We start from the raw sequence: 571082 nt of genomic DNA, 5'->3' as shown, positions 1-571082 counted from the left end.
TAGCAGACAAAGCTATTGCCACAAAGACTTGAGCTTTTGGGCCAAGGCTTTCTGCAGCACTGGATGAAATAAATTTGATGGAGCACAAGTTAACCATGGCTGGATAGCAAGTTAACTGTGGTACAGCAATGTGCCCTTGTGGCCAAGAATGGGATCCTGGGGTGTATTAGGAAGAGTGTGTCCAGCAGATGAAGGGAGGTTCTCCTCCCCCTCTACTATGTCCTGGTGAGACCTCATCTTGAATACTGAGTTCAGTTTTGGGCTCCCCAGTTGAAGAGGGACAGGGATCTGCTGGAGAGGGTCCAGCAAAGAGCTACGAGGATGATTAGGGGACTGGAGGGCATGGCTGATGAGGAGAGGCTGAGGGACCTGGGGCTGCTTAGTCTGGAGAAGAGAAGACTTAGAGAGGATTTGATATATGTTTATAAGTATCTGAAGGCTGCTAGGATCAGGGGACAGGCTCTGCTCACTGCTCCCTGGAATAGGACAAGGAGCAATGGGTGTAAGTTGCAGCACAGGAGGTTCCAGCTCAACACAAGGGGGAACTTTACTATAAGGGTCCCAGAGCACTGGCACAGGCTCCCCAGAGAGGTTGTGGAGTCTCCTTCCCTGGAGCCTTTCCAGGCCTGTCTGGATGTGTTCCTCTGTGATCTGTGTTAGATTGTGTGGTCCTGCTGTGGCAGGGGGGTTGGACTCGATGAGCTCTCCTTGGGTCCCTTCCAACCCCTAGCACCCTGTGAGCCTGTGAGCACCAATTCTTGTGATTGTTTGCAATGGGAGTATTTGCTACTGCTCAGTTTTTATTTATAGGTTTATGGTACTTAATGGACACAGGGGGAATTCTGGAAGGAGGGACAGGGAATACCTACATAAATTGTGTGAATAAAATGACTTTATGGATGGCTAAACTAGAGGTAGTAGGCAACTAATCATATCTGTTAAACAACCATTAAGAACTGGAAATGCTTTCAGTTATAGATTAGGTAGAACTGTCCCCAGTGTTGACACTGAGTGAGTCTCATCACTCACTGGGCTTGGGGACAGGACACAGAGACTGAGGGATGCAAAGCAGCCTGCTCCATCAGTTGCTTTGCTGTGTCTGCTTGAGGCTGTGCAGGAGCATTCCTCCCAGGAACTGCCATGACAGCACTCAGTCAGCTCATCACTCACATGGAAATGTGTAAGGAAGGCATCACTAATTAAAAGTCAGCAAACAGCAGCCTGAAACATGCCTTCTTTCCTTTAAAACTCCCATTCTCACAAGGATCTTCATCTGAGCTAAATGCCACTGGTTTTAAATTTTACTGGAGTCTGAATCCTTTGCCTCGCTGCCTTGTTGCTGGGAAGATGTTTTCCTTCCCTGGAGGGGCTTGGTCTCCACTGTGTAATGCCAGGGTAGACCCCTCCTGGCATTCCCCCCCCCCAGTCCCTGCCCCAGGCAGCCAGCAACCTGAAGGGAGGCTGCAGCCAGGTGGGGTTGGGCTCTTCTGCCAGACAACCAGCACCAGAACGAGGGGACACAGTCTCAAGTTGTGCCAGGGGAGGTCTAGGCTGGCTGTTAGGAGGAAATTGTTGTCAGAGAGAGTGATTGGCATTGGAATGGGCTGCCCAGGGAGGTGGTGGAGTCTCTGTGCCTGGAGGTGTTGGAGAAAAGCTTGGTTGAGGCACTTAGTGCCATGGTCTGGTTGTCCAGGACTGGGTGCTAGGTTGGACTGGCTGATCTTGGAGGTCTCTTCCAACCTGGTTGATGCTATGATTCTGTGATTCTTTTAAAACTGTCCATTCAGTACCTGGAAAGGTTTATCTAAATACTTCATGCTGCAAACTTCTAGAAGTATTAATTTCACATTTGTGAGTGGCTGTTAAAGTCTGTGGATGTGAGATCACAACCTAAATTCTGCAAAGTTACTTCTTGTTTAGATAGCAGTTCTGGGGTCGCTGCTGAGACAATTTACCTAGGGAAGATTCTAAGCCTGTCAATCAAAGCACTTGCCCAAAAGCTTCAAATAAAGCTGCTTTCAAATCTGGGGGTGGCAGCTTGCCTGGATTTGCTGAAAAGAAGTTGTCATAGTTAAATAGGTGTGACACTGCATGGTTTAAAGTCACTCCTCCAGATATAAACATGGCAGTCCAAATAATTTCTCTGCTATACATAGCTTTCCTGCAAGGGCAACAGGAACATTGCTCCTGCTTTTTTAGAGGTGTGGCCATGGTCACTGGCAACCCAGAAGGCTACACTTGTCTTGGACTGCATGGAAAGTGTGAGCAGTAGGACAAGGGAGGTGATTCTGCCCCTGTGCTCTTGTGAGGCCTCACCTGGAGTACTGCATCCAATTCTGGTGCCCCCAGCACAAGAAGGATATTGACCCGCTGGAGCAGATCCAGAGGAGGCTATTAAGATGATCAAAGGGCTGGAGGACCTCTCCTGTGGGGACAGGCTGAGAGTTTGGGCTACTCCAGTCATGGAGAAGAGAAAGCTCTGGAGAAACTTTAGAGTGGTCTTGCAGTACCTAAAGGGGACTGCAAGAAACCTGGGCAGGGACTTTTTGCAAGAGCTTGTAGTGATAGAACAAGAGGGAATGGATTGAAGCTGGAAGATGGAATATTTAGGCTGGAGATTAGAAAGAGTTACTTCTAGTGAAGATGGTAAAACACTGGAACAGGTAGCCCAGGGGGATTGTGCATGCTCCTTCCTGGAGGTGTTCAAGGCCAGGTCTTGAATGACCTGGTCTGATGGAAGATGTCTCTGCCCATGTTAGGGACATCTGAACTTTATGCTCTCTTTCAATCCAAACCATCCTGTGGTTCCCAGATTGCTGTGTGTAACAAAACCACTGGATGAGGCACTTAGTGCCATGGTCTAGTTGATTGGATAGGGCTGGGTGCTAGGTTGGACTGGATGATCTTGGAGGTCTCTTCCAACCTGGCTGATTCTATTCTATTCTATTCTATTCTATTCTATTCTATTCTATTCTATTCTATTCTATTCTATTCTATTCTATTCTATTCTGTTCTGTTCTGTTCTGTTCTGTTCTGTTCTGTTCTATTCACTATGCTCTGCAGAAGGAGATAAAACATTTTGTGGAGGCAAGGTTTACCAAAGAGAGGCTCTGCCAGTAGCACAGAGGCTTCTTTTAGTCTAATTACTTCCCCCCCCCAATTATAAGCTTCTCTTGATAAACAAATGACAAATGTTACTATCTCTTACAGACTGTTCAACACCCACCAGATGATACCTGTAATTACTGGAAGCACCCAGTAACCCTGTCTTCCCTTTTAGGGGGCAGAGAAAAGGAGGAGCCTGTCAGCTGTTCAGTTGGATTCCAAGTCCCATGATGAAAAGGTCAGTGTAAATTGGGCATGGGCTTTATAATTAGTTACCAGAGATTAGTGATATGCTAATGGCACAGATTCCAAGGGTCATTCTTAATGCAGACAGAGGGCATATGGGTACACTGGGTTCATAATCTCAGCAGCACTATAGGAAATATGGAGTCTAGAAGGAGTGAAAACAGTGATTCTAGTTTTGGAAGTTGAAGAGAGTGGAATATATCAAATGGAATATATCAAATGGAACATATCAAATGAGGGAAATCTAAACATTTGCCCTGAGGAAAGTAGAAAATGACAATCCAAAGTTTCAACATGTATTGGTTTCTGCTTCACATGACATCACTTCAATTATTGAGTCTTCCCATGGTGAGAAGAGCTCTCTCCCAGTCATTGTATCTACCCTATGAGTGTACCTGGATAGATCATCCAGGTGGTGCCTGGTGAGTACCCATAGCCTCCTTGCTGAAATGGAGCACAGTGATGTGTTGTTCTCTGTGCCACCAGTGTCATGCTTCCTCCCTTTCCAAAAGGCACAGTGGGGACAGAGAGAAGTTCCAAAGGCCCAGATCAGTGTCAGAGTATTAACACTTAGTTGATGACAACTGCAAGGATTAATTCAAGCTGATTAAATCCTTCTTAGCTAGAATAGGCACCAGCAAACCATCTGGTGGAAAGAGCAGTATGACAGGGCTAAAAGGAAACACTGTCTGAGTAGTCAGAGGAAAACCAACCCTTTCCACAGATCTCTGGGAACTACTATGTTTCTCATGTGTCTGGCCATAGCAAATGACAGTGTTGATGACAGCAGCTGAAAGAAAGAGTTTGGCAAAATGCTGTGCTTGCACCTCAGAAAAAAACCAATCCTATTTCAAGCTTTTCAAGCTGCTCTAATGATGCACACCACTTACAGAAGAAAAAGACCAGGTGAAAATTCATGCATGCTATGAAAAATGTTTCATGGCACATGATCCATCTTCCTGCTAATGCCTATTCTGTTGCCCTACTACATGCTTTTGTCACTTAAATTCTGAATGGTGTCCTCCCCTAATTTTCAGCAGCCTTTCCTTGCCTTCCTCCTTTCAAATTGGTGCTGTTGGTCTCTGTGCACAATTTGCTTTTCCTTTCTGTATGTGTCATCACAGAGACAAAATGCCAGTGACCTACATTAACAGAGGAGGTTAGTGTCACAGCTCCTGGGGCTAGTAAAGATAGGCTGGCCTACAAAGACAAGATGATCAGCCTCCTAAACTCCTCTGAGGTTACCTCTGCTGGGATTAAGAGTCTTTGTCTCTGGAGGAGATCAGACAATGTAAATTGGATTTGTGGTGAAGTGTCTCCTCTGTGGTGTCACTCTCTGATGTTTATACTAGAGATGAGGTCTTTGCATCTGATGGGTTTAAGTTTGGTTCGTTTAGTCTCCTGATAAACAAAGGAATCTGATAAAACCTTGCAAGGATTTACTTCACAGCCTGTCTTTTAAGAGATACATGCTGCTACCATTGACTTGAGTAGAATGGCAGTTGGCTCACAGTGATGCTTGCTTGATTGTTTGATTGATTGATGGGTGTTGACTTCGTGTGCAGCCTCACAGAGGGGAAGTTTCCAAAGGGCATTCCATAAATACCTTTTCTGTTTGCTTGAATCTGCTGATTGATCCCTTGACTGTTTATCACAGTGTAAAAGTGTTTATGCAGCTTCTGTTGCTCTTCCCTGGCAAGGTTTTGCTCACTCTCTGATTGCAGAGGGCTTGTTTGTCTAGGGGAAGCTTTCATCCTGCTGTTCCCCAAACATTGCCATGCAAAGGAATCTATCAGTGGTGCCAATTGGCTTGCCATCTAATGCAGCAAAATGAGAGAGTGGTTGGCCATTGGAATGGGCTGCCCAGAGAGGTGGTGGAGTCTCTGTCCCTGGAGGTGTTGAAGCAAAGCCTGGCTGAGGCACTTAGTGCCATGGTCTGGGTGATTGGCCAGGGCTGGGTGCTAGGTTGGACTGGCTGATCTTGGAGGTCTCTTCCAACCTGGTTGATTCTATGATTCTGTGAAATGGCTGTGCAGGTACAAGAACTAAGCAAAAAGCATTGGGCTTCCTGATAGAAAAACACTGAAGCAGCAGGTCACACTCCTCTTTCAAATATGGAAGCCCTTGGTGTGAAAATGACAGAGTAAATCTGAATGCCAGAGTCCTAAGATCTATAAGGCTTCTTTGGTACTTGAAATGAGCATCTTGTGTACAGGGCTAGAAGCAAAAAAGGTCACCATGCTCCAATGCTCAAAATGCTGGCCCAGACACTAGTCCTGTTCTTGACCCCAACCTTGTCCTCAGAATGCTACTAGGTTTGAGTTTGTTTTCAGAATGTGATGTTTTATCACTGCTCAGAAGTTTCATGGATTTTTAAAGAGTGTTTTTTTCTCAGTGGAGCCTAAAATAAAGATAAATTGGGAATTGTTGGATCCAGATTTGAAATAAGTGGATCAAAGCAATCAAAATATCAGCAAAGATAAAAGAGATTGCTTGCCAGCATCAGGTTTTACTGCTGATGCTGGGGGCTCTTTCGAACCCTGGCAGTATCAAGCAGGAAGCATCTGTGTGTGCTTATCAGGTTTTTTACAACACAAGAATCACATATTTCTGTCCTTTGCCTTATCAAAGGCAGGGAGTAGGAGGTCTCCTAGCAACATCTGTCAGTCAGAATGTTGGACATACCCCAAAATCTGGAGTGACTTGGTTTATGTCTTTGGAATCAATTGTGGTCAGTTTGTTTAATAACATTAAAACTGTGTGAAAGTTTGTGCTCAGCACTGCTCAGGCCACACCTTGAGTACTGTATCCAGTTCTGGGCCCCTCAATTCAAAAGAGGTGTTGAGGTGCTGGAAGGTGTCTAGAGAAGGGCAACAAGGCTGGTGAAGGTCCTGGAACACAAACCCTATGAGGAGAGGCTGAGGAAGCTGGGGGTGTGCAGTCTGCAGAAGAGGAGGCTCAGGGCTGACCTCATTGCTGTCTACAACTACCTGCAGGGAGGCTGTAACCAGGTGGGGTTGGTCTCTTCTGCCAGGCAAGCAGCAGCAGAAGAAGGGGACACAGTCTCAAGCTGTGCCAGGGGAGGTCTAGGCTGGATGTTAGGAGGAAGTTGTTGTCAGAGAGAGTGATTGGCATTGGAATGGGCTGCCCAGGGAGGTGGTGGAGTCACTGTCCTTGGAGGTGTTGAAGCAAAGCCTGGCTGGGGCACTTAGTGCCATGGTCTGGTTGATTGGCCAGGGCTGGGTGCTAGGTTGGACTGGATGATCTTGGAGGTCTTTTCCAACCTGGTTGATGCTATGATTCTATGATTCATTCATCTCCTTTAGGTTTGATTTTGATGATAATCCATTATTCTGGTCAGCTGTTCTTACTAAGTAGCTGTGTCCTCAGCATGGAGATATTCATGGCAAGCTTAGAATCATAGAATCATAGAATATCAGGGGCTGGAAGGGACCTTGAAAGATCACCTAGTCCAGCCCTGTTACCCAGAGCAGGATCACATAGAGCGGATCACACTGGAACACATCTAGATGGTTTCTGAATATCTCCAGAGAGGGAGACTCCACAACCTCCCTGGGCAGCCTGTTCCAGTGCTCTGGCACTCTCACAGGGAAAAAATTCCTTCTCAGGGTCACATCGAATCTCCTATGCCTCAACTTCCACCCTTTGCCATGGTCTAGGTGACTGACTAGGGCTGGGTGCTTGGTGGACTGGATGATCTTGGAGGTCTCTTCCAACTTGGTTGATTCTGTGATTGAGGCCTGGGTATTGCTTGTCCCACCAGCTCCAATACTGGCCAAAAGTGGATGAATATGGAAGTAGTTTCATACATTTAATTATCCTCACTGGTCTCCTATGAATCTTTTCTGTCTTTAATGTTTCATGTTTGACCAAAGCCTCTCAGAACACTTAGTGTGAAAGAACCCTGGATGTATGTCATGGCACCATATGATTTTCTCTTTCATGCTGTACTGCTTTCATAATAACTCCTGAGGCTTGGTTATCCTTTTTGACAGCTGCCAACCACTCAGTTTTATGAAAGCCTTCATCTAAACCCAAGTTCTTGCTGTGTTTGTTTCCCTGTATCTGTTAAAAATGATGATTCAATCATTCCCAAACTAATGAAGAGTGGGTTTCATTACAGCTATTTACAAGGTCATGCTTATACGTGCAAGCTGAATTTAATTAGCTTTAATAATTGAACTGATTTCCATCTGCATCTTTAGGGCTCTCCATATCATTTGTTTTCCACATTGGAAAGGAAAGTAAAATATCTTACTGTGGCAGTTTAGGGTCACCACAATCATCATTGTGTAACACAGAATATGGGAAGCAGAGCTGTGGCAGCTGCAATTACATATGCTTTGTAATAGATAATTAATGACATACCTTCAAGTTATTGAAAGTACATCCATGTGCTTATGGTTAATCATAGAAACCTGACATTTAAAAGCAACATGAATGTTTCTTCTTTGGTCATTCTGTCACTAGAGGACTGATCTTACTTCTTTCTCCTTCAGTCTAACTCCCAAGCTCTGTGTCACTTTTTCCATAGCAAAAACTTGCTTGGTGGTCTCAGGGAAGAAGCTTTTGCTTTTGGCAAGGCCCCAGGTCAAAAGAGATGTTCATTTTTTCAGTGTGTGAAGTCTGCACTTCAAGGAGGAGGTGGACAAATGTAAGCAGTCTGGAGGAAAGTGCTGAGAGTTATTCAGGACTGGGAAAACAAAGGATGTGAGGCAGTCTGGAAGCATGAGGATTGTGGTGCTTTAGGAAAAGGAGACTGAAGAAGTGCTAAGCTTTCAAGGACTAAAGAGCTGTTGTCAAGGCAAAGAGACCTCTGCTTTTCAAGTCCATGAAATCTATTGTACTTAATACCAAGAAAAAAAAGGGTTTGCAGCTGATTTTCTGGGAAATTGCCATTTCTTCCCCACAGAGGCTTTGATACAAAGCTCTGTTCTTCCTGTTAGGAGGCCATTCAGCAGCTGAAGAGTGATGAATGTACTTACAGACTCAGCAGCACCTGGGAGGATACCTCCCTCTCCCAGAAATAAGACCAAGTAAGCCCCAAGTTGATCTTCTCCCTCAGCAGAAAGAGGTGCAGTCCCTCAGTCCTTATTACTATTGATCATGTCATGATTATGTGAAAGGCAAGGGATGAGGTGATGGTGAGGAGCTTTTGCAGCTTGAAAACCTGGTTGCTTACTCATGATGTCTGAAGGGACTCAGTGGAAACGATGGCTCCAGGACTGCTGCTGCAGGTGAAGCTTTCACTGTGTAAGAGCTCTGGTGTGTTTCCCTGAGTGCAAGAGGGACCTTTTTAGAATACACATGACACTATGGCATGCTTCTGCAGACGTTCAACATCAAATGCTAGGTGAAGTTGATCCAATCCTGAGTTTAACAGTCTACATTCTCATAGTTTTTCAAGCCCTACCTGGTCCTGGCCCAAGTAGTCAAAGAATAGTTTATGAAGACATTTTGGAGGCAATGCCAAGCACAAATCCAGGCTGGGCAGTGAGTGGCTGGAGAGCAGCCCTGGGGAGAGGGATGTGGGGATGCTGGTGGGTGAGAAGTTCAACAGGAGCCAGCAGTGTGCACCTGCAGCCCAGAAAGCCAAGCAGACCCTGGGCTGCATCAGGAGGAGTGTGGCCAGCAGGGACAGGGAGGTGATTCTCCCCCTCTGCTGTGCTCTGCTGAGACCTCACCTGGAGTACTGCATCCAGTTCTGGAGTCCCTGTTCCAAGAGAGATGTGGAGATGCTGGAGTGCGCCCAGAGCAGGGCCACGAGGATGCTCAGAGGCTGCAGCAGCTCTGCTGTGAGCACAGACTGAAAGAGTTGGGACTGGGTCTGGAGAAGAGGAGACTGTGAGGTGACCTTCTTGTGGCCTTCCAGGATCTGAAGTGGGCTACAAAAAGGCTGGGCAGGGACTTTCTAGGCTACCAGGGAGTGACAGGACTGGGGAGAATGGAGCAAAGCTGGAGGTGGGGAGATTCAGACTGGACATGAGGGGGAAGTTGTTGAGCATGAGAGTGGTGAGAGGCTGGAATGGGTTGCCCAGGGAGGTGGTTGAGGCCTCATGGCTGGAGGTGTTTAAGGCCAGGCTGGGTGAGTCTGTGGGCAGCCTGATCTAGGGTAGGGTGTCCCTGCCCATGTCCGGGGGGGTTGGAACTGGCTGATCCTTGTGGTCCCTTCCAACCCTGACTGATTCTGTGATTAAACAAATATCATATCTGCACTTACTGCCTATTAAGAACATCAGTCTTTATGACAGGATTTTTGTTTTTTTTTTTTCCCCATTTTATTCTTTTCATTATAAATCATTTATTGCAGAAGGATCTAAACCCCTGACATGTTATTCCAGATTTATAGATGGTTCTACAACTCCTGTGGTGCTTTGTTCTTTACCAGCCTGATACTGTTAAATTCAGTGGCAAAGTCTCCTTGAGAAGCTGGAAAGAGAATTGAGGGCAAGCCAGCTCAAATTAATTTCACTGTCTGGAGCACAGTGTTCTTAAGGATGTAAATAATCTAGTACTTAGGGTATTTGTGAAATCTTCACAGTTTGTCAGCCTCTGTTAAAATATTCTTATGAACAAGCTCACAAGAATTTAATAAGGATGAAACAATTTTCATTTCAGTGATAATTTTGTGGCTGAGAAGCTGGATATGAGCTGGCACTGTGGGCTGACAGCAGCCCAGAGCCAGCCGTGTCAGGAAATCATAGAATGGTTTAGGTTGGAAGGGACCTCAAAGATCAGCCAGTTCCAAACCCCTGCCATAGGCAGGGACACCTCCCACTAGAATAGGTCACTCAAGACCTCATCCAACCTGGCCTTGAACACCTCCAGGGAGGGAGCAGCCACAACCTCTCTGGGCAACCTGTGCCAGTGTCCTGGGCTGATCCCCAGCAGTGTGGAAGGAGGAGATTCTGACCCTCTGCTCCATTCTGCTGAGACCACACCTGCAGTGCTGGGTCTAGTATTGGAGTCCTTAGCACAACACAGACCTGTTGAAATAGGGCCAGAGGAGGCCACAGCAGTGCTGGGAGGACTGGAAGCCCTCTGCTGTGAGGCCAGGCTGAGAGAGTTGGAGTTGTTTTACCCAGAGAAGTGACGGCTTTAGGGTGACCTTCTTGTGGCCTTTCTGTACCTAAAGGCAGTAGTAAGAACTTAAGATTTCCCAGGTGCACAGACAAGCCACAGTTCAGTGGCATCCTCTGCACAACATTTTAACTCTGTCCTCACCAGACAATTTCATGCAAGCTTAGGCCAGCAGTAGGATGAAAACTGACCAAACTTCTACGTCTTGGTCCCATTCTCAAGTCACCAAACTCTATAAATTACTGCTGTGATGCCAGGCTGAGAGAGTTGGTGTTGTTTAGCCCAGAGAAGAGAAGGCTTTAGGATGACCTTCTAGTGGCCTTTTAGTACCTAAAGGGGGCCTAAGAAAGCTGAAGATAGATGTTTTAGCAGGGCCTGTTGTGACAGGATAAGGGGTGATGGATTAAACCAAAAGAGGGAGATGAGACTAGAGAGACTGGAGACGTTTTTGACAGTGAGGGTAGTGAGAGCCTGGCCCAGGTTGCCCAGAGAGGTGGCAGGTGCCCCATCCATGGAACCATTATGAGTCATCTTGTCTGGGGCTGTGAGCAACGTGCTCTAACTGCAGATGTCCCAGCTGACTGCAGGGGGTTGGACTAAATGAGCTTTCAAGGTCCCTTCCAACCCAACCCAATCTGTGGTACTACGATTCTGTGACAATCAAAGCAATGAAAGAGTTTAATGCACTAAAGCTGTGCTTTTAAAAGCACATCACAGTTCAAGATGTGCTTTAATGAATCTGTTTAATTTTATAGCAGATGCACACACCAGTTAAGCAGCACTTCCTCTGGGGCTGTAATGGTACAGAGACTTCTACACACCTTAACTTCTGTTTCTGCAATTGCCCTTGTTTGGAAGGGCTGTGTTATTCAAGGTTAAATGATCACAAATATCAAACACTGGATTCCCTTCTTTCCCACTTTTGCTAGAGCTGTGTTATCCAAGGTTAAATGATCACAAATATCAAACACTGGATTGCCTTCTCCTTTCCCACTTTTGCTAGAGCTGTGTTATCCAAGGTTAAATGATCACAAATATCAAACACTGGATTCCCTTCTTTCCCACTTTTGCTAGAGCTGTGTTATCCAAGGTTAAATGATCACAAATATCAAACACTGGATTCCCTTCTTTCCCACTTTTGCTAGAGCTGTGTTATCCAAGGTTAAATGATCACAAATATCAAACACTGGAATGCCTTCTTTCCCACTTTTGCTAGAGCTGTGTTATCCAAGGTTAAATGATCACAAATATCAAACACTGGATTCCCTTCTTTCCCACTTTTGCTAGAGCTGTGTTATCCAAGGTTAAATGATCACAAATATCAAACACTGGATTGCCTTCTCCTTTCCCACTTTTGCTAGAGCTGTGTTATCCAAGGTTAAATGATCACAAATATCAAACACTGGATTCCCTTCTTTCCCACTTTTGCTAGAGCTGTGTTATCCAAGGTTAAATGATCACAAATATCAAACACTGGATTCCCTTCTTTCCCACTTTTGCTAGAGCTGTGTTATCCAAGGTTAAATGATCACAAATATCAAACACTGGATTGCCTTCTTTCCCACTTTTGCTAGAGCTGTGTTATCCAAGGTTAAATGATCACAAATATCAAACACTGGATTCCCTTCTTTCCCACTTTTGCTAGAGCTGTGTTATCCAAGGTTAAATGATCACAAATATCAAACACTGGATTGCCTTCTCCTTTCCCACTTTTGCTAGAGCTGTGTTATCCAAGGTTAAATGATCACAAATATCAAACACTGGATTCCCTTCTTTCCCACTTTTGCTAGAGCTGTGTTATCCAAGGTTAAATGATCACAAATATCAAACACTGGATTCCCTTCTTTCCCACTTTTGCTAGAGCTGTGTTATCCAAGGTTAAATGATCACAAATATCAAACACTAGATTGCCTTCTCCTTTCCCACTTTTGCTAGAGCTGTGTTATCCAAGGTTAAATGATCACAAATATCAAACACTGGATTCCCTTCTTTCCCACTTTTGCTAGAGCTGTGTTATCCAAGGTTAAATGATCACAAATATCAAACACTGGATTGCCTTCTTTCCCACTTTTGCTAGAGCTGTGTTATCCAAGGTTAAATGATCACAAATATCAAACACTGGATTGCCTTCTCCTTTCCCACTTTTGCTAGAGCTGTGTTATCCAAGGTTAAATGATCACAAATATCAAACACTGGATTCCCTTCTTTCCCACTTTTGCTAGAGCTGTGTTATCCAAGGTTAAATGATCACAAATATCAAACACTGGATTGCCTTCTTTCCCACTTTTGCTAGAGCTGTGTTATCCAAGGTTAAATGATCACAAATATCAAACACTGGATTGCCTTCTTTCCCACTTTTGCTAGAGCTGTGTTATCCAAGGTTAAATGATCACAAATATCAAACACTGGATTCCCTTCTTTCCCACTTTTGCTAGAGCTGTGTTATCCAAGGTTAAATGATCACAAATATCAAACACTGGATTGCCTTCTCCTTTCCCACTTTTGCTAGAGCTGTGTTATCCAAGGTTAAATGATCATAAATATCAAACACTGGATTGCCTTCTTTCCCACTTTTGCTAGAGCTGTGTTATCCAAGGTTAAATGATCACAAATATCAAACACTGGATTCCCTTCTTTCCCACTTTTGCTAGAGCTGTGTTATCCAAGGTTAAATGATCACAAATATCAAACACTGGACTCCCTTCTTTCCCACTTTTGCTAGAGCTGTGTTATCCAAGGTTAAATGATCACAAATATCAAACACTGGATTGCCTTCTTTCCCACTTTTGCTAGAGTTGTGTTATCCAAGGTTAAATGATCACAAATATCAAACACTGGATTGCCTTCTTTCCCACTTTTGCTAGAGCTGTGTTATCCAAGGTTAAATGATCACAAATATCAAACACTGGATTGCCTTCTTTCCCACTTTTGCTAGAGCTGTGTTATCCAAGGTTAAATGATCACAAATATCAAACACTGGATTCCCTTCTTTCCCACTTTTGCTAGAGCTGTGTTATCCAAGGTTAAATGATCACAAATATCAAACACTGGATTGCCTTCTCCTTTCCCACTTTTGCTAGAGCTGTGTTATCCAAGGTTAAATGATCATAAATATCAAACACTGGATTGCCTTCTTTCCCACTTTTGCTAGAGCTGTGTTATCCAAGGTTAAATGATCACAAATATCAAACACTGGATTCCCTTCTTTCCCACTTTTGCTAGAGCTGTGTTATCCAAGTTTAAATGATCACAAATATCAAACACTGGACTCCCTTCTTTCCCACTTTTGCTAGAGCTGTGTTATCCAAGGTTAAATGATCACAAATATCAAACACTGGATTGCCTTCTTTCCCACTTTTGCTAGAGTTGTGTTATCCAAGGTTAAATGATCACAAATATCAAACACTGGATTCCCTTCTTTCCCACTTTTGCTAGAGCTGTGTTATCCAAGGTTAAATGATCACAAATATCAAACACTGGATTCCCTTCTTTCCCACTTTTGCTAGAGCTGTGTTATCCAAGGTTAAATGATCATAAATATCAAACACTGGATTGCCTTCTCCTTTCCCACTTTTGCTAGAGCTGTGTTATCCAAGGTTAAATGATCATAAATATCAAACACTGGATTGCCTTCTCCTTTCCCACTTTTGCTAGAGCTGTGTTATCCAAGGTTAAATGATCACAAATATCAAACACTGGATTCCCTTCTTTCCCACTTTTGCTAGAGCTGTGTTATCCAAGGTTAAATGATCACAAATATCAAACACTGGATTGCCTTCTTTCCCACTTTTGCTAGAGCTGTGTTATCCAAGGTTAAATGATCACAAATATTAAACACTGGATTGCCTTCTTTCCCACTTTTGCTAGAGCTGTGTTATCCAAGGTTAAATGATCACAAATATCAAACACTGGATTGCCTTCTCCTTTCCCACTTTTGCTAGAGCTGTGTTATCCAAGGTTAAATGATCACAAATATCAAACACTGGATTGCCTTCTCCTTTCCCACTTTTCGTTTTTGAGGTCTCACCTTTCTCTGCATACAGAAATCAGCAGGAGAGATTCAGTGGCAGTAATTATATAGTTTAGTGACTTGAAAGTGGGACCAAAACCTAGAAGTTTGGTGAGTTTTCATCCTACTGTTGGCCTAAGCTTGCATAAAATTGTCAGGTGAGGGCAGAGTTAAAATGTTGTGCAGAGGATGCAATTGAACTGTGGCTTATAGGCTGGATGTTAGGAGGAAGTTCTTCCCAGAGAGACTGATTGGCATTGGAATGGGCTGCCCAGGGAGGTGGTGGAGTCTCTGTCCTTGGAGGTGTTGAAGCCAAGCCTGGCTGAGGCACTTAGTGCCACGGTCTGGTTGACTGGACAGGGCTGTGTGCTAGGTTGGACTGGCTGAGCTTGGAGGTCTCTTCCAACCTGCTTGATTCTATGGTTCTATGATTATCTGTGATGTGGGAAAACTTAAGTTCTTACTACTGCCTTTGTTTTCCACATTTGGAATGTTTGATAGGTAATGCTCCTTACTCCTGGCAGAGTTATTGCCTGTGTTGTAGACTGTCACTGTACAGCACTTTGAGGAGATGAATATAGCCAAGCTGTTAGAAACAAGGGATATTCTGATAGCTGCTCATGCTGATTTAAAAGTGGAGAATCAGTCTTGTACTTTGTGTGAGTTACTTACAGTTTCCCAGCAGTTAGTGGCTTTAAGGAGCTATTACCAGGGAAATTGCTATTAATACAATATCAGAACTGAACTCCAGGATTATTTTCTAGATGCTGTGCTTCTGTCTTTGCTTCCCAAATAATCATTACTGTAATTTCTTGACAATGCAAATATTGCCAATCAATAGTGCTTTGTGCTTGAAGTATCTGAATGGAGTGATTCAGAATCATAAAATCGTAGAATCAAGCAGGTTGGGAGAGACCTCCAAGATCATCCACTCCAACCTAGCACCCAGCCCTATCCAGTCAACCAGACCATGGCACTAAGTGCCTCAGCCAGTCTTGAACACCTCCAGGGATGGTGACTCCATCACCTCCCTGGGCAGCCCATTCCAATGGCAATCACTCTCTCTGGGAAGAACTTCCTCCTAACATCCAGCCTAGACCTCTCCCAGCGCAACTTGAGACTCTGTCCCCTTGTTCTGTTGCTGCTTGCCTGGCAGAAGAGACCAACCCCACCTGGCTACAGCCTCACTTCAGGGAGTTGTAGACAGCAATGAGGTCAGCCCTGAGCCTCCTCTTCTGCAGGCTGCACACCCCAAGCCCCCTCAGTCTCTCCTCACAGGGCTGTGTTCGTTCCAGGCCCCTCACCAGCTTCCTTGCCCTTCTCTGGACACCTTCCAGTATCTCAACATCTCTCTTAAACTGAGGAGCCCAAACTGGACACAGCACTCAAGGTGTGGCCTGACCAGTGTTGGGAATGGAATTTGCCATCTCTTGTTTGAGACAAGATTCTAACAGTGACTGGAGATGCAGTTGGAATAAAGAGAGGAATGGTAGCCTGAGGACAACTTCATTCCTCAGCAATAAGACACTGTTGGCTTTTTAACCAACACTTTTTTGTTTCTTTCTTTCTAAGATGGTCAAATGTGGTTGAATATTATGGCTACTTCCCAGAAACATGTGGCTAAAATCTGTCTCTGCCTCTCTCAAAGTAGTGGTAGTAGTCTTTGGAAGATGTGCCCTGTAATGAAATACATCATCCCAGGTGGTTTCTTTGTGAGGGAAGGCTGTGGTACACTTGACATATCATATCTTAAGCTTTGTAGCTGAGATGAGACATGGCCAGCGCTGTAAGGCTCAAGGATGGGTGAATCAGGTTGAACATCAGCAGAAATAAAGCATTGGGAAGTGTGAAAGGAATTCATAAACAGAATGCATTAAAATGGGGCAATACTCAGCTTCCCCAGTGAACTGGAGAAGGTGGAAAGTGCAGCTCTCATCAGACATAGAATAGAAAATACCTTCTTGTCAGAGGCTTTTTGTGTCTCTAACAAAAGAAAACAGGCACAAACTGGTACCCAGGAGATCTCACCTGAACAGGAGGAAAATCTTTGCTGTGAGGGTGCTGGAGCCCTGGAGCAGGCTGCCCGGAGAAGTTGTGGACTCTCCTTCTCTGGAGAGATTCCAAACCCAGATGGACATTGTGATCCTGAACAAGTTACTGTGGATGACCCTGCTTTAGCAGAGCAGTTGGGCTGGATGATTTCCAAAGGTCCCTTCCAAACCCTCTGAGTCTGTGATACTAAGAAATGGAGAAAGCATATACCCAAGTCCACAGAAAACAACTTCTGTGTCAGGTTCAGCAAGTTTGTTCAGTTCAAATTTCTGCATATTCGACTCTCCAGGGAGCAAAACCCAGCCTTGGAGCTGCTCCTCCCTGCTGCAGCTTCCTGGTGAGCATCTCTCTCCCATGTTTACATTAAGTGTAAATAGTTTGCCTGCATGGCTGATCAAATAAATTGTATGGCAGCTGCTGCCTTCCTGCTAATTTCCTCACCAGCAGGGGATAATGCACAGCACTATGGAACTCCTTCAGTGCCTGTTTTCCCTGCCTTTCAGCAGCACCATGCTGGCTACAGCTACTCAGGAGTTGTCCCCCTCTAAGGTACTAGCAGTGACTCCTCCAAACTCCATTTGCTGGCCTGCACCTTTGTTTTTCACATGTCTATTACAGTTACTATTTAGAACAGTGAGCATCATCACCACTTCTGCTGTTAGCTCCTCACTAACTGCCTAGATTCATAGATTCATAGAATGGGTGAGGTTGGAAGGGACCTTAAAGATCAAAGTGCAGGGTTCTGCACTTTGGCCACAACAACCCCAAGCAGCCCTGCAGGCTGGGGACTGATTGGCTGAAAGGAGCCAGGAAGAAAGGGACCTGGGGGTGCTGGTAGACAGTAGGCTGATGAGGAGCCATCAGTGTGCCCAGATGGCCAAGAGAGTCAACGGCATCCTGGCCTGGCTCAGGAGCAGTGTGGCCAGTAGGACAAGGGAGGTTATTCTGCCCCTGTACTCAGCACTGGTCAGGCCACACCTTGAGTGCTGTGTCCAGTTCTGGGCCCCTCAATTCAAGAGAGATGTTGAGGTGCTGGAAGGTGTCCAGAGAAGGGCAACAAAGCTGGTGAGGGGCCTGGAGCACAACCCTGTGAGGAGAGGCTGAGGGAGCTGGGGGTGTGCAGCCTGCAGAAGAGGAGGCTCAGGGCAGACCTCATTGCTGTCTGCAACTGCTTGAAGGGAGGCTGTAGCCAGATGGGGTTGGTCTCTTCTGCCAGACAACCAGCAACAGAACGAGGGGACACAGTCTCAAGCTGTGCCAGGGGAGGTCTAGGCTGGATGTTAGGAGGAAGTTGTTGTCAGAGAGAATGATTGGCATTGGAATGGGCTGCCCAGGGAGGTGGTGGAGTCTCTCTCCCTGGAGGTGTTGAAGCAAAGCCTGGCTGAGGCACTTAGTGCCATGGTCTGGTTGACTGGATAGGGCTGGGTGCTAGGTTGGACTGGCTGAGCTTGGAGGTCTCTTCCAACCTGGTTGATTCTGTGATTCTATGATCTACTTCCAACCCCCCCCCCCCCCCAATATATATATGTCTTAACAGCAAATTGATATGATTTTTGACCAATGAACATTCTTTAAGTAGACAAAAGTGATAGTCTCTCTGCACTGGTCATAACTCTTGTTCTTCAGAGAATGATGCATCTTATTCTGTGTTTGAATCTCCTCTTGTCCTGTTTTCAGTCAGGAATGTGTGCCTCTTTTTATCCAAGTACCCATTTGGAAATTCAGTGCTTCTTTCAAGTTTTTTACTAGTCTCCCCTTGAAGGAAATGAGAGTGGTGAGAGCCTGGAATGTGTTTCCCAGGGAGGTGGTTGTGGCCCCGTGCCTGAAGGTGTTTAAGGCCAGGTTGGATGATTATCAGATTGGCTTTTTTGTTGCCTCACTTCTCTTACTTTTCTGATACATCCCTAGCCAGAGATAGACTATGTTTATCCTTCCAGATGTAGGTTATGTTTATCCTCAGCTGTCAGGACTGGTTCTGCACAGCTAACTGGAAATCAATACAAATGCACTGGTGTTTTTTCTGTCTCTGTTTCCTGGGGCACTGCAGGGTTTGGAGATATCAGCACGTCAGCAGCTATATTGGGGGATGGTTGAAGAGCAAGGCATGTATGCTTACGTGCTGTGTTCAGCGTGTAAACATCATCCTGTAGCAAGGTTGTGTCCCCAGGTACCCAATACATGCCTAAAGCCTTGTTTGGGTGTGATGGTTTGGGTGTTCCCAGCCCCCCCCCCCCCCAGCTTTAGAAGTCACCCAGACTAGACTCAGCCAGCTCAGGAAATATGAATGAAGCTGATATTTACAGCTTAGCACAATAGACAAGCAGAAATTTACAATATATATACAGCTAGAGACAGAAATAGACAAAGTAAAAGGTAATACAGTAACACAGCAGCCCTCCCAGAAGCCAGAGTCCCCAGGAGGGGCTCTCAACCACCCCTTCACCTTCCCCCTACCCCTCTCAACCTTACCCCAGTCCCAAGGAAGAATGGAGGTTAGGAAGCAAAGTGGATTAGTCCAAAATGGAGGGTGAGGTTAGAGAGTAAGATGCAGCTCAGCCAGCAGCCCCAGTGAGAGTGGTTATCTATGTTTTTATTTCTTGTTCCTATACATCTCAGCAAGCCTATGAGTGCAGCAGACATCACCCTTGTTTTCCTTTCACAGCCTGTGATCTGGTCCTTCTCACCAAAACTTTCTAGCTAGCTTCAAACTAGCACATTGGGTGATTAAAGTCCTATTTAAGGCCAGGCTGGATGAGGCTGTGGCCAGCCTGATCTAGGCTAGGGTGTCCCTGCCCATGGCTGGGGGATTGGAACTAGACAATCCTCGTGGTCCCTTCCAACCCTGACTGATTCTATGATTTTATTTGCCTGAAATGCAGCACTTTTGCCCTCTGTGCCATCACAGCTAACCACCAGTGAAAAGTAAGTGGCTGTCACACTAACATATATGATTGAAAACCACAGACTTGTTTGGTTCCATGTCATTTCACATTTGGTTTCAGTTCTACACATTTATTTCTAAAGCTAGGCTACAGGATTTCTTCATGACACCTTAAGTAACTCCCCAGTTGCTTTGCTTTGCTTCAAGTCTCTGCTCTTGGGATATGAGACTGAAGTGCAAAAATTGAGCACACAGGTAACTGCTTTACTGTCTGTCCCCTTGAATCAGTTGTTACATTAGAAATAGTCACTACAGATAGGCTTTTGCATGGACTACTGTCCTTTACTGGTTAATGTTGACTACAAGGAACTACAGGCCTGCCAGTCTGACCTCAGTGCCAGGGAGGCTTGTGAAGTAGGTCATCCTGAGTGCTTGTATGGTGATCAGGCCCAGTCAGCAAGGGTTTATGAAAGGCAGGTCCTGTCTGACTCATCTGATCTCCTTTTACAACAAGGTGACCCACCCAGTGCATGAGGGAAGGGCTGTGGGCATTGTCTAGCTGGACTTTGGTTAAGCCTTTGACACTGTCTCCCACTACATTCTCCTTCAGAAACTCATGGCACAAGGCTTGGATCAGTTCCCTCTGTGCTGGATTGAAAACTGGCTGCTGCCTGGGCCCAAAGAGTGGTGGTGAATGGAGTTCAATCTGGCTGTGCCCAGGCACCAGTGGTGTCCCCCAGGCTTCTGTGCTGGGGTCTCTCCTCTTCAATATCTTTATCAGTGGTGTGGATGAGGAGATTGAGTGCACCCTGAGTAAGTCTGCAGTTGCCAGCAAGCTGGGTGACTCCTTTGATCTGCTAGAGGGTAGGGAAGCTTTACAGCATGAGCTGGACAGGTGAGACCTATGGGCCAAGGCTAATTGTATGAAGTTCAACAAGGTCAAGTGCCAGGCCCTGTGCTTGGATTGTAACAACCTCATGGCAAGCTACAGACTTGGGGATGTGTGGGTGGAAAGCTGTGACTTGGAGAGGGACTGAGGGTGTTGGTTGGAGTCAGAAGTGTGCCCAGCAGGTCAGGAAAGCTAATTGTATCCTGGCTTGTATTAGAAACACAGGGGCCTGCAGGAACAAGGGAGGTCATCATTCCTTCATGTTTAGCACTGGTCAGAGCACAGCTTGAGTATTGTGTTCAGTTCTGGGCCCCTCACTATAAGAGGTTGAGGGAGATTATTCTTCCCTGTGCTCAGCACTGGTAAGGCCACACCTTGAGTGCTGTGTCCAGTTCTGGGCTCCTCAATTCAAGAGAGATGTTGAGGTGCTGGAAGGTGTCCAGAGGAGGGCAACAAAGCTGGTGAGGGGCCTGGAGCACAGCCCTGTGAGGAGAGGCTGAGGGAGCTGGGGGTGTGCAGCCTGCAGAAGAGGAGGCTCAGGGCAGACCTCATTGCTGTCTACAACTCCCTGAAGGGAGGCTGTAGCCAGGTGGGGTTGGTCTCTCCTGACAGGCACCCAGCAACAGAACAAGGGGACACAGTCTCAAGTTGTGCTGGGGGAGGTCTAGGTTGGGTGTTAGGAGGAAGTTGTTGTCAGAGAGAGTGATTGGCATTGGAATGGGCTGCCCAGGGAGGTGGTGGAGTCTCTGTCCCTGGAAATGTTCTTAAAAAGACTGGCTGAGGCACTTCAGATTGAAATGGAAATCTGAATATCTCTCAGCTGTAGCTAAAACTTCATTTGATGCAAAACTTGGTGTAGATTGAAATGCCTGGGAGCTTGCTTTTCTGATTGGGCTTTCAAGTAAAGAAGCTCTTTCTGTGTTCACATTGCATATTTCCACTCCAGGATGGCACCCAGGTAGAGCTGACATCCATGCAGATGCTTTAGCAGTGTTTTCCATCCCTTAAGTCACCAGTGACTTAGCGTGACTTAGAGATGTCAGCCCAACGAGCTCAGCAGTGGATTATGAGAGGGGTGACCTCATTCCAACTGTCCCTCACCTGCACTATTAGCACTCCTCTTACTGCTCTGGCTGACATATTATTAGTCACCTCAAGCTGACAGCAGCAGAGTTGCTCTTTCACTGAGGCTGGACCATATCAAGAGGGCAATGTGGGAAGGCTTATGTTTGTATACTTCACCCATCTGGAGAAAGGTGTGGTTGGAATCCTGTTTGTCTTTGCAATGTGTCTTTAAAGCAGGACTAATGGTAGGGACCAGTGTGACTTGGGGTAGGAGTAGGGGTGTTGGGCTATTTTGTATGCTTGTTTATTTCTAATTGAATAGAAATAACATCTGTAATGGGATTAGAGTGTTTGCCAAGAAGGCCTCTGGGCTTTGAGAGCACTGGCTTGCTAGCATCACTGAAAAAGGGAACTGGGATGTTTGCTTGCTGTGGCTCAGGGAACCTAAGTCTGAATAACTGAATCTTTAATGTTCTGGGGTTATTGTTGGGAGGCATGGGCAGGCTCTGTGCATTTAGAGGGAGAGGGAAAGAAGGCAAAGAGAGTGAAAAAGAAGGGGGAAGGGAAGCAATAGAAGTACAGGAAAGGAAGTTTACTGCATCCAGTTCTGGAGCCCCTGTTCCAAGAGGGATGTGGAGATGCTGGAGTGTGTCCAGAGAAGGGCCACGAGGATGCTCAGAGGGCTGCAGCAGCTCTGCTATGGACTGAAAGAGTTGGGGCTGTGCAGTCTGCAGAAGAGGAGGCTCCCAGGTGACCTTCTTGTGGCCTTCTAGTATCTGAAGGGAGACTACAAAAAAGCTGGGGAGGGACTTTTTAGGCTGTCAGGGAGTGACAGGACTGGGGGGAATGGAGCAAAGCTGGAGGTGGGGAGAGTCAGAGTGGACACGAGGAGGAAGTTGTTGATCATGAGAGTGGTGAGAGGCTGGAATGGGTTGCTGAGGGAGGTGGTTGAGGCCCCATGGCTGGAGGTGTTTAAGGACAGGCTGGCTGAGGCTGTGGCCAGGCTGCTCTAGGGTAGGATGTCCCTGGGCATGGCAGGAGGGTTGGAACTGGCTGCTCCTTGTGGTCCCTTCCAACCCTGGCTGATTCTATGTGCTCAAGGCCTGAGCAAAGCCAGGAGATCTTTCAGCCAGTACAACGTTAGGCCTAAGAAGGAGCCTCCCAGACAACGCTCTTTGGAACAGCAAGGTAATAGATGTAAAGATTCAGATTACCTTACCTGACCCAGGGTGATGTAGCTGCTTTGCCAAAGCTGGGAGCTTAGGGATCAAAGCAGACAGCAGCTGCACAAAGGTCTTCCTGAGAGACCGGAGGGGAGAGGTTGTTGACTGCAGTGAGCTGACCTGTGCTGATTGAATCGAGTTCCCTGATAAGCAGGGTGTCGCTTTGATCCAAAAAAGATCAAGAGCAGTCAGGTTTATGCAGGAGCCCGAAGGAAATGCCACACACAGAAGGTGCTAGGAGCGTGCATCTTGGGGCTTCTGTGCTGTCTTTATTTGGACAAATGAAGTCTGTGTCACATTGATGAATCCAGCTTTGCAGAAGAACAAGCTGCCTGCCTGCCAGTACCCAAAAAGCAACAGTATTTGCCTGGCACAGAGTCACAGGATCATGAAGGTCAGATAAGACCTTTAAGATCACTGAGTCCAACTGTAACCCAGCTACCATGACTGCTAAACCATATGCTGAAGCACCATATCTACAGGTTTCTTGAACACCTCCAAGAGTGGTGACACCACCACCTTCCTGGGCAGCCTGTTCCAATGCCAGACCACTCTTGCAGGAAAGAATTTTTTCCTAATAGCCAACCTAAATCTCCCCTGGCACAATTTCAGGCCATTTCCTCTCATCCTGTCACCTTGAATACTGTGTCCAGTTCTGGGCCCCTCAATTCAAGAGAGATGTTGAGGTGCTGGAAGGTGTCCAGAGAAGGACAACAAAGCTGGTGAGGGGCCTGGAGCACAGCCCTGTGAGGAGAGGCTGAGGGAGCTGGGGGTGTGCAGCCTGCAGAAGAGGAGGCTCAGGGCAGACCTCATTGCTGTCTACAGCTACCTGAAGGGAGGCTGTAGCCAGGTGGAGGATGGCCTCCTCTCCCAGGCAGCCAGCACCAGAACAAGGGGACACAGTCTCAAGCTGTGCCGGGGAAAGTATAGGCTGGATGTTGTTAGGAAGTTGTTGTCAGAGAGAGTGATTTGCATTGGAATGGGCTGCCCAGGGAGGTGGTGGAGTTGTTGTCCCTGGAGGTGTTGAAGCAAAGCCTGGACGAGGCACTTAGTGCCATGGTCTAGTTGACTGGCCAGGGCTGCGTGCTAGGTTGGAGTGGCTGAGCTTGGAGATCTCTTCCAACCTGGTTGATTCTATGATTCTATGATTCTGATACAATGGAGAAGAGATCAACACCAGCCTCACTCCAACCTCCTTTCAGGCAGCTGTAGAGAGCAGTAAGATCTCTCCATAACCTTCTCCCAATTCCCTCAGCTACTCCTTGTATAATGCCCTCCAAGCCCCTCACCAGTCGTGTAAAAACATCACAACTAAACTACCAGCCTGGGTCATTTGGGCTTCCCTTGGGAAAATGGATGTGTGGACATCAAACTTCAGAGCTCTCAACTTCTAGTTTGGTTACAGGAGATCATTTAGTTTAACCACACACACTGAGAAAGCTGTTCTACAGCAGAGACATTGAGGGAATCCCAAATCAAGTGATAATCAGCAATGTGTCTCCTGTGGTTGAGGAGGGTTAGCGAGGTGACCTTCTTGTGACCTTCCAGGATCTGAAGGGGGCCTACAAAAAAGCTGGGGAGGGACTTTTTAGGCTCTCAGGGAGTGACAGGACTGGGGAGAATGGAGCAAAGCTGGAGGTGGGGAGATTCAGCCTGGATGTGAGGAGGAAGTTGTTGAGCCTGAGAGTGGTGAGAGGCTGGAATGGGTTGCCCAGGGAGGTGGTTGAGGCCCCACGGCTGGAGGTGTTTCAGGCCAGGCTGGCTGAGGCTGTGGCCAGGCTGCTCTAGGGTAGGGTGTCCCTGGGCATGGCAGGGGGGTTGGAACTGGCTGCTCCTTGTGGTCCCTTCCAACCCTGACTGATTCTATGATTCTAGGGAGCATTGATAAAATGTGCAGTAATGTATCTGCCATTCTTGGAACCAGTCAGACCTGGACTGGGAAGCCTGGCCCAGCATTTGAAGCTACAGTTCAGAAGAGACATAGGTGATTGGAGAGCACAGCAAGGGAGGCAGTGAGAGGGTCCAAGGTCTAAGCAATACAGTGCTTAGGGAGAGATTGAAAATACCTTGATTCTTCCAGGTGAAAAGCAATTGAAGCAGGGTGGAATGTAAATCAGTGAGGAGAAATGAAAAGGCAGTGGACAAGACAAAAGGACTCTATTAACATTAGAGGAGATTTGGGTTATTTTTTGGCAAAGCTCTTGTAGAAATAAACAAGAGGAAGCCTTGGGGACAATGCCCCAGAAATGTGTAGGGGGCAGGTGGAACCATTTTATCACTAGGAGATTTTAGGAGCAAGTTGGACAAACAGCTGGAAGCAATTGTACTGACAGAACTGATCCTGTGGGTCAGGGGAAAGATAAGACAGCTTCTTTTGAGTCCTGATTCTTTGCATTTTGATCTACTCTCAATTTGCTACAACTACTTTCAGTTCTGATCCTACCCTTCAAAGCTCTGAGAATTGCTTTGCAGAACTTGGAAGCAAACTTTCTCCATTCTCATCCTAGTCACTGTGCTAAGACTGCTGGACTCAACTTAAACAATATGATCCCACTTGGATGGCCTTTGGGTGTGGTAATAAATCTTCCATTGGTGGTTACCTTTGGAGAGGAGTTTTTCAGTGAGTTGTGCATCCATGGTTTTGCAACAGCACTCCAGACAACACTTCTTGATGGGAGTATCCTGTGGGAATAGGCCTTAACAAGTGAGGAGAAGAAATCTCTGTGGCTTTCCCTTCTGCCACTGGACCACTTGCCCTATGCACGGAAGTCCGTGCACTGCTTGGACATAACTTGTTGCCTTTTTAAAAGCAACCTATTTTCTTGTTCCATACTTGTCTGTGCATGAGCTTCCAAGGGATTGAATGCTGGCTGGCTGATACATGACCTCAGATTTCCTTCTACCCTTTGTTTTAAAGACAACATGCTGCAGATCAAATCCTGTTTTAGTAAGCCTACGTATCTCTTGTACACATCTCTGTGAGCACAAAGAATCATAGAATCAAGCAGGTTGGAAGAGAACTCCAAGCTCATCCAGTCCAACCTAGCACCCAGCCCTGGCCAATCAACCAGACCATGGCACTAAGTGCCTCAGCCAGGCTTGGCTTCAACACCTCCAGGGACAGTGACTCCACCACCTCTCTGGGCAGCCCATTCCAATGCCAATCACTCTCTCTGACAACAACTTCCTCCTAACATCCAGCCTAGACCTCCCCTGCCACAACTTGAGGCTGTGTCCCCTTCTTCTGTTGCTGGCTGCCTGGCAGAAGAGCCCAACCCCACCTGGCTACAGCCTCCCTGCAGGTAGTTGTAGACAGCAATGAGCTCTGCCCTGAGCCTCCTCTTCTGCAGGCTGCACACCCCCAGCTCCCTCAGCCTCTCCTCACAGGGCTGTGCTCCAGGCCCCTCACCAGCTTCATTGCCCTTCTCTGGACACCTTCCAGCACCTCAACATCTCTCTTGAATTGAAGGGCCCAGAACTGGACACAGTACTCAAGGTGTGGCCTGACCAGTGTTGAGTACAGGGGCAGAAGAACCTCCCTTGTCATACTGGCCACACTGCTCCTGATTCAGGTGAGGATGCCATTGGCTCTCTTGGCCACCTGGGCACACATAACACATTGTACTTTATTGGAGAGGCCTCATCTAGTGATCTGTGTCAAAGAGGGGAATTGCTTTAGCCCAGCTCTTTGCAGAAATAGCTGCACAGAGCCATGGCTTGGATGCGAGTGAGGAGAGTTGAAGAATGCACAAATATTTTAACTGTGCAGTGGCTGTAAATGCTTTTGGGGCAAAGTGACTGAAATTGGTGCTGGTTTCTGTTCTGCTGTAAATGTTTAAAAGAAAATATGAGTGTATACAAGTTCCAAGAATCAGTCTGGCACTTTGAAAAGCACTATCTTGATTCAAACTGAAAGCAAAACATGAGGAGGAGGAGGAGGAGGGGCAGTGTCTAACTGTCCTCCTGACTGTGGGTAAAATGACCTTTCCAGAGGTCTTCACCTGCCTTGCTCCTTTCCCCAGGCAGGTAGCCTGCTTGATGATAGCAGCCTTTCAGATTGGTATGGCAGGAGGGGATTGCCTGCTCAGTTTTGAGTAAACAAGATCCAACCATTGCTCCCTGGGCCTCTGCCAGCATGGCCTTAAAGTAGGTAAAAGAAAAATTCCTTCTTAGAACCTAGAATCATAGAATCATAGAATCAACCAGTTTGGAAGAGACCTCCAAGCTCAGCCAGTCCAACCTATCCCCCAGCCCTAGCCAGTCAACCAGACCATGGCACTAAGTGCCTCATCCAGGCTTTGCTTCAACACCTCCAGGGGCAGTGACTCCAGCACCTCCCTGGGCAGCCCATTCCAATGCCAATCACTCTCTCTGCCAACGACTTCCTCCCAACATCCAACCTAGACCTCCCCTGGCACAACTTGAGACTATGTCCCCTTCTTCTGTTGCTGCTTGCCTGGCAGAAGAGACCAACCCCACCTGGCTACAGCCTCCCTTCAGGGAGTTGCAGACAGCAATGAGATCTGCCCTGAGCCTCCTCTTCTGCAGGCTGCACACCCCCAGCTCCCTCAGCCTCTCCTCACAGGCCTCCAGGCCCCTCACCAGCTTTGTTGCCCTTCTTTAGACACCTTCCAGCACCTCAACATCTCTCTTGAATTGAGGAGCCCAGAACTGGACACAGCACTCAAGGTGTACCCTGACCAGTGCTGAGTACCTCTACCTTCTATTTCCCTGTAGTTTTTATGAACCTGCTTACTTTGCAGCCATACTGACATCAGGATCTGGATCGTTAACACAAACATTTCAGGTGATTAAAAACATTACCAGGCTGTTAGCACAAGGAGTAGGTTAAGTGTGAAGCCGAGAGAACGCTCTGTGCAGCCTTGAAGGGTAACAGCAACAAACCTATTGCCATAGTAACTCCACACAACTGTTTGTACTACTTATCTACTGTAAACAAAACAAGTGGTAGTAGGTAGCACCACTCAATTAGCACTGAAGCAGATCCAATTTTGTTTGATTTTCTGGGTTTCTGCTATTCATCAGATCTTCAGGGCACTAACAGCAAGCTGCCTGAAGACACAGAATTGCAGAGTTTCCATCCATCTTCCTACCTAGCTGAGGAGAGTTGCCTTGTATAAACTCATACAAAATAAAACAAACTTGCTAGTGGTTTGGGGAAATCCCTCCAAGAAACAGAAGAAACCAAGTTTCTGCTTAGTCTGCATTCAAGACAGAAACACCACAAATGTCCAGGACCAGTTATCTGTTTGCTGCAGGAAGAGCAAGGTTCTGGTGTACTCTGAGTTGTCTGTGCCTTTGTTTGTGTAGATCTGTCTATGCCTTTGAGTAGATCTATCTATCTGTTACTCCTTTTGAGTACCACTTCTTGCTGCATGCAATGTAGGCATTGTTAAGGGTTTTGTTGCACATTTTTGGCATGCTCAGTTGCTCCTCCACTTTTTCACTCACCTAAACCAAGTAGCCATTTCCTCATGAGGTCCATCTTTGAGTAGATCTGGCTATCTGTTACTCCTTTTGAGTACCACTTCTTGCTACATGCAATGTAGGCATTGTTAAGGGGTTTGTTACACATTTTTGGCATACTCAAGTTTCTCCTCCACTTTTCCAATCACCTAAACCAAGTAGCCATTCCCTCATGAGGTCCATCTTTGAGTAGATTTATCTATCTGTTGCTCCTTTTGTATACCACTTCTTGCTACATGCAATGTAGGTATTGTTAAGGGGTTTGTTACACATTTTTTGGCATGCTCAGTTGCTCTTCCACTTTTCCTGTCACCTAAACCAAGTAGCCATTCCCTCATGAGGTCCATCTTTGTGTAGATCTATCTATCTGTTGCTCCTTTTGTATACCACTTCTTGCTACGTGCAATGTAGGTATTGTTAAGGGGTTTGTTACACATTTTTTGGCATGCTCAGTTGCTCTTCCACTTTTCCTGTCACCTAAACCAAGTAGCCATTCCCTCATGAGGTCCATCTTTGAGTAGATCTATCTATCTGTTGCTCCTTTTGAGTACCACTTCTTGCTACATGCAATGTAGGTATTGTTAAAGGTTTTGTTGCACATTTTTGGCATGCTCAGTTGCTCCTCTGCTTTTCCTATCACCTAAACCAAGTAGCCATTCCCTCATGAGGTCCAAGGGGTATCCTTTAGGGCTGCTAAGTCTTCCATGCCAAAAATAAGCAATTTCCAAATATTGTGGAAGCCTCCAGCTGTTCCTGTCCTGGAAGGTGATGCTGCGGGTCACTGCTCCCTGGCATGTTCTCTGCCTTGCTTCTCTGCCTTCAGGGCTACAGCCTAAACTGCCTTTCTGAATTTCCTACAGGATGGAAAGATGTGAGGCTGACCCTCCACCAACAGTTTTACATGTATGGCTTGTACATCAGTGTGTTGTCTACTCTGATATACACAGGAGTTTCTGCTGGGATTAAAGATACTGGGTTGGATTAGGTGACCTTCAGAGGTCCCTTCCAACCCAGGCCATTCTGTGATTCTGTGATCTGCTGCCAGATGCCTGAAATAGCATTTGTGTGTACTGCAGTTGTTTAACTCTGTGCTGTACATTTGAGTCCCTGCATTTTGAGAGCTGAAGTTGGCTTTAGATACATATGTCCATGGAAAGCTCTTGGACAAGAGGTCTGTGTTCAGACTTGCCTGGAAGACCTCTGAGCAGAAGCAGTGACTGGATTCAAGCAGAGAAAATCTTTTATATCAATACAGGCTGGGGAATGATGAAACTGAAAGCAGCCCTGCAGAAAAAGACTTGGGGGTACTGATTGGTGAGAAGCTGGACATGAGCCAACAGTGTGCACCTGCAGGCTAGAAGGCAAATGGCAGCCTGGGCTGCATCAAAAGAAGCATGGCCAGCAGGATGAAGGAGGTGATTATACTCTCCTCTGCTCTGCTGAGACCTCACCTGGAGTACTGTGTGCAGCTCTGGGGCCCCCAGCACAAGAGAGACATGGACCTCCTAGAGTGGAGCCAGAGGAGGCCTGCCAAGGTGATCAGAGGGCTGGAGCACCTCTGCTATGAAGACAGGCTGAAAGAATTAGGGCTCTTCTGTGCCTGGAGAAGAGAAGGCTCTGTGAAAGACTCCCTGGAGGTGTTCAAGAAAAGCCTGGCTGAAGCACTTAGTGCCATGGTCTAGTTGACTGGATAGGGCTGGGTGCTAGGTTGGACTGGATGACCTTGGAGTTCTCTTCCAACCTGGTCATTTCTATGATTCTGTGATTCTATGGTTCAGGATCTGAAAGGGACCTGTAGGAAGGCTGGGGAGAGACAGTTTAAAAGGGCTTGTGGTAATAGCTAGGACAAGGTACAATGGTTTGAAACTGAAACAGGGGAGATTTAGGTTGGACATCAGGAAGAAGTGTTTTACAATGACAGTGGTGACTGGATACTGGAACAGGTTGCCAAGGGATGTGTTTGAAGCCCTGTCCTTGGAGATATTCCAGATCAGACTTGATGTGGGTCTGGGCAGCCTGAACTAGTTGGAGGTGTCACTGCTGACTGCAGTGGGATTGGACAAGATGACCTTTGAGGATCCCTTCCAGGCTGATGCAATCTGTAGATCTGTGAAAATGATGTGAGGCATGGCTACATCTACCTGTAACACAGGGGGGGGGTCTGTACCAGGCTTAGCTAGAAAAGGTAGTTACCCTTCAACGTTGTCAACTCTCTGCAGCATGTGCTGTTGGTTTAGTTTAGTATGAAAACACTTCCATGGCTCACTGATCTTGTTCTGGAGTGACCTATCAATCTGTAAACCAAGCCTGGATTGTACTTTGAATGCTCCAAAGGAGGTCACTGAGACTGCAGTGGATTAAAGATTTACTCAGGTAAAAGGCATAACATGTTGTAGAGGCCACATGCACGAGTCAGATAAGGCAGCAAGGTAAAATACACAAAGCTTTCAGCCTTAGGAAATATCAATATTTGTTGTGCTAAAGAAAAAAAATACTACTTGGAAAATGTCTTTCATGAGGGGAAGTGAAGTGGTAAAAAATGTAAATGAAATTAGTAACATAAAGATATTTCTTTTTAAACCTAAAGTGAGGAGTACAGAGGAAATCCCTTCATTTGCAGGTGGAGCCTCTAACATAGAGAATGTTTTACCCCAAATGGTTGGCAAGCCCAGGAACAGGCTGCCCAGGGGTGGATTCCCCATCCCTGGAGGGACTGAAAAGCCATGTATCACACACACAGTATCACACAGTATCATCAGGGTTGGAAGAGACCTCACAGATCATCAAGTCCAACCCTTTACCACAGAGCTCAAGGCCAGACCATGGCACCAAGTGCCACGTCCAGTCCTGCCTTGAACAGCTCCAGGGACGGCGACTCCACCACCTCCCTGGGCAGCCCATTCCAGTGTCCAATGACTCTCTCAGGGAAGAACTTTCTCCTCACCTCCAGCCTAAATCTCCCCTGGTGCAGCCTGAGGCTGTGTCCTCTCGTTCTGGTGCTGGCCACCTGAGAGAAGAGAGCAACCTCCTCCTGGCCACAACCACCCTTCAGGTAGTTGCAGACAGCAATAAGGTCACCCCTGAGCCTCCTCTTCTCCAGGCTAACCAATCCCAGCTCCCTCAGCCTCTCCTCGTAGGGCTGTGCTCAAGGCCTCTCACCAGCCTCGTTGCCCTTCTCTGGACATGCTCAAGCATCTCAGTGGCCCTCCTAAACTGGGGGGCCCAGAACTGAACACAGTACTCAAGGTGTGGTCTAACCAGTGCAGAGTACAGGGGCAGAATGACCTCCCTGCTCCTGCTGGCCACACCATTCCTGATGCAGGCCAGGATGCCACTGGCTCTCTTGGCCACCTGGGCACACTGCTGGCTCATGTTCAGGCAGGTATCAATCAGCACCCCCAGATCCCTCTCTGTCTGGCTGCTCTCCAGCCACTCTGACCCCAGCCTGTATCTCTGTATGGGGTTGCTGTGGCCAAAGTGCAGCACCCTGCACTTGGAGCTATTGAACACCATCCCCTTGGACTCTGCCCATCTGTCCAGGTGGTCAAGGGGTGCTGAGGGGCATGGCTTAATGGTGACTTGGCAGTGCTGGGTTAAGGCTTCTGTTTGATGATCTTGGAGGTCTTTTCCAACCAATATGTTTCTATGATTCTACTTGCTGCATCTTTTAGCTGTTACCCAAATACAGTGGGTAGTAAATCAATGTTAAGGTCTCCTACTGAAGGGTGTTCTTCACTGCTTCCCCTTCTGAGACAACGTTGATGTAAGAGTTTGGAAATGTGGCAATGGCTACTTCCTGATAGCCAAAGGCTCTGCAAAAGAAAACCACTCATAGTGTCTGTCCTCACTGTTTGTAAGGCAGGATGTTGTGAAAGACTTCATCTCCTGTTGTCAATAGTCCTGTTTATTCTCTGTATCACTTGCTGGTTCTAAGCCTATAGAGATGCTGGTAATAAAGACTAGGCTGGTGGCTGGGGGGAAGATCAGGCTCAGGCAGCTAGGGAAGCTCTATGTGACCTTCTTGTGGCCTTCCAGGATCTGAAGGGGGCCTACAAAAAAGCTGGAGAGGGACTTTTTAGGCTGTCAGGGAGTGAGGGAGTGGCAGGACTGGGGGGAATGGAGCAAAGCTGGAGGTGGGGGGAGTCAGGCTGGCTGTGAGGAGGAAGTTGTTGAGCATGAGAGTGGTGAGAGGCTGGAATGGGTTGCCCAGGGAGGTGGTTGAGGCCTCATGGCTGGAGGTGTTTAAGGCCAGGCTAGATGCAGCTCTGGCCAGGCTGCTGTAAGGAAGGGTGTCCCTGCCCATGGCAGTGAGGTTGGGACTAGATGCTCCTTGTGGTCCCTTCCAACCCTGCCTGATTCTGTGATTCTATTTGTGTCAAGTCACTGATAATCCCCAACTGGCTTCTCTTGCAGACCGAGTCCTTGGGGTGAAAGAGGCCACACTGGAAGTGTATTTTCCACAACACCCAAGTGAAGTGCTATGGGGCCCATTCTGCCTTAAGTCAAAGCCTGGAAGTGGTGCTTCTGAAATGGTCCTGCTTTATGGCATTTGTGCATCTACTTTGAGCACAGGCAGCTGAAAATCTCACAGAATCATAGAATGGTAGGGGTTGGAGGGGAACCATCATAGAGTCCAACTGCCCTGGCCAACACAGATTCACCTAGAGAAGGTCTCATAAAAACATGTCCAGGCAAGTTTTGAGTGTGTCTAGAGATGGAGACTCCACCACCTCTCTGGGCAGCCTTCTTCAGGGCTCTGGCACTCTTAAATTAAAGAAGTTTTTCTACATGCTTAGATGGAACTTATTCCATTCAAGTTTGTGACCATTACTCCTTGTCCTGTCTCTGGGCACCACAGAAACAAGACTGGTCTCATCTTCCTGACACCCACCCTTTAGGTATTTATAAGCATTTATGGGATTTCCCCTCAGTCTCCTTTTTCCAGACTAAGAAGTCTCAGTCTTCTCAGTCTTTTCATAAGACAGATCTTCCAGTCCCCTAATCATCTTTGCAGGATGTGATGGTTTGGGTGTTACCTGCCCCCTTGCAGATGGATTAGTTACACAGACAGCAGGTTAGAGAGAGAAAGGAGGCAGCCAGAGCCAGAGAGCAACTCTGTTATCTATGTTTGTGTTCTTGTTTTTATCCATCTCAGCAAGCCCTTGAGTGAAGTAGACATCAACATTGTTGGCTCCTCAATTCAAGAGAGATGTTGAGGTGCTGGAAGGTGTCCAGAGAAGGGTGACAAAGCTGGTGAAAGGCCTGGGACACAGCCCTGTGAGGAGAGGTTGAGGAAGCTGGGGGTGTGCAGCCTGCAGAAGAGGAGGCTCAGGGCAGACCTCATTGCTACCTACAACTCCCTGAAGGGAGGCTGTAGCCAGGTGGGGTTGGTCTTTTCTGCAAGGCACCCAGCAACAGAAGAAGGGGACACAGTCTCAAGTTGTGTCAGGGGAGGTCTAGGCTGGATGTGAGGAGGAAGTTGTTGTCAGAGAGAGTGATTGGCATTGGAATGGGCTGCCCAGGGAGGTGGTGGAGTCTCTGTCCCTGGAGGTGTTGAAACCAAGCCTGGTTGGGGCACTTAGTGCCATGGTCTGGTTGTTTGGCCAGGGCTGGGTGCTAGGTTGGACTGGATGATCTTGGAGGTCTCTTCCAACCTGCTTGATTCTATGATTCTATGATTCTATGATTCCTCTCACTAAAATATTCCAGCTAGGTTTAGACTAGCACACAGACCTTCATTGTACCCTCTCCAGTGAATCTCTTTCCTCCTTGAACTGGGGAGCCCAGAACTGGACACATAATTTCAGACAAGGCCTCCCTAGGGCAGAGTAGAGGGGAGGAAGAACATCCTTTGACCTGCCGCTGGCCACAATCCTCTTGAGGCACCCCAGGATGCTCATTAAAAACCCTGTGCTTATGTTAAAAGGGAGAAAGAAACTTGAATGTAGATGTGACTGGCTGAGGCACTTAGTGCCATGATCTATTTGATTAGACAGGGCTGGGTGCTAGATTGGTCTGGCTGATCTTGGAGGTCTCTTCCAACCTGCTTGATTCTATGGTTCTATGAATTAAATATCAAAGCTGCCATTGGCTGAAATGCTGTTTGGAGCCTTATTTTAACTTTGTAGGATTTTTGTCTGTCCTTGAAGAGCTTCGTCAAGTGAGGAAGGCCAATGCTGAAAGCCCTGCACAGGGCATTTCCTAATCAGATCCTTTTCTATTTATAAAAATAATAAGGAAGGAGCAGAAGTATGTGTGGGAGTTTTATCTCTTGCTGCATTAATGCCCTCAGAGAAAGAACAAATAGTGCAGGTAAATGAAATGTTTGCAGATTTATTTTAGTGGCCTAAATGAAACTAGAATTCCAGGCAAGCAGCCCTAATTTGTTGTGTCCATAGCACAGCAAAGGCTTTTTGTGTTCTCACAGCAAATGTTTGCGTTCTGCTATTGATATAAATGGCTGTGTTGGTCCCAGAAGGAACACATTGTGGGTTGCCTGGTTCTGTTGTCATGCTGCTCTAGACCTTGAAGAAGCAGCATTCCTGGGGGGAATGGCAAGAAACAGAAATCACACAGGGTGGAAGTGCTGAATCATAGAATCGTAGAATCAGCCAGGTTGGAAGAGACCTCCAAGCTCATCCAGTCCAACCTAGCACCCAGCCCTGTCCAATCAACCAGACCATGGCACTAAGTGCTTCATCCAGTCATTTCTTGAACACCTCCAGGGACAGTGACTCCACCACCTCCCTGGGCAGCCCATTCCAATGCCAATCACTCTCTCTGTGAAGAACTTCCTCCTAACATCCAGCCTATACTTTCCCCAGCACAACTTCAGACTGCATGAGCAGCATGGTTTTGGTTCATCATGTCAAGCTCTCCATGACCCTCCTGTTTTTGGTTTCATGTGTGCTGGTTTTAAACCTTCCCCATTGTGCCAGGGGTGGTCTAGGCTGGATGTTAGGAGGAAGTTGTTGGCAGAGAGAGTGATTGGCATTGGAATGGGCTGCCCAGGGAGGTGGTGGAGTTGCTGTCCCTGGAGGTTGTTTTGTTTTGGTTGGAAAATACCTTCAAGCTTGAGTCCAACCATTATCTATCCTAGTGGTTGAGAACCCTTTCAGTGAAGAAGTTTCTTCTAATATCCAACCTAAACCTCCTCTGGTGGAACTTGAGGCCATTTCCTCCTGTCCTATCCCTTGTAACTTGGCAGAAGAGATCAACCATTGGAATGGGTTGCCCAGGGAGGTGGTGGAGTCACCATCCCTAAAAGTGGATGGGGCACTTAGTGCCATGGTCTGGTTGATTGGCCAGGGCTGGGTGCTAGGTTGGACTGGCTGAGCTTGGAGGTCTCTTCCAACCTGGTTGATTCTATGATTCTGATTCAGAGTCTGAAAAATACTGCACTGAAATCTCTCATGGGGTTACTCTGCTGATAAGCCATGCTGGCTTTGAGGAGGAATTATTAGTTCATCTGAAGCTCAAGTCCAGAAAAATAGCCCCTGAACAGTTTCTTTGAGCTGACGTTAGCTGAATTTGAACATTATTAGTGAAGGAGAAAGGAAAAGAGCATCAGGATTAGTTTTCCATCAATTACATTGAGCTGAAATGATATAGCAATCGTATTTGGGAGGTTTGTTGTCCTACTCTTCTCCCTACTTCCTGAACTTAGACTCTTTGTAGTTTCAGAGAAACAGACATTTGTAAAGAGGTGGGTTAGAGAGTGTGTGTGATGGTTTGGGTGTTACCCACACTTAAGAAATCACCCAGACTAGACTCAGCAGCTGGATATTAAAGAAAATGAAGCTATATTTACAGCTCAGCACAATACACAAGCAGATATTTACAATCTATGCAGCCATAGACAGAACTAGACAAGTAGAAAAGAAACACAGCAGCCCTCCCAGAAACCAGAGTCCCCAGGAGAGGCTCCCAACCACCCTTCCATCTCCTTCCCACCCCTCTGCCTTACCCCAGACTTTGCCTTACATTCAAGGTGAGTTTGGAGGACTGGTCAGGGGGGTTAGGAAGCAGAAGGTTTAGTCACACAGACAGCAGGTTAGGGAGAGAAGTGCAGCCCAAAGCCAGAGAGCAACTCTTTTATCTATGTTTGTGTTCTTGCTCTTATCCATTTCAGCAAGCCTCTGAGTGCAGTAGACATCACCATTTTTTCCTCTTCACAGCCTATAGTCTAATCCTTCTCACCAAAATATCCCAGTGTGCTGGTTTGAGCCTAGCTAGAATGTTTTGGTGAGCAGAACTAGATTACAGGCTGTGGAAAGAAAACAAGGCTGATGTCTACCTCACTCATTGGCTTGCTGAGATGTATAAGAATAAGAATCAAAACATAGATAAGGCACAACTTCTGCTGGGGAACTGGCTGAGCTGCAGCTCTAACCTCACTGCTCTCTGCCATTTCTTTGACTAATCCACTTTGCTTTCTAACCCCCTGGCCCAACCTCCATTCTTCCTTGGGACTGGGGTAAGGGTGAGAGGGGTAGGGGGAAGGTGAAGGGGTGGTTGGGAGCCCCTCCTGGGGACTCAGGTTTTTGGGAGGGCTGCTGTGTTTCTCTATTAACTTTTACCTTGTCTATTTCTGTCTATAACTGTATATACTGTAAATATCTGCTTGTCTATTGTGCTTAAGCTGTAAATATAAGCTTCATTCAATTTCCAGAGCTGGCTGAGTCTAGTCTGGGTGATTTTCAAAGCGTGGGGGGTTGGGGAACAGCCAAACCATCACACCCAGCTAGGCTCAAACTAGCAGAGTGGCCTACTGATGCTCTTTTCTGGGAAAGCTTTTCATTTGAAATCACCTTTTCCTACCTGGAAATACAAGCAGCTCAAATTAGGAAGAAATAATTTAGTGTTTAATGATTATTTTTTTTTTTAATGAAATGATTGCTTTTGCCCTGGTGAGACCTTTCTGTTTGGCTGTTGATGATTTATTCTGTTATGGATTGCAGTGTTAATAATTTGCAAGGTTACCTGGCCAATGGCATAGATGTTTCAATTTAATATTTGAGAAAGAAAACAAAACAAATCAGCCTTGGAGATTTTGATACACGAGGTCATTGATTCGTCTGCTGGAGCTGGCAATAAACAAATGACTCATGCAGAAATGCAGAAGCTCACTTCAAACATTTGGCCAACTGCTCAAGCAGCACTGCTCTATGTATGGGAGCATCCCATAGCCTATAGTCAGCTTGCTGCACTGCCTCCTGAGTCCCAAAGACTCAGAACTCAGTGTGGCTCTTGCTGAGCTGGCCAAGAAGGCCAGCAGCATCCTGTCCTGAATCAGACATAGCATGGCCAGCAGGACCAGGGTGGTGATTGTCCCTCTGTACCCAGCACTGGTGAGGCCACACCTCAAATACTGAGTTCTGTTTTGGGGCTTTCACTCCAAGAAGGACATTGAGGTGCTGGAGCAGGTCCAGAGAAGGGCACCAAAGCTGAAGAGGTCTAGAGCACAAGTATTCTGAGGAGCAGCTGAGGAAAGTGGAGATGTTCAGCCTAGATAAAAAGAGGCTGAGGGGAGACTTTTTCGCTCTACAACTCCCTGAAAGTAGGCTGGAGTCAGGTGGAAGTGATCTTTGTGCCAGAGTAACAAGTTATAGGATGAGAGAAAACGGCCTCAGGTTGCATCAGGAGAGGTATAGGATGGACATTAGGAACAATTTCTTCACTGGAAGTGGTTAAACCCTGTAATAGGCTGCCCTGGGCAGTAAGTGGGGTCCTCATCCCTGGAAGGACTGGAAAAAATATGGAGAAGTGGTACTGAGAGACATGGTTTAGTGGTGAGCTGACAGTGCCTGGCCTTGGTGATCTTGGAGGTCTGTTCCAACTTTAATGTTTCTATGAGCACCCTGCACTTTGGTGTGAAAGAAGGCATTTGACCACTTATGCTATGGAATATTTTTCCACATTGAACTTTTCTATTCTTTTGGTTTCCCCTCTCATTTCCATGTAAAATATTTGGGGAAAGAATTACAGCCTTTAACACTTCAAGGAAAAGAAACCTCCCAACATAATGAATGAAGTCAAAAGCCATGCAGATTGGAAGCAGAACTCCTGAATACTACATCTTGACTCTTATAGAATCACAGAATCAGTCAGGATTGGAAGGGACCACAAGGAGCAGCCAATTCCAACCTCCCTGCCATGGGCAGGGACACCCTACCCTAGATCTCAGCCTGGCCACAGCCCCATCCAGCCTGGCCTTAAACACCTCCAGCCATGGGGCCTCAAGTACCTCTCTGGGCAACTCATTCCAGGCTCTCACCACTCTCATGCTCAATAACTTCCTCCTCACAGCCAGCCTGAATCTCCCCACCTTCAGCTTTGCTCCATTCCCCCCAGTCCTTTCACTCTCTGGTAGCCTAAGAAGTCCCTGCCCAGCTTTTTTGCAGGCCTCTTTAGATCCTGGAAGGCCACAAGAAGGTCACCTGGGAGCTTCCTCTTCTCTGGACTGAACAGCCTCAACTCTTTCAGTCTGTGCTCACAGCAGAGCTGCTGCAGCCCTCTGAGCATCCTCCTGGCCCTGCTCTGGACACACTCCAGCATCTCCACATCCCTGTTGTAATGGGGGCTCCAGAGCTGGATGCAGTACTCCAGGTGGGGTCTCAGCAGAGCAGAGTAGAGGGTGAGAATCACCTCCCTGTCCCTGCTGGCCACACTTCTGCTGCTGCAGCCCAGGCTCTGCTTGGCTTTCTGGGCTGCAAGTGCACACTGCTGGCTCCTGTTGAGCTTCTCATTCAGCAGCACCCTCAAATCCCTCTCCTCAGGGCTGCTCTCCAGCCACTCCCTGCCCAGCCTGGATTTGTGCTTGGCATTGCCTCGACCCAGCTGCAGGACCTTGCATTTAGTCTTGTTGAACCTCCTGAGTTTGGCTTGTGCCCACCTCTCCAGCCTGTCAAGGTCTCTCTGGATGGATCCCTTCCCTCCAGCCTGTCCGCTGCACTACACAGCTTGGTGTCATCAGCAAGCTTGCTGAGAGTGCACTCAGTGCCACTGTCCATGGCACCCACAAAGATGTTGAACAGGCTTCTGCAGGCTTACACTGTTACACTGATCAAATTGCCTAAAAGACTGTGCCCACTTTAGGACTCACAGTGCTTAGTGTTCATATAAGCTGTGACTTATGAACTCGTCACTAAAATCTACCTTTGGAGAAGATGGGAGGAAGAAAAATGCAAGAGAAAATGCCATTTCCTGACAAGTAGGCACCTCTGGGTTGCTTTACTAGAAGAGCTTTGACTTTCAACTGGTTTCTGTAATGAAAGGCATGAGGGAAGACAGCAGTGCTTGTGCTTTACTGGTCTCTGGAGAAGTAGGTTGTAAAGTGACTCCAAGCCACAGCAGAGGTGCTTGTTTTGCAGGAGTTCTTCATTGGTCATTGCCCTTTGCCTGTCTGTGAGGTGATTTATTATCCTTGGTGATGCATTCTGTGCCAGGTGGAATTTCTTGTTTCCCTCTAAACCCTTTCAAAATCCTTGCAATTTGCAGGTACATCTTCCTCACCCTGATACTTACAAGCCTACATCTTATCTTTACTATGAAGTAAAACCAGGTTTTACTGTTTCAGTACAGAACCAGTCTCAAGTGGGTAGTAAACATTTACATTGTTTAATCCTACATACCAATGGCATCCCAGAAGTCACACTTGCAGGTCAGACAAGTTGCCCTTTATGCATCTGGTTTAAGGACAACAAGTACAAAACTGCCAAGGCAATCCAGGTTGAGACTGGTTTTCCTCCTGCTTCTGCTGAGGCTAGAATCCAGCATACAAGGTGGCTCATACAAGTTGGTGATCAGGCCCAGTCAGCAAGGGTTTATGAAAGGCAGGTCCTGTCTGACTCATCTGATCTCCTTTTACAACAAGGTGACCCACCCAGTGCATGAGGGAAGGGCTGTGGGCATTGTCTAGCTGGACTTTGGTAAAGCCTTTGACACTGTCTCCCACCACATTCTCCTTCAGAAACTCATGGCACAAGGCTTGGATCAGTTCCCTCTGTGCTGGATTAAAAACTGGCTGCTGCCTGGGTCCAAAGAGTGGTGGTGAATGGAGTTCAATCTGGCTGTGCCCAGGCACCAGTGGTGTCCCCCAGGCTTCTGTGCTGGGGTCTCTCCTCTTCAATATCTTTATCAGTGGTGTGGATGAGGAGATTGAGTGCACCCTGAGTAAGTCTGCAGTTGCCAGCAAGCTGGGTGGCTCCTTTGATCTGCTAGAGGGTAGGGAAGCTTTACAGCATGAGCTGGACAGGTGAGACCTATGGGCCAAGGCTAATTGTATGAAGTTCAACAAGGTCAAGTGCCAGGCCCTGTGCTGGATTGTAACAACCTCATGGCAAGCTACAGACTTGGGGATGTGTGGGTGGAAAGCTGTGTCAGAGAGAGTGATTGGCATTGGAAAGGGCTGCCCAGGGAGGTGGTGGAGTCACTGTCCCTGGAGGTGTTCAAGAGAAGCCTGGCTGAGGCACTTAGTGCCATGGTCTGGTTGATTGGCCAGAGCTGGGTGCTAGGCTGGACTGGCTGAGCTTGGAGGTCTCTTCCAACCTGGTTGATTCTATGATTCTCTGACTCTATGATTAGTGTTGCCACATTCAGGATGTTGAGAGCACCTGGGTCCCTGTGACTGCATGTAAATGTTTTTGATAGCTGTTCTAATGACCCAGGATTGAAAAGCACCACACATCTGCGTGAGAATTTACGTGTCTCATCTGCTATTTTGTACAAAATGAGTGTGGAAAGAAAAAAAAAGCTAAGGAATTAACTCCTGAAATCTAACCAGAAGAAAAAGAGAGACTAAAGTAAACACACAAAGCCTTAGTCATGTCATGTGAGTAATCCTTTCCCCTGCAAATCATTTCACTGACGTCAGGTGACGCTCCTTGTGTGAGGCAGGACTATTTGTGTGGCCAAAGGCTGGCAGGTCAACACAGTATCCCAGAAAGAGTCTTAACATGTGTCTTCAAGAACATCTTCATTGTTTTACCTTTTTAACAGTAGTCATCCAACTGAGATTCCATTGGATAAATTCTTCTTTAGGCTTTCCTTGGCCTTTCTATAGGGTTCTAGTTGTTCTCTTGCAGCCAGCAATTGGAGCAGTGAGCTGAGGGTTCATTCAGCAGCACAAGGGAATGCTGGTGTATGAATAGTCAACACTGAACTCCTGATGTGTCTGGGTTTAGTTCATAATTGGATCAGAGTTTACAGGTCACCTCTTGCTGGATTCAAGGAAGTTGGTGAGAGGCCTGGAGCACAGCCCTGTGAGGAGAGGCTGAGGGAGCTGGGGGTGTGCAGCCTGCAGAAGAGGAGGCTCAGGGCAGAGCTCATTGCTGTCTGCAACTCCCTGAAGGGAGGCTGTAGCCAGGTGGGGTTGGGCTCTTCTGCCAGGCAAGCAGCAACAGAACAAGGGGACACAGTCTCAAGTTGTGCCAGGGGAGGTCTAGGCTGGATGTTAGGAGGAAGTTGTTGTCAGAGAGAGTGATTGGCATTGGAATGGGCTGCCCAGGGAGGTGGTGGAGTCACTGCCCCTGGAGGTGTTGAAGCAAAGCCTGGCTGAGGCACTTAGTGCCATGGTCTAGATGACTGGATAGGGCTGATTGGACTGGATGATCTTGGAGGTCTCTTCCAACCTGGTTGACTCTATGATTCTATGGCTGGAACCACTCTTATCACAGCTGCTGTCCCTCTCTGCCTGGATGCTCTCAGCCACTCAGTCCCCAGCCTGTAGTGCTGCTTGGGGTTGTTGTGGCCAAAGTTTAGGACCCTGCACTTGGCCTTGTTAAATCTCATCCCATTGGCCTCTGCCCACCCATGCAGCCTGGCAAGGTCCCTCTGCAGGGCTTTCCTACCCTCCATCAGCTCCACACCTGCTCCTAGCTTGCTGACATCTGCAAACTTACTGATGCTGGACTATGTTTTGCTGAACATTTTTTTCCCCTTTCATAACTAATTGTAGCTCCTCCATATAAAATAATAGAATCACAAACTGGTTTGGGTTGGAAGGAACCTCCAAGGGTCATCTAGTCTAACCCTTTTGCAGTCAGCAGGGACACCTGCAGGTTTCTGAGAGCCTCCCAAGTAACTGACTTGGAATGGTTCCAGGGATGGGGCATCTACCATCTCACTGGGCAACCTGGGCCAGTGTCTCACCACCCTCAGTGTGAAGAGTGTCTTCCTTCTCTCAAGTCTAAATCTCCTTCTGTGAGTTTCAAACCATCACTCCTTGTCTCTTCACAACAGACCCTGCTAAAAAAATCTGTCCCCATTTTTTTCACCAGCCCCTCTGGCTTCTGAAAGGCTGCAATAAGGTCTCCCAAAATCGAGATAATTCAAATGTAGCCAGACAGAATAAGTGAAGCTGATCTCTTTATTTCAGAGACCACTAAACTAGTCCTAGTAATTTATGCCTTTGTCACTTCCAGACTGTAGTACTGCAGAGCTGCTGCAGGTGGGGTTTAGCTTTGGGACATACTCAACATCCACCTGCTCCAGTCCACAACCATCCACATTTGAGAAGCACATGAGTAATGTGACCACAGGAACCTTGTGCCACTGAGTTTTACCAGACTTCAGACCCTCTAGAACATCTCAGTCTTAAAAATCAAAGGCTTTTGACATTAATTTCCTTCATTCAGATGTCAGATGCTTTACTCTGTAACTTCTGTACCTCTGTGTTAAAAGCTGGGGTGTTCCTTGCCACTTCCCAAGGTTCCATTTTCCAGAGAGATGCTCTGTGCTCGAGTTCCATCTCTCACATCACCTACACCCTCCAGAATTTCTCAGCAGTCTGTTGGATGAACACAGTCTGATCCTGATGTTAGGTCTTTGTTCAATGACCTCCTCTTTGCCTGTGACAAATTGCTCCTCAGATTTTTCAGCTTGCCTCACTGGTTTTGTGTGTTCTGTTTAACCTGCCACAGTTTACAGTGCTTGCTTCTGTGTCCATTTGTACCTGGCTTCAGCTTTTGGAAGGATGCCTGTTTAATAACCTCCCTCATTCTGTCTGGCCATGCCTTTTGCTCTCAGCTCTTTTCCAGCAATTTTTGATCAGGATTTCTTTGTGCTTCCAGTACAGTGCCCTTATATTGTCACAAAACCTTTCAGCTGCCCTTTCTCTCTGGTTTTTAACAAGATTACCTACTTATGTAATTTCCTCCCTTAAAGCTGTAGTGGTTACCTTGGCTTTGGAAAGATGCTGACTCTGTGTAGGCTACTGCCATTGCAGCAGAGCATCTCTTGACTGACATACACTGAAAGAAGCTTTATATATTGATAGGGGGAAGAAAAACCCTTGTATGTCCTTCTTGTGGGCTCTCTATGCTGCTGTCCCACAGATGTTAGTGGTGCTGATCTGGCAATTCGATTTCCAGTGAGAGCAGGATTCCTGCCAAGTCAGAGATCTGCTGCAGAGCTGGAATAACAAATCTCCTTGGAGGATTCAAATGCTAGTTGTTACATTTTATTGCTCTAGTGCCTCAGCTTTGCAGATAAGGATAAGGAATTGGCTGGATGGTGGCAGGCAGAGAGTGGTGATCAAGGGCATAATGTCCACCTGGAGACCGGTGCCAAGTGGCATCTCTCAGGGGTCAGTGCTGGCACCAGTGCTGTGTAACATCTTTGTCAGTGATATGGACAGAGGAATCAGTGCACCCTCAGCAAGTCTGCAGATGACACCAAGCTGTGTGGCACAGTCGACTTGCTAGAGGGCAGGGATCCATCCAGAGGAACCTGGACAGGCTGGAGAGCTGGGCTCAGGCCAATCTCATGAAATTCAGCAAGGCCAAGTGTAAGGTCCTGCATCTAGGTTGGCACAATCCCAAGCACAAATCCAGGCTGGATAGCAAATGGCTGAGAGCAGCCCTGAGGAAAATAACCTGGGGGTCTTGGTTGATGAAAGCTCAACATGAGCCTGCAGTGTGAGTGCAGCCCAGACAGCAACTGTGTGCTGGGCTGCAGCAAGAGCAGTGTGGGCAGCAGGGCAAGGCAGGGGATTCTGCCCCTTTGCTCTGCTCTCCTCAGACCCCACCTGGAGTACTGTGTGCAGTTCTGGAGCCCCCAGCACAAGCAGGACATGAAACTGTTGGAGCGAATCCAGAGGAGGGTCACAAAGCTGCTCAGAGGGCTGCAGCAGCTCTGCTATGAGGGCAGGCTGTGAGAGTTGAGGCTCTGCAGCCTGGAGAAGAGAAGGCTTCAAGGAGACCTTATAGTGGCCTTCCAATATGTGAAGGGGACCTACAGGAAGGCTGGGGAGGGACTATTGACAAGGTCTTGTAATGACAGGACAAGGGGGAATGGGTTTAAACTGGCAGAGGGGAGATTTAAGCTGCATGTTAAGAAGAAGTTCTTTGCAGTGAGGGTGGTGAGACACTGGCACAGGTTGCCCAGAGAGGTTGTGAATGCTCCCTCCCTGGAGGTGTTCAGAGCCAGGTTGGATGAGGCCTTGAGCAACTTGTTCTAGTGTGAGGTGTCCCTGCCTATGGCAGGGGTTTGGAACTGGATGATCCTTGAGGTTCATAGGATCATAGAATCGACCAGATTGGAAGATACCTCCAAGTTCATCCAGTCCAATCTATCACCCAACCCAGTCCAATCAACTAGACCATGGCACTAAGTGCCTCCTCCAGTTCCTTCCAAGCTAAACCATTCTATGATTCTCTAAGGCACAGATCTCCCTCACTGTGTCACTCTGGTAAATTAGCAAATGACCTATTTAAAGTAAAAAAATAAAGGCTGCCCACAGAAATCTAAAGAGCAGGGGTGTGGGGGAGGTTCCCTCTGAGCAGGAGGGCAAACTTCTTTGGTGTGAGGGTGCTGGAGCCCTAGAACTGACTGCCCAGAGAGGTTGTGGAGTCTCCTTCTCTGGAGAGATTCTGAACTGTGCCTGGACATTATGATCCTGGACAACTTCCTGTGCGAGACCCTGCTTTAGCAGGATGTTTGGACCAGATGATCCCCAGAGGTCCCTTCCAACCCCACCATGCTGGGATACTGTGAAATGCAGGCCCACTTAAGTGCAGAGCTGGCAGACTGCCCAGTGTAGGTGAAAGGAGAATCTGCTGTGGCCTCTTCTCTGTCTCCTAAAGAAATATATATCTCCTGCAATGACAACCCTGCTAAGAGATGCCTCTACTTGCTGCTGCCCAGCACATCAGTCCATGCCTTCCTCAGGTTCCTTCTACTCCTTGCATAATCAGAGATGATCCAGCCTGAACTTGAGCTTTGCACTACTCAGGGCTTGATAAAAGAGCTGAAACAATGTTAATAAAAGGCAAGTTAATACTGATTACTTCCTCACTTAATTACCTTGCTGGAGATAAACAGAAGCTGTTACCTGGACTTGCTGTTTTGGTTCCTCAGTATAAAGAGGGTGCAAGTTGAGCAAGAGAAAGCAGTGTATTGGACTGATAATCTAAATTACAGTGGTGACATTCCTTTTAACCCCCTTATATAGAATCCAGCACAGGCAGGAAGTCTCTCTCTCATTTTTCTCTCTCTCATTTTTCTCTCTCTCTTTTTTCTCTCTCTTTTTTCTCTCTCTCTCTTCCCCCCCCCCCCTTTTCTTTCCAAAACCTTACTGCATCACAATAGAAGTTAGTGATTTTCTAAACCATAATAACAACATGTATTTATCAGTTGTAGCTGCAGTGACCTTGAGCTTTGTTTTTAATGACTAACAAAAGTCAGCAGAACACTGGCTCTTGATAAGCTGTGAATGACATAAGGACAGAAGGGTTAGGTAAGAAAGCACATAAAGCCAGGTAATAATCACTGAAAGAATCCTGTTCTTACTGCTTATGCTGTTGCAGGGAGCTAAGCAAAGTTAATGTAGTCCTTCAGCCCTTTCAAAATCCACTCTTCCAAGTTTTTTTTTTCCTTAACTTGGAAGGACAAAGAAAGGCAAAATGGAAAGAAAAGCCAAACCAAGGACAGAGATGTACTCCAGAATAAAAAGAACTGGATAAAAAGTTAACCATGGCACAGCAATGTGCCCTTGTGGCCAAAAAGGCCAATGGGATCCTGGGGTGTATTAGGAGGAGTGTGTCCAGCAGATCAAGGGAGGTTCTCCTCCCCCTCTACTCTGCCCTGGGGAGACCTCATCTTGAATACTGTGTTCAGTTTTGGGCTCCCCAGTTGAAGAGGGACAGGGATCTGCTGGAGAGAGTCCAGCACAGGGCTGTGAGGATGATGAGGGGAGTGGAGGACATGGCTGATGAGGAGAGGCTGAGGGACCTGGGGCTGCTTAGTTTGGAGAAGAGAAGACTTAGAGGGGATTTGATAAATGCTTATAAATATCTGAGGTCTGCTCAGGATGGGGGGACAGGCTCTGCTCATTGCTCCCTGGGATAGGACAAGGAGCAATGGGTGTAAGTTGCAGCACAGGAGGTTCCAGCTCAACACAAGGGGGAACTTCTTTCCTGTAAGGGTCATGGAGCACTGGCACAGGCTGCCCAGAGAGGTTGTGGAGTCTCCTTCTCTGGAGCCTTTCAAGGCCTGTCTGGATGTGTTCCTCTGTGATCTGTGCCAGATTGTGTGGTCCTGCTCTGTCAGGGGGGCTGGACTCAATGACCTCCTTGGTTCCCTTCCAATGCCTAACATCCTGTGATCCTGTGAGCTGAACTCAGTAGGATATTGAACAGCAAGTGCTGAGGAGGAGGGAGAGGGCATGAGTCAGAGTGAAAATTAAGCAAGCCATGTAAACATGATCAAAGAGTCACTGTAATGTGCCTGCCCATTTCTTGCTTCTTTTTCATCGGCTAGATCTAGCTGGTTAACTGAATGTGCTGGTTGCCTGTGGCTTTGTTCTTGTGGTTGACTGCATTTTGACTTCTCAAGGACAGCTACAACACTCTCTAGGTACCAGCTTGGTCTGTACCTACAAAACCAGGTAAAGATCAGTAAAGATTTGCTTGGAAATATTCTGCTCTTCACACAAAATGAAATTACATATAAACCTCACTCTTGAATTAGTCTGAGCAATTGGCTCTGAATTTACATTTTGCAACATTCCTTACCAGTTACTTAGCAAATCAGGGAGCAAAAAGAAACAGAAGGGAGTTAACCCCAGGTTATAGCCTGAGAAATTACACAAAAAAGCTGAGGAGGGACTTTTTAGGCTATCAGGGAGCGACAGGACTAGGGGGAATGGAGCAAAGATAGGTAATGTTAGGAGGAAGTTTTTCCTAGAGAGAATGATTTGCTATTGGAATGGGAATGCCCAGGGAGGTGGTGGAGTCACTGTCCCTGGAGGTGTTGAAGAAAATAGTAAATGAGGCACATAGTGCCATGGCCTGGTTGATTGGCCAGGGCTGGGTGCTAGGTTGGACTGGATGATCTTGGAGGTCTCTTCCAACCTGGTTGCTTCTATGATTCAGCCTGTCTGTGAGGAGGAAGTTGTTGAGCATGAGAGTGGTGAGAGGCTGGAATGGGTTGCCCAGGGAGGTGGTTGAGGCCCCATGGCTGGAGGTGTTTAAGGCCAGGCTGGATGAGGCTGTGGCCAGGCTGATGTAGGGTAGGGTGTCCCTTCCCATGTCAGTGGGGTTGGAACTGGCTGCTCCTTGTGGCCCCTTCCAACCCTGCCTGATTCTGTGATTCCATGAAACTGATTTTGGCTAGCAAGCCAAGATTCAAACCAAGCTATATCAAAAAGCAAACATAAGTGCCTGGGGTTTTTTTTCCTTTTTAATTTAAAGAATCCAAGACAATGTCAAACAGCCACCTAGTAAAGAGCAGTGATGTACTGCTGGCTGAGCTGTGCAGTAGAGTGCTCCACAGAGCTGTGTGCAGCACTGAACATGCGGCAGTGTAAAACTGGGCTGGGTGTTTGCAGGGCTCTATAATGAGCGCACTGCTGGGATGTGTGTGCATGCTGTGCACTCCCTCTTCTGGATAAGCTGGTAGTGGCTGTGCTGGGGGAATTTCCCTCCTACTCTCCTGATGAGTCTGAAAACTTCGTCAGGACTGAAATGACATCTGCTCAGAGTAGGAGCAAGCACGGCAAGAGCAAGTCCAGCAAGCAATAAAAGGTCATAGAATCAAAGAATCAGTCAGAGTTGGAAGGGACCACAAGGATCAGCCAGTTCCAACTCCCCTGCCATGCCCAGGGACACCCTACCCTAGAGCAGCCTGCACACAGCCTCATCCAGCCTGGCCTTAAGCACCTCCAGCCATGGGGCTTCAACCACCTCCTTGGGCAACCCATTCCAGCCTCTCACCACTCTCATGCTCAACAACTTCCTCCTCACAGCCAGCCTGAATCTCCCCACCTCCAGCTTTGCTTCCTTCCCCCCAGTTCTTCCACTCCCTGAGAGCCTAAAAAGTCCCTGCCCAGCTTTTTTGTAGTCCCCTTCAGATCCTGGAAGGCCACAAGAAGGTCACCTGGGAGCCTCCTCTTCTGCAGCCTGCACACCCCCAACTCTTTCAGTCTGTGCTCACAGCAGAGCTGCTGCAGCCCTCTGAGCATCCTCCTGGCCCTGCTCTGGACACGCTCCAACATCTCCACATCCCTGTTGTAATGGGGGCTCCAGAACTGGATGCAGTACTCCAGGTGGGGTCTCAGCAAAGTGCAGTAGAGGGGGAGAATCACCTCCCTGTCCCTGCTGGCCACACTTCTGCTGCTGCAGCCCAGGCTCTGCTTGGCTTTCTGGGCTGCAAGTGCACACTGCTGGCTCCTGTTGAGCTTCTTGTCCGCCAGTGCCTCCAAGTCCCTCTCCTCAGGACACTGCTCATAGACATCTGGAGGATCTTATGACCAGGTCACAAGCATGTGGGTTGTTATCATTCATTTGAAGGGCTTGTGTCTCTAGAAAATAATAGTGGCACAAAAGGGACCTGCCCGATTTTGGACAGGTGCTATCAGAACCAGGGTTTTAGTACTGATCACTTCAAACACTGACAATGTAGACCTGAATATTGTGGCTGTCCTTTTCCTTTGCAGCAAATCCTAGTGAAATCATGTTTTAAATGCCCTGGATGCCAGGCACCTAAAGCTTTGATCACACTTTGGGCAGTGCAGCTCAGACTGATCACTATGAAAATATGATTTTCAGTTAGGAAAACAGCTGTGGTCATGCAGTTTTGTCATCTACAGTGGCAGGACTCTGATCTTTTCCCACCTCAGCCACAGACTTCATGGCTGGCACTGGGTGTGGAGTCTGGTCTCTTTGCCCTAATCCTCTCTCTGTAAAATAAGGCTGACAACATTTCTGGTTATCTTGTGGTGAAAATGAAGCCAGGTACAGGAGGTAATTTGATATATGGTGTTATAAGCCATAAACAGCCTTGTCAGGTAGTGAAACAAATGCTTACATGAACTGTTTTTATCTATTAATTTCTCTTGAGCCTTACTGTTCACTTTGGCCAGGAGCAGACTTTACAGTATCTCTTCTAGTAAGCTGTGTTGCCCTATCCATCTCCCTCCAAGCTCTACAACTAAGCAAAAAGCCCAAACTTTCCATCACTTTCACCACTTCACAGTCACAGAATTGCAGAATGGTGGGGTCAGGAAGTGAGCTCTGGAGATCACTGCTTCTGCTAAGCCAGGTTCACCTAGAGAAGGTCGCACAGGAACATGTCCAGGTGAGTTTTGAAAGCCTCCAGAGATGGAGGCTCCACCACCTCTCTGGGCAGCCTGCTCCAGGGCTCTGTCACCCTTAAGGTAAAGAAGTTCCTCCTCACGTTTACATGGAACTTATGTTCAAGCTTGTGCCAGTTACCCCTTGTTCTGTCACTAGACACTGCTGCAAACAGCCTAGTCCCAGCCTCCTGCCACTCACTCTGTAAGTATTGATAAGCATTTCTGAGATTCCACCCTTAGTCTTCTTTGTTTCCAGACTAAAAGGACCCAATTCTCCAGGCCCCTAATCATTCTTCCCACCAGAAGCACACTGATGAGTATAACTTCATTTCTTACAAGTGGAGAATACACCAATTAATTTCTCCTGCATCAAGATGTTTTGTACCTTTACGTCTCCCCCCAGCACCTTTAGCTTCCTTTACTCAGGCATCCAGAGATGTTTAGTCTTAGAAACATCTGAAGACAACAGAATTTGGTTGCAGCCAGTGACAGTTTGGTCCTTCCTTCCGATGTCCCTTGTGAAGTTACAGAAGTATTGAAGGTTTTATATGTCATAGAGATCACAGAATCACAGAATCAACCAGGTTGGAAGAGACCTCCAAGCTCAGCCAGGCCAACCTAGCACCCAGCCCTGGCCAGTCAACCAGCCCATGGCACTAAGTGTCTCAGCCAGGCTTTTCTTGAACGCCTCCAGGGATGGTGACTCCACCACCTCCCTGGGCAGCCCATTCCAATGCCAATCACTCTCTCTGACAACAGCTTCCTCCTAACATCCACCCTAGACCTCCCCCAGCACAATTTGAGACTGTCTCCCCTTGTTCTATTGATGGTTGCCTGGCAGGAGAGACCAACCTCACCTGGCTACAGCCTCCCTTCAGGTAGTTGTAGACAGCAATGAGGTCTGCCCTGAGCCTCCTCTTCTGCAGGCTGCACACCCCCAGCTCCCTCAGCCTCTCCTCATAGGGTTTGTGCTCCAGGCCCCTCACCAGCCCTCCAAATAACAAAACCATTTATGACAATCTGTTTTTAAAGTATAATTAAGACCTCAAAATCCTATTTGGGCCATGGAATTTCATTGCTAAGCATTGTACTGCTGACAAAAAGGAAGGCTTCCATTTGAAGCCCGTGAGATTTACAGGAATAAAGTGAAGCTTTGCTTTAGGTTTTCAAAAGCCTAAACTATGCCTGTGCATCTATTATACATGACAGAATGATTATACCACAGGGGGAAAAAAATCATATATCCAATCTTTTGTAGTTTGGCTGCAGGCAGTTCAGCTCTGTCTGGTTGAGTGCACATTGCGTGTTCTTCCTTTCAGTGCACAAACAACTCTAGGTTAGTGATGAAAGGGGCAGGGGTCTGAATCACATTAGACTGTTTTCTCACTCTGTTTGGACAATGCAAGAATGTGCTCTGCACAAAGAGGAATCTCTGTGGATCACCAGGGGCTTGAGGCAAGCTCAGTCTCCCATTGTTCTGATGCAAAATTAGAAATGTCGGTTCAGAATCACAGAATCAACCAGGTTGGAAGAGACCTCCAAGCTCAGCCAGCCCAACCTAGCACCCAGCCCTGGCCAATCAACCAGACCATGGCACTAAGTGCCTCAGCCAGGCTTGGCTTCAACACCTCCAGGGACGGTGACTCCACCATCTCCCTGGCAGCCCATTCCAATGTCAATCACTCTCTGCCAACAACTTCCTCCTAACATCCAGCCTAGACCTCCCCTGGCACAGCTTGAGACTGTGTCCCCTTATTCTATTGGTGGTTGCCTGGCAGAAGAGACCAACCCCACCTGGCTACAGTCTCCCTTCATGTAGTTGTAGGCAGCAATGAGGTCTGCCCTGAGCCTCCTCTTCTGCAGGCTGCACACCCCCAGCTCCCTCAGCCTCTCCTCACAGGGCTCTGCTCCAGGCCCCTCACCAGCTTCATTGCCCTTCTTTGGAATGTATAAACATTATCCAGGTAAACAAATGCAGCAAGCAGGTAAGTAACAGTTTGATTTCATCCACATAGCCCTCACCAAGTTACTCAGAATTTTCCTTCAGAGATTGTACAGGTTTAACTAGGCCTGAAAGCCAACTGCAGAGGATGGATACATAGAATCATAGAACCAAAAAGTGGTTCAGGTTGGAAAGGACCTCTAGAGATCATCTGCTCCAATCTCCCTGCCATAGGCAGGGACACCTCTGAACTAGACTCGGATGCTCAAGGCCTCATTAAAAAGCAAATCCATGTGGTAGGTGACTTGGGCATTTTTTTCAGTGTGCATAGAAACCTTTCCACAGTAGAACAAGGGGACACAGTCTATAACCAACTGAAGAGAGGCTGTAGCTAGGTGGGGTTGGTCTCTTCTGCCAGGCAACCACCAATAGAACAAGGGGACACAGTCTCAAGTTGTGGCAGGGGAGGTCTAGGCTGGATGTTAGGAGGAAGTTGTTGGCAGAGAGTGATTGGCATTGGAATGGGCTGCCCAGGGAGGTGCTGGAGTCACTGTCCCTGGAGGTGTTGAAGCCAAGCCTGGCTGAGGCACTTAGTGCCATGGTCTGGTTGACTGGCCAGGGCTGGGTGCTAGTTTGGCCTGGCTGAGCTTGGAGGTCTCTTCCAGCCTGATTGATTCTGTGATTCTGTGATTTCCATTTTCTTTGCTCTGTTCCACCCGTGGGACCTGCCTGACTTTCAGCTACGAAACAGATTGTTTTGCCTGAGCTGAACCTTTCCTCCTGCAAGGAAAAGCTGAGGCACATATAAAACTCTTGGACAGAGTCTTTCTCTGGACCAATGAATTGGAGGGTAGCTATTGACAGCAGTAAGACCATATCACAGTATCACAGTATCATCAGGGTTGGAAGAGACCTCACAGATCATCAAGTCCAACCCTTTACCACAGAGCTCAAGGCTAGACCATGGCACCAAGTGCCACATCCAACCTTGCCTTGAACTGCCCCAGAATCAACCAGGTTGGAAGAGACCTCCAAGATCATCCAGTCCAACCTATCCCCCAGCCCTAGCCCTATCTCAAGCTCTTTGCCCATTCAGCATCTGACTTCTCACGGTTTGTGAAACTCAGCTTGAAAAAAATAAGTGTTTACTCCTTCCTAATGCAGAGATGAGCAGTGAGTTACTTCACCTTCAGCTGCCTGAGAACCCAAGTGGTTAAGAGCTGACCTTCTGACTTTTCATAACATCTAAACAGTTGTGAGGGGAAAAACAAAGCCCTGTGCTAAGGAAGGAGGAGGAAGCTCCGAATATTTATGCGCGGTTATGGTTTCCTTTGTTTCTTCCTCTTTTGTGCTATGCTTGATTTTAGTTGTTGTTTTTTAAGTGTATTGAAGTTGCAGAACAGACTTAATAGTGCTGGCAAAAAATACTGACTGAAGAGGCTAGAAAGGATTGGTAATGTCTTTTGCAGGGATACAGGGTTGTGTTCTCACTTGTCTGAGTGATTAGCTGCTAGAAGAGGTCCTGAGACCTATTACAGGGATAGAATTGTATGAAATAGAACATGTTTTGGTTGCTTGAGTGGATGATTTCAGTCTGTGACAGATAAAGGCCAGTTTCAAATGGAGCTAACTGCTCTCCAGCAGTGAGTAAATCAGTATAGGCTGTGTAGGAGGGGTGGGTACACTCTTAAACAGGCAGAGCTTTTTCCATCCAGTATGCTCTATCTTTGGGCCCAGTTTCAGATATTTTCCTCTCCTGACATACTCTGTTTATAGCTCTTTCAAAGACCTCTCCTCCCACTTCCCTATCTAGTTTATGTCACATTTAGTTTCTCATTTTCCAGATCCTTCCTGGCTCTGTGTCTCCAAATGAAATGTAGACTGTCTCAAACATTACTGTTGCTCTCCAGTAATCTATATCCTTTTTTTCCTGGGTTACTTGTCACAGAATCACAGTTAATCTGAGGGATGGAATTGACCTCTGGAACTCATCCAGTCTAACCCTGCTGCCAAAGCAGGGTCACCCACAGCAGGTTGCCCAGGATCACAATATTCATGTGAGTTTGGAATCTCTCCAGAGGAGGAGACTCCACAACCAATCTGGGCAGCCTGCTGCAGGGCTCCAGCACCCTTACAGTAAAGGGTTTCCTTCTGTTCAGATGGAACCTCCTGGGTTCCAGTTTGTGCTCGTTGCTCCTTGTCATAGAATTATAGAATCAGAGAATCAAGCAGGTTGGAAGAGACCTCCAAGATCATCCAGTCCAACCTAGCACCCAGCCCTATTCAGTCAACTAGACCATGGCACTGAGTGCCTCACAATGGCACCACTGAAGAGTGCCTGGCCTCGTTTTCTTGCCCCCTGTTCTTTACATGTTGATAAGCATTGCTAAGTAACCTCTTAAAGGATATTTTAAGCATTGGTAGGCACCACCTTCAAAGGGAGGATACCAAAAGTTTCATTCTAGACTCAAGCATAATAAGCAAATCTCAAGCACCGTAAGTTGCTTACTTTTGGAGATGCCTGTATCAGGAGCAGTGTGGCCAGTAGGACAAGGGAAGTTATTTTTCACCTGTACTCAGCACTGCTCAGGCCACATCTTAAGTACTGTGTCCAGTTCTGGGCCCCTCAATTCAAGAGAGATGTTGAGATACTGGAAGGTGTCCAGAGAAGGGCAAGGAAGCTGGTGAGGGACCTGGAGCACAGCCCTGTGAGGAGAGGCTGAGGGAGCTGGGGGTGTGCAGCCTGCAGCAGAGGAGGCTCAGGGCAGACCTCATTGCTCTCTACAACTACCTGAAGGGAGGCTGTAGCCAGGTGGAGTTGGTCTCTTCTGCCAGGCACCCAGCAACAGAACAAGGGGACACAGTCTCAAGCTGTGCCAGGGGAGGTCTAGGCTGGATGTTAGGAGGAAATTGTTGTCAGAGAGAGTGATTGGCATTGGAATGGGCTGCCCAGGGAGGTGGTGGAGTTGTTGTCCCTGGAGGTGTTGAAGCCAAGCCTGGCTGAGGCACTTAGTGCCATGGTCTGGTTGATTGGGTGGGGCTGGGTGCTAGGTTGGCCTGGATGAGCTTGGAGCTCTCTTCCAACCTGGTTGATTCTATGATTCTATAATTCTGATTCAGAGTCTGATGCTTTCTTCTGAAAAGTACTGCATTGAATTCTATGATTCTATGCACTGTTATGATTGTCTTAAAAGATATGAAGTTTGCTCTCTAAAGTTGCTAGCCATGCCTCAGTTTGAGTCAGAGATGCTAACAATTATGTGACTGCATTGTGTGATGGCCCTACTGACTTGGACCAGCTCTGTGGGCAGGAGTGGGAGTAAGTGGGTACAGGTGTTCTGTGCAGCACAGAATTTAGATTGGTATAAATCAGTTATAAATGACACACTTATTCTCAATCTGCCTTTCCTGGTTTAAAAGAAAGTAGTGATAACAGGAAAAAAGCCTTCTTGCGGATGCAAAACCTTGGTTGGAAATCACAGATTCACAGATCACACTCAGTTGGAATGGACCTTCAAAAGTCATCTTGTCCAACCCCACTGCGGTCAGCAGGGACACCTCCAACTACAGCAGGGTGACATCAAGTCTGATTTTTAATGTCTCCAGGGACAAGACTTCCACCACATCCCTGGGCAGCCTGTTCCAGTATTTCACCACTGTCATTGTAAAGAACTTCCTCCTGATGTGCAGCCTAAATCTCCCCTGCTCCAATTTCAAACCATTGCCAAATCAATTTCTGGGTTTTCCCTGCCTGCTAGAGAACATTTTTTGCTGCCCATTGCTGATGGTAAACAAGTTATGACCACAAGCCAAGAATGATCCTGTATCTTTCTTTGCCATGATTTTCAAGCTCTTGTATCCAACAAGGGTATAATGATTTAATTTTCCATGCAAATTGAGGTTGGGAGCAAGTGAAAAGAAAGACTTGAAATAGCTAGAAGGTGTTGTACAACACTAGGGTGTTGTAATGCTGTTTGTTGCACTTGAGGGGGAGGGTGCTGATATGCAAGAGGAAGAAATGGGTCTGATGTTGCTGAAAGCAAGGCAGGCAGGCCTGCTGTACTGTAAAACCAACACTTCAGAGGAACCTTGACAGGTTGGCACCTCTCACTGTGAGTTACACATGGTTTGTGTTCAGCTACAGCCTGGATGGAGAAAGGAGTTTGATGAAGAACTTAGCACTTAGGTGACCAGCCTGATTGCTTTCACAAAGCAACTGCACTGCAAAATTGCTGCATGTGTGAGATACATAAAAACCACAGGAGATGTGCTTTATTCCTTCTGCCTTCCCCAGTACTTCTGTTGAGAAATTACAGGCTCACAGGCTCATAGGATGTTAGGACTTGGAAGGGACCCAAGGAGAGCATCAAGTCTAACCCACCTGCCAGAGCAGGACCACACAATCTAGCACAGATCACACAGGAACACAGCCAGACAGGCCTTGAAAGTCTCCAGAGGAGACTCCACAACCTCTCTGGGCAGCCTGTTCCAGTGCTCTGGGACCCTTACAATAAAGAATCATAGAATCATAGAATCAGCCAGGTTGGAAGAGACCTTCAAGATCATCCAGTCCAACCTAGCACCCAGCCCTGGCCAGTCAACCAGACCATGGCACCAAGTGCCTCATCCCATCTTTTCCTGAACTCCTCCAGGAATGGTGACTCCACCACCTCCCTGGGCAGCCCATTCCAATGCCAATCACTCTCTCTGCCAACAACTTCCTCCTAACATCGAGCTTATACTTCCCCTGGCACAACTTGAGACTGTGTCCCCTTGTGTTGAGGCAGAACCTCCTTTGCTGCATCTTACACCCATTGCTCCTTGTCCTGCCCCAGGGAGCAAATCCCCCCTGTTCTGCCATTTCTCTGAGCATTTGGGAGACAAGGAGTGAGTAACCATGGCTTAAGGCATGGCTTTGAGCCCTTACATGTTGGTGGCATGATGTCAGTGAGGAGTGCAGGATGTTGGCTTGCAAAGGTCTCGAAGAACCTATTGCTCCTTGTGGTGTATTTGGCTTTCTGATGACCTAAAGCCTTTCTCTACCCATCTATGAGGTAATCTGTTTCAGAGTTATTTGCTTGAGTGTGAGTTAAAGTAAGGAATACCCAGGTGGTATGATAATCTCCTTTTAGTGACTTGGTAACAGATCAGGAGACTTGTTCAGATAACTCCAGGTTGTCTGGGGTTCTGACCAACCTGAGCTAGTTAAATATGTCTCTGCTCACTGCAGGAATGTTGGACTAGATGACCTTTACAAGTGCCTTTCAGCCTAAAACAGGCTATGATTCTATGAACCCCAAAGGATTTCATTAGCATAATGCTTATAATAAAGCATTTTAACAGGCATGGAAGGAGGCAGCTTAAGTCAGAGCTGGACTTTGGTCACCTGGCTCACTTTCTCTTGAGGTTACTATGTACAGTGTTAATGGCTGTCTGTCACTCAGAATACTGTGTCCAGTTCTGGGTTTCCCAGTTCAAGTAGGACAAGGAACTGCTGGAGAGAATCCAGTAAAGAACCACCAAGATGCTGGGGGCCTGGAATGTCTACACTGAGAGGAAGGACTGAGAGAACTGAGTCTGTTTAGGCTGGAGAAGAGACCCCTGAGAGAGGATTTGATCAATGCACAGCAAGAGCTAAAGGGTGGGGAGCAAGAGGATGGGGCCAGACTCTTTTCAGTAGTGTCCAGTGACAGGACAAGGGGCAGTGGGCACAGATTGGAACCCAGAAGGTTCCATCTGAACAGGAGGAAAACCTGTGAGGGTGCTGGAGCCCTAGGGCAGGCTGCCCAGAGAAGTTGTGAAGTTTTCTTCTCTGAAGAGATTCCAAATCCACTTGGACATTGTGATCCTGGGCAGGCTGCTCTGGGTGATGCTTTAGCAGTGGGGTTAGACTGGATGGTCTCCAGAGGTGCCGTTCAAACCCTACAATTCTATGACTCTCCATGCTTTCTGCTGAGGGGAAATCAGTGCCATGGGTGGGTAAGCCAGGATCTGCTTCCACTTTCACATCTATTCCTGGCAGCAGGATCAGCAGCCCAATCCCAAGTCTTTCCTTTTGGCTTTCCATATCACTTTCCTCTCCCCATCTTATGGTGGAAATATCCATTCTTCAGCCTCTGCATACCAAAATCCAACTCTTACTATGATTATGGGGTGGAAAGGAGGCTTCCAGCAAAGAGCCTGAAGCACAAAAGACCCCCAGTAGGAACCAAGACAAACCTGGCAATTTGGCTCCAAGCCCTGGAGCTGTGTGGCTGTGTGCATTGCGCCAGGGCTCTGCTCCAAGAGAACAAGTTCAGCTCTTCAGCTGAGCTGCCTTTGCATCTGCAAAATGTTCACCAGCAGCTGTTTTGGCTTAGCCTCAAATGATACTTCTAAGAAAACACAGAGAAGCTCATTTGGGGTGTGGGAGTTTTGTTGAAGTCTCTCTGATGCCTTTTTACCTGTGTCTCAAGCTTTAGTCCCAGACTTTGTTTGCTTAGCTGCTCACAGAACAGTTTCCTACACTCAGCATTTAACATACCTTCAGAGTGATCCAGCAATAGGCAAATATTTTGCCTTAATCCATTAAACTACTAATTTCAAAGCAGAAAAACACAGGGTTCTGGGGTTTAGTCACTGCCTTTTTCCATCTGTTGTCAACTGTAATTGCAGGGCACAGAAGGCTTGATTGACAAAGGCAAAACAGTTGCTCAGTCAATTTCTTCTGCACCAGAAATTAGAAGCTAACTTGCATTTGTGTTAAGATACTCCAGGAGATTTATCTGCTTCCTCTGCTAGTGACAGTGTATTTGTAGCTGCTCCTATCAGTAATTTATGGGTTTTGGGAAAGGCTAGGGGAGCTTCTGCTGACTCAAATGGTCCTACCTCAGTTCAGAACAGTGGACCTCAATGCCAAGGATATTTATCTTGTGCATCAGCAGAGTTTTGTTCACTGGAAGCAGCATGCACACCTGGAAGATGGTATTTCCAACTCTGTGCTGCACTACAAATGCCTATCACAGTATCACACAGTATCATCAGGGTTGGAAGAGACCTCACAGATCATCAAGTCCAACCCTTTACCACAGAGCTCAAGGCTAGACCATGGCACCAAGTGCCACGTCCAGTCCTGCCTTGAACAGCCCCAGGGACGGCGACTCCACCACCTCCCCGGGCAGCCCATTCCAGTGTCCAATGACTCTCTCAGTGAAGAACTTTCTCCTCACCTCCAGCCTAAATTTCCCCTGGCACAGCCTGAGGCTGTGTCCTCTCGTTCTGGTGCTGGCCACCTGAGAGAAGAGAGCAACCTCCTCCTGGCCACAACCTCCCCTCAGGTAGTTGTAGACAGCAATAAGGTCACCCCTGAGCCTCCTCTATCGTGCAGCTGATGTAGTTTAACAAATCACTATGTGCAATCAGGGGGGAAATGGGTTGGTGGCAATGCAGTAATTGAGGATCATTTCCATAATCTTCATTAATCCTTTCTTTTGAAGTCAAAATGCTCCAAGTGGCAGTAAATAGCCTCATAGCATCGTGGCACTAGCAGCCAGCCTGCAGTGTCCTGAAATTCATTGCTCCACGTGAATAGATGTGAGTGGATAATTCAGAGCAGGGGGGTTGTAATTCCATAGGGACAACTAGTAGGAAAGCCAAACAAAGGCTCTGTGTGGGAGCTTGTTAAAGCCCTCTAGAGGCTTCTCTGGAAACAGTCTGCATCTCTTGACTGTCGATGGGAAAATCTTACATCCAGTAGGGCTGGCATAGAACCATAGAATCATAGAATCAGCCAGGTTGGAAGAGACCTCCAAGCTCAGCCAGTCCAACCTAGCACCCAGCCCTGGCCAATCAACCAGACCATGGCACTAAGTGCCTCAGCCAGGCTTTGCTTCAACACCTCCAGGGACAGCAACTCCACCACCTCCATGGGCAGCCCATTCTTTTGGGCAGTTAATATTGGTGAGATTGAGGAGACACTGCCTTGGTGGGGACACTCAAGCAATAATCTAAATTAACTGAAAACATGATTTTTAACATGGATTAGTGAAAGTGCTTTAAGCCTCAGGAGGGTGAATCACAGGCAGAAGTAAACTGGCCTTAATTTGATATAGCTGGCTTCATTTCCAATATCATATTAAAGTTACTTGACTTCTGAATAAAGATTTTATTAATATGCTTTAAGAGTTAGTTTCTTAAGTGTCATTGCTTATACAAGCTCATGATAAACCCAGCAGCTTTCATAGAATCATAGAACAGTTTAGGCTGGAAAGGACCTTAAAGATCATCTGTTTCCAAAGCCAGCAGTGTGTACTTGCAGCCCAGAGGGCCAGCCAGAGCCCGGGCTGCATCAGGAGAAGTGTGGCCAGCAGGTCGAGGGAGGTGATTCTCCTCCTCTACTCCACTCTGGTGAGACCCCACCTGGAGTACTGCATCCAGTACAGCAGCTCATACAGGAGCTCCCATTACAAGAAGGATGTGGAGATGCTGGAGAGTGTCCAGAGAAGGGCCAAGAGGATGCTCAGAGGGCTACAGCAGCTCTGCTATGAGCACAGACTGAAAGAGTTGGGGCTGTGCAGTCTGGAGAAGAGTAGGCTCCCAGGTGACCTTCTTGTGGCCTTCCAGGATCTGAAGGGGGCTACAAAAAAGCTGGGGAGGGACTTTTTAGGCCATTAGGGAGGGACAGGACTGGGGGGAATGGAGCAAAGCTGAAGGTGGGGAGATTCAGGCTGGCTGTGAGGAGGAAGTTGTTGAGCATGAGAGTGGTGAGAGGCTGGAATGGGTTGCCCAGGGAGGTGGTTGAAGCCCCATGGCTGGAGGTGTTTAAGGCCAGGCTGGATGGGGCTTTGGGCAGCCTGCTCTAGGGTAGGGTGTCCCTGGCCATAGCAGGGAGGTTGGAACTGACTGATCCTTGTGGTCCCTTCCAACCCTGACTGATTCTATGATTCTGTAAAACACAACCCTAGAACCACAGATTGGTGGGGGTGGGCAGGGACCTGCAGAGACTATTGAGTCCAACCTCCCTTCCAAAGCAGGATCACCTAGGCCAGGCCACACAGGAATTCTATGATTCTGTGATTCAAACCGCCCTGCCATGGGCAGGGACACCTTCCACTAAACCAGGTTGCTCAAGGCCTCAAACAGTTAGAGGGAGGAGGCATCCACAACTTCCCTGGTCAGCCTATGCCATAGAATCACAGCTTTGAAGAGTTAGTCCTGTCCTAACTGTGTTCCATGGCCAGCCCTGGCTGCTCCCACAGAGGGGGGTGGTGTTCTGTGGCTGTAAGTCATTGCCCATCCCTTTCTGAGTTAAGGAGGGAAATTTCTACACAAAATTACCCCTTCTGAAATTAAGTTTTCACAGTCATGTGCTCAAAGTATTTTCTTTCTTGTCTTACAGTTCATGCACTTGTCCTTAATTGCAATCTTCTTACTCTGAAGATCTTTATAACCTCTGATCATAGATCATAGAATCAACCAGGTTGGAAGAGACCTCCAAGATCATCCAGTCCAACCTAGCACCCAGCCCTAGCCAGTCAACCAGACCATGGCACTAAGTGCCTCAGCCAGGCTTTTCTTGAAGACCCCCAGGGACGGTGCCTCCACCACCTCCCTGGGCAGCCCATTCCAATGGGAAATCACTCTCTCTGTGAAGAACTTCTTCCTAACATCCAGCCTAGACCTCCCCCAGCACAACTTGAGACTCTGTCCCCTTGTTCTATTGCTGGTTACCTGGCAGAAGAGGCCACCCCCCACCTGGCTACAATGCCCCTTCAGGTAGTTGTAGACAGTAATAAGATCTCCCCTGAGCCTCCTCTTCTCCAGGCTAAACAGGCCCAGCTCCCTCAACCTCTCCTCATAGGATTTGTGCTCCAGGCCCCTCACCAGCTTTGTTGCCCTTCTCTGGACATGTTCCAGCACCTCAACATCTCTCTTGAATTGAGGGGCCCAGAACTGGACACAGTGTTTCTCCTGAGCCATTTAGCAATCACTCCAGCGTCACTTGTCTCATATAACTTCCTACCCACCTGACCTGATTCATGCTTTTGCCTTTTGGCTTCTGGAAAGTTTTGCCTTATCACTGCCATCTTCAAGGTGCAGCCTGCTTGCAGGATGTACTCAAGGTAGTACTGATGAGTGAACCTCAAAACTTCCAGATTCCCAAAGAGTTTGGATAACCATCAAAAAGTCTGGATGTTTATCTGAACTGTATTTAAACCACTCCAGCCCCTTGGGTCTCCACATTTAGGTTAGAAATCTTAGGTAAGACTCCTGGTATTTCCTGTTGCTGACAAGGCCAGATATCCTCAAGTGGCTCTTTGAGGTGATATTTGTCTCCTGTTTTTACTACCACTACAGGGTTATCAGGTCACCAGTTCTTGGATTCGAGTCCAGGAAAAGCCTAAACGTGTTCTTGGTCCTAAGTTTAAAAAAAAAAGCCAAACAACAAAGCCTAGAAAATGTGCTTTAAAGGGATGGGAGAGACAATAGGGAAATCTATCAGGAGAGAGAAAGAAGTTGTGCCAGCTGGGGTGCACATGACTGCTTTGAGACAGCAGGCATCTGGAGATCGTAAGCTTCTGATTAGGTTTGTGGGAGAAGATGAAAGTTGCTTGTAAAAAGGCAGCTCAGTTAAATGAGAAGCTGAATTAACCATGTAAATCCACCTTGAGTTTTGAACTTATGGTTTGCATTAAGCTTTGGCAAGGAAGAATGCATACAGATGCTGTAGAGAAAGGATGGGAATGGATTTAAAATGCAGTTACCTTCAAATGGAAAAAAAAGTGACACATCAAAAAATAGGATCATAGAATGGTTTAGGTTGGAAAAGACCTCAAGGATCATCCAGCTCCAACCCCCTGCCATAGGCAGGGACACTTCCCACTAGAGCAGGTTGCTCAGGGCCTCATCCAATCTGGCCTTGAACACCTCCAGGGAGGGAGCAGCCACAACCTCCCTGGGCAGCCTGTGCCAGTGTCTCACCACCCTCACTGCAAAGAACTTCTTCTTAACATGCAGCTTAAATCTCCCCTCTGCCAGTTTAAACCCATTCCCCCTTGTCCTGTCATCACAAGACCTTGTCAATAGTCCCTCCCCAGCCTTCCTGTAGGTCCCCTTCACATATTGGAAGGCTACTATAAGGTCTCCTTGAAGCCTTCTCTTCTCCAGGCTGCAGAGCCTCAACTCTCACAGCCTGCCCTCATAGCAGAGCTGCTGCAGCCCTCTGAGCAGCTTTGTGGCCTCCTCTGGACTGGCTCCAACAGTTCCATGTCAACCTCTCACCTGTACTGGGGCAGGGGGGTTATTCCTTCTCATAATATGTAGGAGCTACACTTGCCCTGGTTGAACTTCAGGAGGTTCCTCTTTGCCCAACTCTCCAGTCCAATTTTAAAACCCACCTATTTCCAGTCCCCAGAAGCCTGAATTCTGATTTAAGAAGCTAAGTTCACTCAAGAGGAAGACAAAGGCAGTAAATGGCCCTTAGAGCTCAGGTAGTTTTGTCTCTCAAGGTTTGATTTGTATCGGCACAATCCCGGGCACAGCTCCAGGCTGGGTGGGGAATGGCTGAGAGCAGCCCTGAGGAAAAGAACCTGGGGGTCTGGGTTGAAAGCTCAACATGAGCTGGCAGCAACCCTGTGCTGGGCTGCAGCAAGAGCAGTGTGGCCAACAGGGCACCTCCAGGAACGGAGACTCCATCACCTCCCTGGGCAGCCCATTCCAATGCCAATCACTCTCTCTGCCAACAACTTCCTCCTAACATCCAGCCTAGACCTCCCCTGACACAACTTGAGACTCTGTCCCCTTCTTCTGGTGCTGCTTGCCTGGGAGAAGAGACCAACCCCACCTGGCTACAGCCTCCCTTCAGGTAGTCATAGACAGCAATGAGATTGCTCCTGACCCTAATCTCTATTGTGCTGGGATTCTGTGATTGAGATCTACAGTTTAGGACGTAATTTATGTGGGACTCACCTTAGGACTGAGCTGTTGAAGAGCAAACATGTCTAATTAACCCCTAAGACCCTCAGATTTTAGGAAGTACCTTGATCAGGGAGCCTTCATTCTGAATTCCTAATGCAACCCTCCTGGCTGAGGCTTTGTGGAAGGAAAAAAAAAAAAAGAGCAGCAGCTGTAGAGCAAAATATTAATCATCTGAGCAGAAAAGGATTCCTTTGTGAAGCTCATCAAATTCTCAAAGCAGGCTGACTACTGAAGAAGTATCTGAAATTTGCCTTTGTACAAGAGGAGCTTTCATGTAAACTCAGCTGAAGTCTTCTCTGAGATAAAAGAAATCATTTTTCTTTTACCAAATAGATATTATTTTAATCTTAGTCCTTGAAGTTAACAAATTCACTTTCTCTGTGATTTCCCCATGTGTGACAGCCTCTGGCTGTGGTTTTAGTGCTGTAGCAGCTTCTGGCAGACTGGGTGTCTCTCACATTCACTACAAAGTAAACAGGGTTGGGTTTTTTTTTTTCCCAAGGATAACTGGCTTGAATCCACTGGAAGAATGCAAGTTATTCCTAAGTTCTGCTAGACTCATTTCTGCTTCAGATGGTCTGGTTTTATTGTCTGTTTTGTGAAGGGGGAGGGGAAAAATAAATAAAGTTGTGAATTTTTTTCAGTCCCCAGGGATTATTTGCTTCAGATGTGTGGGAAATGGCCTCTCCCTCTCACACTCCAGCCCTTAGTTGAATTGCTGTTTGTCCTGACAATGGCCAGCTTTTTTTCAGCCTTCAGCCATGAGAAGCTGCCAGAATGTTACCAAGGTGTAATTGCAGACAGGCACAGCAGTCCATCACAGCTCTGGTAGAGAGGAGCTGAAGATGAGGCAGCAGTGTGCCCAGGTGGGCAGCAGAGTCAGTGGCATCCTGGCCTGGCTCAGGAGCAGTGTGGGCAGCAGGACAAGGGAGGTTCTTCTGCCCCTGTACCCAACACTGCTCAGGCCACACCTTGAGTGCTGTGTCCAGTTCTGGACCCCTCAGTTCAAGAGAGATGTTGAGATACTGGAAGGTGTCCAGAGAAGGGCAAGGAAGCTGGTGTGAGGGGCCTGGAGCACAGCCCTGTGAGGAGAGGCTGAGGGAGCTGGGGGTGTGCAGCCTGCAGAAGAGGAGGCTCAGGGCAGACCTCATTGCTCTCTACAACTCCCTGAAGGGAGGCTGTAGCCAGGTGGGGTTGGTCTCTTCTGCCAGGCAACCAGCAAGAGAACAAGGGGACACAGGCTCAAGTTGTGCTGGGGGAGGTCTAGGCTGGATGTTAGGAGGAAGTTGTTGGCAGAGAGAGTGATTGGCATTGGAATGGGCTGCCCAGGGAGGTGGTGGAGTCTCTGTGCCTGGAGGTGTTGAAGCCAAGCCTGGCTGAGGCACTTAGTGCCATGGTCTGGTTGATTGGCCAGGGCTGGGTGCTAGGTTGGCCTGGCTGAGCTTGGAGGTCTCTTCCAACCTGGTTGATTCTGTGATTCTGTGATGTTATGGTGGAGGTCCATCTGGTGAAGGTTCCATCACAGTCCTTGCGAAGGTCTTATGGGATGCCAACAGTGCTGTCTCCCCTGCAGATTCCTCATCCCAAGCACAGGCTGCAGGAGAAAAGGGAGAAAAGTACTTCAAAGGTTTGAGCAGATTCAGTGTTAATGAGACAGACAAGGGTCAGCTGAATCGTGTTCAAGGCTGGCATCTTTTACAGCCTGTGTGTGCTAGTTTGAGCCTAGCTGGGATATTTTGGTGAGAAGAATGAGATGCTAGGCTGTGAAAAGGAAACTGTGGTGATGTCTGCTGCACTGAGGCTTGCTGAGTTGTATAAAAACAAGAACACAGACACAGATAACAGAGTTGCTCTCTGGCTCTGGCTGCCTCCCTTCTCTGTCTAACCTGCTGTCTGTGCAACTAATCCTTCTGCTTCCTAACCCTCCTGGCCAATTCTCCAAACTCACCTTGAACGTAAGACAAAGTCTGGGATAAGGTAGAGGGGTGGAAAGGAGGTGGAAGGGAGGTGGAAGGGTGGTTGGGAGCCCATCCTGGGGACTCAGGTTTCTGGGAGGGCTGCTGTGTTTCTGTATTACTTTTTGACTTGTCTATTTCTGTCTCTAGCTGTAGGTAGTGTTAATATCTGCTTGTATCTTGTGCTAAGCTGTAAATAGAAAGCTTCATTCTAATTTCTAGCTTGGCTGAGTCTACTCTGGGTGATTTTCACAGGAGTAGGGGTGTGGGTAACACTCAAATCACCACACTGTGGCCCCACAGGCCCCAGGTGCTCACAAAGCAGAACTCCATTACTGGGGTTTTCTGGCTTTGGTCTCTTTTGGTCTGTATTGCTGCTGGGTTTACTCGGTGGTTCTTGCTGTCTGCATGAGCTGAGAAGCCCTGTGGTGTTTCCCAGGGACTTAACATAGAATCATTTAGTTGGAAGAGACCTTTAAGATCATCCAGTCCAAGTGTTAACCCAGCACTGCCAGGTCACCACTAAACTCTGCCCCTCAACATAGAATCATAGAATCAAGCAGGTTGGAAGAGACCTCCAAGCTCAGCCAGTCCAACCTAGCACCCAGCCCTGTCCAGTCAACCAGACCATGGCACTAAGTGCCCCATCCAGGCTTTGTTTGAACACCTCCAGGGATGGCAACTCCACCACCTCCCTGGGCAGCCCATTCCAATGCCAATCACTCTCTCTGCCAACAACTTCCTCCTAACATCCAGCCTGGACCTCCCCTGACACAACTTGAGACTGTGTCCATCACATTTTTTAAGTCCCTCCAGGGATGGGGCCTCCACCACTGCCCTGGGCAGCCTGGGCCAGGCACTGAAAACCCTTATGGCTAAGAAATCTAAACCTATATCTTCCCTGGTACAACTTGAGGCCATTTCCTCTCGTCCTATCACTTGTTACTAGAGAGAAGATATCAACTCCTACCTTCCTCCAAGCCTTCTCTCAGGGAGTTATAGAGAGCCAGGTCTCCCCTCAGCCTCCTTTTCTCCAGGCTGAACAAACCCACTTCCCTCAGCTGCTCCTCACCAGACTTGACATCTCACCAGATTTATTGCCCTTCTCTGGACACACTCCAGCACCTCAATGTCCTTCTTATAGTGAGGGACCCAAAACTGAGCACAGCCTCACCAGTGCTGAGCATAGGGGAAAAATCCCTGCCCTGGTCCTGCTGTCCACACTATTGCTGATCCAGGCCAGGATGCTGTTTGCCTTCTTGGCCACCTGGCTACACACTGGCTTTATCTTCAGCCCACTGTTGACCAACCCCCAGGTGCTTCTCTGCCAGGCAGCTTTCTAGCCACTCTTCTCCAAACCTGTGGCATTGAAGGGGGTTGTTGTGACCCAAGTGTGAGAGGATGTGGAATCATTCTTGTCTACAGATGGATTTGGGAGGAAGAGGGGGTTGTGCCAGTAAAGGAAAAGCCATAAAAGCTGAAGAGAGGTGTTGACATGAGCACAAAAGGATATGATTGCCAGAAATTTGATGTCCACATTGGTAGTGGTTCTGTAATACCTTTGAGTTTGATATCTTAAGCTGTTTTACCATCAACCTGACTTTCAGTTTTGCACAACTAAGTATCTGAGTTGCATTTTATCTGGGTTTGTGTATGGAGAATGCAGGGGGAAAAAAGGTGGTTTCTCCTAGGTCATTCCAGGAGAGCCACAAGTTCTTCACAGAGAGAGTGATTGGCCACTGGAATGGGCTGCCCAGGGAGGTGGTGGAGTCACTGTCCCTGGAGGTGTTCAGAAATAGCCTGGATGAGGCACTTGGTGCCATGGTCTGACTGGATAGGGCTGGGTGCTAGGTTGGACTGGCTGAGCTTGGAAGTCTCTTCCAACCTGGTTGATCCCGTGATGATTCTATGATGATGATTCTAACACTGGCCTTCCATAGATTCACAGATTGCATTGGATTGGAAGGGATCATCAAAGGTCATCTTTTCCAACTGCCCCTGCAGTCAGCAGGGACAGCTCCAGCTAGATCAAGCTGCCCAAGCCCACATCAAGTCTGATCTTGAGTGTTTCTAGGGATGTGGCCCTGTATTTCACCATCCTCATCGTAAAGAACTTCCTCCTGATGTCCAGCTTATATCCACCCTGCTCCACCTTCAGACCATTGCCCCTTGTCCTATTGCTACAAGCCTTTTATGAACAGCCCTTCCCCAGCTATAGGAACTGAGCAATGAATGGTGGCATCAGACTTTGCATGCAGTTGGCCAGGTGCTGCTGGTAAGCCTCACAGGATGTGTTGTGGCTAAGACAGCAGCTGAGCAGAACGTTTTTCTTCATCTGCCCTGCAGTTGGAGTTGAGCAGACAGGTTAACTCGGTCCAATTTGTCCCAGCCACCTCTTTTCTCACTTTGTGTTTGCCCTTGGGCTCCTTGAGTGCCTGTCTTTTGTTGCCACTAATGCCCAAAGAGGAGGTTTTCATTCCACATGAGGGAGCAGATTGATGTGTGATGCCGGGGATTTACACCCGCATTGCTGGCATACCCAGTACTCTGTTTTGGCTGCCTGCATCTCTTTGGACATTAGGGTATGAAAAAGAAAGGGGAGACTGTTCATCAGAGTGCTCAGCATCATGTGGCTCTTACAAATACTCAAAGCACTGTCCAGATAGCCTCTAAATAATCTCATGATTGTTCCGGGCAGTTGGAATGTAAACAGAGTTTATCTCCTCCTCTGACACTGAAGGAAACTGCTGGAGGCCAGAAGTGGGAGAGACTCTCTCCTCTTATCTCTGCCGTGCTTCAAAACTCTTTGGTACAAATCCAGCTCTTCAGGTTTGCTGTGGAAGGGAGGATGAGTGGGGATGTGATGCTGAAGGAGAAGGCAAGGTGCAAAGGGAACCGAAGAGTTCCTTGTGGATGCCTGTGCCATAGATTAACCATTTTACTACACGGGCACCACTGCTAATTCAGACTGTGCAAGCCTTCCAACCAGGCTGGAAGAGACATCAAAGCTCATCCAGCCCAACCTAGCACCCAGCCCTGGCCAATCAACCAGACCATGGCACTAAGTGCCTCAGCCAAGCTTTGCTTCAACACCTCCAGGGATGGTGACTCCACCACCTCCCTGGGCAGCCCATTCCAATGCCAATCACTCTCTCTGCCAACAACTTCCTCCTAACATCTAGCCTAGACTTCCCCCAGCACAACTTGAGACTCTGTCCCCTTGTTCTGTTGCTGCTTGCCTGGCAGAAGAGCCCAACCCCACCTGGCTACAGCCTCCCTTCAGGTAGTTGTAGACAGCAATGAGGTCTGCCCTGAGCCTCCTCTTCTGCAGGCTGCACACCCCCAGCTCCCTCAGCCTCTCCTCACAGGGCTCTGCTCCAGGCCCCTCACCAGCTTCATTGCCCTTCTCTGGACATGTTCAAGATCTCAACATCTCTCTTGAATTGAAGAGCCCAGAACTGGACACAGCACTCAAGGCACACCAGTGTTGAGATAGAATCAACCTGCTCAGTTCTGAAGCTTGAATATTCAGATGAATTTGGTTTGAAGATCTTGAAGCAGCTGGCTGGGAAACTTGTCAAAGCTTTCAGATCAACTCTGCTTTGTCATCAGGTTGCTTTTGACCTCACTTCTTCATGCCCCCAAGTAGTTCTGTTTGCTGACCCTGGTATGTGCATGAGGTTCAGGAGATGTTGGTGTTGGTTCAGTGCTGTGTCTGATTTGTGATGTTCTTAGAATGGTTCATGTGGGGCTTTTTTTTCATTTTCCCTCATTTTATTTATCTTTTCCTCTCTTTTTTTGCCCACTAGAGGTGAACTAACAACCAAACATGGGGCAGATTTAAGCCTCCCTGCAGCTTGGATAGAGCCCATCTCCTTTCTGTTTGAGAAACATTAACAATCAATTCAAATTTCATAGAAGGAATGCAAAAAAGGTTACTGGATTGACTGTCTTAAAACTGTCTCACTCTCCCTCTCTCTCTTTCTCTTCCTCCCCCTCTGATTTTCTTTTCAAGCACAATAAATTCCTTTCCTTGTTCTGGGTGTTTCCCAGCTGTAAAATTCACTAATGAATCCTTTGTACAAACATTACCCTGGAGTTTGAAGCAAGAAATGGAAACAGTAAAAATAAAACCAGAGAGGAGATTCCAGCTTTCTGTGTTTCATATAAACCAGCTAATAACATAGCATTTAAATCTCAGCCTTTCCCTGGGCCTGCTTTGTTGTCACTGAAGCTGTTGCCTATCAGCTCTTTGAAACCACAGCTTTATGTTTAGCTGTTGACAGCCCTGGGTCTCTCCGACGGGAGGTTCAGACGGTAGGGAGGTGTAATGTAACAAAAGATGAAGTCATGGCTTGGTTTTAACCATTTAACTGTTTCACAACCTTAGTGTGTGTTGATGGTCTGTCTTTAGTGTATGTTGATGGTCCTGTTCAATGTCTTTATTGATGATCTGGACCAGGGGGTTGAGTCCAGCATCACTAAGTTTGCAGATGACACCAAGCTAGGAGCAGGTGTGGAGCTGATGGAGTGAAACAGCCCTGCAGAGGGACCTTGCCAGGCTGGATGGGTGGGCAGAGGCCAATGGGATGAGATTGAACAAGGCCAAGTGCAGGGTTCTACACTTTGGCCACAACAACCCCAAGCAGCACTACAGGCTGGGGACAGAGTGGCTGAGAGCAGCCAGACAGAGAGGGAGCTGGGGGTGCTGGGAGAGAGGAGCTGAAGGTGAGGCAGCAGTGCCCAGGTGGGCAGGAGAGACAATGGCATCCTGGGCTGGCTCAGGAACAGTGTGGCCAGCAGGAAAAGGGAGGTTATTCTGCCTCTGTATCAGCACTGGTCTCTCCTGGAGTAAGAGAAACTTCAGCATGAATAGTACCTAAAACTGATGCCTGTGAAAATTTAGAAGTGCAGTGGAGATTGTTTTTTGAAGGAGTCTGTTGTGGGAGGTGTAGCCAGTAGAAGAAGGGAGGTTCTTCTGCCCCTGTACTCAGCACTGGTCAGACCACACCTTGAGTGCTGTGTCCAGTTCTGGGCTCCTCAATTCAAGAGAGATGTTGAGATACTGGAAGATGTCCAGAGAAGGGCAACAAAGCTGTTGAGGGGCCTGGAACAGAGCCCTGTGAGGAGAGGCTGAGGGAGCTGGGGGTGTGCAGCCTGCAAAAGAGGAGGCTCAGGGCAGAGCTCATTGCTGTCTACAACTCCCTGAAGGGAGGCTGTAGCCAGGTGGGGTTGGGCTCTTCTGCCAGGCAACCACCAACAGAACAAGGGGAGACAGTCTTAAGCTGTGCTTGGGGAGGTCTAGGCTGGCTGTTAGGAGGAAGTTGTTGTCAGAGAGAGTGATTGGCATTGGAATGGGCTGCCCAGGGAGGTGGTGGAGTCTCTGTGGCTGGAGGTGTTGAAGCCAAGCCTGGCTGAGGCACTTAGTGCCATGGTCTGGTTGATTGGCCAGGGCTGGGTGTTAGGTTGGACTGGAGGATCTTGGAGATCTCTTCCAACCTGGCTGATTCTGTGATTCTATGCTGGGCTCTCTCAAGTAGTTCTCTGTCTCTCTTGTACTAGGGAGCCCAGAACTGGACCCAGTGCTCCTTATGTGCCTCACTAGGGCAGAGTAGAGGGGAAGAAGAACCTCCCTTGACCTGCTGGCCGCACTCTTCTTCATGCACCCAAACACAGAGTTGCTTCTTCTGATTATCAGGAGAAGTTTAGGTTCTTTCTGCAATACAAAAGGCTGAGAGTTACTTTTAAAGATCTTTTCTGAATGTTTGCTGAAAGAGGCTGAACTGTAGCAGTGAATTTCCTGGGCACTGAAAGGCAAATTTCCTTGACAAGGATAGTAACTTTTTAGATTGTTCTTACTTAAATCAAGTGAGGATTTCAAACGAAACAAAACCAGCAACCTGAAACCCCAATTGTTCAGTTTCTCTGAGCTCCTTTTAGACAGACACAACAGCAGAGAGTGGTGCTTGGTTTTCAGCAGGTTTTGCACAGTTGCTGACAGTTTCATTCCCTACTTCCTTGGGTATGCCATGAAGGAGCAGTTCCCAGAGAGAGTTCAGTTCCTGTTTGGCCTCTGTTTCATTAATATTTATGCAGACAAACACAGTGACAGGCAAAACAATAGCTCCTGGTGCAGTGCACTGCCACACGTGGGCATAGGTGCTGCCAGCCTATTGTTTTCTCCGTAGCAGGAAACCATTGCTAGCCTTGCCTTGCAGTTAGCTGGGCAGCAATGAAGAGTCAGATATCCTTCTGCTTCCAACCTCATCCCAGCTGGAGTCAGGGAGCTGTTGCTGCACTCTTTAATTGGATTGCTTCCTAAAACTCCCTGAAGGGAGGTTGGAGTGAGGTGGAGGGTTGGCCTTTACTCTCAGGTGATAGGATGAGAGAAAATGGCCTGAAATTGTGTCTGGGTTCAACTCAGTGCTGATGTTGCCTTCCAAATAGAGGGAGAAAGGCTTTGGCTTTCTGTCTATCAGAACAGAGTTTAGTCCTCAGTTAGGTCTGTCTCTGTTAAATTATTGTGTGAGAAGATGGGGGAAAAAAATCACAGAGCTTTTCTGGATAGGGAAAGGAAGAGAGGAAAGTGTTGAACCTTGGTGCCTCTGCTAACAAGACAGTGGCCAGGTTTGTGTGCAAGGTGGTGCTTGGTGTAGAAGTGCAGTTCTGCTGCCTGCTGCATGTAGCTACTGCGCTGTTGGAAATCACATTTGGGTAAAAGCAACAGAAAGAGATTTTGAGGGCTTTGAAAGAAGGCATAGTCAGTTAAATCTGTGAAGGTAGTGGCAAGGGGACCTTCCTGACAGGTAGGTAGGATGGTATTAGAAAGAGGGTTGCCATCATTTGATAAGGCTTATACACAGTCTCAACTTGTGCCAGGGGAGGTCTAGGCTGGATGTTAGGAGGAAGTTGTTGGCAGAGAGAGTGATTGGGATTGGAATGGGCTGCCCAGGGAGGTGGTGGAGTCACTGTCCCTGGAGGTGTTGAAGCCAAGCCTGGCTGAGGCACTTAGTGCCATGGTCTAGTTGATTGGCCAGGGCTGGGTGCTAGGTTGGACTGGATGATGTTGGAGGTCTCTTCCAACCTGGCTGATTCTATGATTCTATGAAAAAGGTGGATAGGTGGATTGGTAAGATTAATTGTACATCACACAGCAATGCTTTCCAAAGAAAATAATCTTCCTTTAGCAATCAGAGCTGCTAAAGTAGGTGATACAGAAAGGCTGACTGTAGCAAAATACCTGGGTACCAGCTGGTACCTGGTGGCCTTCAATATATCCTTTGGCCCAAGCAGCTCCATGCTCCTGCTTTGACAAGGCAGCCATGTATCCATTCTTGATCAGTGTGCACCATGAAAAAAAGAACTGCTATGTTGTGTAATAAGCTTTTGTAACAAGATGAGCCAGGCAAAAATCAGAAGCTTTATAGATTTAGCAGCCTCTCTGGGTATTAAAGTGGGCTGAGACTGACAAAGCAGAGGAACAAAAGCTAGCTCCGAGTGGCATGATGAAGGTTTGAATAATGGGGTTGCATACCATTGGCTTTAGAGGGCAGGGGATGGGGATGAGTCACTGTTTGCAGATTTATTTAGATTTGTGTTTCATAAGGGAGCTATCTGGGTAATAAAGAGGAAAGTTGCATGGTTGTCATTGCTCATATTTAATATCTAACCCCAGCTGTGCTTCAGTCATATGGCAGGGCACTGCTCTTGCCAAGTGTTTAACTCTGGCAGTGGAAACCTTTAAGGTAGTCCCTGGAACAAAACACCCCTATGTTCTCCTAAAATGCATCTGAGAATAAAACAGAACCTCTCTGAAAAGGGAATGCTGCTTTGTTCTCTGTCTCTGGTTGCTCTCAGTCTTCTCTTTGGCCTGGACAAGAGCAGACTGAGAGGGGCTCTGATCATAGAATCAAAGAATCAATCAGGTTGGAAGAGACCTCCAAGATCATCCACTCCAACCTAGCACCCAGCCCTGGCCAATCAACCAGACCATGGCACTAAGTGCCTCATCCAATGCCAATCACTCTCTCTGCTAACAACTTCCTCCTAACATCCAGCCTAGGCCTTCCAGGCACAACTTGACGCTGTGTCCCCTTGCTAGGCATAAACCTTCTTTACCCTAAAGAAGGTTTTCTTTCCTTCAATCCAATAGGCCTGCAGCTGCCAACACAGAGCATTCTGTGCAAATTTTCCTGTTCACATTCAACTGTTTCCTGCAATTTTGGGTGTAAAGTCTAATGCAGTTATTCCTGAAATGACCTGCTGAGCTACAATGTTCATCTGTCTGCTAAATGACCAGCTTGGAGTTGAGTTTAGTACCTGCTCGAGCTTAACTGGGACCAGCTTCTTGGCTTCAGTACCTGAAATCCCAAACCTGCTTGGTCACTTTGCTCTTCCTCCAAATCAAATCAGTCATTGCTGACCTGAACTGCTGGTACCTGTTCAGACCTAAAGGGTCTCTGCTAATGGCTGCTGTAGGATGAACACCAGTCTGGTATCTTCCATAGCTGTTGCATTTCTCATTTCCCCTATAACATTGCTAATACTCTTGTCACATATGGTCATGTTTGTGCTCCTTTTTGGTTTCTCTATACAAGAGCATTAAGAAATTGACTAGCTTTTGTTGATGTAATGGGTATTTTTGCCAGTCTTGGCTTAGGAACAGTAACAAACTCCTGCTTTCCACAAATCTTCTTCTGCCTGTAGTCAGGCATTCTTTGCTTTATTATCATCTGTCTGTCTTAGAGAGCTCGAGGGGAGCAGAAGAAAGAAATATGGACAGAGATGTTGAGGTGCTGGAAGGTGTCCAGAGAAGGGCAACGAAGCTGGTGAGGGGCCTGGAACGAACACAGCCCTGTGAGGAGAGACTGAGGGGGCTTGGGGTGTGCAGCCTGCAGAAGAGGAGGCTCAGGGGGGACCTCATTGACCCTTCAGGACCTACAATTCCCTGAAGGGAGGCTGGAGCCAGGTGGGGTTGGTCTCTTCTGCCAGGCAAGCAGGAACAGAACAAGGGGACACAGTCTCAAGTTGTGCCAGGGGAGGTCTAGGCTGGATGTTAGGAGGAAGTTGTTGGCAGAGAGAGTGATTGGCATTGGAATGGGCTGCCCAGGGAGGTGGTGGAGTTGCTATCCCTGGAGGTGTTGAAGCAAAGCCTGGATGAGGCACTTAGTGCCATGGTCTGGTTGATTGGCCAGGGCTGGGTGCTAGGTTGGACTGGCTGATCTTGGAGCTCTCTTCCAACCTGCTTGATTCTATAATTCTATGATTATTCCTATTTAAGAGTAGGTAAAGGAAATAGCAATGTTAGTCATTGTAGTTTCTAAACCTTGAGGAAAAAAGTTAAACTCCTTCAAAATAGCTTGTAAGTAGGAAAGTATAGTACCATGTCTGCTTTACTGGTAGAGAAACACAGCTTAAAGTACTTCTTTCAAAGCCAAAAAAAAAAGGAATCTATTTTGGTTGCAGAAGTTTCTAGCTAATGACTGTTTTATATTCATTTGTTCCCTCTCCCAGCCCTTTTTATTAATTAAAGGAAATAGGAACCTATGAAATCGTCTAAATGGATGGCTTAAAAAACAAATCCTTCAGCCCCAGGGCACCAACCTCTGACTTAAAACCTCTGTCAACAAATATAAAGGGACTCCAGGAACTTAGATGTGTTTCTGAAGGCAAATGAAGTGACTCTCATCTTGTCTTCGCGGCATGGAATGTCCCTTTCAGGCTGGCAATTACTTGGCAGCAGAGGATGCTTCGTGTACGTTGTGTGGCTGTTAAGCGGAGAGAGCATCGCCTGGCACTGCCGCCTGCTAACCTCACCAGCACTACAGCACAAACAGCTCGTAGGTAGAGGTACTGGCAACTCTGAGCAGCTGTTCACAGCAGCCAGGTCTTTTGGACTAATCCGTTGTAAAGGTCTCCACCTCGTGGTAGCTCCTGTAGCATGTGCAGCCGTTCGAGTTGGTGGCCTCGTTACAGTTCTTTCATCCAAGCTGAGCTGTACGCTTTGCAATCATCTTCTTGCTTTGCTGAACGACCTGTTGTGAACCCTTCAAAACATTCAGTGATGGGAAAGATGGCTTTAACGTAGTGAATCACAGAATCACAGAATCAAGCAGGTTGGAAGACACCTCCAAGATCATTCAGTCCAACCTAGCACCCAGCCCTGGCCAATCAACCAGACCATGGCACTAAGTGCCTCAGCCAGGCTTTGCTTCAACACCTCCAGGGATGGTGACTCCACCACCTCCCTGAGCAGCCCATTCCAATGCCAATCACTCTCTCTGCCAACAACTTCCTCCTAACATCCAGCCTAGACTTCCCTGCCACAACTTGAGACTGTGTCCCCTTGTTCTGTTGCTGCTTGCCTGGCAGAAGAGCCCAACCCCACCTGGCTACAGCCTCCCTTCAGGTAGTTGTAGACAGCAATGATCTCCTGGGCTCTTTTGTGACTTGTTCCTAATATTCAGCTGAGTGACAAAATAGTGGTGCCCAGCAAGAGGGAGATGAAATGTGACAAAGATTTACACCAAGCTGTGCATCAAACCCAAATTTTCACTGTGCTCCATTTGCAGGTCAAATCAGAGTCAAATGGTGCTTTAGATTGGAAGCAGGGATCTTTAGCAGTCATCTAGTCCAGTTCCTGTGCAATGAGCAGGGACATCTGCAATAGAGCAGGTTGCTCAGAGCCCCAAAAAACCTGTCACATCTGGTGATTATCCTAAATCAGTAAAGAGTAGAATCACAGCTTCATAGAATGTTAGGGTTTGGAAGGGATGCCCAGGGATCATCCAGTCCAATCCCCCTGCCAAAGCACAGGGCAGGTCACACAGGAACACATCCAGTTGCTATTTGAATATCTCTAGAGGAGATTCCACAACCTCTCTGGACAACTCACACCAAAGAAGTTTCTTCTCAGGTTGGGGTGGAACTTCCTGTGTTCCAGCTTGTACCCTTTGTTCCTTGTCCTGTCACTGAGCACTGGTAGGGTGGCACCTTCATAGAATCAGAGAATCTGGTTGGAAGAGACCGCCAAGCTCATCCAGTCCAACCTAGCACCCAGTCCTATCCAGTCATCTAGACCATGGCACCAAGTGCCTCATCCGTCTTCCTAAGATCCAGTCCAAACCTACTCTCCCTCAGCTTTAAACCATTCCCCCCCTTCATCTTGACAGGCAATGACCAAAGCATCACTTGGTGCTCTACTGAGTTAGAGTAGAATGAACTTACTTGTCTTACATGCCACTGTGGTTTGGCTTCAAATCAAGATTCCCTCACTCAAGTCAGACTCTATAAGACAAGCTCAGCCCATGACATGGCACTGGCAAATCCCATTTTAGACTGAGGTCTTAAACTAATGACAGCAATCACCACTGCACTCTGACAGCATCCAAGGGATTCAGTGACCATAGGAAAATTGACCATAAGTGGCTTTGACACTGTGGGGTTTGCCATAGAATCGTAGAATCAACCAGGTTGGAAGAGACCTCCAAGATCATCCAGTCCAACCTAGCACCCAGCCCTGGCCAATCAACTAGACCATGGCACTAAGTCTTTTCTTGAGTACCTCCAGGGACAGTGCCTCCACCACCTCCCTGGGCAGCCCATTCCAATGCCAATCACTCTCTCTGTGAAGAACTTCCTCCTAACATCCAGTCTATACTTTCTCCAGCACAGCTTGAGACTGTGTCCCCTTCTTCTGTTGCTGGTTGCCTGGGAGAAGAGGCCACCCCCCACCTGGCTACAGCCTCCCTTCAGGTAGTTGTAGACAACAATGAGGTCATCCCTGAACCTCCTCTTCTGCAGGCTAAACAACCCCAGCTCCCTCACCCTCTCCTCATAGGGTTTGTGTTCCAGGCCCCTCACCAGCTTTGTTGCCCTTCTCTGGACACCTTCCAGCACCCCAGCATCTCTCTGGAACTGAGGGGCCCAGAACTGGACACAGTTCATGCTGCATCAACCCCCATTTGACACCCACTAGAGCTGCAGACAAGCTCATTGGCCTCAGTGTGTAGTTTGCAAGGTACAGCTGCAAAGCCTGCTGGAGCCCAGCTGCAGCTGTAGGTATTTATGCAAACAGTTAGATTTTTCTCCAGTCTCATAAGAGTTTAAAATCTTGCCAATATAAATGGACCTAGAACTTTTCAGATAGCTCCTGCTTCTAGTTAGTCTGGAAGCATTATATGAACATCTTCATAGATGATCTGGATGAGGGCATGGAGTCAGTCATCAGCAAGTTTGCAGATGACACCAAGCTGGGGGCAGATGTGGCTGGGTTGGAGGGCAGAAGGGCTCTGCAGCAGGACCTTGACCACCTGGACAGATGGGCAGAGTCCAAGGGGATGGGGTTCAATAGCTCCAAGTGCAGGGTGCTGCACTTTGGCCACAACAACCCCATGGAGAGATACAGGCTGGGGTCGGAGTGGCTGGAGAGCAGCCAAGCAGAGAGGGACCTGGGGGTGCTGATTGATACCCGCCTGAACATGAGCCAGCAGTGTGCCAAGGTGGCCAAGAGAGCCAATGGCATCCTGGCCTGCATCAGGAATGGTGTGGCCAGCAGGAGCAGGGAGGTCATTCTGCCCCTGTACTCTGCACTGGTTAGACCACACCTTGAGTGCTGTGTTCAGTTCTGGGCCCCCCAGTTTAGGAGGGACATTGAGATGCTTGAGCGTGTCCAGAGAAGGGCAACGAGGCTGGGGAGAGGCCTTGAGCACAGCCCTACGAGGAGAGGCTGAGGGAGCTGGGATTGGTTAGCCTGGAGAAGAGGAGGCTCAGGGGTGACCTTATTGCTGTCTACAGCTACCTGAGGGGTGGTTGTGGCCAGGAGGAGGTTGCTCTCTTCTCTCAGGTGGCCAGCACCAGAACAAGAGGACACAGCCTCAGGCTGTGCCAGGGGAGATTTAGGCTGGAGGTGAGGAGAAAGTTCTTCACTGAGAGAGTCATTGGACACTGGAATGGGCTGCCCGGGGAGGTGGTGGAGTCGCCGTCCCTGGAGCTGTTCAAGGCAGGATTGGACGTGGCACTTGGTGCCATGGTCTGGCCTTGAGCTCTGTGGTAAAGGGTTGGACTTGATGATCTGTGAGGTCTCTTCCAACCTTGGTGATACTGTGACACTGTGATACTGTGTGTGATACTGTGATATGAACAGAGCTTTGTAAGGGCATCAGGGTCAGAGGTCAACTGTGATCAAATGCAGGAGCTGCCAAAGTGTACAGACAGCAGAAGTGGAGGGAAGAGCTGCCTAACAGCTTGGATCTGCTCAGGGCAGTCTGTTTTCTGCATATCACAGTCTCTCACTGAGGAGTGTGGGTATAAGCCAACTGCAGAGTTTGACAGCTAATTAATTTCCATTTATCCAGAACCTTATGTGGCAAAGCAAACCCATTGTTTTAGTTTTCACTTAGGAAATATCACATCCTTCTTCCTGGAGCCCTTTCTGTAGTCTGTCTGAGGGACTAACAGGCTCACAACCTGAGCATCCTTTTCTCTGGAGCACTAACAAGAGAACACACAACAACAAAAGCCCTTTCTTATGTTGAGTGTTTACAGTTACTTACTAAACATTGTACACTGTATTGTTCTTTCTTTCCTGCCCTTGTTTGAACACCTCTGCTATGAGCACAGGCTGAGGCAACTGAGGTTGTTCAGTCTGGAGAAGAGAAGACTCTGGGGGGACCCTAGAAGTGCCTTCTAATGCCAAAGGGGTTCCACAGGAAGGCTGGAGAGGGACTTTACTAAGTGTGTCTAGAGGCTGGACAAGGGGGAATGGTTTAAAGCTGAGGGAGAGTAGGTTTGGACTGGATCTTAGGAAGATGTTCTTCAGCACCAGGGCGGTGAGACTCTGAAACAGGTTGCCCAGGGAGGTTGTGGATGCCTCATCTATGGGTGTGTTCATGGCCAGGTTGGATGAGGCCTTGAGCAGCCAAGTCTAGTTGCATCATAGAATCATAGAATCAACCAGGCTGGAAGAGACCTCCAAGCTCATCCAGTCCAACCTAGCACCCAGTGCTGGCCAGTCAACCAGACCATGGCACCAAGTGTCTCAGCCAGGCTTGGCTTCAACACCTCCAGGGACAGTGACTCCACCACCTCCCTGGGCAGCCCATTCCAATGCCAATCACTTTCTCTGACAACAACTTCCTCCTAACATCCAGCCTAGACCTCCCCCTGCACAACTTGAGACTGTGTCCCTTTGTTCTATTGCTGCTTGTCTGGGAGAAGAGAGGTGTTCCTGCCCATGGTGGAGGTTGGAGTAGATGATCTCTAGGGTCCCTTCCAACATAAGCCTTTCTATGCTCTGATGATCATGAAAAGGATGGTGGATTCTTCTACAGTTGTGCATGGGGGAAGAGTTTCTCTATGGAGCAGGAGACTAGTAGATGACTACTAATTAACAGAATCTGATCCTTAATGCATCATCAGAGCATGTGTTTTAAAGGACACTTCCATGCAGAAATACCATGGATCTTCTTCTCCCAGATAACCAGAAACAGACCAAGTGGAAACAGTCTCAAGTTGTGCCGGGGGAAGTATAGGCTGGAGGTTAGGAGGAAGTTGTTGGCAGAGAGAGTGATTGGCATTGGAATGGGCTGCCCAGGGAGGTGGTGGAGTCCCCATCCCTGGAGGTGTTGAAGCAAAGCCTGGATGAAGCACTTAGTTGACTGAATGCTAGGGTGCTAGGTTGCACTAGATGATTTTGGAGGTCTCTTCCAACCTGGTTGATTCTATGATTCTATCTGTTAAAAGGATAACTCAGCATACAGAATCACAGGGTTATTTAAGGTGGGAGAGTTCTTTAAGATCAACCCAGCACTACCAAATCACTAAAACATGTCCCTCAGCACCACATCTACACCTCTTTTAAAATGGGATGGGGAGTCCACCACTGCCCTTGGCAGTCTGTTTCAAGCCTCTTTTGGGAAAGAAATTGTTCTTAATGTCCAACCTAAACCTAAGAAGAATCTTAGATTAGCCATTAATGCAGTTCTAACAGAATTAGTGTAGCAATGTAGCTCTCTCTGCAAGCTCTTATCTTGCAGGCAGGCAGCACTATTTCCTGTCTGACAACCAGAATAAGCTCCCAAAAGAAGAGGAAATTACTTCAAGTCTCATAATCCTCTGTTACAAAGGGCAGCTGCATTGCCACTCTGGTCGACAGGCTTCAGCTTGTTTTGGAGTCAGTGATGGATACTCAAGTAATAGATAACATCATCCCATTCTGCTCATACCAGCAGTGATCCTTTGGAATGCAGCTGGCAGATTAAAGCTAAATTGCTGCACCTCATGACTTGGAATAAACTTCTCTATTTTCTGTTTCTCAGGAGGAGCTCATTAGGGTACAGCATCCTATTAACACTTCATGACAGAAAGGCCTTCCAGTCACTGGTGCTGTCCTATTGGTATATTCAAACTAAACCATATGGAGCAAAGCTGGAGGTGGATAGGTTCAGAGTGGTCATAAGGAGGAAGTTCTTCCTCATGGAAGTGGTGAGAGGCTGGAATGGGTTGCCCATGGCTGGAGATGTTTAAGGCCAGGCTGGGTGAGGCTGTGGCCAACCTGCTCTAGGGTAGGGTGTCCCTGCCCATTGCATGGGGGGTTGGAACTAGATGATTTTTGTGGTCCCTTCCAACCCTGACTGATTCTATGATTCTAAAAGATATTTAGGCAGGCTTCCTCAACCATAAACCATGGACTAAAACTCCTCTGTGAAACAACCAATGAGTCCCAGTCTTTCTGCCACTCACAAAACAAAGATGACAATAAGAAACCAAGTGTTTAGCTCTCCAGTGTTGCATGGTTTGCTCTTTTCAGCCTGTCAGACATTTATTTTGTTTAAGTCCAGATTCCAGGCATCTGTATATACAGGCTAAGCCTATGCTGAAAACTACATGGCAATTTTCCCACTGCCTCTCCCCATCCCCAAGACAGTGTTACAAGAACTAGATCACAGTTCTCATCTCACTATGTTAAAGTTTTTATCATACAATCATAGAAACAGCCAGGTTGGAAGAGACCTCCAAGCTCAGCCAGGCCAACCTAGCACCCAGCCCTATCCAGTCAACCAGACCATGGCACTAAGTGCCTCAGCCAGGCTTTGCTTCAACACCTCCGGGCACAGCCACTCCACCACCTCCTTGGGCAGCCCATTCCAATGCCAATCACTCTCTCTGACAACAACTTCCTCCTAACATCCAGCCTAGACCTCCCCTGCCACAACTTGAGACTGTCCCCCCTTGTTCTGTTGCTGCTTGCCTGGCAGAAGAGACCAACCCCACCTGGCTACAGCCTCCCTTCAGGTAGCTGCAGACAGCAACATGTACAGACTTGGCTGATTAAAATATTTCTCCTGTTATTAAATATCCTGCTTTAAATTTATTCAGCAGCAGAGCACTAAATATCTTCAGGCACATGAAGTGTGTTTTCCCAGCAGCTGAAGAAACCTAATTTGTAAGTTCAGCACTTCTGAGTGAGTTTTTATTTTTCAGCCTGCAGTTTCAGTTTTTATGTTTAAGCCCATAAAGACCAAAGTGTCCTTTAAAAGCCTGCCAGATTCTAAGTTAGCACCTCACCAGTAGTTACCAAGTATAACTTTCCAAGACCTCTAAGCTAGTTTTACTACCAAAATGGACTATATATTCTCTGCAGTCACACTCTTCTTGGCATAATGGAGATGCTCTTAAAACTTGGAATGTTTTCCACACCACTTTTTTTTTCATCATAGTCTGATGCTTCTTCTTCTGGGAGAGATTTTTGTCATAGAATCAGTCAGGGTTGGAAGGGACCACAAGGATCAGCCAGTTCCAACCCCCCTGACATGGGCAAGGACACTCTACCCTAGATCAGGCTGGCCAGAGCCTCATCCAGCCTGGCCTTAAACACTGCCAGCCATGGGGCCTCAACCACCTCCCTGGGCAATCCATTCCAGGCTCTCACCACCCTCATGCTCAACAACTTCCTCCTCACATCCAGCCTGAACCTACCTGTCGGAGAACACGTTTGGTGGAGCGCTATGGGAAGATGACTCTTTGTTCACCAATATGGTTAGATGGTCAAATCCACTTTATTTCCATGATACAGTGACTTAAATGCATTCTAGCAAGAGGCGTGCTCCACCAAGATTGGTTACAGTCAGAGGGTCCAGAGTTACTTGTAAGGCATCAATAGGTCAGCATACCATAACAATCTGAGGGTCAGCCTCTGGGGATGGCTAAACTCTGCCCACCTGCAGCTGCACTCCACCCCCTGCAGCTGCATGTGCGGGGAAGCTACCCTGTGCCTGCTATCTAAACTCCCAAGATGGATTCAAGGACATTCCCAGCATGGGTTGCTCATTGTTTATCAATTCTTGTGTGCTCTGCTAACAAGAATTTCTCCAACACCTACCCATCTCCAGCTTTGCTCCATTCCCCCAGTCCTGTCCCTCCCTGACAGCATAAAAAGTCCCTCCCCAGCTTTTTTGTAGGCCCCCCTCAGATCCTGGAAGGCCACAAGAAGGTCACCTGGGAGCCTCCTCTTCTGCAGACTGCACAGCCCCAACTCTTTCAGTCTGTGCTCATAGGAATATAGTCCAGGAATATAATTTTCTAGAGTTAAAGGGAGGAGTTACAGAATAATGGACTTGAGCTTTGATTCATAATAAGAAACAGGGAAAACTGATTGAAAAAAGCATCCCCTTAAAAATAGTTGTTACATGCATGCACAGACAAATGGCTAATGCATCATTTGTCATCAGGTTACCTGGCAGTCTCCAGCACACCCCCAGTTTCAGGCCTCCCTATCTTTGTTAGGCTCATTGTCTGGTCTGAAATTTGCCAGATGAAATGTGTCCTTTGAGCTAATTTTGTTGTTGCTCAACCAAAAGCACCCGTGTGTTTCCAAGAGCACTCAGTGCCCCCAGGTAAGACCTGTATCCTTCCCTGAATGGATTTGAAATGCAGACCTGTGCAGAGCACAGCACAGGGTGCCAAATGGTGACCAGAGTATGCTCCTGGTACCAAGCTCTGCACTTGGTGCCAGGAGCTCTGCATCCAAGATGGAAAGAATACAGCCCTCTGAGTCAGTGCAAGGGGGTTGTTCTCTTCTCCCAGGCAACCAGCAACAGAAGGGGACACAGTCTCAAGTTGTGCCAGGAGAGGTCTAGGCTGGATGTTAGGAGGAAGTTGTTGTCAGAGAGAGTGATTGGCATTGGAATGGGCTGCCCAGGGAGGTGGTGGAGTCACCGTCCCTGGAGGTGTTGAAGCAAAGCCTGGCTGAGGCACTTAGTGCCATGGTCTAGATGACTGGCTAGGGCTGATTGGACTGGATGAGCTTGGAGGTCTCTTCCAACCTGGTTGACTCTATGATTCTATGGCTGGAACCACTCTTATCACAGCTGCTGTTTGGTCACAGGGCAGACCCTGTCACTCTTCAAAGAGTGGGACTCTGAGACCAGCACTGGATAAGGTGCTCAGCCTGGTGCTGACAGCATCCTCCAGACTGCAGTGGTACCTCCCAGTGCACAGCCCTTGATCCTGAGCTTCTTGAACCAGCTGAGCAGCCTTGGCAATTGGGTCCCTGCTATGCAGAGCTGTTTGCTTTCACTTTGGTGAAAAACAAATCACTGTAGTCAGACAAAAATCTTTACATTTACTATGTCCTGTAAGGCTCTATGTTTGCCATCAATCAGACACTCCAGTCCCTCCCACTAGGAACACATCCTGCCACTTAGAATTGTGGCTCAGATATTCTCTTATGAGAAGCAGAGAATTATCTGTTGAGATGAAAAAGGGCCAGTGACACACAGCCCTCCAGCTCTAAAAGCTGAAGTTCACAAGCCACAGGTCTCCCTGTGTACCATGCAGTTTCTGCCATGCATCTTTTGATACTCTGATTCCTCATGTGTGACAGATGCCACTCAGCATCTTCACTGGGGTGCTATGATGAATATCATAGGTCAAGTGTCAGGTCAGGCACTTAGGTCACACTTGCATCAGGGCAGGTTTAGGTTGGATGTTGGGAGGAAGTTCTTTCCTGAGCAGGTGGTCAGGCACTGGAACAGGCTGCCCAGGGAGGTGGTGGAGTCACCATCCCTGGAGGTGTTTAAGAGGAGAGTGGATGTGGTGCTTGAGGCTATGGTCTGGTGATGAAGGACGCTGGGGTCAGGGTTGGGCTGGCTGCTCCTGGTGGTCCTTTCCAACCATAGCGATTGATAGTGATGAGATGTTGTGCTGAGGGATTTGAGTTAGTCAAAGACTTGCCAGTGTGAAACTAACGATTGAACTCGATGAACTTGAAGGGCTCTGCCAATCTAAGCCATTCTGTGATTCCGTGAGCCTGTGATTTTCACCCCATTTCATTCTGTTACACCAGTAGAGGGAGACAGTGTTCTTGCAGCTCTACCTGAACTTGCTTTCCTTAACACAGCGATCCTTACTGAAACGAAAACCCTGCCCAGCAGCTCTTGAGAATATAGTCGTTGTCAGCACCGAAATTGTAACAACACCTTCAAGGCAGTTGCTGCAGGAGTTTGGTAAACGTCCCTGTATCTGACAGGCAGTTCCTCAGGCCATGAGAGCAGCAGCTGTGCTGTCACATGAGCTTCTCTCTTCCATCTAGTTATCTATAACCATAATTTGATGACAAGCTCTGAGAGCAACATAAGGCACAGACGTGGACATTTCTTGCAGGTAGCAACTGGTGATTGTCCTCTTTGCTACAGATCTCCACTGTGTTGTGCCATACCTCTGTTGTGGCATACTCTCTGGCCCCTCAATTCAAGAAAGATGTTGAGGTGCTGGAGCATGTCCAGAGAAGGGCAACAAGGCTGGTGAGGGGCCTGGAACACAAACCCTATGAGGAGAGGCTGAGTGAGCTGGGGTTGTTTAGCTTGGAGAAGAGGAGGTTCAGGGGTGACCTTTTTGCTGTCTACAACTACCTGAAGGGACACTGTAGCCAGGTGGGGTTGGTCTCTTCTGCCAGGCAACCAGCAATAGAACAAGGGGACACAGTCTCAAGTTGTGCCAGGGAAAGTCTAGGCTGGATGTTAGGAGGAAGTTGTTGTCAGAGAGAGTGATTGGCATTGGAATGGGCTGCCCAGGGAGGTGGTGGAGTCACTGTCCCTGGAGGTGTTCAAGCAAGGACTGGATGAAGCACTTGGTGCTGTGGTCTGGTTGACTGGCTAGGGCTGGGTGCTAGTTGGACTGGATGATCTTGGAGGTCTCTTCCAACCTGGTTGATTCTATGATTCTGTGATTCTCTGCTTTCTCTTACAGCTGCAGTGAAATGGTCTGGCCAGTGCTAGATGAAAACATAGCTTGGAGAAGTCATAGATGTACAGATTCATAAAGTAGTTTGGGTTGGAAGAGACCTTAAAGATCACCCAGTTGCAAATCCCCCACCACAGAGAGGGACACCTTCCACTAGAGCAGCTTTCTCAAGGCCTCATCCAACCTGGCCTTCAACACCTCCAGGAAGGGAGCATCCACAACATTCCTTGGTAACCTGTGCCAGTGTCTCACCACCTTCACTTACAAAGTCTTGGAATGGTTGTTTCAGAAAAAAAAAAGAAACTTTGGGCAACAATATCAAAACCCTTGATAAAATCCTACCTCAAATGTTTGCATCTAAGCTCAGCAGTGATCTCTGAGTAAAGAAATAGGGACACACAGTTGCATAGACCTGGTACTGTATAGGTGACATTCATCCTTTGTAGGCCAGGTGTAGGTATCTGCTGCAGAGGGCTGTGTATGAACTGGTCACCTGCTCATGAGCAATAAATTAAGGCCCAGCTGCCATTTACTGGATTGATCTGGCCTCCATGGACTGGAAAATGAGCTACAGGTGCTCAGGCTGCATGTGGGGTCAGTGCAGACCCTAACATTTTGGGTGTGTTGGAGCCCATCCTGCCTCAGGAAGCTGAGGAGTTAAGGTGCTCAGGCTGCATGTGGAGTCAGTGCAGATGCTAACATTTTGGGTGTGTTGAAGCCCATCCTGCCTCAGGAAGCTGTGGAGCTACAGGTGCTCAGGCTGCATGTGGGGTCAGTGCAGATGCTAACATTTTGGGTGTGTTGGAGCCCATCCTGCCTCAGGAAGCTGAGGAGCTTAAGATGCTCAGGCTGCATGTGAGGTCAGTGCAGATACTAACATTTTGGGTGTGTTGGAGCCCATCCTGCCTCAGGAAGCTGTGGAGCTACAGGTGCTCAGGCTGCATGTGGGGTCAGTGCAGATACTAACATTTTGGGTGTGTTGGAGCCCACACTGCCTCAGGAACCATACCAAATATACAACCACAATTAAGGTTTGCATAATAATATTAATGTGACTAAAAATTAGTTTGGAATCGTGGATAATTAGTATGGATTTCTCAAGTGCAGAAATTTTAATATTCAAGAGTTTATTGATCTTCGTGGGGGTGATCTGTGAAAATGACCTTTATAATGTGGTTTTTCCATTGATTTCAGTCTGTGATCTCACAGCCACTGTTTCCAGAAGGAAATTCTGGAGTTCTGGAGCCCCTATTCCAAGAGGGATGTGGAGATGCTGGAGTGTGTCCAGAGAAGGGCCACGAGGATGCTCAGATGGCTGCAGCAGCTCTGCTGTGAGCACAGACTGAAAGAGTTGGGACTGTGCAGTCTGCAGAAGAGGAGGCTCCCAGGTGACCTTCTTGTGGCCTTCCAGGATCTGAAGGGGGCTACAAAAAAGCTGGGGAGGGACCTTTTAGGCTGTCAGGGAGGGACAGGACTGGGGGGACTGGAGCAAAGCTGGAGGTGGGGAGAGTCAGACTGGACATGAGGAGGAAGTTGTTGAGCCTGAGAGTGGTGAGAGGCTGGAATGGGTTTCCCAGGGAGGTGGTTGAGGCCCCATGGCTGGAGGTGTTTAAGGCCAGGCTGGATGAGGCTGTGGCCAGGCTGCTCTAGGGTAGGGTGTTCCTGGGCATGGCAGGTGGATTGGAACTAGATGATCCCTTCCAACCCTGACTACTACTATGATACTATTATCATACCAGGAAATACAGTACCATTTCGTTAGATACTTAGTATCTTGCCACAGCACCCCGACACAGACTAAAAAGTATCAGATTGCTTAGTGGCTGTTCAGATGTGGTGTAGGTGTTTCTAAACCTGGCAGCTTTTGAACTGCAATTAAAAGCCAGATGTGGCTGTGAGTGTGGATTCTCTTTAGTCAAGAGAATGCCAACAAGACAGCTTGCAAATAATAAGGAAAAATGTAGTAGGTGATAGAAAGTAAGCTGTAAAAGCTTTTGGAAGAGGCTGACAGAAGAGATGAAACTCTGCCTTGGGAAAAAAATCAGGGAAATACAGAATGTTTTCACTAGCAAGGGTATCTCTGCCCTTGGGGGACATAGAGGCTGGATGTTAGGAGGAAGTTGTTGGCAGAGAGAATGATTGGCATTGGAATGGGCTGCCCAGGGAGGTAGCGGAGTTGCCATCCCTGGAGGTGTTGAAGCAAAGCCTGGCTGAGGCACTTAGTGCCATGGTCTGGTTGACTGGACAGGGCTGGGTGCTAGGATGGACTGGATGGTCTTGAAGGTCTCTTCTAACCTGGTTGATTCTAGGATTCTCTACACCAATTCATAGATGGTTTGTATTTTGCTGGGGCTGTTCAGCCTCTAGAAGAGCAGCCGGAGTGGGGCTCATCAACACTCAGCAAGAGCTATAGGGCAGGGGGCAGGAGGATGAGGGTATTCTTTTCAGTGGTGCCCAGTGACAGGACAAGGGACAATGGGCACAAACTGCAACCCAGGAGGTTCCACTGAAACAAGGAAAAAAATGTTGCTGTGAGAGGTGCTGGAGTTGTGGCACAGGCTGCCCAGAGAATCTGTGGAGTCTCCTTCTCTGGAGAGATTCCAATCCCACGTAGACAATCTGATACTGGGCAAGCTGCTGTGGGTGTCCCTGCTTTAACAGAGGTGTTTGACTAAGTGATCTCCAGAGGTCTCTTCCAATCCCCACCATGCTGGGATTCTGTGATTCCCTCTCTACAGAGCAAGAGATGCATAACTGCATTTTTGTGACAAAGAATCTTGTGGTATAGAGAAAGGAGAATCAATGCTCCTAAGTGAGGTGGAATTAAGGTCTATGTTCCTCACTGCTCCTGTAGTCTGCACTGGTTAGACCACACCTTGAGTACTGTGTCCAGTTCTGGGCCCCCCAGTTTAGGAGGGACATTGAGATGCTTGAGCGTGTCCAGAGAAGGGCAACGAGGCTGGGGAGAGGCCTTGAGCACAGCCCTACGAGGAGAGGCTGAGGGAGCTGGGATTGGTTAGCCTGGAGAAGAGGAGGCTCAGGGGTGACCTTATTGCTGTCTACAACTACCTGAGGGGTGGTTGTGGCCAGGAGGAGGTTGCTCTCTTCTCTCAGGTGGCCAGCACCAGAACAAGAGGACACAGCCTCAGGCTGTGCCAGGGGAGATTTAGGCTGGAGGTGAGGAGAAAGTTCTTCACTGAGAGAGTCATTGGACACTGGAATGGGCTGCCCGGGGAGGTGGTGGAGTCACCGTCCCTGGAGCTGTTCAAGGCAGGACTGGACGTGGCACTTGGTGCCATGGTCTGGCCTTGAGCTCTGTGGTAAAGGGTTGGACTTGATGATCTGTGAGGTCTCTTCCAACCTTGGTGATACTGTGATACTATTTCTGCTACAGATTTCCTGCCTGAGTTTGAGCAAGTCACTATGTCCTTCCCTGCTTTCAGCCCTCATTTTTGTGATGGGAACTGCAGAGTTCAAGGTTATGGAACCTACAGATGATGATCAAAGGTTTGTTTGTGCTAAGAAGTGCTTAGGCTATAACAAAGATGGATTAAGAGATCATGACTGCTCTATGCAATAGGTACAGGCTCCATACTTTAGATTTTTTTTCATTGCTCCATCCATCATTTTACCTATTTTTTCCCCTGTCCCCCTCTCCCCCCTCAGGAAACAGCAGAGCAGGTCCTGGCCTTGGTATACAGTTGTATTCACAAGGGCAGGCAGTCTGCTTCTAAGCCAGAAACAGAACTTTTGGCATCTGACTTCAACTTCTGTGTCATGATCACAGGATGAGCTGCTTTATAAAGCAAATGTTTGATACCCAAAAGCAAAGTGACTTCATTTTGCAGATGAGAGATGATTCAGTGCTGCAATGGGGTGAAATGGTCTCTTGGCTCAGACACATGGTTTATTAAACAAACTCCTCCAGTTGCTACAGCTACTTACTGCTTGTGTCTAGCTCCTTTGCACTATTGTGTGATACTCTGAAATGTGCTGAGCTGTGAATTGAAATGACATTTATGAACTTCTTTCTTGTAAGGGTCCCAGAGCACTAGCACAGGCTCCCCAGAGAGATTGTGGAGTCTCCTTCCCTGAAGTCTTTCAAGGCTTGTGTCTGGTTGTGTTCCTGTGTGATCTGTGCTAGATTGTGTGGTCCTGCTCTGGCAGGGGAGTTGGACTTGATGATCTCCTTGGGTCCCTTCCAACCCCTAACATCCTGTGATCCTCTGATCTGATCCTATATTGAGCTAAACTTCACTGGGGCAGAGAGGGAAGATTGGAAATGGGAACAGATATCATTGTGGGACTCATGTTCATGTTACAAGTTGTCTGTCATCTGAAAACGTTGGTGGAATTGCCAACATTCACTTGTCTGCACTGACTTTGCAGTAGAATATTAACCATCAAAGGCATGAAAAAGTCCAGCTCTTGGTGCACACTGAGTTCTGGACAATAGGAAAAATCTTCTCACAGAAATAGTGATCCATTGGAATGGGCTGCCCAGGGAGGTGCTGGAGTCACCAACCCTGGATGCATTTAAAAGTCATTTGATTGTGGTGCTTAGGGATATGGTGAACCTTTTTGAGTAGGGATGTTGGTTGGACTTGGTGATCCTGAAGGTCTTTTCCAACCTGAATGTTTCTGTGATTCTGTGAGTTTAAAAAGGAAGAAGTAACCATAAAATACAGGATGGTCAAAATTTGGCCATACATTGAGTGCAGCCTCAGCAAGTTTGATGATGACACCAAGCTGTGTGGTGCAGCAGACATGCTGGAAGGAAGGGATGATCCAGAGGGACCTGGACAGACTGCAGAGGTGGGCACAAGCCAACCTCGTGCAGTTCAACAAGACTAAGTGCAGTGTCCTGCATCTGGGTTGGGGCAATCCCAAGCACAAATCCAGGCTGGGCAGTGAGTGGCTGGAGAGCAGCCCTGAGGAGAGGGACTTGGGGATGCTGGTGGATGAGAAGCTCAACAGGAGCCAGCAGTGTGCACTTGCAACCCAGAAAGCCAAGCAGAGCCTGGGTTGCAGCAGCAGAAGTGTGGCCAGCAGGGCCAGGGAGGTGATTCTCCCCCTCTACTGTGCTCTGGTGAGACCCCACCTGCAGTACTGCATCCAGTTCTGGAGCCCCTGTTCCAAGAGGGATGTGGAGAGTCTGGAGTGTGTCCAGAGCAGGGCCATGAGGATGCTCAGAGGGCTGCAGCAGCTCTGCTGTGAGCACAGACTGAGAGAGTTGGGGCTGTGCAGTCTGGAGAAGAGGAGGCTCCCAGGTGACCTTCTTGTGGCCTTCCAGGATCTGAAGGGGGCCTCCAAAAAAGCTGGGGAGGGACTTTTCAGGATATCAGAGAGTGCCAGGACTAGGGGCAATGGAGCAAAGCTGGAGATGGGTAGGTTCGGGCTGGAGGTGAGGAGGAAGTTGTTGATCATGAGAGTGGTGAGAGGCTGGAATGGGTTGCCCAGGGAGGTGGTTGAGGCCCCATGGCTGGAGGTGTTTAAGGCCAGGCTGGATGAGGCTGTGGCCAGCCTGATGTAGGGTGGGATGTCCCTGGGCATGGCAGGGGGGTTGGAACTCAATGATCCTTGTGGTCCCTTCCAACCCTGCCTGATTCTATGATTCTATTCTATGTGTGAACAGTTCAAAATGCAGTTCCGTTTCCAGCTTAGCTATTTATGCTGATAGCTGATGGGTAGGAGTAGACGAAACAGAGCCCATAGCTTGATTTCAAACTCAGACACACCTTTTGGAAAAAACAGAGCTCAGAAATTTGCAGTCCTTCATGATCTGGATTATCTAATAAAAGCCTCAGTTCCTCCAGAGATGTGATGCTAGAGTTGCAGATTTGTTTTCTTAACAGAGACAGGTGGTTTCTGGTTGTGTGGATGTTGGACATCGTTGGGTTGTACCAAATATCTTGGATATTCTGGATAATTTGGGGCTATACCAAATAATCTTGCCCTGCCTGCAGAAGAGTTTTTCACTCTATCAAGCAAAACACCTTGGTCACAGAGAGGAAAGACAAGGTGAGTGCTCAAAACACACTGTCAAGTGGTGGGAGCAGCTGCACAGTTGAAAACAGTTTGTGGGCTAGAGAAAGGTCAGTGTTTCTTTGCTCACTTTGGAGTTTGAACTCCCATCATACAATGGCATTCATTGACAACACCTGCCCCCAAAAGCAGTGCTGATCTTTTCATGGTCTCTGTGCATGAATGTCAAGTTTTTGCCTGTTACCAAAGATTAGTCTGTCAGCCACAGATTCACAGATTGCACTGGGTTTAGAAGAGACCCTCAGAGCTCATTTTGTCCATCCCTCCTGCAGTCAGCAGGGACACCTCCAACAACATCAGGCTGCCCAGGGCCACATCAAGTCTGATCTTGAGTGCCTCCAGGCACAGGGCCTCAACTACATCTCTGGGCAACCTGTTCCAGTATTTCACCACTCATTGTGGAGAACTTCCTCTTAGTGTCCTACTTAAATCTCCCCTGCTCCAGTTTCAGATCATTGCCCCTCATCCTACCCCTACAAGCCCGTCTGAACAGACCCTCCCCAGCCTTCCTGTAGGGCCACTCCAGATACTCAAAGTTAGCTATAATTTCCCCCTGGTGTCTTCTCTTTTCCTGTCTGAGCAGCCTCACTTCTTTCAGCCTATCTTCATAGCAGAGGTGCTCCTGATCTTTGTGGCCTTCATCTGGACCCACTCCAGCAGGTACTCTCTCTTTTCTGCCCCTTGTTTACTTTTCCTTGCCAATCTATTATCAGCCACTCTCCTGAATTGCCTTACCTGGTTTCAGGCTCCCCAGCATACCTGCTAATTCCTGTGGGAGCATTCCTCTCTGAGGATGCCATTTTAACCCTGCTCTTCCCAAAAGCATCAGAGGTTCTCTTGGCACTGTACTTCAAGGCACAGCATTTGAGTGCCAAAATGTTGTATTCAGGTTTAGAGCAGTGAATGGCTTTGATAAACACCAAATTGCACCTCTCCTGTGCAGGACTGGAGTGTCTGTGTACATAAAATACAAAGCCAGGACTAAGGTCTGGCTGAGAAAACACTCTGCCTGTGAACTGGAGAGGTCTTACTGTACACAGTGCATGTACTTCTCACAGATAGAGCCAAAGCCAGATACCAAAAGCAAACAGCAATGAGTCTCTCTCCACAATGATTAATCAACTCCAAACAGAGGGGGGAGTGGGGGTGGGGTGTGTGAGGGAGGGAAGAAAGAAAAAAGAAGAGGGATGGGACATTGAGAAGGAATGGGAACAAAAGCTTTATATGGAGTTCCAGAGGTGGGGAGGGGAATTGTCAGCTGTGTGTGACAAAGCAGAGTCTCTGGGATACGTGCAGAACTGGCTGACCAGAAAGGAGGTGTCGTGAGAAAGACCTCTGGCAGATGCAGCCTGCTGAGAGTGGTCCATGGGATCGCAGGAGGAGAATCTGTTTTGGTACCAGCAGTTTGCTCTGTAATTAGAGAGCAGCATCAGCTTTAAAAACAACCATTTTGATATTCTCCTTCAAGCAGAAACTGTAGTTTTTGAAGTGGAGGCCTTTTTACTATGAAGGAGAATAAAACCAGTGGCTCTTGCTTCATTAGCAGCCACTGGTTAGTGATAATTTTTAGCTGCAGATTATAAAATGGAGTAGATTTGGACTGAAGCCCAAAGGTTGGAAAGTACTTTGCTTCCTTCCCAGTTGTCTAACTGGATACATTTCCCTCCACAATGCAAATGTTATGCTTTTTGTGTTTAAGACTAGTTAGTAAGAGAGAAGGAGTTGAAGGGCTTAACTCTTGACTCCAACTCATCTAATAATTTATAAATCTCCAGGATAAATATAGAATTGTATCATAAAATATAGTAGTAAATAATCCTAAAATAGAGATAAAATCATTGAATGGTTTGGAAGGGACCTTTAAAGGTCCTCTAGTCCAGACTTGTATCACTTTTCTCACACTCAAAGCAGTAGTGTATGAGAGTGTTGGGAAGAAATTAGACAATCAAGACTCCATCCCTTGAATTCACAGAATCATAGAATCATAGAATCAAGCAGGTTGGAAGAGACCTCCAACATCATCCAGTCCAACCTAACACCCAGCCCTAGCCAATCAACCAGACCATGGCACCAAGTGCCTCAGCCAGGCTTGGCTTCAACACCTCCAGGGACAGAGACTCCACCACCTCCTTGGGCAGCCCATTCCAATGCCAATCACTCTCTCTGCCAACAGCTTCCTCCTAACATCCAGCCTAGACCTCCCCCAGCACAACTTGAGACTGTGTCCCCTTGTTCTGTTTCTGCTTGCCTGGCAGAAGAGGCCAACCCCACCTGGCTACAGCCTCCCTTCAGGGAGTTGTAGACAGTAATTAAGTCACCCCTGAGCCTCCTCTTCTGCAGGCTGCACACCCCCAGCTCCCTCAGCCTCTCCTCATAGGGTTTATGTTCCAGGCCCTTCATCAGCCTTGTTGCCCTTCTCTGCACACCTTCCAGCACCTCAACAGAGAGACCATGGCTGAGACACTGCTGGGAGCTGTGAAGGTGGCAGCCCACTGTGACACAGCTGTGTCTGCAGGGAGATGGAGGACCTGTTTCCTCCAGGTGTACCTCAATCCAGCTCCCCTCCCTCCCCCCTGCCAAGGCCCCTCCCTGGCCCAATAATCTCCAGGTGTTTCTCCTACAGAGTGCTTAGAGAGTGGCATGGGCCTGACCTCGCTGTGTTTGTGCTCAGTTATTAGCCTGGCATGCCATCAGAACCCCACTGCAGAGCATGTCAGAAGGAACATGATGATTCTATTTTTTTCCAATAGATGATTCTTTGGCAAAGTATGAAAATAATTTCAGTGGAGAGGGGAAAAAAAGCCCTCTTGCTACAGGGCTTTCTTCCTGTGAATTTCAAAGGCCTGCTGTGAATAATAGCGTTCAAGCTTCCAAGCTTCAAGGATATTTTATAGTGGAAAGTGTTAGGCAACCAAAACAAATCCCAGTTTCCACTGTTACAAAGCAAAGGTTGTTCTCAGTGTTGTACCTCAAAGCCTATGTTAAATGATGCATGCTTTAGAGATGTGGCAGGATGTGTCCAAGAGGGTGGTTTTGTCACTAGGTTTGTTCTAGCTTGTGTATAACTAAATACAAGACAGAAAGAAAGTGATGACTTTGTGAGGAAAACTGTCACAGGAATTCACCTTCATAAAGGATAGAAGGAAATCCCCAAATCCAAGTGCTGCCAGTCTCCAGGGTGTCCAGAATACATATTCCTGTTTTATGAGTTGAACCTATTTTATGACATCTCTCCTTAAAAAGACTTTTTGATGAACCTGGTGTGAGTTTGCTGCTAGCAGAGTTACAGATGAGGCGAGTTTTCCATGGTTTGGGGTTTTATTGCAAATGCTTCACACAGCTCTGGTTATGTGCTTCCTTCTCATGACATCAGTGCTGAAGGGAAGAAAGAATGTAAACATCTGTTTTTTATAATTCAGTTCCAGGCTTATAACTTGATTAGGCTAAGCAATGTTTCTACGCAATTAATGTTCCGCTCACAATACGATGGCACTGAACATGAGCCAGCAGTGTGCCCAGGTGGGCAAGAGAGCCAGTGGCATTCTGGCCTGCATCAGGAATGGTGTGGTCAGCAGGAGCAGGGAGGTCATTCTGCCCCTGTACTCTGCACTGGTTAGACCACACCTTGAGTACTGTGTCCAGTTCTGGGCCCCCCAGTTTAGGAGGGACATTGAGATGCTTGAGCATGTCCAGAGAAGGGCAACGAGGCTGGGGAGAGGCCTTGAGCACAGCCCTACGAGGAGAGGCTGAGGGAGCTGGGATTGGTTAGCCTGGAGAAGAGGAGGCTCAGGGGTGACCTTATTGCTGTCTGCAACTACCTGAGGGGTGGTTGTGGCCAGGGGGAGGTTGCTCTCTTCTCTCAGGTGGCCAGCACCAGAACGAGAGGACACAGCCTCAGGCTATGCCAGGGGAGATTTAGGCTGGAGGTGAGGAGAAAGTTCTTCACTGAGAGAGTCATTGGGCACTGGAATGGGCTGCCCGGGGAGGTGGTGGAGTCGCCGTCCCTGGAGCCGTTCAAGGCACTTGGTGCCATGGTCTGGCCTTGAGCTCTGTGGTAACAGGTTGGACTTGATCTATGAGGTCTCTTCCAACCTTGGTGATACTGTGATACTGAGATACTGTGAGTATGCAGGTTTAGGATCAGTTTTAAGATTCGTAAAATAAGGAGGGGAACTAATCAGGTAAATTTTGCTTCATGGTCTTCCTGTCCAAGCTGTGAACTTCACAGAATTACAGAATGGTTTGAGTTGGAAGGGATGTCAAAGATCATCAAGCTCCAATACCTCCTACGAGATCAGGTTGTTCAAGGCTTGGGACACTTCTAGAGGGGAGGCATCCACAGCTTCCCTGGGCAACCTGTTCCAGTGTCTCACCATCTTCATGGGAAGAATTTACTCCTAGTATCTAATCTAAACTGAGCTTCTTAGGTATAAGTTCTTCACAGAGAGAGTGATTGGCACTGGAATGGGCTTCCCAGGGAGGTGGTGGAGTCACCGTGCCTGGAGGTGTTGAATCAAAGCCTGGATGAGGCACTTAGTGCCATGGTCTGGTTGACTGGGCAGGGCCGGGTGCTAGGTTGGACTGGCTGAGCTTGGAGGTCTCTTCCAACCTGGCTGATTCTATGATTCTTTGATGGTGGAGCATATACTGTGCTGAGTGGGTGCTTTGGTTAACTTTACTGCTCTGATTCTAGTACTAGTGCTGAGATGTTCTGAAGCAGTGAGGATTCAGCTCCTGGTTCTCTCCTGAGTCCTTTCATTACAGCACAGTAGGGGTTGGAAGTGACCTCTGGAGGTCACCTAATCCAACGCCCCTACTAAAGCAGGGTCACCCACAGCAGGGTGCCCAGCATCACAGTGTGCAGGTGGGTTTGGAGTCTCTCCAGAGAAGGCAACTCCAGAACCTCTCTGGGCAGCCTGTTCCACCCTCACACCAAAGAAGTTTTTCCTCCTGTTCAGGTGAAACTTTTTGGGTTCCGTTTTGTGCTTGTTGCCTCTTGACCTGTCAACTCATCCCTGCTGTTGGGTCAGCCATCTAGGGCTGGATTTTCAGAAGGTCTCTGTTTGTAGGGAGCTGTATCCGGGCTCTGAAATGTATGTGGCCTTTAATCTTTTCTACCTCCTGAGCAGGGTGAAAACGAAAACACCACTCTGGTGACTTTGTTGTCCAGGTTAGTGCTTGCACTGCAGCCTGCCAGTGCCTGAAGCCTATGGTCCTGACCGCATTCTGGGGTCTTTCACCCCTGCTCGAATGGTCACTGTAAGAATACAACCACAAGAGCTGGCAAAACCAGGCTGGAAATGGGATCCGGGCGTCAGGTAGCGGTTGTGGAAGCCCAGAGGAAGCGAGAGCAGCGCTTTCAGTGCACAACGGGTGAACAATACACACACCCATGCATCCCGATGGAGATGAGCTGGAGGCAGCGCCGCCTTCCTCATCTCCGGCAGGTGAGGGCACGCAGCCCGCTCCGCTGAGGAGCGGCCGGTCCCTCACCCGCCCGTGTGCCGCTGCCGCAGCGCGGCTGGGGGCCAGGCGGGAGGGCTCGGGAGGAGCGCGGAGGCTCGGCCCGGCGGCCGCGGCTAGGTGCGAGGGGGCCCTGAGGCGGGGGCAGGGGCCGGGGCCAGGTGCGCCCCGCGCGGTGGGGCCGCGGCTCAAGGGGGGGCCCTGAGGCGGGGGCAGGGGCAGGGGCCGGGGCCAGGTGCGCCCCGCGCGGAGGGGCCGCGGCTCAAGGGGGGGCCCTGAGGCGGGGGCAGGGGCCGGGGCCAGGTGCGCCCCGCGCGGTGGGGCCGCGCGCAGGGCTCCTGAGGGGGCAGCAGTCCCAGCCGCGCCGGCGGCAGCTCGGCACCCGGCGGCAGCTCGGCACCCCGCGGCACGGCCGGGACTCGGCCCTCTCTCTCTGGGCGGTGCTGCCCCAGCCCTACCCGGTGAGAAAGGCGGAGCGGGGCCGCGGCAGCGCGCAGACAAAAGCTGCAGCGCTTCCTGCCCTCCGCGCTGAGCGGAGCGAGCGGTGGGCGGCCGGCCGGGCGCCGCGGTGTGCTCTCCGCGGGGTCGGGCGCTGCAAGCGTCGCTCTCGGGAGGTGAGGATGGCCCTCGGCGGGGACAGCGGAGCGTGGGCAGTGGGGCTGAGCGCGGTGCTGCTGCTCGCCCTGTGTCCCCGCGTTGCACCCGAGCTCGGCGGCGAGACGGTGCCGGAGGGAGCCTCCACCCTGGCCTTCGTCTTTGATGTGACCGGCTCCATGTACGACGACCTGGTGCAAGTTATCGAGGGGGCATCCAAGATCCTGGAAACGTCGCTAAAAAGACCAAAGAGACCTCTGTATAACTTCGCGTTGGTGCCTTTCCACGACCCAGGTAGGAGCTTGTCCCAGGGGGTGCGGGCACGGGTCCCGCCGCCATCCCCCAGGCGCGGCACACGGCGAGGGGGGCGAGAGGTGGGAGGGAAAGGAAAGGAATGCCGGGGAGCCCCGGAAGGACCACCGAGGAGCTCTGCTCAGGGCTGAGTCTTGTCGGAGGTTTGGTTTGCAGCGCTTCCAGGGGACTGGAGCGGGCAAACCTCCGTCACACCTTGGCCGTGCTCGCCGCACGGTTCTCTGTTGCCGCGGCGTGTAAGGCTTCCTGAAGCTTCTCCGCGCAAATACCAGCGGAGCCTTCAGCAGCAACAGAAAAGGTCTCGAAGTGCACCGTATGCACCGAAGAGTAGTCTCTGACCTCCTCTCCTGGTAGAGAACACGATATATACTTGTAATAGAGCTACTGTTTTCAGTGTCTTTCTGTGGGAACGCACATCTGAACATACATACTACTGTTGCACCTTTCCTCCAGTCTCGTTCCATGTTTGAATTCAGAACGCTGCAACGAAATGATCCAAAAGCTTTACATGGTGTGGGTTTTTGGTTTGGGTTCTTATTTTCCCCCTCATTTTACCTTTCCCCCCCCTCTTTTTCTGCTGTGCATTGTGCATTCCTCTCAGCATCTGTTTTATATTCCCTTCCTATCCCTTTTCTCTGGCTTTCTTCCTTTTTCCTTGTCAAATATCTTCTGGTGACTTGAGGAGGAAATAGAAACAGGATGCCCCAAGCTGGTGGCATGTGCTGCACTGTGCAGTAAAAACTCCCATTTGAAAATAAGGCGGGGGGGAGGGAAGAGTGGGGGAAAAAAGCTTTGAAAATTACCTTTTTAGTTCCAGTTTCCATAGAGAGTCTCAGCATGTGATATTCCAGAATATGATAGTCTTCAGCGTTCAATTTTCACAGGGATGCCATCAAGTGAAAACAGGACACATGGAATAACAGGCACAAGCTTGAACATAAGTAGTGCCAACTAAGCATGAGGAGGAACTTCTTTAATTTAAGGGTGCTGGAGGAGGCTGCCCAGAGAGGTGGTGGAGTCTCCATCTCTGGAAACATTCAAAACCCAACTGGACATGTTCCTGTGTGACCTTCCTTAGATGAACCTGCATTGGCTGGAGCATTGGGCTCCATGCTCATCAGAGAGCCCTTCCAACTCCTACCATTCCGTGTCTCTCATGTTGACTTGCAGCCAGAGGTACTTATGCTTACAAGCCATGTGTTTGATGTTGTTATCAATACCTGAAACTAAGTGCTTGGAGAGTTAGAGAACTTGTCTTTGCAAATTTTGCTGGTTTCTTGTCTCTAAGCTCATATAAGTCATCTATTTTTGTTTTTCTAACAAAGACTCCATCACTGGTGATGAAGCTGGTGAAAGGCCTGGAGCACAGCCGTATGAGGAGAGACTGAGGGAGTTGGGGTTGTTTAGCCTGGAGAAGAGGAGGCTCAGGGCTGACTTAACTGCTGTCTGCAGCTACCTGAAGGGAGGCTGTAGCCAGGTGGGGTTGGTCTCTTCTGCCAGGCAACCAGCAACAGAACAAGAGGACACAGTCTCAAGTTGTGCCAGGGGAGGTCTAGGCTGGATGTTAGGAGGAAGTTCTTGTCAGAGAGAGTGATTGGCATTGGAATGGGCTGCCCAGGGAGGTGGTGGAGTCACCATCCCTGGAGGTGTTTAACCAAAGCCTGGCTGAGGCACTTAGTGCTATGGTCTGGTTGATTGGCCAGGGCTGGGTGCTAGGTTGGACTGGATGATGTTGGAGGTCTCTTCCAACCTGGTTGATTCTATGATTGTAATACCAGAGTGTCTTATCCCCAGAGGGTCTGCTTATGTACCTTACTGTTTGCACCTTTGGTGTCACTTCCTTTTCCCCCTTCTTAAACTTTCTGTTATTTTATGGAAAAGACATTTGAGACTTAAAAATTGTGTGCCACTGAAGTAAGCAAGAAGGGCAAGATGTTGATGAAGTGTAGAATCCTGGACTCTAATGGAAAATCAAGCTGACAGATCTTCTTGGTGCTCTTTTGCCCTTGGATGTGGCAGAAAATAAGCATGGTGCATTGGGAGTGTTTTGGGTTTATTTTCCCTCTGCACAGTCTCACTTTATCCATCTTCCCTTTCTGTTCACCAGAATAATTCACTGTAAGAGTTGATCGCTCTCATCTTCTGAGGGCTTGCCTATCTATGCCAGCCACGAAAACAAGTTTGCAGGTTTGTGTGGATGGGCCCTTGGTTCTTGTACATTCTTGGTGGGAAGAAGTTCCAACTTTTACATCCTGAGTAGTTCCCAATACTCAGATTTTGTCACAGGCTACTTTCAAACCCGTTGTTTTGACAGATAGTTTTTTCTTCTTCATCCCTTGCTTCCTATTCCATGTTCAGTTTTCATTCTGCACATTTTCTGCTTTTCATTCCTGTTCTCCTATCTACCTGACTCTCGTACTTCCATTGGCTCTCCAGGACCTTTGCTTCTGTTACAGACTGGTATTTTTTTCCCTCATACTTTGCTGTACCAGCACCTTCTTGCTCAGTACATATCTTACTAACAACAAATCCACTGCCACCTTCCTCTGCTTGAATCACACTTTTCCCCTTTGCAGACTTCTTGCCTCCTCTTCCCCTTTGCCTCTGTTTCCACAGGAGACTCCTTTTCTTGGCAAATGTTTGATTTCATTCAGTGGAGAAACTTAAACCTGCAGAGAGCTGCCCTGCACAACAAAGAGCTGCTGGCAAATGCATGTTGGTGTATTCCATTACAAGTCTCTCTCTGGAAGTCCAACTTGCCTGCACAGCCAGAGGGAGCTTTACTTCTGAGCGTGATGAATAACTTGTGAGGTCGTAAAGCTGTTTGAAAGTGGAGAATGTGTAATGTTAGACTGCATTTTGTCTTAGTGTCTGAAAACTGTTTCTCTGTGTCTTTGAGTTAGGAGGACACACCACAGTCCAGTAATCTGGTACCGTATATCTCCCAGGCAATCAGCAGCAGAACAAGGGGACACAGTCTCAAGTTGTGCTGGGGAAGGTCTAGGCTGGATGTTAGGAGGAAGCTGTTGTCAGAGAGAGTGATTGGCATTGGAATGGGCTGCCCAGGGAGGTGGTGGAGTCATTGTCCCTGGAGGTGTTGAAGCAAAGCCTGGCTGAGGCACTTAGTGCCACAGTCTAGTTGCTTGGCCAGGGCTGGGTGCTAGTTGGCCTGGCTGATCTTGGAGGTCTCTTCCAGCTTGTTTGATTCTATGATTCATAATGACCAAGCTTAGATGCTTGAAAAGAAAATGCAAGAAATGATATAGTGACTAGTTCTTCAGCATCATTTTTGCATCTGCAGGGAAATAACTTAAAACTATAATAGAAGTTATTACTTGGCTTGCATTTCATGGTATACAGTTAATTTACCTAGTGATGTTCTTCCTTAACTAAGTTGATGAACATGAGATTGTTTAGTTGTCTTTTCCCCCTCCAAGTTGTCTGGTAATTTTTCTTCCAGAAAGAGCTTTTTATGTAGTTGCCTACAGAATTTTTTTTGCTGTTTGTGAGTTACTGTGATCCATCAAGTAAATGGGACTCTTCAAGGAGTGTAATAGTTAACCTCAGATCCAAAGAAGCTTCTGTTCATATAAAGCCGTTTGACCCAGATATGCTCTTTATTGGTGGATAGTTACAGTTTCAAGTTGGTGTGCATTTGGGTTTTAACTCCATTGTTTTCCAAAGGGCACCTGTATTCCAGCCTGTATCTGGAACAGTGTGATCAGCAGGAGTAGAGAAGGGGTCATGCCTCTGTGCTGGGCACTGACAAGGCCACACTTTGAATACCAGGTTTGGTTTTGGAGTCCTCACTCCAAGAAATACATTGAGATGCTGAGGGGCATCCAGGGAAGGACAATGAAGCTGGTGAAGAGTCTGGAGAACAGGTCTGGCAAGGAGTGGCTGAGGGAAATGGGATTGTGTTAGTTTGATGGTTGGACTTGGTGATTTTAGAACTCTTTTCCAATGAAAGCAGTTCTCTGATTTGTTGCAAAGTATACAAGTCACTCTGTGGCTTTGCTTGCTTCATACTGGTTAGTGACAGAGCACAGGTGCTTTCTAAACACCATAACAAGCTGTTGGCACAGAGAGTTTGTTCAAGAAAACCATATAAGAATCTCTCTTGGAAGGACACTTGAAATCACACAGAGTGATTTGCCATTGGAATGGGCTGCCCAGGGAGATGGTGGAGTCACCATCTCTGGAGGTGTTGAAGAAAAGCCTGGATGAGGCACTTGGTGCCATGGTCTGGTTGACTGGCTAGGGCTGGGTGCTAGGTTGGGCTGGATGATCTTGGAGGTCTCTTCCAACCTGGTTGATTCTATGATTTAGCAATAATTGGAGTTATTTAGAAGGCCTCCTATATTGTTGCTGAGCATTAATGCTGCAGTGTGGTGTGCCAACACAGTGTGGTCCTTGATTGAAGTGTGGGCTTATGACAACTGAAATGGTATTCCCCTCAGAACAGGGTATGTTACAGACTCACAGATTGCTTTGGGTTGGAAAGGACCCTCAAAGGTCATCTTGTCCATCCCTCCTGCAGTCAGCAGAGACACCTCCAAGTACATCAGGCTGTCCAGGGACATATGAAGTCCAATCTTACTTATCTTTAGGGATGGGGCTTCAACCACATCTCTGGGCAACTTGTTCAAGTATCTCACCACTCCCACTGTGAAGAACTTCCTCCTTAGTCCAACCTCAATGTACCTTGATCCAGTTTCAAACCATTGCCCCTTGTCCTATCATTTCAGTCCCTCCTCAGCCTTCCCATAGGTGCCCTTCAGACATTGAAATGGGACTATAAGATCTCCCTGAAGCCTTCTCTTCTCCAGACTGAAAAGCCCCAATTCTTTCAGCCTATCCTCTTAACAGAGGTGCTCCAGAAGCACTTCCTTCTGAGTCCATCCTCAATCTACCTTGCTTCAATTTCTAACCATTGCCCCTTGTCCTATCATTACAGTCCCCCCTCAGCCTTCCCATAGGTGCTCTTCAGGTACTGAAATGTAACTATAAGATCTCCCTGAAGCCTTCTCTTCTCCAGACTGAACAGCCCCAGTTCTCTCAGCCTATCCTCTTAGCAGATGTGCTCCAGCCTTCTCATCATCTTGACTGTAGAAGAGTAATAATTGACAAGTAAACTTCGCAGCATCAAGTCTGATCCTTTGGGCATAGAGTTATGGCCTACAAAAACAAATACAAAATCATGATGGGCTTCATGTTCTGATCCTTCTGTCCCATCTGGTGGGATGCTGAGGTCTCCATTTTGGAAAAGCCTTTTTGTTTTGGCCTGTGCTTCATGTGTAAGCATGTGCAGTGCTTTAACAGATGACAGGAATTATTCTGTTGTGGTTTTTCAGTGCCTACACACAAGAGCAGAAGTTTTGTAGACAGTGAAAAGGGCTGTTGACAAAGAAGTCTCTTGGCAGGCTTGTGTTCAATGGAAAAAACTGTGGGGGGGAAAATTCCCAAATTCAGAAGAGTTGGCAAAGGAAAACTTTGAATTGAAGCTAAAGCTTAAGCTCAGCAAATGCTTTTGCAGTTGCGTGTTGTGGGTCCTGATCTACTCACTCCCATTGTATGCTGTGGAAATGGGATTGGGCTCAGAATGTCTCTATTTGACATCTGTGGCCTGCTTTTCTATTTTTTCTTTGTGCCATTAAGGAATTTTGGAATGGAAAATAAGCCTAAGAGGACAAATTTATCCTATTTATCTGTAAAGCTAATGGAGTTACAGCAGCAGTAACTGACTCCTTGTAGTTGAATCAAGCATTCTTTTGGTGTGAATGACTGGTGGGCAGACCAAAGGCCACTAGTGAATTTTAATTACAAGGGAAATGAACAGAATATATATATCCTTTGGACTTCCCTAGTGCACAGGATGATGTCTTCCTCTCAATAGATATCATAGAATCAACCAGGTTGGAAGAGACCTCCAAGATCATCCAGTCCAACCTAGCACCCAGCCCTAGCCAGTCAACCAGACCATGGCACTAAGTGTCTCATCCAATCTTTTATTGAACACCTCTAGGGATGGCGACTCCACCACCTCCCTGGGCAGCCCATTCCAATGCCAATCACTCTCTCTGCCAACAGCTTCCTCCTAACATCCAGCCTAGACCTCCCCCGGCACAACTTGAGACTGTGTCCCCTTGTTCTGTTCCTGCTTGCTTGGCAGAAGAGACCAACCCCACCTGGCTATAGCCTCCCTTCAGGGAGTTGTAGACAGCAATGAGGTCTGCCCTGAGCCTCCTCTTCTGCAGGCTGCACACCCCCAGCTCCCTCAGCCTCTCCTCATAGGGTTTGTGCTCCAGGCCCCTCACCAGCCTTGTTGCCCTTCTCTGGACACGTGCAACAATGGCCTTTTCTGTGGGAAAAGGGGGGAACATTACTACTGCTCTGCTGAAATGGGAAAATTATCACTGGACTTCAGTCAGTCACCTAGAGTTACAGCCTAGATGTGTAGGAGAGCTAGAAATATCTTGGCTTTTTTTCCCCCTGAAAGGAAGTTTTAGTGAGGTGGGGGTTTGTCTCATCTCCCTCGTATCAGATGGCAGAGTGAGAGGAAATGGCCTGAAATTGTGCTAGGAGAGGTTTAAGTTGGAGATTAGGGAAAAATTCTTTACTGCAAGAGTGGTCAGACATTAGAACAGGCTGCCTAGGGAGGTGGTGGAGTCACTGTCCCTGGGAGTGTTCAAGAAATGTGTGGGCATGGCATGTCAGGACATGGTATGGTGGTGTTAGGTTGATGGTTGGACTTGATATCTTTGAGGTCTTTTCCAACTCGGACAATTCTGTGATCCAACTCCTCTGTTTTTGAGACTAAAGTTCTGTTTATATCATGGAGTAAAGACATAGAATTAAGTTTAGCTTTACCCTGCCTTACAAAGGCCACATCTGGAATACTGAGTCCAGGCTGAGAGGCCTGGGGCTGTTTAGCCTGGAGAACAGCAGCCTGAGAGAGGAGCTTATCTCAGTATGAGATAAAAGGTGGAGGTCGAGAGGATAGGACCAGGCTCCTCTCAGTGGTGCTCGGTGACAGGACAAGGGGCAATGGGCACAAACTGGAATCCAGGAGGTTCCTTCCATCTAAAGAAGAGCAATGTCTTTTCTGGGTGGATCAGGCTGCCCAGAGAGTTTGTAGTCTCCTTCCCTGGAGGGATCCCAAACCCACCTTCACATTGTGATCCTGGGCAACCTGGTGTGGGTGGCCCTGCTTTAGCAAGGGAGTTGGACTGGATGATCTCCAGAGGTCCCTTCCATCCCTCACTGTGCTGGGATTCTGTGATAACCTGGGATCTCCTTTATTGCAGTGCTACATCTATAACAGTAGTTAGGCTGTGAGCCACTTACTGGCTTGGAATAAGTTCAGAAGATCACATGAAGAGTCAGAGAACTTTGAATTTTGCAGATTTAGTAGTAATTTTTTGTTTGTATTTGGGTTGTGTATTTTTTTAGGAGTTAGAAGGATGAAGAAATGTTTCTTATCTAAAGGGGGAACACAAGAAATTAAAATTAGGCTATGAATGGAATGAAAATATTTCATACATCTTGTTAGAAAAGTGCCCTGGTTCTACAAGTGGATAACAAAGGGAGATGGAAATCTGTGTGCAGCAGTGAAGTGTAAGCTTTCCTTTTTCATGTGAATTTCTGCCTTGAAAAAGACACTTGAGAGTGATGAAGAATAAATTGTCCTGTGACTGTAGCAATAAGATTCCACTCCTGCTCAGATGAAATTCCTCCTGTTTAAATTCAGCTCCCAATGTGAACTGTCAGTTTGTCAATGCTGTATCTACATTGCCCCTTCTTCACCCCCCATATGTTTCTTATTTTGGACTCTTGATGTTGTTATCTGAGAGAGTGATTGGCATTGGAATGGGCTGCCCAGGGAGGTGGTGGAGTCACTGTCCCTGGAGGTGTTGAAGAGAAGCCTGGATGAGGCACTTAGTGCCATGGTCTAGTTGATTGGTTAGGGCTGGGTGCTAGTTTGCACTGGATGATCTTGGAGGTCTCTTCCAACCTGGCTGATTCTATGATTCTGTGTTCCCCTGCACTTAGGCTTTTGCATTATGCTGTCACTTAAGGTCTCTGGCCTCAGGCTTTACTCTCAGCTATATAGGTGTCTATTACACTTTTCAGGCAAAAGGTGAATGCATATAAATTGGTTGTCCCATTTGGAAGAGGTTAGATGGTTCCAAGAAGATTCTACCTGTCTTTGGGCAATAGGTCTTCATACCTTACTCACTAGGTACAACTGTTTGAAAGCTGTCTAATATTTGAACTAATTCACAAGGGGACCTTCCTGTGGCCTTTCAGTGCTTAAAGGGGCTGATCAGAAAGCTGGAGACAGACTTTTTAGCAGGGCCTGTTGTGGCAGAACAAGGGGTAATGGTTTGAACTAAAAGAAGGAGATTTAGACTGGAGGGAAGGGAGAAATGTTCTGCACTGAGCATGGTGAGACACTGGCCCAGGTTGCCCTATGAGGAGAGGCTGAGGGAGCTGGGATTGGTTAGCCTGGAGAAGAGGAGGCTCAGGGGAGACCTTATTGCTGTCTACAACTACCTGAGGGGTGGTTGTGGCCTGGAGGAGGTTACTCTCTTCTCTCAGGTGGCCAGCACCAGAACAAGAGGACACAGCCTCAAGCTATGCCAGGGGAAATTTAGGCTGGAGGTGAGGAGAAAGTTCTTCACTGAGAGAGTCATTGGACACTGGAATGGGCTGCCCGGGGAGGTGATGGAGTCGCCGTCCCTGGGGCTGTTCAAGGCAGGATTGGACGTGGCACTTGGTGCCATGGTCTGGCCTTGAGCTCTGTGGTAAAGGGTTGGACTTGATGATCTGTGAGCTCTCTTCCAATCCTAATAATACTGTGATACTGTGAGAGGTTATAGATGCCTCATCCCTGGAACCATTCCAGGTCAGGTATTCTGGGGCTCTGAGCAACCTCCTCTCATTGCAGATGTCCCTGCTGACTGCAAGGCCTTTAATGGTCCCTTCCAACCTAAGGCAATTTATGGTTCTAGTTATCAGATTGGCAAGGAGCAAGAAACTGCTTGCCAGCAAAGTTCTGGTAGGCAAATGTTCTGCAAGCACTGACTGCTTATCAAAATCCCACAGATTTTCTAGGACAGAGAGAGAAGAGTTGCCCCAACTGTCAAGAATAAGGTCAGAGGAAAAGTAAATAAATTATTCTCTCCATGTAATTTGAACAGTTGTCTTATTTTGATACTTAGATGGGTTCCCAAAACCCTAAGTGGGGGAGGAAAAAACTCCTTGATTTGACAAGTCCAATCTCTGCTGCGATGCAGTCGCTCTACTGATACACCACAAGGTGAAGCTGTCATGGCTGATGTCTCAAGGTAGTGTTCTTTGGGGGCTTCAGAAATTTCTGAACACCCAGTCTGAAAATCTCAAGGTTGTGTATTCTTTTTGGGGGGTTAGTTTATCTTGGACTCCCTTAGATAGACAGTGACAGCAATAACGAGCGCACATCCAAGTTTAGAGTTTTCTTTTGCGTTTCAGGAGACGTAATGTAAATTTACAGCTGCTGAGTGCTGTCTTGGTATGTCTGAAGACAAATGATAACCAGAACTTGGCACAATAACTGTGAAATCTGCCCTTTTGTGCTGTGAATGTTAAAGTGTTACTGATTATTTTGCCATTCAATACTTCAGCAGGAAATAGTCTGTTTCCCTACAGCTGGAATGCTGCTTTGGAATTGTTATTGCTGCTTAGTTTTATTGTTATTGCCATTAGTTGAGTGACAGTCACCAATACTATGTAATCATGAACAACTTTGAGGTGATAAGAATCATAGAATCAGTCAGGGTTGGAGGGGACCACAAGGATTATCTAGTTTCAACTCCCCTGCCATGGCCAGGGACATTCTACCCTGCCACAGCCTCACTCAACCTGGCCTCAAACACCTCCAGCTATGGGGCCTCAAACATCTTCCTGGGCAACCCATTCCAGCCTCTCACCACACTCATGCTCAACAACTTCCTCCTCACAGCCAGTCTGAATCTTCCCACCTCCAGCTTTGATCCATTCCCCCCAGTGCTGGCACTCCCTGACAGCCTAAAAAGTCCCTCTCCAGCTTTTTTGTAGCCCCCTTCAGATCCTGGAAGGCCACAAGAAGGTCACCTGGGAGCCTCCTCTTCTGCAGACTGCACAGCCCCAACCCTTTCAGTCTGTGCTCACAGCAGAGCTGCTGCAGCCCTCTGAGCATCCTTGTGGCCCTTCTCTGGACACACTCCAGCATCTCTATAAGGATAAAATCATCTAAATTACCTGCAAGTATTTTCTATCTCCAAGACTTCTGGGACAACTCTACTTTGAAACCTGATTAATGGAGACATTGTGGTATCTCTAAGGCCAGTTATATGTCGTTACATGGCTCTTGTTCCTCTGCAAGTGTTTATCTGGGGTCCCTCTAAAAGTAGCTATTTATGTAGATTACAGACAACAGCATTGCTAGTGCCAGAAGCTCCAAAATCTGAAACAGCCAAAATGTTGTTGTCACATCATTCAAAAGCCTACTACAGCGCCATGTGCAACTTTTTTTTCTACTGCCTTAACTCTGCATATGGAGCCCTGAAAAGGAGCACAAAAATAATTTCCCCTTGCTTCTTGAATCTTTTTTCCAGGTGCAGAATCCTGCACTTGAGAAGGAACAGTTAACTGCACCGTTGCAGGTTGGGATGGGCTGCCCACAGAGTTGGTGGAGTCACCATCCCTGGAGGTGTTCAAGAAAAGAGTGCATGAGGCACTTGGTGCCATGGTCTAGATGACTGGATAGGACTGGATGCTAGGTTGGAGTGGTTGATCTTGGAGGTCTCTTCCAACCTGGTTGATCCTATGATTCTGTGATCTCTGCAGGGCTGCTTTCCAGCAGAAGGACCTGGGAGTCCTGGTAGACAACAGGCTATCCATGAAACAGCAATGTGCCTTTGTGGTCAAGAAGGCCAATGGGGTCATGGGGTGCATTAAGAGGATTGTGGCCAGCAGATCAAGGGAGATTCTTCTCTCTCTAATCTGTCCTAGTGAGATTTCACTTGGAATTTGGCATTCAGTTTTGGGCTCCTCAGTTCAGGAGAGACAGAGATCTACTTGAGAGAATCATAGAATTAACCAGGTTGGAAGAGACCTCCAAAATCATCCAGTCCAACCTAGCACCCAGCCCTAGCCAGTCACCTAGACCATGGCACTAAGTGCCTCATCCAGGCTTTTCTTGAATACCTCCATTGGATGGTGACTCCACCACCTCCCTGGGCAGCCCATTCCAATGCCAATCACTCTCTCTGTGAAGAACTTCCTCCTAACATCCAGCCTATACTTTCCCTGGCACAACTTGAGACTGTGCCCTCAACACAAGGGGGAACTTCTTTACGGTAAGGGTTATGGAACACTGGAACAGGCTCCCCAGAGAGCTTGTGGAGTCTCCTTCTCTGGAGACTTTCCCGACCCACTTGGATGCGTCCTGTACGACCTGAGCTAAATTCTATGGCCCTGCTCTGGCAGGGGGATTGAACTTGATGAAGTCCCTTCCAACCCCTAACATCCTGTAATCCTGTGATTTTTATCTTTGTGTGTACTTGAAGGTACAGTGGTGTTTGTCTTTCCCTTAGGGAAAAAGAAGTGATAATGTCTCAAATGTGTCATTTCCTTCTGCTTTGCATTATGAATTATTCATTGTGTTACATTTGAAACTATCGCCTACTGAAATACTTGTTCTATTTTGCTTTGCTGTCCTCAGCTCAAAGTGGTGACAACTACACAAAAAGCTCTGTAGCTCATTAGTAGTGCATCCCAGTGTTACTCTGTCCCAATAATTATTGCTGATGTCATTTAGCTACTGAAGCTTGGTGCCTAGCAGTGTGTGCCCATTCTCCACAGCTGCTGGAGTTCCAATGGAGGATGCTTCCTCCAGACCAAATCACATGCTGCTGTTTCTCAAGCACCACTCGCTGTTGCAGTGCCCTTGCAAACTCAGCCACCAGCAACAATACAGCAAATCATGGTACAAAGGTTTAACTTCGGTCCCCAGTACAGTGGATTTTGATGTGAGAGCTCTCTGTTGGTTTAGAATCTTTACATTACTGTTATTCCTCTGTCACTTCCCTGGACAGTATCACTTACTCTACTGTTGTATTTTCTCAACATCAGTCCAGTTCTGGGCCCCTCAATTCAAGAGAGATGTTGAGGTGCTGGAACGTGTCCAGAGAAGGGCAACAAGGCTGGTGAAAGGCCTGGAACACAAACCCTATGAGGAGAGACTGAGGGAGCTGGGGGTGTGCAGCCTGCAGAAGAGGAGACTCAGAGGTGACCTCATTGCTGTCTACAATTACCTGAAGGGAGGCTGTAGCCAGGTGGGGCTTGGCCTCTTCTCCCAGGCAACCAGCAACAGAACAAGGTGACACAGTCTCAAGTTGTGCCGGGGAAGGTATAGGCTGGGTGTTAGGAGGAAGTTGTTATCAGAGAGAATGATTGGCATTGGAATGGGCTGCCCAGGGAGGTGGTGGAGGCACCGTCCCTGGAGGTGTTCAAGAAAAGACTGGCTGAGGCACTTAGTGCCATGGTCTGGTTGACTGGCTAGGGCTGGGTGCTAGGTTGGACTGGATGATCTTGGAGGTCTCTTCCAACCTGGTTGATTCTATGATCAGTAGATAGCAAAATGTAGATGTTGCTGCAGGAGAAGGGAAGGGTGGTGTGTGAATGCTGTGGCTTTCATTCCAGGTATGGACTGTGCCTGTTGAGGAGCCACTTGTCACTGTTCTCAGGGGCGTCGTTGTAGGCATACATCACAAAGTAAAGAGCGACACAAATCCATGCAGTGACAGCGTGAAGCTCTGGTTGGCCTTTGAGCTGCTGCTGTTCTGCACAAAAGAGTTTGTCCTTGACTTCCCATTAGAGCTTACTGCCCTGTTATTTCTGAGGCTTTAGCTCTTTGCTCATGGTCTGGCACTTACATCAAGGTGGATGCTGAGCCAGATCAGAAAGTGATGTGCTGGTGGCAGTTACTCAGAAAAGACAAGGAACCCGAGATCTAAAGCACTTGTAGGCTGTATTTCGTCTTTACCCATGCAATGAATGTGGTTGAATCTCTCTAACTGTGGTTTAATCTATCTGAAATGTGCTGTGGAAGAAGGGTAGTTGAAGTTCTGCCTGCCCAGGCAGCTTAGGACTGCACTTTCTCCTCTCTGTGAAGCAGGGAATGATCCCATCTCGGGAAGCAATGTCTGATAACTGGAAGTATTGGGGGGATGTTGGATACCAACAGTGTAAGAGCTGAAATCATAGTCTTTTGCCTTCCCCCATTCACCTTCCTGAACATGAGCCAGCAGTGTGCTCAGATGGGCAAAAGTGGCACCAGCAGCATGGCCCGGATCAGCAATAGAGTGGCCAGCAGGACTAGGGCACTGGTAAGGCCACAACTGGAATACTGGGTTTGGGGGTCTCGCTTCAAAAAGGATATTGTGGTGCTGGTGTGTATCCAGAGAAGGGCAACAAAGGTAGTGAAGAGCCTGGAGAACATCTGAGGAGCAGCTGAGGGAACTGTGGTTGCTTAGTCTGGAGAAAAGGAGGCTGAGGGGAGATCTGGCTCTCTACAGCTCTCTGAATGGAGGTTGCAGTGAGATAGGAGTAGGCCTCTTCTCCCTAATATCAGGTGATAGAATGAGAGATGTCCCAAAATTGTACCAGGAGAGGTTTAGGTTGGAGATTAGGAAAAAAATTCTTCACAGAAAGAGTGGTCAGGCATTGGAACAGGCTTCTGAGGGAGATGGTGGAGTCACTGTCTGAGGAGGTGATCAAGGAATGTGTAGACATGACACTTTGGGACATGGTTTAATGGGGTGGTGTTAGGTTGATGGTTGGACTCGATGATCCTAGAGATCATTTCCAACAAAACCAATTCTGTGATTCCTTTCTCCTTTCCCCCACTTCAAGTTTACTTCACAAAGGTTGCAGTAGCTTGTTTCCACATGGTCATGTATAGAAGCCAAGGTAATCCTGTTCATGGCAGAATGACTCTTGGTGGGAGCTGTATGGTATGGAAAGGAAAGAAATCTTTCTGGTCTCATAGGCATTTACTGAATTGGTTTCAATGCCCACGTATCAAAATTCTCTCTCAGCTCTCCCCAGAGCCTTCTCTTTCCCAGGCTGAATAGCCCCAACTCTCTCAGCTGCTCCCCTCCTCATAGGCGAGGTGCTCCAGCCCTCTGATCATCTTTGTGGCCTCCTCTGGACCTGCTCCAACAGTTTGTTGTTGGGGCACATGTCAGAGGACAGTGAAGGAGAAAGCCTGCAGGAGCTGAAGACCACTGAAACTGGCTCTGTGATCCCTAGCCCTTGCTTTATGTACTGCACTCCCATCCAGCAGTGATTTGGATCACACAGGAGGACGTGTCCACGTGCCTTGTGAAGGGTCTCTATGGCACGATACAGAGCTGGGCCACAGGCTTGCTGCAGGGGGTTAAACAATACATGTCCTGTCTAGGGAAGCAAGGAGTGATGTGGCTCCATTTGCTGGTGCAAACTGTGCTTGAACTTTTCTTAACCAGCAGTGAGCAAAGTGAGTTTATATTGGGTCGGTGCTTTGTTACGTGTCTGTGACATTCTTCATCCTGCTGTACCAGCTGGTGAGGAGCCCCAGAGCTGTTACACTGCATGGATTTGATGGATGTGTCTCTGTAGGCTTTTCCTAACTTGCTCTTTATGCTTTGTGTGTATGTGTGTGCGTTGGAGGCTGCTTGAAATTTGTGCTAGAGTGAATTCAGTTCAGTCAGCTGAGGATCAGAATAAGCTGGATTAAGAAGTCTGGAAAAGCAGCAGATATTTCATTTAGTTAATGCATTTTGAATGTGACCTCAAGAGTGACAAGGGGAACCTTTTAGACAGAGAAAGCCCTCAGATGCCAGTTGGTATATATTTTCCAATTAATGGGTTGATTTTTTGGCATATGCTGTGGGCTTTGAAGGAGAGGCATACATAAGTGAAAATATTGAGAACACATGTTTTCCAGTTTGCAAATGGCAAAACAATTTCTCTCTTGAAAGAGACTGATGGTGTTACTTGACTGGCTCACCATGCATCAGCTTCGTTACAAGAAATAGGATGGATTTAATGCAATGTGCTCTGGGCTGGCAGCTTCACAGGTTTTCTTTACTCCTGCCAGGGAGAGGGTGTTTGCATTTCTTATAACTATGGCCATTGTTTAGGATTTCCTGACTTAGGTGTGTTGCTCTCAAACCTGGTGTATGAGAGCCTACAGCTTGCCTGTTGTGGGGTCATGCATTGTAGTTGTTGCTGGGTGAAGCCTGGCTCCAAGATTTGCATTTTATGTAGGGATGGTTTGCAGTGTTGTATTTTCAAGTGGGATCAGAGTGATTTAGGTCATGTATATCCCCATGTGGCCTAAACTTCTCTTGTTGCCTTTTGAGAACATGTGCAACCTATTCTGTGGTAACTGTAGATGTGAGCTGAGCTTCTCCCTGCTTTTGCCATGCACAGTGACTTCATGTTCCTGAAGCACTCAAGTGGGATCGTGTTATGTCAGGATATGTGAAACCATGACATGGAGCACAGGATTAATCCCATTTCACTTTGGGCACTTGATTGAAGAGCCTCAGCTAAGAGGCTTACTGCCCAAAGGCTCTTTCTGTAATTCACAAAAAGACACTGGCACCTTTCTGGAGCAATTCATCACTTGTGAATTTTTAACTTCTCTTTGGAGGTCTCATTTGCTTTCATTGGCTGCACAGAGAGCAAAGGTTAGTTCTGCCAAAGCCCTGAATTTAGGAGGTATGAAGTGAAGTGAGAGGCTTTCTGCTTTCTAACTTCTACCTGCTGTGAGTCTGACTATCCAAATAATAGTCCCTGAGGTTTGTTTCATACTGCTTTTCATCCTGTCATATGGATCAGAGAGGCTGTGGAGTCTCCTTCTCTGGAGACATGGACATTGTGATCCTGGGCCACTGCTGTGTGTGACCCTGCTTTAGCAGGATGAGTAGAATCATAGAATCAACCAGGTTGGAAGAGACCTCCAAGATCATCCAGTCCAACCTATCCCTCAGCCCTATCCAGTCAACTAGACCATGGCACCAAGTGCCTCATCCAGTCTCTCCTTGAAGACCTCCAGGGTCCCCAGAGGTCCCTTCCAACCCCCACCAGTCTGGGATTTTGCAGTACTGGGTGCTTAGTATGCCCCTTGCTCACACAGGGTGTGCCTGTGCTGTGGTGTCTCTGATCTGAACCTAGGCCTTCAGCCCTGCTGAAGAACTTCCCCTGGGTAGGACATTTGGGGCTGAAATCAGGTAGTGCTGAGGCAGCCTGTGCAGGTAGCTCCGGTGTAAACTGAGTGACTTCTGCAAGTCCACACTTGTGGCAACTATTTGTGGGTGCCTAATAATGTGTCTTATCAGAACCCCTTGTACTTCATTTGCCTTTTCTGCAGGTTGCCAACAGGGCTTGGCCCTTGGGTGCTCAGCAAAGCCTGACCTATGTAAGCTGAAGGAGTCGTAGTGGCAGCTTCAAGGCTGAGCATGCACGGGACTAAGGCAGAAGTGGGGGCTGTGATGCACGTTGTTGGTGTGTAATGCAAATGTAGCAGGCTGTGTGTGCTTATGAAGACATGGGGGCTTACTGTCTTCTACCCCATGTACTTTTCCATCTTCATTTTCTTTGCCATGCTTGGTGCCCCTTGTCACAGGGACTCTGTTTTCCAGCTCTGCTCTGGTTGTAGCCCTATTCCTAAAACACACCGAGCCACAGATTTCAGCCTGCAGAACATTACTGCTGAAATATATGCACATTTAATATGACAGTTCCCAGACACCATGCCAAGGGACTGAACACATCTTGTGCACCAAATGATAACTTGGAATTTCTTGTCAGTAACATGCTGTTGTTAGCGGTGCTCTGCAACTTCATTACTGCATGCTCTTGGTGATACAGCATTTAGTGATATTAGGCACACTGGTGCTCAGAGCCTGAGTACAACATAGTGAGACTCCCAAGATAAACATGGATGTATGAGCGTTGTGCAGAGAGGATTTTAATTCACTCTTTCCAGGTGCCTGCCTGAGCCAACTTTTACAGATGACAGCTGGTCCTCAGAGCTGCAGTTGAGAGGGAGTGAGCTTCATTCCTCTATCTCAGTGCTTCAGTGTTCACAGGAGCTGCATTGCTTCCCCTGTGCTGCTTTGTCCTTATAAAAATCTGAAGACAGCTTTAAAAGAGCACTTTGTGCAGCCTGTGTCATAGTTAGAGCCAAATTCCCACTATCACCTTCACAACAATAGGCTAAATGACAAACCAGTAGAGCTTGCTTTGTAATGAGGTGTAACCAAAAGCAAGAGACCCCAAGTTTTCAGCCTGGAAAAACCCTGCTGGAGGGGACTGAGTGGGGGTGGGCTTGCAAAATTAAATGAGAAGGAATGTCTTGTGTTGCTGTAGTCCTAGCTAAATGTCTGCTGTGGCTGCACGGGATAGCAGCTCTAATCTGTGACTGTAGGTTACTGCTGGACTCCTGCCGTCTTGTTTAAATTAGGTCCATAGCCTGGGGGGGGTGGGGAGTGTAAGCAGGAAGCCATTGCAATTTTCATGCCTTGGACACCAGTGTATTTTCATGAGCTGAAGTGAAGGGTCTCTGGAGACGCTGAATATCACTGAAACATTTCCTGAGTTCTCTTAAGCTGTACAATGGTATGTCCGAGGCTGTTTTTCCAAAGGACAGGGCTTTTTGTTTAGTTAGTGGGGTCTTGGTTAGTTCACTGAACTAGTATGTTTGCACTTAAGAGTTTATGGAGCAACAGAAGAGGAGGAAAGCTGTGCAGATGAAAAAAAGGCAAGTTCTCTGCCTTCTAACAGCCAGGAATACTGTGGTGTATTTCATGTCCCTATTTAATGAGGTTCTCAAGAAATTGTGACTTCACAGTTGCTGTCTGCAAGCAGTTTTTAGGCTGTAAGTAGGTGAATCAGGTAAGCATGTACCTTTAGGTGAGGAAGCAATAGCTGCAGCACCCAGGTAGAGAGACTGATTGCTGCCACCCTTTAGGTAAATCACTCTGCCATGGCACTTCTCAGTTTTACGTGATTTAGCTTGCACAATACCAACACAATAGTGGTGTGGTTTTAATTAGAGCTCTTTAGCATCACTATGCACACACTAACTACTGTCTGTTACCAGAGTTTGAGTTCCAGAAGTAATGCTAGCCCCCAGCAAGTGGCACAGCCCCAACTTTGGGGCCCCTGCTAGAATGCTGAAGCAGAACATGGTGTGCACTGGGTGGGATAACACTCTGACTGCTTTCCTGAAGCATTTGGAGAGCTTAACGTGGTGCTTAGGCAGTGGTCCATGCCCGGGAGTGTTGCCTCCTCATTTGACAACACATTACTTCAACCCTTGTATCTTGGGGTATTTAAGATGAGTAGGTTTATGGTGTTTGGGTTTGGGGATTGATTGGTTTGTTTGTTTTGATCTGTTTATGTCATCTCTTTCTAAACTGTACGTAAACTGAACCTAAGAGCAAGAAATTCATGTGACTTACTCCTGACTCAGTCCTCTGTGTTAACCACAAACCCACAAATCACTGCATTGTCCCTGAAATATTTACTTCTTGCTTTCTTTTCATAATCTGTTGGACTCCCACATCTTTTTATCTTCTTTGTGTCTGCCTTCAGCCCTTCCCTTCCTCAAAATTTCCATTGACCCTTTTCCCTCAGAGGTTCAGTGTCCCTTCTCAGCACTCCCCTCCTTTATCTCAACATTTCTTGGCAGTCTATTTCTTTTTCATATACAGACTGGATCCTGGTGATGAAATGTGTTGCTGCTAAAGACAACATATTCTTGCTCTGAAAGATGTGTTGTGTTAACCACAGATAGCTTTGTGCTGGAGATCATAGAATGGCTTAGGTTGGAAGGGAACTTGGAGATCATCTACTTGTCCCACTGCCATGGGCAGGGATGTCTCTCAACTAGACTTGGTTGCCCAAGGCCTCATCTAATCTGGCCACAATCTCCATGAACAACCTATTCCAAAGTCTCACCATCCTTGTACTGAAGAACTTCTTCTTAAGATCCAGTCTAAACCTACTCTTCCTCAGCTTCAAACCATTCCTCCTTGTCCTGTCTCTAGGCATAGTCATGGGAAGTCCCTCTCCAGCCTTCCTGTAGGATCCTATCAGGTATTGGAAGACAGCTTTATGATACCCCCCAGAGTCTTTTCCTCTCCAGACTGAACCACCAGCTCCATCAGTCTATCCTCACAGCAGTGGTGCTTCAGCCCTTGGATCATCTTTATGGCCCTCCTCTGGACTCACTCCAACAGTTCTATGCCCTTCTAATGATGGAGACACCAAAACTGGATGAGTTGTGTGAGATGGATAACAGAGATGACGGAGAAGTCATTCCTTAGCTGCTTTCAGTGTGCTTGATGGCTGATGTTGGCTTTGGAGTGGATGAGGGTGGTAGCAATAGCATGGTCACATGTCATTGTGACTCCACATGCTGGTTATAGCAGCAAGTCTGCTTCTAGAGTTTGTTCTGGATCTGAACCAGGCCAACAGATCCTGGTTTTGGGTGGTTCTAGAGGGCAGGGCTAGCAGTTTGTTCAGGCAGCAGAGCTGCAGTCAGAAGGGAGCGAGTGTCCCTATCACTAATGAGCTGAACTGAGCTGGAAAGATTGAGCTACCCAGGATTGGTGTGTGCTGATCCAGACAGTCTGAATGCTGACAGTGGGAGAAAAAACTGTGGCTGCTTTGTGTGTCAGGCTTTGTTCTAAATATTACTGTTGTTGCTCATGCTCAGGGTGTGAAAAGTAGAGATCATGTCAATAGTGCAAAAGCTCAGCCCTTTTCCCACCCATGAAAGCATCATCAAATACCATTCTGTTACCTGAATGAGCCAAGGTACAGTCAGATGAAAATGAAGGGTAGTGGCTAAACTGCATTTCAGACTATTTAGCAATTTACTACTTCAAGGCAGACTTTTAAGGTCTTAGTGGTTTGGTGTAGCCACTTGGACTAATCCATACCCAGGGTTTTTTTTTTCTGTAAGAGGGAAGGTGCAGAAATCCCAGACTGGTGTGGGTTGGAAGAGACCTCTTGGGACCATCCAGTCAACCCTTCTGCTAGAGCAGAGTCATCCACAGCAGCTTACCCAGGATCACAATGTGCAGGGGGGTTTGAAATCTCTCCAGAGAAGGAGACTCCACAGTCTCTCTGGGCAGCTGCTTCAGAGCTCCAGCACCCTCACACCAAAGAAATTTCTCCTCGTGTTCAGATGGAATCTTGTGCCAGCTGCCTGTGGTCCTGACACTGGGCACCACTGGAAATAGTCCATCCCCATCCTATTGCCCCCCACTCCTCTTTAGGTCTTGTTGAGCATTGATCAGATGCCCTCTGCCTACTCTTCTCCAACTTCCACAGTGCAGGGATGTGGCAGCTTATGGAGATGGAGCTCTGGTTTAGCAAGGGCAAAGAGCTGATGAATCTGTTTGGGTTAAGGCCTTGAGGGAGGCAACTGAAGAGCTGATGTTGCATGCCTACTCCATGGGGATTATGGGTATGGTTTGAGATTAACATGCAGAGAAGAAAAGCTCTAAATAAATGAAGCGTGTTTGGAATGAACCTTTTTAATTTGCATAAGCTTGTTTATAGTGAGATTTGGAGTGCATAAAACCTTTCAAGCTTTAGAAGTGGTGGCTGTTGGTGTTTATGTGTTGGCTGAAGCCCATCTCACCTTTTGCATTGCAGCTCCACAGCACTAAACAGTTTCTTGCAACCAAACACCCCACTGTGTGGGTAAAAAAACCTGTGTTTTCCACTTTGCTGTTCTGTCTCATCGAGCAGGTTTTGACCTCACTTAGCATGGAATAAATCCTGAGCAATTCCATTGTAGGCAGTGATGTTGCTTTGTATTTACAGCAGTATGATTGAGGTCAGAGCCTGGATTTGGTCATCTGCTTTCTTGATTTCCAAAATAGTGCAGATTTCCTAAGTATCATTTCACATCTCCTCTTTAGACCTTGCTGGCTACTCCTACTTTCCCAAATTCCAAGAGTAACAATGTAGGTGATTTTTTTTTTTTCTTGCTGAAAGCTTATTGAAGCAGGGTCTGGTTTTTATTAGGTCAGCTGTTTTTCAGGCTTGTTTGAAGTTCCATTGTACTCGAGACAGGATCTGAACTCATCCTGCTTTTTTTGACTCATTTTTGTCAATTAGAAGTGCAGTGTTTTAAATTATAGGGTGTTCTTTGACCTCATCATTAAATAAGAATTCTATTGCCTTGGTGACATTTCAAAGCAGTTAGAAAGTGAAGATCAGAAGAAGAGGGAGGAGAAAAAGATCCTGTTGTGCCTTAAGGCATTGTTGTAATCGCCATCATAATGTGCTTGAAAGAGCTGAGTAAATGTGAGATGAGATGGGGCTGGAGAATGAGGTGAATTCAATTCTTCCTCTTTTTGTTTGTGTTTCCTGGCATGGCACAGGCTTTGTAGATGTGGGCTCTGAACTTCACTACAGAGCATTTTAATTTAGCATTTGTGAAAGAGAGAGATGGAATTTCATTTAGTTATTCTCTTGTGTTAAATTTGGCTTCTTGAGGTTTGACGTGTGGACAGTTTTATCTCTGTTTATATAGTTTAGCTGGAACACTGGGGTCTTGGACCACATAATGAGGAGAAACCTCATTGCTCTCTAAAACTCCCTGAAAGGAGGTTGTAGTGAGGTGGGAGTAGGTCTCTTCTCCCTAGTATCAGGTGATAGAATGAGAGGAAATGGCCTGAAATTGAGCCAGAAGAGATTTAGGTTGGCTATTAGGAAAAGTTTCTTCTCAGAAAGAGTGGTTAGGCATTGGAACAGGCTTCTCAGGGAGGTGGTGGAGCCACCATCTCTGGAGATGTTCAAGAGATGTGTGGACATGACACTTTGGGATGTGGTTTAATGGCTATGGTGGTGTTAGGTCGATGGTTGGACTCAATGACCTTAGAAGTCTTTTCCAACCAAAACAGTTCTGTGATAAGCACACCAGAAATGAATCCGTAATGCTTTTATTAACATCTCTGCTGTCACAGTACCTCTGCCTTCATATGATGAGAAATATTCCTGCCCTCTTAGTCTAGGGTGAAAGAAAGGATGTGAGATGGGGAACACCGCCTTCTTCACAGCTTGGAAACCTTGGGCACAAACAACTCTCTGTGTTTGGGCAAAACATAAATGGTTTTCTGTATATTGTGTTGATTTTGGTATGATTTTCTCTTTTGCTTAAGTGGTTTTTCTGAGTGAGGCTCTAAACATTTGCCATGGGCAATGAGGAGAATCTTTAACAGAGCCAGAGATTGAAACCCATGTGATACAACTTCAGGCATTTGGATGTCATTTTGTTCTCCAGAAGCCTGAACCAGAGCTTCACACAAAGGGCCCAAGTCACTATTTGTGTCTGCACCTAACTCTCTCCTAAATTCCTTGCAGTGACAGTCCTCACCATGACTGTACCAGTGGGCAGCTCAGTGAAAAGCTCCTCCATCCTGCACAACTGACTGTTGCTCAAAGAGGCTTATGGTCTTTGTTCCTTGATGTTGGTGTCTAAGAAGGGCAACCTGACTATTAACATATGTAGGAGTTACATTTGGGTTTCTGAATGCTATTAAGAATATCCAAAAGAAGACTCAAAAGCACAAGAAGAAATAAGGCATGAGGAAGAATTTCTGAAGGGCTGTAGCACAGCCATCAGGGTGCATACCTGTGCATTCATCTTGGAGAAGACATCTCTGGAGATATTCAAGACCTGCTTGGATGCATTCCTGTTTGATCTGGTATGAGTGATCCTGTTCTGGCACAGGGCTTGGACTAGATAGTCTTTTGAGGTCCCTTCCCTGTGAAGGACATCAGGTATGAGCTTGGCACTTGGGGGTGTGCCAGAGAGACCTCGCAGCAGGAGCACTAAGTAACCCACACCAGAATGAAGAATCCAGTCTATAGGGCAAGATCAATCTATCTTAAGACTAGCTTCAGCTAGAAGAACATATTGCCTGAGATGTGTAACTGATGATCTTGTCCTTCAGTTTAAAGATGAGTGACATCCTTGTGTGGCAGTTAGGGCCAGCTGAGGTATTAGTTCATGCTGTCTACTGAAAGTTATGTTTTTCCTTTCTATTTTTAATGGTGTAGAGTTTTTGGATGAGTTTTATTGGTTTTGGCACTACTGGAATCTCATCAAGCTCTCATAACTTTGTAAGTGGTTCCATATCCTATGCTAAGCCACTTGGCTTTGCTCTGAAGAGGCTGAGGAGTGCTCACTTGCCAACTCTGATATGACAGCAGTGGTTAACTACTTGAGGCTGATAAAGTCTTAATGTTAATAGAAGACTAAATGTGTAGTGTCAGTCTGACAGAAGAATATGAGAGCAAAAAGCCATGGAAAATAAACACTGAAACCATGCCCAATGGTGTGAAGTAGTAAGGCAAAGAGCAACAGGTACACGCTTGAACATAGAAGGTTTCACCTCAGCATGAGGAGAAACTTCTTTCCTTTGAGGGTAACAGAGCATTGGAACAGGCTGCCCAGAGAGGTTGTGGAGTCTTCTCTGGAGACATGCCAAACCTGCCTGCATGCATTCCTGTGCAGACTACTCTAGGTGATCCTGCTTTGGCAGGAGGTTGGTCTCAGTCATCTCTGGAGGTCCCTTCCAATTGCTTATGTTCTGTGATTCTGCGATTCCTAGCACAGGTAGGGTGAGAAACTGGTAGCAGGACAGCTAAAAACACTGAGAGCAAACTTCAGCTGATAAGATCAGCCTGTGAACACCTTTATTTCTCCTCAGTAGCAATGGTGTGGGACAAAACTCTTAATGTTCACTGGTGGCTTCCTTAGTTAGTGGACTTGGCTGCCAGCAGCAGCAGCTAGAGAATTAGCATCCACCTTCCACTTGCCATGCCTTGCATGCCTACCACTTCAATATCCTAGCATGGGTTGTTAGCACCTGCATATTCAGAGTGTTTTCCAGGTTTTGCATTGTGTCTGGAAGAAAAGATACTTTGAATTGATCTGCATAAGCAAGTCAGGTTGTAGCACTGATTTTTTTTCAACTGCTGGTTGAAAAGGCTGAACAATTTGGTGAAAACAATAATCATGGCAAATGCTTCCTTTTAAAAAAAACTTAATGCTTTAGGAGTAACTTTGCTAATTAATTAGTGATTTATTATTTTATTTCCATGGGAGAGCCTCATGTTTTTCCAGCAATCAGCTGAGTACATCCCAATCTTGTTGGACTAAACCAGACAGAAGATGAAATTAAGAAATACAGATATTAAGGCAAATTAGAATCATAGAACTCTTGAAGTTGGATGAGATCATCACACCCAGCTACTTGCTTAAAGCTCACAATCCCACTGCTACTGCTAAGCTGCTACCACTTGTCCATGCCCCTCAGCACCACATCCATGTGTCTTTTAAATCCCTCCAGGGATGGGGGCTCCACCACTTCCCTGGGCAGCCTGTGCCAAAGCTTGACCACTCTTTCTGTGAAGAAAGTTTTCCTAATCTCCAACCTAAACCTCCCCTGGTGCAACTTGAGGCTATTTCCTCTTATCCTCTTGCTTGTTGCATGTGAGAAGAGATCAACCTCCACCTTGCTCCAACCTCCTTTCAGGGAGTTGTAGAGGACAATGAGGTCTACCCTCAGCCTTCTATTCTCTGAACAAAATGACTTTAGTTCCCTCAGCTGGTCCTCACTAGACCTGCTCTCCAGACTCTTCACCAGCTTTGCTGTCCTTCTCTGGACCTCCTCCAACACCTCAACGTCCTTCTTGGAGTGAGGGCCCCAAACCTGAACCTAGTATTCGAGGTGTGGCTTCACCAGTGCTGAGTAGAAGAGAGTCACATTCCTCAACCTGCTGGTCACACTATTCCTGATGTAAGCCAGGATGCCATTGGAGTCATGGAATCACAGTTGCATTGGATTGGAAGAGACCATTCAAAGTCATCTAGTGCAAGCTCCCCTGTAGTCAGCAAGTACATCTGCAAGGTCAGAGCTCTCACCTTGAATGTCTCCAGGGATGGAGCCTCCACCACCTCCCTGGGGAGCCTGTTCCACCACCTTCATAGTAAAGCACTTAAATTAACCTAGGCTAGGCTGATTTCTGTTTGAACATAGCTTGTGGCATTGTTTTGAGGAGCTTTTGAAAGGTGAGCAAACAAAGCAAGGTGTCAGTACAGTGTCTTCCTGTTTAGCAGATTGAAGCTATCCTCATGCAGAAGGAAAAAGACTGTTTTGTTTAGGGTAAAAAAAGTTAATGTTCTCATTTTTTTTTTTTTTCCCTTCTCCTTCCCTCCTCACATCTGCTTTATGAATCACTTTGGAGCATGCTTGCATTTTTGCACTAGTAAAACTCAGTGGAATTTTCTAATCCACAGATAATATTTAATGCTTCCCTCCCTTTCACGGCTTCCTAAACCAGACTGAACACTCAAACCTGCAGCAAGAGCAGAAATACTGTCATGATTTTCCCTTTTCTCCTTCCAAAACCGTGGAGCAGCTTTCCTGTGGCCATTAACCTCTCCTCCTGCCACTGCTGGTTTGGTTGTGACACAGCACGTTTTCCCTGTGGTCTGTGTCAGGGTTGTGAGCCTTGCAGAGGACTGACAGCAATCTGCACAGGCTGGACTTTTGCTGCTGCCAGTGTGCTGACTGCAGCCCCCCACACCTAGCTGTGACCTGTAGGTAAAGCATTGCTGCAACTACCTGAAGGGAGGCTGTAGCCAGGTGGGGTTGGTCACTTCTCCCAGGCAACCACCAATAGAACAAGGGGACACAGTCTCAAGTTGTGGCAGGGGAGGTCTAGGCTGGATGTTAGGAGGAAGTTGTTGTCAGAGAGAGTGATTGGCATTGGAATGGGCTGCCCAGGGAGGTGGTGGAGTCCCCATCCCTGGAGGTGTTGAAGCAAAGCCTGGCTGAGGCACTTAGTGCCATGGTCTAGTTGACTGGCTAGGGCTGGGTGCTAGGTTGGACTGGATGATGTTGGAGGTCTCTTCCAACTTGGTTGATTCTAATTCTAATCTGCATGGATTAGTAGATGCCCAGCTAAGCTCTCCTGAATCTTCCTGCAGTGAGCAGCCTGGAGTCATTGCTTGTGTAAAAGAGCTGGCAAAAAGTGTGTTTGTAAGTGAGATGTCAGACAAAAGAAGAATAATGCCACTTCTGGGACTTGTAGATGGCATCTCAGTACTGTTGCAAGCCAAGTGGCAGGGCCAGACACTGCACCCTTGGTATGTCTCTGTTATTTTTGTGCTTTGTGGCATTAGAGTTAGCTTCTTGTAAGAGACTTCTGGTGCTTAATTCTGAATTTGTTTTGAGCCAAGTTTGCTGATAATCTGCAGATGATATTAGCAGAAAATTGTAGAATTGTTACAGCTGCAAGAGGCCTCCAGGATCACTGAGTCCAGCCATTGTCCCTACACCACCATGGCCATTAAACCACATCCCATGGTCCCATATCCATGCATTTCTTGAACACCTCCAGGGATGTTGACTCCACCACCTCCCTGGGCAGCTTGTTCCAATGCCTGAGCACTCCGAAAGGATACAATTTTTCCTAACATCCAACCTAAATTTCCCCTGGCACAATTTCAGGCCATTTCCTTTCATCCTATCACCCAATGCTAGAGATAAATGAATGTTTCTGCAGTTTCCTGAAAACTGCTGATCTCTCAAACCTGTATCAGTAGCAGGTAAGCTGCTGGTTTGGCTGCCTCCTTCGCTTGGTAGCTGCTTAAACAGGGAGTGAAGTCATTGCACCATTGCACGGCTTGTAGCCAGCTAAGTCTCTTGCTCTGCCTGCTCACAGGGTGGAAAGGACCAGCAGCTGGAGAAACCTTCTTGCTCTTTGCAACTACCTGAAAGGAAGCTGGAGTAAGGTGAGGGGGTGTCAGTCTTTTCTCCCCAGGAACAAAGGACAAGACCAGAAGAAATGGCCTCAGGTTTCACCAGGGAAGGTTTAGATTGGACATTAGGAAAACTTTCTTTCCCAAAAGGGTTGTTGAGACCCAAAACAGGCTGCCCAGTGCAGTGGTGAAGTACTCATTCCTGAAGGTATTTAAAAGCTGTGTAGATGTGATGCTGAGTGACATGGTTTAGTGGTGACTTGGCAGTGCTGGATTAATGGTTGGATTTGATGATCTTAAAGGTCTCTTCCAACCAAAATGAATCTATGATTTTGAAGCTGAAAGTCTTTATTTTCATGCCATGGAGTCCAAAATATTGGTAGTCTATGCAGCTTTAATCAATACAGTTTATGAAATCTTAGTATTTAGATCTGTTCTGTGGAGACACCAGCAATGCCCTTCAGCTTAGTAGGGCAGCAGCGAAGAAGAACATTTTCTTACTTCCTATGTAGTTGTTAAGTGACTCCCAGCAGCTAAATTTTAGGTGACTGTGGTGTGCCAGTCAGGAGAGTTGACTGATGCAAACCACTGCCATGAGGCCTTTGCTTGCTGCTGCTCTGGAGTGAGAGCTGGGAAGAACCAGAAGCCACACTGCAAGGCTCTTTCAGTGGTTTGGACCACAGAAAGGCCATTGTCAGCCATCTAGTTATTTTAGCAGCTGTGGACAATCCCCTCAGCCTGGTGATATGACTCCTTTATTAGAATCATAGAATCAACCAGGTTGGAAGACACCTCCAAGCTCAGCCAGTCCAACCTAGCACCCAGCCCTGGCCAATCAACCAGACCATGGCACTAAGTGCCTCAGCCAGGCTTTGCTTCAACACCTCCAGGGATGGTGACTCCACCACCTCCCTGGGCAGCCCATTCCAATGCCAGTCACTCTCTCTGCCAGCAACTGCCTCCTAACATCCAACCTAGACCTCTCCCAGTACAACTTGAGACTGTGTCCCCTTGTTCTCTTGCTGGTTGCCTGGAGAAGAGACCAACGTCACCTGGATACAATCTCCCTTCAGGTAGTTGTAGACAGCAATGAGGTCAGCCCTGAGCCTCCTCTTCTGCAGGCTGCACCCCCCCAGCTCCCTCAGCCTCTCCTCACAGGGTTGTGCTCCAGGCCCCTCACCAGCTTCATTGCCCTTCTCTGCACATATTCCAATCTCTTAACATCTGTCTTGAATTGAGGAGCCCAGAACTGGACACAGCACTCAAGGTGTGGCCTGACCAGCGTTGACTGCACTGCTTCTTTCTCCTAGTAATTGTCTTCAGATGACTTTATTTCTGTTGTGCTTGGAAATGTCCATTCTCCAAGGATGGCAACTGGACACATCACATAATATTTTATAGTATTGAGAAGGTGGTGTTCACAGATGGGTATGGTTAGAGATGCACACACAAGATGTCATCTCCTGGAAACTTGGTTTTGTTCTCCTCAAAGTTTCTAAAAGCAACTCCTTTCTTTCATAGAATGGTTTAGGTTGGAAGTGACCTCAAAGACCCCCACCATGGTCAGGGACACCTTCTACTAGACCAGGCTGCTCAATGCCTCATCCACCCTGGCCTTGAACACCTCCAGGAAGAGGTCATCCAGAACCTCCCTGGGCAACCTGTTCCAGTGTCTCACTATCCTCACTGTAAAGAATTTCTTCCCAATCTCCAGTCCAAATCTGCCCTCCTCAAACTTCAATCCATTGCCCCTTGTCCTATCACTGCCCTTATAAGAAAAATCCCTTCCCAGCTGTCTTGTAGACCCCTTTCAGGTACTGAATGTCTGCAGGTGCCTTGGTATGAAAACTGAGAACAACTTACTGAATTGTGTTGTAATTCTGCAGGTGTAGTTCTGTGGTCAGAGTGGCACTGCCTTTTTCTTTAGGGCTAATTGACTAACTATCAGATTTGTTGATAGTTTGCAAAGCAGCATTTATTTAAGTAGCTTTTCAATGATTGTGTCTGGTATCTGAAGGAACTCTTGGGCATTCTTTTCTGTGTTTGCCATGTCCTTTATGGAGGGAAATAACTCTACAGTTTGCTGTGCTGTGCATGAGGTTTGTAGCTAGCAGTTGTTGTTTGTCCCAGGTCAGAATCATAGAATTGTTAAGGTTGCAAAAGACTAAGATCAAGTCCAACCACCTCTAGGTCATCACTAAACCAGGCCCTTTGCCACCACATCTATGTGGCTTTTGAATATCTGTAAGGATGGGGACTCCCACTGCTCTGGGCAGTGTGTTCCAGGTCTTAGCCCTTTTGAGGGAGAAAGTCTTCCTACTGTCCAACCTAAACCTCCCCTGGTGCAAATTGAAGCCATTTTCTCTTGTCCTGTTGCTTGTTGCATGTGAGAAGAGGCTGACCCCCACATTGCTCCAACCTCCTTTCAGGGAGTTGTAGAGAACCAGAAGGCCTCCCTCCAATGAGCCTCCTCTTCTCCAGACTGAACAACTTCAGTTCTTTCAGATGCTCCTCACCAGGCCTGATCTCTAGACCCCTCACCAGATTCTTTGTCCTTCTTTGGACATGCTGCAGCCCTTCAATGTCCTTCTTGGAGTGACAGGCCCAAAACTGAACTCACTGAGGTGTGGCCTCACCAGTGCTGAGTACAGGGGAACAATCACTTCTCCAGTCCTGCTGGCCACGCTATTGCTAATCCAGGCCAGGATGCTGTTGGCCTTCTTGGTCACCTAGGCACACGCTGTCTTCAGCCTATTGTCAACCAGCACCCCTGGGTCCTTTTCCTCCAGACAGCTTTGCAACCACTCTACCCCAGGCCTAGAGCATTGCAGGGAACTGTTGTGTCCCAAGTGCAGGACCTGGCACTTGGCCTTGTTGAACCTCATATAACTCCCCTTTGTCACACAGACCCCAGCAGGACCATTTAAATATAATACACCATATTCCACTTAAAATTCTTTTAAAACATGGGTTTTTTTGGTCATGTGAAGGCATGACCAGAACATAAAGCCTTTTAAAGAACAGCATACCATTAATCTACAAACTCCTTGCTTCCATGGTCTCTTGGCAGCTTCAAAAGCACCAACTGCTTAGTGCTGTGGTCTCCACAAAGCTTGTTTGGAGAATGACTGCTTCAAGAAAACATTGCCTCCTGGTTTATTAATAACTGAGTAGTAATTACACATGTTAAGTACTGTTCCTGAAGTGGGCTACTGCTTCATGTTGCATAGCATGAATGTGGAGTATTTCTCATCATGACGGACTGAGCAGCTCTGGGATGTATCACAGTATAACCAAGGTTGGAAGAGACCTCACAGATCATCAAGTCCAACCCTTTACCACAGAGCTCAAGGCCAGACCATGGCACCAAGTGCCACGTCCAATCCTGCCTTGAACAGCTCCAGGGACGGCGACTCCACCACCTCCCCGGGCAGCCCATTCCAGTGTCCAATGACTCTCTCAGTGAAGAACTTTCTCCTCACCTCCAGCCTAAATTTCCCCTGGCGCAGCCTGAGGCTGTGTCCTCTCGTTCTGGTGCTGGCCACCTGAGAGAAGAGAGCAACCTCCTCCTGGCCACAACCACCCCTCAGGTAGTTGTAGACAGCAATAAGGTCACCCCTGAGCCTCCTCTTTTCCAGGCTAACCAATCCCAGCTCCCTCAGCCTCTCCTCGTAGGGCTGTGCTCAAGGCCTCTCCCCAGCCTCGTCGCCCTTCTCTGGACACGCTCAAGCATCTCAATGTCCCTCCTAAACTGGGGGGCCCAGAACTGAACACAGTACTCAAGGTGTGGTCTAACCAGTGCAGAGTACAGGGGCAGAATGACCTCCCTGCTCCTGCTGACCACACCATTCCTAATGCAGGCCAGGATGCCATTGGCTCTCTTGGCCACCTGGGCACACTGCTGGCTCATATTCAGGGGGGTATCGATCAGCACCCCCAGATCCCTTTCTGTTTGGCTGCTCTCCTGCCACTCCGACCCCAGCCTGTATCTCTGCATGGGGTTGTTGTGGCCAAAGTGCAGCACCCTGCACTTGGACTTATTGTCCTGCTCTCAGGGTACTCAAGTTGCTGTTGGTAACATTATTTGCTGATGGCATCTGGTTTTGTGCAGAGGTGGGTGCTGAGTGCATTAGTAACCCCATACCCTTCCTGAGAGCCATGTGGCTGCAGTTTCAGCAGCAAGACAGCCAATTGCTTTTTCAGTCTCATGACCCAACAGCTGACTTGGCTTAACTAAGGTAGCCCTCTCCAAGGATCATCAGAGTCTCTCTGAAGGAAGTGACTATTATCTCTCAAGCAGCTGAAGCTCTTAATTAGACTTTGCAATTGGATTCGTCTCTCCTGGAAAAATAAAAGAAGCTGTCAGGGTTGGTTGGTTTGTTTGTTTGTTTTGTTTTTCCCAGACAGCTTCTGGACCCCTTCCTTGGTGAGATACATCTGGGGACACGGTGGGAACCAGTAAAGAAAGGGAAGGAGCCTTAGAGGCGAGCTTGTGGTAAGCTGCAGTGCCAGGAGGCTCCCGATGGTGGAGCTCAGTTTGTTCCCCATCCGCCGCGCTGCGGGCAGCAGCTCGGAAGCTCTGCTGAGTACTGCAGCAAACAAGTTCCTTTGCAATGAAATTTTGAATTAAAAATGGACTTTTACGTAGTATTTGATTTGAGTTCAAGGCGTTAAGGCTATTAATGACTGAAGAGCACTGTGAAATCTGTGGTTCCATCAATTCCTGCCCTATTCTGTAGTGTCAGTTCTTCATCCAGCGCTGTTAAAAGTGTTGAAGGAGCAATGCCAAAGTATACAGAGCAGGAGATGAGACAGAAATAGGCCTGGCCTGAGCTGGAGTTCAGGCTGGAGAAAGAATGCAAAGAGCATTCTGAAGTGAAGCTTACTGGGTTCAGATTGTTGTTAACAAGGGGAAATAAACAAAACCAGAGGGACTCTGATGACCTTTTCTGCTGTTGAGCGGGAGCTGGGAGCCAGGCTCGGTGACTGCGTGCTGCTCCCACGCTGTACAGTACGGAGGCTCTGCCTGCAGCCCTTACTGGAGACTCAGGGAAGAAATTGGTCAAAGCTGCTTGTATCACAGCCACAAATGCTTGGGGTTTGGGGGTTTTTTGTGTGTCTGTTGGTGCTGACTGAACTTCTGTACTCTTGGCAGTACTGGATGGACAAGGGTAAAACCGAAACTGTGTGCACAGAGGAGGTGCAGAAGAGCATGGGCAGTACTTCTGAACATCCTTCCTTCCTCAGAGCTTGAATATGAGGGGCCACCTAGTCATAAGAGACTCGTGTAATCTCTGTGGCCTCTCTTAGGGACTGTCAGCTGAGTTGCCAGCTGTGTGCTCTGTGATTTGGGCAATCATCCATCGAGTGCTGGCTAGAGGCAGCCAAAGCCATTTCAGAAGTGATGGCTGCTGGTGTCTTAATGAGAGCAGACCTCCAAGGCTGTTCAAAGAATCAAGGGATGGAGCAAGAAGGTGGCTGTCCTGCAGATGCCATGAGTCTGTATGTTTCTTGTCCCCAGAAAGGAAAAAAACACTTCACACTTTACCAAGGCACATGTTTAGTACAACTGCTGTTAAGTCTTTGGTCCCAGAGTTTCATCCAGGCTTTGGTCACTGGCCTGAGGTGACTGGTGAAGAATTTGAAGTACAAGAGTGATGACTGTCACCATTCATGAACGTGGAGCTTCAGTAATCATTCAATCCTAGAATGGTTTGGGTTGGAAGGGACTTTAAAGATTGCCTGGTTCCAACCCATCTGCCATGGGCAGAGACACCTCCTACTAGATAAGCCCTGCCCTATCCAACCTGACTTGGAACACTTCCACTCTTGAAGCCTCCACAGTTTCTCTGGGCAACCTGTTCCAGTGCCTCATCACCCTCAAGGAGAAAAATTTCCTCCTAATGTCTAATCTAAGTTGAGTTTCTTCCAGTTTGAAGCCATTGCTCCTGGTCCTGTCACTTCATGTCCCTCTCCAGATCTCCTGTATCCCCTTCAAATACTGGAAAGCTCTGAGGTCTCTCTGAAACATTCTTTCCTCCAGATTTAACAATCCAAATGCTCTCAGCCTGGCCTCACAGCAGAAGGCTTCCAGCCCTCCTATAATTGCTGTGGCACACTTCTAAGAGGTCCATGTCTCTGATGTGCTGAGGACTTCAGAGCTGGCCCCAGCACAGCAGGTGGAGTTTCAGCAGAGCACAGGGGCAGAATCCCCTCCCTCCACCTTCTGCCCATGCCCTACCTTGTGTTATGATGCTCCACTGAAGCTGAATTGGGCATCTTAGCAGTGTTTCATAGAAGGTTTCTGTCTGTGTTTTGAGTAGCTAACTAAAGGAAAACTCTGTGTGCAGTCGTCATCCTTCTGGTTTCTTGTCTCATTAAGCTGAAGTTTGTACATTGAGGTTAATAGTCAAAAGTCATGGGGCTGAAAGCTGTTAAAAAAGACAGAGAAAGAGAAGTGCATTCATGAAATGTGAGCTTCTGGAGTTTGACTTTTGCCTGTCTGGCTAAGAATCTGGTACAAGTTGCTCACTGCAACTTCTTGGGGGTCTTGAAATTATAGCCAGGTTAGAGTCTGAAAGCTAAAAGCAACTGAGTCCAAGGGAACATCCTCAGGAAGAAACTTGAAATTGATCATTCCATATCCTAGCACTAAGCACCTTTGCTTACCTACCCCAGTATTCCCTAAGTCCATTGGAAGAGTCTTTCTGGTGGTATATGCATTGACTCTGGGGGACTTGTTGCAGGCAGCATCTCCAACACTGCATCTGAAAGACATCAGGGAGGTGTTTATCCACACAGCATCAATCATCTTTCATTTGAGCTTTTGTACCTCGTCTTTCATGCCACAGGAGAAGGCTTTAAGTTTGTTGGGTTTTGGAGGTGATGGCAAATAATACTTAGAGAACCATAGAATGGTATGGGTTGGAAGGCAACTTAAAAGACCACCTAGATCACCCCTCCAGGGATATTTGTAACTAGAGCAGGCTGCTTGGAACCCCAACAATCTGACCTGCAATGTTTTCAAGGGTGGAGCATCTACCACCTCTCTGGGCAACCTGAGCCAGTGTCTTACCACCCTCAGTGTATCTATCTTGTAGTTTCTGAGTCTGATGCTTGGGTTTAGTAATCTACTAAGAAAATTTGCAATAGCCTACAAGTGGAGCAGCTTTTATATGGTTAGAACATAATGATAAAAAAGAATCTTCTCTTTCTGTTTGGACATGTTTGTCAGCTGTTTGAGCAGTAAAAACATTCATTGTCTTTCACATGCCATCTCAAAAGTGTTTTTCCTTTAGTTGCATCCAGTTCTGGAGCCCTCATTACAAGAAAGATGTGAGATGCTGGAGTGTGTCCAGAGAAGGGCCATGGGGATGATCAGAGGGCAGCAGCAGCTCTGCTATGAGCACAGACTGAAAGAGTTGGAGCTGTTGAGTCTGGAGAAGAGAAGGCTCCTAGGTGACCTTCTTGTGGCCTTCCAGTATCTGAAGGGAGCATACAAAAGAGCTGGGGAGGGACTTTTCAGGATATCAGGGAGTGACAGGACTAGGGCAAATGGAGCAAAGCTGGAGGTGGGGAGAGTCAGCCTGGCTGTGAGGAGGAAGTTGTTGAGCATGAGAGTGGTGAGAGCTTGGAATAGGTTGCTCAGTGAGGTGGTTGAGGCCTCATCCCGGGAGGTGTTTAAAGCCAGGCTGGATGGGGCTGTGGCCAGGCTGATGTAGGGTAGGGTGTCCCTGCCCATGGCAGGGGCGTTGGAACTAAATGGTCTTTGTGGTCCCTTCCAACCCTGACTGTTTCTATGATTCTATGAACCATGATATCAGACTGTGGTGCTGAAAAGGACAAGAGAGCTCTGTGAAACATTTCTGATGGGAGCTCAGGAGTGAGCTGTAGTGGAGATGTGTCCTGATGTGTAGGACTCAATTTGCTGTTAGGAAATTAAAGGATTCTGCTTGTGTGCCCATAGGACAGACAGCTGGGTGGAGGCTACCTGGGAGTAACTCTGTCATTAGTCTTATTTTCTTAATCCTTGGAAAGTAACTACTCCTAAAGCTCTTCAAATGAACAATAAGCTGAGCTTTTACAATCAGTTGAATGCAGAGAAGGAACCTTGAGAAGAGAGCCTTAAATCAGATGAAGCTCAGTACTCAGCACTGGTAGTAAACAGCTCCTGGGGAATCATCACACACTGATTTCTCTTGGCAGCAGGCCTGGCTTAGGCATTTTAGCTGTCCCAGCTGATCAGGCCCTTTATCATCCTTCACTTATGCAGGTGGAAGTACTTAACAGTAAGTACACAGAACGAGCCTGGAAGACTGATCTGATACTGAAAGCCTTGTTTATGTTTATAAATTAATATGGTCAGGCAGTGGTGTGTGTGTGTGCATCAATCCTACATTAGTCCCCTGATCATGAAAACTGGCCAGACTGCCACAAAGGAAGCAGCACTGGATGCAGATGGAAAGGCAAGATGGGAAATGCTTCAACTGGCATGACTCTTGAGAGGGATGTGTGCAGCCATGTCCACTGTGGGCCTTGTATTTTCTTCCCCACCAGAAATACATCTCAAGAGAGAAGTTTTGATTCATGTTAGAGATGTGCACTGGGCTGCCTTCACCTAATTCCCATTTGCAGCATCCAAAATACTCACTTCTTTCCTCCCCTCCCTGGCCCTTTGCCATACTTGTATTCCCAGTGAACCCAGTAAACAGGAATCTTGCAAAGTGGTGTGAAAATCAGACCTTTACTTGGCAGCCTGAGGGTATAAGGAACTTTCTTGCTTAGATTGAACTGGGATAGAGTGGCTGGGGAGCAGCCAGGCAGAGAGGGACCTGGGGGTGCTGGTAGAGAGTAGCTGAAGATGAGGCAGCAGTGTGCCCAGGTGGGCAGCAGAGCCAATGGCATCCTGGCCTGGCTCGGGAACAGTGTGGCCAGCAGGACAAGGGAGGTTCTTCTGCCTCTGTACTCAACACTGGTCAGGCCACACCTTGAGTGCTGTGTCCAGTTCTGGGCTCCTCAATTCAAGAGAGATGTTGAGGTGCTGGAAGGTGCCCAGGGAAGGGCAAGGAAGCTGTTGAGGGGCCTGGAGCAGAGCCCTGTGAGGAGAGGCTGAGGGAGCTGGGGGTGTGCAGCCTGCAGAAGAGGAGGCTCAGGGCAGACCTCATTGCTGTCTACAACTCCCTGCAGGGAGGCTGTAGCCAGGTGGGGTTGGTCTCTTCTGCCAGGCAACCAGCAATAGAACAAGGGGACACAGTCTCAAGCTGTGCCAGGGGAGGTCTAGGCTGGCTGTTAGGAGGAAGTTCCTGCCAGAGAGAGTGATTGGCATTGGAATGGGCTGCCCAGGGAGGTGGTGGAGTCTCTGTCCCTGGAGGTGTTGAAGCAAAGCCTGGCTGAGGCACTTAGTGCCATGGTCTGATTACTGGATAGGGCTGGGTGCTAGGTTGGACTGGATGATCTTGGAGTTCTCTTCCAACTTGGTTGATTCTATGATTTATGATTCTTTTTCATACTACACTGCTAGCATGGCCCTTCTGAAGTGTCTTTGTCCTTTGGAAGTATCCAGAGGTGTGGGGACATTTTAGGGCCACGTTTTGTTTTGTGGTTTTGATCTTGAATATGATTTTGCAACAGGGAAATATCCTTGCACTGGATTAGAAGGAGGAATTCTGTGGGTAAGAGCATTCTGCTGGGCTTAGCATCTGTGCCAAAATTCCTGCAGCTACCAAGTTTCAATTAGAGATTGTTTTTTTTTTATTCCAGTACAAACAAATTCAATGTTCTGAGTTGATGAGAGGTAGGCAGATGGCTTCCATATTCCTTTGCCAAATCTCCTAAAGCATCCAGCTGTCCAAAAGAGACATTTGGTGCAGATGTCGTACGTGGTCAGGATGAAGGGACTGCCAAATTCACAGTCACCCTCAGTGATAATGATGTGTGATTGTGTGTCAGTGGGTAATTTGTGGTTTTCCCAATGTGCTTTTGCTGTTGAGCTTGTATAGAAACATGCATCCATGTGAGGTGTGCACAGAAAGTCATGGAAGACCAGCAGAGCCTTTCAGAATGGCCAGTTTCTGGGTCATGGGATGACATTTAACAAGGCCAAGTGCAGAGTTCTGCACTTTGGCCACAACTCCAAGCAGCACTACAGGCTGGGGACTGAGTGGCTGGAAAGCAGGCAAGAGGAAAGGGACCTGGGGGTGCAGGTAGAGAGTAGCTGAAGATGAGGCAGCAGTGTGCCCAGGTGGCAAAGAGAGCCAATGGCATCCTGGCCTGCATCAGGAACACTGTGGCCAGTAAGACAAGGGAGGTTCTTCTGCCCCTGTACTCAGCACTGCTCAGGCCACACCTTGAGTGCTGTGTCCAGTTCTGGGACCCTCAATTCAAGAGAGATGTTGAGGTGCTGGAAGGTGTCCAGAGAAGGGCAGCAAGGCTGGGGAGGGGCCTGGAGCGCAAAGCCTATGAGGGGAGGCTGAGGGAGCTGGGGGTGTGCAGCCTGGAGAAGGGGATGCTCAGGGCAGAGCTCATTGCTGTCTACAACTCCCTGAAGGGAGACTGTAGCCAGGTGAGGGGTGACCTCTTCTCCAGACAACCAGCAACAGAATAAGGGGATACAGTCTCAAATTGTGCCAGGGGAAAGTATAGGCTGGATGTTAGGAGGAAGTTGTTGTCAGAGAGAGTGATTGGCATTGGAATGGGCTGCCCAGGGAGGTGGTGGAGTTGCTGTGCCTGGAGGTGTTGAAGCAAAGCCTGGCTGAGGCACTTAGTGCTATGGTCTGGTTACTGGATAGGGCTGGGTGCTAGGTTGGACTGGATGATCTTCGAGGTCTCTTCCAACCTGGTTGATTCTATGATTCCTATGCTTTCCTCCTTATTTACCAAGGAGATGGTTTGTGTTGGATTTGGTCCAGAAAGGAAGTATCAAGGTTCTTTGTCAAATGGACTGAGACTCAGGTTTATGTTGTCATATTTAATTGCTTAGGTACAAGATCAAGTACTAGAGTAGTTAGGTTGAGCTCTGTAATCCCAACATGGTGAGGGCTGTAAAGGAACCATTGGGGATCATTCAGTCCAACTTCCAGAGCATCCAGAGCAGCTGCCCCAGGATCACAATGTCCAGCCTGGTTTGGAATTTCTCCAGACAAGGAGACTTGACAGCTTCTCTGGACAGCCTGCTTCAGGGCTCCAGCAGTGTCATACCAAAGAATTTTCTTCTTGTATTCAGATGGAATTTGCTGGGTTCCAGTTTGTGCCCATTGCCCCTTGTACTGTTGCTGGATAACACTGAGGATAGTTAGTCCCCATGTTCTTGCCCCCCACCCTGAGCATCAATCAGATCCCCTCTCAGGCTGCTCTTCTCCAGGCTAAACAGCCCCAGGTCTCTGTCTTTCCTCCTCACCAAGACATTCCAGTCCCCTCAGCATCTTTGTAGCCTCCACTGGACTCTCTCCAGTAGTTCCCTGCCTCTCTTGAACTGGACCCAGGACTTCAGGTGCATCCTCTGTAGAGTAGGGTGGGAGGAGAACCTCTTTAGACCTGTCCAACTTGTGTGCTTGACTTCTGCATGCAGTTACTGAGACTCTGGGTAGTTTTGGGTGTGGATCAATGTGCTGTTAGATCTGTAAGTTGAGTGGCTGTATGCCTACCTTTAAAGATGTGCAAAAGCACCAAGTTGTACCTTCTCTGCTTTTCTCAGACTCCAAAAAACTTAGTACTGACACGATGATCTTTTTTTCCTTGAAGCTCTCAATTGTATCTTGACAACAGATAGCTCCCTACTTGATGCTGACTAGGTCATGTTGCCTTTCCCACCTCTGATCTACCTGCTGCCTCAAGGATCTGCTCTTTGCTGAACTCACAGCAGAGGGCGGCCGGAGCCTTGGCATGATCCCGCAACGTGCTGGCAAGGGCTGAGGCTTGGCATCCATATCCTGCTGGAGAGGGCCCTCACTTGCAGAAAAGCAAGGCCAAACCCTCATCTGATTGAAACTGGGTGTGCTGGTTTAGCTGAGCTGAAGTCACACTGCTTCTCAGACTGTTAGTTTATGGGGAGAGAGCCTTTCCAAGGGATTTACTGCTCTGGGACAGGAAAGTGTAGTAATCCCTCAGCTGATGGGGAATAATGGAGCTGGTGGGCTTGCTAGATGTGTAAAGCCCAATCTCTTCTATCCTTTAGAACCATGGTTGGCAGGGGATGGCTTTGAAGCAAAAGAATTTGGAGGTAGTTTTACTGGAGATAGTTTTACCAGAGATGTTTACTGAAAGAGTACCCAGAGGAAAGTGGTCCCAGGTAGAGTGCTAGGAGCAGGGCAGGAGGCAGTTTGTGGAAGAATGGTGAGTCATTGTGGTGGCTCTTTTGTTGCTGGTGTAGCATTTTAGTAACCAGCATTTACAGATTAATGACTCACAGCCATAAAACCCCCAAACTGAAGGCAGCTGAATATCCTCAGAAAGGTTTTTGTGTGATCTCCTGGGTGACTTTCAGCTGAACAGCTCTGCTTAGGAAGCAGCACACGTTAACAGAGCCCCCCAGGCAAACACATATGTGATTACCTTAGACTTTAGTGGTGGCCACTGTTGGAATTGCAGTGAAATCAAACTTTGTGCTGTTTAAAGGAGAGGAACATCTCGATTCTATAGAAGATAAGTAAGTATTAACCTGTAGAGGGCTTGGAGCATGCTGTTTGGGCTGCTGAGGCAGCACTTCATGTCAGCTACAGCTGTGGCAAACTGGCAGCACTGCAGCTTCAGGCTCTTCTTTTACCCTGGCAGCAGAATTGTCCCCGTTTTTGTGCCTGTGCTGAACTGATTTCTTTATGAGTGATTAGGGATGCTAAACCAGCAGAAATCTCTTCACCTGCTCCCTTTTTATGCCTGTTTATGTGTTCAGCTTTGGCTCAGCACCCTGGCCCAGGGTGCTAAGCTCAATGAATGTCCATAACTGGCACAAGAACAGGGCAAGGTTTACTGGATTCACTGGGAATACAAGTATGGCAAAGGGCCAGGGATGGGAGAAAAGAAGTGACTATTTTGGATGCTGCAAATGGGACTTAGGTGAAGGCAGCCCAGTGTACATCTCTAACATGAACCAAAACTTCTCTCTTGAGATGTATTTCTGGTGAAGAGGAAGATACAACCCCCACAGTGAGCATGGCTGCACACATCCCTCTCAAGAGTCATGCCAGTTGAAGCATTTCCCGTCTTGCCTTTCCATCTGCATCCAGTGCTGCTTTCTCTGTGGCAGTTTGGCCAGTTTTCATGATCAGGGGACTAATGTGGGATTCATGCACAAGTACACTGCCTGCCCATATACTTCATGTCAGCTACAGCTGTGGCAAACTGGCAGCACTGCAGCTTCAGGCTTTTCTTTCACCCAGGTAGCAGAATGGTCCCCATTTTTGTGCCTGTGCTCAAGTGATTTCTTTATGAGTGGTAAGGGATGCTAAACCAGCAGAAATCTCTTCACCTGTTTCCTTTTTGTGCCTGTTTATTTGTTCAGCTTTGGCTGAACAAATGATGAATGTCCATGGCTGGCACAAGGACAGGGAAGGAATAGAATGAAGTGCCAAGATCGTGAAGGTTAACTTAGCAGGAAGGTAAACTCAGCAGGAAACCACAGCCACAGGGAACCAGCTACTTAGAAGCATATTGGATACCAGTTGGGAAGACAGTTGTTGAAGGGGCAGAGGGAGGCTTGTGGCATAGATACAATGATTGGGAAAGGCTCAAGGATGTGCTGATGCTACTTTCACAGCCCAGCCCACCCCACTTCAGCTGGCTGTCCTGACAGTTCTCAGTGTAGTTTCACAGAATGCTTCATGCACCTATAATTGTTTAAGACATCCAGAAGTTAATACTGGAACAGTGTTCAGGCTGAGTGCTATTGGGATTGAAAGGGACCTCTGGGGATCATCTAGTCAAACCCTCCTGTTAAAACTTGGTTACCCACAGCAGGTTGCCTAGGATCACTATGTCCAGGTGGGCCTGGAATCTCTCCAGAGAGGAACACTCTACAATCTCTCTGGACAACTTACTCCAGGGCTCCAGCACCCTCACAAGACAGTTGTTTTCCCTCCTGTTGAGATGGAGCCTTCTGGGTTCCAGTTTGTGCCACTGCCCTTTGCAAATCTGGCATCACTGGATTTGGAATCATAGATTTCAGTACATAGTACTCAGTTACTCCTTTCTGTTAAACACTTCCAAGTTCTTTTCCTTTTACTACTAGATTTGTATGAGTCTGAAGCAGTCAGCTCCTCAGGTTTTCTTGTACTAACTTTGTGTTTTCCTCATACTTTCCAATTCTTTTCATCCTAGAAATTGGTCCAGTGACAATAACAACAGATCCCAAGAAATTTCAGTTTGAACTCAGAGAACTTTACGTTCAGGTGAGTAACTTGGTTGTTCTTTATTCTAGCAAAGACCACGATTCCTCCCTCCAATCTTTCCTCTAGTGTTAATGTTTCTTCTATAATGAGTCACTGAGAGAGAGGACCCTACTCCAGCAGGGTCCAGAGGAGGACCACAAAGATTCAGAGGACTGGAGCACCTCTCCTGTGAAGTCAGGCTGAAAGAATTAGGGCTCCAGGGAGACCTAACAGCTTCATTTCATATCTGAAGGGGGCCTACAGGAAGGCTGGGGAGGGACTGTTTAGAAGGCCTGTAATAGCAGGACAAGGGACGATGGTTTGAAACTAGAGCAGGGAAGATTTAGATTGGACATCAGGAGGACCCCATCCCTGGAGACATTGAAGATTAGACTTGATGTGGCTCAGGGCAGCTTGATCTAGTTGGAGATGTGCCTGCTGACTGCAGGGGTGTTGGACAAGTTGACCTTTGAGGGTCCTTGCCAAGCTGATGCAATCTGTGAATGTGAATCTGTCATTTTACCTGCACAAACTGTCACCTAATTGTAATCTGTTCCTCTTAATTTATAATCATGATTAATTTCTTTCTCTTAGCTTACATCACTGCATGGGGACTCAGTTCAGTGGCACAAGGAAGGATAGTTAGATAATGCTAACATTTATTTTGCATTCAATTAGTTCTGCCACCTGCTCACAGCTTTTATGAACTGTTTGGCTGTGTTCTGGAACTTTCTTCCCATGAAAATACTTCATTAGCTTTAACTGACTAAATTAGATACAAAAAGACTGTAAGACCCCATGAGGTATTACTTAGGTGCTGCCCTCACTGCCATGTGTCACTTAGCACCTACTGATTCCAAGGCATCTGGCTGGTTGGAGCACTCTTGAATTGCTTCTGTAGCTGTGCTCAGGAGACAAGTGGCAGTTTTTGAGCTAGCACAGCAGCACATCTCCCTTGGTGGACTTCCCTTGAGGAAAATGAACCACAAATGACATCTGGGTCATGTAATGGAAAGAAAGTGAAACATTGGAATGGAATTACCCTTACTGAAAGAAAATATGATCCTATCATCTTGTCTTTTAATCAAAGAAAATGCTTCTGACCTGTGGAGAACCTTGTTGGAGTCAGTAGTGCCAAGCAGCCTCTCTCTGACAAACTCTCACATGGGGTGACACTTAAATGCCTTCTCCTGGGAAAAATGAGGCACTTAAGTTTCCAGGTAGTTTAAGCTCAAAATATCAGTGTTAAGCTGGTCTGACACAGGAGGCAGAGCAGAATATGATGTCCAAGGTCCAAGAGCAGTGAGGCAGAGGCAGCCAGGCAGAAGCAGCTCAACTGCTTGCAACTTAGCTCAATTGATATTACTTGCCTGAATGCAGTGGTTCCTTTGGCCACAGATGTTCACCAATCACAATGGCATTTGCCAAACTGACCACCCAGGGCTTGCTCACCCTTATTTGGGCAAGACACCAACAAGTACCAAAACAACTGTGGGTAACTGTTTATCACTTTGGGAGGGAACATAATGGCCTAAGCCTTTGTTTTCCTCCTGCCCTTGCTTCCCCCATCAGCAGAAGGGTGAGGCAGACCAAGACATCTAATAGGCCTATTAGCCTTCCAGGACACCCGGGTGCAGGACCCCATGCTTATTTTGTTGACCTTCATGGGATGTGCTGCTGTGTAGAGAGGCAGGTTTTACAGTTCAGGTTCAGTTCTTTGGGCAGTTCTGTCTTCAATGTGCCATGTTAATTTTTCTGTCAATTCAAGTGAACTGTTATATAAAGATATTTTCCTCTAATTCTTATTTTAGGAAGCAAAATTGATCTTTTTACATAAAGTTTGCTACAGTCACACTTGGAAGAGTTCTGCTTGAACATATGGTCTCAACAACCTCCAGCCATGCAGCTGCTTGCTTAGCAGGACAGGTTGCTGGGAACTCATCACCTGTGTCCCTTTGCTGAGCTGTCTGCACTGCCTGTACTGCCATGTGAAGTCTAGGTCAAGTTCTTGCAAGTCTGGTGTCTAAAGGTCCTCCTGGAGCTCATCACTGCTTAGCTGAGGTCATTTCCCATCTGCATCTCTGGCCATGACCTCCCATGACTGCTGTATCCTACCAGAGCAGTGCAATTGTCAGCCAGTGAGGGAGCATGTGACTATAGGAAATGGAGCCCTCACAAAAGCTGCAGCTAGACAAAACATAGTGGCCCCAAGGAAGATAAGGCTGAGCAGGACACCAAGCATTTTCAGAGCTAACTGCAACCCTTGCCTTGATTTTTAGCTTCCCTAAGGAACTGTTGCAGTTGCTGCTTGTGTGAGTCTGTGACATCACCGTGCAATGCTCAGGATAAAACCAGGCAATAAGTTATTAGATGCTGAGCAAGTATCTATCCATCCTGAGTGTCCCTAAAGAAAGGAGCTTATTTGGCATGTTCTCTTAGAAAAATGCTTTCTTTTCTTTCTAACAGGGTGGTGGAGATTGTCCAGAGATGAGCATTGGAGCAATAAAGATTGCTCTAGAAATTTCTCTGCCTGGTTCTTTCATCTATGTGTTTACTGATGCCCGATCCAAAGATTACAGACTTGCCCACGAAGTGCTTCAACTCATTCAACAGAAGCAATCACAGGTATGGAGGGGATTTGCTTTCTGAAATGGTTTAGGTGCCTAGGGCCCTCTGTTCTCAGTATGGAGAAATGCTTCTCTGAGAAGCTCAGGGTTTACAAAAGGCACTGTGGTGGTGTCATTGTGGGGAACACTTTTTGTTGAAACAGAGAGTTAACTGATCTGGTTAAGAGAAATATTAAGAGGAATATTCCTTTTGATGGGGTGAATTAAAGAATGCAACCAGAACTTCTACCAGGATACCTGTTCTTGGTCAGCTTACAACTGATGTGGATGTTGTTGGATTGCTCTGAAATGAGCACTGTGTGAAGTGTAAGTGCTCATAGATAACTATAAGCACATATAACTCCTAATATGAGTCTTGCCTGCTCCTTCACTGCTTTTTCCAACAGCAGTGAGTGCAGTATGATTGTCCTCATGTTCAGTCCACATTCTTTTGTTGCTGTGTGTGACAGTTTGGGTGATACCTGCCCCTCTGCTCTTATGAAATCACCCAGACTAGACTCAGCTGAGCTGGAAATTAAGGAATGAAGCTTTATATTTACAGCTTAGCACAACACACAAGCAGATATTTACAATCTAAACAGCTATAGACAGAAATAGACAAGTTGAAAAGTAATACAGAAACACAACAGCCCTCCCAGAAAACAGTCCTCAGGAGGGGCTCCCAACCACCTTTCCACCTCCTTTCCACCCTTCTACCTTATTCCAGACTTTGCTTTATGTTCAAGGTGAGTTTGGAGGAGCAGCCAGGGGAATTAGAAAGCAGAAGGATTAGTTACACAGAAAGCAGGTTAGGCAGAAAAGTACAGGCATCAGCTGCAACAGAGAGCCACTGCAACTCCATTATCTATGTTTTGTGTTCTTGATTTTATCCATCTCAGCAAGCCTTTGAGTGCAGCAGCCATCACCATTGTTTCCTTTTCACAGACTAGCATCTAATTCCTCTCACTAGAGTATTTCAGCTAGGCTCAAACTAACACACTGTGCCTTAATGCTGTCTCTGCAGTGTTTGCCTAGCAGTGGTTATGTATTTCTCTTTACCACAGGTAGTGTTTGTGCTGACTGGAGACTGTGATGACAGAAATCATATTGGTTACAAGGTTTATGAAGAAATTGCCTCAACGAGTTCTGGTCAGGTTTTTCACCTGGACAAAAAACAAGTTAATGAGGTAAGTTTGCTTGAATTCTGCAGCACAGGAATAGAGCAAGGCAGAGGTTTATACACTACATCTTTATGTGACTTCTTTCTGGGACAGAAGGCATCAAGGGGAATACTAAATGTTCTATTGTAGGTATATGGACTCTGTTCCACCTTTTCCTTCCTTCTTTTTTCCACCTGCTGGAGTTCAGGTGGAAATGCAATGCATTGACTTTCGTTTGTGTTAAGAAAGTGTGAATTGCCAAGTCTAAACAGAACCTTACCAACTTCCCTCTGCCTCTGTCCAGGCCTTGAGCAGTATCCCAGTGGCTTTACTGCATGGGAGAGTGGTATCAGCTGGAAATGAGCAGTATGTTAGCAAGCAAAGGATTACAAATTAGCCTTGGCAAAAATGTCCCTCACATCATGGACTGTCTTGATTTGAGCTAGACTGGAACCAGTTCTGTTCAGGGATTTGACTTCTCAGCACAGTCTCTGCTCAGTGAGGCACTTTCTGAAGTTTAGGGCAGGTTTGCACGGCCAGGGGCTGCATCTAGCAGGGAGAAGCTGATGGGCAGAGTTCCTGCCAAGGGCTAGGAGACAGACTCAGCCTTAGACTTGCTCCTCTGCACACCAAGGGCACTGCCACGGCTTGTACCCCACCTTGGCAGGCAGGAAGTCAGACAGGGCACCTGCAGAGAGGAGCAGACAGGACAGGTGACCTTCAACTGCCCAACAAGGGATTGCATCCCATGGATGGCCTCAGGAGAAAGCTGAGGGATCATCAGGGTCAAGCCTCTTCTTCACTGGCTGGTGTCCCAGGAGGACTCTGTCCATTCTGCCTTTGATCCTCATCTGTATGTTCCAGAATCCAGCTCCTGAATCCAGTTCCCATCTGCTGCTGAGTCCAGTCTGGGACTTGCCCAGTGCCTGCCCTCAGCATCAGTGATGCCAATGGTGCTGTCATTGCCATAAGGCATTGAATTCCATATTGGTTTTTGTCTCTGTGTCTCTGTTCCATAGCATTGTTCTTCTTCCCGTCCCAGCTCGTTTCCCACCTCATCCATCCCTCTCAGTTCTTCTCTTTCTCTTCACTGATCTGGTTTTCTGTCTGTCTCAAGGATATCTGTGGTAGCTGCAACTGAGGTTGCTGTTCCAATACTTTTGACAGTACTGCTGACCTACATTGTGATTTGGTGAACCACAGACTTGAGAGACTGTTTTCTTTGAAGACTCTAGTGAGACTTAGGCAAAAATGAAACTAGAGTGGTGCATGAGAAAATAACTTGCAGAGAGAGCTGAAATCACATGATACTGAGCTGAAGAACTGGAACTGTTTATAAATGTTGTAAACATTTTCCTTTGACTCCTTGGTAGAGGTTTTCAATGAAAAATTACTTGCATAGAATCATAGAATCAACCAAGTTGGAAAAGACCTCCAAGTTCATCCAGTCCAACCTAGCACCCAGCCCCATCCAGTCAACCAGACCACGGCACTAAGTGCCTCAGCCAGGCTTTGCTTCAACACCCCCAGGGATGGTGACTCCACCACCTCCCTGGGCAGCCCATTCCAATGCCAATCACTCTTTCTGACAACAACTTCCTGCTGACATCCAGCCTAGACCTCCCCTGGCACAACTTCAGATTGTGTCCCTTTGTTCTGGTGCTGCTTGCCTGGCAGAAGAGCCCAACCCCACCTGGCTACAGCCTCCCTTCAGGCAGTTGTAGATATCAATGAGGTCATCCCTGAGCCTCCTCCTCTGCAGGCTGCACACCCCCAGCTCCCTCAGCCTCTCCTCATAGGCTTTGTGTTCCAGGCCCCTCACCAGCTTCCTTGCCCTTCTCTGGACACCTTCCAGCACCTCAACATCTCTCTTGAATTGAGGAACCCAGAACTGGACACAGCACTCAAGTTGTGGCCTGACCAGTGCTGAGTACAGGGGCAGAAGAACCTCCCTTGTCCTGCTGGCCACACTGCTCCTGAGCCAGCCCAGGATGCCATTGGCTCTCCTGCCCACCTGGGCACACTGCTGCCTCAACTTCAGCTACTCTCTGCCAGTACCCCCAAGTCCTTATCTATCTGGCTGCTCTCAGCCCCTCTCTGCCCAGCCTGTAGTGCTGCTTGGGGTTGTTGTGGCCAAAGTGTAGAACCCTGCACTTGGCCTTGTCCAATCTCATCCCATTGGCCTCTGCCCACCCATCCAGCCTGGCAAGGTCCCTCTGCAGGGCTCTCCTACCTTCCAACAGATCAGCAACTGCTCCTAGCTTGGTGTCATCTGCAAACTTACTGATGCTGGACTCAGTCCCCTGTTCCAGATCATGAATAAAGATGTTGAACAGGACTGTGTCCAGCACTGATCCTTGGGGCACACCACTAATGCCAGCTGCCAACTGGATGTGGCACCATTCATCACCAGTCTGTGGGCCCAGCCCTCCAGCCAGTTCTTGACCCATATCCCAACAAATCTCTCCAGGCCATGAGCTGCCAGCTTGGCTAGGAGTTTGTTGTGGCAGACAATGTCAAAGGCTTTGCTGAATTCCAGGTAGACTACATCCATAGCCTGCCTCACATTCACCAGGCAGGTAACCTGATTGTAAAAGATCAGGTTGGTCAGGCAAGACCTACCCTTCCCAAACCCATGCTGGCTGGGCCTGCTCCCTTGGCCATCCTGTAGGTGCTGTGTGATGGCACTCAAGATGACCTGTTCCATCACCTTGCCTGGCACTGAGGTGAGGCTGACAGGTCTGGAGTTTCCCGATTCCACCTTCTGGCCCTTCTTGTGGATGGGCATCATTTTGACAGCTTCCAGTCTTTGGGGACATCTCCTGTGAGCCAGGAATGCTGATAAATAATGGAGAGTGGCTTGGCCAGCTTTCTCAGCACTCTAGGATGGATCCCATCTGGTCCCATGGACTTGTGAGGATCCAAGTGGCTCAGCAGGTCCCTTACTGCTTCCTCCTGGATTACAGGGGGACTATACTGGACCCCGACTCCATCTGCCAGCTCAGAATGCCAATGATGTGTAAAAAAGAAATGTTAAAACATATTCATTGCTTTGGGCCTGGAGAAAGCTAATACTGAATTGTAGCTTAGGAAAGAGCTACCAAGTCCCTGGCTGGGGATACCCTGCCAAACCAATGTCTTGTTTTGTTAAAACATTCTTGATCATTCTACCCCCAAAAAACCCAAACAAAGCTATTTTTAGTGTATGAAGTTTCAAACCATTGCCCTCATGCTTGCCCTTTGTGCATTGAGAATGAAGCAATATCATAAGCTAGCTACAAGGAAACAACAAAACAATACTTGAGCCTTAGCCAAAGCTTGAGATATTGAGATGACTAACAACTTACTGCCTTATTTCACTTCTCAACAAGATGTTCTGATCCCAACTGACACAATTAACTTGGTCGCAGTTATTCTGGACTGACAAATTGTGCTAGGTTCTGTCCAAAAGACCATGAACTAAAGAGGTATCTGTACTTAGTGAATGAAGCTCTTTTACCAGTGAGGGGAAATTTACCATGCTTTCTGTGCATTAGAACAATGAGAATATTCTTTAAGTCCAGAGTACAAGTTTTGCTTTGGTTATCTAAAATTCATCCAGCTTTTGGGGTATCAGATCTACCATCACCTTCAGAGGTAACACTCTACTTAAAAACCAGGACAGGTTTCTTAGAGGAAGAGGCCAAATATATTTAGGCTGAAGATGAGGCAGCAGTGTGCTCGTGTAGCCAGGAGAGCCAATGGCATTCTGGCCTGCATCAGGAACAGTGTGGCCAGCAGGACAAGGGAGGTTCTTCTGCTCCTGTACTCAGCACTGCTCAGGCCACACCTTGAGTGCTGTGTCCATTTCTGGGCTCCTCAATTCAAGAGAGATGTTGAGGTGCTGGAAGGTGTCCAGAGAAGGGCAACTAAGCTGGTGAAGGGCCTGGAACACAAACCCTATGAGGAGAGGCTGAGGGAGCTGGGGTTGTGCAGCCTGGAGAAGAGGAGGCTCAGGGCGGACCTCATTGATATCTACAGCTCCCTGAAGGGAGGCTGTAGCCAGGTGGGGTTGGTCTCTTCTGGCAGGCAAGCAGCAACAGAAGAAGGGGACAGAGTTTCAAGTTGTTCTGGGGGAAGTCTAGGCTGGATGTTGGGAGGAAGTTCTTCACAGAGAGAATGATTGGCACTGGAATGGGTTGCCCAGAGAGGTGGTGGAGTTGCCAGACCTGGAAGTGTTCAGGAAAAGCCTTGCTGAGGCACTTAGTGCCATGGTCTGGCCTAAATCTCCCCTGGCGCAGCCTGAGGCTGTGTCCTCTTGTTCTGGTGCTGGCCACCTGAGAGAAGAGAGTAACCTCCTCCTGGCCACAACCACCCCTCAGGTAGCTGTAGACAGCAATAAGGTCTCCCCTGAGCCTCCTCTTCTCCAGGCTAACCAATCCCAGCTCCCTCAGCCTCTCCTCATAGGGCTGTGCTCAAGGCCTCTCCCCAGCCTCGTTGCCCTTCTCTGGACATGCTCAAGCATCTCAATGTCCCTCCTAAACTGGGGGGCCCAGAACTGAACACAGCACTCAAGGTGTGGTCTAACCAGTGCAGAGTACAGGGGCAGAATGACCTCCCTGCTCCTGCTGGCCACACCATTCCTGATGCAGGCCAGGATGCCACTGGCTCTCTTGGCCACCTGGGCGCACTGCTGGCTCATGTTCAGGGCGGGGTATCAATCAGCACCCCCACATCCCTCTCTGTCTGGCTGCTCTCCAGCCACTCCAACCCCAGCCTGTATCTCTGCATGGGGTTGTTGTGGCCAAAGTGCAGCACCCTGCACTTGGAGCTATTGAATGCCATCCCCTTGGACTCTGCCCATCTGTCCAGGCGGTCAAGGTCCTGCTGCAGAGCCCTTCTGCCCTCCAACCCAGCCACATCTGCCCCCAGCTTGGTGTCATCTGCAAACTTTTTCCTAACTTTTTCCTAACCATATCCAGTTTTATTTGTATTCTTCCAGAAGGGACTGATTTTGACTTGAAGCTATATTACACCACACTTACTTATTCCCCTCATAATGGATTGCACTGAGGAAATTCCTGTAACTGATTCTGATACCCAAAGGTTTGTACTGATGCCAGAACTGGTGTTAAGATGAAGAATGATCATAAACGTGGTATGAATTTGGTACAGCTTAAAACTAGTGGAGATTAATTAGTGGTTCAGATGATGCCTCCAGGTCCTTTTGATTGTTTGTGGTAAAAATGAGTCATGCCTGTGCCTGAGGATTTGGACTGAGCAGTATGCCTAAAGCTGGGAGTGCACAAGGACTGAGCTAGTGAGTAGTGGTTTTCCATTTCTTTCAGTATTAAACACCTACTTGATTTTTCATAGTCTAACCTTGTAAGAAGGGAGAAGTTTCCACAGGGTGCTTAAAAATTAAGCTTTCTTCTTGATTTTTGAAGTGAGTAGAAATAGGATGTTCCATATATAGAACACAGATGAGAGGAGAGCTGAGACTGACTGTGAAGGAGACCAGTGGCATGGTGTTAACTTTGGTGGGAGAAGGAAGGGAGTGTTGTGATGTTGTCACAACATGCAAAGTGTTATTAGGTAAGGCATGAAGAGGCTGAGGGAGCTGGGGTTGTTTAGCCTGGAGAAGAGGAGGCTCAGGGCAGACCTCATTGCTTTCTACGACTACCTGAAGGGACATTGTAGCCAGGTGGGGGGTGGCCTCTTCTGCCAGGCAAGCAGCAATAGAACAAGGGGATACAGTCTCAAATTGTGCTGGGGGAAGTATAGGCTGGATGTTAGGAGGAAGTTGTTGTCAGAGAGAGTGATTGGCATTGGAATGGGCTGCCCAGGGAGGTGGTGAAGTCACTGTCCCTGGAGGTGTTGAAGCAAAGCCTGGCTGAGGCACTTAGTGCCATGGTCTGTTTGACTGGCTAGGGCTGGGTGCTAGGTTGGCCTGACTGATCTTGGAGGTCTCTTCCAACTTGGTTGATTCTATGATCAGTTCCTGGAACTCATTTCCATACTGTCCCACCTCTTCACGTGTGCTCTTTTCCACCTGGTTGTTGCTTTTTGGGGTCTTTGGGAGGTAGGCCAGTGTCTTCCTCAGGCTGACCTCTCTACTGGCATCAGTTGTGGGTCACATTCTTGGCTGTGGTCTCCAATGTTCTCATCTTTGAATACAGTATTTTTCTCCATGAGAGTGTTTCAAGACCCTCTTAAGCTTAACCCACCTCCTTTGTGTTTATCTGATTGATGATGCTTAATATCAGTGCTCACACAGTTAATGATTTAACTAAGCTCCTACACTCTGTGTTCTCTATCCCTTTTCCCGTATCAGTTGAGTAACTTGAGAAGTGGATCAAACAAGGGCAAAAAAACAAGGAGGTGAGAAGCCTGTGAATAAAAGTGATGTACATGAGGGGAGACTGGGAAGGGACTGAAAACAGCATGTTCAAAGGAATGGTGTGAAAGGGATCATTCTGGTTGGAAAGGTGCACATGGTTTTGTAAGATCATGTGGATCTGGAATAGGGTCAGAGTCCTTCATACTCATGAATGCTTTGCTGTGAACAGAAATATCTAAAACTGGAAGTGCTTCCTATGTCTCCTGGCTGTTGGCTAAAGGTCTGTTGTATGAACCAAGTGTATGCTTCAATGATGATCAAATTGCTTGGGCTGGAAATAGCCTGTAAGACCATTGAGTCCAACCATTAACTAAACGCTACCTCAGTAAACGAAACACTACCAAGTCAACCACTAAGCCATGTCCCTCAGTACACTAAACACTACCAAATCAACCACTAAACCATGTCCCTCACCATCACATCTACATGATTTTTACATCTCTCCAGAGATGGAGACTCCACCACTTCTCTAGGCAACCTGTTCCAGGGCTTGACAACACATTCAGGGAAGAAATCATTGCTCATGTCCAACCCAAATCTCCCTTGAGGCTATTTCCTCCTGTCCTATTGCTTGTTCCTTGGAGAAGACACCTTCTTCAGGTATGCTCCAGTCCCTCATTGTCCATCTTGGAGGAAAGACCCCAAAATTCAGCCAACTATTTGAGGTGTAGCTTCACCAGTGCTGAATACAGGGGACAGTGGAATTCTGGTGCTACATAAGGAAGCAATGTGGAATTTTGTTTCATTCTGTTAAAACCTGTCACTGAAGGTGACATAGTCAAAAGCTCAGAATGATAGATAAGAATTAAGGTTTCTGGCATAGTCCTCATGATGGTTTGGGAGTTATCCACCCTCCCACTCTTATGAAATCACCCAGACTAGACTCAGATGGCTGGAAGGTAAAGAATGAAGCTCTATTTACAGCTTAGCACAATATACAGGCAGAAATACACAGATATATCCAGCTATGTATAAGCAAAAAGAAGTACAGAAACACAATGTCCCTCCCAGAAATCAGAGTCCCCAGAGGGCTCCCAACCCAATCTATCCTTCCCTCTTCCCTCTCTTTCCCTCCCTTCAGAAATAACCAGATCAACCCACATTTATCTCCCATGATAAATCTGGAGAGCTGAGGTGAGATGTCAAAAAGACATCAAGGAGGTTAGAGAAAAAAGGGTTAGATGGGATTGGAGTTAAGGCAGAGGCAGGCACAGAGACCAGACCACAAGGAAGAAGGCACAGCCTGAAGTGAGAGCTGAGCAGTGTGTGAGAAGTGAGTGTCTTATCTCTATTTTGACTAGTTGCACTTCGCAGCAGAAGAATGGGTGATAGAATCAACCAGGTTGGAAGAGACCTCCAAGCTCAGCCAGTCCAACCTAGCACCCAGCCCTGGCCAATCAACCAGACCATGGCACTAAGTGCCTCATCCAGGCTTTGCTTCAACACCTCCAGGGATGGTGACTCCACCACCTCCCTGGGCAGCCCATTCCAATGCCAATCACTCTCTCTGACAACAACTTCCTCCTAACATCCAGCCCAGAACAACTTGAGACTGTGTCCCCTTCTCCTGTTGCTGCTTGCCTGGCAGAAGAGACCAACCCCACCTGGCTACAGCCTCCCTTCAGGTAGCTGTAGACAGCAATGAGGTCTGCCCTGAGCCTCCTCTTCTGCAGGCTGCACACCCCCAGCTCCCTCAGCCTCTCCTCATAGGGCTGTGTTTCACCAGCTTTGTTGCCCTTCTCTGGACATGTTACAGTATCTCAGCATCTCTCTTGAATTGAGGGGCCCAGAACTGGACACATAGAGGGTACAGATTGTTTCCTTTTTTCTTCTCGCAGCTAAGGATTTAATTTCTCTCAGTAAAAATATTCCAATTAGGTTCAAACCATCACAGTCCTGCTTCTTGCTTTTCCTTCTCCCTCCATACCAAACAGCCTACATCCAATTTCATAGAGAAAGCAGGAATGGTTTCATGAGAGAAGCAGCTGAATGCTGCCTTGGTGAGTAAACTTCTATTCCTATGATCAGTTTCTTACAGCAAATGCCAAACAAGGAAGGGAAAAAAATGTAGTCACAGCTGTTCTTTCTCTGTTTTGTAAGGAACTTGGGTTCTCTGGAAAAAAATAAACTGTCATCATGTACATAAGGATGTTTGCAAGACAGTTGGAAGCAGGCAGGCTTAATCCTTGTGTTTCCCAACTTTGATGAGCTTGAGAGTCAACAGTAAGAAGCTTTTCAGTTGCGTAATTAGAGTTCTGTATGACTGATGAGTTATTTTCATAGTCTAATTTTCATATCCACTCAGTCATCTTTTCAGATGTGCCTTTAAAAGCATTATTAGAATGCTTTCCTCTTTGGCTTGAAGCATGAACCTACAAATAGTTCAGCACAGAATCATAGGATCAACCAGGTTGGAAGAGACCTCCAACATCATCCAGCCCAACCTAGCACCCAGCCCTAGCCAGTCAACTAGACCATGGCACTAAGTGCCTCAGCCAGGCTTTGCTTCAACACCTCCAGGCACAGCAACTCCACCACCTCCCTGGGCAGCCCATTCCAATGCCAATCACTCTCTCTGACAACAACTTCCTCCTAACATCCAGCCTATACTTCCCCCAGCACAATTTGAGACTGTGCCCCCTTGTTCTATTGCTGGTTGCCTGGCAGAAGAGACCAACCCCACCTGGCTACAATGTCCCATCAGGTAGTTGTAGACAGCAATGAGATCAGCCCTGAGCCTCCTCTTCTGCAGGCTGCACACCCCCAGCTCCCTCAGCCTCTCCTCATAGAGTTTATGTTCCAGGCCCCTCACCAGCTTTGTCACACTTCTCTGGACACCTTCCAGCACCTCAACATCTCTCTTGAATTGAGGGTCCCAGAACTGGGCACAGCACTCAAGGTGTGGCCTGACCAGTGCTGAGTACAGGGGCAGAAGAACCTCCCTTGTCCTGCCGACCACACTGCTCCTGAGCCAGCCCAGGATGCCATTGGCTCTGCTGCCCACCTGGGCACACTGCTGCCTCATCTTCAGCTACTCTCTACCAGTACCCCCAGGTCCCTTTCCTCCTGGCTGCTTTCCAGCCACCCTGTCCCCAGCCTGTAGTGCTGCTTGGGGTTGTTGTGGCCAAAGTGCAGAAACAGTTAACTTCAAATCCTGTTGCTCTGACTGAGAAGTGTTCTTGAGACCCAGGGTAAACAACTGGGAATAGAGAGCATGCTCCATAGATTTTCCAGGTTTCAGTATGCATTCCAAGAAGTGACCTGACAGCAGGGCAGGTTGCAAGAGCAAATTCTCTGGAGAAGTAGTATAAATTACTTCTAGATTTGCCCTTCCTCCTTGAATAATATTCATCAAGTCACACTTTGGCAGAACAACAAAAGCTGCTGTTGTTTTGAGGGCTTTCTGTAAGGATCTCAGAGGGGAAAACAGAAGGAAAAGATCTACTTCCAACCACATGTTACTGCAGTAATGCAAATCTCTTTGGAATGGCAGGGTTGGGAGATGCCTCTCCCACAGCTGCCTATTGAACTTTGGAGGAGGGGAAGAGGAACTATAGAAACAAGTCAGTGCCAGGCTGGGTTGGGATATTCCTCTCCCACAACTGCCTGCTGAACTTTGTGGGGGGGGAAAGTAACTATAGAATCAAGTCAGTGCCAGGCTGGGTTGGGATATTCCTCTCCCACAACTGCCTGCTGAATTTTGGGGGGGGGAAAGTAACTATAGAAGCAAGTCAGTGCCAGGCTGGGTTAGGATATTCCTCTCCCACAACTGCCTATTGAACTTTGGGGAAAGAAATGACTGTGGAAACAAATCAGTGCCAGGCTTCAGACAGCTGGGTCATGCTGTTGCCTTCTGTTTTAATTTCTGTACTTGAAAAACTCCCAAAAGCTGAAGCTGGTCTCCACCATGGAGGTGTTCAAACAAAGACTGGATGAGGCACTTAATTCCATGATCTAGTTGATAGGACAGGCCTTGGTGACAGGTTGGACTGGATGAGCTTCAACAGCAAATAGTGTTGCCAGTTTAGCAATAACTGTTTTTTTCTCTCCTAGGTGTTAAAATGGGTCGAAGAAGCAGTTCAAGCCTCCAAAGTGCATCTCTTGTCTACAGACCATTTGGCCATGGCTGTCAATACTTGGCAGATCCCTTTTGATCCAAGTCTGAGAGAGGTTACAGTGTCCTTGAGTGGTCCTTCCCCAGCAATTGAAATTAAGGATCCCTTAGGTGAAGTAGTTTATACCTTCTTTTTTGATAGCAAAAAGTGAATGAAAAAGAACAACCATCTCTGCTGTCTCTCAGTAGGGAAGGTTTGATTTGGGATGTATTTAAACTTCATTTTCTTTAAGAAAGCAATTATTTTTGCATAGATGCACTTCTGACATTTCAGTTATTCCAAACATTCTATTTTTGGACTTGGAGGAAACAGATCATCCTCTTCTGACCACTTCCATTTGCTTCCCTACTCCTTGTCCTTGCACCAACCTCCTGACACTTTTGTTTTTCAGGTGTCTATGTAGCCACTGAATTCTCATTTAGGAGTTATGCAGGGTGGTTGGGATTTTATGTGGTGAAAGGGAGCTCAGGGTCTGGATTCTTTGAACTATGAGAGCATTTGGAATTAAACCCTGTCTTGTGCCCATCTCTAGCTTAACCACATCTGATGGAGAAAGCAACAGCAGATGTGGATGCTAATTAGTAATTGAAGATGTTTTGAGCCAATCTACTGTTTACTGTTGATGTCTTAGCAACCTGAAATAGCACTCCAGAAAATAAAATGAGATCATACTTTATATTCTCTGAATGACTTTTGGCTAAGGATATAGCTTAAGTTTTAGTATCTTGGACATATTTTACACAAAGGATGGGCTCCCTGCAATATATTCTGGTCTGCTTTTCCACTGAGGCAATTCTTCTTTGTTTGCTTGAAATCACTTTGCTCTTCAAACCAGGATAGATGTGATGTGGTGCAATATGAAGACTTGCACTCTCTTATTGACACCTGTCAAGATCTTATATTCATTCCCACTCTTAATCACTGCCAGGAGAATCTGGCTTAGTATTTTTACTTGGGGATTTTATCCTGCTTTTGAAGTAGGTCTAGAGGCTGGAGGGGTGAGTGGGCTGGCAGGTAGATTAGGGTAAGTCTGCTCTAAGATCTCCTTTTGTGCTCCCTCTTTCTACTGAAAGCTGAGTGTTTTCCATGCTTGGCTTACAGTTTCTTGGTTTCCTACTGCTCTGTTTGTTGCAGGCTGTATTAAATTTACTGAGTGATTGAAAAGGGTGAAAGTAAATAAGCATTTTTAGTGTTCTGGCAGAGAAATACAGGGAATGTTGACTGTTATAAATGTAATTGACTACTCAGTAGCCAATAAGTACCAAAAATACATGAATACAGAAGAACAATGTTCTATTTACTCTAGATTTGTAGACAATACTGTATTTACTCACTACTCTGTTTGCTCAATACTCTATTTACTCCTTGTTTTCCTAGGCAAGCAGATCACTAAAGGATCAGGACTGAATGAGCTGTTAAATATCCAGAACTCTGCAAAGGTAGTAAATGTCAAAGATCCTGAGCCTGGAACGTGGACAATTAAGGTAAAGTTTTTGCAGCCATCACTTATGACCTGTCCTATAGCCAATGTAAAGAGGTTGTACAGTGATTTACTGCTCTCACATTGTAGTTGTAGACTCCACCTGCTGCCCACACTGCTGGGGATCAGCCCAAGAAATGGTTGGCTCTGGGCTGGGAGTGCACATTACTGGCTCATGTCTACCTTTTCAGCCACCAGCACCCCCAAGTCCTTCTCCACAGGGCTGCTCTCCATCCCTTCATCCTCTTGCCTGGATTGATACTGGGGATTGCCCTGACCCAAGTTCAGAGCTTTGCACTGAGCCTTGTTAAGCTTCATGAAGGTCACACTGGGCCACTTCAGCAGCTTGGCCAGTTCTCTCTGGATGGATCTCGTTGCACAGCTATGTCAACTGCATCGCTCAGCTTGGTGTCAGCTGCAAATGCTTCTGAAGTGAAAGAAAGAAAGGTCTCAGTAGTTAAAGGATCACTTAGATCTATGGTCCTGTGGGGTGCTCTCTGGGTGACAGGGCTAGTTGTGATGTTTGCTGTTGGCCATGTGTTCCTGTGAAGGTTGTGAGGCATGTGCTGAGCAAGATGAGGAAATGGAATAACCTCACAGCACTCGTGGCATGTTGCTACACAAAGAGCTGGGAACTGTGACCTTAAGCCAGTGTAGCTGAAATATTTTCTGTTTATAGATCAATAAATATGCCTATAAAAGAGGTGTGAATCAGGAGCAGAAAGGGGATTGCTTAGACTGACCTTACCTATTAATTTAGAAGAGATTGAAGTTCAAACAGTGTATCAGGCCAAAAATTGCTCTCCTGCAGTAGGGATAAGCAAGAAAACTCTTATTATATGTTTCAGAGCACTTGAAATGTGTTTGTTAACAAATGAAACCCCTCTACCACACTTTAAAAGCCATGCAGGGCTTACCTCTTTCTGTAGAAAGGGGAAGTCCCCCATGTAAGACACCTTTATAGCTACATTCTAAGTGAGGTTCATGTTGTCTCCACCACATGCACAAAGGTGATTTGGGAAGGATTGTTAATTCACATACACTACCCCAGGAAACCATTGATACTGCTGCAGAACTGGAACTAAAGAAACATGCTGAGCTCAGCAACTCCAGGGAGAATTGTTTGAGTGTCTATGCTTCCTGGACCAGAATTGCTGAAAAACCTGATGCAGAGGCACAAACAAACAAGCAAAAGTTTGTGTTCTGCTGGATAGTAGAACAAGGGAGGTTATTCTTCCCCTGTACTCAATACTAGTCAGGCCTGGGCCCTTTACTAGCTTCATTGCCCTTCTCTGGACACACTCCAGCTCCTCAATTTCCTTCTTTGAATGAGGACAGCACTGGTCAGGCCACACCTTGAGTCCCATCTCTACTTCTGGGCCCCTCAATTGAAGAGAGATGCTGAGATACTGGAAGGTGTCCAGAGAAGGGCAAAGAAGCTGGTGAGGGGCCTGGAGCACAGCCCTGTGAGGAGAGGCTGAGGGAGCTGGGGGTGTGCAGCCTGCAGAAGAGGAGGCTCAAGGGTGACCTCACTGCTGTCTACAGCTATCTGAAGGGAGGCTGTAGCCAGGTGGGGTTGGGCTCTTCTGCCAGGCAACCAGCAACAGAACAAGGGGACACAGTCTCAAGTTGTGGCAGGGAGGTCTAGGCTGGATGTCAGCAGGAAGTTGTTGTCAGAGAGAGTGATTGGCATTGGAATGGGCTGCCCAGGGAGGTGGTGGAGTCTCTGTGGCTGGAGGTGTTGAAGCAAAGCCTGGCTGAGGCACTTAGTGCCATGGTCTGGTTGATTGGCCAGGGCTGGGTGCTAGGTTGGACTGGCTGAGCTTGGAGGTCTCTTCCAACCTGGTTGATTCTATGATTTAGAATCATCAGACATATTGGATATTGAGAGAACTCTCCTACAGTCAGTGCCTTTGTGTTCAGTTCTGTCACTTGGAGTCTTCTGGGTTAATTTTGTAGTCCAGTGGACATTCAGTGGCCTTCAACACAGAGAAAAACTGCTGCAGAAGCCCTGTGTGATCTCTCTCCCTGTCCCTGCTTGGCTGTTGCTGAGCCAAGGTCTCTTTGGATGTTAGCTGAACCATGTGGAACCGCTTGTGTATGCCTGTACTGCAGTGCCCAGGCTTCTGGATTCCAGGAATTGCTGAGGGAGGAACTTGCCACTCCTCTAGACTCAGTGTGTGACACCCTTTGAGGCTAATAAGCTCTCCTAAAGCCAAGGCTGGCACTCAGTGTGGTGCACAGTGCCAAGTGGCTCAACTGGAAGCAGGCCAGCAGGCTCAGCTAGATGCAAACCAGGCCTGGCCAAGGCATAAAGCTGCTGCTGAAGTGAGTGTTAGTAAGGGTGTTTTGGAGTGTTTCTGTTCCTATCTCCAGTTCTGTGGAGAATAAAACTGTCACATTCATGTCATTTGGGATTAAATAACCAGCAACAGAACAAGGAGACACAGTCTCAAGTTGTGCTGGGGTAGGTCTAGGCTGGATGTTAGGAGGAAGTTGTTGGCAGAGAGAGTGATTGGCATTGGAATGGGCTGCCCAGGGAGGTGATGGAGGCACCGTCCCTGGAGGTGTTCAACCAAAGCGTGGCTGAGGCACTTAGTGCCATGGTCTGGTTGATTGGCCAGGGCTGGGTGCTAGGTTGGACTGGATGATGTTGGAGCTCTCTTCCAACCTGGTTGATTCTGTGATTCTAACAACAGGGGAAACAAAAGTGTCTTGAATACAGCTGAAGTACTTTAATTAATTAAACTTTCATGAGCAAACCAGATCTTAATGAGGTTTGTGCAATCAGCTTGTATTTGTGCAAGTGGTACTTGCTATTTGGAAGTGCAACAACTTGCCACTTTAGTATGTTAAATCATGGTCAGCTAAGCAGTATCAGCCACTCCTAAATCACCTGCAGGATAGTCAGTCCAAGGATCATAGAATCAAGCAGGTTGGAAGAGACCTCCAAGCTCAGCCAGTCCAACCTAGCACCCAGCCCTAGCCAGTCAACTAGACCATGGCACTAAGTGCCTCAGCCAGGCTTTGCTTCAACACCTCCAGGGAACAGACTCCCCAGAGAGGTTGTGGAGTCTCCTCTGGAGCCTTTCAAAGCCTGTCTGGATGTGTTCCTCTGTGATCTGTGCTAGATTGTGTGGTCCTCCTCTGGCAGGAGTGTTGAATTTGATGATCCCCTTGGGTCCCTTCCAACCCCTGACATCCTGTGATCCTGTGAAAAATTCCTTCTCCAAAGGGGTTGGGAAGCCCTGGAAAAGTAGTCCCTATCCCTGGAGGGATTTCAAAGCTATGTGGCTGTGATACTGAAGGACATGGTTTAGTGGTGAGCTGCAAGTGCTATGTTAATGATTGGACTCAATGATCTAAGCCATGATTCTCTGTCCTATTCTATGAATCTAGTCCATGAAGTTTACTTCTGATAAATCCCTCCCCCAGAGACCTGCACTGTGGACTCCTCTTAAAAAGATTTCTTGGGAGCAGTTTGGGAGGCATCCAGCATCTTGCAAACCACAGCTACTTGCAAGTTCCAGGACAGCAGCACTGGAAGCTCTCATTCCTCTTTTAAGCCCCTACCTGTTGTATGTTTTCAGCTGAAAAAGGAAGTGAGTGTTGGAGGGGAGGCAGTGAGGGAGAGGCCATCAACTGCTTTGGGTTCTGTGGTTAATCAATAGCTCATAACTTCACAGACTCCCAGAACATGAAGGGCTGGAAGGGACATCAAAAGATCATCTCATCCAACCCTGAGCATTGCCTTTGAAGGCTTCACTGCTGTATAGAGTTAACTCATCTGTGTGAATAAGAAAAGGAGTGGGGAAAAAAATGCATTTTGGGCAAGAGCTCTAATTTCCTCCTGTCTTTTTCTGTGGGTTGTTTACTGGGCTTTAGCCACTGGCTTGTTCTGTTTGCACTAAGGCTTTAAGGCTGTGACTGAAGACTTAAAAAACTTCCCACAAAGTTTATCCATGCTATAAATTCCTTATACAGATACCCAAAGCTATAAAAAGAAAACTTTGTCACTGAGTTTGTCTAATGAAGCTTTAACTGCCAATTAACACTCGATAACATGAGTTGTTTGGCAGACTGAGGTATTTCTTTGTGTTGTTAGCAGCTGGTTTGTGTCAAAAAGGCTTCAGTGGTGAGTTTTTGCTGGTGAAAAGCTAGCCAAATAGAAGCAAATCATAGTCAGGGCTGGAAGGGACCACAAGGATTATCTAGTTCCAACCTCCCTGCCATGGGCAGGGAGACCTTACCCTAGATCAGGCTGGCCAGAGCCTCATCCAGCCTGGCCTTAAACACCTCCAGGCATAGGGCCTCAGTCACCTCCCTGGGCAACCCATTCCAGCCTCTCACTACTCTCATGGTGAGGCTAGTTAAAAGTCACAGTGTCTGAGTGGCTGTCCCTGGGCTGCTGGCTATGAGGAACAACTGTTTAATTGGATGTTCAGGTGCAGCTGTACCGGAGGTGAGCTGAAGGTCTCATGTACTTGAGAATGGATCAGGCAATGCTCTCCACACAAGTAAAGCTTGGTGGAATCTTTTCATGCCACTACTGATTTTATTTCACACTGCAAGTCTTGTGTCTCTCTCACATGCAAGTCTCAGAGGCCAATGGGATGAGATTGAACAAGGCCAAGTGCAGTGTTCTACACTTTGGCCACAACAACTCCAAGCAACACTACAGGCTAGTTTGAGCCTAGCTGGGATGTTTTGGTGAGAAGAATTAGATGCTAGGCTGTGAAAATGAAACAGTGGTGATGGCTGCTGCACTCAGAGGCTTGCTGAGATGGATAAGAACAAGAACACAAACACAGATAACAGAGTCTCTCTCTGGGCTTTTGGCCTGCATGCACTTCTCTAACCTGCCTGACTAATCCTTCTGCTTCCTATCCCCCCTGGCTGAAGCTCCAAACTCACCTTGAATATTAGGCAATGTGTGGCCTAAAGTAGAGGGATGGGAAGAAGATGGAAGGGTGGTTGGGAGTTGCTCTCTGGCTGCCTCTCTTCTCTCCCTAACTTGCTGTCTGACTAATCCTTCTGCCTCCTAACTCCCCTCATTGATTCTTCAAACTCACCTTGCATGTAAGGCAAAATCTGGTGTAAAGTAGAGAGGTGGGAGAAGGTGGAAAGGTGGTTGAGAGCCCCTCCTGGGGACTCTGGTTTCTGGAAGGGCTGTTGTGTTTCTGTGTTACCTTTTAACATGTCTATTTCTGTCCATAGCTGTATAGATTGTAAATACCTGCTTGTATCTTGTGCTAAGCTGTAAATAGAAAGCTTCATTCTTCAATTTCCAGTGGCTGAGTCTAGTCTGGGTGATTTTCTTAAGTGTGTGGGGATGGGGGTGGGTAATACCCAAACCATCACAAATATACAGCATTGATTGAGAGTGATCAGTGCTTGGCACTTGTTTGATGATACACAGTGCTTGCATGTGCCTCATGGGTAGAATGAGTTTTGTGTGCAGCTCAGAAGGGAGCTTACTAATAATTAAAGCAATAAGATACTGTGGAACTGGAAGGACATTTTTTACATTCAGCAAACATGTTACACTGATTCTTCTGCTGACTTTTGTTTCATTTACTGTTTTATAGTAACCTTTGCAACGATCAAAAGGCTTCAGTCTCCCTTTGCAGTCACTGGCATGTGACAGCACTGCTTTGTTCCTATGCATTTCCCAGCTGGTCGCTTTCTGATGATGCTGCAGTTGTAAAAGGAAAGCTTTACTAAAGGTGTTGCTGTGCACATAAACCTCCTTTCTGCCTCGTTTTTACTGCTATCCACTGAACTCAGTGGCTGGCTCAGGCCTGTTGCAGTCCCTGAAGTGCTTGAGTGCTGTGTCCAGTTCTGGGACCCTCAATTCAAGAGAGATGTTGAGGTGCTGGAACATGTCTAGAGAAGGGCAAGGAAGCTGGTGAGGGGCCTGGAGCACAGCCCTGTGAGGAGAGGCTGACGGAGCTGGGGGTGTGCAGCCTGCAGAAGAGGAGGCTCAGAGCTGACCTCATTGATATCTACAACTACCTGAAGGGAGGCTGTAGCCAGGTGGGGTTGGTCTCTTCTGCCAGGCAACCAGCAATAGAACAAGGAGACACAGTCTCAAGCTGTGCCAGGGGAGGTCTAGCAAAGCCTGGCGGAGGCACTTAGTGCCATGGTCTGGTTGACTGGCTAGGCCTGGGTGCTAGTTTGGACTGGCTGAGCTTGGAGGTCTCTTCCAACCTGGTTGATTCTATGATTCTATTCTATGATTCACATGGTCTCTGTTACACTTTCAGACCTCGAGCAGTGGTCGGCACTCAGTTCGCATCACAGGGCTCAGCACCATCGACTTCCGAGCTGGATTCTCTAGGAAGCCGACCTTGGACTTCAAAACAACATCCAGCAGGCCAGTGCAAGGTTTGTTTCCCTTTCAGTCCATGCTAAGCAATAACTGGGTTTGTTCTGGGCCCCCAAAAATAGAACTTACGATAGTCTCTCAGGTAAGCTTTGAGCTAAATCCAGGGCTGCTGCTGCTGCTGCTTGGATTTTGGCCTTGAATGTTTTAGCAGACTATGGTTTTGTTGGACAGATTGTGGTTTTGTTGGGATTGTTTAGCCTGGAGAAGAGAAGGATCAGGGGTGACCTTATTGCTGTCTACAACTACCTGAGGGGTGGTTGTGGCCAGGGGGAGGTTGCTCTCTTCTCTCAAGTGGCCAGCACCAGAACAAGAGGACACAGCCTCAGGCTGTGCCAGGGGAGATTTAGGCTGGAGGTGAGGAGAAAGTTCTTCACTGAGAGAGTCAGTGGACACTGGAATGGGCTGCCCGGGGAGGTGGTGGAGTCGCCGTCCCTGGGGCTGTTCAAGGCAGGATTGGACGTGGCACTTGGTGCCATGGTCTGGCCTTGAGCTCTGTGGTAAAGGGTTGGACTTGATGATCTATGAGGTCTCTTCCAACCTTGGTGCTACTGTGACATTAGCTCATTTTTTTCTCTTGTATCCAGATCTTTTTAGATCTCAAGATGGCAAGGCTTTCTCTGTTGCTTTTGGAGCTTCAGAAGAAGCCTATGGCTGTAGGGCACAGTGAGGGGGTTAATAAAGAGGCTGCTTTTTCAGGAAGACCTGTTAGAACCGAGTAATTGAAACCCTCAGCAGCCTTGTGTCTCCTGACAGCTAATCAGCAGAGCACAGGTTTTGCTACTTAGCAAGGGTTGAAGCTGAATGGTGCATTCATGATGCAGTGAGCCATACCTGTGGAATGTAACCTTTTTTTTCTCCACTCATTTGTTTTTCTTACCACTTAAAATAGCACTCTTGTGTTTTTCTAGGGATCCCTACCTTCGTGCTGCTGAATACCACCGGGATCTTTCTGCCAGCAAGAGTAGACAGGCTGGAACTTCTGAGCATTACAGGGGAACTCCTTAAGACCTTGCCTGTGAAATACTATCCTGACAGAAAGCCCTATGGACTGTGGAATATTTCTGACTTCATTCCACCAGATGAAGCTTTTTTTGTTAAAATCACAGGCTATGACAAGGATGATTACCTTTTTCAGAGAGTCTCAAGTGTTTCATTTTCTACTGTTACTCCTGGTAAGAGATTTCAGCTTGGTTTCAATATGTGTTGGTCATATCTGAGTTAGTTAGGTCTGGTGAGGGCAGACTGAAATAGTTGGGGCTGTGCAGTCTGGAGTAGAGGAGGCTCCCAGGTGACCTTCTTGTGACCTTCCAGGATCGGAATGGGGCTTACAAAAAAGATGGGCAGGGACTCATTAGGCTCTTGGGGAGTGCCAGGACCGGGGGGGAATGGAGCAAAGCTGGAGTTGGGGAGATTGAGTGGATGTGAGGAGGAAGTAGTTGAGCATGAGTGTGGTGAGAGGCTGGAATGGGTTGCCCAGGGAGGTGGTTGAGACCCCATGGCTGGAGGTGTTTAAGGCCAGGCTGGCTGAGGCTGTGGCCAGGCTGATGTAGGGTAAGGTGTCCCTGCCCATGGCAGAGGGGTTGGAACTAGATGATCCTTGTGGTCCCTTCCAACCCTGACTAATTCTATGATTCTATACCTAGTATCTTTAGCCTACACAAGTACTTTCTGTGCTGTTTCCTCCCTAAGTTCCCTCTCTACATTGTGTTGGACAAGTTAATGTTGTTATCTACTACGTATGTCTTTATCAGACATTGAATTCCCTTCCAAAGATAAAGACAGGACCTATGTTAGATGTTAACTAATAATAATTTGGGGACTGTTCATTTCCTTCAGATGCTCCAAAAGTTACAATGCCCACAAAGACCCCAGGATATTATTTACAGCCAGGATCTGTTCCTTGCCATGTGGAAAGTCTTATTCCTTTTACTCAACGTTTCACTAAAAATGGAGTAAAACTAGGAGTGGATCAGTTCTTCAAGTAAGTAGTGATCTTTTGTTTGCCAATCCTGTTTTAGTTCCTGTTTGCATCCTGTGATTTCTATTTATTAATTGTACATAATGCTTATAATCCTGTTGCTTCCATTCTGTTATTTTAGGTGATGTTAATTAGGGAGAGATATATAATGTGCACTATATGCATGTTGGAGGAGGTTGTCTGCTCTGTATAGATGAGGATTAGCATGAGCAGCAACTTGAGGGAGAGGATTCTGTGCCTCTGCCCCTGCTCAGCTGGGACCCCACCTGCAGTGCTGGGTCCAGCTCTGAAGTCCTCAGCACAGCAGAGACATGGACCTGTTGGAGTGGAGTCAGAGGAGGCCACAGTAATGATAGAAGGGCTGGAAGCCTTCTGCTGTGAGCCAGGCTGAGAGAGCTGGGCCGTTCAGCCTGGAGAAGAGAAGGCTCCAGGGAGACCTTCTCATGGCCTCTAAGTATTTGAAGGGAGCTACAGGAGAGCTGGAGAGGGCACTTTTATAAAAGCATGGAGTGACAGGAGCAGGGGTAATGGTTTGCAACTGGGAGAATCATAGAATCAACCAGGTTGGAAGAGACCTCCAGGATCAGACAGTCCAACCTAGCACCCAGCCTCATCCAGTCTTTGCTTCAACACCTCCAGGGGTGGTGACTCCACCACCTCCCTGGGCAGTCCATTCCAATGCCAATCACTCTCTCTGCCAACAACTTCCTCCTAACATCCAGCCTAGACCTCCCCTGCCACAACTTGAGACTGTGTCTCCTTGTTCTGTTGCTGCTTGTCTGTCAGAAGAGACCAATCCCACCTGGCTACAGCCTCTCTTCAGGTAATTGTAGGCAGCAATGAGGTCTGCCCTGAGCCTCCCCTTCTGCAGGCTGCACACCCCCAGCTCCCTCAGCCTCTCCTCACAGGGCTGTGCTCCAGGCCCCTCACCAGCTTTGTCACCCTTCTCTGGACATGTTCCAGTATCTCAACATCTCTCCTGAATTGAGGACTGGACACAGGGCTCAAGGTGTGGTCTGACCAGTGTTGAGTACAGAGGCAGAATAAGCTCCCTTGTCCTACTGGCCACTCTGTTCCTGAGCCAGGCCAGGATATCTAGAGTAAGTATGAAGCAAGAGAGAACTAGGGAGCCGTTTAAGGTCACTATAGGCTGTTCTTGTTACTGGGGTAGTTGGATTGCCTGTCTCATGCTGCTACAGCAGTGAACTTTCACGCCTATTCCAAGTCTTGTTCTTTCTATGTCCTTTAAGGGCTGATAAATCAATCTGTTCAGCCAAACAAAAGAGAGGCAAAGGCTTCACTAATTCAGTGTTTTTCCCATAAGGTGGCAATTACTTGCCAAAACTTTGGTGGATATTTTAGCTCTCCTCAGTTTTGTTTATGTGCCATAGCAACACACCATAGGGAGCACTGGGATACTGCAGGACCACCACTATTTTGCTCATTTGTGCCCTCATCTGCTGTTTGTTGCACCATTAGTTGTATAAAACCTTGAGAAGCAGTCAAGAGTGTTTGTTTTTAAGCAGCCAGCAGTGTAGTTATGCTTTTATTCTCTTCTTGACTTGAGCACTGTGTGTGATCCATACTGTCTGTTACTGCATTGCCCTTCCTATGGTTTACAGAAAACCTGCAGGGTCCTGTTTTGGTGTCTTGCTCACATCTCTTCTGTATCAGACCCTCCATCTTCAGCCTTGAATTCACCAGTTCTGCTTCTCTCAGTGTTGTGCTGTGCAGTTTGGCAGGCTGGGCAGCCAACATGTAGAGTATTGGATGACTGTAGTTATTGCTGATAACTTCAGAGGTGCAGCTGGCAGAGCAGAAGTCATAGCATCATAGAATAAGCCAGGTTGGAAGAGACCTCCAAGCTCATCCAGTCCAACCTAGCACCCAGCCCTATCCAGTCAACCAGACCATGGCACTAAGTGCCTCATCCAGTCTTTTCTTGAAGAACTCCAGGGACGGTGCCTCCACCACCTCCCTGGGCAGCCCATTCCCATGGGAAATCACTCTCTCTGCCAACAACTTCCTCCTAACATCCAGCCTATCAATCATCTTCCTACTGATCCTTCACCTTTTGCTGCATTGTGAATGTTTGGGATGGTCCTTGCAGTGTCTCCCACCAGAGAACTGCCTGGATGTAGTCATCTTGTAGACAAGGTAGATGCTGTTGCCTTCTCAGCTGTGTGAGCCCAACAGTGGCTTTGCATATAGAGAGGAGAGCAGTTTGTATCTGGTAAAGGATGGACTCTCCTTTGTAGCCCCTCTCTGTGTCTGGGAGTTTGAGATGCTCAGGCTGAAAGGATGAACCCTTGCCAATAAGAGCCACAGGTCTCATACCACATGCTGGTATTGCAGAGAAACTTGCTGGCATTAAGGAAAGGTGGCTTCTCAAGTACTTAATGCAACAGGAGAGTAGGCTGGATGTTAGGAGGAAGTTGTTGGCAGACAGAGTGATTGGCATTGGAATGGGCTGCCCAGGGAGGTGGTGGAGTCACCATCCCTGGAGGTGTTGAAGCAAAGCCTGGCAGAGGCACTTAGTGCCATGGTCTGGTTGATTGGTCAGGGCTGGGTGCTAGGTTGGACTGGATGAGCTTGGAGGTCTCTTCCAACCTGCTTGATTCTATGATTCTATGTGAGCAGCTATGTCAGTGACTGCACATACAGTGGGTTTAGTTGCTGTGGGACAACCACTGGCTGTTAAAGGCATATTTATCATGTGCAAGGGGAGACATTCTGTGCAAACATAGACTTCTTAATGCTCAAAAGAAGCCTAACAATGTTTATGTTGTTTCTTGAAGTAAAACTCATAAAGCTAGGTCCAGTTTGACTTATCAGAGGGTCTAGCTTTCCTCTTCAGTATTGTGAAAATCTCCTAAGAGTCTGCAGCCAGTCCTTGTACCTCTTGATTCCTTCAGGAATTGAGTGATTGTGCCCTTGTCTTCTTTCAGAGAATCATCCAGTATGAGCTGGGAAATTGCCATGGTCTCCTTGTCTGATGAAGGCTTCTATGAATGTATAGCAACCAGCAGTGCAGGAAGTGGCCGTGCACAGACATTTCTGGATGTCTCAGGTGGGTAGAGCTCCATCCTTGCATGCTGAAGTGTGCCAAAACATTCTGCTGGAACAGAGGAGGCTCAGGGGTGACCTCACTGTTGTCTACAACTACCTGAAGGGAGGCTCTAGTCAGGTGGGGGTTGGTCTCTTCTGCCAGGCAACCAGCAACAGAAGAAGTGGACACAGTCTCAAGTTGTGCCAGGGGAGGTCTAGGCTGGATGTTAGGAGGAAGTTCTTCCCAGAATTGGCATTGGAATGGGCTGCCCAAGGGAGGTGGCGGAGTCACTGTCCCTGGAGGTGTTGAAGCAAAGCCTGGCTGAGGCACTTAGTGCCATGGTCTAGTTGATTGGCTAGGGCTGGGTGCTAGGTTGGACTGGCTGATCTTGGAGGTCTCTTCCAACCTGGTTGATTCTATGATTCTATTCTATGATTTATCTCCTGTAGTAACTATCTCAGGTTGGTTTACCTGGGTTACACATTGTAGAATCTCAAAGTAACTTGGACTGGAGGGACTTTGGAAGTTACCTAATCCAACTCTCAGCTCAAAGCAGTATTAGCTTCCAAGCTTGATTGCATTTCTGAGGAACTCATCCAATCAAACTTTGAACCTCCCCAAGGATAGAGATTTCATAAGTTCCACAGGCAGCCTTCAGCACTTAATTACCCCCACAAGGAAAATATTTTGCATGTCTAGTCAGAATTTTCCCTGCTGCATGTTTTGACCACAGGCTCTCATCTCTCTTTTTTGTCTGTGTGTGCTGTGAGAAGACTCTAAAAGAACTCAGAACCCTTTTCCAGGCAAAGGGCTTCCTTTCCCTGCAGTATGAACACGTTCAAAGAAACCACTGTGATACCTTTTGGTTCCATGCAAGGCAATGTTTGTAGAGAAACAGCCCTCTTAGAATCATGGCATTGTTTTGGTTGAGAAAAGACCTCCAAGAGCATCAACTTCAACCATTCTCTAACTCTACCACGGCTGATGCTAAACCGTGTCTGTCACCACCACATCCTTGCATCTTATAAACACCTCCAGGGATAGGGATTTAACCACCTCCCTGGGGAGCCTGTTTTAGTTTTTAAGAAATGAGTTATCAAACATTTACAAAGTGGTACATTTGAGGAGAACAACATCCTATTAGTTGCAGAAAGTACTCACAGAATAAAGCAGTTGTACCCAAGCTGTAGCTCGAGACCACTCATATCGGCTGTGAAAATCCTTCAGGCAGAGAGAGCATTGCTATATGCTTGTTTCCAACCATGTTTGGGAGAGCAAAAAGCTTATATTCTGGCACAGAAATTATGGGCATAAAAGTCTTGGTCTGCAATAGCAGAATCATTTTGGCTGGAAAAAAACTTTAAGATTGAGTCCAACCATTCTCTAACTCTACTAAGTCTGGTCCTTATCTGTGTCCTTCAGCTTCTTTGAAACACCTCCTGTGCCTCTTTAAAACACCTCCAGGGATGGGGATTCAGCTGCATCCCTGGGCAGCCTGTTCCAGTGTTTGAGAGCCCTTTCAGTGAAAAGTTTCTCCTAACCATAGAATCCACCAGGTTGGAAGAGATCTCCAAGATCAGCCAGCCCAACCTAGCACCCAGTCCTATCCAATGTCCAGCCTGAACCTCCCCTGGTGTAACTTATGCCAGTTTCTCTCCTATCACTTGTTACTAGGGAGGAGAGACCACCTCTCACCTGCCTACAGCCTCCTTTCAGGGAGTTGTAGAATTAAAAGCAGTTCTAGAAGGTGCAGCCATCCTTCCAGAGAGAACTGGAAGAGAAGTCCAAGTTTTTATCCTGTGGTACTGGTAGCACTTGCAAGTCAAGAGTGATGAGGGGAAGAATTCCTGTATCCTCTTATTTACAGAGCACTGAGAGAGTGGCTGAGACTGACTCACTGTGTAAACATCAGCAATTAGTTCTGTCTTGACTCATGCAGAGGATTAATGTGAGGGAGATGCTTTGAAGTCCTTGTGTACAAATATTTTGGAAGAAAATGATTTGAAATGTCTTCCTTAAGCAAAGTAAAACAATCTGCTCAAGCCTTCTTAGATTGCCCAGCTGACAGACAGCGTGTCACAGATAATCCATCTTGTCAGCTGCTGTGTGAAAGATGTTGGAGCTCTGCCAGCGTTTTTCTAGCTGCAGAAAAAGCAAACACTTGAGTTTACCTTTAAAATACCTGCCTGGGGAGGTGGTGGAGTCGCTGTCCCTGGAGCTGTTCAAGGCAGGATTGGACGTGGCACTTGGTGCCATGGTCTGGCCTTGAGCTCTGTGGTAAAGGGTTGGACTTGATGATCTGTGAGGTCTCTTCCAACCTTGGTGATACTGTGAAATAGCTTGTTAGCTTTTGCAGGCACCTTAACTGAAGTGCCACTAAAGAAGTGCTCTGAGTTCAGCTTGGACTTTGGCTGGGAATTGCTCTGTGTGTGTGCATTGCTGTAGTCCAAAAGCTGTGCCCCACCAGGCTGGAAATCCAAAGATGGGATTTTGGTTCTTTACTGGCCTCTCTTTAAGTTTAGCTAACATACTTTTTGAGATGCCCATGGGAAAGATTTGTCTTTTCTCCCAACCAAGCCAAAGCTGAAAGTGTAGAGGAGGAACTCCATTCTGCCTAAGCAAGTGTAGCTTTTCTTGCCTCTCTTCTGCATGTGTTGAAATACCCAGATTTGGTAATAAGGGTGATTGCTGTCAGGGACTGTGTTTGTGTGGGAGCAGAGCTGCATGCAGTGTGTGTGAGTGATCCACTGTTGAGCAGAGGCAGAACAACAGAGTTGTTTTGGTTGGAAGAGACCTCTCAGATCATCAAGTCCAATCATTAGCTCAGCACTGCCAGGTCACCACTAAACCATGACCCTCAGCACCACATCTAGATGTAGCATAAAGCTTGTGAACCTCATCTGTGACCCCACATGAGACTTGAAGTAAGGAGGAGTTATAACTGCCTCTGACCTTAGGAGTGACTTTCACTCCTAATAAATACAGACTTTTTAATTCCCTGTTATCCTCACAGCTCTCCCAGCTGTCATAATTCTGCTAATACATCCCACTCAGAACATTATTCATTGTAAGCTTTCCTTTTTCAAGAACCAGTCTGGGGAAAAGCAAATGGATATGTTAGGATGTTAGGAGGAAGTTCTTCACAGAGAGAGTGATTGGCATTGGAATGGGCTGCCCAGGGAGGTGGTGGAGTTGCCATTCCTGGAGGTGTTCAAAAAAAGCCTGGCTGAGGCACTTAGTGCCATGGTCTGGTTGACTGGATAGGGCTGGGTGCTAGGTTGGCCTGGCAGATCTTGGAGGCCTCTTCCAACCTCATAGGTGATGTTTGCCAGACCTCTCCCCAGCCTTGTTGCTCTTCTCTGCGCCTGCTCCAGCACCTCAAAGTCCCTCCTATACTGTGGTGACCCAAACTGGACATGGTTTTATCCCTAGTAACAAGTCCTATCACAAAAGGAAATGGCCTCAAGTTGCAGCAGGGGAGGTTTAGGTTGGACATGAGGAAAAATTTCTTTCCTGCAAGAGTAGTCAGGCATTGGAACAGGCTGCCCAGAGAGGTGGTGGAGTCACTATCCCTGGAGGGATTTCAAAGCTGTGTAAATGTGGTGGTGAGGGACATGGTTCAGTGATGACCTGGCAGTGCTGAGTTAATGGTTGGATTCAGTGATCCTAAAGGTCTCTTCCAACCAAAACCATCCTGTGGTTTTAAATATTAAACCAATATTAGTTTGCATGTTGGATTTTTTTTTTTGCACTATGTTGCACTGAAATCATTTAACAGGAATGCAGCCATGAAGCAATGCTTCACAAATCTATCTCCAATTCAAGAGAGATGTTGAGGTGCTGGAAGGTGTCCAGAGAAGGGCAACAAAGCTGGTGAGGGGCCTGGAGCATAAACCCTATGAGGAGAGGCTGAGGGAGCTGGGGGTGTGCAGCCTGCAGAAGAGGAGGCTCAGGGCAGAGCTCATTGCTGTCTACAGCTACCTGAAGGGAGGCTGTAGCCAGGTGGGGTTGGGCTCTTCTGCCAGGCAACCAGCAAGAGAACAAGGGGACACAGTCTCAAGTTGTGCTGGAGGAGGTCAAGGCTGGATGTTAGGAGGAAGTTGTTGGCAGAGAGAGTGATTGGCATTGGAATGGGCTGCCCAAGGGAGGTGGTGGAGGCACCGTCCCTAGACATGTTGAAGCAAAGCCTGGCTGAGGCACTTAGTGCCATGGTCTGGTTGACAGGCTAGGGCTGGGTGCTAGGTTGGGCTGGATGATCTTGGAGGTCTCTTCCAACCTGGTTGATTCTATGATTCTATGATAATGGTTTTGCTTTTTATTCTGCTCTTTCTATGCAGAGCCTCCACCCATGATTCAGCTTCCAAACAACGTCACAGCTGTCCCTGGTGAGACAGCCATCCTGACCTGCCTGACGTTAAGCACCGTGCGTTACAACCTCACCTGGCAGAGGAATGGCAGGGATGTGAGGCTGAAGGAGCCCCTGAGGATGAGGATGATGAGCAACTTGTCTTTAGAGGTCAAGTCTGTAAAGCTCACAGATGCTGGCAGGTACAACTGCATCGCTGCTAATGAGGGGGGATCGACCTCAGCATCTGTCTTCCTTACAGTGCAAGGTAAGAAGGAAGCTGCATGTTGAACTGCTCTGTTTTGTTTTGCTGTCTTTGTCTTGTGAGCTGTCTCCCTTAGTAACTTCTGTGTATTGCTTTAGGTTTTTAAAGCCCCCTACAACCACTCTCCAGTATTTGTATCCAGCCACTAGCTTGAGAAACATTATGGGCTGGCTGTGTGGCATATTTTTTGGTAGAAAAGTTCTTCTAATTTTCATCTGTTTGTTTTCTTCTTGTATCTTTTTATAGTGCCAAGACAAAAAACAATCATGATTTTGTAAAGGACTAGATTTTGTGTAGGCAAGGACACAAAACCAAGTGGACACAGTCTGAAGTTGTGCCAGAGGAGGTCTAGGCTGGATGTTAGGAGGAAATTGTTGTCAGAGAGAGTGATTGGCATTGGAATGGGCTGCCCAGGGAGGTGGTGGAGTTGCTGTCTCTGAAGGTGTTGAAGCAAAGTCTGGCTGAGGCACTTAGTGCCATGGTCTGGTTGATTGGCCAGGGCTGGGTGCTAGGTTGGCCCGGCTGAGCTTGGAGGTCTCTTCCAACCTGCTTGATTCTATGATTCTCAGATTTGAGATGAGACCAAGCAAGTTCTGGATCTGTGCTGTTACGTCATATCAGCAACTAGAATGGTTTGGGTTGGAAGGGACATTAAAGATCATTTAGTTTCAACCTCCTTGCCATGGGCAGGAACACCTTCCACTAAACCAGGTTGCATTCAAGGCACTGTAGTTTGGAACATTTCCAAGCTTGGAGCCTCCACAACTTCTCTGGGCAACCTGTTCCAGTGCCTCATAACTCTCAAAGGTAAGAATGTCTTCCTAATCATAGAATCAACCAGTTTGGAGGAGACCTCCAAGTTCAGCCAGGCCAACCTAGCATCCAGCCCTGGCCAGTCAATCAGACCATGGCACTAAGTGCCTCATCCAGGCTTTGCTTCAACACCTCCAGGGATGGTGACTCCACCACCTCCCTGGGCAGCCCATTCCAATGCCAATCACTCTCTCTGACAACAACTTCCTGCTGACATCCAGCCTAGACCTCCCCTGGCACAACTTCAGATTGTGTCCCTTTGTTCTGGTGCTGCTTGCCTGGCAGAAGAGCCCAACCCCACCTGGCTACAGCCTCCCTTCAGGGAGTTGTAGACAGCAATGAGCTCTGCTCTGAGCCTTCTCTTCTGCAGGCTGCACACCCCCAGCTCCCTCAGCCTCTCCTCACAGGGCTGTGCTCCAGGCCTCTCACCAGCTTCACTGCCCTTCTCTGGACATGTTCCAGTATCTCAACATCTCTCTTGAATTGAGGAGCCCAGAACTGGACACAGCACTCAAGGGGTGGCCTGACCAGTGCTGAGTACAGGGGCAGAAGAACCTCCCTTGTCCTGCTGGCCACACTGCTCCTGAGCCAGGCCAGGATGCCATTGGCTCTCCTGCCCACCTGGGCACACTGCTGCCTCATCTTCAGCTACTGTCTACCAGCACCCCCAGGTCCTCTTCTTTCTGGCTGCTCTCAGCCCCTCTGTCCCCAGCCTGTAGTCCTGCTTGTGTTTGTTGTGGCCAAAGTGTAGAACCCTGCACTTGACCTTGTTAAATGTCTAATCTAAATCAAGATTCTCAAGTATGACTGGAGTAAAACTTGTAAGTGCTGTAGATTTTTCTCCACTTGCCTTGGTCATGTGGAGGTTTGAACCTCTGGTTCTCAGCTGCCTGCCTACGGATAAGGAGTGAAAGCATCTGGAATGTTCTGTTAAGAAAGTTAGTCTGTCTGCTGTAGGTGACTTTGACTTGCTGATGATGCTGGGCCATATTCTGTTCTGAGTGGGTAGCTTCTTTAACTTTGCTGCTGTAATTCCAGTATCCTCTTAGGTGATGGAAAAAATACAATTAGGGAAAAAGGAGAAGTTAATAGAATTGCCTAACTTAGTTGCACTGAACAGAAAGAGGTCAGAAGTGGAGTTGTAACACTTTACTACTAGGGCATCCAGTTCTGGAGCCCCTATTCGAAGAGGGTTGTGCAGATGCTGGAGTGTGTCCAGAGAAGGGCCAGGAGGATGTTCAGAGGGCTGCAGTAGCTCTGCTGGGAGCACAGACTGAAAGAGTTGGGGCTTTGCAGTCTGCAGAAGAGGAGGCTCCCAGGTGACCTTCTTGTGGCCTTCCAGGATCTGAAGGGGGCTACAAAAAAGCTGGGGAGGGACTTTTTAGGCTCTCAGGTAGTGACAGGACTGGGGGGACTGGGGGAATGGAGCAAAGCTGGAGGTGGGGAGATTCAGAGTGGATGTGAGGAGGAAGTTGTTGAGCATGAGAGTGGTGAGAGGCTGGAATGGGTTGCCCAGGGAGGTGGTTGAGACTCCATGGCTGGAGGTGTTTAAGACCACGTTGTACGAGTCTGTGGCCAGGCTGATGTAGGGTAGGGTGTCCCTGGGCATGGCAGTGGGGTTGGAACTGGATGATCCTTGTGGTCCCTTCCAACCCTGACTGATTCTATGTAGTTTTTCCTCTGGGAAAATCATACAGGTTTGCCAGGATGGTATAAGTAGATGTGCAATCAATTACTCAGGACTTGTTGCAAAAAGCAGGATGAAGTATTTCTTCATTGATCCATTTCAATTCCCTATAGGTGACTGCAGCAGAATCAGAACTGTTAAATTTCTAGCAAGGGTGAAGGTAAAAAAAGCCATGGGAAAAAAAACCAAACCTCTCCCATACATTTGGAAAACTTAGTTTGAAATTCTGCAGGAGTTTCTCCCATGGAGACACTCAAGTGTGTCAAAGACAGCAAGAGAAGAGCCTTTGCTCCCTTGTTCATCCCTTCCTGAGGTCTGGCTTTTCCTCCTTAAAGTCTGGGGAGCAGCTGGGAGCTTTAACACAATGACCAAATTACTTCTGGCATCTTTTTGTAGTAAAGCTAAAGAAGTTTCCTGCTGCCACAGTGGAATGTTTCAAATCACTTCTATACATAGAATGCTTATATCAAATAGTTGGGAATTAGAGTTTGGCTGGTCCTGTTATTGCTAACAGCATTGAAATATATCTGAGATAACTCTCTTGGACAGTTTAGACAGGCTCACTTGGGAGTCTGAGTTGTATTTTCTTTCATTTCTTATTAAAGATAAAATATGAATATGAATAGATACATGGAGGCCATGCCTAGAGCAGAATAAATATGTAGGGAGCACTAAGTTGCAGCTGAATTCAGCTTTTGGCAGCAGTGCCTGCCTCTTTTCTTTTTGCCTAGGAAAAGCAGTCTGCTGCCAGCCTTTCAACAGCTGTATGCAGGATCTGAAGGCTATCAGGATGGTTGTGTGTGCTGTTATTTGTGGTCACAGGATGTTAGGGGTTGGAAGGGACCCAAGGAGATCGAGTCCAATCCCCTTGCCAGAGCAGGACCACACAATCTAGCACAGATCACAGAGGAATGCAGCCAGACAGGACTTGAGTCTCCAGAGGAGCCTCCACAGCCTCTTTGGGGAGCCTGTTCCAGTGCTCTGTGACCCTTACAGTAGAGAAATTCCCCCTTGTGTTGAGGTGGAACCTCCTGTGCTGCAACTTACACCCATTGCTCCTTGTCCTATCCCAGGGAGCAAGTGAGCAGAGCCTGTCCCCTCCTGCTCCTGGCCAGCCCTCAGATGTTTGTAAACATTGATTAAAACCCCTTACAGTGAAGAAGTTCCCCCCTGTATTGAGGTGGAACCTCCTGTGCTCTAAGATACACCCATAGCTTCCTATCTTATTTTATTATGCCCTCATTTCCCACCTTATTTTTCACAGAATCACAGAATGGCTTAGATTGGCAAAGCCCTTCAAGCTGATTGAGTCCAATCATTAGTTTCACACTGACAAGTCCTTGACTAACCCAAATCCCTCAGCACAACATCTCATCACTATCAGTCACTATGGCTGGAAAGGACCACCAGGATCAGCCAGTCCAACCTTCATCCCAGCATCCTTCATCACCAGACCATAGCCTCAAGCACCACATTCACTCTCCTCTTAAACACCTCCAGGGATGGTGACTCCAGCACCTCCCTGGGCAGCCTGTTCCAGTGCCTGACCACTTGCTCAGGAAAGAACTTCCTCCCAACATCCAACCTAAACCTCCCCTGATGCAACTTGAGGCCATTTCCTCTTGTCCTGTCATTAGTAATTCGTAAGAAGAGAGCAGCTTCAGCCTCACTACAACCTCCTTTTAGGTAGTTGTGATCCCTCAGTTTGCTGGGACAAACTGATTTCTTTCAAATTTTCTGTTGTGTGGCTGTGTCATATACAGCCTATAGTGACTGATAGGGTCTAGAGTAGTATTTGGCAGCTAAAGTGTAAAAGGTCTCTATATGCAAGGAGCAACAGCTTTGTAGAGTTGTCATTATTAAGATTCTGAAGAAAGAAATGTGAAGTACTGTTAATAGGTTGAGATGGCTCACAGAATCAGCCAGGGTTGGAAGGGACCACAAGGATCATCTAGTTCCAACCCCCCTGCCATGGGCAAGGACACCCTACCCTAGATCAGGCTGCCCACAGCCTCACCCAGCCTGGCCTTAAACTCCTCCAGCCATGGGGCCTCAACCACCTCCCTGGGCAACCCATTCCAGCTTCTCACCACTCTCATGCTCAACAACTTCCTCCTCACCTCCACTCTGATTCTCCTCACCTCCAGCTTTGCTCCATTCTCCCCCAGTCCTGTCCCTCCCTGACAGCCTAAAAAGTCCCTCCTCAGCTTTTTTGCAGGCCCCCTTCAGATCCTGGAAGGCCACAAGAAGGTCACCTGGGAGCCTCCTCTTCTGCAGACTGCACAGCCCCAACTCTTTCAGTCTGTGCTCACAGCAGAGCTGCTGCAGCCCTCTGAGCATCCTCCTGGCCCTTCTCTGGACACTCTCCAGCACATCCACATCCTTCTTGTAAGGGGGGCTCCAGAACTGGATGCAGAACTGGTTCATACTTTGTGTAGCTGTAATTGAGAATGTCAAATTGATATTAAATCCTTTTAGTATTATTTTTGGGACAGTTCCAGATAGATCTCTGAATTTTGAATCATAAGAGAATAAACACTGCTTTCATCCCCATTTTGCTTCTGGAGTAGGAGCTAAGGCAGAGAGTGAATGTTGGTAGCTCTAAAAATAACCCAGCATCTGCTTGACATGCTGAAGTGGATTGTAGTAAAGCCTTGTTTTGGAAGCTTTGAGTTTGCTGCTGTTTCTGAAAGGGAACATTCAGCTGTTGTCTGTGCCAGCAGCTGTACAAATACAGGCTGTGATCTTGAGTGAGAGCTCACTTCTTCTCCTAGTTGTGTTTCTGTGTTCAGAACAGTGCTAGACTGTGGGACAGTAACTGTCCCACAGCTGGATGAAGATCCCATTTAAGACTCATGCCTGTTTGTGGAGTGTTGACACTGCTCAGAGTAGTCTGAATGGTCTTTGAATGCAGTTTTGTGGATTTGAAGGAGCCTTCTAGGATCATATTAGTGCTTACTGAGTGGTGTGACTAACCTTTAAAGTACAGCCTCAGCTGTGGACCTTGTAAATGGTGGCTACAGAGTGTGGATTGCTCAAGTCCTCCCAACAGATTGGTTTTATGTGGAATTTGTAAGGACATCCCCTACTTGGCACCGTCCCTTGAGGTCCTCAAGAAAAGACTGGATGAGGAACTCGGTGCCATGGTCTGGTTGATTGGACAGGGCTGGGTGCTAGGTTGGACTGGATGAGCTTGGAGGTCTCTTCCAACCTGGTTGATTCTATGATTCTGTGCTGAGCCATGACACCATCTGCCACAACAAGCTCCTGGCAAAAGTGGCAGCTCCTGGCTTAGACACATTCACTCTGATATGGGTCAAGAACTGGCTGAAGGGTTGGGCCCAGAGAGTGGCGGTGAATGGTGCCACATCCAGTTGGCAGCTGGCACTAGTGGTGTGCCCCAAGGATCAGTGCTGGGCACAGTCCTGTTCAACATCTTCATTGATGATCTGGACCAGGGGACTGAGTCCAGCATCAGTAAGTTTGCAGATGACACCAAGCTAGGAGCAGGTGTGGATCTGTTGGAGGGTAGGAGAGCCCTGCAGAGGGACCTTGCCAGGCTGGATGGGTGGGCAGAGGCCAATGGGATGAGACTGAACAAGACCAAGTGCAGGGTTCTACACTTTGGCCACAACAACCCCAAGCAGAGCTACAGGCTGGGGAGAGAGTGGCTGAGAGCAGCCAGGCAGAGAGGGACCTGGGGGTACTGGTAGAGAGTAGCTGAAGATGAGGCAGCAGTGTGGCCAGGTGGGCAGCAGAGCCAGTGGCATCCTGGGCTGGCTCAGGAACAGTGTGGCCAGTAGGACAAGGGAGGTTCTTCTTCTCCTGTACTCAGCACTGTTCAGGCCACACCTTGAGTGCTGTGTCCAGTTCTGGGCTCCTCAGTTCAAGAGAGATGTTGAAGTGCTGGAAGGTGTCCAGAGAAGGGCAAGGAAGCTGTTGAAGGGCCTGGAGCACAGCCCTGTGAGGAGAGGCTGAGGGACCTGAGGCTTTTGAGTCTGGAGAAGAGAAGACAGAGGGGATTTAATCAATGTTTATAAACACCTGAGGGCTGCTCAGGAGCAGGGGGACAGGCTCTGCTCACTGCTCCCTGGGATAAGACAAGGAGCAATGAGTGTAAGTTGCAGCACAGGAGGTTCCAGCTCAACACAAGGGGGAACTTCTTTCCTGTAAGGGTCCCAGAGCACTGGCACAGGCTGCCCAGAGAGGTTGGGGAGCCTCCTCTGAAGATTTTCAAGGCCTGTCTGGATGTGTTCCTCTGTGATATGTGCTAGATTGTGTGGTTCTGCTGTGGCAGGGGGGTTGGGCTGGATGATGTCCTTGGGTCCCTTCCAACCCCTAATATCCTGTGAGCCTGTATGTGTGGAGTTTGGGTTCTTTTTTTGTTTTGCTTTTAATTGTTTGTTGTTTCTCGCTTAAAATGGTGTGCATGCTGAAGAGATTTCAGACACACACTCACACCCCAGATCCTTGAAATTCAGGTGCTGCTAAATGTGACATTTGTGGAAGTTTTGCATGTGCTCTGGTATGAGTGAGAGCAGACAACAAAGCACTTCTTTTAATGCTTGCAACTGTCCTTTGTGTCTCCAGCACAGCTGGGTAGTATGTAGAGGCTTTTACAGCTTTTGCTTGTGTTTACAATGGTGATTAGTAGATGTTTGAGTTTAGTCATCCCAGCACATGATGAATTCCAGCAGCTGCTTAACAAGAAGTAACTGTCTGTGATTAGGAACCATCTAAGGTGACCCATTAACAGTTGCTGCCCATTGAAGCTCACAGATGAGCACCCTGCCACCTGGTATGCTTGATCTGAGTGTATAGGCACAACAAGTTCATACATCCTTTTGTTACTGCTCTGGCCACAGCATGGTGGAAAAACACAAGGAGAAACTTGGCATCATAGAATCAGTCAGAGATGGAAGGGACCACAAGGATCATCCAGTTCCAACCCCACTGCCATGCCCAGGGACACCCTACCCTAGATCAGCCTGGCCACAGCCTCAGCCAGCCTGGCCTTAAACAGCTCCAGCCATGGGGCCTCAACCACCTCCCTGGGCAACCCATTCCAGCCTCTCACCACTCTCATGCTCAACAACTTCCTCCTCACAGCCACTCTGAATCTCCCCACCTCCAGCTTTGCTCCATTCCCCCCAGTCCTGTCACTCCCTGACAGCCTAGAAAGTCCCTGCCCAGCTTTTTTGCAGGCCCCCTTTAGATCCTGGAAGGCCACAAGAAGGTCACCTGGGAGCCTCCTCTTCTGCAGACTGCACAGCCCCAACTCTTTCAGTCTGTGCTCACAGCAGAGCTGCTGCAGCCCTCTGAGCGTCCTCCTGGCCCTGCTCTGGACACACTCCAGCATCTCCACATCCCTTTTGTAACAGGGGCTCCAGAACTGGATGCAGTACTGCAGGTGGGGTCTCAGCAGAATGGAGCAGAGGAGGAGAATCACCTCCCTCACCCTGCTGGCCACACTTCTTCTGATGCAGCCCAGGCTCTGCTTGGCTTTCTGGGCTGCAAGTGCACACTGCTGGCTCCTGGTGAGCTTCTCCTCCAGCAGCACCCCCAAGTGCCTCTCCTCAGGGTTGCTCTCCAGCCACTCACTGCCTAGCCTGGATCTGTGCTTGGCATTGCCTCCACCTGGATGCAGGAGCTTGCACTTGGTCTTGTTGAACCTCCTGAGGTTGGCTTGTGCCCACCCCTCCAGCCTGTCAAGGTCTCTTTGTATGGCATCCCTGCCCTGCAACATCTTTGCTGTGAGGGTGCTGGGGCAGGCTGCTCAGAGAGGCTGTGGAGTCTCCTCTGAAGAGATTCCAAATGCCTCTGGACACCATGATCCTGGGCAAGGTGCGGTGTGTGACGCTGCTTTAGGAGAGGGATTGGACCGCACCATCTCCAGAGGTTCCCTCTGGGATTCAGTGGTCTGGTGGGTCTTCTTTACCTGCTTGTTTGCACATTTTAAAAGGTGAAATGCCTGCCTGGTATCACCATCACAACTGCATTTCATTTTTAGCAGCTGCTTACAGTTAGTGCTGTTATATAATTAGTGACTGGTGTCAGCTGCTGAGTGCTGAAAGCCTCTGAGCCACACCTGAAAGGAATAAGTGCAGATGTGATGTATCCCACCTGCCCACCTAAGAGACAAAGGACCCTAAAGAACTGTCAGTGCTGTTCTAAGTCTGCTGAGTGATCTTTTGTCTGTGGAGTCAACTACATGAGATGTGCAGTCAGGGATGACCTGCCTGACAAGCTGTAAGTGTGCTGCCTGCTGTAGGGAGCTGCTGTGGATGCATCTCAGCCAACTAACAGCTTGAAGTCCAGGTTGGGAAACAATCACTCAGGAGACAGTGTATGTGACTTGGCTCAATGTCAGCAGCAGTTAAAACTTGGGTATTTCCCAGCCAAATGGTAGAAACCTGAGCTGAATGAGCACCCCAAATACATATATGTCAGGAGTAATTCCAGAGAAGAGATGGCCTACATAGGCATTACCTCCTTGGTATAATGCAGTTATTCTCTCAGTTTCCTCTTCTCTTTTCTCTGACAAGAGACAGTACAGAAATAAACATCTCAGTCTTTGAGATCTGTGTATAGAATCATAGAATGTTAGGGGTTGAAAGGGATCTCTGGAAATCATTGACTCTAACCCTCCTGCTAAAGCAGGGTCACCTAGGGCAGATCACTCAGGAACACGTCCAGGTGGGTTTTGAAAGTCTCTAGAGAAGGAGACTCCACAACCCCTCTGAGCAGACTGCTCCAGGGCTCCAGCACCCTCACAGCAAAGAATTTTCTCCTCACATTCAGATGGAACCTCCTGGGCTTCAGTTGGTACCCACTGATCCTTGTCCTATCACTGGGCACCACTGAAAAGAGGCTGGTGCTTCCTTCTTGACACTCACCCTTCAGCTACTTACAAACATTAATAAGATCCCCTCTCATGCTGCTCTTCTCCAGGCTAAACAGCACCAGGTCTCTCAGCCTTTCCTCATCAGACAGGTGTTTCAGTCTCTTAATTGTCCTTGCAACCCTCTCCTGTAGTTCCCTGTCCCTCTTGAACTGGAGAGCCCAGAGCTGGACACAGTACTCCAGATGTAGCCTCACCAGGTATAACTTGTGTCGATATTATTCATAGAGATCCATGCTAAAGATGCTGAATTTGTGCTTGGAAGAGACTCAGAGGAGCACCCATGAGTCTAAGTCCTCTGTGTCACCTGAGCTAAGGCATAAGCAGTTAGCTGTCCATGGTTTGCAGTGCAGTGTCACCTTTGCAGAGTGCCAGGACAAGGGATGATGCCAGACAGCACCCCCTGTGCCTCTGCATGGCCAAGGGTGGATTGGGAAGGAGAGCAGTGGGAACTTGGCAACTAGGCAAGGGAGCTGGCAAGTGAATGAGGCAAGATAACAATGTCCAAAGACAATATTCCTTTCTAATCAGGCTCACTTGGTTGATGCCAGAAGTCGAATTGAGTGTGACTGGATGATTAATGCTGAAGGCTACTTTTTGTTTGTCCCTCTTGAGTGTTTTGATCTTTATTTATGGTGCAAGAAATCCATTCTCAGCTTGCTGTTCATACAGGAGCTTTTGACAGGTTTTCTGTCCACATGCAGTGTTTCACCTAAACTGCTTTCATCTGGCTTGTGGATGGGAGTAGAAAATGGAATATGAATTGCTAAGTTGTGCTTTAAACTGAATAGAAATCACATGGCCAGTGAAGATGCCTGTTGAGAAGGCAGTGGCAGGTTATGTGTTTTGTTTCATAACATGGAATATAATGGGAATTCTCTGCCTGAGAATTCCATGGAAGTGCAAATCCATGCTTGAGAGGACACAGTGTGTCCAGCAGGAGCAGGGAAGTGATTGTGCCCCTGTACATGGCCCTGGTAAGACCACAGCTTGAGTACTGGGTTCAGTCCTGGGTGCTGCTGTATAGGAAGACATTGAGGTCCTGGAGGGTGTCCATAGAATCAATGAATCAAGCAGGTTGGAAGAGACCTCCAAGCTCAGCCAGTCCAACCTAGCACCCAGCCCTGGCCAATCAATTAGACCATGGCACTAAGTGCCTCAGCCAGGCTTTGCTTCAACATCTCCAGGGACAGTGACTCCACCACCTCCCTGGGCAGCCCATTCCAATGCCAATTACTCTCTCTGCCAACAACTTCCTCCTACCATCCAGCCTAGACCTCCCCCAGCACAACTTGAGACTGTGTCCCCTTGTTCTATTGCTGGTAGTCTGGGAGAAGAGATCAATCCCCACCTTAAAGATCCTCTAGCTCCAACCCCCCTGCCATGTGCAGGGACACCTTCCACTAGACCAGGCTGCTCAAGGCCTCATCCAGCCTAGTCTCAAACACTTCCAGGCATGAGGTGTCTACACCACGGTGTGAAAATAACTGCATGGGCAATGATGTGTTGCCAAATCAGGATGTGCAATTGCCATTGGAGACAAACAGTTCCTTAAGATCAACAAGACAAGAGCCCTTCCTGAAGCCCAGAGCATGCAGAATATCTCCTGGTGTCTCTTGGCTGGATTTGAAGCAAACCAAAAATAGCTGCAGAAGCTGTGCACATCATGAATCACTTGAGGACACTTCTCTCACTCCCATCCATTTCTTGCCTCTCCCTGCCCCCATGGATCTGGATTTAATCCTAGCACTTCTGAAGCTTCCCCTGGTGCTTTTCCTCTGGGAGCTCAGAGGTTTTGGACCCGTTATGAAATACAGGAGGGGCTTTTCAGGACCCCACAGCTTTTTGTTAAATCTAGAAGTGAAAAAAACTAATGAACTTGGGGAAGGTTAATGGGCAGAAACTGAAGAAAGGAAATGCTGTGCATCTGTGTTTGGAGTTTTGCAACTGTGTGCAAATTAGCTGCTGTTTGTCTGATTTCCCCCTTCTCTTTGGCAGTGCAGCTGTGTGGGTTTGCATGCACTTCTACTTGCAGATCTCAGAATCCTTTACAGGCTCACACTTCTGGGTAATGGCTGAAAACTGAATCATCAAGTCCTGGCAGCAGTAGTTCTGCTCCCCAGAGCACCAGGGGCCATGCTGCATCAAAAAGCTTTCCTCAAAGCAGGAATTACAGTTCCCTTTGCAAGAGAGGCTTTGTCTGCTTAACAGGGGTGGGCAGAGCAGTTTGCATGGAGCACTAATAGATGGGGATTGTTCATGAGACTCAAACACAAGACACAGTACAAATATATTAAATAGAAGTCTATTAAAAAGGCTAAATCAGAGTTGTGCCCATGGCTTCTATACTGATGTTACAACTAATTGTACTTCAGACCTGCCCTTTTCATTGAGAACCTTGATCTCCTCTTCAGTTAGTTGTGTTACAGGGCCACAACTTGAGTGCTGTGTCCAGTTCTGGGCTCCTCAATTCAAGAGAGCTGTTGAGGTGCTGGAAGGTGTCCAGAGAAGGGCAAAGAAGCTGGTGAGGGGCCTGGAGTACAGCCCTGTGAGGAGAGGCTGAGGCAGCTGGGGGTGTGCAGCCTGGAGAAGAGGAGGCTCAGGGCTGACCTCATTGCTGTCTGCAAGTACCTGAAGGGAGGCTGTAGCCAGATGGGGTTGGTCTATTCTGCTAGGCAAACAGCACCAGAACAAGGGGACACAGTCTCAAGTTGTGCCAGGGCAGGTCTAGGCTGGATGTTAGGAGGAAGTTGTTGTCAGAGAGAGTGATTGGCATTGGAATGGGCTGCCCAGGGAGGTGGTGGAGTCATCATCCCTGGAGATGTTGAAGCAAAGCCTGGCTGAGGCACTTAGTGCCTTGGTCTGGTTGATTGGCCAGGGCTGGGTGCTAGGTTGGACTGGATGATGCTGGAGGTCTCTTCCAACCTGGTTGACTCTATGATTCTATATACACAATATATTTACAAGTACTTACAATTATATACAGAATAATAATAAAGAAATCCAAACTTCCTCCTGGACAAATAAAACTGCCCCAAAGGGCTCAAAACTACCCTCTACTTTGCCACATAGGCAAACAAAGCAACCAGCAAAGCTTATGTTGTTATGTTAGGCTGGACTGGATGATCTTGGAGGTCTCTTCCAACCTGGTTGATTCTGTGATTCTATTCTATGTGTTAGCAGAGATTAGAGGAGAGATATTAGAGCAGAGCAAAGAGGAAGCAAACAGATCCAGTGTCCCAGACCAGAGTGGGGCAAATTGTTTGCACATTCAAGTGGAATTCATGTGAAATCACTAAAGCTCTTCTTGTACCTAGCCAGCATAATAACCTTGCACAGTTTATTCTTGCTTCATAGAATCACAGAAAGGCTTATGTTGGAAGGGACCTCGGACATCATCTACTCCAACCTCCTTGCCATGGGCAGGGATGGCACTCAACTGGACTTAGTTGCTCAAGGCCTTACCCAACCTGGTATTGAACAGCTCCAGGGAGAGGGCATCCTCAACCTCTCTAGGTAACCTGTTCCAGAGTTTCACCATCCTTATATCAAAGAACTTCTGCCTAAGATCCAGTCTTAGATCCACGCTCCCTCACCTTAAAACCATTTCTCCTTGTCCTGTCTCTAGACAGCCTTATGAAAAGTCTCTACAGTCTTTCTGTAGATCTCTTAAGGTGTAGTATCCCCTGAAGTCTTGTCTTCTCCAGGGTGAGCAACCCCAGCTCCCCCAGCCTATTCTTATAGCAGAGATGCTGTGGCCCTTGGATTGTCCTTGTGACCCTCCTCTGGACTTGCACTAACATTTCTGTGTCCTTCTCGTGATGGGGACACCAGAACTGGATATATTTCAGCCTGGCTTGACAGATCAAGTTGGTGAACTTTGTCTGGTTCTGGCAGTTTTTGGGATCTCCAAATTCTTCATCTCAGACCAAAGCAAACACTTTAGATATGAATTCATTTGACCTCTGTACTCTGAGTCCTGACTTACTACCTTTTGTAAAGGTGGCTTTGTTTTGTTATGACAAAGTGAGGAAACAAGTGGGCTCTGTCCCTCAAGAGAATTATTTGCTTGCTGTAGAGCTGTTTAAAAGTAGGACTAAAGTGATCTAATCTTAACATGTTCTCTAAATGTCTGTTTAATTGCTGGCTTGAATTTCTCTTAATAGAACCACCAAAAGTCATCATTTCACCTAAGAACCAGACTTTTACAGAAGGCTCTGAAGTGTCTATCAGGTGTTCTGCAACAGGTTATCCAAAGCCAACAGTAGTATGGACACACAATGATATGTTTATTGTTGGGTCAAACAGGTAGGTCCCAGAGCTTTGTTGTTATTTTTTTTTTACTGTATGAGAAAGAAGTTTTGAGGAATGCCAAAATATTCTGAGTGGTTTTTTTTCCACAGGAGTCTGTGAGTTTTGAAAACAGACCCTCAACTTTTGCTTTTATAATCCTTTAGTTTCAATTTCCTCAGCTCTGAAATGGAAATCACAGAATCCCAGCATGGTAAGGCTTGGAAAAGACCTCAGGAGATCATCTAGTCCAACCTCCCCTGCTAAAGCAGGAGGACCCACAGCAGGCTGCCCAGCATCACAATGTCCGGGGAGGTTTGGAATCTCTCCAGAGAAGGAGACTCCACAACCTCTCTGGGCAGCCTGTTCCAGGGCTCCAGCACCCTCACAGCAAAGAAGTTTTTCCTCATGTTTAGTTCTTTTCTTCAGAAGGCTTTTCACAGGGTGAATTTGACCACTCTTCACAAAATGCCTTGTGGCAGATATAACAATACCTGGATTATTCCTTATCCTGGAGAATAAAGCAAACAGCAATACCTGTTTATAAGCCACCTGCCTGTGCTTGGAGTGTGGGTGTCACCATTACTGTCTTTGCTTTAATCATGTTGGTTCAGCTCCTCTCTGTTTCCCAGGTACAGACTGAGTCCAGAAGGCACCTTAAGCATAAGAAAGGCAGTTGCAAGAGATGCAGGAACTTATGGCTGCTTGGCAAGTAACTCTGCTGGGACAGAAAAGCAGACATCCACCCTTACGTACATTGGTAAGTAAAGAAGCCAAGCTCAGGCAATGAAGGAGAGCCCTGCAGAGAGACCTGGAGAGGCTGGATGGGTGGGCAGAGGCCAATGGGATGAGATTGAACAAGGCCAAGTGCAGGGTTCTGCGCTTTGGCCACAACAACCCCAAGCAGCACTACAGGCTGGGGACTGAGTGGCTGGAAAGCAGCCAGGAGGAAAGGGACCTGGGGGTACTGATAGATAGTAGATGAAGATGAGGCAGCAGTGTGCACAGGTGGCCAAGAGAGCCAATGGCATCCTGGCCTGCATCAGGAACAGTGTGGCCAGTAGGACAAGGGAGGTTCTTCTTCCCCTGTGCTCAGTACTGGTCAGGCCACACCTTGAATGCTGTGTCCAGTTCTGGGCTCCTCAATTCAAAAGAGATGTTGAGGTGCTGGAAGGTGCCCAGAGAAGGGCAGCAAGGAAGCTGGTGAGGGGCCTGGAGCACAGCCCTGTGAGGAGAGGCTGAGGGAGCTGGGGGTGTGCAGCCTGCAGAAGAGGAGGCTCAAGGCAGAGCTCATTGCTGTCTGCAACTACCTGAAGGGAGGCTGTAGCCAGGTGGGGTTGGTCTCTTCTGCCAGGCAACCAGTAACAGAACAAGGGGGGACAGTCTCAAGTTGTGCCAGGGGAGGTCGAGGCTGGATGTTAGGATATTAGGAGGAAGTTGTTGTCAGAGAGAGTGATTGGCATTGGAATGGGCTGCCCAGGGAGGTGGTGTAGTCTCTGTCCCTGGAGGTGTTGAAGCAAAGCCTGGCTGAGGCACTTAGTGCCATGGTCTGGTTGATTGGCCAGGACTGGGTGCTAGGTTGGACTGCATGAGCTTGGAGGTCTCTTTCAAGCTGGTTGATTCTATGATTCTAACTTTAAAAGGGAGAGTGACTCCTTTATTGTCATGTTTTCTGTGTAATGAAGCTTTTCCGAGTCTGTGCTTCAATTCCCTGCATATTCTACATATGATCCAGGTGGTCTGGACCAGACTTTACTCTTTTGTATTTCCCAGTGTTTATCACAGAATCCCAGCATGGTGGGGGTTGGAAAGGAGTCAAGTTAGACGTGAGGAGGATGTTCTTTACAATAAGAGTGGTGAAATACTAGAACAGGTTGGCCAGGGATGTGGTTGAGGTCCTGTACCTGGAGATATTCAACATCAGACTTGCTGTGGCCCTGGGCAGCCTGCTGTAGTTGGAGGCATCCCTGGTGACTGCAGTGGGGTTGGACAAGATGACTCTTGAGGATCTCTTCCAGGGTAGTGCAGTCTGTGAATCTAGTCCAACCACCCTTCTGAAGCAAGAGCACCCACAGCAGGTTGCCCAGGTGGGTTTGGAATCTCTTCAGAGAATGAGAATCCAGCCTCTCTGGGCAGCCTGCTACAGAGCTCCAGCACCCTCACAGCAAACGAGCTTTTCCATATCTGTCTCCTTACATGATTTTTAAGCCCAATTTTTAGCTTTCAGTGCAAATATTCCTCCATACAGCAAGGGAAAAATCATAATCTTTGATGGTTTGTGTCTTATAAATGATTTACACTTGGAAGAAACACTCATTTTTCTCTGTGTTGTTTCTATTTAGAGAGCCCTACACTGACCATAGCTCAAAGCGAGATTCTGGTTGCTCTTGGAGACACAACTGTTATGGAGTGTAAACCAACTGGAATCCCTCATCCTCAAGTTAAATGGTTTAAAGGTGCACTTATTACTTTGTGTTTGGTGTATTTACACTCACAGAAATGTTTTGATCTCAAAAGCTTTATGTAGCATTCAACTAGTGACCGACCTGTGAAATTCTCTAACTCTAGAAGGAAACAGAACTTGGCCTGAAGGGCATAAATTCTGGCTCCTGTTTAAACACAGTTAATGAACATACTGTAGCATTGTTGATAAATGAACAAAAGCTGATCCTCCTGTCTGCTTCATCAAGGCTCATTCTTCTGCCAGGAAATGCTTTACTGTATGATATAAAAAACTGTTTCTCCCATTGGATGTTTGCTCAAATTCCTGTGTATTCTTCTGAAACTCAGAGCTGTCTCCTACCATTTTTTTGGCTGTGAGGCAATATATTGGGTATCAGAACTGCAGGAGTTATTGAGTTAAAGGGGACTCAGGGAATCCCACATCTCAGAAAAGCAGCTGACTCCTGTGTGTGGTTGTATAAAGAACCTGCCTGCTCATAGTCTGAAAAACCAGACTAATCTTTTTAGGCAGACGTTGCCAGCAGATAGCTTATCCAGGTCCATATTTCACCTCTGACAGTGGCTGGAGGTAAGGCCAAAACTCATTGTGATCTGCTTGCAAATAACCTGCCATCAAAGGAAGCCTCTTCTGAGCTCACCACAGTTAGTGGATAGCTTGTATTTGAAAGCAGGAGTCACTGGGCTTTGATATTCCTCCCAGAGAGTATGTGTGTGCCAGTTCTGAATGCTACACATCAGTGTTGGGACTCCTGCTGAGCTTGAGATGTAGCAGAACTGTTTCCTATGTTTTACAGAGTTCTTAGCTTGGTACAGAGCTGGCAGATGTGTGCCCAACACATGTAGCCTCTGATTTGGCTACACAGCCTGGCATGCTTTCCTAATGCTGATCTCTGTCCAAAGCTACTGGAGTTTGTGCTCCCCTTGGGGAACAAATGAAAAACAAAGGCTTGTATATCATGCAGTAATGAATTTCTGCACTCAGCTGGGAGTCAGAGCACTAATCCATTGGGAGAACACAGCCATGCTGTGAGCTGATCTCAGATTTGGAGTACTTAATGGGTTTCTGCACTCAGCTGGGAGTCAGAGCACTCATCCATTGGGAGAACACAGCCATGCTGTGAGCTGATCTCAGGTTTGGAGTACTTAATGAATTTCTGCACTCAGCTGGGAGTCAGAGCACTCATCCATTGGGTGAACACAGCCATGCTGTGAGCTGATCTCAGGTTTGGAGTGATTTTGATAAGCACCCTGTTATATTTCATTACTTGCTTTCTGTGTGGACTTAGGTGACTTAGAGTTGAGGGCATCATCATTCCTCATTATTGATGCTCATCGAGGTCTTTTGAAGATCCAAGAAACACAAGACCTGGATGCTGGTGACTACAGCTGTGTGGCTACCAATGAAGCAGGGAGAGCTTCTGGAAGGATAACTCTAGATGTTGGCTGTAAGTAGCTTGCAATCTAGGCAGGAATTACTCCCAGTTTGGTGTTTTGTATCTGGTCAGTGGTGCCTTGGTCAGCCAAGCCCTTCTCACAAGTACATCCAGGCCTGTGCATGTGCTGGGAACACCTTTCTGGTGGCATTTGCTAAGCTCTTTCTTTATACTGTTTGTTTCTTCACTCTTCTTTTGCAAAGCATGAAAGTTATGAGGAGGAAAAGAGTGCCAAAGGAGGAGGAAACTGTTCAGACCTCAACCTAACATTATTGTTAAGTGCATAATGTATTAGTAGAGAACACTGCCTGTTGGTATGTAAGGTTACTGTAATGTAGCATTACCTTTCCTCTTGTCCTAATTCACTCTAACTGCTTGTGGCCTGACACAGGATGTCTTGTTAAGTGCATGTTCCTGGCAGGCTCATGCATTTTCTGAAGCAGTGACTCCCACTCTTTGAGGGAGATGAGGAACTTAGCAACTCTTGAATATGAACATTTGTCTGGTGGGGATGGCTGTGTCTTCAATTCTTTTGTGATGTTTAGTCCATTTCTGAGCTCCCCATGGTAAGGACAGAGCATGCAAGGCTCTTAGGGCAACGAGGCTGGTGAGAGGTCTGGCAAGCATTACCTATGAGGAGTGGCTGAGGGAGCTGGGGGTGTTTAGTCTGAAGAAGAGAAGGCTGAGAGGGGACCTTATTGCCCTCTACAAGTACCTGAAAGGGGGTTGTAGTGAGGCTGAAGCTGCTCTCTTCTCCTGAATTACTAATGATAGGACAAGAGGAAATGGCCTCAAGTTGCATCAGGGGAGGTTTAGGTTGGATGTTGGGAGGAAGTTCTTTCCTGAGCAGGTGGTCAGGCACTGGAACAGGCTGCCCAGGGAGGTGGTGGAGTCACCATCCCTGGAGGTGTTTAAGAGGACAGTGGATGTGGTGCTTGAGGCTATGGTCTAATGATGAAGGATGCTGGGGTGAAGGTTGGGCTGGCTGATCCTGGTGGTCCTTTCCAAGCATAGCTATTCATAGTGATGAGATGTTGTGCTGAGGGATGTGGTTTAGTCAAGGACTTGTCAGTGTGGAACTAATGATTGGACTCAGTGAGCTTGAAGGGCTTTGCCAATCAAAGCCATTCCGTGGTAAGGTGTTTCTGGAGTGGGGAATCTGTCTTTAGAAGAATGATCACGCACAGTGGGTCCAAATGGTGTAAAGAGAATGCAAACATCATGTTGTAACCTCAGCTGCTTTCCCTGTGTGTTTTTCCTCTCCCAGCTCCCCCAGTTTTCACACAGGAGCCCAGTGATGAGTCTGCAGACATCGGCTCAAACTTGACGCTGCCATGCTACGTTCAGGGTTACCCAGAACCGAAGGTGAAGTGGAGGCGGCTGAATGGTGCTGTCCTTTTCTCCAGACCCTTCTCACCTAGCTCCATCAGTCAGCTCAGGACAGGAGCTTTGTCTATTAACAGTAAGTAAACTGAAGTTGTTTGCAAAGAAAATTGCAGACAGCAATCTGGCACCCACAAAACGTTGAAGTTCTTGTGTTACTTTGCAAAATTAGCTTTGTAACAGGGATGGCTTTGGCTCAGGGGTTGTGCTGCAGGTACTGACTTCATGGCTTTTGGCACACAGTTGTGTCTCTGAATTCATTTCTCTTCAACATCTTCATAGATGATAGGCTGTGAAAAGGAAACAATGGTGATGTCTGCTTCACTCACAGGCTTGTTGAGATGTATGAGAACAAGAACACAAACATAGACAACAGAGTTGCTCTCTGGCTCTGGCTGCTTCCCTTCTCTCCCTAACCTGCTGTCTGTGTCACTAATCCTTCTGCTTCCTAACTCCCCTGGCTGGTCCTCCAAACTCACCTTGAATGTAAGACAAAGTCTGGGATAAGGTAGAGGGGTGGAAAGGAGATGGAAAGATGGTTGGGATCCCCTCCTGGGGACTCTGGTTTCTGGGAGGGCTGCTGTGTTTCTGTGTTACCTTTTTAACTTGTCTATTTCTGTCTATAGCTGTAGATATTGTCAATATCTGCTTGTATCTTGTGCTAAGCTGTAAATAGAAAGCTTCATTCTTTAATTACCAGCTCTGCTGAGTCTAGTCTGGGTGATTTCATAAGAGTGGAGGGGCAGGTAACACCCAAACCATCACATAAGTATAGAAATAATATTCTCTTACCATGAATATGATGATGAAAAGTATCACATAAATATATATATATATACATATGTATGATACAGTGTGGGTTTTTTTACTCCAGTGTTCATACTCAGTTGTTGCTTTACTCTTTTTTTACTCAGTCCTTGCTTCTTCACTTGGTTACAGATGGAAAGGGATGATCTGCTCAACACCTAGTGGTTGAAATGAAAGACTTAAAAAAAAAAGGTTATCCAGGTATTGCAAAAATCTCAATGTCCTTTCAGCTGCTGCAGTCAAATCTCTTTGTTTTCTTCCCTCTAGATTTGTGGGTCACTGATGAAGGAAGTTATATCTGTGAAGCTGAGAATCAGTTTGGAAGGATTCAGTCACAGCCAGTCACAGTCACTGTAACTGGATTGGGTAAGTCTGGTTAATGTTGGTGATGAGAGTGAAAGGAGATTGGTAGATTTCATTGCCTGGAATACCCTGGAGGAGGCCACACCTTGAGTGGTAGGTTCAGTTTTGGGCCTCTCAATCCACAGAGGACTTTGAGGTGCTGGAGAGGGTCCAGAGAAGGACAACAAGGCTGATTGAAGGGCCTGGAGAAGCAGGTCTAGTGAGGACCAGCTGAGGAAATTGGGATTGTTTAGTCTGGAGAAGAGGAGGCTAAAGGGAGACCTCATTGCTCTTTACAACTCCCTGAAAGTTGGCTGGAGTGAGGTGAGGTTTGGTCTCTTCTCCCTAGTATCAGATAATAGAATCACAGAATCAGCCAGGTTGGAAGAGACCTCCAAGCTCAGCCAGGCCAACCTAGCACCCAGCCCTGGCCAACCAACCAGACCATGGCACTAAGTGCCTCAGCCAGGCTTTGCTTCAACACCTCCAGGGATGGTGACTCCAGCACCTCCCTGGGCAGCCCATTCCAATGCCAATCTCTCTCTCTGCCAACAACTTCCTCCTCACATCCAGCCTCGACCTCCTCTGGCACAACTTGAGACTTGAAAATGAGAGAAAATGGCCTGAAATTGTGCCAGGGGAGGTTTAGGTTAGGGATTAGGAAAAATTTCTTTGCTGCAGGAGTGACCAGGGATTGGAACAGGCTGCCCAGGGAGGTGATAGAGTCACCATCCTGGGAGATGTTCAAGAAATGTGTGCACATGGCACTTTGGGTTAGGTTGGTGGCTGGACTCAGTCATCTTAGAGGTGTTTTCCAGGTGAAACAATTTTATGCTTCTAAATTTACATATATGTACTCATCCACACAAACCAATCCAGTTCTGGATTACAAGAAGGATGTGGATGTGCTGGAGTGTGTCCAGAGAAAGGCCATGAGGATGCTCAGAGGGCTGCAGCAGCTCTGCTGGGAGCACAGACTGATAGAGTTGGGGCTGTGCAGTCTGCAGAAGAGGAGGCTCCCAGGTGACCTTCTTGTGGCCTTCCAGGATCTGAAGAGGGACTACGAAAAAGCTGGGGAGGGACTTTCTAGGCTGTCAGGGAGTGACAGGAGTGGGAGGAATGGAGCAAAGCTGGAGGTGGGGAGATTCAGACTGGCTGTGAGGAGGAAGTTGTTGAGCATGAGAGTGGTGAGAGGCTGGAATGGGTTGCCCAGGGAGGTGTTTGAGGCCCCATGGCTGGAGGTGTTTAAGGCCAGGCTGGGTGAGGCTGTGGCCAGGCTGCTCTAGGGCAGGGTGTCCCTGGGCATGGCAGAGGGGTTGGAACTAGACAATCCTTGTGGTCCCTTCCAACCCTGACCGATTCTATGATTTTATGATTCAAAATAGTATTGCAATTGGTTTCAGTGAGTTTTGCATGTTAGAAGATTGTTTTTTGACTGGCCACATTAATTTGGATTAGTTCCTTCTGTATTTTATAACACAGACCTTAAAAAAAGTGATTTATCCCCTCTTCTGTTTCTTATTCTGAAGTAAATGTATTATGAAATGAAATATCACCAGAATCCTGAGTGCTGAGGATGAGGTTTGAGGGGGTGGGAAGCAGCAGTGAGCTTGCTTAGGTCAATGTGTTGCTATAACTTAGTGATCCAAGGAGACAGTTAATGTCCTGCTTTGACAATAGCTGTGTTCTTAAGGAGTTCTTTATTATCTCAGTCAGCCAATTGGCAGTGAAAGGAAAAATAATGCTCTGGAATGTATACAGTTGTGAGAGGATAAGGATGGAGTCCATCTGCCATCAGAGAAGCTTCAGAGATGTAGTGGGAATCTCTAATGCTAGTAATGTTTGAGAGATGGTTTTACTTCTTTTAAAGTGTTCTTTAATCCCCAGTACTTAAACTGAATCTACCACACATGTGCCCAGGAGTGACTTCTGTTAGCTCTTTGCAGAGCATCCAGAATATTCTTCTGGGCTGTTGACCTCTCTCCTAATCCTTTAAAATTCCATGCCCAAAGGACATGAACAGTTATTTTTCATCCTCTCCAAACTGGCTACTTTTCCTTACTTGAGCAAAATACAGAAGAATCAAAGTAACTTATCAATCTGGGATGTGAATTCTGGGTTGGATCCAACTTCAGCTGGACAATGTCTTCCCTCTGATGCCATTCCTTAGTTTCAGGATCATTGTTCCTGTATTTCCCCAGCTTCCTTTCTCTCCTGTGCTACCTCCATTTGTTTCTTTCAATATTTCCCACCTACATCATTGACATTTCAGATACCAGAATCTCATCTGGTATTTTTGTCCTTAAATTAAACCTCTTGAAATGTTTGTGCTGGTTGTTGATAGTGTAATAATTTTTCCTACCTCTTTTTTATCTCTTCCTTTATGCTTTTCATTGTATTAAATGTTTCTTGCTCTATATTTGGATCTTAACCTTGCAGAAGGAGACCTTTGTCTGATGCTGTGGCAAGTAGCGTTGGTGACAGGACTAATACCAGTTCAAATGTAAGACTTGGAATCATAGAATCAGTCAGGGTTGGAAGGGACCACAAGGATCAGCCAGTTCCAACCCCCCTGCCATGGACAGGGACACCCTACCCTAGAGCAGCCTGGCCACAGCCTCAGCCAGCCTGGCCTTAAACACCTCCAGCCGTGGGGCCTCAACCACCTCCCTGGGCAACCCATTCCAGCCTCTCACCACTCTCATGCTCAACAACTTCCTCCTCATGGCCAGTCTGAATTTCCCCACCTCCAGCTTTGCTCCATTCCCCCAGTCCTGTCACTCCCTGACAGCCTAAAAAGTCCCTGCCCAGCTTTTTTGTAGGCCCCCCTCAGATCCTGGAAGACCACAAGAAGGTCACCTGGGAGCCTCCTCTTCTGCAGCCTGCACAGCCCCAACTCTTTCAGTCTGTCCTCATAGGTGAGGTGCTTTATATATCTAAATCTTCCTAATAATTCCTTCTAATCCTTTCTTCTGTTGCAGTTACACCTCTGCTTGGAGCAAGTCCAGCCACAGCCAATGTGATTGAGGGGCAGCAGCTCACTTTGCCCTGTGTGCTGCTTTCCGGAAACCCCATTCCAGAGCGGAGGTGGATTAAGAACAATATGGTGGTAAGACTGGTTTGTTTGCTGGGAGAGTTATTGGCAGAACATCTGCAAGTGACATCTCAAGCTACAATAGCAACTTGCTTTAGTTTACAAAAATTGAATACAGAAAAGTACCAATGGATTTTATGCTGACAGATAAACATGCTTCAGTGCCAGGCAAGGTGATGGAACAGGTCATCTTGAGTGCCATCACAAAGCATCTACAGGGTGGCCAAGGGAGCAGGCCCAGCCAGCACGGATTTAAGAAGGGCAGGTCCTGCCTGACCAACCTGATCTCCTTTTATGATCAGGTTACCTGCCTGGTGAATGTGGGGCAGGCTGTGGGTGTAGTCTACCTGGACTTCAGCAAAGCCTTTGACACTGTCTGCCACAGGAAGCTCCTAGCCAAGCTGGCAGCTCATGGCTTGGACACATTCACTCTGTGCTGGGTCAGGAACTGGCTGGATGGCAGAGCCCAGAGAGTGGTGGTGAATGGTGCCACATCCAGTTGGCATCTGTCACTAGTGGTGTTCCCCAAGGATCAGTGCTGGGCCCAGTCCTGTTCGATATCTTTACTGATGATCTGGACCAGGGGAGTGAGTCCAGCATCAGTAAGTTTGCAGATGACACCAAGCTAGGAGCAGCTGTGGATGTGTTGGAAGGTAGGAGAGCCCTGCAGAGGGACCTGGCCAGGCTGGATGGGTGGGCAGAGGCCAATGGGATGAGACTGAACAAGGCCAAGTGCAGGGTTCTGCACTTTGTCCACAACAACCCCAAGCAGCACTACAGGCTGGGGCCAGAGTGGCTGAGAGCAGCCAGGCAGAGAGGGAGCTGGGGGTACTGGTGGAGAGCAGCTGAAGATGAGGCAGCAGTGACTGCGACTTCAGCACCTCCCTGGGCAGCCCATTCCAATGCCAATCACTCTCTCTGCCAACAACTTCCTCCTCACATCCAGCCTAAACCTCCCTTAGCATAACTTGAGACTAGAAAATGAGAGAAAATGGCCTGAAATTGTGCCAGGGGAGGTTTAGGTTGGGGATTAGGAAAAATTTCTTTGCTGACCCTGCTGTGGTCAGGGATTGGAACAGGCTGCCCAGGGAGGTGATAGAGTCACCATCCTGGGAGATGTTCAAAAAATGTGTGCACATGTGCAAGGACTTCTTCCTAACATCCAGCCTAGACCTCCCCTGGCATGGCTTGAGACTGTCCCCTTCTTCTCTTGCTGGTTGCCTGGGAGAACATTTCTTACCCTATCACTACAAGCCCTTGCAAAAAGTTGTTCCCCAGGTTTCCTGCAGGCTCTCAGAGGGTCCTGGAGGCTGCTTTGAGATCTCCTCAGAGCCTTCTCTTCTCCAGACTGAAGAACTCCAACTCTCTCAGTCTGGCCTCACAGCAGAGGGCTTCCAGCCCTCCCATCATTCTTCTGTTCCTCCTCCATGAGGTCCATGACTCCAGAACTGACCACAGCACTGCAGGTGGAGCCTCAGCAGAGCAGAGGGACAGCATCAGCTCCCTTGACCTAAGTGAAATCTCCTTTCTTTAGCAGGAGCCCCATTACCTACTTTAACCCCTGTGAACCTCTGCTTTTTATCTTGCTTGCCAGTTTCTCCCTAAAGCCCTTTCTTCACAGCTGCAATTTAAAAGCTATAGGAAAATCTTTCACTTGTTGTCACCAAACAGAAACTGACCCAACCTGACCCTTCACTTTTTGTATCACTGGAAACCATTGGCCTTTCCTTTAGGCTCTGTAAGTGCAAGTAGCACAGGCTGTACCTTCTGGGAGAAATTCTGGCAGGATCCTCCTTGTTGAGTTGCTAATTCCTCTGTACAGTAGTGCCAGGTTCCTGTAAGTGTAAGCTCAGAGCAAAAGCTCCATTCCAGGGGAAGTGTTGGAGTAAGTTATGTCTAGAGAAGAATGCAGCTTTCTCCCAGCACAGTATGACTGGAACAATTCTGTACTCTAACAACAACCTTTCTGTAAGGCACATCTCTTTTTTCATGGACTGTTTTGGTGCAGCTGTAGGCTGTGTAACTTAAAACTATTCCTTTTTAGAAGTTAAAACTTTTCTTGCCTTTCCTAGCTCCATGCTTCAGATCTGATCTCTTCTTCTTGATGGACATGGCAAGTTAGAAGGGTTTGGTAATTGAAAGAAGGGCTGTTTGTGGCAGAACAAGTCATTGCACTGATAGAATCATAGAACAGAATCACAGACTTGTTTTGGTTGGAAAAGACCTCCAAGATATTCAAGTTCAACCATCAACTTAAAACCACCATGTCCCAAACTACCTTGTCCACACATTTCTTGAACAACTCCAGGGGCAGTGACTCCACCACCTTCCTGGGTAACCTATTCCAATGCTCTTTCAGTATTAACTCATTAAGCAGTGGCCAGAAGATGATCAGAGGGCTGGAGCAGCTCTGCTGTGGAGACAGTCTGTGAGAGCTGGGACTGTTCAGCCTGAGGAAGAAAAGGCTCTGGGGAGACCTTAGTAGCTGAAGTAGTTGAGGAGAGACTTTTTACGAGGGCTTGTGGTGATAGGGAGAGAAGGAATGGATTGAAGCTTGAGGAAGGGACCTGGGAGTACAGGTAGATGGCAGCTGAACATGAGGCAGCAGTGTGCCCAGGTGGGCAGCAGTGCCAATGGCATCCTGGCCTGGCTCAGGAACAGTGTGGCCAGTAGGACAAGGGAGGTTCTTCTGCCCCTGTACCCAACACTGGTCAGGCCACAGCTTGAATGCTATGTCCAGTTCTGGGCTCCTCAATTCAAGAGAGGTGTTGAGATACTGGAATGTGTCCAGAGAAGGGCAATGAAGCTGGTGAAGGGCCTGGAGCACAGCCCTGTGAGGAGAGGCTGAGGGAGCTGGGGGTGTGCAGCCTGCAGAAGAGGAGGCTCAGGGCAGAGCTCATTGCTGTCTACAACTGCCTGAAGGGAGGCTGTAGCCAGGTGGGGTTGGTCTCTTCTGCCAGGCAAGCAGCAACAGAACAAGGGGACAGAGTCTCCAGTTGTGCCAGGTCTCGGCTGGATGTTAGGAGGAAGTTGTTGTCAGAGAGAGTGATTGGCATTGGAATGGGCTGCCCAGGGAGGTGGTGGAGTTGCCATCCCTGGAGGTGTTGAAGCAAAGCCTGGCTGAGGCACTTAGTGCCATGGTCTAGATGACTGGATAGGGCTGGGTGCTAGGTTGGCCTGGCTGATCTTGGAGGTCTCTTCCAACCTGTTTGATTCTATGAAGGGAGAACTAGACAGGATGAATTAAATGCTTTCCAGTGATGGTGGTGACACAGTGGAACAGGTTGCCCAGGGAGGTCATGAATACTGCCTCTATGGAGATGTTCAAGGCCAGATTGGATGAGGCCTTGAGCAGCCTGATCTAGGAGAAGGCGTCCCCATGACAGAGGCTTAGAACTGGCTGATCTTTAAGGTCCCTTCCAACCCAACCCACTCTATGAATCTATGAGCACACGTTTCCTTTAGTAAAACATGGCATCACTCTTTTGGCAGCTGGTTCCCAACCCCTACGTGAATGTGCGCAGTGATGGAAGCCTGCACCTGGAGAGGGTTCGGCTGCAGGACAGCGGCGATTACACCTGCATGGCAACCAACGTTGCTGGGACCAGCAACAAAACCACCACTGTTAATGTCTATGGTGAGGAGCATGATTCTAATTTCAGTTTCCCAGAGACTCAAATGTTGTTCATAGAACCAATAACAATTTATTTTCCCTCCTCCCCCTTCTTTCCCAAAGAAAAGGAATTAGATGTCGAGAGAGGAAAGGTAAAGCAGACCCAAATAAATCATCTCACTTCGATTTGGAAGTTAAAAGAAGAAAAGTTCAATAATAAATAAGAAGTATATGAGGTTGGGAAGTTAGAAAAGGTATAGGGAAGGGAAAACAAGGTACAAAATATGTAGACACAACCAGATTTGATGGCAGTGGTTTGTCCTCCTCTTGGGTTATGGCCACGTGGTAAAGACAAAGGGAACCAGGAATGAGGATAGTGATTGCTGGCAACTAGGAGGCAGAGAGGGAAAAAGTAGAGAAGGGAGAGAGTAGAGAAGTCAAGTAGGGAGAGAGAAAGAAAGAGAGAGAAGCAGGAAGTCTCCCTGCTTTTATGGACCTTAGACTGGGAGTGGGCTAACCACCACACCTGGTAGTGTTCAGACTCACTCCCAGAGGGAGGTCAGGACCACCTGTGGTCAAGGTCAAGACCGCTCTCCCAGGTGGGTTAACCCTGTACAATGATCTCCTTGAGTTTTCTCCCAGACAGCAGCTTTCACTCTAACTTCTTTTGCTGCAGTTTTACCAATTCCTCACATTTCCTCTTTGGCAATGGTGTTACTTTGTAGAGCAACATGTCAGGCAGTTGGATCCACCACAGGGAAGGTGACCTTTTGATCCGGAACAACATCATTTTGTGATGATAAAAGATCCTAATTTTGAAACATCTTCCAAAGGTTGTGCTGTGCAAACTTCACCTCTAGCTTTAGTAACAAGCCAGCTGTGCTGGTTTGAGACTAACTGAAATATTTGACTGGGAGAAATTAAATCCTTGGCTGTGAGAAGAAAGGAAAAAACCCAACATGTGCCCTACATCACCCATTCTTCTGCTGAGAAAAGCAACTGTGGTGGGTTGGCTGTAACCCACCCCCCCCCCCCCCACTTTAGAAATTGCCCCAGCTAACTCAGCCAGCTCTGGGAATATAAATGAAGCTATTTATTTACAGCAGCACAATATACAAGCAGCTATTTACAATATATACAGTTATAGACAGGAATATACAAAGGATAAACAATACAGAAGCACAACTCCCCTCCCAGAAACCTGAGTCGCCAGGAGGGGTTCTCAACCACCCCAGCACCTCCCCCTGCCCCTCTCAACCTTACCCCAATCTTGAGAAAGATTAGAGGTGCAGCCAAGAGGTTAAGGAGCAAGGTTAGTGAGGTTAAGGAGATGTGGCTTGGTCTGAAGGCAAAAGCAGAGTGAAGACAAAATGGAGAATGTTATCTAATGTTTACTTCTTGTTCTCAGTAGGACTGAGAGAAGAGACACAACCATGTTTTCCTTTCATAGCCAATTATCTACTTTCTCTCACCAAAACATTCTAGCCTGCTTCAAACTAGCACAGCAACTAGTCAAAATAGAGATAAGACACTCACTTCTCACACACTGCTCAGCTCTCACTTCAGGCTGTGCCTTCTTCCTGGCGGTCTGCTCTCTGTGCTTGCCTCTGCCTTAACTCTCTAATCCACCTAACTCTTTTTCCTTTAACCTCCTTGTCATCTTTTTGACATCTCACCTCAGCTCTCCAGATTTATCATGGGAGATATATGTGGGTTGAACTGGTTATTTCTGAAGGGAGGGAAAGAGGAAGGGGGAAGGGGGGATTGAGTCGGGAGCCCTCCTGGGGACTCTGATTTCTGGAAGGTGTAGTGTGTTTCTGTATTACCTTTAACATGTATATAACTGTGTGTATTTATGTATAGCTGCTAAGCTGTAAATAGAGCTTCATTCCTTAATTTCCAGCCAGCTGAGTCTAGTCTGGGTGATTTTCATAAGTGTTGGGGGGCAGGTAACTCCCAAACCATCACACCAGCCCAAAGTGGAAGCATACTGCAGAACCACAGGAGAAACCCAGTCTGAGGGTTTCATAACTGAAGCATAACTCATGCAAGAAGTAGAATTAAAATGAATTAAGGGCTTGGCAAAATGTCTTTGGGATCTTTTTAGTTGTGTTTGTTTGTTTGTTTGGTGCTTTTTTTTCCTGTTAATATAAAACATCCCCAAAGTTACACTGAGAGCCAGAAAGTGCATTAGCATTGTGGTAACCCATCTGTGTTTCAGCTGAAGACACTTCCACTAGCTCTGGCTGGACAAAAAAAAACACTTCATGATTTACAGAATGCAGTTTTCTCACCTGTTAAATTGGTCATGGGAGATTGATTTTAAGTTTCACTGAAGATGCTGGAACATCCTTTAGTGTTCACAATAGCTACTGAGTTTTAATAGAGACAAGTACACAGGATGTTGGAATCCAGCTCCTGGCAAAGCTGGCAGCTCCTGGCTTGGACAGATTCACTCTGATATGAGTCAAGAACTGGCTGGAGGGCTGGACCCAGAGAGTGGTGGTGAATGGTGCCACATCCAGTTGGCAGCTGACACCAGTGGTGTGCCCCAAGGATCAGTGCTGGGCCCAGTCTTGTCCAATATCTTCATTGATGATCTGGACCAGGGGATTGAGTCCAGCATCAGCAAATTACACCAAGCTAGGAGCAGGTGTGGGTCTGTTGGAGGGTAGGAGAGCCCTGCAGAGGGACCTTGCCCGGCTGGATGGGTGGGCAGAGGCCAATGGGATGAGATTAAGCAAGGCCAAGAGCAGGGTTCTGCACTTTGACCACGATAACCCCAAGCAGCACTACAGGCTGGGGCCAGAGTGGCTGAGAGCAGCCAGGCAGAGAGGGACGTGAGGGTGCTGGTAGAGAGTAGTTGAAGATGAGACAGCAGTGTGCCAGAAAGTGATTGACATTGGAATGGGCTGCCCAGGGAGGTGGTGGAGTCGCCATCCCCGGAGGTGTTGAAGCAAAGCCTGGCTGAGGCACTTAGTGCCATGATCTAATTGATTGGCCAGGGCTGGGTGCTAGGTTGGCCTGGCTGATCTTGGAGGTCTCTTCCAACCTGGTTGATTCTGTGATTCTATGAATATTTCAGAACTTGAGAACAGAAAGCAATAGATTTGTGTTTTTAGAGGGGTCTGGTTTTTGGTGCTACAGCCTTAAATCTGATCTTCTGGGTTTTTTTGTTTTTAATTCAAACCCAGATCAGTTTAGCTGTCCATCAAGAAACCAAAAGCACTGAACCCAGTTTTATGATAGGTGTAGAGGTCAAATTGTGTACAGTATGGCTGCAGGAAGCCTAAAATGTTGTCAGAGAATGTTGTGATAAAGACTTTCTGTCTGAAGTGATTGCACTCCCATGTGTGAATTACCTGCAGTTAGTTTAAATTTATACATACCTTACTTTTTTTATGAGCAGGTGTTTATTCTGTTGTGAAAGACTGGAGAGTGAAGGGGAAAGTGAATGGTCAACATTAGAGTTCAGAGAAGAAAAGAATCTGAAAAGCCCCAAACCCTGCTGCTTGTATGTAGTAGTAGTTGAATATAAGGATTTCATTGTGCCATGGCTTGAGATGTCTCCTGCACGTGTCTGATATTTGCATTTGTTTTCAGTTGTGCCTGTTATTCAGCATGGACAGCAGATATTCAGCACCATTGAAGGAATCCCAGTCACTTTACCATGCAAAGCAAGTGGAGTTCCAAAGCCATCTGTTGTCTGGTCCAAGGTAATTTCTCATCTTTGAGCTGTTTGTGGTGAACATGGCATTCAGTTGTCACAAAAACTATGTGCAAGAAACACAGTTAAAGGCATTGGTTGTGAGAGACCTGGAAGTCTTTGTGCATCACACCTCTTTTAAGCTTCTTAGAGATGCCATAGAGTCATAGTCTGCTCTTTGGAAAGGCCTTGGCCACTGCTCTATCTTTAGGGAAACTATCTTTAGGAGGTGTTCAAGAAGAGACTGGATGAGACACTTAGTGCCATGGTCTAGTTGATTGGACAGGGCTGGGTGCTAGGTTGAACTGGATGATGTTGGAGGTCTCTTCCAACCTGCTTGATTCTATGGTCTAGTTGATTGGCTAGGGCTGGGTGCTAGGTTGGGCTGGATGATCTTGGAGGTCTCTTCCAACCTGCTTGATTCTATGGTCTAGTTGATTGGACAGGGCTGGCTGCTAGGTTGAACTGGATGATCTTGGAGGTCTCTTCCAACCTCCTTGATTCTATGGTCTAGTTGATTGGACAGGGCTGGGTGCTAGGTTGGACTGGATGATCTTGGAGGTGTCTTCCAACCTGCTTGATTCTATGATCCTATGGTCTTTGAGTCTCTTCCAGCTGAAAACATTCTGTGACTGTCATTTTCTCTCTCATCTCTATCTATTCTAATCTCTTCAATGAAGAACTGGTCACAGCAGTGGGGTACACTAGGAGAGACACTGCAGGTGCCAATTCTTATGTTTCTTCTATGCTTTCAATGTTTTCATTAGATTGATACTTGCCTTGCTGCAAGCTGTAGCTTTTATTGCACAAGACAATTGTACTTGAGTTTACTTTGGAACATTCAGGGTCTATGGACTTCTTGGTTTTTTTTTTTTTCCCCTTTTTCTTTCCACAGAAAGGAGAAGTTATTTTTGCCAGCAATGAGAACTTTTCTGCAGGGTCTGATGGAAGTCTGTATGTAGTTTCACCAGGAGGTGAAGAGACTGGGGAGTATGTGTGCACTGCATCAAATGCTGCTGGTTATGCTACACGGAAAGTCCAGCTAACTGTCTATGGTATGGATCAGTTAAAATCAAATGACAGTGTCATTGGCCTTCTTCTCCCTTTGCATTCTGCTTTAGATGATATAACCCACTAAGGAGGATCCTTAGGTAGATCCAAATGGGGTTTAAATTGATCTCTAGGGTTTTGACTTTGCTCTAGATCCCTGGGTCCACATATGAGGCAATCTTACAAATGGCTGATACTGAAAGGCTTATCCTTGAGCCATGATGATTCACTTCAAACCTTCTGCTACCTGATAGAAGAATAATGATCCGTTAATCACAGCAGTTCCAGAGCTTCCTACCATCTTTCAGTTGCCTTCAAAATTTGATTTACATGTAGGCTTGCTTTGCAAAGCTTTCATGGCTTATAGGTATTGGCACTGTAGGGTAACATAGATCAGGTTTTGGCTGCAAACTGCCTATGCAGTATAGCTCAGCATGTGCACAAACTACATCAACCTGTTGCTATTCAGCTTCTTAGTGCAGTCTTGCTGACATGCATGGTGTTGCATGTAGGCATCAGCCAGTGGCTGAGCCACAGGCACTGTACCTCAGCATTACAGTGAATTCTCTCTGTTGCAGACATGTCACTGAACAATAGAATTGGGATGTTATATAACTGGTTGGAGAAAAGTAAAAGAGAGATTTCAGCTGAAGAGTTTAGTTTGAAGGGCTGCAGCAGCTCTGCTGTGAGCACAGACTGAAAGAGTTGGGGCTGTGCAGTCTGCAGAAGAGGAGGCTCCCAGGTGACCTTCTTGTGGCCTTCCAGGATCTGAAGGGGCTACAAAAAAGCTGGGGAGGGACTTCTTAGGCCATCAGGCAGTGACAGTGAATGGAGCAAAGCTGGAGGTGGGGAGATTCAGACTGGACATGAGGAGGAAGTTGTTGAGCATGAGAGCGGTGAGAGGCTGGAATGGGTTGCCCAGGGAGGTGGTTGAGGCCCCCTGGCTGGAGGTGTTTAAGGCCAGGCTGGATGAGGCTGTGGCCAGGCTGATGTAGGGTAGGGTGTCCCTGGGCATGGCAGTGGGGTTGGAACTAGATGAACCTTGTGGTCCCTTCCAACCCTGACTGATTCTATGATTCTAAGTAAGATGTTATGGGGTTACTTTTGTATGAATTTATGTATTCATTGCAGCTTCTTAACTTCTGTGTCACAGTGAAACCCAGAGTATCCAGACCTGGAGACCAGCAAGAAAATGCTCCTGATAAACCCATAGAGATCTCAGTACTTGCAGGGGAAGATGTCACACTTCCATGTGAAGTAAAGAGCTCACCACCCCCCATAATTACCTGGGCCAGAGAAATGCAGCTCATCTCTCCGTTCTCTCCAAGGTAACCATGTCTGATATAAACAAAAGGAAAGTGAAACTGCACCTCAGCTTTCAAGATTTGGAAGGGTACATAATTTCTATTTGCCACATGATCAATGAGAAGGTTTTAAGTTGTTTTACTATGTCCTGAAACTCTTCTTTCCCAAACCAAATGTGTCTCCTAAGTCCAGGCATCTTACAGCTCCCATGCCAGTGTGTGATTATAGACACTCTCAAGAGGCCAAACTGAGAGAGATCCTGTTTTATTTGTGCTGTGGTGGTGCCCAGCAACCCATTTAATCCCTGTGGCTGATTATCAGTGTTTAAAACTCTTCTTCTTATCTTGAGCATTTCATCTTTATGCTCATGGGAGCACTGTCTGTTATTCATGTGAAGTCTAGGCTGCCAGTACAATACAGATGATGATAAATGTTTGGGAGATGCTTACAAAAGGTCATTGCTCACTGTGTTTTTGATTCCAAAGTTCTCTAGATACTCATGAATGTGTGAAAACAGCTAAATGCTCCTAAGAATGTGGAGTTGATAGCTCTAGAGAATGAAGAAGTGGGGACTGCTTTGTGTACAGCTTGGGCCACAATGGTGGAGTTCTTCCTTATTATCTTAACGTGGTGCAAATAAGAGGGGAGAGAAGTAGGTGATCCTTCTCTGTGTCTTCCTAGTTAAGTGTCAGGTGTCATCACAGGTCTTTCTGAACTTCAAGACACCTCAGAAGGGTTGAAGACTACAGCTGCAGTCATGAGCCAGAGAATAGTGGTGCTGGCCAAGTTGGCGCTTGCTGGACCTGTGGCCTGGTGTCTCAGAGATCCGAGTGGAAGGAATCAGCCAATGGCAGAGCTGAGCTAAGGAACTGTACAGACCCGAAGTTAAGCCTCTTTTCCTTGTAGCCAAAGCTGCTCCTTGGAGCCAGCCATACCAGTGAGTCTGTGGCAGCCTCAGCAACTGGCTCAGCATAGCCGAGGAAGGAGGCTTGTGCACAGAGTTGAGTTGTTGGTCATCCTGTGTGGTGTTTTCTCCTGCCTGCTCTGAGCATGTGGCACACACTGACAGATCCACATTCTTGGTCCCTTACTTGTCCTTATTTATTTTACCTCAGGAGACACTGATGAATTAGCCTGTTTGCTCATGGATACTGTGGAGAGATCCAAGTTGTCCAGAGTAACACAAGTCCAGCTCAGCCCAAGAAAATGGTTTACAGATGTCAGCAAAAGTTAGAGATTTCATCCAAACAACATTGTTTGAGACCACCCAAAGATGATGTTAGAAATGGGACCAATAAGCAACAGAAGAGTGATATAAGGAATGAAAGAACTTCTATCAGAGGGCAGATATAATTAATAGTCAAAACAATGGCAGATAAGTTGCCCCAGCAATCAGTCTTTTGGGCTGACTGAAAAACACAAATAAGGTTTATAAAAGATATGGGTGGCTGAGGAGGAATATCAGGACAGATTTGAGTGGCCTGAAGGGAGATGCTCTTCACTCCCTTTCCATCCATCTCTCTGGGTCAATACAACCCAAGAATTCACCACTTATGCTCAGATGTTAATGCTGTCCTGATTAGGGCCAGAGAAAAGGAGACACAAGATACTACCAATTCCCACCAGCTTTCTTAAAGTCTGGATATAGCCTCGAGTGCTAGACTGGAATTTCTTCCTGGCAGTTCTCAGCTCTCATTTTTTTTCCTTCCTTACTCATTTATCTTTGTCTCTATATTACTTTTGACTTCTACATGTGAAGATTTCAGCTTAACTGGCCAAAGTATTGTATGATGTTTCAGACCTGTGACCAGAACTGTAGTGAAAATGAACATCATGTAGTGCAGTTCTGGTGTTTACCGCTTCTGTAAACACCCAAACTGGTACTTTGGAATCAGAATGCTCTTCAGAATCCTCTCTTCTATTTTGAATCAGTGTTAATATCATCTTTTGCTAGGATGAAATAGAAGCAGAACTTGTTTTACTTTCTGACTCACTGACTTGAGTTGAAGAACTCCATTTCTCTTACTGTTTGGGGTTGGTTTGTTTTTTGGTGTTTGGATTGGTTTGGTTGATATTGGTTTGGTTTTGGTTTGGTTGGTTTTTTATTTGTAGAAACAAGACAGATTTTCTTATGTCCTGTAAGTAGCTAGATCCAAATTTTGTTTAGAGCTTCTGATTTAGCTATCTGGATATTTAACTATCTGGATGTTTGAATATGTGTGTTCTGAGTGGCTCAGTGGTGGCTCAGTAAAGACTTAGGTAAAATGTAAGTGATTGCTGAGCACAGCTCAGTGTGCCCTGCAGAATGGTGTTACTTAGCACATTATCAATGTGGGGGATAGGGTGGCTGGAGAGCAGCCAGGCAGAGAGGGACCTGGGAGTACTGATAGACAGTAGGCTGAAGATGAGGCAGCAGGGTGGGCAGGAGAGCCAATGGCATCCTGGCCTGCATCAGGAACAGTGTGGCCAGTAGGACAAGGGAGGTTATTCTGCCCCTGTACTCAGCACTGCTCAGGCCACCTCTTGAGTGCTGTGTCCAGTTCTGGGCTCCTCAATTCAAGAGAGATGTTGAGGTGCTGCAAGGTGTCCAGAGAAGGGCAAGGAAGCTGGTGAGGGGCCTGGAGCATAGCCCTGTGAGGAGAGGCTGAGGGAGCTGGGGATGTGCAGCCTGCAGAAGAGGAGGCTCAGGGCAGAGCTCATTGCTGTCTACAAGTACCTGAAGGGAGGCTGCAGCCAGGTGGGGTTGGTCTCTTCTGCCAGGCAAGCAGCAACAGAAGAAGGGGACAGAGTCTGAAGTTGTGTCAGGGGAGGTCTAGGCTGGCTGTTAGGAGGAAGTTGTTGTCAGAGAGAGTGATTGGCATTGGAATGGGCTGCCCAGGGAGGTGGTGGAGTCACCATCCCTGGAGGTGTTGAAGCAAAGCCATGGTCTGGTTGGTTGGCTAGGGCTGGGTGCTAGTTTGAACGGGATGAGCTTTGAAGTCTCTTCCAACCTGTTCGATTCTATGATTCTATGAATGTGTAGGTAGAGGTCATTCACCTTTCCATACATGTTTTACAGCATATCTTCCTCTTACTTTTCCAGACACACTTTCCTCCCTTCAGGGTCAATGAAGATCAGTGAGACCCAAGTCTCAGACAGTGGAATGTATATCTGTGTGGCCACAAACATTGCTGGGAACGTGACTCAGGCAGTGAAGCTCAGTGTTCATGGTAAGTTTTCACTTAAAGCACAACCATCTGCAAGCTTCCACATGGGCTTCATCATCATGCAGAGCTTTTTAAACGTTTTTCTTTCTGTACATTAAACACTTGCATTGTTTCAGATCATGCTGTGTTCATATCCAAGTAATTGCCATTGTGTGGAAAGTAAATCCTGTGTACACACATATTTGTATTTCTATATATAAAGACACCACTCCTTCTGTCTGATGTTTGTTAGACTTGTGAGAGAATTACAACACAATATGACATTTGACTCCTGAAAGTAGCCAGAGGGATTTTAAGAGCTGAAAACTTGTTCTAATGCACTTAGATGCTCTCTGTGCCAGTAGCTTCCCAGCAGTTAAGCTTGCAAACAGTGGCTGAGAACAGCAAAGCTGTCTTGCAGGTGTCAAGTTGTGGGAATTGCACATCCAGACTCTTTTGGTAGCATGTGTCAAAGTTTGCTGGCACACCTGCTCAGGTGCTGGTGAAACCAAGTGTGCAGCCATGACATCTGTGGATAGGCTGCTCCTGTCTGTGCACAGCTCTATGCATATGCATTCTGCTGCACCCACCTTGCAAAGGAACACCTTAACCCACCTTAGTGTCCTTTCTCTGTTCCAACCACTCTCCTGGTGCTGGTGCCTGCCTTCCTCTGCCCTCAGAGAAGTGCCAGGTTGCTCTTGCTCAAGCTAGGAGACATGTCCCCTTCCTTTTGCTTTTTACCATAGATCATCAATAGTTACACCCTAGTCTCTCTCCTACTTGTCCCATACTGGGGCCCAAACCAGTCTCTTAACCATTGACACAGTGTCACATATTGCTAGTTCTGTGCTCCCTCATCACCTGTGTCAGACAAACACTGTGGCACAGGTACCTCCTGCCAGAGCTAAGGAGAGTGGGTGCAGGAGCTCTGGCCTAGCACAGCCCATATGAACCTGATCAATGCTGTAGGTGTGTAGATAGCTCTCCTCTGGTTCATGCTCATGGAGAGTTTGAGAGCATGGCTGCCAGTGCCCTTTGCCAGCATGTCTGTGAAGTGGATCATGTGCCACGAGCCTGCCACGTTGCAACTGTGTGGCCGTTTGAGCTGATCCTCTAGCTCAGACATAGGGGAGAGATGAACATTCCAGGGATAGGCCACATAAATGGCAACAATAGATAAATTAATATAATTTCATTGGAGCATCAAGAACTTAATGTCTAGAAGCACAGTTTGTTCTCCCCCTTCTCCCGCTGGCTTCTGCTGCTGCAGCTTCGCCTATCTTCCCCGGCTGCTGTTTTGGCTGCTGCTGCTTCTGCTGCTTCGCCGCCGCTTGACCCCCTCCCCATCTCCCTTAAGGTTATTGTATTGTTTTCTTTTTTTTCCCTTCCTTCCTTCTCTAGTTATTATTTCTCTTTACATTGTTATACTTATATTATAAGAAAATACAATTTCATCTTTCCCTGACTTTCAAAAAAGTAGGGGGGTTTGTGTTGTGAATTTCTTCCCGGGGGAGGGATCAGCCTAAACCCGGGACAGGACTCTTTTTGGCGCCTTAACGTGGGGCACGATCTTGGCTTGTTGTTTTGGTTTTTTTTTCCTTTCCCCCTGTTGATTGATAATCAGAATAAGAACATCAGGGAAAAATGAAGTTGTTTGATATATTCTGGCCTATTATTGCCTCAATTCTGACTCTGTCGGTTCAGCAGTGTTTTACAGCTATGGTGCACTACCAGGTGTGTTCATTCTTTGCTAAGATGGTCTGGGACTCGGTAAAAGCTGTGCTAAGGAAGGTTGGAGATGTTGTTAGGAATATTTTAGGGTTTAGGAATGTCGTTGAGGGTGTGCCGTATGTGACATTGGTGTCAGAGACTAGGAGTTATTTGGAAGAGATGAGCTACCCAGTAGCATGCCTAATATGTGTGAACTTGATGTTTTTGGCTGCTATTATAGGTCTGGTTATAGTGTGGAGACGAGAGAAATGCAGGAATAAACAGGCTGTAAGTGAGGTTTTTACCTTCTCTGGAGGCAATAGCAGGGAGCTAAGGGTTAAAGAAACAGTCTGCAACCGAAGCGGGGGAGGGAGGGCCACGGCACCGGGCAGACGGACTGCTCGCAGAGCAGTGAAACGTCCTGCCTCGGAGCCTTTGAGAGGAGAAAAGATTGTTGGACATGGCCCGTACCCCACTGACCCTGAAGCATGGAGGCAGGAAACAATCTGGTTCCCATTTGTACCTAATAGAACGGAGGAAAGTAAAGGTAGAGGCGATGGAACCCCTGCAGAAGTGCAGTCACAAAGGGCTGCTGCGGCGGCGGCAGATCTGGCTGCAGACGGTGTGGGCTATGGCAAAGTTCCTCGGACAGATAAAGTTGAGGAACTGGTTTGTGGAAAATGCGGCTCGAACGTTTTGATCTGTAGGAGGGTCGCTGACACCAGAGCCTCTGCCAGCAGAGAGGCTGCTGAGGCAAAGACTCTTTCGCCTGCAACCAGGGGACTGGAAGCGGTCCCAGGGGAGGCGGCGAGGTCCTCGGAAGGCGAACCCACTAACGCCATCGAGCCTGCTAATGCCACTGCTCCTGCCTTAGCCCCGTTTGCCTCTGCTGAGCCGGCTGCTGTTGCTGCTGTGGGGAAGGGTCCTTCTGCCTCAGCCTCAGCCCCACTACCGCGTGTGGAACAGAGCCAGGCAGACAAACAAAACTCAGATGATTCAGTGAAAGGCACCTCCCAGAGTAAGACACAGTTCACTTTAGATAAGGTCTCCCTTGCCCCGGTTAAAACGAGGAGAAAAATGGCAGCTAGCCTTGGGGGTCGAGATAGCTCAGATGACAATGGGGATAAACCAGAGCAGGGTGAACAAAAGGAAGAGGATCCAGGAGAAGGTACATCGGCTGGTGTGAAGGCCAGTACCCTTGTGGGCACAAGGAGTGGAAAGGCAAAAGCAAAGGAAAAACATATTCAGGAGACGGATGATAGTGACGATAGTGATGATGAGGAGGGAGCCCCGTTGCCAAGGAAGGAGGTCAGGCATATTAGGCAAGACTATGCCCGGAAAGAGCGAGAACTGCTGATGAGTTGGCTGAACAGATGCTGGCACGGAGGCATGGACACCATAAAAATAAACCCTCCAACAGTAAGGCAGTTGGGAGTTTTCTCGAGAGACAATGGCATAGATAAACACTTAGGACATCTCGGTGGCAACTCTAACCTCTGGTCACGCGTACTGACAGCTGTGGTACTGCGGTACCCTAACAGGGATGATTTACCCTGGAGACCCTTACGCTGGAATACAATTGAACAGGGGGTTCAGTGCTTGCGAGAGATGGCCATAAGAGAGCTAATCTATGGAGATTATACAACAGAGAATCCTGAGGAGATACCAATGAGCCGAGCTCTCCTAAAGAAACTTATCCAGCTTGCCCCATCTAGTTATGCCCATACATTGGCAAGCAAGATGGTGGGGAAAGACGATGCAACAGCTTCTATGACTGTGGGTGAATTCGCTGATCAAATGAGGCAAATGGAGGATAGCCTTACGGTTAATGCTATGGTGTCAGCCATAAATACTATGACTGAAGAGATTAAAGATAGCATGAAAGAACTCAAGGAGGAATTTAAAACCTCCCTATCCCAGTTGGCAAAGGACAGTGAACTTTCTTCTTCACCCTCAGAGTGGGTACATGTCTCGGCCATCAGGGATAGGCGTCTTCCTAGAAGACCAATTCAACCAAACTCACTAAAAAATAGACAACAGTCACGTGGGTCTCTTTGGTTAATCCTACGTGACCAGTTTGGTGAAAACATGGATAAATGGCATGGAAAACCTACCTCTCTTCTCCTAAAAAGAGTGAGAGAGTTACAGAGTGAGAAGCCTAAAAGAATAGTCGCCTCAGTTTCACCACATGACTCAGATGGTTCTGGTGATGATTCAACTAACACCACTAAACACTGCGCCAATTGCAATTGTAATGGCCAACATTAGGGGGGCCCTGCCTCTTACCAGGCGGAGGCCAGGGACCAGGAAGACAACAGAATATACTGGAATGTATATGTTAAATGGCCTGGTACCTTGAAAATTCAGAAATACAGGGCTCTAGTGGACACGGGTGCACAATGCACATTGATGCCTTCAAACTGTAAAGGAATGGAGTCTATTACTATTTCTGGAATTACAGGAGGCTCTCAAGAATTGACAAGGTTAGAGGCAGAGATGAGTTTGACTGGAAGTGATTGGCGAAGGCATGTCATTGTAACAGGTCCAAATGCACCTTGCATCTTGGGAATTGACTTTCTGAGAGAAGGGCGTTTTAAAGATCCCAAGGGGTTTAAGTGGACCTTTGGAATAGCAACTGTAGAAGCTGTTGGAGACAAATTGAAGTTGTCTGCTAGGCCTGAGCTCTCAGATGAGTCTGCAGTTGTTGGGCAGCATAATGTAGAGGATGTGAAGTTGCCAGTTGCCACCCAAATTGTACACCACAAGCAATATAGAACAAACCGTGACTCTTTGGTGCCCATACATGATCTGATTCGTCGTCTGGAGTGCCAGGACGTCATTAAAAAGACCCATTCACCTTTCAATAGTCCCATATGGCCTGTGCGAAAGGCAAATGGAGAGTGGCGACTTACAGTTGATTTCCGCGGCCTAAATGAAGTGACTCCGCCCATGAGTTCTGCTGTGCCGGACATGTTAGAACTCCAATATGAGCTGGAATCCAAGGAGGCCAAATGGTATGCAACCATAGATGTTGCTAATGCTTTCTTTTCTATTCCAATAGCAGAAGAATGCAAGCCTCAATTTGCTTTCACTTGGAGGGGGATTCAGTATACGTTTAATCGTTTGCCCCAGGGGTGGAAGCACAGCTCAACGATCTGTCATGCAGTGATCCATGATGCATTGGAGAAAGGTGGAGCTCCAGAGCACCTGCAGTTCATTGATGACATCATTGTCTGGGGGAACACGGCACAGGAAGTTTTTGAAAAAGGTAACAAAATAATTGACATTCTGCTGAAGGCAGGTTTTGCCATAAAGCGAGACAAGGTAAAAGGACCTGCTAGAGAAATTCAGTTCTTGGGAATTCGTTGGCAAGATGGTCGCCGTCACATTCCAATGGATGTGATAAATAAGGTTTCTGCCATGGCAAATCCCACAAATAAGAAGGACACATTGTCTTTCTTAGGAACAGTTGGATTTTGGAGGCTTCACATCCCTGGGTACAGCCAAATTGTAAAACCTTTATATGATATAACTCGAAAGAGAAACAACTTTCAGTGGGGACCTGAACAACAAGCAGCCTTTGATCAGATAAAACAGGAAGTAGTCCATGCAATGGGTTTGGGGCCTGTTCGAACTGGTCCAGACATTAAGAACATTCTGTATACGGCTGCGAGTGATAATGGTCCCACCTGGTGCCTATGGCAGAGAGCCCCAGGAGAAACACGTGGCCGACCACTTGGTTTCTGGAGTAGAGGATATAGAGGGTCAGAAGTAAACTATACACCAACAGAGAAAGAGATCCTTGCTGCTTATGAAGGTGTGAAAGCTGCTTCAGAAGTAATAGGAACAGACTCTCAGCTTCTTTTGGCTCCCAGATTACCAGTTTTGAACTGGATGTTTAAGGGAAAGGGGTCATCGCCACATCACGCAACCGATGCTACCTGGTCTAAGTGGATGGCTCTCATAACACAGCGAGCACGCATGGGGAGCCTTGAACGACCTGGCATAGTGGAGATGATCACCAACTGGCCAGAAGGTACAAACTGTATAAATCCTCCAGAGGAGCGAATGAGTCGGGCTGAAGAAGCTCCTCCTTACAGTGATTTGTCTGAAGGAGAAAGAAACTATGCTCTATTTACTGATGGTTCCTGTCGCCTTGTTGGAAACAAGAGAAAATGGAGAGCTGCAGTTTGGAGCCCTATACGGGCAGTGGCTGAAACAAAAGCTGGAGAAGGTGAGTCAAGCCAGTTTGCAGAAGTAAAAGCTATCCAACTTGCTCTTGACGTGGCTGAACGTGAGAACTGGCCCATGCTTTACCTCTATACTGATTCATGGATGGTGGCTAATGCCTTATGGGGTTGGCTAAAGGACTGGAAAAGAAATAATTGGCAACGGAAAGGAAAGCCAATTTGGGCTGCTGACTTATGGCAGGACATTGCTACTCGTCTAGAGAAAATCCCTGTAAGAGTACGACACATAGACGCTCACATGCCCAAAAGTAAAGCTACTGAGGAACATCAGCACAACCATCAAGCAGATTTGGCTGCCAAGGTGTTTCAGACCGATGTAAATTGTGATTTGGATTTAGATTGGGAACACCGAGGTGAACTGTTCTTAGCCCGGTGGGCCCATGATTCCTCAGGACATCAAGGCAGAGATGCTACCTACCAATGGGCACGGGACAGAGCAATCAACATCTCCATGGATGCTATAACACAAGTTATACATGACTGTGATATTTGTGCTACTATTAAACAAGCCAAGCGTCTGAAGCCCTTGTGGTATGGTGAGCGATGGGCAAAGTACAAATACGGTGAAGCGTGGCAGATTGATTACATCACTCTACCTCGTTCTCGGACTGGAAAGCAATATGTGCTGACCATGGTGGAAGCAAGCACCGGATGGCTGGAAACCTATCCAGTTTCCCGTGCCACTGCACGTAACACCATTTTGGGCTTGGAAAGACAAATCCTGTGGCGACATGGCACTCCAGAAAGGATTGAATCAGATAATGGTACCCACTTTAAAAACAATCTCATAAAATCTTGGGCCAAAGAGCACGGCATTGAGTGGATCTATCACATCCCCTATTATGCACCCGCCTCAGGCAAAATTGAACGTTACAATGGCTTGTTGAAAACAACTTTAAAGGCAATGGGCGGAGGAACCTTAAAGAACTGGGAGAAACATCTAGCCCAAGCCACTTGGGTAGTGAATAGTAGAGGTTCCACCAACCGAGCTGGCCCAGCTCATTCAGAGGTCTTACAAAAGGTAGAAGGTGACAGGGTTCCTGTCATTCGTGAAAAGAATTTGTTAGGCAAGTCTGTTTGGGTATTCTCCCCTTCGGGGGAGGCTACACCTGTCCGAGGGGTGGTTTCTGCTGAAGGGCCTGGTCATACATATTGGGTTATGCAGAAAAACGGTAAAATACAATGTGTGCCACAAAAGAATCTGACATTGGCAGAAAGAATGTAGATATGTAGTTATGAGTTCTTTTGCAGATGATTGTGGTGTCCAAGAAAAGCCATGAAGAGCCCGCTACCCATGAGCATGAGCCCTGAGAGTGCCAAGAGTCCTGCTCTGTTCCACTCATTCAAAAAAAAACATTGAGCTAGCCAATGCCTGAGGCAGACGGAAATAAGAAGATGAATGACCGAAGATTGAAGAAAGATGCTTGAAGCCTGGAAAATGACCATCTACGATACTGATGTTATTCCTAGTTACATAGAATGACTTGATGCTGCAATGGTAAATTATATTAAAGGGGTGGATTGTGGCCGTTTGAGCTGATCCTCTAGCTCAGACATAGGGGAGAGATGAACATTCCAGGGATAGGCCACATAAATGGCAACAATAGATAAATTAATATAATTTCATTGGAGCATCAAGAACTTAATGTCTAGAAGCACAGTTTGTTCTCCCCCTTCTCCCGCTGGCTTCTGCTGCTGCAGCTTCGCCTATCTTCCCCGGCTGCTGTTTTGGCTGCTGCTGCTTCTGCTGCTTCGCCGCCGCTTGACCCCCTCCCCATCTCCCTTAAGGTTATTGTATTGTTTTCTTTTTTTTCCCTTCCTTCCTTCTCTAGTTATTATTTCTCTTTACATTGTTATACTTATATTATAAGAAAATACAATTTCATCTTTCCCTGACTTTCAAAAAAGTAGGGGGGTTTGTGTTGTGAATTTCTTCCCGGGGGAGGGATCAGCCTAAACCCGGGACAAACTGCTGCCCCAGGCAGCTCTGGGGCTTTCAGACTATGCTAGTTGAGGTGCAGTGGCTCTGGCAGACCGCTGTCTGGGGCTGGAGGAGGCTGCTATCACTGCACATCGTTGTTTATCTGTAGCTGTACATTAGCAGAGAGTCTGGAATAATGGCACTCTTTATTCCATCTGGCATTCCTTACAAGCCTTGTCATTGTCAGTGACCCTTAGAAAGGAAAACACTCTGACAGAGAGCTGTGCTGGGTTTACATGACTCTTTAGGACCAGCAAAATCTCTTCCAGTCATGTCTTATCTCTTTGTCTGAACTTGTGTTTGGGAGCATACAAAGATCAGGGATTGAGGGAAGGAAATGAAAATGTCAAAGGGAAAATTAACTTTGGCATAAAAGCTTTTGAATGGTTTTGTGTTCTTTAGATGGGCTCAGTGTAGTAATGTTACACTGCTGTGTGGAAGTCATGAAGTTGAAATTGAAACGAGAGGCCTGGAGCACAGCCCTGTGAGGAGAGGCTGAGGGAGCTGGGGGTGTGCAGCCTGCAGAAGAGGAGGCTCAGGGCAGACCTCATTGCTGTCTACAGCTACCTGCAGGGAGGCTGCAGCCAGGTGGGGTTGGGCTCTGCTGCCAGGCAAGCAGCAACAGAAGAAGGGGACGCAGTCTCCAGTTGTGCTGGGGGAGGTCTAGACTGGATGTTAGGAGGAAGTTGTTGTCAGAGAGAGTGATTGGCATTGGAATGGGCTGCCCAGGGAGGTGGTGGAGTTGCTGTCCCTGGAGGTGTTGAAGCAAAGCCTGGCTGAGGCACTTAGTGCCATGGTCTGGTTGATTGGCCAGGGCTGGGTGCTAGGTTGGACTGGATGATGTTGGAGGTCTCTTCCAGCCTGGTTGATTCTATGGTTCTAAGTTGAGCAGTATGATATCAGGGCTCCTATCCTGTGTAGAGGCCATGCAGGTCTGCTTCCTTACCCACCTGAGGGAATGTGGTGTCAGTGGATAAGGCAGGATGTTCTCCAGAAGGACAAAACCAGAGAAGAATTGCCTTCAGAAATGATCTTGTACATCACTTTCTTCACATGCTTATGGACTAAACTTCTCTTCTCTTAGTTCCTCCAAAGATACAGCGTGGGCCTCGAGTTTTGAAAGCCCAGGCTGGCCACAGAGTTGACCTACCCTGCCGTGCCCAGGGGATCCCTCCCCCAACAATCTCTTGGTTCAGAGACAGAAGTACTGTGCTGGTCGATGGTGGGCACTTCACCCAGGGTCTGGATGGAGCTCTAAGCATCAGCAGTGTCCAGCTTCCTGATGCTGGCATCTACCAATGTGTGGCCAGCAACGTAGCAGGCAGCGACGCGGCAGAGATTACGGTACAAGTGCAAGGTATTTCTGTTAGCCTCCTGCCCTTGCTTTGTGTGATTTGATGCCTGTGCTGCCTGGTTTGTGTTTTGTGATCCTTGCTGCTGGGCTGTGAAGTGATGCAACCCCAAATCTGGTTTAGATGTCACGTTCTGATGTTAGTTAAGGAAAATCAGAGTAAGCAAATAGTCTTTGGAAAGCTGTCTTCAAGCTACTGATGATTTGGTTTTGTAGTAGGTAATTAAAATCCAATTCCTATATGGGAAACTTCTTTTTCCACCATTATTTGTGTTTGTTCTAATGTCTGGCATTTTCAGAGATGGCTTCTGAATTGTGTCACACCTTTAAATAGAATGGGAGTTTTTCCTGCACTGAGGTTGAGTTCTTCACTCTGTATGTTGTTCAAATGATGATGGGCCAACAGATGGGGCCACTTTAGTAGTGCAACTCCTGACTAGATGGACTGACACACAGCAGTGCAGTATGGCTGACTTAAACTGAGACCAAATGATTTCTTCTTTGTAACACTCTAGAAGCAACATTCTGATCCCTTTTGGTTTAGAGGTGCTGTTTTGTTACAAAGAACTGCCAGAAACTTTACTGAATGATAACATTCTTTGTAGAGTCTCAGTCCACACAGACCTTCAAACAAGAGATGCAAGATCAAAGGGTAGAAGTAGTACTGATATCATACAATAGTTTTGGTTGGAAAAGACCTTTAAGATTCGGATTGAGTCAGGTTGGAAGGGACCCACAAGGTCATGTCCAATTTCCCTGCAGCAAGCAGGGACACCTCCAACTAGATCAGGCTGCCACATCAAGTCTGATCTTGAATGTCTCCAGGGATGGGGCCTCAACTACATCCCTGGGCAACCTGTTAGAGTATTTCACCACTGTCATTGTAAAGAACTTCCTCCTGATGTCAAACCTAAGTCTGCCCTGCTCCAGTTTCAAACCATAGCCCCTCATCCTTTAACTATGAGCCCTTCCTGTAGGTCCCTTTCAGACAATGAAAAGTTAGAAGGTCTCCCTGAAACCTCCTCCTCTCCATGTGGAACATTCCCAATTCTTTAAACAGCTTTCCACAGGAGAAGTGCTCCAGCCCTCTGATCAATTTTGTGGCCCTCCTGTGGACCTTTTGCCTCAGGTCCACATCTCTCTCGTGTTGGCAGTTCCAAAGCTGGACTGAGCACTCCTGGTGAAGTCTCACCAGAGCAAAGTGGCAGAACCACCTCTCTCCATCTGCTGGCCATACTTCTTTTGATGCAGCTCATTTGCCTCTGGGCTGCAAATGCCTATTGCTGGCTCACATCCAGCTTCTTATCCAGCAGTATGCTCAAGTGCTCTCAATCTCACCATCCCCCAGCCTGGACTGATATTGAGGATAAGATTATCAAATGTACAGACATTAACCCAGCACTGCCAATGTGGTATGAGAAACACTAGCTTCAGCAGTGTTTTGCAGACTGTGCAGAACTGGTCTCTCTGCCTTCCAAACAAATAGATTGGCTTTTAGAGAGAACCAATTGGAGTCAGACTGGAAAAAGCCTCTTTCTACTGCTTAGTTCCCAAATGCTCCCACTGAAATTCAGGCTCTTTGTTCACCGCTCATCAGCAGAAAGAGGGTTATTGAATCTGACTTTGTCTGCATGACAGACTTAGAAGTGTTGTGTTTAGCTAGGGTGTATGGTTGGATTTGGGTGCAGAGGTCAAGGACTTTTTGAGAGCCTACTTTTTCTTTCAGAGGCTCCTGTTATCGAGGATCTGGAGCCTCCCTTCAACAGTCCCTTTCAAGAGAGAGTGGCCAATCAACGCATCGCATTCCCATGTCCAGCAAGAGGTGAGTGTCCTTGTCCCTGCTTTTAGAATTGTGCAATTGTTATGGTTGGAAAAGACCTCCAAGATCATCAAGACTAACTGTTAACCCAGCACAGCCAGGTCACCTCTAAGCCGTGGCCCTCACACTGCATCTACATCTACAGTTGCTGTCTACAACTACCCGAAGGGAGGTTGTAGCCAGGTGGGGTTGGTCTCTTCTGCCAGGCAAGCAGCAATAGAACAAGGGGACAGAGTCTCAAGTTGTGCTGGGGGAGGTCTAGGCTGGATGTTAGGAGGAAGTTGTTGTCAGAGAGAGTGATTGGCATTGGAGTGGGCTGCCCAGGGAGGTGGTGGAGTCACTGTGCCTGGAGGTGTTGAAGCAAAGCCTGGCTGAGGCACTTAGTGCCTTGGTCTAGTTGACTGGATGGGGGTGGGTGCTAGGTTGGCCTGGCTGATCTTGGAGGTCTTTTGCAACCTAGTAGATTCTGTACTAGGGAGAAGACTTCCAGCAAGCAGCAGGCATTGTTTGACTCTTTCTTATTTTGAGCTGAGTGAACTGTTTGTTGAAGTTTCACCTTTTTCTTATCAGGTATTCCAAAGCCTGTCATCAAATGGCTCCGGAATGGAAGAGAGCTGACAGGCAGTGAACCTGGGATTTCCATTCTGGAGGGTGGGATGCTGCTGGTCATAGCTTCTGTTACACCTTCTGATAAAGGAGAGTATATCTGCATGGCAACCAATGAAGCTGGAAGCACAGAAAGAAAATACAACCTCAAAGTTAATGGTAAGTAGTAAATACAATGGTTGGAAAACTGCTTATGAAGAGCATCTTGTCTTGTATAGCTGGAGGTTGCATGCCTCAGATCTGCCTGGGGGCAGCTAAATGGTGACATCTCACCTTGAGTAATTGCATTTCTATTTTTATATACTCCCTGTATTTTTTTCCTGTTGTTCTCTCTATGCATAAACCATCTCATTTTGCTAAAAGACCTGAGTGTATCTTATCTGTACATGGCTCAGGTTATACTTCAAAACTCCACTGTAAAAACCACACTTCTATGCTGTGGCAATTAAAGACCAGGAGTTAGATCTGCTTTTTGAATACAGATGTGAGGGAAGTTATTTATCTGAATCACAGAATCAGTCAGGGTTGGAAGAGACCACAAGGATCATCTAGTTCCAACCCCACTGCCCTGGGCAGGGACACCCTACCCTAGAGCAGCCTGGCCACAGCCTCAGCCAGCCTGGCCTTAAACACCTCCAGCCATGGAGCCTCAACCACCTCCCTGGGCAACCCATTCCAGCCTCTCACCACTCTCATGCTCAACAACTTCCACCTCACATCCACTCTGAACCTACCCATCTCCAGCTCTGCTCCATTCCCTCATGTCCTGTCCCTCCCTGATAGCCTAAAAAGTCCCTCCCCAGCTTTTTTGCAGGCCCCCTTCAGATCCTGGAAGGCCACAAGAAGGTCACCTGGGAGCCTCCTCTTCTGCAGCCTGCACAGCCTCAACTCTTTCAGTCTGTCCTCATAGCAGAGCTGCTGCAGCCCTCTGAGCATCCTCATGGCCCTTCTCTGGACATGCTCCAGCATCTCCACATCCTTCTTCTAATGGGGGCTCCAGAACTGGATGCAGTACTCCAGGTGGGGTCTCAGCAGAGTGCAGTAGAGGGGGAGAATCACCTCCCTGGCCCTGCTGGCCACACTTCTCCTGCTGCAGCCCAGGCTCTGCTTGGCTCTCTGGGCTGCAAGTGCACACTGCTGGCTCCTGTTGAGCTTCTTGTCCACCAGCACCCCCAAGTCCCTCTCCTCAGGGCTGCTCTCCAGCCACTCACTGCCCAGCCTGGATTTGTGCTTGGGATTGCCTACACCCAGGTGCAGGACCTTGAACTTGGTCTTGTTGAACCCCATGAGGTTGGCTTGTTAATGAACACAGATGAGGAAAATTCTTATTCCTGATACTCTTTGAGATTCCTTACTGGAAAATGCAAAGTCTACAGATGGCCTTGAGAGATGTTTTGGTGTCTTGCTTATTCCAGAATGCTTTTATTCCAGCCTTGTTCACTTGCCATGTTAGTTGTGATGCCTGAACAGAATTGTATCTTTATTTTGCGAAGAGCAAGAATCTTTCTTGTGCTAGCAGGGCTCATGAGTGGAATTTGAACTTTGTAATCCACCACATAAGGCCAATCTCTTTACACTCACAGAGGGCCAAGTGCTAGCAGATGGTCTTGGGGTGATTTGAGCCATGAAAAGGAAGGTTGACTTTCTGAAAACTGCTTCCTTTATATGCTAAACAAATAATAAGGGATATTAAGATTGAAATTAAGAGGAAATAAAGTCAAATTTTAAGATTATTCTCTTAAAATGTTGGTGCTGATTGTGCTTGGTGATGGTGATTATGTGGAAAGGCATGCAAGCACATAGGTGTGTTTCAGTGTGCTCCCCTGGGAGTCTGATGCTATCATAGAATCAAACAATAGATTGAGTTGAAAGGGGCCTCAAAGATCACCTAGCTCCAACTGCCCTGGTGTGGGCAGGGACACCTCCCACTAGACCAGGTTGCTTAAAGCCTCATCCAGTCTGGTCTTAAGCACTGTCCACAACTTTGTGGGCAACCTCTTCCAAATGTCTCATATTGGGCAAGAGAACATGGTTTCTTGATAGAGAAAGGTCACAGGGATATATATCCAGATCCAAAAGGCAAATGGAATCATTAGGAGGAAGTTCTTCACAGAGAGAGTGATTGGCATTGGAATCCTTGGAGGTGTTGAAGCAAAGCCTGGCTGAGGCATTTAGTGCCATGGTCTGGTTGACTGGCCAGGGCTGGGTGCTAGGTTGGACTGGATGATCTTGGAGGTCTCTTCCAACCTGGTTGATTCTGTGATTCTATGATTGGAAAGGGAATGAAAAGGATGTGAGAATTTCAGATTACAATTGTTTTTAACCTGGGGGGAAGGAGGAAGGCTGAAATCATTGGAGCAGGAGGTTTAATACATGACTTTGAACTTTCTTGTAGTTCCCCCTGAAATCAGGGATCAAGAAAAAGTGACAAACACATCGGTAGTTGTCCATCACCCTGTAAGTCTCTTCTGTGAAGTATCTGGTAGCCCCTACCCAACCATCTCCTGGTATAAAGAAGATATCCAGGTATGTATGACTAACCTAAGTGAAGTAATGTAGCCATCAGCTGCCAGTTTTGTGTTGGCTTGGAGAGGCTGCTGTGAGAGCTTATCTAAAGTAAATACATCTCCTTGCCTGTATGTGCATAGGGAACACCCACACAGAAAGGAGGCTAAGTGTGGCTAATCCCTTAGTTCAGCTGCTCAGTAAATCAAAAGCACACTCCCAAGATTCCCCTAGGAATTAACCTTAGCAATCTCTCAGTGTCCTGGATGCCAAAGCCCTTGCAGAGGGGACCAGTAATGGTATTTTCTTTATTCCATTGATGGACAAATAAGAACTCTTGGAGATGATCTGAATTCCTCAGGATTATCCTGTGCTTCAAGTTGAGAAGTGATAGTTCAAAACGAGAGACTCCCTTTATGCACCTCTGTGACAGAGCATTGCTGAGGGACAAAGAATCTTTGGTTTCCTCACTCTGTTGCATTTTGGGTTACAAGCCACGTTGAATAGACTGCAGAAGCAGAGGAGATTAGTGCTCTAACTGAAAGGGGAAACAGATTATCCTCAGCCTAAAACTGCCATTCTCTTATAAAAATCCAGCTGTGATACTTGGCTGATGTAACTTGGAGCACATAAGGCTAATGGCTTGGATCCTTTTAAGGTTGTGGAGAGCACCACGCTCCAGATTCTGCACAATGGGAAGATGCTGAAGCTCCTTAAAGCTGCTGCTGCTGATGCTGGGCAATATTCTTGCAAAGCCATAAATGTAGCAGGAAGTTCTGAGAAGCTGTTCAACCTCGACATATTAGGTTAGTTCCTTGGGTTTGGTTTTGTTGTGTTTGAAGTTCATGATCTGAAAAGTCATTGATAATTCCAGAAGGAAATCAAATTTCACTGGTTCTAAATAGGTTTTCCTCACTGCCCATTAGAGGATGGCTACTGAAGCACTCATTACAATGGCTTTTGAATACTTAAAACTTACCATTCTTGTGGTAACAGAGATAAAATGCTCTTCATGACTGGCTTTTGATCTTTGATCCTTTGTTTTGTGTTCTGGATGTTGTCGAGGTCCAGAGAACAGATTAAGAATGTCTCTGCTCAGAGGAGCAAGATCTGCTCTTACAGACTTCCATGTTGTGAAAGGAAGGTGCAAGAGAGACCAGAGAGCACCACAAAGCTATTTATTAAGGGATAAAGTTGGGCAAAACAGAGGGAAGGGGGGGAGGGGAGAGAGATAAAGAGAACAATGGAGAAAAAGAGAAGCAGGAGGGAAGGAAAAGAGCAGGGATTATATTGCCATCGGTGGCAGATGGGGGATAAAGAGAGACGTGTGCGTGGCCCAGGGATGATCTGTGGAGCTCGTCAGAGGTTCTTCTGGTGGAGGTGCAGCTCTGGTGGTGCTCTGGTGGAGGTCCACACTTTGGCAGGCATTGCTCATGTCTTTTTACACAGTTTTTTGGATGGGTGTCCAGGTGCAGCTCCCCAGGAAGCCTTCCTGGTATTGATGCATTCGCAGGGGTCCGGCGGCAGCACTAGGAGAGGACCTCCGCCCCCTCCCTGTGCTGCTTACCTGTCCATACCCCGAATACACAGAAGCCTTTTCTCTTCGAGGTAGCTGACATAAAATGTACACTTCATGGGCATTCAAGCCAGGCTGAGGTCCAGGAATTTCCTCAAAGGCACTGTCTGTTGGTTTGCATCCCTGAGCTTTCAGCCAAGCACCTAGTCTGAGTGCAGGAGGTTGACAAAGGCAATCTTGATTAGGGAGAGATGATGCAATCTTTATCTTTGTTGACGAACAAGAGAGAGGATTTAGACTCTCACAGATGTACTCCTGGGTAACATAGAGAGTTTTGCACGTAGACTTCAGCAGCATAACTGTGGGAGTGTTTGTAATGGGAGAAATGATGTGACCTAGCAGGAGTCATTTTGCAGTGTGAACTGAAGTAGTTTCAAGGGAGCACTATGCTACCCTAAAGCATTTCCTCCAGTTCCATAGCATACCTCCTCTGCTTAAAAAAAACAGTTTATCCTATAATATTTCTCTTTTTGAAGTCCCACCAAATATAATAGGTGCTGAGACCCCCAGTGAAATCACAGTCATCCTCAACCAGGAGATCAATCTGGAATGTAGAGCCAAAGGCCTCCCCTTTCCTGACATACACTGGTTCAAAGATGGCAAGTAAGTGTATTGTAACTTGTAACTTCTGTGCTTTGATGTGTGTTATTGCTCCCTCAGAACGTGCATGGTGCATTATACCAGCAGGCTTTAAGAGACCAGGCAGTGACAGCCCTAGGGGGAAGGAAGCAAAGCTGGAGGTGGAGAGATTCAGACTGGCTGTGAGGAGGAAGTTGTTGAGCATGAGAGTGGTGAGAGGCTGGAATGGGTTGCCCAGGGAGGTGGTTGAGGCCCCATCCCTAGAGGTGTTTAAGGCCAGGCTGGATGGGGCTGTGTGCAGCCTGCTCTAGGGTAGGGTGTCCCTGGGCATGGCAGGAGGGTTGGAAGTGGCTGCTCCTTGTGGTCCCTTCCAACCCTGACTGATTCTATGATTCTAAGCTCTGCTTTTAACTATCAAATATTAACTTATTGAAGTTGGATATAATTTATAGGGGTGTGAGGTGATACATTCTTCAGTCAAAAGTTAGCATCCTGCTTTATTTTGTGACACTGCCACCTGCAGAGCAGTTTCTATGATATTTGAAGCCAGGTAATAATTGAACCAAGATGAACACAGCCATTTCTTTGAGATGGGTTTAAACACATCATTAGTTAAAACACAGTTGGTTTGCTGATGTGGTTTTTTTTATATTGATCAAACATTTTCCTAGCTTGTGCCTAATGCAGTTCTGCACATATACATTAAAGGCTTCAAAACATTTGCAGCCTGCATGTTCCACTTCTTCATCCAATCCCCCAGGAAAGCAAACCTAGAGAAGAATTCTTCGCAGCTTAAATAGTAACAGAAAACCAAAATGGGCTGTAAAAGGCTTGAATTGTTATAGAATCACAGAATCAACCAGGTTGGAAGAGACCTTCAAGATCATCCAGGGTAACCTAGCACCTAGTCCTGGCCACTCAACCAGACCATGGCACTAAGTGCCTCAGCCAGGCTTTGCCTCAACACCTCCAGGGATGCTGACTCCACCACCTCCCTGGGCAGCCCATTCCAATGCCAATCACTCTCTCTGACAACAACTTCCTCCTGACACCCAGCCTAGACCTCCCCTGCCACAACTTCAGACTCTGTCCCCTTCTTCTCTTGCTGGTTGCCTGGCAGAAGAGACCAACCCCATCTGGCTACAGCCTCCCTTCAGGTAGCTGCAGACAGCAATGAGCTCTGCCCTGAGCCTCCTCTTCTCCAGCCTAAACACCCCCAGCTCCCTCAGCCTCTCCTCACAGGGCTGTGTTCCAGGCCCCTCACCAGCTTTGTTGCCCTTCTCTGGACACCTTCCAGCACCTCAACATCTCTCTTATATTGAGGAGCCCAGAACTGGACACAGCACTCAAGAGGTGGCCTGAGCAGTGCTGAGTACAGGGGCAGAATAACCTCCCTTGTCCTGCTGGCCACACTGTTCCTGATGCAGGCCAGGATGCCATTGGCTCTGCTGCCCACCTGGGCACACTGCTGCCTCATCTTCAGCTACTCTCTACCAGCACCCCCAGAGAGAGCCTGGCTGCTCTCAGCCACTTTGTTCCCAGCCTGTAGTGCTGCTTGTGGTTGTTGTGACCAATGTGTGGACCCCTGCACTTGACCTTGTTCAGTCTCATCCCAATGGCCTCTGCCCACCTACCCAGCCTGGCCAGGTCCCTCTGCAGGGCTCTTCTACCCTCCAACAGCTCCACTCCTGCTCATAGCTTGGTATCATCTGCGAACTTACTGATGCAGGACTCAATCCCCTGGTCCAGATCATCAATAAAGACATTGAACAGGTGTGGGCCCAATTGCATTGATGTTTAATAGTGTGATCAGTATAGACCTTGGTTAGTATTCATAGATATTCTGATGTGACATTTCCATACTTTTGTCAGTGATATGGTGACAGCTGACTTCCTATTCTCAGCAAAGGGTTGTCATGACCTAAATAGTTAGGAAGGGAACTGAGATCGGTAGCAGGACTCTGGCTCTGATCCTGGATGCCTTCAGTACATACTTCTGTGCTTTGGTTTCTTCTGAAATTGAGGGGGGTAAAATGAAATATGTTTTTGTCACTGTGTGGTGGTTTTCTGGATTAATGCTGTCAATCTAGTGCTAAAAGTCTCTCTTCAGTGGCACAGTTACTGCCATCCAGTGGGCGCCTTGGCATCACTGTCAGTTGAAATCAACGTTGAGAGGGCAATTCCAGCCCAGAGCATTCTCTGATTCCTTGAATCTATGAAAATTCTGTGAAGCAAACCAATTCTCATTCCAGGCCCTTGTTTTTGGGTGATCCCAACGTTGAGCTTCTGGACAGAGATCAAGTTCTCCACATAAAGAGTGCTCGAAGGGTTGACAAAGGGCGTTACCAGTGCAGCGCCACCAATGCCGCTGGGAAACAAGTCAAGGAGGTCAAGCTGATCATCCATGGTAAGTTTGTAGGATGCATCATCCTAGAGGGTCCTTTAATTCTGCTCGTAAGAGTTCTCTTCTGCAGATACCCAGGTAAATATAAATCAAGGCTGTGCCAGGAGGGGACTTTTAAAGAGGGCTTGTAGTGGTAGAACAAGAGAGAATGGATTGAAGCTGGAGGATGGCAGATTTAGACTGGAGATGAGGGGAAGATTCTTTCCAGTGAGGGTGGTGAGACACTGGAACAAGTTGTCCAGGGAGGTGTTCAAGGCCAGATTGGATGAAGCCTTGAGCAAGTTCACAGTGTCACCAGGGTTGGAAGAGACCTCACAGATCATCAAGTCCAACCCTTTACCACAGAGCTCAAGGCTAGACCATGGCACCAAGTGCCACGTCCAATCCTGCCTTGAACAGCTCCAGGGACGGCGACTCCACCACCTCCCTGGGCAGCCCATTCCAGTGTCCAATGACTCTCTCAGTGAAGAACTTTCTCCTCACCTCCAGCCTAAATTTCCCCTGGCACAGCCTGAGGCTGTGTCCTCTCGTTCTGGTGCTGGCCACCTGAGAGAAGAGAGCAGCCTCCTCCTGGCCACAACCTCCCCTCAGGTAGCTGTGGACAGCAATAAGGTCTCCCCTGAGCCTCTTCTTCTCCAGGCTAACCAATCCCAGCTCCCTCAAGTTGGTCTAGTGGAAGGTATCCCTGCCCATGACTTGGAAATAGATGAGCTTTAAGATCCCTTTCAACCCAACCCATTCTTGAATCTTTGAATCTGTTCAAAGTGATCTTTTGGAGTGTTTGTATTGAACTATGGGTATAGACTTTGCAAACTTAGCCTTTAAGTGGCCTTTGTGTGTTTTTTAAATTAGCTTCCAATTTCTGAAACAACCTGCAGGGCCTCCTGGAATTTTACTATTAGTTAAACTGAATTTTGTTATTGGCTTCATTACTTTGATCTGTCTTAGGGAGCACAAAAGTAATTAGAGTATTTGTTTTACTATACTCTTGGCTACCTCTTTCCTTAACCTGGTGCTAGGAGTAAATTTAACCAGTCAAAAGTTAATTAGTGCAAAAGTACAAAGCAAAATGCAAACCCACTAAGAATCAGACCCAAATAGTCTTAGAGTTTTCTAGGTGATCTTCAGATAATGTCATATGTCACCTTGCTTAAATTACTGTAAACTCAGGTCATTTGCAGTAAGATAAGAAGAAGTAGCTTGAGATAAAGATGTTACCTTATTTTGGTGAAGGTTATAGCACACAGTACACTTTACATAGAATCAGTCAGGATTGGAAGGTACCACAAGGATCATCTAGTTCCAACCCCCCTGTCATGGGCAGGGACACCCTACCCTAGATCAGGCTGGCCAGAGGCTGGCTCCTCAATTCAAGAGAGATGTTGAGGTGCTGGAATGTGTCCAGAGAAGGGCAAGGAAGCTGGTGAGGGGCCTGGAGCACAGCCCTGTGAGGAGAGGCTGAGGGAGCTGGGGGTGTGCAGCCTGGAGAAGAGGAGGCTCAGGGCTGACCTCATTGCTGTCTGCAAGTACCTGAAGGGAGGCTGTAGCCAGGTGGGGTTGGGCTCTTCTGCCAGGCAAGCAACAACAGAAGAAGGGGACACAGTCTGAAGTTGTGGTAGGGGAGGTCTAGGCTGGATGTTGTTAGGAAGTTGTTGTCAGAGAGAATGATTGGCATTGGAATGGGCTGCCCAGGGAGGTGGTGGAGTCTCTGTGCCTGGAGGTGTTGAAGCAAAGCCTGGATGAGGCACTTAGTGCCATGGTCTGGTTGATTGGCCAGGGCTGGGTGCTAGGTTGGAGTGGATGATGTTGGAGGTCTCTTCCAACCTGCTTGATTCTATGATTCTGTGATTCATCAGAAGAGAGAAGTGACTTTGTAGGGGTAGAATGGAATACATGGACTTTCAAATTTCTCATTGATCCTGGCAGGACAAATGGAGTCAGTCAGGAAGCAAAATGCTAATCCCTGTTAGTTCTAACTTTGTTTTATCTGTTTAGCCCTACTTCTAGCTTTGATGTTTTCCCAGAACAGCTTATTAAAGCATTCCCCATCTCAGTGAATGACACTGTTTGCCAGTAGAGAAGTGCATTCACCTTTTGGAGTGTGTTTCAGCAGGTCTTAGAGCTTTGGGATAGTTTTCCACCCCAATTATTGAAATAGGGAAGTACTGTCTTGTGATTTTGATAAGCTGCAAGATGCAACTCATAGGTGTAGATCTACTCACTGCCACTTTTGCTTTCACATTTCTGCAGTGGCATTTTAAATGACCTCCCGTGGAAGGCTGAGGGGTGTACTGAGCATGTTTGGCAGCAGAGGAGTTACCATGTCTGCCAGATGTGTGGGGTACTTTCAGCAGTCATAACTTTTGTCCTTGCCAATTGCACTGTGTTTTTATTCCTTCTACAGAGATTTACAAACTCTTTATATTGGCTGATTTACATGAGGGCTTGTTTGCTAGAAAAATCCCACTGCTTCTGCCTAGAGAGCAAAGGAAATGGCCATGGGCCAAATGAAGCTAGGTTGTTAGGCTCATATTTAGTCTCATAGAATAGAATCACAGAATCATAGAATCAACCACGTTGGAAGTGACCTCCAAGATCACCCAGGCCAACCTAGCATCCAGGCCTTATCCAGTTGACTAGACCATGGCACTAAGTCACTCAGCCAGGCTTTGCTCCAAAACCTCCAGGGATGGTGACTCCACCTCCCTGGGCAGCCCATTCCAATGCCAATCACTCACTCTGCCAACAACTTCCTCCTAACATCCAGCCTAGACCTCCCCTGGCACAACTGGAGACTGTGTCCCCTTCTTCTGTTGCTGGTTGCCTGGCAGAAGAGACCAACCCCACCTGGCTACAGCCTCCCTTCAGGGAGTTGTAGACAGCAATGAGCTCTGCCCTGAGCCTCCTCTTGTGCAGGCTGCACACCCCCAGCTCCCTCAGCCTCTCCTCACAGGGTTTATGTTCCAGGCCTCTTACCAGCCTTGTTGCCCTTCTCTGGACACCTTCCAGCACCTCAACATCTCTCTTATATTGAGGGGCCCAGAACTGGACACAGCACTCAAGGTGTGGCCTGTCCAGTGATTTCATCTTCAGGAGTTTTGAACCCTGAGCACTTCCTTCTGCAGTCATAGAGATTCCTAGATGCCTTTGGTATTTTATATAGCAGGTTGCTGTTTGATTTTGGAAGGCTGCACCTCCTGAGGTGAAGAGGGCATAGGTAGAGAAGAGGTAGAGCCATACCCGCATGCTCTGGGGTGATGCCTGGAGGCCCAGCTGTCCTAACATAGCACAGATTGGAGCCTGGAAGGTAAAATACTTCCAGATTCCTCTAGTGAGGCAGCAATGCTTTGCAGTGCCCCTTGCTGTGGCACTTAAATGGTTATGTTATGTCCTTCTCATGCTTTCATAGATTCATAGGATGGTTTGGTCTGGAAAGGACCTTAAAGATCATCCAATTCCAAGTCCTCTGCCATGGGCAGGGACACCTTTCAGTAGACCAGGGTTGGTTTGGAAAGGACCTTAAAGATCATCCAATTCCAGCTCCTCTGCCATGGTCAGGGACACCTTCCACTAGACCAGGGTTGGTTTGGAAAGGACCTTAAAGATCATCCAATTCCAGCTCCTCTGCCATGGTCAGGGACACCTTCCACTAGACCAGGGTTGGTTTGGAAAGGACCTTAAAGATCATCCAATTCCAACTCCTCTGCCATGGTCAGGGACACCTTCCACTAGACCAGGGTTGGTTTGGAAAGGACCTTAAAGATCATCCAATTCCAGCTCCTCTGCCATGGTCAGGGACACCTTCCACTAGACCAGGGTTGGTTTGGAAAGGACCTTAAAGATCATCCAATTCCAACTCCTCTGCCATGGTCAGGGACACCTTCCACTAGACCAGGGTTGGTTTGGAAAGGACCTTAAAGATCATCCAATTCCAGCTCCTCTGCCATCGTCAGGGACACCTTCCACTAGACCAGGGTTGGTTTGGAAAGGACCTTAAAGATCATCCAATTCCAACTCCTCTGCCACGGGCAGGGACACCTTCCACTAGACCAGGGCCTCATCCAGCCTGGCTTTGGAAACCTCCAAGGAGGGTGCATCCACAACCTCCCTGGGCAACCTGTTCCAATGTCTCAAAGGGTTTCTACCTAATCTCCAATCTAAATCTGCCCTCCTCAAGCTTCAATCCATTCCCTCTCATTCTATCACTACAAGCCCTTGTAAAAAGTCCCTTCCCAGCTTTCTTGTTGAACCCTTTCAGGTACTTTCAACTCTGTGCCCCAGAGCGTTGTACAGGTAGTCTCTAAACTGCTGGGGATATAGCAACCCAAATCCACCAGGGCTGGAGATCTGATTGATCCAAAATCTTTTGTTCTTACCCCATCCTAGTAATGTTTAACTCATTTAAATCTGCAGAGTTTTGTGCACTGTGACTGTAACATTGTTTTGTCTTTTGAAATAGTCCCTCCTAGTATTAAAGGAGGAAACACCACCACAGAGGTATCAGCACTTCTCAACAACCTGATCACTTTGGAATGTGAAACCAAGGGAATCCCTGTTCCCACTGTCAGCTGGTACAAAGATGGACACCTGCTCGTTTCCAGCCCCCAGGCTCTGTATGTGGACAGAGGGCAGCTCCTGCAGATCCCCCGGGCCCAGGTAGCCGATTCTGCCAAGTACACTTGCCGTGCCACCAGCGCTGCTGGAGCTGCAGAGAAGATGTATGATGTGGATGTCTATGGTAAGTGAGGGTTTATTTGACTTGGTTGCTTGCTGTGTTACAGGAAAGCTTCTCTGTCTTTGTAAGGTCAGCAGCCTTGCAGGCCTGTCAAGGATACGCAGCAGTGCGTTTAAAGACTGACCTGTGGTAGTAGGACTGTGTAGAAGGAGCTTTACACTTTGTGGTTTTAACTCTTGGAAAGCTCTTAACTTGAGTTCTGGGCTCCTCAATTCAAGAGAGATGTTGAGATACTGGAAGGTGTCCAGAGAAGGGCAACAAAGCTGGTGAGGGGCCTGGAACACAGCCCTGTGAGGAAAGGCTGAGGGAGCTGGGGGTGTGCAGCCTGCAGAAGAGGAGGCTCAGGGCTGACCTCATTGCTGTCCATAACTACCTGAAGGGAGGCTGTAGCCAGGTGGGGTTGGTCTCTTCTGCCAGGCAACCATCAAGAGCACAGAGTGATTGGGCATTGAAACAGGCTGCCCAGGGAGGTGATAGAGTCACCGTCCCTAGAGGTGTTCAAGAAGCTGTAGATGTGGTGCTTCAAGATATAGTTTAGTGGTCATGATAGTTTGGTTATGGTTGGACTTAATGATCATTATCTGAAGGGGGCCTACAAAAAAGCTGGGGAGGGACTTTTTAGGCTATCAGGGAGTGACAGGACTGGGGGGAATGGAGCAAAGCTGGAGATGGGTAGACTCAGAGTGGAGGTGAGGAGGAAGTTGTTGAGCATGAGTGTGGTGAGAGGCTGGAATGGGTTGCCCAGGGAGGTGTTTAAGGCCAGGCTGGCTGAGGCTGTGGCCAGGCTGCTCTAGGGTAGGGTGTCCCTGCCCACAGCAGGGGGATTGGAACTAGATGATCTTTGTGGTCCCTTCTAACCCTGACTGATTCTATGATTCTATGATTTTAAGGTCTTTATGATTTATTTCTTCCATCTCAAAGCCCTGCAGATCCTCTGTTTTATACAGTGTTCAATGCTCAGCTGCATCAATTGACTTCTCTGGCCTTTGTCTTGGCTTGCCTTAGCAGCAAATTCTCACATGAAATCGTGTGTGACATAATGGAGCACAGAGCCAAAGTGGCTGGGAAGGAACTAACCCATTTGCTCTTCATACATTTTCTGGCTGCAGAATCAATCACTTGCAATGTATTTTCTTTTCCTCTCTGCAGTGCCTCCAGTAATTGAAGGCAGTGCTCCCACAGCCCAAAACAGGCAGGTGACTGCTGGAAATTCACTGACCCTGGAATGCAAAGCTGCTGGCAACCCTCCACCCCTCCTTACGTGGTTAAAAGATGGTGTGCCTGTGAAAGCCAGCGCCAACCTCCGCCTGGCAGCTGGGGGCAGGAAGCTGGAGATCCTAAACGCCGTCGAGGCTGACCGTGGCCAATATTTGTGTGTGGCCACAAGCATTGCTGGAGAACAAGAGATCAAATATCAAGTGGAAATCTTAGGTGTGTAAGCAACAGGACTCCTGGTTCATCCAAGCTGCATAACCCTGATAAAGCATGTTTCTATTGCTGTCAGGATCATGACATGAAAGCTCAGGTAGTCAAGCTACGGATCTAGTTGATGCTGTTCAGACTTACAGGGCAAGACTCTTAGGTTAGTTGTTGAAGAGTTTTCATGTGTATGGTAGGTAGATATTATTCTCAGTGGCCTTTAAAATCCTTCTTACTTGCCTTTGTAGAAGAAAATTATGGACATGTGTGATGCTTTGGGTGTTCCCCACCCCTCCACACTTTGGAAATCACCCAGACTAGACTCAGCTGGCTCTGGAAATATGAATGAAGCTTATATTTACAGCTAGCAGAATATACAAGCAGATATTTACAGTATATACAGCTAGAGACAGAAATAGACAAGGTAAAAGGTAATACAGAAACACAGCAGCCCTCCCAGAAACCTGAGTCCCCAGGAGGGGCTCTCAACCACTCCTTCACCTTCCCCCTACCCCTCTCAACCTTACCCCAGTCCCAAGGAAGAATGGAGGTTTGGCCAGGGGGTTAGGAAGCAAAGTGGATTAGTCCAAAATGAAGGGTGAGGTTAGAGAGTAAGATGCAGCTCAGCCAGTTCCCCAGCAGCAGCCCCAGTGAGAGTGGTTATCTATGCTTTTATTTCTTGTTCCTATACATCTCAGCAAGCCTATGAGTGCAGCAGACATCACCACTGTTTTCCTTTCACAGCCTGTGATCTGGTCCTTCTCACCAAAACATTCTAGCCTGCTTCAAACTAGCACAATATGAAAGGTGTCCATTAAAAATGTCATCCAGTAGTTCCTTCTGATGAGGGAACATGTTTCTCTGAGTGTGAGCTGTGTTGTTCAGCTTTGGAACCTTTCCTGAGGAAGATCTGATTTGTTGTTTTCTTCTTTTCCCATTGAAACTCTCGTCCTGGTCTGCATCTCAGCAGTCCCTTCTGAATGTCCCTCACTCAATGAACTGCACACATCTTAATCACATTCTCACAGGGTTTACTTAAGAGCTTTAAAGATTTGGGTTTTAGGGTTTGGACTGTTCTCTTTGCACACTATTGCATGTACAGCATCCATTTTGCTGCTCCAAGTATATCTCACTGCTCAGTGAAGGAGCTGGGAGGAGCTGTATGGTGGTGATGTTACACCCCAGCCACAAAACATCACTGGGTAGATGTTTCTCTTCAGAAGGAACAGTGGTTCATAGTGAATTGCAGATCAGTGTTTCCCCAAAGTGACGTCAATATCAAGATGCTTTGGGGTTTAACATAGACTTCTGTGATATTTCTGAATGCTGAATTCTTTCTGCTGATGGATTCTTCTCTCTCACAGTCCCACCCTTTGTGGAAGGTGGGGATGAACTCTTGAACTCCATTGTGATTCTCCATAGCCCTTTGGAGTTGGAATGTTCAGCGACAGGGACACCCTCACCAACTATCAGGTAGGGGGATTGGTATGATAGGAGGGGAAAATTAACAATCTGCTGGTTAATTAGATATGATAGGAGGGAAAAATTAACAGTCTACTGGACTGTGATTGTTCCAGATGTTTAGTGAAAGGGTAGGACCTTGCAGGAGAGTAACATGTAGTGACAAGAGAATTCAAAGCACTGGAACAGGCTGCCCAGAGAGGTTGTGGAGTCTCCTCTGGAGACTCAAACCCCACCTGGATGTGTTCCTGTGTTAACTACCCTAGGGGATCCTGCCTTGGCAAAAGGGTTGGACTTGATGATCTGTGAAGGTCCCTTCCAACCCCTAACATCCTGTGATCCTGTTAATTAGATATGATAGGAGGGGAAAAAATAACAATCTGCTGATTAATTAGGGCAACTTGGAGACAGTCTGTAGGAACTGACCGTGGTATTTAGTGGTGCTTAATGTTTGCTGGAGAAACTCCTGGCTGGATTGTGCATGAGGCAGATGAGTGGCAGGATCAGGATTCTATTTCAGTGTGGTTTGGTATGCTGTCACAATATATCCTGGAATCTGGGATAGGTAACAAGAGCTGCCAGAACTCTCATTCCCTTGCTATTGCAACCGTGCACTTTTTTTCCCTGCCACCAGTGACTGCTTCTGCTGTAGAGAGTTCTGCCTGCCTCTGGTGCTGCTTCCTGCTGCCACCTCTCTGACTTCTTCCTTGGTGCCTATTTGCTTATGCTCCTTTCTCCTGACAAACTGTTTTGGTCTGTGGCACTTAAAAAAGCAGAACACTACCTGGCATCTCCAAACCTCCCTAGAGATGCAAATAGAGTGACTGAAACAGTCTCTTCAACACAAAAGCAGAACACTGCCTGGCATCCTGATAGGGCTGGGTGCTAGGTTGGACTGGATGATCTTAGAGGTCTCTTCCAACCTGGTTGATTCTATGATCTCTTCTGCCAGGCAACCAGCAAGAAAAGAAGGGGACACAGTCTCAAGTTGTGCTGGGGGAGGTCTAGGCTGGATGTTAGGAGGAAGCTGTTGCCAGAGAGAGTGATTGGCATTGGAATGGGCTGCCCTGGGAGGTGGTGGAGTCTCTGGAGGTGTTGAAGCAAAGCCTGGCTGAGGCACTTAGTGCCATGGTCTAGATGACTGGATAGGGCTGGGTGCTAGGTTGGCCTGGCTGATCTTGGAGGTCTCTTCCAACCTGGTTGATTCTATGGTCTCCAGAGATGCAAACAGAGTGACTGAAACAGTCTCTTTAATAAAACTGTGCATATTTGTTGACCTTTCCTACAATTTTGAGATTGTTCTTTCTTTCTGGTAGGTGGTTCAAAGATGGCCAACCAGTTGAAGAGGGAGCTGGACATAAGATCTCATTAGATGGACAAAAGCTTCTCATTTCTCAAGCTCAAGTGTCAGATGCTGGCCACTATAAATGTGTGGCTGCAAATAAAGCAGGACAACATGAAAAGGGATTTGATGTTATAGTGCATGGTAGGTTACTGGGGAAGGGGGGAAGCAGCAGACTGCCTTTGTTTCAAATTGATAGCAAGAAGGTACTCAAACCTTCTGCAAATGTTTGTTTGTGTTCATAGCTTGAACAATGGGAGAGGAGAGGAGATGGAATAGAAGTAGAGCTACATTTACCTGTGGGCTATTGCTTCTATATATTTAAATGCATATGTGCAAATGCCATTTGATTGTTGTTTCTACTGCTTCTTGTAGTTCCTCCAACCATCAAGTCAGCTGGGACTTCTGAGCAAGCTGTGGTGATATACAAGTCTGTGACAATGCAGTGCATTGCTAGTGGCATTCCCAGCCCTTCCATAACTTGGTTAAAAGATGGTCAACCAGTAAACACAGCCAGAGGAAATGTAAAGGTAAGCACTGCTCCTTGGTGGGAGCCAAACTGTGAGAGATAGCTGCAATAAATTACACTTGCTTGTGCTTCTTTTCCTTTTGCTTCCTCTTGTGTTGCTATATGAAGATGCCAACAATCCATCCTGGAGAGCAATGGGCTTTGTACTTCAGTAGGGCAGTATCTCAGGCTGAAAGCAGTGTTTAGTGACTGAATCCCATTAGACTCCTCCCTGTCAGACTAGCTTCAGCTTCTGGCTCCTTCTGTTGTACTTTTATATTCAAGCTATGGTTCTCTGCTGGTTAAGGGGTGGCTCTACCCACTTGCTACTGTGAGGTGGGGTTAGATGTGTTTTTCTATTCAGCACTGCCATTGCATCACCTGCCTGTAAGTTTCCTTCTCACTGCCAGGTTGTCCCAAACAACAGCCCTTCCCAGTACTTGCATGCCCCAGGGGGTTAAGCTGTTATGATGGCATTGATTTACTCTAGGCTGGAGCAGTCTGTGACATCTTGCCAGCTGCAGCTCTCTCCTCCTGCAGCCTCCTCTTCACTTTGCTTGCCTGCCCTTCTGTCATCTAGGTCTCCTTACAGCTAATAATCCTGATATCCCAGGAGCACTGAAGGCTCTGAACTACCAAGACACCTCTTGCATGAGCATTAGCCCCAGGTTAGATGAAAGATGAGACTGACTGTGCTCAGTGCCAAGGTCTGCTCTGTCACTGCACTTCAGTCACTGCCTGGGATCTCTGTAAAGTGGTTCCCTGCTCTCTGTTTTGGTACAGCTGGAGTCTTCAGGCCGTACTCTGCAAGTTGTCAAGGCCCTGCTGGAAGATGCTGGCCAATACACTTGTGTGGCAACAAATGCTGCAGGAGAAGCCCAGCAGCACGTTCGGCTTCATGTGCATGGTAATGTCTCTGCCTCTAGTTTGATGCTAAATGTGGCTGGTGTAATGTAGCAGATTCTTTGTTCTGAATTTCTTTCCCTTTTAAGCTCTCTGGCATTTTTGTTGACTCTGTGCATCCATATTTCAGTGTCTTTCTTTGTCCCACCCCATTAGTAAGAAGGCAGGGCAAAAAGCTGTCTGAGATTTAACCTTCTGTGTGTGGCACCAAGTGGCACAGAAAAGAAAGTCCTTCCAGCTGACTCTTCTGTTCAGAGATATCCCAGGAAGCCAGACTCATTGCCACTAACCAACCACAGGAAGCACAGGAACAATACCAGAGAAGGGTGCTGTTTCTGAATACAGAGATGATGTACCACTGTTGGCATTATTAATTTGATCAAGTCTTCTGACCTAACAGTGACCTTGCAATGGGGGAAGTTTTGCAGCAATGGCTTTTCTGAGAAAGAAACATCCTACAATGAGGTGTTTTTTTCCCCAGATTGCTTAAAGTCTTTATTGATGATCTGGACCAGGGGATTGAGTCCTGCATCAGTAAGTTTGCAGATGACACCAAGCTAGGAGCAGGTGTGGAGCTGTTGGAAGATAGGAGAGCCCTGCAGAGGGACCTGAACAGGCTGGATGGGTGGGCAGAGGCCAATGGGATGAGACTGAACAAGGCCAAGTGCAGGGTTCTGCAATTTGGACACAACAACCCCAAGCAGCACTACAGGCTGGGGACAGAGTCGCTGGAGAGCAGTCAGGAAGAAAGGGACCTGGGGGTACTGGTGGATAGTAGGCTGAAGATGAGCCAGCAGTGTGCCCAGGTGGGCAGCAGAGCCAATGGCATCCTGGCCTGGCTCAGGAACAGTGTGGCCAGCAGGACAAGGGAGGTTCTTCTGCCCCTGTACTCAGCACTGGTCAGGCCACACCTTGAGTGCTGTGTCCAGTTCTGGGCCCCTCAATTCAAGAGAGATGTTGAGAGTACTGGAAGGTGTCCAGAGAAGGGCAAGGAAGCTGGTGAGGGGCCTGGAGCACAGCCCTGTGAGGAGAGGCTGAAGGAGCTGGTGGTGTGCAGCCTGCAGAAGAGGAGGCTCAGAGCTGACCTCATTGCTGTCTACAACTCCCTGAAGGGAGGCTGTAGCCAGGTGGGGTTGGTCTCTTCTGCCAGGCAACCAGCAACAGAAGAAGGGGACAGAGTCTCAAGTTGTGTCAGGGAAGGTCTAGGCTGGCTGTTAGGAGGAAGTTGTTGGCAGAGAGAGTGATTGGCATTGGAATGGGCTGCCCAGGGAGGTGGTGGAGTCACTGTCCCTGGAGGTGTTGAAGCCAAGCCTGGCTGAGGCACTTAGTGCCATGGTCTGGTTGATTGGATGGGGCTGGGTGCTAGGTTGGCCTGGCTGATCTTGGAGGTCTCTTCCAACCTGGTTGATTCTGTGATTCTATGAAGAGTAATTTTGTTTTACAGCTAAAAGCTGTATTAAAACAACCAGGGAAACCTGAAAAGCTGGTCATGTGAATTTCATTAATGCTCTCACCATGATTTATGTGTATTTGCCTTAGAGGTGACCACAAAACATTGTGCATTCCTGATATGAGCCAGTCCTCAGAGGATACAGGAGGTGCAGAAATGGACTGTGGCAAAGTGCTGTTGATGAGTATGATGGAGTTGACTTTAATTGTCAAACCAAGGCAGTAACTGGAGAATATTGAACTGAAACTAAGAAAAGGTTGCAGCATCTGCATGGATGAGGCTTAGGAGGAGAATCCACACTTGTCTTATAGTGTGATACTTGCATAAAAGTTATTTTTAGTGCCAGTCTCATGCTCAGAAATATCTCTTTTCCTCCATGCTCAGTGTCATTATCTGATGTTTCTGTCACATTGCAAAGCTACAAACTTCAGTAAGGTGTAGTCTTGATTTGTTCAAGTCAAGTCCTATGTTCAGTTTCATGTTACCACTTCATGTGAGAGGAGCTTGCCACGTTATAGGGATTGCTCTTCTGTGCTGTACCACTCTCTGCCTAGGTTAGGGGCACAAAATACATGATGATGACTTCTCGTGGGATCCCAGCATGATAGGGATTGGAAGGGACCTCTCAGGATATCCAGTTGACCCCCCCTGCTAAAGCAGGGTCACACACAGCAGCTCGCCCAGGATCAGTGTCCAGGCAGGTCTGGAGTCTGTCCAGAGAAGGAGACTCCACAAACTCTCTGGGCAGCCTACTTCAGGAAACCCTTACACCAAAAAAACTTTTCCACCTGTTCAGGTGGAACCTTCTGGGTTCCATTATGTGTCTGTCACTGGGCACCACTGGTGGCCAGCACCAGAACAAGAGGACACAGCCTCAAGCTGCGCCGGGGGAAATTTAGGCTGGAGGTGAGGAGAAAGTTCCTCACTGAGAGAGTCATTGGACACTGGAATGGGCTGCCCAGGGAGGTGGTGGAGTCCCTGGAGCTGTTCAAGGCAGGATTGGACGTGGCACTTGGTGCCATGGTCTAGCCTTGAGCTCTGTGGTAAAGGGTTGGACTTGATGATCTGTGAGGTCTCTTCCAACCTTGGTGATACTGTGAAAGATTTTGGCCCCATCTTCTTGGCTCCCACCCTTTAGCTCTTGCTGAGCATTGATCAGATTTCCTCCCAGGCTGCTCTGTAGCAAGCTGAATAGCTCCATGGCTCTCAGCCTTTCCTCTTCACAGCAATGCTCCAGGCCCCTTGGCATCTTTGAAGCATCTTCTGGAATATTTCTGTGATTCTGTGGACTCTCTCCAGTACTTCGTTGTCTCTCTTGAGCTGGAGAGCCCAGAACCAGACCCAGTGCTTCTGATGTGTCCTCACTAGTGCAGAGTCATGGAATTAATAAGTATTCCTGTTTCAAGGACACACTTCCCTGAGAAATTCCTTGATCACTCAGTGGTTAGCTGAGGCTTGTGCAATTAATTGCCCAGAGTTTCTCAGAGGGCAGATGACTTTGTGAGTGGATGTTGTACTAACTGGGTGGCTGAACTAATGAGAACCTGATGCCTTTATCTTTTCCCAGAACCACCCAGTCTGGCAGATGCAGGAACAATGTTAAATGAAACAGTAGTGGTGAACAATCCAATCCAGCTTGAATGCAGAGCATCTGGAAACCCTCTGCCAGGTATGTTTCATGCCTCTTTGAGAACAAGAAGCAGATTTGGTGAAAGGTTTTCACTTTTACCTGTCTTTTGAAAGCTATGGGTATTCTGAAGGTGAAGTTAAATTTATTTGACTGGCTACAAGCTCTTATTGAGTGCTGTCTGTAATGGGAAATGTCAATGTGTAGCTGATGTGGTATAAGTATTGAGGAGTTCATTAATCCTCACCATTTCTAATGAAACAGATGAACACCACAAGGATAAGCTACTCTCCTGCACCTACAGTGGTACTGTGTCTCCAGGCAAGAGGACTGTTAGACTTCAGCTAAGTCATAGCATCAGCATCACAAACTGGTTTGGGTTGGAAGGGACCTTAAAAATCATCTAGTTCCAACCTTCTTGCCATGGGGACAATTTCTGCCAGAGCACTTTCCTCGAAGACCCATCCAGCCTGGTTTTCAACACTTCCAGGATTGGAGGCTCCAGAGTTTCTCTAGGAAACCAGACTGGATGGGTGGGCAGAGGCCAATGGGATGAGATTTAACAGGGCCATGTGCAGGGTTCTACACCTTGGCCACAACAACCCCAAGCAGCAGTACAGGCTGGGGCCAGAGTGGCTGGAAAGCAGCCAGGCAGAGAGGGACCTGGGGGTGCTGGTAGAGAGTAGCTGAAGATGAGCCAGCAGTGTGCCCAGGTGGGCAGCAGTGCCAATGGCATCCTGGTCTGTATCAGGAGCAGTGTGGCCAGCAGGACAAGGGAGGTTCTTCTGCCCCTGTGCTCAGCACTGGTCAGGCCACCCCTTGAGTGCTGTGTCCAGTTCTGGGCTCCTCAGTTCAAGAGAGATGTTGAGATGCTGGAAGGTGTCCAGAGAAGGGCAAGGAAGCTGGTGAGGGGCCTGGAGCAGAGCCCTGTGAGGAGAGGCTGAGGGAGCTGGGGGTGTGCAGCCTGCAGAAGAGGAGGCTCAGGGCAGACCTCATTGCTGTCTCCAGCTCCCTGAAGGGAGGCTGTAGCCAGGTGGGGTTGGGCTCTTCTCCCAGGCAACCAGCAACAGAAGAAGGGGACACAGTCTCAAGTTGTGCTGGGGGAGGTCTAGGCTGGATGTTAGGAGGAAGTTGTTGGCAGAGAGAGTGATTGGCATTGGAATGGGCTGCCCAGGGAGGTGGTGGAGTCACTGTCCCTGGAGGTGTTGAAGCAAAGCCTGGCTGAGGCACTTAGTGCCATGGTCTGGTTGAACGGCTAGGGCTGGGTGCTAGGTTGGACTGGATGAACTTGGAGTTCTCTTCCAACCTGGGTGATTCTGTGATGATTCTAAGAAATGATGATGATGATGATGATGATGATTCTTCATGGGGCAGAATTTCTCCCTAGTGTCTAATCAAAATGGAGCTTTTCTTCCAATGTGAAGCTATCAGCCCTGGTCCTGTCACTCCATGCCTTTGTAAATGTTCCTTTCCAGCTCTCATGTTGAGTCCTTCAAATACTGGAAGGCTGCTTTGGGGTCTCCCTGGTGTCTTCTCTTCTCCAGGCTGAACAACCCCAACTCTGTCAGCCTGTCCTCACAGCAGAGGTGCTCCAGCTCTCTAACCATCTCATGACTCTCCTCTGGGCTTGGTCTAACAGTTCCTTGTGGTGGGGACTCCAGAAATCATCTATAAACACTCCACTCTTTTCTCCTGTCAGGTCAATGTTTCATAGGGTAGGACAGACTTCAACCAACACTCTGTGTTCTGAGGGTGCCTGTCAAATGTGGCCATGTCTGGGACCTTATCTAGAGTCAACTGAAATGTAATAGACGACTCCTCTGGGTCCTTTGCCTGTGAAAAGGAGTAGGTTTTCTGTGTGTGTACAGGGCTGTCTGTGGCTTGCCCTGGTGATAAATGACACTCATGAACTTGTGGGCTCTCCTGGTATTCTAAGCTTTGACAGCTCTGCTGTCTGTATTTGTTTGTCTTTTCTTTTCCTCTCATTTTGTGGAATTAGAGTATTTCATTTTTACAGCAAGTTTCCCACAGACATCATAGCCACTTAGCCAAGGGAGGGCTGAAGGAGTTTGGCTCCTGTGTAGGCTGCTGGATCTTCTGAATTGTTTCTGAAATGACAAAAAAAAAATCAAGGGCAGTCTGGACTTCAATTACTTCATTGCTGGAATTCTTTCAGCAATAGGATTTTTGGATTTGAGTTGTTTTTTTTGCAGTTAGTCTTTTTGTAATTGTTAGAATAGAATAGAATGGAATAGAGTAGGATCAAACAGGTTCAAGTATTGGTAGACAGCAATGAGAACTCCCCTGAGCCATCACAGAATCAATCAGGTTGGAAGAGACCTCCAAGATCATCCACTCCAACCTAGCACCCAGCCCTGGCCAATCAACCAGACCATGGCACTAAGTGCCTTATCCAGGCTTTGCTTCAACACCTCCAGGGACAGTGCCTCCACCACCTCCCTGGGCAGCCCATTCCAATGCCAATCACTCTCTCTGCCAACAACTTCCTCCTAACATCCAGCCTAGACCTCCCCTGACACAACTTCAGACTCTTTCCCCTTCTTCTGTTGCTGCTTGCCTGGCAGAAGAGACCAACCCCACCTGGCTACAGCCTCCCTTCAGGTACTTGTAGCCAGCAATGAGGTCTGCCCTGAGCCTCCTCTTCTGCAGGCTGCACACCCCCAGCTTCCTCAGCCTCTCCTCACAGGGCTGTGCTCCAGGCCCCTCCCCAGCTTCCTTGCCCTTCTCTGGACACCTTCCAGCACCTCAACTTCTCTCTTGAATTGAGGAGCCCAGAACTGGACACAGCACTCAAGGTGTGGCCTGACCAGTGCTGAGTACAGGGACAGAAGAACCTCCCTTGCCCTGCTGGCCACACTGCTCCTGAGCCAGCCCAGGATGCCATTGGCTCTCCTGCCCACCTGGGCACACTGCTGCCTCATCTTCAGCTACTCTCTCCCAGCACCCCCAGGTCCCTCTCTGCCTGGCTGCTCTCAGCCACTCTGTCCCCAGCATGTAGTCCTGCTTGTGGTTGTTGTGGCCCAGGTGTAGAACCCTGCACTTGGCCTTGTTCAGTCTCATCCCATTGGCCTCTGCCCACCCATGCAGCCTGTCCAGGTCCCTCTGCAGAGCTCTCCTACCCTCCAACAGCTCCACACCTGCTCCTATCTTGGTGTCATCTGCAAACTTACTGATGCAGGACTCTATCCTCTGGTCCAGATCATCAATCAGTCCCATGTTCTCCTTGTACTGGGGGCACCAGAACTGGACAGTTCACTACAGGTGGAGTCTTAGCAGAGCCAAGGGGCAGAATCCCTGTCCTGTCCTGCTGCTCTCACTGCTTTGGGTGTAGCCCAGCACACAGCTGCCTGCTGGGCTGCCAGCAACCGCTGCTGCCTCTTGCCGAGCTGTTCCTTATGGGTTTGCTAATATTGTTCAGCATCTGAAAGCTTAGATGGCAGGGCTGAAGGCTCTGCTCCCATTGCTTGCAGGAAGGGTATTTTGGGAACTTTTCCACCTTCCCTTTTGTTTTGCAGCTATCACATGGTACAAAGACAACCTCCCCCTGAGCCGTGCTGCCAGCGCCACCCTTCTGAACCGAGGGCAGGTTCTGCAGATCGAGGGCGCTCAGATCTCTGACACTGGTGTCTACAAATGTGTAGCTGTCAACACAGCAGGCACAGCTGAGTTGTTCTACAGCCTTCAGGTGCACGGTAAGTGCTAGGAAATGTACAAAGTCCACCCAGTCCTACAGTCCCACTGCCTTCCTTGTGCTGAGTGAGAACATGAGCCAATGCAGCTTACTCTGCTGCTGCAGTGCTTGGCTTCCTTGGACTAAGGAAGCAGCAGGCAAGTGAAAGAGAGGGAAAATCAAGTGCCTCCTCTTTCAGTAGAAGCAAGATTGAATGAGGCATAAGGTAGAACTATCTTAAGAAGGCAATGGGTTCCTCTGTGATCTGTGTTAGTATTGTCCTGCTCTGGCAGGGGGGTTGGACTCGATGATCTCCTTGGGTCCCATCCAACCTCTAACATCCTGTGATCCTGTGTGATCCTGTAATATTTACTCTCAGTTTCAAGTCTGCTGAGCAGGCTTCCCATCATTCAGCACACTGGGAGAGATACAACAGGGCTCAGAGAGAAGTAAAGTCACTCTTCTGGTTTTCAGTCGTGTTAGAATAAAGGTTTTTAGTCATAAAAATATGCTAAGGGAAGCAATTTCCAGGAAGACTGAGCAAAGAGAGCAGACTTGTAGAAAACTTCAGCAAATGACTTACCTATTTCAGCAGATTGAAGGACCTGGCAGTTGCTAGCTTGTGCTCTATCACAGAAACCCACACTGGTTGGGTCACCCACAGCAGCTTGCCCAGGATCACAATGTTCAGGTCCATTTGGAATCTCTCCAGAAAAGGAGACTCCACAACCTCTTTGTCCAGCCTGCTCCAGGGCTCCAGCACCCCCACAAGAAGTTTTTTTCCTCAGGTTCAGATGAGTTTACAGCTCACAGTAGATAAAGAAAGGACAGAGGTCAACTGCTCTTTCATAATCTAAGAGTTTACAAGAAAAATATACTGTTTCTAATGAGGTGAAGTGGAAGTGTGGGTGTTTGCAGACATCAGACAGCTGATCCAAAGCCAAATTGGAGCTCTTCCAATGGTTTCAGTGGCTTTGGGATGGGGATATCATCCAAATTCTTGTCTTTGAAACATGCATATGCATGTAGCTGGGTTTCTGTGGGAGGCTTCCATGCAAAACTGTGGCCCAAATTTGGCAGTGTCCCCAGCTGGGATGCAGGCAGAGTATGCAGTTGCTATTAATGTTAATTAACAAATAATGAGTTGGGCAGTACATTTCCATGCAATTAATGATCACCATGGGAAAAAGAGATGGCTCAAGACATTGTCAAAGGTTAACCTCACCCAAGGGTTAATTCCCAGGAAATATTTAGAGCCAAGATCATTATTCTGCTCCAAAGGAAAAATTAATAACAACTCCTACATTTATGTGCCTCTTTTTGTGGCTGGTGGAAATTCAGTGGATATGTCCAGAGTTTTATAGATGCATAGAATCTATATGCAGGTTGGAAGGCAGGTTGGAAGAGACCCCCAAGCTCATCCACTCCAACCTAGCACCCAGCCCTGGCCAGTCAACCAGATGATGGCACTAAGTGCCTCAGCCAGGCTTTGGTTCAACACCTCCAGGGATGGTGACTCCACCACCTCCCTGGGCAGCCCATTCCAATGCCAATCACTCTCTCTGACAACAACTTCCTCCTAACATCCAGCCTAGACCTGCCCTGACACAAGTTCAGACTCTGTCCCCTTCTTCTGTTGCTGCTTGCCTGGCAGAAGAGACCAACCCCACCTGGCTACAGCCTCCCTTCAGGGAGTTGTAGACAGCAATGAGCTCTGCCCTGAGCCTCCTCTTCTGCAGGCTGCACACCCCCAGCTCCCTCAGCCTCTCCTCATAGGGTTTGTGTTCCAGGCCCCTCACCAGCTTTGTTGCCCTTCTCTGGACACCTTCCAGCACCTCAACATCTCTCTTGAATCGAGGAGCCCAGAACTGGACACAGCACTCAAGCTTTATAACTGAAGTATTAGTGGTAGAATCATAGAGTCATAGAATCAGGCAGGGTTGGAAGGGACCACAAGCATCATCTAGTTCCAACCCCCCCTGCCATGGCCAGGGACACCTTACCCTACATCAGCCTGGCCACAGCCTCAGCTAGCCTGGCCTTAAACACCTCCAGCCATGGGGCCTCAAAGACCTCCTTGGGCAACCCATTCCAGCCTCTCACCACTCTCATGCTCAACAACTTCCTCCTCACATCCACTCTGAATCTCCCCACCTCCAGCTTTGCTCCATTCCCCCCAGTCCTGTCACTCCCTGACAGCCTAGAAAGTCCCTGCCCAGCTTTTTTGTAGCCCCCTTCAGATCCTGGAAGGCCACAAGAAGGTCACCTGGGAGCCTCCTCTTCTGCAGACTGCACAGCCCCAACTCTTTTAGTCTGTGCTCACAGCAGAGCTGCTGCAGCCCTCTGAGCATCCTCCTGGCCCTTCTCTGGACACACTCCAGCATCTCCACATCCCTTTTGTAATGGGGGCTCCAGAACTGGATGCAGTACTCCAGGTGGGGTCTCAGCAGGGTCAAGTAGAGGGGGAGAATCACCTCCCTGGCCCTGCTGGCCACACTTCAGCTTCAGCCCAGGATGTGGTTGACCCTCTGGGCTGCAAGTGCACACTGCTGCCTCATGCTGTGCTTCTCGCCCTCCAGCACCCTGAAGTCCCTCTCCTCAGGGCTGCTGATCCACCAGGCAGGAGCAAATAAAATTAGTTTGGTTCTCCTGGTAAATGAAACCTCTCCCTTTTTGGATACTCCTTGTCTCCTGTTTTAACACAGCTCTACAGAATGTCCTAGGCTGTGTAGCTCTAGTGAGGGGTTTGAGATGTTCCATTCAGCTGTTTTTTATCATCAAACAGGGAGATGTTACACAGTCTCCTCTGGTAAATGTTCCCATATGCTCTGCAAGGGCAGTTTATTGCTCTCTGTGTCTCTTTGCTATATGCAGTTTACATGACAAACTTCTTTCTTGAATCCCTACCACCCTTAATGCCTTTCACAAGGCCTAAATGCAATATTATAGAAGTCTTTGGGACTGTTTTTTGATTTTATATTGTGGTTCCTGTTTCACAGCTGTCCTCTGGGCTGTGGGCCCAGTCCTCCTTACCTTGCTCACAGTAGTTTCATTGAAGTTACCTGACTGCTTCACACACAGTAGCCCAGTATCACCAAGGTTGGAAGAGACCTCATACATCATCAAGTCCAACCCTTTACCACAGAGCTCAAGGCCAGACCATGGCACCAAGTGCCACGTCCAATCCTGCCTTGAACAGCTCCAGGGACGGCGACTCCACCACCTCCCCGGGCAGCCCATTCCAGTGTCCAATGACTCTCTCAGGGAAGAACTTTCTCCTCACCTCCAGCCTAAATCTCCCCTGGTGCAGCCTGAGGCTGTGTCCTCTTGTTCTGGTGCTGGCCACCTGAGAGAAGAGAGCAACCTCCTCCTGGCCACAACCACCCCTCAGGTAGTTGTAGACAGCAATAAGGTCACCCCTGAGCCTCCTCTTCTCCAGGCTAACCAATCCCAGCTCCCTCAGCCTCTCCTCGTAGGGCTGTGCTCAAGGCCTCTCCCCAGCCTCGTTGCCCTTCTCTGGACACGCTCAAGCATCTCAATGTCCCTCCTAAACTGGGGGGCCCAGAACTGAACACAGTACTCAAGGTGTGGTCTAACCAGTGCAGAGTACAGGGGCAGAATGACCTCCCTGCTCCTGCTGGCCACACCATTCCTGATGCAGGCCAGGATGCCACTGGCTCTCTTACAGCAAGGAAAGAGCAGGATTTGGCACAGAGCAAACAAATGACAAGAGCTCAACGTGAGAAACCTTCCCAGCGCTGTAGTGCCTTGCAGAAAGAGAAGTTATGTCCCAAAGTAAGCTGCCCCTTTCCTTTCCTTGTGATTAATGCTCCCCTCTAGCTGATCCAGCTTTGTTTTCTTTGCTGTTTTTTTTACAGTTCCACCATCAATCTCTGGCAGCAGAGAGGTGGTGACAGTGGTGGTTAATAACCTGGTGCGACTGGAGTGTGAAGCGAGAGGCATCCCTGCGCCTATTCTGACGTGGCTGAAAGATGGGAGCCCTGTTTCCAGCTTTAGTGATGGACTCCAGGTACTGGGTTCAAATCCTGTTATCTGTGGTCTTTACCCTTGTTTGAGAGGCTTTTAAACTGCTGCACTTTGATGGAACAGAATAAATTAGAGGTTTGTAAATGAAAAATGCTGCCCAGGGAGGTGGTGGAGGCACCGTCCCTTGAGGTCTTCAAGAGAAGCCTGGATGAGGCACTTAGTGCCATGGTCTGGTTGACTGAATAGGGCTGGGTACTAGGTTGGAGTGGATGATCTTGGAGGTCTCTTCCAACCTGTTTGATTCTATGATTCTATTGAAGTCTAATAGAATCGTGGAATGGGTTGGGTAGACCTTAAAGATCATCTAGTTCCAACCTCCCTGCCATAGACAGGGATACTTCTTACTAGACCAGGTTTCCCACGGCCTCATCCAGCCTGGCCTTGACCACCTCCATGGAGGGTGCAGCCACAACCTCCCTGGGCAACCTATTCCAGTGTCTCACTGGTGTTGCTGTAAAGAATTTCTTCCTAATCTCCAGTTTAAATCTACCCTTTTCCAGCTCCAAGTCATTCCCTCCCATCCTATCACTACAAGCCCTTTGAAAAAAGTCCCTCCCCAGCTTTCCTGTAGCCTCCTTCAGGTACTGGAAGGCTGCTCTGTGGTCTCCCTTGGAGCCTTCTCTTCTCCAAGCTGAACAGCCCCAACTCTGCCTCAGCCTTGGGGAAGGTTTGGCTCTAGGTTATCGATATGAGTTAGGTCCAGTAACTCCTGTGTGAAGTAGGAGATATGGATACACTAAAACAAAGTGGTCCTTTCACTTTGTTTCATGCTGAGTAAGAGTTTGCACCAACAAAGTTTTCACTTTGTGGCAAAAGGAGGAAACTGGACCATATTCCTATACTGAAGAGATCCATAGAGCTCAAGGTCATGTCATAAATCATTCCATAAAAGAGGAATTCAGGGGGGGAAAAAGATCAGTTAGAAGGAGAGGGCATGGCTGCTTTTTTAGAGCTAATGTTATGGTCTGCAGAGGAAGAGGAGAAATGTGTATTCTCTGGGGGCAACTCACAGGGCACAGACAAAAGTCATGACAGAATGCTTGAAACTGGTAAGAGGCAGGAATGTTCAGCTCCTGTAAACACTTGGAATGCCAGGAGTTGCCTATGAACCTGCATGGGTTAGAGTTCTGCTTCTGCCAGTCTGTGATGGTTTGGGTGTTCCCTGTCCCCCCACAGTTTGGAAATCACCCAGACTAGACCCAGCCAGGTCTGGAAATTGAATGAAGCTTATATTTACAGCTTAGCACAATGTACAAGCAGATATTTACAGTATATACAGGTAGAGACAGAAGGAGACAAGGTAAAAGGTAGTACAGAAACACAACAGCCCTCCCAGAAACCTGAGTCCCCAGGAGGGGCTCTCAACCACCCCTTAAGCCTTCCCCCTACCCCTCTCAACCTTACCCCAGTCCCAAGGAAGAATGGAGGTTCGGCCAGGGGGTTAGGAAGCAAAGTGGATTAGTCAGAGAAACGGAGGGTGAGGTTAGAGAGATGCAGCTTGGAGCTCCTCAGCAGGAGAAGTGCCTTATCTGTGTTTGTGTTCTTGTTCTTATCCATCTCAGCAAGCCTCTGAGTGCAGTAGACATCATCATTGTTCCCTTTCACAGCCTGTGATCTAGTCTTTCTCACCAAAACTCTCTAGCTGGCTTCAAACTAGCACACAGTCCCCATCAAAAGTGAGCAGAGCAAAGGGAACAAAGATATGGTGGGAAGCAGTGCAGAGCAAGTATTTAACTTTGCAAAGAAACCTCACCCTCTCCTCTGCTCCTGTTCTGTGTGAGGTGTGTGCTCTAAGGTGCTGTGCTTGCCTTGCAGGTCCTGTCTGGGGGCCGAGTCCTGGCGCTGAGCAGCGCGCAGGTCAGTGACGCAGGAAGGTACACCTGTGTGGCAGTCAACGCTGCGGGGGAGAGCCAGAGAGAGGTTGACCTCAGGGTCTATGGTGAGATTTCCTCATGAATCTCTTTGTTGTGAGGGCAGGAGAACTGCTCACACAACTTTAATTAAACACATTGTGGCCTAGACCTTTAGCAGCGTTGGATAACACCAAGCTAGGAGCAGGTGTGGAGCTGTTGGAAGGTAGGAGAGCCCTCCAGAGGGACCTGGCCAGGCTGGATGGGTGGGCAGAGGCCAATGGGATGAGATTTAATAAGGCCAAGTGCAGGGTTCTGCACTTTGGCCACAACAACCCCAAGCAGGACTACAGGCTGGGGACAGAGTGGCTGGAAAGCAGCCAAGAAGAAAGGGACCTGGGGGTGCTGGCAGAGAGTAGGTTGAAGATGAGCCAGCAGTGTGCCCAGGTGGGCAGGAGAGCCAATGGCATCCTGGGCTGGCTCAGGAGCAGTGTGGCCAGCAGGACAAGGGAGGTTCTTCTTCCCCTGTACTCAGCACTGGTCAAGCCACACCTTAAGTGCTGTGTCCAGTTCTGGGCTCCTCAGTTCAAGAGAGATGTTGAGGTGCTGGAAGGTGTCCAGAGAAGGGCAAGGAAGCTGTTGAGGGGCCTGGAGCACAGCCCTGCGAGGAGAGGCTGAGGGAGCTGCGGGTGTGCAGCCTGCAGAAGAGGAGGCTCAGGGCAGAGCTCATTGCTGTCTCCAAGTACCTGAAGGGACATTGTAACCAGGTGGGGTTGGCCTCTTCTGCCAGGCAACCAGCAAGGGGACACAGTCTCAAGTTGTGGCAGGGCAGGTCTAGGCTGGATGTTAGGAGGAAGTTCTTCATGGAGAGAGTGATTGGCATTGGAATGGGCTGCCCAGGGAGGTGGTGGAGTTGCTGTCCCTGGAGGTTTTCAAGAAAAGCCTGGCTGAGGCACTTGGTGCCATGGTCTGGTTGATTGGCCAGGGCTGGGTGCTAGGTTGGCCTGGATGATCTTGGAGGTCTCTTCCAACCTGGTTGATTCTATGAAAAATACTCCAACCTGTAGGATAGAATCACAGAATTGTTTGAATTGGAAAACACCTCTAAGACCAGCAAGTCCAACCACTGACCTAACACAACCATGGCCATTAAACCATGTCCTGAAGTGTCATGTCCATGTGTTTCTTGAACACTTCCAGGAAGGTAAAGTGAGTAAGATGATCCCTACCCATAGTGGGAAGTATAGTGATGAGGAAGTGTGGGTGGTTGTGGCCAGGGGGAGGTTGCTCTCTTCTCTCAGGTGTCCAGCACCAGAACGAGAGGACACAGCCTCAGGCTGCACCAGGGGAGATTTAGGCTGGAGGTGAGGAGAAAGTTCTTCACTGAGAGAGTCATTGGGCACTGGAATGGGCTGCCCGGGGAGGTGGTGGAGTCGCCGTCCCTGGGGCTGTTCAAGGCAGGATTGGACGTGGCACTTGGTGCCATGGTCTGGCCTTGAGCTCTGTGGTAAAGGGTTGGACTTGATGATCTGTGAGGTCTCTTCCAACCCTGATGATACTGTGATACTGGGTGGGGAAATACAAACTATATGCATGCACATATATGTACTTGTATCTGAATGTGTTCTTCTTTGTGGCCACCAGGAAAAACAGCTGCAACAATGAATATATAGAAATATATATATATAGAGAGAAAATGACAGTCACAGAATGGTTTGGAAGGAACCCAAACACCACAGGATCATAGAATCAAGCAGGTTGGAAGAGACCTCTAAGATCATCCAGTCCAACCTAGCACCCAGCCCTAGCCAATCAACCAGACCATAGAATCAACCAGGTTGGAAGAGACCTCCAAGCTCATCCAGCCCTAGCCAACCAACTACATAATAGAGTCATAGAATCAGCCAGGCTGGAAGAGATCTCTGTGATCAGCCAGTACAAATAAATATCACCCAGCCCTAGCCAATCAACTAGACCATAGGGTAATAGAATCAAGCAGGTTGGACGAGACCTCCAAGCTCATCCAATCCAACCTAGCATCCAGCCATATCAATCAACTAGACCATGGAATCAAACAGGTTGGAAGAGACCTCCAAGATCAATCAGTCCAGCCCAGCACCCAGCCCTGTGCAATCAACTAGACCATAGAATGACAGAATCAACCAGGTTGGAAAAGACCTCCAAGCTCATCCAATCCAAGCTATCACCCAGCCCTATCCAATCAACTAGACCATGGCACTAAGTGCCTCATCCAGTCTTATTTTAAACTTGCCTGAATAGGATAATTTAATTAAGAAGCCATAGGAGGAAAACAATTTGGAGTGCAGTTGGAGCTGAGGTTGCTAGAAATGTGCAGTGCTCTGAGCCAGCCTAGCAGTTGGAACAGTCTGCTTACCATATAGTTACCAAGAGCATAATGAGAGTAATCTTAAACCCTTTTCCTCCAGAAACAAATGCTTTAGTGTCTGCCTCTCTGTTTCACCAACTCAGTTGCCTTTTGAGCACATTTCAGTTCATTAAGCCGAGAGGAAAAGTAATTGGTGGAAAAATGTTTGGAAATAAATTTGCCTTCTGCAGCTTCCAACTTTCAATTCCACAACACCCCTAAAGAATCTGGACCTTTGTGAATTCTACAAAGAGATTAAGATAAACAAATATTTTTTCTCCCCCCCCCCCCCAGTTACTGTATTTCTTATCCACAGGGACCAGACTTTTCCCTAAGTCAATTCCAAACTGTGAAATCAGCTGGTCTGCTTAGGACTGCTTGTGCAAGAAAAAACCAAGACTTTATTGTTCATGTTATTTTCCAGGACATCTTGAGAATTGGAGTGCTGCTTTACTGAGTACCACTCTGGGATGTTTAATACTCTCACGTGTGCTGATTCATTCAGTGTCTTGCTCTTCAGAGAGAGGCCCTGAGTATTTCTCACAGATGGTTCTACTGCTTCACCCCTTCTTATGTTGATACTTTGTGCCATCAGACGTTCAGTTTCAGGAGTAATGGATTGCAAAACTAAAAAGCAGAGGAAATGTGACAGTAAAGCTTTTTATATTGTTGGGGAAGCTGAACAATCATCCTACACAAGAATCTCCTATATGGCTCAGGAGAGATGACATTGCTGTCTACCACTACCTGAAGGGAGGCTGTAGCCAGGTGGGGTTGGTCTCTTCTGCCAGGCAAGCAGCAACAGAAGAAGGGGACAGAGCCTCAAGTTGTGCTGGGGGATGTCTAGGCTGGATGTTAGGAGGAAGTTGTTGTCAGAGAGAGTGATTGGCATTGGAATGGGCTGCCCAAGGAGGTAGTGGATTTGCCACCCCTGGAGGTGTTGAAGCAAAGCCTGGCTGAGGCACTTAGTGCCATGGTCTGGTTGACTGGATAGGTCTGGGTGCTAGGTTGGATTGACTGAGTTGAAGTTCTCTTCCAACATGATTGATTTCTTGATGGCTCAGGGGAGACCTCATTGCTGTCTACCAATACGTGAAGGGAGGCTGTAGCCAGGTGGGGTTGGTCTCTTCTGCCAGGCAACCAGCAACAGAAGAAGGGGACACAGTCTCAAGTTGTGCTGGGGAAGTCTAGGCTGGCTGTTAGGAGGAAGTTGTTGGCATAGAGAGTGATTGGCATTGGAATGGGCTGCCCAGGGAGGTGGTGGAGTTGCTGTCCCTGGAGGTGTTGAAGCAAAGCCTGGCTGAGACACTTAGTGCCATGGTCTGGTTGACTGGCCAGGGCTGGGTGCTAGGTTGGATTGGATGATCTTGGAGGTCTCTTCCAACCTGGTTGATTCTATGACTCATAAAAATCTCACTGGATACATGTAACCAGACAAAGGAGTTCTTGCTGGGAGTGTTTTCATTCCATCTTGCAATTGCAGATCTGATGTTGCATTCATGTCAAGAGTTTGCTGTGATCGTGCTGTGTGTTTCTAAAGGGCAAGAAAGCAAAGGGAATCCCTGTGGATTGCTTTAGGGGTTTAACTCTGGCCACCATGGCCATAGTGGTGTTAGGTCAAGAGTTGAACTCACAGAATCACAGACAGTTAGGGTTTTAAATGACCTTGAAAGATCTAGTCCAACCCCCCTGCCAGTGCAGGATCACCTAGAGCAGGTCACATACTCGATGATTTTAGCTTTATTTTCCAACCAAACCAACTCTATGGTTTGATTTTGGTTAAATGAAGACTCCTAACTCCACATTATGCTTGCTCTGGGAGGCCTGCAATGCCCAAAGCTCCTTTGTTTTGCTTTGTTGCTCTAGTTCCACCAAACATCATGGGAGAGGAGCAAAACGTCTCTGCACTCATTGGTGAAGCAGTGGAGCTGCTCTGCCAGAGCAATGCTGTTCCCCCACCTGTGCTGATGTGGCTCAAAGATGGACGACCCCTGCTGAAGAAGCCAGGGCTCAGCATCTCCAAAGATGGAAGCCTGCTGAAGGTGAACTGGGCAGATGGGCTCTGGTGACAGTTGCTTTCTGGGGTTGTACATGCAGAAGAGGAGGCTCCCAGGTGACCTTATTGTGGCCTTCCAGGATCTGAAGTGGGCCTGCAAAAAAGATGGGGAGGGACTTTTTAGGCTGTCAGGGGGTGACAGAACTGGGGGGAGTGGAGCAAAGCTGGAGATGGGTAGGTTCAGAGTGGATGTGAAGAGGAAGTTATTGAGCATGAGTGGTGAGAGGCTGGACTGGGTTGCCCAGGGAGGTGGTTGAGGCCCCATGGCTGGAGGTGTTTAAGGCTGTGTGCAGCCTGCTCTACGGTAGGGTGTCCCTGGGCATGACAGGGGATTGGAACTCGGTCATCCTTGTGGTCCCTTCCAACCCTGACTGATTCTATGATTTTAAGGCACCAGATACCTGATAGAGCTTGGATAGTGTTAGCCCCTGTGCAGTAGAGAGTGAGGAGTGAGGGAGGTCTTGAAGCCTTGGATATCTATGTACAGACTTTGCAGGAGTAGTGCTGTAATATTTCTATTACAAATATTTGGAGAGTGATGTAAGAACAAAAACTGAAACTTGAGCAACTTCTCCCTGTGAGTTTCATGTGCAGCAGTGTCAGAAGAAGTCACCCAGGTTTCCATTTTCTTCCTAGATTGAAGGAGCTCAAGTCCAGGATACTGGCCGCTACACTTGTGAAGCCACAAATGTTGCTGGGAAAACTGAAAAGAACTATAATGTGAAGATCTGGGGTAAGGTTTATTAAGTTTATTCCAGGAATGAGAAGGGAGCTCAGTGTGAGGTTGGGATGTGAGCTGCTCAACTCCTCTGTATCATAGAATCAAGCAGGTTGGAAGAGACCTCCAAGATCATCCAGGCCAACCTAGCACCCAGCCCTGGCCAATCAACCAGACCATGGCACTAAGTGCCTCAGCCAGGCTTTGCTTCAACACCTGCAGGGACAGTGACTCCACCAGGTCCCTGAGCAGCCCATTCCAATGCCAATCACTCTCTCTGACAACAACTTCCTCCTAACATCCAGCCTAGACCTCCCCCGGCACAACTTGAGTCCCATTCTTCTGTTGCTGCTTGCCTGGGAGAAGAGACCAACCCCACCTGGCTACAGTATCACAGTATCACCAAGGTTGGAAGAGACCTCACAGATCATCAAGTCCAACCCTTTACCACAGTGCCCAAGGCTAGACCATGGCACCAAGTGCCACATCCAACCTTGCCTTGAAGTGCCCCAGGGACGGCGACTCCACCACCTCCCCGGGCAGCCCATTCCAGTGTCCAATGACTCTCTCAGTGAAGAACTTTCTCCTCACCTCCAGCCTAAATCTCCCCTGGCGCAGCCTGAGGCTGTGTCCTCTCGTTCTGGAGCTGGCCACCTGAGAGAAGAGAGCAACCTCCCCCTGGCCACAACCACCCTTCAGGTAGTTGTAGACAGCAATAAGGTCACCCCTGAGCCTCCTCCAGGCTAGACAACCCCAGCTCCCTCAGCCTCTCCTCGTAGGGAGAGGACACAGCCTCGTAGTTCATAAACACTCATCTGCAGGGCTTCAGCAAGGCAGATGTCATTATAAGATGTGTTGTAACTTAATGGGCCCAAGAAATTGCAGCCATTTCACTTTGGTTTGGTTCTAAATTAATGTCCACTACTTCCCAGGCCTTTGTCTAGCTGGGTTTGCATGTCTGACAGTAGGTTAGAGCTGTAGCTACTTGGGTTTGCATCCATACCTTCTTCTCTCTGTGCATTCTAATGTCATAAGTAACCTACTCACTTCCCACTTTAATGTAGTAAATTCAGATAAATAAAAGCTTTATTTGCTCTGCAAAGGTCATAGATACATAGAATGGTTTAGGTTGGAAGGGACCTTAAAGACAGGGTTTGCTGTAGTTAACTGGGTTTGCATCCATACCTTCTATTTGTGCATTCTGATGTCATAAGTAACCCAATCACTTCCCAATTTAATGCAGGAAATTCAGATAAATAAAAGCTTTATTTGCTCTGCAAAGGTCAGAGATACATAGAATGGTTTAGGTTGGAAGGGACCTTAAAGACAGGGTTTGCTGTAGCTAACTGGGTTTTCATCCATGCCTTCTCTTTGTGCATTCTAATGTCATAAGTAACCCAATCACTTCCCACTTTAATGCAGGAAATTCAGATAAATAAAAGCTTTATTTGCTCTGCAAAGGTCATAGATTCATAGAATGGTTTGAGTTAGAAGGGACTTTAAAGACTGGGTTTGCTGTAGCTGACTGGGTTTGCTGTAGCTAACTGGGTTTGCATCCATACCTACTCTTTGTGCATTCTAATGTCATAAGTAACCCAATCACTTCCCAATTTAATGCAGGAAATTCAGATAAATAAAAGCTTTATTTGCTCTGCAAAGGTCATAGATTCATAGTGTGGTTTAGTTCAGAAGGGACCTTAAAGATAGGGACACTGTCTACTAGACCAGGCTGCTCAAAGCCTCATCCAGCCTGGCCTTGAACACCTCCAGGGAAGGAGAATCCACAACTTTGCTGGGCAACCTATTCCAGTGTCTCATCACCTTCAATGTAAAGAATTTCTAATATCCAGTCTAAATATGCCCTCCTCCAGCTTCAGTCCAATCAGTATCAATTAATCAAGTTATCAATACTGAATCATAAATCAGCTTTAGTAGCATTTTTCTGTGGTTAGATGCTTCATGTGGCTTAGGATATATTTTTTTAATCAATGATTTTTGAGTGTTTGGGGAGGCTGTAGCCAGGTGGGGTTGGTCTCTTCTGCCAGGCAAGCAGCAACAGAAGAAGGGGACACAGTCTCAAGTTCTGGCAGGGGAGGTCTAGGCTGGATGTTAGGAGGAAGTTTTTGGCAGAGAGAGTGATTGGCATTGGAATGGGCTGCCCAGGGAGGTGGTGGAGTCACCATCCCTGGAGGTGTTGAAGCAAAAGCCTGGCTGAGGCACTTAGTGCCATGGTCTAGTTGACTGGTTAGGGCTGGGTGCTAGGTTGGACTGGATGGTATTGGAGGTCTTTTCCAACCTGGTTGATTCTGTGATTCTCTGATCATTTTCTCCTCATATGCAAGTGGAGATCTGCCAGTCTTGGTTTTTTTTGGTGGTTGTATTTTTGGTTGGTTGGTTGGTAGCTGGTTTTTTTTTTTCTTCATTACAAATTAGATTCTTGCTTTGAAATCACAAGTTTGAATAATCCAAATAATTGTTTAATAATTATTTAGCTACTGATAAACTGACAAGTTTTTTTGTACAGAATTCTGTCATTTCCTAGTGAAAAGAAACATGCCTGATGCTGATATCAGAGGTGGATATTGTAGGACCATGCAAGATTATGCAGTTTTCCCATGCTAAAATGTGGGATCTGTAAGCTCTGCAGTGTTGCAGAGCACCTGTGCTGCTGGAGGGATGTGGATTTGTTTTTTCATGCAGTAAAACCACTTAGGTAGGGTTTTGAGAGGAGAAATAGTCCTTTGCTGGTTATAAGCTTGGGTGGAATAAGCCATATAGTACCCAAAAGTTGATTGTGAAAGTCATCTGTGGCTAAATGTTTAGAACCCAGGGACCAACAGTCCTGCTTGCCATGTTTTTCAGTTTTAAATCCATAAAAATATATCCTTCAGAGGTTTGGTGAGATCCTGAGAGCTGACTAGCCCATGTGTTAAACTTAAGATGCACCTCCTTAGAGAATGACACAAACATTTTGACTAGCAGCAGGAGAAATAAAGGACTGAAGCTAGCACAGAACAATAAAGCCCTTTGCAGTTAGTTGTTTTCCAACCCCTACATCTGGAGCAGCTCTCCTATGGGGACAGACTGAAAGAGTTGGGGCTGTGCAGGCTGCAGAAGAGGAGGCTCCCAGGTGACCTTCTTGTGGCCTTCCAGGATCTGAAGGGGGCCTACAAAAAAGCTGGGCAGGGACTTTTTAGGCTCTCAGGGAGTGACAGGACTGGGGGGAATGGAGCAAAGCTGGAGGTGAGGAGAGTCAGAGTGGCTGTGAGGAGGAAGTTGTTGAGCATAAGAGTGGTGAGAGGCTGGAATGGGTTGCCCAGGGAGGTGGTTGAGGCCCCATGGCTGGAGGTGTTTCAGGCCAGGCTGGCTGAGGCTGTGTGCAGCCTGCTCTAGGGTAGAGTGTCCCTGTCCATGGCAGGGGGGTTGGAAGTGGCTGCTCCTTGTGGTCCCTTCCAGCCCTGACTGATTCTGTGATTCTGTGATCTGGTTGGTGCTACATGAAGGGTTTGATGTGTCAGAAGGAGCAGGTCTCTACTGCCACATGCACTGCAAATGTCCTGGCTAAGTTATTCATTAGTGACATTATGTCCTGGAGGTTCAGCCTATATTCTCTGCTTCATTTTGGTCTCTTTTCATTTGGTTCCCCTGCTTCAAGGAGGCGATTATCCCTTCCCTAGTGATTGAAATGGAATGCTTAAAAACTTTGAGAGTCAGTGTGAAAACAGTGGTCCCTTGTGTCTGCACCTGGGTTAGTCTCCAAGCTGCAGAACAAAGCTGGCCCTCTGCTACAGTAAGGCAATTGAAGGGTCAGGTCCTTAGTGGTTGATGCTGCAGCCAATGAGTTGGTGCAGGAAACAGTTTGTGCTAGTTTGAGCCTAGCTGAAATACTCTAGTGAGAGGAATTAGATGCTAGGCTGTGAAAAGGAAACCATGGTGATGGCTGCTGCACTCAGAGGCTTGCTGAGATGGGTAAAAGCAAGAACACAAAATGTAGACAACACAGAGTTTGCTCTCTGGCTTTGGGCTGCACTTCTTCTCTCTCTGACTTTCTGCCTAACTAATACATCTGCTTCCTAACCCCCCTGGCCAATCCTCCAAACTCACCTTGAACATAAGGCAAAGTCTGGGATAAGGGAGAGAGATGGGAAGAAGGTGTAAGGGTGGTTGGGAGCCCCTCCTGGGGACTCTGGTTTCTGGGAGGGCTGCTGTGTTTCTGTATTACTTTTTAACTTGTCTATTTCTGTCTCTAGCTATATAGATTGTAAATATCTGCTTGTATCCTGTGCTAAGCTGTAAATAGAAAGCTTCATTCAATTTCCAGCCTGTCTGAGTCTAGTCTGGGTGATTTTAACAAGTGTGTGGGGGGGCAGGTAACACCCAAACCATCACACAGTTGAAGGAAAAGCTTAAGGCTGAACTTTAAAAGATGCTATCTATAGGTTTATTGGCTAAGACAGTGAAGGAGACAGGCACTGTACATGACAGGTCTGGATCAGGGTTGGATGGGTCTTGCTGCTGGCTGGTAACTTGGTATTTCAATTACTGCAATCATTTGGCATTTCTTTTCAGTGTCACCCAGTATTCATGGCTCAGATGACATCACTCAACTGACAGTAACTGAAGGGAGCTTGATAAGCCTGATATGTGAGTCTAGTGGCATCCCACCACCCAATCTTACCTGGAAAAAGAATGGTGGGTAACTGTCCCCTGTCTTTTTCATAGAGCAAATGTGGTAACACTGCATGTTGTTATTGTTATGCTGTGAACGTTTCAAATGGTCTGCTCTGAGGAGCCCAAGCATGCAGTTAACCATCCTGATGTTGAGTAATGTGAATTACAGCAGCAGGTTCTTCCCTTCTCCTCTGTTTGGATTGTTCTTAAAGGTGTGCAAGAGAAGCACAGTGCAGAGACTTCACAGGATCATAGAATGGTTTAGGTTGGAAGTGACCTCAAATTTCATCCAGTTCCAACCCCCACCGCAGGCAGGGACACCTCCCACTAGAACAGGTCACTCAAGGCTTCATCCAACCTATCCTTTAACACCTCCAGGGAGGGAGCATCCACAACCTCTCTGGGCAACCTGTTTCACCACTCTCACTCTGAAGAAGTTCTTCCTAACATGCAGCTTAAATCTCCCCTCTGCCAGTTTAAACCCATTCCCCCTTGTCCTGTCATTACAAGACCTTGTCAATAGTCCCTCCCCAGCCTTCCTGTAGGTCCCCTTCAGATACTGGAAGGTTACTACAAGATCTCCTTGAATCCTTCTCTTCTCCAGGCTGCAGAGCCCCAACTCTCACAGCCTGTCCTCATAGCAGAGCTGCTGCAGCCCTCTGAGCAACTTTGTGGCCCTCCTCTGGACTGTCTCCAACAGTTCCATGTCCCTCTTGTGCTGGGGGCTCCAGAACTGCACACAGTACTCCAGGTGGGGGCTGAGGAGAGCAGAGTACAGGGGGAGAATCCCCTCCCTTGCCCTGCTGACCACACTGCTCTTGCTGCAGCCCAGCACAGGGTTGCTGTCTGGGCTGCACTCACACTGCAGGCTCATGTTGAGCTTTCATCAACCAAGACCCTCAGGTCCTTTTTGTCAGGGCTGCTCTCAGCCATTTGCCATTCAGCCTGAATTTGTGCTTGGGCTTGCACCCCTTACACTTGGCCTTGTTGAATGTCATGAAGTTGGCCTGGGGCCCACCTCTCCAGCCTTCTCCTGAGCTAACATAAAAATAGATTGTGAAGCACTTAACTCCCTTCAATCATAAAATGCCTGCATGGTGGAGGTTGGAAGGGACCTGTAGAGGTCATCTAGTCCAACCTCCCTGCTAAAGCAGAGTCACCAAGAGCAAGTTATCCAGAATCACAATGTCCAGGTGGGTTTGGAATCTCTCCTGAGAAAGAGACTCCACAACCTCTCTGGGCAGCTTGGTCCAGGATTCCAGCACCCTCCCAGCAAAGATGTTCTTCATGTTGAGGTGGAACTTCCAGTTTATGCCTGTTACCTGTTGTCCTAATCACAGCCTTACTTTGCTGTGATGATCCTGTTAAGGCTTTCCTAGGTGGAAGTCTGTGCCACACGCTGAGTGACACACAGTAGGTAGGTGGTTGGCTGTGAAAACTAAGCATTGTCTGTGCTGGCTTCAGACAGTTATATCCTGAAAGTGTGGGATTTGCTGTTCAGCAGAAGTGTCCACAACTCTCTGGATGGATGTGAGCCTGGTGAGAATTGCAGTGCTTTAGCTCAGGTCCTGAAGTCAGCAATTAGGGATGGGAGACCCCCCAGAGCCTACTTGTGTGATGCTTGGCAGAAGTCTGGCAGAGCACTTCTGCTATGGACAGTTGTGCAGCTCAGTGGTTATTAAATGACCCACTGGACTGGACACCACATGAGCAAGCTCAGGATGCTTTTCTGTGGTTCTGTCTCAAAGAATGTCTTTTACAGGCTCTCCACTGGCAGCTGACCTCTCGGGAAGGGTGCGGATCTTGTCTGGAGGCAGGCAGCTACAGATTTCACTGGCTACAAGGTCTGATGCAGCATCTTACACTTGCACTGCTGCAAACATAGCTGGAAGTGCAATGCAAGAATACAGTTTACAAGTACACAGTAAGTTGCTATGACAAATTCTGTTTGTGGTTTACCTCTGCTGCAAGAGAGTGAAGTTATAAAAGAGTTACCAGCAGAGCGCTGTTAAGCTGCAAGATTTTGAGCTGTAAGATCATTTAAGGGCATTCAGAGGAAAACATTAAGTAAGTTTTTAGCAGGGCCTGCTGGAACAGGTCAAAGGGGGGTGGTTTAAACTAAAACACAGAGTTATAGAATCAGCCAGCTTGGAAGAAACCTCCAAGCTCGTCCAGGCCAACCTAGCACCCAGCCCTGGCCAATCAACCAGACCATGGCACTAAGTGCCTCAGCCAGGCTTTGCTTCAACACCTCCAGGGATGGTGACTCCACCACCTCCCTGGGCAGCCCATTCCAATGCCAATCACTCTCTCTGCCAACAACTTCCTCCTCACATCCAGCCCAGACCTCCCCTGGTACAACTTGAGACTGTGTCCCCTTGTTCTGGTGCTGCTTGCCTGGCAGCAGAGACCAACCCCACCTGGCTACAGCCTCCCTTCAGGGAGTTGTAGACAGCAATGAGGTCTGCCCCGAGCCTCCTCTTCTGCAGGCTGCACACCCCCAGCTCCCTCAGCCTCTCCTCATATGGCTGTGCTCCAGGTCCCTCACCAGCTTCCTTGCCCTCCTCTGGACACCTTCCAGCACCTCAACATCTCTCTTGAATTGAGGAGCCCAGAACTGGACACAGCACTCAAGGTGTGGCCTGACCAGTGCTGAGTACAGGGTCAGAAGAACCTCCCTTGTCTTCCTGGCCACACTGCTCCTGATGCAGGCCAGGATGCCACTGGCTCTAGGCAGAGTTTATTTGTTCTTTTTTGTTCCTGTGGAAATCACTGTGAATCACAGAGTGCCCCTAACTGATTTGCTGGCAGTAATCTGCAATACCTCATCTTTTTAAAAATCTTTATCAACAGACTTGGTGGTTGTTCTGTTCAGAAACAGATGAAGATGCTGCATTGCAGCCTCCAGATGATTTCTGTACTGTGGTTCTTGTTCCTTCATAGCTCGACCAACTATATTAAATAGTGGCAACCACCCATCAGAAGTCATCGTCACCCAGGGAAAGGAAATCTCCTTGGAGTGCATGGCACAGGGCATCCCAGAGCCAGGGATCACCTGGATGAAGGATGGCCACCCACTGCTGAGTGAAAGGGACATCACAATCCTCCATGGTGGTCGCTTTCTGCGGCTGAGAAACGCCCAGGTGTCAGACACTGGCCGCTACGTCTGCGTTGCTGCCAACCTGGCAGGGCTGGCCGACAGGAAATATGATTTACATGTTCATGGTGAGTATGTGCAAAGTGGCAACTTGCTGTCTTCCAGCTGGTACCACCAAAAAGAGCCTGGCCCCTTCGTCCTGGTGCCCACCCCACAGGTATTTATAGGCTCACAGGCTCACAGGATGTTAGGGGTTGGAAGGGACCCAAGGAGATCATTGAGTCCAACCCTCCTGCCAGAGCAGGACCACACAGTCTAGCACAGATCACAGAGGAACGCATCCAGATAGGTCTCAAAAGTCTACAGGGAAGGAGACTCCACAACCTCTGTGGGGAGCCTGTGCCAGTGCTCTGGGACCCTTACAGGAAAGAAGTTCCCCCTTGTGTTGAGCTGGAACCTCCTGTGCTGCAGCTTACACCCATTGCTTTTTGTCCTATCCCAGGGAGCAGTGAGCAGAGCCTGTCCCCCCATCCAGACCAGCCCTCAGATGTTTATAAACATTGATTAAATCCCCTCTCAGTCTTCTCTTCTCCAGACTAAACAGCCCCAGCTCCCTCAGCCTCTCCTCATCAGCCATGCCCTCCAGTCCCCTCATCATCCTCGTAGCTCTTTGCTGGACCCTCTCCAGCAGATCCCTGTCCCTCTTCAACTGGGGAGCCCAAAACTGAAGGCAGTATTCAAGATGAGGTCTCCCCAGGGCAGAGTAGAGGGGCAGGAGAACCTCCCTTGACCTGAATCATATTGACCTGAATCATAGAATCAACCTCCAAGCTTATCCAGTCCAACCTATCACCCAACCCTGTCCAAACAACTAGACCATGGCACTAAGTGCCTCATCCAGTCTTTTTTTGACCCTAAGACACCCCAAGATCACATTGTCCTCCTTGTCCACAAAGGCACATTGCTGCCCTATAGTTAACTTGTTATCCACCAGATAAGACTCCCTCTCAGCCTTCTCTCCTCCAGACTAAACAGCCCCAGGTGTCTCAGGGTTTCTTCATAGCTGTCCAATCCCTTCACCATGTGAGCAAATACAACTTTATCATCGAGAGCAAAATGAATTTTCAGTCATTCTTAACCATGTTGGTTTTTTTTCTTTCCAGTTCCCCCAAGCATTGCAGGTTACCTTCAGACTCCTGAAAACGTCAGCATTGTGGAGAAGAATCCCATCTCCCTGCTTTGTGAAGCTTCAGGAATTCCCTTGCCATCCATAACCTGGCTCAAGAATGGGTGGCCTGTCACTTTGAACAACTCAGTACGAATCCTCTCAGGTACAATAGCTGTAGCTATTTAAAGGAGGGGAAAAGAAAGAGGGAAGCCTTCTGAAAATGAGCTAGCAGTGTGCTCAGGTGGCCAAGAAGGCAAACAGCAGCCTGCCCTGGGTCAGCAGTACTGTGACCAGCAGCACCATGGAAGGGATTGTGTCCCTGTACTTGGCACCTCAAATACTGGGTTTAGATTTGGGCTCCTCACTCCAAGAAGGACATTGAGGGGCTGGAGCAGGTCTGGTAAAGGGCAACAAGGCTGGTGAAGGGTCTGAAGAACTTCTGGAGTAGCTGAGGGAACTGGGATTGTTTAGTTTGGAGAAGGGCAGGCTGAGGGGAGACCTCATTGCTCTTTGCAACTCACTGAAAGGAGGTTGGAGTGAGGTGAGGGTTGGGCTCTTCTCCCTTGTATCAGGTGATGGAACACAAGAGTGTGATGGTTTGAGTGTTCTCTGCCCCCTCAACACTTTGGAAATCACCCAGACTAGACTCAGCCAGCTCTGGAAATTGAATGAAGCTTATATTTACAGCTTAGCACAATAGACAAGCAGCTATTTACAGTATATACAGCTAGAGACAGAGACAAGATAAAAGGTAATTCAGGAACACAACAGCCCTCCCAGAAACCTGAGTCCCCAGGAAGGGCTCCCAACCACCCCTTCCCCTTCTCCCTACCCCTCTCAACCTTACCCCAGTTCCAAGCAAGAATAGAAGTTTGGCCAGGAGGTTAGGGAGCAAAGTGGATTAGTCAAAGAAAGGGAGGTTGAGGTTACAGAGAGATGCAGCTCAGAGCTCCCCAGCAGGAGAAGATGTTGTGTCTTATCTGTATTTTGATTCCTATATCTCTCAGCAAGCCTATGAGTGCAGTAGACACCACCATAGTTTTCCTTCCACAGCCTGTAATCTAATTCTTCTCACCAAAACATTCTAGCTAGCTTCAAACTAGCACAAAGAGAAAATGGCCTGAAATTGTGCCAGGGGAGGTTTAGGTTGGATATTGGGAGAAATTTCTTTGCTGCAAGAGTAGTCATGCGTAGGAACAGGCTGCCCAGGGAGGTGAGGGAGTCACCATCCCTGGAGGTGTTAAAGAAAGAGATGGATTGTGGCTAGAAAGCAGAAAAAGGGACCTGGGGATGCTGGTAGATAATAGCTGAAGATGAGGCAGCAATGTGCCCAGAGAGCCAATGGCATCCTGGGCTGACTCAGGAGCAGTGTGGGCAGCAGGACAAGGGAGGTTCTTCTGCCCCTGTACTCAGCACTGGTCAGGCCACACCTTGAGTGCTGTGTCCAGTTCTGGGCTCCTCAATTCAAGAGAGATGTTGAGGTACTGGAAGGTGTCCAGAGAAGGGCAACAAAGCTGGTGAGGGTCCTGGAGCACAGCCCTGTGAGGAGAGGTTGAGGGAGCTGGGGGTGTTTAGGCCTGCAGAAGAGGAGGCTCAGCGCAGAGCTCATTGCTGGCTACAGCTACCTGAAGGGAGGCTGTAGCCAGGTGGGGTTGGTCTCTTCTGCCAGGCAACCACCAATAGAACAAGGGGACACAGTCTCAAGTTGTGGCAGGGGAGGTCTAGGCTGGATGTTAGGAGGAAGCTGTTGTCAGAGAGAGTGATTGGCATTGGAATGGGCTGCTCAGGGAGGTGGTGGAGTCTCTGTGCCTGGAGGTGTTGAAGCCAAGCCTGGCTGAGGCACTTAGTGCCATGGTCTGGTTGATTGGCCAGGGCTGGGTGCTAGGTTGGCCTGGATGATCTTGGAGGTCTCTTCCAACCTGTTTGATCCTGTGATTCTGTGGTGGTCAGATGTCTAATCAAAGCACAGAACACAGCATTGTGAAGACAAGTCCAGGGGATCTGGAGAAATTTTTAATTTGCAAATGGAGAAATCAACCAAATTCATCAAGAAGTTGAACTTCATCAAGAAGTTGAACTTTGAAGCTGGAATAACTTACAAAGGATTAGCTCAGATGACTTTTTATGGCAGTGGTAGTTGGTAGAGGTGTCCAGAATGGGAGAGATTTGGTATCTGTTCCTGTAAACCATCTTTCTGCAGTACCACAGGGAAGTGAGGGTGATTGACTCACAGCTTCAGTGATGTCAAATCTTGATCTTTGCAGTAGGAAATGAAGGTAGGATCCCTTGAGATTACAACCAGAAATGCTCCCCAAGCATGCTAGCAATACATTTGTGTTGACTTCACAAAGTTGATCCTCAGACACATGGAGTGTGTAGAGGTAGTTGAGTATCTGGTTGCAACTGAGATGTGTAGAGAGCAACTGAGAGAGCTTTGATCTTGGGTTTGCCACTCACATAAGATAGAAATGTTATTTTGATAAGCTTTGATGGCATTTTTAAAGCTCTGCTATAGCCACTGTGGCAAAGCCAAAATATCCTACAGCATGAGCACAAGAACACTATGAGGCAGAGGAACTAGGAGGAGTTTAGAAGCTCAGCTAAGATTTGGAGGTGAATTTTTGTCAGGATTTGTTCTGTTCATGTAGCTTTTAACATTAGAAGTGCATTCAGAAGAGCATGGCCAGCAGCAAGTCCAGAGAGGCTTTCCTTCCCCTCTGCTCTGCCCCACTGAAGCCACATCTGGTCTGTTTCTCTGCTCCTCATTTGAAGAGAGACAGGAAACTGTTGGAGAGAGTCCAATGGAAGCTACAAAGATGCTGGAGCATCTCTGTGAGAAGGAAAGGCTGAGAGACCTGGGGTGATTTAGCCAGGAGAAGAGCAACCTGAGAAGGGATCTGATCAATGCTCAGCAAGAGTTAAAGGATGGGGGGCACAAGGATAGGAGCAGACTCTGTTCAGTGGTGCCCAGTGGCAGGACAGAGGGCAGTGAGTAGAAACTGGCACACAGGAGGTTCCATGTGAAGGTAAGGAAAAGCTGTTTTGCTATGAGGATGATCTTGGAAGTCTCTTCCAACCTGGTTGATTCTATGATTCTGTGGAGCCCTGGAGCAGGCTGCCCAGAGAGGTTGTGGAGTCTCCTCCTCTGGAGAGATTCCAAAGCTGCCTGGGCACTTTGATCCTGGGCAAGCTGCTGTGGGTGCCCCTGCTATAGCAGGGAGGTTAGACTAGAAAATCTCCAGAGGCCCCGTTTCAACTCCTACCACACTGGAATTCTGTGATTGGAGGTAGTCCTGTCTTCTGCATCCCCATTTTTCCATATGGCACACGGAAAAAGGAGTGGGTGTGTGATACTATCCAGTAGAAATCCATCTGAGTTGACAGACATTCTTTTTTGTGCAAAGCTGCCATCAACAAAAGCAATGTCTGCTGGGCTTGGTTGTTTGCCTTCTGTCTGTTGATTTCTACACCCACGCTAACAGCACCACCAGGAGAGCAGAGCCAGGAAGGGTGAGAGGCAGAGAGATGTTTATTGTCTCTCAACTTTAGCTGCAGTGGGAACGGGGAAATGGGCCAGAACTGAGTGCTTTGCTTTCCAGCTTTTGTGCAGCTCAGCTCAGAACTCCACGTTGTGGCAGTGACCCATAGCCAGCATGGCATTTGGAACTTTATTCCTGTTTGTGCAGCTGTGAAATACTCCAAACAACAACAACAAATTCCCCTCTTCGACTAATAGAGGAGGTAAAACACTTTGCCAAAGGAGGGTTTTGGTTCTGTTGATGGAAAACATACTTGGCACTGCAGATGATTGAAATGTGTGGACACATTACTGGCAGCTTTTAATCTGTTCATTCAGATGCTGTGCTGATGTTTGCTTTTCGTGATGCTTCCTACATACCCTTGAGAACACCCAAAATAGTAGTCCACCCTACCAGGAACCATCCTGGTTCCTTGCAGACCATGCACCAAGCTGCATAGTAACTGTGGGGAGGAGAAAAGCTTTTAGAATCATAGGATCAGTCAGTGTTGGAAGGGACCACGAGGATCAGCTAGTTCCAACTCACTTGCCATGGCCAGGGACACCCTACCCTAGAGCAGGCTGGCCTTAAACACCTCCAGCCATGGGGCCTCAACCACCTCCCTGGGCAACCCATTCCAGCCTCTCACCACTCTCATGCTCAACAACTTCCTCCTCACATACAGTCTAAATCTCCCCACTTCAAGCTTTGCTTCATTCCCCTCAGTTCTGTCACTCCCTGACAGCCTAAAAAGTCCCTCCCCAGCTTTTTTGCAGCCCTCTTCAGATGCTGGAAGGCCACAAGAAGGTCACCTGGGAGCCTCCTCTTCTGCAGCCTGCACAGCCCCAACTCTTTCAGTCTGTGCTCCCAGCAGAGCTGCTGCAGCCCTCTGAGCATCCTCCTGGCCCTTCTCTGGACATGCTCCAGCATCTCCACATCCCTCTTGGAATAGGGGCTCCCTTGACCTGCTGGCCACACTCTTTCTAATGCACTCCAGGAGACCATCTCCTCTGCAGAACTGCTTTCCAGCAGGTCAAACATACTTGCAGATTTCCTTGCTTTTAAGCCAGTGTGTGTGAGCACTCCCTGATAGCTGCTCTGGTAACAGTGTTAAAGAGATCTCTTAGTTTACAACACTGCAAGTAAACCAGTGCTGCTGTCACAACTGATGGAAATGCTAGAAGAGAACCATAGGATTTTATTCCTTAACACTTGTGAGGCCTGTTTTTATGTGTCTATAAAAGCAAACTTATGTTTTCCTGTGTGCACACACCCCCTCTGACAAGGCTTTATTTATCTGTATACTCCTTGAGATTCTCAGTATCATAGAATCATAGAATCAACCAGGTTGGAAGAGACCTCCAAGCTCAGCCAGTCCAACCTATCCCCAGCCCTATCCAGTCAACCAGACCATGGCACTAAGTGCCTCAGCCAGGCTTTTCTTGAACACAACCAGGGAGGTGTACAGCAGAGCACCCATGAATGAAAATCCTGCTGTCTACTCTGTTCTGTCAGATGTCCTGCTTAGAAGTCTGTGCAGAAATCCCCCAAACAGCAAACACACTTCGTGCCACATTGTGCTAGTTTGAGCCTAGCTGGGATGTTTTGGTGAGAAATAGATGCTGGGCTGTGAAAAGGAAACAATGGTGATGGCTGCTGCACTCAGAGGCTTGTGAGATGGACAAGAACAAGAACACAAACACAGATATCAGAGTTGTTCTCTGGGCTCTGGCTGCCTTCCTTCTCTATCTACCCTGCTGTCTGTGTAACTAATGCTTCTGCTTCCTAACTCCCCTGGCTGATCCTCCAAACTCAACTTGAACATAAGACAGTCTGGGGTAAGGTAGAGGGGTGGAAAGGAGGTGGCAGGGTGGTTGGGAGCCCCTCCTGAGGTCTCTGGTTTCTGGGAGGCCTGCTGTGTTTCTGTATCACTTCTTAAGTTGTATTTTTCTGTCTCTAGCTGTATAGATTTTAAATCTCTGCTTGTATCTTCTGCTAAGCTGTAAATGTAAAGCTTCATTCTTTAATTTCCAGCTCAGCTGAGTCTATTCTGGGTGATTTTCTGAAGTGTAGGGGGGCAGGTAACACCCAAACCACCACACACATCCAGAGTGCTGATCAATGAATTACATGTGAACTTGAGAGACTGAGTGACTTGAGTGGAGCAGAGTTGAGTTTCTCTGCACAAACTCAGGGTTTTCACTGATTGGTCCTCTTGGTCTCTGACTTGCTCTAGACATTCTCACAAGCTGTCTGCCTCAAAGTCCTCTTAAATGTCATTACTATGGGGGAGGAAAAAAGCATACATCAGGGTAGTTTGGAAGCTGATGATTTAAAGTGGTATGATCAATATTAAGCACAGATCTAAAAGCACTGAAGAAAAGCTTGAGCAGAAATGATGGGACTAGGATTAAGAATCTGGAGTAAGAATCTCAGACTGGACTTGAGGAGGAAGTTGTTGAGCAGGAGAGTGGTGAGAGGCTGGAATGGGTTGCCCAGGGAGGTGGTTGAGGTCCAATGGCTGGAGGTGTTTAAGGCCAGGCTGGATGAGGCTGTGGGCAACCTGCTCTAGGGTAGGGTGTCCCTGGGCATGGCAGGGGGATTGGAAATGGATGATCCTCGTGGTCCCTTCCAACCCTGACTGATTCTATGATTCTGTGAATCATAGAATCACAGAAAGTCTGGAGTTGGAAGGGACCTTAAAGATCATCTGGTTCTGATCCCCTGTAGGGGATCCAGGCAGGAACAGCTTTCACTACATTGGGTTGATCAAAGCTTCATCCAGCCTGCTCTGGGATACTTCAAGGGATGAGGCATCCACAGTTTGTCTGGACAACCTGTTCCAGTGTTCCACCAGCTTCAGAGTAAAGAACTTCTTTCTATTGTCCCATTTAAATCTACTCTGCTTTAGTATGAAACCATTCACCTTTGTTCTGTCACTGTGAGTCCTTATAAACAGATGCTTCTCAGCTCTCCTGTAGACCCCTTCAGGTATTGGAAGGCTGGAATAAGTTCTCCCTGGAGCCTTCTCTTTTCCAGGTTGAACAGACCAAACTCTCTCATCCTGTCCTCACAGGAGAGGTCCTCCTGCCCTCTGATCATCTTAGTGACTCTCCTCCAGACCCTCTCCAACAGATCCATGTCCTTCTTGTGTTGGGGGCTCCTTCTCTTATTACTCATTCAACATAAAAATAGACCACATGAAAGAGAAATACAGCTGGGGGTGTAACCAGAGCACAGAAGTTAGGACAGCATGGGAGCATGGTGATTGGAGCAGGACTTCAGTGATTGGATGTTTTCTGGCTTTCCTCAGGGGGCAGAACACTCCGACTGACACACACCAGTGTAGCAGATGAAGGTCAGTACACCTGTGTGGTGACCAATGCTGCAGGAGAAGTCAGGAAGGATTTTGCCCTTTCTGTTCTAGGTAAGTACATGCTCAGTTTTGGTACAGTAGAAGATGATAAGGAAGTCTGCTCTGTCCTTTGCTGGTAACAAAAACAACAAGCTCCTGGCAACGTTGGAAGCCTGTGGCTTGGGTAGATTCACCCTGACCTTGGTCAAGAATTGGCTGGAGGGCTAGACCCAGAGAGTGGTGGTGAATGGTGCCACGTCCAGTTGGCAGCTGGCACCAGTGGTGTGCCCCAGGGATCAGTGCTGAGCACAGTCCTGTTCAGTATCTTTATGATGATCTGGACCAAGGGATTGAGTCCCTCATCCAGTCTCCTCTTGAGCACCTCCAGGGATGGCGACTCCACCACCTCCCTGGGCAGCCCATTCCAATGCCAATCACTCTCTCTGACAACAGCTTCCTCCTAACATCCAGCCTAGACCTCCCCTGGCACAACTTGAGACTGTGTCTCCTTCTTCTGGTGCTGGTTGCCTGGCAGAAGAGACCAACCCCACCTGGCTACAGCCTCCCCTCAGGGAGTTCCAGACAGCAATGAGCTCTGCCCTGAGCCTCCTCTTCTGCAGGCTGCACACCCCCAGCTCCCTCAGCCTCTTCTCACAAGGCTGTGCTCCAGGCTCCTCACCAGCTTCATTGCCCTTCTCTGGCCACAATTCAGTCCTTCCAACCTACACCATGCTGGGCTTCCTCAGAGGGCTATGTGAAACCATTACTGTTCACTTTCCTGCTGTGACCTGCAGCATTTTACCCAGAAAACACCCATGTTTGATTTAATAACTATTGATGGCTTTTGTCCATCATTACCAACCCTTATGCAGTTGTCTTACTGGTGGCAGTTTTGCTGTGCTTCCTTTCTCTGTGGTGCTTCCCTTGCCTTCAGCTGCCTGTGCCATATTCAGCCCTTAAAGGATAGCTCACATTCACGTCAGTTCATGTTTGTTTGATGAGCTCATGGATGTGTCAGTCTGGTAGCATGGAAGAGATGGATCAACACTGAAAAGAGTTCATTGTTTCAGTGTTTTCTTTGGAGGGATTTGGTAGCAGGGTGTTCTTCAGCATTCTGGGAATCTCTATTGCACAGGCTTTGTTTGCCTTCAAGAAAACATGCTCAGTGAAGCTGATTTCAAGTGATCTAAGTGGAAAATTCCTTTGTTCAGTTTTCTCTCCCCTTCCCCTGGTAATTTCTTTGTCTTTGTGGAGGAAAGTTACTGGAATGTGCCCTGACAGAGACACAAAATATTCACCAGCTCACTGTAGATAGGAACAGTACAGAAGCAGTGTTCCTCGACAGTGGTGTAGGAGATGCAGCAAACGAGTCAGTGTGCATGGAGGCCTTGGTGTAGTAGGCATAAAAGTACTTGAATATTGGCAAAAGTTTTGGTGTGGCTTTGTTGCAATCTGAAATTACACTCAAGGTGTGGCCAGGAGGGCAAGGGAGGGGATTCTGCCCTTTTACTCTGCTTTCCTCAGACCCCACCTGCAGTACAGTGTACAGTTCTGGAGCCCCCAACACAAGACAGACATGGAACTTTGGAGTGAGTCCAGAGGAGGGCCATGAAGATGCTCAGAGGGCTGCAGCAGCTCTGCTATGAGGACAGGCTGTGAGAGTTGAGGCTTTTCAGTCTGGAGAAGAGAAGGATTTGAGGAGACCTTATAGTGGCCTTCCAGTATCTGAGTGGGACCTACAGGAAGGCTGGGGAGGGACTATTGACAAGGTCTTGTAATGACAGGATGAGGAGTAATGGGAGAAAGTTCTTGCCAGAGAGAGTGATTGGCTGCCCAGAGAGGTGGTGGAGTCTCTGTCCCTGGAGGTGTTCAAGAAAAGCCTGGCTGAGGCACTTAGTGCCATGGTCTGGTTGACTGGATAGGGCTGGGTGCTAGGTTGGACTGGATGAGCTTGGAGGTCTCTTCCAACCTGGTTGATTCTGTGATTCTGTGACTTGGTTGTTAGCAATACTTGCTGATGTTGTCTTCTTGCTTGTGCTTGCAGTGCCTCCAGGAATTATGGGTGAAAATAAACTGGAAGATGTGAAGGTGAAAGAGCAGCACAGAGTTACCCTGGCATGTGAAGTGACAGGTAAAAGTTTACAATATGGTATTTTCTGATCACCTCCCCTGTGGTGTCTATCAGCACTGGTTCTGAACACCTGTTTTGAACTGAACTTTCAGTTCAGTGGGATTGTTGCTTTCAGGTGTAGACATGGTGCTTATAGCAGGGTGGAGTGCTCCTCCTTAAAAAGGCTGCATAGGATGTAACCAAGAGAAGAGATGCTGTGATGTTTCTTCTCTGAGCACCTGTGGAATCCAAGAGGAGCTTTGAGGACTTTAGAATAGATAGTCCAACACATCTCCCTAAAGGATCCCTGGTGCCATGGTCTGGCCTTGAGCTCTGTGGTAAAGGGTTGGACTTGATGATCTATGAGGTCTCTTCCAACCTTGGTGATGCTGTGATCCACTTTTAAAAAGCATCTGAAACTGCATTTTTCTGTGCTTCAGAAATCTTGGCTTATCCCAGAGGCTGTGCAAAACTAATAGTTGCAGTTTCCTTCACTCTGTTTAAGGGAACCCTGTGCCACAGATCAGCTGGCTAAAGGATGGGCACTCTCTAACTGAGGATGAAGAGCACAAGATCCTGTCTGGTGGACGTCTCCTGCAGATCACCAATGCTCAGGTCGCCGACACAGGGAGATACACATGTCTTGCCTCCAATGCAGCTGGAGAGAAGAGCAAAAGTTACAGCCTCAATGTACTTGGTAAGGCAGCTGAGCTGGCTCTGGCTGAGAAGACTCATCTCAGGAGAAATCACATGGGAACTGTCTAGCACTTTGGTTACAGCAGTACTTAAGTTGCCTGGAAGTGATTGAAGTTTCGTAGCTTAGTGATTGATAAGGAGGAGCAATTCAGTAGGAGCAGCAGTTCTGTGCTTCAGGAAAATGCTGGGAAATGGGGAGCTGTAACAGGACTGTGTGTGGAAGGAGCAGCACAGTACATTGGCTTATTGTGAGTCAAGGAAAAGGTATCTGAAGAGCACTGTAGATTGTTATCTGTTCATAGCAGCTGAAACCGTCTGTAGTTGGCTTTTGTCATGAGGGCTTATTGCATAACCAGTATTGCAAACAATGGCAAGTTTGTTTTCCCAACATCCCCACTTTCTAGGCTCTTGCCTCCTACCAAACTCCTGCTTCCAGGATCGTCAAGAGGTGAGGCTGCCAGCTGCTGGTAGCTGCCTCTCTGGTGACCTCTGCCTGACAAAGGCCATAGGGGTACAGTTTACACAAACATGGGCTGACTGTTGACTTTAGGGCAAGTCATCAAACAAGCTGACATGCCCTAAAGGGCTGGGTGCTAGGTTGGACTGGATGATCTTGGAGGTCTCTTCCAACCTGGCTGATTCTATGATTCTATGAAGGTTGTCTGGTTCTGGGTTTCAGTGCTCCTCAAAGGAATGCCCTCCAGCTATTGAAGGCTGCCACCAGGTTCCTAAATTGAAGAGAGAACAGAAAGTTGTTGTTTTTTTCATGGAGGTCCTTCCTGTGGTTAATGACTTTGATGTTCCTAGTGTCTCCAACCATTGTGGGTGCAGACGACCATGGAAAGTCAGAAGACATCTCTGTTATCCTCAACAGTCCAACATCACTGCTTTGTGAGGCTTATTCCTATCCTCCAGCTACAATCACCTGGCTGAAAGATGGAAAACTCTTGGAATCCAGCAGAAATATCCGCATTTTGCCAGGTAAAACTTTTGTTGTTACTGAGAACTAAGAGAACAGAGGCACAGAATTCATCAGGTTGGAAAAGACCAAAGAGATCATCAAGTCTAACTTATTCTGCAACTTATTCTGCTGTAGCCACGTGGGGTTGGTCTCTTCTGCCAGGCAAACAGCAACAGAAGAAGGAGACACAGTCTCAAGTTGTGGCAGGGGAGGTCTAGGTTGGATGTTAGGAGGAAGTTTTTGGCAGAGAGAGTGATTGGCATTGGAATGGGCTGCCCAGGGAGGTGGTGGAGTTGCCCTCTGTGGAGGTGTTCAAGAGGAGGCTGAATGAGGCACTTAGTGCCATGGTCTGGTTGATTGGCTAGGGCTGGCTGCTAGATTGGACTGGCTGAGCTTGGAGGTCTCTTCCAACCTGGTTGATTCTATGAAGAAACCACATGAAGTTCTAAACTCTGCTTACAGATTCATGTTTAATGTTCCCATGTTGTGGTTGTTGCTTCTGTGCCTTCCTCAGAGGGAACTCAGGGCCTTTTTCTTACTGAGAACTGCCCTGAAACAGAAAGGCACTTCAGAGACTCACATCCACCCTTGTGTGTTGAGTAGGCTGGTTTAGTTGAGATTTATTATGCCTCTCCCTGTGCCCATGAATGAAATGCAGAACCTTCTGCAAGAAATGCAGTGTGCAGAGCTATGCTAACAACTCCTCCAAGAATCTGTAAGCAAGAGGAGCTGCTATCCAAAGCTCTACTGCAAATTATCCATGCCTATTGCATGACATCCCTGGGGGTAAGCAGCCAGTTTTTAATGCTGATCTAAGGGCAGAATTTGGAGCAAAGGATTGAAAATACACTGCAGATACAATTTAAATCCTTGGGAAGCAAAAGCATAATAGAGAGTTTAAAATAAAGCTATCTTTTGACAGGTAGAAGAACCCTGCAGATCCTAAACGTGCAGGAAGATGATGCTGGAAGATACACCTGTGTAGCCACAAATGAGGCTGGAGAGACTTCCAAACACTATGAAGTGAAAGTCTACAGTAAGGGAATGCTTCTTTTCATTCTTCTATTTCCCTCTTTGTGGAGTTACCTATCCAGGTGAACACAAGGAGTTCTGTTCCTGGCTTTGTTTAGCAGACATCTGCGTTACCCCATTGCACTGCTGAGCAAAGACACCAGAAAAGAGAACTGTTGCATCCTTTGCAAGTGTTTCTGTGAGCCTATAGACCTTTGTATCACTCAGGGCAAGATGTTGAACTCCAGTTTATTCTGAAATGATTTTTGGTGATGATTTTCAAATCAAACAAGAGCAGAGCAGTGAGAGATGTGAGCAGAGAAACTGCTCACATGAGCAAAGAAACTGCCCTAGAAAGAAAGGAGGGGAGGGAGACTTCTAACAGAAAACATTCTTGAGTCAGGTAAAGCAGGAGGATGCTGTTTTTGTAGCCCTCCATAAAATACCATATGGACAAAAGCTTTCCCATTCAAGCCTTCCTGTCAGCACATTGTCCCCTAAGCAGCTGTGCCTAATACTCTATTTTAATGCTTAAACTCTTCATTATAGGCTCAGTCAAGCACAATTTTTCATCTGTTAGTTTGGTTTTAATTTCCTAGTCTGAACTGGAGTTTGGTTTGCTCCTTCACAGTAACTGTGCTGTTATCTTAATTACCCTAAATCCTTAACAAGGCCCCATTGGATCCAGAATAATGAGAGGATGACAAAAGAGTTCATTATTGAAGCATGGCCTTGTAGCAACATAAAGCCCCTCACCCCCTTATGCTGTTGCAGCTGTCAGTTATTCTGCTACTGCAAGCATCAGGGAGAATTCAAATCTTCCCAGTGGAAAATGCTTTGAGAGCATTCAAAATCATTTAAAAAAGGTTATTGTGAGAGTGGGAACTTGAGGATTTTGAAATGTTCTGTTTTCATTCAGATGGAGAAGGAAATGAGGGTTTTGCAACACTGGGATTTCAATAGAATGGAAATGCTGAGGGTTTGAGCAGCTATTCTGAGCATGGCCTTCAGTTCAAACACATGTTTTGTGGGATATTAGTTTCCATTAGTAAATGTTGGGTTTTATTTCGTGGCTCCAGTACACTGAACTCTATAGAATTTAAGCCAAACACATACTAAAGTGCTATAGGTAGGGAAAGTAATAGTCAGGTTTGCACTTCTACAGCTGTTGAACACATTTTTGTATGTTTCTATCTAATACATGTACCAAAACCAGTTTAAAATGCACAGAGAGACAGATATGTAAAGAAAACTTAAGCTGTGGGGAGGAGGCAGATTGTAGGAGGAATGCATTTGTTTCCCTGAGGTCATCATCCAGGTTTTCTCTCTGGCCAGTGGGTTTTGAAATGCTGTAAGTCATGAAAGCCCCTCTGCCTCCCTTTGCTTTTGTGCAGTTCCACCCACCATTAACAAAGGAGATGTCTCAGGGATGGGGCTGTCCCCTAAGGAAGTGAAGATCAAAGTGAACCACAGCCTTACCCTGGAGTGTGAAGCTCATGCCGTTCCTGCTGCTGCCATCAGCTGGTACAAGGATGGACAGGCCAGTCACAACTTCATTCCTTCTAAGGGGTGGATTTGGCACAGCCACAGCTGCGTGTCCACTGTGGCTGGCAGTGAACATTTACACAGCATAACAGAGCTCCCTCACACTGCTGAAGTTAGCAGGAAGCAATTTTCCCACTCCTGCTGGCAGGGTCGCCCCAAAGCCATCAGGCAATGGTTAGGAACCAGAGCAGGGTAGATTTATGTTGGACGTTAGGAAGAAGTTTGTGATGGTTTGGGTGTTACCTGCCCCTCCCCCCCACTTGAGAAAATCACCTAGACTGGATTCAGCCAAGTTGGACATTAGGATGAAGCTTTCTATTTACAGCTTAGCACAAGATACAGGCAGATATTTCCAATCTATACAGCTAGAGACAGAAATAGACAAGTTAAAAAGTAATACAGAAACACAGCAGCCCTCCCAGAAACCTGAGTCCCCAGGAGGGGCTCCCAACCACCCTTCCACCTTCTTCCCATCTCTCTCCCTTATCCCAGACTTTGCCTTATGTTCAAGGTGAGTTTGGAGGATTGGCCTGGGGGGTTAGGAAGCAGAGGGATTAGTTACACAGCATGCAGGCAGAACCAGAGAGCAACTCTGTTATCTATGTTTGTGTTCTTGTTTTAATCCATCTCAGCAAGCCTGTGAGTGCAGCAGCCATCACCATTGTTTCCTTTTCACAGGCTAGCATCTCATTCTTCTCACCAGAATATTCCAGCTAGGTTCAAACTAGCACAAAGTTCATTACTATGAGGGTGATGAGACTTTGGAATAGGTTGCCCAAAGCAGTTGTGGACACCTCGTCTCTGGCAGTGTTTAAGATCAGGCTGGATGAGGCTTTGATCAGCCTGGTCTAGTGGCAGGTGTCCCTGCCCATGGCAGGGGGATTGGAAGCAGGAGTCTTTTCCAACTCAAGCCATTCTGTGATCTTAGGATGCTTGCTGTTGAGCCCTCCTTAAACTGACACCTTTGCTTTCTTGTGGGTGCTTGACACTGCCACTGAGGCTTCAGTGCTGGAGTTTCCAGGGTCTACCACTGGCCTGCACTTTCAACTGGGAAGTCTCTGCCTAGCAGTAGCATCCCATAGTATGGCCACATGTTCCCCTGCTGTTATGTAAAGTCCCCAACAGGCCTTGTTACAGAATATCCCAGCACTTGGCTGTTCTAAGTGCTGCCCTTGCAGAAGTTGCATAAAGCCTCCCACTTGGTTCTGGCAGAGCTCACAAAGCCACAGAAGCATCTGGCTCCTCTGTGGGGGAACGAGGTGTGGTCCTTGCCACACGCAGCCTTCACGACAACATCCCTCAGGAGGAGAGGCAGGTTGGAAGGGCAGTGCCAGGCAGTCCTGCTGGTGTGCACTCTGCTGGGGGCTGGCCAGAAATAAGAACTAAAAAGTGCAACTTTTCTGTAGGAAATGAGGATCTCACCTCATGCTTCAACTCTTCATGAGGCAAACTGTTGCAAGTCTTGCAGCTGGAGCAGCCCTTGCTGGGTTTACTGAGCATGCACTCTCTGGAGCCACTGCATGTACAGCCTCCATCTGTTCTGAGCATGTGCTCTAGTTCTGGGATGTCCTGGGTCTTCTAATTGCCTGGCAATCAAAAATGATGCTAGGGAGAATTGAGAGGTCCTCAAGGAAGGCTGGTGGATAGAAGCAGCTTGCTGCCACCATCAGAGAAATTGATCTAACCAGCAGCTGCATCTTAGATTGAAAGGAGGTTGTAGCCAGGTGGGGTTGGTCTCTTCTGGCAGGCAGACAGCAAAAGAACAAGGGGACACAGTCTCAAGTTGTGCTGGGGCAGGTCTAGGCTGGATGTTAGGAGGAAGCTGTTGCCAGAGAGAGTGATTGGCATTGGAATGGGCTGCCCAGGGAGGTGGTGGAGTTGCTGTCCCTGGAGGTGTTGAGGAAAAGCTTGGATGAGGCACTTAGTGCCATGGTCTGGTTGATTGGATAGCTCCCTGAAAGGAGACTGGAGCCAGGTCAGAGTTGGTCTCTTCTGCCAAGGAAGAAGTGATAGGACAAAAGGAAGCAGTCTCAAGTTGTGCCAGGCGAGGTTTAGATTGGACATGAGGAAAAACTTCTCAAGCACCCCAGAAGGGGTGTCAGGGCCTGGAACAGGCTGCCCAGGGAAGTGGTGGACTCCCCATCCCTGGAGTGATTTCGAAAGCTTGTAGCTGTGATGCTGAGGGACATTGTTTAAGTGGTGCCTGGCAGTGTTGAGTTAACTGTTGGACTCAGTGATCATAAACAATCAGACATAAACAATTCTGTGTTTCTGTACATTCTAGGAACAGTAACATCCAGTGCTGTGCATCTCTGCTTTGCTGCTGCACCTGTTTTACCTTCATACTGTGTCCACCGAGTAGCACATCCTACTAGTTGTGTGGCTGTAGGGTGAGTTAGATCTGAGTTGTCCACCTCAAAGAAAATTCATAGTTTTACATGAGTGCTTTTTCTATCAGCTTGGCCAGTGGAGTTCCAGGGTTGAATCAGCCAGATTTAATTATGTCTTGCACAGTGGAGATCATAGAATCATAGAATCAACAAGGTTGGAAGAGACCTCCAAGATCATCCACTCCAACCTAGCACCCAGCCCCATCCAGTCAACCAGACCATGGCACTAAGTGCCTCATCCAGTGATTTCTTGAACACCCCCAGGGCTGGTGACTCCACCACCTCCCTGGGCAGCCCATTCCAATGCCAATCCCTCTCTCTGACAACAACTTCCTCCTAACATCCAGCCTAGACCTCCCCTGCACAACTTGAGACTGTGTCCCCTTCTTCTGTTGCTGCTTGTCTGGCAGAAGAGCCCAACCCCACCTGGCTACAGCCTCCCTTCAGGTAGTTGTAGACAGCAATGAGGTCTGCCCTGAGCCTCCTCTTCTGCAGCCTAAACACCCCCAGCTCCCTCAGCCTCTCCTCACAGGGCTGTGCTCCAGGCCCCTCACCAGCTTCGTTGCCCTTCTCTGGACACCTTCCAGCACCTCAACATCTCTCTTGAATTGAGGAGCCCAGAACTGGACACAGCACTCAAGGTGTGACCTGACACAGGTCAGGAGCAGAATAACCTCCCTCGTCCTGCTGGCCACACTATTCCTGATGCAGCTCCACTTCAGAACGGCACTCGCCTATCACTTAGGACCTTATTCAACTGCTGTTCACATGGGGCAGTATCTAGACCATTTAGAGCCATGGTCTGGATACTGCTCCTCTCAGTAACTAAATGGTATCAAGAGCAGTATCATAGAATCAGACAGGGTTGGAAGGGACCACAAGGATCAGCCAGTTCCAACCCCCCTGCCATGCCCAGGGACACCCTACCCTAGAGCAGCCTGGCTACAGCCTCAGCCAGCCTGGCCTTAAACACTTCCAGCCATGGGACCTCAACCACTTCCCTGGGCAACCCATTCCAGCCTCTCACCACTCTCATGCTCAACAACTTCCTCCTCACATCCAGTCTGAATCTCTTCACCTCCAGCTTTGCTCCATTCCCCCCAGTCCTGTCACTCCCTGATAGCCTAGAAGTATCAAACCCCATCATCTTAGGTGAATGGCTAGCAAGGTCAGAAAGATGAAGATGCAGAATTTCTAACAACTGTGAAAAGAAAACTGTCACCAGGAACTTGGAGCTTCACCCAGTTAGTTCAGGGAGAAAAAGCTTTTGGTCTGAGGGAAAGCAGGAATCGAGAGGAGAGCTGGACTGCACCACCTTTGGCTAAGGCTGCCATCCCAGGAGTACCTAGCTTAGAACTGTGTCAATAATTCTGTGTCCTATGCAACTGCTTTCTCTGAGGAGATGGAAAGCTGGAAGCATAAACAAAAATTGATGAGTGTTCTGTTGTCTGTGGGGCCAAAGGAAAGGGAACAGAAAAACTGAACCACATGCAGGCTCTGTAAACTGCCTTAGGAAGAATCTTGAAACAGCCTGGATGTGACCAAATGGGAGGTGATGTCATATTCATTCCACAGATAAGGCTGCTTCTAGTATATGTTTTGCCAGGTGTTCATTTCTACCTGATATGACCTTGCAGCCACTTAAACCAGATGCTCACATCACCATCCAAGCTAACGGTCACAGACTGCAGATTGAGGAGGCTCAAGTGTCTGACACTGGTCGTTACACTTGTGTGGCATCCAACCTTGCTGGAGAGGATGAGCTGGAGTTTGATGTAAATATACAAGGTAAGCAGACTTCAGATCAGAAAGTTCTGGTAACCTCCTCTTCTGTTGTCCTGGGAAGTTGGAATTTGGTGTAATTTGGCTTTCTTCACACCTGTTTGATCTAATCCTTAGTCAAGGACTTGTCAGTGTGAAACTAATGATTCATAGAATCATGGAATCAACCAGGTTGGAAGAGACCTCCAAGATCATCCAGTCCAACCTAGCACCCAGCCCTGGCCAATCAACTAGACCATGGCACTAAGTCCCTCATCCAGGCTTTGCTTCAACACCTCCAGGGACTCCACCACCTCCCTGGGCAGCCCATTCCAATGCCAATCACTCTCTCTGGCAGGAACTTCCCCCAGCACAACTTGAGGCTGTGTCCCCTTGTTCTGTTGCTGGTTGCCTGGCAGAAGAGACCAACCCCACCTGGCTACAGCCTCTCTTCAGGGAGTTGTAGACAGCAATGGGGTCTGCCCTGAGCCTCCTCTTCTGCAGCCTAAACACCCCCAACTCCCTCAGCCTCTCCTCACAGGGCTGTGCTCCAGGCCCCTCACCAGCTTTGTTGCCCTTCTCTGGACACCTTCCAGCACCTCAACATCTCTCTTGAATTAAGGAGCCCAGAACTGGACACTCAAGGTGTGGCCTGAGCAGTGCTGAGTACAGGGGAAGAATAACCTCCTTTGTCCTACTGGCCACACTGTTCCCTAGCCAGGCCAGGATGCCATTGGCTGTCTTGGCCACCTGGACACACTGCTGCCTCATCTTCAGCTACTCTTTACCAGCACCCCCAGGCCCCTTTCTTCCTGGCTGTTCTCCATCCACTCTGTCCCCAGCCTGTAGTGCTGCTTGGGGTTGTTGTGGCCAAAGTGCAGAACCCTGATCAGACTCAATGATCTTAAAGGTCTTTTCCAATCTAAGTAATTCTGTGATTCTATAATCCAGTGATTTGTTTGTTTGTGTGATTTTTATGTCATATATGTGTTGCTCCTCTTTCTGGAGGCCAACATTTGATTATCCAACACTGCTATTTGATTACTCAGTATGTCATTTTGTGACATATTGCAGTGTCTCTGAAGCCAGTGACATTGATCTTCCCCTAAGCCCTGTGACACAGTTTTAATTTGGCTTCAACTAGATCATTCTGTGTCATTTATCTGTACTGAGCAGTGCTTGAGGCCCCAGACATAAGCATCTTCTTGGCCTGCAGCAAGAAAACAATTAGTCATTTCTGAAGATTGGAACTTGAGTAAAACCAGCTTAGCTTATTAAGTATTATTGCTGATTAATAACCTCTGTGTTTCCTCAAGTCTTCTCCCACTGTTATTTATTAGCCTTCAGAAAATACTCAGCTGATTGCTCAATGGTCCATTCTGATTAAAAGACCTAGAATTTTCCTGGCTAATCTAAACTTGGGGAAGGACTCAATTGAATGCAGATAATTTTTAGTGCTGCTGTTGAGCAGTCATAGTAGCTTTGCATTTCCTCACACTTAAGCTCTATATTTCTGCTGTAAATCTGTAACGGTTTTTATTCCCTTCTTGGTTGTAGTTCCTCCTAGTTTCCAAAAAGAATGGGAAGCTGGTAACATGGTAGATGCAGGAAGAGGTGGAGAAAGTAAAGATGTGATTGTCAACAATCCTCTCTCACTGTACTGTGAGACCAATGCTGTTCCTCCTCCAGTTCTGACGTGGTATAAGGATGGCTATCCTCTGAGCTCCACTGACAAAGTACTAATACTACCAGGTGAGTACAAAAGTGCCACTATCTGACCTCAAGAAATGGTGTTGGTGCCAGTATTTGGGTAGCAATAACCAGCATTTATTCTTCAAGCCCTCCTATTTTAATGTACTGTGCAGACTTTCTTGGCAGGAATCGTAGAATCAACCAGGTTGGAAGAGACCTCCAAGGTCCAGCCTAGCACCCAGCCCTATCCAGTCAAATAGTCCATGTCACTAAGTGCCTCAGCCAGGCTTTCCTTGAACACCTCCAGGGACAGTGACTCCACCACCTCCCTGGGCAGCCCATTCCAATGCCAATCACTCTCTCTGACAACAACTTCCTCCTCACATCCAGCCTAGACCTCCCTCAGCACAACTTGAGACTGTGTCCCCTTCTTCTGTTGCTGCTTGCCTGGCAGAAGAGACCAACAAATGTTTCTCTCCATCTTTGCCCTTAGATAAGTTTCCATCTTCCATTTCAGAAGTGGTCCCTGAAAGGGTGTGAATGTGACCACTTAACTTCCATATGATGTGCTGAAAAATAAAGCACCACAATGACACCTTCCTAAATTATCTCCTTTGGCAAAATCATCATTGGAGTAGAAAAGCCTCTTAACCAGGGAGTGAGGCATGGAAGTAAGGCTTCCAGCAGCAAAAGGATCAGGAGCTCCTGCTGAACCTTGTGTGGGAAAGGGAAAGAGGTGCTTATAGTGCTGAGAGTATAAAAAGGGAGCCTTTCTGTGCAGAGGGAGAGGGATTTCTCAGCAAGTTTGCAGATGACACCAAATGAAGCAGAAGTGTCAATCTGCTGGAGGGTAGGAAGGCCCTGCAGGGGCTGGAGCCATGGGCTGAGGCCAAGTGCATGAGGTTTAACAGGTGCCAGGTCATGCACTGTGGCCATAACAACCCCCAGCAGCCCTACAGTCTGGGGGAGGAGTGTCTGGAGAGCTGCTTGGCAGAAAAGGAGCTGGGGTTGTTGGTGGAGAGCCTGCTGAACATGAGCCAGGTGGCCAAGAAGGCCAACAGCATCCTGGCCTGCATCAGCAATGGTGTGACCAGCAGGAGCAGGGAGGTGACCATGCCCCTGTACTCAGCAGTGAGCCCTCACCTCAGTTTGGGTCACCACAGTACAGGAGGGACATTGAGGTGCTGGAGCAGGTGCAGAGAAGGACGACGAGGAGGGGTCTGGCAAACATCACCTATGAGGAGTGGCTGAGGGAGCTGGGGGTGTTTAGTCTGGAGAAGAGGAGGCTGAGAGGGGACCTTATTGCCCTCTACAGCTACCTAAAAGGAGGTTGTAGTGTGGCTGGAGCTGGTCTCATCTCCCAAATTACTAATGATAGGACAAGAGGAAATGGCCTCAAGTTGCATAAGGGGAGGTTTAGGTTGGCTGTTGGGAGGAAGTTCTTTCCTGAGCAGGTGGTCAAGCACTGGAACAGGCTGCCCAGGGAGGTGCTGGAGTCACCATCCCTGGAGGTGTTTAAGAGGAGAGTGGATGTGGTGCTTGAGGCTATGGTCTGGTGATGAAGGATGCTGGGATGAAGGTTGGACTGGCTGATCCTGGTGATTCTTTCCAAGCATAGCGATTGATAGTGATTAGATGTTGTGCTGAGGGATTTGGGTTAGTCAGGGACTTGTCAGTGTGAAACTAATGATTGGACTCAATGAGCTTGAAAGGCTTTGCCAATCTAAGCCATTCTGTGTGATTAGGATGTGTTGTGTGTTGGGGGGGCAGTGGTGGGGATGGTATCTTTTTGTCTACCTGTTGCTCATCTGTTGGGAAACCAGTGGCAACCACTACCAAAATGCATTCCTATGACACTTCCCTCTCCTGAAGCTATTTCTGTGGCTGTCTTTAAACGAGGATCTAAAAGCTCCAGAAGTGATTATTATGGGTTTTTTTCGGGGGGTTTGGAACAGCTTTACCAGAATATTCTCTGCTTATGTTCCCTTTTACCTCTTACTTCCCTATCAGGTTGCTGAAAAACATCTCTGTTTTTGATTGCAGAACCACATCTGGCTGCCTATTTAGAAGAACCTCATTCCCTTCTGGGGAATTAATGATTCTTTTCTACCATTTCAGTATGAACATTGCTGCATTCCAACTATCTGACAGCAGAAAAAGTAGCTAGGAAATAAAAATCTTTACTTAGTTATAATTCAGAACAAGTGCTGACCATTCATAAATTGCCTTGCTCAAGTCTCTGGAGAAATGTGGTGTGGAAATGATGGAAACTGCTTGATGCTGCATTTAAATCTTGACTACATTTTCCTTCCAGGAGGCCGAGTCTTGCAGATTCCACGGGCACAGGCTGAGGATGCTGGCAGATACATGTGTGTGGCAGTGAATGAAGCTGGGGAGGATTCCATCCATTACACTGTCCACGTGCTCTGTGAGCTCTCCTGCTTCTCTTTTTATTGGCAAAAAGAGTTCTGGGGAAACTACTGAACCAAGGTGGCCAAGAGAGCCAATGGCATCCTTAGTGCCACAGTCTAGTTGATTGGACGGGGCAGGGTGCTAGGTTGGACTGGATGTTCTTGGGGGTCTCTTCCAACCTGGTTGATTCTATGATTCTATAACCTGGCCAGGCTGGATGGGTGGGCAGAGGCCAATCAGATGAGATAGAACAATGCCAAGTGCAGGCTTCTACACTTTGGCCACAACAACCCCAATTAGCACTACAGGCTGGGGACAGAGTGGCTGAGAGCAGCCAGGAAGAAAAGGACCTGGGGGTACTGGTGGATAGTAGCTGAAGATGAGGCAGCAGTGTGCCCAGGTGGGCAGGAGAGCCAATGGTATCCTGGCCTGGCTCAGGAACAGTGTGGCCAGCAGGACAAGGGAGGTTCTTCTGCCCCTGTGCTCAGCACTGCTCAGGCCACACCTTGAGTGCTGTGTCCAGTTCTGGGCTCCTCAATTCAAGAGAGATGTTGAGATACTGGAATGTGACCAGAGAAGGGCAGTGAAGCTGGTGAGGGGCCTGGAACACAGCCCTGTGAGGAGAGGCTGAGGGAGCTGGGGGTGTGCAGCCTGCAGAAGAGGAGGCTCAGGGCAGAGCTCATTGCTGTCTACAACTGCCTGAAGGGAGGCTGTAGCCAGGTGGGGTTGGTCTCTTCTGCCAGGCAGCCAGCAACAGAAGAAGGGGACACAGTCTCAAGTTGTGCTGGGGGAAGTTCCTGCCAGAGAGAGTGATTGGCATTGGAATGGGCTGCACAGGGAGGTGGTGGAGTCACTGTCCCTGAAGGTGCTGAAGCAAAGCCTGGCAGAGGCACTTAGTGCCATGGTCTAGTTGATTGGCCAGGGCTGGGTGCTAGGTTGGACTGGCTGAGCTTGAAGGTCTCTTCTAACCTGGCTGATTCTGTGATTCCATGATTGCAGTCCAGGTTTACCTAAAGTTTTTACCATTTATAAACTCTGTATGTTTGTAAACTATGAACTTAATGTGTTCATAGAATTGATTTAGTTGGAAGAGGCTGTTGAGGTTGAGTTCAGTTCAGCACTGCCAGGTCACCACTAAACCATGTGCCTCTGTATCATGTTTATGTGGCTTTTAATTCTCTCCAGGGATTGAGGACTTCACCATTGCCATGGGCAGCCTATTCCAGACTTGACAACCTTTTAGGGAAAGAAATTGTTCCTCATGCCCAACCTAAACCTCCCCTGGTGCAACTTGAAGCTATTTCCTTTTGTCTTATCATGTGTTTTAAGGGAGAAAAATCAACCCACACCTGGGACTTTTTAGATTGGAGAAGAGTGGGTCTAAGTCACAGCATTCTTGTCACATTTTGCTCTTTCATAGTGCCCCCATCCATCAGTGGAGCTGATGGTGATCTGCCTGAAGAGGTGACTGTGCTCATCAGCAAGGCTGCAGCAATGGACTGTGCTGCCAGTGGCAGCCCTTCCCCAAGTATTACCTGGCAGAAGGATGGCCACCTCCTAGCAGAAGATGACAGACACACATTTTTGTCCAATGGAAGGAGGTTACAGGTAGCTCTTTGGGGGAAAGCTGGGGTTTAGCACCACAAACATAACCTGCCCACAAAGACAAAACCATTTAGATTCGATGAGTGTCAGATTCCAAGGGGGTTTATTTCCTCACAAAGTGCTGGGAACCTAAAAGTTTTTACCCCTTGTTCCATCCTTCAGCTGCTTCTTCTCACACCTCTGCAGTTCCCTCAGTGATGCTGACCCAACTGTTTGTGGGGTTGTGCTATGAAATCACTTGGCCTAAAATAACACTAACTTCTGTGGAGAACAACCTGTTGGTGTCATTTGTCCAAGGTCACTTAAGAGAGTTTAATTATTACAGAGTATACTACTTTTTGTTTGTGAAGAAAATGGTGTCCTCTAAAGAACTGTCCCTCCTGATCAATGAATGAAATTGGCTGAAGCAGTTGAAAAACAGAGAGCTGAGCTTGATTCTCTTCACCTGATCCTTTGACAGGAAGTTCTCTTCTATATTAACTTAACCATTTCATTTTTTATCCCTTAGATTTTGAATTCCCAGATAACAGACACTGGCAGGTACATCTGCATTGCAGAAAACATAGCTGGAAGTGCCAAGAAGTATTTTAACCTGAACGTTCATGGTGAGTACAATAATACATTGATTCCTCATTGTCTTCTTCCAATTGTTAGTTTACCTTAAATGTGATAATTTTAGCAATGAGTTTAGGCACAGACATAGCTCCCAATAATCATGGAATCATAGAGCCATAGAATCAACCAGGTTGGAAGAGACCTCCAAGATCATCCAGTCCAACCTAGCACCCAGCCCTGGCCAATCAATTCTATCCTAGACCATGGCACTAAGTGCCTGAGCCAGGCTTTGCTTCAACACCTCCAGGCACAGAGACTCCACCACCTCCTTGGGCAGCCCATTCCAATGCCAATCACTCTCTCTGTCAACAACTTCCTCCTCACATCCAGCCTAGACCTCCCCCAGCACAACTTGAGACTCTGTCCCCTTCTTCTGTTGTTGGTTGCCTGGCAGAAGAGACCAACCCCACCTGGCTACAGTAGTTCATAAACACTCATTTGCAGAGCTTCAGCCAGGCAGATGTCATTATAAGATGTGCTGTAGCTTAATGGGCCCAAGAAATTGCAGCCATTTCACTTGGTTTGGTTCTAAATCAATGTCAGTTACTTCCCAGGCCTTTGTCTAGCTGGGTTTGCATGTCTGACAGTAGGTTAGAGCTGTAGCTACCTGGGTTTGCATCCATACCTTCTTCTCTCTGTGCATTCTAATGTCATAAGTAACCTACTCACTTCCCACTTAAATGCAGGTAGTTGCAGACAGCAATGAGCTCTGCCCTGAGCCTTCTCTTCTTCAGCCTAAACACCCCCAGCTCCCTCAGCCTCTCCTCACAGGGCTGTGCTCCAGGCCCCTCACCAGCTTTGTTGCCCTTCTCTGGACACCTTCCAGCACCTCAACAGAACTGGACACAGCACTCAAGGTGTGGCCTGAGCAGTGCTGAGTACAGGGGAAGAAGAACCTCCCTTGTCCTACTGGCCACACTGCTCCTGAGCCAGGCCAGGATGTCACTGGCTCTCTTGGCCACCTGGGCACACTACTGGCTCATGTTCAGCCAGTACCCCCAGGTCCCTTTCTTCTTGGCTGCTCTCAGCCACTCTGTCCCCAGCTTGTAGCACTGCTTGGGATTGTTGCATGATCTAGTTGACTGGCCAGGGCTGGGTGCTAGGTTGGACTGGCTGATCTTGGAGGTCTCTTCCAACCTGGTTGATCCCATGATTCTGTGGAAAGAAATGCCATCTTCTCTCTTTTGCTTAAATGTGATGCCAGCATCCCAGGAATCTGACGACTCAGGTTGTTACATACAGGAGAAGTTACTATTTGTTTTTTTCTTATCCCCACCTGGAGCAAACTTAGATGCTAAATGAAACAAATTTTTAGTGCTTTTTCTTCTCAGGAATAGAAGTAGCCAAAAATAGTCTTGTCATGGAAAGAACTTCCCTGAAGTCCATCTCTGAGAAGTTATTTTCTTTCGGTGGAATCCATCCAGATTTCCTCATGTTTGAGTTTTGCTTTTAAATCAAAACATTTTGCTTTTCTTGGAGTTTGTGCTTTAATTTAATCTCCTTTTCTTTCAAATATTTATAATTATTGCAGTCTAAGATTGTTATTTTAAAAGAAACCTTTTCAGTTGTAGCTTAGCAATGTTCCCAGTTTAGGTCTTTGGGTTTTTTTCTCTGTGAATGTACTTTCAGCTGTTCAGGAAAGGACCACACAGGGTGAAGCATTGACAGAATAGAATCATAGAATAGAACCAACCAGGTTGGAAGAGATGCTTAGGAGAGCCAGATGTGCTTGGGCACTCTCAGCCCATAATCCTGCTGCTTGTTTTGCACGGGAAACTCTAAAGCAAGACATAGGTAAGCACCAAGATAAATGTAAAATATGAAACTCCAGTACCTAAAGGGCATCTACAAGAAAGCTGGGAAGGGACTTTTTACAAAGGCTTTTAAGGATAGGATGGGAGGAGATGGATTGAAGCTCAACGAGAGGAGGCTGAGAGAGGATAGTAGGAAGAAACTCTTTACAGTGAGGGGGATGAGACACTGGAACCAGATGCCCAAGCAGGTGGTGGATGCCCCCTCCCTGGAGCAGTCTGGTTTAGTGGAACACATGAGTTGGTCCCTGCCAACACAAACCATTTTATGAATCTATGAACTCTGAAATGAGCACAAAGTAACCATGCTCAGAAGAGCCAGAAGTGCTTGGGCACTCTCAACCCATAATACTGCTGCTTGTTTTGTATGGGAAACCAAAGCAAAGGAGGAAATCTCTATTCCCTAACTGCCACTGCAGGTAGATGATTTTACAGATGCTTCTTAGAACATCTCTCAGGCTGGTCCTGATCAGCAGGCACTCCTCTGGCTTGGAAACAGATTCCCTACCTGAGCACTGCTTATCCAAAGGCCTTCTCTCAGGACATGAACATTGTCATGTGGCACAAGTGGGCGCCCATCCTTCATCCAGGAGATTTTGGGGACTGGAATGCCAGAAGAGATGCAGAGAAGTTCCAGAGGGCTGTGAACGATGACAGAGAGCTCTTGTGGTTCATCTGGACCACTGATGTGAGGAGGCTCTGTGGAAGGGAAAACATTTGAGTTCTTCCAAAAGCCTGTGAGATTTGATGCAGTTTGTGGTTGGAGTCTGGAGAATTAGTCTTGGTTTGTGTTAGCTCTGCCTGTGTCATGACATCACCAAGCACCTCATGCAATTTCTCTCTGACTCCACCTATTCATTTGCATATTTTGTGAGTCTGAGTTATTAGGAAACTTCTTCATACTCCCAGGCAAAATAAGATATAGAATCATAGAATCACCCAGGTCGGAAGAGACCTCCAAGCTCAGCCAGTCCAACCTAGCACTCAGCCCTGTCCAGTCAACCAGACCATGGCACTCAGTGCCTCAGCCAGGCTTGGCTTCAACACCTCCAGGGACGGTGACTCCACCACCTCCCTGGGCAGCTCATTCCAATGCCAATCACTCTCTCTGACAATAAGAGAGTGCCTCGGCCCAGATGCAGGACTTTGCATGTGGTCTTGTTGAACTTCCTGAGGTTGGCTTGTGCTCACCTCTCCAGCCTGTCTAGGTTCTTCTGGATTTTCACACTGAAGACCACACTTGGGCCATCTGGAGGCACATACAAGTATATTGTCATACACAGGGTACCTGTGGAGCACTCGTGAGTGTTTTGTGCAGATCTGACATCTTCCACTTACACACTTGGAGGATTTTATTCCAGGTGATCCTGTTCTAGCAGGGGGAGCTGGACTGAATGATCTTCAAAGGTTCCATCCAACCCCCACCATGTTGGGATTCTGTGATGGGTGTCAAGGTCTATAGAACAGAGATTAAGAATATCTCTGTCCAGGGGAACGAGATCTGTTCTTATAGATTTCCATGTTGTGAAATGTAGGTGCAAGCAAGACCAGAGAGCACCACAAAACTATTTATTAAAGGATAAAGCTGAGCAAAACAGAGGGAGAGAGAGAAGGAAAGAGAGAGAACAATGGAAAAGAAGCAGGGAAGGTAAAGAGCAGGGATTATATTGCCATCAGCTGCAGGTGGGTGGAGAGAGAGAGAGATGTGCATGGCCCAGGGATGCTCTTCTGCAGAGTTCTTCTAGTGAATGTGCAGCTCTGGTGGAGATGCACACCTGGAGGTCCACACAGACATTGCTCATGTCTTTCTATACAGTTTTTAAGATGGGTGTCCAGATGCAGGTCCCCAGGAAACCTTCCTGTGCATTCATGCATTCACAGGGGTCCGGCAGCACCGGTGAGGACCTCTGCTGCCTCCCTGCACTGCTTAACCTGTCCCTGCCCCAAATACACAGAAGCCTTTTCTCTTCGAGGTAGCTGGCCTAAGATGTACACTTCATGGGCATTCAAGCCAGGCTGAGGTCCAGGAATTTCCTTAAAGGCACTGTCTGTTGGTTTGCATCCCTGAGCTTTCAGCCAAGCACCTCAGGAGGTTAACAGAGGCAATCTTTATCTTTGTTGGGTAGGGAGGGACTATGGCAAGCTTTATCTTTGTTGATGACCAAAGGAGAGAGACTTTAAACTCTTACAATGGGTCAAGAAAAATTCATTATAAGCTCAGTTCAGGCTTGATCCTGTGTGTTACAAGCTGCCCACTGACTTGCACTGCCACTGGTGCCACCAGTGGGAAAGCAGCTGTAAAAGTAAATCAATATAGATAACTATAAGGTGTCATCAGCTCAGAATCTTCCACTTCTTCTCATTTCATGCTCATTATCAGGGAAATAATGGTTGGTTGTTCCAAGTTGGAAAAGATGGACTGAATTCACCCATTTAGGTTGAGTCCTCTTTGCTTCTGTAGTGCCACAGAGGAGCAATAAACTCACTTTAATGAGTGTTTGGTGTCACTCAAGTGACAGAAAGCAGCTGGGGTGTTTCTGGTGGATACAGTCCAAGATACTTTCCTGTCTTTGAAGCTGAGGATTCTTTTGGAAGGATTTTTCCACCCTATAGAGCCAAGAACATACTTTTGCTTTCCTCTTAAGTGTTTTATTTATCTACACTGCAAAAACCATGGAAACTAAAATTTGGGGGGTTATTAAATGGAAGAGGTTTATAGAATCATAGAAATCAAAATAAACCCAAGAGTAGTCTAGTACTTGGTGAAAATTAATAGAAGTAGGCTGTTGTTGTTGCTAAGTCTGTCAAGTTGTAGCTTAGAATCAGAATGGTTTAGGTTGGAAGGGACCTCAAGGATCATGGAGTTCCAACCTCCTGCCATAGGCAGGGACACCTCCACTAGAATGGGTTTACTGTTTCCAGCAGTGCTTGTGGAAGGGTCAGATGTCAAAAAACCTCCTGTGTTTAAAAACATTGGCACTTAGAAGCTTCAAAACTTACCCCTCAGAGCAGTGCTTGTACACCAGAGTTGTAAACTGCTTAGCTCACTATTAAATGACAGCTTATAGAATCAACCAGGTTGGAGGAGACCTTCAAGATTAGCCAACCTAGCACCCAGCCCTACCCAGTCAACCAGACCATGGCACTAAGTGCCTCAGCCAGGCTTTGCTTCAACACCTCCAGGGACAGTGACTCCACCACCTCCCTGGGCAGCCCATTCCAATGCCAATCACTCTCTCTGCCAACAACTTCCTCCTAACATCCAGCCTAGACCTCCCCTGGCACAGCTTGAGACTGTGTCCCCTTCTTCTGTTGCTGGTTGCCTGGCAGAAGACACCAACCCCACCTGGCTACAGCCTCCCTTCAGGGAGTTGCAGACAGCAATGAGCTCTGCCCTGAGCCTCCTCTTCTGCAGGCTGCACACCCCCAGCTCCCTCAGCCTCTCCTCATAGGGTTTGTGTTCCAGGCCCCTCACCAGCTTTGTCTGGACACCTTCCAGCACCTCAACATCTCTCTTGAATTGAGGGGCCCAGAACTGGACACAGCACTCAAGCTGTGGCCTGAGCAGTGACAAGGTGATTGTCATCTGTCCTGCCTTACATCGCATGAGTGCAGCGACTGAAAAGTGATAGTGCACAGCTCAGGAGCTGTAGGGTCCCTTCTAGATTCATTAGCCCCCTCAAATTGAAAGCCCTGGAGGATTGCAAATGCAATCACTGAAGTTTTTGTGAATTATGGGAACAGGAATGCCCATTAGATTGCCTTCAGCCAGACTTCCAGAAAGCCAAAAACCAGCTGATCGTAGGACGTGAATGAGTTTTGCCACTTGGCACTTTGGCACAACTCCATCCAGAGAGACCTGGACAGACTGAGAGCTGGGCTCAGAGGAACCAGGTGAAGTTCAACAAGGACAAGTGCAGAGGAATAATAAACTGCACCAGTAGAGGCTGAGTGGTGATCTACTGGAGAGCAGCCCTGTGGAGAGGGACCTGGGGGTCCTGGTGGCTAAGAAGTTAACCATGGCACAGCAATGTGCCCTTGTGGCCAAGAAGGCCAATGGGATCCTGGGGTGTATTAAGAAGTGTGTCCAGCAGATCAAGGGAGGTTCTCCTTCCCCTCTACTATGTCCTGGTGAGACCTTATCTTGAATACTGTGTTCAGATTTGTGCTCCCCAGTTGAAGAGGGACAGGGATCTGCTGGAGAGGGTCCAGCGCAGGGCTATGAGAATGATGAGGGGACTGGAGGGCATGGCTGATGAGGAGAGGCTGAGGGAGCTGGGGCTGTTTAGTCTGGAGAAGAGAAGACTGAGAGGGGATTTAATCAATGTTTATAAACATCTGAGGGCTGGTCAGGAGAGGGGGACAGACTCTGCTCACTGCTGCCTGGGATAGGACAAGGAGCAATGGGTGTAAGCTGCAGCACAGGAGGTTCCAGCTCAACACAAGGGGGAACTTCTTTCCTGTAAGGGTCATGGAGCACTGGCACAGGCTCCCCACAGAGGTTGTGGAGTCTCCTTCCCTGGAGCCTTCCAAGGCCTGTCTGGATGTGTTCCTCTGTGATCTGTGTTAGATTGTGTGGTCCTGCTCTGGCAGTGGGGTTGGATTCGATGATCTCCTTGGGTCTCTTCCAACCCCTACTATCCTGTGATCCTATGAACTCAGCAGTTCAGCTGTGTTTCAGTCAGTCAGGATCCCATGGACTGTTGTTGGCTGATGCTGTGTCAGTCACTGCTGCATTTCTCTCCATAGTTCCTCCAAGCGTCGTCGGTGCCAATCCCGAGAATCTGACCGTGGTGGTGAATAATTTCATCTCTCTGACTTGTGAGGTCTCTGGCTTCCCACCTCCTGATCTCAGCTGGCTCAAGAATGGCAAACCCATCAGCTCAAATACCAACACTTTCATTGTTCCTGGTGAGCAACCTCAGCTATTTCTACAGCCTTTGGACTCAGCTTCTGGCTTGTTTGTCTTGATTATGACTGTGATGGTTTGTGCTCTTACCTGCCCCCCACGCTTTGTATTTGCCCCAGCTAACTCAGACGGCCCCTGGGAATATAGATGAAGCAATTTATTTACAGCTAGCAGAATTTACAAGCAGCTATTTACAATATATACAGTTATATACAATTATATACAGAAATATACAAAGGATAAACAATACAAAAGCACAACTCCCCTCCCAGAAACCTAAGTCCCCAGGAGGGGCTCTCAAACCACCCCAACACCTCCCCCGGCCCCTCTCAACCTTACCCCAGTTCTCAGGAAGAAAAGAGGTGCAGCCAAGAGGTTAGGGAGCAAGGTTAGTAGGAGCAAGGTTAATGAGATGTGACCAGGTCTGAAGGCAAAGGCAGAAGAAGAAAGACAAAATGGAGAATGTTTACTTCTTCTTCCCAGAGCTCTCAGCAAGACTGTGAGAGAAGTTGACATCAATTGTTTTCATTTCACTGCCTGTTATCAAGTTCTTCTACCAAAACATTCCAGCTTGCTTCTAACTAGCACAATGACAATGGCCACTGTTCATGGCCCCAGTATGTACTTCACGTTGCTCCAGTGAGTGGGCAACACTTTGCTTACTATATTTAATAGCCTTAGCTTTTGGAAGGGTTCACTTGCTCAGACTGAAAGCACTGAAACAAATTGTATGGAAAAAATACAAGAGTGCTTTATTCATAGAGTAATAGAATCAGTCAGGGTTGGAAGGGACCACAAGGATCATCTAGTTGCAATCCCCTTGACATGCCCAGGGACACCCTACCCTACATCAGCCTGGCCACAGCATCATCCAGCCTGGCCTTAAACACCTCCAGCCATGGGGCCTCAACCACCTCCCTGGGCAACCCATTCCAGCCTCTCACCACTCTCATGCTCAACAACTTCCTCCTCACAGCCAGTCTGAATCTCCTCACCTCCAGCTTTGCTCCATTCCTCCCACTCCTGGCACTCCCTAATAGCCTAAATAGTCCCTGCCCAGCTTTTTGTAGCCCCCTTCAGATCCTGGAAGGCCACAAGAAGGTCACCTGGGAGCCTCCTCTTCTGCAGCCTGCACAGCCCCAACTCTTTCAGTCTGTGCTCACAGCAGAGCTGCTGTAGCCCTCTGAGCATCCTCCTGGCCCTTCTCTGGACACACTCCAGACTCTCCACATCCCTCTTGGAACAGGGACTCCAGAACTGGATGCAGAACTCCAGGTGGGGTCTCAGCAGAGCAGAGTAGAGGGTGAGAATCACCTCCCTTGCCCTGCCAGCCACACTTCTCCTGCTGCAACCCAGGCTCTGCTTGGCTTTCTGGGCTGCAAGTGCACACTGCTGGCTCATGTTGAGCTTCTCATCCACCAGCACCCCAAGTCCCTCTCCTCAGGGCTGCTCTCCAGCCACTCACTGCCCAGCCTGGATTTGTGCTTGGCATTGCCTCAACCCAGCTGCAGGACCTTGCACTTAGTCTTGTTGAACCTCCTGAATTTGGCTTGTGCCCACCTCTGCAGCCTGTCCAGGTCCCTCTGGATGGATCCCTGCTCTCCATTGTGTCTGCTGCACCATACAGCTTGGTGTCATCAGCAAACAAAAGACAGGTGTTCACTAGAGGTGGGTCACTTTGACTCACAGCTCAAAAAAATGAGCAGAATTTGTGACAAGGTTAAGATAAATTCTGCTGGCTTAGATTATCCTCCTATTGTCTTTACTGGCAACCTGGATTAACCCTGATGTGGTCCCAGGAGCAAATCCTTCTGTTCTGAGGTCCTCTTAACAGAGTCCCAGCACAGTGGGGTTTGGAAGAGACATAGTCCAACCCTCCTGCCTGAGCAAGATCACCTAGAACAGGTCACACAGGAATGCATCCTGGAGACCTAGTCCAACTGCCCTGCTCAACAGGGCCACTCACAGCAGTTTGCCCAGGTTGAGTGGGGCAGGGGGAAGGTTCAGGAGTGGTTGGGAGCCCCTCTTGGGGACTCAGGTTTCTGGGAGGGCTGTTGTGTTTCTGTATTGCCTTTAACTTGTCTATTTCTGTCTCCAGCTGTATATACTGTAAATATCTGCTTGCATCTTGTGCTTAGCTGTAAATATAAGCTTCATTCAATTTCCAGAGCCAGCTGAGTCTAGCCTGGGTGATTTCTAAAGTGTGTGGGGGATGGGGAACACCCAAACCATCACATCTGGGCACAGCAGAGAGAGCAGGCAAAGAGCAGGGAAGCAAAGCAGAAGTTGTTCAGCTGCCTATCTCCTTTTATCAATGTGACCTGAAATTAATTGCCCTTTGGACACAAGAACAGCCAATCAGGATGGCATTAGCCAAACCTTACCATATTAGACTAAGCCACAGGCTCACTTTTCCCTAATTTGGGAACAGCACAGGCCTTGCACTAGGCAGGCACAAGCTGAGTGTGTGTCCCTTACACCACAGGACCAGACTCTGTGGCTCCAGGTCCTTTTGTGTCCATTTCCTGCACCTGCCTCTCTGGTGGAGCAGAAAAACACACCTAGGCAAGGCAGGACATGTACCAGCCTATTTTGGGCCTCTCAGACCTACCACACCATTAATGACACCTCCCTCTAAAATCTGAATTCTCCTGCCTGGGTTTGTTTTTTTTCAATGTTAATGCCATGATTTTTGAGTCTGGGGTTAATTTAGTCTGCCAATTTAAAGCAGCATTTGAGGTTGGCACAATAACCCCAGAATAAATCTCAAACCTTCTCTCTTTGCTTCAGGTGCTCGGACCCTGCAGATTCCCCGAGCCAAACTGCCAGATGATGGTGAATATATTTGTGTGGCCAGAAACCAAGCTGGGGAAAGCCAGAAGAAGACTTTCCTGACTGTCCTGGGTTTGTTTTGTGCTCTTGCCTGAAATTACATCTATTGCTTTAAACATGCAGCCTTTCATAGTGATTTTTTAACAGGTTGCTTCCTGCCCTCTGCAAAAGAGAAGGCAGAAATAACTCTGAGCTTCTCTTGCAGTGCCTCCAAGCATCAAAGACCAGGGTGGGAGCTCAGTGACGGTGCTGAATGTGAGAGTGGGCACCCCAGTGGTGCTAGAGTGTGAATCTAATGCTATTCCTCCACCTGTCATCACCTGGTACAAGAACAGGCACCTCATTGCAGAGTCTGCCAACCTGGAGATCTTGGCAGGCAGGCAAACGTTACGAATCAAGGGAGCAGAGGTAAGCCAGGCTGCTGGGATGGGGCTTCTGCCATTAACCTGCTGCTCTGCAGCCAGTGCCTTCAGGTACCAGCCTTCAAGTACCTACAAGAAAGCTGGGAAAGGACTTTTTGCAAGGGCTTGTGCTGATGGGACAAGGGGGAATAGATTGAAGCTTGGAGAAGGATATTAGGAAGAAATTCTTTCCAGTGAGGATGGTCAGATACTGGAACAGGCTGTCCAGGAAGGTCAGGGATTCCCCTTCACAGTATCACACAGTATCACCAAGGTTGGAAGAGACCTCACAGATCATCAAGTCCAACCCTTTACCACAGAGCTCAAGGCTAGACCATGGCACCAAGTGCCACGTCCAATCCTGCCTTGAACAGCTCCAGGGACGGCGACTCCACCACCTCCCCGGGCAGCCCATTCCAGTGTCCAATGACTCTCTCAGTGAAGAACTTTCTCCTCACCTCCAGCCTAAATCTCCCCTGGCACAGCCTGAGGCTGTGTCCTCTCGTTCTGGTGCTGGCCACCTGAGAGAAGAGAGCAACCTCCTCCTGGCCACAACCACCCCTCAGGTAGTTGTAGACAGCAATAAGGTCACCCCTGAGCCTCCTCTTCTCCAGGCTAACCAATCCCAGCTCCCTCAGCCTCTCCTCGTAGGGCTGTGCTCAAGGCCTCTCACCAGCCTCGTTGCCCTTCTCTGGACACACTCAAGCATCTCAATGTCCCTCCTAAACTGGGGGGCCCAGAACTGAACACAGCACTCAAGGTGTGGTCTAACCAGTGCAGAGTACAGGGGCAGAATGACCTCCCTGCTCCTACTGGCCACACCATTCCTGATGCAGGCCAGGATGCCACTGGCTCTCTTGGCCACCTGGGCACACTGCTGGCTCAACACCTTCTCTGGAGGTGTTCAAGGGCAGGTTGTATGAAGGCTTGAGCAACTTGGTCTAGTGGAAGATTGGAACTACAGAGGTTGGAACTAGATCTTCAGAAGTCCCTTCTAACCCACACCATTCTAGGAATCTATGAATTATTTTGCTCTTTCGTGGTGTTATCTTAGTAGCTGGACACAGATGTGTTTGTTGGAGGTTTTTCATCCTGTGAAAAGGACCTTGAGCTGGTAAAGGCTGTTAATCTCTGAACAGTAGCACTGGAGTCCCTCAGGGATCAGTCCTGGCACCAGTCTTGTTCAACATCGTTCTGGGTGCCATGGACAGAGGCATTGAGTGCAGCCTCAGCAAGTTTGCTGACCACACCAAGCTGTGTGGTGCAGCAGCCAGGCTGGAGGGAAGGGATCCATCCAGAGGCACCTGGACAGGCTGCAGAGGTGGGCACAAGCCAACCTCATGGGGTTCAGCAAGAACAAGTGCAAGGTCCTGCAGCTGGGTCAAGGCAATGCCAAGCACAAATCCAGGCTGGGCAGTGAGTGGCTGGAGAGCAGCCCTGAGGAGAGGGACTTGGGGGTGCTGGTGGATGAGAAGCTCACCAGGAGCCAGCAGTGTGCACTTGCAGCCCAGAAAGCCAAGCAGAGCCTGGGCTGCAGCAGAAGTGTGGCCAGCAGGGCCAGGGAGGTGATTCTCCCCCTCTACTTTGCTCTGCTGAGACCCCACCTGCAGTACTGCATCCAGTTCTGGAGCCCCTGTTCCAGCAGGGATGTGGAGAGTCTGGAGTGTGTCCAGAGAAGGGCCAGGAGGATGCTCAGAGGCTGCAGCAGCTCTGCTGTGAGCACAGACTGAAAGAGTTGAGGCTGTGCAGTCTGGAGCAGAGGAGGCTCCCAGGTGACCTTCTTGTGGCCTTCCAGGATCTGAATGGGGGCCACAAAAATGCTGGGCAGGGACTTTTTAGGCTATTAGGGAGTGACAAGAGCAAAGCTGGAGATGGGGAGATTCAGGCTGGCTGTGAGGAGGAAGTTGTTGAGCATGAGAGTGGTGAGAGGCTGGAATGGGTTGCCCAGGGAGGTGGTTGAGGCCCCATGGCTGGAGGTGTTTAAGGCCAGGCTGGCTGAGGCTGTGTGCAGCCTGCTCTAGGGTAGGGTGTCCCTGGGCATGGCAGGGGGGTTGGAACTAGCTGATCCTTGTGGTCCCTTCCAACCCTGACTGAAGGGTAGGTTAAGAGCTGTTGTTTTCACTTCAGGTGTCTGACACAGGCCAGTACGTGTGCAAAGCCATCAATGTTGCGGGGCGAGACGATAAACATTTCCATCTGAACGTTCACGGTAAGCACTGCCTGCATCACCTGCAGCAGTTGTTACACCACCACAGACAGCTCAAAATCTGCTGACAAGAATTACTGGTAACCAAACTGCTCTTATTGTTTTCCTTCAATCTGTAGTGCCACCAAGTATAGAAGGCCCTGAAGTAGAGCTGGTCAATGAAACAGTCACTAACCCTGTCACCTTTCTGTGTGATGCCACTGGAATTCCACCACCAACATTAGTGTGGCTGAAGAATGGGGAACCAATAGGTACCCTTCTCTCCTGCTTCTTTCAGTTCTTTTTCCTCCTTTGGGGCACCACTCTGCTATTTTCTGTCCATGTACTGTCTTCTCCATCTGCCTCTAGCCAGACTCTTGTGTTAATTGATTGGGATGTTGGGTTTGTTTTGAAACCTGTTTGCATATGCATAAGGGCTGGGGCACCTCTCCTAAGAAAACGTGCTGAGAGAGCTGGGGGGTTAAGCCCAGGGAAGAGAAGGCTCTAGGGAGGTGACCTAGCAGCCTTCCAGTGTGTGAAGGGGACCTACAAGAGAGCTGGGTTGTTAATCTCAGAGAAGAGAAGGCTCTAGGGAGGTGACCTAGCAGCCTTCCAGAGTGAAGGGGACCTACAAGAGAGCTGGGTGGTTAAGCCCAGAGAAGAGAAGGCTCTAGAGAGGTGACCTAGCAGCCTGCCAGAGTGTGAAGGGGACCTACAAGAGACCTGGGTGGTTAATCTCAGAGAAGAGAAGGCTCTAGAGAGGTGACCTAGCAGCCTGCCAGAGTGTGAAGGGGACCTACAAGAGAGCTGGGTGGTTAATCTCAGAGAAGAGAAGGCTCTAGAGAGGTCACTTAGCAGCCTGCCAGAGTGTGAAGGGGACCTACAAGAGAGCTGGGTGGTTAAGCCCAGAGAAGAGAAGGCTCTAGGGAGGTGACCTAGCAGCCTTCCAGTATGTGAGGGGGACCTACAAGAGAGCTGGGGAGGAGCTGTTTCCAAGGGCAGACAGCAATTGGATGAGGGGAAACAGTTTTAAACTATTGCAGGGTAGATTTAGATTGAAGCTCTTTACTGTGAGAGGGGAACACTGGAACAGGTTGCTTAGGGAGGTGGTTAAAGCCCCATCCCTTGACATGTCAAAGGTCAGACTTGATGGGATTCTGAGCAACCTGATCTAGTTTGAAATATCTCTGCTTTATTGTGGGGGCTTGGACTAGAGGAGGTGCTAGAAGGTGTCCGGAGAAGGACAATGAAGCTGGTGAGGGGCCTGGAGCACAGCCCTGTGAGGAGAGGCTGAGGGAGCTGGGGGTGTGCAGCCTGCAGAAGAGGAGGCTCAGGGCAGAGCTCATTGCTGTCTACAACTCCCTGAAGGGAGGCTGTAGCCAGGTGGGGTTGGTCTCTTCTGCCAGGCAGCCAGCAGCAGAAGGAGTGGACACAGTCTCAAGTTGTGGCAGGGCAGGTCCAGGCTGGATGTTAGGAGGAAGCTGTTGGCAGAGAGAGTGATTGGCATTGGAATGGGCTGCCCAGGGAGGTGGTGGAGTCTCTGTGCCTGGAGGTGTTGAAGCAAAGCCTGGCTGAGGCACTTAGTACCATGGTCTGGTTGATTGGCCAGGGCTGGGTGCTAGTTTGGACTGGCTGAGCTTGGAGGTGTCTTCCAAGCTGGCTGATTCTATGACTTTTTGGAGGTCCCTTCCAAGCCAGTGCATTCCATGATTCTATTTTCAGAGAGCCCTGATTCTCTTGAAGTCCATATTGCATCTGGTGGAAGCAAGCTGCAGATTGCTCACTCTCAGCTCCTAGACAGTGGGACCTACACATGCATTGCTTCAAATACAGAGGGAGAAGCTCAGAAAAGCTATGTGCTTTCTATCCAAGGTAAGGCATGAGAGTGCAGTGAGCAGAGCTGGTTAGTAACTGGTTGAGTAAAACACTGTTTGTACTAGAGACACTGAGGTGACTGAAGCATGTACAAAATGATTAACAGTTGGACTCACTCTTAAAGCTCTCTTCCACTCAAAACAATTCTATGATTCCAAAAGTGGATAATTTGGACAATTGTTTCTATCAGTTGCAACAGTGGTGTTGAGGGAAATGATAAGAGGATTACTCTTTAAATGGAGTAAGTGTCATTTTTGTCCTCCAGTCCTGTGTAGCTCATGGCCCTAAACTCTGGGACACACTCTTAGTCAAACATTCACTTGAGAACAGAGTTTCTAACCTCTGAGTGTAGGAGAACTACCTGAAGGGAGGCTGTAGCCAGGTGGGGGTTGGTCTCTTCTGCCAGGAAAGCAGCAACAGAAGAAGGGGACACAGTCTCAAGTTGTGCCAGGGGAGCTCTAGGCTGGATGTTAGGAGGAAGTTGTTGGCAGAGAGAGTGATTGGCATTGGAATGGGCTGCCCAGGGAGGTGGTGGAGTCTCTGTCCCTGGAGATGTTCAGGAAAAGCCTGGCTGAGGCACTTAGTGCCATGGTCTAGATGACTGGATGGGGCTGGGTGGTAGGTTGGCCTGGATGATCTTGGAGGTCTCTTCCAACCTGGTTGATTCTATGATTCTATGAACCTGAAAGTCATCAGGAAGGCTCTGTGTGTGTGTGCTGCTGGTCACATTTTTTCCTTCTGATGATCACTACATTAGTTGATGAGTGTGGAACACCACACAGGTGCTTTCAGGAGCAGTGATTCCTGGTGCCTTTTCTGCCATAACAGATTACAAATACTGTCACCATTTCTTTATGATATTTTTATCCTTCCCCCTGCACAGATGAGAAGCCCTTCATTTGTTGTCATAGAATCAACCAGGTTGGAAGAGACCTCCAAGCTCATCCAGTCCAACCTAGCACCCAGCCCTGTCCTATCAACCAGACCATGGCACTAAGTGCCTCATCCAGGCTTTTCTTATGGAAATATCTCCTGTCTCACTGCATGTCACATAATCCCAGAATCCCAGCATGGTGGGAGTTGGAAGGAGATCTCTAGGCATCATCTAGTCCAACCCCTCTGTTCAAAGTATGGTCACCCACAGCAAGTTACCCAGGATCACAGTGTCCAAGCAAGTTTGGAATCTCTGCAGAGAGGACTCCACAACCTCTCAGGGCAGCCTGCAACTGCCTTCATTATGCTGCAGCTGCATTTACACTGCAGATATCTTTGTTTTCCTCTTTTCCTAGTAACTCACCCCCATTAACTCTACTAGTTCCTCCCATGTCCAGTAAGATGCCTGTTGTGTATCATCTCTGGCCTGCTTCCATCATCAGAGGGCCACTGGGATGCTCAGAGGGCTGGAGCAGCTGTGCTATGAGGACAGACTGAAAGAGTTCAGTCTGCAGAAGAGGAGGCTCCCAGGTGACCTTCTTGTGGCCTTCCAGGATCTGAAGGGGACCTACAAAAAAATGCTGGGCAGGGACTTTTTAGGTCATTAGGGAGTGACAGGACTGGGGGGAATGGAGCAAAGCTGGAGGTGAGGAGAGTCAGAGTGGCTGTGAGGAGGAAGTTGTTGAGCATGAGAGTGGTGAGAGGCTGGAATGGGTTGCCCAGAGAGGTGTTTGAGGCCAGGCTGGCTGAGGCTGTGGCCAGGCTGATGTAGGGTAGAGTGTCCCTGGGCATGCCAAGGGAGTTGGAACTGGCTGCTCCTTGTGGTCCCTTCCAACCCTGACTGATTCTATGGTTCCTTTCTCAAGAGTTAAACTGGCATTTAATTGCCTCAGTGCATTGTGATGATGAAGAAACACTCTCATGTGTCAGCACTGAGCAGGTAACTGCAGCTATGAAATGTAATGGCAAAGACACACAGGGGTTAGGGTTCTGTAAATGACCTGTTTTAAGGCACGAATGAAGTGAATTTATCTTTGCAGAACCTCCTTTGAAACAATCCAGTCATACACATTCTAGATTTGGCTGGAGCACTGCAATAAATGCTAGTGCTCTTGCAGTGTCACTCTCTGTCATTCAGACTGTGCTTCTTGCTGATGAATCCTCTCTCCCCTCCATCACACCTTTCCAGTTCCTCCTAGCATTGTGGGCTCTGAAATGCCTAACGAGGTCAGCGTCCTCCTGGGAGAAAGCCTCCAGCTCATCTGCAATGCCCACGGAGTGCCCACACCTGTTCTGCAGTGGCTGAAAGATGGAAAACCAATTGCCAGGGATGATTTAGAAAGAATAAGGCAAGCAAACCCAAGCAGACTCTGCTTTCTCTTCTTTTGGGAACCTGAGTGCCTTAAAGAGGGAAGCATGAAAGAGGGATCCAAGGAGGGAGTATAAAGAGAGCCTGAGTCTTAACTTGCACAGGTTAAGACCATCAGTTCCCTCTTTAGTGTCTGTAAATCCTGTATGTTTTGTTAGTACTGTGATTTTTGTTGTAGCTTTTGGTTGGTTTGGGGTTTTTTGGTACAGAGATAAGTGCATATTATCTATTTCCCTGTGGTGGTTTGGGTGCTGCTGCTGAATGGAGAGTCCTGTGCTCACACGGCATTGTCAGAAGCTTAAACACAGCTGTGACAGTTTGGGTGCTCCCTGCCCTCCACACACTTGTGAAATCACCCAGACTAGACTCAGCTGAGCTGGAAATTAGAATGAAGCTTTCTATTTACAGCTTAGCACAAGATACAAGCAGATATTAACACTACCTACAGCTAGAGACAGAAATAGACAAGTTAAAAAGTAATACAGAAACACAACAGCCCTCCCAGAAACCTGAGTTCCCAGGAGGGGCTCCCAACCACCCTTCCACCTTCTCCCACCCCTCTACCCTACCCTAGACTTTGCCTTACACTCAAGGTGAGTTTGGAGGATCAGCCAGGGGGGTTAGAAGCAGTTGGATTAGTCAGGCAGCAAGTTAGGTTAGAGAGAGAAGTTCATGCACCCTCAGAGCCCAGAGAGCAACTCTGTTATCTGTTTATGTTCTTATCCATCTCAGTGAGGTAGCTATCACCACTGTTTCCTTTGCACAGCCTAGCATCTAATTCTTCTCACCAGAATATTCCAGCTAGGCTCAAATTAGCACATTTCCATATCAGTTAATGAATTTCATCAGGTTCATTAAGGTTTTTAAGGTCAGTAAGTTCCATTAAATTCCTTTGGAAGGGAAAGCTCTGAGACACGGAAACATTTTGCTCTTGATGCTTTTTCTTCCAAAGCCTGTCTGGAAATGAATCCTAACCCAAGAATTAAGCAGGACATCTCTAGGAAAAAATCCTAACCTGTGTCTAATAGCAGTGTTTTGCCAAAAGAAAACCAATGATTCTCTCACCACATTCCCAAGGGGTAGAGGTAGTTGAGCAAAGTGAACAAAACTGACTGTTTATTTGCCAGGTCATAGGACTAGATAAACAAACCCACTGTGTTTTATGACCTTCCCTGCAGAGTAACTCCAGATGGCAGCACATTAAACGTTTTCAGAGCTCTGGGCTCTGACACAGGCAAATACACTTGTGTGGCTACTAATCCTGCAGGAGAGGAAGACCAAATCTTCAACCTGAATGTATATGGTGAGTTTTCACAGATGTGCAGCTGAAATCCTCTCTGTAATCCTGTCTTTGTAAGCATCACCCCAAGAGAGAGCCAGAAAAGAAATGCCTGTCTTTGGTGTAGTGCTGCACTCATGTGTTTCCTATTTCATGTTGTGCATATATCAGTCTGCTACACAGGATGTTCTGTCAATGGCAGCAAGATGGAAATCACTGCTAATTGTCTTTGGGGGTAAACAGCAATGAATTCCTTTGGTGTCTTTCATAACAGAGGGATTCTGCTTGCAGTGGTTGGGTTTTTTTCTTGTGGAGGGAGATGCATTTGGGGCTGGTTTATTATGATACTGTAATAGTTTATCTTCACTAATTCAAATCAAAGCTTGAGTGCTGTGTCCAGTTCTGGGGTCCTCAATTCAAGAGGGATGTTGAGGTGCTGGAAGGTGTCCAGAGAAGGGCAACAAAGCTGGTGAGGGGCCTGGAGCACAGCCCTGTGAGGAGAGGCTGAGGGAGCTGGGAGTGTTTAGGCTGGAGAAGAGGAGGCTCAGGGCAGAGCTCATTGATGTCTACAACTACCTGAAGAGAGGCTATAGCCAGGTGGGGTTGGTCTCTTCTGCCAGGCAAGCAGCACCAGAAGAAGGGGACACAGTCTCAAGTTGTGGCAGGGGAGGTCTAGGCTGGATGTCAGGAGGAAGTTGTTGGCAGAGAGAGTGATTGGCATTGGAAAGGGCTGCCCAGGGAGGTGGTGGAGTCTCTGTGGCTGGAGGTGTTGAAGCAAAGCCTGGCTGAGGCACTTAGTGCCATGGTCTGGTTGATTGGCCAGGGCTGGGTGCTAGGTTGGCCTGGATGATCTTGGAGGTCTCTTCCAACCTGGTTGATTCTATGATTCTAAGCTGAAACCACAGTAGGGAGCTAATAGTTAAAAGTCCTCTCTTCCCTGAGCAGAAGTTTGTTTAGAGGTTAACAAAGATAAAGTTTTGGATCAAATTCTTATGCACAGTTTGACATGCAGAAGATGGTCAGCATCACTCTTCTTCTGCACTGTAGAGAGGAGACACAGTTCCCACAGTTATGTTACATCACAGAATTGTGATAACTCTGTTCCTGAAGTACAGTGCCTAGTGTGAAATAGTGAAGTGTGCTGCACAAGGCAGTGCTTCCTACTCCTATGTCTGTCCCAGTTGTACAGAGGCTCAGAATCAATTAGAGTAGCAAGAGATGACTTTTGATATCATAGAAAACGATGCTGCATGACCACATCATCTTTTGGGGACAAAATGAGACAGTAGAGACTTTGGTTTAGGTCAGTTTGTATTGGCTGTGGTTCAAAAAATAAACAGCTTAAGTGTCTTTATTGATGCAACTCTCATGGCCAGCCTGCTCTAGGCTAGGGTGTCCCTGCCCGTGGCAGGGGGGTTGGAACTAGATGATCCTTGTGGTCCCTTCCAACTCTGACTGATTCTATGATGGAACCCTGAGTCTGCCAGAGCTTGGAGCTGCATGTGACTGGGAATTCTTTGTAGAGCAAGTCCCCTCTTGCTCTCTAAACCAAGGCTTTCAAACTAACCTATGAAACCAAACCCCTTTCAAAGCAGTTCTGTTAGAATAATGAGCCAGAGCAGGCAACTTGAAATTGTCTCTATTTAAAAGTGCAGTCAGCATATACATTTAGAAGGTAATTCACAGTACCACAGTATTATTAGGATTGGAAGAGACCTCACAGATCATCAAGTCCAACCCTTTACCACAGAGCTCAAGGCCAGACCATGGCACCAAGTGCCACGTCCAGTCCTGCCTTGAGCAGCTCCAGGGATGGCGACTCCACCACCTCCCCGGGCAGCCCATTCCAGTGTCCAATGACTCTCTCAGTGAAGAACTTTCTCCTCACCTCCAGCCTAAATCTCCCCTGGCACAGCTTGAGGCTGTGTCCTCTCGTTCTGGTGCTGGCCACCTGAGAGAAGAGAGCAACCTCCTCCTGGCCACAACCTCCCCTCAGGTAGTTGTAGACAGCAATAAGGTCTCCCCTGAGCCTCCTCTTCTCCAGGCTAACCAATCCCAGCTCCCTCAGCCTCTCCTCGTAGGGCTCCTGCATGATTCTATTGCTCACTTTAGGTTAAGATGTGTTTAAGGAGGTAAATTTGAGTGCAGCAAACTGCCAAGTCCCACCTTCAGCAGTTCAGCCTGTCCCCTTTAATGCTTAATCACTTGCTCCTTCCTGCACTTTCATTCTCTCCCATTGAGATACAGGCTCTGAGCAACTCCTCATTTGCCACAGCCTGACAAATCAAAGAGGTCATTCTGCCACCATTTCTTTAATGTATGTAATACTTTAATATGTAATAGTCCTTTAAATATGTAAATAGATGATTTATTAGTGCTCAGTAGTATTGTTAGAGGGTTGACTCTAAAAACATGGGGATCTTCCCACTGAATTGCCTGTGGGGCATTAGGTGCAGGCTTTCTTGCAAGGTAACACACATGGAATGGTTTTAAGAGCCAGTTTTAATCTCTTCCTTTTCAACATTTACATAATGTAGTTCCTCCAACAATAGCCAATAATAAAGATGAACCAGAAGACCTCACTGCCCTTTTGGACACCTCCCTAAATATTGAATGTACTGCTACTGGAACCCCACCACCACAGATAAACTGGCTAAAGAATGGTCTTCCTCTGTCTGTCTCCTCCCAAATCAGGTTGCTGTCAGCTGGGAAAGTTCTCAGGTTGGTTTTCATCTTTTTTTTACCTAGCTGAGTTTTCTCTTCTCTTTTGCTCTATCAGTGTAATTCTGCTAGTGTTTTCAGAAGCAAGAAGAAAAACTTATCCAAGCTATGTCATAATAAATATATCCCACTTATAACTTGCTTTAAATGATTTTCTCTCCAGACTTGCCCGAGTGCAGGTATCTGATGCTGGTGTGTACACCTGTGTAGCATCTAACAGGGCTGGAGTGGACAACAAACATTACAGCCTTCGAGTTTTTGGTGAGTGTCTTTGAAAGGCTTCATTTAAGAGGTGTTATTTCTTCATTCCTTATTCCACATACTCCCTGTACTCAACAGTGGCCAGGCCACACCTTGAGTACTGTGTCCAGTTCTGGGCTCCTCAATTCAAGAGAGATGTTGAGGTGCTGGAAGGTGTCCAGAGAAGGGCAATGAAGCTGGTGAGGGGCCTGGAACACAAACCCTGTGAGGAGAGGCTGAGGGAGCTGGGGGTGTGCAGCCTGCAGCAGAGGAGGCTCAGGGCTGACCTAATTGCTGTCTACAACTACCTGAAGGGAGGCTGTAGCCAGGTGGGGAGTGGCCTCTTCTGCCAGGCAATCAGCAATAGAACAAGGGGACACAGTCTCAAGTTGTGGCAGGGGAGGTCTAAGCTGGATGTTAGGAGGAAGTTGTTGGCAGAGAGAGTGATTGGCATTGGAATGGGCTGCCCAGGGAGGTGGTGGAGTTGCTGTGCCTGGAGGTGTTGAAGCAAAGCCTGGCTGAGGCACTTAGTGCCATGGTCTGGTTGATTGCCTAGGGCTGGATGCTAGTTTGGACTGGCTGAGCTTGGAGGTCTCTTGCAGCCTGGTTGATTCTATGATTCTATATCATATATAGGCAATCATTAGGGAAACATTAATTTTTCAATGTGTTTTATTACTGGGGAGTGTTTGAAGCCTAGAAGAGTCTTGATTGGACTCACACCAATAATGTGCCACAGGGCTTTTAGACAGAACAGCAGTGGATGATTTGCCTTGGTGCCAAGCCAGGTCATGGAACAGGTCATCTTGAGTGCCATCACAAGGCATCTACAGGATGGCCAAGGGGTCAGGCCCAGCCAGCATGGGTTTAGGAAGGGCAGGTCCCGCCTAACCAACCTGATCTCCTTTTATGATCAACTTACCTGCCTGGTGAATGTGGGACAGGCTGTGGGTGTAGTCTGCCTGGAATTCAGCAAAGCCTTTGACACCATCTGCCACAACAAGCTCCTGGCAAAGTTGGCAGCTTATGGACTCACTCTAACACAGGTCAAGAACTGACTGGAGGGCTAGGCCCAGAGAATGGTGGTGAATGGTGCCACATCCAGTTGGCAGCTGTCACTAGTGGTGTGCCCTGGGGATCAGTGCTGGGCCCAGCCCTGTTCAGTATCTTTATTGATGATCTGGACCAAGGGACTGAGTCCTCCATCAGTAAGTTTGCAGATGGCACCAAGCTAGGAGCAGCTGTGGATCTGTTGGAGGGTAGGAGGCATTGGAATGGGCTGCCCAGGGAGGTGGTGGAGTCGCTGTCCTTGGAGGTGTGGAAGAAAAGCCTGGCTGAGGCACTTAGTGCCATGGTCTGGTTGACTGGCCAGGGCTGGACTGGATGATCTTGGTTGTATAGGTTTGACTGGATGGATAGGTTGGACTGGCTGATCTTGGAGGTCTCTTCCAACCTGTTTGATTGTATGATTGTGTGATGTCTGAGTGGCCTTTAACACCTGCCAAATGGTGCAAAAGGCTGACTCAGGTCTCCTGTTCCCGGCAGCACCACCGAGCCTGGATAACGCCGGGGGAACCGAGGAGGTGACTGTGGTAAAAGGCAGTTCAGCTTCCATGAAGTGTCTCTCTGATGGCACCCCTGTGCCCACCGTCTCTTGGTTTAAAGAGGGACATCCTCTAAGCCTTGGAACTCACCTGACATCGAGTAGCCAGGGAATGATCCTTCATTTTGTAACAGCAGAGATCGATGACACAGGCAAATATTCCTGTGTGGCATCCAATGAAGCTGGAGAGGTCAGCAAACACTTTGCCCTGAAAGTGCTGGGTAAGTGGAAACCTTTCAGGGGAGCAAAATGTGAGCTGCACATGAGTAGCTGCTCAGGACAACACTTAACATCTAGGGACAAAGAGTACTTTCAGGAAGCAGTTACTGTGATAGATAAGAGAAATAAGGAACCATAAGATACCTAAAGCCATGTGGAAGTGTGACATAGTCCATGATTTCCCCAGTGCTTTCCAAGTACTGGAATGTGCTACAGTTAATAGTAGTTTACAAAATAATTTGCTTTAAATGAATAACTTAGGTTGGTAGATGCTCAGCTTGACAGGGTGATAGCACAACTGAAGGCATAGCTGAAGGTACAACAGTTAAAGAGCTACACAAGTAAATCCACTGACACCCAGTTGGCAGCTGGCACTGGAGCTGTTCAAGGCGGGATTGGACGTGGCACTTGGTGCCATGGTCTAGCCTTGAGCTCTGTGGTGACAGGTTGGATTTGATGATCTGTGAGGTCTCTTCCAACCTTGGTAATTACTGTGATACTGTGATACTAGTGGTGTGCTCCAAGGATCAGTGCTGGGCCCAGTCCTCTGCAATATCTTTATTGATGATCTGGACCAAGGGACCGAGTCCTCCATCAGTAGGTTTGCAGATGACACCAAGCTAGGAGCAGGTGTGGATCTGTTGGAGGGTAAGAGAGCCCTGCAGAGGGACCTGGCCAGGCTGGATGGGTGGGCAGAGGCCAATGGGATGAGACTGAACAAGACCAAGTGCAGGCTTCTACACTTTGGCCACAACAACCCCAAGCAGCACTACAGGCTGGGGAGAGAGTGGCTGAGAGCAGCCAGGCAGAGAGGGACCTGCGGGTAATGGTAGAGAGTAGCTGAAGATGAGGCAGCAGTGCCCAGAGAGCCAATGGCATTCTGGGCTGGCTCAGGAACAGTGTGGCCAGCAGGACAAGGGAGGTTCTTCTTCATGCGTATTCAACATTGGTCAGGTCACACCTTGAGTGCTGTGTCCAGTTCTGGGCTCATCAATTCAGGAGAGATGTTGAGATATTGGAAGGTGTCCAGAGAAGGGCAAGGAAGCTGGTGAGGGGCCTGGAGCACAGCCCTGTGAAGAGAGGGTGAGGGAGCTGGGGGTGTTTAGGCTGGAGAAGAGGAGGCTCAGGGCAGAGCTCATTGCTGTCTACGGCTACCTGAAGGGAGGCTGTAGCCAGGTGGGGTTGGGCTCTGCTGCCAGGCAACCAGCAACAGAAGAAGGGGACAGAGTCTCAAGTTGTGCCGGGGGAGGTCTAGGCTGGATGTTAGGAGGAAGTTGTTGTCAGAGAGTGATTGGCATTGGAATGGGCTGCCCAGGGAGGTGGTGAAGTCACTGTCCCTGGAGGTGTTGAAGCAAAGCCTGGCTGAGGCACTGAGTGCCATGGTCTGGTTGACTGGCCAGGGCTGGGTGCTAGGTTGGCCTGGCTGAGCTTGGAGGTCTCTTCCAACCTGGTTGATTCTATGACTCTATGATTAGATATCTTATTTTGCCTGGGAGTATGAAGAAGTTTCCTAATAACTCAGACTCACAAAATATGCAAATGAATAGGTGGAGTCAGAGAGAAATTGCATGAGGTGCTTGGTGATGTCATGGCACAGGCAGAGCTAACACAAACCAAGACTAATTCTCCAGACTCCAACCACAAACTGCATCAAATCTCACAGGCTTTTGGAAGAACTCAAATGTTTTCCCTTCCACAGAGCCTCCTCACATCAGTGGTCCAGATGAACCACAAGAGCTCTCTGTCATCGTTCACAGCCCTCTGGAACTTCTCTGCATCTCTTCTGGCATTCCAGTCCCCAAAATCTCCTGGATGAAGGATGGGCGCCCACTTGTGCCACATGACAATGTTCATGTCCTGAGAGAAGGCCTTTGGATAAGCAGTGCTCAGGTAGGGAATCTGTTTCCAAGCCAGAGGAGTGCCTGCTGATCAGGACCAGCCTGAGAGATGTTCTAAGAAGCATCTGTAAAATCATCTACCTGCTTTGGCAGTTAGGGAATAGAGATTTCCACCTTTGCTTTAGTTTCCCATGCAAAACAAGCAGCAGTATTATGGGTTGAGAGTGCCCAAGCACTTCTGGCTCTTCTGAGCATGGTTACTTTGTGCTCATTTCAGAGTTCATAGATTCATAATATGGTTTGTGTTGGCAGGGACCAACTCATGTGTTCCACTAAACCAGACTGCTCCAGGGAGGGGGCATCCACCACCTGCTTGGGCATCTGGTTCCAGTGTCTCATCCCCCTCACTGTAAAGAGTTTCTTCCTACTATCCTCTCTCAACCTCCCCTCGTTGAGCTTCAATCCATCTCCTCCCATCCTATCCTTAAAAGCCTTTGTAAAAAGTCCCTTCCCAGCTTTCTTGTAGATGCCCTTTAGGTACTGGAGTTTCATGTTACATATATCTTGGTGCTTTATGTTGCAAATCAGAACAAATGATGCAAGGGACTTGTCGTTTTCTGGGGTCATTAGGCTGTGTCTGTAGTCTGTTCTTGTTAATTTCCTACTTCTTTAACTCTTGGTACTATCTCTTGCTTTACTTCTTTCATTCTTCTTCATGCTTCTTTTATTTCTTCACAGAAAGGGTTCTCAGGCATTAGAACAGGCTGCCCAGGGAGGTGGTGGAGTCTCCATCCTTGGTGTTGAGGAACACAGTTTAGTATTAGTGGCTTAGGAATAGTGGTGTGGTTGGACTGTGGGCTCTAGGTGAGCAGTTGGACCTGATGATCTCTCAAAGGTCTCTTCCAAACTCAACACTTCTATGATACTACATCTTTATGTTTTATTGTTCCTCCTTAGCCTTTCTTCTCTCACCTAATCTAATTTGCCTAATTCCTTCTCTTGTTTTCCTAACATCCTTTTGCTTCTGACATGTATAAACCATAGATTAGAGAGAAAAGCTGCATTTGCAGTCATCTGTGTGCACTTGCAGCCCAGAAGGCCAACTAGAGCCTGGACTGCATCAGCAGAAGTGTGGCCAGCAGGGCCAGGGAGGTGATTCTCCCCCTCTGCTGTGCTCTGCTGAGACCCCATCTGGAGTACTGCATCCAGTTCTGGAGCCCCCATTCCAAGAGGGCTGTGGAGATGCTGGAGTGTGTCCAGAGCAGGACCACTGGGATGCTCAGAGGCTGCAGCAGCTCTGCTGTGAGCACAGACTGAAAGAGTTGGGGCTGTGCAGTCTGGAGAAGAGGAGGCTCCCAGGTGACCTTCTTGTGGCCTTCCAGCATCTGAAGGGGCCTACAAAAAAGCTGGGGAGGGACTTTTTAGGCTGTCAGGGAGTGCCAGGACTGAGGGGACTGGAGCAAAGCTGGAGGTGGGGAGAGTCAGGCTGGCTGTGAGGAGGAAGTTGTTGAGCATGAGAGTGGTGAGAGGCTGGAATGGGTTGCCCAGGGAGGTGGTTGAGGCCCCATGGCTGGAGGTGTTTAAGGCCAGGCTGGATGAGGCTGTGGCCAGGCTGATGTAGGGTAGGGTGTCCCTGGGCATGGCAGGGGGGTTGGAACTGGCTGCTCCTTGTGGTCCCTTCCAACCCTGCCTGATTCTATGATTCTAAGTTAATATTAAATATTTCCTGAGCCCAGGAAAATAACCTTTCCAAACCTGTATCAATAAACTAAGTCTGTATTCAGGTCTGGACAGCAGGACAGGCCTTCACCAAACAGCACTGGGACAGGGCTTAGGACTGATTCCTGCTCATTTTGTCTGTAAAGCAAACACTTTGCAGTGTAGAGTTGAATGGAAAGAGAAAGCAAAAAGCTACTAATGACTATGTGACCTAACCCTAGCTTAGCTGGATACCTATAGCCAGTTTCAGCTTTATTGATTACCTGTTGCTGAAAGCATCACAAAGAGAAGATTTCTTGCTGAAGACCTGGTATCCAGAGAGATTTTCTGGGCTCCTGCAGCTTCCTAGCCATCTCTGTACAATCCCACCATGGTAAAATAAAGAAGCTTTCAAGAACTTCCTTGATTCCTAACCATATCCTATCTGTTGTGTTGATGTTCAGGTGCTGACTGTTGTATGTTGTTGTCCATGTTTGCATTTCACAATAATTTTTCTGAGTTGTTTCCATATTCTGAGGTTTCAGCTGAAGTTCTTTGTGTGTTTGTAGGTAGAAGACACAGGAAGATACACGTGTTTGGCCTCTAGCCCAGCAGGAGATGATGATAAGGAATATTTAGTAAGAGTACATGGTAAGTTGAGTTGAGGGCAAAAAATGATTCTTTGAAAGCATAAACTACTAAGGGGCATATCAGTATCTGCCTTGAAAAGTTACATGCATAAAGGCTGGATGGGTGGGCAGAGGCCAATGGGATGGGATTTAACAAGGCCAAGGGCAGGGTTCTGCACTTTGGCCACAACAACCCCAAGCAGCACTACAGGCTGGGGGCAGAGTGGCTGAGAGCAGCCAGGCAGAGAGGGAGCTGGGGGTGCTGGGAGAGAGGAGCTGAAGATGAGGCAGCAGTGCCCAGGTGGGCAGCAGAGCCAATGGCATCCTGGCCTGGCTCAGGAGCAGTGTGGCCAGCAGGACAAGGGAGGTTCTTTTGCCCCTGTGCTCAGCACTGCTCAGGCCACACCTTGAGTGCTGTGTCCAGTTCTGGGCTCCTCAATTCAAGAGAGATGTTGAGATACTGGAACATGTCCAGAGAAGGGCAAGGAAGCTGATGAGGGGCCTGGAGCACAGCCCTGTGAGGAGAGGCTGAGGGAGCTGGGGGTGTTTAGCCTGGAGAAGAGGAGGCTCAGGGCAGAGCTCATTGCTGTCTACAACTGCCTGAAGGGAGGCTGTAGCCAGGTGGGGTTGGTCTCTTCTGCCAGGCAAGCAGCACCAGAAGAAGGGGACATGGTCTCAAGTTGTGCCAGGGGAGGTCTAGGCTGGATGTTAGGAGGAAGTTGTTGGCAGAGAGAGTGATTGGCATTGGAATGGGCTGCCCAGAGAGGTGGTGGAGTCACCATCCCTGGAGGTGTTGAAGCAAAGCCTGGCTGAGGCACTTAGTGCCATGGTCTGGTTGATTGGCCAGGGCTGGGTGCTAGGTTGGGCTGGCTGATCTTGGAGGTCTCTTCCAACCTGGTTGATTCTATGATTGAGGCTATGGTCTGGTGATGAAGGATGCTGGGATGAAGGTTGGACTGGCTGATCCTGGTGGTCCTTTCCAGCCATAGTGATTGATAGTGATGAGATGTTGTGTTGAGGGATTTGGGTTAACCAAGGACTTGTCAGTGTGAAACTAATGATTGGACTCAATGAGCTTGAAGGTCTCTTCCAATGTGTGATGTTCTGTGACTGTGTGTGACTTAGGGAGTAGGTTCAGCAGGCAAAGAGGCACGCTGTCTTTAACAGAGGGATTGCAAAGTAGAACTTTTGACTGATAACTGTGGCTTTGCATTGGTCTGAACCTGAAGAAACACAGAGGGAAATGTTCAGTGACTAACAGTAATGCTAGCTCAGAGATGTGGTGTTGATGAGTTTTCATGTCTCTTTTTGCAACAGTTCCTCCTAACATTGCTGGTACCAGCGGTCCACAGGACCTCACCGTGCTCCAGAACAGGCAGATTACACTGGAATGCAAGTCAGATGCTGTGCCACCTCCAACAATCTCTTGGCTTAAAAATGGAGAAGTTCTAGAGGTACAGAGGTTATGTTACTTCCACTACTCTTTTGCTCCCTTTGTTTTTTACACGCAGGTTTCTTACTCTGCTCACTTGCCCCCTGAGTGCAGTCCAAGTCTTGAATTCAAGAGCAGCTGAGTAGCCCCACTACAAATGCAGTTAGTCCTAACTGAGTACCTGAAGCCAGCAAGCATGTGAAGTGGCCATCCCGCTGTTACTTGTTCTTTTTTCCTTTAGGGGGATCCCTTGCTCCTCCTGGATCCTCTGAACAATGCTGGAAGCCTTCGGTATACTCCTGAATGGCTTCCCAGGAAAGGTAGCTGAGAAAAGCCTCCACTCTATGTTTCCTTTGGGTATATGATGCATCCTCCTACTCTAGTAGCGTTTAGAAAGGAATTTACACCTTGGAGAAAGACAAACCCCAAACAAAAGGGGTTACTGATCACCACAGTTTTGTATCAAATGCATCTATTTCACTCAGAATTCCATGTGGTGTCCTATTAAAGCATCAAGCTGGTTGAGATGCTTCATACAGAGAGAGGTTGAGATGCTTTATACAGAAACAAGTTGAGATGCTTCATACAGAAAGAAGTTGAGATGCTTTATACAGAAAGAAGTTGAGATGCTTCATAAAGACGTTGAGATGCTTTATGGAGAGAGAAGTTGAGATGCTTTATACAGAGAGAAGTTGAGATGCTTTATACAGAGAGAAGTTGAGATGCTTTATACAGAGAGAAGTTGAGATGCTTTATACAGAGAGAAGTTGAGATGCTTTATACAGAAAGAAGTTGAGATGCTTCATACAGAAAGACGTTGAGATGCTTTATACAGAGAGAAGTTGAGATGCTTCATACAGAAAGAAGTTGAGATGCTTCATACAGAAAGAAGTTGAGATGCTTTATACAGAGAGACATTGAGATGCTTTATACAGAAAGAAGTTGAGATGCTTCATACAGAAAGACGTTGAGATGCTTTATACAGAGAGAAGTTGAGATGCTTCATACAGAAAGACGTTGAGATGCTTTATACAGAGAGAAGTTGAGATGCTTCATACAGAAAGAAGTTGAGATGCTTTATGGAGAGAGAAGTTGAGATGCTTTATACAGAGAGAAGTTGAGATGCTTTATACAGAGAGAAGTTGAGATGCTTCATACAGAGAGAAGTTGAGATGCTTTATGCAGAGAGAAGTTGAGATGCTTTATACAGAGAGAAGTTGAGATGCTTCATACAGAGAGACGTTGAGATTCTTTATACAGAGAGAAGTTGAGATGCTTCATACAGAAAGAAGTTGAGATGCTTCATACAGAAAGAAGTTGAGATGCTTTATACAGAGAGAAGTTGAGATGCTTTATACAGAGAGAAGTTGAGATGCTTCATACAGAAAGAAGTTTTTACTTCCCATCCTCTACCCATCCTCAGGAACCAAATGCTTTCCAACTGAACAAGTTAAGTTCCATTAGTAGTGGAACTGATAATTTTCCCACAGTTGACATTTATTTATTAATGAAGGGGAAAAAAATTCACTTATGAGTTGTTTCCCTTAGCTGTAGTCCATCAGTAGTCTACACATGAAGTTCTGCTTATCTGTTTTCCTTCTGCCATGCCATTCCTCACACCCTTTCTCCATTGTAAGTTTAGAAGGAAGAAATATTAGTGGAAGAAGAAAGAATACGGTGGGTAATAATGTCTTACCAAGGGCTGCCAGGGAATGTTACCTTGATTATAGTACAAGACCTAGCTAGAAACACTTCTTCTTAATGCAAGAGTGGTCAGGCATTGGGAGCAGGCTGCCCATGGAGGTGGTGGAGCCACCATCCCTGGAGGTGTTCAAGTAACGAGTGGACATGGCACTCTGGGACACAGTTTAATACCCATGGTGGTCTTAGGTTGATGGTTGGACACAGTGATCTCAGAGGTCTTTTCCAACCAAAACAGTTCCATGATTCCATGGAAAGATTGTCTTTCAAATGGACTGCTGAAGCAAAAGAAACCATGCAAAGCAGCCACTGCTGCCAATAGCCCCCAGAAACCAACACAGTAGAAGAGCAGTGTGACAGAGATAGGTACTCAGCTGGTAACCTGTGAATTCACTTTTGTGACACCAGGAGTTCATGCCAGGAGGTGAGGGATGAAGCATCTTGCTTCTGGTCAAGGTCCTCTCCAACCCAAAGCATTCTATGCTAATAGAGCTGGGAGTTTCAGTCTCTAGACATAGCTCTCTTCCAGCACTAAACTGAAGCTATAAAAGTAGTTCAGATAGCACTCTGCATTTGTCATGTGTACTTTAAGTAGCAGACTTAGGTTTATTTTGTACCCTACCCTCCTTTCCATTATTCAGTTTAGCCTGTGCTAATATATACTGTAGATCTCAGGAGAACATTATCATAGAATGGTTTGTGTTGGAAGGGACCTGAAAGGTCATTAGTTCCAACTCCTTGCCATGTGGGACACCTCCTACTAGATCACCTTACTGAAGGTCATCCCATCCAGCCTGGCTTTCATAGAATCATAGAGTCAACCAGGTTGGAAGAGACCTCCAAGATTATCCACTCCAACCTAGCACCCAGCCCTAGCCAATAGACCAGACCATGGCACTGAGTGCCTCAGCCAGGCTTTGCTTCAACACCTCCAGGGACAGAGACTCCAGCACCTCCCTGGGCAGCCCATTCCAATGCCAATCACTCTCTCTGCCAACAACTTCCTCCTAACATCCAGCCTAGACCTCCCCTGCCACAACTTGAGGCTGTGTTCCCTTCTTCTGTTACTGGGTGCCTGGCAGAAGAGACCAACCCCACCTGGCTACAGCCTCCCTTCAGGTAGTTGTAGACAGCAATGAGCTCTGCCCTGAGCCTCCTCTTCTGCAGGCTGCACACCCCCAGCTCCCTCAGCCTCTCCTCATAGGGTTTGTGTTCCAGGCCCCTCACCAGCTTTGTTGCCCTTCTCGGACACTTTCCAGCACCTCAACATCTCTCTTGAATTGAGGAGCCCAGAACTGGACACAGCACTCAAAATGTGGCCTGACCAGGCTTGGAGCCTCCACAACTTCTCTGGGCAACCTGTTCAAGTGCCTCACCACCCTCATAGGGAAGAATTTCCTCCTAATGTCTAATCTAAATTGAGCTTCTTCCAGCTGGAAGTCATTACCCCTTGTCCTATCACTAGATGCTTTTGTTTAAAGTCCCTCTCCAGCTGTCTTGCAGCATCTTCCTGGGCACCTTGTTGCTTCCTCAATCTCAAAGCAATGTAACAGCCAACTAATTAATACTAAGCAGCTAGGAAAGAACTCCCCTTGGATGTAGAAAGCAAAGTGCTCTGTGGCTAATCATCCTCCTTGTCTCTGAAACAGAAGTTTCATGGCAACAAGGGGGGTGGAGTAAGCCAGGTTCTTAGATGGTGTTTTTGTGAAACAGCCTTGTGGTAGAAGGTATCATTGCTCCTGGTTATGTTGTCTTCCACTCAACAGATTTTTGAGGCATGCTCTAGACTTCTGGGTGCTTAATGATGTAATTTTGCAGCACCACTGGTTTTGGTAGCAGAATAAAGTAAGATCTAGACAATAGCAGCTTTGGACTGCTACCAATGGGTCTGGAAATGCACATGGAATGTTAAAAAAAGAAGCAGGGAGGAGCATCTTGACCTAATCTGGCTTTATTTAATCACTTGAGTTACTGAATATGGTTTGTTTTCAAAGATGGAGTTTCTGACACACCTTGGATAGATTTGAAAGATTAAATGATAGCTTCATCACCTATCTTTTGTCATCTGTGTGCTTCTGTGTTTGGAAGCCATGGCATTAGCTGTGTCCTCAACAAGAAATATCAGTTATTACCCAAAATCTGACTGTCTGTAATCCCTACTGGTGGTGAATTGTTTTGTCTGTGAGCCCCCAGCACTGCTATTTGTTCTGTGTTGGCAGACTGGCTGAGTTGGTGCCTAGGGTGAGTCTGGCATACAAGGGCACCAGTACAGAGAAGAGCACAGCTGGAGGAGTTTCCCTCTCTCTTCTAATTGCTATTCTCCCCTCTTCTCACCAAAAGAGTAGATGAGGATGCTGACTTTCAATTTCACCCTGTATAGGGTTAACACTCCTGGGGGAGTGACCCTGAACCTGACCCTAGGGGTCTCGGCCCCTCCTCAGGGGTGGGCCACACTCCAGGTGATGGTTAGCCCACTCCCCCCACTTCCTGTGGTATAAAAGACAGGAGTTCTCCTGTCTCTTCCTCTTTTCGCCCTCTTGCTCACTACCTGCGTTCATGACCGCACACACACACTGATACTGTATACCAGCCACGAGGCAGAGACACCATCACACTACTCGGGTTGTATCCATCCCTGTTTTGTATTTTGCTGTTTTCCCTTCCTTATCCTTTGTAAACTCCCCTACCTCCAATCCCTTTTTTTCTAAGTTATTGTTAAACTTTTCCTTTTTAACTTCCAAATCGAGTGAGATTGATTTATTGGGGTGTCCCTACCTTTTATCTCTCTCCCTGTCTTTTGGGGAAAGGAGGGGGAGGAGGGGAGGGCACTCTATAAACTCTATAAATTCTATAAATTGTCATTGGGTCTACCAAATTTATAAGAGTCTCTGGGAACTTGCATTTGAACCCAAGACAATTTATTTGGCGTCTCAACGTGGGGCTAGGTAGAAAGAATTCTTTCAGAGAAGATTTGGAAGTTAAAAAATGGATATTCTGAAAGTCTTAATCATTAACGCTTTTGCATGGCTGTTGTGGGGCTGGCTGTTAAAGTTTATAAGTTACCATGTCTTCTGGATTGTCATTGATATGCTCTGGGAATATTCTAAGCATTTGCCTGCCCGAGTCTATGCCTATTTCCTGAATTCTGTTAGTAATATCACTGTGTTTAGAAATGTTTCTGGAACATGGAATCAATCTGAGTATATGCATTGGAGCACAGAAGCTCCAGATATTTTGGGCGAGAAATGGTACTGGATAGCTGTTATTTCACTGTGTGTAAATCTGGGTTTGGGAATTAATAAGATAGCGGTGAACTGGGACACGTGGAAATATCGAGTGGGCGCCGCCATTAGGGTGCTTAGGGGGAGGGGTGGTCCTCACTGCCCCAGCTGCAGATGCGGGGGATGGGCGACAGGGCAGACCGGGCAGACCGCCCCTAGCGCGGCTCCGCCCCGAACTCCGCCTCCGGTCCCGCCCAGGGCAGCCCCCCGGACCCTGCCCCCTCAGCCCAGCCCCCTTCACCTGGCGCCAATTACGACGCGGCCAGCAAGATCAAATCAAAACCCTCCCGCAGATACCGATCCAGGGCAAGGGACCTCTTCGGGAACCAGCACCCCCCAGCAACAGCAACCAGCTGGAAATGGACCTGATAATGGAGTGATCCTTATCAGCTCCACGCCCAGAAAGGAAATCAGGCACATAAGGCAGGAGTATGCAAGGGCAAACGGACAGTCCCTTTTAGCCTGGCTTTTGAAATGCTGGGATGCAGGAGCAGAAACAGTGGACCTAGATCACAGGGAGGCGAAGCAGCTGGGATCCTTGTCGAGGGATGGAGGTGTGGATAAGGAGCTGGGAAGGCTCGATGGTACCCACTCACTTTGGGCCAGGCTTCTGATAGCTGTGAGGTACAGGTACCCGACTAAGGATGACATGATTTTCCATCCCCTTAGATGGACAGATATGGAACAGGGGATCTCATACCTGAGGCAAATGGCGGTTCAAGAGATAATTTATGGAGCCGACCAGAGGCCCTCGGACCCTGATGATGTCCGCATGAAGCCAGCCCTCTTAAAGAAACTGACTCAGTGTGCCCCTTCCACATATGCCCCCACATTGGGAGCACTGCTGCTGGGCAGAGACCCCAACAACCTTCCCACAATCAGGGAGTTTGTGAATGACCTAAGACAGTTTGAAGACAGTTTGTCGAGGAAAACCTTAATTGCCACTGTAGAGACCCTCACCCAAGAAATGAACGAGCTGAAAGCCTCTTTCTCTGAAATGCAGAAGGCAGAGGATGACTGCTCTTCACCTTCAGAATGGGTGCAAGTCTCAGCTGTAAGGAACACACGCCGCCGTGCTCCTCCTCCTCCCCGCAGGAGACCAGCCCAGAGCAGACAGGGTACACACAGGGGGTCACTCTGGAGAACACTGTGTGACCATGGGGAAAACATGGATAGATGGCATGGCCAGCCCACCTCAGCTCTATCAGCCAGGGTAAGGGAACTGCAGGGGACAAACACAGGGAATAACTCCTCCAGAAGAGGGGTTGCCCCAGTGTCCCGCAGGCAGCGCTCTCGCTCAAGGGGTGGTGAAGCCAGTAACTCAGGTCCATGTGCCTCATGCAGTCACACTGCTCAGAATTAGAGGTGCCCTGTCTCCAGCCAGGCGGAGGCCAGGGATAACAGAGTATATTGGGACGTGTTTGTGAAATGGCCTGGCACTTCTGAAGCCGAGAAGTACAGAGCGTTGGTAGACACCGGTGCCCAATGCACTCTGATCCCCTCCAGCCACAGGGGGACAGATACTGTTACAATTGCAGGAGTCACAGGGGGGTCTCAGGAGCTGACTGTGCTGCAGGCTGAGATAAGCCTCACCGGGAATGTGTGGGAGAAGCACTCCATAGTAACTGGCCCTGATGCACCTTGCATCCTGGGGATCGACTTTCTCCGGGAAGGGTACTTTAAAGATCCGAAGGGGAACAAGTGGGCTTTTGGCATAGCAGCTGTAGAGACTGCAGACAAAGAGCAGCTGTCTATCATGCCTGGCTTGTCAGATGACCCTTCCGTGGTTGGTACCCACAAGGTGGAAGATGTCAAGTTACCTATTGCTTCTCGTGTAGTTCATCGCAGGCAATACCGCACCAACAGAGACTCCCTGCTACCCATACAGCAGCTGATTCGCCGCCTGGAGCAGCAGCTTGTCATCAGCAAGAGCCACTCGCCCTTCAACAGCCCGATATGGCCAGTGCGAAAGGAGACAGGGGAGTGGAGACTCACGGTGGATTTCCGAGGCCTGAATGAAGTGACTCCTCCAATCAGCGCAGCCGTGCCTGACATGTTGGAGCTGCAGTATGAACTGGAAACAAAGGAGGCCAAATGGTATGCCACAATTGACATTGCTAATGCTTTCTTCTCCATCCCCATTGCAGAAGAATGTAGGCCGCAGTTTGCCTTCACCTGGAGAGGAGTCCAGTACCACTGGAACAGACTGCCTCAAGGGTGGAAGCACAGCCCTACAATCTGCCATGGCATCATCCAGACTGCACTGGAGAAGGGTGGCGCTCCGGAACATCTGCAGTACATCGATGACATCATTGTATGGGGTGAGACAGCAGAGGAGGTCTTCCAGAAGGGTGAGAAGATCATTAATATCCTGTTGGATGCAGGTTTTGCCATTAAGAGAAGCAAAGTGAAAGGGCCTGCCAGAGAGATCCAGTTCCTGGGAGTTCGATGGCAGGATGGCCGACGCCACATCCCTATGGATGTGGTGAATAAAGTGGCCACTATGGTGGAACCCACTAACCGGAAGGAGACACAATCCTTCCTGGGGTTTGTGGGCTTTTGGAAGATGCACATTCCCGGGTACAGTCAAATTGTGAAACCCCTCTTTGACGTTACAAGAAAGAGGAATAACTTTGAGTGGGGACCTGAGCAGCAGGTGGCATTTGACCAGATCAAACGAGAGGTGGTCCATGCCATGGCCTTGGGACCAGTTCGAACCGGCCCAGAGATTAAGAACATTCTCTACACAGCAGCCAGTGAGAATGGTCCTAGCTGGAGCCTATGGCAGAAAGCTCCTGATGAGACAAGAGGCCGCCCACTCGGGTTCTGGAGCAAGGCGTACAAAGGCTCAGAGACCAAGTATACCCCCACAGAGAAAGAAATCCTAGCTGCCTATGAGGGAGTCAGAGCTGCCTCTGAGGTGATTGGGACGGAGTCACCACTCCTTTTAGCTCCAAGGCTTCCAGTCCTGACTTGGATGTTTAAAGGGAAGGGTTCGACTCCGCACCATGCCACAGATGCCACTTGGAGTAAGTGGATGGCTCTGATAACTCAGAGGGCTAGGATGGGGACTCTCGAACGTCCAGGCATTGTGGAGGTCATCACCAACTGGCCAGAGGGCACTGACTTTGGAAAGCCAGCAGAAGAGAAGACAGTGACCCGTGCCGAGGAAGCCCCCCCATACAGTGACCTCCCTGAGGAGGAAAAGGCATATGCTCTCTTCACAGATGGATCCTGCCGCCTGGTAGGCAGCAAGCGGAGATGGAAGGCTGCCGTCTGGAACCCCACACGCAGGGTTGCAGAGGCAAGAGATGGAGAAGGCGAATCCAGCCAGTATGCTGAGGTGAAAGCCATCCAGCTGGCCCTGGACATTGCAGAACGAGAGCAGTGGCCAATGCTATACATCTACACCGACTCATGGATGGTAGCAAATGCCTTATGGGGGTGGCTGAAGGAGTGGAAGAGAAATGATTGGCAGAGAAAAGGGAAGCCTATTTGGGCTGCTGATCTCTGGCAAGACATTTCTGCACGCCTGGACAAACTGCCAGTTAAAATCCGACACATCAGTGCTCACATCCCAAAGAGCAGAGCCACTGAAGAACAGCAGCATAACCACCAAGCTGACCAGGCTGCCCACATCTGCCAGATTGACCTGGACTGGAAGCACAAAGGTGAACTGTTCTTAGCTCGGTGGGCACATGACTCTTCTGGTCACCAAGGAAGAGATGCCACATACCAATGGGCCCGAGACAGGTCCGTGGACATATCCATGGAGGCCATAACTCAGGTTATCCATGAATGTGACATCTGTGCCACCATAAAGCAAGCCAAGCGCATGAAGCCTTTGTGGTATGGGGGAAGGTGGTCAAAGTACAGGTATGGGGAGGCCTGGCAGATTGATTACATCACTCTGCCTCGGTCTCGTAGTGGCAAGCAGTATGTGTTAACCATGGTGGAGGGAAGCACGGGGTGGCTGGAAACGTACCCAGTACCTCATGCTACTGCCCGTAACACCATTCTGGGTCTGCAGAGCCACATCCTGTGGAGACATGGTACCCCAGAGAGAATTGAGTCAGACAATGGGACCCATTTCAAGAACCACCTTGTAAGCAACTGGGCAAAAGAGCATGGGATAGAATGGGTTTATCACATCCCATACTACCCACAAGCTGCAGGAAAGATTGAGCGACACAATGGCCTGCTGAAAACCACCCTGAAGGCTATGGGAGGTGGAACTCTCAGAAACTGGGAGAAGCACCTTGCAGAAGCCACTTGGCTGGTGAACAGCAGGGGATCAGTTAACAGAGCTGGTCCTGCTCAGTCTGCCCTACTGCCCATAGTTGAGGGAGATGGAGTTCCTGTAGTCTGTGAAAGGAATCTACTGGGAAAGACTGTGTGGGTTGCTCCTGCCTCTGGTGGGGGAAAACCTATCAAAGGGGTGGTATCTGCAGAGGGTCCTGGTCACACATACTGGGTGATGATGGAAACTGGTGTTATCGAGTGTGTCCCTCAGAGAAATCTCTCTTTAGCTGAAAAGGTTTTGAAATCTCAGAGTTGATTCCATGTGTTCCAGATACTTTCAGGTTATCTTGTATAATAGTTGTATCATAGTTGTGCAATACTTGTATCATAGTTGTGCAATACTTGTATTATAGTTCATAAGGGGTTACAAGTTGTTTTTGTAGTTATACCCTCACCACTACACGGCGTCCAACAGAACCTACATGACAGCAGCAGCTATCCAGAGTCCTACAACATCGCATCACACCACGGCGTCCAACCAGAACCCTGCATCTGATTCGTCACTGATGCCCTGCAGTGAGAGACTGTTCCTGATTTCCCTCCAGAGGATGTCTACAGCCATCTCATCTACACCTGTTCCCCTGATGCCAGACACCAAGAGAGACTGTTCCTGATGTTTTCTTCACAGAGGGAAAAGACTTTCCTGAGTTCCAACAAGAACTGTTCCTGTTTCACTGACTTTTCTTCCGTTCCTGCCCTGCTCACATCTCAGCAACCTGCACCGGGCCAGAGGAGCACATCGCCTTGAGATACAGCCGGGGACCAAGAAGGACTTCACAAACTCTTAACCCATGGACACTTTTCCCATCTTTGGAGAAGAAGACTGTTTCATAGGAAGGTGGAAGTGGTCTAACCAAGGGGTGGAATGTATAGGGTTAACACTCCTGGGGGAGTGACCCTGAACCTGACCCTAGGGGTCTCGGCCCCTCCTCAGGGGTGGGCCACACTCCAGGTGATGGTTAGCCCACTCCCCCCACTTCCTGTGGTATAAAAGACAGGAGTTCTCCTGTCTCTTCCTCTTTTCGCCCTCTTGCTCACTACCTGCGTTCATGACCGCACACACACACTGATACTGTATACCAGCCACGAGGCAGAGACACCATCACACTACTCGGGTTGTATCCATCCCTGTTTTGTATTTTGCTGTTTTCCCTTCCTCATCCTTTGTAAACTCCCCTACCTCCAATCCCTTTTTTTCTAAGTTATTGTTAAACTTTTCCTTTTTAACTTCCAAATCGAGTGAGATTGATTTATTGGGGTGTCCCTACCTTTTATCTCTCTCCCTGTCTTTTGGGGAAAGGAGGGGGAGGAGGGGAGGGCACTCTATAAACTCTATAAATTCTATAAATTGTCATTGGGTCTACCAAATTTATAAGAGTCTCTGGGAACTTGCATTTGAACCCAAGACACACCCAAAGGGAAATGTTTGAATTTCTCTTCTTTCTCTACTGATTTTTATCCAGTCAGGATTTTGGAAGGCTTGTAGTTGATATTACTGTCAGTCATTCATGCTGATGTGACCCAGACTTGTTGCAGTCATATCAAATGGTCTCGAGCCCTGCAGAGGGACCTACACAGGCTGGATGGGTGGCAGAGGCCATAGGATGAGATTTAACAAGGCCAAGTGCAGGGCTCTGCACTTTGGCCACAACAACCCCAAGCAGCACTACAGGCTGGGGACAGAGTGGCTGAGAGCAGCCAGGCAGAGAGGGACCTGGGGGTGCTGGTAGAGAGGAGCTGAAGATGAGGCAGCAGTGTGCCCAGGTGGGCAGCAGAGCCAATGGCATCCTGGGCTGGCTCAGGAGCAGTGTGGCCAGCAGGACAAGGGAGATTATTCTGCCCCTGTACTCAACACTGGTCAGGCCACCCCTTGAGTGCTGTGCCCAGTTCTGGGCTCCTCAATTCAAGAGAGATGTTGAGGTGCTGGAAGGTGTCCAGAGAAGGGCAACAAAGCTGGTGAAGAGCCTGGAGCACAGCCCTGTGAGGAGAGGCTGAGGGAGCTGGGAGTGTGCAGCCTGCAGAAGAGGAGGCTCAGGGCAGAGCTCCTGAAAGGAGGCTGCAGCCGGGTGGGGTTGGTCTCTTCTGTCAGGCAACCACCAATAGAACAAGGGGACAGAGTCTGAAGTTGTGGCAGGGGAGGTCTAGGCTGAATGTGAGGAGGAAGTTGTTGTCAGAGAGAGTGATTGGCATTGGAATGGGCTGCCCAGGGAGGTGGTGGAGTCACTGTCCCTGGAGGTGTTGAAGCAAAGCCTGGCTGAGGCACTTAGTGCCATGGTCTGGTTGACTGGCCAGGGCTGGGTGCTAGGTTGGACTGGCTGAGCTTGGGGGTCTCTTCCAACCTGGTTGATTCTATGATTCTAAGTTACACCAGGGGTGGTTTAAATGGACTATTAGGAACAATGTCTTCTTTGAGAGGTTGTCAAGCCCTGGGACAACCTGCCCAGGATAGTGGTGGAGTCCTCATCCCTGGAGGGATTGAAAAGCTGTGTAGATGTGGTGCTGAGGGACATGATTTAGTGGTGAAATTGGTTGTGCTGGTTAAATGGTTGGATTTGAGGATCTTAACAGTCTTTGCCCACCTAAATTCTGTGGTGAAAAGGCTTTGACTTCAACTGACTACCTTGAAGGTGCTGTAGCCTCATTGTAGAGCTGAGAAAAGTGGCAGCCTCATGCTCAGAAATGCTGGCTAGTAAACTTAGCAGGCTGACTTAATGCTGGTTGAGACCAGATGTTTGAAGAACAGTAAGGAGAATCCTTTTTCTTCTGCCTGCAGCCTGCATGGATTTTTGAGAACATAAATCAAACTCATCATGTACTGAATTTATCACTAGCTGCCCCTTTCCATAAGAACTCCACAGCCCTTTGGCTACATAATCCCCAACAAGTTGTCCTGTTCAGGCAGAAGATCCAGCAGGGATTTCAAGTGGCAAGTTGAAAACCTTCTTTGCCCTTCCTGGATGTAAATAAAAGCAAGGCAGCAATGAATTTAATCCCTGGCTTATCTTTGGCTTTCTTTCATGGCATTTATTACTCTGCAAGGAAAAAAAAGTGTTCTCTCTTCCTCAAGAGAACAATGGTCAAGTTAAATCTGTCACATTTTCTCTCTCTGCCCGTAGGGAACTCCTCGAGTTCGGATCCTATCCAGCGGGCGCTACCTGCAGATCAACAATGCTGACCTCAGTGACACAGCAAGCTATACCTGTGTGGCAAGCAACGTGGCAGGAGAGATGACCAGGGAGTTCCTGCTGGCAGTTCATGGTAAAATAAAGGATCCAGTGCTCTGCTTTCTCCTCTCTGCATGCTACTTTTGCAGGAGTTCATGTGGCAAAGAAGACTCATGAATAGTCTCTTTCTAGTGCTGTCCATAGAATCAACCAGGTTGGAAGAGACCTCCAAGCTCAGCCAGCCCAACCTAGCACCCAGCCCTGGCCACTCAACCAGACCATGGCACTAAGTGCCTCATCCAGGCTTGGCTTCAACACCTCCAGGGACAGAGACTCCACCACCTCCCTGGGCAGCCCATTCCAATGCCAATCACTCTCTCTGACAACAACTTCCTCCTAACATCCAGCCTAGACCTCCCCTGCCACAACTTGAGACTGTGTCCCCTTCTTCTGTTGCTGCTTGCCTGGCAGAAGAGCCCAACCCCACCTGGCTACAGCCTCCCTTCAGGGAGTTATAGACAGCAACGAGGTCACTCCTGAGTCTCCTCTTCTACAGGGTCACTGTAGCTGCTGAAGGTCAACTTCAGGCTGTAACATAGCTGTGAGACCACATGTGATACTTCATGAGTGGCACCATCTGAGTTCACAGTACTCCTTCACATTGAAGGACCTGTTGGAGATGCTCCATCTGTCTCTCCTCTCTGCTCATAGAGTGTGCTGTGCATTTAGCCAGCATCCTGATGTAGCCACAGTGAACACCCAGAAATGATTTTGGATAAATTCAGAGAAGTTCTTAAAAGCATTTCATAGAATCAATCAGGTTGGAAGAGACCTCCAAGATCAGGCAGTCCAACCTAGCACCCAGCCCAATCCAATCAACCAGACCCTGGCACCAAGTGCCTTATCCAGTGTCTTCTTGAACACCTCCAATAACCAGACACTGGTTCTAAGTGCCTCATCCAGTGTGTTCTTGAACACCTCCAATAACCAGACACTGGTTCTAAGTGCCTTATCCATTGTGTTCTTGTACACCTCCAATAACCAGACCCTGGTTCTAAGTGCCTCATCCAGTCTCTTCTTGAACACCTCTAATAACCAGACCCTGGTTCTAAATGCCTCATCCAGTGTGTTCTTGAACACCTCCAATAACCAGACCATGGCACTAAGTGCCTTATCCAGTCTCTTCTTGAATACCTCCAATAACCAGACCCTGGTTCTAAGTGCCTTATCCAGTCTCTTCTTGCACACCTCCAATAACCAGACCATGGCACTAAGTGCCTTATCCAGTGTGTTCTTGAACACCTCCAATAACCAGACCCTGATTCTAAGTGCCTCATCCAGTCTCTTCTTGAACACCTCCAATAACCAGACCCTGGTTCTAAGTGCATCATCCAGTCTCTTCTTGAACACCTCCAATAACCAGACCCTGGCACTAAGTGCCTTATCCAGTATCTTCTTGAACACTTCCAGTAACCAGACCCTGACACTAAGTGCCTCATCTAGTCTCTTCTTGAACACCTCCAATAACCAGACCATGGCACTAAGTGCCTCATCCAATGTCTTCTTGAACACCTCCAATAACCAGACTGTGGCACTAAGTGCCTCATCCAGTCTCTTCTTGAACACCTCCAGTAACCAGACCATGGCACTAAGTGCCTCATCCAGTCTCTTCTTGAACACCTCCAATAACCAGACCCTGACACTAAGTGCCTCATCCAGTCTCTTCTTGAACACCTCCAGTAACCAGACCCTGACACTAAGTGCCTCATCCAGTCTCTTCTTGAACACCTCCCAGGACAACAACTCCACCACCTCCTTGGGCAGTTTAGGGCTGAGGTTTCATAGCTGGTTTGGCCACCAGTTTTTAGTGCTACTTGAAAACTGTGGCTGCTTTTCTGCTCTTTTAAGCAGGAGATAACAAGGAGATAGCTCTTGGAGTGTCCTATACGTGTCAATATTTGTCCTGTACCACCAGAAGCCTGGGTTTCATTTTCAACCTATTTATTTTCTCACCTTTAGTCTGATGAGAAACAATTCTCCCACCATGGTGATGACAGGAAGCTTCCTTCCTTGGTCCCACACCACAGTCATATGTACCTGCATTCCATTCTGCCTCCCAGTGGCTGCCTTTGCTGCTCCAGCTGAAATTCTCTTTTTCTCCTTACTGTATCAAGCAAGGACCTCACCAAAGGCTTATTTTGCTGAACTCTGTAACTGTTTTAGCTGTGTGCTAACCTTTGCAGTAACTTGCAAAGATGCTCTTTAAAGACAAACTTTCTTTTTCCTTCCCTGCTGCATGATGGCAATTACCCTGCACTACACAGCATGGTAAGGAACTTCTTTCTGTCTCTTCAGTGACCCCATACCTGTCACTGTGTTTATTTTCATGTCTTTCAGTCATTGCAGCATAATGGGTTTTGCTTTGTTGTATCATCAGTGATTATTTTTTACCTCTACAGTGGCTCCTACCATCCAAAGTGGTCCTCAGAGTGTTGTTGTGAATATAAATGCCTCTGTGGTTCTGGAATGTGTGGCAGAAGGAGTGCCAGCCCCGAGGATTACCTGGAGGAAGGATGGGGCTGTCTTCACTGGAAACAATACAAGGTATTGTCCACAAGTCAGCATTAATATTCTTCATTGCTTTTTAAGAATATATTAATTAGAGAATCAAAGATTCCCAGTCTGGGAGGGGGCTTTGGAAGGGACCTTAGGAGGTCATTAAAACCCCCTGCTAAAGCAGGGTCACCCACAGCAGCTTGTCTAGGATCACAATGCCTAAGTGGGTTTAGAATCTTTCCAGAGAAGGAGACTCCACAACCTCTCTGGGCAGCCTGCTCCAGGGCTTCAGCACTCTCATAGCAAAGGAGTTTCTCCTCATGCTCATATGGAACCTCCTGTGTCCCAGTTTGTGCACATTGCCCCTTGACCTGTCACTGGGAACCACTGAAAAGAGTCTGGCCCCATCCTCTTTCCCCTCACCCTTTAGCTGTTGCTGAGCATTGATCAGATCCCCTCAGTCTGCTGTCCACCAGGCTCAACCACCTCGGGTCTCTCAGCCTTTCCCTCCTCACAGAGGTGCTCCAGACTCCTCAACATCTTCATAGCCTCCATTGGACTGACGTCAGTAGTTCCCTGCCTCTTTAGAACTGGGGAGCCCAGAGGTATCATAGTATAGTATCATAGTATCATCAGGGCTGTAAGAGACCTCACAGATCATCAAGTCCAACCCTTTAGCACAGAGCTCAAGGCCAGACCATGGCACCAAGTGCCACGTCCAATCCTGCCTTGAACAGCCCCAGGGACGGCGACTCCACCACCTCCCCGGGCAGCCCATTCCAGTGTCCAATGACTCTCTCAGGGAAGAACTTTCTCCTCACCTCCAGCCTAAATCTCCCCTGGTGCAGCCTGAGGCTGTGTCCTCTCGTTCTGGTGCTGGCCACCTGAGAGAAGAGAGCAACCTCCTCCTGGCCACAACCACCCCTCAGGTAGCTGTAGACAGCAATAAGGTCACCCCTGAGCCTCCTCTTCTCCAGGCTAACCAATCCCAGCTCCCTCAGCCTCTCCTCGTAGGGCTGTGCTCAAGGCCTCTCCCCAGCCTCGTTGCCCTTCTCTGGACACGCTCAAGCATCTCAATGTCCCTCCTAAACTGGGGGGCCCAGAACTGAACACAGTACTCAAGGTGTGGTCTAACCAGTGCAGACTACAGGGGCAGAATGACCTCCCTGCTCCTGCTGGCCACACCATTCCTGATGCAGGCCAGGATGCCACTGGCTCTCTTGGCCACCTGGGCACACTGCTGGCTCATGTTCAGGTGGGTATCAATCAGCACCCTCAGATCCCTCTCTGTTTGGCTGCTCTCCAGCCACTCCGACCCCAGCCTGTATCTCTGCATGGGGTTGCTGTGGCCAAAGTGCAGCACCCTGCACTTGGAGCTATTGAACCCCATCCCATTGGACTCTGCCCATCTGTCCAGGTGGTCAAGGTCCTGCTGCAGAGCCCTTCTGCCCTCCAACCCAGCCACATCTGCCCCCAGCTTGGTGTCATCTGCAAACTGAAAACACTGGATGAGGCACTAAGTGGCATGGACTGGATGGGGCTGGGTGTTAGGTTGGACTGGCTGAGCTTGGAGGTCTCTTCCGACCTGGTTGATTCTATGTGGCCTCACAAGGGCAGAGCAGAGTGGGTAGATAACCTCCCTTCAACCTGCTGGCCACACTCTTCTTAATGCACCCTATGAGACCATTGACCTTCTTGCCCAGATGGGCACATTGCTAGCTTAATTAGAAAGCTTAATTAGACCTCTCTGACCTGTAAATCAGTTTTATTTTCACAGATCAGAACTAGGATTTGTGCTGTCATCCTGAATAGACCCAATGAGGAAAATAGGGTGACAGAAAAAGGAATACAAAGTAGTTCTGCAGAAAATTAGCAGCACCAAAAGGTTCATAGGATGGGAAGGAACCTTAGAGGTACCTTCTTTAACCTCTCTGCCATGAGTTGGGATGCCTCTTAACTAGGTCAGGTGAAGGACTACAAACTTCTTCGACAACCAAATGTAATAATTATTCTAATAGTAAAGATTTTGAGCAGCAAATGTGAAAGACCTTTTTATTTGTAATGTTTGGGGACGAAGCCAAGCAATTCCAGGCAGACCAAAAGCTGCTTGAGTGTTACTCTCTGATTGCTAATATGTAAAACCTTTTATTCCATGTTTAGTAGCAGCTTTTGGTGTAGTGAATGGCTTCTGCCTTCTGGTGGTAGCAAGGAAGTTAGTTTGGTGTTGTCTAGAACTGAGGAAATACTGAACAGTTCAAAATAGGTGATGTAAAAACATGAATCAGGTTTTTTTAAGGTTAAATGAACAACCACAAGGAAGGGCTGCAGGAAATTTTCTGCAGGTCTGTCAGAATCACTTTTGTCAGCTTAGATTCCATAAATTCTCTGGAAAATGGAAGTGCTGGGATGAGTGAAGTGCAATAAATGAGAAAACTCTCTGTCTCCAAATGAAGCCACCATGCAGTTAGGCTGTTCTCATAGAATCATAGAATCGACCAGGTTGGAAGAGACCTCCAAGCTCAGCCAGTCCAACCTAGCACCCAGCCCTAGCCAGTCAACCAGACCATGGCACTGAGTGCCTCAGCCAGGCTTTGCTTCAACACCTCCAGGGACAGAGACTCCACCACCACCCTGGGCAGCCCATTCCAATGCCAATCACTCTCTCTGCCAACAACTTCCTCCTAACATCCAGCCTAGACCTCTCCCGGCACAACTCGAGACTGTGTCCCCTTGTTCTTTTACTGGTTGCCTGGCAGAAGAAGCCAACCCCACCCTGAGTCATCTTTTCCATCTGCACCACCAGGGTAGCCTATGGGTCTGTTGAGAGGATAGCAGAGAAAACTCCATCCCTGTTTTCCTTGCAGATATTCCATGCTGGAGGATGGGTCCCTGCGCATCCACTCGGCGCACGTGGCTGACACGGGACGATACGTGTGCATGGCAACCAACGCAGCTGGCAGCGAACGCAGGCGGACTGACCTGCAGGTTCTGGGTAACAGCACAGGCTTTGCAGGACTCCATGGGCTTTTACAGGCTTCACATCCTCTTACATCACTTTGCTTGCTCTGCCAGATGCAGCTTCAAGTTTAGCCCCTTTTAGGCTGCTCTGGTTAAAATAAAAAGGGAAGAAATTGATGGCCTTAGCAATACGACCCAAGAAAATACTCCTTGTGCACTGGGTCCCCTGCAGAGGGACCTGGCCAGGCTGGATGGGTGGGCAGAGGCCAATGGGATGAGACTGAACAAGGCCAAGGGCAGGATTCTGCACTTTGGCCACAACAACCCCAAGCAGCACTAAAGGCTGGGGACAGAGTGGCTGGAAAGCAGCCGGGCAGAGAGGGACCTGGTATATAGTAGGCTGAAGATGAGGCAGCAGTGTGACCAGGTGGGCAGCAGAGCCAATGGCATCCTGGGCTGGACCAGGAACAGTGTGGCCAGCAGGACAAGGGAGGTGCTTCTGCCCCTGTACTCAACACTGGTCAGGCCACCCCTTGAGTGCTGTGTCCAGTTCTGGGCTCCTCAATTCAAGAGAGATGTTGAGGTGATGGAAGGTGTCCAGAGAAGGGTGACAAAGCTGTTGAGGGGCCTGGAGCAGAGCCCTGTGAGGAGAGGCTGAGGGAGCTGGGGGTGTGCAGCCTGCAGAAGAGGAGGCTCAGGGCAGAGCTCATTGCTGTCTACAACTACCTGAAGGGAGGCTGTAGCCAGGTGGGGTTGGTCTCTTCTGCCAGGCAAGCAACAACAGAACAAGGGGACACAGTCTCAAATTGTGGCAGGGGAGGTCTAGGCTGGATGTTAGGAGGAAGTTGTTGGCAGAGAGAGTGATTGGCATTGGAATGGGCTGCCCAGGGAGGTGATGGAATTGCCATCCCTGGAGGTGTTCAATCAAAGCCTGGCTGAGGCACTTAGTGCCATGGTCTGGCCTATTGGCTAGGGCTGGGTGCTAGGTTGGGCTGGATGGTCTTGGAGGTCTCTTCCAACCTGGTTGATTCCATGACAGAAACACCTGACACATGCCATACTGTGTGTTTAGCAAGTGTGCCACTGCCAAGTCATTCCTATCAATCAAGTGAACGTGTTCAGGCAGTTCAGTTCTGTGTCTGTAGGTGTGAGAGGGGAGTCTGGGCACATGTGTGTAATTACTCTGAATAATTAGACTTACTTTGTCTTTAGTTCCTCCATCTATTGCTGCTGGACATTCGAACATCACAGTTACTGTAAATGTGCAAACCACTTTGCCTTGTGAAGCCACAGGAATTCCCAGACCATCAGTTAGCTGGAAAAAGAATGGGCACCTGCTTAACATTGACCACAACCAGAATACATACAGGTGAGTGGGCTTTGCTTCTCACTCTGGCTTTAATGTGTACAGAGCTAAACCTGACACTGCAAAAATCCAGCCATGCTTAAATGTAATCTTGTATAAGCAGCAAAATGCTTGCCTGAGAAGATTTCAGTGGCTTTTCCTTTCTTCTTTTCTCTTTGTTCAGACTGCTGTCATCAGGTTCCTTAGTAATTCTTTCTCCCACTGTGGATGACACTGCTGTCTACGAATGCTCTGTGTCAAATGATGCAGGAGAAGATCAAAGAGCAGTTGAGCTCACTGTTCAAGGTAGAGGGGCTGTTGCTATTACACATGTATGGCACCCAGAGCTTCTTTGGGGTGTTCCAGTGTTGAGATGAGATTTTTGTTTTGGATCTCATTCTTTTGTGATTCTGCTATCCATAACTCTCTGCTATTCAGAGTGCTCTTCAAAGTGAAGTTATTGCCAAGAATTCCTTACAGTGAGCAAGTAACCTTTACACTCATCTTCATTTTTAGTGCCCCCATCCATTGCAGATGAAGCCACAGACCTTTTGGTGACCAAGCTGTCTCCAGTGGTAATTTCCTGCACTGCTTCAGGGGTTCCCATGCCCTCTGTTCACTGGACCAAAGATGGCATAAAGTTGCTTCCCAGAGGAGGTGGCTACAGAATCCTCTCTTCAGGTATTGTGTGCGACCAAAGCTCAGCCACGATCAGTGAAAGGCTGTGACGGAGCATCTAAGAGGATGCAACCAGCTCCTCAAACAACCCTTCTCCAGTTTCCTAGCCTCTTGAGGTCAAGAGAGTTTTGCTGTGATTGCAGGCTAGTGCTCTATGTGATAATGGCCTCTCTCTCTGCTGCAGGGGCTGTGGAGATACCTGCTGCTCAGCTGGCTCACGCAGGGCGGTACAGCTGTGTGGCCCGGAACGCAGCTGGCTCTGCTCACAGACATGTCACCCTTCATGTGCAGGGTAAGCTGGGAAGCTGAAGGGAAGCTGAAGAGAAGCATATTCTTGTCAGTAAGCATCACTCTCTCTATTTGGAAGAAGTTCTTCACAGAGAGAGTGATTTCCCATTGGAATGGGCTGCCCAGGGAGGTGGTGGAGGCACCGTCCTTGGGGGTCTTCAAGAAAAGCCTGGCTGAGGCACTTAGTGCCATGGTCTGGTTGATTGGATAGGGCTGGGTGCTAGGTTGGACTGGATGATCTTGGAGGTCTCTTCCAACCTGGTTGATTCTATGATTGCTCACTGGTGCTGTTTAGTATCTTCATCAGTGACACAGAGGGATTGAGTGCAGCCTCAGTGCATCTGCAGGTGGCCCCAAGTGGTACGGTTGACATACCTGAGGGATGGGATCCATCCAGAGGGATCTGGACAAGCTGGAGAATTGGGCCCATGTGGACCTCCTGAGGTTTGACAAGGCCAATTGCAAAGTCCTGCATCTGGGTCAGGGCAATCCCTGGTACCAGTCCAGGCTGGGGAGGAAGGGACAGAGAGCATCCCTGTGGAGAAGGATTTGGGGGTGCTGGTGGGTGAAAAGCTGGACATGAGTCAGCACCATGAGCTCATGGCCTAGAGCAAGCTGATCCCCAATCCTGGGCTGAACCCCAGCAGTGTGGGCAGAAGGTGGAAGGAGGGCATTCTGCCCCTCTGCTTTGCTCTGCTGAGATTCCCCCTGTGGTGCTGGGGCCAGTTCTGGAGTCCTCAGCACAGCAGAGACATGGAGCTGTTGGAGCAAGGCCAGAGGAGGCCACAGCAGTGCTGGGAGGGCTGGAAGCCCTCTGCAGTGAGGCCAGGCTGTGAGAGTTGTGGTTGTTGAACCTGGAGAAGAGAAGGCTTTAGGGAGACCTTCTGGTGGCCTTTCAGTGCTTAAAGGGACAGACATTTTATCAGAGCCTGTTGTGGTAGGACAAGGGGTGATGGTTTTAAACTCAATGAGGGAGATTCAGAGTAGAGAGAAGAGAGGAATTGTTTATGCTGATGGTGGTGAGGCTGGCCCAGGTTGCCCAGAGAGGTGGTAGATTGCAGGTCAGGTCGTTTTCATCTCTGAGCAGCCTGCTCTAGTGGCATATCTCTTCTGACTGCAGGGGCTTGGGCTGGATGACCTTTAAAGGTCCCTTCCAACCAAACCACTGTCTGATTCTAATAACACACATGCTGCAGAGGAATGGGGACCATCACAAGTAGTGTCCTGCTCAGCTGAACTGTCCCGTGGGTGCAGTCATGATTCACAAAGTTACTGCTCTGCGTGTTCCAAGCCTCACACCTTGTCCAGAACACCCCAGCCCATGCTGCTCTCTTTTATTGCTGTATGATTTGTGTTCCTTTGCTTTTTGGTGAGCTAAAGTGTGCCTGTGCTGGCAAACTGCACGAAGCAAGGCCAGACCCTGCACCTGGACTGAGCATGCTCTTATACATAACAGCTCTTCCACTGAGCAACTCATCAGGGACTGGAGTTTTAGTTTCTTTTCTATTTTCTGGCCTTGAAGGTTTTGCATTTCCCTTTTTATTTCATTCCACAGAAGCACCAGTTATCCAAAGTCAACCAGGGACACTGGATGTCATTGTGAACAATCCCATCCTACTACCATGTGAAGCGACAGGCACACCTCCACCCGTCATAATGTGGCAGAAGGAGGGCATCAATGTCATCACAACAGGTAGCCTCCTAAAGCCTCTAACTTCTGCAACTCAGAAGCTTATTTTCTCTCTTTTTTGAATGCTCAAACTTAGATCTGAGGAATGCATTCATGAAAACCACAACAAAGGTGTCATCCTCTTTAACATCTTCATAGATGATCTGGATGAGGGCATGGAGTCAGTCATCAGCAAGTTTGCAGATGACACCAAGCTGGGGGCAGATGTGGCTGGGTTCACAGTATCACAGTATTATCAGGGTTGGAAGAGACCTCACAGATCATCAAGTCCAACCCTTTACCACAGAGAGGGTTGGAGGGCAGAAGGGGCTCTGCAGCAGGACCTTGACCACCTGGACAGATGGGCAGAGTCCAATGGGATGGGGTTCAATAGCTCCAAGTGCAGGGTGCTGCACTTTGGCCACAACAACCCCATGCAGAGATACAGGCTGGGGTCGGAGTGGCTGGAGAGCAGCCAGACAGAGAGGGATCTGGGGGTGCTGATTGATACCTGCCTGAACATGAGCCAGCAGTGTGCCCAGGTGGCCAAGAGAGCCAGTGGCATCCTGGCCTGCATCAGGAATGGTGTGGCCAGCAGGAGCAGGGAGGTCATTCTGCCCCTGTACTCTGCACTGGTTAGACCACACCTTGAGTACTGTGTTCAGTTCTGGGCCCCCCAGTTTAGGAAGGACATTGAGATGCTTGAGCGTGTCCAGAGAAGGGCGATGAGGCTGGGGAGAGGCCTTGAGCACAGCCCTATGAGGAGAGGCTGAGGGAGCTGGGATTGGTTAGCCTGGAGAAGAGGAGGCTCAGGGGAGACCTTATTGCTGTCTACAACTACCTGAGGGGTGATTGTGGCCAGGAGGAGGTTGCTCTCTTCTCTCAGGTGGCCAGCACCAGAACGAGAGGACACAGCCTCAGGCTGTGCCAGGGGAGAGTTAGGCTGGAGGTGAGGAGAAAGTTCTTCACTGAGAGAGTCATTGGGCACTGGAATGGGCTGCCCGGGGAGGTGGTGGAGTCGCCGTCCCTGGAGCTGTTCAAGGCAAGATTGGACGTGGCACTTGGTGCCATGGTCTGGCCTTGAGCTCTGTGGTAAAGGGTTGGACTTGATGATCTGTGAGGTCTCTTCCAACCCTGATGATACTGTGTGATACTGATACTGTGATACTTTGCTTGTATTTGGTGTAGGCAACAGTTACATGATTCTTCCGAGTGGCAGCTTGCAGATAGCAAAATCAGCTGTGGAAGATGGTGGCACTTATATATGTGTTGCTCAAAATCCAGCTGGCACTGCTCTGGGCAAGATCAAACTGAAAGTTCAAGGTAAGTCATCCTTTAAACTCTTACAGTGATTTACAGACAAGAGATTTGGGAGTGCTTTCTCTTAGCCAAAACGCAACTCTTGAGTAAGAGAAATGAGTCACAGAATTACAGATGGGTTTGGGCTGAAAGGGACCTTTAGAATCATAGACTCAGTCAGGGTTGGAAGGGACCACAAGGAGCATCTAGTTCCAACCCCCCTGGCTAGCCTAGAGAAGAGCAGCCTGACAGGGGATCTGTTCAGTGCTCAACAAGAGCTAAAGAGTGGCAGACAAGAGGATGGGGCCAAACTCTTTTCAGTGGTGCCCAGTGACAGGACGAGGGGCAACAGGCACAAACCAGAACCCAAGAGGTTCCATGAGGAAAAACATCTTTGCTGTGGGGGTGCTGGAGCCCTGGAGCTTCCTCTTTCTAGGTGGGACTTCAACTTCAGATATCAAACTTTGTACTGATACTGACTCAAGCTTTATAACTAAGGTGTTAGTGGTAGAATCATAGAGTCATAGAATCAGTCAGGGTTGGAAGGGACCATAAGGATCATTTAGTTGCAACCCCTCCTGCCATGCCCAGGGACACCCTACCCCAGAGCAGGCTGCACACAGCCTCAGCCAGCCTGGCCTTAAACACCTCCAGCCATGGGGCCTCAACCACCTCCCTGGGCAACCCATTCCAGCCTCTCACCACTCTCATGCTCAACAACTTCCTCGTCACGGCCAGGCTGACTCTCCCCACCTCCAGCTTTGCTCCATTCCCCCCAGTCCTGTCACTCCCTCATAGCCTAAGAAGTCCCCCCCCAGCTTTTTTATAGGCCCCTTTCAGATCCTGGAAGGCCACAAGAAGGTCACCTGGGAGCCTCTTCTTCTGCAGACTGCACAGCCCCAACTCTTTCAGTCTGTCCTCGTAGCAGAGGTACTCCAGTCCTTTGAGCATCCTTGTGGCCCTTTTAAAGCTTGTCTGGCTCAACCCTCCTGCAGGGACATCTTCAACTGGAGGAGGCTGGTTAGAGCTACATCAAGCCTGCCTTTGAGTGTCTCCAGGGATGGGGACCTAAAGATTTCCTGTTTGGTGTGAATAGAGCCCAGGAGGTTCACTCCCTTTAGTTGTCTGTCTGCTTTAGGATCAAAATGTGCTTTTAGGATTGATTTCACTAAGAACCAAAATGTTGTATGCTTCTTGGAACATCTAATTCTTTCAAATATTTTCTCAATTCTTCTTAGTCCCTCCTGTTATCAAGTCCCACCTGAAGGAATATGTTGTTTCTGTTGACCAACCTGTTACTCTGGAGTGTGAGGCTGAAGGCTACCCGCGGCCGGAGATCAGCTGGCACAAAGATGGACAGCAGATAACCGAGTCCATGAGAAGGAGGATTCTCAGCAGTGGTGCTCTGCAGATTGTGTTTGTGCAGCCTGGAGATGCTGGCCAGTACACCTGCACAGCAGCAAACCTGGCAGGCTCCAGCACTTCCAGCGTGGAGCTCTCTGTGCACAGTAAGTGGGGCTGTAAGGGACACAATGTTTGTGACCCCATGGAGGGTGTAACAGAGAGCTTCAGCAGAACTCTGTTACTTACTGGGTGAGTGATTTGTGCTCTAGACCCTTTGCTAGCTTCATTGCCCTTCTCTGGACACACTCCAGCCCCTCAATTTCCTTCTTTGAGTGAGGACAGCACTGGTCAGGCCAGACCTTGAGTACTGTGTCCAGTTCTGGGCTCCTCAATTCAAGAGAGATGTTGAGGTGCTGGAAGGTGTCCAGAGAAGGATAAAGAAACTGATGAGGGCCTGGAGCACAGCCCTGTGAGGAGAGGCTGAGGGAGCTGGGGATGTGCAGCCTGCAGAAGAGGAGGCTCAGGGCAGACCTCATTGCTGTCTACAAGTACCTGAAGGGAGACTGTAGCCAGGTGGGGTTGGTCTCTGCCAGGCAACCAGCAACAGAAGAAGGGGACAGAGTCTCAAGTTGTGCCAGGGGAGGTCTAGGCTGGATGTTGGGAGGAAGTTGTTGTCAGAGAGAGTGATTGGCATTGGAATGGGCTGCCCAGGGAGGTGGTGGAGTTGCTGTCCCTGGAGGTGTTGAAGAAAAGCCTGGCTGAGGCACTTGGTGCCATGGTCTGGTTGATTGGCCAGGGCTAGGTGCTTGGTTGGCCTGGCTGATCTTGGAGGTTTCTTCCAACCTGGCTACAGCCTCCCTTCAGGCAGTTGTAGACAGCAATGAGCTCTGCCCTGAGCCTCCTCTTCTGCAGGCTGCACACCCCCAGTTCCCTCAGCCTCTCCTCACAGGGCTGTGTTCCAGGCCCCTCACCAGCTTCCTTGCCCTTCTCTGGACACCTTCCAGCACCTCAACATTTCTCTTGAATTGAGGAGCCCAGAACTGGACACAGCACTCAAGGTGTGGCCTGACCAGTGTTGAGCACAGGGGCAGAAGAACCTCCCTTGTCCTGCTGGCCACACTGTTCCTGAGCCAGCCCACTATGCCATTGGCTCTGCTGCCCACCTGGACACTCTGCTGCCTCATCTTCATCTACTATCTACCAGCACCCCTCGGTCCCTCTCTGTCTGGCTGCTCTCAGCCACTCTGTCCCCAGCCTGTAGTGCTGCTTGGGGTTGTTGTGGCCAAAGTGCAGAACCCTGCACTTGGCCTTGTTAAATCTCATCCCATTGGCCTCTGCCCACCCATTTTCTACTCCAAGTGTTTCACACATTTCTCTGGCATGCTTAATGCAGAAGATGCAGGCAGTGGTTCCTTCAGCCCAGTGCTGCATGCTCCTGCAGTTGTGCTTGGATAATGCACAGGGGAGAGTCATTTTAAACACCCTTCTCCCAGTTCCACCCAGGATTCGCAGCACAGAGGTGCAGTACACAGCCACAGAGGACTCCCAGGCTGTCCTGTCCTGTGTGGCTGAGGGGATTCCCACACCAACAGTGAGCTGGAAGAAGGACAACACATTGTTAACAGAGGTAGCAGGAAAATACAGACCTGTGCCAGATGGAGACCTCATTTTGGACAACGTTGTTGTAAGTTCCTTAAATCTAAGGATCTTGAATCTAATTCAAACTAAATGTTAGGAAAAGGTTCTTTATAGTGAGGGTGGTGAGACACTGGCACAGGTTGCCCAGGGAGGTTGTGGCTGATCCCTCCCTGAAGGTGTTCAAGGCCAGATTGGATGAGGTCTTGAGTGACCTGTTCTGGTGGGAGGTGTCCCTGCCTATGGCAGGGGCTTGGAACTGGATGATCCTTGAGGTCCCTTCCAACCTAATCCATTCTAAGCTACGACTTAGCTCAAAGGAACTTCCCAAGGAACTTTGGTAGGTTGGACTGGATGAGCTTGGAGGCCTCTTCCAACCTGGTTGATTCTATGACTTGACAGATTTAGCAATAATAACAGCCTACTTCTATTAATTTTCACCAACTACTGGATTGGTCTTTGGTTTATTTTGATTTCTTGTTCTTAAGGTTCAGAAATCTTCCTAAGTGTCTAATTTTTCACTCTAGAGTAAAATCTGTGAAGAATTTCTAGTGGTAAGTTCTCAAGAAGGGCAAAAAAAAAAGAAGTGGAGGTCATTCAGATTTAGAAGTGAACGAGTTCAGATGAGATTTGTGCTGAATGCTTGTTCCCTGCTGAATGCTTGTTCCCAGCCCCTTTGAGATTCTCTTAACCTTACAAGCTAAGAGAATGCTGTGTAGGACATATCACAGCTGAAATGTCCTCCATGTGCTTTCTTTCAGGCTGAAGATTCTGGCAGTTACACCTGTACTGCTACCAACGCTGCAGGAGAAGACACACACACTGTCACCTTGGTAGTCCATGTGCTGCCAGCTTTTACTGAGCTGCCTGGAGATGTAGCTTTGACAAAAGGAGAGCAGCTCAGATTAACTTGCAAAGCAACTGGGATACCTGTACCCAAGATAACATGGACCTTTAACAACAACATCATTCCAGGTGTGTAACACCAGCTCTTCCTGGCCATTCCACGCCAGAGGTGGAATTGGTTGCAATTACAAAGGAAAAGATGGATAAGGAAGATAAAAGATAAGGAAGAATAAAGATCTAGTAGGAGCAAACGTGTCTAGGCAGTGATTGTGTGAGGAAAATCTTCAGTGGTATGCAGCTAAGCTGTCAGGAAATTGAATCATAGAATCATAGAATCAAGCAGGTTGGAAGAGACCTCCAAGCTCAGCCAGTCCAACCTAGCACCCAGCCCTGGCCAATCAACCAGACCATGGCACTAAGTGCCTCAGCCAGGCTTGGCTTCAACACCTCCAGGGACAGTGACTCTACCACCTCCCTGGGCAGCCCATTCCAATGCCAATCACTCTCTCTGACAACAACTTCCTCCCAACAGCCAGCCTAAATCTCCCCTGGCACAACTTGAGACTGTGTCCCCATGTTCTGTTGCTGGTTGTCTGGCAGAAGAGACCAACCCCACCTGGCTACAGCCTCCCTTCAGGTAGCTGTAGACAGCAATGAGGTCTGCCCTGAGCCTCCTCTTCTGCAGGCTGCACACCCCCAGCTCCCTCAGCCTCTCCTCACAGGGCTGTGCTCCAGGCCCCTCACCAGCTTCATTGCCCTTCTCTGGACACCTTCCAGCACCTCAACAGCTCTCTTGAATTGAGGAGCCCAGAACTGGGCACAGCACTCAAGGTGTGGTCTGACCAGTGCTGAGTACAGGGGAAAAAGAACCTACTTCATCCTTCTGGCCACACAGAAACATTCAGATCCTGCTGGCATTCCCTCAGCATCCAACAACCAGTGCTGTTTCTCTTAAACATGAAGCAAACCTCAATGCTTCTTAGAATGAAGGCACATAAAGCTCAAAGTGAAGGGGACAGCTGAAGTGAATACATAGATGTAGGCAAATGTCACAGTGAGGACTTCTCTGTGCATTTCTGAGGTGTCTCAGCTGCCCCATCCCTGGAGGTGTTTAAGGCCAGGCTGGATGAGGTTCTGGCCAGCCTGATCTAGGGTAGGGTGTGCCTGCCCATGGCAGGTGTGTTGGAACTAGATGGTCCTTGTGGTGCCTTCCAACCCTGACTGATTCTATGATGCTAAATGGCTCAATGGCACTGACATGACCTCTGACATGAGTGGCACTGACATGAGCTCTGCAGCTCAGGCTTACAGTCCTACAACACACCTGTCATGGAGGTTGTGGAATCATTTTGATGGATGAGACCTTTCAGATCATCAAATCTAAGGTCTAGTCTAGCACTTTAAGGTAGGTTGTAGCCAAGTAGGGGTTGGTCTCTTCTCCCAGGAAACCAGCAGCAGAACATGGGGACACAGTCTCAAGTTGTGCTGGTGGAGGTCTAGGCTGGATGTTAGGAGGAAGTTGTTGGCAGAGAGAGTGATTGGCATTGGAATGGGCTGCCCAGGGAGGTGGTGGAGTTGCCGTCCCTGGAGGTGTTGAAGCAAAGCCTGGCTGAGGCACTTAGTGCCATGGTCTGGTTGATTGGCCAGGGCTGGGTGCTAGGTTGGACTGGCTGATCCTGGAGGTCTCTTCCAAGCTGGATGACTCTATGATTCTAAGGTCACCACCACACCATGCACTTCAGCAAGACATCTACAAGGTTTTTGAATTCCTCCAGGGATGACAGCACCACTGCCCTGGGCAGTCTGTTCCAGGCCTAGACAACCCTTTCAGGGAAGAAATCTTTCCTGATAACTGACCTAAACTTGCCCTGGCACAATTGCAGGACATTTCCTCTTGTTCTGTCCCTTGTTTCTTGAGAGAAGAGACCAACACCCACCTGGCTCCAGACTCTTTTCAGGGATCCATAGGGAGCCCCAGCCTCCTTTTCTCCAGGTTAAACAATCCCAGATCCCTCAGCTGCTCCTCACCACATTTATGCTCTAGACCCTTCACCAGCTTTGTTGCCTTTCTCTGGACCCACTTCAGCACCTCAATACTCTTCTTGTAGTGAGGGGCCCAAAACTGAACCCAGCACTCAAGGTGTAGCCCCACCAGTGCTCAGTACAGGGGGACAATCGATGCCCTATTCCAGCTGCTCACTCTATTGCTGATCCAGACCAGGATGCTGTTGGCCTTCTTGCCCACCCTGGGCACACACTGGCTCATCTTCCACCTGTCCTCAGCAAGCACCCCCAGGTCCTTTTCTGTTGGTATATGTTGAAGATCACTGAAGTAACTCTTTGTTGTGTTCTGTCTTCAGCACAATATGATGATGTAAATGGACACAGTGAACTTGTCATTGAAAGAGTATCTAAAGATGACTCTGGTACCTATGTGTGCACAGCAGAGAACACAGTTGGCTCCATCAAAGCTATTGGGTTTGTGTATGTCAAAGGTATGTACAGTACTGGAGTTGTGGTCTGTGGCCATTTCAGCTAGATTTCTAGCTCAGACATAAACGGTTTCAGAACAGAGGAGAGATCCACCCTAACCCGGGACATGGTCACCCTTGGATGGTTTCACACAGCTGTCTGCTTTGACAGTAGAACCACAGAATGGTTTGGATTAAAAGGGACTTTAAAATCATCTATTTCCAACCCCCTCTGCCATGGGCAGGGACATCTTCCACTGCGTCAGGTTGCTTAAAGTCCTGTCCAACATGCCCTTGAACACTACCAGGGAGTGAACATCTACAGTGTCTCTGGGCAACCTATTCTAGTATATCCCCACCCTCCCAGTGAAGAATTTCTTCCTAATACCTCATCTAAATTTTCCTTCTTCAGTTTGAAACCATCACCCCTAGGATTTGGTACCTTGTGCATAAGTGGGAAACAGCAATAGAGGTTGAAATGACCACTTCAGAAAGTCAAAGCTGAGCCATCCCTACCTGCAACTTCACTAAAGGCATTTTGTTTTGACTCTGCCATCACTTGTTTCTTCAGAGCCTCCAGTCTTCAAAGGGGATTACCACTCCAGTAGAATCGAGCCCTTGGGTGGCAATGCTGTGCTGAATTGTGAAGTCAGAGGAGATCCACCTCCAACAATCCAGTGGAGCAAAAAAGGCATTGGTGTTCCAGTTAGCAATAGGATCCGACAGCTCAACAATGGTTCTCTTGCCATCTATGGCACTGTGGTGAGTCACTTTGCTTTAAAGAGGGAGACTGGACTTGGGACCCACTTTGGCTTTGGCCTTTAACAAACAGTGTTTTAATTGAAACCAGAGTTAGACTCAGGTTATTGTGACCAGAAAACTTCAGGGTTCTATGTTGAGATGCTGGAATGGGTCCAGAGATGGGCAATGAAGCTGGTGGAAGGCTTGGAACACAAACCCTATGAGGAGAGGCTGAGAGAGCTGGGGTTGTTTAACCTGGAGGAGGCTCAGGGGTGACCTTATTGCTGTCTACAACTACCTGAAGGGAGGCTGTAGCCAGGTGGGGTTGGGCTCTTCTGCCAGGCAACCACCAACAGAACAAGGGGACACAGTCTCAAGTTGTGCTGGGAGAGGTCTAGGCTGGATGTTAGGAGGAAGTTGTTGTCAGAGAGAGTGATTGGCATTGGAATGGGCTGCCCAGGGAGGTAGTGGAGTTGTGGTCCCTGGATGTGTTGAAGCAAAGCCTGCATGAGGCACTGAGTGCCATGGTCTAGTTGACTGGCCAGGGCTGGGTGCTAGGTTGGCCTGGATGATCTTGGAGGTCTCTTCCAACCTGATTGATTCTATGATTCTCTAGGAATTGACTGGATGCCTCTTAAGATCCAGTGCACATCAAGCCAGGTTGCAGAAGATTCACCTCCAGGAGAGGTGCTCTAGGCATTGAAGCTCTCCTTAGGTGTTGGCAGGTTAACTGACCATTTGCCTTCCATTTCTTTAGAATGAAGATGCTGGGGACTACACCTGTGTGGCTACCAACGATGCAGGCGTGGTGGAACGCAGCCTGACGCTAACGCTGCAGAGTAAGGCTCCAGGAGATAAGTTTAATGCCACTAGATTGGAGTGATAATCTGCCTTTGGCCAGGTGGATGCAGCTCCCACAGCAGTTTAGAGGTTGGGCACTGCATTCTGGGTTAAGGCTCATCTCATCTTTCATCATTAGCTCTCATGAGTTTGGTCTGAGCTGGTGACTCAGGTCAAAGCATACAGAGAAGAACCACCTCAGAGTGGGGTGAAGCACCAGAAGGGCCTGTTGCTTTTATCTGATTATCACTCCTCTGGTCTGGGTTATCTTTACTTGGTTGGTCTTTCCCAAACAGGGCCACTGTGATGGTTTGGGTGTTACCTGGTCCCCCCTTTGTGAAAATCACCCAGACTAGGCTCAGCTGCTGGAAATGGAATGAATGAAGCTTTATATTTACAGCTTAGCATAAGATACAAGCAGATATTTATAACAGATACAGAAAGAGACAAGTTAAAAAGTAATACAGAAGCACAACAGCCCTCCCAGAAACCTGAGTCCCCAGGAGGGGCTCCCAACCACCCTCCCACCATCTCCCTACCCCTCTACCTTACCCCAGACTTTGCCTTGCGCTCAAAGTAGTTTGGAGAATCAGCCAGGGGGGTTGGGAAGCAGAAGGATTAGTTAGCAACTTAGGGAGAGAAATGCCTGCAGCCAGAGCCAGACAGCAACTCCCTTATCTATATTTATGTTCTTGTTTTTATCCATCTCAGCAAGCCTCTGAGGGCAGCAGCCATCACCACTGTTTCCTTTCCACAGCCTAACATCTAATTCTTCTCACCACAATATCCCAGCTAGACTTAAACTAGCACAGCCACACAGCTGTTTATTAGTGGCTGCCTTACCTTTGTTAGCTGCTTGGACTAGAGAGGCTGCCATTCAGGTGGGTTAAACTAGACTTGACTTTTGAACCAAGAACATTGCCTGAAGCAGATCCCATCTTTCACTGGCAGTAGTTTATATCTGGCAGAAATAATATCTGAGAAATATTTTGCCCCTGGTGGAGGAGTTTCTGAAGATGGCTTTTCTATTAGAGTCTCAAGCACTAGGGAGCTGTTACTCGTGGCTCAGTCAGCTCTGGACATGATGAACAGCATCTTCCTGCAGGTAGGATGAAGAGCAGCACATTTTAGAGATTAAGACAACTCTGTGCTCACAGAGTCAGGCCTCAAGCCCAGCTGTGGTCCTGATGTTGATAAGTATTAAAACCAGCCTATTGTTGGCATTTAACTTGCAGATAGGAGGTGGGAAGACCTTTCAGGGCTTAAAGGGGCCAATGGGAAAGCTGAGGATAGACTTTTTAGCAGGGCCTGTTGTGACAGGACAAAGGGTGATGGTTTCAAATAAAAGAGGGGCATTTAAGCTAGACAGAAGAGAGAAATTATTTCACCTGAGGGTGGTGAGATCCTGGCCCAGGTTGCCCAGAGAGGTAGGAGATGCCTCATCTCTGGGAATCAATCCAGGTCAGGCTGTTTGGGTCTCTGAGGAATCTGCTGTGGTTGCAGATGTCCCTGCTGACTGCAGGGGATTGGTCCATTCCAAGCCATACTAAGACTGTATATTGTGATGCTCAAAGATCAACAATAATCCTTTTAGTCAAAGTTAACTGACCTAAGATTTTTTTTGCCCTTGTGTTGTAATCAAGCCTCTGATATTGCATACAATCAAAACAGGTACCCATGTGCTGCTGTCTAAAGGAACTTCTCCCTTCCAGGCCCTCCAGTCATTACTGTTGAACCTGTGGAGACAGTTGTTGAAGCTGGTGCCACAGCAATGCTGAACTGCCAGGCGAATGGAGAGCCTCCTCCAACCATCAAATGGTCACGCCAAGGTCATTCCATTGTGAATGAGGAGAGAGTGACTGTCCTGGCCAATGGCTCCTTGCATATTGCTGCAGCCCAGAAGGAAGATACAGCTGAGTATGAGTGCGTGGCCAGGAACCTGATGGGATCTGTTCTTGTTAGAGTACCACTGACTGTCCAGGGTAGGTGCACAAAAATGCATGAGAATCATAGAATCAAGCAGGTTGGAAGAGACCTCCAAGCCCAGCCAGTCCAACCTAGCACCCAGCCCTGGCCAGTCAACCAGACCATGGCACTAAGCGCCTCAGCCAGGCTTTGCTTCAACACCTCCAGGGATGGTGACTCCACCACCTCCCTGGGCAGCCCATTCCAGTGTCCAATGACTCTCTCAGGGAAGAACTTTCTCCTCACCTCCAGCCTAAATTTCCCCTGGTGCAGCCTGAGGCTGTGTCCTCTCGTTCTGGTGCTGGCCACCTGAGAGAAGAGAGCAACCTCCTCCTGGCCACAACCACCCCTCAGGTAGTTGTAGACAGCAATAAGGTCACCCCTGAGCCTCCTCTTCTCCAGGCTAACCAATCCCAGCTCCCTCAGCCTCTCCTCATAGGGCTGTGCTCAAGGCCTCTCCCCAGCCTCGTTGCCCTTCTCTGGACACACTCAAGCATTTCAATGTCCCTCCTAAACTGGGGGGCCCAGAACTGAACACAGTACTCAAGGTGTGGTCTAACCAGTGCAGAGTACAGGGGCAGAATGACCTCCCTGCTCCTGCTGACCACACCATTCCTGATGCAGGCCAGGATGCCACTGGCTCTCTTGGCCACCTGGGCACACTGCTGGCTCATGTTCAGGCGGGTATCAATCAGCACCCCCAGATCCCTCTCTGTTTGGCTGCTCTCCAGCCACTCCGACCCCAGCCTGTATCTCTGCATATCTTCTCTAGTAGTTTATTTCTCTTTATACTGTTAAACTCCAAGAAAGACAATTTCATCTCTCCCTGACTTTCCAAAAAAACCCCAAACCTGTGTTGTGCTGAGTTCATTCCACCAGGGGAGGGATCCACCCTGACCCGCGCCACTGCGCTGCTGCAGATGTGAGCTGGATTTCCAGGCATGGCTACGCACCAAGCTTGTTGCTTTGCTCTGTCAGTCTGAAGGAGCTCCAAGCAGCATCCCTGTTCCCTGTTGCAGTGCACGGGGGGTATTCCCAGTGGCTGGAATGGCGGGCGTGCAGCGTCACCTGCGGTCAAGGCGTTCAGGAGCGAGTCCGCCAGTGCAACAGCCCCGTGCCAGCGAACGGCGGGAGGCGGTGCGAGGGGGCTGACAGAGACGTCCGCGGCTGCCACGGCAGGCCCTGTCCAGGTACTTCTTGCGTGGGTTGGTACTTCTGATGTGTCTTGTGTTCAGTGTCCTGGCAGCGAGCCCTTAGCATAGAATGGTGGAATCAGAATTGTGCTGGCTGGAAAAGACCTTTAAGGTCCTGGAGTCCAGTGGTTCTCTAACTGTGCCAAGGCTGGGGCTGAACCGTGTCCTTCAGCACCACATCCCTCTGTCTTTGAAACACCTCTAGGGATGGGGATTCAGCCACCTCCCTGGGCAGCCTGTTCCAGTGTTTGAGAACCCTGCCAGTGAAGAAGCTTCTTGTGTCCAACCTAAAGCTCCCCTGGTCTCCATTCACCAGCTTCATTGCCATTCTCTGGGCATGCTCCAGCACCTCAATGTCTTTCTTGGAGTGAGGGGCCCAAAAGTGAACCCAGTAGTCAAGGCGTGGCTTCACCAGTGCTGAGCACAGGGGGACAATCACTGCCCTGGTCATAGAATCATAGAATCAACCAGGCTGGAAGAGACCTCCAAGATCAGCCAGTCCAACCTATCACCCTGCCCTATCCAGTCAACCAGACCATGGCACTAAGTGCCTCAGCCAGGCTTTGTTTCAACACCTCCAGCCACAGAGACTCCACCACCTCCCTGGGCAGCCCATTCCAATGCCAATCACTCTCTCTGACAACAACTTCCTCCTAACATCCAGCGTAGACCTCCCCTGGCACAACTTGAGACTGTGTCCCCTTCTTCTGTTGCTGCTTGCCTAGCAGAAGAGACCAACCCCACCTGGCTACAGCCTCCCTTCAGGGAGTTGTAGAGAGCAATGAGTTCTGCCCTGAGCCTCCTCTTCTCTAGGCTGCACACCCCCAGCTCCCTCAGCCTCTCCTCATAGGGTTTGTGTTCCAGGCCCCTCACCAGCTTTGTTGCCCTTCTCTGGACACCTTCCAGCACCTCAACATCTCTCTTGAATTGAGGGGCCCAGAACTGAACACAGCACTCAAGGTGTGGCCTGACCAGTGCTGAGTACAGGGGCAGAATAACCTCCCTCATCCTACTGGCCACACCGTTGCTGATGCAGGCCAGAACACTGTTGGCTCTCTTGGCCACCTGGGCACACTGCTGGCTCATGTTCAGCTGCTGTCAACCAACGTTCCTGGTTCCTTTTCCATCAGGCAGCTTTCCCACCAGTCCGCCCCAAGCCTGGAGCATTCATGGGCTTCTTGTGACTCAAGTGCAGGACCCAGCACTTGACCTTGTGGAATCTCCTACAGTTGGCCTCAGTCATTTCATCCACCCTGCCCAGGTCCCTCTGCAGAGCTTCCCAAGCCTCCTGCAGGTGACCATGAGTCTTCATCTTAGGATTGGTTTTCCTAAGAAGTTGGAATGAATTTTGACTGTTGTGGAAAGAAAGAGGAAAATTTCCCTCAGTACCACGAGAGCTACATTTTTAATTACAACTGTGTTTTTTTCCTGTTTCCTAGTGGATGGCAGCTGGTCAGAGTGGGGGCTGTGGGAAGAGTGTTCCAAGAGCTGTGGCCAAGGCAACAGGAGCAGAAGCAGAACCTGCAGCAACCCCCCAGCTCAGCACGGCGGGAAGCCCTGCGAGGGCAGCGCGGTGCATTCGGTCATGTGTAACATCAGGCCTTGCCCAGGTAAGGGCAGAGTGGTTTCACAGCAGGTGCACAAGGGGCTTCCCACTTGGGTTTCTTTTCTTCTCCAACCTCAGCTTCTTCCAAATTATTGCCTTCAAAAGAACTCAGTTGTCAATGTTTCCCTTTGAAAGCAGGCTGTGGTTTATCGGGTAGCGCCAGCTCTCGCAAACAGAAGCCACAGGAGTCAGAGCAAGGAAATGTTCTCAGCAGGTTCTCTTCTCTCCCTTTCCCACAAGAAAAAAGTTAATTGTGTCTTTTGACATTTTCCACTACTTACTCCCCATGTTCTCAGAGTAAGACTACTCTAAATCTAACCTGCAAAGCCAATTAGAATCATAGAATCAACCAGGTTGGAAGAGACCTCCAAGATCAGCCAGTCCAACCTAGCACCCAGCCCTGGCCAGTCAACCAGACCATGGCACTAAGTGCCTCAGCCAGGCTTTGCTTCAACACCTCCAGGGACAGCAACTCCACCACCTCCCTGGGCAGCCCATTCCAATGCCAATCACTCTCTCTGCCAACAACTTCCTCCTAACATCCAGCCTAGACCTACCCTGGCACAACTTGAGACTGTGTCCCCTTGTTCTATTGCTGGTTGCCTGGGAGAAGAGGCCACCCCCCACCTGGCTACAATGTCCCTTCAGGTAGTTGTAGACAGTAATAAGATCACCCCAGAGCCTCCTCTTCTGCAGGCTGTACATCCCCAGCTCCATCAGCCTCTCCTCATAGGCTTTGTGTTCCAGGCCCCTCACCAGCTTTGTTGCCCTTCTCTGGACACCTTCCAGCACCTCAACATCTCTCTTGAATTGAGGGGCCCAGAACTGGACACAGTACCATCAACTATTGAAAACCTTTCAAACACCAGAGTTAATAATTGAAGCATGCCTGGGTTTCATTTTCAGCCATCTCTAACCAGCTGCACATTCAGGTTTCCTTCCTGTCTCAGTAGTGCTTGCCACCTTTGACAGGTTGTAGTTTACTCATCACCTTTCACCCCTGATGTGTTTTCTGCTGTACCGTTTCTATTGTATTGCTTTCCCCCCTTTTTTTCCCCTGGCTCTGCTGCCACCACAATGGCAAATATTCATCTACCAGCCTGAGCTTCATTGCTCTACAACTTGGCAACAGAATCAGTCCTGGCTCCTCCTTCCTGGTAGCCACTGAAAGAAGCTGTGTGCCAGCTGTAGCTTTCCCAGCTGAGACCTGCAGGCCAGCACAGGGCAGCCAGGGCCAGATGGCTTAGGAAAACACCAGAACTGGGCAGGTTTTCAGTTCTGATGTTCCAAGAAGTATTCAGAAAACAAAGAGGAAAGGATTAATCTCTCTCTTGGAAAGTGTTGATCTGCTTTGGCTGTTGCTCAAGGTGAGGTTCTTTTTCCAAGGGCTTATTCAGGAGGTTTCATTTACTGATATTAAGCAGTGAAGCCTTTTTGCCCTGGGCTATGGAGCTGTCGTTTCAAGTCGAAGTGGTTGTAGGTTTGAAGAGCTTTCACAGCTGTGCTGCCTTTGCAGTGGATGGTGAGTGGAGTTCTTGGCTGGCCTGGGGTCCTTGCAGTGAGACCTGTGGGAAAGGCACTCAGACACGGCTGAGGCTCTGCAACAACCCTCCTCCCTCCCACGACGGCTCCTACTGCGAGGGACCCGATGTCCAGATGCAGGTGTGCAACAAGAGACGCTGCCCAGGTAAGGCTCTGGAATCATGGAACTGCTTGGGTTGGAGGGGACCTTAAAGGCACCTCCCACTAAACCAGGTTGCTCAAGGCCTCATCCAGTTGGCTTTGCACAATTCCATACTTGGCACCTCTACAACTTCTCTGGGCAATCTGTTCCAGTGCCTCGCTGCCTTCGTGGAGAGTACTTTCTTCCTAATGTTTAATCAAAGTCAACCTGCTTCCAGTTTGAAGCCATCACCCCTGGTCCTCCATGCCTTGGCAAAAGGTCTCTCTCCAGCTCTCTGTAGCCCCCCACAAATATTAAAGGGCTGATCTAAGGTCTCCCTGGAGCTTTCTTCTCTCCAGGCTGAAGAATCCCAACTCTCTCAGCCTGGCCTCGCAGCAGAGAGCTTCCAGCCCTCCCAGCATTGCTGTAGCCTTCTCTGCCCCCACTCCAACAAGTCCATGTCTCTGCTGTGCTGAGGACTCCAGAGCTGGCCCCAGTACTGGTGTAAGCCAGGCTGACAGGTTATTTAAAAGAGAATCACAGAATTGTTCTGTTTGGAAAAGATCTCATTGGGGTTGGAACTAGAGCCTTGTGGTCCCTTCCAACCCTGACTGATTCTGTGATCATCAAGTCCACCATGGCCATTAAACCATGTCCCAGAGTGCCATGTTCACACGTTTCTCGAACACCTCCAGGGATGCTGACTCCATCACCTCCCTGGGCAGCCTGTTCCAATGCCTGACCACTCCCTCAGTAAAGAAATTGATCCTAATCTCCAACCTAAACTTTCTCTGCCACACTTTCAAGCCATTTCCTCTCATTCTATGACCTGATACTAGGGAGAAGAGACCAATCCCGATTCTGTTTCAACCTACTTTCAGGGTGTTAGAGAGAGCAATGAGGTCTCCCCTCAGCTTCCTTTTCTCCAAACTAAACAACCCAAGTTCCCTCAGCTGCTCCTCACAAGACTTGTTCTCTAGACCTTTCACCAGCTTTCAAGTTGATGCCAAGGAACCATGCCTTGCTTCAGGTCACTCCTGGAAATCTCCAAGTGGAAATCCCTGAGCTGAGATGTTCTCCACACAGCCACTTACACCCTACCAGTTTACCTTGCTGCAGAACTCATTTGCTTTGTCACTTCTGGCATCAGAGACTGTTACCAGTGCCATTCATGCTGTGCCTCTGGGACAGAGTGGCTGGAGAGCAGCCAGGAAGAAAGAGACCTGGGGGTACTGGTGGATAGTAGCTGAAGATGAGGCAGCAGTGTGCCCAGGTGGGCAGGAAAGCCAATGGCATCCTGGCCTGTATCAAGAACAGTGTGGCCAGTAGGACAAGGGAGGTTCTTCTGCCCCTGTACTGAGCACTGGTCAGGCCACACCTTGAGTGCTGTGTCCAGTTCTGGGCTCCTCAATTCAAGAGAGATGTTGAGATATTGGAAGGTGTCCAGAGAAGGGCAAGGAAGCTGGTGAGGGGCCTGGAGCACAGCCCTGTGAGGAGAGGCTGAGGGAGCTGGGGGTGTGCAGCCTGCAGAAGAGGAGGCTCATTGCTGTCTACAACTACCTGAAGGGAGGCTGTAGCCAGGTGGGGTTGGGCTCTTCTGCCAGGCAACCACCAATAGAACAAGGGGACACAGTCTCAAGTTGTGCTGGGAGAGGTCTAGGCTGGATGTTAGGAGGAAGTTGTTGTCAGAGAGAGTGATTGGCATTGGAATGGGCTGCCCAGGGAGGTGGTGGAGTTGCTGTCCCTGGAGGTGTTGAAGCAAAGCCTGGCTGAGGCACTTAGTGCCATGGTCTGGTTGACTGGCCAGGGCTGGGTGCTAGGTTGGGCTGGCTGAGCTTGGAGGTCTCTTCCAAGCTGGCTGATTCTATGGTTCTGTGATTCTCTCTCACCAGTGGATGGCAAGTGGGCCACGTGGAGCAGCTGGGGCTCCTGCAGCGTGTCCTGTGGAGGAGGCAGCAGGCAGAGGACACGCCACTGCTCAGAGCCAGCCCCACAGTTTGGAGGGCACAAGTGCGAAGGAAGCGACACACAGACGGATTTTTGCAACAGTGAGCCTTGCCCCAGTAAGTGCTCTGGGTCAGGCTGCCTGCCTGCACCCTGGGCTTGTGGGGACACACAGCAAGAACCAAGCCCTGCTCCCACAGACATGAGGGGGTCTGAACACAGCCAGGTGGCATTGGCTGCCTGGCAAGAGGGGAGGCATCCCTTTATCAGCCACCCTGACTGGGATGTCTTTAACTACTGAGGGCACAAAATATCAGGTGCTGGTCCATGAGGTCCCGTCAGAGGTCATGCAGCTCTCTGAAGTTCAGTCTGTTGTCTTGGCTCTGGTTTAAATTTCCCAGAGACTCAAAATACATACAGCTAGCAAAACCAATACAACTACAGGATGCCTTCCCCTCTCCCCTCTTTTGGAAGGAAAGGACTCAGATGTAGAGAGGAAAAGGTAAAACACACCCAAATAAAGAGTCTCACTTTGATTTGGAAGCTAAAAATCAACTTTAACAGTAAATAGAAGGTTTGTCAGGTAGGGGAGTTACAAAGGTATAGGGAAGGGAAAGAAAAATCAAGATACAAAATATATACCACCAGATTGATGGTAGTGGATGGAGGTAGGTGTGATGGTTTGGGTGTTACCTGCCTCCACACACTTCAGAAAATCACCCAGACCAGACTCAGTGGCTGGAAATTAAGGAATGAAGCTTTCTATTTACAGCTTAGCACAAGATACAAACAGGTATTTACAATCTATACAGCCAGATACACAAATAGACAAGTTAAAAAGTGATACAGAAACACAACAGCCCTCCCAGAAAGCAGTCCCCAGGAGGGGCTCCCAACCACCCTTCCACCTCCTTTCCACCCCTCTACCTTATCCTAGACTTTGCCTTATGTTCAAGGTGAGTTTGGAGAATCAGCCAGGGGAGTTAGGAAGCAGAAGGATTAGTTGCACAGACAGCAGGTTAGGGAGAGAAGGGAGGCAGCCAAAGCCCAGAGTAACTCTGCTATCTATGTTTGTGTTCTTGTTTTCATCCATCTCAGCAAGCCTATGAGTGCAGCAGCCATCACCACTGTTTCCTTTTCACAGCCTATCATTTAATTTCCTCTCACCAGAATATCCCAGCTAGGCTCAAACCAGCACAGTAGAGTTTCAGGACTTGTCCACCACATGGAAGGATGCCCACGTGGTAAGACAGGAGCAGCAGCAGCAAGGTGGTAGCAAGCAGGCAGGCAGGGCAAGAGAGAGAGAAACAGCAAGTTCCTCTGGTTTTGCAGGGGGCTAGATAGGAAGTGGGAGCAAGCTAGACACTACACCTAGGTTCAGACTCACCCCTGGGAGTAGGGAGGTCAGGAGGACTGGGGGTCAGGTTCAAGACCTCTCCCCCAGGAGGATTAACCTTTTCCAACTGTGCAGTTGGAACAACCTGCAGTCAGTCTCCTGGGGTGTCCTGGCAGAGTGTTGTGACTCATTTGGTTAGCTGTGTGCTGCCTGCTTCCCTACGAACAGCAGAATCCCAGCATGGTGGGGTTGGAGGAGACCTTCAGGGATCATCCAGGCCAACCCCCATGCTAGAGCAGGGTCACCCACAGCAGGATGCCCAAGATCACAATGACCAGGCAGGTTTTGAATCTCTCTAGAGAAGGAGACTCCACAGCCTCTCTGGGCAGCCTGCTGCAGACAGTGTCCTGGTTAGTTGTGCCGAGGAATCACTGGATGCTGGGCAAGGTAACTTTCTGAGACCTTTAATTGTCTGGGGACAGAGTTTTAGATTGGGAGGAGAGATTACAAAGTCACTCTCCAACAGGAATATTTTCCTACTTCCACTGCCTGGTTTTATTAAGGGGAAGACAGATAAAACCTGACTTTCTCTTGCAGTTCATGGCAACTGGGGCCCATGGAGCAGCTGGGGAACTTGCAGCCGCACATGCAATGGAGGTCAGGCCAGGCGGTACCGCAGCTGTGACAGCCCTCGGCCCACCAGCGGTGGCAGGGCATGTGCAGGGGCTGATATGCAGATCCAGAGATGCAGCACGGACCTGTGCCCTGGTGAGTAATCACACCACCCAGAAGGTAGAATCACAGAATCAACCAGGTTGGAAGAGACCTCCAGGATCAGCCAGTCCAACCTAGCACTCAGCCCTGGCCAATCAGCCAGACCATGGCACTAAGTGCCTCAGCCAGGCTTTGCTTCAACACCTCCAGGCACAGCAACTCCACCACCTCTCTGGGCAGCCCATTCCAATGCCAATCACTCTCTCTGACAACAACTTCCTCCTAACATCCAGCCTAGACCTCCCCTGGCACAGCTTGAGACTGTGTCCCCTTCTTCTGTTGCTGCTTGACTGGCAGGGGAGACCAACCACTGGTTCCACCAGGAAGGAAAGACACCAGGCTGATGCTGCCTGACACACTGAAAATGAAAACGAGTCACTCTCTTCATTTTTCCTTTCCTCAGTGGATGGCAACTGGGGGCAGTGGCAAAGCTGGAGCCAGTGCTCTGCTTCGTGTGGAGGAGGAGAGCAGACCCGCACACGCCTGTGCAGCAGCCCAGCCCCCTTGCACCGAGGACGGCCTTGTGCTGGGGACTCCTCCCAGATAGCCAGGTGTAACACCCAAGCATGTCCTGGTGAGTTAATGCCACTGCTTTTCTCCTGTGTCTCAGCCAGCTGAGCCAGCTAGTTAGTTTTTTTGGCTTAGATTTAACCTGTGACTTCAGTAACCTGTTCTGTAGCACCAGAGGATGCTGCTGAGCACTTGCTGCTTTTCACACAGGGGTGCATGCCTAAGGTGACTGCTACCTTACTGTGCATGTAACTCAGGTTGTTATTTGCAGGTTGTGAGCTTCAGTCTTGCAAATAATGTAGTGATATATGCAGAGCCATCCTTGCTTCATAAAATCATAGCATCATAGACTGTTAGGGGTTGGAAGGGACCTCTAGAGATTATCATGTCCAACCCCCCTGCAGGAGCACCTGGGGCAGGTAACATAGGAAAGCATCCAGGTGGGTTTGCAATCTCTCCAGAGCAGGGAGTCCACAACCTCTCTGGGCAGCCTGCTCCACGGCTGCAGCACCCTCACCACAAAGAAGTTTTTCCTCATGTTGAGGTGGAACTTTCTGGGTTCCAGCTTGTACCCATTTTTCCTTGTCCTTGGGCACCACCAAAAAGACCCTGGCACCTTCATCCTGACACCCACCCCTCAGATACTTACAGATGTTGAAAAGCTCCTCCCTCAGCCTTCTCTTCTCCAGCCTCAGGTCTCTCAGTCTTTCTTCATAGGAGAGATGTTCCAGTCCCTTAATCAACCTCCTAGCTCTCCATTGGACTCACTCCAGCAGATGCTGGACAATATCTCTGAACTTTCTGTACCCCAAAATATCAGACAGCAGAGCTTTCACATGGACCTTGTTTTCCCTTCCTCCCTTCACAGGTGGCCCTTCACATGCCAAAGGCAGCATCACTGGGACCATTAATGACATGGAGTTTGGAGTTGCTTTCCTGAATGCCACTGTGAAGGACAGCCCTGACTCTCAAACTAGAGTCATAGAAGCAAAGATCACCAACGTCCCTTGGAACCTTGGTAGGCTTTGTAGAGCTTTTTATCACCTTTCTCCCTGAGCCAGGCTGACCTGGGTGCAATGCCAGCAGTCACCACTGAAGCAACTGATCTAAACTTCTCATAGAGAGGACAAAAAATGGAGGCATCACTATTTCCTTCTAGTGCATTGCCATCTGTAAAATGATTACTGTGAATGTAGGATAATGGAGGCATCTGAGTTGGAAAAGACCTCCAAGATCATCAAATCCAACCACTAACCCAGCACTGCCAGGTCATCACTAAACCATGTCCCTCCGCACCCCATCCACATGGCTTTGAAATCCCTCCAGGGATGGGGACTCCTCCACTGCCCTGGGCTGCATCTGCCAGGCCTTGGCAACCCTTTTGAGGAAGAAACTACTCCTGATATCCCCTGGCATAACTTGAGGCTATTTCCTCTTGCCCTGCCACTTCTTACTTGGGAGAAGAGACCAACCCACACCTGGCTCCAACCTTTCAGAGAGCTGAGGAGAACCAGAAGGTCTCCCCTCAACCCCTCAACCTTCTTTTCTCCAAGGTAAACAACCCTGGCTCTCTCAGCTGCTCCTCACCAGACCTGTTCTCCAGACTCCACCAGCTTCTTTGTCCTTCACTGGATCCACTCTAGTACTCCTTCTTGCACTGAGGGCCCCAAAACTGAACCCAGTATTCAAGGTGCAGCCTCACCAGTGCTGAGTACAAGGGACAATCACTATTGTGATCCACCTACTGATCTAGGCCAGGATGCTGGTGGACTTCTTGGCCACCTGGGCACACACTGGCTCATCTTCAGCCTGCTGTTGACCAACCTTCCTTTTCCCCAGGCAGCTTTCCAGCCACTGATCTATACCAGTAGGTGTAACTTTCTGGTTTAAATCTTCAGACTTGCACTATTTTTTAGGGCTCATATTCAGCTTGCATGTTGTTGGGCACAAGCTCTCCAACCTTGTGCTGTGTTTGTTCCAGGCCCAGCAATGAGGAAGCTTGTCTCTCTACTCAGCCCAGTTTACTGGACAACTGCCAAAGAGATTGGAGAAGCAATGAATGGCTTTACCCTCACTGATGCTGTCTTCAAGAGAGAAACACAAGTGGAGTTTGCCACTGGTTAGTTCCCTGTGATGCACCATGTGTCCTGGCAGCTGGATAAGCTGAGAAAACAGCATCCAGCTGCTGCTGAGTGGAGAGTGCTGTGCTCACACAGCATTTTCAGAAGCTTAAAAACAGCTGTGATGGTTTGGGTGTTCCCTGCCCCCCCACTCTTATGAAATCACCCAGACTACACTCAGCTGAGCTGGAAATTAAGGAATGAAGCTTTATACCTACAGCTTAGCACAAGATACAAGCAGATATTTACAGTATATACAGAAATAGACAAGTTAAAAAGTGATACAGAAACACAGCAACCCTCCCAGAAACCAGAGTCCCCAGGAGGGGCTCTCACCCACCCTTCCACCTCCTTTCCACCCCTCTACCTTATCCCAGACTTTGCCTTCCGTTCAAGGTGAGTTTGGAGAATCGTCCAGGGGGGGTTAGGAAGCAGAAGGATTAGCCAGTAGGTTAGGGAGAAAAGTGCAGGCAGCCAGAGCCAGAGAGCAACTCTGCTATCTATGTTTGTGTTCTTGTTCTTATCCATCTCAGCAAGCCTCTGAGTGCAGCAGCCATCACCATTGTTTCCTTTTCACAGCCTAGCATCTCATTCTTCTCACCAGAATGTTCCAGCTAGCTTCAAACTAGCACAGCAGCTTTTAGAGCTGTGCTTAGAAACATTTTCTGTTCCAGGTATGGTGTGTTTGGTAAAATACAAGTGGCCAAGGGAATCTCAGTTCAGCCACAGGTGTGGCTAACAGAGACTTCTGCTTCTCACCCACAGGGGAGATCCTTCGGATGACTCACATTGCCCGGGGCCTGGATTCAGAGGGAGCCTTGCTGCTGGATGTGGTGGTGAGCGGCCACCTGCTGCAGCTCCAGTCAGTAGCTGATGTGAGCGTGAAGGTAAAGCTGCCCCTTTTCTCCTCCAGCCATAAGTCCTCTCTCACCTAGAGTAAAACACCAGACACTAAGTCTTGGTTTAATGTTAAGCCACAACAACCAATTTGCTTAATATCATGTGTGGTATTAAAGGTTTAGTTTAAAAGCAGATCATTTGATTTAACTTGAGAATTGCATGGCCAGCAAGTCAAGGGAGGGGATTCTGCCTCTCTGCTCTTGTGAGGACACCACCTGGACTATGACATCCAGCTCTGGTGCCCCCATCACAAGGACATAGAACCGTTGGAGCAGGTCCAGAAGAGAGTTGCAAAGATGATCAGAGGGCTGGAACACCTCCCCTGTAGGGACAGGCTGAGAGAGTTGGAGCTATTCAGCCCAGAGAAGAGAAGGCTCCAGGAAGACCTCACAGCAGCATTCCAGTACCTAAAAGGAGCTACAGGAGAGACTTCACATTAGGGCTTGTAGTGATAGGACAAAGGGAATTGGTTTTAAACTGGGGCAGGGTAGATTTAGACTGGCTATTAGTAAGATAGGAAGATATCCTTTGAGGGTGGTGGAACATTGGAACAGGTTGCCCAGAGAAAGTGTGGATGCCTCATCTCTGAAAGTGTTGGGTTGGATGAAGTTTTGGGTGACCAAGTCTAGTGGAAGGTGTCCCTTCCTGTGACAGGGGAGTTGGATCCAGGTGATCTTTAAGGTCCCTTCCAACTCAAGCCATTCTATGATTCTACTTGGCTTTACTGTAAAAGAAAGAACCTTCCTGTTACTGTGAAGGTGATAGTTAGTGACCAGTGCAAGTGTTTTTACTTTCTCAATCTTTTACTGTGTTAATCCCATAATACACCACAAATATCCATGAAGTTCTTGATGTTTTGACACACTCTAATAGGTAGCATGTCCAAGATTCAGGCCTTTTGTGAGTGGCAGGATTTTTCTCTCCCAATTTAGCAGATGATCAACATCTCAGTTAAAATACAGAAAAAGGAAAATATTTTAGAACTCAAAATATTGTTATTGAAAAATAAGATCATTTTTAGGGGATTGGGCAGTTCTCTGCTGTAGCCCACATCATCCATCCAACCTGGTTGATTCTGTGATCAAGACCTTCAGCACTGCTGCCCATTTCATGCAGAAATACACCAGATGCTTCTAATGTTCAACAGTTAAGAGTGGAAAAGGATTTGTTGGGTGAAATCTGATTTGTTCAGCTGTTAAGGGGGAAAAAAAGCCCTTCTTGGAACACACAGAATCATAGAATTGCTTTGGTTGGAAAAGACCTCTAAGGTCATTGAGTCCAACCATTGAGCTAGCACCACCATGCCCATTAAACCATGTCCCAAAGTGCCATGTCCATACTTTTATTGAACACCTCCAGGGATGATGTCTCCATAGAATCAACCAGGTTGGAAGAGACCTGCAAGCTCATCCAATCCAACCTAGCACCCAGTCCTGTCCAATCAACCAGACCATGGCACTAAGTGCCTCATCCAGGCTTTGCTTCAACACCTACAGGGATGGTGACTCCATAGAATCAACCAGGTTGGAAGAGACCTCCAAGCCCATCCAGTCCAACCTAGCACCCAGCCCTGTTCAATCAACTAGACCATGGCACTAAGTGCCTCATCCAGTCTTGAACACCTCAAGGGGTGGTGACTCCATCACCTCCTTGGGCAGCCTGTTCCAATGCCTGATCGCTCTTTCAGTAAAGAAATTTTTCCTACTCTCCAACCTAAACCTCCCCTGAGAGGGAGTTGAAACCAGTTCAAACTGTAAAGACCCTGGTGGAGGTGGCTCTCCTCAGTGGCTGACACCTGAATCTTGCTGTTTCAGGATTACACAGAAGACTATATTCAGACTGGCCCTGGGCAGCTGTATGCTCATTCCACCCGTCTCTTCACTGCCGATGGAGTCAGCGTTCCCTACACGTGGAACCACACCATCACCTATGATCACACCAAGGGAAAGATGCCTTTCTTGGTGGAAACCCTCCATGCTTCCTCCATTGCAACAGAGTACAGCCCCCTGGAGGAAACTGTGGCTTTTAAAATCCACGCTTCCATTGCAAAAGGTAATGCTTCTGACCTTCCACCCAGGGTACTCTGCTGACCTTCCGCACAAATGAAACAGTGGGGAAATAATCTCACTTCCTAGAATTGCTTCCATGGTCTGGCCTTGAGCTCTGTGGTAAAGGGTTGGACTTGATGATCTGTGAGGTCTCTTCCAACCCTGATGATACTGTGAAAAGCTGTGATTCTATGAAATCAGGTTGTCCCCACTTGCCAGCCTAAGAACTCATCCTGTGGTATGAAACCCAAGTAAGGTGTTTGTCCATTTTAACAAGAGGCTTGCTAAAATGATGTCTCCAAGTTACATCTATGCACAAATCTGGCCAAGCCTTGGCAGAACTGTTATTTATTTCCTCCACCAACGAATATGCTGCTTTCCTTTACCATATTTATTGAATCAATTTTCAAGGAGCAAAAATGGTCTTTCAGCAGCCCCTAGCAGGCTTCCATTGCAGTTCACAGCATGCACTTGTGTCCTCTTAGAATCATAGAATCAACCAGGTTGGAAGAGACCTCCAAGATCATCCAGTCCAACCTAGCACCCAGCCCTAGCCAGTCAACCAGACCATGGCACTAAGTGCCTCATCCAGGCTTTGCTTCAACATCTCCAGGGACAGTGACTCCACCACCTCCCTGGGCAGCCCATTCCAATGCCAATCACTCTCTCTGCCAACAACTTCCTCCTAACAGCCAGCCTAGACCTCCCCTGGCACAACTTGAGACTGTGTCCCCTTCTTCTGTAGCTGCTTGCCTTGGAGAAGAGGCCAACCCCAGCTGGCTACAGCCTCCCTGCAGGTAGTTGTAGAGAGCAATGAGGTCTGCCCTGAGCCTCCCCTTCTGCAGGCTCCCTCAGTCCCTCCTCATAGGATTTGTGTTCCAGGCCCCTCACCAGCTTTGTTGCCCTTCTCTGGACACCTTCCAGCACCTCAACATATCTATTGAATTGAGGAGCCCAGAACTGGACACAGCACTCAAGGTGTGGCCTGACCAGTACTGAGTACAGGGGCAGAAGAACCTCCCTTGTCCTACTGGCCACACTGTTCCTGAGCCAGCCCAGGATGCCACTGGCTCTGCTGCCCGCCTGGGCACACTGCTGCCTCATGTTCAGCTACTCTCTACCAGTACCCCCAGTTCCCTTTCTGCCTGGCTGCTCTCAGCCACTCTCTCCCCAGCCTGTAGTGCTGCTTGGGGTTGTTGTGTCCAAAGTGCAGAACCCTGCACTTGGCCTTGTTCAATCTCATCCCATTGGCCTCTGCCCACCCATCCAGCCTGGCAAGGTCCCTCTGCAGGCCTCTCCTACCTTCCAACAGCTCCACACCTGCTCCTAGCTTGGTGTCATCTGCAAACTTATTGATGCTGGACTCAATCCTCTGGTCCAGTTCATCAGTTTTCTTACTGTGGCCTCCCCCCATGGTGATTGGTTTGGGTTTATTTCCCTTTTCCATGAAGTCCAAGTGAATAGGTTTTATTCTTTTGATGGTGAAAACTTAATGGAGGCACTCTACAGGATGAGCAAGGCTGGGATGGAACCTGCAGCACTCTGAAGGACTCCCCCTACACTTCACCTGCTGATTGCTTGTAATGCCCAAGTAGAAAAATCACAGAAGGTTGGAAAGGACCCCCAAGGTCACCTTGCCCAATCCTCCCTGGAGTGAGCAGGGAACATCTCCAACTAGGTCAGGCTGCTCAGGGCTGCATCAAGTCTGACCTTGAATGCCTCCAGGGATGGGACCTCAACCAACATCTGGACAACCTGTTCCAGTATTTGACTACTCTCCTCATAAAATCCACTCTTAAAACTTTAGTGTCCAAGACTAATAAATCTTTTATCAATTTCTGGGCTGCAATGCTAAGAGTTAAAGGCTTTTCCAAAGCAAAAGAAGGAGCCCATTTTCATCCCCAGGTAACATGTGCTTCCTTTACCCTACAGGTGACCGCAGCAATCAGTGCCCTGCAGGCTTTGCCTTGGACTCAATGGGGCCTTACTGCTCAGGTGAGAAGGGGAGGCTGTAACCACAGTGTCACAGCATGCTTTGGGTTGGAAGCAAGCTTATAGGTCACCTACTGTGTGTCCCCTGGTTCCTGGCACAGCCCCTAATAGTAGTTACCTCCTACTAGATGAGGCTGCTCATGGGCCCATCCGTCCAGGGATGGGGTATCCACAGCTTCTCTGGGGAACCACTTCCAGTGTCTCACCATCCTCATGGGAAAAAAGAATGGGGTTTATTTCTCCTCTCAGAGTTTAAAACCATCACTCCTCGTCATAGAATCATAGAATCAGTCAGGGCTGGAAGGGACCACAAGGATCCTCTAGTTCCAACCCCCCTGCCATGGGCAGCGACACCCTAGTTTAGATCAGGCTGGCCAGAGCCTCCTGGCTCTTTACCAGGACCCCTGCAGACTTTAGTCTATCAGACCCAGCTTTCTTATTGGCTTTTTTAAGCACTGAGAGGCCACCAGAAGGTCTCATTAGAGCCTTCTGTTCTCTGGGCTGGCCAACCCCAGCTCTCTCAGCTTGTTCTCAGTCTGTCCTCTTATGGCACTTCCGTGGTTTCTCAAACATTTCCTTGTTCCAGACGAAGATGAATGTGCTGTGAGGAGTCCTTGCTCCCACATCTGTCACAACACCATGGGCTCCTACTACTGCTCCTGTCCCCAGGGCCTCACCATCTCTGCAGATGGCAGAACATGCCAAGGTAAGAGAAGTGTTGCTGTGGGCAGGCTGGATACACTTAAATCACTCTTTAAGTTTCCTCATGACCATACTTTATTGGTCATGTTCTGATTAGTTGATAGAATCATAGAACTGGTTTGCTTGGAAAAGACTTCTAAGATCACTGACCTAGCACCACCATGGCCATTAAATCATGTCCCAGCATGCCATGTCCACAGGTTTCCTGAACACCTCCAGGGGTGGTGACTCCATAGAATCATAGAATCAAGCAGGTTGGAAGAAACCTCCAACATCATCCAGTCCAACCTAGCACCCAGCCCTGGCCAATCAACCAGACCATGGCACTAAGTGCCTCAGCCAGGCTTTGCTTCAACACCTCCAGGGATGGTGACTCCACCACCTCCCTGGGCAGCCCATTCCAATGCCAATCACTCTTTATTTGCCAACAACTTCCTCCTAACATCCAGCCATCACCTCCCTGGGCCTGTTCCAATCCTTGACCACTCTGGCAGCATAGAAACTGTTTCTAAGTCCGCCATACCTGAGTATACCTGCAACGAAGCATTTCACAGCTGCCCATGCTCATGTCACCACTTCCCCTGTGGTGACTCAGTGAGGCTTACAGCTTGTTTCTGATCACAGACATTGACGAGTGTGGGCTAGGTGGACACAGCTGCCACACGGGCCAGGAGTGTGAGAACACCGCCGGCTCCTACCGCTGCGTGCTGCGGTGTGGCAGCGGCTTTAGGAGGACACCTGATGGATTCAGCTGCCAAGGTATGGACAGCCCAGTGGGCTTTGGTGTCAGCTTTCATGGACTCAAAGCACTGTCCTTCACACAAGGGAGAGAGGAACTTGTCAACAGATGCAGCTCTAAACGCTCGTTATTGAGGTTGTGGGGGCTTGGGGGTTGTTTTGACTTTGGAGGGTTTTAAGCCTCTTGCTGTTTCCTCCTTTAGAAATCAGTTTAAAATCCTACCAGGGGATCACCCAATGTTCTTGCTTGTGTGTCCCACCTACATTTTGTTTTATAAGAGATTGAGAGAAGCAAACCATGGGGTAATGACCAGAGCTTGAAGCAGAGTCCCAGACGGTGACTCAGGCAAAGCACTGCTCAGGTAAGTGACAGTTCCCAGCTGTGTCACCAAGGATTTCTGTTGTTCAACAGATGTCAACGAGTGTCAGGAGTCCAACCCCTGTCACCAGCGGTGCTTCAATACACTAGGAAGCTTCCACTGTGGCTGTGATCCAGGATACCAGCTCAAGGGCAGAAAATGCATGGGTAGGAATGGATCTTTGCCTGCTCCCTCCCAGCGGGTGTAGTTAACATGTTTGTTGCTATCATTTCATCAGAAACCTTTCTAAATGAAAACCCTGCCATGGAAGGGACCCTGAGGATGCATGGAATGCATGCACCCAGTGGGATTGTTCTGCTCTTTAGGAGCAGAGCACAGGAAGCAAGTTCATTGCCATTCTTGCTTGTTTCTTTTTGACCAAGATGTGAATGAGTGCAGGCAGAATGTCTGCAGGCCTGACCAGCTTTGCAAGAATACCCGAGGTGGCTATAAGTGCATCGATCTGTGTCCCAGTGGAATGACCAAAGCAGACAATGGAACTTGTGTTGGTGAGTAGAAGTGTTGATGTGCTGTCCAATGGTGGTAAACACAGGGAGAAGGATCAGGTCTTTCCTTAAAGTAACCTTGCAGACAGTTTAGTTATAGATTTGCATCTATTCAGGCACTGACTTCTTTCATTTATGGGAACATATATACTTAACTTTGTTGTCATCACAGGATGCCAGCATAGGATGTTAATCATCCACAGCAGGTTGCTCAGGATCACAATGTCCAGGCAGGTTTGGAGTCTCTCCAGAGGAGAGTCCACAGCCTCTCTGGGCAGCCTGGACTGGGGCTCCAGCACCCTCACAGCAAAGAATTTTTTCCCTCCTGTTCAGATGGAACCTCCTGGGTTCCAGTTTGTGCCTGCTGCCCTTTGTCCTGTCCCTGGGCACCACTGAAGTGAGTCTGTCCATTCAGAGGCCAAATCTATCTAGAGGGCCAAATGCACTTGTGGCTCAGCTGCATTCCTCCTAAATGAAGAGGTTTTAAGCTGGACGAAGTTGGAGGAAAAGCCTAACTCCTTGGCCCTGCCTTGCTGCTTGCAGACATCAATGAGTGCCAGGACGGAAGCCACCAGTGCCGCTACAACCAGCTCTGTGAGAACACGCGCGGGAGCTACCGCTGCGTGTGCCCGAGGGGGTATCGCTCCCAGGGAGTGGGAAGACCTTGTGTGGGTAAGCTGTCCACTCACATCAGTGTCACAGACCTGCTGCTCCTCTTGGCTGGCCCTTCTGCTCTAACCCATCCACCAGTGCTCTGCCCTTGGATGGCTGTGCTGTAGAGACAGCTTTGCTCTGAAGTTCCAAATTGCCTGAAGGGGCTCATTTGAAACAGACAGCTGGGAATGAATTATTCCAGAGGGATATGGTAACAGGTCCAGATGCTGAAAAGGAAGCACGCGAGGCTATCAGAGCACTGGTGGATGCACATGGCAAGCTACTGCTCCACGTGAAGCTTCAGATACATTAGTTGCTTGGATATGGAATGTGCCTGACTGCAGTGACTCATACCTGAAGGCAGCTGAGCAGGGAGTGGCGTGGATATCCCTAAGGAACACCCCCAAGGAAGTGTGTCACAAGAGGCATGATACACCCAAGCACACAGCCCAAACGCACTCATCAGCTACTAGAACTGGAACAGGTTTCCCAGAGAAGTTGTGGAGGCTCCAAGTCTGGAAGTGTTGTGAGCCAGCCTGGATGAGGCCTCGAGCAACCTAATCTAGTAAGAGGTGTCCCTGTCCATAACGGGGGGATTGAAACTAGGTGATCTTCAAGGTCCCTCACAACTCAAACCACACTGTGATTCTGTGGTGTTCCCCTTATGGTTAGGGTGGGAGAAGCTGATACAGACTATCATGCAGTGCTCCCCTTCCTGCTCTGGGTAGGTCACAGCAGGGAAGGAAGAGGAATGCTGACCATGTGGTTACTCCCCTGTGCTAGCTACGTAGAACCCTTGGGCGTAAAAACTTGCAGAGCTTTCTCCCCCACGCACATGTGGAGCATTTAAAGCTGTTCTCATAACTCTGATGAGGATAGCAAGAGAGCTAAAACACTTCCCCTGGCATTTAACAGCCCTCAGGATGGCACCAGGGTCAGGCAGAGTCACCCTTTCTGTATTGGTGTAGAATGTGGGGTAGCTGATCAGCCCTGATAATGGTGGTTGATGAATGATGTTATGTGACAATAAGTGAAGCTGCTCTCGTGTATCCTATCAGAGAAACATTCACCACTGATGAATTTATGGTTAGCTTTTAGAAAGGACAGACAGCTGCTTTGGAGAACAGGACTACATTTTTTTCCCCTTTTAAACAACTGAAGATTTTGAACTACAAAAAGACAGGAATTTCTGTTCCAAAGACATTAAATTACAGTAAGAAGCTGTTTGGCTGTGGACCAAAACATTGCTTCAACAGCTGCACTTCTGCTGAACTAAAATCAGTCTCAGGCTCCTTAACGTTCAGTAAAGCCATTTAAATTTCTGCCAGTAATAAGCTAAATGAAGTCTGGGGCTACAGATTTATACAAAACGTTAGCAGCTGCCCTAAAACTGTCTTCTGACCAAGGGCCACTCACAGCTCCCTCTTTAGAGTATGACCTTTATGCCCCTTTGATTTTTTTTTCTACTTAAAACCAGACTGAATATAGAAATGCATCAAAGATCTCAGTTCAGGTATGTTCATAAAATGCAGATTTTGCTGATAGCATTTCCAGTGAGCACAGGGAAGAGCTGCAAAGTAATTGGGCCCCAGACTGCAGTAGAACTATGTGCCACTTTTGCCCTGTGTGAACTTCTTTGAACATCAGTTCCCTGCCTGTACTGTGGAGACAAGAGACTCATTTGGCATCACAACAGCCATAGATACTGGCATGGCCACCTAGATGAATCATAGAATCAACCAGGTTGGAAGAGACCTCCAAGCTCAGCCAGGCCAACCTAGCACCCAGCTCTGTCCAATCAACCAGACCATGGCACTAAGTGCCTCAGCCAGGCTTTGCTTCAACACCTCCAGGGACAGCGACTCCACCACCTCCCTGGGCAGCCCATTCCAATGCCAATCACTCTCTCTGACAACAACTTCCTCCTAACATCCAGCCTAGACCTCCCCTGCCAGTACTTGACACTGTGTCCCCTTCTTCTCTTGCTGGTTGCCTAATAGAAGAGCCCAACCCCACCTGGCTACAGCCTCCCTTCAGGTAGTGGTAGACAGCAATGAGGTCTGCCCTGAGCCTCCTCTTCTGCAGGCTGCACACCCCCAGCTCCCTCAGCCTCTCCTCACAGGGCTGTGCTCCAGGCCCCTCACCAGCTTCATTGCCCTTCTCTGGACATGTTCCAGTATCTCAACATCTCTCTTGAACTGAGGAGATGAGATGTGTGAAGTCTCAGTGTCCCATAGCACAGAGGGAAGGGCATTGACAAAAGCTGATAGAAAGCAGTTTGGGGTGTGACAGGTGTAAGGCTTTCTGGAATTTAAAATCAGCTTTTAGTTTTTGAAGTAAAGGATGCAGGGAAGTTTAGCTATTTCAGCCTCAAAACCATTTCCCCTTTATTCTTAGAATCATAGAATCAACCAGGTTGGAAGAGACCTCCAAGATCATCCAGGCCAACCTAGCACCCAGCCCTACCCAGGGAACTAGACCATGGCACCAAGTGTCTCATCCAGTCTTTTCTTCAACACCTCCAGGGATGGTGACTCCACCACCTCCCTGGGCAGCCAAGTATTTAATATCCAGAGTGTGTAACCAAAGGGACACTGCCCAGTGGAGACTCAGGCTTACCAGTCAGAGATCACTGCTCACAGGGATGGCGACAGGGTCGATGCAAGCCACTCACTGCTTTCCATTTTGCCTCTGTTGCACAGGATCACCCTGTCAAAGAAACCACTCACATTTTCACCTCTTTTCATTCATTATTTCTTTAATGTTTCTGCATTGCTTAGCCACAACTTGTTCCAAGGACTTGTGTTGTTGTCTGCTTTGTGCAGGTAAAGAATGTTCAACTCAGCAGTTAGAAAACAGTGCTAAGGAAATAACAAGGTTCAGTATTTTTGCCTAAGTGTTTTGTCTTCAGCCTACAATGAAAGAATATTAACTTAAAATCTGTATTAAAAATTAAAGTCCTCCTGTTTATAACAACCCCCTGACAATATCACCCTAATGCTATTGCACAGAATCATAGAATCAACCAGGTTGGAAGAGATCCCCAAGACTATCCAGTCCAACTTATCACCCAGCCCTGTCCAGTCAACTAGACCATGGCACTAAGTGCCTCATCCACAGAGCTGCTCTCCAGCAGATCACCTCCCAGCCTGTATTGGTGGAGTTTATTATTCCTCTCCAGATGCAGGACTCTGCACTTGTCCTTGCTGAAGGACACTCACTGTGTTGCACCTTAAATCCTTTCCAGACCTTTGTATGCTCACTCTTCTATTCTGATGTAAGGGTAGGTTATTCACTGCTGTCAGTGGCCAAATTACTTTGGATTACAATTTTAAACAGAAAGAACTTTAAGGAAACAAAATCCTTTAGGGAAAATAAATCTGTTTTTTCAATTGCACAGAAGTGAATTAATATTTCCAGGTAAGGCTTCACTCTTTCATAGCTGGAGTAACCCAGAATGACAGCAAAGGTTAATACAGACCTGACCTGCTTGCCCTGCAGCCCCGTGACACCTCTTTGAGACCCACCTTTTCTCCTGATGGCAGAGCACAATAACCCCATCAGAACATTGAAACTTCCCTCTGTGCCAGCTGGAGTGGATTTCTAATGCTGCCCTTCTCAAGAATGCTCCCTGTTAAGTGGCTTCCTTCAAAGAGTGGCCTGATAGCTTCTCCCACCCATCTGTGGAGAACTTAAGAACAAAAAACAATCACTGAAGTAGTGGTGAGCAGCTTTGGCTGGCACTATGACCAGCCTAAGGACAACTTACTTCTTTCTCAGGGAGCATCTCTCTGATACCCAGCAGGAACCACAGCAGCTTTCAGGATAGGCCAATTCTCACATTCAGCCACAGGAACCATCTGTGAACAAAGCATAGTTCTTTTCCTGATCAGAGAGATCACCGTAGGAGCTTCCTCAGCACAGATTATTTTCTCCTCTGGGGGTTTGGTACAGTCTGTGCCTTCTGGCCAGTTGGTGATCACCTCTACCACAGGCCAAGATTCCCCATTCGTGCTCGTTGGGTTATCAAAGCCATCCATTTAGAACTGGTTGCATCTGTGGCATGATGTGGTGATGACCCTTTGCCTTTGGACATCCAGTTTAGAACTGGCAGTCTAGGAGCCAAAAGCAATTGTGACTCAGTTCCAATCACTTCAGAAGCTGCTTTCACTCCTTCCTAGGCTGCTAGTATCTCTTTCTCTGTTGGGGTGTAATGTGCCTCTGAGCTTCTGTACCTACAACCCCAGAAACCAAGTGGACAACCATGTGTCTCATTTGGAGCTCTCTGCCAAAGACTCCAAGTTGGACCATTGTCACTGGCAGCCATGTACAGATCCCCAGTTTCTAGCCACACTTAACCTTCAGTAACACTCACGCAAGACTTCTTGTCCTTCCTGAGCACTGCCTTCCATCACAAGCAGCCCTAGAGAAAGAAGAACAGATGAGTCCTGCAGAGGACAGCCTCATCTGCCTCCATGGCACTGTGTTCTCCATTTTTTTGCTGCCTTCAAAATCTGACCTGTGTGTCTTCAGTTTGTTGCACAGCCTGAGCTAAGTACGGATGTATATGCAGGATTGTTTAGCCTGGAGAAGAGGAGGCTCAGGGGTGACCTTATTGCTGTCTACAACTACCTGAGGGGAGGTTGTGGTCAGGAGGAGGTTGCTCTCTTCTCTCAGGTGGCCAGCACCAGAACAAGAGGACACAGCCTCAGGCTGTGCCAGGGGAGATTTAGGCTGGAGGTGAGGAGAAAGTTCTTCACTGAGAGAGTCATTGGACACTGGAATGGGCTGCCCGGGGAGGTGGTGGAGTCGCTGTCCCTGGAGCTGTTCAAGGCAGGATTGGACGTGGCACTTGGTGCCATGGTCTGGCCTTGAGCTCTGTGGTAAAGGGTTGGACTTGATGATCTGTGAGGTCTCTTCCAACCCTGATGATACTGTGATACTGTGATAATAGTCACCTGTTGTTGTTTGTTTCTTTGTTTTTTTCTCCTTTCCACATGGTTTGTGGCTCTGGATCATGTCACATGAGCAGACATTAATGAATGTGAACAAGTGCCTAAGCCCTGTGCCTTTCAGTGCACCAACACCCCCGGCAGCTTCAAGTGTGTCTGTCCACCTGGACAACAGTTATTAGGCGATGGGAAATCTTGCGCTGGACTGGAGAGATTGCCCAATTACGCTGCCTATTACAGTAGCTATAACCATGCTCAGTTCTCCCCTCTGAGAGACAACTATCAACCTCAACAGTATTACAGGCACTCCTCAAATCTCTACAGCTCCTTCTCAGAGTATAGGAACAGCAGAATCCCCTTCTCCAGGACTAGAAGGAACGTTAGAGAAACTTGTCCTGAAGGCTATGAGGCAAGAAATGGCAGATGTGTAGGTAAATGTCAGTCTCCTCTGTGCGATTCTCTTGTGTCCGTCCTTGCTCAGAGGCTGCTCTGTCATATGTACTAGGGGCTGATGGTTTGTGGTGCTGTGGGGTTTCCATGCTGTCCTGATAAACATTCATGCTCTTGTCTCTGCATGCTCTTCTCTCCTGAGCTTGTCACAGCAAAGATGTTTTCAAACCTTTGCCTTGTAAACTGTTTTGTGCTGCTTGTTGTCTGTGATTCAGAATAGAATCAAGCAGGTTGGAAGAGACCTCCAAGATCAGCCAGTCCAACCTAGCACCCAGCCCTGGCCAATCAACTAGATCATGGCACTGAGTGCCTCAGACAGGCTTTGCTTCAACACCTCCAGGGGTGGCAACTCCACCACCTCCCTGGGCAGCCCATTCCAATGCCAATCACTCTCTCTGCCAACAACTTCCTCCTAACATCCAGCCAAGATCTCCCCTGGCACAGCTTGAGACTGTGTCTCCTTCTTCTGGTGCTGCTTGCCTGGCAGAAGAGCCCTGGGAGAAGAGATTTGTTTCTCTCTGTTGTTCTCACCCTTCTGATTACAGCAGCTCACCTTTGTGCACTCTATTGCACCTCAGAAAAACACCAGCAGACCTACTTTAGGCTTGGGGATGTAGCTTCTCTCAGACTCCCCCTGATGGCACTGGCCCAGTGCACACTAGGGCCAGTGCCAGCATTGCTACAGCATAGGGCATTGGAGACAGAAGCTTTGCAACTCCCTGTAGTTACTATAGAGAATGGGTTGCAATGCATTCAAAGTGATTGTAAGTGCACAAACGGGGGTGGGGGGGTTGTTCTGACTTCTGACAATGACAGCACTGCCACTCCTTGCCCTATTACAATGAGAGCAGAGCAGTTGTGGGAACTGGTAAGCTGTGCCCCAGGTTTTGGTTTTTAAGAGGTGCAAAGCCTTGGAACGTACCCTGAGACCAACAGGAAACCAAGATATTTGGCACCTGGAACTACCAAGCATTTAGCTCACTGTCTCCTTACTCAGGGAGCCTCTCTGAGGTTTTTCAGTGCTGCCATTTTTATTAGTACTGAAAACTTAGTTCAGCTGCTGGTGAAAGTCAAAAGGAAGAGCTGCCTCCAGCATTTGACTGATTTGTACTACATGTGAAGAAATTAAATGAACTTAAAACCAAAGCAAGCAACAAACACCCCAACAAACTACTGCTAGAAAGCTAGAGATGTCAGGTTTCTCTCCTGCAGCAGTAGCTGGTGTCTGTGGAGCTTGGACCCTCTGTAAGCACTGGTCTAGAGCCAGAAACTGAGTACTCACACCCAGCCTCCCTGGAGCAGGTCCACATCCTGCCCTGAGAGCCAAACAGACCTGGGCTGTGCTCTGTGCCAAGGCTCACTCTGTCCTGCATAAAGATGAATCATACTTTGAAATATACTTAAGCCAGATTGTGCCAACTTGTTCATGTTTTGAGTAACTCAAGAGAAAAAGATAAATCTTCCTCTAAGTTATCTTGTGCTAATACTGGAGAGTTCAGGGCTGAGGGTGCCACAGTGTGGGGCTCACTAGCGCTTGTCCCAGCGCATTTAAGACAGCAGTTTGTGGCGCTATCAGCAGAGGTGAGGTTAATAATTGAGGTGACTAATCATTATTGCTCTCTGCAACTCCCTGAAAGGAGGTTGGAGTGAGATGGGAGTTGGTCTCTTCTCCCTAGTAACAAGTGATATGATAAGAGGAAATGGGCTCAAGTTGCACCAGGGGAGGTTTAGGCTGAACATGGGAAGAAACTTCACTGGAAGGGTTTGCAAGTACTGGAACAGGCTGCCCAGGGAGGTGCCTGAATCTCCCTCCCCAAAGGTATTTTAAAGAGGCAGAGATACAGTGCTGAGGAACATGGTTTGGCCCCAGGCTTGGGATGATCTTAAAGGTCTTTTCCAACCAAACTGTATTCCATAATTCTACTAAAAAGTCAGTAAGGTAAGGTGTGAAAAGACGTTCTAGTGCCACACATTCCACCCGTCAGAAAACAAGAGCCAGACAGCTTCTACCAGCTCTGCCCATAAGCTTACATATACATAGGACAAAAAGTACCTCAGTTCAACAGCAGCTTCACATAATCCTCATGGGGATGTGCTTGTGTTTGTGTTTCTTCTCCATAGATGTTGATGAATGTGAAACCAGAGATACCTGCCAGCACGAATGCAGGAACACCCTGGGGAGTTACCAGTGTGTTTGTCCAGCTGGTTATCGCCTGACGCCCAACGGCAAAACCTGTCAAGGTAAGGAGATCTTCTTGAGTGTGTCACAAAGCAAGCTGTAAATAAACAAGACACAAGCCCTCCTTGAGTTTGCTAGATGAGAGTCAGTGTTCAAAGTGGTTTGGTTTTGTACTTTAAGACTTCATAACTCACCATCAAATTAGACATTTAGAACTTCTTATCTCTGGTCATCCAGGTAGTGACAGGACTGGGGGGAATGGAGCAAAGCTGGAGGTGAGTAGGTTCAGACTGGATGTGAGGAGGAAGTTGTTCAGCCTCAGAGTGGTGAGAGCCTGGAATGGGTTGCCCAGGGAGGTGGTTGAGGCTCCATGCCTGCAGGTGTTTAAGGCCAGGCTGGAGGAGGCTGTGGCCAGCCTGCCTGGGGGCAGGGTTTCACTGCCCATGGCAGAGGGATTGGAACTAGATGATCCTTGTGGTCCCTTCCAACCCTGCCTGATTCTATGTGTTCCCTCATGTTCCACACCGAGCTCCAAGCAAGCAGACAGCAGCTCTAGAGGCAAAGCTATTAACATCCTCAACCCACCTCGGTCAGTATGATACTGTCAGGTCATTTGGTGCACCAAATAAAATAACATTGACCTAATTAGCCCCTGGTGACCAGACAACTATGGTTTATGTTGGATGGTGGCTGTAGGGCAGCTCTTACACAACTGCACCATCTTGCACAGTGGTAAAACGCTAATAGCAATAAATGGACATTACTGGAACTAGTGGCTCCTGTGTCTCAAACACTGTGACAAGATTTCTCTGTGTGCAGAGGTACACTCTGCACTCTGCTCAGCCTTCACTGGCCTGGATAGATTTTTTGACCCTTAACAAGGTGCTCAGAGAGGTGGCAGACACCCCATCCTTGGAACCATTCCAGTTCAGGTTGTTTGAGGCTCTGAGCAACTTGCTCTAGTTGCAGCTGTCCCTGCTCACTGCCGGGGTGGTTGGACTAGATGAGCTTTAAAGGTCCCTTCCACCCCAAAGCAGTCTGTGATTCTGTGATCAAGTTCATCCAAGTACCAGCAGCTGATTATTTGCATGGTTTTGACGTTCAGATATCGACGAGTGCCTCGAGCAGAACATTAATTGTGGCTCAAATCAGATGTGTTTCAACATGAGGGGAAGCTACCAGTGCATAGACACACCTTGTCCACCAAACTACCAGCGAGAGCCTCTTTCTGGGTAAGTATTCTCTTCAGCCCTTTTTGCTCAACTCAAGCTCAGACCTTTGACTTGTATCCCTCAGCAGAAACCTTATCTAAGTTTGACTGACAGCAGTAAAGCTCACACTAGCAAAGCTGGTTGGACTAGATCATCCAGTCCAACCTTCATCCCATCATAAGGCTGATGATCTTGAGCTGATCTAATCATCTTGATGATCTGATTCTTGAGCAGCAGTTTTCCTTGTCACTTATGGGGCTGCCATTGCACTAACGTTTCTGACTTCCTTTCTCCGAAGGCTTCACCATCAATTGCAAAGCATTTAAAGTATTCTTTTAGTCACCACAATAATGCTGTTATTTGTAGGTTATTCTGTTTCCCTGTGCCAGAAAAACACATTAATTTGGTTTCTAATGCACTGAAAGAAAAGAACTTGCTTCATAGTCAGAAACCACCTTTTGTGACCAAGCTCAACTGGAATGAGACTTAAGTTGAAATAGGTGATGTTCTTTGACCTCTGTTAGCACTGACAATCAGAGCCAGCAAAGAGCTCCTGTCTTGACTTTTGGTTAACAAAGTACAATCTGCTCTGCACTTCTTCATTCCAAAGTCTTCATTTCATGATCTAACACAGGCACCTCAAATGGACCTGCCTAGTACAGTTCAAGCCAACCTTTTCAACTCATGCACCATTGACTTCAATGACGAATATTGTATCCAATAGCTTTAAGTTACCTCTTTGGCACTTACTGACACGATCCTATTGAGGGAAAGTGGGACATTAAACTGCATCTATGGGACACATTTAAACATGGGACACAAAAGCTGCAGCTTTAAAGGGTCAATGGATAAGGATTGTATGAGCTTATTACCTCCATATGGCAGTTTCAAATTGTGTGCAGAAACAGAGTGAATGGGGGGGAAGCATTTCTCCTTTTAGACCAAGGCTGCCTTCTCCAGGGCTAACATGCTCTGTCTGTTCCTAGGTTCTGTCTCAAGAGCTGCCCAGCCAACGACCTGGAGTGTGATCTGAGCACCTATGCCTTGGAATACAAACTCCTTTCCCTCCCCTTCGGCATAGCTGCCGGTCAGGATTTGATCCGGCTGGTGGCCTATACTCACGATCAAGTGGTGCACCCAAGGACAACTTTCCTGATGGCAGATGAGGACCCAGCCATCCCCTTTGCCCTGCGAGATGAGAACTTGAAAGGGGTGGTCTTCACCACCCGCCCGCTGCGAGAGCCCAAGACCTACCGCATGGGAGTCAGGGCCCTGTCCTACAGCGCCGACGGCGCCGTCGAGTACCGGACCACTTTCATTGTCTACATAGCTGTGTCAGCCTACCCCTACTGAACACCCACCTGGGCATCTTAACCACCTTCCCAAATGCCAGTGAGCATCACCACTGCCAGCCTGACTCTGCTGCCTGCCAAGCAGTGGTGACCACCTCACTTGGAAGCGGTGCTATGCTCTTTTCTTTGCCTCCCTTCAGCCCTGTTGTTCCAGTTCAAGAGGAAAAGCCATGACTTTGAGAACCTGTTCTCACTTGCTTTATTTATTACACTGGAGTAGTCACTTCCCACAGCTGGTTCTGAAAACCAGCACAAAGTCAAAGTATGAGCTGCTGTGGTCAAGCAGTAAGCAAGGAGCTCGGTGCCATGGTCTAGTTGACTGGATAGGGCTGGGTGCTAGGCTGGACTGGATGATCTTGGAGGTCTCTTCCAACCTGGTTGATGCTATGATTCTATGATTCTGCTGAAAGCAACTCAGAAGAAAACAACTCTACAACGTGCAGCAGTTCACATCTTTTAAAGGCTGCCAAGTGTCTGACAGTGTCACACCTATTAGATGTGCTTCTTCCTGTCTTCTCAAACACCTGACAGAATGAGAGCTGCACTACACTATGCCAGCTGCTCAACACAACCCCCTACCACTGCACCTAAGAGCTGCAGAGGCTGAAACAAGAGGCAGGCAAGTTCAGCCAGAGGACCTAGAGTTGCATTTGGCACTGTTTGCTTCCCATGCAATTTAGAGATGTCACAATTTGTTGGAAGGAAAACCCCCAACATGGCTACTTCTACTTTATACAGCAGGTATTTTATAACTCCTTGGTTTACTTACTCTGTTGTTCTTCTATAGCCATTTATTTAGCTCCAACCCATAGCCACTGCAGTACTCCCAGCTCACTTAACATGTCTGGGGGTTTGGTTTTCTTGTTTTGGCAAATGGAACATTTTTTTCTCCCCCAGAAGTTGTCAGTTTGGTTCAGTAATGTCAATACACTGTACACAAGTGGTTTTTGCCAAGATGTATTCTATTTTTATGGAAATGTACATATGTTGTGTTTGGGTGGGGTTGGTTCCCCCCCCCCCATGTGTATTTTCTAAGCAGTATCTCCAGAATGTTTTACAGTAAAGGTTGCATAAAAGGACAAAATAATCCAAATAAAGGCTCCCATTGTCTGTGAGACTGTGCTGAGTTGCGTTATTGAAAGCAAGTCTTTCCCATTTGCAAAGCAGAGGTTTGTGTTGCTTGGAAAAGACCTCTAAGATCATCAAGTCCAACCATCAACTCACCACCACCATGGCCATTAAACCATGTCCCAAAGTGTCATGACCAGACCTTTCCTGAACACCTCCAGGGATGGTGACTCCACCACCTCCCTAGGCAGCACCTCACTAATATCCACTTGGCTTCAGCTGTCTGGGATCTGTACCTGAAGGGAGGTTGTAGCCAGGTAGAGGTTGGTCTCTGCTGCCAGGCAACCAGCAAGAGAACAAGGGGACACAGTCTTAAGTTGTGCTGGGGGAGGTCTAGGCTGGATGTTAGGAGGAAGTTGTTGGCAGAGAGAGTGATTGGCATTGGAATGGGCTGCCCAGGGAGGTGGTGGAGTCTCTGTCCCTGGAGGTGTTGAAGCAAAGCCTGGCTGAGGCACTTAGTGCCATGGTCTGGTTGATAGGACAGGGCTGGGTGCTAGGTTGGACTGGCTGATCTTGGAGGTCTCTTCCAACCTGGTTGATTCTATGATTCTTCCCTCTACCTGCCACTCTGGGGTAGTGAAAGATGATGACCAGCATTAAAGCACATTTTTAGTGATAAGGTCAAATTGCTTCATGATGAAATTTTGATTCTGTGCTTCAATATTATTAACAATTCCCAGTGGAAGACACTTTTGTTCAGACCCCCCAGACAACCTGACCTGGAATGGTTCCAGGGATGGGGCAACTACCACCCTCTAGGCAACCCAGGCCTGGGTCTCACCACCCTCAGTGTGAAAAGTGGTGAGGACTCCACCACTGCCCTGGGCAGCCTGTTCTATCCAGGCCCCCCTTTTGGGGAAGAAATTGTTCCTCATGACCAACTTAAACATCCCCTGGCAAAACTTGAGGTCATTTCCTCTTGTCCTATAACTTGTCTCCTGGGAGAAGAGCCTGACCTCCACCTGGCTCCAGCCTCTTTACAAGGAGCTGTGGAGATCCAGAGGTCTCCTCTCAGCCTCCTTTTCTGCAGGCTAAACAACCCCAGTTTCCTCAGCTGCTCCTCATCAGATCTCTTCTCTAGACCCTTCACCAGCTTTGTTGCACTCTTCTGGACCTGCTCCAGCACCTCAGCATCCTTGGAGTGACAGGCCTAAAACTGAACGGAATATTCAAGGTGTGGCCTCACCAGTGCTGAGTACAAGGGCACTATCCCTACTCTGGTACTCCTGGTCACAGTGTTGCTGATCCATGCCAACGTGCTGTTGGCCTTCTTGGCTACTTAGGCACTCACTGGCTTATGTTCAGTTGCTGCTGACCAACAGCCTCAGTTCCTTTTCCACCAGGCACCTTTCCAGCCACTTTTTCCCAAGCCCTTTGCACAAGATGCAGCAGTTTGCATAAAAATTGCACAATTCCTTCCAAATGCAGATTCTAGCAGAGGGAAAAGGCACAAAAGGAAGTTCAGGGACAAAAACAGGACCACTTACCAGACAGGATACTCTTCAATCACCACTTTTCCATGGCAGGTGTTGAGGAACTGAAGATAAATAAAGTTCCTCCATCACACCTGCCTCAGAGACCCACCTTGCCAGTCCCTCGAGGAGAAGTTCCACCAGGTTTTTGTTTTCCTCTGTGCACTAGCTGAATTTAAAAGCTTCTGAGCAGGTACAGCACTGTGGGTTAAAACAGGGTATTAGGTGAGAAAGCTCAGAACAGATGGGAGTAGCAGAGCTTGGAGGAAGCTGAGTAAGCTCCAGCCCGCTGCTGGCTAGAAGGATACCGAGTAAAGCGATCGTCATCACTCTCACATCAGCGTGGTGACTGCCAGCAGGACTCTGCTCTCAGAGTACAAGTGGGAGCTCTGGTACCCTTTGACTTCCGAGGTATTTCCACATCTGGCAGCTCAAGCCTAAGGCTGCTGCCAAGGCAAACGGCACGTCACGACCTCTGCAATCCATGGATTAGCTGAGGGGGCTGGAATCCAGCTGCCCCCCCGGTGCCACACAAAGGGGGCACAGCACATGCAGCACTCTCAGGAGTATCTCCAGCACCACACCAGCTGTGGTTAACCACCCAGGCCAGGAGAGACAAAAGAAAGCTGTCTAGCACACTTCCCTGCACACCAAACCCTGCCCAGAGCCTCTGATGGTCAGACACATACAGATGGGTGAGGGCTCATGGGAAGGTCTCAGCAAAGCTGTGGAGAAATGAAGGCTTCTTCCAGCCTTTTGTGCTTCAACCTCTGCACCAGCTGAGATTTAGGATTCAGCATCACACTGAGAAATCAAACACTGAGGTTCACCAATGCTCATTAATCACAGAATCAAAGAATCATTCAGGCTGGAAAACCCCTTTAGGTTCATTGAGTCCAACCATGGACTCATGTCCCTCAGCATCACATCTCTGGCACAACTTGAGGCAATTTCCTTTCACCCTCTCACTTGTTACTTGAGAGGAGAGACCAACACCCACCTGGCTCCAAGCTTCTTTCAGGGAATTGTAAAGAGGCAGAAGGTCTCCCCTCAGCCTCCTTTTCTCCAGGCTTAATAGCCTCAGTTCCCTCAGTTGCTCCTCATAGGATTTGTACTCTAGCCCCTTCACCAGCTCCACTGCCCTCCTCTGGATACACTCCAGTACCTCAAAATGATGACCTGAAAAACAGAAGGCAAAATGAGGATTCAAGTTGCAAACAAAATTGGTCGACTGAAAATGCTCCTCCCAAAATGTGGATGCTGTTCAAAGACCAACCCAAATCTTTACACACCAGACAGGAAAACAACGACTGTGCATGATGCCTGGTTACAGCTGCCTTTACTGAGGATCAGCTCTTAAGAGAGAGAGATGGAAAAAGCTTCCTACATGCTCCATTTTTTATTAGTTACTATCTAATTTCATCTGCAGTATCTGGCTCTATGTTCCAAGCAAGCTTTAGATCACCTCTGATAGACTCCAAGGAGAAAACTAATCACTGCCACTGCCTGAATTATCACAGGATGGATCTTTTCTGCTGCTTAGATGCTCTCAGAAGACATTGATTTATATGTAATGCATTGCAATCCCAAAATAATCAGACATTAAAAGCTGTCATTTCTGCTGCAGAAGCCACAGTGATACCACAACGGTTCAGAGAATCAACCAGGTTGGAAGAGACCTCCAGTCCAACCTAGCACCCAGCCCTGGCCAATCAACCAGACCATGGCACTAAGTGCCTCAGCCAGGCTTTGCTTCAACACCTCCAGGGACAGAGACTCCACCACCTCCCTGGGCAGCCCATTCCAATGCCAATCACTCTCTCTGACAACTTCCTCCTAACATCCAGCCTAGACCTCCCCCAGCACAACTTGAGACTCTGTCCCCTTCTTCTGTTGCTGCTTGCCTGGCAGAAGAGACCAACCCTACCTGGCTACAGCCTCCCTTCAGGGAGTTGTAGACAGCAACGAGCTCTGCCCTGGGCCTCCTCTTCTGCAGGCTGCACACCCCCAGCTCCCTCAGCCTTTCCTCATAGGGCTGTGCTCCAGGTCCCTCACCAGCTTCCTTGCCCTTCTCTGGACATGTTCCAGTATTTCAACATCTCTCTTGAATTGAGGAGCCCAGAACTGGACACAGCACTCAAGGTGTGGCCTGAGCAGTGCTAAGTACAGGGGCAGAAGAACCTCCCTTGTCCTACCGGCCACACTGTTGCTGATCCAGGCCAGGATGCCATTGGCTCTCTTGGCCACCTGGGCACACTGCTGCCTCATCTTCAGCCTACTGTCTATCAGTACCCCCAGGTCCCTTTCCTCCTGGCTGCTCTCCAGCCACTCAGTCCCCAGCCTGTAGTGCTGCCTGGGGTTGTTGTGGCCAAAGTGCAGAACCCTGCACTTGGCCTTGTTCAATCTCATCCCATTGGCCTCTGCCCACCCATCCAGCCTGTCCAGGTCCCTCTGCAGAGCTCTCCTACCTTCCAACAGATAACACCTTACAGATTCAGTTAATTCTCTACTCCACTTCTCCCCAGGTGGATTCTGTAAGCAAAGCAAGTATTTGGTCGCTTTGCCTCCTATGCAGTGAGTTTTTAAAAGCTGGTTTGGTGTGATTTAAAATGCATTTCCTTTGTGAGATGAGCAACAGCACTTGTGAATCAGAACATCTGGTAAGAGCCTGAGGTCTGCCAGACAGTCTTGAGGAAGAGCATTCGCTCCAAGTCAACGCTCTTTGCAGTGCTCATTAATATTGTTCCAGACACAGTGATCCCAGAACTGTAAAAAGCTTCAAAGAGCAGAAGCAATATCACATCCCTGACATCACAGCTAAGTGCAGTATCTTCTGAAGTTCACATATGAATCACAATGTCAACTACTGTCCTGGCAGGAAGCAAGGGTCCCAGAGAGGGAACATACAGGATGTGCACAGGTCGAAAACAACCAGGGAAAAGAAAAAGGGAGCAAAACCTGCAGATAAGTTACTGTGCCCTGAGGACATCTTCATTCCCCAGATAACTGCTCCTAGGTGAGCTGAGACAGCCAAGAGACTTGTGAGTTAAACTGCTGTCACAAACAAATGTAAGGCTGGAGGGGCTTTTGAAAGAGCATGGCCTTATTTTACAGCTGGGCCAACCCAAGCACTTCCTTTCTCTTTCTTTCAATGGTTATGTGGAGGGATTAATGGCAAACATCAGCATATCCTCACCTCACCCTTCATAGCATTCTACAATGGTTTGGGTTGGAAGGAACCTTAAAGATCGTCCAGTTTAAATCCACCTGCCATAGACAGGGACACCTACTCCACTAGGTTGCTCAAGGCCCCATCAACCCGGTCTTGAACACTTCCAAGCTTGAAAGCTCTGCCCAGGGAGGTGGTGGAGTTGCTGGCCATAGAGGTGTTCAAGAAAAGCCTAGCTGAGGCACTTAGAAACACAGAATGCCAGGTTGGAAGGGATCTCAAGGATCATCTGGTGAAAGCATAGTTGAAATGAGCTGGCCCAGCACCTTGTCAAGCTGAGCCTTCAAACCATCTAGCATAGAGGAATCCACTGCTTCTCTTAAGAGATGATTCCAATCTCTACCTGTTCTCATTTTCTTCTGGAGTTCAGCTGGAATCTCCCCAGCAGGAACTTGTTCCCATTGCCCCTTGTGTTTGCTGTGTGACTCCTTGTGAAAAGTCTTGTTCAGTGTCTTCATTGATGACCTGGACGAGGGAACTGAGTCCAGCATCAGTAAGTTTGCAGATGACACCAAGCTAGGAGCAGGTGTTGATGTGTTGGAAGGTAGGAGAGCCCTGCAGAGGGACCTGGACAGGCTGGATGGGTGGGCAGAGGCCAATGGGATGAGATTGAACAAGGCCAAGTGCAGGGTTCTGCACTTTGGCCACAACAACCCCAGGCAGCACTACAGGCTGGGGACTGAGTGGCTGGAGAGCAGCCAGGAGGAAAGGGAGCTGGGGGTACTGATAGATAGTAGGCTGAAGATGAGGCAGCAGTGTGCCCAGGTGGCCAAGAGAGCAAATGGCATCCTGGCCTGACTCAGCAACAGTGTGGCCAGCAGGACAAGGGAGGTTCTTCTGTCCCTGTACTCAGCACTGCTCAGGCCACACCTTGAGTGCTGTGTCCAGTTCTGGGCTCCTCAATTCAAGAGAGATGTTGAGGTGCTGGAAGGTGTCCAGAGAAGGGCAAGGAAGCTGGTGAGGGGCCTGGAGCACAAACCCTATGAGGAGAGGCTGAGGGAGCTGAGGGTGTGCAGCCTGCAGAAGAGGAGGCTCAGGGCTGACCTTATTACTGTCTACAACTACCTGAAGGGACACTGTAGCCAGGTGGGGGGTGGCCTCTTCTGCCAGGCAACCAGCAAGAGAAGAAGGGGACACAGTCTCAAGTTGTGCCAGGGGAGGTCAAGGCTGGATGTTAGGAGGAAGTAGTTGGCAGAGAGTGATTGGCATTGGAATGGGCTGCCCAAGGAGGTGGTGGAGGCACGTCCCAGGAGGTCTTCAAGAAAAGCCTGGCTGAGGCACTTAGTGCCATGGTCTGGTTGACTGGATAGAGCTGGCTGATAGGTTGGACTGGCTGATCTTGGAGGTCTCTTCCAACCTGGTTGATTCTATGATTCTAAGTCTCCATCTCCTTGGTATCCACCATTTCTGTACCAGTCCACAGTCATAAAGTCTCCCCTAAGCCTTCTCAAGTACTTTAAGCCTCTAATACAGCTGCAGCTATCCCCAGCAGGAAAGGGATTAAAGTAAAATCCTGGAGCCATCAGCGTTCATGCTCCAGTATCAGGAGTTGGGAAACAACTGTTGTTGCCTTTCCATATAATTATGTAATGGTGAAGCTTTGCTGGCTGCCCAAATAAGACTTTTCAACAGATGGCCATGATACATGGCTTAGTAAATGGAAATGGACCAGAACCACTAACAGTGAAGTCATGTCTCTAGAACAACTCACCCCTCTGCTGTCCTACGGTACCAGCATCACAAAATCACAACAGCTCAACAACACAGCTTTGCTTCCACTGCTCCCTTCACCTGAAGGGAGGCTGTAGCCAGGTGGGGTTGGTCTCTTCAGCCAGGAAACCAGCAACAGAACAAAGGGACACAGTCTCAAGTTGTGTCAGGGGAGGTCTAGGCTGGATGTTAGGAGGAAGTTGTTGGCAGAGAGAGTGATTGGCATTGGAATGGGCTGCCCAGGGAGGTGGTGGTGGAGTCACCATCCCTCAAGATATTAAAGAAAAGACTGGATGAGGCACTTAGTGCCATGGTCTGGTTGATTGGACAGGGCTGGGTGCTGCTAGGTTGGACTGGATGATCTTGGAGGTCTCTTCCAACCTGGTTGATTCTATGATTCTAGTGATGCAGACAAGGACAGCAAGGCACACGGACACCAAGAAGGATCTCCTGTTTCACCAAGGTCCTTCTCCCACAGCATCTCACTTTGCTCAAAAATGCATCCAGCTCTATCTTAAAGCTCAGCAGGCTGTTTCAAGACCCAGTGATAGAACCCTTAAGACCCTGATTCTGATTTCATATATAATACTCACCAACTCTTAAAACTATTCGACTTTTGGCTGCTGTTGATCTTCAAATAACTCTGCACTTTGGCCACAACGTCAGGTAGTGCTATAGGCTGGGGGCAGAGTGAGTGGAGAGCAGCCAGGCAGAAAGGGAGCTGGGGGTGCTGGTAGAGAGTAGCCAGCAGTGTGCCCAGGTGGGCAGGAGAGCCAATGGCATCCTGGCCTGGCTCAGGAACAGTGTGGCCAGCAGGACAAGGGAGGTTCTTCTGCCCCTGTACTCAGCACTGGTCAGGCCACACCTTGAGTGCTGTGTCCAGTTCTGGGCTCCTCAATTCAAGAGAGATGTTCAGATACTGGAACGTGTCCAGAGAAGGGCAAGGAAGCTGGTGAGGGGCCTGGAACACAAACCCTATGAGGAGGGACTGAGGGAGCCTGCAGCAGAGGAGGCTCAGGGCAGACCTCATTGCTGACTACAACTACCTGAAGGGAGGCTGTAGCCAGGTGGGGTTGGTCCCTTCTCCCATTCAAGTAAAGACTGGATGAAGCACTTAGTGCCATGGTCTGGTTGACTGGATAGGGCTGGGTGCTAGGTTGGACTGGATGATCTTGGAGGTCTCTTGCAACCTGGTTGATTCTATGATTCTTCCTTTCAGTAACCCAGCTCCTTATCACTTGGAGGTATTAGCACACCTGGAGCAATTAGCACACACAAAGCCCTTCTTTGCTAATATTAAACTCTTCTGTGGTTTCCACTTGCATCTTTCCATGACTTTATTTATTATTGCAGCTTCTCTTTCCACCTGTCTTAGTTTCAGTAACTCATGTATGGGCAGCCAAAAATGCTTCCAACGTTCCCTATCAGGCCATGGGCTCTGATTGAGACTTTTAGTTTACTTTCTCTGTGTTCACTGAATCCAGGACCCTGTCTGAAGCAAACTGATCTAAATGTCACCAGCAAGATCTCAACAACATGTCACAATAACGGTGAAGTTTTATCTGGCCACTTGCTGAGTAACCCAAGCCCTGAGGAGAACTCTAGGGCGTTACCATGAAGTAAAGCAGAGTCATCAGCCCAAGCCAGAGCCCTGGAACAGAATGTTATGAGTCTAACATCAGCCCTAAACTGATGCCAAACTTCTGCAACCTTTGCAAATTCCACAGCCACCTCATCCAACCCTCCCAGGATTCCCAAAGCCAAAACCACACAAAGCTATCTGCTGGCAGCAGAGCCCTTCCCGGTCCCTTCATGACTGTATATTCCAGTCAGGCCCCACTGCCTGCACTTTGGCAGCTGGTCACTGATGCCAAGTTCTACTTCTCCTCACAGGGCTTATGTCTGCAGCCCAACCCATTACCATCAACACCCCACTGGCTAAACAAACCAATACATCATCTCCGCCAGAACTGAGGCATTCATTTGTGCCTTCCCTGCCTCTCAGTCTTTACATCCTCTAACATCTTGAACTTCACTGCTCCAGCTTCAAGAGTTCCTCTAACACTGCTGCTAAGCTTCTTGATAACAGCTGATGCTTAACATTCACCTTACCTGGCCAAATTTGTCACTGGATCTAATGATGCATCTGGTCAACACAGAAGGCAGCTGGTAACAGTGCATGCTCTCAAGTCACCACATATTGGAGAGGCAGGGAACTACTGGATAGAGTCCAGTGGAGGCTATAAAGATGCTGAGGGGCTTCTTTCTGGAATAGAGATGGTTTAAGAGGTATTTATCAGTTTAATCTTAAACTGCTTTGCTGACAAATATATTCTGGATAGAGTCCAATAGAGGCTATAGGATGCTGAGGGGCTAATTTTTTCTGCAATAGAGATGGTTTAAGAGTTATTTATCAGTTTAATCTTTAACTGCTTTGCTGCCAAACATATTCTAAGAAGTATAGAAGAAAGCTGCATGTATGATATTCCATTCTCGAGGAACATCTCTCAGAGTGGCCTTCCAGTAGCTAAAAAGGGCCTACAAGAAGGCTGCAGAGGAACTGATTCCAAAGGTCTGCAGTGACAGGATGAGGGGCAATGGTTTGAAATTAGAGAAGAGCAGATTTAGATTGGATGTTAGGAACAAATTCTGCACCGTGAGGGTGCTGGAACACTGCAAAAGATTGCCCAGGGACATAGCTGAGGCTCCATTCCTGGAGATACTCAAGGTCAGGCTTGACAAGAGTCTGAGCAACCTGATCTAGTGGAGGATCATAGAATCAAAGCATCATAGAATCAACCAGGTTGGAAGAGACCTCCAAGATCAGCCAGTCCAACCTAGCACCCAGCCCTGGCCAATCAATCAGACCACGGCACTAAGTGCCTCAGCCAGGCTTTTCCTGAACACTTCCAGGGATGGTGACTCCACCACCTCCCTGGGCAGCCCATTCCAATGCCAATCACTCTCTGACAACAACTTCCTCCTAACATCCAGCCTAGACCTCCCCTGCCACAACTTGAGACTGTGTCCCCTTGCTTTGTTGCTGGTTGCCAGGCAGAAGAGACCAACCCCACCTGACTACAACCTCCCTTCAGGTAGTTGTGGACAGGATGAGGTCACACCTGAGCCTCCTCTTCTCCAGGCTGCACAACCCCAGCTGTGATGAAGAAAAGCCTGGGTGAGGCATTTAGTGCCATGATCTAGTTGACTGGATAGGGCTGGGTGCTAGGTTGGCCTGGCTGATCTTGGAGGTCTCTTCCAACCTGGTTGATTCTATGATACTCAGTTAATAGAATAAAGGCAGTCCTTGGAGTAAGTGACACAGGAAGAAACTGGAACATAAATATCTGCAAATGGAGACTGAAACTGAAACATATAAACTGAACGTTAATGAAGTTAATGGAGGTGTTGAAGGAAAGGATGGATGAGGCACTTAGTGCCATGGTCTGGTTGACTGGCTAGGGCTGGGTGCTAGGTTGGACTGGATGATCTTGGAGGTCTCTTCCAACCTGGTTGATTCTATGATTCTGTCCATTCTATGATTCTATGAAGTACCTTAACATGAACCCCAAACCCTGAATTGTCCTCCAAAATTCAACTTCTACAACAACACAGAAGATAAGGTCTTCATCAAACCTCAACCTTCCTTTTAACCTCTTAGTACCTGAGCTTTGAAACCACAAGTCCCAACTCTGAACCCAAATACATGCTTAGCAATATCAACATATTGATCTATTCCTACACTATGTGGGAGTAAACAGGCCTTGCCAGACACCTTCCTAAAACTGAAAGCCACAAAGTTGAATCACTAGCCCTATAATATTACTTTAATTCAAACCATAAACTTAATCTTAAGTCTAGGAGATGATTCATTTAAACAGAAAACTCCCAATCCTTACTACTGCCTCCCCTCTTTTTAACTCTTTAGGGCTCCTAAAATCCATCATGTTCTTGGAGATTCAGCTATCCAAAGCTTGACATTAATCCCAGGCTCAAGCACAGTACCACCTGAGGAAGGGTATGGGGACCAATTAAGCTTTTAAGTTGTTTAGGGGATGTAAAAAGCCCCAATAGCTTAACTCCTTAGCAGAAAGGAGCTCCTACTGTTCATGTTTCCAGCTACCTGCACACAGATAATTAGGCAGACTCCCAGTTTTAGATGTCTAGAATCTAATACTTCAGTTCTAACATCAGCACTGTGATTATAAGCAGAGACCAATGCCTACAAATGTCCTGATATCCCAGAATCCCAGCATGGTGGGGGCTGAAAGGGACCTCTGGGGATCATCTAATCCCACCTTGCCACTAATGCAGGGGCACCCACAGCAGCTTGCCCAGGATCACAATCACCAGGCAGGTTTGGATCTCTCCAGAGGAGACTCCACAACCTCTCTGGGCAGCCTGCTCCAGGGCTTCAGCACCCTCACAGTGAAGTTTTGCCCCCTGTTCAGATGGAACTTGCTGGGTTCCAGTTTGTGCCTGTTGTGACCTTATCCTTCACTGGGCACCATTGACACGAGTCTGGCCTCATCTTCTTCCCTCTCTACCCTTTATACACTGATAATCACTGAGGAGAACCCTTCTCAGTCTCCTTGGTTTGCAGGCTAAACAGCTCCAGATTTCTCAGCCTTTCCATCTCCCAGAGATGCTCCCTCAGCACCTCTGTAGCCTCTGGTGAGCTCTTTCCAGTAGTTCCCTGTCTGTCTTGAACTGTGGAGCCCAGAACTTAACACAATACTCCAGATGTGGACTGGATGACCTTGGAGGTCTCCTCCAACCTTGCTTATTCTATGATTCTATTTGTCACCAATTCTTGTTTGCTGTAGGTGCCTTTTAGACAACAGGACCCTAGCAGGCAGAAGCAAAGTACTGAACATCTCAGCTGAGTAATTCAGGCTCTTGTAAAGTGAAGAATGATCAAAACCAGGTGTTTACAATAAAACCAGAGAAAAAAAAACCACAGCTTCCAGAAGCCTTTGGCAGCTTTACATAAAGCTTTCTCTTCTAGCACTAATATCCAAGATTCACAAGACCACAGGATCCAAGGATGTTAAGGGTTGGAAGGGACTCAAGGAGATCATTGAGTCCAACCCCTCTGCCACAGCAGGACCACACAATCTAGCACAGATCACAAAGAAACACATCCAGACAGGCCTGGAAAGCCTCCAGGGTAGGAGACTCCACAACCTCTCTGGGCAGCCTGTGCCAGTGCTCTGGGACCCTTACAGGAAAGAAGTTCCCCCTTGTGTTGAGCTGGAACCTCCTGTGCTGCAGCTTACACCCATTGCTCCTTGTCCTATCCCAGGGAGCAGTGAGCAGAGCCTGTCCCCCCACTCCTGAGCAGCCCTCAGGTGTTTATAAACATTGATTAAATCCCCTCTCAGTCTTTTCTCCAGACTAAACAGCCCCAGCTCCCTCAGCCTCTCCTCATCAGCCATGCTCTCCTGTCCCCTCATCATCCTCATACCCCTCCACTGGACCCTCTCCAGCAGATCCCTGTCCCTCTTAAATTGGGGAGCCTAAAACTGAACACAGAATTCAAGACATGGTCTCACCAGGACAGAGTAGAGGGGAAGGAGAACCTCCCTTGATCTGCTGGACACACTTCTTAATACACCCCAGGATCCCACTGGCCTTGTTGGCCACAAGGGCACATTGCTGTGCCATGGGTAACTTGTTAGCCACCAGCACTCCCAGGTCCCTCTCCAGAGGGCTGCTCTCCAGCAGATCACCTTCCAGCCTGTATTGGTGCAGTTTATGATTCCTCCCCAGGTGCAGGACTCTGCACTTGTCCTTGTTGAACCTCACTTGGTTCCTCTGTGCCCAGCTCTCAGTCTGTCCAGAACTTGCTCTATAGCCACACAGTCTTCAGCTGTATCAGCCAAGCCTCTTCTCCCTGGAGAAGAGGAGGCTCAGGACTGACCTCATTGGTGTCTATAACTACCTGAAGGGAGGCTGCAGCCAGATGGAGTTGGTCTCTTCTGCCAGGCAAGCAGCAACAGAAGAAGGGGACACAGTCTCAAGTTGTGCCAGGGGAGGTCTAGGCTGGATGTTAGGAGGAAGTTGTTGGCAGAGAGAGTGATTGGCATTGGAATGGGCTGCCCAGGGAGGTGGTGGAGTCGCTGTCCCTGGAGGTGTTGAAGCAAAGCCTGGATGAAGCACTTAGTGCCATGGTCTGATTGATTGGCCAGGGCTGGGTGCTAGGTTGGACTGGATGATCTTGGAGGTCTCTTCCAACCTGGTTGATTCTATGATTCTAGCTTGAATAAGTGGTAGAAGGCTGAGAGTGTGTTAAAAGCATTATTTATAGCAGCCAGTGATGTCTAAGAAAGATGATTCTTCATGTTACAAGAAAATGACTTCATACCAAGTCTGAACAGCCTCCATCTGACACCAGCTCACTGATGTTTTGCCAAAGCAAGGGTGTTACTCCTCCATCCCAGAAAAGCAGTGACTCTTTCTGGGAGCCTTTGTGAACAGACCTGTGGGTGCCTATGAAATAACTGTCGTCTGAAAGACCTTTCTGTGTCTTTCGTTCACAAAGCAGCCAGGAGCCAGTGTGAAGTCAGCTACTACTGTTTAACTGGGAATTTCTTGTTTAACTGAGAATTCTTCTTCATTTTGGTGAAACTGATTCTTCTTACAGCAGCTTGCTACAGCAGCATTCATTGCAATGCCATCACTGCTCATAGTGCACAGAAAAGCAATGGTGTTAATATTACTCTGTCTTAAAACCCAGCAGATTGAAGAGCTCTTTTAAAAGTTAATATTCTTCTGCTCTAATCAACTCAATGCAGTAATAAAATGTAGCTAGTTGTGGCATGGAGAATCAGTCAGGGTTGGAAGGGACCACAAGGATCATCTAGTGCCAACCAGGGGCACTCTACCCTACATCAGCCTGGCCACAGCCTCATCCAGGTGTTCTGGTCTTAAACACCTCCAAGGACAGAGCCTCAACCACTTCCCTGGGCAACCCATTCCAGGCTCTCACCGCTCTCAGGCTCAACAACTTCCTCCTCATGGCCACTCTGAATCTCCCCACCTCCAGCTTTGCTCCATTCCCCCCAGTCCTGTCACTCCCTGAGAGCCTAAAAAGTCCCTGCCCAGCATTTTTTTGTAGGCCCTCTTCAGATCCTGGAAGGCCACAAGAAGGTCACCTGGGAGCCTCCTCTGCTCCAGCCTGCACAGCCCCAACTCTTTCAGTCTGTGCTCACAGCAGAGCTGCTGCAGCCTCTGAGCATCCTCCTGGCCCTGCTCTGGACACACTCCAGCATCTCCACATCCCTCTTGGAACAGGGGCTCCAGAACTGGATGCAGTACTGCAGGTGGGGTCTCAGCAGAGCAGAGTAGAGGGGGAGAATCACCTCCTTGTCCCTGCTGGCCACACTTTTGCTGCTGCAGCCCAGGCTCTGCTTGGCTTTCTGGGCTGCAAGTGCACACTGCAGGCTCCTGGTGAGCTTCTCATCCAGCAGCACCCCCAAGTCCCTCTCCTCAGGGCTGCTCTGCAGCCACTCACTGCCCAGCCTGGATTTGTGCTTGGCATTGCCTTGACCCAGCTGCAGGACCTTGCACTTGTTCTTGCTGAACCCCATGAGGTTGGCTTGTGCCCACCTCTGCAGCCTGTGCAGGTCCCTCTGGATGGATCCCTTCCCTCCATCCTGGCTGCTGCACCACACAGCTTGGTGTGGTCAGCAAACTTGCTGAGGCTGCACTCAATGCCTCTGCTCACGGCACCACAAAGATGTTGAACAAGACTGGTGCCAGGACTATCACTGAGAGACTCTGTCAATGACCTCCACGTGGCCATGGAGCCATTCACAGCCACTCTTTGGGTGCAACCACCAAGCCAGTTTTTTATCCATCTCATGACCCACCCATCAAACCCATGTGTCACCAGCATGGAGACTAGGATGTGGTGCAGGACAGTGACAAAGGCCTTGCTCAGGTCCAGGTAAATGACATCAGTTGCTTGCCCCTCATCTATTCATGTTGTGACCTGTTCACAGAAGGCCACCAGGTTTGTGAGGCAGGATTTACCCTTGGTGCTGCCATGCTGGTTGTAGCCAATCACCTCTTCACTATTCCCCTGTCTCATTAGTGCCTCCAGGGGGATCTGCTCCATGACCTTACCAGGCACAGAGATGAGACTGGCTGGCTTGGAGTTCCTGATTTGAAAATGGGACTTTTCACATGTGAAAGTGACTGACTGCAGAAGGCAATACAAGGAAGCAGCTTTCAATCAATAGCAGATATCACAGGAGAATGAATTGCAATCTCATGCCCTTCCCACATCAGGGCTCCTACCTCCTCTGCATCCTTCTCCTTCCTTGTCCCTCCAAGACTGTAAGCCTGAAAGTCAGTCCCTCCTGAAACAGCAAAAGTATCCTGTGATTCTTCCTCATTTTTCTCAGTCACTCATGCACTGAGAGTTCAGCACCCTCACTTCACTTCCAGCTCAACTGCTACTGATTCCTTTTAGGTTCCAGATGAAAAAGAGGTACAGTAAGTGTCAAACATTAGCAGACCAACCCTACTCTGAATTCATGCTCCTTTGTTTTCTGCTCACTTCCTCCACCTTGCTCAGCTTAGTTTCTCTGTGTAACTTCTGCTGGGCCACCCCAGCTGTTCTTAAAGCCAACTTAGAGATGTCAGCACTCACTTCAAATGTAACTTAGTTTTTATAGGAACATGACAGGATATTTGGAAGATGCTGATGGGTTAACAATGAGGAATTCAGAAAACAACAAGGTATCTGTCAGACCAGACTCAGATAAACTCAACAACTGTTTCCTAGGATTTCACTGGTGTGATGGTTTGGGTGTTACCCATCCCCCACACACTTAAGAAGATCACCCAGACTAGGCTCAGCTGAGCTGGAAAGTGGAGTATGAAGCTTTCTACTTATAGCTTAGCACAAGGTACAAGCAGATATTTCCAATCTATACAGCTAGAGACAGAAATAGACAAGTTAAAAAGTAATACAGAAACACAACAGCCCCCCCAGAAACCAGAGTCCTCAGGAGGGGCTCCCAACCACCCTTCCACCTTCTTCCCATCTCTCTCCCTTATCCCAGACTTTGCCTTATGTTCAAGGTGAGTTTGGTGGATCGGCCAGGGGGGGTTAGGAAGCAGAAGGATTAGTCACACAGACAGCAGGTTAGAAAGAGAGAAGTGCAGCCCCAATGCCAGAGAGTGACTCTGTTATCTGTGTTTGTGTTCTTGTTCTTATCCATCTCAGCAAGCCTCTGAGTGCAGCAGCCATCACCACTGTTTCCTTTTCACAGCCTATAGTCTAATTCACCTCACCAAAACATCCCAGCTAGGCTCAATCTAGCACAGCTGGGTTTAATTTTCTATGTGACCTCCAGTGGCTAAAAGCACATCCCAAACCCACTATCATAAATATGACTGACTGATGAGCTTCTGAAAAAGCCAAAGTCTGGAATGCCGTAGGAATACGGCTGAGTCACAGGCATCAGCATAAGGAATCCATTCATCCAGAAAGAAAAGATAACAGTAGTAGGATGGAATGGGATGATCTCAGTATAGAAGCAAAGCAGCCTTAGGAAGGAAAGGCTTTTTTTTTTCTTACTCCCCTTTGAAAAACACAACAATCAACTCATGAAGCCGGGAAATGCAGACTAGATTTTGGATAGCCACGACAAGATTTAAGGAAGGGTTTATGCTGCCTGAGACCCTTGCCAAACTAAAGGACTGGTCAGCAGATATCTAATCAAAGCAATGAGATAACAGATGAAAAACAAAGGTCATCTCTTTCCAGCTGGAGTGGCTGACCACAACATTAGGTCTTACATGCTGCTCCAAGAGGAAGAGAAATGGTAGTGAAGACCTGCATGTTTATTTACTCATCCACAGTGTAACAAGTTGGGCTAGTTTGAGCCTTGCTGGGATATTTTGGTGAGAAGAATTAGAAGCTAGGCAGTGAAAAGGAAAGAATGGTGATGGCTGCTGCACTCAGAGGCTTGCTGAGATGGGTAAGAACAAAAACATCCATACAGGTAACAGAGTTGCTCTTGGGCTCTGGGCTGCATGCACTTCTTCAGCAGAAAGGGAAAATAGGATCATAAAGTCATAGAATCAACCAGGTTGGAAGAGACCTCCAAGATCATCCAGTCCAACCTAGCACCCATCTCTCTCTAACCTGCTGCCTAACCTCCAAACTCACCTTGAACATAAAGCACGATCTGGGATAAGGTAGAGGGATGAAAAGAAGATGGAAGGGCAGTTGGGAGCCCCTCCTGGGGACTCTGGTTTTTGGGAGGGCTGTTGTGTTTCTGTATTACTTTTAAACTTGTACATTTCTGTATATGCTGTAAATCTCTGCCCAGGGATTGATCTGGTTGATTCTATGATTCTATTTAAAGCAGGATTTCAAAGTCCATCCCTGAAAATTGGATGACTCAAAAATTCCTAAGACAACCTAACAACCCCAGCAAAATGAACATAGCCATAGGACATAAAAAAGCAGGAAGCAATCTTGACTGCCCATATTTTCAAGTTGTGTATGTACTTAATTGTCTTCATGTGACAAAACTGATTACTGGTGTGTTAATATGCAAATAATTTTGATCATAGAATTAGCAGGTTGGAAGAGACTTCCAAGCTCACCCAGACCAACCTAGCACCCAGCCCTGGCCAATCAACCAGACCATGGCACTAAGTGCCTCAGCCAGGCTTGGCTTCAACACCTCCAGGGATGGTGACTCCACCACCTCCCTGCGCAGCCCATTCCAATGCCAATCACTCTCTCTGCCAACAACTTCCTCATGACATCCAGCCTAGACCTACCCCAGCACAACTTGAGACTGTCTCCCCTTCTTCTGTTGCTGCTTGCCTGGCAGAAGAGACCAACCCCACCTGGCTACAGCCTCCCTTCAGAGACTTGTAGACAGCAATGAGGTCACCCCTGAGTCTTCTCTGCTGCAGGCTGCACACCCCCAGTTCCCTCAGCCTCTCCTCATAGGGCTGTGATCCAGGCCCCTCACCAGCTTCATTGCCCTTCTCTGGACACCTTCCAGCACCTCAACATCTCTCTTGAATTGAGGAGCCCAGAACTGGACACAGCACTCAAGATGTGGCCTGACCAGTGCTGAGTACAGGAGAAGAATAACCTCCCTTGTCCTGTTGGCCACACTGCTCCTGAGCCAGCCCAGGATGCCATTGGCTCTGCTGCCCACCTGGGCACACTGCTGCCTCATCTTCAGCTACTCTCTACCAGTATCCCCAGGTTCCTTTCTGCCTGGCTGCTGTCAGCCACTCTGGCCCCAGCCTGTAGTGCTGCTTGGGGTTGTTGTGGCCAAAGTGCAGAACCCTGCACTTGGCCTTGTTCAATCTCATCCCAGGTCACAAAGAAAGCAATCTCACCCCAGATCAGAAGACTTTCTGACACTTTTTATTTACTACTTTATATGCATTTTCTTCACCTCAGCTCTCCAGCCAGTACTGACTGGTACTCACAGCTCTACTGGCTACCAACAAACCTCCAGCACATCGTGGATATCAAAGTAAGATTATTCTCAATGACCTAGTCTTTAATGTTTTGCTTGGTCCAAGCCAACATGATATATGTTGTGAGGATTTCAGTACTTTGCTAGAAAACCTCTCATCATGTTGACTCCTTTTAGCTACCCTAACAACCACCACTTCCCTAGGCTTTAAATATCCACAGACAGGTACCATTATTCTCAAAACACAGAACTTCTTTATCAAGCTTATAGTCAGCTCCACTACACCCAAGACTGTTAAAAGATATACATCACCTTGTATGTATTCCCTGGAATAAACTCCATAAAATCTCAGAGCCTCTGGTTCTCTTTTGTATAAATGGAGCATTGGTTACTTCATGAGTAGGATGGCAGCAGGCAGAGAACCCTGAACATCAAATCACCACTATGAAATAGCTCTCACTTAACACTTGTTTAAATAACCTAGAAACTGGAACAAAGATTCTGTGACTTTCTGAAGCAATAAAACTCAAAGCACTCTACTCTTGTCTGGAATCAATTAAAGCAATTAGAAGCATCCACAATGCAGGAAGATTGGTTTTGTTGTGATCACACAGCACAGAGCTGGACAGGCTGGAGACTTGGGTAGAGGTGAACCTCATGAATTTAACAAGTGCAGAATCCTGCACCTGGGGAGGAATAGGCCCTGTACCCGTACAGGTGAGGGGTGACTTGCTCAAAAGCAGCTCCAGAGAAGGACCTGGGAGTGGGGGGTGGACAACAGGTTCATCGTGAGCTAGGAATGCACCCTCATGATGAAGACCACCTATGGTCACCTAGGGTGCATGGCAAACAGCCTGATCAGCAGGGCAAAGGAGATTCTCCTTCTCCTCTACTCTTCCCTGCAGAGGCTACATCTGGAGTACCGGGTCCAGTTGTGGACTCCCCAGTCCAAGAGAGACAAGGAACTACTGCAGACAGTCCAGTGGAGGCTCCAAAGATGCTGAGGGGACTGGGTCAACTGTGTGAGGAGGAAAGGCTGAGAGACCTGGAGTTGTCTCCTGTTTAGCCTGGAGAAGAGCAGACTGAGAGGGAACCCTCTCAACGTGGATCAATAGCTATAGGGCAGAGGGTAAGAGGATGGGGCTAGACTCTTCAGTGGTGCCTAGTGACAGGACAAGAGGCAACAGGCACCTGAACACGAGGAAAATCTTATTTCCCACTAGGATGACAGGGCACTGCTAGAGCAGAGATTCCAAACCTACCTGGATGTGATCCTGAGCAACCTGCTGCAGGCGACTCTGCTTTAGCAGGAGGGCTCAGCTGGGTGATCTCCAGAGATCCCTTTCCAATTCCCACCACGTTGGGATTCTGTAACACAGAAATTCAGAAACTCTAGCACAAAAAAGCTCAAGCTGCACAAGCATTGGACTAAGTGAGGAGAACCTTCAAACACACTACACTGCACTTTCCTCCACTAGGATCAATGAGTATTATACCATATTTGTTATGGCATAGCAGAAGTACTTTGGAATTCAAGGAATATCCTAAGATAGAAAGTCTCAGAGTTCCCTGGCCTTTAGGATAGCTTCTAACTAGAATGTTTCTCTCAGACCCCAGAGTCAGGAGCATTGAAAAAATAACCACTTCATACAATCACAGGCTGGTTTGGCTTGGAAGGGATCACAGTATCACTGAAGATCATAGAATCATAGAATCAACCAGGTTGGAAGAGACCTCCAAGATCATCCAGGCCAACCTAGCACCCAGCACTATCCAGTCAACTAGACCATAGCACTAAGTGCCTCATCCAGTCTTTTCCTGAAGACCTCCAGGGACGGTGCCTCCACCACCTCCCTGGGCAGCTCTCAAAGATCATCTAGTTTCCAGCCTCTGCCATAGGCAGGGACGTGTCCTACTAAACCAGCTTGCTCAAGGCATCATCCAACCTGGCTTGGAACACTTCCAGGCTTGAAGCCTCCACAACTTCTCTGGGCAACCTGTAGCAGTGCCTCACCAAACTCATGTGGATGAATTTATTCCTAATGTCTCACTTAAATCAAGCTTCTTCCAGTTTGAAACCATCACTTCCTTGTCCTTTCACTCCATGCCTTTGTCAAAAGACCCTCAATATTTCCAGTACCCTAAATGTGGAACTAATAAACACAAAGGACCATTGAAACCATTCAGGTTTTCTTTCATTCATTTTTTTATGCATTACATAGAATATATTCAATAGGTTTGAGATGGGACTTTAATTTCTAGCCAATACCTTGGCAAAATTTCCATTCAGCTCACTGAAAAGCACAATGTAACTACAGAGTGGGAGTTAGTGATGTCTGTATGAATCAAACTTGAAAACTCTTTGGAGGAGATACACCACCAGTGCCGGGGAAAGTACAGGCTGGATGTTAGGAGGAAGTTCTTCACAGAGGGAGTGAAGAGAGCAGCCAAACAGAGAGGGATCTGGGGGTGCTGATTGATACTCACCTGAACGTGAGCCAGCAGTGTGCCCAGGTGGCCAAGAGAGCCAATGGCATACTGGCCTGCATCAGGAATGGTGTGGCCAGCAGGAGCAGGGAGGTCATTCTGCCCCTGTACTCTGTACTGGTTAGACCACACCTTGAGTGCTGTGTTCAGTTCTGGGCCCCCCAGTTTAGGAGGGACATTGAGATGCTTGAGCATGTCCAGAGAAGGGCGACGAGGCTGGGGAGAGGCCTTGAGCACAGCCCTACGAGGAGAGGCTGAGGGAGCTGGGATTGGTTAGCCTGGAGAAGAGGAGGCTCAGGGGTGACCTTATTGCTGTCTACAACTACCTGAGGGGAGGTTGTGGCCAGGAGGAGGCTGCTCTCTTCTCTCAGGTGGCCAGCACCAGAACGAGAGGACACAGCCTCAGGCTGCGCCAGGGGAAATTTAGGCTGGAGGTGAGGAGAAAGTTCTTCACTGAGAGAGTCATTGGACACTGGAATGGGCTGCCCGGGGAGGTGGTGGAGTCGCCGTCCCTGGGGCTGTTCAAGGCAGGACTGGACGTGGCACTTGGTGCCATGGTCTGGCCTTGAGCTCTGTGGTAAAGGGTTGGACTTGATGATCTGTGAGGTCTCTTCCAATCCTAATAATACTGTGATACTGTGATTTCCCATTGGAATGGGCTGCCCAGGGAGGTGGTAGAGACACTGTCCCTGGAGGTCTTCAAGAAAAGACTGGATGAGACATTTGGTGCCATGGTCTGGTTAATTGGATAGGGCTGGGAGATAGGTTGGACTAGATGATCTTTGAGGTCTCTTCCAACGTGGTTGATTCTGTGATTCTGTGAAATAATGCTGCAGAATTTTAGACCACTGCCACCTAAGCTACATTTGACAGGAAAGCAAACAGACTCAGCATTGACCTCTAATGATTTTTTTTATCACTATGCAGTAATATCTAATGCCTTCCAGCTGCACTCAGGACAATTTGTTCACTCAGTAATCAAACCCTGTTTTGACTAGTAAGTCCCTATTTAGTTGGGTTTTTTTTTTCCCTGCAATCATTTTTCTTAATGGGAGTGTTTTCCAGATGTTGCATTAGTCTGGTCATCTGGGACCTCTTCCAAACCCTGTGGAAAGTTTGCTGTCATAAGCTGCCATTGGTGGGTTGGTTTAACAAGCTAATTAGTTAACCCCCGCGCAGTTAGAAAGTGATATAAAAGGCATCTGGATCATCGCTGAGAGCAGACATACTCTTTGCTAGGTAAGTGGCACCTCTGCCTCTATTCTGAATGCTTTGTGCTCTTCAGAAGGAAAACCAGGAACTGGAACACAAAAAACAGCTGAGTTCTCCTCCTGAATGAAGATTTTGCTCTCCTCCTGCATTTCCTTTTCAAACACTCACATTGCAGTGATAGGTTAAGCTTGATAAAATGATGTTGCTTCTCACATTGCAGTGATAGGCTAAGCTTGATAAAATGATGTTGCTTCTCACATTGCAATGATAGGCTAAGCTTGATAAAATGATGTTGCTTCTCACATTGCAGTGATAGGTTAAGCTTGATAAAATGATGTTGCTTCTCACATTGCAGTGATAGGTTAAGCTTGATAAAATGAAGTTGCTTCTCACATTGCAGTGATAGGCTAAGCTTGATAAAATGATGTTGCTTCTCACATTGCAGTGATAGACTAAGTTTGATAAAATGATGTTGCTTCTCACATTGCAGTGATAGACTAAGCTTGATAAAATGATGTTGCTTCTCACATTGCAGTGATAGACTAAGCTTGATAAAATGATGTTGCTTCTCACATTGCAGTGATAGACTAAGCTTGATAAAATGATGTTGATTCTCACATTGCAGTGATAGATTAAGCTTGATAAAATGATGTTGCTTCTCACTGCAATGACATGTTAAGCTTCATAAAATTATGTTGCTTCTCACATTGCAATGATAAGTTAAGCTTGATAAAATGATGTTGCTTCTCACATTGCAGTGATAGGTTAAGCTTGACAAAATGATGTTGCTTCTCACATTGCAGTGATATGTTAAGCTTCATAAAATTATGTTGCTTCTCACATTGCAATGATATGTTAAGCTTCATAAAATTATGTTGCTTCTCACACTGCAATGATATGTTAACCTTGATAAAATGATGTTGCTTAACAACTAAAGTTGTGACAGGATTATTTTTGTTTCTATTTAGTATCCCTAAGCTTAGAAACTGTGGCACTGACACGTTAAAAGGAGAATTAGTAGCCTGCTGTTCTCATGGAATGAAAATCCTGCCCCAGATTACCTGTTGTTAACAATGATTTTCCCCGGTCTTAGCACAAAGTTGGACAGTTAAGTGACTAATAACTACGAGAGAATTTATGGAGCAATTCTAAATCAGTAATCTGACCTCAAATTATGCTTTCTGTGGTGTTATTGAACACCACAATTTTATCTTCTCAATGGTGCCAATCATTAGGGTATGATGCATGAAGAGATGCACTGCATCGTGTTTAGGGGATGAGCTGAGCCATTGGATTGCCTGCAGTGATGCGAGGTTATTTCTTTCCAGGGACGATGTCGTACCTGAAAGTAATGATCATATGGAACCTACTTGGTGCTTCCCTGGTGATCCTCTCACTCTCCTTCATTCAAGAAGTCTCTTCTCAAGGTACTGTAACATCCAAAGTTGAAGGGAAGGTGGCTAGGGTACCTGACAAAAGCTAAGCACGCTTCAAAGTCATAAAAAGACTAAGTTCTGGAAGCTTCTACAGATTCTCTTGATTCTGAGTCAGTCTTATCCTCACTAAATGTGTTCAGAACTATTTCAGTACAGCATGGTCCTGGGTTTTGGAGGGATAAACATTGTGAATTACATTCATGCTGTGAACCAACTAGCCTGTAGACAGGCTCTACAGATCCTCTTGTCCTCAGACTCAACATATTTAGCCCAAGGGATCTGTAGTATGATGAAAGAAAAATTACAAGAGCCACATAGTTTTGGCTGGAAATATTTAAACATGACAGGTTCAGGGAACAGAATGTCTATACCATGCTAAGTGCTTTGCCATTCAAAGCAATATTACCAGCAAATAACTGCCAATTTTTAGCAACTATTTGCCTAATACTACAGATATTTATCTGCTCTCAAAGCTCTATAACTGATTCCTAACTAGCACAGAAGAACTTGCAGGCTGGCAAGGCTTGTTCTGTCACAGCTCTCACATCATTATAGAGAGAAGCTTGTGCATTCCTCAACAGTAAGAAATGATTTATTACAGCTTGATAGCAGAAGACCTAATATTTATGCTCATCAGGGCACTGCAGAAGTCAGATTTGACCTGCAGTATGATATGCCACCCTCTTGAGCTGGCAGAAGTACTCCTACAATCTTCAGCAGCAAGCATGACTCTTCCTAAGAGCAGCTAGAACCACCTGGGCATTTTCTGTGCAAGTAACTTAACAAATCCCAAACTTCAAACAAATACATGACTGCAAAGGAGTTATTTTTGTCTATTTCTCCTTCCCACAAGGGAGGAAAGGTGCAATAGATTTGGCACTTACCCATCACAGAAAGTGTCTGTATTTTCTCACCATTTTCTTTTTACAACCAGTGAGCTAATTTCTCTCCTTAAAGCATTCCAATCAGCCTCAAACCAGCAGACCCCCATTATTAAGAGCCTGTCACCTTTTCTTTTTATTCCCTACTCCCACATCACTATTTATAACAAAGTGGAGACAAACATTACACCAGCTGCTGAAAAGCACAATGTACCTAATTATTTGTTATCCCCTGGTGGTCCTTCATGCAGACACAGAGGTGGAGCTGTTAGAAGTCGTGTTTGGTGTTGTGTTGTGTTACATGTTGTTATTTCTTGTTATTTTCTCCTTCCTCAGTGTTCCAGCTGATTATCCTAATGCTGTTTGAGCTTGCTGATTGTTCAGCTTCTTTGTTTGCATTTAGGGGCGCTTCACTTGTGGTCCTGCATGTTTCATTGCCAGAAGAAGCTGGTAGTGTGTTGTGTTTGTTAGTAAAGATTTCATGTAGGAAGGGGAGGTGATGCAGGGTGAATATCTGACCTGGCAGTGGCAGGTAGCAAGCGCTGCTGAGATGGAATGGTTGCAGTTTGAAAGCAGAGCACCTGAAGTATTGCTTACCAGTGTGATCTGCACCATTTATTGTTATCTAGCACCTTCCAACACTACAGCAATCTAGCAGGAAAGTTGTTGAGGGATGAGCTTTTAAGATAGCCTGCTAATAAGTGAGCTTCCACTTAAAAAAACTCCAAAGCACTTTACAGACAATTGCAGGACTAGATCACAACTGTTCCTAACTTCAGAGCTGATGCCAAATTCCTCTCTGACCTCTGGGAAGAGAACAAAACAAACAAGGCAGAGGACAGGGAGCCTTTGAAAAATTCCAGTAAAAGCAGCTCTGTGACCTCTATTTCTTAGGACAGTGCTCACCAGTTTGCAAGCTAAACTGATTCTATTTGGTTATTACAAAGGTCAGAGAGACGTAATGGGTCTGTCAGGTAGAGTCGTGCAGACACAAGTCTATAACCATACCTAGGCTGAGCCACGACAGAGAAGCTGTCTGCAAAACAAGCTAGTGCCTGGCTGATATACCAGCACAGGCTGAATTATCATTAATGAACCTCTGAACCACTAGTCCCTGCAACAGCAGAAACACCTCCCTAACCTGAGTGTGTGCTGCTGCTGGTCCTCAAGCTAGCTCACAGCAAACCTCTGATGCTTTCAGGAGAGGTCTGAGCAGGCCCCCAGTTTCCACAACCACCAGTGAGCAAATGGCATTCCATAAGAAGAACAAGAGATTGCTCTTACTGCTTCCAAATCCAGCATGTCCTTCTGGAGCCTTTTGGTATGGCAATGTTTACAGTGGTGTTGTGTGATTTTAGATTTATCCTCAAGCTGTACAGGGAGATGTGGGGCAGGGTATTCTAGACAGCATGCCTGCCAGTGTGATGTTAGCTGTCATCACTACATGGAGTGCTGCCCTGACTACAAGAAAGTCTGCACCACGGGTAAGTTCCCAACATGCAGCCAGTTCCTACCAGCAAGACCTTCCCAGTCCCGTTTGCTCCAACTCCCTACCACATCAGTGTTTCTACTCTGAATGCTTAACTGTCTCTTAGCTTGCTGTGTCCTCGTTCTCCTCTCATACATGTTTTGTCCTCCACCCTACCTCCAGCCCCAACCTCAATGTTAACCTCACAACCCACTCAAATCAAAACTGTGGCTATTACTGAGAAAAGGATTTTGCTTTTCAGAAGAGTGAGTCCAGGCAAGAGGAAGGAGAAAACAGTTAATCTGCTGCTTGTTTTCTTCTCCTTACAGCCTTTGTGCTCTACCTGTATGCTTCTTATTAAAAAAAAAAAACATAGAATCAGTCAGGGTTGGAAGGGACCACAAAGATCATCTAGTTCTAACCCCCTGACATGGGCAGGGACATTCTACCCAGGATCAGGTTGGCCACAGCCCCATCCAGCCTGGCCTTAAACACCTCCAGCCATGGGGACTCAACCACCTCCCTGGGCAACCCATTCCAGCCTCTCACCACTCTCATGCTGAACAACTTGCCCCTCACATCCAGGCTGAATCTCCCCACCTCCATCTTTGCTCCATTCCCCCCAGTCCTGGTACTACCTGAGAGCCTAAACAATAATTAAATGAAAAAAAAAGGGAAAAGCAAATTTAAGGTTTTCCACAAAAGAAATTCTGGGGCATTGTGAATCAAACTTAAAATGTGTGGAGGCTGTAGGGTCTAAGCCAAAAGTCAGAAGGTGGATTCTGATCCTTCCATGGATCAGAATTTGAAGGAAAAGGGGGTTGGATGAGTATTCTTTTATAACCTTTATTTATATGCAAACCTGAATCATGTAAATAAATACAGGCATTTCAAACTGATGTACTGAGAGTAAAAAGAAATATTGCCTCTTGAATCCCCAATGTCAAAGAATCAGAGAATCAACCAGGTTGGAAGAGACCTCCAAGATCATCCAGTCCAACCTAGCACCCAGCCCTGGCCAATCAACCAGACCATGGCACTAAGTGCCTCAGCCAGGCTTTTCTTCAACACCTGCAGGGATGGTGACTCCACCACCTCCCTGGGCAGCCCATTCCAATGGCAAATCAGTGGTTTAGGTGACTGCAGCCTGTTACACTACACTGTGATTGTAGTGAGGTCACAGGTGCAAGCTAAGACTTCTTAGATTCAGCAGAACAGGCCAAATGCTGTTTAAAACACAGACACAGAACCCCCCCAAAACACTCATCCTGCACCCTGCAAACACTTGCCCTTCAGTCTTTCCATCCTCATTTTTACCTGTAAGAGGACATCAGAATTTTTCATAGTTGAAAGTATATGATTAGGCATTTTAATTATTGGCTATTTATGGGGGGTCAGACTTGAAAGTTATCCTGGCATCCAGGTAACATTTAATAAAAGACTAGAACCATTTTTTTTCCCTTGAACAATAGAACAAGAGTGTTTTGCTCAAGTCTGAAACCATTTGGCCATTTTTCATATGAAACAGAAGTATTGGTAGTGACTAAATACATAAATGTTAAAGTATGAGGTGCTAGGTTGGCCAAGCTGAGCTTGGAGGTCTCTTCCTACCTGGTTGATTCTATGAAATCCCTTTGGATGATTGATAGTTGAATATTTATATAGCAGCTAAGGACATCTCTTTGGATAACTGATAATTGAATATTTCAATAGCAGTTATGCAAATCCCTTTGGATAACTGCTATTCCATTAGGGAAATGGAACTCTTCTATGATGGGACCTAGCTAAAGTGAACACTGAGGTCATGTTTTATTCCACATTAAACTCCACATGGTCTCACAACTGCTAAGTGTAGTCCTGATTACACAGCTTGACCCAAATGCTCTCACAAGTTCTGGATTAGCCCAGAACAACTACCTGGGTCTGTGAAGCTGTTCTTTGCATCAGCTCAAGCAAAAGGCTTCACTGTAGGAAGGTCCCAGTGTTAAATACAAGCCAGGCACAAATACTGACTTCTCTTGTTCTACACTACACAGCAGTCTCCTGCAAAGGACGTTGCTTTGAAGCCTTTGAAAGAGGAAGGGAGTGTGACTGTGATGCAGACTGCGAAAGGTATGGCAAATGCTGCCCAGACTACGCCAAATACTGCAAAGAAGGTAAGAAATGTCTTCAGCACTGTGTTTTCTCTAGACAGATTTAAACAGAGATGCTTTGGGTTACCAGAAAACATGGGAGGATTGAAAATTGACTGAAAGATAGAGCCCAGAGGGTTGTGGTCGGTGGCACAGAGTTTAGTTGGAGGTCCACTACAAGTGGTGCACCCCAGGGGTCAATACTAGGTCCAGTTGTTCAACAAAGACCTGCATGAAGGGACAGAGTGGGCCCTCTGCAAGTCTGCTGCTGATACCAAATGGCTGACACCATCAGGCTGTGCTTCCATCCAGCAACCTTAGGAAGATAAGCAAGTGCACTTAGGGAGCAATAACCTCGTGGGTCAGTATAAATTGGGGGTTGACTTGCTGGAAAGCAGCTCTGTGGAAAAAGACCTGGGAGTGCTGGTGGACAACAGGATGACCATGAGCCAGCAATGTGCCCTCATGGCCAAGAAGGCAAATGGCATCCTGAGGTGCATCAAGAAGTGTGTTCAGCAGGTCAAGGGAGGTTCTCCTCCCCCTCTACTCTGTCCTGATAAGGTCTCATCTGGAGTCCTGTGTCCAGTTCTTGGGTTCCCAGTTCAAGAAGGACAGGGGTCCTGAGAGGGTACAAACAAAGGGGGCCTAACAAGATCTCTCTTAATGAAGAAAGAGTGAGGTATGTTGGGGTTTGGGCAGCACTGAGTGATCTGAAGTAAGAAAACATGAGGGGTAACATTAGGACACAGAGAAGGATGTGAGATAAGGAGTGCAGCATGCAGGAAAACAACCTTGAAGAAGTTGGCAGAGAAGGTGCAAAGTTAGCTGTGCAAGAGGGCTAAGAGGGATGGCCAATCAAATTTGCTCCTAGGGCATGTGGACAGCTCACATTCTACTATGCAACCTATCAGAATTATACATGTTGTAGCAGAGCTCTACTCAAGCACCATTTTTAGCCTGCAGCAAAGGTTCAACTTATGCATCATGTTGATGCCTCAGTGTCATTCCAGTCCCTGCATGATCTAGGAACCCCCAGCAGAGGTACTTGGGGCTTTTGAGTCTGGACAAGAGAAGACAGAGGGGAACAATGCTGATCAGTGCTTAAAGGGTGGGTGTCAGCAGGATAGGACCAGTCTTGTTTCAGTGGTGCCCAGCAACAGCATGAGAGATAACAGGCACAAACTTGAACATTGGAAGTTCCATCTAAACACAAAGAGGAGCTTCTTTCTGTTGAGGGTGGTGGAGCACTGGATCAGGCTGCTCAGAGAGGTAGTGGAGTCTCTGCCTCTGGAGTCATTCAGAGCCCACCTGTGCAACGTGCTCTAGCTGAACCTGCTCTGACAGGGAGGTTGGACTAGATGATCTCCAGAGGTCCCTTCGAACCCCTATGATTCTGTGCAGGCTTCTTAGAAGAAAAAACAAAGCAAAAAAAGGGACCTGCTTTCAAAACTAAACTGGGCCATTTTCTGTAGGACACATACAGGTAGATACACTGCAGCTATCAGCAAGACACAGATTCTGAAAGTGAGGCTTTATTTTCAAGTGTTCAAGATCAGATCAGATGAGGTCTTGAGCAAACTGATCTAGCAGAAGGTGTCCCAACCTCCCTGACCTGGGCTGAAACTGGATGACCTTTAAGATCCACCCTATGGAACCACTGTATGATTTTGTTAGCTTCTTTTGGCATTGGCCATACTCTAATTTACTCTCAGAAGGATATCTGTAAGGCCAAGGTCTGCATGGGGACTTCTGTTACTGATGTAACTTCAGATATCAAGGACAGAAGCTGGAGGGAATGAGTGACACCCTGCAGTAAAATGCCTAGCTCACCTTAGGAAAAAAGAGCAAGGAAGAAAGGTCCAACTCAGCCTCCCCACTCCACAAAGTGAAGAGTAACTGCTCCAGAACCTTCAGACCACAACCTTCTGCTTAGTGCTGCCAGTGGCTGCACAGAGAGAGAGGTGTCCTAGATTAACTCCACCTCAAATCCAAACTGGGAAGAGAGCCCAGAACAGAAACCTGTCCTAGAAGGCAAGAGGGAGGCATGGCAGGATCTGCCTGGTTTGAAGCAGTTACACATTCATGATGCAGCAAGAGGAACTTTAGGGAAATGCAGATTTAACCTTTAGGCTGCAAATTCACTTTGGGGAAGAATTACACCAACCCACAGTTGGGTTTGTGCATTCTGCCTGTTGCTGCAGAACATGGTGGTTGGTCAATCTGTTTCTTAGACAAGCACAGAGGCAAAGATCTGGAGGTGCAGTTTCACAGATTCTCAGAATCACAGAATCAGTCAGGGTTGGAAGAGACCCCAAGGATCAGCCAGTTCCAACCCCCCTGCCATGGGCAGGGACACTCTACCCTACATCAGCCTGGCCACAGCCTCACCCAGCCTGGCCTTAAACAGCTCCAGCCATGGGGCCTCAACCACCTCCCTGGGCAACCCATTCCAGCCTCTCACCACTCTCATGCTCAACAACTTCCTCCTCACAGCCAGGCTGAACCTACCCACCTCCAGCTTTGCTCCATTCCCCTTAGTCCTGGCACTCCCTGACAGCCTAAAAAGTCTCTCCCCAGCTTTTTTGTAGCCCCCTTCAGATACTGAAAGGCCACAAGAAGGTCACCTGGGAGCCTCCTCTTCTCCAGACTGAACAGCCCCAACTGTTTCACTTTAGCTTTGATGAAACTAGCACTTGAATTGCAGTCTAGGAAACACCCACAGAGTGTTTCATTTCATCATGTCTGTAAACTTTCTGCTGCTTACAGACCTAAGTTGATTCCTGTGAGCACACTTGGCAACCATGGGCTGGCACCAGGTCGCTGTGTTCACAGACTAGACAACTTCCAAGGCAGCCAACTCCCAAAGCGAGGAGTTGAACAAACAGATTGAGTTATGGACTATCACTTCGTTCACTTTGCTAACCACTCCCAGTCCTTGAGTGCTGGTAGAACAGAGCAGGTTTGCTGCTCAGCTGCACAGAAATTGATACTGAAATAGTTCCTGTACCCAGCATTTTGAGACTTGATGTCTAGAGAAGGATCAAGGTCTTGGAAGTGTCCTGAGGTGAGTTTGCAGCCTCTGAGGTTGCTTAACACCTCTGTCCTTCTGCTGAGTTTAACACATATGAACTCTCACACAAGCCCTGTAAGGAGAGGCTGAGGGAGCTGGGGGTGTGCAGCCTGCAGAAGAGGAGGCTCAGGGCTGACCTCATTGCTGTCTACAACTACCTGAAGGGAGGCTGTAGCCAGGTGGGGTTGGGCTCTTCTGCCAGGCAACCAGCAACAGAAGAAGGGGACACAGTCTCAAGTTGTGCTGGGGGAAGTATAGGCTGGCTCATAGGAGGAAGTTGTTGTCAGAGAGAGTGATTGGCATTGGAATGGGCTGCCCAGGGAGGTGATGGAGTCACTGTCCCTGAAGGTGTTCAAGAAAAGACTGGCTGAGGCACTTAGTGCCATGGTCTGGTTGAATGGATAGGGCTAGGGGATAGGTTGGACTGGATGATCTTGGAGGTCTCTTCCAACCTGGTTGATTCTATGATGATTCTATGATTCTACAGCTGGCACCAAGCACTTGGGAACACTGCTGTTGATAGATGATTTTCTTTCTTTCAGAACACACAAAGCCATCACCAACTCCTCCAGAAAACAAATCAACATCTAAAAGGTCATCCCAAGATGAAGAGAAGAAGCCAGAGGAGGAAGGTAGGACAGTATATGAATGAAACAGGATGGGTGTTACCTGAAGGAACATTCAAGACCATTTTCCTGCTCTGGAAATAGAAAGGCAATGCGAGACATTACCAAGCTTGGAACTCGTTTATAAACTAATGACCTCACCTAGACCTCGGGACATTGCCTGTGAAGAGGTCACTCAGAACAGATGTTGCAGTGTGGTGATGTCTCCCTCTTGGGTTTTCAACCATCTTCCAAAAACAAGTTACACTCCATTGTCAGTTTTGGACCAAGTCCATGGCCAGAACAGGAAGGGTGTTGTGTTTTGGGGCAGTGGTGAACTGGCAAGACCAAGAGAGAAAAGTCTCCTAGCAGGTTTTTCTCTGGCTCTCATCTAGCCAGGTTTCAGGCAGCCTCAGGAAACACATCACTTATTTGTTCTGAAGGGGAAAATCTGTTGCCTTCCTGTGGTTTTTTTGCTGTTCTGTCCAGCAGTTGAGAACGATAACTCAAGAGATCAGTTTGAACTTGAAGCCTGAAGTAACACAAATGAAACAAGACCAATTTTGGCTATTTGAACACTTCTTTGACAATTAGTTGAAATTTGGAGTACTAACCTTGCTGCTGTGACAACCTCCTATCGATGCAGTGGGTTACAGCAAGCAAAATTAAGGGCATTCAGGTAGCAATCAGCAGGATGCTATTTGGCTTGGGGTGCTTCAGATGTACTGAGTGGGACAAAAACCTCTTCTGTACCACCCTGCTCATGCCAGACTCTTCCCACAATAGATTTACACAGGGGTTACTTCTCAGACAACAGTCTGCTGGGAGGAAGACCACAGGGGTGCTGCTAACAGTCATCAAGCCACAACCATCAACAACAGCTCATATTTGTTTAGGCTTTTAGAGTTAAGATAGATCAAAGGAGATGGAGTTGTTAAGCCTGGAGAAGACAAGATTCCATCAGGACCTTATAGCTGCCTTCCAGTACCTGAAGTGAACCCTACAGGAAGGCTGGAGAGGGACTTTCCATAAGGGTGTCTAGTGGCAGGACAAGGGGGAATGGTTTGAAGCTGTGGGAGAGCAGGTTTAGACCCATTCTAATAATAGAATCAACCAGGTTGGAAGAGACCTCCAAGATCATCCAGGCCAACCTAGCACCCAGCCCTGGCCAATCAACTGTACCATGGCACTAAGTGCCTCATCCAGGCCTTGTTTGAAGACCTCAAGGGACGGTGCCTCCACCACCTCCCTGGGCAGCCCATTCCAATGCCAATCACTCTCTCTGCCAACAACTTCCTAACAACATCCAGCCTAGACCTCCCCTGGCACAACTTGAGACTGTGTCCCCTTGTTCTGTTGCTGGTTGCCTGGGAGAAGAGGCCACCCCCCACCTGGCTACAATGTTCCTTCAGGTAGTTGTAGACAGCAATGAGCTCTGCCCTGAGCCTCCTCTTCTCCAGGTTAAACAACCCCAGCTCCCTCAGCCTCTCCTCATAGGCTTTGTGTTCCATGTAATTATATCTGCAAGTAAACAGAGTCTTAAAGCTGTAAATCCCAAAGAGGAAAACCATTCCAGACAAAGCTACAGCAGGAGGTGCAGGCAGGAGTCTGTACTCAGACAGTCTCCTATCCTCCCATTTCTCTACCTCTCCTCAAGGCCAGGTCATCATATAATTAAGGTCAGAGGAATGAATGTAGAGAATGGATGGAGAAAGTAAATGTCTTCCTAGGACTAGTGAGGTTCCCCCTCTGCGATACAGGATGGAAAGAGCACATGGCCTCACCTCATTGGAATGGGCTGCCCAGGGAGCTGGTGGGGGCACCATCCCTGGAGGTGCTCAAGAAAAGCCTGGATGAGGCACTTAGTGCCATGGTCTAGTCTTCAACTACCTGAGGGGAGGTTGTGGCCAGGAGGAGGTTGCTCTCTTCTCTCAGGTGGCCAGCACCAGAACGAGAGGACACAGCCTCAGGCTGCACCAGGGGAGATTTAGGCTGGAGGTGAGGAGAAAGTTCTTCACTGAGAGAGTCATTGGACACTGGAATGGGCTGCCCGGGGAGGTGGTGGAGTCGCTGTCCCTGGAGCTGTTCAAGGCAGGATTGGACGTGGCACTTGGTGCCATGGTCTGGCCTTGAGCTCTGTGGTAAAGGGTTGGACTTGATGATCTGTGAGGTCTCTTCCAACCTTGGTGATACTGTGATACTGTGATAATTGACTGGCTAGGTCTGGGTGCTAGGTTGGACTGGATGAGCTTGGAGGTCTCTTCCAACCTGCTTGATTCTATGATTCTCCCAACACCAACCTGAATCCTGCTGTGGTGATCTCAGAGAGGCACAGGCTGGCCAAAAGGACTTGTTAAACCTTAGCTAAGCTGCTGCAAAACCCCCTGCAGCCAGAAGGGATTCACACCTAACCTAAGCCAGGTCTGCTCCTCTCAGTTACTGGTCTTTGGAGAAGGAAGGAATTCCAGAGGCTACCATTTATCAAGCTCACTCAGGCATCCACAGAGCCTGGAAGTTCTTTGCCACTTTAAGTGTTTCAGCCACTTCAGAGCTAATGAAGTGCAATTTTACACAGAAAGCTATAAAGCAAACATCATAAACCCAACTCTTTGAAAGACAAGCAGCTGATGGTAATAAATTCACATGCAACAGGGGCAGGTGCTCCTGCAACTCCAATCTCTTTCTGTTTCTTCTTGCAGATGCTGGCAGCGGAGTGGAAACAGTGACCAGTCCTCCTCCCAGCTCACCAGCAACTACCACAGTAGTGACAACTGCTGCAGAGACCCCTGCAGCTCCAACAGATCCACCTGCAACAACAGAGGCACCCACAACCGAGGCAGAGCCATCTACCACCCCTGAACCTGAAACCACAACTCCAGAAGCCACAACTCCTGAAGCCACAGAGGCACCCACAACCGAGGCAGAGCCACCTACCACCCCTGAACCTGAAACCACAACTCCTGAAGCCACAGAGGCACCCACAACCGAGGCAGAGCCACCTACCACCCCTGAACCTGAAACCACAACTGAACCTGAAACCACAACTCCTGAAGCCACAGAGGCACCCACAACTGAGGCAGAACCTCCAACAACTCCTAAGGCTGAAGATACAACTCCTGAAGCCACAGAGGAACCAGCAACTGAAGCAGACTCATCCAACACCCCAGAGGCCACAGAGGCACCAGAGGAGGATTCTACCACCCCCAAACCTGAGGAGCCAACCCCAGAGGCCACAGAGGCACCAGAGGAGGATTCTCCTACCACCTCCAAACCTGAGGAGCCAACCCCAGAGGCCACAGAGGCACCAGAGGAGGATTCTCCTACCACCCCTAAACCTGAGGAGCCAACCCCAGAGGTCACAGAAGCACCAGAGGAGGATTCTCCTACCACCCCCAAACCTGAGGAGCCAACCCCAGAGGCCACAGAGGCACCAGAGGAGGATTCTCCTACCACCCCTAAACCTGAGGAGCCAACCCCAGAGGTCACAGAAGCACCAGAGGAGGATTCTCCTACCACCCCCAAACCTGAGGAGCCAACCCCAGAGGCCACAGAGGCACCAGAGGAGGATTCTCCTACCACCCCCAAACCTGAGGAGCCAACCCCAGAGGCCACAGAGGCACCAGAGGAGGATGCTACCACCCCCAAACCTGAGGAGCCAACCCCAGAGGCCACAGAGGCACCAGAGGAGGATGCTACCACCCCCAAACCTGAGGAGCCAACCCCAGAGGCCACAGAGGCACCAGAGGAGGATGCTACCACCCCTAAACCCGAGGAGCCAACCCCAGAGGCCACAGAGGCACCAGAGGAGGATTCTCCTACCACCCCTAAACCTGAGGAGCCAACCCCAGAGGCCACAGAGGAGGATGCTACCACCCCCAAACCTGAGGAGCCAACCCCAGAGGCCACAGAGGCACCAGAGGAGGATGCTACCACCCCCAAACCTGAGGAGCCAACCCCAGAGGCCACAGAGGCACCAGAGGAGGATGCTACCACCCCCAAACCTGAGGAGCCAACCCCAGAGGCCACAGAGGCACCAGAGGAGGATGCTACCACCCCCAAACCTGAGGAGCCAACCCCAGAGGCCACAGAGGCACCAGAGGAGGATGCTACCACCCCCAAACCTGAAGAGCCAACCCCAGAGGCCACAGAGGCACCAGAGGAGGATGCTACCACCCCCAAACCTGAGGAGCCAACCCCAGAGGCCACAGAGGCACCAGAGGAGGATGCTACCACCCCCAAACCTGAGGAGCCAACCCCAGAGGTCACAGAGGCACCAGAGGAGGATGCTACCACCCCCAAACCTGAGGAGCCAACCCCAGAGGCCACAGAGGCACCAGAGGAGGATGCTACCACCCCTAAACCTGAGGAGCCAACCCCAGAGGCCACAGAGGCACCAGAGGAGGATGCTACCACCCCCAAACCTGAGGAGCCAACCCCAGAGGCCACAGAGGCACCAGAGGAGGATGCTACCACCCCCAAACCTGAGGAGCCAACCCCAGAGGTCACAGAGGCACCAGAGGAGGATGCTACCACCCCCAAACCTGAGGAGCCAACCCCAGAGGCCACAGAGGCACCAGAGGAGGATGCTACCACCCCCAAACCTGAGGAGCCAACCCCAGAGGCCACAGAGGCACCAGAGGAGGATGCTACCACCCCCAAACCTGAGGAGCCAACCCCAGAGGCCACAGAGGCACCAGAGGAGGATGCTACCACCCCCAAACCTGAGGAGCCAACCCCAGAGGTCACAGAGGCACCAGAGGAGGATTCTCCTACCACATCCAAACCTGAGGAGCCAACCCCAGAGGCCACAGAGGCACCAGAGGAGGATGCTACCACCCCCAAACCTGAGGAGCCAACCCCAGAGGCCACAGAGGCACCAGAGGAGGATGCTACCACCCCCAAACCTGAGGAGCCAACCCCAGAGGAGGATGCTACCACCCCCAAACCTGAGGAGACAACCCCAGAGGCACCAGAGGAGCATTCTGCCACCACACCCAAACCTGAGGAACAAACTTCAGAGGCACCAGAGGAGGATTCTGCCACCACCCCTAAAGCTGAGGAGACAACTCCAGAGGGAGCAATGACCACAGCAGATGGTCTCACCACACCTGATGCAACAGAGGCAATGGAGGCTGACTCTCCAACCACCCTCAAACCTGAGGTGACAACTCCAGAGGCACCAACCACCCCCAAACCTGAGGAGACAACTCCAGAGGCACCAACCACCAAAGCTGACTCTCCAACCACCCCCAAACCTGAGGAGACAACTCCAGAGGCACCAACCACCCCCAAACCTGAGGAGACAACTCCAGAGGCACCAACCACCAAAGCTGACTCTCCAACCACCCCCAAACCTGAGGTGACAACTCCAGAGGCACCAACCACCCCCAAACCTGAGGAGACAACTCCAGAGGCACCAACCACCAAAGCTGACTCTCCAACCACCCCCAAACCTGAAGAGACAACTCCAGAGGCACCAACCACCAAAGTTGACTCTCCAACCACCCCCAAACCTGAAGAGACAACTCCAGAGGCACCAACCACCAAGGCTGACTCTCCAACCACCCCCAAACCTGAAGAGACAACTCCAGAGGCACCAACCACCAAGGCTGACTCTCCCAGCACCCCGAAACCTGAAGAGACAACTCCAGAGGCACCAACCACCAAAGCTGACTCTCCAACCACCCCCAAACCTGAGGAGACAACTCCAGAGGAACCAACCACCAAGGCTGACTCTCCAACCACCCCCAAACCTGAGGAGACAACTCCAGAGGCACCAACCACCAAGGCTGACTCTCCAACCACCCCCAAACCTGAGGAGACAACTCCAGAGGCACCAACCACCAAGGCTGACTCTCCAACCACCCCCAAACCTGAGGAGACAACTCCAGAGGAACCAACCACCAAGGCTGACTCTCCAACCACCCCCAAACCTGAGGAGACAACTCCAGAGGCACCAACCACCAAAGCTGACTCTCCAACCACCCCCAAACCTGAGGAGACAACTCCAGAGGCACCAACCACCAAGGCTGACTCTCCCAGCACCCCCAAACCTGAAGAGACAACTCCAGAGGCACCAACCACCAAGGCTGACTCTCCAACCACCCCCAAACCTGAGGAGACAACTCCAGAGGCACCAACCACCAAGGCTGACTCTCCAACCACCCCCAAACCTGAGGAGACAACTCCAGAGGCACCAACCACCAAAGCTGACTCTCCCAGCACCCCCAAACCTGAGGAGACAACTCCAGAGGCACCAACCACCAAGGCTGACTCTCCAACCACCCCCAAACCTGAGGAGACAACTCCAGAGGCACCAACCACCAAGGCTGACTCTCCCAGCACCCCCAAACCTGAGGAGACAACTCCAGAGGCACCAACCACCAAGGCTGACTCTCCAACCACCCCCAAACCTGAGGAGACAACTCCAGAGGCACCAACCACCAAGGCTGACTCTCCAACCACCCCCAAACCTGAGGAGACAACTCCAGAGGAACCAACCACCAAGGCTGACTCTCCAACCACCCCCAAACCTGAGGAGACAACTCCAGAGGCACCAACCACCAAAGCTGACTCTCCAACCACCCCCAAACCTGAGGAGACAACTCCAGAGGCACCAACCACCAAGGCTGACTCTCCCAGCACCCCCAAACCTGAAGAGACAACTCCAGAGGCACCAACCACCAAGGCTGACTCTCCAACCACCCCCAAACCTGAGGAGACAACTCCAGAGGCACCAACCACCAAGGCTGACTCTCCCAGCACCCCCAAATCTGAGGAGACAGATGAAACTGTTACTACTGTTGTAACAAAAAAGACAACTACTACATCAGAAACCTCCACCTCGAACACAGAGGTAACAACACTCAAGAAAGACAAAACTACTGTGCTTAAAGACATTTTCACATCAGCAACTAGGAAAGACCCAGCTACCACTGTCACCCTGGTGGCAACAGCTAACCCAGTTGTGACTACAGTGGCTGAACCAGAAGCCACCACTGCTGACAAGAAGACTCCAACAACAGCTGCAGAAGAAGAAACGACCCCAGCACAGCAGGACAAGACTCCCACACCCAAAGAGGTAACAGCTACAGAAGAAGAAAGCCCTGCGGGAGCTGCAACTGCAATAACCACCATTGCAGCCACAACTCCCTTGGCCAAGCCCACAGATTGGGCATCTAAACCCAGAGACACAACAACGGTGGCAGCCAAGGAGACTACAACAGCTAAAGAGAGCCTGAGTACCACATGTGCTGTGGTAGAGACAACAGCAGCTGGTAGGGAAGAGGTAACGACCATCAAAGAAAGCAGTGCCACACCTGCCAAAGACATGGAAAGTGCCTCTGAAAAAGCCCCTGGATCTGAGGGAGGAGAGGACACCACAGCTACCAGAGAGACCACCACAAGAGATAAAAAAGACACCATAGAAGAAATGTTCCTCGTTTCTAATGGGACATCCAAGCCAACTATTCATTTCCAGGAGATTGGTGACACAAGAGATGAGCCTCAGCCAACCAACCCTGAAACCCTGCCGGTAGAAGAGCCAGAGATGGACAAACCTCTTACAGAAACTGCTGACTTGCCAATTCTCACTGGAGAAACACAAGGTAATGGCATCCCAGTAGGTACCAAAGTGTGATGGTTTGGGAGTTGCCCATCCCCCACACTGCAGAAAAGCACCCAGACTAGACTCAGCTGTCTGGAAGTTAAGGAGCAGCTCTGCTGGGAGCACAGACTGAAAGAGTTGGGGCTGTGCAGGCTGCAGAAGAGGAGGCTCCCAGGTGACCTTCTTGTGGCCTTCCAGGATCTAAAGGGGGCTACAAAAAAGCTGGGGAGGGACTTTTTAGGCTATCAGGCAGGGACAGAACTAGAGGGAATGGAGCAAAGCTGAAGGTGAGGAGGAAGTTGTTGAGCATGAGAGTGGTGAGAGGCTGGAATGGGTTGCCCAGGGAGGTGGTTGAGGCCCCCTGGCTGGAGGTGCTTAAGGCCAGGCTGGGTGAGGCTGTGGCCAGCCTGATCTAGGGTAGGGTGTCTCTGGGCATAGCAGAGGGGTTGGAACTGGCTGCTCCTTGTGGTTCCTTCCAACCCTGACTGATTCTACAAGTCTAAGCCACAAAACACTACCCACATCTTCTGTCAAGTACTAAAACAACATTAAAACAACCCCCAGCAAGCTTAAAAAGGTGGAACTTTCATCCACTTTGGAATACGTAGTTCTGTTACAGAAGACATCAAACAAGGGACTCAACACTGCAGAGCTCACAGAGCAAAACCCCTTTTGTAAGTGGAAGCCTTACCCTAGCAAAGAACCTAGGGCCATGCCCTGACTGATCCTATGGCTCTATGAATGAAGCTGTATTTACAGCTCAGCACAATTTACAAGCAGATATACACAGTTACACACAAGTTAAAAGTAATACAGAAACACAATACCCCTCCCAGAAAATTGCCAGGGGGGTTACCAATGCAAAATCCCCTCCCCTCAGCAATAACCAGATCAACCCAAGTATATCTCACAGGATAAATCTGGAGATCTGAGATGAGATGTCAAAAAGACGACAAGGAGGGTAGAGAAGAAAGGGTTAGGTTGGATTAGAATCATAGAATCAACCAGGTTGGAAGAGACCTCCAAGATCAGCCAGTCCAACCTAGCACCCAGCCCTATCCAGTCAACCAGACCATGGCACGAAGTGCCTTAAGGCAGAGGCAACCACACAGACCCACCAGAGAAAAGGAAGGAAAGGAACTGAGAGCTGAGAAGTGAGAAATGAGTGTCTTATCTCACACTGATATGGGTCAAGAACTGGCTGGAGGGCTGGGCCCAGAGAGTGGTGATGAATGGTGCCACATCCAGTTGGCAGCTGGCACTAATGGTGTGCCCCAAGGACCAGCGCTGGGCACAGTCCTGCTCAGTATCAGGGGACTGAGTCCAGCATCAGTAAGTTTCCTTTTTTCCAACCATATATTAGACACTTTGGAGGAAAAAACAGAAGTATTCAGATGGCAAATTCTTGGGTTTTTATCATAGAATCAAGCAGGTTGGAAGAGACCTCCAAGCTCAGCCAGGCCAACCTAGCACCCAGCCCTGGCCAATCAACCAGACCATAGCACTAAGTGCCTCAGCCAGGCTTGGCTTCAACACCTCCAGGGACAGCAACTCCACCACCTCCCTGGGCAGCCCATTCCAATGCCAATCACTCTCTCTGCCAACAGCTTCCTCCTAACACCAGATCTGTCTTTCCTTTGCACTGAACTGAAAGTTACTCGTATTTGTTTAAGCCGTAAGAAGGGAGGAAGCTGAGCAGAGCAGCCTGGAGGAGCAGCAAGTCACCCTCCGCAGCACGAAGGGTTTAAATGACTACAGGCATGAAGTACCTGGATAAGCAATAAGCAAAGATATCCATACCTGGTCATGCAATGGCTGCTCCTGCACTCCGGGCACTGCGAAGCGAGGGCAGAATTTGCCCAGAAGAGGCCTCAAAAGTGCAAGGAAAGCTTTTGGGTCACACCTAACAGCCGAGGTGCCGCCGGCGGTGGGCTGCGGGAGGGATAACGCCGCTTGCATCGATGTGGCGCAGACTCCAGGCTCTTCGTTTTGCAGCCATGAGGGACGAGAAGGACCTGTGCAGCGGGAAGCCGGCAGACGGCATGGTGGCCCTCCCCAATGGCACTCTGGCCGTCTTTCGAGGTAGCTATGCCAGCTCCGGGCCCCCTTCTCCTCCTCTTCCCTGCCGCCCTCGGCCCGGCGGCCTCCCGGCGCGGCTCGGCCTCTCCCTGCGGCGCCGTCCCTGGCCTGCGCTGGCCGGGCCCGGCCACACCGCGGGGCCGGAGCCGCCTCGGCCGAGCCTGGCGGGCAGGGTGCCCCTCGCCTTCTGGAGCTCTGTCCCGGCGCCCGTCTGTCTGTCTGTCCGCCCCCCGTCGGTCTCACCGCACCCCCTCCCGCCGCACAGGTCACTACTACTGGCTGCTGAACGGCCGGAGCCCGCCGACCACCAACCCGCGCCGGATCAGCGAGGGCTGGGGCATCCCCTCCCCCATCGACGCGGTCTTCTCCAGGTGCAACTGCGACGGCAGAACCTTCTTCATCAAGGTGGGGAGCGAGCGGGGGCGGCCGGCAGGGCGGAGCAGCCTGCAGGAGAGCGGCCAGCTGTGTCGTGCAGCCCGCACAGGGGCAGCCCGGCGCCTGAGCCGCTCCTTTGTAGGACAAACGGTGCCAGCTCGGGGAGCTGGATCTGCAACCCTCTTCTCATGCTGCCTGCCTCGCCTCGTTCATGGAACGGTTTGGGTTGGAATCAGAGAATCATAGAATCAACCAGGTTGGAAGAGACCTCCAAGATCACCGTCCCCGGGGGTCTTCAAGAAAAGACTGGATGAGGCACTGAGTGCCATGGTCTAGTTGACTGGATAGGGCTGGGTGCTAGGTTGGACTGGATGAGCTTGGAGGTCTCTTCCAACCTGGCTGATTCTATGATTCTATGATCACCAAGGTTGGCAGAGACCTCACAGATCATCAAGTCCAACCCTTTACCACAGAGCTCAAGGCCAGACCATGGCACCAAGTGCCACGTCCAATCCTGCCTTGAACAGCTCCAGGGACGGCGACTCCACCACCTCCCCGGGCAGCCCATTCCAGTGTCCAATGACTCTCTCAGTGAAGAACTTTCTCCTCACCTCCAGCCTAAATTTCCCCTGGCACAGCCTGAGGCTGTGTCCTCTCGTTCTGGTGCTGGCCACCTGAGAGAAGAGAGCAACCTCCTCCTGGCCACAACCACCCCTCAGGTAGTTGTAGACAGCAATAAGGTCACCCCTGAGCCTCCTCTTCTCCAGGCTAACCAATCCCAGCTCCCTCAGCCTCTCCTCGTAGGGCTGTGCTCAAGGCCTCTCCCCAGCCTCGTCGCCCTTCTCTGGACATGCTCAAGCATCTCAATGTCCCTCCTAAACTGGGGGGCCCAGAACTGAACACAGGACTCAAGGTGTGGTCTAACCAGTGCAGAGTACAGGGGCAGAATGACCTCCCTGCTCCTGCTGGCCACACCATTCCTGATGTGGTGACCTCATTCCTGAGGTCTCTTCCAACCTGGTTGATTCTATGATTCAAACTGATTTGCTCACTAAGCATTCCTAACAGTTCATTCCTAACACACTACCCCAACTGAAAGGGTCTGCAGAAGGTATTTGATGAAGCTGTAGTATTTTGTTTTCCTGTTTGTATTTATGGGTTTTAAAGAGAGCCGACAGAAATGAAGCTCTCAAATGAAATTGGAGAAAAAAAACCCCACAGAATTATATTTGGAGAAAGAGATACAGAGAAGACATTAAAAAACAATTACAGCATCCATGGTGAACCCCCTTGAATTTTCCCCCAACCTAAATCTATAATCCCCAGTGCTCCAATCCTCCCCCCTTAATACCTCTACCATCCACGAGACCCCAAACCAGTCCTATTGCTTGTTTCTCTTGATAAAGTGGTTCCCAACAGACACAGGGCTGGAGAGGAGGAGAGGAGAATGAGCTAGCCTTGCTGTGAGTTTATAAAGACTTAGCAGAATTATGGGATTGAATAACAGTCTTCTAGTGCCAAGAAGATTTTTTTAACCCTATAGTTCTCAACCTGGGAGAGTACTGGATGGATGAATGGTTCTAGTCAGTTTTACCCTAGAACCATGCATAGAAAAGACCTGTTTTCACCAGAGAACCAGGTGGGAAGAGACCTTCAAGATTATCCAGTCCAACCTAGCACCCAGCCCTGGCCAGTCAACTACACTGTGGCACTAAGTGACTCATCCAGTCTTGTCTTGAATACCTCCAGAGACAGCAACCCCACCACCTCCCTGGGCAGCCCATTCCAATGCCAATCACTCTCATGGGGAAGAACTTCCTCCTAACATCCAGCCTATATCTACCCTGGCACAACTTGAGACTGTCTCCTCGTTCTGTTGCTGGGTATCCATGCCTATGTTGAAGTCCAGTTACCAAGAATTCATTTCCTCTCAAGCTCATTCTTTTCCTTCAACCCTTAGGGTCCCCTCTATTGGCGTTTCACAAATGGAGTTATGGATAAAGGCTATCCCAAACCTCTTGCCAATGGATTTGCAGGGCTACGTGGGAGAATAGTAGCAACCCTCCCAGTGGCAAGATACAACAGCAGACCAGAATCTGTTTATTTTATCAAAAAAGGTAGGTCTCACAGTTCAGAAGGTCACAGATGATCAGAAGGTGCTTGAAATAACTTAGGCAGGAAAAAGCCACCCTTTCTTTTGGCTGAAAGGTGTAGTTCTTTTAAACTCCAATTGTATCTGATGTAATAGAATGCTGGGTCATTGAAAAGAGCCTGAAGCTTTAAACCTTTGTGTTAGCATTTAGAGAACTTCAGGGGCACTTAAAAATAGACAGAACTGCAGGGACAGAATCCAGTGCTGCAAATGGTAAAGTTTTAGCTGGTGATAAAACTGCTTCAGTTAGTTAGAGAAGGGAAGGCTTTAATCTTACTGGTTCATAACTGTGTACGGAAATGGACTGCCCCTTTCTTATGTCGTATTTTAAGGTAGTTTTGTGAATGGTGTACTGCTTACAGCACTAAACCGTGTCCCTTAGCACCACATTTACACAGCTTTTCAGTCCCTCCAGGGATGGGGACTCCACCACTTCCCTGGCAGCCTGTTCCAGGGCCTAACAACCCTTTGGAGGAAGAAATTTTGCCAAATGTTCAACCTAACTCTCCCCTGCTGGAACTTGAGGTTGTTTCCTCTTCTCCTATAGCTTGTTCCTTGGGAGAAAACACTAACCCCCACCTCACTCCAACCTCCTCTCAGGGACTTGCAGAGAGTGAGGTCTCTCCCCTCAGCCTCCTTTTCTCCAGGCCCTCAGGCACTCCACACAAGACCTGTTCTGCTGCCCCTTCACCAGCTTCATTGGTTATTAGAATTTAAAAAGCACAAGTTTACAAAATGCAGATCCTTTTCTGGTCTCTAATTCTCCTCTCAGCCTAAGGTGGTCTTACCCTCTCCATGAGGAGTGATGGCAGCAGAAGCAGTCCCCCTAGAATGGTACTTGCAGAGTGTCTTAAAATAAGAATGGATATAAAAAGCCAAAGGCTGCCAGAGTTGTAGACTGAATGCTGTGAGGGTGTTATGTTCCTGCGTGCAATATGGATGGCAGCAGCTTTCCTAGCTGAGCTCGCTTGTGGTTTGGTGGGGTTTGATTCTGTTTAACCAAACGAAAACAAATCTCTTTAGATGGCAACATGCAACAGTATGTGTACAAACAAGAACCAGCCAGGAAGTGTCAGAGGAGAGCCCGGGTTACCATCCGCTACCCAGCTTACATCCCAAGGATTGTGATACGCAGACGCTTCCAACGTGCAGTGAGAATGCCAGCCGTTATCCAGACTGTCAGGGTCAACCCATACCCAGCAGGTAACTTTATTTAAAGCTTCTTTTACACAACCAGTTCAAGCTCAGCAGGCTCTGAAACACAGCACTGGGTTGCATTCTTTGGAAATGTAGCACTTAAAACAAGTTTAGATCTCAGGAGCCGATGCCAGCAGACACGCGACGACATTTCTGACTTCAGCTTTGTTTCACTTGCAGGAGTTCTGCACAATGAAATCAAAGTGAATTCCTACTGGAGAGGGCTCCCCAAGGTCATCCATTATACCCTGTCACTACCCAACTACAACAAGCCAGATGGATATGACTATTATGCCTTCTCTTACAGTAAGTTAAAGCTAACACAAGTCACTACCTACCTCAAAAGCCTAGGGGAAGAAAGAAGCCTATGTAGCTCTCAGCTTACCAGAGCATGAGGTTACCACTTGTGGTTCTGCAAGGCTGATTTTAAGCGCTACTACAAAGTCCTGAGAATTGAAGTGTTGCCTGTAATTAAGAGATGCTACTTTTACAACAATCAAGTTACAGGGCAACTAGCAGCAATGAGGTACAATGATTCACACCAGACAGCTGTGGAATGCATTGCTCTAAGAACTGAGGCTTAGAAAGTGACTGAAGTCCTGACACTCAAATGATATTAATGATAGAGTGAAATCCTTGAATCACTACACAGCAATAGTTCTATGTCACTGGCTTCCACATAAGTGTGTTTCTGACAAAACAAAAAAGGAAGGGACACAACCATTTTGCTTCACAAGAAGAAAAATAAGTGATTCATAGTTAGAGTAGATCCTTTCCCTAGCTAGGATTGTGTAAAAAAGCATTCCTCAGGATTTTCTGGATGATGTAGAAATCAAAGCTCTAAGAACTAGCTTTATTCAAACACAGGATACTAAAGTAAGTCTCTACCAGTATGCTGTAGTTCCTTAACACAGGCCAGTTCACATTTGAGGACCCCTTGGTCCCACTGTCTGTAGTCAGTGCAGGATCGTTTTGTTTCTAATTTGATTTCTAGTCAGACTGTGTTGTGGCAGTGTAAGAAGATTCTTCCCAACTTCCTGTTCTTGAGTCACATTCAATTATTAGCAGTACTGTAAAACTTAGCTAAACACCAAGAAGACGTGGGAAAAATAAAAGCCAAGGACAAAAACTCATTGTTACAGCCTCTCAACTCCATAGATCTATTTGAAGGGTGGAATGGACAATCTGCTGTTCTTGCCTAAATGGAAGAACATTTTTTGTTCTTTTTACCTGTTCATTTTACCTGGGGGTTCTTTGCATGTATAACTGGAGTAGTTTCAGGAACTGAATTCTGCCTCCTTCCATTGCAGATCGCTACTACAGCTTGGACATTGGCAAAAGAATTGCAAGACCTGTTACTGCTCTCACTGGAAAGACTGTGACCAAAGACTGGTACAACTGTCCCAGCAAGTGATGCAGAGCAGGGGAGTTGAAAGAAAGATGCCATCTGAATGTGGACGTTTGGTCTAATTTTATTAATAAAACATTGAAACTTGTGCACACAACTCTAAGTAGAAAATGCTGCTTTAAGCTCTGGCTTCGTGACACTAAAGCAACCACAGGCAAACTGGCACAGCTGTAATTACAGAGCCTTTAACTAATGTTTCCTCTGTTCAGGCCTCCTCTGCCTCCCATTGCATGAGTTACACCTGTGGTGGGAGAGAAAACAAAGGCATTAAAAGAATCAGCTGTGGGCACAGGTGATCCTTCTCTAAGGAATGGCTACTACAGTGGAGTGCTTCCACTCTGGTTTTATTTGAGCTCCCCTCCCTTCCTAGAGCCTGGTGATACCACGATGGGACACTTGTGTTTTTAAAGAGTGGTGTTACTTCTCATCCTAGCTCAGGAGATGAGCAAAATACAGAGTTTCTGCCATACTTAAAACCAGCGAGTCCTTCCCTTTGGTTACTAAAGAAATGGTCAAAGACTAAGAAATCTATTCTAGCTCCACCTCTGCACTTTTTTTACCCCTCTAAAATACCAGATCCCTGTATTTCAGTCATAGAATCACAGATTCATAGAATGGTTCGAGTTGGAAGGGACCTTAAAGACGATCTAGTTCCAATCCCCCTGCCATGGGCAAGGACACCTTCCACTAGATCAAGTTGCTCAAAGCCTCATCTGCCCTGGTCTTCCAGTGTTTAAGTAGCAAGTCTTCCAGCCTGTTAAAATAATGCCAAATTGAATACAATCCATCTGAGGATTTTTCTTAGTACAGAAGTTTAGCATTAGGCTTTAATTCCCTCTGCTGATAAGAACCAAGCGCTGCAGAAGAAGAATTTTGCCTCTCTAGACCTGCTCAGACTAACACACTAAACCAAAATCGCAGCTCTCTGGCACACGGCACTGCAGGCTTGCAAGCCTTCACAGATGTTCAGGGAAGAAGTCCTAAGTGTTCTTTGAAATGGCCTGAATTTAAGCAAGGCCCAACACTTACCCCTCTGCCTGTTGAACTGACGGCCGCGAACCCCGGTTCTCAGCGTGGGTGGCTGGAGTCTGACGCGTCGAAACGGCTTGGGCTGGTTACTGCTGGTGTCTGTGAGCAAGGGAAGGCAGGGAAGGGTGTCTGTGTCTGCTCTGTCAGTGTTTACATGATTGGTCTGCATTATGCTCCTGAGTCTAATTTAAAATGATGAAGGTGCATCCTTACTTCATTGACATCTTCTCTGATATAAATAAAAGCCTCAAAACAAGTACGTTTGGGACTTCTGTCATGGAATCACAGAATCGTTTTTGGCTGGAACAGGCTCTTAAGATCGTTGAGTCCAACCATTAACATCATCAAGTTTGCTGCCAAACCATGTCCCTCAGTAGTGCATCTACACATCCTCAGGGGTGGGGACTCCACCACTGCCCTGGGAAGCCTCCTGCAGGACAGGACAGCCCTTTTGGGAAAGAAATTGTTTCTGTGTCCAACCTAAACCCGCCCCAGGGCATCTTGAGGCTATTTCCTCTTGCCCCATTCCTTGTTACTAGGGAGAAGGGACTTACCCCCACCTCACTCCAACCTCCTTTCCGGGAGTTGTATACAGCAGCAACGTCTACCCTCAACCTCCTTTTCTCCAAGTTAAACAACCCCAGTTCCCTCCACTGCTCCTCACCAGACTTGTTCTCCAGACCTTTCCCCAGCTTTGTTGCTCTTGTCTGGACACACTTCAGGCCCTCAATGTCCTTCTTTGAGGGCCCAAAACTGAACCCAGTCTTCAATGTGCAGCCTCACCAGTGCTGAGTACAAAGGGACAACCCCAGCCCTAGTACTGCTGGCCATGCTATTGCTGATCCAGGCCAGGATGCTGGTGGCCTTCTTGGCTACCTGGGCACTCACTGGCTTGTGTAAAGCTGACTGCTGACCAACACTCCCAGGTCCTTTTCCACCATGCTATTTCCAGCCACTCTGCCCCAGCCCTAGCTCTTTGATGATTCAATTGAATTTAAAGATATTTTTATCTGACATAGGATTGTAGAATCATTTTGTTTGGAAAAGACCTTTAAGGTCATCAAGTCCAACCATTAAGCCAACACTACCAGGACATGAAACATACCAGTGGATACAATCACTGAAGTATGAAGAACTTCTGCTTCTTGAAGCATTATTCTAACCACAACCTACTCTATTTACTGAGGTCCAAGAAAAAAAATGGATGCTATTCAGACTACAGGCATGAAAGTGTGATCTTGCTCTCATCATCTCAACTCATCTTGTTCCATTTTGTGCATCTTGGCTACCAGCAGTGCATGATTTTGGCCCAGAGTTTTCACACTTCATGAACTGGTATGAAACAACTCCAGCAATTAAGCCATACCTGCAGATGAACTAGAAGGAGGATCTTGACTAGTTGAAGGAAGATCTGACTCATCTGATGCTTGAACAGACTCCTCTTCTTGCTGGCTGTCAATTTCTAGGCCTGCTTCTGAAGTAATTCTGGAAAAGAAGGAGAGGGAAGTGCTGTGCTCATCCTGAAGCAGTAAGATTCCTATGCAGATGTCTTTCCCCAGAAATTCTTACCAGTTTTGTTGTGTTTTATTGTTTCCCCCCCTGCTCCAAACATGAGTTTTAGCTAGCTTTAAGAAAAACAACAATGTGGTTTCCTTGATGTGAAGCTCAACTCCAGATGCATACTCAACATACTTTCAGAGATGGGGGTCATAGAGTCAACCAGGTTGAAAGAGACCTCCAAGATCACCCAATCCAACCCATCACCCAATCCAGCCCATCACGCAGCTCTGTCTGGGGGAATAACAAATGGAGGGACCACACTGACCAGTTATGCCTAAAGATCCCCCACTGGTGCAGTAACTAAATCATTTGGACTCTGCCTTCAAAAGCAAACAGCATTACAGGACTGAAACATTCCATTTAGTTTAGATCCAGCTCACTCCTCATATACATATCCCTACCTTAATTGATACATATAAGCTGTTACAGGATGATAACTGAAACTCATACACTGTGGAAAATAGCTGCTCTCTATCAGCACCAGGCTGACATTCTCTGAAGTCAGGCTGTTCTACATCACAGATTGTTCTGTGAACCATTCAGTTCCTCTGTGGATATGCTTCTCATTCACTGAAGATTAGATGGGTTTGTAAGAGACAAATATGAGACCCCAACAGAATACCTGTCCTGTGCTTTAAGGCAGAGAGAGCACTGCAGTACCTGTTGGTGCTGCATGAGGAAAACACTCTGCCATATTTAACTTAGAATCATAGAATCAGTCAGGGTTGGAAGGGGCCACAAGGATCATCTAGTTCCAACCCCCTGCCACGGGCAGGGACACCCTACCCTAGAGCAGGATGGCCACAGCCTCATCCAGCCTGGCCTTAAACACTTCCAGCCATGGGACTTCAACAACCTCCCTGGGCAACCCATTCCAGCCTCTCACCACCCTCATGCTCAACAGCTTCCCAACTTCCTCCTCACAGCCAGCCTGAACCTACCCATCTTCAGCTTTGCTCCATTCTCCCCAGTCCTGTCACAACCTGATGTCCATGCCCAGCTTTTTTGTAGGCCCCCTTCAGATACTAAAAGGCCACAAGGTCACCTGGGAGCCTCCTCTTCTGCAGACTGAACAGCCCCAACTCTTTCAGTCTGTCCTCAGAGGAGAAGTGCTGCAGCCCTCTGATCATCCCTGTGGCCCTTCTCTGGACACACTCCAGCATCTCCACATCCATCTTGGAATAAGGGCTCCAGAACTGGATGCAGTACTCCAGCTAGGGTCTCAGCAGAGCAGAGCAGAGGGGGAGAATCACCTCCCTCCACCTGCTGGCCACACTTCTCCTGCTGCAGCCCAGGCTCTGCTTGGCTTTCTGGGCTGCAAGTGCACACTGCTGGCTCACGTTGAGCTTCTCATCCAGCAGCACCCCCAAGTCCCTCTCCTCAGGGCTGCTCTCCAGTCAGTCATTGCCCAGCCTCGATATCTGTTTGCCCCGACCCAGCTGCAGGACCTTGCACTTGGTCTTGTTGAACCTCACTGCAGTTGTAACTTCCAGCTGTAAAATTTGCATCAGCAGTAGTATGAACAGTAGGATTAAGACAGAGATCATTCCCCCCTGGTGGGCACTGGTGAGGCCACACTTTGAATACCAGGTTCAGTTTTGGGCCCCTCACTCCAAAAAGAACATTGAGAGGTTTCAGCAGGTTGAAAAAAAGGGCAACAAAACCAAGCTGACGGAGAAAGAAAATAAATAAAGAAGCCCAAAAGAGATCTCTGGTTTCAGACTTGAAGGTCAGTCAGATTATTCACAGGATTACTAACTTCCATCTGAGGCCTCCTTCCTACCAGAACAGGTTCAACTGGAAATGAATCACAGGCACATTTGGATAAAAACAAATCATCCAAACTAACATGACATCAAGTTGTAGTGAAGCAAACAAGTCCCGATTTACCCTTCAGATTCTGCCTCTGCAAACACTTCATCCCCATCATCCCCTGCTCCAGCCTCTGTAGTGGTGGATAGGTTGCCAGTAGATGTTGTAACCATTGGAACAGACTGGGAAGCATGCTCTGAAGCATCTGCTGATGCACTCTCAGTAAAAACTGTCACTGCAGAGGAAAAGGGGTTTAATAAACATCCAGTTAGTTTGAATTCCCTACAGAAACTCCATCAAAATCTTAAGCAAGTTGGGGAAAGGCCTACTGGGTGGATACTCCTGACATAGTGTTAGGCAGTCTAACAACAATCCAGTTCTTCCCTGGAAAAATCAAAGTTTGGAGCCTTTAGTGCAGCCTGCAAAAATTCTTTGCCACTTACCTGGTGCTGCTACTTGTAATGGTGTGGTGGGAACACTGCGACCACCTGACTCTTCCTCATGAGCAAGGAACAGTGGGGTTTCATACATGCCTAAACCTGCAACACAAAGTTTCAGTGACAAGGTGACAGAACAAGAGGAAATGGCCTGCAATTGTGCCAGGGGAGATTTAGGTTGGAGATGAGGAAAAATTTCTTTACTCAAACAGTGGTCACATTTTTTTTCCAGGGTTAAGTGGTTGTGCTAGTTTGAAGCTAGCTAGAATGTTCTGGTGAGAAGAACTAGATTACAGGCTGTGAAAAGGGAAACAATCTTGATGTCTACTTCACTCATGTGCTTGCTGAGATGTACAAAACCAGAGTTAACAGAGTTGCTGTCTGGGCTTTGGGCTGAACTTCTCTCTCTCTCTCTAACCTAATCTGCCATCTGGGTGACCAAGTTCACCTGCTTCCTAACTCCCCTGGCCAACCCTCCATGCTACTTTAAACATAAGGCAAGATCTAAAGTAAGGTAGAGGGAGGTGGGAGGAAGGTGGAAGCCCCTCCTGGGGACTCTGGTTTCTGGGAGAGCTGTTGTGTTTCTGTATTACCTTTTTAACTTGTCTATTTCTGTCAATAGCTGTAGAGATTGTAAATATCTGCTTGTATCTTGTGCTAAGCTGTAAACATAAAGCTCCATTCTAATTTCTAGCTCTGCTGAGTCTAGTCTGGGTGATTTCCTAAGAGTTGGGGGGCAGGGAACACCCAAACCATCACATCTTTATTTTTGGCATGAGCATGGGCAGCTGTGAAATGCTTCACTGCAGGTATACTCAGGTATGTTGGATTTAGGAACAGTTTCTTTGCTGCCAGAGTGGTCAGGGATTGGAACAGGCTGCCCAGGGAGGTGGCAGAGTCACCATCCCTGGAGGTGTTGAGGAAACATGGCATTTTGGGCCATGGTGGTCTTAGGTTGGACTCAATGATCTTAGAGAGCTTTTCCAACCAAAACAATTTTAGGATTCTATGATTAAAATAACCAAGTAAAAATGTCACGGTGTTGTCTCTGTACACTTAGTGAAATCCAACAATTTGTACTTAAATATGGAGACTTTTGTTAGTTTCAGCAATTCTGACTTACTGCCAGAGGCAGCTGTAGTTTATTGGATGGTAAAACTTTCATGAGAATACTACTGCTTGATTTACTTTCATCCTTAAACCATTATTTTGCTGCCAGCTTTCTTCAAAGAACACTTTCACAGTGACAGAGATGCAGGGGAAAGAGACTGATTCAGGACAAAGACAACAGAGACTACTTTCCTGGCCATCTCACAGTATCACAGTATCACCAAGGTTGGAAGAGACCTCAGAGATGGTAAGGATATACCTGAGATTTCTTTGCATTTGCTATTTTCCCCTATTATTTTACTACAGGAAAGCTACACCTATAGTAAAATTGAAGTTAGAAGCCATTCCTTGAATGTTTAATTTCTTGTGCTCAACAAGCAATTTGTCCTACATAAGATTTCAGCCTCTCTGGCTCACAGACCTGTTGCTCTTACCCACTGAAGCATTTTACTTTTTAAACCATATTACAAACAGCAGTGCAGCTACCTGAAGGAAACATCTTTTCAGGCTGTTAAGTGTTTCTGTCTGTTGACAATTACTTAAGAGTTACAGGTTTTCACACTTCAGCAACTACCTGAGGTAGAATTTTACTGACTGCATTGTTCTTCACTCTAGCAACTATGGCAAAGGAAGCACAGAAAGTATTTACCTCCTTGGGATGCCAGCTGACCAAGATCAGAGTGACTTGAGCTAGTCTGTGGCATATCTTCAGGGGGTCCAAATCTGAATCTAGGAACTCCAGCTACCTGGGGGGAACTATCAAAACAAGGAGTTCAAGAATCCTGCTGGTTTTCTGATTATAGGGGTGGGGGAAAGGGAAGGAAGGAGGGGAATAAAAGGGAAGGAGGGGAATAAAAGGGAAGGAGGGGAATAAAAGGGAAGGAGGGGAATAAAAGGGAAGGAGGGGAATAAAAGGGAAGGAGGGAAGAGAAAAAAAGGGAGGGAGGGAGCGAGGGAGGGAGGGAGGGAGGGAGGGAGGGAGGGAGGGAGGGAGGGAGGGAGGGAGGGAGGGAGGGAGGGAGGGAGGGAGGGAGGGAAGAGAAAAAAGGGAAGGAGGGAGGGAGGGAAGGAGGGAGGGAGGGAGGGAGGGAGGGAGGGAGGGAGGGACGGAGGGAGGGAGGGAGGGAGCGAGGGAGGGAGGGAGGGAGGGAGGGAGGGAGGGAGGGAGGGAGGGAGGGAGGGAGGGAGGGAAGAGAAAAAAGGGAGGGAGGGAGGGAGGGAGGAAGGGAGGGAGGGAGAGAGGGAGAGAGAGAGGGAGGGAGGGAGGGAAGAGAAAAAAAGGGAGGGAGAAAGGGAGGGAAGGGGGAAAATTGTGGGGGGGAGGGGGAGAAAAGGGAGGAAGGGGAAAATAAAGAGGACAAATTTCTGACCAAAATAGGAGAACAAAACAATGTGTGGGAAAAAAAAGCAGTTAATAATGATCACAAAACCCAGCTAAACTACTGCTAATTAAGTAGCTCCTCAAATGCATTTGGGCTGCACCCAAAAAATCAGTAAACCAGTCTCAAACAGTCTTTATTTGTGAATTCTAACAATTTTAAGTGGCTTGCTGTACAGCTTCAGAACTGTCCCCAAAAGTAGGGAAAATATTTCCTACTTTTCCTGGTAATATTAAGGGGTGAGGGAGAATGGGAAAGGAAAAGAAGAAACTTCTTAAATTTTGCTTAACCTCTTCTTGAATCAGTAAGTTACAACAGATTGGAGATGCTCTCTCTCTTTATTTGCTGTTCAGCTTCATGATACACAGTTGAACTAATGATTTATTTGCAGATGCAGTAAGCTATCACACTACTTAGCACATTTTAGTATGTTAGTCCAATTACAAGTTTATTTCAATTGATTTTTTTGTTCCACTGAAAACCAGAAATAAATAGATGCCTTTTTTTTTGGGGTGTGTGTGTGTGTGTGCTTTAAATCTACTTACTGAATGGCTTCTGCAAAGCCATCTGTGCGATGTGGAACTACAAGAGTTGGTGTGCTTGGAACTGTTCTGTCTTCATCATCAAAGAAGTGTTGCTGCTGGAAAAAAAGAGACTGGTATCATAGAATCATAGACTGGTTTGGGTTGGAAAGGACATTAAAGGTCACCTAGTTTCAAGCCCCCTGCCACACTAGACCAGGTTGGCTCAAGGCTTTGAGAAGTCACAACACATCTACCAAACCAAGTGAAAGGCTGGTTTGCTTTTTCCACATTGCCCAGCAAAACAAAGACAGGTTTAGCCCTAAAAAAGTTCTCATCGAGTTTCAGACATCTAAACCTGAGCTAGGCATAGAAATCACCCTTACAGCTGATAAAAAAAACACTGCAAAGTAAAACTCACACACTTGTAGGGCAGCCATCTTCCAAAGGATTTGTAGAGATCTCCTTCAGGAGATCATCCTACAATTGAAAGTGTTACATCTTTCTGCTGACTACATGGGAATCTTAGGGTGAGTCATTCATAAATAGACAGGAATCATCTGTCTTAATGTGGATTGCTGTCATGTATGTACTGGACTTCCAGATATCAAATCACCTGGTGCCTATAGTTTTGTGTCATGGGATCACAGCATGTTAGGGGTTGGAAGGGACCCAAGGAGATCATCAAGTCCAACCCCCATGCCAGAGCAGGGCAATACTATCTAACACAGATTACAGAGGAACACATCCAGACAGGCCTTGAAAGTCTCCAGAGAAGGAGACTCCACAATCTCTCTGCAGAACCTGTTCCAGTGCTCTGGGACCCTTACAGTAAAGAAGTTCCCCCTTGTGCTGAGCTGGAACCTCTTGTGCTGCAACTTGCAACCATTGCTCCTTGTCCTATCCCAGGGAGCAAGTGAGCAGAGTCTGTCCCCCCACTCCTGACCAGCCCTCAGATATTTACAAACATTTATCAAATCCCCTCTAAGTCTTCTCTTCTCCAGACTAAAAAGTCCCAAGTCGCTCAGCCTCTCCTCATAAGCCATCCCCTCCAGTCCCCTCATCATCCTCCTAGCCCTCTCTCCAGCAGATGCTGTCACTTGCTCCTGCATTGCCTATAAAGCCAGAAACGTTAGTTTCCTTTTCCCTCATCCTTCTCTTTACCTCCCTGTCTTCCTCCCACATCTTTCAAACCACTCTCTCCAATACTCCTTCTTAAGCTCCCTCCCATGTGCTCAGTTACTATTCAAGCCAAAAGCAACAGACCCAGGTCCAAGCAAAAACTGAACAATGGGTACATGCAAACCAAGCAGAATCAAAAACTGAGCTCTTGATCTCAGAAGAGATTCTTTTTCAGTCAGTCTTGCATTTGTCCTGCCAAATACAGTGGAAGTTGGATAAGGAGTTTGACATCAGGTGAAGGAGTCAGACAGACACTATAAATACAATAGCTTTGTTCTTTCAGAGGAGGCTGAAAACTGTTCCTCCTCAGTAAGATATGGAACTGCCTTGGACAAAACCAATTCAGTCTCTTTCAAAATGCTTTAGTTTCCTGGGACTTTCCTAGGATTTGCCTTCCCTTAATACAGAAATTAAGAGGGCTAAGATATTATCTGCCAGGCTGCAGAAATCAGTGGCTGGACTTCTGTAAAACACAAAATAAACCCCAAGAGTTATGAATGTTCCCTCACTGCAGGTTTTAGCGGTAGACTTGGGTACACTTACCATCCCACCTATGCCAGGAGTTAGCTGAAGTCCACGCCCCACTGACTGCCTTCGAGTCATCTGGATTCTCTTTATAGGGAAGAAAAAAGTGCAGTGGTGTGAATGTCTCTTTGGAATGTTAGTAACACATAACTGTTATCATAGAATCAACCTAGTTGGAAGAGACCTCCAAGCTCAGCCAGTCCAACCTAGCACCCAGCCCTGGCCAATCAACCAGACCATGGCACTAAGTGCCTCAGCCAGGCTTTGCTTCAACACCTCCAGGGACAGTGACTCCACCACCTCCCTGGGCAGCCCATTCCAGTGCCAATCACTCTCTGCCAAGAAATTCCTCCTAACATTCAGCCTAGATCTCCCCTGGCACAACTTGAGACTGTGTCCCCTTGTTTTGTTGCTGGCTGCCTGGCAGAAGAGACCAACCCCACCTGGCTACAGCCTCCCTTCAGGGAGTTGTAAACAGCAATGTGCTCTGCCCTGAGCCTCCTCTTCTCCAGGCTAAACACCCCCAGCTCCCTCAGCCTCTCCTCATAGGGTTTGTGTTCCAGGCCTTTCACCAGCCTTACCACCCTTCTCTGGACACCTTCCAGTATCTCAACATCTCTCTTGAATTGAGGAGCCCAGAACTGGACACAGAACTCAAGGTGTGGCCTGAGCAGTGCTGAGTACAGGGACAGAATAACCTCCTTTGTCCTACTGGCCACACCATTCCTGAAGAGTGGCTAAATGAGTAAGCATAACAGATGCATGTCAGTATACAACACTGCTCAGTGCAGGCATGTGCTAGTCTGACCTAGCTAGAATGTTTTGGTGAGAAGAATTAAACTATAAGCTGTGAAAAAGAAACAGTGGTGATGTCTACTTCGCTCATAGGCCTGCTGAGATGGATAAGAACAAGAACACAAACATAGATAACACAGAATTTGCTCTCTGGCTTTGGGGCTGCACTTTTCTCTCTCTCTAACCTAACTCGCTGTCTGACTAATCCATCTGCTTCCTAACCCTCCTGGCTGATCCTCCAAACTCATCTTCAACGTAAGGCAAAGTCTGGGGTAAGGCAGAGGGGTGAGAAGAAGGTGGAAGGGTGGTTGAGAGCCCCTCCTGGGGACTCAGGTTTCTGGGAGGGATGTTGTGTTTCTTTATTACTTTTCAACTTGTCTATTTCTGTCTATAGTTGTAGATATTGTAAATACCTGCTTGGATATTGTGCTCAGCTGTAAATATAAAGCTTCATTCAATTTCCAGCTCGGCTGAGTCTAGTCTGGGTGATTTTCTTCAGTGTGTGGGGAGGCAGGTAACACCCAAAGCATCACACCTTGCAATAGCTACTCCAGATCTCAGATCTCCTGCCTGCTCTAACCATGAAGAATTGTCCTGTATTTTTAAATCTGGGGTAAATGACATTACCTTTTTTTCACTCAACTTTGACCTCAGGATAGAAAAATTGAACACAGAACTACTGTGGCCCCAAACCTCCGACCAAGTTAATGCTCAAGGGTAATTTCATCTGGGGTATTTTTGCAACATTAAGGTTGTGATGTTTTCACTTACAAAATCTAAAGGTCTAAATCAAAGCATAACCATGGATCAGGCACTGACTGTCAAAGCTTTGACTTGGAAAATGAAGTGCAACATTTCTTTGTGCAACCTGCACTGGGGCTGGGACAAATAAGAACCCCTGCTAACCTGAGTTACAAACTGTTCAAGAAGTGCTTTTATATTGGAAGTGTGAGCACTCACTGGCTGAAAGCAACACTGCCATTACAGCTTCTATATACATAGATATCATTAGTGCCTTACTGCCTTTAATGTTTCTTGTCCAGCCACAATCTGCAGAATGGGACATGTTCAGTTTGCTCAGCTACTGTTTTTAGGATCACATGATGGGGGTTGGAAGTAACCTTTAAAGATCATCCAGGCCAATTCCCCTGCTAAAACAGGGTCATCCACAACAGCTTGCTCAGGATCACCACGTCCAAGCAGGTTTGCGATCTCTCCAGAGAAGGAGATTCCACCACCTCTCTCTGGGCAGCCTGCTCCAGGACTCCAGCACCATCACAAACAATTTCCTGTTCACATGGAACCTGCTGGGTTCTAGTTTGTGCCCCTTGTCCTGTCACTAAGCACTACTGAAGAGCCTGGCTCCACCCTCTTGTCCCCTATGCTCTTTTTGAGCATTGATCAGATCCCCTCTCAGGCTGCTCTTCTCCAGGCTAAACAGTTGCCAGGTCTCTCAGTCTTTCCTCCTCAGAGATGTTCCAGGCCTCTCAGCATCTCTGTAGGATGCTACCTGAATACAATCTACTTTTACAATAGGCAGAGTGCTATTCAAAAATTATGGAGTAATATTTTCAACATCCTCTGACCTGCTAGAGATAGTCCCTACCTGTACTGGTGGGCCCAGTTCTTGAGGAGGAGCATGAATCGTTAGTCGTGGGGGGAGCGGATGCGGCGGTCTGCGTGGTGACTGTGGGGGCCGAGGAGCCTGTCTCTCTGAGGCAGATGATGGCTGCTGTTCTCTTGAACTTTCATGAGGAAAAGTGGACTCTGCAGCACTTGTACTCCCTTCTCCTAGAACATACAGGAACACAGAAGAGTAAACCCATGCTCTCCAAACTAAGCTGAAAATGGAAAGGTGAGTCTTTAAATTCTGGTGCCATATGCAGAGACATTTTTGCCCTTGCAGGAGTAGAGAAAGCTTAGTAATGTTGCATGAAATCACTTCAAAGGGGACTTGTGCCAGCTACATCAACACAGTATGAAAACAAACTACTGATGGCTCAAGTGCTGCTTTAGAAAGAGGAGATTATATCTACTGAGCAGCAGCAACCAGAGCTCACAAGGTTTTCAAAGGACTGCTTCTAGAAAACGTCCAAAAAATGACATTTCAAAAGAATCTGCACTTCAAGAATCATGGAATAGTTTGGGTTGGAAAGGAACTTTAAAACTCATCTAGCCCAACCTTTCTCCAACCAGCAGGGGCATCCTCAGCTAGATCAGCTTGCTCAGAGCCTCAACAAACCTGACTTTGAATGTCTGTAGGGATCAGGCCGCCTGCATCTCCTATATGGTCCTTAGCATTTGGCCTTATATTCTTAGCTCTAAGTGTGTATTTTGACATGTGCAAGCCAGCTACCACATTTCCCCCCCTTACTTTGAAAAAACACAGAATAATCATACCACTGTTTTGAGAATCCGCTGCTCTCTGGTTGCTTTCACCTCCTCCCATGCTTTCCTCAGTTTCTGTTCCAGGATCTGTACCATCAGCACCCTAAAAATACAATGCCCCAGATAAAAATAGAATCACAGAATTAACCAGGTTGGAAGAGACTTACGAGATCATTCAGTCCAACCTATCACTCAGCCCTGGCCAATCAACTAGACCATGGCATTAAGTGCCTCATCAAGGCTTTTCTTCAACACCTCCAGGGACAGTGACTCCACCACCTCCCTGGGCAGCCCATTCCAATGCCAATCACTCTCTCTGACAACAACTTCCTCCTAACATCCAGGCCTAGACCTCCCCTGGCACAACTTGAGGCTGTGTCCCCTTGTTCTCTTGCTGGTTGCCTGGCAGAAGAGACCAACTGCCACCTGGCTACAGCTTCCCTTCAGGGAGTTGTAGACAGCAATGAGGTTGCCGTGAGCCTCCTCTTCTCCAGGCTGCACACCCCCAGCTCTGTCAGCCTCTCCTCATAGGGTTTGTGTTCCAGGCCCCTCACCAGCTTCATCGCCCTTCTCTGGACACATTTGAGCACCTCAACATCTCTCTTGAACTGATGACTAATATTATGTCTTAACCACTGAACAACTTATAGCCTGTGAATCTAACCCCAGTAAAATCTGTATGAAAGCCTTACAATGTTTCTGTAAACAGGTATGGAAGGGTATGGAAGTTCAGTAGTTTTGCCTATGCACAAACAATGTAACCATAGATACTTCAAAATGATAACCACAGTAAGATTTCCAGCTTTGCAAGAAATTGCTTTAATAGCTTTGCAGCTGCAATGTTTGCTGCCAATACTGTACTTTGCATTTTCACTCAGCCCTCCTAAACATTTCAAGTTAATTTTTCTTGTTAGAAGATAGAATCATAGAATCAACCAAGTTGGAAGAGACCTCCAAACTCAGTCAGTCCAACCTAGCACCCAGCCCTGTCCAGACAACCAGACCATGGCACTAAGTGCCTCATCCAGGCTTCTTCTGAACACCTCCAGGAACGGCAACTCCTCCACCTCTCACCTTTCCCATAGAAATAACTCAGATCATTTACAAGTATCCTGAGTTTTCTGGAAGGAATTGATACTAACAAGACTCTCTTTCATGTACTCAGATCTGTGCATATCAGCTACAACTTTGATTTATTCCAAGAAATGTAACAGGCTGCTCAAAGAGGTCCAAATCTCACCTCAGCATCGTCTGCTTCATATCCATCGTTACCATCGGCACTACCAGTTCCTTCGTTACTGTCATCCCCTTCATCTCCCATCCCTGTGTCTTCATCATCATCCTCATCCTCCTCTTCCTCATCCTCATAGTCCTGTAAGACCGTAACAAAACCTTAAGGAGGTGTGGAAGGGGAAGTGGGGTGATATCACATGTTGAAACAGTAGAACTTTGGGGGAGGTAGACTAATCTACCTACCACTACATTGATTAAATTAGTTCTGCACAGAGAACTTTACACCTTTTGTCAAAGAAAAAAAATCATAAATGGAGTAGCTCAGTTAGGCAATTCCATCACAGTATCACCAAGGTTGGAAGAGACCTCACAGATCATCAAGTCCAACCCTTTACCACAGAGCTCAAGGTCAGACCATGGCACCAAGTGCCACGTCCAATCCTGCCTTGAACAGCCCCAGGGATGGCGACTCCACCACCTCCCCGGGCAGCCCATTCCAGTGTCCAATGACTCTCTCAGTGAAGAACTTTCTCCTCACCTCCAGCCTAAATCTCCCCTGGCGCAGCCTGAGGCTGTGTCCTCTTGTTCTGGTGCTGGCCACCTGAGAGAAGAGAGCAACCTCCCCCTGGCCACAACCACCCTTCAGGTAGTTGTAGACAGCAATAAAGTCACCCCTGAGCCTCCTCTTCTCCAGGCTAACCAATCCCAGCTCCCTCAGCTTCTCCTCGTAGGACTGTGCTCAAGGCCTCTCCCCAGCCTCGTCGCCCTTCTCTGGACACGCTCAAGCATCTCAATGTCCTTCCTAAACTGGGGGGCCCAGAACTGAACACAGTACTCAAGGTGTGGTCTAACCAGTGCAGAGTACAGGGGCAGAATGACCTCCCTGCTCCTGCTGACCACACCATTCCTGATGCAGGCCAGGATGCCACTGGCTCTCTTGGCCACCTGGGCACACTGCTGGCTCATGTTCAGGTGGGTATCAATCAGCACCCCCAGATCCCTCTCTGTCTGGCCGCTCTCCAGCCACTCCGACCCCAGCCTGTATCTCTGCACGGAGTACATACTTCCTGCAGTACATACTTCCTGCTCGCCTTCATTTTCTTCATCATCGTCATCTTCATCATCACTATCAATTACAATGACATCATCTCTCTTGGACTGGCCATCCTGAGATGAGGAAGTATTTTGCTGATCTGACTGAAGAGGTCCAAGATCTATTGGAATAGACTGGGAAGTTTCTTCATTATCCTCCATGGGTGTGTACTCCCCCTGTGTAACACCCTGTGAAAGACAAAGGTAAGTCACCAGAGGAAGCACTGTCCTTACTTCACATTCAGAGAGAATGCTTGCCTCAGTACTCGGGCACTGAGCACTCCACCATCATGTGAGACTGGTGATGGGGCAGTGAGAAGAGAAACCAATTCTGATGACAAGAGAAACAGCAATTATGACTCTTTCTCAATAACTAACAAAGAGAGGAGAGCACGAAAGTGTGTCACCAGTTGCCTACAGACAACTAAAAGACTCCTCAGGATCAATGATTAACCATCTCTCTTAATAGCAGAACTTGGAGCTGCTGTTTTAGAGTACTTTTGAGCTGGAGGGATAGAATCACAGAATCAACCAGGTTGGAAGAAACCTCCAAGATCATCCAGTTTAACCTATCACCCATCCCTATCCAGCCATCTAGACCATGGCACTAAGTGCCTCATTCAGTCTTTTCTTCAACACCTCCAGGGATGGTGACTCCACCATCTCCCTGGGCAGCCCATTCCAGTGCCAATCACTCTCTCTGGCAACAACTTCCTCCTAACATCCAGCCTAGACCTCCCCAGGCACAACTTGACACTGTGTCCCCTCGTTCTGTTGCTGTTGCCTGGCAGAAGAGGCCAGCCCCCATCATTTAACCTCTGTATCTCAGTTTCACTGTATCAAACTAGATTTGTGGATATTGGATTTCTAAAGCAACACATGACATTAAAAATCAAAATGGCAAAGCTTCATTAACATTCTGAACTTCACTTCTATAGGTAGTACAATAAAATTTCAATATCTATCCCTGAACATAAAAAGTCTGAACTTCAAATGGTTTTAAGTGGTTTCCAGTGGGAACCTGCAAGATCTGAGATTTCATTTCTGAGTTGGAAATAAAAATACAGCTATTTTTTGCTGAAATGTAATCTTTTTCCTTACAAATGTGCTTACCTCTCCAATCGAGTCTTGTGAGTCTTGATTGTATGCTTGAGCTTCTACCTCCCCATCAGTGCTCTCTTCTGCTGTCACTTCCTCCTGAAAGAACAGACATCCTTCTTGTTTAAAACACACCACTAAACCTAACATTTGGTTCTTCAACACATAGCAGATCATGAGCAATATTTTGCTCCCCTTTAATTATGAGTGACCTCTAGAGATCATCTAGTCCTATACCAATAAGGCAGGGTCATCCATAGCAGGTTGCTCAGCATCACACTGTCTAGGCAAGTATGGAATCTCCAAAGGAGAGTCCACAACCTCTCTGGGCAGCCTGTTGCAGGGCTCCAGCACCCTCACACCAAAGAATTTTCTCCTCCTGTTCAGATGGAATGTCCTGGGTTCCAGTTTGTGTCCATTGCCCCTTGCTCTCTTACTGGGCACCCATGAAAAGAGCCCAACTCCATCCTCTTGCCCACCCAGCCTTAGCCCTTGCTAAGCACTGAGAAGATCCCCTCTCAGGCTGCTCTTCTTCACGTTTAACAGACCCATGTTTCTCAACCTTTCCTCCACCAGACTCTCTCCAGTACTTCGTTGTCTCTCTTGAACTAGAGAGCCCAGAACTAGACACAGTACTCAAGATGGGTCCTCACTAGAGCAGAGCAGAGGAGGAGGAGAACTTGCTCAACCTGCTGTTCACACTCTTAATGCACATTAAAAAGCCTTGGAGTTTCCCATTCCACCTCCACCCTCAGCTAAGTAAGGGGTACTTGCCTCCTTCTGCTATACAACATCCCTCTTATTGCTGAAACACCTTGACTTCTTTAACACATTTGTTAGTTGCCTGCTAGAAGGTTCCACTCAAGCTCATTCCTTTTTTTGGCAGGCTATCTGAATTCCCTCATGCCAGTGTCTCACATACACCTCATGGGACTCATCCTTGCTACCCTCTATCTAGTCAAGTACACTACATGTTAGCTGCAGGTAACAACAGGCCTGACCACGCTGAAAAATGTTTCAAGGTCTTCCTCCTCAATGCTCTCTCTCCCCTGTTCTACAGTTAGAATGGTTTGGGCTGGAAGGGACCTTGAAGATCACAGAGTTCCAACAGCCCTGCCACAGACAGAGACACTCTGCACTAGAATCATAGAATCAGTCAGGGTTGGAAGGGGCCACAAGGATCACCTAGTTCTAACCCCCCTGCCATGGGCAGGGACACCCTACCCTAGAGCAGGCTGGCCACAGCCTCATCCAGCCTGCCCTTAAACACCTCCAGCCATGGGACCTCAACCACCTCCCTGGGCAACCCATTCCAGGCTCTCACCACTCTCACACTCAACAACTTCCTCCTCACGTCCAGTCTGAACCAACAGACCAGGTTGCTCAAGGCCTCATCCAACCTGGCCTTACTCACTCAACAGGTATATCTCTTGCCCTTTGTTGATATCCAGACTTTCAAAGGGGCATTAGTAGAATTCTATATTCTTACAAACCTCAGGTCCAACTCTCTGTATGCTTCTCAGCTTCTTTGGAATAGGTACATCCACTGTTTCCTCTGAAATTTGGTCTGAGTTTTCCACGTTGTTATCCTCTTCTTCCTCTCTTGGACGTTTAGACAGTGAAGAACTTGGGGTAGCTGAAACTTAAAAGAGCCTCCCTGTTATTTTCAGAACAAGAATGTATGGAACAAAAAACCAAAAAGGTTGGTGTTTTACTCTGGAAGATCATCTCATTTTCTGCACTGAATGAGAGCAAGTACAATCAGATAGAATCACTTTATGCTGTTTCCTAGGACACGAAAACATCAGCCCCTTTTGTTATTGTCCTAGTTTGAGCCTAGCTGGGATATTTTAGTGAGAGGAATTAGATGATAAGCTGTGAAAAGGAAACAATGGTGATGGCTACTTCACTCATAGGCTTGCTGAGACGGATTAAAACAAGAACACAAACATAGATAGCAGAGTTGCTCTCTGGGTCTGGCTTCCTCCCTTCTCTCCCTAACTTGCTGTATAACTAATCCTTCTGCTTCTTAACTCTCCTGGCCAGTTCTCCAAACTCATCTTGAACGTAAGGCAAAGTCTGGAATAAGGTAGAGATGTGGAAGGGAGGTGGAAGGGTGGTTGGGAGCCCCTCCTGGGGACTCAGGTTTCTGGGAGGGTTGTTGTGTTTCTGTATTACTTTTTAACTTGTATATTTCTGTCTCTAGCTGTATAGATTGGAAATATCTGCTTGTATATTGTGCTAAGCTGTAAATAGAAAGCTTCATTCTAGCTCTGCTGAGTCTAGTCTGGGTGATTTCCTAAGAGTTGGGGGACAGGGAACACCCAAACCATCACAGTTATACATCTTACGCTCTTGGATCTGTATTTGCAATGTAACTGACCCCAATTCAGGGTACAACTAGAATGTTTTTCCCATCACCTTTGCTTCTGATAAGTACACCTAAAAGTTTAACAAAGCATCAGCTGGGAAACAAAAAGGTAGTTTACAAACAGCGTATTTTTGGGAATAAACAGGGAATCACAGGAAGTAGCTTTACTGGATTTCACATTCCACCTTAAGTAGCTTACACATAACACCTGAAATTAACCTTGCTCCAACAGTACCAGGGCAATAGAGCAAGCAAGGTCTTGAAGTCCTGTGCTGCTCTGAGTAGATGAACAAACTTGCCAGACCTCATTTTCTACTTGAAAGAATGCAGTGATAACTGTCTTTCAGAGGTACCACTCCTGAAGGTCCAAGAAAGGAGTCTAACCTCACAAGTCTAAAAAACATGCAATAAACTAAAAAAGGAGAGGGAAAAGAACAAATTATTTTGCTCAAGTGAGGCTTGGTTCAAAGGAACTATTCAAGAAGGTAGGCCCATATAATAAAACCAACCTGTGCCAAACACTGCTGTAGAAGTGGAGGGTCTCTCTATCTGAGAGCTCTGTACAACTTCTACAATGGTAGGGGATGGCTCTTGAGTAGCAGGCTCAATCTGAGGATGACTCTGCTGAGTGGGCTGCACAAAAGCAGTTGCTTGTGTCTGCTGCTGAACAGTCAAGATGGACTGAGAGAGAGACGTCTGAACATTAGGGCTGGTGGAGCGCACAGACCCACTGGTGCTCCCAAACACTGGAACATGCTCCACAGGTCCTTCTGACTGCATAGCTGAAAGGCAAATAGAAGCACATTCAACTATCTTCATGTTACCTAGTACAGCTCTCATTCTCCATTTCAGAATGCCCTAGAGAATCAGGTTCAATGCTTTGCAGCTTGAGTTGCTCATACCCATCTACAGGTGAGACATCATCAACTCTGTGTCAACAGAGTGGTCATAAACAGTGCAATATTCAACAAGGTGCAGGGACAATAAAACTGGAGGATGCAAAAAAGCAGCAAGTTGGCACATAGGAAAGATTCCAGAATGAGCTGAATGCCCACACAAAATTATCCAATCTGTATAAGGTGAGTTTGATTCCGTTGTAAGCACAGATTGGTATTCCTAGAGGTGATTTAGCACTCGGTGTGACACAGGCCAGTTGGGGTTTTTCTGCACAAAGTATTGATGTGGGGAAGTCACCACCTGCTGTGCTCCAAGCCTAGGGAGGAGTGGCTGGAAAGCTGCTGGTGGAAAAGGACCAGAGGGTGTTGGTCTGACAGCCACCTCAACATGAGCCGGCTGTGCCCAGGTGGCCAAGGAGTCCAACAGCAACCTGGCCTGGGTCAGTAAGAGTGTGGCCAGAAGGACAAGTACAGGAATCATTCCCCTGTGCCGGACACTGATGAGGCCTCACCTTGAACAGTGGATTCATTTTTGGGCACTTCACTCCAAAAATGATATTGAAGTGCTGGAGTGTGCCCAGAGAACGGCAACCAAACAGGTTAAGGCTCTAGAATATAAGTCTTGTGAGGAACAGCTGAGGGAGCTACATGACTTTTGGTCTGTTTGGGCTTTTGTTACAAAAATGATTTGCTATCAGCATGCACTAAAGTCAACCCAAATGTTTCTCTTCAGAGTGCTGCTGATGACTCGGAGGCAAAGAGCAATGAACTGACTGGCGCTGTAGAAGAGCTGCACAAGCTGCTGAAGGAAGCAGGTGAAGGTAGGCTGTGGGGGAGACATGCCAAAGAGAGCTGAGTAATGCTCCCTCCTGACTACCTTGATGCACTGAAACATGCACAGGAACATCACTTTATCCTAAAGAATTGCCATGACTAGTTGAGTTTACTTTGGAAAGGGGAATTGTACTCAAATATGCCTGGAATGTTACTTTTGAGGAGAGGATCTAATTTTGCAAGGTACATCTTTTAGTTCCTTTAGTTTCCCTTTCAGTTTTTAAAGGATGGTTCATGTTTCAGTGCTGTTCTAAGCCAAGTTGATAAGCAAACGTTGATGCTTCTGTCATGCTGCTGAGTATTGTTACCAGCTTTTGCAGATCACAGATTGCATCAGGTTGGAAAGGATACTCAAAGGTCATCTTGCCTAACCCCTCTGCACTCAGCAGGGACAGCTCTGACTACATCAGGCTGCCCAGGGCCACATCAAGTTTGATTTTGAAAGTCTTCAGGTATACATCCCTGGGCAAGCTGTTCCAGTATTTTACCACTCTCATTGTAACGAACCTCCTCCTGATACAGACCAGTTTAGAGTTTTTTTCTCACAACTTAGTGTGGGGAAGCAATGTCCTGCAGTGCTCCAAGCTTGAGAGGAGAGGCTGGAAAGCTGCCTGACAGAAAAGGACCTGAGAGTGTTGGCTGACAGCCACCCCAACATGAGCCAGCTGGCCAAAAAGGCTGAGACCATCCTGTCATAGATCAGCAAGTGTGGCCATCAGGCCCAAGGAAGTGATTTTTCTCCTACACTGGGTCACACCTTCAATAAAGAGTTCAGTTTTGGGTCACTCACTCCCAGAAGGACGTTGAGGTGCTGGAGCATGTCAATGAAAGGACAGTGAAGCTGGTGAAGGGTTGAACAGGTCTGGTGAGGAACAGCTAAGGGAACTGAGGTTGTTTATTCTGGAGAAAAGGGGGCTGTGAATAGACCTTCTGGCTCTCCACAACTCCCTGAAAGGAGGCTGGAGCAAGATGGGTGCTGGCCTCTTCTCCCAAGTAACAAGTAAAAGGACAAGAGGAAACAACCTCAAGCTGTGCCAGGCAAGGTTGAGGTTGGACACTGGGAAAATTTCTTCCTTGACAACTCACTGCCAAGACCTGACCCAGGCTGTCAAGGGCAGCAATGGAGTCCTCATCCCAGGAGGGGTTTGAAAGCCATACAGATGTGGTGCTGAGGGCTATAGTTTAATGGTGACCTGGCAGGGCTGGGTTAATGATTAGATTGGATGACCTTAAATGGTCCTTTCCAAGCAAAATGATTCTGTGATTCCATGATCTGGGGTACAGTCAAACTAACAATTTCAGAGATTCTGAGGCAGTAGCAGCATTTATGATTGCAGATCCAAGAATCATACTGAGATGCTCACCTTCCTGAGTCTCCACCTGTGTTGTAGGCATGACTGTGGCTGTTGGAGTAGTGGTGGGATTAGTGACTGTCGCAGGAGTAACCATCGGACGGATGCTGGCTCTCGGGGTAGATTTATTCCCAGCTATTGCAGCAGCAGTCACTTTACTTGGAGTTGACACAACAGGAGTTGGTTTAATATTTGCTGTTGGTGGATCTGAAGTGCTAGCACTGAAAAACAGGATACTGGTTTCATCCTGGTGGCACAGAAAGGTGACTTGAAAAACACCAAACATAAATACATGATCAGTAGCCAGAAATAATTTGGTTTTAGAGGTTTATAATTTAAATGCCTGAAAACAGAATAATAAATTGTTCCAAATTGGATTAAAAAAATAAAAAGAGAGACCCACAATGCTATCAGTAGCATTCTGCCCAGGTTTCTTCAAAGGGAATCAACTAGAAATCTGTGAGCAGATCAAAAGGAACAGTGCACAGCTCATGCTATGACCTGTGCCGAGTCTTCACTACAGTGAGCAACGCAGCTCACACTAAAAATCAACTGATGTGCTTCTTACAATGCAGTATCATCCCTTGGCTGAGACAAGGATCAGTCACACTTTAGAAGGCATTCTGAAAGCCTGGCTTTCAAAAGGATGCTGTCCTCATAACTGGAAGGTAATTTGGTGTCTAAACTTAGTAATACAATAATATTTCCCATTCAAAAGCTTATTTGACTATTTAATCTCTAGCAAGAGTGACTATGATTTGACTATTTAATCTCTAGCAAGAGTTACTATGTAGTTAGTCTGCTATTCAGGCTTCAGATTCCTGCATCCCCCAAAATGAAAAGGTTAAAAGGCAATAACCAAAACAGAACAACCTCAAGAACCCTGAAGTCTGAAAACATCTTAAAAACCTTTCATGCTTCCCAGATGCCATGTTCCTGGTGGTTAATGCAACAACAGCTGAAAAGCTTAAACGCTTAAATCTAGCTGAGAAAACAGTTTCAATCAGAATCCTCAGAGCTGCATAAGACAAACTGTGAGAAGTCATCAGTTTATCAAAAAGGTAAAAGACAAAACCAAGAAAGGCCAACAACAGAACTGCAAAAGGCCTGAATTCTTCAACTCACATTCCTCTTTCACCTGAAGCTGGAGCTGACTTGAGTGAGATTTGCCTCTGCTGCTCTGGAACCTGTTGAGTAAGAAACAGAAATTACCATGCCACGTGCACATGAACGAGCCATGTGGTAAAATACTTCAGCAGACAGATCACTAACAGCTGCTTCTCTAATGGACTTGCTATCATATCTAGTCAGGCCCCACGACTGGTGCACGTTCTGACACAAACCATCCCAGTCATACTGAGCATGCAAACCAATTCAGACATTCTAAGGCATTTTCTTAAGCTGCTGAGACAATAGCAGGCAGAACTCATTATCATGAAATCACAGAATGGTCTGGGTTGGAAGGGACCATAGGCAGGGATGTCTACTACAACAGGTGGCTCAAGACTCCATACCCTTGAGCAGGAGGCTTGCAGCCTCCATAACTTCTCTGGGCAACCTGTTCCAGTGCCTTACCAACCTCATGGGGAAGATTTTCCTCCTAATGTCTAATCAAAATAGAACTTCTTCCAGTTTGAAACCATCACCCCTGGTCCTCCATGTCTTCAGAAGTCATCCCTCTCCTGTTCCTCTGTAGCACCCTTTCTAATACTGGAAGGCTGCTCTAATCTCTGCCTGAAGCCTTTACTTCTCCAGGCTGAACAATCCCAGCTCTCAGACTAGCCTCACAGCAGAGAGCTTCCACTCTCCCATCACTACTGTGGCCTCCCCTAGCCCTGCTCCAACAGGTTCATGTCTCTCCTGCGACTTCAGAGCTGGCCCCAGTGCTGCAGGTGGGGTCTCAGCAGAGTGGAGCAATGGGGCAGAATCTCCTCCTTCCACCTGCTGCCCATGCTGCTGGGACTCAGCTCAGGACACAGCTGCCTCTGGGCTGGGAGTGCACAGTGTTGGCTCAAATCGAGCTCTGCACTCATGAGCACCCCCAGGTCCCTCTCCACAGGGCTGCTCTCCATCCTCTCTCTGCCCAGCCTGTATCTGTGCTTGGGATAGCCCTGACACAGTTTTAGATGAGGTTTTGAATCCTTGAAGCCAACTTGTATACTTCCAAAACCAGGAACAGAACTGGAATAGTAGTTTGCTGAGCTCAGGATTTTTTTCTTTGCCAGGCGACACAGAAGCTGTCTCCTCTCAGGCAGCAAGCTACAAAGGGGTATGTACCTTGTTTGTAGACTCTGGTGGCTCATCTCGCTGCTCATGGTGTCGCTCTTGCTGCTCTCTAAGCTCTCTTTCCAGGCGGCAGATTCGACCTTCATACTGTGATTTGAGGGCACTCATCCGCACCTCCAATTCAGTTTTCTGCTCCTCTAATGAGCTGCTTTTCTGTTTCCACTCTTCATTCTCTTTTGTGAGTTGTTCCTTTGTACCTAATTGAGAATGAAAGAATTTAGTCTTGCTGCTGAAAGCTGTCTGCAAAGTTTCTGTGCTGAATATCTGCTGCTTTAAATAAGTTACTGAAGGATTATGCAATCTCAGCATCACAGAATTTGAGTTAAAAGGAACCTTCAAAGGTTGTCTTATCCAGATCCCTGCAGTCAGAATAGATATCTACAACTAGAGCAGGTTGCTCAGAGCCCCAACCAACCTGATTTGGAATGGTTCCAAGGATGGGAGATCTCCCTCTAGGCAACCTGGGCCAGGGTCTCATCATCCTTGGTGTCAAACAGCTCTTCCAGCTTTCTAGTCTAAATCTCCCTCTTTTAAGTTCCAAACTACCACCTCTTGTCCTGTCACAACAGGCACAAGATCATCCACAGCTTTCTGATAGATCCCCTTCAAACACTGTCAAAGGAGATCTCAGAGACAATTTTAACTTTCACATTCCATTTTTCTATTTCATTTCAATTAAACTAATGAATATATAGAGAATAAAGAAAAAAAAAAAACAGAAAGTGGTCACAAAAGAACACTCAGTTTTCAGCATGCTCTTACACTGCAATTCCTCCTAATATCAATTAAAACTAGAGCAGGCAGTATGTTTTGCAGCTGCAGATTCAGGCTGGACACCGTACAAAGGGAGAATTACCTGAGGTATTACTAGGGTCAAACTGCTCTAATCAACAGGAGGATAAAAAAATAAATGGGAGTTATCATAGGATCAACCAGGTTGGAAGAGATCTCCAAGATCAGCCAGTCCAACCTAGCACCCAGCCCTGGCCAAGCAACCAGACCATGGCACCAAGTGCCTCAGCCAGGCTTTGCTTCAACACCTCCAGGGACAGTGACTCCACCACCTCCCTGGGCAGCCCATTCCAATGCCAATCATTTTCTCTGGCAACAACTTCCTCCTAACATCCAGCCTAGACCTCTCCTAGCACAACCTGAGACTGTGTTCCCTTCTTCTGTTGCTGGCTGCCTGGAAAAAGAGACCAACCCCACCTGGCTACGGCCTCCCTTCAGGGAGTTGTAGACAGCAGTGAGGTCACCCTAAGTCTCCTCTTCTTATGACACTGGCTGGCAAAAACTAAGCAGAACTTACTTTAGCTCTAGTGTAAAGATAGTTATATACTTTTACCATTTCCTGGAGAAATGAAAAGCTAAGTCTTAGAACAATTCCTGTAACATGCACTCAAAAAAAGAAAAAGACTTTTAAGTAACACATGAAGTGAGCCACATGTTCCCAAGCACTTCAAGTGCTTTTCCATCAAAATAATCAAAATCTCAAATGGAAGATGATCAGAGGGCTGGAGCATCTCTGCTATGAGGACAGACTATGAGAGCTGGGGCTCTTCAGCCTGGAGAAGAGGCTTTGAGGAGACCTCTTTGTGGCCTTCCAGTATCTGAAGGGGACCTACAGGAAGACTTGGGAGTGACTATTTACGAGGTTTGGAATGACAGGACAAGGGGTAATGGGTTTAAACATGAAGAGGGGAGATTAAAGCTGGATGTTAGGAAGAAATTCTTTGCAGTGAGTGTGGTGAAGCACTGGAACAGGTTGCCCAGAGAGGTTGTGGATGCTCCCTCCCTGGAGGTGTTCAATGCCAGGTTGGACGAGGCCTCGAGCAACCTGTTCTAGCAGGAGGTGTTCCTGCCTATGGCAGGGGGTTGGAATTGGATGATCCTTGAGGTCCCTTCCAACCTAACCCATTCTATGATTCTATATCTTTAGGATAAGAACAAAAATCTTGTAATACCAGCTAATTGTGCAATTTTCTGCTTGGCTGCAAGCAAAGTCTTCCTGGTTTTCTCTTCCTTCTCAGTGATCTGTTGCCTGAGCTGCTCCTCCTGCGTCGTCTTCTCTTGCAGGTCTTGATGAAAACGAGCAAGTTCTGATTGTAGCTGGGTTATCTGCTCCTGAAGAGTTCTGACTTCTGTCTCCTTTTCTGCTATAGTCTACAGAGGGAGAGAGGAGAGGAAGGGAAGAGGAGAGAGAGAGGAGAGGGGAAGGGAAAGAGAGAGAGATTGGGAAGAAGAGAGAAGCAGGGGGGGTTGTTGTCATTATCAGCCACAGTTAGCTACTTTGGCAAATAGTCTAACAAGCTCCAAATATGTGGTACTAGCTGGCCACTGTATTAAGGCTAAAAGGCTTCAAATCCACTGCAGTCCAGCACTCTCTGAATGCAGAAGCTGAGAGAACAGCATTCTTTTTCCCAGTTACTTATCCTCAGCAACCGTGTGAGACAGTACACACAGGATTTAATACAGCTTTAAGGCCTGTCTTTCCCAACAAGCTAGAGGCACAAATATGTCCCTTCACACATCTGGACAGGTACATGCCCTCCCACACAGAGAAAAACCCCTCACACACTTCACTGCTACTGAAGATTGAATAGAGTATGGCACTCTCAAAACTGTTCACTGTTCTCACCTTCTGTAAACTTTCGACCTGAGTCTCCAAACTCTTTGTCTTCACTTCAGCTTGACTGAGTGTGTCCTTTAACTCCTGTACTTCCTGGACAGAAACTTGTTCTTCTTTCTGTTCTACCAAGGGCTGAGTCGATGCTTCAGCAACCATCTGAAACACATTAGGAGACAGTAGGCTACAGAGTACTATCTGCTTTGAATGCAGGAACGTGAAGAATATTAGCCAGATTATACATGACTATAGATGAAAATAGACCTTTTTAAATCCACTTCTTCTTTGTTGGCAAAGAAATTCTACCTACCTTATCATGCTGTGCTTTCAGCTCCTCATACTGAGTCTTGTACCTGCGCCCGATTTTCTTCACCTGTGTTATGGTTTTCACTTTTTCTTGTATGTCAGCCACTTTAGCATCCAATTCTTTCTGCAATGTATCCTTTTCTGTTCTTATTTTAGTTACTTCCTCCTTCAGGCTCTGCACAAGATTCTGGCTTGTAGTCAAGGATGCATTAGTCCTTATTAACGAGAGATGAGAGGAAGAGGCAAATGAGATGTTTGAAACAACACATTTCAGTATTGCTCATTTATCTAGTATCACAGAGACTATCTGCAGACAATTATGCTGCCTAGCATTCTGCAATATAAACATTTAGAGAATATAAATTACTCTATGTCATATTAGACTAAGTTCAGCTAAAAGACAGCTTCCAAACAATTCTCACTTCATTTCACCTGTGTATTATCAAACTACAGCAAGAATACCAGAAGTTTCATAGTTAGACAGATACAGTACTGAGAGAAAGAAAGAAGAGAAAAGGTACATCTCCCAAAGTAACTAGCAATAGGATGAGAGGAAATTTACATTCACTTCTGGTGCCCCCAGCATGAGAGGGACATGGTGCTGCAAGAGTGGGTCCAGGAGGGCTACCAAGACGATCAGAGGGCTGGAGAACCTGCGCTATGGGGACAGGCTGAGAGAGTTGGGGCTGATCAGCCTGGAGAACAGACAGCTCTGGGGAGACCTCACGGCAGCCTTCCTGTATCTGAAAGGGGCTACAAGAAAGCTGGGGAGGGGCTTTTTACAAGGCCTTGTAGTGACAGGATGAGAAGGAATGATTTTAAGCTTCAAGAAGGGAGATTTAGACTGGAGGTTAGGAAGAAATTCTTTACTATGAGAGCAGAGAGACACTGGAACAGGTTGCCCAAGGAGGTTGTGGATGCCTCCTCTCTAGAAGTGTTCAAGGCCAGGATGAATGAGACCTCGAGCAACCTGGTCTAGTAGAAGGTGACCCTACTCATGACAGGGTGGTTGGAACTGGAAAAGACCTTACAGATCATCCAATCAGAACCATTCAATGAATTAAGAAATTAAACTTCTAGGTACAGCTTGATTTCAAATATTTCACTCTGTATAAAACCTTTTTACGAGTTGACTAATACCATACCTTGCTATTTCTGCTTTTAACCTTCCTGTTTCTTCACTCATTTGTTGTATACGCTTGGTGTTTGCTTCCTTCTCTGAGAGCAGCTTCCGATACTCTTCTAGATCAGTGTCCTTCTTTTGACTCAACAAATGCTAGAAGGGAGACAAAAGGGTTTATGTTTTCAGGAGATGATTATAGTTCCACCCAGGACAATCTTTTTCAAATTGAGCTGCTGCTTGTGCTTTTTGATTTGGAGTGCCTATGAATTAGAACAGCCAGTTTTGAAGCTGCACATACAATATTTTTATCATTCAGCTACATTTCTTAGTTGGCTGTTTTTAAGGAAAGGTAGAGCTCTTTAGAGGTGTTTGGGTTATTTTGGTGGCATTTTCATAACAGCTTTGAAAACAAGCATTCCCCACCTGAGTCCGAGCTTTCCAGCGTTTAACATCTTCTTCCAACAGTTTTTTCTCTGCTTGCAACATTCCACTTTTCTCACTCAGCTCAGCATTAGATTCTTGTAGAGGTAGAATATCTGCTTCAAGCTTGCGTACCTGAAAACACCCAAGTGGAGATGAAACTCTCTGGATCTTGTAAGATTTGAGAGATAAAAAATGGAATTGAAAGAGAACTAAAGGAGATGGAGACAATAAAATGGAATATGGGAGGCCCTGAACAATGGCAGCAGGAGGGACGGAGGCAGCAACAACACCACCCTCTGAAAATCATAGAATCAATCAGATTGGAAGAGACCTTCAAGATCAGCCAGCCCAACCTAGCACCCAGCCCTAGACCATGTCAACTAGACCATGGCACTAAGTGCCTCAGCCAGGTTTTGCTTCAACACCTCCAGGGACAGCGACTCCACCACCTCCCTGGGCAGCCCATTCCAATGCCAATCACTCTCTCTGTCAACAACTTCCTCCTAATATCCAGCCTAGACCTGCCCCAGCACAACTTGAAACTGTGTCCCCTTGTTCTATGGCTGGTTGCCTGGAAGAAGAGACCAACCCCCACCAGGCTACAACCACCCTTCAGGTAGCTATAGACAGCAATGAAAGTCCTGATATAGCTTCTTCTCTATCTCTGTCTTTCAGTGAGCAGATAAGGGCAGGGAGAAGGATAAGAAGCAGGAGCACAGAATGATCCTACAGTGAGAAAAAGACTATAGGTACAACTTCACAATCTCAGATTCTCAATCTTTGTACTTTGGTACAAGAAAGAGAGTAGATGCAAAGGAACAACTGCACTGGCTGCTATTACAGTTACTGGTGTGTAGAAATGGGAAGAGGCAAAATCTCCCTTTTAAACTCTTCAGAAAGTTGTACTCTGATTTGTAAGTATTCCCGTGCCAGTTTTCACTTATCTGCTGCCAATATCCTTGTAACTGGTATATCTCTAGCCAAGGATTTATAGGTTCATCCTGGCTGGAAAAGACCTTGTGCTAGTTTGAAGCTAGATGGGATATTTGAGTGAGAAGAATGAGATGCTAGGCTGCGAAAAGGAAACAATGGCGATGTCTACTGCACTGATAGGCTTGCTGAGATGGATAAAAACAAGAACATAAATATAGGTAACAGAGTTGCTCTCTGACTTCTGGCTGCCTCCCTTCTCTTCCTAACCTGCTGTCAGTGTAACTAATCCAACCTAAGCCCCCCTGGCTGATCCTTCAAACTCACCTTGAACATAAGGCAAAGTCTGGGATAAGGTAGAGGGGTGGGAAGGTGATGGAAGAGTGATTGAGAGCCCCTCCTGAGGACTCTGGTTTCTGGGAGGGCTGTTGTGTTTCTGTATAGATTGCAAATATCTGCTTGTATATTGTGCTAAGCTGTAAATATAAAGCTTCATTCTTAATATCCAGCTCAGATGTGTCTAATCTGGGTGATTCCATAAGAGTGGGGGGTGAGTAACACCCAAACCATCACAGACCTTTAAGATCACCAAGTCCAACCACTAACCCAGGTTGTCACTAAACCATGTCCTTCAGCATCATATCTACAAACAGCTTTTCAAGTCCTCCAGGGATGAGGACTCTTTCCAGGGGTTGACAGCCTTTTTGGGGAAAAAAAACTTCCTGATCTCCAAGATAAACCTCTCCTGGCACAACTTAAGGACATTTCCTCTTGTCCTATCACTTGTCACCAATGTAGATTTTCAATTTCATTTAAATGAAACCAAACTTCAAATTTTCTGATATTCTACATGGACCAATGTCTTCTCAAATTCTAAATGGAGTTTCCACTTTTGTGTGTGATGCAAGGGATTAATCACCATCTAAATCAATTAGTTTACTGTAATTAGCAATGGTATATGCAGACAGTAACAGAACAGCTGGAATATCTGAATGATGTAAGTGAACCTCAGCACTAACCTTAGCTTGAATTTGTTGTAGCTCTTGTTCTAGCCTCTCCTTTTCTTCTCTTAGCATCTTGTTGGTTTCTATCAGTACATTCATGGTCTCAGTTTTCTTCATTAATTCTTCATGCTGTGCCATGGTTTTTGCTGTTACCTTTTGAAAAGATTTAATTCAGTCATTAATTTCGCTTGCTGCATATATATTCTTACCCAGATCTGGCACAACACCACCTTGAAAAGCCATTGTGGCACTCTATCTCAGAAGTACATACAAAACAAGTAACCATCGCTAATGAAATGGGAGATGGGAAAAAAAATGAGAGAAATTATCTTTATTTTCCTTATTTATGTGATTCTGGCATTGCCACACTGCTTCACAGGAATCGGAACAAAACTCATTTGGCTACAAGGCAACCTCAGTTTAAAAGCTGCCAGTTCTTCTAGAACTTAATTTCTGGGCATGAGCAGCATAGACAAAGAGTAGAACAGAGAGAATAGCCCTCTCTACTTAGTGAGATCATAAGCAATGATATGGGAAAAGGGATAGAGAACATAGCATCATCAATCAGATAACCACAAAGGAGGTGGGTTAAGCTTGAGAGAGTCTTGAAACATTCTCATGGTGAAGAAGAAGACTGTATTCAAAGATGAGAACATTGGAGACTGCAGTGAAGAATGTGACCCACAATTGATGCCAGATGGATGAAAGGTAAAGAGGTCAGACTGAGGAAGATGTCGGCCTTCCTCTCATAGACCCCAAAAGGCTACCACCAGGTGGCAATGAGCATGTATAAAGAGGTAGGACAGTATGGAAATGAGTTCCAGGAACTGATTGTAATAACTCCACCTATTCCCAGAACTAATTGTAATAACCCTACCCTTGCACTGAGTATGTATGATTTTGTAGCATAAATATTTCGCCTGAAAAAGGTGAAGCGGTGCAAGGGCTTTGGAGAAGGACCTCTCCTTGTCACTCAGAGCTGATTAAACATGCCTTACCTAGTAACACTTTGTGTGTTGTGAGGTCTTATCTTCTGTAAGTCAGCAATAACATCTAACCATACCTGCACCTTCTCTCTCTCAGCATTAAGACTGTCCTGTAGCTCCTGGAGCTCTCTTTCCAGGTGCTCCACTCTCTGACGGTAACGCAAACTCTCCACCTGCGCCACCTCGAACCTAGTTTCTGCAATCTCCTTTTCTCGGCGTATGAATCTGCAGCAAGAGAATGAACACATCAACAAAAAGCAGAAGTTTATAAGTAACTGAAGGCTGGCCAGGAAGGGGACACACATACAGGCTCTTCTCACTTACTCCCTGTGATAGGACAAGGAGCAATGGGTATAAACTGCAGTAAAAGAGCTTCTGCCTCAACACAAGGGGGAATTTCTTTACTGTAAGGGTCCCAGAGCACTGGCACAGGCTCCCCAGAGAGGTTGTGGGATCTCCTTCTATGGAGACTTTCAAGGCCTGTCTGGATGCTGTATAGGGTTAACACTCCTGGGGGAGTGACCCTGAACCTGACCCTAGGGGTCTCGGCCCCTCCTCAGGGGTGGGCCACACTCCAGGTGATGGTTAGCCCACTCCCCCCACTTCCTGTGGTATAAAAGACAGGAGTTCTCCTGTCTCTTCCTCTTTTTCGCCCTCTTTCTCCCTACCTGCGTTCACGAATACACACACACACTGATACTGCATACCAGCCACGAGGCAGAGACACCATCACACTACTCGGGTTGTATCCATCCCTGTTTTGTATTTTGCTGTTTTCCCTTCCTTATCCTTTGTAAACTCCCCTACCTCCAATCCCTTTTTCTAAGTTATTGTTAAACTTTTCCTTTTTAACTTCCAAATCGAGTGAGATTGATTTATTGGGGTGTCCCTACCTTTTATCTCTCTCCCTGTCTTTTGGGGAAAGGAGGGGGAGGAGGGGAGGGCACTCTATAAACTCTATAAATCCTATAAATTGTCATTGGGTCTACCAAATTTATAAGAGTCTCTGGGAACCTGCATTTGAACCCAAGACAGATGCATTCCTCTGTGATCTGTGCTAGATAGTATTGTCCTGCTCTGGCAGGAGGATTGGACTCGATCTCCTTGGGTCCCTCCCAACCCCTAACATCCTGTGACCTTACATCAGAAGGTCTACTGAGTACAGAGAGGAGTTTAGAAAGACCAAAAAGAAAATCCTAGTTAAAAGATTCTGGGAAATCTACATAAACCCTCCTAAAAACAATGAAGAAAGCCTCTGTGAGACTTTATTGCCAGTCTCATTTGCTAAAATCTTATTTAGCTTCCTGTCGTAACTGACTCATCTTTTTCCTAGGAGCTGAAAGAAATCTTGTCTACTGCTGCAGTACAACCACCTCCTACCCAGCCAAAAGAAGTGCTGAAGTTTTATATATTATCCACCCAAATACAAAGTCATGCAGAAATATTTAATTTGGCAACCCAATTTGAGGAGCCCAGAGCTAAATTTACCGAAGGATTTCTAAGATCTGTTCTTGAGATTTGCCTTCCTCATTGAGAGAAACATTTGCTGCAGCTGGCATGGCTTCTTTCATAGAAGTCACCATCTTATCACTCAGACTCTCCAGCTGTTCATGCAACAATCGATTTTGCTTCTCCAAATCTTCACAGCGGGATGCCAGCTTTGAAGATTCATCCTACAGGAAAAATTGTTCAATGGTTGTGAATTCTGTGGCTGAATTCTGTTCGCTTCAGTCAGGTTTTTTTCAGCTATTAAACGAAGCCTTACCTTAATCATTCTCTCTCTCTCTTCCCAGGAAGCTTTGCTTTCTAACAACTCAGACTCAGCTTTCCGAGCAGCTTCCTCTAGCTGCTGCCTCACTGCTGTGTTCTTGGCAACTTGCTCTTTGATAGCCTGCAACGCCTCAACATCGGCAGCATGAAGCATTAATTCCCGCTCGTATTTATTCTGAGCTTCAGAAGCCATCTTGGCCTGCAGGAAAATATAACAAATAGATTCTTTACCTTTAATGTACTACAAGCTTCTTACATCCTAGGTAGGATCAATGACCACTAACTAAAATGAAAATTGTTGGCCAAAGCCAAGTACAAAAAATATGGATAAGCTCAGTATAGTTCCCTCAAAGAAATTAAAAGTGTTGAGAGAAATCAGAACAGAAAACATTTTCTTTGAGTGGCTAACAGGACACACTATCACCATCCTGTAAGCACCATCCCTGGAAGGATTTAGAACATGAAACTGAAAATCAGCATTGCTGACAAGTGATAGAAGAAGAAATGGCCTGAAGTTGTGACAGAGGAGGTTTATGTTGGACATTAGGAAGAATTTCTAATGCCTGGACTGGCTCCTGTGTGACCTGCCCTAAGTGAGCCTGATCTGGTAGGGGAGCTTGATCTTCCACGGGTGCTTCTAACTCAGTGTGATTTCTTCTCCAAAAGGGCTGTCAAGCCTTGGAAGGAGTCCTCTGTCCCCAGGGGTTCTGAAAAATTGTGCAGATGTGGTGCTGAGGGACATGGTTTAGTAGTAGACTTGGCAGTGCTGGGTTAATGGTTGAACTTGATGATCTTCAAGTTCCTCTCCAATCAAAATGATTCTATAGTTCCTCTACAATCAAACCTCTTGCTATAGATTATGTAGGGATAATAGGCAAGTATTAGACTAAGAACATTCACTTGTTGCCTCTACATGTGAATGGGCAAAGAAATTTACTGAATGAGGTTAAAAGGCTAAGGCCATCAAAATAAAAATCAGTAAATACTTATCTACTATATTTTAGGTTGGACAAAACAAGAGCCAAAAGTTTCTCTACATCCTGTACACGGATCAGTGTTGCTGGAATCCTGACTTGCAGAAATGTCTATCTCCTTTATACACAGTTGGTAACAAGAAAAACTTACTAGGTGCTGCTAAATACCATCACATTGCCCCAGTTTCAAAAGATGATACTTAAGTTTTGGATTGGATAGTTGTGTTTGGATATTTCCCCCATCGTCCCGCTGTGAGAATTCAGTTTTCTTTCTTGCTCCCTCAGGAGATTGAGGTAACTCATTTTAATGATTTGCTAAGTACCTACCCCAATCACAGAGCTTACTAACAACGATCCATTGCATCTTCTGTTGTTTCCTTAAATGTGACACCAACTGTGCTTGCAGCATGACTTTATAGTCAAAGTCGGTTTAGCTGATATTTGTTTGATCAGGTATGAAAATGAAGCACTAAACAAACCGCTGTTCACAACATAAAGGTGCTCCTACAGCACTTTTCTTGGCTCATTAAGATACTGATTAACAGGACTACCTCTAAAAATCTTGAGTTCAACTGAAAACCAATGAAACACTGACATCCAGTTTACTATCCCTGGCTGAAACAGGCAAATACTAAAACGTACTTGTTCCTGGCAGTCACGTCGAGCTTGTTGTTCATTACTGAGAGCTGTGCTGGCTCTCTGAAGGGCTTCCTGAACTTCTGACTGCACAGTTGAGAGACTCTTCTTTAGTTCTGAAAGCTACGGTGATGAGGGAACAAGAAAAACAAAAACAAGAACAAAACCAAGACTAAGAGGAAATTCTTTTACAGAGTATTTACCAGAGCAAGGCTTTGAATACAGACAGTCCTGAGTAATGTAGAACTGGAGGGTGGTGATTGCATTATTTATGTGAATGCAAAGAGAAATACTGTCAGTGTTTTGACTGAACACACAGAGCTCTTTTCTGGTAAAAACATACTCCTGTTCTTTTCAGATTTGAGCATGTAGTAACTCTAGTTGCAGTCAGCCTGCTTCTTTCAACCCCAGTAAGAGTCCAAATGAAAACTAGACAAATGAAAGCACAGATCACTCTGGTTTCAGAAGTATTTGCAGCATTTCAAAACAGTTTATAATTCAAAAAGTTTTCTGACACCTCCCTCTCTCTCTGGCTTTTTATACTCATGGTTTTGCTCTAAGCTGTTCAAAGTTCAGGCAGATATTGACAGCTTTAAATACACAATCACCCTAAACAAACTGGTACGGTTCATGTACTACTCACATTTGGCAACCCTTTACAAATTCAGTTAGCCTTTTGCAGATCCTAAAGACTTTGGTTTAGACACTGCTATAATGCAAAACGAAAACTGGGAGTTTTAAGGATTCTTAAACAGCAGATTGTTGTGGACTCTGCAAAAGGGAGTTTAAGGGAGGGGACATCCAGTGCATACCTGTTGTTCCATATTCTCCAAGGCTTTACGCTTCTCCTCTTGCAGTTCTTGCTTTTCTTTCTCTGACTCCATCAGCTTCTTCTCTAGCTGTGCTTGATACTCTGAAGATTCCTTTAGACGAGCTTCAACTGTTGCACGAACTTCCTCTGTCACCTTCATTAAAATCCATCACAAGAGATCATTTTTTCCCCTTTAAATTTGGCATTCTAATGTGCAACCAATGTTTCACTAACCATTTACAGCCAGAAAAAGAATTCTCAAGATCTCATTAAGAACAACACTGAAAATGTGGAGAACCACGAATAGAACTGAGGTTTTTTAAATTCTTTTCCCTTTAGAGCTGCAGTAGCTAACAAAGTACACCCAAGAGAAGTTTGAAGTGACTGCACTAAAATGTGCCATACCCAGCAAATCTTTTTATTGTACACTAGAATCTGCAATATTGCTAAAGCATATCAAGCCACAATGAAGTTCCTGTAGTAAACCAGAACAATTGGATACTAGACAAACAGCTCTCCAGCATCTACTGATACTCCAAGTTCAGTAGAAAATGAGAATTTTGTTTCCTCAATCTGTCCTCTGTTCATATACTGAGCAGACTGGAAGAAGCTTCACTCTTTTGAGTGTGTAACAGATCATGGGCAGCAGGCAACATAACGAAAGGTCAAGAAGGATAATTGCAGGGTCCTGCACCTAGAGACAAATGACCCCCTGCACCAGTACAGGTGAGAGGGTGACCTGCTGGAAAGCAGCGCTGCAAGAAGGACTGGGGAATGCTGGTGGACAAGTTCCCCATGAGCCAGCAATGTGACCAGGGCCAATGGTCTCTGGGGTGCATTAAGAAGAGTGTGGCCAGCAGTTTGAGGGAGGTTGCCATCCTCCTCTCCTCTGCTGAGATCACATCAGGACTCCTGTGTCCAGTTCTGAGCTCTCCAGTTTAAAATACAAGAAACTACTAGAGAAAGTCTAACAAAGGGATGCAAAGACACTGAGGGGCCTGGAGTATCTCTGTGAAGAGGAAAGGCTGAGAGATCTGGGGCTGTTTAGTCTGGAGAAGAGAAGCCTGAGAGGGGATCTGACCAACACTCTGCAAGAGATAAAGGCTTCTGGGATTCTGTTCTTAAGCCTTTCACATAGATGAGTTCTGGTTTGTATCACTGAAGATCTCACTGATGCAGAAGGTGTGAATTTAACTGCTTTTGAACGAGAGCTAATCAATTAATGTCTTTAATAATCAACCACAGGGTTATAAGTTTTTGAAACTCATTTCCCCTCTTTCAAAGGAAAATATTGGCAGAATACACTTTTTAAGTTAAATTTACAGTTCAGTAGGTTAAAACATTGTGAAAAAATGTTACTATTTCCATTATTAGAAGTAAGGTGGTGGAGTCATCGTCCCTGGAGGTGTTCAAGAAAAGCCTGGATGAGGCACTTAGTGCCATGGTCTAGATGACTGGATAGGGCTGGGTGCTAGGTTGGACTGGATGAGCTTGGAGGTTTCTTCCAACCTGGTTGATTCTGTGATTCTATGATAAGTATTTGTTGAATGAAACTGCCTAAAATCTGGTCTTACTCCATTGTACTCTAATTCCTTCTTAACTAATTTTAGTTTTACCTAATTCCTCTCATATCTTACAGACTGTACTGTAGTACCAGAAAAAAAGAAACCCAAAAGATCTTTCAGTTTGTTTGTGGTTTTGTTTTAATAAACAATGGTAACTTACTTGTTTTTCCTTATTAAGGGATTCCTCTAGGCTAAGAACCATGGCCCTGTATTGCTCCACATTACTAGAACTAGTCTTGAGTCTCTCTCTCAGGTCATTAACTTGCTCATCTGCTTGTCTTAGGCGACTTACAAGATCATCCACGTCTTCATTTGTACTAGGCTGACCTAAAACATCAGAACACATTCATTAACTGGTGAAGTTTAATTCATTCTTTTCAAACCACTCTTCAGTGAAAACTGAAGGCTTTTACGATAGTCACATGGAAAAAACAATCACTCTCACAAAGCTTCCCTAAATAAAACTGGCAGCCCTAGCCAAAATAGTGGTTAACAAGAAACACTGTTGATTCAGCCAAAAACAATTGGCTATTTAATAATAATCTGGGATGAAACTGAACAAGGCCAAGTGCAGGGTTCTGCACTTCGGCCACAATAACCCCAAGCAGGGCTACAGGCTGGGGACAGAGTGGCTGGAGAGCAGTCAAGCAGAAAGGGACCTGGGGGTACTGGTAGATAGTAGCTGAACATGAGCCAGCAGTGTGCCCAGGTGGCCAGGAGAGGCAGTGGCATCCTGGACTGGATCAGGAACAGTGTGGCTAGGATGAGGGGGGTTATTCTTCCTCTGTATTCAACACTGGCCAGGCCACACCTTGAGTACTGTGTCAAGTTGTGGGGTCCTCAATTCAAGAGAGATGTTGATGTGCTTGAAGGTGTCCAGAGAAGGGCAACAAAGCTGGTGAGGGGCCTGGAACACAAACCCTATGAGGAGAGGCTGAGGGAGCTGGGGGTGTGCAGCCTGGAAAAGAGAAGGCTAAGGGGTGAGTGACCTCATTGCTGTCTACAACTACCTGAAGGGAGGCTGCAGCCAGGTAGGGGTTGGTCTCTTCTGCCAGGCAATCAGCAACAGAAGAAGGGGACACAATCTCAAGTTGTGCCAGGGGAGGTCTAGGCTGGATGTCAGGAGGAAGTTGTTGGCAGGGAGAGTGATTGGCATTGGAATGGGCTGCCCAGGGAGGTGGTGGAGTCACCATCCCTGGAGATATTGAAGATAAGCCTGGCTGAGGCACTTAGTGCCATGGTCTAGTTGACTGGATAGGGCTGGGTGCTAGGTTGGACTGGCTGATCTTGGAGGTCTCTTCCAACCTGCTTGATTCTATGATTCTAAGTTCACTAAATAAACTTAAGCTGTTTCACGTTAAAAATAAAAGGGATCTTTTAATAAGTTTTGCTCTATTTTTGCCCTTTGTGACTGCCTGGACATTCATTTTACTTTAACAGATCATTCTTATTATCACTTGTTTGGATATGTGATTGTTATCTGCTGTACACACCTCATTCTCAATTATCATGAGTGATCAATTTTGCCATTCTGCAAACAGTATCATTTAACTGAAAGTGAATGCAGTCAATGCAGAAAACCACTTCACCTTTCCCTGGAGCCCTCTGTGATGACTGAGATGCTAGCTGAGCCTCTGTGTTGTTGAGCTGCTGTTTCAGCATGGCAGTTTCTTTCTGGGCGTTCTTCAACAGTTCTTTTGTGTTCAAGTGACGATTTGTCTCAGTCTCAAGCTGCCTCTTGAGATCCAGGATATGAACCTGAAAACACAAGGTTATTAATTTTGCAAACACTCACAAATGGCACAAAGAACAAACATGTCCTGTATGAAAAACAAAACCTGGCAGAAATCATGCAATGGTGGCTTTATTGTCACTAAACCCAGTTTAGCGTGTTTAGAACTGTACTTACCTCTTGATTTTTGGTAAGGGAATGTCTTTGCTCCACCTCATTTTCCAGTTTCTTCTTCAGCTGAGATATCTCACGTTCTAGCTTTTCTATCTGATTGTTGAGTCTTTGTTTTGTTTCTGTCTCAGACCTCTCCAGTATTCCCTGATGAAAGAGCATAAGGCAGACTGCTTACAATGCACTTCCATTACTTCTGAGTTACTGCAGCACTTCATGCAGAGTTGTGACACTTCTCCCATCCCCAAAATAACTACTACAGAGAGCAAAAAATAATACCTTACCCTCTACCTTATCCTAGAGTTTGCCTCACCTGCAAGGTGAGTTTGGAGGATTGGCATGGGGGGTTAGAAAACAGAAGGAATAGTTACACAGAAAGCAGGCCAGGGAGAAAAGTACAGGCACCCAGTGACACACACTGACTGTCTTATCTAGGTTTATGATCTTGTTTTTATCCATCTCAGCAAGCCTAAGAGTGAAGAAGACATCACCATTGTTTCCTTTTCACAGCCTATCATCTAATTTCTCTCACTAAAATATTCCAGCTAGCCTCAAACCAGCACATAAGGAATGGTAAGGTACTGGAACAGCTTGTCCAGGGAGGCTGTGGTTCTCCCTTTCCTGAAGGTGTTGAAGAGCAGGCTAGATGAGGCTCTGAGCAAACTGGTCTAGTGGAAAGTGTTCTTGCCCATGGCAGGAAATTTGGAACTAGATGATCTTAAAGGTCCCTTCTAACCTAAACCATTCTATAAAACAAAATAATGAGAAGTAGAACTTAAAGTATTTTATCACTGGTGAGGCTACATCTCACAGGTCATGTGAGGAGCAGCTGAGGGAACTGGGGTTGTTCAGCTTGGAGAAAAGGAGGTCAAGAGGAGATCTTCTGGCTCTCTAGAATTCCCTGAAAGGAGGCAGGAGCCAAATGAGGGTCAGTCTCTTCTCCCAAGTAACAAGTGACATGTTTCGTCTCATGCAAACAGTCTTAACTTGAACCAGGAGAGGTTTAGATGTGACATGAGGAACAATTTCTTCCCCAAAAGGCTTGTAGAAGCCTGAAACAGGCTTCCCAGGGCAGGGCTGTAGTCTCCCTCCCTGCAAATAATCCAAAAAGTGTAGAAGTGGTGCTGAGGAACATGGCTTAGTGGTGCATGCTGCTGCATTAACAGCTGGCTGCAATGACTCGAAAGGTCTTTGCCAAACATAATGATTCTGTGATTCTCTAATTTAGAACAGGAATAACAAATTTCCTTAAAGGAGTTTCTGCAGTATTTTGTGTTCAGTGTCAATGTGTAACAAAAAAATTTTGCATTCCTTTAAGACTCAATCTCATGGCTCTGGTACTTCATTTCAACTTTTTTTTTTTTATGGAAAGCCCTGCAACAGTCAAACCAAATTTGGGCATAATAATAGAATCACAGAATCAGTCAAGGTTGGAAGGGACCACAAGGATCAGCCAGTTCCAACCCCCCTGCCATGCCCAGGGACACCCTATCCTACATCAGCCTGGCCACAGCCTCATCCAGCCTGGCCTTAAACACCTCCAGGCATGAGGCTTCAACCCCCTCCCTGGGCAACCCATTCCAGCCTCTCACCACTCTCATGCTCAACAACTTCCTCCTCATGGCCAGTCTGAACCTCCCCACCTCCAGCTTTGCTCCATTCCCCCTAGTCCTATCACTCCCCAAGAGCCTAAAAAGTCCCTCCCCAGCTTTTTTGTAGCTCCCTTCAGATCCTGAAATGCCACAAGGTCACCTGGGAGCCTCCTCTTCTCTAGATGGAACAGTCCCATAATGTCACATACCTGAATAGTTCGCAGATTAGTAAGCAGCAGGTTCTGTCCTCTTTGTTCAACTAATAAGGACTCACGCTGCTGAGTCAAACGCACATCTGACATCTTCAGAATATCCTTCTCTTTCTTCAAGTTTTCTGCTCTTACCTTTAAGACAGAAGAGAATGAGAACTTTGTTATCCATCCCAAATATGTCTATGAAGTTGAGTATTATTTTTATGAGCAGTTATTACTATAGTTAAAGAAGTGCTTTGATGATTATAGCCTCACTCTTTGATGATTATAGTGAATTGAAATGCATGGAAATTAAGAGAACAGTTCATAGATTCATTCCAGTGTCTCACCAGTGTCCTTGTGAAGAATTTCTCTCATATCCAGCCTAAATCTGCCCTCCTCAAACTTAAACCCGTTCTCTCTCACCCTATCATCACAAGCACTTGTAAAAAGTCCCCTCCTGAATTCCTTATTTGACTAATCACGTTCTGTTTTCTCTGCAAACTGGAGAACACCTCTGGAATGTTGTTCCAGCTTCACTCGGTGCTTGAGATGTGTAAAAATAAACACACGCACCAACTTTTACACATTTAAGAGCTGATGCACTCAAAAAACCACACACATGGACAAGCAGAACCCTGCTGCTACTTTGGAATGCCTAGCAATGTAAACCTCTGTGTTACTAACCTCTGCCACTGCCAGTTTTTCATTAGCTCCTCTCAGGTCTTGAGTCATAGTGTTAATTATCTGCTCTTGCTTCTGAGTTGTTGCTGTGAGTTTCTGTGTTCTTTCATGCAGAGATGTTATTTCACGACGGTAGCCTTCAACATTATCCTGCAGCATTTCATACCTTCACATGGAACAATAAAGCAAAGCATGTGTTTGTGTGATGGTTTGGGTGTTCCCCATCCCCTCACACCTTGGAAATCAGCCAGACTAGACTCACACGGCTCTGGAAATTGAATGAAGCTTATTCTTTACAGCTTAGCAGAATATACAAGCAGATATTTACAGTATATACTGAAATAAACAAAGTAAAAGGTCATACAGAAACACAGCAGCCCTCCCAGAAACCTGAGTCCCCAAGAGGGGCTCCCAACTGCCCCTTCACTTTCCCCCTACCCCTCTCAACCTTACCCCAGTCCCAAAGAAGAACAGAGGTTCGGCCACGGGGTTAGGAAGCAAAGTGGTTTAGTCAAAGAGGCTAGAGAGAGACGCAGCTCAGCCAGTTTCCCAGCAGAAGCAGAAGCAAGAGCCTTTATCTATGTATTGATTCTTATTCTTATACATCTCAGCAAGCCAATGAGTGAGGTAGACATCAGCCTTGTTTTCCCTCCACAGCCTATAATCTAGTTCTTCTCACCAAAACATTCTAGCTAGGCTCAAACTAGCACAGTTTGGCACACTGAGTTTAACTGCAAGAGAGGTACAGACAGCTAATAAATCATGTGGAAAGTGATGCACAAGAAGATATGTGGCTTGCTCAACCAGAAGGTATACTCTCGATGCCACCTTCACTATTTCCTTTGTCTTCACTAACAACAGATACCATCAATGTTTCACTGCCAACTCTTCCTGAGCAAGCAATATTCATAGATTCACAGAATGGTTTGGGTTGGAAGGTCATTTATTTCCAAGCCTCATGCCATGGGCAGGACGCTTTCCACTAAACCAGCCTCACTGAACCCAGTCTTGAACACCTCCAGGCAGGGAGCATCCACAACCTCCCTCGGCAACCTGTTCCAGTGTCTCATCACCCTCACTGTAAAGAATTTCTTCCTAATCTCCAGTCTAAATCTGGCCTCCAGCTTCAATCCATTCCCTTTCATCCTACCACTACAAGCCCTTACAAGAAGTCCCTGTGTGGCTTTCTTGTAGGTCCCTTCAGGTACTTGAAGGCCACTATAAGGTCTCCCCAGAGCCTTCTGTTCTTCAGCATGATTTTACTGAATGAGCAAGCATACAGAAGGCAATGAAATTAAAGAAGTGAATTACCGTTTGGAGGCAAATTCCAGTTGTGTGGAGATCTTTGCATTTTGAGACCTCAAGTCTGTGACCTGCTCTTGAAGCTTTTCATTCTGTTCATTCAGCAATTTGTCATTCTCTGCCTTTTCTTTTTTATAGTTCTCAAAAACTTCCTGCAACTACATTGAGAGAATAGACATTGAAGTGCTTAGAAGAGTACAAAGGAACACTGATAGTTTTCTAGAGTGTTTATTGGAAAATATACCTGCTTAAGAGCAGCTTTAGCTTCCACTGTCTCCACTGACTCAGCTATTGATACTGGTGCAGGAGTTGACATGGCTTGAGGTAAACTTGGGCGCTTTGGAGTGGATAGAAGAGAAATGTCCTCCGGTAACATACATGAACCTAAAGATAAAGGGGGTATTAGATGAAACAACTGAATGAATGGTGGCCAAAGCAGACCATAGAATCACTAAGGATGGAAAAGACCTTTTAGATCAATGACTCCAACCATAACACAACTACCACAACCATTAAACAACATCCTGAAGCACCACATCTATAGCTTCTTGAACACTTCCAGTGATAGCGAATTCACCACCTCCGTGTGCAGCCTGTTCCAACACCTTGCCACTCTTTCAGTAAAGCAATTGTTCCTAATATCCAATCTGAAACTCCCCTGGCACAACTTAACCCATTTCCTCTTGTACTGTCTTACTTGGGGGTAGAGGCCAACGCCAGCCATTCTCCAAGCTCATTTCAGGTAGTTGTAGGGACCAGTAGGATCTCCCTTTAGCCTTCTCTTTTCCAGACTAAACTACCCCAGCTTCTCTATACAACCAGCCTCACTGCTCTTCTCTAGACATGCTCCAGGACCTCAATGTCTTCAACTCATAACCACATGGACGTATGGTTAAACCAAATACTGCATGGCTAGGACACTCTTGGGCTCTCCTTATACATACATGTTATCAGAGCACATGCAGTCACCACTGGCCCTCAGTCACTGTGCAGCAAGTGACTACAGTGTGAAAACAACATCAGGAGTCTAAATCCAAACTCATGGCTTTTTACAGCAAGAGAACAGCAGATTAACAGAACTTACTGGCACCATTCCAGCACCATGACTGAAAACTCAGAACAAATGACAAAGTGATCTACTTTTTTTTCCAGTGGTACAGAACTGTGAAGCTTACCTTGCAGAGGAATGTTGGCTCCCGTGGTCTGTGCCAGCAGGATGCGGAACATATCGCGCTGCCGAACGATAGACTCAACAAGCTGCAGCTGGTGGTGACGTGACTCGCGGAGCTTCTCTAGCTCATTGAGAGCTTCATTCAGCTGACTCTGAAGCTCAGCAATTCTGAAACCAGTAAGTTGTTTCAGCCACATATACAGCAAGGCATACCAAAAGGACACAACCCTTAGATTTTGTCATGAATCCCCCAGTGCATATCTAATGAATCTCTGGAAGTTACAACCCTTAGATTTTGTCATGAATCCCTCACTGCATATCTAATGAATCTCTGGAAGTTACAACCCTTAGATTTTGTCATGAATCCCTCACTGCATATCTAATAAATCTCTGGAAGCTAAGCACCACTAATAGTTCTGAACAAACTTCCAGGCAGGCTGCCCTTTGGCCTTGGCATTTTGTAGATGACACAGAAAGATCTCGAGTTTTTGTTCAGCTAACAGGAATAAAACAATCTTCCTTCACAGAATCTCAGTATGCTGGGGGTTGTACAGGACTTCTAGAAATCATTTAGTCCAAGTCCCTTGCTAAGGCAGGGTCATAACAGAATAGCTTGTCCAGGATCACAATGTTCAGGTGGTTTTGGGATCTCTTGAGAAAAAGACTTCACAAGCTCTCTGGGCAGCCTACTCCAGGGCTCCAGCACCATCAGACCAAAGAATTTTTTCCTCCTGTTTGGATGGAACTTGCTGGGTTCCAGTTTGTGCCCCTTTCCTCTTGTCCTGTCACTGGGCACCACTAGAGAGAGTCTGCTCCTTTCCTCTTGCCCCTGACTTTTTAGGTATAGATAAGTATTGATCAGATCCCTTCTCAAGCTGCTCTTCTCCAGACTAAACAGTCCCAGCTCTCAGCCTTTCCTCCTCACAGAAATGCTCCAGGCCTCTCAGCATCTTTGTACCCTTTGCTGGACACTGCCCAGCATTTCACTGTCTCTCCTGAACAGAGAAACTCAGAACTGGAGACAACACTCCAGATGTGGTCTCACTAGGGCAGAGTAGGAGAACCTCCTACAACCTGCTGGCCAGAGTCTTTGTAATGCAGTCTAGAAAGCCATTTGCCTTCTTGGCCAAGAGGCCAAGCAACGAGCCAGCAATGAACACTGCTGGCTCATGGACAAATTGTTATCCACCAGCACTGCCAGGTTCTTCTTTGGGGAGCTGCCTTCCAGCAGGCCAGCCACCCAACTGTACTGGTGCAGGGCTTTATTTCTCCTTAAGAGTTCCCCAACCAGGTTTCAAAACACAGCTCTTTTGTGTGAAATCATATTCACTAAACGACCAAAAATTACATTTACTTTGGATTTTGATGAAAGCACCTGTTACAAGAGATAGAACTACAAAGCCATTTTAATCTACACCTGAAGACAACGTTGTTAACAGCAATTTGCCTTTATGAGTTCCACAACTGCTTATATGTGAACTTCCATATGCAGTTAATAACCCTCAGGAGCAAAAATGTGTGAAGTGTTTGAATAAATCCCTGATACTTCCTAATGAAAAGGCTTTCCTAGAATCACAGAATCAAGCAGGTTGGAAGAGACCTCCAAGTTCATCCAGTCCAACCTAGCACCCAGCCCTAGCCAATCAACTAGACCATGGCACTAAGTGCCTCAACCAGGCTTTTAGTGAACACCTCCAGGGATGGTGACTCCACCACCTCCCTGGGCAGCCCATTCCAATGGCAAATCTCTCTGGAGCAGGTAACTTACTTAGATGATGTTGTTTCTTGCTCCTCTTTCTCTCTAGCCTCTCCCAGCTCCCGGAGAGCCACCAAGAGACGCTGATTCTGCTGCTGAAGTTCTTCAATATTTCTGTAGGAGACTAGATGTTGAGATATGACTTCAGAAGAGCTACTGATGTCAGCAGAGCTCACTTCTTCATCACGGATCACGTGATTGCCTCTGGCTTCCTCAAGTTCCATTAAAAGCACACGAATCTGAAAGGCAACACACACTCTGAGAACCTAAATATTAAAGTATTTGGAGGTTAAGTATTTTTTTCCCTACAGCATACAAACTACTACAATCAATAAATCTTTGTGAGACAATTACATTGCAGAAAAAAAGAGTCTAACAAAAGGACACCCCATAAAAATTAGAAGATAGTCTGTGTTCATTTCCACAAACAGATCACAGGATATTCTAATCCAAGCTATACAGAATCACAGAATTGTTTTGGATCATCAGGTGCAAGCATTAAGTGAGTACTGCCAGGTCACCACTAAGCCATGTCCTTCAGCTTATCTATATGGCTTTTAAACTCAAGGGATGGGAACTCTACCACTGCCCTGGGCAGCTTGCTCCAGGGCTTGACAACTCTTTTGGGGAAGAAATAAGCCTCCCCTGGCACAACTTGAAGCCACTTCCTCTCATCCTGTCACTTGTTGCTTGGGAGAAGAGACCAACCCTGACCTGGCTCCAACCTCCTTTCAGGGAATTGTAGAGTGAGAAGGTCTCCAATCAGCCTCCTTTTCTCCAGGCTAAACAACCACAGTTCCCTCAGCTGCTCCTCACAAGACCTGTTCCTCAGACCCTTCACCAGGTTTGCTGCCCTTCTCTAGACATGCTCCAGCACTTCAATGTTCTTCTGGAAGTAAATGGCTGTGCTAGTTTGAAGCAAGCTGGAATGTTTTGGTAACAGAACTAGATAACGGGCAGTGAAATGAAAAACAATTGATGTCAACTTCTCTCACAGTCTCGCTGAGAACTCTGGGAAGAAGAAGAAAACATTCTCCATTTTGTCTCTCTCTCTTGCTTTTGCCTTAGACCTGGTCACATCTCATTAACCCTGCTCCTACTAACCCTGCTCCCTAACCTCTTGGCTGCACCTCTTTTCTTCCTGAGAACTGGGGTAAGGTTGAGAGGGGCCGGGGGGAGGTGTTGGGGTGGTTTGAGAGCCCCTCCTGGGGACTTAGGTTTCTGGGAGGGGAGTTGTGCTTTTGTATTGTTTATCCTTTGTATATTTCTGTATATAATTGTATATAACTGTATATATTGTAAATAGCTGCTTGTAAATTCTGCTAGCTGTAAATAAATTGCTTCATCTATATTCCCAGGGTCCGTCTGAGTTAGCTGGGGCAAATTCAAAAGTGTGGGGGGGCGGGGTAACCCCCAAACCATCACAATGGCCCAAAAGTGACTCAGATATTCAGGGTGTGATCATATATTATGTTTCCCATGTCAGAGAAGTATCACTTTGGAAAACTAAAGTAAGTTTCACTGCAATTGTATTCCAACTATTCCAATTTTGCAAGCAGAAATGTCAATATTGTGTTGCCTAAAAGAGAAGCTCCTAACATCAGTAAGGCTCTGATTACAACAGAAGCCTACATGAGTGTGGCTGAACACAACTAGCAAGCAAGAACTACAGTACCACATCAATAAATAATTGCAAACAGTACATGTAACCATAGCAACATTTGCTCTACCTGCTGTGAAAGATCTTTCACTTGTATTTCCAGTCTCTGGTTTTCTCTTTCAAGCACAGAAGCATGCTTGTTGGCTTTATCAGCATCCTCCTGCAACCGCTGGATCTCCTGCAAGCATATAAATGTGAAACCCATGGGAATTCAACTTAAGACACATTCCCCACCAGAAACCAAGCATCATGCAGAGGCATACCCTGTGAATCAACTTGTGTTTTTTTACTGTTTTAAACTCAAAAAGTTAAAGTTCACGCATTTAGAAATCAAAAGTCCTGTTCTTTCTTTCCTGCTGTATTAGGGTATGTATTAACATGAATGGGGATTGGACATGGAAGTCCAATATTTCTTTGGGTAAATACTAATCTCTGTTTACAAAGAATTTGGCTCTCAAAAAATCATAGAATAGCTTTGGTTGGAAGGCACTTCAAAGATCATGTAGTTCCAACCCTCTTGCCATGGGCAGTGGACACCTCTCAACTAGACCACCTTGCTCAAGACGTCATCCAATCTGGCACTGAGCACCTCCAGGGAGGGACCATCCACAGCCTCCCTGGGCAGCCTATTTCAGTCTCACCAATCTTGTACTGAAGAACCTCTTCCTAAGATGCAGTCTAAATCTACTCTCTCTCAGCTTCAAAGCATCTTCCCTCATCCCATTGCTGGACACCCTTCATGTAGGCTCTTTCCAAGGCAGCTATAAGGTCCCCTCAGAGTGTCCTCCAGGCTATCAAAGTCACCACATTTAACCCTTCACTATAAAACACTGAAAAACTGGTTCTGTAAAATACTTTGCTCAAGTCAACAAAGTGCAAGCTAGAAAGGTCAACAGGTATCTCCTCACACTAAAAGCTGACTACAAGATTAATCATACACACCCATTAACAATCAGTAGGATTAAGGAATTACAACCCCATCTTTGCCATCATTTGGCATGCTCTTTGATTTGCTACTGACCTTCATGGCTTGTTCAAGCTTTGCAGACAGACTAGCAACAGCTTTTTGGGAACGTTCGAATTCCTCACGCTGACGTTTTAAGATTGGTGCTTTGGCTTCTACTTCCTGCACTATTTCATCCAGGTACTTATTGATACGCTTGTTCTCCAGCTTCTCCAAAAGCAATTGATCCTGAGTTTCTACATATGCATTGTACAGCTGCAACAGAAGAGTTGTTGGGTTGGCTTTGGTACATTTAGACATCTCTCTTGCAAAAGAACCAGTGGTAATGGAACAATTCATACCCTAAGGCAGTAAAACTGTATACAGCTCTCAAAAATCCATCATGTTTAGAACAATGTGTTTTCAGGACCATACCATGGCAAAGCAGTTACCCCTAAGAATTTAGAAATGGCAAACTTCTATTGCATACTGCTGCACTAGAAAAGAATTCTAGGGAAAAGGACAAATCTGAATCAAATTTAAGACAAGAGAAATATCAAAACTAGAGTCACAAAAGAAAGTTTACCTCAAATGCATGACAAAATCTCTTTGACTCCACTCAGGCACTACACCAAACTCAAACCAGAAAACGAAGACGTCACCCTTATGTTATGAAGCATATCTTCATTGGCATTTCAAGGGCCTTGAAACCGAAGAGATTGTTCTTACTTACCTCAGTTAACTTCATCCCAGGCTTGACTACTTTGGCTACTGCTGCAGCAGTGGGAGACATAGCTGCCAGCTCCTCCTCAGACAGTATGGCTCCTAAAGATATAATCCCATAATAATTACTGTTACAAAACTACAGTAATTCCCATAACCGTAAGGACAGAGGTTTGATTTCTGTTGCTTTTTGGTTTAAGAGGAAAAGAAGAAGTTTATCATCCTCAGTACCCTCTACTGAAAATCATTAAATGCACAATTCAGCCTTAAGGTTCTGTTTCCTCTGTGCCATCTTTGAAATACTATGTCAGAGGAACATGAGGACTTGAAAAAAAGATACAACAGAAATGTACTTTGTGGAGGAAATGAGTTTTCAGGGTCTGTGTATTTTTTCATACCTATACACATGAAAAAGCTTCTGAAATTCATGATGAGAAATGACCAAAGCTGACACACTTACTTCCCACAGAAATTCAGCCTAGTGTTTTCATTGAAGACACTAAAAAGCTGAGGGTCTTCATATTTCACTTCCCAGTGTCCTCCCTACCTTTGCGTTTTGTTGCAGACAGCAAATCGTTGGCATTCTCCAGCTCCTTTTCCAGTTTACTGATCTTCTCTCGTAGCTCTTTTTCCATTACAGCTTTTGACTCTTCCACCTCAGCCAAATGCTCTTGGGTTGCTTTATTAGCTAAAGGTAAATCAGACAAGCAGGTTACTGTGTTTGGTTGGGTTGTGGTTTGTTTCTTTTAAAGTGATCAAGATGTGTCTGTATTTATGTGTCTTTAATTTTTACTTTATATGACCTCTCTTGGAGTACTGTGTCCAGCTATGGGACCCTCAACACAAGAGGGAAATAGACCAGCTGGAGCAGATCCAGAGAATCATAGAATCAACCAGGTTGGAAGAGACCTCCAAGGTCATCCAGTCCAACCTAGCACCCAGCCCTATCCAGTCAACCAGACCATGGCACTAAGTGCCTCAGCCAGGCTTTTCTTCAACACCTTCAGGGACGGTGACTCCACCACCTCCCTGGGCAGCCCATTCCAATGCCAATCACTCTCTCTGCCAACAAATTCCTCCTAACATTCAGCCTATACTTCCCTTGGCACAACTTGACTGTGTCCCCTTCTTCTGTTGCTGCTTGTCTGGAAGAAGAGACCAACCCCACCTGGCTACAACCTCCCTTCAGGTAGTTGTAGACAGAAATGAGGTCACCCCTCAGCCTCCTCTTCTGCAGCGTGAACAACCCCAGCTCCCTCAGCCTCTTCTACTAGGGTTTGTGTTCCAGGTCTTTCACCAGCTTTGCTGCCCTTCTCTGGACACAGAGGAGGGCTACAAGGACGATTATCAAAGGGCTAGAGCACCTTTGCTATGGAGATTGGCTGAAAGAATTTGGGCTGTTCAGCCTGGAGAGGAGAAGCCTCCAGAAGGACCCTGGAGTTAAATTTTAGTATGTGAAGTAGACCTACGGGAAGACTGAGGAGGGACTGTTTACAGAAGGGCCTGTGGTGATTGGACAAGGGGCAATGGCTTGAAATGGGAGGATAGATGTAGGTTGGACATCAGGAGGAAGTTCTTTACAGAGAGGGTGCTGAAATACTAGAACAGCTTGCCCAGGGATGTGGTTGAGGGCCCATCCCTGAAGACTTTCAAGGTCAAACTTGATGTGGCCCTGGGCAGCCTGATGTAGTCAGAGCTGTCCCTTCTGAGTGCAGAGGGGTTGGACAAGATGACCTTTGAGTATCCTTTCCAACCTGGTGCAATCTGTGAATCTGTGATCTGCAAAAGCTGGTATAACAATACTCAGCAGTATGACAGAAGCATCAACGTTTGCTTATCAACTTGGCTTAGAACAGCACTAAAACATGAACCATCCTTTAAAAACTGAAAGGGAAACTAAAGGAACTAAAAGATGTACCTTGCAAAATTAGATCCTCTCCTCAAAAGTAACATTCCAGGCATATTTGAGTACAATTCCCCTTTCCAAAGTAAACTCAACTAGTCATGGCAATTCTTTAGGATAAAGTGATGTTCCTGTGCATGTTTCAGTGCATCAAGGTAGTCAGGAGGGAGCATTACTCAGCTCTCTTTGGCATGTCTCCCCCACAGCCTACCTTCACCTGCTTCCTTCAGCAGCTTGTGCAGCTCTTCTACAGCGCCAGTCAGTTCATTGCTCTTTGCCTCCGAGTCATCAGCAGCACTCTGAAGAGAAACATTTGGGTTGACTTTAGTGCATGCTGATAGCAAATCATTTTTGTAACAAAAGCCCAAACAGACCAAAAGTCATGTAGCTCCCTCAGCTGTTCCTCACAAGACTTATATTCTAGAGCCTTAACCTGTTTGGTTGCCGTTCTCTGGGCACACTCCAGCACTTCAATATCATTTTTGGAGTGAGGTGCCCAAAACTGAGTTCACTGTTCAAGGTGAGGCCTCATCAGTGTCCAGCACAGGGGAATGATTCCTGCACTCCTCCTGCTGGCCACACTCTTGCTGATCCTGTTGGACTCCTTGGCCACCTGGGCACAGCTGGCTCATGTTGAGGTGACTGTCAGACCAACACCCTCTGGTCCTTTTCCACCAGGCAGCTTTCCAGCCACTCCTCCCTAGGCTTGGAGCACAGCAGGTGGTGACTTCCCCACATCAATACTTTGTGCAGAAGAACCCCAACTGGCCTGTGTCACACCGAGTGCTAAATCACCTCTAGGAATACCAATCTGCGCTTACAACGGAATCAAACTCACCTTATACAGATTGGATAATTTTATGTGGGCATTCAGTTCATTGTGGAATCTTTCCTCCATGCCAGCTTGCTGCTCTTTTGCCTGGTAAATTAAAGAAGAGAGGGTGAGGGATCATTCCACTTTTTCTGTATCACATATTTTTGTTTTTAATTCACAGAAACAACTGCTGTTTCATATGTATGTCAAGCTGGCTTACCTCCTTCAGTTTATTCAAAAGCTCTTCCACATGCTTCTGAAGATTTTCATTGGACTGCTTCAAGCTGTTTACCTGTTCTTCCATTCTGGAAACCTGTTCAAAGAATAAATGAGAACAGCATAAATGAATTTACTTTCTGTGCTAGTTTGAGCCTAGCTGGGATATTTTAGTGTTAGGCTGTGAAATGGAAACAACGGTGATGTCTACTTCACTCACAGGCTTGCTGAGATGGACAAAAACAAGAACACAAACAGATAACAGATGTGCTCTCTGACTTCTGGCTGCCTCCCTTCTCTCCCTAACTTGACGTTTAAGTAACCCGTCTGCTTCCTAATCCCCTGACCCGATTCTCCAAACTCATGTTGAAAGTGAGGCAAAGTCTGGGATAAGGTAGAGGGGTGAAAAGGAGGTGGAAGGGTGGTTGGGAGCCCCTCCTGGGGACTCTGGTTTCTGGGAGGGCTGTTGTGTTTCTGTATTACCTTTTAAACTTGTAAATTTCTGTATATATTGTAAATATCTGCTTGTATATTATGCTAAGCTTTAAATATAAAGCTCCATTCTAATTTCCAGCTCAGCTGAGCCTAGTCTGGGTGATTTTCTTCAGCGTTGAGGGGGCAGGGAACACCCAAACCGTTACACTTTCCAATTCTGTTTATTTTGGAAAATACCCATCTAATTGTTCTTCTAGTTGAAACATGAAACTCATCTTTTTTTTCCAGTCAAACACACTTAAAATACTTGGTTTTGTTTAGTCCAGGAGGTATAATTCATAAGAAATAGCAGAAGCACTCAGTAATGACATTACCTCCTCATTCTTGTTTTCCAGGCTGCATTTAAGCTCCAGGATTTCATTGCCTTTCTCTCTGGCAGTATGTAGAAGTTCATCTGTTTTGGCTTTTAACTCAGTGTTCAGCCAGTTGTTTTGATTCTGTAGTAGCTCTTTTTCTTGTTCCAACCTTTTCTCACGGTACTAAAAGGAAAATTGCAGAGTGTAACAGTGCTGGTTTCACAGAAAATTAAATAGATAATAAAAATATTATGATCAGAGCAGCACAAATGTGCTGTTATTTGGTAAACTGCACCAAATGACAGGCAGTGTTTCTCATTACTCTGGTAATACTAACTCTCCAGTCTCACACTACAGCTTCCTGAAACCTGAGTTAGTTTCCTCAAAGTTTATGTTAGTGGGGAACTGCTGGGATGGAGTGAAGCCCCAGCAAGTTTGTTGATGACATAAAGCTGGGATGAGTGACTCACATACTGTCAGGTTGCACTGCCATTCAGCAAGGCATGCACAAAATAGAACCCAGGAGGTTCCAGATGAACATGAGAAGAAACTTCTTTGCTGTGAGGGTGTTGGAGCCCTGAAGCAGGCTGCCCAGAGAAACTGTGAAGTCTCCTTCTCCAGAGAGATTCCAAACCCTCGTGGACATTGTGATCCTGGGCAACCTGCTGTGGGTGACCCCACTTTAGCAGGAGGGTTGGACTAGATGATCTCCTGAGGTCACTTCCAAGCCCCCACCATGCTGGGATTCTGTGATTAACAAGACTAATATCTACTTATAAAAAATAAATTAAGGTTATCAGAATATTTGTTTTTCTTCCTTCCTCCTCTCTTTCAGCTATTTATGGAGTTTATTTTGCTTACAGAGAGATTGTTCAGGTTCATAAATGATTTCTTTTCTCCTTTCTACCTGCCTTCATGGAGCTGGAGACTTTCTTCCTAGTGGTTAGAAGCAGCAACCTTGCCACCAACGAGGCTTGGACATACTTGCCCAACTTCATGCCTCCTTGCCTTCCATAAATATATGTCTCACTTCCATATAGCCATCAATTTTACAACCAAGTAATTCAACTAACAGGAGTACATTCGACCTACTTTCAAAATCAGTAATGACAAAATGATGACTACAACACGTGCAAACAACTACTTCTAAGAAGATGAACATGTACAACCACAAAAAGTACTACTCACCTTCATGGAAACATCTGATGTTTGAAGTTCATCTAATTTCAGCTGAAGTTTCACCTTTTCTGTGTTTGCTTCTGTCAGCTTCTCATTTAGCCGTTTAACATCCTCTGGAGGAGGGAAATCAGTGTTAAAAATAACTCACTGTATAGTTTTACTTCTAGCATAGCAAACACTACTTACAGTGCATACAGTTTGAATTAGTTCAATTAAATTGCAAGGAATGAGTACAGGCAAAGTAACACATATGGAATGGTTACTGTGCAGTAAGATACTGGATAGTGTGAGAGTTTAGATCTACAACTTCATGCTGGCTTTTCTTCTGCGACTCGCAACACATTTCCTGCCTGGCTTCTTTTTCTCCAAATCCTTTTCCCTGCTCATCCCTTTCTTGATGCTGCCTGTACAAATTGGATACTCTACACCACTTTAGCATCTCCTATTTAGCATAATCACATGAAGTATTTAGTTAATATGTCCTTGGCTGTACCATTTAAATGTTCAACTTCTTGAGAGCGTCTTTCACTTGTTCGAACCAAATCTCTTTTTTCAGCTTCCAGTTCTTCTTTTTCTCTGCTTAGATGACTCTGGAAAAACAATGCAAATGATCAATAAAGAAGCATGATCAGCTTACTGTAACAGCTTATAGTCACTTGCACACCTGCCATCACAGAGAAGCACACTAAACCCCAGCAGGTTACCCCAGACAACTAAGACCTAAGCTAAGAGACTTTTAGGGCGGGCAGTTGAAATTATTGTAGCATTACAACGTGACTGCTTCCCTTCTGTCTATCATGTTGGGGCATGCAGGTTGTTGTGTGCCTTCTTGTGACTGACTGTCAACACATTCAATTAATGATTTTTTTTCCTCATAAATCATTCTGGTATTAACATCCAGCTGGCTCTTTGTGCTTAAATGCATAATACCACTACCACATGAAATTAGACAAAAAAGACTAGAGAAATATCACAGTATCACAGTATCACCAAGGTTGGAAGAGACCTCACAGATCATCAAGTCCAACCCTTTACCACAGAGCTCAAGGCTAGACCATGGCACCAAGTGCCACGTCCAACCTTGCCTTGAACTGCTCCAGGGACGGCGACTCCACCACCTCCCCGGGCAGCCCATTCCAGTGTCCAATGACTCTCTCAGTGAAGAACTTTCTCCTCACCTCCAGCCTAAATCTCCCCTGGCACAGCTTGAGGCTGTGTCCTCTCGTTCTGGTGCTGGCCACCTGAGAGAAGAGAGCAACCTCCTCCTGCCCACAACCACCCTTCAGGTAGTTGTAGACAGCAATAAGGTCACCCCTGAGCCTCCTCTTCTCCAGGCTAACCAATCCCAGCTCCCTCAGCCTCTCCTCGTAGGGCTGTGCTCAAGGCCTCTCCCCAGCCTCGTCGCCCTTCTCTGGACACGCTCAAGCATCTCAGTGTCCTTGTCAGTTGGCACAGAGAGGCCCCATGAGGCTTCCTCTGATTCTAGCTGCATTTGAATGAAGATTAGAACGAAAATGGGTGAACTTAGAACAGATTCAACTAACAGAAGGTCTAAGAAAAATACAATCTAAGCAGCAGAAACTGTTCAAAAAGGTATCTAATTTAACAAGTCTAAGTGCAGGGTTCTTTGGCCACAACAACCCCAAGCAATGCTAAAGGCTGGGGACAGAGCGGCTGAGAGCAGCCAGGCAGAGAGGGAGCTGGGGGTACGGGCAGAGAGTAGCTGAAGATGAACCAGCAGTGTAGCCAGGAGAGCCAATGGCACCCTGGCCTGGCTCAGGAACAGTGTGGCCAGTAGGACAAGGGAGGTTCTTCTGCCCCTGTACTCAGTGCTGCTCAGGCCACACCTTGAGTGCTGTGTCCAGTTCTGGGCTCCTCAATTCAAGAGAGATGTTGAGATAGTGGAACATGTGCAGAGAAGTGCCATGAAGCCGGTGAGGGGCCTGGAGCACAGCCCTGTGAGGAGAGGCTGAGGGAGCTGGGGGTGTTTAGCCTGGAGAAGAGGCTCAGTGATGATCTCATTGCTGTCTACAACTACCTGAAGGGAGGCTGTAGCCAGGTAGGGTTGGTCTCTTCTCCCAGGCAACCAGCAACAGAAGAAGGAGACATAGTCTGAAGTTGTGCCAGGGGAGGTATGGGCTTGATATTAGGAGGAAGTTGTTGTCAGAGAGAGTGATTGGCATTGGAACGGGCTACCCAGAGAGGTGGTGGAGTCGCCATCCCTGGAGGTGTTCAAGAAAAGACTAAATGAGGCACTTAGTGCCATGGTCTAGTTGATTGGCTAGGGCTGGGCAACAGGTTGGACTGGCTGATCTTGGAGGTCTCTTCCAACCTGGTTGATTCTATGATTTTAATGTCCTTTGACAGACAGCTTTGCCAATTAAGGCTTTGCTGAAACAGTTTTGTTTGGTTAAATAAAAGAGATAACAACACACCCAAGGAAGGAGTGCATGCAAAACAAAAAATCAATATCAAAATCAAATAACAGTTAATAGTCTTGGATTGCTTCCAGGCTGCAGAACTGCCTGTGCTTTCTAATTTCAGTTTGGCACAGGTAAGCCCCTCTGAGGAAACCACCATTCTGGGCAAATCCATCTAATAATCACATTTTCATTCCAGAAGGTGTTCTGCTGGATCAGTCAGCCAAAGCAAATCATCCCACAACCCCAGCACTTCTGAGCACAACACAAGGAAAACTGTGTCAGAGCATGGGAAAGGATGAGAGTGAAAAAACAAAATTCTTCATCACACCTTTGCCTGATCATGGAGGTTTGGTTTAAAATCACTTCACAAGAAGTTTCAGCTACAATGAAACAATTTATCCACACTGAAACCAAAGCATCTGCTCTGACAGATGTTTACCTGTAACTCATTTTGCTAAAACATCTGCATTGACTTAAAACCCAAACAGTTTTCCTGTACTCACAGGCCTGTGGACATGTAAACATGCACATCAGTGCATCTTTGTACCAATAACTGATCCAGTCCAGGTTGGACACTGCATTCCTTGTCACAATGAGACAGGTGAACCAAAGCCTTTCAATATATTAGCAAGTTCTTCCAGTACCTGAGTGGCTGCAGTACGCTCCTGAGCAGCTTCAAGATCTTTGTTTTTCTCATTCACTGACTTCAATTGTTCATCTGTTGAAAAAGAAGAAATAGGAATGAGGGATCTTCCCCTGTACTCAACACTGGTCAAGACACATCTTGAGTGCTGTGTCCAGTTCTGGGCTCCTCAACTCAAGTGATATGTTGAGGTACTGGAACATGTCCAGAGAAGGACAATGGGGCTGGTGAGAGGCCTGGAACAAAAGCCCTATGAGGAGAGGCTGAGGGACCTGGGGGTGTGCAGCCTGCAGAAGAGGAGGCTCAGGGTTGACCTCATTGCTGTCTACAACTACCTGAAGGGAGGTTGTAGCCAGGTGGCAGTTGGTCTCTTCTGCCAGGCAACCAGCAATAGAACAAGGGGACACAGTCTCAAGTTGTGTCTGGGAAGGTCTAGGCTGGATGTTAGGAGGAAGTTGTTGGCAGAGAGAGTGATTGGCATTGGAATTGGCTGCCCAGGGAGGTGGTGGAGCTGCCATCCCTGGAGGTGTTGAAGCAAAGCCTGGATGAGGCACTTAGTGGCATAGTTTAGTTGATAGGGTGCTAGGTTAGACTGGATGATCTTAGAGGTCTCTTCCAACCTGGCTGATTCTATGATTCACTGTAGCATAATGAAAAATTCACTCTCCCAATGCAATTAAATCAAAATTTCCCTTAACAACAAAAAGAGAACTCAAGACTTCATTAGGGATAGATTAGGCAGTATTGTGGCAAGCTAATGCAATCTATAAAGCAGAGGTGTTTATTGTGAAGATCAAGACCTAACCCACTCTACCATTACTATAAAAATCAGAAAGGGTTTTTTTCCCCATAAGATCAAAAATCCTGTTTAAAAAACCAGCTAGTTTGGAAACAAAAGCAAAGCATGTCTGCACTTGCAGAAGTAACAAATGTAACTGATGGATGGATGGATTTTCAACTCCCACTTAAAATTGGAAGCACTGCAGCATAAGACTGACATAAAGAATGAATCTCCTGCCCAGTTATACTTACGGAGTTTCTTCAGCTCCTCCCGGAGAGTTTGACATTCTTGTGTCTCATTTACAAGCCTCTCCTGACTCTGAGCCAGACGCTTTTCTACTTCAAAGTATTGTTGTTCTGCAAAACAACAACTGTATCTCAGTTTCAATTCATAAACATTTCTCTTTCTCATCTTTAAAAATGATCCTTATTAGTGAACAGCATTTATCAAGAAAATATCTAAAAATAATAGGACTACAGTAGACATGGCAGGGAAAATATATTCCTGGAGGCAAAAATACATTTCTGCTTTGAATTAACACAGTTTAAGAGTTTTTGTTAGCATAGGAAGTAGCACTGCAGAGAAGAACCTGGAAATTGTCATGGTTAGTAAGTTTACCAGGAACCAGCAATGCGCTCTCATGGCCAAGAAGGCTAATGGCCTCCTGGGTTGCATTCAGAAGAGTGTGGCCAGCAGGCTGAGGGAGGTTTTCCTCCCCACTACTCTGCTCTAATGAGGACATATATGGAGTACTGTGTCCAATTCTGTGCTCTCCAGTTCAAGAGCAACAGGGAACTACTGGAGCAAGCCCAGCAGAAACTACAGATATGCTGAGAGAACTGGAGCATCTCTGTGGAAAGACTAAGAGCCAGGGCTGTTTTGAGCAGATGAGAGGGGAGGTTCTCAACGCTCAGCAAAAGCTAAAGGGTAGGGGCAAGAGGATAGGGACAGACTATTTTCAGTAGTGCCCAGTAACAGGACAAGTTACTGGGCCAGACTAGAAGTCAGGAGGTTCCATCTGAACAGGAGGAGAAATTTCTTTGCTGTGAGGGTGCTGGAGTCCTGGAGCAGGCTGATCAGAGAAGTTGTGAATTTCCTTCTCTGGAGAGATTCCAAATCCACCTGGACATTTTGATCCTAGGTACCCTGCTGTGGGTGACTCTGCTTGAGTCTGAGAGGCCTCTTCCAACCCCCAGCAGGCTGGGATTCTGTGACATATTTCCAGAAATGATCAACAGAGGAACAGCCTAATTTATTTGTATTAGTTCTTGAAAATTTTTGATGGAGCTAGAGATTGTTCTATCCCCACAATTATACAGTGTGGTCTCATCAACTTAAAACTTAACCTCAGATATCATGGGATTTGATTTAGAAGAATTTTAATGAAGACTTCTTAAAATGAACTCTTGTGCTCTAGGCTGCATATCCCATAGCACTGAAAAAAAGTTATCTGGAACAGTAACTGTGTCATAAAGATTAACTCTAAAATAATAAAAGAACTAATCTCTCTCTCTCAGGTATAGCAGGCTTCTAAGAAAGCACTGAGAGATTCTTATTTCTATTACAATTCCTATCATACCTCACAATTTCAAGTACTGCCTCCCCTCTAGCCACATGAGAAGGGACTTGAAAGAGACTAACCTGACAAAAAACAATGGGTTACCTTAATTCATGCTACCCTTTAATTGAACTAAGCAAGATTTTTATCATTAAAGAAAGCTTGAAGAAAGGTGGCAGTAAAATTTCCATCAGAAGTATGTCACCCACTCATCAAATCAACTCGTCAACCCTACCCAGAGCTGACACTCATCTGCTCTGCCCTGGTGAGACCTCATCTTGAATACTGCATTCAGTTTTAGGCTCTCGAGTTTAAGAGGGACAGGGATTGGCTGGAGAGGGTCCAGCAGAGGGCTATGAGGCTGATGAGGGGATTGGCCGGCGTGGCTTACGAGGAGAGGCTGAGGGACCTGGGGCTTTGTAGTCTGGAGAAGAGAAGATTGAGAGAGGATTTAATCAATGTTTATAAACACCTGAGGGCTGCTCAGGAGAGGGGGGACAGGCTCTGCTCACTGCTCCCTGGGATAGGACAAAGAGCAATGGGTGTAAGCTGCAGCACAAAAGGTTCTGCCTCAACACAAGGGGGAACTTCTTTCCTGTAAGGGTCCCAGAGCACTGCCACAAGCTCCCCAGAGAGGTTGTGAAGTCTCCTTCCCTGGAGCCTTTCAAGGCCTGTCTGGATGTGTTCCTCTGTGATCTGTGCTAGATTGTGTGGTCCCGCTCTGGCAGGGGGGTTGGAATCGATCTCCTTGGGTCCCTTCCAACCCCTAACATCCTCTGATCTACAACCTTTTCTCATTTCTGCTCCAGTTCTCTACTAGTGTTACTTTTCTGTAACCAAACAGCCTCCAAATCAATATAAATATGCTGACCCTGTCTGGTTCATTTTAGAGAGAGGTAATGGTCTTCAGCACGGAATTTAACAAAAAAAAGTGTAAACTTAAGGCTATTTGAGTTGGGTCAATAAATCATTATTTCTCTTCAGTAACAAAAATCAAATCAGATTGAAGCATACCAATGCTTGTTTAACACCTGATCAAAAGTTGTTAAGTCCATTTTGAATGCAATTTTAATCCTGAAAGTCGTTTTCAAAGGGGAAAAAAAAAGGGGACACAGTCTCAAGTTGTGCCAGGGTAGGTATAGGCTGGATGTTAGGAGGAAGTTGTTGTCAGAGAGAGTGATTGGCATTGGAATGGGCTGCCCAGGGAGGTGGTGGAGGCACCGTCCCTGGAGGTCTTTAAGAAAGGACTGGATGAGGCACTTGGTGCCATGGTCTGGTTGACTGGATAAGGCTGGGTGCTAGGTTGGACTGGATGATCTTGGAGGTCTCTTCCAACCTGGTTGATTCTATGTATCAGAGTCCTCACGCTAGGTAAGAGGCAAAACCAGATCAGGTCAAGGCAGACGTTCCACACCTCAGGGCTCCTTCCCAGGTAGAAGACGCAAACTCTTCCCTTTATAAGACCCAGAACACGGCCTGAAAGCGATTCCAAGACAACAACGTCCCGCCAGGCCGAGCTCTCCCTCCCTCCTTTCAGCACAGGGGCCCGCGACGTTGCAAGTACGTCGCAGGAGGGGGCGCCGGACCCCAGCCCGACCGTCCGCAGCCCAGCTACCGGCCCACTGCCTCCGCCTCAGCACCGCGACGAGCCCTTGGGCAGCTCAGCTCCTGGGCAGCTCAGCAACTCAGGGCCTATCCCATGCCCACTGCCCCCTCACCTCCGCTCCGGTCCTCCCCCCCTCCCCCCTTGCCCAAACTCACCGCTGTCCACCTTGAAGCGCTCATGCCTGGCTCGGAGCCCGTCGATCTCGCTCTGCTGGTCAGCCAGGAAGCGCTCTAGCTTCCCCTGCACCGGCTTAGGCAACTTGGTGAGCTCGGCCCGCTCCAAGAGCTGCTGCAGCACCGCCGCCATGTCGCGGGCGGCCGCGGCGCGTCCCGGCCTCACCGACACAAGGCGCCGCGGCCCGGCGGAGCAGGCGCCGTAATGCCGCATGCGCGGGCGAAGCGGCTGCCCCGCGGAACTCTGGGAAGTGTAGTTCTCGGGAGGGACGCAGCTCGGCCACAAGCAGTGTCACAGCATCACAGTATCACAGCATCACCAAGGTTGGAAGAGACCTCACAGGTCATCAAGTCCAACCCTTTACCACAGAGCTCAAGGCCAGACCATGGCACCAAGTGCCACGTCCAATCCTGCCTTGAACAGCTCCAGGGACGGCGACTCCACCACCTCCCCGGGCAGCCCATTCCAGTGTCCAATGACTCTCTCAGGGAAGAACTTTCTCCTCACCTCCAGCTTAAATCTCCCCTGGCACAGCCTGAGGCTGTGTCCTCTCGTTCTGGTGCTGGCCACCTGAGAGAAGAGAGCAACCTCCTCCTGGCCACAACCACCCCTCAGGTAGCTGTAGACAGCAATAAGGTCACCCCTGAGCCTCCTCTTCTCCAGGCTAACCAATCCCAGCTCCCTCAGCCTCTCCTTGTAGGGCTGTGCTCAAGGCCTCTCCACAGCCTCGTCGCCCTTCTCTGGACACGCTCAAGCATCTCAATGTCCCTCCTAAACTGGGGGGCCCAGAACTGAACACAGCACTGAAGGTATGGTCTAACCAGCGCAGAGTACAGGGGCAGAATGACCTCCCTGCTCCTGCTGACCCGCTTCCGGTGAGGCCACGATTTCTGCCACGTTGAATGAGGTGGAAGAGATCGTTTGATGCATTAAAGGAGCTAAAATCGATACAGGAAGCCCTAAGGCCTCTCAATGCTCTCCGCAAAGCTGCTCACCCTTCTCCGGCGCCCTGCGCGCCCGGGAGAGGCAGGCGTGACCGCTTCCGCCACTCCAAGCATGGCGGCTCCGGCGCCCTGCGCGCCCGGGAGAGGCAGGGGCAGGCGTGACCGCTTCCGCCACTCCAAGCATGGCGGCGCCGGCGCCCTGCGCGCCCGGGAGAGACAGGGGCAGGCGTGACCGCTTCCGCCACTCCAAGCATGGCGGCGCCGGCGCCCTGCGCGCCCGGGAGAGGCAGGGGCAGGCGTGACCGCTTCCGCCACTCCAAGCATGGCGGCGCCGGCGCCCTGCGCGCCCGGGAGAGGCAGGGGCAGGCGTGACCGCTTCCGCCACTCCAAGCATGGCGGCTCCGGCACCGCCCGCTCCCTCTGCGCGCCCTTTTCCCGCTCTCGGGCTCGGATTGGTTGCGTCATGTTTCCGTGCCGGGGCGGGCGTGGCGCCTGCCGATGACGCCAGCAGCGGCCGATTCGGGGCTGCGCTGAGGTGGCGGTCTTACCTCTCAGGACGGTGCGGGGACAGCCAGGGGCGACCCGCACCCAGAGGCGTAGCGGGCAGCTGACGAGAGTGACCGCCGACCTGTGAGCCGGGCTCCAGCGCAGGTGCGGGCGGGTGCGGAGGTGCTTTTGGTTCGGCTGGGTGGGCTGAGGCGAGGCGGGTGACAGCCGAACTCCTCGCCCTGCGCTGGCGCTTCGGCTCCGCCGTCCCGGTGCAGCTTTCTCCGGCAGATACTTTTGCGGGGGTTCAGAACGCCCTTTCCTTGTTCGCCATATGCTCTTGGCTTCACCTTTTTTTGGTAGTTAGCTTTTGTGGAAGTCCTTAATGCATGGAGCAAAATATGTCTGCAGGAAAGAGAGGAGTGTCTGCGGTAGTTCCTGTGCCCTGGACTCCTAGGGCTACTGGTAGGAGCTCTAAAGATGGCCTTTTGGATGTAGTCTGCAAATGCTTTAATGCCTGAGGAATCCGAATGCCAAATCGTGTGTGGCATGCCTCAGTGGGGGTTTATCAAGTCAGTCAAAGAGGAATGTGAATGCAAAATGTACACTTTGCCTTCTGGGCTCTGATGAAACATAATGCAGCACAAAAATGTGGCTTGGAGACACACTTTTCCTGGTCTTACTTGCATGACTTGCCATGTCATTTCAGTGACAGGTGCCTAAAAGAGTTTCCTTTCAAGTAAGAGCCACATACTTCTTTCTCTAGTATAAAGTTCATGTTTTTCTTGAAGCATCCCTCCCACACCTTGTAGATTGTAAAGCTGCTTAACCTTTGTTGCTACACAAAATAGTAACCCGTTCAGGATCTTTGTTTGAGACTCTTATTTTCATTTAACCAGTGTGATACATTCTATCATTTTGCTTTGTGCATTGTTTTGTAGGTTGAAAGGACAATACTTGGCCTGAAACCTGCAGGGATGGGTAGAACTTACTTTGTTGAGGAAGCTGTTGGGCAGTATCTTTCAGACCTCAGCACGAAATTGAAGCCATATGTCACTGGGCTGTTAATAGGCCAGGTAAGTGTGTAATATCTGAAGTGTGTTATGTGGAGTCGCTGTCCCTGGGGCACTTCAAGGCAAGGTTGGACGTGGCACTTGGTGCCATGGTCTAGCCTTGAGCTGTGTGGTAAAGGGTTGGACTTGATGATCTGTGAGGTCTCTTCCAACCCTGATGATACTGTGATACTGTGATAATCAGTCATGTTATTAGGGCAAACCCACCCCCCACACACCTTGGGCTTAATCATCTGGCATAAGGCTATTATTCAAACTGGAAGAAGCTCGATTTGTGTTACACATGATGAAGACATTTTTCCCCAGGAGGGTGGTGAGGCACTGAATAGGTTGCCCAGAGATGTTGTGGGGGCTCCAAGCTTGAAATTGTTCCAAGCCAGGTTGAATGGAGCCTTGAGCAACCTGGTCTAGTAGAGATGTCCCTGCCCCTGGTGGAATTGGAACTAGATCATCTTTAAGGTTCCTTCCAACTGAAACAATTCTGTTAATCTATGAATTACTTTTGTAGCAGCTTCCTGCAGAATTTAACAATACCTGGTGTAAAGCAACCTTTGAAGTTATAATATGAGACAGCATTTTCTCAGGCTTGATATCAACTGATGGTGTTTTTGCTTACATTCTTGTCTTTTAAAGTGTTCCCCACAACGAGACTACGTTATTCGGGCTGTTCAAAGCCCTCCGAAGGAAGAGCAGAAAGAAGACAACATCAATCACTCCAATTTGGCATCCATTGATGAGGAATGGATAACTACACATGCCAGTCAGGTAGCACAGGATGAGTTCAAGAAGGGGTGGGAGGGACAGAAAGGAAATAAGGTTGACCAAAATCTTGAGATGATATAAGTGATGACACAGGCTTTTTTCTCGCAGTAAAAGAACCCTACTAGTCATCCAGCTCTGGAGCCCTCAATACAGGAAGGACATGGATCTGATGGTGTAGTTCCAGAGAAGGGCCATGAGAATGATCAGGGAGCTGGAACACCCCTGCTACAAGGATGTACTGAGGGAGCTGGGGTTGTTCAGCCTGGAGAAGAGAAGGCTCTAAGGAAATCTAACAACAACCTTCCACTACCTGAAGGGGGCCTACAAAGACCTGTAGTGACAGGACGAGGAGCAATGGTTTTAAACTAGGAAAGAGTAGATTTAGATTGGATGTTAGGAACAGATTCTTGACTATGAGGGTGGTGGAGCCCTGGAACAGGTTGTCCAGGTTGGTAGTGAGGCTCCATTCCTGCAGATACTCAAGATGAGGTTCAGGGCTCTGGGCACCTGATCTAGTTGACAATGTCCCTGCTTACTGAAAGGGAGGTTGAACTAGATAATCTTTGGAGATCCATTCCAACCCAAGCCATTCTATGATTCTACATCTAAGCTCAGCACTGACATTTTACAACAGATTATCTGTACTGTTTTCAAAGGTTTTGATTGAACACAAGATTTGCTAGAACTGAAGCATGAAAATCTGAGAGAGGATTTCAGAGGAACCTGCAAATGAAAACCACTTTTGCTTGCTTCATTTCTGCTCTTGATACAAACTTATCTTGTTGGAAAATCTTCATAGATCAAATTGTAGGGTTGCTAGACCTTTGATTCCTATTAATAAAAGCTCATTTTTAATTCTAGGTTTCTAGAATGCTTCCTGGAGGCTTACTAGTTCTTGGTGTATTTATTATTGTGACTCCAGAGCTTTCAAAGGAGAGTCAAAACACTCTGCGCAAGGTAAGTAGACCTGGTGGAGAGACATGAGGATCTTTAGCTGGGTAGCTGAGTTGTCTTCTATCACAGACCTGAGTGTACCTTCCACTAGAGCAGGTTGCTCAAGGTCTTCTCCAACCTGGCTTGACCACCACCAGGGGGAGAGGGCATCCACGACCTCCTTGGCCAAGCTGTTCCATTGTCTCACCACCTTCACTGTAAAGAACTTAGTCCTATCTCACCAAAATCTCCCCTTCTCAAATTTCTAATCTCTTCTCCCTCCCTCCTCCTATCGCTACAAGCCCTTGGAAAAAGTCCATTCCCAGCTCTACTGTAGCCCTTCCTAGTGGTTGGACTTAGCCTAAAAGATAGTTTTTAACCAAACCAAAATGACTCTGATTCCACAATTCTACAAGACTGTTTTCCTGAAACTGTAATTATTTTGGTGGAAAAATCCATAATCCTTTTTTTTTTCCATCTCTAGCTGATCTTCTCAGTGGAAAAGTCCTTGACTAAGAGAAGGCTCTGGAAACCTGCTGAAGAGGAGGTCTCAGACAGAGCAGCTCTTCAGATTTGTTCTTCCACAAAAAAGTATCCTTTCTGAGCAAGCTTTGCTGATGGAAGGTGCTACCCCCCAGCCTATTTTGTTGGTGTTTCTGATTGATAAGTTGGGAGGAGGAAGATGTTTGAGTTCACTTAAATGTGGATCAGTAAGGTGAAATCAAGAGATTTTGCAAGGGCAGAATTCCCATTTCTTCCTGTTAGGTCTGTCTGTCAAGTGGCATCAAATCCTCTCTTTCCAGGCCAGTTTTGATCTGTGTAAATTGAAGAAAGCATCTAAAACACTGTAAAAGTTTTCTAGCTTGCTGTAACGTGGAAGTAGAGAAGTAGTGTGCATGGGGGACCAGTACAAGTGCTGCAGAGCATTGCTGGCTCTGCTGATGATTTCTCTCGAGGAGGAAAGAAGATTTTCCCTTAGCTGAGAGGCACAACTTGCAAATTGATGCCATAACCATTCCCCTCATGAATCAGCATCTATTGTAAGAGAAGGGAGAGCACCACTCTGTAGCAGCACTACAGGCTAGGGACAGAGTGTCTGGAGAGCATCCAGGCAGAGAGAGACCTGGGGGTACTGGTAGATAGTAGCTGAACGTAAACCAGCAGTGTGCCCAGGTGGCCAGCAAAGCCAATGTTATCCTGGCCTGGCTCATGAAGAGTGTGGCCAGTAGGTGAAGGGAGGTTCTTCTGCCCCTGTACTCAGCACTGCTCAGGGCACACCCTGAGTGCTTTGTCCAGTTCTGGGCTCCTCAATTCAAGAGAAATGTTGAGGTGCTGGAAGGTGTCCAGAGAAGGGTGACAAAGCTGGTGAGGGGCCTGGAGCAGAGCCCTGTGAGGAGAGGCTGAGGGAGCTGGGGGTGTGCAGCCTGTGGAAGAGGAGGCTCAGGGCAGACCTCATTGCTGTCTATAACTCCCTGAAGGGAGGCTGTAGCCAGGTGGGGTTGGTCTCTTCTGCCAGGCAGCCAGCCATAGAACAAGGGGACACAGTCTCAAGATGTGCTGGGGGAGGTCTAGGCTGGATGTTAGGAGGAAGTTGTTGTCAGAGAGAGTGATTGGCATTGGAATGGGCTGCCCATGTTGTTGGTGGAGTCACTGTCCCTGCAGGTGTTGAAGCAAAGCCTGGCTGAGGCACTTAGTGCCATGGTCTGGTTGATTGGCCAGGGCTGGGTGCTAGGTTGGCCTGGCTGAGCTTGGAGGTCTCTTCCAACCTGGTTGATTCTATGATAGTTCAAGTTTCTCATCAGATCATTTCCCACTTTTTTAGCCTAATGAGAGGCAAGAACTTTCTTCAGAGCATAAATTAGCTCAACAAGAAGTGAAGGACAGAGTTAATTGAAAATTGTTTTTATTCTGGGGTTTTTTTTTGCCTTTCACTGAATCTTTTTCTTTAAGTAACAAAGAGTAGTTTGCCGAACCTATGATGTGCAAGACCCCAAGGTGAGCTCCTCATCCTTTGTGTTGCACTCAGTTTCTAGTGCATGACAAACAACATTTCAAAAACTTCTCTTATTTATAGATCTGTGCAGTGATTAATGTTGATGCTTTGCTCTTTTTTATTCCCTGCTCTCAGAGTTCAGCTAAACCAGCTGACTGGAAATACCAGAGTGCTCTGTCTGCCTCCTGGCTAGCTCTGAGCTGCACAGTAAATGTTAATATTCATATTCCACTTCTTGCTACTTCACCAAACCATGACCTGGAGAAGAACACCAAGGTAAATAACTGAGTGTCTTACTTTTCTAGTTGGTCTCCACACTACTTTGGATAATTACATGAGAAAGATTTGAACAGTGGGACTAGAGGAGCAGGGCTAATCAGTGGCCAGCATTTGGTAGCTATTTAGAGATTCACAGGGGTTGGAAGGGACCCTCAAAAGTCATCTTGTCCAACCCTCTGCAATGAGCAGGGCCACCTGCAACTGGATCAGGCAGCTCAGGGTCACTTCTAGTCTGACTTTGAATATCTCCAGGGATGGGTTCTCAACCACATCCCTGGGCAACCTCTTCCAGTATTTTACCAATGTAATTCAAAGTTACCCTGAAGCATTCATAGCATAAAACATATTGAAAACTTCTGTGCTTAGTGTTGACAGTTTGCTCAAAAGTATTTAGCAGTTATGAGTGTTCCAACTAAAGTATCTTCTGCTTCATCTCCTGTGGAACCTTTCAAAACCTGCCTGGATGTGTCTTTGAGTGACTCCTGAGTACTATGTCCAGTTCTGGGCCCCTCAATTCAAGAAAGATGTTGAGAATGGGCTGCCCAGGGAGGTGGTGGAGGCACCGTCCCTTGAGGTCTTCAAGAAAAGACTGGATGAGGCACTTAGTGCCATGGTCTAGTTGACTGGATAGGGCTGGGGGGTAGGTTGGACTGGATGAGCTTGGAGGTCTCTTCCAACCTGGTTGATTCTATGATTCTAAGGTGTCCAGAGAAGGGTGACAAAGCTGGCGAGGGGCTGGGAACACAGCCCTGTGAGGAGAGGCTGAGGGAGCTGGGGGTGTGCAGCCTGCAGAAGAGGAGGCTCAGGGCAGAGCTCATTTCTGTCTGCAACACTCTGAAGGAAGGCTGTAGCCAGGTGGGGTTCGTCTCTTCTGCCAGGCAACCAGCAACAGAAGAAGGGGACAGAGTCTCAAGTTGTGGCAGGGGAGGTCTAGGCTGGATGTCAGGAGGAAGTTGTTGTCAGAGCGAGTGATTGGCATTGGAATGGGCTGCCCAGGGAGGTGGTGGAGTCATCACCATCCCTGGAGGTGCTGAAGCAAAGCCTGGCTGAGGCACTTAGTGCCGTGGTCTGGTTGATTGGCCAGGGCTGGGTGCTAGGTTGGCCTGGCTGATCTTGGAGGTCTCTTCCAACCTGGTTGATTCTCTGATAACCCCTACTGTTCTGTGATTCCTTAAGAGGTGTTTGTGTTTTCACTGTTTTCCCAGAATGGGTTAAACCGATGGTCAAAGCAGATAGAAGACAGTGTTTTTCTGATCAATGGACAAGTTAGAGGTGATGATACAGAACTGCTGGAAGGGCAGGTGAGTACTGGACAGTTTCTGTGTGCAGTAAGAATCTCTGGTGTGATAAATCACTGCCTGGAACATCTGTACAATATTTGTTGATCTAATTGACCTGTTTCAGGTAACTGGCGTGAATGAGTGCTTGCATTCCCATCTTCATTGCTTCATTGTCTACTTCTTTCTCTGGCAATGTGAAACCAATAATTAAATATGAACTCTGGCTGACTATTTTTCTATGTGCTGTCTCCTCATTGAAGGCTGTAAGGTGTGAATGCAGGTGATGAGATTTATGAGACCTATATATGCCTAAATGTTCAGCAAAGTGGAAACACCTCGTTTGGCTGATACCTTCATCTCTCCTTTTAATGTTGTAGTTCTGTTCTTGTGGCTGTTTTCTATGTGCCCTTTTCCTCACTTGAAAGCACTTCCACAGTGAGGAGAGTTGATTCAGGGAGATGTATTTTGGTTTTCCTGTTTCATGACACAAAGATTTTTTTCCCCTCAGAAAAAGTCAAAAGGAACTACTCAGTCTGGCACTCAGTTTTTTGATGTCAAGGTTCTGACACAACTGGTGAGTGTTTAGTGACTTGTACTGTATAACTGTACTGCTATCTTATAAAGTGGAGTTAAAAACTAAAATGACACTCTGAATTATTCTCTGGAAATCCAGTTTGCTTTATCCTAGGGTTTGGGTTTTTTGTCCTGTTGTGTGTATTGACTGTGAAATTTCTTGTAGAAGATAAGCATATTTCATGTCTTATTGTGACATGTCCAAAGGAAGGCAACAACACTGGCAAAGGATCTAGAACACAAGTCTTGTGAGGAGCTGCTGAAGGAGCTGGGGTTGTTTAGCCTGGAGAAGAGGAGGCTGAAGGGAGACCTTATCACCCTTTACAGCTCCCTGAAAAGAAGTTGGAGATAGGTGGTGGTTACTCTCCTCTCCCTAATAAGTGACAGGACAAGAGGAAATGGCTTCAAGTTGCACTAGGGGAGGTTTAGGTCAGACATTAGAAACAATTTCTTCAGTGAAAGAGTTGTTAAGCCCTGCACCAGGCTGCCCAAGACAGTAGTAGAGACACCAACCCTGGAAGTTTTCAAAAAACTCTGTAGATGTGCTGAGGGACATGATCCAGTGACAAGTGGAGTCCCTCAGGGATCAGTCCTGGCGCCAGTCTTGTTCAGCATCTTTGTCCGTGCTGTGGACAGAGGCATAGAGTGCAGCTTCAGCAAGTTTGCTGACCACAACAAGCTGTGTGGTGCAGCAGACATGCTGGAGGGCAGGGATCCACCCAGAGGGACCTGGACAGGCTGCAGAGGTGGGCACAAGCCAACCTCAGGAGGTTCAACAAGACCAAGTGCAAGCTCCTGCATCTGGGTGGAGGCAATGCCAAGCACAAATCCAGGCTGGGCAGTGAGTGGCTGGAGAGCAACCCTGAGGAGAGACACTTGGGGGTACTGGTGGATGAGAAGCTCACCATGAGCCAGCAGTGTGCACTTGCAGCCCAGAAAGCCAACCAGAGCCTGGGCTGCATCAGAAATGTGGCCAGCAGGGTGAGTAAAGTAAAAAACTTGTTCCTAACATCTAATCTAAGTCTGCTCTTCTCAAGCTTGAACCCATTGCCCCTCATCCTGTCACTGCAGGCCTTTGTAAACAGCTTCTCTCTGTCCTTCCTATAGGCCCCTTTCATGTACTGGAAGGCTGCTGTTAGGTCTTCCTGAAGCTGCCTCCTCTCCAGACTGAACAACCCCAGCTCCCTCAGGTGGTCCTCATAGCAGAGGTGTTCCAACCCTCTGATCATTTTCATGGCCCTCCTCTGGACCCACTGAATCAGGACCATGTCTTTCCTATAATGAGGGCTCCAGAATTGGATGCAGTACTGTAGGTGATATCTCACCAGAGCAAAGTGGCAGAATCACCTCTCTGGATCTGCTGGCCACACTTCTTTTGGTGTAGCCCAAGATAAGGTTTGTCTTCTGGGCTGCACCCATCCTGAAGTTCAGAATCACCTCTGTGGCTAGCTATGGACATCTACTTGAGTGTTCTCATCAGAGGTTCACTCACTGGTTCTGGGTTAAGGGACAGATCTTACGGAACTGAATCATAAGATAGAGCTGTTAGATCTGTGTCAGAAGTTTCCTCCCTACCAGAGGTAATGCTGACTAACTCTGGATGAGATGTCCCATTCCAGATCTCAAAGTCCAGATGTATCCAGGCTTCTTTCAGAGCACAGACCCTCCCAGTTGGTCAGGTAGTGCCTGAGTTCTCTGCAGATATTTCTAGTAAAACTACTTTAGATACCTGTAAAATGTCCTTTCAAAGAGTTGGTTTTTAGAATTACATTTTAAAGACTCAGCTTCTTTCATTATGTTGTTCCAGTGGTTAATTGCCTCAGAGTAAGGGAAACTTTTAGGTTAGGCAGAGGGAGTTTATGTGGTTCATGTGGCAGTTACACATCCCTGTGTTTCCAGGTGTTGTCTTGGAGAGCTCCACACAACACACTCACTGCTTTGGTCATGAGGGTGAATATTTCTAGGTGACAGTCTGATGCCACTCTTCATGTGACCACGTCTATAATTTGGTGCTGACTGAGGAGATGACTCTTAAGACACCTTAAATTATGCTGACTCTACAGTAAACAGACAGACTTCATTGCATAAACCACAAAATCATACAAAGATTGTTAGATTGCAATGGCAAGGCACAAGCTGCTTGCCTGGAAGATTTTAGAAGTCTTATAGACACAATCTTATTGGAAATATCAAGAAATGGAATACCTGGAAAATAAATACAGTTTGCATAATGGAAAAGGAGAGAATTTTTGGTCCTAACTGACAAAACTAAAAAAATGAATGAATTAAATTAGGCTTATAAAAAAAAATGAAGATAAGAAGTTACATGTACACATCTGAAGGTATGCTTTGAATTTCCCAATTCCATATTCTGTTGCTTACACTGCCAAGTGCCTTGGTAACATCCCTGTTTCTTTTGCAGTCCCAGGGTTCAAGTCATAGATCGACAGCTGCAGTCCAGATCTGCAGTGGTTCCATAAATCTCAAAGGTGCTGTGAAATGCAGAGCCTACATGCATAACAACAAGCCCAAAGTTAAAGAAGCTGTTCAGGTAGTGAAAAGGTTGTAGTTCATCAAAAGATTGTTCTGAAATCCATGATATTTGCCTGGTTTTTAATTTGCTGAAATGCCATGATCTAAACTGGGGTCAAAGTGTTTGTCTCCTTGAAAGACACAAGGATTGTGTTAGGAAGCATCTGTGTGTGAGGAGGATTCTCTTTTCCCTTCTTGAAGGTGTGTCTCCTGTTGCTAAGACTGTTCTCTGTTGAATCTGCACCTGATTTTACACCAGAACTGTCCAAATGATTAGGCTGTGATGAATTTTCTTTAAATGAGAGATGATCACAAGCTTTATCTTTCTATCTGTAAAGGGAAAGTACAGATTTATTTGTTAAATGGTTGGGTTTTTTTCCTCTGTGCCCAATCAGTGCTTTGTGATTACTTTTGCTTGATGTTTCATGGTAATCTCTGGAAGTTATTGGTTCTTATTCTAACACTACTAACATTTTCTGCAACTTTTCTTGGTTTATGGTTGTTTTAATTTCTTTGATGTTAACTTCCCATTCTTAGACTTTTAAAACTCTCTTTAGAGTTTCTGTTTTCTGGGAAAAATAACTCTTCTTTCAGCATGAATTAAACTTATGAGGGCTTTCTTTTGTGCTTTTGCACCAGTCACAGGTTTTCAAAAGGTTATCCTGTTTCTAATGTTTCCACTTCTGTCTTTACAGGCCTTGAAAAGAGACATCATAAACACCCTGAGTGATCGGTGTGAAATACTGTTTGAGGATCTCATTATAAATGAAGGACCTCACAAAAAAAGTAGGTGTTTAAAAACACCCCCCAACAGCTGACACTTGCAATGAATTCTGGTGGTTGTAGAAAATTCTCCTGGTCTACTCCAGAGGAAAATAAAAAGCAACATAGTTAGGGAAGAAGTTCTTCAGTATGAGGGTGATAAAACTTTGGAACAGGTTGCCTAAGGAGGTAATGGATGTCCCCTCCCTGGAGATGCTCAGGGCTAGGTTGGGTAAGCCTTGAGCAGCTGAGTCTAGTTGAGAGGTGTCCTTGAGAGGTGGCAAGGTGGGGTAGGGTGTCCCTGGCCATGGCAGGAGGGTTGGAACTAGATGATCCTTGCTGTCCCTTCCAACCCTGTCTGATTCTATCATTCTAGGTCATCTCTGAGATCCCTTCCACTGGAGGCCATTCTATGATTCTAGTTGTGATGTTTTGATTTCTTTTAAATATAATTAATATTAAGTATAATAAATGAATTGATTAGAAATAATGTTAAACCAGGTATTACTTGAAACACCAAATTGAAGGTGTTAAAGGAGCTTTGAAAAGACACCACCTTTTGGTTGTGATTTTAGGCAAAACAGGTTGATTGTGTAAGGACAAACTATTCATAGTGGATTGGATAGGGCTGACTGATGGGTTGGACTGGATGATAGAATCAGTCAGGGTTGGAAGGGACCACAAGGATCATCTAGTTCCAACCCCCCTGCCACGGGCAGGGACACCCTACCCTCCATCAGCCTGGCCACAGTCCCATCCAGCCCGGCCTTAAACACCTCTAGGGATGGGGCCTCAACCACCTCCCTGGGCAACCCATTCTAGGCTCTCACCACTCTCATGCCAAAGAACTTCCTCCTTATGTCCAGTCTGAATCTCACCACCCCAGTTTTGCTCCATTCCCTCTAGTCCTGTCACTCCCTGACAGCCTGAAAAGTCCCTCCCCAGCTTTTTTGCGAGCCCCCTTCAGATACTGAAAGGCCACAAGAAGGTCACCTGGGATCTTCCTATTCTGCAGACTGAACAGCTCCAACTCTTTCAGTCTGTACTCACAGCAGAGCTGCTGCAGCCCTCTGAGTATCCTCATGGCCCTTCTCTGGACACACTCCAGCACGTCCACATCCCTCTAAACCTGGATGCAGTACTCCAGGTGGGGTCTCAGCAGAGCGGAGTAGTGATCTTGGAGATGGTTGCTTCTATGATTCTACATTCACAATCACAGTTAGCTCCAGAATAAGGTAGTTGATTCATTCTGTTGTTAGCCACCTTGATCCAGCCTTCGTGATGTGAACTCGCTATTCTCAAGCGCATGCCGTATGCAGTTTCCTCTGCAGGTGGCACCCTTGCTACGTGGCTCTGTGGCACAAAGCAGCCAGATGCTTGCAACCCTTGGTGGTGAAATCATGCGCTGCTGTCTCTTACTAGCAGCCTTTACCAGAGTTCTTTTGCTAGTCGTTCTAAACATGGAAAATGAAATCTATCTTCTGTTTATTGTCTGGTTTGGAGGTCACTGGGGTATTTCTGGAGCAACTAATGTGAGAGTATAAATCAGTACAAAAGCAGCCAAAACTTGCCTAAAGCCTTAGCAGCTAATCGAGCCTGAAAGCAGGATTTTTACATGGAAACCTTGAGCAGTTCTTTTGCAATGTCTTTATCTTCTGAGCAGAGATTAGTGAGGAATCCTATCATAACTGGCAAGGTTTTTATTTGGCTGGTATTTCTTTTTCTCTCCCTCTTTCCTTTAGATTTTGAGCAGTCATATCATGTCTTACCTCAAAGACTGTTTGTCCCCATTGCTGGATCTGCTGTGATGCTGAGTGATTATAAGTTTGGTGATGAGGCCACTGGAGAGATTCAGGAACGGTTTGTTGAGCTGTTGGATCAGTCTGTGCAAACTGAAGATATCCATATAGCTGAGGACATAAGCACAGGTAAATACAGCATCCAAGAACAGCTGGAAAGATGCCTGCTGGAAAAGTACCTGAGGGTGTTGGTTGACAGATGTATGAAAATGAGCCAGCAGTGTGCTCCAGTGGCCAAGAAGGCTAAACAGCATCCTGACCTGGATCAGCAATAGTGTGATCAGCAGGACCAGGGCAGAGGTTGTCCCCCTGTACTTTGCACTGGTGAGGCCACATCTCGAATATTGGGTTTGAGTCCCTCACTTGGAGACATTGAAGGGCTGGAGCATGTCCAGAGAAGGGCAACAAAACTGATGAAGAGTCTGATGAAGAGTAGCTGACAGAACTGGGCTTGCTTAGTCTGGAGACAGTGAGGCTGAGGACAGACCTCATTGCTCTCTACAGCTCCCTGAAAGGAAGTTGCAGTGAGGTGGGGGTCCAGGTAGCTCAAGAAATGAGTTTATATGTTCTTGTTACAGAGTTATCATAGAACTATAGAATGGCTTACCTTGGAAAGGACCTCAGACATCATCTGCTTCAACCCCTTGTGATGGGCAGGGACACCTCTCAGCTAGACTTGGTTGCTCAAGGCTTCATTCAGCCTGACACTGAACACCTCCACGACCTCTCTGGCAACCCATTCCAGAGTCTCACCACCCTCATCATGATGAACTTCTTCCTAAAATCCAGTGTAAACCTACTCTCCCTCAGCTCCAAACCATTTCTCCTTGTCCTGTCTCTAGACATCCTTACGGAAAGTCCCTCCACATCTTTACTGTTACAATCCCTTCAGGTATTGGAAAGCAGCTCCAAGGTCTCCCAAGAGCCTTCTCCTCTCCAGGTTTAACAACTACAACTCCCTCAGCCAGCCTACCTCATAGCAGAGGTGCTCCAGCCTTCAGATCATCCTTGTGGCCCAACTCTGGGGATTGTTTTTCTTGTCAAACCAGTATAAATTAAAGGAATTGTGTAGCAGAGGAGAGTGGTTAAAAAACCTTACAAAGAGAATTTGGGGATAAACTGAGAGGCTGGCCTTACTGCAGACACCACCATGAACTATGTCCTCTAGACTGGGCTCTAGAGTGATGAAAATCAGAATGCTATTGGCACAGTAGTGGTGGATTCTGGTAATGATTCTTATAACTTTATTGACTTATGACTTATTTATACACATTTATAAACCTTACTGTGTCCAGTTCAGGGCTACTCAATTCAAGAGAGATGTTGAGGTACTGGAATGTGTCCAGAGAAGGGTGACAAAGCTGGTGAGAGGCCTGGAGCACAGCCCTGTGAGGAGAGGCTGAGGGAGCTGGGGGTGTGCAGCCTGCACAAGAGGAGGCTCAGGGCAGAGCTCATTGCTGTCTACAACTCCCTGAAGGGAGGTTGTAGCCAGGTGGGGTTGGTCTCTTCTGCCAGGCAACCAGCAACAGAAGAAGGGGACACAGTCTCAAGTTGTGCCGGGGGAGGTCTAGGCTGGATGTTAGAAAGAAGTTGTTGTCAGAGAGAGTGATTGGCATTGGAATGGGCTGCCCAGGGAGGTGGTGGAGTCATCATCCCTGGAGGTGTTGAAGCAAAGCCTGGCTGAGGCACTTAGTGCCGTGGTCTGGTTGCTTGGCCAGGGCTGGGTGCTAGGTTGGACTGGCTGATCTTGGAGGTCTCTTCCAACCTGGTTGATTCTATGATTCTATTAAGGCCATTTTAGGAATTAGGCTTGTTAACTGTGTAAGAAAACTGTTCTGCCTTGTAAAGGAATTTTGCAGTTGGGTTTTGATTGGCACTCTGATATGACATGTCTTTATGTGTTTGATAGGACATGTCTTATGTGAGTATTGCCTTCAGATACTGCTCTTAATTCCCATGTCTTCTTCCTGATCATTCTAACCTTTAACATCTCCCCATCCTTTAGTCATAGTGACCTTCCATTCTTGTTAGCTTGATTTCAGACCTGTTTATTATAACCCTAATCGGCCCAAAAGTTACCTCCCTCATTCCACTGTTGTGTTGCTGTGAATGTGTTTGTGTGAGATAATGGTGGAGTTTGAGGTTTCTGCTGGGTAAAGTATTTATCAGTGCACCATGCCAGTTTGAAAAGCATCTTGGAGGTCTCTTCCAACCTGTTTGATTCTATGATTTGTTGTATCTCAGACTGTGGTACCATCTTTATCAATAGCAATAAGTCAATATTCAGTAATGGCAGTGTAGTACCATCTTTATCAATAGTAATAAAAATTGAATATTCAGTAATGGCATAAAAATTGGTTTGTAGTGAGTCTTGCAATCATCCTTTCTGTCTGTAGCCCCATTCCTGTGGTCTCAGGCACCAAACTTGAATTAACTGGAAATCCTATCCATTAAGGAAAGTTTGCTGATAAAAAGAATTGTTTAACAGTCCAAAATGTGGCTTCTAAAGTAGTTTCTTTCCTGTTGTTCTTTAAGATATGCACTTGAGAAGAATAAGCTCTAATCAGCATAGCCAAAATAACTACTTTTAAGCAGCTTTTAGTCAAAATATATGAAATGAAGGTATTTTGAGAAGGTCAGTTTGGTGTGCTGTCTCCTAACAGATTTCTTCTCTTGATCCCTCATAAACTCTCCAGTAAGGTCACTACTGGGTCATACTTTCAATTTGTTGCTTGGAAAACAGAAAGTAAAAAGGGTCCTATTTACAATTGGATGATCTAAACAGCTCTAAGGCTGTATCTTCAAGGTATTTAGTGCTTTAATGCAAGCAACTGAAAGCTCTGCATTTCTGATTGGCTTTACTAAATCCCTGCTTCTCCTGGCTGCAAGGGATGGGGTGTTAAATACCATGAGTGGATAAACATGAATAAAGGCTCAGTAGTGGTAATCACTGCCCCATCTTTGTTAGCAAATTGAAGAATTAATGAAGAGCTGAAGAGTCGTAAACTGGTTATTAGAAGGCAGCTGGTTTTGAATCATTGAATCATAGAATCAGTCTGGTTGGAAGGATCATTAAGTTCCAACACCCCTGCCATGGGCAGGGACACCCTACCCTAGATCAGGCTGGCCTGATGAAGCAAATGGTGAAGCCTATATGAAGCCAAGTGCTGGGAGAGGCTGCCCTTAAGGAAAAAACACAGCAATGGGAAGCACTGAACTGATGCTGCACTCATTCTTGCTTCACAGAATGGCAGGATCTGGCTGGATCCTGCCCAACTGAAATTGATCCCACCCAACTGAAAATGTAGTGTGATTTATCACAGTATCACCAAGGTTGGAAGAGACCTCATAGATCATCAAGTCCAACCCTTTACCACAGAGCTCAAGGCTAGACCATGGCACCAAGTGCCACGTCCAATCCTGCCTTGAACAGCTCCAGGGATGGCGACTACAGCTACAGCTGCTTCACATGCAAGCCTTCCATAACTTCATGGCATAAATGCTAGTGGCTCAAGGGTGTTTCTTTCTTTTCTCTTCCTTCCTCTTTCTTTCCTTGCCCCTGAGCAAGGCAGTGTTGCTGCCTTGATGTGCAACTTGAAAAGTTCCTTTCAGAACAGTGCCACAGTTTTGAAGGAGTGCAAAGAAACTTGGAGTTAGGGGGCATAGGCTCTCCTGCTTGCTCATCAGCATTAAAGCAGAGAGAAACCTGATAGATCTGAACTTCAAATGTGATGAGCTGCTCTAAAAGTTATCTGTTATTTTAATGAACTGATAGCTGTGGTAGTTCAGAAAGAATGTGGTACTCTTCCCATGCTGGCACTTAGTTCAAAAGCTCTATAGCAACAGAAGAAGATTTCTGCTTGTGTTTTAGACACACAAGGGAGTGTTTTCCTTTGCACAGGAAACAGTAGTGCTGAAACTCATTGTGAACCAGTGGGTTTCAGAGGGAGTTGATAATTTCCCTTCAGAAAGGCACTGCTGCTACTGAAATGTTGTGTCCTTATTTCTTTCTTATGTGCCTGTGCAGCTTGCAGAGACCTCAAAGCAGTCTTTATGCTGAATGTATGCATATGGATGTGTGCCTGTGTCTATATAGATATCAGTCTTGTGAATGTTCCTGCTGGACAGTTACTAATTGTTCTGCTGCAATACATCCTGCAACAAAGGCAGTGAGCTCAGGTGCAATGGATACATAAGGAACATATCTTTCATGATGAGGCTGGGGAGACTGGAACAGGTTGCCCAGAGAAGTTCTGGATGCCTCATCCCTGGAAGTGTTCAAGGCTGGATATGGCTTTGGGCAACCTGATCTAGTGGACAGAGCAGGGCCAGGTGGTGTTTGAAAGGTCTCTTCCAACCCAAGCTGTGATTCTCTGATCCTGTGACTCAGGATAGAATCATAGAATCAACCAGGTTGGAAGAAACCTCCAAGCTCAGCCAGCCCAACCTAGCACCCAGCCCTATCCAGTCAACCAGACCATGGCACTGAGTGCCTCAGCCAGGCTTTGCTTCAACACCTCCAGGGATGGTGACTCCACCACCTCCCTGGGCAGCCCATTCCAATGCCAATCACTGTCTGTGAAGAACTTCCTTCTAACATCCAGCCTGTACTTCCCCCAACACAACTTGAGACTAAAGACAGGCTCTAAATATCTAGTTCCAGTGCTTTTGTGTAGCAACAGGTCTTGTGCAAGTTTGCCTTCAGAAGCTTTTGAAGACAATCATGTTTGTGACTCATTTTAGATGCCCAAACCAACTTTTCTGATCATACATGTAGATTATACATATAATGCACTGCTAATGATATGATGCAGGGAAAGTAGTCTTCCATGAATCATTTACACATGAGTCACACAACGGATGTGCCTGGTTACTCAACCATATAATTTGTAATTTATAGGTGATTGAGAACCCTGCTCTGGAAATGGAAGTTCTGCTTTTGTTTAGATCAGTGTTCCATGGAACTGCTGAAACTGGATAGCTGGTGCTGCTGTGCATTTTTCTTCTTCATCTTCCAAGCAAGAACAGTCTATTAGGATTTATTTTCCTCAGCATGTCCCTTCTGCTCTTTCTGAAGGCATCCAGACCTCGCTACTGTAGCACAGTTATTTCCCTGTGCTTCACTTATCCAGAAGATGTCTGCAGCAATAGTAACTACTGCATTGTAATCAGAACTTTTGACAAGTGGTAGCTTAGCAAACTCTTCTGGGAACAGGAGTGCACATTGAAAGCCTCTGACCCATCACTGTCAGGTACCCTTATCACTGAACAGCTAGTCCAAGCTAACACTTGCTCTGTGAGAGCCAAAGGGGAACAAGTTCAGCTGGAGGACTTGAGATTAATCCCCTCTGTTCTCTCCTCCCCCTCTCTAACAAGCTGGATATAGCCAAGTGATTAGAGAAATCTTTGGAAAGGAAATAGAAATGGGCTTGAATCCCCTCAGCCTGGAAATAGCCAAGCCCTCTCATCCTGGCTGAGCAGTCTGAGGATTTAGTAGTTGTTCCAGAGTGGAACATGTCCTCTGTGCCTGCTCTCGGAAGATTTTAGTCCCTGTTTTTTAGGGAATCTTCAGGAAGGAACTTCTGTGCTTGGGAAAAAATAATAATCAGAAAACACTTCTGGGTGTTGGGTAGGAAGATGATACTGGGCTGGCTCTCTCTTTTACTGACAGCAGGTTTTGCATGTAGCCTGAACTCTGAAGGGAACACTGTGATCTTGGGAGGTAGTTAAAGGTTCGTTTGGGTGGTTCCTTTGCAGAGTAGTGAGATTCTCCCCAGGTTATGCAGAGAGGATTGAATATGTTATTCTGAAAGCAGGGGGTGGAAAAAGAGCCTTGGAACTCATCCAAATTCTTCTTCTTTGGACAAGGAACTCTTCCAAAATACATTCCCAAATGCATTTTTTCCTCTGTATTCCTTAAGGCATATGATACAGTTTAGCACTTTGCTGTTCCTACTGTACCATTTCTACTGCAGTAAACTTTTCCTGCTATAAATGCACTGTCTAATGGTGATGTGACATTCTTGGCATTAATTCAGCTGTAAAGAACAATTGCTGGCTTTTCACCTGATATTTACTTCTTCCTTTGGTTTCCCTGCAGTTGATATTTGTCCAGTTCCTGACCATATGGATGCCCCACAACCTCAACAACTGACAAAAGCAACGTTGCTGTTGAAGCTTCAACAAAATATGGGTATGTCACTTCCCTGGCTTTAGCCATTGGAATCCAGCACCTGTACTGGGCCCTTTTAGTACTGTTAGCTGCTGCAGCATTAATGATAAACTGATGGTCACCATAATACTGTCCTGAAACAGGCTCCTATTTCAGTACTGTAGGTGCAGAGTGTTCCTGGGGAAGGAAGGACCACAGCCTGCTGCTGTTGTTCAGCCTTCAAGGCAATACAGAAGGCTCCTGTAGCTTTATTTCTTTTTTTTGAGGAGCTACCACTTCTTCAATTCCATGCTTCAAAAAGCCAAACACAGTTGAACAGCTCTGTCAAGCAGTCATCCATAAATCAGTTGGTGACTCACTAGACTGCTTCCAAAGCTGACAAATACATTTGGGCTTGGGTGATCATTGTCAGCTTCAATAATTCAGGGCACACCAGCCACAGAATTCTCTCAAATACAACCTCTCCGTGATCCTCCTTCATCCAGCCCTCAGATATTTGCCTGCTCTTAGTAGAGTTTTTATTTGCTGTAAGTTCTGACTGTCTTTTTATATTACAATCAGTGATGCTTTAGTTAAAACAGTAACTCAGTAACTCCTGTTTTCTGAAATAGGAATATGATAACTGGAAGATAAAGAGAAGGATCAATAAATATGTTTGCTTTGGATGTAAAAATGTTTTCCCTTGGCTCATTCCTCAGGTGTTTTGGCTCTTTTCATAGACTCACAACATCATTTCAATTTGAAACGCCCTATAAGACCCTTGAGCCCAACCATTGCTAACTCTGCCAAGCCTGGTGCTGAACCATGTCCCTCAGCATCACATCTCTGCAGCTTTGAAACACCTCCAGGGATGGAGATTCAACCACCTCCCTGTGCAGCATGTTCTAGTGTTTGAGAATCCTTTCAGTGAAGAAATTTCTTCTAATACCCAACCTAAACCTCCCCTGGTGCAACTTGAGGATGTTTCCTCTTGTTTTATCACTTACGAGGAAGCAGAGACCAACCCCACCTGGGTCCCGCCTCCTTTCAGGGAGTATAGAGAGCCAGAAGGTCTCTCCTCAGCCTCCTTTTCTCTAGGCTAAACAACACAGTTCTCTCAGTTGCTCATCATAAGGCCTGTGCTCCAAACCTGTTTTGTATGTTGTCTTCTCAACTGTGTTAGTAGCAAGGATGTCAGCCTTTGGTTAGAAATGTCATGTGAAGCTTTTATAACTTAGTTATCTGGCAGGGTGACTTCAAAGTTAGGCTTAACAGTGGCAAGTAGTCGTTGAGGTGGCTCTCTTTGTTTCTCTTCCTGCTTGTCATTTCCCTTGACCCTGCCCTCCACACCCTAGGTGCTGCTGACTGTGCTGCCCTCACTGAAGGCCTTTCCTTTGTTGTTCTAGGTGTGGTAATAGCTGCTGCTGTCGCAGTCTTCGCATCGATCTTCTCCTTCAATTACTTTAGTGATTAAACTCCGGTGACCAGAGCTCCGTGGGAGTATTGGCCAGTTGCAAGATGGAAACCTCTGAGTTTAATACATTCATAATTAAAAATAGTTACCTGAATGTCACCAGTTAGATGTGCAATCAGAGTTGTAATGATAGGTTCACTTAGCTTTGTTCCAGCATGCACTTGCTCTATCAAGTAGAATCATGCAGGTACAGCATCAGGTGAATCAGGTTTACAGGAGACTAAACCTGTGTAAACTAACCCCAAGAAAGAACCCCTCAACAACTGTAGAACCTTAATTTTCTTCCTCTTGCTGGTTTAATGTCAAATGCTACTACTGGTGGTTTTCAGGACTAGCATAGTTACCTGGTAGGGCAATTCTTGCTTTAAGGATTCTGTTGCTTAAAGAAGTCTCAATTCCTTGGTATAAAATTAGATGTAATGAAGGCAACGTTTCACAATAGGCATGGTTTTAGATAATAGTGGGTATTAGTAGCACAATAGATAAACAAATAGCTTCTAGTAGTTTTAAGCCTAGGGCAATTCAGCCTGCAACTACCTGAGTTCAAGGCCTGAAGAGCACAGGAATCAATACAATGAGTAGAGCTTCCGAGCTATGTACATGCTGCCTTTTACTCAGCGACTCTTGATGAGGATTTCTCTCTCCAGCTCTGATCCAGTTATTGTTCTCTTGGCATATTAACTATTTCAGATCTTATTTATAGTCAGTTGGATAGAGCCTTGAGCAAACTGCTCTAGTACAAGGTGTACTTGCCTGCGCTGTGGCAGAGGGGTTGGGAATAACATCATGTCCCTTCCAGCCTGAGCCATTCTATGATATTTTAGCAGCAGCTGCATTTGGCAGCCCTTTTGGGCTATCTTATATGTACATGCAAGTCGTTCAAATTGTTTGTTAATCACTGTGAAGGGACAGCTTTGCATTAGAATCACAGCATTAAGTTTCAATTGGGAAAGACCTTTAAGATCATGAAGTCCAACCATTATGAGATACTCTTTTGCATACATTAAGTCACAATCACAGAACCGTTCAGGTTTGAAAGGACTTAAAATCCTCGAGTCCAATTGTAACCCAGCTACCATGGCCACTAAACTAGACCCTGAAGCACCACATCTATGGCTTCTTGAACACCTCCAGGGATGGGGATTCCACTGCCTCCATGGGTGGAGTCCTGACCACTCTTTCAGGAAAGAAATCTTTCCTAATGCTCAACCTAAACCTCCCCAGGCACAACTTAAGCCTGTTTTCTCTCATCCTATCTCTGGTTACTTGGCACCAGCCTCACTCCAGCCTCCTTTCAGGGAGTTGCCAGGAGGAGAGCAGAGGAAGGAAAGAATTCTAGTAAGGTTAGTAAAGATAATTTGTACATGATAAGTGATGTTTACATGGATCTGAACTACAGTAGAGAAGGATTCCATATTTTGGGGTGGTTTATTACTACTGCACACCACTTATTTTTTGTATAAAGACACTGGAACAGTAAGGAACAGTATCAAGACTTTGGTTCTAAAGCATAATGAAAGATGTCCTGGGATGCTTTGAATAAAATACAGCTATGAGAAAGCTGTCATCTGTGTGTTCTGTTGTCCCATGTTTGGAAGGAGCTGCTATTAGTATAGGGGGTGATGAACTTGTGAGTAGCCCTGCAGAAAAGGACTTGGGAATTCTGATGGATGAGAAGCTGGACGTTAGCTGCTTGCAGACCAGAAGGTCAACAGCATCCCTGGGCTGCATCAAAAAGCTGGACAGCAGGTGAAGAGAGATGATTCTACCCCTCTCCTCTGCTCTGGTGAGACCCCACCTGGAGTACTGCATCCAGCTCTGGAGCCCTCAACACAGAAAGGATGTGCACCTGATGGAGTGGGTCAGGAGGAGGGCCACAAAGATGATCAGAAGGCTGGAGCACCTCTGCTGTGAGGACAGGCTGAGGGACCTGGGGGTGTTCAGCCTGGAGAACAGAAGACTTTGGGCAGATCTAAGTGGTTTTCCAGTACAAGAAGGCTGCAAATGGACTGTTTCCAAAGGCCTACAGTGACAGAATGGGGGCAGTGGTTTGAAATTGCAGAAAAGCAGATAAAGATTAGATATTAGGAACAAGATCTGCACCATGAGGGTGGTGGAACTCCAACAAACTGCTCAGGGACATAATTGAGGCCCCATCCCTGGAAATTCACAATATCAGGCTCAAAAAGGATCTGAGCAACTTGATCTAGTGAAGGATGTCCCTGGTGACTGTACAGGGGTTGGTCTAGATGACCCTGGGTGGTCACTTCCAACCCAGACTGTTGTATTGATATTTCAGAACAGAGTGGTGATCTTTTGTGCTCAGTGTTGCTCAAGCAGGGCCTCCTGGATGAAATTGAGTGTGGTAATGCAGGCACTGTGTTCAGCTCCTGCATGTTTTATGGGTGCAAACAGGTGGAATCAGACATTAGGCAGGAGGAGTTCACTCTAGGAGGGGTTGAATGCAATCCAGAGAGAATAATTTTGTTATGTTTTAAGATAGGAATGGTTTAAAAATTGCTCTGCTAAAGTCTGCATTAGAAGGAGGAGCAAGGGAATAATGAGAAGAAATCATGTTGTGTCCTGATTCATTTTATCTTTCTTATGTGAAATGCAAAACATTTATTCTGTACTTGGCTGTTACTCAAAACTCAGCCATGGTAGTGCAGTGCAACATCTGAGAATCATGTAATCACAGAATCAACCAGGTTGGAAGAGATCTCCAAGATCAGCCAGTCCAACCTAGCACCCAGCCCTGTCCAGTCAACCAGACCATGGCGCTAAGTGCCTCAGCCAGGCTTTTCTTGAACACCTGCAGGGATGGTGACTCCACCACCTCCCTGGGCAGCCCATTCCAATGCCAATCACTCTCTCTGCCAACAACTTCCTCCTAACATCCAGCCTAGACCTCCCCCAGCACAACTTGAGACTCTGTCCCCTTCTTCTGTTGCTGCTTGCCTGGCAGAAGAACTCAACCCCACCTGGCTCCAGCCTCCCTTCAGATAGTTGTAGACAGCAATGAGCTCTGCCCTGAGCCTCCTCTTCTCCAGGCTGCACACCCCCAGCTCCCTCTGATTCTAAATATTCTATATCAGTGGAAAAAACACTCATGAAACACTCCTTCAGTAGTTCTTGATTAGCACCTGTGGTGTGAAAAGTTGAGGTTTTTTTAGATCAGAGCTTTATTTGCAACTTCTTAGTCATGAGCTTCTGTTGGGGCTTGCTGTCACGTGTGGTTTCCTTCCCTTTTATTTCAAATTACAGGTTGATGTAAATCCTGCTTAAACATGCTTCATCTCTCTCTTAAACTGGAGAGTCAGCTTCTTTCTTGCAAATGGCTACAAGTGTAGTTTCTGTGGTGTTAGTTCCAAAAGGTTTTTTTGGTTGGGTCATTTTTTCTGTTTTGTTCAGCCTGGTTTCTCAAAGGCTGGAGGCTCAGAGAGTGGTGGTCAATGGTGCCACATCCAGTTGGCAGCTGGCACTAGTGGTGTGCCCCAAGGATCAGTGCTGGGCACAGTCCTGTTCAATATCTTTATTGATGATCTGGATCAGGGGATTGAGTCCAGCATCAGTTAAGTTTGCAGATGACACCAAGCTAGGAGCAGGTGTGGAGCTGTTGGAGGGTAGGGGAGCCCTGCAGAGGGACCTGGCCAGGCTGGATGGGTGGGCAGAGGCCAATGGGATGAGATTGAACAAGGCCAAGGGCAGGGTTCTGCACTTTGGCCGCAACAACCCCAAGCAGCACTACAGGCTGGGGAGAGAGTGGCTGGAGAGCAGACAGGCAACAAGGGAGCTGGGGGTGCTGGTAGAGAGTAGCTGAAGATGAGGCAGCAGTGCCCAGGTGGGCAGAAGAGCCAATGGCATCCTGGCCTGGATCAGGAACAGTGTGGCCAGGAGGATGAGGGAGGTTCTTCTTCCCTGCATATTCAACATTGGTCAGGCCACAGCTTGAGTGCTGTGTCCAGTTCTGGGCTCCTCAATTCAAGAGAGATGTTGAGGTGCTGGAAGGTGTCCAGAGAAGGGCAACAAGGCTGGTGAGGGGCCTGGAGCACAAACCCTGAGAGGAGAGGCTGAGGGAGCTGGGGATGTGCAGCCTGCAGCAGAGGAGGCTCAGGGCAGACCTCATTGCTGTCTACAACTACCTGAAGGGAGGTTATAGCCAGGTGGGGTTGGGCTCTCCTCCCAGGCAACCAGCAACAGAACATGGGGACATAGTCTCAAGTTGTGCTGGGGGAGGTCTAGGCTGGATGTTAGGAGGAAGTTGTTGTCAGAGAGAGTGATTGGCATTGGAATGGGCTGCCCAGGGAGGTGGTGGAGTTGTGGTCCCTGAAGGTGTTGAAGCAAAGCCTGGATCCTCATCTCGTCTGGTTGATTGGCTAGGGCTGGGTGCTAGGTTGGACTGAATGAGCTTGGAGATCTCTTCCAACCTGGTTGATTCTATGACATGAAACTGCTGATGTGCAACCTAATAACTCTTAGTGTAATAAAGAGGGAAAGTTCTCAAGAACATTAAGTTGCCACTGCAGATTTTCTGGTGTGCAGAGGGCAGAAGTTTTCATGGCTCCTTCAAAGATGAAAAAATGCAAGACAAATATTAAGCCAAGATTTGGGTAACTGTCTTCTCTTTTAGTAGTCAGAAAAGAACTCATCATTTTCTGTCTAACCCTCGGGAAGATCACAGTATCACAGTATCACAGTATCACCAAGGTTGGAAGAGACCTCACAGATCATCAAGTCCAACCCTTTACCACAGAGCTCAAGGCCAGACCATGGCACCAAGTGCCACGTCCAATCCTGCCTTGAACAGCTCCAGGGACGGCGACTCCACCACCTCCCCGGGCAGCCCATTCCAGTGTCCAATGACTCTCTCAGTGAAGAACTTTCTCCTCACCTCAAGCCTAAACTTCCCCTGGTGCAGCCTGAGGCTGGTATGCAGAGTGTTTAGTGTAGCTGCAAATAGTGACTTCTGGCATGGGCCTACTGATGCAAACTCATGGAGGCACAGAATCACTTTGATTGCAAAATGCCTTTAAGATCACCCAATCCAACCATTCTCTACCTCTACCAAGGCTGGAGCTAAACCATGTCCCTCAGCCACCACACCTCTGTGTCAATGAAACTCCTCCAGCAACAGGATTCAACCACCTCTCTGGGGAGCCTGTTCCAGTGCTTGAGAACTCTTTCAGTGAAGAATTTTCTCCCAATGTCCAACCTAAACCTCCCCTGGCACAACTTGAGGCTCTTTCCTTTCATCCTATCATTTGTTATGAGGGAGGCGAGACCAACCCCTACCTGCATCTAACCTCCTTCAATGGTTTCTTGGTCCTGGCCACTGACTTCTGCATTCTCAACTGCCACACGTGCTGAATTTTGCAGAGTGACATGTCCAAGATGGGATCCACCACCTCCCCAGGCAGTCTGTTCCAATGCCAACCACTCTTGCTGTGAAGAACTTCTTAACATTGTCCTGGAGTCCTGTACCCCTAAATTCCTCTCCTGCCCGGACTTCGGGGGGAAAGGGGAAAAGCCGCCTGGTTTCCACCCCCCTCGCCTGCCCTGCAGCCGAGAAGGGGGCGGCGACTGCCCCGTGAGTTCCCGCGCTGGAGCCAGGCTGGGATTGGCCGTGCGCTTTCGCGCCTAAAGTGTGGTAACTCTGCCCTTTGTCTAGCCAAGGGTATAAATATTGGGGGTCTTCCCGCCTTTGGGGTTCCCGCTTTGGATTTTGCGTGTGCCTGGACGAGTTCGCTCACTCTCCTGTGCCTGCACTGCAGAGAGACCAAAGGACTTGCCTTGGTGTTAGGCACACCTTTGTCTGCCTAACGACCCTTAACGACTCTTAACGACTCCTGTAGCCGCTGGAGGAGGAAGACCGACTGCACGAGCCAGCCTGAGTGAGTTATTTGGCTTAGCTTAATTTAGTAAGAAACCGCTATTAATTAATAGCAGACTCCTTTTCCAAAAACTGACTTCCAAATATATATAGTCAGATTATTAATGGTATCCTCGTAGAATTCTCATGCAACTGAACCTGTTTATCAAACGAAATTAATCTTTGCATATATAGTTGTGGGGGCGGGTTTTGTAAAAATAAAAAATATCTATTTTTGATAAATTCTCGACTCGGCCACGAATTATTACTGCCCTCCGCAACATTATGGCGCAGTGTATGCTGGGTAGTTCAATCATAGAATTTCTACAAGAAAAGGGATGCCTAATCACAGGGCTTGATTTAATTTGGGCTCAGAAAAATTGTAAAAATCCGGAGAAAATCCTGGAGAAATTAGCTGAGCGCTCAGACCCTGTGATTTCTGAGTCTCCAACGGAGCATTTCTCTGTTGTTCTGGGGTCAGTCGTGACCCAGACTCTGGCCGAATTTGAAAATTATGAAAAAAGAATTCAGGCCTTGGAAAAGGATTTATTAGCAGAAAAAGCTAAATGCCAAAGTATCTGGGAAAGCATGCTGGCGCAGACAAAGAGCCTGACCGCGGCACTGACTGCCCGGATGAAAGAAAGGCTTGTAACGCCTGCAGACACCACCTCTTCGGTCTCCGTGTCTGAATTTGAATGGAGTGATTCGCGGGAATCGGGGAGAAAGGCAGAGAATGCCCCGAGGGGCTCTTCGGGGGAGAGAAGTTCCCCGAAACCAGGCACAAAAGACTCTGCCAGAGACGCAGAGAATTCCTCTGCACATGCCTCTGCGCGGCAGAAAGCCTCAAAGCCACGCAGAAAGCGCAGGTCCCGACCGGACTCTCCCGTAGCTAGCGGAGAAGAGAGCTCCGGTGAGGAGGGCGCCGCGGTGCACAAGCACGTGTTGCCTGTTATAAGAACTGAGTCCGTGAAGGGCAGAAAAGGCGGTGCAGGGACCACCGTGATCAAAAAACAGTTTACAGATGCACAGCTCAGTGACTTACAAGTCAAATATGCGAGAGATCCTGGGGACTCAGTCGCTGACTATGTGTATCGAGTGTCCCGAGCCGGTGGGGACCGGGTCCTTCTAGACTCGCAGGAAGCTGCTGGAGACTGGGGGGACGATGTGTTCCTGACACGTGAACCCGAGGGGACACACAGCCTCACCGCTCGCATAGCCTACTGGGCAAGCAGTGTCCGTCCAGCCTACCGGGGGGAGCCGACGGAACTAAAGGTCACCAGCTCCTCTGAGCTCATCACTGCTCTCCGCAGACTTGCCTGTGTCCAGGCTATCTATGATAAGGGACATTACGATTGCCCGTTTTATGCCCCTGTGGACCCGGAGAGACTGCACCCTATTATGAAGGGTTTGCCAGCAACTCTGCAAATCCAACTAATGAAGAACGTTGAGAAAATTGAACGTGTGCTTGGAGAAAATGCAGAGAACGATGGTGCTAAAGAGCACGTAATGACTTGGGCTGAACTGTTAACTGACTTGAACGCCCACGGGCTGCAGTTTGGGTTTGGGTCTCCTGAAGGAAAAGGGGCTGGGGAGAGACAGTCTCGTGCTTCTCCCCCAGAAAATCCCAGGACTCTGCACAGGCAGGTCCGGCCAGTGCAGGACTGCCCCCGCAGGGGGACCGGTCCTTCAGGCTTCTCCCCGAGGGGAAGGGGCAGAGACCAACAGAGTGACTGGAGACCCAGAGAAAAGAACAGTTGGTATAGACAAGCCCTGACTTTAGGGGTACCAAAAACTGTTTTAAGGCAGCTGGCAGACTGGCAGCTGAAGGATCTAGTGCGGTGCCTTCAGAAATCGGCTGCAAAATCCAGAGGCAGCCGCGCCAGGGCCAGCGGCAGCGGCTCGCCCAGCGGTGGTTCCCAGAGCGGCTCGCCTAGAAGCGGCAGCCCCCCCGCTGGGAACTGCAGCTCGTCCCCAGACAGAAAGGTTAACCCTTTCTCGTCTCCCACACGGGAGGCAAAACACTGAATTACTGTAATAGTGGCTCGGCAGCTTTTAATGGTCAGCAGTCACGGGGAGAGCTACAGAAGCCCCCAGAATAAAGACCTGCTGCCTAGGTGAGCCACGTGGTCACTGACCACCTGCCCCAGTACAAAAGGCCAACCTATAGGGGTAGTGCCAATGGCATGGGGTAAACCCAGAGGCTTATATGCCTGGGAAGCCCTAGATGCAAATGGAAAAGGCCACCGGATCAGTACACGGTGGATCGTCCCCAACTATTAATTGCTAAGCCTGGCCTTTATAGGCCGAGGCAGGTTTTGTCTCCTTACAGGTTAAGGTCGAGGCAGAGGACCAGTTCCTGACCACCTGACCAGCACCTGGGAAAAGGAGAACCAGCTACACGAGAGATGGAGTCATATCACCGGGGTGGCCAGTGGATGATGGCATCCGGACCCACGGACTGTGACCTCCAGCCATGGACTCAGAGCATCTAAGGCTCTGCCATGAACTTGGTTGCTCTACCAGGAACAGAGCAATCTTCAAATTGACTGTGTAGCTTTATTAATACTGTTTGGGCTATTGTTAAGCCTTGTTAAGTATTGTTAAATATTGTTGGGGCGATTAATGTATTACCTATTGTTAATGTTGAAAAAGGCTAAGCCATATATATATATTAATAGGTTCCTAAATTGAAGGGGGATCACTTCTCACTCAAGTTCTAGACAAAGATGCTCATTACCACCGGGGTGGGATGTCCTGGAGTCCTGTACCCCTAAATTCCTCTCCTGCCCGGACTTCGGGGGGAAAGGGGAAAAGCCGCCTGGTTTCCACCCCCCTCGCCTGCCCTGCAGCCGAGAAGGGGGCGGGGACTGCCCCGTGAGTTCCCGCGCTGGAGCCGGGCTGGGATTGGCCGTGCGCTTTCGCGCCTAAAGTGTGGTAACTCTGCCCTTTGTCTAGCGAAGGGTATAAATATTGGGGGTCTTCCCGCCTTTGGGGTTCCCGCTTTGGATTTTGCGTGTGCCTGGACGAGTTCGCTCACTCTCCTGTGCCTGCACTGCAGAGAGACCAAAGGACTTGCCTTGGTGTTAGGCACACCTTTGTCTGCCTAACGACCCTTAACGACTCTTAACGACTCCTGTAGCCGCTGGAGGAGGAAGACCGACTGCACGAGCCAGCCTGAGTGAGTTATTTGGCTTAGCTTAATTTAGTAAGAAACCGCTATTAATTAATAGCAGACTCCTTTTCCAAAAACTGACTTCCAAATATATATAGTCAGATTATTAATGGTATCCTCGTAGAATTCTCATGCAACTGAACCTGTTTATCAAACGAAATTAATCTTTGCATATATAGTTGTGGGGGCGGGTTTTGTAAAAATAAAAAATATCTATTTTTGATAAATTCTCGACTCGGCCACGAATTATTACTGCCCTCCGCAACAAACATCCAGCCTAAACCTACCCTGCTGCAGCTTGAGGCTGGTTCTCTTGTTCTGTCCCTGGTAGCCTGGCAGAAGAGCCCAACCCCACCTGGCTACAACCTCCCTTCAGGTAGTTGCAGAGAGCAAAGAGGTCTCTCCTGAGCCTCCTCTTTTCCAGGCTGAACCCCAGCCTTTCCACTGCTGGAAAGCTTGCTCAGAGGTGTTTTTTCCCAGTAGGCAGGGAAGGGAGCCCCACAGAGGGGTACTCCCTAGGCTACCTTTGGCTACACATTGGAGCTTTGAGTTGTCTGGAACTTCCTAGCTGCGAGTGTGGACGGCTCTGCGGAGAGAAGGCTCTCTGTGTGCAGCAGCATCTCTTTGATCTAAGCTGTGCAAGCCATTCTGGTGAGACAGTAGGCAGAGGTGTTTTCATGATTGCATTCTAGGGTACAGTTGGCACCTCTCTCTTCAAGAACTTCTTGAAATGCTTCTGATGTTTTGTTGTTGTGTCTCAGTGGGGTGGGCAAACATGGGCTTATCCATGTTGGCTTGCCCAGGCACGTTCCTCCTGCTCCCCCTACTTCTGTGCTGGAAGGAGGCAATCATGGGAGGGGAAGGTGAAAGCCCTGGCTTTACCTGATATGGTGAAGCCTGGCAAAGTGCCATTCTGACTGGCTAATCTATGTCCAATGCCCCATTAGTCTCGGGATGGATATTGATAAAAGGGTTAAGCAGGTAGCACAGGGGTTGATGCCACCTCTTTTTGCATCCTGAATTTGCCAGGGGAGCTTACCAGGAACAGGCTATAATGCCTGCACGTGATCGGCCTGCACAGCCATTGTGACATTGTGCTGAGACTGCACCTGAAAGCCTCCTGCCAAGGCAGGAAGTCCTGGAGATACACAGATCATCCAGAGGAACCAGGAGACAAGGTCAGAGATTGTCTGCCTCCTTTCCCCAGAAGCCTGGGAAGAAGCAAGACTCAGCGGCCGACAAGCCAGCATTTGGGCACTGTCTATGACTGTGGCTAGCCCCCACGAGTCAGGTAACAATCATTTTGTGAGTAAATCCTTAAAAGCCTCTTCCAGGTCAATATTTGCATTTGCCACTTGAAGAAATAAGTGTTGGAGAAATTCTTGTTAGCAGAGCACACAAGAATTGATAAACAATGAGCAACCCGTGCTGGGAATGTCCTTGAATCCGTCTTGGGAGTTTAGATAGCAGGCACAGGGTAGCTTCCCCCCACAGGCAGCTGCAGGGGGTGGAGTGCAGCTGCAGGTGGGCAGAGTTTAGCCAGCCCCAGAGGCTGACCCTCAGATTGTTATGGTATGCTGACCTATTGATGCCTTACAAGTAACTCTGGAGCCTCTGACTGTAACCAATCTTGGTGGAGCACGCCTCTTGCTGGAATGCATATAGGTCATTGTATCATGGAAATAAAGTGGATTTGACCACCTAACCATACTGGTGAACAAAGAGTCATCTTCCCATAGCGCTCCACCAAACGTGTTTTCCAACAAATAAGTGCTCCAGTTTTTTGCCTGCTCCCTGTGTGTGCCAACCTGTGTGTTTTGAACCTTGTGGATAAGTTTTCTGGCGAGTTTTAATGTTAATGAACAGTTTTCATACTTCTGAACAGTCATCTCCTGGATAGCAAAAGGAATACAGATTATTCATTCTGCATTATCCCTCACAGTCAGAGCTGGAGGAGGTGGAGTGGTTTAGATCTTTAGAGAGGAAGGTTTATTGTGAATTTACTCTGTATTTACTCTCAAATGGATTGCTAAATTGTAGTCCTCGTCTGTGTTCCTTCAGCAAAACTTAACACTGGGTTTGTTGAATGTCTGATGTGTGCTTATCAGCGTCTTTAAGGTTAAGTTGATGTTCTCCCAACACATTTCACACTTCCAATGGCAGGTTTTGACAGCTGTTAGGCTTTATTTCAGAGTCATTACATGAGCACAATATACTTTTCCAGCAACTCAGCAGACATTCCAAATACAACTAATCAAATTATGGAGCAAGGATGAAGTGAAATTAGCTGAGGGTGTTTCTGTCTTAGCTGTTGAGATGGTGGAGTAAGGGAAGCACTAACTCCTGCATTTCCACGAGTGCTGAGAAGTTAAATGTGGAAGCATAAGCTAATGTCCTAGACACCTAAGCCTCTTAGGAATGCAAGGACTTTGGGCTGTCTGTTTGTTCATTAAACTGCTGGATGAAATCTTCTGACTGGATGAAATCTGCTGGCTGAAATGTTCTCACTTCAGTCAGAGGAAGCAAATCAGAGGAGCCAGGACTTGCTGTAATTCCAGAGCGCAGAGATGGTCTTTTGTGTATACAGAGGGATGGATCGGTCCTTTTCCTACTGAAGTTCTTCTTGTGCTTTGTGGGGACAAGTGTGGGGCCTCAATTTTAAGGTAATTTCCCTTGAATTTCTTAAGTATTATCTCCTGTTCTTTCTACTGCTTGTGGCTGGCGTAGAAATAGTTCTGTACAGGACTGCCAGCTCCATGTGTTTTAAGTAAAACTCACATGCTAACAGCAGTTCTAAGCCATTTATGTATACATAGAGAGTCATAGAATCAAGCAGGTTGGAAGAGACCTCCAAGCTCATCCAGTCCAACCTAGCACCCAGCCCTAGCCAGTCAACCAGACCATGGCACTAAGTGCCTCAGCCAGGCTTTGCTTCAACACCTCCGGGAATGGCAACTCCACCACCTCCCTGGGCAGCCCATTCCAATGCCAATCACTCTCTCTGCCAACAACTTCCTCCTAACATCCAGCCTAGACCTCCCCTGGCACAACGTGAGACTCTGTCCCCTTCTTCTGTTGCTGCTTGCCTGGCAGAAGAGACCAACCCCAGCTGGGATTTATGCTGGATGTTAGGAGGCTGTAGCCAGGTGGGGTTGGTCTCTTCTGCCAGGCAAGCAGCAACAGAAGGAGACACAGTTGAAGTTGTGGCAGGGGAGGTCTAGGATGGATGTTAGAAGGAAGTTCTTCCTAGAGAGAGTGGCATTGGAATGGGCTGCCCAGGGAGGTGGTGGAGTCACCATCCCTGGAGGTGTTGAAGCAAAGCCTGGCTGAGGCACTTAGTGCCATGGTCTGGTTGATTGGCCAGGGCTGGGTGCTAGTTTGGCCTGGCTGATCTTGGAGGTCTCTTCCAACCTGCTTGATTCTACGCTTCTATGAAGAGGGAAGGGAGACAGCTAGGACTACAGCTCTCTAACTACTCAACATCTGGCTCATCGGTGTTGCCGTTTCCCAGGGCCGGCAGCTCCTTTTCAGGCAGCAGCCCATACTCGTTTAGGAAAGCCTCCACATCCACGGCGAAAAACTCCTCGTTGAACTGTTCAGAAACGCTGATGAAGTTGCTCAGCAGCTCCCCCCCTTTGTAGACGAGCAGAGTGGGAATCACTTCGTTGGAGAAGCGATCCCCAGCCCCCGTGTTGGAGGCCTTGATCTTGCAGAACTTCACTGTGGCATACTCAGCCGCCAGGCAGGTCAGGCTGTTGTTGAGAGCGTCGCAGCCCTTGACGCCGTCTTCGTAGATGTGGACGATGACGGTGGTGGTCTTGCGCTCCTTCTCCACAGCCTCCAGGAACTGCTCCCCGTTCTGCAGCTCGCACAGGTAGCCGTATTTCGGCCCGAAGCTCAGCCGCTGGTGCATATCCTGCATGCAGCGCTTGCGGTACTTCTGTAGGCAGCTTTCGTCTTCTTGCTCGTCGTGAATTAATTCGTACTCCTGCATGCTCATCTGGGGGCATGGAGAGAATGTGGTGTTAGTCAGCGGTCGTCTGTGGGCGCTGAAGCAGGAAGAAAGGCAGTTGCTGCTTAAAGGACACCACCTGGAAAGCTTGGCTGCAAGAGCCGTCGCTGCCTGCTCACAGAATCACAGGCGGTGATCTGAATGACAGATCAGGTTGGAAAAGACCTATCATGCAGCAGCATCTCATCAACTGAATCACAGCACCAAGTGCCACATCCACTCTCTTTTTAAACACTTCCAGGGATGGGGACTCCACCACCTCCCTGGGCAGCCCATTCACAGTATCACAGTATCACAGTATCACAGTATCACAGTATCACAGTATCACAGTATCACAGTATCACAGTATCACAGTATCATCCGATGGCTAATTACTCTTTCTGCAAAGAACTTCTTCCTGACATCCAGCCTAGACCACCCCTGGTGCAGATTGAGACTGTGTCCTCTTGTTCTGTCACTGATTGCTTGGGAGAAGAGACCAACCCTCACCTGGCTACAACCTCCTTTCAGGTAATTGTAGACAGTAATAAGGTCCCCCATGAACCTCCTCTTCTCCAGGCTAAACAACCCCAGATCCAGAGGTCTCTTCAAGAGACAGGTGAAGATCCTATATTAAGACCTGCATGTCAACTTAGTGATATTGAAGACGGTTACAAAAGACTTCTGGATCTTCCCACACCACATCCTGGTCTCCAAGCTGGTGAGGCTCTAAGTGCCTCATCCAGGCTTTGCTTCAACACCTCCAGGAACGGCAACGCCACCACCTTCCTGGGCAGCCCATTCCAATGCCAATCACTCTCTCTGCCAACAACTTCCTCCTAACATCCAGCCTAGATCTTCCCTGGCACAACTTCAGACTGTGTCCCCTTCTTCTGTTGCTGCTTGCCTGGCAGAAGAGACCAACCCCACCTGGCTACAACCTCCCTGCCTGTTGAGGCAAGGGAGGGGAGGAAGAAAAGTCAACTGTATTCTGTGCTATGTCGGTGTGAAATACGCTTCTCAGTTTACTGCAGCTTGACTTTGCTTGTGAGCGGAGTACAGAGATGGTTGCATTTGTTCTCTCTATATTGTTTGAGCTCTGCTGAGCTGCAAAGGAATGGAGTCTGGCAGATTCAGGATTTTCTAGCTTATAGGCTGCATGTTTTACATAGAACCCAAATGAATTTGCTGCTTGTTTTCTTACCTTACGGCAGAATCTCTCTCTGGTGTCTTTATCGTCTTTACTGTAACATCTGTGTGGCGAAGACATTTGTCTAAGGATTTCTTTCTTGCTCAGGGATAAGGAGTCTCGATCTTCACTTTCTAATTTAAACTTCCTCCAGTCGTTGATGACACCTTTTGGTCCTAAGAAAGATGAAGATAGATGAAAAAGTGACTGCAATGAGAGGCTGTCTTAAATTTCTGCTCATTTTCCTTCTGTGCCACAGGTTCTCTGTCCATGTCTCTTCCTTCCTGAGCACCCTCCATGAGTGCTGCAAACTTGAGCTTTGGGATCAGTGTGTTACATCAGCCTCCAAAGGGGATTTTCCTAACCCAGATCACTTTGGTGCTCTGGTTCCTATCAGGATCCCAAAAAAGGACTTTGGTGAACTCCATGAGTAGCTAAAAAACTGATATGTTGGCCCAAGCCAGTGTTTCGTACCTGTGTTTGCATTTCTCTAGGGAGAGTGCACTTGGATATACTGAAAGAGGATTGCAAGAAAACTGGGAAGGGACTTTTCACTTGGGCTTGTAGTGATAGGACAAGGGGGAATGAATTGAAGCTTGAGGAGGGGAGATTTAGACTGGAGATTAGGAAGAAGTTCTTTACACTGAGGCTGGTGAGACGCTAGAACAGGTTGCCCAGGGAGGTTGTGGATGCCTCCTCCCTGGAGGTGTTCAAGACTAGGTTGGATGAAGTCTTAGAATCATAGAACCAATCAGGTTGGAAGAGACCTCCAAGATCATCTAGGCCAACCTAGCACCCAGCCCTATCCAATCAACCAGACCATGGCACTAAGTGCCTCAGCCAGGCTTTGCTTCAACACCTGCAGGGACAGTGACTCCACCACCTCCCTGGGCAGCCCATTCCAATGCCAATCACTCTCTCTGCCAACAACTTCCTCCTAACATCCAGCCTAGACCTCCCCTGGCACAACTTGAGACTGTGTCCCCTTCTTCTGGTGCTGCTTACCTGGGAGAAGAGACCAACCCCTACCCGAGTAAGCAACCTGGTTGAGTGGAAAGTGTCTCTGCCCACCTCAGAGGAGTTGGAATTTACTGATCTTTAAGGTCATTTCCAACTCCAACCGTTCACTTGCTGTAAAACTGAGAATACAGGAAACATGAGTGTGGGTTTTTTCCAACTCCTGCCTGTTCCACCAGAAGAGTAACCCTTGAGGCTCTGATAATTGACTGCAATGCAACTCTTGGTCTGTGGAGCTGGTTGATTAAAGCAATTGCATTTCTTATGGGAGTGAGGGCATTTTGCCAGTTGCCAATATGTTTTGGATTGAATTTCAACATCTTGAAGTGATGGCTGAAGGAACTACACCCCTTGGTGGAAAGGGAAGGTGACCTGATCCTTTGCCAACAAGATTCCAAAGCAGAAATTAGTCTGAACATCCAAAACTATTTTGAAGTTTTAGTGTGGATCACAGAATGCCACCATGGTGGGGGTTGGAAGGGGCCTCGGGAGATCATCTAATCCAACTGCCCTCCTAAAGTAGGTTGACCAACAGCAGCTTGTCCAGGATCACAATGTCCAGGTGGGTTTGGAATCTCTCCAGAGGAGACTCCACAACCTCTCTGGCCAGCTTGCTCCAGGGCTCCAGCACCCTCACACCAAAGAAGTTTTTCCTCATGTTCAGATGGAACCTCCTGGGCTCAGTTTGTGCCTGCTGCCCCTTGTCCTGTCACTGTTCACACTGAAAAGACTCTGGCTCTATCTTCTTGCCTTTAGCTACCAATCAGCATTGACCTGATCCCCTTTCAGACTGCTCTTCTCCAGGCTCAACAACTCCAGGTCTCTCAACCTTTCCTCCTTACAGAGATGTTCCAGTCCCTTCAGCATCATTGTAGCTTCTGCTGGACTCTCTTCAGTATTTCCTTGTCTCTCTCAAGCTGGGAAACCCACAGCTGGACACACTACTGCAGGTTTGTTCTCACTAGGGATGAGCAGATGAGGAGAACCTTGCTGGATCTGCTGGCTACACTCTTCTAAATATATCCTGGGAGGCCATTTGGCTTCTTGGCTAAGAGAGCACATTGCTGACTCGTGAGGAACTTGTTATCAACCAGCATTCACAGGTCTTTCTCTGCAGAGCTGCTTTCCTGCACCTCTACTAGTGCAGGAGGTTGTGCTAGTTTGAAGCTAGCTAGAATGTTTTGGTGAGAACTAGATTACAGGCTGTGAAAGACAAAGAGTGATGATGTCTACTTCACTCATAGGCTTGCCGAGAGGTATAAGAACAAGAATCCAAATATAGATAAGGCACTTCTTCTTGGGGCATTACCTGAGCTGCATTTCTCCCTCTAGTGATCTCTGCCATCTCTCTGATTAATCCACTTTGCTTCCTAACCCCCTGGTCAAACCTCCATTCTTCCTTGGGACTGGGGTGAGGTTGAGAGGGGTGGGAGAAGGTGGAAGGGCAGTTGGGAGCCCCTCCTGGGGACTCAGGTTTCTGGGATGGTTGTTGTGTTTCTGTGTTACCTTTTACCTTGTCTATTTCTGTCTCTAGCTGTATATACTGTAAATATCTGCTTGTATATTCTGCTAGCTGTAAATATAAGCTTCATTCAATTTCCAGAGCCAGCTGAGTCTAGTCTGGGTGATTTCCAAAGTGTGTGGGGGGGTGGGGAACACCCAAACCATCACAGAAGTTATTCCTACCTGTGCTGCCCTACATTTTGGTCTTTAATAAATAAGTATTTTTAGGGTTTTTTTGTTTGTTTGTTTGTTTGTTTTTTTATTAAAGCCATATCTAATAATTTTAGCCAACAGCAGTAAGGATGATGGTGATGCTATGGTCTAGTGATGAAGGATGCTGGGAGGAAGATGGAGTTCTTTACTGACTGGGCAATCACAGAATCATAGAATCAACCAGGTTGGAAAAGACCTCCAAGATCATCCAGTCTAACCTAGCACCCAGCCCTGTCCAGTCAACCAGACCAGATGAGGATCCAGGCTTTTCTTCAACACCTCCAGGCACAGTGACTCCACCACCTCCCTGGGCAGCCCATTCCAATGCCAATCACTCTCTCAGGCAACAACTTCCTCCTAACATCCAGCCTAGACCTCCCCTGGCACAACTTGAGACTGTGTCCCCTTCTTCTGTTGCTGGTTGCCTGGGAGAAGAGACCAACCCCACCTGGCTACAACCTCCCTTCAGGTAGTTGTAGACAGCAATGAGCTCTGCCCTGAGCCTCCTCTTCTCCAGGCTAAACACCCCCAGCTCTCTCAGCCTCTCCTCATAGGGTTTGTGTTCCAGGCTGCCCAGGGAGGTGCTGGAGTTGCCATTCCTGGAGGTGTTTAAGAGGAGAGTGGATGTGGTGCTTGAGGCTATGGTCTGGTGATGAAGGATGCTGGGGTGAAGGTTGGACTGGCTGATCCTGGTGGTCCTCTCCAACCATAGTGATTCCTGGTGGTTAGATGTTGTGCTGAGGGATTTGGTTTGGTCAAGAACTTGTCAGTGTGAAACTAATGATTGGACTCATTGAGCTTGAAGGGCTTTGCCAATCTAAGCCATTCTGTGATGGGGAAGACTTCAGAAAGAGTTACTACAAGAGCTACATTTACTATAGCAGAAAGAGAAAGAAACCATAGGAGCACTGGGAACCAATGAGTGCCTGTTGGTGAGGGTGGGATGAAGTGTCTGTAGAGCTGAACGTAACATCTGTACTCATAAAACCCATGGTGACTGAGTGCTGGATTAAAAAGAATTGTGATTCTCAGCAAGGCTGCTGCTTTTAAAGGCTGTGCTGTGTTTGCCAAAAGGATTTACAGGTTCACTTTCAGCACTGAGTGTTCCTTCTGTGAGAAGGAAAGAACAATTCAGCCTTGTGATGGTTTGGGTGTTACCTGCCCCCCACACACTGAAGAAAAACACCCAGACTAGACTCAGCTGAGCTGGAAATTAGAAAGGAGCTTTCTATTTACAGCTTAGCACAAGATACAAGCAGATATTTACAATCTCTACAGCTACAGGCAGAAATAGACAAGTTAAAAGTAATACAGAAACACAGCAGCCCTCCCAGAAACCTGAGTCCCCAGGAGGGGATCCCAACCACCCTTCCACCTCCTTTCCACTCCTCCACCTTATCACAAAATTTGTCTTATCTGCAAGGTGTGTTTGGAGGATTGTCCAGGGGAGTTAGGAAGCAGAAGGATTAGTTACACAGACAGCAGTTGAGGGAGAGAGAAGTGCAGCCCAAAGCCAGAAAGCAAACTGTTTTATCTATGTTTGTGTTCCTGTTCTTACCCATCTCAGCAAGCCTAGGAGTGCAGCAGCCATCACCACTGTTTCCTTTTCACAGCCTAGCATCTCATTCTTCTCACTAAAGTATCCCAGCTAGGCTCAATCTAGCACAAGTCTTTAGAGTGAGGCTTTATAACCAAACTCTAGTGTGTGAGTGTGGTTTTGTTCCTAGTTTGCTTTCCCCTCTTCCCCAGAAGAGGACAGACTATTCTTCATGACTGAAGCAATAAGCCAACAAGAGCTTTGTTGGGCCACTGCTGTTGGTGGCTTCTTGGGTGTCTTCTGCATTTGCTGTTTGCTTCAAGTATGAGGAGGATTGGAACAAAGGTAAGTTTGGTGTAACTTGCCCTTCCCTGAGGGCTGTCACTTCCTCCCATACATATTCTCATGGCTTTGGAGCCCATGCTTCTGTGCAAGGGATTTGGCAAACCAACTGAAGGTGCTCAAATTCTGGGCTTCCCTGGTGAACAGGTCCAAGGTCAGTTTGAACTGGGCTCTGAGCAACCTGCTCGAGCTGCACATCATAGAATCATAGAATCATAGAATCAACCAGGTTGGAAGAGACCTCCAAGATCAGCCAGCCCAACCTAGCACCCAGCCCTATCCAATCAACCAGACCATGGCACTAAGTGCCTCAGCCAGGCTTTGCTTCAACACCTGCAGGGACAGTGACTCCACCACCTCCCTGGGCAGCCCATTCCAATGCCAATCACTATCTCTGTGAAGCACTTCCTCCTAACATCCAGCCTATCCAGATGTCCCTGCTCACTGCACAGGAGTAAGACTAGCTGAGCTTGAAAGATCCCTTCCAACCCAAACCAGCCAATGATATTTAGGAAAAGAAAATGGTTAGTTTCCTTGCCTGTGTGTGTCGCCTGTCCTTCAAAATCTTCTTCAAAGCTGGCTTTGGCATTTTCCTCCATTCTGGTGGCTGGAGCAGGAGATGCTGTAGACTTCAGAAAGGAGAACAGTTAATGAAAGGATAGGAAAGAGCATTAGGTACAGCACTACTTGGTATTGATGAAGATTGAAATACACATGATAATTGTAGAGCTTCATCTCCGTTCTGGTGAGACCCCAGCTGGAGTACTGCATCCAGTTCTGGAGCCCCTGTTACAAGAAGGATGTGGAGATGCTGGAGAGTGTCCAGAGAAGGGCCAGGAGGATGCTCAGAGGGATGCAGCCTGTTCCAGTGCTTGAGAACCCTTTCAGTGAAGAATTTTCTCCTAATGTCCAACCTAAACCTCTGTTCTGTTCTGTTCTATTCTATGCTATGCTATTCTATGCTATTCTGTTCTGTTCTGTTCTTAGCTGGTGCTAAGGTTTGCTTTATTCCATTGGGAAAGTTGATTTGCTTCTTTGTTCTATTCTGTTCTGTTCTATTCTATGCTATGCTATTCTATGCTCTACTCTTCTGTGTTTAGCTGGAGCTAAGGTTTACTTTATACCACAAGGAAAATTGATTTGCTTCTTTGTTCTATTCTGTTCTATTCTATCCTATGCTATTCTGTTCTGTTCTGTTCTGTTCTTAGCTGGTGCTAAGGTTTGCTTTATTCCAGGAGGAAAGTTGATTTGCTTATTTGTTCCATTCTGTTCTGTTCTTTTCTTTTCTATGCTATGCTATTCAATGCTATTCTGTTCTGTTCTTAGCTGATGCTAAGGTTTGCTTTATTCCAGGAGGAAAGTTGATTTGCTTCTTTGTTCTATTCTGCTCTATTCTATTCTATTCTATTCTGTTCTGAGCTGGTGCTAAGGTTTGCTTTATTCCATTGGGAAAGTTGATTTGTTTCTTTGTTCTATCCTGTTCTGTTCTATTCTATGCTATACTGTTCTGTTCTGAGCTGGTGCTAAGGTTTGCTTTATTCCATGAGGAAAGTTGATTTGCTTCTTTGTTCTATTCTGTTCTGTTCCATTCTGTTCTGTTCTGAGCTGGTGCTAAGGTTTGCTTTATTCCATTGGGAAAGTTGATTTGCTTCTTTGTTCTATCCTGTTCTGCTCTATTCTATGCTATACTGCTCTGTTCTGAGCTGGTGCTAAGGTTTGCTTTATTCCATGAGGAAAGCTGATTTGCTTCTCTGTGTGCTTTGCTGTTTCACATCTTTTAACTATGAAAGGCTCTAAAAATAGGCAACTTCCAGCAGTCTGTGGCAGGCTCCAATCAGCAAACTGACCATGCTTCTCGTGCAAGGTGAGAGATGGAAGTGATTGCTTAATGAAAGCCCTCTGTGCAGTTTATGTTACTGATCTGTTGTGCTAATAAATCTGAAAAGATTAAGTGAATCACCATGGGACAGCAAACTGCATTTCACCATTCTGCTGCAGCGTGCCATGAGGCAGCAGCCCTGCCAGGTTGGGAAGCTGACCATGGAGCTGGGAGTGGGGAACTGCTCAGATTTAATCCTGGCCCTGCCACTGGGCCAGGCTGTGAGCCTGGAGCAAGTCAGGCAATCCATTCAGCAGAGTTATAAATATTTAGGGTTCTTATCTTGGTGCTGTGAGAATTAGGCCACCCCAGCCAGGTGTTTCCCAGCTGGGCACCTGAGGACAAGAAGATAGGAACATGTAACTGCAAGGTGAGCCGTGGGAAGCTTGGTTATAGGATGAGCTGGCTCTCCTGTGCTGCCTGCTCTTCCTTTCCAGAAGTGTGGTGCAAAAAGCTTGTGTTAGTGTGTGGGCAAAAATGGGGCACTCAGCAGGGCAGGAAATGGTCCCATATTCTTGTGAAGGGTTTAGGTGGAGCACTTGAGTTGGAGTTGTTGGGTGGGGAAGTGATGTTCTTCTTTTGTATGTTAGGCAAGCAGCATTTTCCCAAGGAAGAAAAATAGGTGCCTAAGATTTGGAGGAATGTGGATGCTACCAGCACCTTGTGCAAGTGCCTGGGTGAGGAAATGTCAGTGCTGCAGGGTGCTGAGACAGTAAAGAGAGCAGTGGCACAGTGCAGTTTGTAATGACCTGGCACAAAGTGGCTAAAGTTGCCACCTCTCTGGCTTTATAGGTGTGCTGAAATCAGAATAAGTCAGGGTTGGAAGGGGCCACAAGGATCAGCCAGTTCCAAGCCCCCTGCCATGCCCAGGGACACCCTACCCTACATCAGCCAGGTCACAGCCTCAGCCAGCCTGGCCTTAAACACCTCCAGGGACAGAGCTTCAACCACCTCCCTGGGCAACCCATCCCAGCCTCTCACCACTCTCATGCTCAACAACTTCCTCCTCATGGCCACTCTGAATCTCCCCACCTCCAGCTTTGCTCCATTCCCCCCAGTCCTGTCACTCCCTGAGAGCCTAAAAAGTCCCTCCCCAGCTCTTTTGTAGGCCCCCTTCAGATCCTGGAAGGCCACAAGAAGGTCACCTGGGAGCCTCCTCTGCCCCAGCCTGCACAGCCCCAACTCTTTCAGTCTGTGCTCACAGCAGAGCTGCTGCAGCCCTCTGAGCATCCTCCTGGCCCTTGTCTGGACACAATGCAGCATCTCCACATCCCTCTTGTAATAGAGGTTCCAGAACTGGATGCAGTACTCCAGGTGGGGTCTCAGCAGAGTTGAGCAGAGGGGGAGAATCACCTCCCTCGACCAGGTTTGTGGCTACTATGTGAAGCACTACACAGCACTCCAATGAGAGAGCTGGAGTTGGTCAGCCTGGAGAAGTGAAGGTTACTGCTGAACTTCCCTGTGGTCTTTCAGGGATTACAGAGGCTTGATCAGAAAGCTGGGGACAGATTTTTCAGTAGGGCATGTTGTGACAGGACAATCTAACGTGTCAATATCATACGAGTGAAGTGTGTTTTGTTTTCTTGGAGGTCTCTGCCACCCTGGTGGATTCTGTGAAAGGAGGACAAGTGAGAAAAGTAAGAGTGCTGTCCATCCTTGGTCATGGAATCATAGAATCATAGAATCATAGAATCATAGAATCAACCAGGTTGGAAGAGACCTCCAAGATCAGATCTTTCAGCTCACTGAGTCCAACCATCAACCCAGCACTGCCAGGTCACCACTAAACCATGTCACTAAGTCATGTATGCATTCAGCTTTGCAAGAGGCATTAGCATCATTACATAAGCAAAATCAGTGTCAAGGGCAGAGGTCAGAGTTTCAGAGCGCTCCGGAGGGAGCTGAAAGCCGTAAGTACCTTTAGCGATCTGCTGCCGATGAGGGCTGTCAGGCACCACGCCAGAGAGCTGCTAGTGCAAAACATGCAATACCTGCAGCATCCTCTGTGCTCAGGGACAATCAGGTGCCTTACACCAGGCTGGGTAAATACAGATTTCAGAGCTGCAGCCTCCAGCTTTGGCTGCTCATGCTGGCGTTACCCAGATATGCAAAGCCAGGCTCATTATATAGAATCACAGAATCAGGCAGGGTTGGAAGGCACCACAAGGGTCATTCAGTTCCAACCCCCCTGCCATGGGCAGGGACACCCTACCCTACATCAGCCTGGCCACAGCCCCATCCAGCCTGGCCTTAAACACCTCCAGCCATGGGGCCTCAACCACCTCCCTGGGCAACCTATTCCAGCCTCTCACCACTCTCATGCTCAACAACTTCCCCCTCATGTCCAGTCTGAATCTCCCCACCTCCAGCTTTGCTCCATCCCCCTAGTACTGTCACTCCCTGACAGCCTAAAAAGTCCATCCTCATCTTTTTTTGCAGGCCCCCTTCAGATACTGGAAGGGCACATAGAATGATTAGGTCACTGTGCTGGGGGAAAACAGTGTAGAATCATGGAATTGTTTTGGTTGGAAAAGACCTTAAAGATCATTGAGTCCAAGCATTAACCCAACACTGCCAGCTCACCACTAAGCCACATCCCTCAGCAGCACATCTACACAGCTTTTAAACCATCACTTGAAACCACCAGAATGGGACTTTATTTGCTCAAAGAAGAGGTCATGCAATAGGAAGGAAATACAAACCAGGGTGAGCTGCCATAGAAAGCTGTCAGCTTTGCTGCAGGTCCCTGTGACTGATGAGAGGGTTATGGGATAGGATTATTGCCTCTATCCGCTTTAGAGGGGTTATGCTGTTCTTTATTTGAGGGATGGAAATGCTTTAAATAGCTGCAGTTCCATGTTTCATTTACCCTCGAGGCTTTTCCCAGTGAGGAAGTTCTGGATGTGGCTACCTCAGCAGTCGTAGCAGGTTAAAAATCATAGGGCTGCAAAAAAAAATCACTGAGTGCACATTTATTTCTAGAGGGAAATTCAATAGAATAGAATCATAGAATCATAGAATAAAACAGGTTGGAAGAGAACTCCAAGCTCAGCCAGGCCAACCTAGCACCCAGCCCTGGCCAATCAACCAGACCATGGCACTAAGTGCCTCAGCCAGGCTTTGCTTCAACACCTCCAAGGATGGTGACTCCACCACCTCCCTGGGCAGCCCATTCCAATGCCAATCACTCTCTCTGACAACAACTTCCTCCTAACATCCAGCCTAGACCTCCCCTGGCACAACTTGAGACTCTGTCCCCTTCTTCTGGTGCTGCTTGCCTGGCAGAAGAGACCAACCCCACCTGGCTACAGCCTCCCTTCAGGGAGTTGTAGACAGCAAAATTACCTCATTGTCTTGCACATCAGCCAGCTTCAATAGTGGTGGCTCTTCCCCTTAACTCTGCCCTCCTGGGACCCCACCTTGAACACTGCATCCAGTTCTGGTACCCCATCATAAGAAGTACATGGAACTCGTGGAGCAAGTGAAGAGGAGGGCCACAAAGATGATCCAAGGGCTGAGTACAGGCTGAGGGAACTGGGGTTGTTCAACCTGGAGACAAGAAGATTCTGGGGAGATCTTAGAGTTGCCTTCCAATACCTGCAGGGAACCTATAGGAAGGCTGAAGAGGGACTTTTCATAAGGGTGTCTGGTGACAGAACAAGGGGGAAATGGTTTTAAGATCCAGAGTTAGACTGGATCTTAGGAAGAAGCTCTTCACTATGAGGGTGGTGAGACACTGGAATGGGTTGTCCAGAGAGGTTGTGTATGCCCCCTCCCTGGGGATGTTTAAGGACATTGGAATGGGCTGCCCAGGGAGGTGGTAGAGTCACTGTCCCTGGAGGTGTTGAAGCAAAGCCTGGCTGAGGCACTTAGTGCCATGGTCTGGTTGATTGGCCAGGGCTGGGTGCTAGGTTGGACTGGATGATCTTGGAGGTTTCTTCCAACCTGGTTGATTCTGTGATTCTGACAAGGTTGAACGAGTTCTTGAGTAACTAACCCCCATGGCAGAGGGTTGGAGTACATGGCCTCTAAGGTTGCTTCCAACCTGAGCCGTTCTTTGATGCTACCACTGTACCACTGTGATTCATGTGGAGAGGCAAAGTGCAGATATATCAAAACAAGCCTTGTTTTCTTATCTCAGAAAGAAAATTAGCTGCCATTAATTGTGTCCAATGTGAATTATCAGCAACGTTTTTTAAAGCATAGTTCTGTATATTGAATGGTGAAAGAAGTTTGCAACTCAAGATGCGAATTGTTGGAGCGAATTATAGAATCCCAGAATCCAAGCCTGCTGAGGGGTTAGAAGGGACCTCTGAAGAAAGCAGAGTCAACTACAGCAGATCTCCCAAAAATCACAGTGTCCAGGTTAGTTTGGAATCCCTCCAGAGAATACTTTAAATATTAGAATCATAAATCATAGAATCAGGCAGGGTTGGAAGGGACCACAAGGAGCAGCCAGTTCCAATCCCCCTGCCATGCCCAGGGACACCCTACCCTGGAGCAGCCTGGCCACAGCCTCATCCAGCCTGGCCTTAAACACCTCCAGCCATGGGGCCTCAAACACCTCCCTGGGCAACCCATTCCAGCTTCTCACCACTCTCATGCTCAACAACTTCCTCCTCATGGCCACTCTGACTCTCCCCACCTCCAGCTTTGCTCCATTCCCCCCTCGTCCTTTTAGTCCCTGACAGCCTAAAAAGTCCCTGCCCAGCTTTTTTGTAGCCCCCTTCAGATACTGGAAGGCCACAAGAAGGTCACCTGGGAGCCTCCTCTTCTGCAGACTGATCAGCCCCAACTCTTTCAGTCTGTGCTCACAGCAGAGCTGCTGCAGCCTCTGAGCATCCTCATGACCCTTCTCTGGACACTCTCCAACATCTCCACAGCCCTCTTGTAATAGAGGTTCCAGAACTGGATGCAGTACTCCGGGTGGGTCTGAGCAGGGTGGAGTAGAAGGGGAGAATCACCTCCTGGTCCCTGCTGGCCACACTTCTGCTGCTGCAGCCCAGGCTCTGCTTGGCTTTCTGGGCCTTCTCTTCATTAGAGAAGTTACAGAGTATTATTGTACACAAATCCATCCTTTGGGTTTTAGTGTCAGGAAGCCTCTAATTCATTTATCCTGTACAAATCTTGGATAGACCAAGAAGGATGGAAAGGGAAGATGGCTGGATGTAAGAAAATCTCTCTCTGGAGCTGGAGCAGAACAGGTCACATTTTCAACTGCAGATACTTAAGGACACAAACCTCAATCCATGTTTAACCTCAATGCCTAGCCCCATTTGTCAGGATGATTGTGTGTTTCGCTGAGGTGCTCTGAAAGACAGCACAGAGTTTCCAGCTGCCCTTTAAAGGACATCATTTCTGAGCTCTCTATGTCTGCTAGAACTGAAACATCTCTTCTCAGAGTTTTGGTGGGGGTTTGTTGCTGTAATTAGCACAGATGTGAGGAAGGGCAGAAGCCTGGGGGAAGGGATTATGTATGGTTTGTTCCCAAGCTCAGCAGATGTTTGGCAGCATTGAAGTTCTTCACAGAGAGAGTGACTGACATTGGAATGGGCTGCCCAGGGAGGTGGTGGAGTTGCCATCCTTGGAGGTGTTGAAGCAAAGCCTGCCTGAGGCACTTAGTGCCATGGTCTGGTTGATTGGCCAGGGCTGGGTGCTAGGTTGGACTGGCTGAGCTTGGAGGTCTCTTCCAACCTGTTTGATTCTATGATTCTATGACTTTATGATTCTATGAGACAGGCCTGCTCTGGCACTTTGCAGAAGGCACTTAAATGCTGGAACTCCATCCAGGGAGCACTGTGATCAATCCAATTGCACCTTTCTGGTTTGTTGATTGGAAACTCAGGCTGCTGAGTACATTTTCTATTTCAGGTTAGCACCGATGAACCAAAGCAATCCAGACAGGCATCTGTGGCCATATTCAGTGTTGCAGAAGCTGTGCTACTGTTATTTTGTGGGCTTTGCATAAGCAGTTTGACATATTGCAGGTGATGGTAATCTTTCACCTGGGCTTGGCTTCAGTTCTGTCCTTGGGAGGTAAACTGGCATTTGAGTGCTGCACTGCTGTGCACACACAAAGTGGGTGAAGTGAATCAGAGGTATTTATAGCAAGTTCTTTCCTGATAGGATCATTTTTGTTCCATTCATTTCCCCTTTTCCTTTCCCCTGCTTTTCCCTGACTCTCCTTGAATCAAATAAGTTTCCTGGTACCTCCTGCTGCTTGTTCCAACAAGACTTTTCCTGCCAATGCTCTTTTCTTTTTGGATGGGAATCATAGAATCACAGACTATGACAGTTGGGCTTAAACATCATCGAGTTCCAACCCCCTTCCATGGGCAGGGATATCTCCTACTAGATCATAGAATCATAGACTATGACAGTTGGGCTTAAACATCATCGAGTTCCAACCCCCTTCCATGGGCAGGGACATCCCCTACTAGATCATAGAATCACAGACTATGACAGTTGGGCTTAAACATCATCGAGTTCCAACCCCCTTCCATGGGCAGGGACATCTCCTACTAGATCATAGAATCACAGACTATGACAGTTAGGCTTAAACATCATCGAGTTCCAGCCCCCTTCCATGGGCAGGGACATCTCCTACTAGATCATAGAATCACAGACTATGACAGTTGGGCTTAAACATCATCGAGTTCCAACCCCCTTCCATGGGCAGGGACATCTCCTACTAGATCATAGAACATAGACTATGACAGTTGGGCTTAAACATCATCGAGTTCCAGCCCCCTTCCATGGGCAGGGACATCTCCTACTAGATCATAGAACATAGACTATGACAGTTAGGCTTAAACATCATCTAGTTCCAACCCCCTTCCATGGGCAGGGACATCCCCTACTAGATCATAGAATCACAGACTATGACAGTTGGGCTTAAACACCATCAACTTCCAACCCCCTTCCATGGGCAGGGACATCTCCTACTAGATCATAGAACATAGACTGTGACAGTTGGGCTTAAACATCATCGAGTTCCAACCCCCTTCCATGGGCAGGGACATCTCCTACTAGATCATAGAATCATAGACTATGACAGTTGGGCTTAAACATCATCTAGTTCCAGCCCCCTTCCATGGGCAGGGACATCTCCTACTAGATCATAGAATCATAGACTATGACAGTTAGGCTTAAACATCATCTAGTTCCAACCCCCTTCCATGGGCAGAGACATCTCCTACTAGATCATAGAATCACAGACTATGACAGTTGGGCTTAAACATCATCGAGTTCCAACCCCCTTCCATGGGCAGGGACATCTCCTACTAGATCATAGAATCATAGACTGTGACAGTTGGGCTTAAACATCATCGAGTTCCAGCCCCCTTCCATGGGCAGGGACATCTCCTACTAGATCATAGAACATAGACTATGACAGTTAGGCTTAAACACCATCGAGTTCCAGCCCCCTTCCATGGGCAAGGACATCTCCTACTAGATCATAGAATCACAGACTATGACAGTTGGGCTTAAACATCATCTAGTTCCAGCCCCCTTCCATGGGCAGGGACATCTCCTACTAGATCATAGAATCACAGACTGTGACAGTTGGGCTTAAACATCATCTAGTTCCAGCCCCCTTCCATGGGCAGGGACATCTCCTACTAGATCAGGTTGCTTAAGGCCACATCCAACCTGGCTTGGAACACTTCCAGGCTTGCAGCCTCCACAGCTTCTCTGGGTCACCTTTTCCAGTGCATCACCATCCTCCTGGGGAAGAATTTATTCCAAATGTCTAACCTAAACTGAGCTTCTCCCACTCTGAAGTTGTTGTCCCTGGGCCTACCACTCCATGCCTTTGTAAAAAGTCCCTCTCCAGCTCTCCTGCAGCCCCCTTTAAATGCTGGAAGGAGTGTTAGAAGCCTTAAAGAAAACATCTCTGTTAGATGTTTGCAACCAGGCTGGCTTCTTATGGAGTAATACAACCATACCCTATGTGGAGAGCTAAAATATTGGGGATTTTGGGACAGAGCCATGGCAATCCCTCTGAAGGAGCCTGAGAAACAACTGATGGTACACACAACAAAAAAGAAAACCTGGCCAAGGAATTGTGCTTCAGTTGCTACATAAATAAAAGCAAACTCCAGGGAAAGGATTTCCTCTGGTGTTTATCCCAGCTACGTTTTGGAGCAGGAGGGGAAAATTGTGGTTTCACTCAGCAGTGACATTTGTTTGGATGTGTGGAGGAACTTGTGTGATTCTTTTAGTGGCTGCACAACTACAACCACAGCCTGCTTAGTTCTGATCTGCAAAGGAAGCAAAACCATCAACTCCTCTGCAGACTTACCAGTCACAGAGTCACCAAATATGAGGGGCTGGAAGGGACCTCAAAAGATCATCCAGTCCAACCCTGCTGCCAGAGCAGAGGCACCTTTTGGGTTGGGTTTTTTAACAGTCCACTTTTCAGTTTCATTTTTTCAATCCCACTTCTCCCCCATCTCCTTCCTTTCCTCTCCACCTCCTCTTTTCCCCATCTTCCTCCTTTTTTTCATCTCCTTCCTTTCCTCTCCACCTCCTCTTTTCCCCATCTTCCTCCTTTTCTTTTCACCTCCTTCCTTTATTCTCCATCTTCCTCTTTCCCCCATCTTCCTCCTTTTCTTTTCATCTCCTTCCTTTCTTCTCCATCTTCCTCTTTCCCCCATCTTCCTCCTTTCCTATCCACCTCCTCTTTCCCCCTTCTTCCTCCTTTCCTCTCCACCTCCTCTTTCCCCCATCTTCCTCCTTTTCTTTTCATCTCCTTCCTTTCTTCTCCATCTTCCTCTTTCCCCCATCTTCCTCCTTTCCTCTCCACCTCCTCTTTCCCCCTTCTTCCTCCTTTCCTCTCCACCTCCTTCCTTTTCCCCCATCTTCCTCTTTTCCTCTCCCTCTCCCTCCTTTTCCTCTCCTTCTCCCTCCTTTCAGCACCACCACCCTATCCACCCCATTCCCTCTCTTTCCTCTAAACCCAAAGCACCTGGATGCTGTTGGAGTCTCCTCCCACCCCAGGTGGGACTACTTTGCCCTCCTTGCCCACTCCCCTTTATAATTGGCCCCAGGAAGGGGAGCAGCCCTAAGTTTGCCCATCTGGGCAGAGGGATCCTCCTCCTGTCATCACTGGTGAGTCCCTGTGGTGCACACTGGGTGAATGGGAGTGGGATCTAAAGGCCAGGGGGCCTGGTGGCCCCCTGGTTAGGCAGGATAGAGACTTGATGGTCACTCTAACATCACTCATGGGTGCTGGTTGGGTGTCCTTACCTAGGTTGAGATCCTCTCTGTTCACCTGTTTCTTTCTGCTCACTTTATGATGAGCTTAAGTACTTGGCTGAACTGGAAGCTCATGGTGGGTGTGTGTGTTGTGGTGTTGTGTTGTCATAGAATTGTTTGGGTTGGAAAAGCCCTCTAAGGTCATCAAGCTAAACCTTCAACCCAACACCCCCCATGGCCACTAAGCCATGCCCCCAAGTGCCATGGCCACAGGTTGCTTGAAGACCCTCAGGGATGGGGACTCCACCTCCCTGGGCAGCCTGTTCCAGTTCATGACCACTCTTGCAGCAAAGAAACTTTACCCCATCTCCAACCTAACCCTTTCCCAACACAATTCCAGGCCTTCTTCTCTATCAACTGATCCTAGGGAGGAGAAATCAACCCCTACCTGGCTCCAGCCTCTTTTCAGGGAGCTGCAGAGAGCCAGAAGGTCCACCCTCAACCAGCCCAAACACCCCCAGTTCCCTCAGCTGTTGCTCCCCAGCTCTGTTCTCCAGACCCCCTCTCAGCTTGATTACCCTTCTCTGGACCTGCTCCAGTTCCTCAATGTCTGCTGTGGTGCTAAAAAACAGCTATGTCACTTGAGGTGTGGTCTCACCAGTGGGAATTCAGGAGGTATTGGCTCCTGCTGCCCCTGGATGCTGTGGGAGCAGCCTGCACCTGCTGCAAACTCTCTCATCATCTCTGTGCATGAAAGGTGTGAGTTTGATGTGTGGGCTTTGGCTGAGGGACATCAGCTAAGGATGAGTTCTCAGCCTTCTCCCTGAGGTTCTCCTTTTACTGCTGGTGGGCTGAGGAATTGCTTTTTGCAGAGGGTTTCCTCTGTTTCAAGTAAAGCTGTTTGCAGTTTAGCCAGGGCAAGTTCCCCACTTCTAATTTAAAGTCAGTCACAGGGTTCAAAGAAAACATGAAACCTCTGAAATAACACTAAAGATATTTCATGTCTGTGCAGGAGAAAGATAGCTCATCTCTGGAGGCCATGGCCCTGATGGAACTGCTGTGGGAATTACCAGGCTCATTGTGGCCCTATGATGCTGTCCTCTGTGGCTTCCACCTTCTGGTTAGTAAAGAAAGCATGAGGAAAACATTTGTAGAGTTGTAAAATGGTTTGAGTTGGAAAGGACCTTGAGGATCATTTAATTCTGACTGCCCTGCCACGGGCAGGGACACTTTCTGCTAGATCAGGTTGCTCAAAGCCTCATCCAATGTGTGCAGGGAGGAAGCATCCACAACTTCCCTGGCCAAGCTGTTCCAATGTCTCACCCTCCACACTGGAAATAATTTCTCCCTCATCTCCAGTCTAAGTCTGCCCTCCTCAAGCTTCAATCTATTCCCCCCTCATCCTATCACTACTAGCCCTTGTAAGAAGTCCTTTCTTGTCTGCTAATAGGAATTCCTACCATTGCTTTTCCTTTGGGCAGTGGTAGTGTAGTAGCCACAGGGATGTCAGGACCATATAGTGGAGGAGACATTATTCCTGAGATTGCAAACAAGGGCAGGGAACCCTGGAGCACACACTAGGAGATTGCAGCTGGTTGGAACAGGGCTCTGACACTCATCATTTAACCAACTGCTTTACAAACAGTTACCCCATGGTCTGGTAAATGATCGAGGCAAACATTCTGCTCTAACACCTTGTGCTGATTTGAATCATAGAATCAGGGTTGGAAGGGACCACAGGGATCAGCCAGGGTGTGGATGTGCTGGAGTGTGTCCAGAGAAGGGCCACGAGGATGCTCAGAGGGCTGCAGCAGCTCTGCTATGAGCACAGACTGAAAGAGTTGGGGCTGTGCAGGCTGCAGAAGAGGAGGCTCCCAGGTGACCTTCTTGTGGCCTTCCAGTGTCTGAAGGGGACTACAAAAAAGCTGGGGAAGGACTTTTCAGGTTCTCAGGGAGTGACAGGACTGGGGGGACTGGAGCAAAGCTGGAGGTGAGGAGATTCAGAGTGGCCGTGAGGAGGAAGTTGTTGAGCATGAGAGTGGTGAGAGGCTGGAGTGGGTTGCCCAGGGAGGTGGTTGAGGCCCCATGGCTGGAGGTGTTTAAGGCCAGGCTGGCTGAGGCTGTGGCCAGGCTGCTCTAGGGTAGGGTGTGCCTGCCCATGACAGGGCGTTTGGAGTTAGATGATCCTTGTAGTCCCTTCAACCCTGACTGATTCTATGATTCCATATATGCTTGTAAATTATGCCACACTGCAGATACTGCATCATTCCTGAACTTCCAGCCAGCTGAGTTAGTTTGCTATATTTGTGGGAGAGTGGGAAACTCCCAAACTGTCTCACACCCCTAGCTGGTTACAGTGCAATGGAGTGTTTTTTATCACCTGGATAGAGTGACCCAGTCCACACCTGTCTGAGTGCTCCCCACAGTGCCTTTGCTAACTCTTGACAAGTACATATCACAGAGTCATGGGTTGGTTTGGAAGGGACCTGCCAAGGCCATTTAGTCTAACCCCACTGTGGTCAGCAGGGACCTCTGCAACTAGAGCAGGTTTCTTACAGTCCCAGCACAACTTGAGACTCTGTCCCCTTGTCCTGTTGCTGGTTGCCTGGCAGAAGAGCCCAACCCCACCTGGCTACTGCCTCCCTTCAGGTAGTTGTAGATGATCTGGTTTAGGTTGGAAGGGATCTTAATGATTGTCTAGTTCCAGCCTCCTCTCCCATGAGCATGGTCATGCTCCACTAGACCAGGTTGCTCAACGTGGCTTTGAAGCCGTCCAAGGAGTCTCATTGCTATTGTGGCTGTTCACAGGCTCACAGGATGCTAGGGGTTGGAAGGGACCCAAAGAGATCATTGAGTCCAACTCCCCTGCCAGAGCAGGGCAATACTATCTAACACAGATCAGAGGGACGCATCCAGACAAGCCAGGTCTTGAACTCTGCTTGGAGAAGCTAGGGTGCAAGATCAAGAGGAGTCAGAACAAGGGATACTGAAGGTGCTTTGAAGTGAGGTTTTCTCCTCCTGCTGCAGAGTGTAACGTTAGGTTCAACCAAAGCTGCTGTAGAGCCCAACTGCAGCAGCGAGAGAGGGATGGAGTGGCAGCCATGGGAGATGGATGGACTAGCAGCCACCAGCAGGGTGCTCTGTTCATGAGAGGAGAGGAATTGTGTGATTATTTCCTTAGGAAAAAAATGAAATCTGATTTCTCTAGGTTGTTTTTTTCCTAATGATTTTGAGGTCTCAAAGCTTTTCTCCATGGCTTTTAGCACTTAAAAGGGCTCTACTCATGGCTTCTGCAGTGTTAGAGTAAGATGTGATTGCTCATCTCCCTTTGGGAAAATCAGACTCAGACACAAAACCAAAGAGCACCATAAATCAGAGGGAAAACATGCTTTTACAGATTGCCATGAGGTCAGATGTTTGGATTTACATGAGAAATGACTCTGCCAGCATTAACTGTCCCAGCACAACACTTCTAATGTGAATCAGTTTATAGGAGCTTCACTTATTGATGTGTTCAAACAAGCTCTCTAAAGGAAAAAACCATCCATCAACTATCTAATTAATTTCCCAGTCAATAAACAGTGGGTTGATCTGTATGACAGCAAGTCTACCTTAATCCCTGTATTTTGAATCCTGCAGGAGAGCCTTGGATGATGCATTGCTATTCACACACACAAGAGAGAGCAACAGGAGAGTGCTAAAGTCCTCAAGTGATTGCTGCTGTATTTTAAACAAATATCTCCTTTCTAAAAGAACTTAGGAGGTTAGCTAAGTAAGAGTGGAATCAATTCCACTGTGTGCTTACTACAGGGTGTGGGTTACTAACATCTCCAGAATAACTTCATTCCTTGGCCTGAAATCCTTTTGTCGTAGAATCAGCTAGGTTGGAAGAGACCTCCAAGCTCAGCCAGTCCAACCTAGCACCCAGCCCTGGCCAATCAACCAGACCATGGCACTAAGTGCCCCAGCCAGGCTTTGCTTCAACACCTCCAGGGACAGTGACTCCACCACCTCCCTGGGCAGCCCATTCCAATGCCAATCACTCTCTCTGACAACAACTTCCTCCTGACATCCAGCCTAGACCTCTCCCAGCACAACTTGAGACTGTCTCCCCTTGTCCTGTTGCTGGTTGTCTGGCAGAAGAGACCAACCTCACCTGGCTACAGCCTCCCTGCAGGGAGTTGTAGAGAGCAATGAGGTCTGCCCTGAGCCTCCTCTTCTGCAGGCTGCACACCCCCAGCTCCCTCAGCCTCTCCTCACAGGGCTCTGCTCCAGGCCCCTCACCAGCTTTGTTGCCCTTCTCTGGACACATTCCAGCACCTCAACATCTCTCTTGAATTGAGGAGCCCAGAACTGGACACAGCACTCAAGCTGTGGCCTGAGCAGTGCTGAGTAGAGGGGCAGAAGAACCTCCCTTGTCCTGCTGCCCACACTGCTCCTGAGCCAGGCCTTGAGAGGATACAGACATGGATAATGGGAAAAAAGATTGGCCTTCATTGAGAGAGATGATGACCTGAAAAGCAGCCAGTGACTGGAGATGGCTGTGTGTTGGACATGAAGGAAGTCCTCAAGCTCTGCAGAGCCTGCAAGGGTGGTGGAACACTGGAACAGGTTACCCAAAAAGGTGGTGGAAGCCCCATCCCTGGGGACATTCACAGGCAGACTTGATGAGGCTCTGAACAACCTGACCTAACTGGGGATGTCCCTGCTTACTGCAGGGGGGTTGTGCTAGATGACCTTCGAAGGTCCCTCCCAACCCATCCTATATTTAGACTTCAGATGGCTGAATTGCTTCCTCCTCTGATAGAGCCTGACTTCCCCTAGCTCTTGCTGAGCCTTTACTGCATCCTGTTTGGCTTAAGGCTTAGCAAGGTTATTTTTAGCTGGGCTGTATTTTTGATTGTGCCTCTGGTCTCTGACCCAACATGATACACAACAAAATAAACCCAGACTGCCTTTGTGAAAGAAAAGGGAGGGATAGCCCAGTGCTGTCTTCTGGGGTCTCTTCTCATTAAAAAGACCTTGAGAAGACCAACTGAGATCTCCTCATGGGCAGTTTTGCATCTCATTGAAGGTTCAAAGACCAACAGCAGTGAACTTAATGTTCTGTGGCATGGATATGACTGGATTTAAAGTTGCCCATGGATTCATTTTGGCATTGTGTGCTCCCAGAGGTGATAATTAAGGCTTTACCTCATAATTCCTTCCAAAAGAGTCCTAATTTGCTTTATTTAAGCATTTCAAAGCTCTTCCTTATTCTGTTCTCAGAGAAAAGGAGTGTCTGTACTGCTTTCAGCCTGGGTAAGATTGCTGTTACAGGGAGAAATGGGAATTGTGCTTGTCCCTGGGTACCTCTGGAGAGAGTTGTTTTATCAGATCCCAGCAGTTATAAGGGACAGGGCTCAGCACTACAAATACTTCATTGGATGCTTTGTGTCAAAAGGACAAGACTTTATTATAATATGCTTTCATCTCAGATTAAGGTAACATTTCATAGTATCAACCAGGTTGGAAGAGACCTCCAAGATCATCCAGTCCAACCTAGCACCCAATCAACCAGACCATGGCACTATTCCCCTGTAAAGTAACTCTCCTTACAATGTACAATCATAGAATCAGTCAGGGTTGGAAGGGACACCAAGGATAATCCAGTTCCAAGCCCCTGACATGGGCAGGGACACCCTACCCTACGTCAGCCTGGCCTTAAACACCTCCAGCCATGGGGCCTCAACCACCTCCCTGGGCAACCCATTCCAGCCTCTCACCACTCTCAGGCTCAACAACTTCCTCCTCATGGCCACTCTGAATCTCTCCACCTCCAGCTTTGCTCCATTCCCCCCCAGTCCTGTCACTCCCTGACAGCCTAAAAAGTCCCTCCCCAGCTTTTTTGTAGCCCCCTTCAGATCCTGGAAGACCACAAGAAGGTCACCTGGGAGCCTCCTCTTCTCCAGCCTGCACAGCCCCAACTCTTTCAGTCTGTGCTCACAGCAGAGCTGCTGCAGCCCTCTGAGCATCCTCCTGGCCCTGCTCTGGACACACTCCAGCATCTCCACATCCCTCTTGTAACAGGAGCTCCAGAACTGGATGCAGTACTGCAGGTGAGCTCTCAGCAGAGCAGAGTGGGAAAATCACCTCTCTGTCCCTGCTGGCCAGGAGGAGGTTGCTCTCTTCTCTCAGGTGGCCAGCACCAGAACGAGAGGACACAGCCTCAGGCTGCACCAGGGGAAATTTAGGCTGGAGGTGAGGGGAAAGTTCTTCACTGAGAGAGTCATTGGACACTGGAATGGGCTGCCCGGGGAGGTGGTGGAGTCGCCGTCCCTGGGGCTGTTCAAGGCAGGATTGGACGTGGCACTTGGTGCCATGGTCTGGCCTTGAGCTCTGTGGTAAAGGGTTGGACTTGGTGATCTGTGAGGTCTCTTCCAACCTTGGTGATACTGTGATAACTTCTCCTGCTGCAGCCCAGGCTCTGCTTGGCTTTCTGGGCTGCAAATGCACACTGCTGGCTCCTGCTGCCTGAATGAAATAATTTGAGTGTTTTAATTGTGCTGCCATGCTCTGAATGACTGTTACCCTGCTGAAATGACAAGGTGTGCTAGTCTGAAGCTAGCTGGAATATTTTGGTGAGAGGAGTTAGATTATAAGGTGTTGAAAGGAAACAATGGTGATTGCTACTGCACTCATGGGCTTGCTGAGATGGACAAACCCAAGAATATAAATATAGATAACAGAGTTTTCTCTCTGGCTTTGGGCTGCACTTCTATCTCTCTACTCTGTTGTCTGTGTAACTAATCCTTCTGCTTCCTAACCCCTCTGGCTAATTCTCCAAACTCACCTTGAATGTAAGGCAAAGTCTGGGGTAAGGTAGAGAGGTGGAAGGGTGGTTGGGAGCCCCTCCTGGGGACTCTGGTGTCTGGGAGGGCTGCTGTGTTTCTGTATTACCTTTAACTTTTCTATTTCAATATCCAGCTGTATATATTGTAAATATCTGCTTGTATACTTCCCTAAGCTGTAAATATAAACCTTCATTCAATTTCCAGCTCATCTGTGTCTAGTCTGGGTGATTTCCTTAAGTGTGGGAGGGGCAGGTAACACCCAAATCATCACACAAGGTTACACAAATAGGACCAGATTTAAGGCATTGAAGCAAATCTAACCACTTACAAATTCAAATGCCAGCTTGAAGTTAACAGTTTTAAATCCAGATCCATCAAATGTTGTAGTTCTCAAGATATTGCCTTTGTGGATGCTCACCTCAACACCAAGACAATGAAATAAGAATTAAAGATCAGTGAAATAACTTTTGTTAAAGGTAACTTTGCTCCAATGTGTTTTGAGGCTCAGGGGTGACCTTATTGCTGTCTACAGCTACCTGAGGGGTGGTTGTGGCCAGGAGGAGGTTGCTCTCTTCTCTCAGGTGGCCAGCACCAGAACGAGAGGACACAGCCTCAGGCTGTGCCAGGGGAGATTTAGGCTGGAGGTGAGGAGAAAGTTCTTCACTGAGAGAGTCATTGGACACTGGAATGGGCTGCCTGGGGAGGTGGTGGAGTCGCCATCCCTGGAGCTGTTCAAGGCAGGATTGGACGTGGCACTTGGTGCCATGGTCTGGCCTTGAGCTCTGTGGTAAAGGGTTGGACTTGATGATCTGTGAGGTCTCTTCCAACCCTGACAATACTGTGATACTGTGTGATACCTGTGAGCAGCAGTTCTGTATGAGGTCAAGAAACACCAAGAACTGAACCTGGCAGCAAGTGTGGCTGAGTGGAGGGTGAAGTCACTGCTGCTAGCACAGCTCAAAGCCTGGCTTGGGGAACAGGAGTGGCAGTTTGGAAATTTCTTGGAGGGGCCCTGACCATGTGGAGTTCCATAATGCTGCAGGTACATTGTTGGTAGCTGCTGAGATCATAGAATCAACCAGGTTGGAAGAGACCTCCAAGATCATCCAGGCCACCCTAGCACCCAGTCCTACCCAATCAACCAGACCATGGCACTAAGTGCCTCATCCAGGCTTTGCTTCAACACTAGAAACTGAGTGCAACACATAGGATGAGGAGCTCACCTTGGGGTCTTGCACATCATAGGTTCGGCAAACTACTCTTTGTTACTTAAAGAAAAAGATTCAGTGAAAGGCAAAAAAAACCCCAGAATAAAAACAATTTTCAATTAACTCTGTCCTTCACTTCTTGTTGAGCTAATTTATGCTCTGAAGAAAGTTCTTGCCTCTCATTAGAGTAAAAAAGTGGGAAATGATCTGATGGGAAACTTGAACTATCATAGAATCATAGAATCAAGCAGGTTGGAAGAGACCTCCAAGCTCAGCCAGGCCAACCTAGCACCCAGCCCTGGCCAGTCAACCAGACCATGGCACTAAGTGCCTCAGGCAGGCTTTGCTTCAACACCTCCAGACATGGTGACTCCACCACCTCCCTGGGCAGCCCATTCCAATGCCAATCACTCTCTCTGCCAACAACTTCCTCCTAACATCCAGCCTAGACCTCCCCTGCCACAACTTGAGACTCTGTCCCCTTGTTAGAGTTTGGCTTGGGCCTCTCTGCAGGAATCTCCATTCCCACAACACTGCCCCCCCCCTTCCTCTGATTGAATGCAGGGAGGAAATGGATAAGGCATTTGCAGCTCTGATTTCTTTTTCCATTTGCTTCTAGTATCTGTAGCTATTGGAGAGGAAAGGGTTCGGAGTCATCCCAAACCAGTTTCTTGCTTTGGCAGGCAAATGTATGGAGCTATGTTCAGGCTTATACTTCCTCTGCTTGTTGCTCTCTTCTTGCATGCCTGGCTGAAATGAAGATGGAAGAGCTGGATGCTAGGTTGGACTGGATGATCTTGGAGATCACTTCCAACCTGGTTGACTCTATGACAATGGAAAACCAGATTGTTTCAGCCTTAGGGAAGGCATGCAAGAGGTGACATGAGTTCACCAACTCACTTGAAGAGCTGGAAGGGATTTTTGTCCTTTTAACCCAGAAAGTGCTATTAGATTGGATATTAGGAAAGAAATCTGCATGGAAAGCACTGTCAGGCATTGGAACAGGCTGAGCTCTCTGCCTTGATTTAGAGCATGTCCCAGCTTACATTTAAATATTTTACTGCACTGGCAGCCAGTCTAAAACTTTGTTCTCCTTCAAAGAACTCAGAATTAAGTTTGTAATTCAGTCAAACTGTGGTTAGGCTTAGTATGAAGTGTGTTATGTAGTTAGGAGGGGCTAGCACTGAAAGCTGGTTACCAGAGTCTCCAGCTGAGTTCCCTCTGTCCTTCTGCCGTGTCAGACACTCAAAGTCATGGAACAACCTTATTTTAGTTATCTCCCTAGTGTCTGCCTGGTGTGATGCCCAGTCTCTGAAGAGCTTTCTGCCCACAGGTGCCCTGTGGTGTATGGTGTTTTTAATTCTCATTTTATACCATACCATTGGTTGCCTGAAAAGGGGTCTAAGAAGTCAAGAAGTCCACATGACAGGGGGCTGGAAGCACAGGGACTGTATTGATTTATCCCAAGCCCTTACATCTTCTGCATTTAGGGCTACTCTGAAATTGCAGAGCTTTTGTGTGTAGTGAGAAGCAGAGCCTCCTGTAAGTGCAGCTGGTTGCACAACTGAGCTGTCTAATCCCTGTAATCCAGCTTAGTGCAATATTTATTGCAAATCATTTCTCCACTGAGGTGGGGCTGATGATTGTATCAGGCCCTTTTTTTTTCCCCCTTCTTATTTTCTTTTCTAAATTGCTGTTCTTTTTGCTCTTTTATTTTATTTGGAAGGCTGGAAAGGGGCAGGGATGCCCTTTAATAACATAATTCACCTGGGATAAAGCTTTGCAGTGGAGATGTGAGGATGTAGAATCAGAGAATCAGCCAGGTTGGGAAAGACCTCCAAGATCAGCCAGGCCAACCTAGCACCCAGCCCTGGCCAGTCAACCAGACCATGGCACTAAGTGCCTCAGCCAGGCTTTGCTTCAACACCTCCAGGGACAGTGAGTCCACCACCTCCCTGGGCAGCCCATTCCAATGCCAATCACTCTCTCTGCCAGGAACTTCCTCCTAACATCCAGCCTAGACCTCCCCTGGCACAGCTTGAGACTGTGTCCCCTTGTTCTGTTGCTGCTTGCCTGGGAGGAGAGACCAACCCCACCTGGCTACAGCCTCCCTTCAGGGAGTTGTAGACAGCAATGAGGTCTGCCCTGAGCCTCCTCTTCTCAGGCTGCACACCCCCAGCTCCCTCAGCCTCTCCTCACAGGGCTGTGCTCCAGGCCCCTCACCAGCTTCATTGCCCTGCTCTAGACACATTCCAGTATCTCAACATCTCTCTTGAACTGATGGCATCAGGAGTGTTTTGAAGATATAAAATAAGGGCTTTGCAAATTAGAAACAAGGGAACCCTGTGGTGGCTTCAAGATCCATCCCTGCTAGTGATGAGTTCCCTTTTAGCACTGGAAACCAGTAGCTGGATATCCTGGTGCATAATAGCCACCCTTAGCTATGCCATTTCCTTTCAGGTTGTTTTGTTTTGATTATTATCTTTAATTCCCTAATTCATCTCCCCATGAGTTTAGCTGTGCTGTAATCAGAACTGCTTGGATTAGACATTAATATTTATAACAGAGATCAGATAAAATCCCTCTCTGACACAGGGCCATGTGCTCATGTATAATTCTAGCAGTCTGGCAGGTACCAGCTGCAGAAGAGCAACTTCATCTTCAAGCTGCTCCCTCCTTTCAACACCATTTCAAGTACTTGCATCAAACTTGTAAAGCTGTTGATTCTGGAGATGGTATAATTTGTGTGAGCAGGTCAGGTGCAAGAACTGGAGGTGTCATTTTGGCCACTCAGACCTGTACAAGTCACAGCATGCTCATCTTCTGGGCACCTCAGCTGCAGAATGCAATTGCTCAGTAGCCTGAAATGAGGATTTATTGGACTGTTATATATAGAATCACAGAATCAGTCAGGTTCCTCAAGAGAGAAGTTGAGGTACTGGAAGGTGTCCAGAGAAGGGCAAGGAAGCTGGTGAGGGGCCTGGAGCACAGCCCTGTGAGGAGAGGCTGAGGGAGCTGGGGGTGTGCAGCCTGCAGAAGAGGAGGCTCAGGGCAGACCTCATTGCTGTCTACAACTCCCTGAAGGGAGGCTGTAGCCAGGTGGGGTTGGTCTGTCCTCCCAGGCAAGCAGCAACAGAAGAAGGGGACACAGTCTGAAGTTATGCTGGAGGAGGTCTAGGCTGGATGTTAGGAGGAAGTTCCTGGCAGAGAGAGTGATTGGCATTGGAATGGGCTGCCCAGGGAGGTGATGGAGTCACCATCCCTGGACATGTTGAAGCCAAGCCTGGCTGAGGCACTTAGTGCCATGGTCTGGTTGATTGGCCAGGGCTGGGTGCTAGGTTAGACTGGCTGATCCTGGAGGTCTCCTCCAACTTGCTTGATTTCTATGATACCCAGGTAAGAAGGATTTATCCAAAAGTTAGGCTTTAAATTCTCTTCATGGCTCTGAAAATGATGGGCCCAGACCTGAACGTTTTCTGGGCTTTATTCCAGACCTTTGAACCCTTCACCAGAGCACAGAGCCTCATCCCACCATAAACAGGAGAAAAGACAGACTTAAAATTCTTATCTAGTATTCAAAGACAGGTTACAAAAGAGCAGAAATTCCATTTTGGCTGAAACAAATACCAAAGTCAAATAAGGAGGCAGAGGATTGCATGCAAGAAATATGAAGGGATATAAAATCAGGTGAGGTGTCTGAATACACACCAGTGGCAGCTCAGTTGTCAGGTTTCTAATGCATTTCCCTTTCTCCATCTGTAGTGAAGCAGCACTTCCTGACCGTGCTAGATCTAAACCTCTGTTTATTTGAAGCATAAATAGTGGCAGCTCTTGGAGCTCCTTATCCTCAACTTAAAACAGTGTGCCAAATTCCTAACTGGAAATCTGGCATTAGTTTTTATCTCAACAGCTACATTTCAGCCTGGTGCCAAAAGTGAGGTTTAATCATAGAATCAGCCAGGTTGGAAGAGATATCCAAGTCAGCCAGTCCAACTTAGCACCCAGTCCTCTCCAATCAACTACAGACCATGGCACTAAGTGCCTCAGCCAGGCTTTGCTTCAACACCTCCAGGGATGGTGACTCCACCACCTTCCTGGGCAGACCATTCCAATGCCAATCACTCTCTCTGACAACAACTTCCTCCTAACATCCAGCCTAGACCTCCCCTGCCACAACTTGAGACTCTGTCCCCTTGTTCTATTGGTGGTTGTCTGGGAGAAGAGACCAACCCCACCTGCCTACAGCCTCCCTTCAGGTAGCTGCAGACAGCAATGAGGTCTGCCCTGAGCCTCCTCTCGTGCAGACTGCACACCCCCAGCTCCCTCAGCCTCTCCTCACAGGGCTGTGCTCCAGGCCCCTCACCAGCCTTGTTGCCCTTCTCTGGACACCTTCCAGCACCTCAACATCTCTCTTGAATTGAGGAGCCCAGAACTGGACACAGCACTCAAGGTGTGGCCAAGATTCTTCCAAGAGACCTTACCTGTTAAGTTTATCTATTAGGACATTTAAGGCACAGCTAATAAATTCCAGCAGCTGTGGCTATCTTCAAAACCCCATGTTTTTAATTCCCATGCCAAAACAAAAAGGCAACCAACATCCAAATCACTCTACCTGAGATGTTCAGTCGCTGTGCTCTGCGTTGTCTGAGCGCTGACAAATGTCCTTGGTCGTTCCCAGCAGAGGAACTGGATTACAACTGACCAGAGATAAACCTGGTCTGAGATTTACATCTCTGTGCAGTGATGACCCTTGCAGAAATAGCTTTGGGCAGATAATAGGATTTCCATAAGGGAATTAGAAAATGCTGTTCGTTAGTTTGAGCCAATGAAGTTGCAGACTGGATTGAGGTTTAAAGGGTTTAGTGCACAGATATAATTGGGAAGGGAGGAGAAACAACTGAGCCTGAAGAATAGAGACAGATGGCATCTTGGTGCTTCAGGAAGAGGTGTATCAAAGGTGCTGAAGCTGTACAGATGAATTCAAAGTGTGCTATAACAACTAACTGTTGTAGAATCATAGAATCAAGCAGGTTGGAAGAGACCTCCAAGATCAGCCAGGCCAACCTAGCAACCAGACCATGGCACTAAGTGCCTCAGCCAGGCTTGGCTTCAACACCTCCAGGCACAGAGACTCCACCACCTCCCTGGGCAGCCTATTCCAATGCCAATCACTCTCTCTGACAACAACTTCCTCCTAACATCCAACCTAGACCTCCCCCAGCACAACTGGAGACTGTGTCCCCTTGTTCTGTTGCTGGTTGCCTGGCAGAAGAGACCAACCCCACCTGGCTACAGCCTCCCTTCAGGGAGTTGTAGCCAGCAATGAGCTCTGCCCTGAGCCTCCTCTTCTGCAGGCTGCACACCCCCAGCTCCCTCAGCCTCTCCTCACAGGGCTGTGCTCCAGGCCCCTCACCAGCTTCATCACCCTTCCTGGGGAGCTGCACCTGGACACCCATCTGAAAAGCTGTATAAAAAGATGTGAGCAATGCCTGCCAAAGTGTGCACCTCCTCCAGAGCACCTCCACAGGTGGTTCTCCACTGGAGCACCTCCACAGGTGGTTCTCCACTGGAGCACCTCCACAGGTGGTTCTCCACTGGAGCACCTCCACAGGTGGTTCTCCACTGGAGCACCTCCACAGGTGGTTCTCCACTGGAGCACCTCCACAGGAGCTCCTCCACCAGAAGAACTCCTGACAAACTCCACAGAAGGACATCTCTGGGTTATGCACATGTTTCTCTCTCTCCCCCCATCTTCAGCTGAAGGTAATATAATCCCTGCTCTTTTCCTTCCCTGCTTCTTCTCCTGTTCTCCATTGTTCCTTCTCTCTCTCTCCTCCTCTCTCTCCCTCTGTTTTGTTCAGCTTTATCCTTCAATAAATAGTTTTGTGGTGCTCTCTGGCCTCACTTGCACCTGAATTTCACAACATGGGAATCTATAAGAACAGATCTTGCTCCTCTGGACAGAGATATTCTTAATCTCTGTTCTCTGGACCTTGACAATCCCCATCCCTGGAGGTGTTTCAGACACACAGGGATGTGGTGCAGAAGACCACGGTTGAGCAGCAGCCTTGGTAGAGAATGGTTGGACTGGATGATCTTAAAGCTGCATTCCAACTGAAAGGTTTCCATGCAGTGTTTTTGCCTGTCTTCAGTGCTGCATTTTGCACCATTACTCTGTTGTCCATAGGGGTCAGTGTTTGCCTTTGAAAAGCAGAACCTTCTGCCTGGAGCACTCTGTAGCATCACGCAGCTCCCCATCAGATCTGCCTTTACCCACTTCTCTAGGTTAGTAACATGGCACTGAGCTCTTTTTGAGGTTCTAAAGCTGTTGCTGAGAAAGAAGATGTTAGTCTGTATTTTGGCCATTGGGTTTTGCTGCCTTCAACATATTTTAAAACACCAAACATGGCATTTAACTAAAGCCCCCAAAACTTGGCATTTCATGAAGTGTTTGCATATCTAAAAGTGGAATGGAGAATGATTCAGAGTGAGAACCATCTCTGCAGTTATCATCTTGCATATATTGTAGGCAGTCATTTGCTGGCTGAAAGCATGAAATATTATATTTTGATGATCTGGACCAGAGGACTGAGTCCAGCATCAGTAAGTTTGCAGATGACACCAAGCTAGGAGCAGGTGTGGAGCTGTTGGAGGGTAGGAGAGCCCTGCAGAGGGACCTTGCCAGGCTGCATGGGTGGGCAGAGGCCAATGGGATGAGATTGAGCAAGGCCAAGTGCAGGGTTCTACACTTGGGCCACAACAACCCCAAGCAGCACTACAGGCTGGGGACAGAGTGGCTGAGAGCAGCCAGGCAGAGAGGGACCTGGGGGTGCTGGTAGAGAGGAGCTGAAGATGAGGCAGCAGTGCCCAGGTGGGCAGCAGAGCCAGTGGCATCCTGGTCTGCATCAGGAACAGTGTGGCCAGTAGGACAAGGGAGGTTCTTCTGCCCCTGTACTCAGTACTGGTCAGGCCACAGCTTGAGTGCTGTGTCCAGTTCTGGGCTCCTCAATTCAAGAGAGATGTTGAGGTGCTGGAAGGTGTCCAGAGAAGGGCAGCGAAGCTGGTGAGGGGCCTGGAGCACAAACCCTGAGAGGAGAGGCTGAGGGAGCTGCTTCCAGGTATTTAGCCTGGAGAAGAGAAGTCTCTGGGGACATCTTTTTTGTAGCCTTTCAGTGCTTAAAGGGGCAAACTGGAAAGCTGAGGACAGACTTTCCAGCACAACCTGATGTGACAGGACAAGGGATGATGGTTTGAACTGAAAGAGGGAGATACAGACCAGAGAGAAGGGAGAAATTCTGTTGCAACACTGAGGGTGATGAGACCCTAGCCTAAGTTACCCAGAGAGGTGGCAGATGCCCCATCCCTGGAACCTTTGCAGGTGAAGTTGTCTGGGGGTCTGAGCCACCTGCTCTAGTTGCAGATATCCCTGCTGACTGCAGGGAGCTGCACTAGATGACCTTGAAAGGTCCCTTCCAACCCAAACCATTCTCTGATTCATATCTGCTTCATACAAGCTTTTCAGTTGCCCCTAGTTTATATGCAGCATTCTTCAGTCCCCCTGGCAATCTGCATTCTTTCTGGAGCTCTTTGCTGGTATCTTGGGCCTTTGGGAGATCACAGCCTCACCTTGGTTTCTATGTGGCTGGTTAACTACTTCAGCAATTCATTGCCTTAGTCTGGATCTCTCTCCACTGAACAGGCTTAAAAGTATTCATGACCTTCTCCACTACTTCTTGATGCTGTTCAACCTGTACAGTATTCTTTCATTTCACATTCACAGCTTAGCTCATGTTGCCTTAACATGTTCAAATACAGTAATTTTCTGTATGCTTTTGTTTCAGAGGGGAAATTAATGGATGTGAGATGATATTTTTCCCCCAAATTAGCATTGTTTATTAATTTTGCTATTCAGAACTCTCACACACACCCCCCCCCCCCCCCCCCCCCCCCCCCAAAATTTAATAATTTTCCTGTTCTTACAAGGTCATGGAAACACTCTATGGATAATATCTAGATCTAGGAATCACCAGCAGAAGATGTAAACATTAATATGTAGCCAGGTGGGGTTGGGCTCTTCTCCCAAGCAATCAGCAACAGAAGAAGGGGACACAGTCTCAAGCTGTGCCAGGGGAGGTCTAGACTGGATGTTAGGAGGAAGTTGTTGGCAGAGAGAGTGATTGGCATTGGAATGGGCTGCCCAGGGAGGTGGTGGAGTCACCATCCCTGGGGGTGTTGAAGCAAAGCCTGGCTGAGGCACTTAGTGCCATGGTCTGGTTGACTGGCCAGGGCTGGGTGCTAGGTTGGACTGGATGACCTTAGAGGTCTCTTTCAACCTGCTTTTTCTATGATTCAATTGAACTGGAAGAAAAGATTCTTGTGGTCAATATGCTGCTTGCCCAGTAGATGGACTCAAGCAGCTCTTTCTGCTTATGGCAGAAGACAATGGAGAATTACAAAGAGGCATTTAAGCATTTACTCACAAATTATTATAACCCAACAGTCCAGACAGTGCCCAAGTGCTGTCAGGGGACTCTGTCTTGTCAGACATTGAGACTTAATTCTTCCCAGCTTCTGGGGAAAGGACACAGGCAATCTCTGACCTTATCTCCTGGCTTCTTCTGGATGATCTGTTATGTCCAGGACTCCTAAGCAGAACTTTCAGGTGCAGAGGTAGATGTTGTGCAGTCTCAGCACCATGTCACACTGGCCACACAGGCCAATCATGTGCAGGCATCCAGGGTCTGCTCCTGGCAACTCGTGGCAGTGGAGTTTGCCAGGCAAGCAGTAAGGCAGTGTGCAATAGCAGCAGGCTACAGCAGAGCATGGCTGAGAGCTGAGCACAGCAGAGAAAAGCACAACAATGAGCAGGGAAGCAAAAGCAGGTTGTCTACCTGCCTACCTGCTTTTATTAATGTGGGCAGGCATTAATTACCCTTTGGACACAGAATGGCCAATCAGGATGGCAGTCAGCCAAACCATACCATGTTAGGCAAAGCCATAGGCTCACTTTCACCCAAATTTGGGAAAAGCACAGGCCTTGCACTGTTGAGTTGGCCTCTCTTCTAGGCTGTGCAGGAGAGGGAGAGACACCAGGCTTACACCAATGTGATGCATAATGGTCAGTCCCTTTATTGATGCTAAGAGTGATACCTATAGAGTGGAGTTTGGTAGAGGGCCATGTACTTTGATAGGCTCACACAGGCAGAAATGGGCTGTCCACACCCACAGAGGCAGACCTGACCAACCACCCCCCTTAATCCCCCTTTGCAGCAGCTTAGCCACAACATTGCTTCTTCCCAGGGCTGACCAGCCTGTCTTACTTGCACAGCTCCTCAGCTTCTCTGCCAGCCTCCCAAGGCCACCCCTCTGCAGCTGTGCCTCCTTATCAGTTCAGTTACTCAATCTTGCCTACTCTCCTTATTTTCTCAGGCTATTCAGTTCTGCCCAACTCTCTTCAGTCCTGTTCAAACCCCAACACTGCACTAGGCAGGTGTATGTACCTTGTTTACCACAGGACCAGACTCAGTGGCTACAAGTTTCTTTCTGTGCTTTCCCCATGCTTGCTTCTCTCATAGAGCAGAAAAACATGTCTAGGCAAAGCAGGACAGGTATAAGCCTATTTTGGACCTACCACAACAGCTTTCACATGGGAAGTGAGGTAAGAATCACATGGACTGCACCACTCTCAGTTGTCTCAACTGTATTTGTAAACTACTCCTTGGTTGCGTGTGGTGGAGTTTACTGAACTGTCCAAATGCTTTGTAAGCATTAAGAGCTGTTAAATTAATTTCCTGGTTGGGTAAAACCCAATAAATTATATCAATCTCTGAAGCCATGGAAGCTTTGTTTACCAAACTAAACATTCCTTAGCTCCGTTTGCTATGCAGGTTGGAAAGGATTTGGAGCAGTATGCCTGGCTGCAAAATAGTCTGAATTCTTCTCTTTCATGCCTGTTGAGAAAAGGAAAAAAATACAGCATTAATAATTCCCTGCTTTGGTTTTGTTCAGTGCTGGGTTCTGCACTTTGGCCACAACAACCCCAGGCAGCGCTACAGGCTGGGGACAGAGTGGCTGAGAGCAGCCAGGCAGAGAGAGACATGGGGGTATTGGTTGACAGCCAGCAGTGTGCTCAGGTAGCCAAGAAGGCAAATGGCATCATGGCTTGGCTTCCCAGCAGGACCACGGAAGCCCTTCTGACTCTGTACTCAGCACTGGTCAGGCCACACATTGAGTACTGTGTCCAGTTCTGGACCCCTCCACTTAAGAAACATGTTGAGGTGCTGGAAAGTGTCCAGAGAAGGGCAATGAAGCTGGTGAGGGGCCTGGAGCACAGCCCTGTGAGGAACAGCTGAAGGAGCTGGGGATGTGCAGCCTGAAGGAGAGGAGGGTCAGGGGAGACCTTATGGCTGTCAACAACTACCTGAAAGGAGGTTGTAGCCAGGTGGGGTTGGTCTCTTCTGCCAGGCAATCAGTGACAGAACAAAAGGACACAGTCTCAAGCTGTGCCAGGGAAGGTTTAGGCTGGCTGTTAGGAGGAAGTTGTTGTCAGAGAGAGTGATTGGCATTGGAACGGGCTGCCTGGGAAGGTGGTGGACTCACCATCCCTGGAGGTGTTTATAAAGAGACTGGATGTGCCAAGGTTTAGTTGATGGTGCTGGGTTGGACTTGATGATCTCAAAGGTCTTTTCCAACCTGATTAATTTTGTGACTCTCTGAAGATCACAGTATCACAGTATTACTAGGATGGACTAACCCCTCTTTGAGGAGGGGCTTTCTACCAAACCAAACCAATTGCTTTAATTGGATAACACTTAGCATTGCCTTGATTGCAAAGTTTAAACAATCAAGAGGTTATTAAGGACATGTTTGCAGAGAGCATGGCCCAACCAATGCTTTTGGAAACACATTGGTGGGAATATTCAGCTGGAGGGGTTTGTACATACTGCCTTGTTCTCAAATTAAGATAGTCAGTTAAAAACCCCTAGGTAGTGTTTTCTGTAGACCCTACTTTGTGCTGGGGAATGTGAAGCTGGCATGAGATGTGGGGCTTTTTATAAGGACAGGCAAAGAGGCAAAAGAAGTGTGGCTAAAGCATCAGGAGAGTTGATTCTGCCACTGTGCTCTGGTGAGACTTCACCTCCTGTACTATGTTCAGCCCTGAAGCTCTCTACACAAGGACATGGATGTGATAGGAGCACCTCTCCTTTTTTGAGGTTGTTCAGTTTGGAGAACAGAAGGCTCCAGGGAGACCTTGTAGTGGCCTTCCAGTACCTGAAGCAGGCTACAGGAAAGGTGAGGAGGGACTTTTTACGAAGGCTTGTAGTGATAGGACAGGGAGCAATGGCTTTAAACTAGAGAAGGGCAGATTTACAATCATAGAATCAAGCAGGTTGGAAGAGACCTCCATGGTCATCCAGTCCAACCTAGCACCCAGCCCTGGCCAAACAACTAGACCATGGCACTAAGTGCCTCAGCCAGGCTTTGCTTCAACACCTCCAGGGACAGTGACTCCACCAGCTTAGACTGGAGATTAGGAGGAAGTTCTTTACTATGAGAGTGGTGGAGCACTGGAAGGAGCACTTGAATGGAGCACATTCAAGGTCATGCTCTGAGCAACCCTCTCTAGTTGGGGATGTCCCTGCTTACTGCAGGAGGGTTGGACTAGATGACCTCTAGAGGTCCCTTCCAACCCAGTGCATTCCATGATTCTAGTCTGTGATTCTGTACCTCTCTTCCAATATTCTTTTTCCCTCTTTAGAAGTGTTCTCTCCCCATAAGTGCCTTGGCAGTGGGCTGAGGTGCTCTGAGAGTGTTGAAATATTCCTTCTGAGCCCAGGTATATGTCCACTAACTATCTTTTCAATTAAGTGGAGACCCCATTACTATAGGGATGTGGAGATGCTGGAGCATGTCCAGAGAAGGGCCATGAGGATGCTCAGAGGGCTGCAGCAGCTCTGCTGTGAGGACAGACTGAAAGAGTTGGGGCTGTGCAGGCTGCAGAAGAGGAGGCTCCCAGGTGACCTTCTTGTGGCCTTCCAGTATCTGAAGGGGGCTATAAAAAAGCTGGGGAGGGACTTTTTAGGCTATCAGGTAGAAACAGGACTCAGGGGAATGGAGCAAAGCTGGAGGTGGAGTGACTTTGGCTGGCCGTGAGGAGGAAGTTGTTGAGCATGAGAGTGGTGAGAGGCTGGAATGGGTTGCCCAGGGAGGTGGTTGAGGCCACATGGCTGGAGGTGTTTAAGGCCAGGCTGACTGAGGCTGTGGCCAGCCTGATCTAGGCTAGGGTGTCCCTGCCCCTGACAGGGGGTTTGGAACAAGATGATCCTTGTGCTCCTCTCCAATCCTGACTGATTCTATGATTCTAAATGCACAGAACATGGTGTGTGACTTTCTCAACTTACATCCAGGCAACTGAAGATGGTTTCTTGGGAGATGTCTTTCTCTCAGACCTGTAGCCAGAAGGGAGCACTCTTACCTAAGGCACAGTGATGTTCCCCTCATCCCACAGTTTCTTCTGGCTTGGTGTTTGTTGGCAGCAAATTCTTTCACCTCAACAATGGGTAAAGGGTGAGGCTGGGAAATGCTCAGCAGTGCTCGTGTACTCTCTGTACTAATTCGTTGCCATGCAGTAAGATTTCTCTGTCTGTGTCATTACTGGTGGTAGCCTTGGCTTGCTGAAATTGAATGGCAGTTCAGAGTAAGATGAAGCAATTCTCCTATTGTCTTCTCATGAGGATTTGCCATTATGTTTTTCCAAAATAGTGATAGATGTCACTCATATTAACCACTCCTCAATATGACTGTAGAGAGGTTTAGATTGGAAAGGATCTTTAAGGATCATCTAGGATCAGGCATAGCCAGCATAGGTTTAGGAAGGGCAGGTCCTGCCTGACTAACCTGATCTCCTTTTGTGATCAGGTTACCTGCCTGGTGAATGTGGGGCAGGCTGTGGATGTAGTCTACCTGGACTTTAGCAAAGCCTTTGACACCACCTGCCACAACAAGCTCCTGGCAAAGCTGGCAGCTCATGGCTTGGACAGATTCACTCTGATATGGGTCAAGAACTGGCTGGAAGGCTGGGCCCAGAGAGTGGTGGCGAATGGTGCCACATCCAGTTGGCAGCTGTCACTGGTGGTGTGCCCCAGGGCACAGTACTGGGATTATTCGAATAGGAAGGAAAGTGACTAAGTGGCTACATCTCCCTATTGGACATACATCCCAACTCTGGGATGTATTACACTAAGGCCCATGGACTTTGTTCATGTTCATAGAATCATAGAATCAATCAGGTTGGAAGAGACCTCCAAGATCATCCAGACCAACCTAGCACCCAGCCCTGGCCAATCAACTAGACCATGGCACTAAGTGCCTCATCCAGGTTTTTTTTTAACACCTCCAGGGATGGTGACCCCACTGCCTCCCTGGGCAGCCCAAAAAAGACCTGATCCTGGTTTCTCTTGGACTCCAGATTAGGCACAGAGCTTTGCAGAGTGGCAGGCAGTATGTCATGTGATGTGCAGATGGGCACAATGTTGTGCTGGCTAAGCAAGCCTAGCACATGAAGGCACTTAAAACCTTTTCCTTCTAAACTCGAGGCAAGGCCAGTTTCCAGGTAGACAAACCCAAAGTGTCAGGCCTCATTATGTAGAAGAGCTAGCTCATAGTTTAGCAGAGCATGGCAGGATGCAAGAGCAGTGGCAATAATGATGAAACTCATTGAAGCAGAGCAATGACAGAAGCTCACTGAGGCATTGCAATGACAGAAGCACATTAAGGCACAGCAATATTAAGGCAAAGCACATTGAGGCAGAAGCATGTTATGTTTACCTGCTCATCTCTTATTATCAATACAGCCCAAGGCTAATGGGCCTTTGCCCACAGATTAACCAATCAGAATGGCTCTTATCCAAACTTAACCATATTAGGTGAAGTCAGGGCTTACTTTTACCCTTTCAGAGCAGAGTATAAAGATCTGTGGGTACCCTGTAAACAAGTTTGGAAGGGGACATGGAGGAGACTCAAAGTCATCATTGTGTTCCTTTCCTGCCCTTGCTTCCCCCAACAAGAGGAGGGGTAGTGGTAAAACATGTCTGGACAAGCCAGGACATGTTTTGGCCTAATTTGACCTTCCACAACAGGTTCAAATGAAGTAAACCATCACCTCAGTCTCCTCAGTATCCCAAAGGTATCAGCAGCTAAGCCCAGGCAGCTTGCATGTGTTTGTTTTCCTACCCAGGGATTAACCAGAGCTCCACACAAGGTTTGGTGGGAGCTTTGAGAACAAACAGGAAGCTTTGCTGCAGCAGAGTCCAGGCAGCACAGGTGATTTCGTGGAGCTGTTGGTTCACCATGCAGACAGGTGTTAAGGTAACAGCTAGCTGCAGGCAAGCAGTAAGTGGATGTCTGTATACAGGATGCCACAGTTGCTGGTGCAGAGTCTGCAGCCAGAACAGCTCTTTCCTGGTGCCAGTCTACCTTGCTCCTCTTGCTTTGGATAATTTATAGGTTCATAGAATAGTGTGGGTTGAAAGGGAACTTGGATCTCAACTAGTTCCAACCCCTTTGCCATGGGCAGGGACACTTTCTACTAGACCAGGTTGCCCAAGGTCTCATCCAACCTGGCCTTGTACACCTCCATGGAGAGCGATCCATGACCTCCCTGGCTTACTTGTTCCAATGTCTCACTACCTTCACTGCAAAGAATTTCTTCTTAATCTCCACTCTGAAGCTGCACTCCTTGAGCTTCAGTACTTCTCCTCTTGTCCTATCACTACAAGCCCTTGTAAAAAGTCCCTCCAGAGCTTTCTTTCATCCCCCTTCAGGTACTGGAAGGTTGCTTTAAGGTGTCTTCTCCAGGATGAACAGCCCAAACTCTCTCAGCCTTTTCCCATAGGGGAGGTGCTCCAGCCCTCTGATCATCTTTGTGTCCCCCTCTGGACCTGCTCCAGCAGTCCAATGTCTTTCCTGTGCTGGAGACACCAGAACATGCAGTACTCAAGGTGGGTTCTCACAGAAGCAGAGCAGAGGGAGAATCACTTCCCTCATTCTGCTGGTCACACTTCTTTTGATGATATATCCAAGAGTCAGAGTGCATGTAGGTCATATGGTAGAGTCACAGGGGCTGTACAGTCATCTCCCACTGGCCAATGCCACTAAGACCCCAGTAAAGGTCTTTTGGACCTCACTCCTAGTTGTCTGTTTGGTAGAAAACCCAAACAATTTCTAACAGAGGGAAGCACAGTGCCTGCTGGTCTTCTTTAGTCCCTTCTCAGGCTTCTCTCCAATGGCCAGCTGCTCCTTCAAAGTTCATTTCAAGTGGGATCTCATGGGCAGCAGTGAAATTCCAATTGCCTGGGGTTTTGCAGTTTATCAAGGGCATCTTTTTGGCAGCTCTTTGGAGGGCAGACCACGGGAATGTCAGAGTGGTCATGGTGGCTTGCAGCGTGCAGGGGCTGAGTGGGAGGTCTGAGTACAAGGGCTATAGTTACAACATGGAGAGAGTAAATTCATCTAAAAATAGAGTGAAGGGGGAGGGGGGGGAAGAAGAACCCAAAAGAGAGGCAGAAGTGACCGTGTGAGACACACGAAGGGGGTGGGTTAGTTATTCATAGGTCCTGATATAATACTGCAGGTCATGAAGTGATGCAGGCCTAAGCCTGCCCAACGAATCTGGAGCAAAAAAGGGGGAAATGAGCTGGCAATACACCCAGGTATTTAATCAGCACATCGTAACAGCAGATATTTGGAAGGAACCCTCCGCCGGTCATCAGGTCTGCTCCCCTGCGTCATGGAAGAGTCTCATTACGCTCAGCAGCTCCTCCCTTCTCTGATGGAGGCCAAGCAGTCATTATGTCCAGCAAAGATGTTTCTTGGCAGCTCTCTCTGCTGTCCATGTCTCACAAACAAAAGCACTCCAGTGAGATGTTGTTAAACACTGGGAAATGGCAGTGACAAACGGCATCCTCTGGGCTCCGCGGTTACTGCTGCTCGGTGACTTCCACCCAAGGACTGGCAGCAGAGAAGTAAACTTGGACGTTTGTTTCCTCAGTGAGAGTCCTGGAGAATGTCTTTTGGGAGTTGAGATGCTTTGCTTTTTCTGTCTTAGCTTTTTACTAAATTATCTCTGGCTCAGATGTGTCTGTTGGTCCCTGGAGGTGTTTAAGGCCAGGCTGGATGAGGCTCTGGCCAGGCTGATCTAGGGTAAGGTGTCCCTGCCCATGGCAGGAGGGTTGGAACTACATGTCCCTTGTGGTTCCTTCCAACCCTGACTGATTCTATAGTGGCCCCACCATGGGACTAAGAGCTGGGGCTTGAGCTTTCTAGCTGAGGTGGAAGAACCTCCCATCTCTCCCAGCTTTCTCCCACAGCTTCTGTCACCTTAGAATCATAGAATCAACCAGGTTGGAAGAGACCTCCAAGATCATCCAGTCCAACCTAGCACCCAGCCCTAGCCAGTCAACCAGACCATGGCACTAAGTGCCTCAGCCAGGCTTTTCTTGAAGACCCCCAGGGACGGTGCCTCCACCACCTCCCTGGGCAGCCCATTCCAATGGCAAATCTCTCTCTCTGTGAAGAACTTCTTCCTAATATCCAGCCTATACCTACCCTGACACAACTTGAGACTGTGTTCCCTTGTTCTATTGCTGGTTTTGGTCTGGTCCATACAGCTTCATTGCATCAAAGCTGATTCTAGCACAGGTAACTTCACCCTTGAGCAGGAGAAGCTTTTCAATCAAGACCCTGAAAACTGAAAGTGGCCAGGCTAATCCTGTCCTCAAGTGGAAGCAGGAGTCCATGGGAGAGACCAGAAATGTTTCTCTGCTGCTGCAGAACACATCAGCTGGTTTGCATAGGTCAAAGAACCTCCCTTGTCCTATTGGCTACACTGCTCCTGGTACAGGCCAGGATGCCATTGGCTTTATGATTCTGTGGTTTATGTTGTCCTGTACAGCTACATTCTTGTGGCCTTTCAGGACTTCAAGGGGCTGATCTGAAACACAGGGACAGACTTTTTAGCAAGACAAAGGGTGATCAGTTGAACTAAAAGAGGAAGATTTAAACTAGAGAGAAGGAAAAATTGTGATTCTATGATTCTACCTCATCTGACTTTCAAAAGAGTTCCTTTGTTGAACCTGCCAATTATTGCCTGAGGAGGAGGATTCTTACCTTGTCTGGCAGCATATTAATGGCACCAGGCCAAACAGCTCTGTAATCTGGCAGATTATGCATTTTGAGGGAGAGAGATTGCTTTCTCTGTGTCCTGGGGCTTCCACTTTCTCTGTTGTTTGAACTAATGCATTTCTTAACTCATACTTGTGTTGGCTCCCAGTCTTGCCTGATTTATGTGATGCTAACATGCCTGTGCTGAAGGCTCTTTCCTTTTTCCAGAAGCCTTCAAGTGTTTGGTTTGAATCTTTTCTGTATCAGCACTGCAGCCTGATCCAAATTATGTCCTACAATATTGCAGTTCTAACAACCTTTATCTAAAATAATACAAACCCAGATACTTTATTCTCTCTGGCTGTGAAGGAAAAGTTGATTTTGCTGAGTAAGGATGAATCATGGAATCCACCAGGTTGGAAGAGACCTCCAAGATCAACCAGTCCAACCTAGCACCCAGCCCTAGCCAATCAACCAGACCATGGTACTAAGTTGAGTCATTATGGGTGAGACTTAAGGCGAAGGCCAACAAGGCTGATATCCTGGTTGGAGTCTGTTACAGACCACCCAACCAGGAAGAAGAGGTTGATTTATTACTCTTTAAGCAACTGGAGGCTGCCTCAAGATCACCTGCCCTTGTTCTGGTGGGCGACTTTAACCTACCAGACATCTGCTGGGACTTAAACACTGCAGAGAAGAAGCAGTCTAGAAGGTTTCTGCAATGTGTGGAAGACAACTTCCTATCCCAGCTGTTACGTGAGCCTACCAGGGGGGCAGCCCTGCTTGACCTGCTGCTCACAAATAGAGAGGGGCTGGTAGGGGATGTGGTGGTTGGAGGCTGCCTGGGGTCCAGTGACCATGAAATTATAGAGTTTTCAATACGTGGAGAAACCAGGAGGGGCATCAACAGAACCTCCACACTGGACTTCCGAAGGGCAGACTTCAGCCTATTTAAGGAACTAATTCAGAAAGTTCCTTGGGAAATAGCCCTTAGAAACAAAGGGGTCCAGGAAGGTTGGACCTGCTTCAAGAAAGAACTCCTGAAGGCACAGGAGCAGGCAGTGCCACTGAGCCGGAAGATGAGCCGACGAGGGAGGCAGCCAGGCTGGATGGGCAGGGAGCTGCTGAAGGAATTAAAGATTAAAAAGAGAGTGTATCACCTTTGGAAAAGAGGGGAGGTGTCCCAGGAGAAGTTCAAGGAGGTTGCTAGGTCTTGTAGAGGAAAAATTAGAGAGGCAAAAGCCCACTTGGAGCTCAGGCTGGCCACAGCTGCCAAGGAAAATAAAAAGTGTTTCTTTAAATATATGAATAGCAAGAGAAGGGCCAAGGACAACCTCCAGTCCTTGTTAGATAGAGAGGGGAATAGAGTGACAAAGGATGAGGAAAAGGCAGAGGTGCTTAACACCTTCTTTGCCTCAATCTTCACTAGTGGGACAGGTTGTCTCCAGGACAGCTGGACTCCTGAAGTGGTGGATGGAGTCAGGGACCAGTACAGTCCCCCTCTAATCCATGAGGAAGCAGTAAGGGATCTGCTAAGTCACTTGGATCCTCACAAGTCCATGGGACCGGATGGGATCCACCCTAGGGTGCTGAGAGAGCTGGCAGCTGAGCTGGCCAAGCCACTCTCCATCATTTATCAGCAGTCCTGGCTCACTGGAGAGGTCCCTGAAGACTGGAAGCTGGCCAATGTGATTCCCATACACAAGAAGGGTCGTAAGGAGGAGCCAGAAAACTACAGACCTGTGAGCCTGACCTCAGTGCCAGGCAAGGTCATGGAACAGGTCATCTTGGGTGCCATCACAAAGCACCTACAGGATAGCCAAGGGATCAGGCCCAGCCAGCATGGGTTTAGGAAGGGCAGGTCCTGCCTCACCAACCTGATCTCCTTTTATGATCAGGTTACCCGCCTGGTGAATGTGGGGAAGGCTGTGGATGTAGTCTACTTGGACTTCAGCAAAGCCTTTGACACTGTCTGCCACAAGAAGCTCCTAGCCAAGCTGGCAGCTCATGGTTTGGACAGATTCACTCTGTGCTGGATCAAGAACTGGCTGGATGGCAGAGCTCAGAGAGTGGTGGTGAATGGTGCCACGTCCAGTTGGCAGCCAGTCACAAGTGGTGTTCCCCAAGGATCAGTGCTGGGCCCAGTCCTGTTCAATATCTTTATTGATGATCTGGACGAGGGCATTGAGTCCAGCATCAGTAAGTTTGCAGATGACACCAAGCTAGGAGCAGGTGTTGATCTGTTGGAAGGTAGGAGAGCCCTGCAGAGGGACCTGGACAGGCTGGATGGGTGGGCAGAGGCCAATGAGATGAGATTTAACAAGGCCAAGTGCAGGGTTCTGCACTTTGGCCACAATAACCCCAAGCAGCGCTATAGGCTGGGGACTGAGTGGCTGGAGAGCAGCCAGGAGGAAAGGGACCTGGGGGTACTGATAGATAGTAAGCTGAAGATGAGCCAGCAGTGTGCCCAGGTGGCCAAGAGAGCCAATGGCATCCTGGCCTGCATCAGGAATAGTGTGGCCAGCAGGACAAGGGAGGTTATTCTTCCCCTGTACTCAGCACTGGTCAGGCCACACCTTGAGTACTGTGTCCAGTTCTGGGCCCCTCAATTCAAGAAAGATGTTGAGGTACTGGAACATGTCCAGAGAAGGGCAACGAAGCTGGTGAGGGGCCTGGAACACAAATCCTATGAGGAGAGGTTGAGAGAACTGGGCCTGTTTAGCCTGGAGAAGAGGAGGCTCAGAGGTGATCTTATTACTGTCTACAACTACCTGAAGGGACATTGTAGCCAGGTGGGGGTTGGCCTCTTCTCCCAGGTAACCAGCAATAGAACAAGGGGACACAGTCTCAAGTTGTGCCAGGGTAGGTATAGGCTGGATGTTAGGAAGAAGTTTTTCACAGAGAGAGTGATTTCCCATTGGAATGGGCTGCCCAGGGAGGTGGTGGAGGCACCGTCCCTGGGGGTCTTCAAGAAAAGACTGGATGAGGCACTCAGTGCCATGGTCTAGTTGACTGGCTAGGGCTGGGTGATAGGTTGGACTGGATGATCTTTGAGGTCTCTTCCAACCTGGTTGATTCTATGATTCTATGATTCTCAGCCAGGCTTTGCTTCAACACCTCCAGGGACAGTGACTCCACCACCTCCCTGGCAGCCCATTCCAATGCCAATCACTCTCTCTGCCAACAACTTCCTCCTAACATCCAGCCTAGACCTGCCCTGCCACAACTTGAGACTGTGTCCCCTTCTTCTGTTGCTGCTTGCCTGGCAGAAGAGACCAACCCCATCCCTGGAGGTGTTTAAGAGGAGAGTGGATGCGGTGCTTGAGGCTATGGTCTGGTGATGAAGGCTGCTGGGATGAAGGTTGGACTGGCTGATCCTGGTGGTCCTTTCCAACCATAGCGATTGATAGTGATGAGATGTTGTGCTGAGGGGTTTGGGTTAGTGAGGGACCTGTGAGTGTGAAACTAATGATTGGACTCAATGAGCTTGAAGGGCTTTGCCAATCTAAGGCATTCTGTGATCCTATGATTTTCTCTTGCCCTATCACTTCTTATAAGAGAGAAGAGATTGACCTTGGCTTGGATCCAGCCTCCTTCCAGGGTGTCATAGAGAGCCAGAAGGTCTCCCTTTTTCTCCAGACTAAACAACCTCAGTTCCTTCAGCTGGTCCACACAAGACTTATGCTATAGACCCTTCACCAGCTTCATTGCCTGTCCCTAGATCGACTCCAGCACCTCAAAGCTCTTGAGGAGTGTCCTTGTTACATGCCTGTGCTGTGTAGGATCTATTTAGCTGTCATGTGTTGCTTGTAAGTCAAGAACCTGAAGCCTATGACAATAAGTGATAGGAATTTGCTTGTAAAATGGCAGTCTGGTTAGGACATAGCACAAGCCAGAAGATGTGTGCATAATATTGGTGTCATATTCCCATCCCAATCCACTGCTCTGGCCACCTAACCCCCCTCAGCCTCCTTGGAGAAACCCCAGGCTAGATAATCATATGGATGAATTCAAAGTTCACCCTCAGCAGTGGCTAGGTGGGAGAGGAACATGCTTCATGCTTCACATCATCAACCTCCTCTCGTAAATGGTGATTCATGGGGGGGACTGCTGAACTCCAGAGAACTCTCAGCTAAGTAAATCCATTCAGAGAAGTCTCACCAGGGGGGGGCATGTCTTTTTGTGTGTGATGGAGAAACTTGGTGTGTAAAACATTGTACAGTCATGCTGGAGTGCCCTGGATGGAGAATTTCAGTTAGATCATAGAATCATAGGATGGCTTAGATTGGGAGAGACCCTTGAGATCATCTACTCCAACTTCCTTACCATGGCAGGGATGCCTCTCAACTAGACTTGGCTGCTCAAAGCCTCATGCAAGGGCCTGTCTTTGAACACCCCCAGGGAAGGGGCATCGGTGGAGTCACCATCCCTGGAGGTGTTCAAGAGAAGACTGCATGAGACACTTTGTGCCATGGTCTAGTTGACTGGATAGGGCTGGGTGATAGGTTGGACTGGATGATCTTGGAGGTCTCTTCCAACCTGGTTGATTCTATGATTCTCTGGGCAGGCTGCTCCAGAGCCTCACCACTCTTGTACTGAATAACTTCTTCCTCAGGTCCAGCCTATTCTCCCTCAGCTTCAAACCATTCCCCCTTGGCCTGTCCTAGACACCCTTAAGAAAAATCCCTCTCCAGCCTTCCTGTAGGACCCTTTCAGCTATTGGAAGGCAGCTCTAAGGTCCCCATGGAATATTCTCTTCTCCACAGTGAGCAACTCCCTCTCCCTCAGCCTATCCTCATAGCAGAGGTGCTCCAGCCCTTGGATATTATTTGTGGCCCTCCTCTGGACTCGCTCCAACAGTTGCATGACCTTCTTGTGATGTGGACACCAGAACTGGATGCAGTAATTGAGATTTTAGATGAAGGTTTATGTCACACTGCTTTATTGCACTTACAAGAGGAGCAAGAAGAAAGTGCCAAGACAAATTTCAGCTACTTTCACAGTGACAAAGTACTTTTGAGGAATGTATCAGTTGAATAAGGGATATTAGCACCACCTTAGCATCATAGAATCAAGCAGGTTGGAAGAGACCTCCAAGATCATCCAGTCCAACCTAGCACCCAGCCCTGTCCAGTCAACTAGACCATGGCACTAAGTGCCTCATCCAGGCTATTCTTGAACACCCCCGGGGATGGTGACTCCAACACCTCCCTGGGCAGCCCATTCCAATGCTAATCACTCTCTCTGCCAACAAATTCCTCCTAACATCCAGCCTAGACCTCCCCCAGCACAACCTGAGACTGTGTCCCCTTGTTCTGTTGCTGGTTGCCTGGCAGAAAAGACCAACCCCACCTGGCTACAACCTCCCTTCAGGTAGTGGACTGAACGTGTTGAGAGCCTGTAAATGATTTACTGACAGAACTACATGGAGAGAGAAAGCTGAGCAAACTTATGGGTTATAGGAAACATTTTTGTCTCAAGAGACAAGGATCAGTGAAATTATGCTGCAGAGATGTAGTCCTTACAGGTATTGTGACTTCCAAGTATCAAGTGAAAGTAACTAATGAGAAAGTACCTTGCAGATGACACAAGTACTTTGAAGGAGGAGGAAGGGAAAATGAAGGCTTGAGGTGAAATGAGAGTATCTTACTCTTCCCAGATGCAAGAAAACATCACAGTTTTATAGGGAATTGAAAACAGAGCCAATGCATTCAAAAGACATCATCTTCCTCCTCCATTCTCCTTCTATCTTGGCAACCCATAGAGAGCAGGACACTGCGAGGCAACACCTGCAGCTCGCAGTGATCTCTGGCAGCCCTGGAGGTCATCAATGGCTGGCTTCAACCCGAGCAGGATGCTGTGAGCTACCTGACATGACTGAGCAGGCACATCTGGCCTGGGCCTAGGGGAGCAGAGAGATGGCTGAAAGCTTCTTCTCTGTCATCACCTATCTCCACATCCCACAGCTGTTGCTGAAGATTGCAATCATTCTCTTTTGCTGCATTTTCTCTGTCTCTTGAGTTTGTTATGTAATTTCATAAAACAAAAGAGCTGAAGCAAGGGCTTGTTGGGAGGAGGCTTTCTGACTTTCTTTTACAGTATCACACAGTATCACCAAGGTTGGAAGAGACCTCACAGATCATCAAGTCCAACCCTTTACCACAGAGCTCAAGGCTAGACCATGGCACCAAGTGCCACGTCCAATCTTGCCTTGAACAGCTGCAGGGACGGCGACTCCACCACCTCCCCAGGCAGCCCATTCCAGTGTCCAATGACTCTCTCAGTGAAGAGAGTAGGGCTTGGGAATATTTTCCAAACTGATAGACCAAACTCTACCTAGAAATGGAAAAAAGATCATTATTATGTTAAAGTACTTTAAGTCTGAACTCTTTTCAGGGCTGTACTTTGGCTTTTCTCTGCTGCAGAGAGAAAGCAAGTAGATGAAGAAGTAGAACTGGCTGCCTCTTCCAGGCTTCTTCTGTATACACTTGCATATTTCACTGGGCTGTTCCAACATAAATATTTGAAGGAAAAGGGCGGAAACCCCAAACTGGAGCAGCCAGCAGTTTCCAGAGCTACCTCGGAGAAGGTCTGTGTCAGGACAGCTCTTGATTGTGCAGGAGGAGGGCACAGCCCGTTATCAAAAGATAGCAGATAATTGCTAGGCAAAACAACAAACCAGCCTGCCACTCACATCTGCTGTCCTGCTAGCCAGATGGTAAGAAAACAGACTTGGTGTCGGGCCGTGGGGGGCTGACGGAGAAGGGGAGGGAGGAAAGCCACAGAGCCGCAGTCCCCGTGCCTCGAAAGGTCAGACGCCGCAGCGGTTTCCCTCGCCTTTCTACGCCCCATCCAGCTGTACCACGGAGCACATCATGGCACAGTCATGCCTGCGTGGCTCGTCTGCCTGGCCGTGATGCGTCAGGCTGCCGTTAGTAACGGCCAACGCGGGCATGAGGAAGGGGACAGCCATGGCTGCAGCATCTTCCGCTGGGTGGACCTCCCAGCAGAGCCTGGCGAGGGGCTGGAAATTGCTGAACTCTGATAAATGCTACTTTAGAATCATAGAATCACAGAATCAGCCGGGTTGGAAGAGACCTCCAAGCTCATCCAGTCCAACCTAGCACCCAGCCCTAACCAATCAACTAGACCATGGCACTAAGTGCCTCAGCCAGGCTTTGCTTGAAGACCCCCAGGGATGGTGCCTCCACCACCTCCCTGGGCAGCCCATTCCAGTGCCAGTCACTCTGCCAACAACTTCCTCCTAACATCCAGCCTAGACCTCCCCTGGCACAACTTGAGACTGTGTCCCCTTGTTCTATTGCTGGTTGCCTGGGAGAAGAGGCCACCCCCCACCTGGCTACAATGCCCCTTCAGGTAGTTGCAAACGGTAGTTTGCAGCTAGGAAAACAGTCTTGTGATCCTTGCCTGTGCACGTTGGAGCAAATATTGCCAGTGATCAATGAAGGATGGAAAAGTAACTTCATACTCACAGCCAGGGAGTTCACCAAGAAAGGAACTTTCCCCTTTGCTCACTCCTGAAGCCGCAGCACAGTGGTTTAGGAATCCATTGTGAGGAAAAGTGGAGATTTCTATTTTCATTTCTCTTCTTACTGACACCCCCAGCTTCCTCAGCCTCTCCTCACAGGGCTGTGCTCCAGGCCCCTCACCAGCTTCATCACCCTTCTCTGGACATGTTCCAGCACCTCAACATCTCTCTTGAATTGAGGAGCCCAGAACTGGACACAGCACTCAAGGTGTGGCCTGAGCAGTGCTGAGTACAGGAGCAGAATAACCTCCCTTGTCCTACTGGTCACACTGTTGCTGATCCAGGCCAGGATGCCATTGGCTCTCCTGCCCACCTGGGCACACTGCTGGCTCATCTTCAGCTACTATGTGCCAGTAGCCCCAGATCCCTTTCTTCCTGGCTGCTCTCAGCCACTGTCCCCAGCCTGTAGCTATGAACCCAGTCTTGCATGTCAAGTGGATTCCTAAAAGGTTATGAAGATAGAATACTTATTTGGCACTTGGACTCGGTATTGTCCAAGGTTTTTTCCAAGTGAAACAACCCTGTGATTCTATAAAAGAAAAGAGATTTAATTCTCTTTTCTCTCCCTTTCTGTTAGGCTTATTATGAACTTCTGATATTCACAGAATCACAGAACACTAGGGGATGGAAGAGATCTCAAAAGATGATCTAGTCCAATGCCTCTGCCAGGGCCTAGAGTAGATCACACAGGAATGTGTCCAGGCAGGTTTTGAATGCCTCCAAGGAAGGAGACTCCACAACCTATCTGGGTAGCCTATTTCAGTGTTTTGAAACAACACTTTATGCTTTCTCCTGCTGGAAATCCCCTGATCCAATCCATGCATGCTACAACAGTTGCTCCAATCTGTGTGCAGATAGATTGTAAAGGTCTTGTGCCCATGGAGTTGGACATAGACTCTGTAGAGTAGAGAAGGGAGATGTGACTCAACAAGGAACTCAAACCTCAGCCCAGCTTTGCATTTGGTTGAAATCAAACCATTAAAAAGTGATTTTGGCTTTACTCTGTGTCACATGAAAATGCCTTAATTAATCTCTGTGCTGCCTTTGGATAACCTTTCCACAGAGTCAATCATAGAATCAGTCAGGGTTGGAAGGGACCAGAAGGATCATCTAATTCCAACCCCCCCTGCCATGTGCAGATAGGGACCTTAGGTCGTTTTAATCTTAACTAGTGCAAAAAAAATCCCTTCACTTCAGACATCGGTGTCGTCATTTAGTTACCACCACCACACCTCTTCACTTCCCTACATCATGCTGGCCAACACAGAGGTGGTGGCTGCCAACACATAGGTGGTGGCCAGCACATGGTGGTAAGTCAACACCTACTCTGTCGCAGGCTTGAAAGGAAAGGATTTGCCATGTTGAGTGCCAAACGGAGCTGGCAAAACCCCCGAGACCCTGCTATTTATTCACCATGTTAAACGTTTTGCATCATCCTGAGGAGTAAAACATGTTGCCTAATGTCTGTGGTGGAAAGATGAACTTCTTCAGCTATTCTTTTGTGCCTTTATTTTTCTACCAGACTCATCACTACAGTGCCAAAGTGCCTCCTCAGCCACGGAGCTCGGAAACCCAGTGGGTGTGCCACACTGAGTTGCTGCTCCTAAGTGGAATTCTCCTTGCTGGTTGCAGAATTCTCCATGGGGTGTCCTTCAGCATGGTATGAACACACATAGCCACTTAGCAGGGAAGAAAATGAAACACTGCCTATTGTATTTATTCACTCATTTTGGTTTTCCAGGTTACTGATTCACTCCAGACGAAATAATTTCCATATTAAAATCCAAGGTGTCAAAAGTATCCACCCCAAGAACTCAATGCTTGTTTGTCTTGGCTACTCTAAGTTCCTTTTTCAAATGTTTTGGCTGGCAGCAATGATGATTCTGCCCCTGTACTCAGCACTGCTCAGGCCACACCTTGAGCACTGTGTCCAGTTCTGGGCCCCTCAATTCAAGAGAGATGTTGAGGTGCTGGAATATGTCCAGAGAATGGCAACAAAGCTGGTGAGGGGCCTGGAGCACAAATCCTATGAGGAGAGGCTGAGGGAGCTGGGGGTGTGCAGCCTGGAGAATAGGAGGCTCAGGGGTGATCTTATTACTGTCTACAACTACCTGAAGGGGCATTGTAGCCAGGTGGGGGGTGGCCTCTTCTGCCAGGCAA

The 571082-nt window shown here is 47.8% G+C and overlaps 5 protein-coding genes and 3 long non-coding RNA genes across 12 annotated transcripts; 4 read left to right on the top strand and 4 right to left on the bottom strand.

Annotated features, from left to right (window-relative positions):
* The first annotated feature begins 97612 nt into the window (after positions 1–97612).
* HMCN1 (hemicentin 1) lies at positions 97613–377424 on the top strand. The gene is made up of 107 exons (XM_064148057.1): positions 97613–98121; positions 139322–139392; positions 141838–141996; positions 143042–143164; positions 153570–153741; positions 155009–155115; positions 161378–161498; positions 162408–162671; positions 163336–163480; positions 166426–166547; positions 170864–171139; positions 184704–184845; positions 185460–185587; positions 187170–187283; positions 188577–188735; positions 189991–190185; positions 191181–191279; positions 194237–194364; positions 197842–197986; positions 201566–201678; positions 202564–202723; positions 203872–204046; positions 207106–207233; positions 216235–216507; positions 218228–218323; positions 218891–219085; positions 221322–221452; positions 222090–222237; positions 223484–223610; positions 225839–225993; positions 230450–230728; positions 231875–232156; positions 233509–233617; positions 234922–235091; positions 235323–235477; positions 236239–236362; positions 239376–239477; positions 242972–243148; positions 247005–247156; positions 248989–249112; positions 253276–253451; positions 254102–254198; positions 258753–258875; positions 260617–260778; positions 261798–262079; positions 263115–263282; positions 269951–270064; positions 272037–272123; positions 272608–272799; positions 273606–273779; positions 274682–274795; positions 276165–276310; positions 280343–280493; positions 282024–282218; positions 284473–284586; positions 285991–286178; positions 286684–286780; positions 293351–293512; positions 296301–296414; positions 296548–296750; positions 298871–298952; positions 299069–299200; positions 300651–300800; positions 302926–303085; positions 304284–304408; positions 306922–307105; positions 307269–307366; positions 308891–309169; positions 310867–311057; positions 313273–313354; positions 314650–314786; positions 327165–327306; positions 329672–329816; positions 332633–332760; positions 333939–334095; positions 334256–334377; positions 334588–334752; positions 334934–335041; positions 336593–336730; positions 337895–338029; positions 339244–339513; positions 340843–341033; positions 341746–341959; positions 344191–344325; positions 344873–345063; positions 345800–345881; positions 347595–347864; positions 348867–349037; positions 350480–350650; positions 352163–352333; positions 354202–354372; positions 356187–356357; positions 356767–356937; positions 357742–357891; positions 358855–358992; positions 359759–359880; positions 361708–361945; positions 363874–363936; positions 364520–364639; positions 365260–365394; positions 365786–365899; positions 366116–366241; positions 366782–366910; positions 371925–372275; positions 374416–374535; positions 375579–375705; positions 376671–377424. The coding sequence occupies exons 1-107, from the start codon at positions 97854–97856 to the stop codon at positions 377035–377037; spliced, it is 16911 nt and encodes a 5636-aa protein (XP_064004127.1). The 5' UTR covers positions 97613–97853; the 3' UTR covers positions 377038–377424.
* Positions 349016–374552, bottom strand: LOC135177694 (uncharacterized). The gene is made up of 5 exons (XR_010303129.1): positions 374348–374552; positions 370662–370752; positions 369512–369601; positions 359782–359924; positions 349016–349099 (listed from the first exon to the last, which is right to left on the bottom strand). It is a non-coding gene; the product is annotated as an uncharacterized LOC135177694 (long non-coding RNA).
* Positions 377425–379761: 2337 nt separating the features above from the next.
* Positions 379762–386833, bottom strand: LOC135177692 (uncharacterized). Its single transcript, XR_010303128.1, has 3 exons — positions 386688–386833; positions 380637–380815; positions 379762–379837 (listed from the first exon to the last, which is right to left on the bottom strand). It is a non-coding gene; the product is annotated as an uncharacterized LOC135177692 (long non-coding RNA).
* A 14242-nt stretch (positions 386834–401075) lies between these two features.
* On the top strand, positions 401076–424248 carry PRG4 (proteoglycan 4). Its single transcript, XM_064148269.1, has 11 exons — positions 401076–401169; positions 403418–403543; positions 405564–405683; positions 409272–409361; positions 412034–416941; positions 418936–419022; positions 419285–419424; positions 421355–421511; positions 422570–422749; positions 422924–423049; positions 424054–424248. The coding sequence occupies exons 1-11, from the start codon at positions 401076–401078 to the stop codon at positions 424155–424157; spliced, it is 6132 nt and encodes a 2043-aa protein (XP_064004339.1). The 3' UTR covers positions 424158–424248.
* On the bottom strand, positions 422714–485378 carry TPR (translocated promoter region, nuclear basket protein). Of its 3 annotated transcripts, none has more exons than XM_064148054.1 (51): positions 485200–485378; positions 482132–482236; positions 481101–481174; positions 478527–478623; positions 478043–478146; positions 476873–477037; positions 476068–476160; positions 475872–475952; positions 475245–475332; positions 473678–473818; positions 473141–473232; positions 472486–472683; positions 471535–471642; positions 469817–470043; positions 468053–468216; positions 467122–467261; positions 466887–467035; positions 465579–465741; positions 464910–465044; positions 463115–463255; positions 462795–462963; positions 461366–461532; positions 459642–459794; positions 458836–458952; positions 457215–457418; positions 456938–457122; positions 455527–455674; positions 454479–454616; positions 452530–452661; positions 452129–452259; positions 450988–451198; positions 450690–450836; positions 450016–450214; positions 448043–448248; positions 446891–446952; positions 445778–445986; positions 443193–443465; positions 441806–441954; positions 440328–440411; positions 439203–439403; positions 438130–438261; positions 436902–436992; positions 436108–436292; positions 433725–433793; positions 432024–432118; positions 430749–430855; positions 428996–429091; positions 428631–428787; positions 426547–426665; positions 425181–425279; positions 422714–424392 (listed from the first exon to the last, which is right to left on the bottom strand). In XM_064148054.1, exons 1-51 carry the CDS (start codon positions 485348–485350, stop codon positions 424337–424339), a joined length of 7107 nt encoding a protein of 2368 aa, XP_064004124.1. In that variant the 5' UTR covers positions 485351–485378; the 3' UTR covers positions 422714–424336. The 3 variants fall into 3 exon arrangements, with proteins under 3 accessions (XP_064004124.1, XP_064004126.1, XP_064004125.1); XM_064148056.1 differs by having other exon boundaries at positions 428996–429085; XM_064148055.1 differs by having other exon boundaries at positions 432024–432115.
* A 1324-nt stretch (positions 485379–486702) lies between these two features.
* On the top strand, positions 486703–507819 carry ODR4 (odr-4 GPCR localization factor homolog). 3 transcript variants are annotated; one of them, XM_064148050.1, is made up of 14 exons: positions 486703–486813; positions 487590–487724; positions 488355–488486; positions 489345–489440; positions 489901–490007; positions 491375–491411; positions 491545–491685; positions 492894–492989; positions 493477–493542; positions 495964–496092; positions 496769–496859; positions 498578–498763; positions 504735–504827; positions 506192–507819. In XM_064148050.1, the coding sequence occupies exons 2-14, from the start codon at positions 487626–487628 to the stop codon at positions 506257–506259; spliced, it is 1341 nt and encodes a 446-aa protein (XP_064004120.1). In that variant the 5' UTR covers positions 486703–486813; positions 487590–487625; the 3' UTR covers positions 506260–507819. The 3 variants fall into 3 exon arrangements, with proteins under 3 accessions (XP_064004120.1, XP_064004123.1, XP_064004122.1); XM_064148053.1 differs by lacking the exon at positions 506192–507819 and adding an exon at positions 504963–505467; XM_064148052.1 differs by lacking the exon at positions 486703–486813 and adding an exon at positions 487063–487113.
* A 10953-nt stretch (positions 507820–518772) lies between these two features.
* Positions 518773–525691, bottom strand: PDC (phosducin). The gene is made up of 3 exons (XM_064148321.1): positions 525631–525691; positions 520496–520656; positions 518773–519300 (listed from the first exon to the last, which is right to left on the bottom strand). The coding sequence occupies exons 1-3, from the start codon at positions 525689–525691 to the stop codon at positions 518773–518775; spliced, it is 750 nt and encodes a 249-aa protein (XP_064004391.1).
* An 11518-nt stretch (positions 525692–537209) lies between these two features.
* LOC135177911 (uncharacterized) lies at positions 537210–570818 on the top strand. Its single transcript, XR_010303240.1, has 3 exons — positions 537210–537292; positions 570445–570582; positions 570664–570818. It is a non-coding gene; the product is annotated as an uncharacterized LOC135177911 (long non-coding RNA).
* Positions 570819–571082: the final 264 nt, after the last annotated feature.

Source organism: Pogoniulus pusillus, chromosome 8, assembly GCF_015220805.1.
Source record: "Pogoniulus pusillus isolate bPogPus1 chromosome 8, bPogPus1.pri, whole genome shotgun sequence".
NCBI classification, from domain to species: domain Eukaryota; kingdom Metazoa; phylum Chordata; class Aves; order Piciformes; family Lybiidae; genus Pogoniulus; species Pogoniulus pusillus.
Note: the sequence above shows the minus strand (reverse complement) of the source record. Positions and strands in the feature narration are given on the sequence as shown.

Bases quoted from the DNA above. Each gene is read 5' to 3' on its own strand.
- ODR4 (XM_064148050.1), top strand. From the start codon at position 487,626: ATGGGTAGAACTTACTTTGTTGAGGAAGCTGTTGGGCAGTATCTTTCA. The intron at 493,543-495,963 runs GTGAGTGTTTAG...TTTCTTTTGCAG, and splicing joins TCAAGGTTCTGACACAACTG to TCCCAGGGTTCAAGTCATAG. The intron at 498,764-504,734 runs GTAAATACAGCA...GTTTCCCTGCAG, and splicing joins AGCTGAGGACATAAGCACAG to TTGATATTTGTCCAGTTCCT.
- PRG4 (XM_064148269.1), top strand. From the start codon at position 401,076: ATGTCGTACCTGAAAGTAATGATCATATGGAACCTACTTGGTGCTTCC. The intron at 405,684-409,271 runs GTAAGAAATGTC...TCTTTCTTTCAG, and splicing joins CGCCAAATACTGCAAAGAAG to AACACACAAAGCCATCACCA. The intron at 409,362-412,033 runs GTAGGACAGTAT...TTCTTCTTGCAG, and splicing joins GAAGAAGCCAGAGGAGGAAG to ATGCTGGCAGCGGAGTGGAA.
- HMCN1 (XM_064148057.1), top strand. From the start codon at position 97,854: ATGGCCCTCGGCGGGGACAGCGGAGCGTGGGCAGTGGGGCTGAGCGCG. The intron at 282,219-284,472 runs GTGAGTACAAAA...TTTTCCTTCCAG, and splicing joins CAAAGTACTAATACTACCAG to GAGGCCGAGTCTTGCAGATT. The intron at 356,938-357,741 runs GTGAGTTAATGC...CTCCCTTCACAG, and splicing joins TAACACCCAAGCATGTCCTG to GTGGCCCTTCACATGCCAAA.
- TPR (XM_064148054.1), bottom strand. From the start codon at position 485,350: ATGGCGGCGGTGCTGCAGCAGCTCTTGGAGCGGGCCGAGCTCACCAAG. The intron at 473,233-473,677 runs GTAGGGAGGACA...TTATATCTTTAG, and splicing joins GTCTGCAACAAAACGCAAAG to GAGCCATACTGTCTGAGGAG. The intron at 463,256-464,909 runs GTATGTGACATT...CTCTTTCATCAG, and splicing joins CTAATCTGCGAACTATTCAG to GGAATACTGGAGAGGTCTGA.
- PDC (XM_064148321.1), bottom strand. From the start codon at position 525,691: ATGGAGGAAAATGCCAAAGCCAGCTTTGAAGAAGATTTTGAAGGACAG. The intron at 520,657-525,630 runs GCAAGGAAACTA...CATCTTTCTTAG, and splicing joins AGGACAGGCGACACACACAG to GACCAAAAGGTGTCATCAAC. The intron at 519,301-520,495 runs GTAAGAAAACAA...CCATGCCCCCAG, and splicing joins GAGAGAGATTCTGCCGTAAG to ATGAGCATGCAGGAGTACGA.